Source organism: Maniola jurtina, chromosome 10, assembly GCF_905333055.1.
Source record: "Maniola jurtina chromosome 10, ilManJurt1.1, whole genome shotgun sequence".
NCBI lineage: Eukaryota > Metazoa > Arthropoda > Insecta > Lepidoptera > Nymphalidae > Maniola > Maniola jurtina.
In genome coordinates this window covers 1-540,743 of record NC_060038.1, presented here as the reverse complement: position 1 = coordinate 540,743, position 540,743 = coordinate 1, and the positions used below count along the sequence as shown (strand labels likewise).

At 38.9% G+C, this 540,743-nt stretch overlaps 7 protein-coding genes and 3 long non-coding RNA genes across 10 annotated transcripts; 6 read left to right on the top strand and 4 right to left on the bottom strand.

The window, feature by feature from the left end:
- Positions 1 to 26,130: 26,130 nt before the first annotated feature.
- LOC123868844 (cadherin-89D) lies at positions 26,131 to 79,640 on the bottom strand. The gene is made up of 21 exons (XM_045911490.1): positions 79,554 to 79,640; positions 53,822 to 53,921; positions 46,888 to 47,074; positions 41,370 to 41,478; positions 40,616 to 40,818; positions 39,476 to 39,604; positions 38,682 to 38,874; positions 37,996 to 38,154; positions 37,529 to 37,662; positions 36,712 to 37,312; positions 36,409 to 36,567; positions 36,148 to 36,328; positions 35,917 to 36,077; positions 33,681 to 35,830; positions 33,181 to 33,390; positions 32,268 to 32,437; positions 31,600 to 31,668; positions 31,160 to 31,363; positions 29,638 to 29,949; positions 28,353 to 28,469; positions 26,131 to 27,637 (listed from the first exon to the last, which is right to left on the bottom strand). The coding sequence occupies exons 1-21, from the start codon at positions 79,603 to 79,605 to the stop codon at positions 27,157 to 27,159; spliced, it is 6,081 nt and encodes a 2,026-aa protein (XP_045767446.1). The 5' UTR covers positions 79,606 to 79,640; the 3' UTR covers positions 26,131 to 27,156.
- A 13,793-nt stretch (positions 79,641 to 93,433) lies between these two features.
- Positions 93,434 to 95,322, bottom strand: LOC123868842 (alpha-(1,3)-fucosyltransferase C-like). The gene is made up of 2 exons (XM_045911488.1): positions 94,367 to 95,322; positions 93,434 to 93,885 (listed from the first exon to the last, which is right to left on the bottom strand). The coding sequence occupies exons 1-2, from the start codon at positions 95,302 to 95,304 to the stop codon at positions 93,591 to 93,593; spliced, it is 1,233 nt and encodes a 410-aa protein (XP_045767444.1). The 5' UTR covers positions 95,305 to 95,322; the 3' UTR covers positions 93,434 to 93,590.
- Positions 95,323 to 96,006: 684 nt separating this feature from the next.
- On the top strand, positions 96,007 to 101,999 carry LOC123868843. Its single transcript, XM_045911489.1, has 5 exons — positions 96,007 to 96,123; positions 96,237 to 96,300; positions 99,142 to 99,279; positions 100,372 to 100,516; positions 100,701 to 101,999. The coding sequence occupies exons 1-5, from the start codon at positions 96,053 to 96,055 to the stop codon at positions 101,399 to 101,401; spliced, it is 1,119 nt and encodes a 372-aa protein (XP_045767445.1). The 5' UTR covers positions 96,007 to 96,052; the 3' UTR covers positions 101,402 to 101,999.
- An 84,362-nt stretch (positions 102,000 to 186,361) lies between these two features.
- Positions 186,362 to 187,856, top strand: LOC123868636. Its single transcript, XM_045911167.1, has 2 exons — positions 186,362 to 186,713; positions 187,174 to 187,856. The coding sequence occupies exons 1-2, from the start codon at positions 186,518 to 186,520 to the stop codon at positions 187,704 to 187,706; spliced, it is 729 nt and encodes a 242-aa protein (XP_045767123.1). The 5' UTR covers positions 186,362 to 186,517; the 3' UTR covers positions 187,707 to 187,856.
- Positions 187,857 to 230,235: 42,379 nt separating this feature from the next.
- Positions 230,236 to 242,072, bottom strand: LOC123868640. The gene is made up of 3 exons (XR_006796695.1): positions 241,954 to 242,072; positions 238,656 to 238,665; positions 230,236 to 230,246 (listed from the first exon to the last, which is right to left on the bottom strand). It is a non-coding gene; the product is annotated as an uncharacterized LOC123868640 (long non-coding RNA).
- A 7,371-nt stretch (positions 242,073 to 249,443) lies between these two features.
- LOC123869064 (collagen alpha chain CG42342) lies at positions 249,444 to 505,060 on the top strand. Its single transcript, XM_045911801.1, has 23 exons — positions 249,444 to 250,231; positions 489,040 to 489,110; positions 489,493 to 489,528; positions 489,917 to 489,952; positions 491,393 to 491,428; positions 492,495 to 492,566; positions 492,954 to 493,022; positions 493,466 to 493,519; positions 493,966 to 494,145; positions 495,162 to 495,272; positions 497,122 to 497,202; positions 497,483 to 497,617; positions 497,930 to 497,959; positions 498,109 to 498,156; positions 499,524 to 499,628; positions 500,085 to 500,129; positions 500,454 to 500,516; positions 502,891 to 502,917; positions 503,292 to 503,345; positions 503,433 to 503,459; positions 503,766 to 503,801; positions 504,268 to 504,402; positions 504,881 to 505,060. The coding sequence occupies exons 1-23, from the start codon at positions 249,853 to 249,855 to the stop codon at positions 505,058 to 505,060; spliced, it is 2,010 nt and encodes a 669-aa protein (XP_045767757.1). The 5' UTR covers positions 249,444 to 249,852.
- LOC123868638 lies at positions 310,227 to 328,367 on the bottom strand. Its single transcript, XR_006796693.1, has 3 exons — positions 328,316 to 328,367; positions 318,930 to 318,934; positions 310,227 to 310,239 (listed from the first exon to the last, which is right to left on the bottom strand). It is a non-coding gene; the product is annotated as an uncharacterized LOC123868638 (long non-coding RNA).
- LOC123868639 lies at positions 335,780 to 350,358 on the top strand. Its single transcript, XR_006796694.1, has 3 exons — positions 335,780 to 335,790; positions 338,158 to 338,163; positions 350,296 to 350,358. It is a non-coding gene; the product is annotated as an uncharacterized LOC123868639 (long non-coding RNA).
- Positions 505,061 to 510,637: 5,577 nt separating the features above from the next.
- LOC123869063 (protein toll-like) lies at positions 510,638 to 517,176 on the top strand. Its single transcript, XM_045911800.1, has 7 exons — positions 510,638 to 511,027; positions 512,526 to 513,447; positions 513,646 to 513,809; positions 513,881 to 514,155; positions 514,250 to 514,454; positions 515,193 to 515,719; positions 516,121 to 517,176. The coding sequence occupies exons 1-7, from the start codon at positions 510,880 to 510,882 to the stop codon at positions 516,673 to 516,675; spliced, it is 2,796 nt and encodes a 931-aa protein (XP_045767756.1). The 5' UTR covers positions 510,638 to 510,879; the 3' UTR covers positions 516,676 to 517,176.
- Positions 517,177 to 518,884: 1,708 nt separating this feature from the next.
- Positions 518,885 to 521,236, top strand: LOC123869062. The gene has a single exon (XM_045911799.1). The coding sequence runs from the start codon at positions 518,885 to 518,887 to the stop codon at positions 521,234 to 521,236; it is 2,352 nt and encodes a 783-aa protein (XP_045767755.1).
- The last annotated feature ends 19,507 nt before the right edge of the window (positions 521,237 to 540,743 follow it).

Here is a 540,743-nt window from a genome sequence, read left to right as displayed (position 1 = left end):
GTAAGATGAAGTTCAAAAAGTCTACGTAAGTATAGTTCGAAGGGTATTTCTGAGAATTCCGTAAAAGTACATTAGTCAAAAATCTGGCAACAAAGGAAAGTCTAAATCTAAAATTTGGAGCCACAAAAGAGTGACGGCTCACAAATGACACCAATCACTTTGACGGGAGAGCAACGTATAGAGAGAGCCCGCAAGGGTCAGACCTTCATCTATATCTATATCTATGCTTCTACAATAATATTACAAAGAGGAATTATTTGTTTGTTTGTTTGTAATGGCTAGGCTCAAAAACAACGGAACTGATTAAAAAAAAAATTCATTTATAGAAAGCTACATTATCAGCCAGTAACAGCTACTTATATTTTATTTTCAAAAAAATTATACCTAGATCCCTTAAAATCGACATATCTGAGAGCTTTCGTGGCGTGCGCTGAGTAAATAATTAAAGTTACACGAAAATAAATAATATAAGAATAGGTATAGTGAAATTGTTTCTCTTAAAAATTTCTAATTGAAAAGAGCAAGCGCCGAGTTTCTTGCTGGTTCTTCTCAGTAGGAACGGCATTCAGAACCAGTGGTAACCTATTTGACGTTTCAAAAGCACTTGTAAAAGTTTATTTGAATAAAAATCTATTCTATTCTATTGTAAAAAAGTCCGCGAAAGCACGTATTATTTATGTATCTTTTAAGGTAGAGTCACACTAACAATTTTTATGATTTTGAGTGACATTACAAATCTGTGCAGATCGCGTTATTTTGAGTAAAAATAGAGCACATTAATTGAGCCAAGAGCACGAATGATACTGACAAACTCACGCTACAAGTCAGTCTCCAGCTTTAGGCTTTAGACGCTTTAATATACCTAGTGTTGCGCCACGCCGGGAAGGTCGGCTAGAATCACTGTAAAATTATAAATTAATGCTCCTAGCTCATAGACATAGTAAATGCAGCGGCGCGACCTTGAACTAGTAATATTGGGTCACCTGGTCGATAGCATAACCCGCTTCTATAATACGTACCTTCAGTAGGTACATCCCAACTGGAGAGGAAAACAAACTATTTATTATTCTAAGATTTCATTTCAATCTCTTTTTTAACCGACTTCAAATATAGGAGAAGGTACTCAATTCGTCGGAATCTTTTTTTTTTAAACGTATAGATAGCTTAGAGTAACCACCCGAGTAGATAATCAGTTTCGAATAATCTAAATGTTGTAAAATAAAACTGGTATAGTTAAAAATCTACTGTTTATTAAGCTATTACACTGATCGCGAGCAATTTATTCTTACCCATTGAGGAGTTCTGTTCGCCATCTCCGAAGATATTCATTAGACCTTCACCTTTATATGGGATCACCTGCGAAGTATATTTTCAAACAAAAAAATATTTCCAAATCGGTCCAGGCGTCTTTGAGTAAACGGGGAACATACATTAAAAAAAACCCGACAAATTGAGAACCTCTTTTTTTTGAAGTCGGTTAGAAAAGCTGTTCGTTTCAAATATAAATATGATACTAGCCGAATATCCATATTATTTTGTATTGAATAATAGGCAGATGTTAATTAAAAAGTAGTAGAATGCAACAGAGCAAGCAACCTTGAACTACTAATATTAGGTCACCCGGGCCACGGCCGGCGCGGCCGGTGCTCGCGCCGAGTGCCCGTATATCCCTACCTGCTCATCCCGACGCTGATATACGACAGTTTTGTGTTTCTCTTGTAAAATTGTTACTGTATTAGGTATTTTGGGGCTTGGTGGTGATTAAGATAGTAGTAACACGCTCAGCGTCATATTTTTTTTTTTAAATAAATATAGCGAGCGAACGAGCTAGTGTGACACCTGATGTTAAGTGATTAGTAGTGTTTTTAATTTAATTTTAATTTTTTCGTATAAAATATAGCCTATGTCACCTGTGCCTTAATTGCGAATCAATTGCCACCTCATTCATCAAACTCTGTTCAGTAGTTTAGGCGCTACGGTGGCACACACAGAATCTGGATATAAACATACATGCATCATGCTAAAATCATAACCCTTCCATTTGGCTTTGCCGCAGTAGGTTAAAAACTAGCGAGCAGAAGAGCAGGTGGGCCACCTAATGTTAAGTGATTATTAATGTTTGGGGGAGGATTGGATTCCAGCGCTGCGCTTTCTAATGCGATGTCGCCATTCAATCACTTTGGGACCTCAACGTCTATACGGTTTGTCGATTGCCTTGCCCATTGCTACTTCGTAACCCGCTGAGCTGTGTCGGTTACTCTGGTGCTCCTACGGATTGTCTCATTTCTGATTAGACCCGATGCAAGCAGAAAATATAAGTATTAGGAACGTTATAAATTCCACAGCTTTCACCACTGCACCAAACGGTTCAACTAAAAATGGCCATTATTTTCAGTTTGGGCCGCTGCTCGCTAACGACTCACGTGTCCTTGAAATCCTGCAAGCCTGCAGCCTTGCACCACTGACCCAAAACGCGGTTCATGGCCCTCCGCCGCGCAGACCCTCCACCGATCACATAAAGCCTTTATAGATATTCCGACAGGGAGACAAAACATTATTTTCAGTTTAGTACACCCATTTTTATTTAATACTAGCTGATGCCTGCGACTTCGTTCGTGTGGATTAGGAATTTATTAGGGTTAGGAACTCTTCGATTTGTAGAGTATAAAAGCAGCGTCCGTCTCCGTCCTCTCGTATTTTTACCCATTCCAAAATCCTTTTGATTCTAATTTCCATCCTTTGTATCCGGAAAATCAAAGAAAGAAAGTTCCATTCCAATCAGCCAAATCCATCCAGTAGTTTTTGCGTGAAGGAGTAACAAACATACACATACACACACATACATACATGCATACACACACACTTTCGCCTTTATAACATTAGTATGATAAGTGTGATTAATGGATGCCGCGACTTTGTCCTCGTGTTAGACACATGAGTTAGCGAATCACCCCGCTGGTCTTTAATTATATTTATGCAAGAAACCTGGACGATGCATTTCTCCGTTGCAGCGTGATTGAAGAACCAACTTTCTCATTTATAGTATGAATAGTTATTTATAAGTTGGCACGTGTACAGTTGCCAATACCCGTTAGTTTAAGCTTTATTTGCATTTTGTTTAACACTAACCCTGTGGTGACAACTGCTTACAGTGATTTTAAATTGGATTGAAACAAACTCGGTAGCAATAATAGACTTGTAAATCTTTTGTTATTTCTGCTTAAAAATTATAGCCATAATCGAAACATATTAAAATAAAGTACCGTGACCATACAATTATTATGTACTAGCTACCCGCCCTGGCTTTGTCCGGGTAGCTTATTGCAATTTTTGTAGGGATTTAATTTTTTTTTTTGAAAATACAAAAATAGCCAAGGTTACTCAGGAATAATATAGCTTTCTACTGGTGACAGAATTTTTAAAATCTGTTATGTATTTCCAGAGATTTCCCCGTGCAAATAAACTTACAAACTGTACCTCTTCATAATATTAGTATAGTTAATATTTACTTAATAATTCTGTGACCTTGATTGCGTGGTGATTTGAGCACCTAGAGATTTTGGAATAAAAAAAAATATTCCTGGAGCATAGATCGGGGCGATGATCTAAGGAATAATTTAGAGAAACCCCAACGGGATATTTAAAAAAAAGTATTATATCCACGCAGATGATGTCGCGGCAAAAAGTTAACTGTGGCCCTGAGGGTTTGAGAACAATAATTACTTAAAAACTTCAAATTTGCACTTTACTATTGGTTTAGTGTACATAGTTTTACTCGAGAAAACAACAGGTAGGTATCTGATATTATTTATTTTGTGGTATCATGTTATAGCCTAGTTAAGAAAGCGTATTTGTAATGCGTTTGTTCTGTAATACTGACTCATGTAACTATATTTTGGAAAGGAAATTCGTGACCTACATTTCTCCTCAGTTAGATAGCTATAGACATTATTGAATTGAAGTACCTACTTATTTAACTATTATTGAAGGGAAAATTTCTTTAGGCTTGTTGGGCGGTTTTGGAATGGGTATAACTCAAAATTTAAAAAACCCCCGACACGAAAACCTCTATAAGAAAACTAGAAAAGAGCTGATAACTTTCAAACGGCTGAACCGATTTTCTTCGATTATAGCTAAGAACACTCTCGATGAAGCCACCTTTCAAATAAAAAAAACTAAATTAAAATCGGCCCATTCGTTTAGGAGCTACGCCACAGACAGATACACAGATACACACGTCAAACTTATAACACCCCTCTTTTTGGTTCGGGGGTTAAAAAACAAAGAGTTTCCAGGGGATTTTTAAAAACCTGAATCCAGGTGGATAAAGTCACGGGCTTCATCTAGTTATTATTAATTCTTGAGTTAACTTATTTCTCACTGATTTTATTACACGACTGCCCAAAAAGAAGAATGTAAAGTAATGTTTTCTTAGTTCATTATATTCATTTAATTTTGTGAGTTACTTCATTACACCATAACTTCTAAATCTAAATGCCTGAATAGATTTGGATGTTTAGGCTATCGTTCGAATCCTTGAACCATCCCCGTGACCCAACATCGCCCCAACGGGATCCTATTACTAAGACTCTACTGTCCGTCCGTCCATCCGTCTGTCTGTCTGTCTGTTAGCGGGCTGTATCTCGTGAACCGAGTTGTAGAGAGTTGAAATTTTAACAGTATGTGTACTTACCTATTTCTGTTGCCGCTTTAACAACAAAATAATAAAAATTTCTAAATGGCTGTCATGAAAAAGTGTCAATCCTTGTACGGGACCCTTCTTATGTAAATCAGATTCGCGCTTGATCGTTTTTTTTTTAAATTAAGCTTGTATGTTAGTTACTCGGTAATTAAGTGACAAAAAAATGGTTTGGTTTCAGTAAAAACGCAAGGAGCATTGAATTTAAATAGCTATCGATTGCGGTGCAGCGGCCTTGAACTGATTCCGGATGTAGGTCGCGTGGGATGTGTGCCGGCCGCCGCCGGGTGAGCGCCGGGTGCGCGCCGGGTGCGCGCCGGTCGCCGGACGACACCTGTGCATGTTTGGGCGAATTCTTGAAGAGGCGGCCTTAGCGATAACCTAACAGAATACATTACAAACTAGACTAGACTAGATGATGCCCGCGGCTCCGTCCGCGTAGATTTAGGTTTTTGAAAATCCCGCGAGAATTCTTAGATCTTCCGAAATAAAAAGTTGCCTATGTCAGTTTTAGGGACGCAAGCTACATCTGTACGCATATATAAATCGGTTAAACGAATGGGTCTTTAAGCTTCCCGTGGGAACTCTTTGATTTTCCGGGATAAAAATTAGCCTATGTCCGTTCCCGGGACTGCTGACTCTGTACCAAAAATCGGTTAAACCGTTGGGCCGTGAAAAGCTAGCAGACAGACAGACAGACAGACAGACATACTTTCGCATTTATAATATCAGTAATATGGATTGAACCTATACTAAAACTGCCACTTCTACTACACACTACTTAGACTCCAACGGTGGACGGTGATGATGATTGTGTATAGGTGAATGAAAAAAACCGGCCAAGTGCGAGTCAAACGAGGTCAGTCAGCGAAGGTTCCGTACTCGGGCATTTTTTCCGATATTATGCACGATAAATCACGCATCTATTACGCATACAAGTTCAACAAGTGTAAATTAAAAATTTATAACACCCCCGACGATCCAAAGTATTTGAGTTTTTCAAAACATCATTTTCAAATAAATAATTATGTATTTAGGCAACGTCCATCTTGACAGCTTGACATTTGTCTATTGACATAATATTAAGAACCTAACGGTTATCTAACCTTCTTTTCTACAAGAAAACTAGAAAAGAGCTGATAACTCTTAAACGGCTGAACCAAGTTTTTTAGATTATAGCTAAGAACACTCTCGATCAAGCCACCTTTCAAACAAAAAAAACTAAATTAAAATCGGTTCATTCGTTTAGGCGCTACGATGCCACAGACAGATACACAGATACACAGATACACAGATACACAGACACACAGATACACAGATACACACGTCAAACTTATAACACCCCTCTTTTTGGGTCGGGGGTTAAAAAATAAATAAAAATCGATTTTAGAATGTACAGGTAAAACCCTTTCTTCCTAGACTTGTGTTATAAGACCTATCTGCCAAATTTCGTGCTTCTAGGTCAACGGGAAGTATCCTATAGGTTTTTTTGAGAGACGCGACAGACGCACAGACAGAGAGACGACAAAGAGACCCTATAAGGGTTCTATGTTTCCTATTGAGGTACAGAATCCTAACAAGTAATGACTCAATAAAGTTTTTATAGACATCTCAACTAGTCCTAGCGGTAAAATCTAAGTATGCGTCAAGATTAAATTTTCAATGAACAGGGCTCTCTCCGTAACTTACTCCATACAATCGTAGTCCCAATTTCATTTGAATATCAAGCAACCAAAGTCCATGAAATTTTGCAGACATATTCTAGAAACTAATGTCTGTGCCTGTGGTGTTTTAGATTTTTCTAAAAACATGAAGTTTTAAAATTGCAGGGGCTCAATGATTTGTATGTGATTTTTTAAGACCGCGTAACTTTGAAACCGAATATTTTAACGGAAATCTGGAAAACCACAGGCATAGATATTAGTTTCTAGAATATGTCTGCATTTCATGAACTTTGGTTGCTTAATATTCAAATGAAATTGGAACTACGTGTGTATGGAGCGAGTGACGGAGAGACCCCTCTGAAGTGAGATTTCTTCAGCCACACGTCTGAGTGTAAGGTATTGTCAAATGCACCGTAGATGCAAACATCAAGTGTCGGCCGCCTCTTGACCCATATCTGTGACCTATTTACCGCAACGCAGCGCGGGGCGGGCGGCGGCGGGCGGCGCGGCGGGGGGCGGGCGGAAATGAAAGCCTACGTTTAAATTCAATATCTCTTCCGTACACAAGCCGTGAGATCGCTTTCGATGCCTGACTTCACACGATACAGTATTGTTGTCGCAGGATCGTTATCCATACTATAATATTTTATAAATGCGAAGGTGTGTCTGTCTGTCTGCTACCTTTTCACGGCCCAACAGCAGAACCGATCTTGACGAAATTCGTTACAGAGTTAGCTTATATCCCGGGGATGGACATAATTTACTTTTGATCCTGGAAAATCAAAGAGTTCCCATGGGATTCCTAAATACCCATCCGCTTAACCGATTTGCATGAAATTTGAAACCGAGGTAGCTTGCGTCCCTGCAATTGACATAAGCAACTTTTTATCTCGGAAAATCAAATAGTCCCCATGGGAATAAATAAAATGATGATTAATTAAACTTAATTAAAAATCGAAATCCACGCAGACGAAGTCGCGGGCATCCTCTAGTTGAGATATAAAAAAGAAAAAAATAGGCAGGTAGGTACTTAGGTACCTACGCATTTCCGAATGGATGAATGCTTTACAAGATTTTCGGTAATGTTACGTGTTGACGAAAATTCGTTCCATATTTAATTCTCATACTTATTCCATTTCTCTCTCGAAGAAACTCACATACCTGGAAAATATTACTTTCTTTTTTTGGGGTAGTCGTGTAATAAACGTGTATCGTAAGTATGAATACAGACTAAACTTATTCTAACGACAAAGAAAAAACTAGTTAAGTCCGAGTCAGACTTGATACGAAGGGTTCCGCACCATCGTACTAGATATTTTTTGTTGCTCTTTAATTGAGTTCAAAAAAAAGCAAAGTGGGTTATTTGTTATACATAGGGAATATTAAGACAGATTAAGTAGTTAGGTAGTAGTTTAATAAATAATTTATTAATAGTTTAGCTTAGAATACACTGTTACATTACGACTCCTGTAAGGACAGTGTATAAATTAATAATAAATAAACAAATAAATATTTAACGCTACACAATAGGTATTTTTTTTTAATTTTCAGTACAGTCATCTTGCATTTTATATCATTTGTTGTTATAGTGGCAATAACACACTGTGAACATTTTAACTCTTTAACTATTACAGTTTATGAGATACAGCCGGCTGAATAACATACGGTCAGACGGAGGCTTAGTAATAAGGGTCCCGTTCGGACCGTTCTAGTACGGAACCCTAAAAAGCAGTAGATATAGTAGTAATAGGTAGTAGTAGTAGGTGGTAGTAGTAGGTGTTGTTTGATTGGACGCGCTCCGTGCCAAATGGCTCCAAGATTCAATAAGCGCGGCGGAGATGGCACAGGAAGCGTACCGGCGATAGTCAACAAATGGCACGGGCGGCCCAGGCCTTGAGGATCTAGGTAAGCGGGTCAGCCTCGCAATGCTCTAATGTGCACTTGACTGTTTGTACTGACTGTGTATACCGCTGCTTAGAGTGCTACGATTGAGGAGCACGCGAAAAAAAATATGTAAGTATACCTAATTTACGCAATGGATCCAAACTATCTTTTTAAGGTTTCGTACCTCAAAAGGAAAAACGGAATCCTTATACGATCACTTTCGATGCAATCCACGCGGCAAGAAACAGAAACCAATGGAGGAACGTCGTAGCAAACATTGCATCAAAGGGGAGCCACGATCCTCAAAATTGAGGAAACGATGCAGGTAGAAGTAGATACGATCACTTTGTTATTTGTCTGTCTGTCCGTCTGTCGTGTTTGTCAAGGTATAGGTATAGGTGGTGGTATAGGTTCCGTTGATCTAGAATCATGAAATTTGGCAGGTAGGTCTTATAGCACAAGTAAAGAAAAAAATCCGAAAAACTTGTGGTTACATCACAAAAATTAAAATTAAAGTGTGTTCATGAAATGTGATAAAAAACTTCTTCATCGTCATTAACTGATATTGCTGTCCACTGCTGAACACAGATCTCTTATGACTTTGGAGAAATAAAAGACAATAAAATAAAGGGGTGTACAATGCCTCGCTGCGGTGATCTCAATGAAGTTTTAGATTTAATTTAGTTTTTTAATTTAATTTAATTTAATTACTTTTATTTGTTTTTAGTTTTATTTTAGATGTAAGTTTATTTTATAAAAAACTCTTACATTGATGTCAATTTAAAAGAAATAAAAAATATAAAGTTTATAAAATAAAATAATAGCACTATACTTCAGAGGCTCAGCGACGCAAAGAGGATTTTGGCCTCCAAACGCTAAGAGCTGCCACTCGTACCTGTCTTACGCTGTTTTACGCCAAATGGCTCTTTCGGGGGAAACATTTAATTTGTACTATATTATGCCCGCGACTTCGCCTGCATGAATTTATTTAGTTTTTTAAAACCGACTACATACTACCCGCGAACTGCCCTGTAAAAGTAAGCTTAACTACTTAGCGATCAATTTATAAAAATTGCTACGGGAGGCGCCCTTCTTTACTTACTGAGTTCCCAGTGACTGTGGTGAACCAAATAAAATAATATGACAAAAAACAACTCTGAAGGAGTTTCCTTTGAATGGTGGTACCTATGTGTAGTATTTAGAATTATTACATACATTACTATTTAGATATATAATATGTAGTAAATTCAGAATGATTATGTATGGTTCAGGATAGGATTCCAGCATATAAACCCAAGTGGTTTAAACTAGAACCAACGATAGTAACTTGTGATTTGTTTTATAATTTTAAAAAAAGACCTCAATCCACGCGGGCGAAGCCGCGAGCTTTATCTAGGTAAATATAAATTGGGATGTTATTTAGTAAGGCCAGTGGGCCCTCCTTTCGTAGTAGGTCCGTGTTTTTTACAAAAGAAGTAAATATAAATCAATGCAAACATTATCTTCAGTGTATCTAATCGTTTATCAGCCAAGGTCCTCTGAACGATCGGAAACTTCCGGAGTTCCGACACACGACTTGACCTAATGTTCTCATGTTGCATCCCCTACTATGATTTTATGCTTCATCACTGGCCCATTATTGGGCACGGATCTCTCGGAATGAAAAGAGTTAAGGCTATAGCCGCTAAGTGCGGATTGGCAGACTTCACACACCTTTTAAAACATTATGGAGAACTCTCAGGCGTTATACTGGTTCCCTAACGATGTTTTCCTTCGCAGTAAAAGCAAGTTATATTTAATTTATTAAAACGCACATGAAAACCGAAAAACTAGAAGTGTTTATGTCTATGTCATCGTCCCGTAATAGGGGGCTAACCACGTCATGTAACCACATATTCACGGTTTTCGGTTTTTTTCCTTTACTTGTGCTATAAAACCTACCTGCCTGCCAATTTTCATGATCCTAAGTCTACGGGAAGTGCCCTATAGGTTTTCTTGACAGACACGACTCACGGACAGACAAACAGACATGCAGACAGCAAAGTGAAGCGTTCTGTTTTCTCTTTTGAGGTACGGAACCCTAAAAAATCAAAAAATCGTATAACTGGCAAAATATTAAATGAAACCAATAGTAGTATCCCCATTCCCTTCGCATAAGGTTTTGTCCTAAACTATGAGAATTGTAATTAATCTCCACGTTGATAACATCAACTATGTTGTTCAGAGTTGCTGCCCCGACCTTCACACAGTTGGATATTGTTTTTGGCACACTTTCGGCTTCACGTCATGTGGGGACTAATAAAATAGTTTAGATGAGGAAATCCGTCAGCATGCGTCCATATTATTTGTTTTTCTGGAGTTACCTTGAAACTTAACACTCATCTTTTACTATAAAATATCCAGGTTAATATTCTTGTTAATATTGTACAAAAGAGATGTAGTTTAGACAATATTTTTACAAGTAAGTATAAATAAAATTCATAATAACTAAGTTTCTTGTCGAGCGTAGCGTTTAATAAAAAAAAAAAAGATTCCGATGAATTGAGAACCTCCTCCTTCTTTGGAAATCGGAAAAAAAATTAGCTTAGTTTTCAGAAATGTGACCTTTGTTAGGTCACATTCATCATTGTATCATCACCGCGGTGAAGGAACACATGGTGAGGTAACCTGTATGCTTGAGAGTTCTCAATAATGTTTTCAAAGGTGTGTAAAATCTACATCAATCTGTATATTGTATTTTCTCTCATAGCACGCCTTGTATGGTTATAACTAAAATAAATTTTATTACTTTTAGCATAATTTTAGATAGATTTAACCATGTGCTATAAATATTTGTATGCCTATTAGTGAATAAAACATTGTTCACAAAAATAAGATCCTGTTTGATATAGTATAGCCATTGATATAGTCTATCACCCTGGCCAAATGCGGATTGGCAGACTGTAGGTATATGGAGAAAAAATGGTTGCAAATCATGAATATGACAAAAGTATAAAGTGTCTATGTATGTAGGTACGAGTATGTTATAGGTATTCATATACTTTGTTGCACCACAAACCACGAATGACAGGTTACAAAAAAGAAAACTTAAAAGGTAGGTATGGAACTGTCTAAGGTAGAAGAGGGGTCTCTCCGTCACTCGCTTCATACAAACGTAGTTCCAATTTCATTTGAATATTAAGCAACCAAAGTCCATGAAATTTTGCAGACATATTCTAGAAACTAATATCTATGTCTGTGGTTTTCCAGATTTCTGTTAAAATATTCGGTTTCAAAGTTGCGCGGTCTTAAAAATTTAAATACAAATCTTTGAGCCCCTGGAATTTTAAAACTACATATTTTTAGAAAAATCTAAAACACCACAGACACAGACATCTGCAAAATTTCATGGACTTTGGTTGCTTAATATTCAAATGAAATTGGAACTACGATTGTATGAAGCGAGTGACGGAGAGAGCCCTGTTAAATACAGAAGACGAGTAGGTAAGGAAGACGCGTAGGCATGTTTACCGTTGACAGTCAACTAATGCTCGCTAACAGTTCAGTTGAAGTCTAATATTGACGTCAACTAACGACCCGAAGACGATCACCAAACTTTTCAAATAGACGTCGCAAACCTTCGGGTGATTTCACAAACGATGGGTTAGTTATTTTAAAAAATAAATCTAAATTGTATACTCATATTTTATAGAAGGTAAAGTTTTTTTCTTTTTTTTTTTGTTGACGCTGGGGAATGCATTTACGCATCCCCCCCAGGAGGGAGGGTATGTGGGACTCGCCGCCCGAGAGGCGACCGGAATACCCACTAAACCCCAGCGGCGCTACTGCGCGTCGCCTGGCGACTGGGTCACGGGAACGGCCGAAGCAAACAACCGCGACCCAGCCAGCGACGTCTGCCAAGGCAGACCCTCCACCGGGGACCTGCTCGGTCCCCATCGACGCACCTCCGGGACGCACCAACGAAGTGCGTCCCCCGACCTTGGGACGCGCACGTCGCCCGCGTCCCATCCTCCGCTTCATCCACTGTGCCCTCTGCTAGTCAGAGGGACACGCGGAGAAACCTCCCCCCCTGCCAGGTCATTAGCCATAGCCAACAATATCTCCGAAGAGAAATTATTAGCCATGTTACCGGGGCGCACCGGCCCGAACACTGCTCTTCCCCTCGGACGCATCCAAAAGGGACCAGCAGCATCCAGGCACACTGGGAGGTTACCTGGCTGGCGCCCCAGAAGGTAAAGTTTGTGAGTTTGTTTGTAAGAAGTAATCCCTGGAACTACTGAACCGATTTAAAAAATTGTTTCACCAGTAGAAAGCTAAATTATTCCCGAGTGACAGAGGCTATATTTTATTTTCAAAAAAAATAGAGATATGAGCCTATGAACGTAATAAGCTAACCGTCCAAAGCCGGGGCGGGTCCGTATAATTAATATTCATAATAATTAGAATAATTATTAGATTTTCCTAAATAAGTACATTTACTGACTCTCTTCGCATAGTTATGCACACAACAGGCAAAAATCTATTTGAATTGAATTAATTTCAGATGAAAGTAGTTCGTTATGATTATGAACGATGCTCAGTGTCGCACTTGACACCATTTTACCAGCTCGTTATTCTATTACGAGTTGCGTGACTCATGTTTATTGTCATTTCATTTTTCCGCTGTTTTAACTCATTCAATCTTTTCAAATTCTTGTTTTCTTTCAAATTAGCGTAGTCCCCATAGGTATGATTGCTATAATGTATTTGTCTGTCTGTCTACATGCCTACATGTCTATCACATGACAGTAAAGTACACACATTTCCCATTTATAATATTTATGGTGATATTTACTTAAATAATTAAAAGTAGTATATGCTTACAGTTCACTTTGTTGTAGGTACTTAGGATTGTAGGTATTTAATAAGATGTAAATTTAATTGTGCCTACTTAGTTATTAATCTTTTGTGGAAATAAATTTGTATTTGTATTTGTATTAGTTAATTGAAATTAATTAATTACTTTTAAATTAAATAATTTAAATGATTAAGAGTTTTTTGTATACGTAGATAGTAGATAGGTACTAGCTGAGTGTTAATACAGGGTTATAATCTACATCCATTCCGAATTTATGCCAAATCCTTTCAGTTAGTTTTTCTGTGAAAGAGTAATAAACACACACACACACACACACACACACACACACACACACACACACACACACACACACACACACACACACACACACACACACACACACACACACACACACACACACACACACACACACACACACACACACAATCATTCACACAAACTTTCGCCTTTATAATATTACTATGATTTCCTATATTTTGACTTGAAAGTAATACAAATAAAACTAGAAATAGGCATTCTTTATTGGGTAATTAAAATAATTTAACTAGGGTAGCCCATCTCTAAGGGTCTGACCAATCCGAGATAAAGTTTTACTGCTCCATCCGATGTGAGCAGAGTACAATAAAGTGAAGATACAATTAATACGTATCGTTTCTTCGCATTTCATTATAAGCTTACTGTCTTCTATCCGGTCATTTACCTGTTTATTGAACTCAAATGTCACAATAAAGCTACCACCACACCTGTGCCAGAGTGAACTAGAGTGAGCTCTCGGATTGATCCTGAAACTATAATATATGTCAAATATCCTACTTATAACAGCTTATATATAAACGCGAAAGTTTGTATGTATGGAATATGGATGGATGTATGGATATTTGTTACTATTTCACGCAAAAATTACCGGGATGGATTAGGCTGAAATTTGGAATGGAGATAGATTGTACCTTGGATTAATACATAGGCTACTTTTATCCCGGAAAATCTATGAGTTCCCACGGGATTTTTAATACCTATAGCCACGGGAACGAAGTCGCGGGCATCAGTTAGTAAGACTATAAAAATTAAAAATATTAGGTAAAATCAAACTACTACTTTAGGGCGTCTTACGTCAAATGTACTAACATTTGATGCCTGCCAATGACGTCGAGGCCTCGAAGTTTTGTTAGAAGTTCAATATCTATCGTGAACTGAGCGTGTGCGTCATGAACGTGGGGGACGACCCTCCCGCGCGGCTGATGTTCCCGCTTCGTAGTCGCTTTGGATGACAGTGGTAGTGTATCAGTCTAATATCAAAGAATACTTAATACTACATTAAAACGCTCGTCCGCCGCGTCCGCAACGCTTAGAATAGTAGTATTATGTAAAGAGTTGTCCTTGTCCCGCTGAATTTACGAATAGTGCTGTCCTGGTATAACAGTTCATGACAAAATCAGTTTGGATGTAAAACTTCAGGATTTATAGGGTCATAGTATTAATTTGAAAGTATAATTAGTTTATAGGAAACCGTAGATGAGGCGTGAACTCATCGAGTTCAAGCCGCATTACAGCCATTAGCCCTCGACTCTCATCTCGTTAGCGGAACTTTAGGACCCTCCGATTTGTTACAAGGGTTAATTAGAACAGCGCATGTACCCCAAAATAAGTCATTAATTTGGCACCAAGGCCATCGTTTGCTGCTCTAATATTTTTAGGATTCTCTACTTAACTCAAAAGGAAAAAGAAACCCTTATGGAATCACTTCGTTGTCTGTTTGTCTATCTGTCTGTTGTGTCTGTCAAGAAACCTCTATAGGTTTCTTGACAGGATACTTCCCGTTGACCTAGAATCATGAAATTTGGCAGTTAGATAGGTCTTATAGTAGGAAAAATCGTGTTAGTGCTGTTTACCTTTATTAAAGTAGGTAAGCAGTTAATAATGGACGAACAGAGCTCCTTAGTTGCACTATGGTTGCACTGTAAGGGTTTCTTTTTCCGTTTGAAATATGGAACCCTAAAAAGCTTTAATAATTTCACAAATGAGACATTTTTTCTCGGAACTGAACGATATATTTTTTCCTCCAATTAACGGATTAGAGGAAAGTTGACAGCCATGAATTTTCAAGGAGCCTCCGCGAATCATGAAAAAGTTCGCAACACAAATTATCACGTAATTAATTAGTGTTTCGTTTGGAGTGGAGTTTTCGCGGGTGTGCGGTCGTCGGCCCCTTAATTAGCTTAATTCCTCAATAAAAATGATGAAGGAGCCTTAATTAATGCTAAACAGAGTAAGACAACAATTTTCCAGCAGTTTTGCTTGTGGTTTCAGATTACTTTCTTTACTTGTGCTATAAGACCTGTACCTACCTGCCTTTCATGATTTTAGGTAAACGGGAAGTACCCTATAATATTATGTTTTCTTGACAGATACACCAAACTGACAGATAGAAATCAAAGTGTTAGTATAAGGGTTCCTTTTTTCCTTTTCAGGTACGGGACCTTAAAAAAGTATGAAGCGCAAAAACCCAGACCTCTTATTATTTAAGTACGTAGGTACCTACCTACTTGGAGTAAACTTCAAAAGAACGCGGCAGCTTTGCTATATTATATTTTTTTCAAATAATGATAGCCAGTGTCACTCAGGATGATGCAAGGGTTGTAACAATATCCCATACATTCAAATTTGTCCAGGCATTTAGAAGTTATGGCGGTACAAAGAAACTTACATACATACATAATGAACACTGAAAACATTACACCCTTTTTTTTAGGCTGTCGTGTATAAAGATTTGCTTAGCCAATATTATTGCTAAAGAAAATAAAAAATTATGACCTCATAAAAGTCCTGTATAACACACCTGTGTGATACTTATCTATGTGGTGTTTATAAAGTACTACATGATGCCCGCGACTTCGTCCGCATGGATTTAGTTTTTTTTAAATCCCGTGGGAACTCTTTGCTTTTCCGGGATCAAAAGTTGCCTATGTCCATCCCCGGGATGTAAGTTAACTCTGCACCCATTCAAATCAAAATCGGTTAATCTGTTGGGTCGTGAAAAGCTAGCAGACAGACAGACACACAGACAGACACACTTTCGCGTTTATAATATTAGTATGGATGGATTTTCTAATAAAACCAAATAGCTAGTGTTAACACCTAAACTGCTTTATTAACTATTTGCTAGCGTTCAAAACTTACTTAGATTGTCTTTAATGTAAAATCTTCATTGACAATGTTAAAGTTATGCAAACTTTTCCAATACAGACACCAGTCAAGACAACTGCATTATTAGGAGTATGAAAAGTCACACACTATTGTAATACCTATTTATTTACTAGTTAATGCCCGCAAATACGATTTGCGAATTTATGAATTTAGGTTTTTAAAAATCCAGTGGAAACCTTTGATTTTACGGGATAAAAAGTAGCTCATGTCACTCTCCTACCTACCCATGTAAAAATTTGCGTCGATCTATTGCTCCGTTGCGACGGAATTAAAGGCCGAACTAATAAACCAACAAACATACACATTTTCGCAATTATAATATGAATAGTGATGGGTAGTGATGATGTTTCTGAAAATGAAAAAAAAAGTTTATTTAAGAATTCGAATCAATTTTTTTTGTATTAACTCGTATCCTCTTTTAAATTAGGAAAGCCCATGATTTAAGGGCCAGTTTTTCGCACTTAGATGATGGTCAACTCATAAGAAACCTCAAAGTCACTCAGCGCGCGATAGAGAGAGTAGATAGAGCTTGTAGTTTCCCAACAGAGCTCAATGGGTTGCGAAGCTGAAGTGCTAATACGCAGGTCAAAGAAAAACCGATAAACATTAGGGTCTCAAGATGCTGGAATGGAAACCTCGCACTGGAAAACGTATCATTGGACCCCCTCGCTAAGTGGACGGACGACATCAAGCAATTCGCAGGAAGCCACTCGCAAGACCGTGGCGTGGGGAAGTCCCTACAAGAGACCTATGTCCAGCAGTGGACGTCCATCGGTTGATGATGATGACAATGAATTAAAACCAGTCGCAAGTCTGCGCTACCTTATTAAATTTCCTATCGGTTCGTTGTCCCGAAGTTTCTTTGTGTTTTCCTCAGATACGAGTTTAAAGCGTGATGAGTGATGACATTTTATATTGTTAAAGTACCTACTGTCATTTTTCATTAAATTTTCTCACAGCGGGAACTTTTCGTGCTAATTTCTTTTAGAATATTGCAGATTTCAGCCACTTTAAGAGGGGTCTCTCCGTCACTCGCTCCATGCAAACGTAGTTCGTCTCTCATTGGAATACTAACCAATCATACTCAGTGGAATTTTGTAGAAACGTTCCGGGAACTAGTATCTATGCCTGTGGTTTTCCAGATTTCCGTTAAAGTATTTTCAAAGTTACGCGGTCTTAAAAATTCACATACAAATCTTTGAGCCCCTGTAATTTTAAAAGTAGGTACATATTTTTAGAAAAATCTAAAACACCACAGGCACAGATATTAGTTTCTAGAATATGTCTGCAAAATTTCATGGAATTTGGTTGCTTAATATTCAAATGAAATTGGGACTACGATTGTATGGAGTAAGTGACGGAGAGAGCCCTGTTCATTTGTGACTATTGTGGTTTATTTTTTAAGGTTCCTTACCGGACGCCAACGGGACCTTATAACTAAGCCTCCGCTGTCCGACCCGCGTCTGTCTGCCGGCGGTCTGTATCTCATGAACCGTAAAGGGTAGAGAGTTGTATGTAAATGTAATGTAAATATTAAATGATCGTCGTTTTTTTAACCTTAGTCTGTTTAAGTACTTTTCAATAAGCAATATTTTTCATTTTGTATTTACTCATATTCGGGCTAAAGCTTCCCACGGGATTTTAAAAACCTAAATGTACGCGGAGGAAACCGCGAGCATCAACCAGTTTCTTATAAAAGTTATAAATTCTTATCATCGTCATCGTCACGATCAAACCATCCCCGGCTCACTACAGAGCACGGGTCTATTCTTAGAATAAAAAGGGTTTTGGCCATAGTCTACCACGCTGGCCAAGTGTCAAATCGAACCCTGGGCCTTTAATCAGTCAATCAATCAATTCTTATCATTGATACCTATTCACCGTGACACCGTAAAATCCAATGCTAACGACCTGAGAAGCGCCCAAAATTGATTTCCTAATTTCAGACGAAATTTTAAAGTAGCTTTTTGTGGTAAAAAACTGAGATGGAAAACAGGAAATTAATATACTATTTACTTATGAAAGGAGCTGACCTAAATGTCTAACGGTTTAGAGCCTTTTACAATATAGGCATTTGAAAAGCCACGCAGTCTGATGAATATAATGACTGAGAAACTTGGGGACCTCCCATTAATAAAGGAGTACAATTGTACCTACTTTGAATAAATGATTTTGACTTTGACTTTTGACTTTGACTCTGACTAAGAAAGCATTTTAAGCATTTTTATCAACTAAAGAATTACTACAATGCGGGAGGAGTCGCGGGAAAACCTAGTTATTGTATAGGAATTAATCAAACGTCGGTCGCCAGACAATTAAAATTTGAACCAAATCCATAAATTAATTGAATAAACATTGAACACTTTCTAAAGGGTTGTTGATCGATAAGTCGATGATATTTTGACCCATTTCCGTCAAGCCGTGTGTAAACAAACAGCTCTCAGGATGCCTTCATCAAACAGTCTCTATTTATAATGGATTCCAGAGGATCGGTCGATGACACCCCTTTTTTATGTAGATTCACAAAAGATTTTAAATACTTAAATCCCGGTAAACGATCAAGCATAGAAGGTGCGTTAAATGGCATTTTTGGCATTCGAAAATAAGTAGGGGCCATACACTCACAAGTCTATTTACAAACACGTAATAAAAAAGTAAAAAATTCAACCAATATAATTATTATTATACTTATCTATTAGCCTAAATCGGAATAGACTCATAACTGATTCATACTCTCTCATGCAGAGCTGGTATATTTTCTTAAACAAGTGCGTAAAACGAGTGTTTAAAACATTTGTTGCTCAGTATGTTTCTTTTTTGTCAGTAGGTTTTTAATAAACATAAAAGTTTTTGATTTATCAAGCAAAATTTCAAAAAAAAAATATTACCCGAGTATGGAACTTTCGGTGCGCAAGTCTGACTCGCACTTGGCCGATTTTTCAAGTTATATCCGTGAAACGTGATATTTAGCTTTCGGTTAAAAATAAGGCATTATAAATGGCCCACATCACTCATTTTGTCTGTCTGCTGTCCGGGCTGATCTTTCAAAATCAATCAAATGAAATCAATAATTTTTATTTGCTCAAGTAGGTACAAAAGATGGCCACATCTTAGGAAAGGTTCAATCGATTTTGAAGGGACTTTCACAGGCATGTCTCAGGGTTATACAAGGATGGTCTATACGCTACACGGTGGTTTTAAGATTTTTCAGAACGAAGTCGCGGTTTCCCGCGACAATAGTCTTATTCATATTTTCTTACTCTGTGGCAATGTACCTATGTCAATCATTGTGTCTTCCTTATCTGGGGTTAATGCCCTAGTAAGCATATCGTTTCCATTTGGTCTATTTTTATAAATGTGTCCAAACCCCTACATTACCTACATAATGCCTACGTTTTATAATAAAAGGGTTGCTTTACTATACCTACTAAGTATATTAAATAGAATAGAGAATAGAATAGATTTTAATTCAAATAGACTTTTAAAAGTGCTTTTGAATCGTCAAATAATTTACCATTGGTTCGGAATGCCGTTCCTACCGAGAAGAACCAGCAAGAAACTCGGCGGTTGCTCTTTTCAATTCTTCAATTTACAATAGTATTCCATACTATACAAGCCATAATATTCCTTACTATAAATTGAAGGTAGAGACCATTACTTTTTGTCGTATGAAAAACAATGTCATTCTATTTTTTTTTTATTGAAATAAAACTCGTGCAGACCATGACTGTAGATGCTTAAAGTAGAATAGCACTAAAATTTAGAGTCTTTAACTTAATTTTACGTCTTTTTTTAGCAATATTAAAAAGAAAAAGATGCAGATATTCTAAATTCAATTTTGAGAAAACATCTGTTCAATTTGGACCGTGTCGCCACAGTGTGATTATATTTTGTTTGGACACAGTTTACAGTGGTGTCTACAGTCTAGCACATAATGCGTCTGTGACGACGACCATTGTTTTCCCTATCTCTTCCGATTGATTCTGTAAAAGAAAACAGCGTCGCGAAAATAACAAGATGTCTCACCGCGTTTCCAATCTAAACTTGTAATATTTGTAAATAGTACGAGAGCACGCTTCATTGAAGCGATAACTCGGCAGCACAGTCCTGTTTCCACAGATGATGAAAACAACGTTATTTGTGCGTGTCACCCTTTTCCTCTTATGCACCTCACCACGAAAGAGGCCAGGTGAATGAATTTTGCATTTGGTTCAAGATTTTTTTAGTCAAAAACGGTAAAGTGATAATTGCTAATCGATGTTTAGAATTAGGCCTATTGTTGGCAAAAGAAAACATTTTTTTCTCACAAACTAAAGACATTTGAAATTATTATGAAGGAAAGCATGACATACAGTTGTAAATTTTTCAATTTTCTAATTTTTTATATAGTTTCCTCAATACCCTAAAATAGAACTTTTTCAAGGGCCAAAACTGTTCGAAGCATAGAAAATCTTCAGGCACTGAAACTTGCATACAAAGCTTTAATAAAACAAGGTAGGTTTAGGGCTCTCAATATTTATTGATCACTAGTTTATGCCCGCGACATCGTCCGCATAGACTACCTTAGGGGTTGAATTTTAAAATTCCTTTCTTAGCGGATGTTTACGTCATAATAGCTATCTGCATGCCAAATAGTTTGATCCGTTTAGTAGTTTGAGCTGTGTGTTGATACATAAATTCAGTCAGTCACTTTTTGCTTTTCTACATGTTTATTTATTAAGATTTATAGTTACTTGAGAAATAATATTACTAACAATATAACGCTTTTGAATGCGGAAAATTCAGCTTTAATATTACGCACACCGGAGCTTGAACTACGATATTCGGAGAGTTCAATGATCTGGCAAAATGGATATCGACATCGTAAAGTTTGAGGAACAGTGGTTAGCAAGTATTTACTTACGAGTAATAAAGGCGTAGGAACAACTTGCTAATTGGTTTTTTTAATAAACAAAAACTTGCAATGCAGGTAATATTCAAACACCAGTTATAGTATATACATATTACTTTTAATTTACGTAATTTAATTTAATTTGTATAAAATATGGACACAATTTAGTATTATCTGAAATAAAATATTTTATATTTCTTTTAATTTTTCTTTAATATTTCTTTTAAAATATTATATTTCTTTTAATTTTTTATAGTGGTAAAATGTATAAGGCTCATCAGACATTATTTCAACATATTGTACCTACATTTTATTGAATAAATCATTGAATTTGAATTTGAATTTGCAGTTTATATTTTAATGACATTTTATTAACTCCCGACCGTGTCCCGAACGAAAAGAGGAGTGTTATAAGTTCGACGTGTGTATCTGTGTATCTGTCTGTGGCATCGTAGCTCCTAAACTAATAAACCGATTTTAATTTAGTTTTTTTTTGTTTGAAAGATGGCTTGATCGAGAGTGTTCGTAGCTATAATCCAAGAATACTAGGTCCCTGTTGTCCGTCCGTCTGTCTGTGTGTCAGCGGTCTGTATCTCATGAACCGTAATGGATAGAGAGTTGAAATTTTCACAGAGTGTGTATTTCTCTTGCTGCTATAACAACAAATAATAAAAACATCAAAATTCCGCCATATAAATGTAAAAAGTAAATAATGTTTAGTCTTGTACGATGGTACGGAACCTTACGAAAGCGAGCCAGACTCACACTTGGCCGATTTTTTTAAATATAGAGACCAAACTAGTGGCAGAATTTTTTAGGACGCGGACTGAAAAATCATAATTACACCCGGGCAAATTAAGTAAACGTTTATTTTCCTAGTCACGCCACCTCGCTTTTTGCAGCGAGCTAAGTATGCCGGCTTTGAACTTCTGACTTTAATGGCTTAACTCTTTTGAGCAAAAACCATTAGCCTTGTTACTCCTGGGGTTGGAGTTGAATTAAGCGCTTAAATTTTTTTATGCAACAGCTGGAACTTAATGATAATATTTGTGCTAACCTTACGAACTTGGTCACATTTCCTATTCAGTTGAAAATATTAACTAGCAACCCGCCCGGCGTCGCATATATTAAGTCAATGGCACGGGTACAATTGTCGTAGGGGTTCCTATTTTTTTATTTAGCTTATGTTACGAATTTTTAAAATCGGTTCTATAGTTCCAGAGATTACCCCCTACAAACAAAACAAACTTTACCTCTGTAAAACATTACTTTATGAAATTTTTAAATATTAGGTAAGTATTCTTTGAAAATTTTCCTCTTGGTGATAAGCTAATTCTTTAAAGTTTTCTTATAATATTTTAAAAAGTGCGTATCAGAGTACGCGTAACGTATAGTACGCGACAGGTTGAGATGGGAATCGGAGTATGAGGCAGGGGTACGTCCAGCACACCCGCACGTCACTCTTGCTATCCCGCTCCGGGTTAGCGCGGGGGCTGTGTCCCTATCCTGATTGCTATCTCGACCTGTCGCGTACGGAGCCGTAGTGATGCTGGCTACTAAAACTTTTGGCGGTCATTATTTCGTAAACTGTGGTTTTTTTTTTCAAAAATAATGATTTTAAAATATCTATTTGCTTAACGAGGTATTAACGAGGCGGTAAACCAAAATTTAGGTACCTCCTGAGATACTCGTATAAAGATGTAAATAATATTTATGATTGAAATCGATGAAACCATAATAGAGCCCAGGCGAGGCAAGCATGGGAATGATGATATTGATGATAAAGTGGTAATATTATCACGCATTAAGTGCATGCTCATAAAATGGTTTAGGGGCTGTTAAAATTAATGGACGATAATACCCGGCCCGCCCCGCTCTAATCTATGGTAACTTTTTAGGTTTACGTCGATTTTATGAGGCCTTTTGGAAAAAGCGTCAAAACCTACACTTACTAGGTGTTGCTTGATTACTTTGCTATTTTTTTTTATTTTACTCGATAGCAAGATAACGTTTGAATGTGATCTCATCTGTGGTAAGTGAAGTAAGCTAAGCCTAAGTGGAAGCGTAACTTGTAAGTGGAACTTGAAAGTGGTATCCAGTAGCGGCAGGTAATAAGCACTTCATACAAGCACCGATTTTTTATTTTTTTATTCAGATACAAGTTAGCCCTTGACTGCAATCTCACCTGGTCGAAGTGATGATATAGTCTAAGATGGAAGCAGGCTAACTTGGAAGGGGTATGGCAGTTTTCATTTAACCCATACTTCTTTTGGTTTCTACACGGCGTCGTACCGGAACGCTTAATCGCTTGGCGGTACGGCTTTGCCAGTAGGGTGGTAATTAGGTGGCGTTCAAAGGAGTCGGTGTAGGTACTGTGTCTATGCTGTATACTATGCTGTACCCCGACAGACCTTACCACAACAAACAAAACTTTACGATTGGAGTTTTCAAACAGCTATATTTTAAGTCAGAGGTGGGCTGACTTGATTATATACTACAGTCAAATTGGAGGTATTTAATGTCTATAATTTTGTATTCACCTTTAACTGACAAACTTAGGCACACCTCTTTATTACTAGCTCTCAGGTTGGTTTTGTAACATTTAAGTAAATTAGCTAAGTTAAATGAACTTAGGGAATTTGTGTGAACCCAACTTTGCGATTGATAGGTACAATTTAGGATTAAGTTAGCTACGCGAAAATAATTCAGCACTAAGCTAAAAAAGCCTATATAAGAAAGTCTGTATCCTATGATGATAAATTAGATGAATTAGCCAACTGAAGTGGCAGTGGACAGGCCACATCTGCCGCAGAACTGATTGCCGTTGGGGCAGTCGTGTTATGGAGTGGAGACCGCGTATCAGCAAGCGCAGTGTGGGACGACCTCCGACCCGCTGGACTAACGACCTTAAAAAAAGATAGCGGGAAGTGGGCGGATGAGGAAGGCGGAGGGTCGTGTGTGGTGGCGTGCTCTTAGGAAGGCCTGTGTCCAGCTGTGGACGCAAACAGGCTGATTGATTGATTGAAGCTAAAAAATACCTCTATTGACAGTTTCTATAAGAGCCTTTTTTGTTGGATCTTCTCAGACCTGGGCACGCCCATTGCCCGTCAGCTGTGAAAATAGGTGTCTATGTTGGTTAATCTACGGATTTTTTCATTTCTTATTTGATTGCAAAGAGAAACTACAAGCATAGATCTTTCATTCATACATAATATGTGTACCAGGAAATTATGATTAGGTAAATTGTGTGAGTAGTTAATAAAAATAATCATGAGGCTGCGTTCATAAAACCAGATGAAACAGATAATAAACAAGCCGACAGATAAATTAAGCAAGGAGTGGGATATCCTGGTATAGTGTGATTTGAGTAGTGGCGTGGTTAAAGAGGTTCTTTGACCCGTCTACCCGCATCAATGGGGTAGGAGCCGCATTATGAGCATAATTTTCGGACATTTCTTTTTGAAATAATATCGGAAATAATACGAGTATGAGCACAACTTCAATTTCTTAGGAACCTATCTCTATGTCTTCATATATTACCATACAACAACAACAACATATTTTTTATACCGTAACTAGCTACGCCCGCAACTTCGTCCACGTGGACTACACAAATTTCAACCCCTTTTTTACCCCTACGGAAGAATTTTCGCAAATCTTTTCTTAGCGGGTAAGTATCTATGTTCCAATCGGCATGCTGAGTTTCAGCCCTATTCGTTCAGTAGTTTGAGCTGTGCGTTGATAAATCAGTTACCTTCCCAGCTTTCAAAGATCATAGGTAGATTAATAGGAGAGTCACCTTTTCCTTTTATAAGCTAAACGTTACAATAATTATCCTTATCTTGATTGGTGCTCTGCATTTGTCCCATTCTGTCTAAGTTTAGTTTTCTGAAAGTTTCACTTCTAAATCGTAAGAACAGTGAACATGTGTTTCTTAAATCATGGTCACTCTACACACACCCAGTCGAATGTTAGTATTAGACAAACTCCAACTGCTCCTTATAAGCATATTAATGTTACACAATAACTCACTCACATCCTTCCATTGCTCCATTTATTCGCAAATGGTTGTTTTTGTGAACATTTCCCGGAAGAGATTATGAAGTGGAAAATAGGCACCTATGCTTATGAATATTTTTAGAATATTGTTACTACTATTTACTTCTTCAAAAAAAATAGTGGTGGCTCCGATAAAAACACTGATAGCAATTTAGATAGTGAAGTTTCTTTTTAGTCGGGGGTCCAGAATTCGATTCCAAGCACGTCATTACTTTTCAGAGTCATGAAAAATTTAAGAAACTATATGTCACATGCTTTAAGGGTGAAGGAAAACATGTGAGGAAACGTGCACATCTGAGAGTTCTCCATAATGTTCTCAAAAGTTTCTTCTTCTTCGTTGTGTTAGCGTTTTCCCATCTGGTGAGTCCACTTTTCTAAATTTTGAAGAGCTTGAATGTCCGAATTATGCAGTCTATCCCAAACTAAGGGCAAGCCTGTACTGCAAATTTTCTGAATCTTCAATATTTTCAAAATTATCAAAATTCTGTGACATATTGTATGAAGTCGGACGCACTCGCAAAATAATGCGTTGTAAAATTTCGCAGTGCAGGCCTTGGATAAAAATTTGTGTAAAAAAAAACCGAAGTTACAAATCCTTACAATTTTATTTTTACAATTTATATATAGTACAAAATATATTAACTTAAAAGATAATTATCATTATATTACAACAAGTATTACATTTTATTCATACAGGTGGAACTGATTCGATTTACAAAAACGCTCAATTTTCAAAATGGCACACTTGCGAAATAAAAATCCATAATATCAAAAAGAGCAAATTCTAAAAACTATAGGCTCAATATAAACACAACTTTTTCTCAACTAATTTAAAAGAGAGCGAGATAGAATAAAATAAAAACCCCTTCTTGATACTTAATCCATAATTTTTACTTAAGTTATAATTTCCAAATTTTTAAATAAACCTAACATTACAGCTGTTACAAGCTCATGATTATTAATCAGAGCATAATTTTCTACCTATTATTATCTTATCATACAATTATTTTAAAATTGCTGACGCATATTTACATAAATACATTAACACACTACATTTATCAGGTTATTTACAAAAAGTAATCTCAAAATTACATAAAATTACAATCATAGGGTTAAATAGAAAAAAGTCTATATACAATTTTATTTTACGGCCGTAGGAAATGAAGTATGGAATGAAATTGTAATTTCTCCATCAATTTCCCAAGTGAAACAATTTCGTTTCTTTATTAACCGCAGTGTTTTGGTTCTCATCGCCTTCGGAATCGGACATTTTCATTTTAAGAGACTCAATTATTATAGTAATAATTAATTTTTAAGGGTAGATCAATATTGAACTAATTTTCTTTTACAATTTGGTCCAGCAAAACGTTATTTTTTTATTAATGCATACCACGTATGGAAAAACTATCTAAACTTATCGTTTCTAGGGTTCCGTACCCGAATAACTAAGCCTCCGCTGTCCGTGTAACCGTATAGATAGAGAATTGAAATTCACAGAATATGTATTTCTATTGCCGCTACAACACATAATAAAAATTTCAAAATGGTTGCCATGAAAAAATTAAAAAGTCCTATTTGTTGTACAAAGGTATGGAGCCCTTTATGTGCGAGGCCGAGTCGTACTTGACCGATTTTTGTATAACATAATTAGTATCTACTGAGATTTGCAGCCATGCTCTCCTATTATGATGAAGCGAGAACCCCTTTAAGTTTCCACCAGTTTTAAAGCTAATTTGCATACTTTAATTGTGAATCAAGCAGTCATACTTTGGCCCCAATCTAATAATTACCATCACTCTCCAATTCAAGTAGGTACAGTTAATTCTCTATCTATAAAACTATAGCCTCTATCATACTTTTTAATACTAATGTCAGACGTAGTACCATCTTCCTTATGCTATAAAGGTCTCGCAAACATAATCCTTTCACTTCCTCTACGCATAATTTCAGCTGTGGCCGGAGTAGCCATGAACACAGCTTGATTTAAGTCCACCATACTACTATTTCTATTTTTTGAATTTAGCCTCCTGCCCAAATTTGTATCAAAAACATCGTCAACTTCACTGTGATCATAGTCCACCATCGGTTCATTGACCACTTCATTTCTGTAATTCTTTTTAGAATTTAAGAAATAGGGCTGTGAACTTACGTTTGGTGACGATATTTGTCTTGATACATTCCCTGAACCGATTCTTTCGAAAGTTGGAAAGTGCCTTTGGAGGTTTTCAGAGAAGCTTTGCCGCCGGTGGTTGTATCTTCGGACGTCAAGGGGTTGGTTGTTGAAAGATGCTCGTCGAATAAATCTGTTCCCAGGATCAGTGCGAAATAGTTTTCTCTCTTGATTATGATTTGATTTTAGGGAGTCTTCGTAGCTGCATCTGAAATTTTGGCATCTTGTTATTATATTTATAATACCTAGCATTTCCGCGGTCTAGTATGAAAAGTTAAAAACACTATCAAATGATTAGTATGTGCAAGTAAATATTACATGTTTTTACGATGAAGGGAAACATTGTGAGGAAACCTGCATGCCTCCAGTTCTCTATAATGTTGTTAAAGGTGTGTGAGGCCTACCAATCTGCACTTGCCAGCATGGTAGACCATGGCCTAAAACCTTTCTTATTCTGTGGAGAGGAGTGGGTTGGCGGCGATGGGTTGAAATAATGATAATGGTGACAACAGAACGTTTCCTTTATACTTATCTCATTTCTTAATCTTGGACTATAAACTACAACATATTTCATCAATTATTGTACTATGTTAATGTATATTATGACAGTTTACACCATAGCCGTCGTTATGCGACTACAAAACCTTTAACCTACAAAAACTGTAAACAAATTTGAAAATAATTTTGAAGTGGTTTTTGTTGGTTCTTCTCGAATATGAAGCAGCATTAGATGCAATCAATGACTTTCTAAAGCAAAAAGACTTTCTTTTGCTTTAGAAAGTCATTGGATGCAATAATTTAAAATGGCTTCGATGAGTTAAATTCCGTCGATGAGATAAACCGACGAGTAATAATAGCCAATTTAGATCAAGGTTATCGATTAAAAGAATTTAAGTTATAGAATAATCCCATATTATACGTACCCACTGCTTTCTTCGGAAGTGTGGTTGATGGAGCGCACGCAGTCGCAACGCGCGTCGGCGATGCCGGAGTCCTGCCCGCTGGAATGCACTGACGTTAGCGACGTGTCATGGCCTTTCCTACGTGTAGATGTACGTGTGTGTTAGTGGACAGGTGCAGACATGTTTGTTCATGTTGGAGGTTATGACATGTTGAGACATGTTGAAAGTTATGACATTTGAGACATGGAGTTTTCTAAAACTGGTTGTGAATAGATTTCTCTCTCAAAACTTACCATTAACTATTGAACTTGTGACTATACAGGAGTAACCAGAACGCTAGCAAAAATGAAGACAGGTGCAGGTGATAGTACTGTTGATTACTGATAAGATACCATAAAAGGAACTACGAACAAAATTAACAATACATTGCAAATAAAACATTTGAGTGATGATAGAGGTCAACGAACGTTCCATAAATAGGTCACTCAAAGCCAATGTCGCGTTGTAGGTGGGGCATTGACCTAAGTTTTCCGAGCTATACATTGAATGCTGGTTTGAAAAATACTAACTAAATCTACAAGAAAAGGCAAATTGTTATTGGCATTGGATTGTGTTGAGGTAGTGTTTTTTTTTTATTCACTATAGGCAAACGCTTGACCACAATCACACCTGATGGAAAGTGATGATATTGTGGTCTAAATGGGACGCGTTCCCACGATGGGTCTACGTATGCGATGGTACGTAGTGTAATAATAACACTAAGTTTTTGCTAGCGTTCTCGTTACACCCTGTATTCATCACATTGTAGGACGTCGTAGATTTTCAATAAAACAATCGTTTTGCAAAGCGTCAAAATTGAATGCTAAAAATCTCATCACCGCATGCATTCTTCCCGATGGCTCAGCAATTGGATTTATGATCAAGCTGGGTAGTAAGTATTTGTTCAAGCCATAAAATTCGAAATAAGTATAACGTTAATAAATTAGATATTAAATGTTAGTTAAGACTGTGATAGCGTCAGATCAGATGTGTGGGTCGATACATGTAAGTATTGTAAGTTTGAAAGCTTGTAGAGTTTTAATGATTTCAGGTAGTATATTTATGTTCGGTGTATTAGTAAAGTTAGTATATTGTTAATTCTATTTTCATAAAAATGTTAAAGAGATGCTGTCCAATAAATCCAAATAATTTAAAAGCATTCTACTATTATTGATATAAAAGAAAAAGATTACAGAAAAATTAAAAAAAATGGATTAGATTTGATCATAATGATTTACTGTTTTCAAAAGGCATGAATTAAATTTACCTCTTCTGTAAAGGTCGCTGATTGAATTTGATACAAATCCTCTCGTGTTTTTCTTTAGAATTTACGTCAGCAAACTGTCCTTTGATACATTTCTGGTGAGCCTTTCCAAATTCTTCCACGGTGTTACCATGAGGACAGGTTTTCTTCAGGGTACTTTGGTTCATCACATCGATGTAAGAATCTGCCTCGCTATAAGACTGATTCAGTTCTTGACACTGGTTGTTTCCAGATGGGAAAAGACCTCCGTATTTAGTTAGGTGTTCAGTTGAGAAAGCGTTAAGACGTTGTTGGGAAAATGGTTTGTGGCGATTTCTGTTAGGGCAAAGATAGAAAAGAATTCAGTCAATAGAAGTGTAATGTTAATCATGAAATTATTTATAACAGTGAAATTGTCAAGTCTAGAGATGAGAAAAAGGAAATTCAAACTACATATATTAAATATTTATAATAGTATAATAATAGAGTAAAGAAAAAATGAGTTAATAACAAGAAAAGTAATCTATGTATCAAAGTAGATATCCGAATTGTATTTTGCTCTACAAAAAATCGTATATACTTATATCTATTATTATAGAAGTAATAAAAGGAAGAGTAGTGGATATTAACAAAATAGTAGACTGGCAGAATAAAATTCAAATAGACATAAATAATAAGATTTAAAATTATATCTATAGGAAAATCAATACAATAAAGTCATTCATCAATCTTTAAAAGTTCTTTATTCCAATTAAAGAAGAAAGACAGTAAAATGTAAAAAATAAATTGTAAAATTTAATTCTTGGATATTGTCTATGTTAAATTGAAGTTTTGTGTTTAGATGAAGTAATGATGAGCATGCTTTCTTTTGTGATGGTGATGATGTCTGAAATGTGTAAGAAAAATATCACTCACCTTCTGTTGAAAGATAGGTAAAGAACTTAGTTAATAATAAAATTATGATCTATAATAATATAGGGAACTCATAATAAGGTTAAGATAATAAAGTGAAGCGTCAGAGTTTATTTTATGTTATTAAAGATTCATCGAGGAATTTAAAGTAAATGAATAACAATTTTGCGGTAGAATTCGTAATGATTTGACTTGGTCTGTTATAAGTTACAGAAAAGCAAACAGTGAATTATACATAATATGGTCTCACAGGGACAGTAGCCTTGCTGTAGTGCAAATGATAATTTTATAATTTACAAGAAATCGACGACAAATTGCCCCTTGACTACAATCTCTTCTGGAAGTGATGATGCAGTTAATAAGATAGAAGCGGGCTCAGTTTTATTAAACCCTCAATCCCAATCAGTATCTACCTGGTATCTTACCGGAATACATAATCGTTTAGCAGGTCAGTTTTGTTGCTAGGATGATAAATAACTGATCAGGACTGTAACCAGACTTGAGACTGTTCAGAAAACTTAAAAGATACAGCACTTACCAAATTCAAGTTACCATAGATATTTATTTAAATCTAGATGATTTAGGATGAGAATTTTTTTAATGAAATAGTATTAAAAATTACGAGATATATTACCTTCGCGTCTTCCTAAAGCACAATATGCATATAGCAGTGGTACAAGCCCCGATAAACACTAGGCATCCCAAAGCCACTACGCTGATTTCCATCGTGCTCAACATTTGCACGCTCCTAGCCTGGACCATTGTGGTATCACCCACTTCTAGCACTTTGAAGCCGGCTAAATTGTGACGTAGAGATGTTTCTCTTTTCATTAACGACCTGCAAGATAGAATTTGTAGTGACTTAATATTTTTACGTTTATTCAAAAACATAGATACTGAAACATTAAATTTGGATTTTGAATATTAAAAAAGTGTTTTTTTTTTTTTTTTTAACAAAATCAAGCATCTTTTTCACACAATTTTCAAACGAGACAACTTTTACTAGGGTATACAAAAGTTTAAGGAGTCTGACCACAGCACGACATAAGAGCGTGATGGTAAATAATAACTTACTTTTGTAGGATCTCCATATCGATTATGGCATTAGATATTGGATCAACAGCGTAAATGTACATGTCTGTCCTGAAACAATCATTTAGGAATACAATAATTGGTCAGTGCTATAATGTCAGCAAAGCAGTCAGCATAGACGTTTTGATATTGACAGTTGAAGCCGATGATCGAACATAAAAAAATTCAAAATCGAAAAGCAAATGTTAAGGTTTGTTATCATCATCATCATTATCGAAGCTCGGTAGCTTTACTTGGGTAAGACTCGGCTGTAGAACTTAGGTCAAGACGTAGTCGAGTATAAACTTTTCCATCGGAGACAGTCAGAAGTAGATTCCTCTCAACTCCAAACGCCCAAAACCATCATTTTCGTTCACTCTATCATTCCACCAGCCTCTAAGTCTTCCTCGACCTAATAACTGAGACTCTTGTGCCAGGTTGAACAGGTTCAAAGATTTTTTGTATATTTAAACCATTATACAAAAACTAGATGATTGTCGCAACTATAATTAAGTTTTCAAAACATTCCGTGGAAACTCTTTGATTTTCTGGGATAAAAAGTAGCCTTATGCTACTCTCTAGGTCTTTAACTATACCGATGCAAAACACACTTTCGCATTAATTGTAATAATATGGTAAGTGAAGGTAGTAATAAAATACGATTAACGTACGCGTATCCATCCATTGCAGCCTTGGCACTGGACTCTAGCCGTCGCACTCGGACGTCAAAACCGGTCACGTTGGAGAGATGACTCACGATGCTCTCCATCTCCCTCTCCACTTCCATCGGCTTGGCGCCTACCACCATCACTAGCTGCTTGTTCTCATCCAACACGTACACCTACATAAGACATATTTTTATAACTTCAAAAAGTTTCATGATTAACTCATAACTTGAGCACAGGTCTCCTTTTAGAATGAGAAGGTTTTGCTCACAGTTAGCCATGCTGACCAAATGCGGATTGGTAGACTTCACACACCTTTGAAAACATTATAAAGAACTCCCAGACATGCAGGTTTCCTCACGGTGTTTTCCTTCACAATTAAAGCAAGTGACATTTGATTGCTTAAAGCGCACATAACTCCGAAAAGTTAGAAGTGCATCCCCCGAGGATCTTATATTATATCCTCTCAAATAGAAGGCGGGCATCTTAACTACTAGACTATCAAGGCTCTAATCATAACAAAAAGTTCTGTAATAAAACATTTAAAAAGTTCAGCAAATCCTTTTAGTAACTCTTTTTATTACTCTTGTTAATTGCCAAACTCTTTCCGAATTTTAGGGTAAAATTCTTTTCAAAACGTAATTTCCTTTAAACATGAGTTAGATTTAAGTATTGTTTCAAAGAATGTTTATGAAAGGGATGAAGATCCTCAGAATTAATGAGCAATGCGTTGCAGATAAGTAAGCCCTCCCCTCTAGTAAATCTTCGGAAAGATTACTAATCTTCAATAATTTAATTTAATGTGAATCCCTAGTTTGCCTACCTATTTATTTTAACAATCAAGTAGTGGTTCTTGCTGCTTCGAACGAATCAGTAAATCTGTATTAATTATATTGAAAGTCTGTTCAACAATACTCACAAAAACATTAACAATGGCCGACCGACCATCGTCAGCGCCGCGTCTGTCGGTGGCCTTGACATCGAAGCCCAGCACGCGGCCCGCTGAGCGCGCTACACTGCCTGCCACGCGCACGCGTCCTGACACCGGCTCTACCGTGAACCGACCACCTTCTGAGTTGATGAGCTGGTAGCGGATGTCTGCATTGATGCCTATGTCTGCATCCGTTGCCTGTGTCATACGACAAAGAAAATTGCCCAAGATCAACACATAATAATATCATTGTAGGTATCTCAAACCATGTCAGAAGCTCTGGTGTAAACTGTTCTGATAGAAACTATAGAACTTTAGCCACTCTACTAGTTTTGTCGTATATAAAGGCGAAAGTTTGCATATAATATGTGTGTGTGTGTATGTCTACTTTTTCACGTAAAAATTGGTCCCGAAAATCAAAGACTTTCCACGGGGTTTAAAAAACCTACATCCACGAAGCGAAGTCACGGGTATCATATTTTTCTTACCTGCAATTGAATAACTTCATATCCGAAGGGTGCAGTGGTAGGTATAGCTGTAACCATGGGTCGTCCACCGTTGGCAAATCTGGGTGCATTATCATTCACATCCTTAATCCTTACGACTACTTTAACGTCAAACTTAGACATCCCTTCAAGAACATCATCAGAAACTGGATAAATCATATGAGGCAGCTCACGACTTATCTTTTGTCTTTCAACTCTAACTATAATATCATAAACATCCCTATATTCTCGATCAGGGCTTTTAATTAGGTATAAGGTACCATTCCGAGGATCTATAATAAATGTTTTCTTTATGTCTGTGTCGTTTTCATTATGAATAAAATATTTCATTTTAAAATTTTCATAATACTCTGTTAAGTTCACAGTCACTAGTTCAACAGGAGTGTGAACGTTTTCTTCGATTTCTAATTCATAATATCTTGATATGAATACTGGTTTATCAGAAACTTCAATCTCATCGGGTATATCTATTAAACTTAACATAACTAGGGCTGTAGAACTTAAACTGGGTGATCCTAAATCAGAAGCGACAACTGTAACATTATGTACTTTCTGAGTTTCATAGTCTAATCTTGTTGTGGTGGTCAGTATACCTTCCTTAGAATCAATGGTAAACATATTAAGTTGATTTTTTCTTTGTGGCAAAGTGTAAAGAATTAATCCATTCCCATTACCTACGAAATCGGAATCGTTAGCATAAACTCTAGTTACTGTAGTACCAATAGGAGCATTTTCCTCTAAAGATGCCTTATATACTGGTATCATCATAACTGATTCGAAATTGTGGTTTGAAATTTCATCAGCTTCAGGATGTTTCCATTCCAACAAATCATCATAAGCGAAAAATTTTGGAGCATTATCATTGACATCTAGTACTTGAATTTCTACGCTCACGGATGAAGATAATTTCTTATCATTTCCATTATCACGCGCAACTACTGTAAGGGTATATTTGTCTTCCTTTTCTCGATCCAAAACACCGTTTACACTAAAAACACCACTCAAAGGGGATATTTCAAATGGAATGTCTTTACTTGATGGTTGGATAAAGTATGTCAGATTAGCATTTTGACCAAAATCGGCATCTGTTGCGTCAACTTTACCTAAAATTCGTCTACTATATTGAGCCTCTTCTACGTTAAAATTGTACCATGATTTCTTGAACATAGGAAAATGATCATTAACATCTTTAACAAAAAATCTTACAGTTATTTGATCACTTAATTCTCCACCATCCAAAGCAGTTACATTTAATCGAAACTCTGATTCTGGTGGTAAAGCTCTTGCAACAATAATATGACCGTATCGTTCATTTATTACGAAATATCGTTTAACTTGTAATAAGTTTGGAGGTAATGCATATGGAGGTAGAAATACCTCTGAAGTAAATTCATATCTTATCTGTCCGTTTATGCCACTATCCATATCTACAGCATTCAACTTTAGTACTATCGTTCCTATTGCAATATTTTCTGGCATTAAAAAAAGTGGCGAATCTGCTGTTATAGGAAATGTTTTCTTTGGTATTGCTTCAATTTTGGCTACTTTATTCGTTATGTTATTTATTATTTCTTTGTAAATTTGAATACAAGCACTTTCATCTACTTCTAATAAATCTACTGGTTCTCCTAATGGAATTATTATTTGATTGAATTTAGGCGCATTATCATTTTCATCTAATACTGTTATGGTCAATTTTGCTTCTGATTTTAAACTGCCTTTATCTCTTGCCACAATTTTTAATAAATAGACACTCTTCTCCTCTCTATCTAATTTATTACCGATATATGATACTACTCCCGTGTCTTCGTTAATGCTAAATAAATCATGTCCATCGCCAAAAATGGTATACATAAATACAGCATTTTGGTCCGTATCTGCATCTTTAGCTCGTATTTTATTTGACATTGTGACTTCTGTTCCAGTTTTCACATTTTCAGTAATAAAACCTTCATAAGACAACATATCAAAAATAGGCGGGTTATCGTTTTCATCATCTACGTGGATTGTAATTTGGTATAACCCAGCTCCTGAGATAACTCCTTTATTGAATTCTGCAATTACTGTCATTCTGTATGTATCCCTTTTTTCTCTATCCAATGCTTGCTGAGCATAAATAGTTCCATCTGGTCCTGAAAAAAAATGAAATATTTGAAATAATATATGTTGCTTTTTAAATAAAGCAATTAAAATACGAAGATTAGAACATAGTTGTTACCTATAGCAATTTCATCAGCAACGTCTTGTTGGTTTGCAATTATGAATTTGATGTTTCCATTATTAGCTGCAAAAGAACTAACATTGACGGGAAAAATGTGTCCAATCGTAGCCCCCGCTACATTTTCCTTGACGTGAAACACAAACGGCGAATGCGTCCCCCTGAAAACGAAAAGCGATGTTATTGTGAATTCAAGGACTTAAATAGTTAAATAAAATATAGAATAATTACTTCAAAAAAACACCTCTCTCGTCGTTAACATCAACTACGTGGACAGTTGCATTTGTTGTTATTGTTATGTTCAATTTCTCTAAAATAGCTACAGCTTCAAAGTCATACAGAGGTCTTTCAAACTTTGAAAGTTCGTTTATAACTGTGATTACACCTGATCTTTCCTCTACTGCAAAAGGCACTGGAAACAAAAATCATTATTTGAATAAGTTACACCACACATTAAAATAATTATTGAGTTTAAAATATTCAGTTACCGACCTCCTTCTTCGTATCCATGCAACAAATCGTAAGTAACATCGCTTTTTTCAGAAGCATCATTAACTTTTATTTGACCGACACTTGTTCCAATGCCAACGTTAGATCCAACCCAAAATTCATAGGGTGCACCTATGAAGTCAGGTTTGTCTGATTTTGAACCTAGAAATTGAAACTTGTTAAGGCTTTTCAATTTTTTTTTAATAAAATAATAAAATCTGCATTATTTTTGTACTTGCATCATTTAGGATGATGTTTTAGATAGTAAGGCTATGTTTAACATAAACTGAACTAGCCTATTTTTACCTTCATGACTTCCGATGACATCGATAGTTACAACTGCCAAAGAATATCGTCTCTCACTAGGATTAGCAGGTTGATCGGATGCTTCAATAAAAAGAGCATGCCTTCCTTCCAATAAGCGCGACTCTACCAAAGTTATCACTCCAGACTTAGCATCGACTTGGAACGGCGATGTGATCGTTAAGTTACTCGTTCTTTGTAAATCATATAGCACTATCCCGTTTCTCCCTAAATCTGGATCAACAGCTTTTACTTTACCGATTTCTGTACCAATATCTGCATCAAATGGGACTGAGAATTCGTATAAGTTACTTGGTATGAACACTGGATTGTTATCATTAGCATCGAGTAACGTGACTTCTACTGTAACGAACGACATAAGTTGATGTGTTTCTTCCATGAACTCAATATTCTCGCTATTAGTCCCTAATTTATCAGGGAACACGTATGTTGTTTTGTCTTTAGCTGGTGTTCGGACTGTGGGGTTACGATGCCATTTTGAAAGCCTTTGTTTATCTAGGAATGTGCCTACAATACTTGGATTCTTTTCTTTCGCGTATACTTTCATTCGCAGAGATGAATGCTGCTCCCTGTCCAATTCAGTCTGAAATAAAAAAATATACACCGTACACCGAGTTTTAATATCATTTAGCCTTATTTTTAATTGACGCTTTTTACACTAGATAGCTCCTTTTTTTCTCCATGAAAAATCTAAGACCTAGAGTTTCTGTTTGTTTTCGGAATATACAACAATTGCTACATTTGGTAAAGAGCGCTCGTTATAGGGATCTTTTCTAAAAAAAAAAAGTACAAAACTTACTTGATTCCCAACAGTAAGCCAGCCAGTTCTAGGGTCGATGGAGAAGGCGCCAATGGGATCGTTCAGTTGATAGGTAAACTCTCCGTTATCCCCTTGATCTTTATCCGTCGCCATCACTTGCAATACACTAAAACCTATAAAGTATATCAATTGTTACCGGCGATCTTTTTGCTGCCTCGTGTGGTTTAGTGGTTTCATATGTCAACAATGCTGGGAGTATAATTTATGAGTTATAACAAAAAAAAATTAAAACCCCCGACACAAAAATCTCTAAAAAGTAAAAAAAAGTAAGTATGTATTGGCCCGTTTAAGTTTAATCTAATTAGTAAAGTTTTCATCCAAACGCTCGTCGCGTCGGGGGGCTACTAAAGGTAACAGAAACAGCTTTGAAAGTCATCTGTTTTAGAAAGAATAGTTTCTGTGTCAAAAGTTGAAATGATATACTATACATGATCTATATTAATTACCGTTAGGCAAATTCTCAACAATGCTGATGTTATAGAAGTCCACCTCAAATTCTGGCAGGTTGTCATTGAGATCCAATATCTCCACTTCCACCCGTGCCACTGCTGTTTTCAATGGATTATCCACTTGTGATGCCTGAATTTGCAACACAAAAGTGTTCCCTGAAACCATATAAGTAAATATATTAGATTAAGCTAAAGATAATTAATAAATTAAGCTACAATTGCTACAGCTAACTAGCTGTTTGACCGATGGAGCAATTTTTAGAAAATATCTCAGACAACCCACGTTCACTACCTATGTTGTTGCCGACGGGCTCTATTTTTAACTGGCTTCCAAAAAGATGGTTCTCAATTCAGCCCGTTTTTTTATATGCTCAAATTATGAGCGAGATAGCAAGAGTCTCTGTTGTTCTTGTGTTTAAAATTTTAAAGTCAAGGCAATAAGGTCTGTATTTCATTGATGTACATTCGGTTTTAGTCCACGCGGCGTTAGTTTGCGCTTTTCCCTCGCAAATAAATTTTGCCGATGCAACAAAATTGGCAGTACCTACTGTTACTAGTAAAAAAAAATATTCGCATCATTCGAAAATAACATTTCTGTGCAAGTACATTGACGTGATTTGACACGACGTCCAGCTTTGAAGAATAGGACCAAGAAGAAGACATAAAATTAAAACCACTCTAACCGGGCAAGGGAGGCTCAGCATCCAGGTCCACTTCTTTCTCCAGAAACAAGCTCCCATTAAGAGCACTCAGCAGAAATAAACGACGATCATTGCCAGAGATCAGTTCGTATCGTACTGGCGCGGCGACTCCTGCGTCCTGGTCGAATGCCCGTATTGGCTGCTCGAACGACAATTCCTTGTGAATCCTTTTGCCCTGGTAACAAAATTCAATGTTTTTCATAAAAAGTTAAACAAATTCTTTTTTTTTATTGCAAGATCAGGTGCGCTCTCCTTTAGGCTGCATCATCTCCTTTTTTTTTTTAATTTATTTATTCACACAAATTTTACCTATTTTTATCATTTTATATCTCGCCAAACTGGTGGGCCAGTTTGTTGGCGAGGTGTTTGGCGTCATTGCAGTCAAGCACAAGCATATAGTTACAAAAAAAGATAGGCTGGCACTTGCCGACAATCACACCTAATAAAAACCAATGATGAGGTCTAGGTTGGAGCGCGCTTGTCTAGAAGATGCCTATTCACTCTTGCCTAGATTGTGCGTGGCAGGAATCACGTAAGCCAGGAAGGAATACCACATTTTAATGGTTCGTATCAGAAACGTTGAGCAAAAACATTCCGTGCGAGTGGATTGGATCTAAATCTGTAACGGCATAGTTTAGCTTCATTTCATGTATGCCAACCTACACGTCGGGACTCTACTACTGGTTCGGAAAGCAAATTCTACTGAAAAGAGTCGGCAAGAAACTTGAACTCTTTGGCATATTTGTGATATTATGGATATTTTGTAAAATACATACCAGTATAGGGTAAAACTCCGATATCTTAGTTCGGTAGACATCAAGAGTAAATTTGGGTGGCAGGTCGTCATTGTCTTGGACCAAAATATGTACTGTAGTGTTGGAGCTACGAGGGGGCGATCCACGGTCCTAAAAGATATAGCAAACAAAAAAAAGTAGGTTATTGTTACAAGTTTATTGAAGTTAAAAATTCTCTAGGAGCGTTGGGCGATTTTGCGGCCTGCTAATTTTATTAGCTTATATTTTGTTCCATAACACGACTTATGTTTGGAAGTGCTTCTGGGTCAAGACGCTTTCGGTAGTTATAGTATCCCATAACCGTTATTTTACTTCAGTTGGTAGTCCCCATTGATTGCCAATTTTTTCTTTTATGAGTATATTTAATTCCTCTCATTGAGAAGAGGAGTGTAAAGTTTACATCCACCTTGCCGCTCTAAGGACGGTTCATCAGCCAATATCATTATCTCGGCCTATTGCTGTTCTACTATAATCTTCATCAGAATGAGAAGGGTTTTGGCCATAGTCTATCATTGCGGGTCTCCTCTGAGAATGAATAGGGGTTTAGACTTTAGGCCATAACCCACCATGTTGGCCAATAGTGTATTGACAGACTTCACAAATCCTTGAGAACAAGACTTCACGAACCCTTCAGAGAAGTCTCTTCATGATGTTTTCCTTTACCGTTAATCTTGTTATCTCACCCACCAAATTCCTAGCTAAAAGTATTTCAAAGATATTTCAATAGAACCCACCGAAATGTTTAGCAAATTCTAGGCATAAGATATCCTTAGAAAATTTCTGATTCAAATTATTTCAATCCCGCGTTATTCGTAACCAATCACCCGAGAATTTGAACTCTTTAACAAATTACAAACTGTAGTTCATTAAAATTTCTCCAACGCCTATTAGCGCCCTTTAGACTTTAGCTTTCAAATAGTAAAGTTATTTTTTATCATCAGGTTTTATTATTTTGTCGCCAATGTTAAAAGTTTTTTTTTACATTAGTCCAAATTGTATTTAATAAAAAAAAATGCCGAAGTCATTTAACAACATTATTTTAAGGTCAAAGATACTAGTAGATGCATGCAGTTTGGTTGATGGTGATGAGTTTACAATAAAGATCTTAGCTACATCCCTTACCGAAGCAGTTATAACAAGAAGGAACTCCTTGTCCCCGCTATCGAAGTCCAGTGGCTTGTTGAGGATGAGAGCTGGCTTGTGGGAGCTCTCGAGAGCAAAGCGGCCGTCTTCATCCCCCGCCGTAATGCTGTAGTGAACGTCCGAGTTTGGCGTGTTGGGCTTATCCCGGTCGAAAGCTCGGATGCCTTTGAAGATTGTGAGACCTGGAATTTTTTATTGGTTTCTTTGAAATAAAATTACCTGGAAAACGAAATGAAATTACGATGAAAGTAAAAAAAGAAAAATGAAGCCTAAGTAAAGACCGCTGTGGTCGAGTCCCTTGCACAAATGTACCAGGCTGTCAGCCAAGAGGGAGAAGTGACGAATGCTCGTGACGCGCATAACATCTGCCCTCAAAGATGTCCCTTCGTGATGACCACGACCACTTTTCCAAGAGTTTCACGTTGCAGAAATGAATTTATTGATTTTATATAGGACAGCCTGTGCCACATATGATAATGTCAACAGTTCGGAAAGTAGGTTATACTGAGAGGAACCGGCAAGAAACTCAGCAGTTGCTCTTTTTATTATAACGATTAATTATTTATTATTATTATTAGACTTTGTAACAATACTAGGGAACTACGGCTTAAGATGCTGTCTAAGAGCATGGAGGATATTATAAGGTCAAATTCAGAACTTCAAAGTCGGTTACCTATCACACGCCCCTCATGATGTAACATGGAGTCAAAATTTTATATAGATTATTTTTCACCTGTTGGCGTGAGTTCGTCCACGGTGACTCGATACGGCGTATCCTGGAACTTTGGCACGTTGTCATTGATGTCTTCTATGTACACTGTCACTGATAGGAATGCCGATATCTGGAAAAAATTATAATTTTTTCAGGGTCTATGTGTGTGTATGTCAATTTCTTTATTCCACCATAACGTGTAAATGCCTTGACAGGGCAGTTGTGTTTTTAATTTTTTTTATCTACAACCTGTACAGTTTGTAAATTCTACTTTATTTTGCATTGTTTGCAAAAAGAATAATAATATCATAATCCTAATCCTACTAATATTATAAATGTGAAAGTTTGGATGTTTGTTACTCAATCACGCAAAAACTACTGGACGGATGTGGCTGATATACCCTGGATTAACAAATAAGCTACTTAAAAGTAGCTTATGTGATAATCCAGGGTATAATCTATCTTCAGGGTATCTATCGGGGTATAGTCAGGGAATAAATCCCGGAAAATCAATGAGTTCCCACGGGATTTTTAAAAACCTCTATCTACGGGAACGAAGTCACAGGCATCAGCTAGTATAACTATATTTTGCTTGTTGTATTGTTAGGAATAAAATCTCCAAAGTGCGACAAAAAAAATTTTTGTCCGTCAACCGGACAGCCTGCGCGTTTCAATACGGAGATATTAGTTCCCGGGGCATTGTCGCAGTCACGGCCAGTAGGTACAACTGGACGCGGAGGAGATTAAATTCTCAAGAGAGGCCGACTTCCAAACTGGGTGAAGGTTAAAGTCTTTGAAATGGTTCTGTGACTTTTGGTGAGACTGTTTTGTATACTGACAGTACTTCAAAAGCAAATATAGAACTCTTGTATAGGTAATCATTTTGTTGTCCGTCTGTCTGTCAATCAAGCACCTTTCTTCAGGACGAGGTGAAGTCAAGTATTTGCCAAGTGAATTTAAAAGGAGTATAGTACTTTTCTCTAATTTGCGAAGAAACAATAAATAATTAATGAATTCAAGAAAACCTTTCACTGTAACTTGTAAGAAATTATCTAGCAATTTTTATTATTGTCGTGTTGAAAATTGCGCGTGTACTGATAAGAACCGATCAACGTTTTGTTTTTTTTTTTTATAATGAAGCGATTTCGGAGCAAGTGAGAGAAAAGAAAAATTTTGCACAGCCTGTTTCAATACGGCGATATTGGTTCCCGGGGCATTGTCGCAGTCACGGCCAGTAGGTACAGTTGAACGCGGGGAGATTAAATTCTCAAGAGAGGCCGACTTCCAAACTGGGTGAAGGTTAATCGTTGAGGTTGTCCTGTGACTTTTGTTTAGGCAGATTTTTCACCTCCACACAGACGTATTACGTCGATTATTCTATTATTTGTTGTTCTAGATCTTAAACTAAACCAATTCTATCATCGATTTGCTTCATTTACCTAAGCTCGAGCAAGACTGTGAAAATTTGCGAGTGTGGAGGGACACAGTTCACGCGTGGATCGCGGCATACATGCACGGCGTGAAATAACGGCGCGACTTCACGTGCGAGTGTAGAGCCGGCTTTACACCTATATCTATGGCTACGCCTGATGTCGTACCTTTTCTCACTTTCAAGAAATTTATTGTTGCCAGTGCAAAAAATAAAATAAGTCCTAAAGGAACCTCCTTCTTTGTATTCCTAAAAATATAAGGTGATTTATCACTCGCAGAGAAAGTTACGCGATTTTTCGCGCTTCCCGAGAGTTCCTTCAACCGGAAATGATCGTCTGTTTATCAGCATTTTATATTAGAACGTGAAAATTCCGTTTTAAATTTTTTTTTTGAAAATGTTACAATAAAACTTAAAGGATAAATTTTAAATTTTATTGTAACATTTTAGGGTTCCGTGTGCAAAGGGTGCCACCGGGATCCTATTACTAAGCCGTTCGTCCGTTGGTCTGTCCGTCTATCTGTTAGCAAGCTGTATCTCGTGAAAACAGCTCACTACCTGTACAGAATAGGTAAAGAGCTGAAATTTTCGCAGGTACATTTCTGTTGGCACTATAACAATAAATAATCAAAATTTCTAAATAACCGCCAAGAAAATTAAATAACAAATTACAAAATATTATTTTTGTTCTATGCTACGGAACCTTTCGTGTGCGAGTCCGACTCGCACTTGGCCGATTGTTTTTACATTTTGTCGTCTGTTGAAAACACTGAAAATTTTCAGGCTGGATTGTTTCTTTTCTGAAGAAAACATTTGCATTGGAAGAAATATTTTATACTTGTAGAGAAATTCTCCATAAATCAGGGTGACGGGGAAAGTAAATAATATGTCCAAATGTATTTAGACAGAGATATCCAAATCGTCTCATGAATATACAGCTATCCCTAGTAGTTTAGGTAATAGACCTAAATAAGAATTTTTTAAGATTTTTCGTAACTTTTATCCATCATCTGTCTTTTCTTTCTACTGAACGTTTCTAAATATGTTTTGTTATCTCTTAACTAAACTAATTAACAGCAGTATTTATAGGTTATTCAAAATTGCTATCCGAGCATAGTGGTAACAAAGGCTCAAAAAATCAACAAAACAATTGCATAGAAAATGGCGACGTTTCTGATTTAAAAAAGTTTTATGGACATAATCTTCAGAAAACATAAAAGTCAGACCTTAATGGGCGTTTATTATCTAAAACTTGCCTTCATAATAAAAGAGAAATGGTTTTTAGGAAAACTTTTGATTTTAATTAATTTATTATTTTTTCTTCAAAAGCACGAATTCCATTTTCTCTAATGTCGCTGCCTCCCAAACTAAGAACTAAAGGGAAAATTGATGCCGGAAGTGCGTTCCATATCCTAGCGGTTCGGATTAGAAACGAGGAAGCAAATCGCTTCGTACGTATGTGAGGAATTTCAACTACTTACGTACGGATGCTGACCTTGACGATGCCTTGCAATACACGTGTTGCACTATTATGACGCATAGAATGTTCTAACATCTTCTGCTTGTCGCTTGTGCGTTTGTACATCCCTAACTCTTGAAGTCATCATCATTGTCATCATCAACCCATCGCCGGCTCCAAGTACGGGTCTGCCCAGAATGAGAAGGGTTTGGCCGTATTCTACCACGCCGACCAAGTGAGGATTCACGTCGTCTTTAAGAAGATTATGGAGAACACTCATGATGTGATTGTTCATGATGTTTCCTTCACCATTAAAGCAAGTAATACCTACTTAATTTCTTAAAATGCACATATTCTTCAAAAAGTTAGAAGTGCGTGCCTGGGATTGAACCTCTGACCCACCGACTAGGCGGCGGACGTCTTAAGCTATGCGAATTAACCCATAAAGTATTACAACTTCCCTTTCATTTAAACTTAATTATGTTTTCTTTACCAAAACTTTTAATTTTGTTAAAAAAAGCCACGCTCGTTCGTTAGCTCAAACACAGAGGTCAAGTGGGGAGTTTTATTTCAATGTCGCTGAAAAGAAAATAATTGTAGACAGGCTCTGAATTACAACTTGACTAGACCTAGTTTTTAGCGCGCCTAATGAAGCTTTGTTTTATGTCTCTTCTTGTTATACCTCTCTAACTATTTACATATAAAAATGTTTAAATCCAAACCTTTTTAAGATTCAGTACGTCAAAAGGAAAAAAGGGACCCTATAGGATCACTTCGTTGTCTGTCTATCTGTCCGTCTATCTTTCTGTCCATCCGTCCGTCGTGTCTGTCAAGAAAACCTATAGGGTACTTTCCGTTGACCTAGAGTAATGAAATTTGGCAGGCAGGTAGGTCTTATAGCACAAGTAAAGTAAAATATTAGAAAACCATTTTGTGGTTACATCACAAAAAAAAATTAAAATGTGTTCACGAAAAAATTACTTTACAAAATCACATAAAGATGGCGCGTTATTAATCTGAAGTGTTAGTTATACCTAGTCTTGTACGATGGATGGTACGGGACCCATCGTATGAAAGTCCTACTCGCACTTGACCGGTTTTACAATGTCTCACGGTGTGGGTATGCCGGCAGATTTCAGTCTTCAAGTTCAAAGTTATAAGTTAGCCATAAAATAACATGGGTTGTTCCGCACGAAAAACGAATTTTCCTTCTCATTTTCCTGTCAGTGTCTAATATTAATATTCTATATTCATAATAACTGAAGACACATTGTTTCCGCAGATGAACGCCTGTTTTGGGGGAATTATGCAAATAAGTGAAGTATTTACGTAAACAATGTCGTCTGGATACAGCGATAAAGTAATACTAGATGATCCTGTATCCTCCTTCTGTCGGCAATTCAATGGTACGGGCAGAATACCCGATTTTTAGTCCAAGGTTGCCCTAATGGTTGCCACCCACCGATAGGAGACGGCACTACAAGGAGAAGAAGAGCTGCTTGACCTTATTCCACCCTCCTTTTTCTACAACCGCACCGCACGCCACCGCACGCAAGCAATTTCATCCTCACCACCTGGGTGGGTTCACATCGACCGCCCGTTGTGCCTGATCTTTTTTTCCACGCACATACAAACTGTGGAATCAACTCCCATCGGCAGTGTTCCCACTAGATTACAATATGGAGTTATTCAAATTCCTGAAAGGCAGACAACGCATTGGCGGTTCCTCTGGTGGTGGTGGTCATCACTTAACATCAGGTGACCCGCCTGCTCGTGTGCTCGCTATTTTTTATAAAAAAAAGAAGACCCTCACTAATAAAAGATTTTCAGAACTTTACAGTGACACTTCCAGATATGATTATTTCTAAGAGCGTCATCCACGGCGTTCCCGTTTTCACCGAGGTTCAGTGAACTTCATCCAAAAAGGAGTCTTTATACTTTTTACGGCGCACGTTGTAAAAGCAAACGTGAAATCGTTTCGGCCTTATTGGGTTTATACTCTTTATAGTGCCGAGTGCGTACGAGATTTATTGTTTCCTATAGGTACAAGGGGTGATAGACTAGTGGTTAATACTTCGACTTCCCAGTTCCTAGTTCGATCCCGGGCACGCATCTCTAACTTTAAATTGTAGGCAGGTATGTGACTTTAACGGCAAAGGAAAACATCGTGAGGAAACCTGTATGCACGAGAGTGCTGCATAATGTTCTCAAAGGTTTTTTTTTTAATTCAGATACAAGTTAGCCCTTCACTGCAATCTCTGGGGGGAAGTGATGATGCAGTCTAAGATGGAAGCGGGCTTTGTCGGCAGGAATGTAATTAGTCACGCCCAAAGCCTCCCACTAGACCAGACCAGAAATTTAGAAATTGTAGAATTCCAAATCCCTGCAGGGAATCGAACCCGGGACCTCCTACTAATAAGACCCAGCACTTACTGCTGCGCCAGGGAGGCCGTCAAAAAAGGTGAAGTCTGCCAATACTTCTTTTTTTCTTTTGAAAAAGGGATTTTCCTGTACGTTCTAAAACAGATTTTTATTTATTTTTACGCATAATAGTTTTTGATTTATCGTGCAAAATGTCGGAAAACCCCTGAATACGGAACCCTCGGTGCGCGAGTCTGACTCCCACTTGGCTGGTTTTTATAGGTAGTTACCAGATCGTCGCCGGTGTCGAAGTCGCAACCCAGCCGGAACTTGACCACGTTCTGGGGCGAGTCGCTGTCCACCAAGCCGTCCACGCTCTGCGCCAGCACCACTGACACGTGTGTGCGGTTCACGTCGCGGTAAGTGAACAGATGCGCGTCTTCCTCCCTGTCCACCGGCTGCAGGACCAGGTTCTTTCTGGAAAACAAAAATTTATTCAATTAGACTTTTGTAAGTAAGTAGGTACTTTTGAATTGTCAAATGTATGTACCACTGGTTTGAACTTGCCTTTCCTACCGAGAAGAACCATCAAGAAACTCGGTGGACGCTCTTTTCAAAGATTTGATATTAAAATAACTACATCATATTTATGAAATCATAATCATTAATTTTTCACCTTACCTATAAAAGTTTACGGACTACACGCATACCTTTCATACCCAGAAAGAAACTTAGATACGTTTATTTTCTGTTAGACCTACCTACAATTTTGACGTCTATTATAAATCAATGGAAAAAAATAAATAGAAAATAAGTAGTTTTTTTATTTTCTAAAGGTCAAATAATATGTCTCACCATTTTTTTTTCTACCCGCAAAATAGCAATAATCGGTAGGCTGTATTGTAGAAGTTTGAATTTCGTTCACTTCGTTCAAGTGTTACATTCGTTTTCAAAAGTGGCATCTGTCAAAATTCGTAAGAACTAAATCGCCACTAAGGTGTTTCAATCATTTGCCATCGTATTCATAGATGTCAGTAAACTGTACACAATTTCAATTAGATGTTATGAATATAAAATAATACTTTTATACTTACATAAATTAAGATCAATAATCAAGTTCATTAAAAGATCATCAGTAAAAAGTTACCAAACATTATAGTTATAGTTATTAGCTGTTTTCAATGTAGTAACATTGAAAATTATGTTTGGTAACTTTGCAGTAACGGAAATATTCAAACAGTGACACCTATCAGAATTTTAACTAACGAGCACAACTACAACGGTAGCGTTTTGAGTAGTAGCTATACGCATTTGTCATAGATGGCGCTAGTCAAACCTAGTTTTAAAACATGAAGTTCCCATCACACCACTTTTCAAATCTGTGGTCGGAAGGAAAAGGGGCACAAGTCGCATTTTTCACTAAAATTACAAAAACTCACTAATGAAATATATCATTTCAAGCTTCAAGGGAAAAAGGCATATTTTACGAAAACTTTATTTATTCCAGAATAAAAACTAAACAAAAATTGGGCACAAGTCGATTATCGTTTGTCTTAACCACTTCTTAACAAAGAATAGGGGCACAACTTAAATCATGCCTACTTGTAACAAGGTTTCGCAAAATTTTTGGTTTGGAATATGGCATCATGTCTACTTAGTTCTCAAATCGTTGCGTTTCAGAACAAAAAAAGCTCATGATAAACGACCGAAGTTGTACTGATTAATTGTTTTGGTGTTTTTTTGGGCCAATTATTACTATCGAACCGTTAGGTAACCGATCCCATTATAGGACAACACTGTTTGTTAGGCACCTGGACCTTTGCGCAAGATTCCACCACCATTGTTATATTTAAGTCAGTTATAGATTCTTTTGTACCACTTCGGAAGTACCTAAGTAGGTAATAAGTTTTCTAATTTATTATTACTTAGTTAACGGTTTAGTTATAACTTACTTGTTATTTTTTGTTGTCAAAACGTGTCCGTAGTCCTACGCCCTACTCCTATAATTTTGTTGTATAATTTGTATATTACCGGTAAATTCAGAAATATATTTCTTATTCTAGATTCATCTTACTCACAACGAAAGAAAGAGGAAGACCAACAATATAAGGTCCATTATAAAACTTAAAAGAAACAGAGGATACATTATATAAACCAAAAAGGAAGAATAGTTAGTGCGAGTAAAGTAAAACACATATCTATGAGTAAAACATTAATCAGATTGCAGGAAGAAATCTGTTTATAAAATTTACCTTTGAGCAGCAAAGTCAGATATTTCAAGAGTACTGAAACCATAGTGATTTCAATAGGAGAGTTTTATATTTAGCACAACTGATTTCACATGGTCCTAAAACGATTGTAGGTCCGTTTAACGATCAGTGGACAAAATTTATTTTTGGAAGAAATGTCAATTACATTGACCATGTATTTCGGGATTATATTGTCTGGAGTTTAGAAGTCTTAGTTGAAATAAGAATCTTTCAAACAGACATTTTGTGAGACAGACAAAATGCGAACAGTTATTAAAAATCCTTCTTTGAAATATCCGATATTAGTACAAGTAATGACAAAACTAGATCTTACAACTCCACCTTCTAAAATTTCGGAAGAAAAGAATAACTAATTCTTGACCACATAAGCTACTTCCTTTATGACTTACCTAACTTATAGATCTCATTATTCACGACGACACACAGGCAAAAACTATCTTCTATTAGGCTTGAACTTAAAAATTTATGTGGGTACGAAATGTATAAAGAAAACATATCCAGTTTCCAGATTACACTTATAGATATTTAAGAGCACTGGTCTTAAATTCAAAAGCCAGTTCTAGACACGTGTAATACCTATGACGCGATACATATGATAATTAAATTAGTAGAGCCCATTGAAAAAAAGACACCAACTTGACAGTCATCAAATAAAAGCAGATTTTGCTAATCTAGAAAATTGAAGAAACAAAGAAACCTTCAGCAATGAAAGATTAACCTTTGGTTTGCAGCAATTCTTGTTAACATCACTTTTAAAAATAATTTACAGACATACAAAAAATAAATGTAATATAAATCTAAATCTAATATAATATATATTATATTAGATTTAGATTTATATATTATATATTTAATATAATATAATATCAAAATCACATTTACATAAACATAGAATCACCTAAAAATCTGTGTTAATAACACAAATACTTCCAATTATTGAGATTTGAACTAGCTACATCCGGTGATCTAAGATTATAAGTATTTTTATCAAATAAATGAATAGTATAACAAACAAATTATCTTAATTTGTTCGTTTTTATTAATAACTACTTACTAAAAAAATGGCCTAAGTTAGTATGACGTAAGGTTGGCAGCCGAAGTTGGGTTTAGAAAAGAGGCACAAGTCACATTAATTTAAAATATATAATAATTAATTAAAAAAAAATTGGATTATATATAATATGAGCTCATTTACAAAAGAAAACTATAAATTAAATCACAATATAATGTATATTTCAAAGGGTATCTTGATTTTAAGAAACGGTGTCTCGACTAATTTCTTTCTTTGGCCCGTACTGGCGAAACGAGCTGTAGCCGACCACAGAAATGATCACAGGAATTATTATCTTCATTACGTGAAGGTTGGAGGCGTTTATAAAAATGTAGTTCACGTGGTCATCACCATGAAACACACTTTTCCATCAACATCGCAACGGTTTTTAATAATCGTTATCTTTAACAGTAGGTACGTACCTACTTACTTATATCCAGTAAAGTGGAAAACGGAGGCACGACATCTTCATTCGTTCCAGTTCACAAGAATTTATCTGCTAGAGTGGGGCATCTAGGCTGTAGTCAACTGCTGCGCTGGTTAAGCAACTTTAACGCAAGTTGGTAACTGGATGGGTGATCATACTTCAGTGAATATATAAAGGAACTTATAGCTATTTAATAGAGCTGTAATTTTCTACACTAAAACGTATTCCAAAAGGCTAATAAATACCTAATTCTAATTGGAACGTGGATTTGGCGGCGGAACTCTTTATTTTGCCGGGATAAAAAATCCGGGTAATATTTCGTTGAAATCGATTGAGTAGGTAGAGCATAATGAAGTGACCTAATAAAACAAACAGACACACTTCCGATTTACGTCTTATTAATACGATAATGAAGATCCTTTTCGTGATTTCGTCCGCGTATATTTTTAAGTTTACTTATAAAAATCCCGTGGAAACTCTTGATTGTTCGGGACCAAAAGTAGCCTGTCTTCTTCCCCGGGATGGAAGCTATCGTAGGTGTGAAACCCCAGCAGACAGTCAGACAGACTGACAGACACAGTTTCGCATTTATAATATTAGTATGAATTGTACGGAATTGTTATGTATGATTAAGTAGTACCTATGAATTATTTGCCAACTCGTAAATATTGTAATAAACATACTTACCTACCTATTCGAACAACTTTTTCTCTGCCTTCGGCGAATGCGCCATCCATTGATGCAACATGTTTATGAAATGTTTAAGAACATTTTTCAAATGTCAAACCAAATATGCGAAAGCTTACCGCCCCAAGCACTCATTACTAAATTATGTGTTAGGAGTCATCATAATGATCATGATCAAACCATCGCCGGCACACTACTGAGCACTAATCTCCTCTAAGTATGAGACGGGTTAACTTTTGGCCACTATTTATAGTCTGCCACGGTAATTGTCAGACTTCACCCGCCTTTGAGAACATTACGGAGAAATCTAAGGCATGCAGGTTTCCTTACGTATTTTTCTTTACCGTCAAAGGAATTAAATTCTTACAATGCACTCAACTCCGAAAAGTTAGAGGTGCGTGCCCGGGATCGAACCCGCGACCTCTCGAACAAAAGGTGAACGTCTTACCATTAGGCTTTCAAATACTAATACGTCTTTTAACCTAATGGTTTCTGAGATAATGAAATTCTGAGCTAATGCTCTGAACACAAATAATAGTACAGCCATTAGGTATCTGTAATATCAGTTCAGTATAATCAGTTTAATCTATCATATCACATTATAATTTCTAAATTTCTGGTCTGATCTGGGGGGAGGCATTGGCTGTGGCTAGTTACCACTCTACCAGCCAAGCCGTGCCACCAAGAGATTTAGCGTTACGGTAGGATGCCATGTAGAATCCTAAGGGGTATGGGTTTAAAACTGCCATAACCCTTCCAGGTTAACCCGGTTCCATCTTAGACTGCATCATTACTTACCACCAGGTGAGATTGCAGTTAAGGGCTAACGTCTATCTGATCGAAAAAAGTTAGTAAGGTATGAAATAATCTCATTTTTATAAAATGCAAGCTACATTAGAAAAACAATGATAATAATCATAATATAGCTGTTGTGTATAACAATTAACAATCTAAACTACAGGCTTCCTGGATAAACATATAACATACAATCTGATATTTATACTGAGCATCCAACGCCGCGTGTCTTGCACTAGTTATGCGGTTAATGTCTTTGTGGACTGGGTATTGCTTAATATCTACTCTCAATTAGCTCATAGCTAGATGTTGCCGGACTTGATTTAAAGTCGATAAAAATGATAATATTTACGAAATATCCTGTCCAAAGATTCATGAGGTCAAAAGTAGGTCAAAGTAATAGATAATTAGGTACCATAAGTAACTATTGATTTGCTAATTTTCCATACAGTGTTTTAGCGTGATTTCTACCATGCACTATCGTGAATTTCTTGCATTTGTATATCTTTTGTTTATAGTTGATGCCCGCGACTTTGTCCACATGGATTTAAGTTAGGTATTTAAAAATTCCGCAAAGATCCTATGTCAATCCCCGGGATGCAAGATATCCCTGTACCATATTTCGTCAAAATTGGTTAAACTGATGAAAAGTTAGCACACAGACACACTTTCACATTTATATACCTACATACTATATAATTATTATTATAGTATTATTTACATAGTATGGATTTTATTTAAATTTTACCGTTCGGGTTTCCTACCTTTAAGCGGAATTTACATTACGATACAGAGTTCACAGAAATCATTAGTTGGTGAATGCATTTATCAATGTTGCAATATTTTATGCCGTAAGAAAGTTTCCGGCCTCTTTACTGAGGAAATGTTACATACACCTGCCATTTGGAGGCGTTGAGGAAAAGTTGTAATAGCTTATTCGCAATAGTACATTGATAAGTTTAGAGGCCACTGAATGATTGTGATCATATCTATACAAACTAAGAAATAAAATTGAAATGTCTGTCTGTATTTTCCAACAAATTTAAATTCCCACGGGATTTTTAAAACTTAAATCCACGTGAAGGTGCGGGCATCATTTATGTAATCACCATCATCATCAGACTGTGGATGTCCACTGTTGGACATAGGCCATCCCTAAAGAGCGCCACCACACCCGGTCCTCAGCGTTCCTCATCCAGCCACTTCCTGCCAGCTGCTTTATATCGTCAGTCCATCTTGCTGGAGGGCATCCCACACTACGCTTGCAACGCGGTCTCCACTCAAGGACTTTCCGCCTCAAACGGCCATCGCCTCTACGACAAGCATACTGCCCACTGCCACTTCAGCTTGCTAATAGTTTGGGCTATGTCAGTGACCTTGGTTCTCCTGCAGATCTCCTCATTTCGGATCTTATCCCTCAAGGAAACTCCTAACATAGCCCTCTCCATAGCTCGCTGAGCAACTTTGAATTTGTGGACAAGGCCTTGTCCATTTATCTATTCTATACTTACTAATAAATAAAATTGGAGTGTCTGTCTGTAATTTCGAAATAACTACCTCATATTAAGCTCATATGGTTATTTGAACGATACCATAACTGAATCACACGTTTTTAAAATTTTTGTCTGTCTGTCTGTCTGTCTGTCTGTCTGTCTGTCTGTTTGAAAAGGCTAATCTTTGGAACGGCTGAACCGATTTTGACGGGACTTTCACAGGCAAGTAGAGGATTGACCAGGGCGTAAAATAGGCTACTTTTTTAACCGACTTTCAAAAAGGGAGTTGTGTTTTTCTACCTATGTACACCGAAATCTCCGAGATTTCTGAACCGATTTGCGTCACTTCTTTTTTAATCGATAGAGGAACTTTGCGACATTGTTTCATAAAAAATTTGGAGTCCAACTCCTCAATCCTGATGCTGCAGGGGATCTGACCAAACCACGCGGGCGAAGCTGCGGGCATCAGCTAGTGTAATAATAAAGTAATTAATTACTAACCTTGGATGGACTTCAACTTGCAAGACCTCTTCCCCTACATCCAAGTTCTCTGGTATCCTGACGAACTTCAGGTACTCCCCGACAGGGTAGAAGTTGCAACCTGAAAGCAAAATACATCTTTTTACTATGGCATACTACGAGGACATTCGGGGCGAACAACTAGCATAAACTGCGCCACTAGTATTATCTTATAGTTAATCACAAAGTTTCTACTCCTAAACGGTCTTCGAAAATCTTTAAAAGACAGACGAAAACTAAGTAATTGATACTTTTGTAACCATTATCATGAAACGTCATGAAATGGGACAAGTGCAAGAGATGCAACGTGATTGAAAGACAGACCAACACACAAATACATTTTTGCATTAATAATTATAATATGGATAGTGATGGGTAGTGATATTAAAGTTAAGGAGAAGACATGGCCGAGTTTACGAGGCATAGATCAAGTATTGAGTAGATAGACTAGGTATCTGTACCACAGAGGAACAGGTCGACATGACAATCGGGGTGGCGACGCCCCACATACCTACTACCTACTTTCAAAAACTGCTGACACATTAGCATCACTTTTCAAAAGTACTTTAAAAGCGGCTCGTATACTTTTGTAGAATAATAATTGTGTTCTTAAAAGTAGAACAACTTATTTACTTTTCTAATCTTTGTCCTCGTTTTCAAACAGTGGCTTTGAGAAATCCAATTGTACTATTTGTTTTAGAATCAATAGACTATAGAACTCTTGGCGGGCGTTGAGAAAAATATAAACGTTGATAGATTGCTGCAACGCATGCATGGGAAAATGCTTGAAAGTGTACCATTCATTGATAACATACATTTGTGGTGTTGGGAAACTTAATACGGGGTACCTTTTGATAGAAAGTGGATGCTGCGGGTATAATTTGCAATGTAATCCAATGAATTGATGAGATAATTCTATGCAGGATATAGGTTTTACAATAATTATTATGAGAAGCCGCTGGATTCAGGCGGCGTGAGACCATGGTGTGTGGAAGTCCAACAAGGGACCTATCTAAGCTATGGATGTCTATCAGTTGATAATGATGATAATCTCTGATCTTAAATCTTTGAAAAAGCAACCGCCGAGTTTCTTGCTGGTTCCTCTCAGTAGGAAAGGCATTCCGAACCAGTGGTAGATAGTTATTCTTGATTCCAAAGTACTTGTAAAAGTTTAATTGAATAAAAATATTTTGGATTTTGAATTTTTTGGGTTTCGATATATCGTGGCTAATTATATTATCACTCTACGGGTAAAGGTAAAGCCGCCAAGCGATTTAGCGTTCCGGTACGATGCCGAGTAGAATCCAAAGGGGTATGGGTTTAATAAAACTGCCATACCCCTTCCAGGTTAGCCCTCTTCCATCTTAGACTGCATCATCACCTACCACCAGGTGAAATTGCAGTCAAGCGCTAACTTGAATTTGAATAAAACATAAAAAATGATGATTCTGAAAAGAATGACGTGTGGCCTAATTGTGATGACGCATATCAATCGCTTGCGATTGTTAAGCAACCATGATCCAAGTCGATAACTGGATGGGTAACAGACTTTGGAACCCTATTTAATATTAAATTTCATATTTAACCTCTTCGTTTCTTCCGTCGTTCACTCGGAGAGCACATTGAACTGTGGGTCCTGGTTATTGTACTAACATCTGATAACAACTGTAAAACTTGACAGTCGAAATCTCATTCTCATAGTCGAGTTTGATGCGGAAAAAACTGGAAACCCGCCGCTTTATTATCCCAAGAAAACTTCTATACCATTATGTGATTAATGGAAACGGGTCCGGACGGTAACGGAGATAAAATATATATTTAAAAAAGTTACAAAATCAAAGAAAAATCAGGAATGGTCGTGTAAAAATGAATAAATTCAAAAAGAATGTGAGATGAAAATGTGATTGCATCCAGTTAAGTGCCTAGGAACAAGAAAATAATGGCTTTTGACTACTGATTGCCCATCAGCGAGTTTCTTGTGGATTTCCTCGGTAGTAGCAAACTTACAATCTTCATTTTTGCTCCTGTTATGAAAGTGAATTTGATGAACATCGCAATATATAAACAAATAAAACTGTAACTGGACGATTTCTGTACATTCAAAATATTATTTTGAAAATTTTAATCGGAGGAAACATCGATATAGACTCCAAACAACTTTTTTGGATTATTTTGGGATGGTATATTAATATAATTAATTATAAGACCGATTGACGAGTAAGACTGGCTATGATTTTTTTTAAAAGGCGGCTGTATCGATATTCGATAATGAGGCCATTTTCAAATGTGAAAAATTTACTTTTTAAGGTTCAGTACCTCAAAACGAAAACCGGAATCCTTATAGTATCACTATGTTGTCTGTCTATCTTTCCGTCGGTCCGTCTGTCGTGTCTGTCAAGAAAACCTATAAGGTACTTCCGGTTGACCTAGAATCAGGTAGGCAGGTCTTATAGCCCAAGTAAAGGAAAAATCCGCCAACCGTGAATTTGTAGTTACATCACAAAAAAAATGTGTTCGTGAACAAATAATTAGTATTATCAATTTTCAAAGTAAGATAACTATACCAAGTGATACCCCACATATGAAAGGTTTTACCTGCATATTTAAAACAGATTTTTATTTATTTTATGCATAAGAGATTTAGATTTTAGAGAAAAATATCGGAAAAAATACCCGAGTACGGAACCCTCGGTGCGCGAGTCTGACTCGCACTTGGCTGGTTTTTTTACGTAAAAGATAACAGCTTATCGACAAAATTACGATGCTCAATCGTTATGCTTGACCAGAGGAACTTGTTTTTACTTTCAATAGAATGTTTGCCGACTCCTAATAGAGCGTATAATTACAAATGAACCGCGAAATACGGTTAGCATTTAAATAAGATTAAAATATTTTTACTAACTTTTTCTGTCGTAATATTTGAAAGAACCAGATTGCATCTTCATTTAAAAAATGTAAGAAGTTGTTATGCTTATTATTGGCGGTTAAGCAAATCTTACCGTAAAATATCACTACGAAACAATCTTATTGATTAATTTTATTGTGATATATTTTGTTGTAAGGTAAAAAAAATTATAAAAGGGAAAATATCAAAATAAATAAACGGGTAAATCTTTTGTACTTAGTTAGTTAAAAAGAACTTAAAGTTTGAAAGGAATTTCTTCAGTTCAATATTTTACTAATCCCAAATCTTATATTCTGTTCTAATTGTAGACTTTTTACATATCGCACCCTTTACGTCAAAAGCTTAAAAACTGTTTTAACTCAAAAAACGCTTTTTCTTCCAGAAACTAAGAATACTGTTATCTAGAGATATAAAGTACTTAGATAAACAAAATAACCATCATCCTAGATGATTCTGAGTTATGGTGTTGGGTAATCCTAAGACGGCAGGCAGGCATGGGAAAATTTGCCATTGCAAATATCTTACGATAGGGTCGGTCACGGTGGATGAAACTATCAACTGTTAGGAAATCTATGGTACTATTGTCGATGAAAAACTATATAGCTAAGTGACGCGACTAATTCGAGGTTTGTTTTTTTTTGGGCTTGTAATATTTCAAGCCTTATTTCGATTTTGTCTCTTACTCAAAATAAGTTCAATTTTGACCGCTTCAATATTGAATTATTTCTACGAAAAAATCCCGTGATAGCCTAGTGGTTGAAATGTAAATAGATAGGCCTTCTATTTGGGAGGTCAAGGGTTCGATTCCGGGCACGCAATTTTTGGAATCCGGTGTTTGACAACTAGTCAAATCAGTATATTTTTATCAAACGTCAAAACATGCGTTTAGTCTTGCGCTTAGTATGCGAGCCGCTATGAAATATTGGCATGTGACATCACAATGATTTGACGCGCTTTTTTAATTTAATCGATAAAATGGTTATTAAACTTAAAACTAACAAAGGACGTGGATTTTACTATTTTGGAAGACCCTCAATAGAGGGTAAAATGAGTCAGAAATAGATTATTTCTTAGGATTCATTAAATATAATGGTTCTTAAGAAATAATCTATTTCTGACACAGGCAAATACCTTTTAATGAAATCTTGCCTGGATATTAAATAAATATATTTGCCTGGCAATTGGTAGCTATTATAAACCTAAACGGTAGCTAACATCTATGCCAAACCACGGCCTTTCCGAAGACCTCATCAGATCAGATATAGGTAATATTGACCTTCAGGCTTTCCAACAATACGCAACGCATATCTGATCTCCGAAACAATGCAGCTATTAGATAACTATAAAGATTCCCCGACCAGCCTTTCAATTGAAACGATAAATCAGTTCCCATACTACATTCTTTAATAGCTAAGCTGCAGTATAACAGAGACGCTAATCTTGTAATTGTACCTATCTATTCTGTTATCGGGAATCTAATTTGCCTCTGAATTAAGGATGGTACTTTAACTACATAATATCAGGGCGTAAACTCACGAGCATTCGCTTGTAATGTAACAGCTCAGATTCGAAATAAAATAAACTAGTTAGGTTTCTAATTGCTATTTTGGCCAAGACTTGAATAGTAGGTACTTTTCTCTCATTTGCGAGCAAATAATAAAAAGATGAATTCAAGAAATAAGTTACGTGGCCGTAAACAACGACAATAAATTGAACACTTGCCAAGTAGGTAAAATCTAAAATGCTTCTTTCATCGAAGTAAAAGAACAACAGTGTCATATTCAACCTTTATGCTATGCATGAAGGTTTTGTATGACCCATGTCGCCTGAATCTGAATGTATGAAAAATCCAAGCATAGCCAAGTTTGCTCATCAATGTATACACTTGCTTGATTGCGGGAAAACTGCATCAATCATTATTACAATCGCAATCGTTTTAATTGGCTGAATTGGTATTCTTGTTGCAACAATACATTATAGTTACTATTGTAAGCGAGCACCAACCAATCAGAGATGATTGCGATCGTGACATTGTAGCTATCATTCTACCGCAATCGAGCCGCTGAGTCTGCTGAAAGCGAACATGTCTCGGATCCACATGTCTTGACAATTAGGCCGCATTTACACGAGAGCTTTTTCAATGTGCGTTAAAAAAACGCCCAAATAGAACAAATGTATTCCCAAGTACCCATGTTCACATGTCAACGCTTTTTCACGTGTGAACAGATACGTATAGGAATCCATATTTTGTTCTATTTGGACACTTTTTTTAATGGACGTTAAAAAGGCTCTCGTTTAAATATGGCCTTACTCTTCTCAAATAACAGTTTAGAGAAAGGGTTGAGGTGTTTCATCTCGTAACAAAGATTGCAATACCCACAGAATTCAGCGCGGATAGTTCAAATTAGCAGGTGCAAGGTATGGTATCGCCCTTCGATGTTTTCATCTCCCGAACCGTTATGCTATTTTGCGGGCAATGTGAATCACGGTTGTTTGTAAGGCCGATGATTATAGCTTTCAAAGGTGATCACGAGACAAGAGCCGTAAGCGCCTTACGGCGTTGAATTTCTCATTGCTGAGGGTCGTGTCGCCTTTCCATTAGGTAATCAATCTAAACAATATATCGATTGATTAATTTTTTTTTTGATTAAAATAAGTTTGATTAAATAATATTTAGATTGATTAAAATATATAAAAAAAGATTCCGACGAATTGAGAACCTCCTCCTTTTTGAAGTAGGTTAAAAGTAAAATGTGACTGATTGACTGACTCATCTATGAACGCAAAGCCTAAACAGCTAAGGTTCCTGAAATATTTAAGTACAACCATGGTACAGCAGGATTCTTTTATGTTGTAGGCACACTAAGAAAAAGGTTTTGGTAACCCTATTCCATTTTTGGAAATTTTCCATGTGTGTGCACGTAATAATATTAAAATCAATCTAACTAAGTATAAAAGATAACTTAAGTTCACGACGCTTTGTAGAGAAATGAATTAAAATCTATTCAATATGCATACAAAATACTGGTAGAAAGTTGATATCTACTTACTCGTAGGTATATCTACATAACAACCTCCCAACTTGATCATTAAACGTATGAAAATCTAAAGAATGTACCGATAAATCGGAAAGCACTCATGCACTTTATCTTAAATAGGTATATATAGTTTAAGAGCTGGTTAAATCTACTTTTCTTGAAATCATTAATCCTTCAATAAAACCTACATATTAAATAATATTATTGTAATACACTAGTAGGTACTTACGTATTTATTAGAAAAAAAATCAATGTTTTTAGGAACGAGATTTGTTCTAGGTAGGTACCATAAGTGTCACTAACCTAACTTTACCGTTAATTCTCCTGCCACATACCTAAAAGTTAAGTGCCTTCTAGGCAAGAGTGAATACCTAGGCATCTTCTAGGCAAGCGCTCTCTAATCTAGACCTCATGATTGCTTTCTATAAGGGAAAATTAATTATTGTTATCAAGCTAAAGCTCGCTTTGTAATAAAAAATATCTGGTTCATACATTTCTTAGCAATTGTGACATTATAGATCAAGTAGGTACCTATTAACATATTGAACGAATCCTGCACCAGATCTTAAACTAAAAATGCGTTTTCTGAACAACATGCCATTAGAATTTTGCATAATCATTACTTTCCACCGGTTCTCACAACAGTACCAGTTTATGATTACCACCATAATCTAGAGATTGGTAGAATAGAATATATTTCTATTCAAGTAAACCTTTACAAGTGCTTTTGAATCGTCAAAATAATAAATTATCACTGGTTCGTTCTTACCGAGAAGAACCAGCAAGAAATTCGGCGGTTTCTCTTTTCAAGTAGTAAAAGGTATGGTAACGGTAGAGTCAAGGAATAGATATAGAATAGCGAGATTGTCGTCGTCGCATTATGAGGAAGACGTTCCGCCTGACAGTTCTTCATAATGTTCTCAAAGGTGTGTCAAGCCTGCCAATTGTCACTTGGACAGCGTGGTGGACAATGCCCAAATCCTTCCTATTCTGCGAGGAGAGCCGTGCTCAGTAGTGAGCCAGCGATGGGTTGATGATTGCCCGCGAATTGATCCGCGTGGATATAGGTTTTTAAAAAGAAAACATTTCTACATTTCTCCTCTTGTTTCGAGTTCTGTGGTTATATACCTACCTATCTAGAGATAGGGGGAATGAAGATAAAGTCGCTGAACAAGGAAGTAATTCTAAGCAGGAAGTATTTCCTGGACAGGTGGAGAAAGTGTAGCGATAATATCTAACGATATGGAACAAAATGAGGTGTTTTGTCAACTATGATGAATGTCATGATTATGTCTGCAGTATGAGTACCTATAGTCGTAACTTTAAACAGCACACCTTGTGTGTTTTTGATGGCATTACTTATTCTTCCTGATGCAATTTACTAAGGTGTATGTATTTTTGATGTGCGTTTTGATATGTACATTTGACGCAGGTAGCCCTATTTTTAACCCCCGACCCAAAAAGAGGGGTGTTATAAATTTGACGTGTGTATCTGTGTATCTGTGTGTCTGTGTATCTGTGTGTCTGTGTATCTGTGTATCTGTGTATCTGTCTGTGGCATCGTAGCGCCTAAACGAATGAACCGATTTTAATTTAGTTTTTTTTGTTTGAAAGGTGGCTTGATCGAGAGTGTTCTTAGCTATAATCCAAAAAAATTGGTTCAGCCGTTTAAAAGTTATCAGCTATTTTCTAGTTTTCTTGTAGAAAAGAAGGTTAGATAACCCTTAGGTTCATAATATTCAAGTGTCAATTGACAAATGTCAAGCTGTCAAGATGGACGTTGCCTAGATATACATAATTATTTATTTGAAAATGATTCGTCGGGGGTGTTGAAAATTTTTAATTTACACTTGTCTATGATTTTACGACACCATAGCACACTAATATTTGACATAGCCTCGATTTAGGATCAAACCGAGAGTTCCCTCTCTCTAATTTACTCTTCCATCGTCAAATGTATTTTTTTTAATTTTTTAGTACGTTTTTTGGAAGAGCAGTCATGTTTTTTTAACCGCCATCCCAAAAAGAGGGGTGTTATAAGTTTTACGTGTGTATCTGTGTATCTGTCTGTGGCATCGTAGCTCCTAAACTAATGAACCGATTTGAATTTAGTTTTTTTTGTTTGAAAGGTGGCTTGATCGAGAGTGTTCTTAGCTATAATCCAAGAAAATTGGTTCAGCCGTTTGAAAGTTATCAGCTCTTTTCTAGTTGCCCTTCACTTGTCGGGGGTGATATAAATTTTTAATTTACACTTGTTTAATATACTTACACTTACATATATTTACACTTGTTTAATATATTTACACTTACATATATTTACACTTACACTTGTATTTCGACTTGTTGTAACGCGTCGTAGAACTTTTTATTCGTGAAATCAGATATTAGTACAGGTAAATTCATATGTTTAGAATAAGATAAGATCTAGTCACAATCCTAAAGCAACGTATCTACTATCTACCCATGCAGGTGACAATGACAAGAAAGCGGGAAAGTGGTGAGGAAAGCGAACTCGCGCGCAGCCGCACGGAACGACGGACTTAACCAAGGTCTAGATCACTTTGTGTCTAGATCTTAGGGTTTTATCTTACGGGAGACATTGGTACTCTATTGAGCGCAACTAAATCTTTGAGTACTTGTATCTTTTTCCTACAAATGTAATTAGAAAAGGATAGACAAACCCAATTTGATTTACAACTCTAGTATAGAGGCAGGCGTTATTTTGCGGCAGTCCATGATATACAAGGAACCAAAAGCTTCATTTGCTATAATCCGCTAGGCCAAAAAAATCTGTATGTATCAACATGCAGCATGCGACATGCACTGCCCGCCCTCCCACTGATAAACATGCAGGAAAAGCCAGCCACCCAGCAAGTCATACGCACCACCACCACGCAGCACCACACAAATCCCAAAACCTCTAAAGAGGCTAATTTAGCTAACTTATTAAATATTTCAGAAGGGTTTGTTGTGTAGGTACCTTACACTTGCTGTATACTTTATATGGATATAAAATGATGTTATAGTTGTTTGATTTGGTTTTGTTAGAAAAACCTGTACCAATTAGCAAGTTTTACAAAGGTAAATACAGTTAGGTCTAGGCGTTGCGTCGGTCTATCTAGAATGTCTAGAATCTAGATTTAAATACAAGCTCCCACAGAAACAAGACTCGTTATGAACTTTCTACACCCATAGACTATTAGTTAATTATTTAAAACATTATATTTTACCAAAGTCTGCAAAGTGACCAATTTCTGTTTTAATAATTGCCGATTTCATATTTTGTAGTTATATTACTTATTTAATAGTTTAGTTGGTATTATTTAAAAATGCTGATTCATAATTCTTGTATTACAAACGAGAAAGTGAAACTTCTTTATTTCCGACTTGAGAACAGCTGTACTCGTAGAACTCAGATCATTTTTCGCACGGAAGTAACGCGAATCCTACTTACCCACCGTCTGGTTGCCAAGCAAAATGGCCGCCATCCTCCATGAAAACTTTTGATCTGAATAACCCGTCTAATCTGTAGTCATTGACACAGGGAATTGTAGGGAATTAAAATAAAAAACGTTTTCTTTGAACTTAATGGCAATTGCGATTACAATTACAAAGCTATTATTATATCATGACCAACCCATCGCCAGTCCTCAACTGGGCACGGCCCACGGGTCTCCTCTCAGAATGAGAAAGGATTGGCGGACTTTACACACCTTTGAGAACATCATGGAGAACTCTCAGGCATTCAGGCTTATCACGACGTTTTCCTTCACCGTTGAAACAAGTGATATTTATTTGGTCAAAACGCACATAACTCCGAAAAGTTAGAAGTGTGTGCCCGGAATCGAGCCCCTGACCTCCAGATTAGGTCGCTTATGTTAAGCAAAATCTTGAGGTACCTATATAGCAGCTATCTTAGATGGTAAATGTTTAGTGCTCGAAGTGAGTAAATATTCGATTATAATGGACATTACCGCCCTCCCTGTTTTTCAAAACCCTACTGATTTTGAAGTTTTACGAAGGCACCAAACAGTTCCCACGGGATCTTCAAAAACCTACATCCACGCGGACGAAGCCGCGGGCATCCTCTAGTAATATTATATATTTAACTGTTATGTAACTGTACACTTAACATTATGTGAAAAAGTAAGTCTTATCGAGTCTGTTAAGGAAAAAACGAAAGTTGCTATACAGGTTCGGGCGCTCTTTAACGCAAGCGTGATTGACTTTTTATACCTTATGGTCCTCTTATGGTACATACGTGTTTTTGTTACAAAACACTTTCATCTCTTTACTGTTAGTTCCTCAAGTGCGGTACTGGTGTTGGTTTTATAGTTGACTAGCTGATGCCCGCGATTTCGTTCCCGTGGATATAGGTTTTTACAAATCCCGTGGAAACTCATTGATTTTCCAGGATAAAAGTAGCCAATGGGTTAATCCAAGGTATAATCTATCTCAATTCCAAACAGCCAAACCCGTCCGTAGTTTTTGCGTGAAAGAGTAACAAATATCCATAGGTACATACATACATTTGAAAATTTCGCGTTTTTAATATTAGTAGGATAATCAATTATTAATAGGTGCAAGTGGTCAACTGACCCCTGATACTAAAGTAGGTAATATCGATGACTTCCTAATGATTCAACTTTGATAACTTTACATAAATTGATTGCGACCTGGTGGCAAGTGATGATACAATCTAAGATGGACAATTTAATTAAACCCATTATTGACCTAAGTAATTACATGCTTTTGGTCGATGGAATAGGGTGGAAACGTTGTCGTACCGGAACGCTAAAACGATTGTTCTAAAGAGTACCTATCTAGATATGGATATGAATGTACTATCCTACGGGCTACGGCCAATAGGTTAAAATGTCAGTGATATGCAATGATTGATATAAATATTGGGGGCGAAATTAAAATTTTCGGACATTCGCATTGTCACTATACATTTTTTCAAGTCAGAGTGAAAACGCTACCTTAGGTATATTAGTAATAGTGAAACATTAGTGGGTCAAAACGACACGTAAGTTTGAACGCTAAGAGATCTTAAAGATAGTGAAGGGAATCTAAGAAGCGATAATGTACCTATTACACCATCATGTAATTTAATGATAAATAATCGCTCTTAAAAATACTTTTGTACTACTATCACTATTATAAATGCGAAAGTGTTGTTTGTTAGTTTGTTGGTTTGTTCTTCTGAACTGAGCAACGGATCGATGTGATTTTTGCATGATAGCCTATAGAGTGACAAAGGCTACTTTTTATTCCCGAAAACCAAGAAGTTCCTATGGGATCCTAGCTTTTCACGGCTTACCAGTTAAACCGATTTTGATGAGGTACAGAGTTAGCTTATTTATCCCGGAAAATCAAAAAGTTCCCACGGGATTCTTAAAGTCCTATCCGTTCAACCGATTTAGGCACAGAGGTAGCTTGCGACCCGGAAATTGAGATAGGCGATTTTTATCCCGGAAAATCATAGAGTTCCTATGGGATTTTAAAACCTAAAGCCGCGGGCATCATCTTGTATCTAATAAACATACTGAACCACAGACACAGATAAATAATTCAGGTCAAATAATTTGTGGGTCAAAGACACGTAAGTTTAGACGTTAAGAGATCTTAGATAGTGAAGGGAATCTAAAAAGTGAAGATGCAGTGTTGCGCAATTGTAATCGCTCACAAAAATGCTTTTGTTCGGCAAACGAAGAGCTCTCAACCACGCTCGTTTCCGGCAGTCAATCAGAATTACAATTACAATTGCATAATTAAATCCGCTAATGTGCTGTGGGTAACAATTAGATGTTACGTTTTTTTTTTGTTTTGTTTTGGTATTGTTATTTTTTTCTTTAAATCTAATAATTGAGGACAGATTAAAGAGATAACTGAAAAGAATGACACAATTTTAGAATTTAGCTGGATAGTGTTTGGTCCAGTTTGGTGACAGGCAAGAAACCGATGGGGCAGCCAGTGATTGGATGGGTGATGAAACACTCATCAGCAACCACCCAACACAGTCACACCGTCCGCTTCTGGGGCTATACCTTATAAGTACGTCTACTGCGCCCTCTTCCCGGGATACTCAGAGGGACGCGCGGACAACACCCCCTCCCTGCCAGGACAATTAGCCATGGCTAACGAGAAGAGAAATCGTTAACCATGTTACCAGGGTACACCGGCCCAAGCGCTGCTATTACCTGCAACACTCAGGTATACGGGGAGGTTACTTAGCTTAACCAACGATTAATTATAACAACATATCAACAGCTAACGCTGGCATGTGTATTATAACTTATTTCTCTGCCATCTGTGCAAGTCCCCGCTGCATGTCATACAACACGCCATCGCATACCTACACTATCATAATATCGGGAATCGAACCCACACTATAATTACGAGTCAGTTACGTGCTTTCTGTAATCGGCTCTCGTTGCCCGGGGACGGAATTACATACGTAGATCAGTAATATGTGCGTGTTAGCAGATAACAGTTGGTAATATACTGTTACAGTTCAATAACTCGCGGTTTTCCCATGTGACTGGAAAACGTTCAGAAAGTAAAGATTTTTTTAATATATAAATACAAGGTGTAACCAGAACGCTGGCAAAACTTAGGGTTATTATTATACTACCTAAACATAATCCAATGCCAATAACCATTTGCCTTATTTTGAAGTTTTAGTGATTTAGTATTTTTCGAATCCGCAGTAGCGAAAAAAAACTCGTGTCAATGCCCACCTACGACCGAACGAAAAGATGCAGTGCAAACCGCAGTCGGGGTTTTTCGAAAACTTTTTAAAACGTCTTGTTTATGTTAGCCGGGATAGTTTCCTGCACTGGACAGGCATGCAATATAACCGCTGCACGGTCGTTGACGCGTGCCAACTACACCTACAAAAACGCGAAGCATAATCTCGTAGCTTGTAGGTATGCTTAGAAAATGGGATACTTTACATAATTTTTTATACCTATACAAGTTAGCCCTTGACTGCGATCTTACTGGTGGTAAGTGATGATGCAGTCTAAGATGGAAGCGGGCTGACTTGGAAGAGATATGGCAGGTTATTAAACCTAAGGTTATTACCAGCCAGGTAACCTCACCGTGTGCCTAGTCTCTCAGTAATCGCTTGGGCCGGTGTACCCTGGTAACATGGTAATTTCTCTTCACAGGATATTGTTGTCCGCACGTCTCTCTGATTATCCCAAGCAGAGGGCGCAGTAGACGCACCCATGGAGCATAGCCCCAGTAGCGGAGGGTGTGACTGTGTTGGGTGGTTGGTGATGAGTGTTTCATCATCCATCCAATCACTGATTGCCCCACCGGTTTCTCACTTGTCCAGTTTGGTGACGGGCGAGAGGGATGTTGAGGATGGGGAACGTGGAAAGGGAATTGCTCTCTCCGCGAACCCTAGCCCTCGGGAGGACCTGTGTATGATGGCCAATTCAAAAATTGTGCTTAACTGTTTAGTCTGTCTGTTGTTGGTCAATAAAGCTGAAATACACGGGTGTTTGATTTTTTTACTTAGGTAATCGTTGAAAACACCTAGTTAAAAAAACTTACTTAACGGTTGTTTAGTTGTTTTTATTTGGATCCAGACTGATCTAACACAATCACGCCAGGTCGTCGACTCATAGGTAGAGCGGAGTGCGGAATGCGCAAAAACGCGGAAAACGGCGAACGCCCGCAATCGCATGGGAGCAAGGGACATTGTGTCGGATCGGAAATCGGCACCATTCCGCATTCTATGCTGATTGCTTATTCTTCGCACTTGAGAACATTACAACAGTTTTTTCTGCTTCAACATTACGTGATATTGACATAAATTGGTTTTTTTTTATTTGTACCAGAAAGTTGTAACAATAAAGAGAAAAAGAAAGAAAAAGTGGACAGGGAAACACTTATCTCTATAAGAGACCTCTACCAGTGACCCTTGGCAGTGCGAGAGGTTGTAAAGGGAGTAGAATTTTAATAATGTTTGTAAGTTGTTGAAACCAGCAGTGAAAGCCTTCGAAGGGTTTGATCTCGAGCACTAGCTTTGATCTAGCTTTTCGGAGTTACGTGCCATAGCTCCGTAGAGTTAGAGGTGCGTGCCTGGAATGGAAGCTCCGACCTCCCGAACTCTGGCAACCCCCTGACACCCTTAATTTAAACCTTAATTTAGAGCCTCGATAGCTCAATGGTTGAGGAGCGGACTGAATTCCGAAAGGTCGGTGGTTCAAACCCCATCCGTTACACTATTGTTGTACCCACTCCTGGCACAAGCTTTACACTTAGTTGGGGAAAAAAGGGGGGTATTAAGGTGTTTTTTCTCGTCCCGGACGGGAGGGTTTTTCAAACTACTATTGGATAACTAGAAAACGGACGGGACGGGACGTTCCAGTTGTCCAATAGTAGTCAAGAAATCCTCCCGTCCATCCTTCCGTCTTAGACGTAAGACTTTTTACCCCTTTTTTACCTGTTACCTTCCAAAGCCACCATGATCCAAACATCATAGCCGTTGATCCTCGCTGGGTTTAGTCCAATATCCAACTATTAACTAATTTCCCCCGCCCAAGCAGTCTTCAACTGCTTCCGAAAACCTAATAAAAACTAACAACTATTTAAGTCTAAACCAAACCGAAAATAAACCTAATTAAAGCTAATCTAAGGGCAAACGAGACAACTTGGAGATTGCCCGTTTCAAAACTGTACCCTGCGCTACCCGTACATCTGCGAGCCTGACCACGCCGTCCTTCCCAGGATACAACGCTACTATCCGACCGCGGCGCCATTGAAGAGGTGGCGCATTGTCCTCTTTTAGTAAAACTAAATCCCCAACTTTAGGTGGGACAGCTGGGTCAGTCCACTTCAATCGCTGTTGTAGGGTGTGAAGATATTCCAAATGCCACCGATCCCAAATTCTTTGAGATAGTTGCTGTAGCAACTGAAAGCGAGATAATTTATACGTCTTTTCATCCTGAAAGGGGTACTCTGGAAGCGCTGTTAGCGGTTGTCCGATAAGAAAATGACCTGGGGTCAGAACCTCTAGGTCATTTGGGTCCGAAGACAGAGGGCACAAAGGCCGTGAGTTCAAGACTGCTTCGATTTTGCAGAAAACCGTACTAAGTTCCTCGAAGGTCAAAGTTGTTTCCCCAATAGTACGTTTTAAATGCGTCTTGGCCGACTTTACGGCCGCCTCAAATAAACCGCCCCACGACGGGCACGCGGGAGGATCGAAGAGCCAGGTTATACCGCGCCGAGCTAAATCATGACCGATTTGTGATTGATTTTGTTCCAAAAATTGGAAAACTTCCTTTAAATATCTGTCACTGCTCTTATAATTTGACCCACAATCTGACCTAATGATCGCTGGAAAACCGCGTCGCGAGGTCATGCGAGAGAGACAGGCGATGAAGGCCTCCGAAGACAAATCCGAAACTAATTCTAAATGGACGGACTTAGTGGCCAGGCATACAAATACGCACAAATAGGCCTTGGTGACCTTTGGATTCCGCAACTTATGAGACTTTACATAAAATGGACCTGCGAAGTCGGTTCCCACGCCTTGAAAGGGTCTAGCCGCTAAAACGCGGTCTTTAGGCAGATCTCCCATCAAGGGTTGGGTTGTGAGTCCCTTTAATTTGTAGCACGAAATGCATTTGAATGTGATTTTTCTTACCGCTCTTCTGGCCGAGAGAATCCAATAGTCCCGTTGTAATATGGCTAAAAGAGCGTTTGGGCCTACATGTGAATTTTTCAAATGCGAATCCGAAATTAACAGATCAATAAAATGTCCCGATTTAGGAAGCAACAATGGATGTCTGGCTTCATAAGGTAAGTCCGAATGTTGAAGGCGTCCTCCAACACGAAGGAGTCCGTCCGAGTCAATGAAGGGGTTGAGACGTCTCAAATGCCCCTTCAAGGTTTGGCCTTTCCGAACTTTCTCAATCTCTGCACCGAAACTATCCCTCTGCACTAGAGAGATCCACATTAGCAACGCGTGCTTCCTATCCTGTGTTGTTAAATAAGGCGTAGTATTCCGATTATTATTCCGACGGCAATTAAAAATGAATCTCCGAATCCACGCGGTAACCGAAATAAGCCGATCTAAGGAGCTATAACGCTCCACGAGGAAACCGAAATCTGGGAGTGATTCTGAATTTGTAGCAACCGAACACCGAATCCCAGGTAAATCCGCAGGTGATACCTGATTAGCCTTTGATGCAGGCCAAACCGATTCCGAATAAGTTAGCCATCGCGGACCCCACCGCAATGGATGAGATACCAGACCCGAAGCTGTTAGGCCCCGTGAAGCACAGTCGGCAGGGTTCAATTCGCCCGGAATATGTCGCCACGTGATTGGCACTGTAGAATTTTGTATCTGTGAAACTCGATTAGCCTCGAATACTTGAAGAGTATGAGGTGAAGTTTTAAGCCAAGCTAAAACTATAGAACTATCAGTCCAACCAAATACCTCGTGAACATCGATGGTCCTTTGCAAACAAAGGCAAACATGATGCAGAAGCTTAAGTAGAAGCACGGCTCCGCACAACTCCAATTTAGGAATCGTCAGACGTGTTCTGATTGGGGCGACCTTACTTTTGGCCATTACTAAATGAACCGAAACATTATCTGTGTCATCCACGGCGCGTAAATATACAACAGCTGCGTAACCAGCCTCCGATGCATCTGAAAAACCGTGCATAGTAATATTTTTTACCGCTGGTGGGAGCATACATCGCGAAATCCGAACATCTTCAATCCGAGCGAGGTCAATTTTAAAATTAATCCAATCTCTTTCTAAATCCCCAGTAATAGGTTCATCCCAAGTAAAACCCGAAAGCCACAGACGTTGCAAAAAACATTTAGCCCGAAATAAAACAGGAGTGATCCACCCGCTTGGATCATACATGCGAGCAATTGTCGACAGTATTTTCCGTTTAGTAACCGAAGGTCCATGAGTTAAATCCGTCCGAAAAGAAAAAACATCCTCTACAGGATTGTATTGTACCCCCAAAACCGAAGTTAAACTTTGCATGTCTGGGTTATCAAACAGATGAGGCACCTGTTGATGATCGTCAGGCAAGTCCCGAAGTAAAACAGGATCGTTCGAGATCCATTTCCGTAATTCATATCCCCCTGATTGCATGAGCCGAATTAACTCTTGTTGCAGTTCAAGAGCTTCCGATTGTGAGCTGCATCCCGACAGAATACCATCGACATAAATGTCGTTCTCTAAAACCGAAGCCGCCCGAGGATACCGATCACGTTCTCGATCAGCCAACTCTAAAAGCGTCCGAATCGCAATGTAAGGACTAGATTTTAACCCGTATGTGTTGGTTCCAAGTTCATAGGTAAGAAGGGGCTCATCTGGAGACTCTCTCCAAAATATGAGCTGGTACCTTCTGTCCAATTTATCAATAAGCGTCTGCCGAAACATCATCCTAATATCCGTCACAAAGACAACTTGATGGCGTCTGAAGTTCATCAAAATCTCCGAAATATCCCTTTGTAATTTAGGGCCCGAATGTAAACACTGGTTTAAAGAAACCCCCGAATTTGTGACGCAACTACCGTCAAAAACAACGCGTACTTTCGCATTTTCGTCCGAATCCTTAAAAACCGCATGATGTGGTATAACGAAATATTCTTGTCCGCCTTTAAAATCAAAATCCGAAACCGACATGTGACCGAGATCCAAATATTCACGCATAAAATTAATATACTTCTCTCGTAAGACCGAATTTTTCATAAGTTTCCGTTCCAAAGACAAAAATCTTTTTTCCGCAATAGTTTTCGAGTCACCTAACAAGGGTCTGTTAGGTAAAAATGGCAACTTCGTGACAAACCGACCATTTTCCAACCGATACGTATTATCTTTATAAAACTGTTCACACTCTAGATCAAGTGGAGCAGACCGAGAGGATGTTTCTGGAGGTTCCTCAACCTCCCAGAACTTTTGAAGAGTGTCCGAAACCGAAATACCGACGACTTCCGAATCATCAATCAACTCAGATTGTTTAGTGAGTTCTACAGGACCAAGTAGAACATAACCGAAAATAGTGTTATAAGCCGTAAGACCGATAGAATTTAAAATTATTTTATCTCCTCCCATAAGAGATCCTAAAACATCCGAACCGAGCAGCAGTTCCACTGGCGATGACTGGTGGAAGTGGGGATCTGCTAAACTTAAGCCGGTGGCTAGGTCTTTCACCGAATCATCCAAGGTCACCGTAGGTAATTTTCCTATAACCGTTTGCATACACAAAACAGGAGTAGTAATTTTAGGAAATCTTTTATTTAACGGAGAAAATGTCACCGAAGACCGACCGATTATAGTTGAGGTTGTTTCAATACCTCCAACACCCATGATCCGTTCGCTGCACGGATCTAAACATATGCCCAACCTGCCCACTAAATCTGTACTAATTAAAGACCCCTGAGATCCACTGTCAAGTAAGGCTCTGGTCGAAACCCCCATTTCCGAATTTATTTCTGAATTAAAATAGACTTTGACTATAACAGTGGGTAAGAGTACAGTTAGTAAAGGGCAAGTGGGCGCCGAATCCTAGCGTCTGGTAGGTGAATAGAGGAGAGCACGATCGTCATCTCGCCTACCACTCTCATTTCGCTCATCAGAACGCCCGTACCGAGGCTTGTCACTACGATTTCCATTACGTGGGTCATCTCGCTGCTCCTCACGTCGTCGTGGAGGAGATGAGCTACGTTGAGCGGGTGAAAGATCGCGAGGTGATTTGACCCTTCCGACGTTCGATTGCTGCCGAAAGCCCCCGCCCGTGCGAGGGGCTGACCGCTCGGCCGAGCTCCGATTATTATTACTGTTATGTCGCTGTTGCACCCCCGACCGATTAAAACATAGCATCGGGTGATGCTTAGTGCTTCCACAGCTGCAATGAAGCTCCCGGCGGCAATCGCGGTAGCTGTGGTTCCCCAGACAGTGGAAACATAGACGTTCCTTGTCAACAAAATCTTTCCGTGCAAAAGGCGACATGGATTTAAACTCCGGACAAATTGTTAAGCTCGAATGTTTCGAATCCCCACAGCACATACACGGCTGCTTTACTTCAGCAGCGGCATAATGAACCGATCTGCGAGCGGGCTTCGCTTGCCTCGAATTGTTATAGTCATACTGATTTGTTGATTCCAAATTCGCACACTCGATTAAGCGGCATTCCGTTTCTAAAAATTCAACTAAGTCCGAATATTTAGGTATGGTATCCGATTCGCAACCAAATTTTTGTTCAAAACGAGATTTAAGTGACGCCGGTAATTTTGATAGACATATGTGTAAAAGTATAAACGACCATTCCGAAACAGGAAAACCGAGACGCTCTAATTGATTAACCGCCATAATCAATGGATTTAAAAATTGTGACCGAAGACCGCTAAGCCGACCCGAAATAGTAGGTAATTTTAAAATTTGGTCAACGTGTACGTCACCTAAACGCCGAGTGTTCTGATACCGTTTCATTAAAAGATCACGGGCAATACTATATCCTTCATCCGCAATCTTGAGGTGTTGGACCAATCCACGGGGTTCACCGGACAAACACGACATCAAGTATGCCAGTTTCTGTGCCGGTGACAAATCTGAACGTTTATCGACCAGACTATCAAATAGATTGTTAAACCCCACCCATTGGTCCATCTCCCCAGCAAAGGACGGAAGCCGAAGGGCTGGCAAACGTGACAGCAGCGCGTCCAGATCGGCGACCTCCGATCTAGCATTTACCGTAGAACTGCTAGAATTTGCCGGAGCCTCTTCTAACTTAATCGACATTAGTCTATCAAAAGCTTCTAAAGCACGTGCATAATCTGCGCGGGCTCCCAGAACTATTTCCCTCTCAGCTGGAACACCCTCATCCACCAACTCAAGGATGCGCTGATATGAGTTTTCCAAATTCATGAACTCCGAATTCACAGTCAGAAGTCGTACTGATAAGCGCCTTGAATGGTCAGGCCTATCTATAAGGTCCGCACTGTCCAACAACCATTGTAGCTTAACCCTAAATTGGGACCAATTCGCTCTGACAGACATCTTTAATGCATAAAAGGATCCAAAAAAAACCGAAAAGAAAAACCAAAAATCCGTAGAATACCGAAATAATTAAAAAATTACCGAAATAATAAAATACCGAAATAATGAAATACGTAAAACACCGAAATAATTAAAACATAACCGAATTAATAAAATACCACATTCAAATCATTTACGATTTCCAAAAATCACCAAGAACCCATGTGTCGGCCTCAACAAAATCAGTACGTGAGTAGCCGCCTTACAATATAGGTACGTGAGGTGCCACCTTAACGTGCCTACGTAATCAACACTCGATAATTTTATTTTTACCGAGAGGTAGGTAGATAGAAAAACTTTTGAAACTCGTATTATAACCAAGAAATATCGTGTTTTAATCACGAAAAAGACCGAAAACCACGCTCTGCTACCAAATGTTTCGTCCGCGGTTCGCGGAGCTCCCCAGAAACCCCAAAATTCCTAATCAATCGCTGTATAGTGAGTAGGGCATGCAGGTACCTCGTGCAGTGCTCTTCGTTGCCGGCGAATATCGGGCCCGATTCTTCTTGCTTCTTGCTTGATGCACTTTAGTGTGTTTAGTGGGTGTGGTGGAATGTGGTATTTATTGCACTCTAACCGAAATTAAATTAACAATTATGCCGAGAGAAGGCGGCGAGTCGCGGCCGCTCCAACCATAAAAACCGATGAATGAAATTTGACAGTGACACTGTCACCTGTCAGACGACAAACGACAGCTGGAGTTGCCGCTTAAAGAATAATTACCAAACACTAATAAATAATAATAGTGAAGTTAATAGTAGGTAAGGTTAGTAGTGAAGTGTCGTTAGCAACTTTGTATTTGTAGCTTTCATAAGCGAATGACCTTTTAGCTTTTGGTTCTTTACGAAATATTTTAATGTTTTATACAAAATTCAAATTAATTATTGCAAAATTTCAAATTTAGGATTTAACATGTTTTAATGTTCATCCTCCGTATAAAGCTGTTCATAAGGTTAACAAGGTTAATATTATGCAGATAACGGGTACATATTACGATTAATTTGATGATTTTGATACTAATAAAATGTCTTTAAACTACGAAATAAGCTTGAAGATCATTTTAATCAATGTTAACCCTTCACTAAGTTTATGGAGGTGATGGAGCTAGATAAACTTCCACAATTGAAGCAATAACGGCAAAATGATTACACTCATTTCCCGGACACACTTCCAACTTCCAACAACAATACAAAACAAATAGCATACTCGCACCAAAGAAATCGCATAATCAACTCAATATGAGAAAAATGCCTTTTAAATTATTGTAAGTCGCGTCTCACGACCGAGATCAAAGCAAAACGCAACCTAAATTATACCCTATTTTCATGAAAATAAATCCTATTATCCAATCAACAGTTGCAAGTATGGTTGCAAGTAACCAGCAGAAAGATACAAAGTAATGGATGCACTTGTCGTGACTTCTATTGCGTAATAATAGAGCTTAAAGTTGTATAACAGATGTTAATGCAATTATTTAGCTGTTTAGATGACACGCCATGCTACTTTGAAGCTAATTAGTTCGGTCGGCTTATGGTTTGAGAAATCTATGGGAGATATGGTGATACGGACACCATTCTTATAAAATTACAAGCGACCGCACATGGCTTTGCTCCCGTGGGAATGTCAGAATAACCAACTTTATTCCTTGTCTACATTATAAAGGGAACCTCTGTGCAGAGTCTTCTAGGTCCAAAAGTTTAGGCTGGGCGTTGTTTTGTAGGGTTCCGTATTTGAAAAGGAAAATCGGACCGCGGGCATCTTCTAGTAATTAATATTTTCAATTTTAAAAGTAAGATAAGTATACCGAGTGGGGTATCATATGAAAGGCCTTTACCTGTACAGTTCTATAAGAGATTTTTGTTTATTTTTAATGCATACCTAATAGTTTTTGATTTATCGTGCAAAATGTCGGAAAAAATATCCGAGTACGGAACCCGCGCGAGTCTGACTCGCAATTTGCCGGTTTTTTTATTTTTAGTGGTCATTTTATGTAGTCATTTTTTTATTATTTTTTACTTTATCTTATTTACCTTACGTTATGTCTTCTGTAATAAAATTAATAGGTAAATAAGGCCATTTACTTTTAAAAATATTATGCGTTAAGTTATGTAGGTTTATTAATGAGTTAAGTACTTATGTAAACTACTTTGAAGTTTAGACATACTTTAACGTAACACTTTTAAATAAAGTAATTTGTTCTTTTAATTAACACCTCACGCACATTTTATGTGCTATGTCTTTAAATTATGTGGGCTTTGAATATAATAAATTATAAACATTTTCACCTACTTTATATACAACAATCTATTTCATAATTATGTAAATTTTTCGAAATGATTTTCTAAGCTTCTAAGCATTATGTAATAGTCGTTAAATAATATAACTAGATATAAAGGGTACATACCACGATAATTTGATGATTTTACGGGTCGAAATATCGACAAATAATACCGGTATACCGGTACGCACGTATAAACCCGGTACTTAGTTTATAAGTCGACATATTCCATGATTCGGCTATTGCCTTAAAAAAAAACTCACCGATCATATTTTATCCAAAAGCTAACTGTCTGTATTTTTTAATACTTAACCTTTGTTTAACGTAGCCATAGTCATTTTATTTTTATTTTTTATAATGTAATTGTGTTTCATATACCTATTATTTAAGTACTTGTATGTATCTATTATATCTGTTAAGTCTGTTGTAATATAAAGTTTACCTGTTATACTATATAAATGTTGTGGACGCTAGTTATTGATATACATATCGGTCATGTAATAGTTTGTAAGTTAGTATATATAAAATGTTAAATATGTATATTGTTAGCGTTCCTTGATAAATAAAATAAAAATAAAATAAAATAAAAGTCCTTACAAAACGAGCTTATATGAACTCGCAAAAATACGCTTATACTATATCTTAAACTAATGATAAATAGATAAATTCATGCTAGTCAATAATAAATAAAAAAATCTGGTCAATTGCAAGTCGGACTTGCACACGATGGGTTCCGTACTAACGTACAAGAAATAACACTTTTTAACCCCCGACCCAAAAAGAGGGGTGTTATAAGTTTGACGTGTGTATCTGTGTGTCTGTGTATCGAATGAACCGATTTTAATTTAGTTTTTTTTGTTTGAAAGGTGGCTTGATCGAGAGTGTTCTTAGCTATAATCTAAAAAAATCGGTTCAGCCGTTTAAGAGTTATCAGCTCTTTTCTAGTTTTCTTGTAGAAAAGAAGGTTAGATAACCGTTAGGTTCATAATATTATTTCAATAGACAAATGTCAAGCTGTCAAGATGGACGTTGCCTAAATACATAATTATTTATTTGAAAATGATGTTTTGGAAAACTCAAATACTTTGGATCGTCGGGGATGTTATAAATTTTTAATTTATACTTGTTGATTTTTTTATATGATGTAACCACAAATTCACGTTTTTCTGATTTTCCCTTTATGTGCTTTAAACCATTGCTACCTGCCTCATGATTTTAGGTCAACGGGAAGTACCAATAGGTTTAGATTCCTTGACGTGTCTTGACAGATACAACAGACACGCAACGAAAACAAAAAAAGGAAGCCTTCCTCATGGTTCTATAAGGCTTCATTGTTTTCTGTTCGTTGCCTTATAGGATCATGAGATCTTATAAAGCTTTATTTTTGCTGGAAATAAGTACGGAACCCTTAAAATAACATGATCATAACAGCAAGCCATCGCGATTTTCCTAAGAAAAATGAGATCTAAACTACACTAATCCCGCGAGTTCCCTCGCTTATCTGATAACTGCGATCTGTGACACACTTACCCCCATGTGGAGCGAGGCATGATGTCAATCGTAATGGGTGAGACATGCTATCACGACGGTTTATGGGTTAGTTTGTCATATTACTACTGACATGTCAAGGTTTTGGTACTTAAATGAAGAAACATGAAAGTAAAATTTCTTAATTTGAGAGTTACTTAGATATTTTTCAGACAGAAGAGGTTCATCTTAGAAACTTCCCTCCGCCAAACAGAACAGTCGTTTTGAAGCCGCCATCTTTAGTCGAGGTGTTCAAAGTACCTAATAGAAAACCGACGTCGTAACCATAGGCTATAACCACTTCTTTGATTTATATGCGATGCTACATGCCCCTTAAATTTCATCTAGGTACATTATTTCCCAATTTTTAAAATCTGTCCAACCGTTTACTGCTACAAAAATACTTCTTCAGCGTGGTATTTTAGATATAAATCGCTTCCTGGTTCCTATAGATAACCAATTAGATAACCACGAAATAAACACTAGATTATGTTCATTGTTCAAGTGTACCTAGTTATATACAAATCTAACACATAATATCGTGAGACAGTCCAATTATGTTCAAAATGTTATCTCGTAGACAAAGGATTGATTATCGCGGCGCAAATCGCTCATTTTTCGCAAATAAGTTCCGCCAGAGAAAGTTGGAAAGCAAATCTTGAACCTTGAGCCCTGACCATAGCCATAGCCAAGTGGTTTAATAACTACAGTAACAACCACAGAATTCGGGATCGGTATAGAAGTGATAAATCTAATATTTTTATTTAAAAGGTATCAGTTTCTACCCATTCATACCAATAGGTGTCCCAAATAGGGTGTCATTTAGAAGTTGGTGTCCCAAAGTGCTGGAATGATGACCTCGCGTGATAAAGATGAACGCACACTTATCCGAGCCGAACGCGTCGAACGAGTCGAACGAAACGAATTTTAGAATTCTGTATAATGATTACTTATTTTTGTAGTTTATTGTATTTGTAGATTATTGTAGTTAGCTATTTGTGTTGTTAATTGTTTTCACTTTTATGTCTTTCTTTTTTATAATGGTACAATAAAGAATAAGTATTTCATTCCTTTATTCATGATAATGATAATGAATATATTGTAATGTAATGTAGGATTGTAAAGTTCAACCGCACCGCAGGCCACCTAAGCAATATCACCCTCACCACCTGGGTGCCTGGTGCACTTCGACCGCGCGGTGTACCAGATCCTTTTTTCCACGCACATGCAAATTGTGGAATCGACTCTCTTCTGCGGTGTTCCCATTAGATTACAACATGGGGTTATTCAAGGGGCGGACCAACAAATTCCTGACAAGCCGGTAACGACTTGGCGGTTCCTTTGGTGATGCTAATGTTCATGGGCGGTAATCACTTAACATCAGGTGACCCACCTGTTTGCTCGCTATTTTTAACCGACGTCAAAAAAGGAGGAGGTTCTCGATTCGACAGTTTTTTTTTTTTGTATGTTTGTTACGCGATTACTCCACCAAATATGAACCGATTTTGTTTTTTTTTTATTGGTAGATACTTTCGAGGAAAATGGGACCACATTTTAGTTTGGTGAAGACCTGTTGACTATCTTCTTCGGAGATAGAGAACAGAACTCCTTAACGGATAAGAGTAAGTTGCTCGCGATTGGTGTAATGGCATAGTAAACAGTAGGTTTTTAACCAAATATACATACATACCAGGTAACATAAATTTTGACATATTTTAGTACAGTGTGGCCACTAAAAGTTGTGAATCTTAATGCTACTCCGATTACATAATACACGTGTAGAAAAATTTTTTATTTTAATTTTTAGTGTTTGTGGTTATTAAGTCGGTTTTTTTTTTTAAATTTGTTATTATTAAAAAAAAGAATAAAAGGAAAGTACTTACATATCACCGTCCCTACTAACGCGAGAAACACAAAACACACTCTGGAGCACATGATCACAGTACATTAGACTTCAACGCGCCACACTAACTTCCCACCCGGCGCGCTGTTACTTCAGTCCGAGGCTGTAGCTTCATTTTACGCTGTGGCACTACCTGGAACAAATAGAGGAGTACATCAATAAAATAAATACTTAAAATGAAAAAACCTTTATTATTATCTAATACGGACAAAAATGGTGACTGTTTAGGTGGTTAGGTTAAGAAACAGAAGAAGGAAAAGAGGACGACAAAGAAAGAGAATGCGAGATATTTTTGCCCAAAAAGTAGGACTGGACTGGATGCGGAAAACTTGGGATAGGGAGATTTGGGTGAGGCCTGCGCCGTTGAGACGACTAATAGGTACGTGAGTGAGAGAGCTTTGGCTAGTCTAAATAACAAAAAGAAAGCTGACTGACTAACTGACTGATCTATCAACGCATACTTAGCTCAAACTACTGGACGGATCGGGCAGTTTGGCACGCAGAAAGCTATTATGACGGAGACATTCGCTAAGAAGGGATTTTAGAAAATTTAACCCATAAGGGGGTAAAATAGGGGTACTAGGGGTTTCAAACTCGTATAGTCCACGCAATTGAAGTCGCGGGCATAAGCTAGTAAAACCATAAAGCTCTTGTTTTAATCAAGGTCAGAACCGTTACCACAGTTGTTTATATCAATTACATCTCTAGAATAGTATCATTAAGCGGCCACGGAGCGTGGTGCACGCAATGGCGCGGTACGTGGAAGAACAGCTACCTCCATTGGACATGGTGGGCTATGGTTTCTACACATATCTATGGTTTTTACAGATGTACAAGAGCATTATCGTGAATAACTTTAAAATTTTCTGCCTTGTTAGTCAAAGGGCGTAAAAAGCATTTAAAGAAAGGTTACGTCTCTTCATGTTAAATTTTATCACAAAATAAAACGAGTCAAGTGCGAGTCGGGCCTCGCTCTTTTAGGATTCTGTTCATAATTTAAAACTGACAACTTTGATGGCCTCCGATTTCCTTATTTTTTAAGATAAAAAATAAATAAAAATATATTTGTACTCTACTCAATAAGTTCAAAATAATTATACTACACATGCTAGGATACAAAAATCTGCCTCCTTTTTCATGTATGGGAGCCCTCCTGAAAAATAATTTAATTGAATTTCTAATTCAATATTTGGGTTTGGGTCAACGTTCTACACCAAACTGGTACCAAAATTTCAGCTTTGTAACTCATTTAGTCTATGAGCTATATACCTGTCCTGTGACACATGGACAGACAGACAGACAGCAGAGTGACATTAATACGGCTTCATTTTTACGCTTTGGGTACGGAACCCTAACAAATGCTTATAACTTTTCACGGAATAAAATATTTATAAACGTATGATATAAGCGTGATAAACTTCACGTCGGCTTAACGTGCGAGATTGTCGGCGGATCGAAATAATTAAGCACCCCAATGAACCGTGGCGATAACTGTAACGGGAACTGAACCCGTTACCCGCCTCCCTCGGGCGATGCGCTAATGCGCCTTTGTTTTACAACTAGATGCCATGGAACTGATTGTAATTCCTGCTGTAATATCTACTTGGAAAATATGTAGCTTGCATTTCTGTACTCAAAGCCTTGATAGCTCTGTGGTTAAAGAGCGAACTGAAATCTGAAAGGTCGTCGGTTCAAATCCCACACTTTGCTCTATTGGTGTATCTTTTTTTTATAGTGAGGAAAATCCGTTATGGACACCAGTGGCCACGGCGGAGCACAGTGTTTATGTCGAACTCCTACCGATTATAAACCTCACAAAGCTCCATCCCATAGGCATGCCGGAACCACAGCACGCCAACTAACCTGCGGATCACACTGTTAACGACAGATCGCCCCGTGCCCATCATCCACAGGTCCTCCCGAGGGCTAGGGTTCGCGGAGAGGACAATGCCCTCTCCACGTTCCCCATCCTCAACACCTCGCCCATCACCAAACTGGACAAGCGAGAAACCGGTGGGGCAGCCAGTGACTAGATGGGTGATGAAACACTCATCACCATCACCCAACACAGCAACACCCTCCGCTATTGGGGCTATGCTCCATGGGCGAGTCTACTACGCCCTCTTCTAGGGACATGACTCAGGAGCGGACAACACCCCCTCCCTGCCAGGTCAATTAGCCATGGCCAACAATATCCACACGGGGAGAAAATTAACAAAAAAATCACGTCATATTTTAAACATCTGATTGGTTGACTGTACACATCTCTCCTCTCCGCTTAGGTGGATACCGGGCCTTACGCTTAGTTACAGGGGAATGTTATAATGGCCGTAAATTGAATTCAGGAAACACAAGCTGGGTCTAAGAAAACTACGGTTAGAACCTAATGCAATAAATAAAAAAAAAAAAAAACAAAAAACTCCAAGGCACTAACCGAGACATGTATGATGCGTAACCACATGTTACCGAGTAATTCAGACACGTTATGATTATAATTATCAAGTACTGCAGGCGTAAATAATTGTTCACTTTGCAAGTCTGATGGTGATGACTAATATGCCGATTTGTATCAAAGTACTGTTACTGGTTAAAGTGTATCATTACTTCTGAAAATGCGAAGCTTTGGCCGTGCCCTACCGGCAACGCAATTCTGCCAAGCGATTTAGAAATGCCGAGTAGAAACCAAAGGGAAAAACTGCCATTACACTTCCAAGTTAGCCCGCTTCTATCTAAGACTGCATCATCACTTACCACCAGGCGATATTGCAGTCAAAGGCTACCTTGTACCTATCGGTATTTTAAAGAAATCAACAAATTTAAGAAGGAACGGTGATAGCCCAATGGTTAGGACGACCGTCATCGGCCATCTTTTCGGCAGGTCGGGAGCTCGACCTGCCGAAATCTGCACGCACTGCCTGGGAGTGGGAATCCTCCATAATATTCTCAAAGGTGTGAGTCCATTGACCAGCGTGGTAGACTATGGCCAAATCATTCTCATTCTGAGAGGAGACCCGTTTTCAGTAGTAAGACGGTAACGGGTCGGTTGGTGATAACGATGAAACTGAGAGTAAATACTAACTTGATTTGCTTCACCACAAAATTAATGGTAATATTATTCGTGTACTTTGTATAAAAAGTCATTTACCTCGAGAAAGTAGGTATCTGCGGTAATAAATAAAAATTACTTATTAAACTTTCCACTGTATAAAAATACGAGTAATAGATTCAACTTAACTTTTAATTTCTTGACTTTCTTCTATGGTGCAATTAAGTCTTTATATATTATGTGATATAATAGATACATTGTTATATTTTATTGCTTCACTATCACCATTCTGTATTCTCTACCTATTACTGGTCCTCTACTGAAATCGGAATTCCTCTCAGAATAAGAAGCTTTAGGCCACGATCCACCACGCTAGCCAAGTGTGAGTTGGCAGACTTCACACACCATTTGGAGAACTCTCAGGCATGCAGGTTTCCTCACGATGTTTTTCCTTTACCGTTACAACAAGTGCTTTTTTAATTGTATGCACATAACTTCGATAAGTGTTGTTACTGAATTGAAAAATAAAATGATATTTTCAAAAATACGGCCCTGTGCTTTTAAATCGGTAATATTATAGCATCTGCTTTTTAAAAAAAATTCATTTAAACATTTCGACAAAAAAAAACCATAGTTTATTTCCATAGTTAATTTTTACAGAGCTTTATTTGGTAAGGTTGTTAAAAATCTACAATCCAAACATGTGCTCTGCCTAACCGTAGAGAAAAAATTGCATACACATACAGAGCATAATAAATCACCTTTTCCCGCCACAACTTTGCATTATTAATTTCCTAATTTCCCGAAAATTGCAAAAAAAGCTTTCACTTAGAAAACATCAAAAAAAAACAAAAGAAAGAACTTACTCAAAAGTGAACAAAATAAATCCATACAACACTAAAAAGCACGCTCCACTTAATTTGACATCCAAGTTTCTTGTCAGAAAGCGTCAAATTGGAATTACAAAATTCATAAATTCAAAACGCAACACTCGCGCGCAGCCACCGACTCCTGCGATGCGACTGTAGTTCGTGAGTTTGTCGAACTTTGTGCGCCGTGCGGCAAATTATTATGCGATTAGATTCACTATAAAATCTGAATTACTGATTATTTTCGTATAAAATTACGTAAAGTATTAGGTAATGATTTGATTAATTTCTACTAAGCATGATGGCATGATGGGTGGCATTATATTTTATTAAAAAAAATTGATTAATACGGGTACAACATAGAATAATGCGGCGAACTTTTTCTGAGATTCAGTTAAAAATAACGAAATTCAAAAAATTATTTGATGTAAAAAAACTCTAGTATCTCTCATGCTACGTCTTTTACAAAGACAAATACAAGTCATTTATTCAAAATAGGTGACATTATACTCTTTTTGATGGTCAGATTTGTTAGATTTGTAAGATGATTTGATATACTTACCTACTTTGTGGTGATAAAATTAATTACGTAAACTTAAAACTAAAGCTACGAGGGTTCCAAATGCGACTCTATCACTTGTTCTGAAGAGCCTGCAAAAGTCATATAAAATCTGCATTACAGATTAAAATTCGGTTTGAGTTATATTATGTTGATATATACCTCGCTTTTCTTTTTACATGACGCGATAGATTTGCTTGACATTATCGCAAGTAGGTCATAATTAAAAATTCTCCAAAAACACATGTCGTGAAGTGAAACAGAGCGTACGAGCATTGCATCGGTCGTGAGGCGAACTTTCACACAAACACGTTCCGAGAAAGGTCATTGTGAAATGGAAATTATTCTATTGATCACAATGTTGCTATTATGGTAAACTTGTATGTCTCTACTATCGGAATTTGGCAAATGATTCGAGTTCGCGCTTTTTCGATAGTTCGACTTTCGGCAAATAAACTGACCACGTAAGGATATTATTATGGCGAATGTTTTGTGTTTGGCAAATTTTTAAATAAAAACACAGCGATAGGTATATTTTGTAAATCCATGTCTATGGTTTAGCAAATCAGCCGGCCGGTAGACACGACATTCTGTGATAACAACTCTCTGTGGTGTGGTGGATATTATATCCCGGAAAAGCAAAGTCTCCCCGTGGGATTTTTAATGAAAGAAAGTTACAGTAGGCTCTTGATGTCTTGAGGTACCAGCCAGGTAACCTCCTCGTGTGCCTGAGTGTTGCGGGTCCCTCTCGGGAACATTGGCTCTCGAGAGGACCTGTGGGTGATGGGGTGGTCTGTCATTCACAGCGTGGTCCTCGGGTTGGTGGGCGTGCTGTGGTTGCGACATGCCTCCGGTGTTTGGAGGCACGTAGTGTCCCAGTAGACATCCGCTGGCGAAGTAACGAGGTGTTGTCGGTCCCTTGTGCTCCGTCATCAGCGGTGGGATGGAACTCCGTGAGGTTTTTAGTCGGTAGGAGACCGACATAACCACTGTGCTCCCCCGCGGCCGGTAGAATCCATGACGAATTTCCCTCACGAGAAAAAAAAAGCTCTTGATGTCTTTGCATAGTCTCTACATAAATGCTGAATGTAGGTGCATTTGCAACGCACTATAAACGGCACGTGAGAAACTGGTGCAGGTTGCGGGTTGGCGAATTTACGCAACCCTTACGTTACCAACTTGTTTAACATCTCTATCTATTAACCAGTCTAGACTACAAGTCATAAAAAGACGATTAACTGGAAATATTACAATGTAGGTTACTTCTTTGCAGTCAATTGTCATAGAAATATACGTACATGCAATATAATAGCCGGCAAAACGCCATTTGTATTCATAATATCTCACACCTATAATAAAAATCGGTCAAGTGCAAGAAGTCTTAACTGGCAAACGGGGAGGGAACGCCCCGCCTCATACCCCGATTGCCTTCTCAACCTGTCGCGAACTAGGTATACATAGCAATGCATTGAAGTTAGTACTTCGTTATGTCTAGAACTGAAAACGTGTTGCAAAACCTATCTATGATCTAAAAGAATGAGCTAACAATTTTATTAAGACACCACATTGATTTACGTTGAGTGTTAATTTGCTAAATAATTTTTAGTTTCTTTGAAGCAAATTAATTAACTAGAATATAATGTTATTCAATCAAAAATGTTGCAAAATATGTAAGATTGGGCAAATATTATATGCATTTTAAAACTCACTTTGACCCAAGGGTTAAAATTTAATATTTAAACTGTCAAACCAGATTTTGATTAGAAAATCTTAATTTGTATAATATGAAAGTGGACACAGTGTTTGGAGTAAGTATAAATTAATTTTAAAAATTGAAATTTTTAAACTTTAAAAAATAAACGTTTTTTCTCTCTTTCTTTCAGTAACAAATTTGTTAAATAATAATAGTTCATTTATTTAACCGGACAACAATTATTGATCCATATTTAGTGTTAGTGACAATAAATACTAAATAATTAAGAATTTTAGTACAATTAACATGAAAGAGGTAATGTTAGTACCTACTTATTAATCACTAAAAGGAATTTAGTCCTCTGCATGAGTTTTCCAGTCAGAGAACATCCAGTAGGTGGATAAATTCTGGGGTCTTAATAATAGAATTAATTGGCATTGGTCTATAAACTACTAAATTGTAAAAAAAAAACTTAAAAATTTAACACCATTTACTTTACGATTTAAAATAACGCCTTATTATGAAACTTTATCTGCTTACAGACAATTTATAAACACCGGCTGAGCAGCCGATGTGATGATGTTTTTAGGGTTCCGTACCTTAAAAAGGAAATCCTTATAGGATCACTTCGTCTGACTGTATGTCTGTCTATCGTGTCTGTTAAGAAACCTATAGGGTACTTCCCGTAACTTAGAATCATAAAATTTGGTGGGTAGGTAGGTCTTACTCTTATAGCACGTATAAGGGGGAAAATCCGAAAACCGTGAATTTGTGGTTACATAATAAAAAAAAAATTAAATATGGTCATGAACAAATAATTAGTATTTTCAACTTTCAAAGCACCAAGCAAAGTACTGTACCAAGTGGGGTATCATAACATGAAAGGGCTTTATTTCTACATTATAAAACAGATTTTTATTTATTTTATGCATAATAGTTTTTGATTTACCGTGCAAAATGTCGAAAAAATAAAACGGAACGGAAAATAATACGGAATTCTCGGTGCGCGAGTCTGACTCGCACTTGGCCGGTTTTTTATTAATTAAAGTAGAATATATTAATTAGATACAAAGCTGTCTTATAATCAACTAACAGTCGTTATATAACAATTTATTATAAAATATGAAGCAAAGGCCTAGAATTAAGGCCATTTCACTTTTCAACTCGCCAACTGGTTTGTGTTACATTCTCAACTAAAAATCGTAACACAAATCATAATTACACTGGTGATCTATGATTTCATCAGATAGTAAGTGTAGACTTGAGATAAAAATGTCTAGATATTTTTAGGGTTGATTTTTAGGGTTCCGTACGTCAAAAAGATAAACGGAACCCTTATAGGACCACTTTGTTATTTGTCTGTCCTTGCAGAGTTCTACATAAAGTTGTAAAAATTTTAAAAAGTAAATATATTAAAAAGACAACCTTATATTGTATTGTCTAATGTCTGCGTCACCCCCCACCTTTCCCGTTTGATTAACGGAATCTAATTTAAATATCAAATGCCTATAATTATAAGAGCTCTGTAAGTAATTTTTTAATTAAAATGCATGATGGAATTTTTGTAACAATAATGGTTATGCAGAGCATTGATATTATTTGATTCACTGTACGGCTGACGATGACGCGGGGTTCGATTCCGGGCATGCACCTCTAAGGCACATTAGAGCGCACTTTAATTTTGCTCAGACATAAAATTGAGTTAAAACGAGACAGATCAAAACTGACTAGCTTCACTAGTCAGTTTTGTTTCGTTTTCGTTTTTGTTTTTGCTGTATTATTTATGTAATTTACCTATTTTCTGTTTTTTTTTCCTATGTACCTTCTTATACCCGGCTATTGTGTGTTTTAATTTTGTGATAACTTTTCGTTGGAGACTGTTGTGGTGTGTGTGCTTTGTATTTGTGCTACCTTTTGTTTATTTTTAATACTGTTTGTCTCCATAAAAAATAAAAATAAAATAAATAAATAGATTTATATGAGAGATATACCTCTGTCTCGTTTCAGCTCTGTTTTAAGCCTAAACAAAATCAGAGTGCGCTCTAATAGATCTCACTCTATTTTTTCGGACTTGTTTTAACAGTGAAGGAAAACATCGTGAGGAAACATGGCTGAGAGTTCTCCATAATGTTCTCAAAGGTGTGTGAAGTCTGCCAATCTATACTAGCTAGCGTGGTGGACTATGACCCAACCCCTCATTCCGAGTGGATACCAGTGCTTATTTGTGGGCTGGCGATGAGTTGACTACGAAGATGATAACTCATAACGTTATCTATACTATCCATATTCATTCTTATATTATAAATGCGAAAGTGTGTCTGTCTGTCTGTCTGCTAGCTTTTTCCGGTCCAACAGTTTAACCAATTTTTATAGGTACAGAGTTAGTTTACATCCCAGGTACGGACATATCTAGGCTATTTTGTCCCGGAAAATCAAAGAGTTCCGAGAAAATCAGAGGGAGAGGGATTCCTAAAGGTCCATCCGTTTAACCGATTTATATGAAAGGTAAGGAGAGGTAACTTGCGTCTCAGAAATTGACATAGGCAACTAACTTTTTATCCCGGAAAAGCAGAGTTCCCAGAGAATTTTTATAAAAATCTAAATCCACGCAGACGAAGTCGCGGGCATCTTCTTATATCAAATAATTAAATATATACAAAATCGAATTAAAAAAAATATTACGTATCAGTATGGTTTATAAAATAACTGTTTGTCTGTGCGTGAGAAATGTCTAATTAATATTGTTTTCCTGTTAATCACATGCTATTGTAGATATTCGTGAGTGGTTATGTTATGCTCACTGTTTATTCAAATTAATAACCGTTCCGTGTTTTGGGTGATTAACTGAGTAAATACAGGGAAGTATCTACCTTTGTTCCTAAACGGATTTTGAAGTTGGTCATTAAAAAAAACAGGCGAGAGCTGCGAATTGCACCAAGATTCTTTTTTGGTCGAAAAAAATGAAAGGTTTTTTATTCCGACACAAATTCGACCTTGACTGTAATCTCACCTGTTAGTAAATAATGATGCAGAACACGGAAGTGGGCTAACTTGGAAGGGGTGTCATAGGTTTTATTACACCCATATTGGTTACTACACTTCGTAGGTACCGGAACGCTAAATTGTTTGGCGACACGGCTTTGCCAATAGGGTGGAAACTAGCTACGGCCGAAGCCTTCCACCGGACCAGACGAGAGACAATTTGAATATTATATTTTAAATTATTGAATTGTCTCTGGCAGGAATCAAACCCGGGACCTTCCACTTATGGCACTTACCACTGCGCCACGGAGATCGTTAAAATCAGTCCAAGTCAGGACAGTTTGCACAAATCTGTCATCCAAAAAATACATCGCTTTATTTGTAACATTAAAAAAACCAACAAAAGCAAGTAAAACAGCAGTGGATACCTTGCGAATGAATTCAGCCGATTCACACCACTACGCTAACAGCTTTATTTGATGTTATCTATATGCGACATTTCCACGCTTCCGGTTTTGGACGCCTCTTACTTCGCCTTACTTCCTTACTTCCGCAGGTCGTGAGGTTATGTCATAGAGCTATACGGGATGTAAGTATTTAGAAGTGTGAACTGTGGTATTAGTTTAGGCGTATGATGAGACAGAGAGACAGTCTGTAGATACAATGGACTCGTAGTTAAAACAAAGAATAGACGATTCTGATCTATTGATATGCAAGCATCGCGCAGAAACCTGTATCGGCACTATACCAAACGCGACGCAGAATAGCACAGATACATGTCTGCCTGCGACTTGGTCCACGTGAATTACACTCAAACCCCTATTTTACCCCCTTAGGAGTTGATTTATCCTTTCTTAGCGGATGTTTTCGTCATAATAGCTATTTATTTATTTTATTTATTTCTTTATTTGAACCAAAGACTAGTTAATATATTTATTACTTGACATCCTGAAACTCTCTGCATGCTAAATTTCAGTCCGATCCGTCCAGTCGTTTGAACTGTGCGTTGATAGGTCACCCAGCCAGTCAATCAATCAGTCAGCTTTTCCTTTTCTATATTTAGACTAAAACAACATAATCATCAATTCACGCGTAAGTCCAAACACAATATTAATGAGAGATATTTTTGAGACCGAGTGGTCTGGTTATTTGGAGAAAAATAACATATAGCGCCTCCCCTTTAGAGTTAAGAACTTAAATCTGAGTTATGTCAGCATGCGTTGATGTAATATAAAGTAGGTAATGGCCGTCCATTGTCGTAGAATTCCCTTAATGTGCTCCTAATTTTGAGTAATTTAATAAAGCCATAAATGTTACCTTTGATACTTCTAAAAACTTTAAGTGATTTTATGAAGTGATAATTTAAGAAAACCCGGCTGAGTTTTCGTTACAGAATTTCGTTTGGAACCCTCGTAGCTTTAGTTTTAAGTTTACGTAATTAAGAATCCGTTGGAAACTCTGCCTTTCCGAAAAACTTTAATCTATAGTCGATATATTCGTACGTAGGTATATTTTGTGCAATAGATGATTTGTCTATTTCATCAGGTCTTAAAAGATTTTATTCAAGGAAATTGCAACAACTAAGTAATAGCGATTTAAGCTTAGTGCTAATGCTTTTAGAATTGTCCTTTAAACTGTAGCTAATGACATGACTTGAAAGTTCAATTTGAATGCTTGCCTTATTTGCCTATCACGGTTTGTATGGGTTACTCCGTTTTTCCACCCTAAAATAGCCATCCCAGGATGTACATTCGGAATCGTATGGCCGCTTTAAAAAATAATACGAGTAAGTAGATATACAGATTCGGAAATTCCTTGAGTGGAGACTGCATTTTCAGCAAGCGAAGTGTGGGACGCCCTCCAGCACGACAGACCGAATGATGAGGAAGGCTGACTGAGTTTGTTGTGGATTCTTCTCAGACTTGGGCGCCTTTGGAACCCTCGTAGCTTTAGTTTTAAGTTACGTAATTAATTATCACCACTATATCGTACAAATTTAACAATTTCGATCATCAAAAGGAGTACAATTGACTACTTTGAATAAATGATTTTGACTTTGACTTTGACTTTGACTTTAGGCTGAGGACTGGGCATGGTGGTGCTCTTTAGGGAAGGCCTATGTCCAACAGTGGATGCCCACAGGCTGATGATGATGATGATGGTGATACAGATTCACGCCCGTCATAGATATCATAATCGTAAGTGGCACGAGTTGTCCTACATGAGTTTCATTTATTTACTTTTTTAGGGGTTCCGTATCCAAAGGATGCGGGACCCCATTACTCAGCCTTCCGCTATCTGTCAGTCTGATTGTCGACTCTTTGATCGATTTTTCTTACTTCATCGGATTTACTTACTTTCTTTTCAGATAGTAACAATGGGTGACCTTGGCCAGTAAGGAAAAACCGTAATCAATATATTATGTACTCTCAATAATGAGTAATGACCGTACATACACAATCATCGCATCAGCGGGAGCTTCTGTACCTACGTGATGTAAGCAGGCGCTATTTGCTCTATCGCTGCATTCTATTGAGCTGCTATAACCTCCTGAAAGTATTACTTTTATATCTGTCAAGTTTACAGCTAAGTTCAACATGCAATCCATACCAATATTGTAAATGCGAAAGTGTGTCTGTCTGTCTTATACGTTTTCACGCCCTAACCGCTAAACCGATGTCAATGAAAGGTACAGGCATGAGATACATCCCGGGTAAGATAGGCTGCTTTTTATCTCGGAAAATCGAAGAGTTCCTACAGGATTTAAAAAAACTGAAATCCACGCGGGCGAGGCCGCGGGCATCCTCTAGTATTGGAGAACTCTCAGGCATGCAGGTTTCCTCACGATGTTTTTGTTCAAGTGATATTGCTTAAAACGCACATAGCTCCGAAAAGTTAGAGACGTTATACGCTAGGAAAGTTTTAGACGCACTAAAATGATATATCGACACATTTCAACTCCTAGAAGATCTTCAATGCCGGTTAAGTCCATACGGAAAATTGCGATAACCAAAGCATGTGTCGTAAGTAACATTACATATACAATGGTGCCGGCGGGCCGTGAAATTATGACAATAATATTGTTATTATGGCGTTTCCTACAGCTGCAGGCAATTTGCTGCCTTAGGACATCTTATTTGATTTACCTACTTATTGTTGGTGTTCCAAGCACCAATCTGTGTCCTACTTACGGAAATTAGCTTTTATTACACGATCGATTCCCCATCAGGTGGACGGCGAAGCGAGTCGCACGGAGCCGCTGAATTCAGGCGGCGCAAGACCGTAGCGTGTGGAAGTTCCTACAAGAGAACTACGTCCAGCCGTAAACGTCGGTTGATACCTAATTTTCCCCTTTTCCGACATATAAGCACGACAATATTCTAACCTATTTTAAGGAGTATATGGGTTTGATGAAAACTGTCAGGTTAGCTAGCCCGCTTCCATCTTAGACTGCATCATCACTTACCATCAGGTGAGTTTGCAGAACACTTGGTTCAATTTACTATACAAGATGTAACTGTTAACATTAGTTACGACATCATATCATCATAATGTAGTCGCAGCCTTTCTCTCGGGCTACTGTGTCAAGAATTGCCACAAATCTCTCGCTATAAGCTCAACTTATCAATGCAATACCTATTTGTCATCTTCTTCATCTTACTGTTAATCAAAATGATACTCTACTGCCTTGTACATAGAATTCTTACTTCCGACAAACTATTCATATATCAATATATGCATCAACAGACATGCCAACTTAACTCTAATTTAGGTCGGCAGCAGATTTTTTCACAGGTCCGAATTTATCAATCCGACAGTATTAAATATTAATATAATATAATAATTTACTAGTTAGAAGCATACCATAATAGCACTACTGAATAGTTATAGCTATACCAAAGTGGTACTGGATAGGTCAACCGATAAGTGCTAGGACTGAAGACTGGATTAGGATAGGCCAGCTGGGCAGTTTTCGGGAAGCTTCGAGAGGTCTTCTAGTCAAAAATTCCTAGTCCTTGAAGAATAAAGTCTTCGAAGTTGGTTGCCAACTTGTCGGCACATCTGAAGTTACATAATGATTGTCATTTAGGTTTTTGTCTGTTCACAAAAAGTTCGTAATTGTGTTGAGTGGGACCGGTTATTAAGTCATTCGGTCGATCATTCAGTCACATGGATATGTTCAGTCATGTTTAAAAAATTTCACTTTCACTCACTCGACGCAAGTGCGAATGAATGAAAAAAATAGGTAAGTTCAAAACACTTAAAGATATACAAGTGTAATTTATATCACCCCCGACAAGTGAAGGTTACAGTAACTAGAAAAGAGCTGATAACTTTCAAACAGCTGAACCGATTTTCTTGGATTATAGCTAACAACACTCTCGATCAAGCCACCTTTCAAACAAAAATAAACTAAATTAAAATCGGTTCAAAATCGGCTCCTAAACTATTAGGAGCTACGATGCCACAGACAAATACACAGATACACACGTCAAACTTATAACACCCCTCTTTTTGGGTCGGGGGTTAAAAACTAATTTGTTGGTAGTTTTTAGACACACTAAGTAACTTTTTGGCCGAATCTGGGATTCGAACCTGGAACTTGAGCTACTGATACTGCAGCTAAATTAGCTGCTCAATAACCCAATGGGACAGGAAAGAGATTAACTATAGCTACTTATAACTGTATTAATATGAAAACGAGAGAAAGAACGATCTAAAAATTAGATATTTTATTGCTTTTTTTAGATCTACAACTAAGTTAACTACTTAGTACCTACCTACTATTTTAAATAAAAAATAGCAAAAATCATTTTTTTGCACATAACAGCTTTTAAGGTATCAAACGGCAGAATAGATGGTCATAATTATTTGAAATCAAAGAACTCATGATATCTGCAATCGAAATTCCCCTCATTCCACCATTCCCTAAACTTCTTCCATACAGTGACTTCCGACATCTTGTCTTTATTGTTAAGCAAAGCGCATAGTTGGCATACATCTTTCTTCGACGCATCAGTGTTTATGGTATACTTGTAGTGGTTTCTCCATCGGAAGAAGTCGTAGTACTTCGTTTTATTGTTGATGATTTCATTCATTTTGTAGGCGAGTTCCACTTCCCCGAGCTCACGGGCATCCAAATATGCGCCATCGGGAACAAATCTGTAAAGTTTATAATATTTTGGTATACAAGGAACCAAAACCTTAATTTGCTGAAACAGACAAATCTATATGGTGCAACATGCAGCATGCGATATGCATGCTCATTGCTCGCCCTCCCACTGCTAAACATGCAAGAAAAGCCAGCCACCAAGCAAGCAATACGCACCACTACACAAATTCCCCAAAACAGACTCGTTTCGTTCCAAAAAACGCGTGAAGTTAAAAAATACCTTTGTTCGATCCAGGACACAATACATTTTTAAAATTTAATGTGCGTTTTAAGCAATAATTAAATATCACAAACATCATGAGGAAACCTGCACGCTCAAGAGTTCTCAGTAATGTTCTCAAAGATATGTGAGGTCTACCAATCCGCACTTTGCCAGCGAAGGCTTACTCCTTTCTCATTCCAAGAGGAGACCTGTGCTCAGTAATTGGCCGGCGATAAGTTGATCATGATTCGAATTATTATTTCACGAACCTGGAATAATCAGCTCCACCATAAACGATCGGAACTGCATAATTGTTCAAAGCTCTCGACAGTTCCTCAGTGACATAATCCGATGCCCACGAATCCTCAAAAGCCAAGTAAAAATAGTAATTATTCTCAATCAGTTTGTTGCAGATCCATTGTCGTATCGTCTTATTTCCTGGGCATTCGCGCGTACCACATTTTCCGTAAATATCAACGGTTAAGCCAAACCTAACTAGTTGAACCCTTAGTTTTTTAACCAATTCCTCTCTTCGGTTTAAAGTAATACATTGGTTAACCATCCACGCTGCTGCTTTGATCTTATTTGATAGTTTTAATCTTAATTCTTCGTTTGTAGGAAGCATTTTCTTTACCCATTTCATATCAACTCTCGGACCTACGACTTTGCCTTTCAAATCGTATATGTTTATATTTGTTGCAACAATATCAGAATCAAGCTTGTACGTCCAGGTCAGGTTGAAGAATCCATCAAAATATTGGAAACACATCGGTACATATACAGCCGACTCATACGCGGCGAAAATATACTTCTGTTTTAGTGATCTTTCCTTCAATAACTCTTTTTTTTGTAGCAACGTTATGTCCAAAGCGTTGAATACTACAGCGTCGAATTCTTTCACACTAGATAACAAGTGTAGATCATCAGTAGCAAAGCAATTTTTGTACTCACAGTTGTTATTTATAAAAGTTTCATCACCTTTTTCTAGGAGCTTGAATTTAGTTGAGTTCGGCCATACAAGAATGAATTTATATTCGTTTCTACGATAGTTTCCTATCACATGATTCCTTATTGATTCTTGGTTGAGATTTGTGGACATGTTGGCTAGATAATATAGTTTTATACCTGTATAAAAGACTAACGTTAAAAGTATGTAACACCAAACTGAAAGTGCCCTTTTGGTCATATAAAAAGATTTTAAAACCATTTTGAAAATGTTTTACTCCTAGAATTTTATTTTTCTGTATAATTTACTTGAGTAGTAATAAATTATTATTGAATTAAACTTATAATATAATCGATAAATTACAAATTACTTTTATCAGACTTATTTATTCTTTAGTTTGAAATATTTGACAGTCATATTGACAATTTACTAAAGTCACTTGAATATAGTTGAAAAACTAAAAAAAATCGAGAGGTAGGACATAAGTAGGTAGGTAACTAGCCTAATTTTTTTTCCAGATTTTATTTTACCACTTTGTCCGCGTATTTAATAAACAGACAGACATGGCGAAACTATAAGATTCCTTGTTAACAATGGAACCCTAAGAATACCCTGAAAGGATGGCTGAAAACGATGGATCATTCAACCTTCTTAATATATGACCTCGTTTTTAAAACCTTATTTGATTATTCTTAAGTTCTTAACGTTATCTATCGGTAATCGTACGAACTGCTTTAGCAAATAAGTTGGGGTCGAGACGTTGGACTATGAGATAAAATCATTATTTCCCACATCTTCAAAGCTAAGTGAGCGGCTAGCAAGTTAAGTGGTACGTTGCTAGATGACGCTATTTTTTAGTTTGGGAAACATGTAATAGATGTCGCTGTACCGTATTATAGGATGCTATATTTTAAGGCCCTGAAGAGTATAACCTATCATTATTTACTAAAAAATGCATAGGTAGTTTTTGATTTTTTTTTATACAATTATAAATTAATCAAATTAGCTAATGTCTAGTAATTACGTCTCCGGTAAAGAGTTCAAAGAACTCGGTCGTTTTATTGACAGGTGTTACGGGCGGTAAATAACTATTATATACCATTGATATTACCATATTATATTGCATGGCAATGAGTGTCTTTCTTTACCTAGACAATAAAATATTTAGTTGTTAATTTAAAGTATTATTTCAGAACTCGCACCTGTAGCAGTGTATCGAATAAAGAGACTACTGATGATTCTGCAAATAGTGTGAAGGTAAATGGAAATTCTCAACAGCAACTTCATGAAGTCATAATATCTCCTATCCCGGGAGTATTTTATGGGTCTTTGCATCCCGGAACGAAGCTCACGACATTGCAGGCAATGAAGCCAAGACCAGAGGATATCGTCGATCTAACTACTATCGTGAACGAGTGAATGGGAAGTAGAATATTACTTAAAAGTAAAATTAATAAACTTTTTTGATACCTATTCTTTTTTTATTCGTTTATGGTAATATAGGTCTATGTGGTAAGGTGATTATTCATTCTAATGGTAGCATTGCTGTACAGGTACCTAACTTGAAAGGTTTTATTAAACCCATAATTATGCCTATAGCAATGGCCTATGTATTTGATTTGGTTTCCAAGCGGTATTTATGTCGGTAAGGTGATAAGTAGGTATGATTAATAACCAGTTACAAAAGACGAAGTACCTACCTACCCAGGTAACTAGTTACGAAAAAAAAAATTACCAACGTATGAAAGAGAACTAGCCACTACGAAAACCTCCCACCCTGATGGTTATTCTAACCTCACACCCAGGTAGTTATACTAAGCTCCCACCATACCAGAAATTCAAAATTTAAAATATTCTTATTCAATTAAACTTTTACAAATACTTTTGAACCGTCAAAAGCATCTACCACTGGTTCGGAATGCCTTTCCTACCGAGAAGAACCAGCGAGAAACTGATCCATAGGTGTTAATATTCTAGCAGCTAGATTGTCACGGCACATCCGTTTAAGGGCAAAGCGACCGGCCTGCCCGCGAAATTCAAATTTAATTTGTAAACTAATACGACAACGTAGGCTTATGGCATTCTGATTCCGACAGTGGCAGTATCATCCTCACAGGTTTATATTAAAATCTTTACTTGAAAAGGTCCAGTTTAAGAAATTAATTAAAGTATCGACTAATTTGTGAAAATAGTCGAGACTTTAGCGAAAAACCAAATTAAATTTGAATTTCGTGGGCAAGCCGGTCTCATGCCCCTTAACCGATTTTGAGGTACAGAGATAACTTACGCGTCCCGGAGATGAACATTATGCAATTTTTCATCCCGAAAAGCAAAGATATCCCTCGGTATATTTAAAAACCTAACTCCACGTGGACGAAGTCGTGGGAATAAGCTAGTGTGTAATAAGAAAGTATGACACTAGGAGGTGGCAAAGTGTCCATTGCAGTTGAAAGCAATGCCGTGTAAAAGATGTTAAGAAGCAATTAACTTCACAATGGCGGGTTCATACTGCTGTATTACCCGCAGCATTAGCTGAGAGAAAAAGATTATGATTTTTAGTCATCATCACTATACATATTATAAAAATGTGAAAGTATGTTTGATTGTTGGTTTATAGGTTTGTCTTTCAATCACGTCGTAACGGAGCAACGGATTGATATGATTTTTACATGGGTATAGTTAAAAACCTGGAGAATGGCATAGGCTACTTTTTATCCCGGTAAATAAAAGGGCTCCCATGGTATTTTTAAAAACAATCTAAGCGGACGAAGTCGTGGGCATTAGGATAGTATAAATATTATGAAGAAATAAAGAAAAAATGTTTATTCTTAAACTCCTTGATTTTCCTGGATAAAACGTATGCCTGTGTCCACCCCCAGGATGCAAGCTCTGTCCCAATTTTTTTCCAAAATCGGTTTAATGGATGAGCTGTTAAAAGTTAACAGACAGACAAACTGACGGACAGACAAACAACTTTCATATTTATAATATTAGTCTGGATACTATGGATGTTATATCAGGATAAAGTAACTTTCTAATGATGAAAGAAGGATTAAAATCGGTTCAGTAGTTTCCGAGTTTATCTATTACAACCAAACAAATCTTTCTTTTGTATAATACTAAAGATGCCCGCGACTTCGTCGCTTTCGACATGGATTTAGGTTTTTTTAAAATCCCGTGGGAACTCTTTGATTTTCCGGGATAAAAAGTAGCCTATATCCGTCCCCGGGATGTACCTAAGCTCTGCACCACATCAAAATCGGTAAAACTGTTGGGCTGTGAAAAGCAAGCAGATGGACAGGAACACTTTCGCATTTATAATACTAGTATGGATTAAGTATGAAATTTAGATAAGTAAGAAATATTCTCCAGTATAACTACAGCTTTACTTTCACTTAGTTAAAGTTTTAAGGAGGTAGGTAGGTATTCTGTGCACTAACCAGTGACCCACTTATGTGTTAGCCATTGTAGCATTTTGTAGTATATCCCCACAGTGGACACTGGTGCTTTCACTATGACCCTAGATTTGGTTTTGCTGACAGTAAGTCTAGCTGATTTTCATTATTATTAAGAAGCTTCAGATTTCTATGTTAATAATAATTATTATGATCTTATTTTCGGTAGAAGTTGAGTTTATTAAAATTATTTCATGTTTTTAATAATTATATTCAATACAGTATGTTAAAATAAACCCTTAGCCATCTACTACCTGTTTCCGTCCCTTACGTACAGTTCTGAAGACAGCTGGTAGATTTTTATTGCTTCTTATTTGGAATCTATAACTTTCTATAACGTCTAATCACTCTAATGTAATGGCGAGGTTACATGACAAAATATGTGTAGGTATCATTATGAGCTGATCATTGTCAATCATTCATGGTTATTCTAATCGATTGATGCAGAATCTATTTAAACGCCCTTTTTGTAATACAAATAAAATAATTAAATAAGACTTAGACTATTAAAACATTGTGATATTTCTTTGACCTATTTTCCAAACAAAAAATTAAAATGAACCCTCTCCAAAAAAAAGCCCTTTCATCCACGTCCAGTGCTAAATAAATGATTAAATTCACAATTAATTTATCTTTGTTCTAGGTGACTTGTTTCTTTGTGAGCACAAACTCGGCGCAAAACGTTTACCCGGACAATGGCTGGAGACCCATGTCAATTGAAAAAGTCCTGGAGCTGCAAAAGGATTTCATTAAAACACCCAACGTTCACTTTGAGTTTGAGGTATGTTCACATAAAATCTTTGCCGATCGTGAATATTTCCAAAATATCGTTAGGTACAATCCATACATACTACCTATATCATCAATACAAAATAGTTTTTTTATTATCTATAGGTATCTGCTCGACCATAATACACCTGATGGAAAGGGTTGATGTGACCTCAAATGGGACGAGTTTTCTTAGAAGATGACTATCCACTCTTGTTTTAAAGATAGTATCTTTAAAACAATCATTAACAGGGCTCTCTCCGTCACTCGTTTCATACAATCGTAGTTCCAATTTCATTTGAATATCAAGCAACCAAAGTCCATGGAATTTTGCAGACATATTCTAGAAACTAATATCTGTGTCTGTGGTGTTTTAGATTTTTATAAAAATATGTAGTTTTAAAATTACAGGGGTTCAAAGATTTGTATAAAAAAATTTTAAGACCGCGTAACTTTGAAACCGAATATTTTAACAGAAATCTGGAAAACCACAGACATAGATATTAGTTTCTAGAATATGTCTGCAAAATTTCATGGACTTTGAAATTGGAACTACGATTGTATGAAACGAGTAACGGAGAGAGCCCTCTTAATAGATATCTTTACATCACTTGAATTGTAATTGGTGGGGAACACAGATCGCGGAAGAGTATTCCAAATCATAGCCATGCGTATGAGAAATGATGACGCAAAATGTTTCGGACGTGTCACGGTGACATAAGGTTGGAAACTCGCCCAACATCTGTCTGTCAGTCTACTAGCTTTTCACGACCCATCCGTTCAACCGATTTTGATGAAACTTGATATAGAAATAGGTGAATAGTTTATCTGAAAATAACCAAAAGCTGGCCTCCATACCCAAAATGGGCCGGGCTTATTCACTCTCCGTTGTGAAGGAACGTCATACTTCGTAGGTGTCGGAAGCCGGAAGGGCTTTTCATATCTTAGCAGTGCGAATTAGAAACGAGGAAGCAAATAGGTACTTCGTTCGCACCCATGTTATTTAAATTAATGTTCCAAAAGATTCTTATAGATCATGGCACAGACCCCTGACACTGCAGGGTTTTATGTAAATATACCCTTAATGTACCTACAAACTTTTCAGAATTCACCCAAACCACCGACGTCGGTAATGGATGACTTTGAAAATAAAAAATTCGTGAAAATCATTCAAACAAATGAGATAACTAAAAAGCCAACTGAAAATAATGAAGTCGTTTTGTCTGAACAGGACAGAAATGAGTATCAAGGTAAGAGACGTAGTTAATATTTCTCATTATTTCTCTTTGTAGAATTTGCTTTTCTACCAATAAGTCCGTCAAGTAGGGCTGAAAAAACTATAATATTGCATTCCATTTCAATTTTGCTGTATTGAAAAATTTTGAAGCACTATCCATTGAATAAAAAATAATTAATGTTTACTTGTTTTTTCAGAGTTAATAAAAATAATTCATCCCCCTCGCAAAGAAATAATAACGCTGGATGATACAAACACATTATTTAATCACGAGAAACAAAACCAGCGACTACGTAAAGCAAAAAAGATTAATAATTCAAATATTGTTCTACTCCTAAATAGTCCAAGAATAACAGATCAAAGAAAGAGTGATGAAAAAAGAGCAAAAGAAAATGAACTAAATGAAGAAATAGATTCAACTAAAAATTACGAAGTAAAAGAAAAACTTGAGGAAGATACGCAGGCAGCTCCTGCTCACAATCTATTCTATCCCAAAGAATTTAAACATCAAATACCAAAATCAGCAAAAGCTGATACAAAGAATAACTTAACAGCAAGTCTATTAGAAATTCTTGCAAATTATAATATAAGAACTAGTGATAATTTACGAAATTACGATATATCTTTAAGGCAGAACAGTCGAAATTCATACAACCCTGATTTTGCTTTTGCGTCTGTACCTTTAAAAGTTCCAATAAGATATAACAATCCAAATCACTTGCTGGTAGATCCCTTGCTAGCAGTTTTCTTATCAAACTACGGCCATTATCTTCCCAGTTTGTTTGGCATTCATGGCGGTTATAACAATTTGTATGGATACCTCGCTTCGAACAACATTCATAATAACAAACCTTTTGGTGCTTACAAAATTTTCTCGGATACTGATTCTTTTCATTAGTAATTTTATATTTTGTTTTATATTACAGTTGATATAATGAATTATCAAGACCCTTGAGTATAAGATCCTTGAGAATATAACTAACCTGGATTGGCAATCTGTCAATTTGTAAATACATAGTACATAGATCTTGTTATACCAAAATGAACCAACCAAAAAGCACAAAGTGGCTTTTGAAAAAATAATTTATTAAATTGGTTTACAAATTATACCTTATTATTAAACGATTCGAAATAATTAATACAAGATATATGGGTATACTTATGTGAATAATTTTTTGATATTGATTTCATGTCCATTTTTCGTGATCAAATAAATACAAGTAATGCATTTATTTTGTTTGGTGTATTCAAATAGAAGTAAGTCTTTTTGTAAGAGGAAGAATATTATTGTCGTGTATCACTCACGTTATTACGTATTAGTACACTCATAAATTCGTTGCAAAGTAAAAATAATATACATTTTATGGCGTATATTCTGTTGGTACGCATCGAAATTGTCTAGCATAATGTGCTTTATCTTCTACTCTGTATAGGAGCGGCTATATTTAGGCCATAAGTACGACAGTTTCATTGCCCCTCCATGAAAAGTAGCTTTTGTATTTTCAGCTTTTGTCGTAAAAATAAAAGTTTTACACAAACTCGTTTTTGTTGCTTACTAGTTTGCGCAGTTAACCTCCGCTATTTTTTAACTGCTCTTTGAAAGTTTTTACTTTTATGCGCGAAAGTTAAAAAATAATGGTACCAAATTTTTTGTTAGTGGTCGTAATAATTTATCCGGTAACATTTTGGTGAGAACTACACTAATCCATACTATAATATTATAAATGCGAAAGTGTGTCTGTCTGTCTGGTACCTTTTCACGGCCCAAAAGATAAATCGATTTTAACGAAAGGTACAACTTTGGCTACTTTTTATCCCGGAAAATCAAAGAGTTCCCACGGGATTCCTAAAGCCCCATCAGCTCAACCGATTTGTATGAAATTTGGTACCGAGGTAACTTGCGTCCATCCCATCCATCTTAGACAACTTTTTATTCCGGAAAATCAAACAGTTCCCACGGGATCTTCAACAGCCTACATCCATGCGGACGAAGTCGCGGGCATCCTCTAGTGTTATAGAAGCGAAAGTTTGTGAGTATGTTTGTGTGTTTGTATGTTTTTTACTCTTTCACGCAAAAAGTACTGGACGGATTGGCTGAGGAATGGAGATAGATTATACCCTGGCTACTATATAACGCATAGGCTACTTTTTATCCCGAAAATCAGAGAGTTCCCACGGGATTTCGAAAAACCTAAATCCACGCGAACGAAGTTGCGGGCATCATCTAGTGTTACATAAACAACTCAACGGAACAAAAATGTAACTCTTTCTTTGAGAGTTACATTTTCGTACCATTTGTCCTGGAAACCCTGAGGCCAAGGAATCTTAGTGATAAAAATTCTTACATTTCATCGCGGCGGTTAACTGCTAAACTGCCTCAACTATACAAAGGTATAAATAAGTAGTACGGGATAAAAAATTAATTATTTTTCATTCGAAACAATAACTAAAGTAGGTTTCTATAGATAGAAAAATTCGCAATAAAGCTCAGATAAAAACCTTGACTGTTGCAAACAAATCCCAAGCTATAAGATTTGAGTGATTTTAGTAATTTTCACTAGCCTGCAACTTCAGACGCACTGAGGCTTTTACTGTCCGCCTGACTACCCGTCTGTTTGTCTGTTTGTCATGGGACTATATCTCATGAACCGTAATAGGTAGAGAGTTGAAAATTGCTGCTATAACAACAAATCAGATTTGTACAATCGATGGCACGGAACCCTTGGTGTGCGAGTTGCATATTGTACAATCGAAGATTATGGAAATGATAAAATAGATGGCGTGGATTTGCTATGCAGCTCGCTCCGCAAAGCGCGGGACTTCAATTACTTTTATACATGGCATACGAGTAATATTGTAAATCAAATCTTTGGAAAGAGCAACCGCCGAGTTTCTTGCTGGTTCTTCTCGGTAGGAAAGGCATTGGAAGAGGAACCAGTGGAAGAGGCACTTGACGATTCAAAAGTACTTGTAATAGTTTAATTGAATAAAAATATTTTGAACTTTGATTTTTGAGTACGACTCGCACTTGACCCGTTTTTGATATGTTTTGTGTAGTTTAAAATTTAAAACATCGCTACAACCTGTAACTTAGCACAAGTTTGGTGGGAGAAGAGAGCTTATTGGTTCGCTCGAAGTGTAAACTTAAGATTTTCTTTTATTTCCACAATACCACTTCCAGAGCTTAACGAGCGCAGTAACTTCTAGAACCCTCCATTACTGTGCTGTATCGACTTGTTAATCACTTTTATTTATAGACATTGGTTTTTTTTAATATTTTTAGTAAAAGTTGTGCAACAACAAAAACATGAATCCTTCAGGAAACTAAACTTCGAGAGAATGTGATGAATGCAGAGTATCAGGAGTAGAATAATTCTAGGGGTTTTTTATTATAATGTTGATTACTAAGTTTAATTTCAAATTTATTTTATATAAATTATTTTACATAATATAGACTTAAAGTTTTCAATTTTAACAAACGATACCTTATGGTAAGCAAAGTAGGTAAGTAGGTACATAATATGAAATAATACGAATACATTATAATTTATTCTACGATATATCTCATTCTCAGATTCTCAGGCTAAATCCTTTAGAGGCTTATTATGTGTTTGGCTCTTTTATGACGCGTTTTCGTTTCATGAAGTTTCAAATAACAACAGTACTAAGAAAAAATCCTCAAGTAATAAACGCAAAACTGTAACAAATAAAAAGATCGTCTAGAGACATAGAGTATCTCAATTTCTTTTGTTTTCTTTCACAAAATCAATGCGAAATCAAATTCCAGCGAAAGGCGCAAGTTTTGCGACATGGCAAACTGAATTTTCCGGTCTGCTGCACTCGTTGCATACCGCGGCGCTGCGTGCCGTATGATGCACACGCGTCCCTGGGTACCTAGGCTAGATACTCACAGACAAGCTAATCGAAAAGGAAAAGATAATCACCACCAATAGGTATTATAAATGCGAAAGTACGTTGTTTTAGTTAAAGAGGTTATATTGGAAGAAAAATAGGTAGGCGAAGTAGGCGTACGTTTCATTTAAAGAAAGATATTATATTATAGGTACAAAGACATGCTACAACTTACAAGCCCTTCCTCAGGCCTTTGATAAGAGGAATAGTGATGAACCACTACCAGCCATAATTTTCACATCTTTCCACTAATTTCAGACTAATATCGTAGTCTTACATTTAACAAATTACGGCACTTTAGCGCAATGGCGGGCATTAATTCACTAAAAGCCGTAGCACCAGCTATCTTGCGCGGAGGAAAATTAACTAAGTGTAAGATAATGTGATCTGTAATGCTTTTATCAGCGTCTGTGCGATCGAGGCATTAATGAATTAATTGCTTGAGAGACGAAATTAGCCGTGGGTGTACACCCGGCGACTCAGTGTAGTCAAAGCTGATTTCACCTACATAGAAGCAGTAACTGCTATTGACTTGTCATCATCATCATCATCATCATCATAATAGACAGTAAATACCCGCTGCTTAACATACAGGATGTAACCAGAACGCTAGCAAAAACTTAGGGTTATTATTATACTATCTAAACACAATCCAATACCAATAACCATTAGCCTTATCTTGTGGTTTTAGTGATTCAATATTTTTCAAACACGCAATGTATAGCGTGCAAAACTCGGGTCAATGCCCCGCCTACGACACAGCATTGATTCCGATTTACGTAACGTTCGTTGACTTCTAGCGTCAGTCAGATGTTTTATTTGCAATATATTGTGAACTTTTAAAAATACAGAGATTATTATTTCTTTTTTCATGTTTTTTTTTGTGGTACCTTATCAGTAATCATTAGTACTATCACCTGTCTTCGTTTTTGCTAGCGTTCTGATTACACCTTGTATAAGTCTTCAAGCTTGTCTTAGACGAAAAGGTGAACCCAATAACAAAACAAGGTTGAGACTGAATTATGTTTATAAAATTACTGCGATAGTTGAAATTGAATTTATTAGGTTTAGCTGGAACTTCGCAATATTTCATCATCATAATCATCAAACCATCGCTGGCGCACTACTGAGTACGGGTTTCCTCTCAGAATGCGGAGGATTTGTCTACCACATTGGCCCAGTGCGGATTGGCACACACACATTTGAGAACATTATGGAGAACTCCCATTTCCTCACGGTGTTTTCTTCAGCGTTAAAGCAAGTGATATTTAACTGCTTTAAACGCACATAACTCCGAAAAGTTAGAGCGTGCCTGGAATAGAACCTCTCGGATAGGAGGTGGATAGGTATCTTAACCGCTTTACTATCACGGCTCTTTTTCTTGAGTTCTTGAGTACAGGAGGTGAAAGCTAATAATCTGCTATACTTTCTTCATAGTCCGTAGTAATGCTGAAATGTAGAGAGCGTGCTAGTAATATCTTACAGTCAACCTGTGTGGTCGACTATACCTCCTAAACGACATCAATTTACCGGAGCGCCTGGATTATGTGACGCTCCACACAATTTATTGAATATTAGAAATGGTGCCGTGCTCTAGATATTTATGGAAATTACCTTAAATTGGAGATTGCTGAGGTTATCGAAGCTTCACTTAACCTATCATCATCAAATCAATCACTGTTTTATTTTGAGCAGTTGTTCAAACTCAAACTCAAATCATTCAAAGTAGGTAGGTAGTTACTATTGTACTCGTTTTGATGGTCAGAATTGTTAGATTTGTAAGATGATATAGTGGTGTATTTATGAAACTAAATATTATAGTGGAAATCTGGAATACCACAGGCATAGGTATTAGTTTGTAAAACGTACCTATAAAATTTCTTTGCGTTTGATAGTCTACCAGCCGTCATTAAACCACTTCTATTATAAGTACTGATAGATTTGATCAGTATATACAATAACAACTTCAGTTTACTCTGGCACCGGTACTATGGCCAAAACACAGGCATAGAACCCGCGTAATTAATACGGTCTGCTCAATTAGAAATATCAAATGAGCCCCCCGCAAATAGGTAATTAGGGAGCACATATTTCAAAGTTTATGCAAACAATGAATCACAATTGCCATAGATTAACGCCATACGCAGTCCTGCTGGCCGTAGGTCCATTAGTACGCAGTAAATTTAAATTAAAGGTGCGTACCTGTACTCTATGTGCGCCTATTTTGTTGTTAGTTTATAGTAAGTAATAGAGTGCATGCATTTTGAGAACGCACATACCATGTTTGCCCTATGTGTTAACCGCCACGTCAAAATTACGATTTTAGCCCGGAATGGTGGCGAATTCAAAATCAATAGGAATACCCGCGCTTTTGACAGAACAGTTGACACATAACGGCGAATGCGATCACTAGTCACACTAATATCACACTTCACATCACACTTCACACTAATATTATAAAGGCGAAAGTTTGTGTGTATGTGTATGTTTTTACTCCTTCACGCAAAAACTGGGCCTCATAAGAAAGCTCTGAATCACTCAGCTAAAATCACCACAAGTGTAAATTAAAAATTTATAACACCCCCGACGATCCAAAGTATTTGAGTTTTCCAAAACATCATTTTCAAATAAATAATTACTTATGTATTTAGGCAACGTCCATCTTGACAGCTTGACATTTGTCTATTGACATAATTAATATTATGAACCTAACGGTTATCTAACCTTCTTTTCTACAAGAAAACTAGAAAAGAGCTGATAACTCTTAAACGGCTGAACCAATTTTTTTAGATTATAGCTAAGAACACTCTCGATCAAGCCACCTTTCAAACAAAAAAAAGTAAATTAAAATCGGTTCATTCGTTTAGGCGCTACGATGCCACAGACAGATACACAGATACACAGATACACAGATACACAGATACACAGACACACAGATACACAGATACACATGTCAAACTTATAACACCCCTTTTTTTGGGTCGGGGGTTAATAAATAAGTTAACATGAGTCTTCAAACCTGAATTAGTGTTATATACCTACGTATAAAAAAACCGGTTAAGTGCAAGTCGGATTGACTTACGAAGGGTTCGGTACCAGCTTACAAGAAATACCTAACACTTTTTAATTTTTTTTTAATGAACGGACGGACGGTCAGGTGGACAGCGGAGGTTTAGTAATAGGGTACTTCGTGTACGGAATCCTAAAAAGGTTTTGTTACATACATGAGGAACCTTACAAAAGAAGTGGTCTCCTTCATAATATTTCCCGGAACCTATCTCGAACAGAATATTTATTAGGATCGCTCAGAAACTCTGTTTTTAACCGAACTTAATTAAAAGTTGCGCTAGTTTAACGGCTCATTGAATTTAAATAGGACCCTGGGCTTATTAACGAAGTTTTAATTCACGCCGGTAACTTACGTAAAAACTAAAAAGCTCTCTCTAAGCCGTAAGCTATGAGGTAAAAAATATAGGTTACGCGATTTACCTATACCACAACCTGTACCACATAAAACATAGACACAGCACACACCTGCTGAGTGGAGCGAAAGGAGATAAAACGTTTTTAAAGTTCCTTACCTCAAAAGGAAAAACGGAACCCTTATAGGATCACTTTGTTGTCTCTCTGTCTGTCCGTTCGTCGTGTCTGTCACGACAACCTATAGGGTACTTCCCGTTGACCTAGAATCATGAAATTCAGCGGGTAGGTAGCACAAGTAAAGGAATAAATCCGAAAAGCGTGGATTTTTGGTTACATCATTAAAAAAAAATTAAATTTGGTTAAACTTTCGAAGTAAGATACCCTGTGGGGTATCATATAAAGATACCTGTACATTCTTAAATAGATTTTTATTTATTTTTACGCATAATAGTTTGTGATTTATTATTTGAAAAATATACGCTGTTTTTGGAATGACCATGTTTGGGATTGATATTACGGTTTTGGTGCATTTTGTCAACATTCATTATCTCAAATAATAACAGCGCTTCAGTATCATAAGTTAACTTAAAATCACTTAATTAAAGTGTCATACTCCGGTTCAAAGAGAATCTTCCCTCGTGGTGAGTCGGCCAGCGGCCTGCTCGCTCAAATTCCACAAGTGTTAAACCCTGGCTGTTGAAAATTAAACAAGTGTGTAATGAAATCTTGTTGCCTTGTCCCAGGTAACCCATAAATTGTCCACACCGCACCCAGTTCAACTAAAGTAGTTACAATCTGGAGAAAACTTCGTTGTTTTGAATACATTGCTTGTTTGGTTTCACATATTATTAGGTTCACTAATACTTAGAAATCAGTGGAAGAGATGAAAATAATTCAAAAAAAATCGGTTCATTACCCAATTCAAAACTACAATTTTCTAATAGAAACCTTAATTTTCTTATTAAAAATCTGGATAATTTTGGTGGTACTCCAGAAACAATCGAAGTTTTATTTTATGAGATCAATGAAAAACTACCGCCAACACTCTCCTCCCATAAATTTAAGATAATTAAACTTAATAAATCACTTACTTTAATGATGAAGCAGAATATTGTGATGAAACATGCATGCCTGAGAGTTCTCAAACATGTGTGAAGGCTGAAAATCCGCATTTTGATGCCGCCAGGGACCAAAATCCGCCCTTTTTGCGGTCCAACCCCTTTGGAACTCTTCTCTTTCTGAGATGAGACCCATGAACAATATTGGGCTGGGAATCGGTGGAGATGATGAAGATGCATAATAAAGCTGTTGCTCAGTTTATCTTGCCATTGTTGTGTCGTCAATGTATAACGTGCATGGTGTTTGTATAGCGTATCCTGGTCGCAGTACAAGGGCATGGTGATTCCACTGTAAAGCGGGCAAGGAATTTTAATTTACCCTCGTTAGGGACATGTCCGGGGTGTCGTTTTATAAGGCAGAATAATGGCGGCCGTAATGGCGAATCGGACGGACGTAAGAATGTTATTAGTTGTTTTATTTGGGGAGCGGATGCGAAGTTTTGGAATTCTTTGTTGTTTCGATAACAGTGAAGAATTTACTTTTTTACTAACCCCCGATGCTGAAATAGGGGTCTTACAGTTAATTTTTACCGCCTTGTCTGTTTACGAAAGACAAATATTAAGTTAATAGATATACTTACCTATAGTGATCTAGATCTGATTTGGTACAAGATGCTTGTTACAAGACATTCCCTGTTACAGATGACAGGTTTATCAAACGTAGATCCGTATATTATTTGATATGGACGTTAAAACATTTTTTACCCGATGGCAACAAAGCCCAAAGGAGGGTTATGTGTTTGACCTGTGTGTAAGTTTGTATATAATATATTATCCATTCCTATGTCCGGTTATTCAACGGCTAAACCGGTAATTAAATATCACTCGCTTTAATGACGAAGGAAAACATCGTGAGGAAAACTGCAAGCCTGAGAGGTCTCCATAATGTTCTCAAAGGTGTGTGAGGTCTGCCAAACTGCACTTGGCCAGCTTGGAGTCTGTTGTGGGTATCGAAGAATAAAGTCAGTTGTGATTCGCATACGGTTTCATTAACACAACATGGTAGTAGCGGTGGGATATGAACTCACATCTCCAAAGAGAATGGTGCCTTAAACCAGAGGCTAATAATATAGACTATGGACAAACCCTTCTCACTCTGAGAGAAGTTCCGTGCCCGTGCTCTGTAGTAAGTCGGTGGTAAGGTGGCGATGGCTTGATCTTGATGTGTAAAATCTAACTCGTAGGTATTATAGTTTTGTAACCCATGTTGATGGAGGCAAGCAAATGGGGATGCGATGTGGCAGAAAATATATAAAACAACAACCCCCAAAATTCAATTAAAAGTCTAAATGACGTGGTCGAAGGTAAATGACTAACAAATACTAAGAGCAGAGCTCAAACGGGTAATTCGATTAAAAAAACGAGTATCAGGCTTAATCGGCATTACCCGGTCTGGTGAACTAGCAGGATCCTCTAAAGAATAACAACATCCAAAGGAAATCCATCTCTATCCCCAACGAATTGAAGACTAATATAGCCTGCGCGGATTTGGCATAAAATTACGCTAAATTTTTTAGCTTTTCCAATAATGTTCTTTATGAGTTTATGTATAAGGTTCTGATTTGTGCCTGTCCGGAAGGGATACCGTATGCTATCTTTTTATCAGACACCTCTTTGTGATGTAAAACGCTGTTGGTCGGTTTTCGTCAAGTTCTATTGGATATTGGAATTTCAAATTGAAATGTTATGTGACAGTTTGAAAGATTATTTATTTACTAACTCAAAATTCAAAAAACCCCCTACACAAAAACCTCTATAAGAAAACTAGAAAAGAGCTGATAACTTTCAAACGGCTGAACCGATTTTCTTCAAATATGGCTAAGAACACTCTCGATCAAGCCACCTTTCAAACAAAAAAACTAAATTAAAATCGGTCAACTCGTTTAAGAGCTACGATGCTACAGACAGATACACAGATACACACGTCAAACTTATAACACTCCTCTTTTTGGGTCGTTTTAACATAGGCTTTTCTGAGACTACCACACCCAGTCCTGTCTTCCTGAACTAACCACTTCCCGCTTCTCCCTTTGTATCGTGCCCAATATGGTGTTGACTGTTGAGGATTGTCTCACACTGCGCTTACCTACTAGGTACCTACTTACTACGCGATCGCAAGGACTTTTCTGCCTAGAAAGTTTAATTTACGAAAGAAGTCACTCTGGATCTGAATGTATCTAATAAATAGATAAAATAGATAATCATAATATCATACCTAAATAAATCAAGGAGATAAGGAAACCGGAAGAGAATTCCAAAACCTATAGCAGTTTATCATATTTTTTATACACAAAGATTTTTCAGATTGTGAATTTTGCCCTATTTTTCCCTTTCCCCGTATTAATAAGTACAGCAACATAAACGTGAAATATCTGGCACAGTGCGAAGTGGCAGCGGAACTGGCGCTCACAGTAGCTAGCGGAAATGAATCGAATTTCCTCCTCTCGACCCTCCGCCCTCCCGCCGCGCCCCGCCGCCCTCCCGCACCGCGACCATTGACATTGTGCTGCTTAAACGACTGACATGAGCTAAATATGCGTGGCCCGTGTTTTAGGATAATCCAATATCAAAATTGATTCAGCCCGCGACTTCGTCCGCGTGGATTTAGGTTTCAAAAATCCCGAGGGAACTCTTTGATCTTCCGGGATAAAAATTTACTATGTCAGTTTCAAGGATGCAAGCTATCTCTGTACCCATATAAATCATTTAAATGGTTGCATCTTAAAGAACTTGGAAACTCTTTAATTTTCCGGGATAAAAATTACTATGTCAGTTTCAAGGACGCAAGCTATCTCTGTACCCATATAAATCATTTAAGAGGGCTCTCTCCGTCACTCGTTTCCACTCGTTTCATACAATCGTAGTTCCAATTTCATTTGAATATTAAGCAACCAAAGTCCATGAAATTTTGCACATATATTCTAGAAACTAATATCTATGTCTGTGGTTTTCCAGATTTCTGTTAAAATATTCGGTTTCAAAGTTACGCGGTCTTAAAATTTTCATACAAATCTTTGAGCCCCTGTAATTTTAAAACTACATATTTTTAGAAAAATCTAAAACACCACAGACACAGATATTAGTTTCTAGAATATGTCTGCAAAATTTCATGGACTTTGGTTGCTTAACATTCAAATGAAATTGGAACTACGATTGTATGAAACGAGTGGAAACTAGTGACGGAGAGAGCCCTGTTAAATGGTTGCATCTTTAAGAACTTGGAAACTCTTTAATTTTCCGGGATAAAAAGTAGCCCATGTTCGTCCCGGGATGTAAGTTAACTTTGTACCTTTCATTGAAATCTGTTAAACTGTTGGGCCTTGAAAAGCTAGACAGACAGACACGCTTTCGCATTTATAATATTAGTATGAATGGATTTTATCTTCAAGGTCCGTACCCGAAGGACGTGCCAACGCGACGGGACCCTATTACCAAACCTCTGCTGTCCATCCGTCTGTCCATCAGCGAGCTCTCATGAACCGTTGAAAGTTGATTTTTTTTACAGAGTGTGTATTTATTTCTATTGCCGCTATGTATACAAGGAAAATCTGACTGATTGACTACTACTGGGCCGATTGGGCTGAAATATAGCATGCAGGTTATACTGTTATGACGTAGACATCCGCTAAGAAAACTTTTTTGAAAATTCAAGCCCTCAAGGGGTAAATAGGGGTTCGCAATTTGTGCGGTCCACGATAACGAAGTCGCGAGCATAAGATACTGCGGTTATTAAACTATGAAACACTCCGTGAATCCGTGATAACATTGCAACATCAAACCAACTCGTAAAACTGTTTTTCATAGTTTATCAGCCACCTTATCAACTAGAATAAGACAGGAGTAAAGAGGGTTGATTTCAAATAACAATACTTAAGCCCAAGGAAAAGACTTTCCTCCAGCCAACAAGGACTAAATAGTCATTTATCAAGCTCAACCAATCGGCGTAATCGCGACAACAGAAATCCTCAAGACGTCGCGTGCGTCGGCCAGTAGGGTTAAAGTCGTAACCCACTTACATGACACCGCTGCAACACAACTGCAGCACACCAGCACATGTACAGCTAGCAAAAAACTCGCTGACCCCACGCCTACAGCTACGAGTAGCAGCCCTTTAGTGCGACCTCGTTCCATCCGCGCACGTATGCGGACTGTTAGCACGCTTCAAGCGAGCTGACGCCGTGCTCACAGCGTGCGGATCACTCTCTTGAAATGTGCGGTATGCAAGACGTCAACCTTTGAGTGATAAGGTTGCGACAAGCTCGCTTACCGCGCGCTGTCTGCACTTTTGTGTTGTTACTGTAAAGTGCATCTCCAGAGCACGATGTTATGTCCACATTTGAATGCTCATACCTTGATTGAGTGGGAGCGGAGATGTGTAAATCAGCTACGACCTTTAGTAGGTACAGATTTTACATCTTACAAACGTTCATAGAATTCGAGCATCGAAATACTTTAGCGTTAAATGAAAATGGACCTTAATACTTTGTTTTAAAGCTCAAGTTTACCCATACATCTACATCTACTTTAATACCGACTTCCCACGGTGCGTGATCCTGTGGAATACGAGTATCACGCACGGCCGGATGACCACGGACATCATTGCACCGCGCGCAAGGTGCGTGTCAGTCTGTGTGGGTCTTGATATTCAAAGCCATTTTGAAGTTACCAACTTGCTGCTCATCGGATGCACCACGATGGACGTAGATCTTCCCATGGTGCGTCTGTGCGGGCTGGTCCGCGTCCATCCGCAATATTGCGCACCGTGAGAGGCAAGTAATAAGCGAAAACCTTGATGGTACTGAATTTTTATCTTTAAATCAAGTTACATTAGGTCTATTTTAAACCTCCGACCCAAAAAGAGGGGTGTTATAAGTTTGACGTGTGTATCTGTGTATCTGTCTGTGGCATTGTAGCTCTTAAACGAATGGACCGATTTTAGTTTAGTTTTTTTTTGTTTGAAAGGTGGCTTGATCGCGAGTGTTCTTAGCTATAATCGAAGAAAATCGGTTCAGCCGTTTGATATTTATCAGCTCTTTTCTAGTTTTCTTATGGAGGTTTTTGTGTCGAGGGTTTTTTAAATTTTGAGTTATACTCTGATGTTATTGTGTTTCTACGCTCTAACTCTATCAACGTTGGTAGATGTAAAATCTCATACTACCCCTGCAGATCACGAGATTTATAAGTCTAGCAGCCGGGGCGAGGACGAGGGCGAGGGGGAGGGACATTGTGTTCCTAACGTGGCCCGAAGGTTTGAGGAATTTGCATTTTTATCTCCGATGTTTTGCCTTTCGTGATTTTCTCTCTTAGCTTAAAAACCAGCCAAGTGCGAGTCAGATTCACGCACCGAGAATGTACAGAGTACTAGCCCTTTCATATTATGATACCCCACTTGGTAGGTATAGTTATCTTACTTTGAAAATTGAAAATACTAATTATTTGTTAATTTTTATTTTTTCTTGTGATGTAACTACAAATTCACGGTTCTTCGATTTTTCCCTTTACTTGTGATATATGAGTTATGACCTACCTTCCTGTCAGGTTTTATGATTCTAGGTCAACGGGAAGTACCCTATAGGTTTTCTTGACAGACACGACAGACGGACAGATGAACAAACGGACAAACATACAGATAGACAACAAAGTGATCCTATAAGGGTTCTTTTACCTTTTGAAGGCTTTAAAACTGCCAAAACATAGCAGTGCAAATATCGAAAGGATAGTACACCCCCTATCGGGAGCACCCTTCCAAAATTATTCCTGATGTAAAACAAGGAAAGCCATTAATTGTTCGTCGTGCACTCGTAATGTACTTATTATGCAATATATATGTAAATATATGCTAATAGCGCTGTTGTTTCTCAATGATGGCTGCAATCAATTGGGGTCCCCCATCATGGGTGCACCAAAATGGATAACAATCAAATCGCAAATGGTGTGACGATAAGATAATGATCTTGCAAGAAAAGCTAAGGTAGAAATTCTCTATAATGACTTGAAGAAAAAGAATATTTGTTTTATAAAAAGTACAGGAAACATTTTCATAAACGTTTTCATCATTATGTTACCTACTCATTTTGCAGCCTCTTGCCTTTACTATGTACCTTTCAGGCATAGGGGAAAAAGTATTTTTAGGTAAACGCATCATAACATATAGTCATGATGTTTTCTACCAGGCATTTATTAAAGCAAGTGCAAGACTATCATACACGAAAAGAATGGTCTCTGTTTATCATAATATTATTATACGTTCGCGTTTGACGATAATCTTGATTAATGACGTCTAGGTTAGAATGTGCTTGCACAGAAGATGTCTATTCACCCTTGGCTTGAAGATACTCTGGTTGTATTCGGCAGGAAACACGGATGTTAGAGAGAGAATGAAATTCCAGAAAACCAAGGTCAGTACACCGAAACCCGGCAATTGCATGAAACAATAAACATCCGTAGCAGTGTAACACGTCTATCAAAGTTCGGAAGGGTACCTACTCGGCGGCTAATCGACACAACTAGAAGGGCAGTTAGAGTCGGACAGCCAACTTCCTTTCCCGAGGGAGCGATGTACCACTCAGCTCACAGTTAGTGTCTGCCACCTAGCCAGACCACGACGTGCCCAAAAAATACCATCGAACATAAATAAAATTGATTATCTATAAATTGATCGGGGATAAATTAACCCACAAATATTTCCAGCAAATTTTTTCGGTAAAAACTTTGGCAATTTATGGCTTAATAACAGGATGCTTTGCCGATCAATTTATGGTTCGACAATTTTATTTATTTCCAGCGGGAAACGCTAGCAAATTCCCAAATTATCCATCACTGGATGGATTGGACAGTGAAATGGTTGGGAAAAAAGTGCGTTAATGGATTTGAAAATGGGAAATCCGAGTGATAAGAGATCCGGTTTGAGCAGTGCAGTGCAGTGGGGGTTCTATGTGTTTGTTGTCGCCAGTTGCGGGTACAGTCTTGTGAGGCAGCAAAGGCTGGAGCAGCGTCTTCGAGTATTGGAGGAGCAGCACTTTGAATTGGAGGAAGCTGTGTATGGCTTCCACGAACCGCAAGAAGAAGTGCTGACGAGGAAGGCTAGGGATGTCACAGATTGCGTCTGTCCATCAGGTAAGTTTAGATGTTAAGAACTTGAAAAGAATGGAAGAGGGAAAGAAAAGATGTAAGTAAGTTGTATACACATCACATGTGTAGCTAAGAGTTGGCTACCCGAGCGCTTCCGTCATATCACTCAAGCAGTAGAAATGCTGGGATAAACTGTATCAGGTGTGGCACAACCCGAAAAAGCTTCCAGCTGAACGAAATGCTGTATGCCTTGTATATAATTATGCAAGAGCATACTGACTTAGATTACAGATGTTACAGTATGAATGAATGAATATAGAATGTATATTTATTAACCAAGCATACAGCATATAGCTTTAAGAGGGGTCTCTCCGTCACTCGCTTCATACAAACGTAGTTCCAATTTCATTTGAATATTAAGCAACCAAAGTCCATGAAATTTTGCAGACATATTCTAGAAACTAATATCTATGTTTGTGGTTTTCCAAATTTCTGTTAAAATATTTAATTTCAAAGTTACGCGGTCTTAAAAAGTTACATACAAATCTTTGAGCCCCTGTAATTTTAAAACTAAGTACATATTTTTAGAAAAATCTAAAACACCACAGACACAGATATTAGTTTTTAGAATATGTCTGCAAAATTTCATGGACTTTGGTTGCTTAATATTCAAATGAAATTGGAACTACGATTGTATGAAGCGAGTGACGGAGAGAGCCCTGTTAATGGTGTTCTCTCTCTGGAATCTATTGATAATGTCTTTGTATTCCTTTACTGGATTATGGAGCAACGATCTCTCTCAGTTACAAATGGACGCATTCACATCCACCGTTTTACAGAATGTACCGCGAGTGTTCACTCCGACAAGCTTGATGTGGCGATTAACGAAATTAATTTCGGTGTGCTCCCAAACACAATCGCAGCCCGCAACCCCGCCGCAGCCGTCACATCAATGCCTCCCGACACAATGTGTCGTAACTGCGACCACTTTACAATATCCGGCGATAAACTCAATTGGGACACCATCGGACTTTCTCGCACCCGAAAAAACACCTTCTCCCATTTTAAATAAGAGCTACATTGTCTTCCACCGCGGAAGTACTCTTTAGGCCGATACGCTTCTAGGAGTCGACGCGACGAGACAAATTGTAATGCTCTATTGTCGCAGCCATTATACCTAATGGTTCAATAAGGAGTATTGAAAACGTTCTTTCAGAACGCGGCCGGGTACAAATCAGCCTTTATTCAATTGTGGACGCAGGCTGCAGGGCCGTGTGAAGGGAAGGATGTTGACCCCGGGCGGATATTAAAAATGACCCCTTAAATTGGTTCACAGATTTGTTATCGACGGCCTATTGCGTGTTTCCGTTAAACTCCCAATACTAATGGGGATGGTACTTAGATCAAAAATAAATTATTTCTTCGTAATTATAAAATAGAGGGTGTCCCATTTCACCATCGTTCCCCTCCCAGCTTAGATCACAGCATCACTTTCCATCAGGTGTGATTGTGGTCAAGCGCCTACCTATAATGAATAAAAAAGAGGGTCTTTCAAAATTCGTAAAACCCACATTCGCTGCTAGTTTTAAGTTTGCTAACCATTTTAAATTATCGATTAAACTAAAAAAAGTACGTTGACTTACGTCAAATGTGTATGACGTCACATCTGTGTATTTCATACAAGCTCTCATACTACCTAAGCAAGCGTTTTGAGTTTTGACATTTGATAAAAAGTCGCTGATTTGACTAGTAGTCACCATCCCTATTGGATTGAAGGCAAAGAAAGCGTCATCAAGCGCTCCGTTCTGATGTTAATGGATTTTTCTCGAGGGTCATCCTCTGAATCGAGATTGATGAAAATTTCCCCGAACAAAGGAAGGGGGTGCGGGAGAGTTTTCTTTTTTAAATTTCCCGTCGTCAGTTCGCTAATTACTCCCCATTGTCGGGGCGCGATATAAAGGCTTAATTGTTAGAAGTTCATCCAAAAGTTACTTCAGATCGCTCCTTATCCGAGACGCCGTGCGCGAGGAAGCCCCACGGTTTTACTGTTTAAGTTAACTGAAGATTTAGTTACTGCCGCTTATGAAACTTTTGTTTCTAAGGTTTGACTTGCTCACACGTTGTTACCTCAAAGACTACATAGTATTATATTATAGCGTACTCGAATGTTTTCTACGTAGAATTTTAGCAGCTATAGGTAAATTGGACGACGACACAAGCTAGCAAATATCTAATATGCCTACGTTAATTATGTACCATTAACACTGACACTATTTTGTCCCACACATTTTGTTTCTCAGAAAATATGTTTCGTCTGGTGACCCTGGGATCAGCATACTGAAATTGCCCCCAAAAATAAGGTTGAAAACTACACCTTATGGGCTACGGAAGCATTGAATCCAAACTGTTACAGTTTCTCACAGGGCACCGCGGGGATCAATATATTGCAATTATTGTTTCATCGAGATTGCTCCAAGTCGTTACTGTTATTGTATTAGGCCTGGAACCCACGCCCAGCTGTCTAGAGCAGAGGTCTCCAAACTTTTTAGGATTCCGTTGGTACCTCAAAAAGAAAAAAGGAACACTTATAGGATCACTTCGTTGTCTGTCTTTCTGTCGTGTCTATCAAGAAAATCTATAGAGTACTTCCCGTTGCGCGTTGACCTAAAATAATGTAAGGCAGATAAGTAGATCTTATAGCACAAGTAAAGGAAATAATCAGGAAACAGTGAATTTGTGGTTACGTCCCAAAAAAAAAAGAGTTACGAAAAAGTAATAATTAGTTTACTAAATCACACTGCAGTGTTATATTTTAACGGAAATCTGGAAAATCATAGACATACATCTTAGTACCTAGTCAATTGGGATTGATTAGTTAAATAGTATTCAAATGAGAGCCAAACCACGTTTGTTTGGAGCACACTACGAATAAACTCCTCTTAAACTCGGAACTCTAGATTGATAGCAGTGGGATGATACCTTAAACTTATTATGTTACTTTTCCACTCTTCTACACAATAAGCGTTATTGCCTCGGCGCAATATACTCGGCGGTTTCTTTGGTAGGGATGAAGTCACATGGGACCAAGTTAGATTAACTAGGTACATTCCCGAGGACGCGCGTTAGAAAATTAGCTTGTGTGTAATCTGACAAAACTTGATAACGTTGCGCCACAAACAATTAAGAAACAGGTCAAGCGCGAGTCGGGCTTCGCACTTTTAGGGTTCCCTAATTATGAACATCACATTTTGGATATATGAAATATTTCTTTTCCTCGCGATGTTTCCTTCGTGATGTTTAATTTTATTGTAAACGGACATGGCTCCGAAATGTTAGAAGTGCGTGCCCGGGATCGAACCTCTGACCTACGGAATAGAAAACCGACGTCTTAACCACTAGGTTATTTTTTATTCCATTCCATGAGCCTGTATGCGTCCACCGCTGGACCTTTCCAAGCACTAGGCCTTTCCAAGAGCGCGCCGCTAAACACGGTCCTCCGCCTTCCTCATCCACCCGGACCCGCCACCTCAGGCCGCCTTCTTCAGGTCATCGGTCCAGCGAGCTGGAGGTCGTCCCACACTGCGATTACCGGTACGTGGTCTCCACTCCACAAAACACGCCTGCCCCATCAGCCGTCGGTTCCGCGACAGACATGACCTACCCATTGCCACTTCAGCTTGCTAATCCTTTGAGCTATGTCGGTCGCTTTTCTTCTTCTGCGAATTTGGGCTATTACCGCAATATAAAGTTATGGTGAGCAGTAAAGATAGGGTCTGGAACCTACGCCGCTAAGTTACAAAGACTTCAGGCTTATGATAAATGAGTAATGATTTACCTTGAATCGAAAAAAGTTATCGAACCAAAACACGAGGTCATCCCGAGAAAAAAGTCGATGACACCGACTAATCTTCCTGAAGGGTCATTATTTCCGCGTTGACAGATGAATGTATAAGCGGCGTTGTCTTGATCGCTCGTTTGTCAAGCGCGAGCGGACCTCGTAAATCTATCAGAATATTGAACAAGATTGGAAACCTGCCAGGGATTATTACTGTATTGTTTTTACTTTTCCATGACGGCCTATAGAGGAGATTATGTTGAAATGATGATTGTTTATGATCTGCTGAATCGTTGATTAGGTTTTTGTATCTTTCTATTTCGCAAGTGATGATGACGCAAGTCTTTGCTCTGAGCAGACCTGTGCTCGGTAGTGGACCGGCGATTGGTTAATCATTATGATGAAGTCCATATTACAAATACAAACTGCCATCCAGGTTAGCCCGCTTCCATCTTAGACTGCATCATCACTTACCATCAGGTGAGATTGCAGTCAAGAGCAGAAAAAATATTAGAAAATGTCTTCGATAGTAAAGTACTGTCCAAAGTGTATCTCAATTCAACATTGTCTACAAAATCTGGAGTTTTATAATAGGTATCTTTGCAAACTCTCAAGAAATGATGAAACTTTGAACAATTTCACGAATGAAGATTTCCAAACACATGAGAAAAGTAATTCCTTTCCCTGTACAAGGGACCCGAGTTAAACTGCCGGTGTATTTGCATAAATCAGAGGGTGCCAAGACGTAAATCTCGCCGGAGTAAACAAGTTAAGACGAGGCCGAAGTAATGAAAAACTTACTTGCCATACATTACAGGACAATCCACTGAAAATATTTATGAGTATTTTCAACTGGAAAATCTAAAGAGCTCGCCTTTTTAGGGATCCGTACCCGAAGGGTGCAAACGGGACTGTATTTTATTACGCTGTCAATCTGTCTGTCTGTCAGAGGGCTGTATCCCATGAATAGGTAGAGTGGAAATTTTCAGAGTGCCATAGTGCCGCTATAAAAACAAATAATAGAAACCGCGGAGACGAATTTCAAAATGGCCGCCAAGCAATATAAAACAATTTGACACATATCTTGTGCAATGGTAAGGAATAATTTGTTGACCGATTTTTTTATTCAATCAACCCGTTTAGGTTAGAGGCCGTCCCAAAAAATATCGGTTTTTCAATGACTTCGGTTTTTGGTTGCTAGCGTCCGCCATATTGTTTTTTGTGACGTCAACTACTCTTGCAACCAAGACGAACTTATCGACTTACCAAGCAATCACAAAGGAAACCATGTTTTCCGATTGAATTTCGAATGTTTTTTGAAAATATTTTCGTATTGAATTTCCAATGTTTTTTGAAAACATGTTTGTGATTGGTTGGTGACTCAAAATGGTTTACGCCCACTGAGATCTTTGTCTCTATCATTTGTATGGGATTACGTTAATTACATAACAGAGAGAGAGCTATACTAACTTCTTTCCGTAGATTCAGTATTTAGTTCCAATAAATAATTTGATACCATCGAGTACCATAATTTTTTTCCTTCATCTATGTTTGACGTAGTATCGCTTCCAGATTGATTTGATTTTATGAAAACTGTAGATTGAATAGCTTCAAATCTTGGAGAACGAAGTCTTGAAGATCATATTCTGAATTTGGACGCAAATTGAATAAAGCTCGATGCTCCGTCATAACAGAGTTGTTTACGTCATGTCTACGTCAGATTTGAAGCAAATTAGATTTTGTTCAACGGAATCTAATTAAAATTAGGCTCTCTCTACTCCTCTATTTTCAATAAAGGTTTTCAATTATTGAATATTTTGTATTAGATGAAATAATAAAGAACTTAAACAACGAGTAACTTAAAACATTTCTAATTTCTGCTTAAGATTTTCACTGAAAGAAAATTTTCCACTAGGTACAGTTTGTACCTATATAATATTTTCCATCACAATCGTTATAAATGATGCGAGAGTGTGTTTGTTGCTTGGTTTGTCCTTTAATCACGCTTCTTTGTTTTTTTGGGATAAAAGTATGTTTTTGTCCGTCTCTGGGATGCAAGCTATCTCTGTAACTCATCAAAATTAATGAAACGGATGTGCCGTGAAAAGCTAATAGACAGACAGACATACTTACTTTCGCTTTAGTTATAATAGTGGGAATCAATTTCAATTTGACATAACCACGCGTTCTTGAGAAAAAGGGTCACAAAAGACAGACAGACATGCCAGTCTGTCTGTCTGTCGTGGTGATCCTTTAATGGTTCTTTTTTGCTTATGTGGTACGGAACTCCAACTAAAACATCATCATTATCAACCCATCTCCGGCTCATTACTGAGCACGGGTCTCCGCTCAGAGTGAGAAGCGAATTGAAATGAAATGAATTTATAATTTATTTCATGTAGGGCAGCAGAATTCTACTGAAAAGACCCGGGAACAAACTCAGCAAAAATACATAGTAAAAATTCCTTATCATAATGCTTTAGGACCCTTTTTAAAAGTTATCCGTTTTTTCATCCCCTGATTCTAACATCATATCTCTTTGTCCTTATGCAAATGTAACTTGTAGAAAAGCTATCCAATTTGACTCTAACTCCCGCGGGATGTTCGCCACGGTTTTAAATTAATTTCTATGGGATAAATAAAACTCTACCTTATTTAGTGTACATTTGGGTTTATTTCTAATTTCTGTCCTTATCCCCGTGATTGTAGGGCTTGTAGCTTCTAGCTAGTGAAATGTTTATGGAAGACGCCATAAAGCATAAGAGGGTTAAGGGAGAGCGGAAACACTTCCGTTTTTTTTTTGCCTTTTAAATTCTTATAAATCTAGATAATCTTTTCAACTCTAAGGTAAAACTAAATTCACTAGATACGTACCCATATCATAAATGTGAGTATTTGCTTGTTCAAGCACAAATCAGATGATTGTGTACCTACCTTGTACACTTTTTGATTGTCAATACGAGAATTTGTAAGATACCTAATGATGTACTTACCTACCTAGTAATGATAAAACTGTTTCTAAAAATAATAAGAAAGTGCTATAGATATTATTTGTTTATAATTTTATATGCCTAAAAAACATGTTTCACAGTAAAAAAACATGATACAGTGTATGAGTAACTTCCTCACACTAACACACAATTTTTTTGCCGTCTACGCTTACAAGAAACGGTACGTAATGCCTACCTTTTATTTGAACCACGTAAAGCTACTTACAAAGCTCTTTCACATCAGATGAAGCCGGCTACAACCAGAAAAATGTCCTCTCTTAAAAATTGAACCGTCTACTCGAAAATTTCGGTATTACAAGTTAAGCAGGCTACTCACACACCTACCGAGGGGCAATCTGGGAATTTGGCCCTAAATTGCCTCCTTATGTTATGTGTATAAGCAAGCAGGAGCAATTTCCTAGATTATCCCTGCGGTAAGGTAGCAGAAGTCCATGAACTTCCTAGCTCTCTAGGCCATCTTTGCCGCCGTGTTACGCCGTCGCGTGTGTAGCACGATTGGGCCAATTTGCCAATCTTTTTTTTGGGGTTTTTATAATACTAGTGCGATTTTAAATACACGTGCTTTCTTTCACACTGAACGCTAAGTACATGTGTGTGTAGAAAGGAATTTTAAAGAGAGCTGCATACGTAACGTAGTTTTTCTCATGTCGGACAAAACGAGACGATTTCTCAACATCGCTGCATATAAAAATATAGCGACAAAATATAAGAACAAAACGTCCTGCCCCGTCCGTTTTCTAGCTATCCAATAGTAGTTCAAGAAATCCTCCCGTTCCGTCTGGCACGAGAAAAAACACGTTACGTATGCCTTAAATTGCTTAAATTGCCCCTTCCACCATGCGATTTAGTTTGCCCCTACGGCAGGTGCGTGAGAAGCCTACTTTACGACGCGCCGGCGGACGATTTGTCGTAATTTTTTGGGTTTTTTGTCGATTCCATTCCATGTTCAGAACTCAAGTACTCAGTCGGCAGTTGGTAACAAGCGATTAATTCGTTTCAATTGAATTGCAAATCACTGGCGCTTTTCGGTCGACGCAGACTACCTACTTAGGAAATACTCTCACCTGGAAGCTGTTAATTGAATGAAGAAGGTAGATGAGATAAAAATACGCACTAAAAGAATTTCCACCTTTATTAGTTGTCGTAAAAAGTCAGATATTCTAAATAGATAAAGATAGCCGTTCCTACCAGCAAGAAACTCCGCCAAAAACCACAGTAAAACTTGAATAAGATCCATTTTAGTACCTCTAGAAATATTAGTGCTTTTTGTCGGACGGATGTGGAAAACTAACTTTATTATGTACTTATCTAGTTTTGTTGTTTCTTTTTTACTTAGTTTTCTTGTTTTGTGTGCAATAAAGTTTTCTCTCTAAGTATCTATCTATTTACCTAATTTTATGTGTCATCTAGATTTTGTAATAATAAAAATATTTTTAGCGTACTTATTACCCAAACTTTCCAAATCTTGAACCACGAGATTATGATACTTACAGTAAAAAAAAAATAACTTTGTTAAAAGCTTTTTAACCTAAGGGAAGCTTAGGGGCTTTATAATCTTTAATTCAGTGGCAAGTTAAAGAGTATTTTAAAATGCAAATGTCACTTAAAAGTTAGGCCATTTTAGTTGGCTCTTGAGACGATTTTTTGCCGTCATGGCGTCGGGGTTCAAGTTGACTGATAACAAGCGATTAATTATTTTTTATTGACTTGCAAATCGTAGCGTGCCTACCCTAAGGTTCGGTTACATGACAGGTGGTTAAAGTTATGTTATACGCTAGAGTTTAAATTTTCACTGAGTGTGTATTTCTATTGTAATGTATTGTTGTATTCATGGCGAAGGGAAGTTCTATATCCATCAGTGATCGCAAATATGCTCATATACATTATAGTACCTATTGCGTATTGTGTTGTAAGTAAGGTCACATACAGACATACATGTATAGCATACTTTATGACAAATATCACTTAACATCAAATGAACCATATTATACAGGTCTAAACGCTTAAGCGATGAAAATATTCGGGAAAAATGTTTTCAACAAGATTTGAAAGGTAACCTGCAAAAAAGGAACGACTTTCAACGTAAAGTCCCTTTAAGTAGCAATTTCCTAAACATTTTACACGTACCCGAAAATCCTTTTCTTTTATTACGTTTAGCGGCAATAAAAATTCAACCTTAAATCGTTTGACGCAGAGTGGAAACTAGATTAAAATTGGAATATTTTTAGCGCAATGCATGTTGCGTTGAAATATTGGAATTCCTTGGAAGCGTGACAATTTTTATTTTGCACCGAGCTAGGACTTTATTGTTTAACGGTTAAGGTTCAAAATACATTTTTTGCTTAAATACGTTGTGTGTGGATACAGGGGCTGCTTGCGACACTTGTCGCGGTTATTCAAGAGGCATGGAATATGGGAAAACCTATTGTTGTACAAATGTGGTTGTTGGTACACATAGTCAAGCATGGTGTGATGAGTTCAATGATTACTAGGTGATTTAGATTTTCGAAAATCCCGTGAGAAGTCTTTGATTTTCCGGGATGAAGAAGAAGAAGAAAATATGAATATTATGGGTTATTGGTTAATAATATGATAGTTTCACGTCGTCTTTGGCTCACCATGTAGGTAAATAAGGTATACTAGGTTTGATTCCAAGTGAAGTGAAGTGCTGTTCTTAGTTGGCCCCGCGTGCTACGAAGCTCTACGAAAACTCTTAGTAGGTATGAGATTGTACAAACTGCGATAAAGCTAGATTTGCAACCCGCAGGATAAGCGACTATGGACGGATGCAAACCTATAAAAAAAAACCAGTCAATTGCGAGTAGGACTCGCGCACCGAGGGTTCCGTACTCGGGTATTTTTTCGACATTTTGCACGATAAATCGAAAACTATTATGTAAGTATAAAAATAAATAAAAATCTGTTTTAGAACCTTTCATATGATACCCCACTTGATATAGTTAACTTGCTTTGAAAATTTAAACACATTTTAATTTTTTTTTAATGATGTAACCACAAATTCACAGTTTTCGGATTTATTCCTTTACTTGTGCTATAAGGCCTATCTACCTACCGAATTCCATGATTCTAGGTCTACGGGAAGTACCCTATAGGTTTTCTTGACAGACACGACAGACGGACGGACGGACAGATGGACAGACAGACAGACAGACAGACAACAAAGTGTATATAAGGGTTCAGCTTTTCCTTTTGAAGTACGGAACACTAAAAATAGTAAGAAAAGACTGATATCTTTTCGTACTATTTTTTTGTAAAGCTGTAACAAGTCAGTTAAAAATCTATAGTTTAGTTCAATGAGTAAGCTACTGACCAATACCAACATAAATAAAGTACAATAATAATTTATGTGAAGACGGAAAACTCTTTGGGACGCTGGCAGTCATACGCAAAGTAAATTCGAGCGTAATAAATCCTTCCCGTCCGAAACTTGCACCGGAGGGGGGAAAGGGGGGGGGGGGGGCGTTTGTAAAGAAATTCCTCGTAAGCAACTCCGCTGGATGTAAACTCTCGTTTACGTACGAAATATATTCATCTGTGGGATAAACTTTGTGCTTTGCTGTCCCTTTATGCTGTCCGATAAAAGCGTACAAAAAGAAAACTATTCTTTTTTGTGAAAAAAGTTGGTATACCTACCTATAACTGTCAAAGGATACTGAGATATTGCTGGCTCTTGCTGTGCTCTTGCTTTCAGAGCCGGTGTCCGGTGGTAGTCTTGGTTTAAAAAAATCTTTATTTTCAAAAGATATGCATTATTAAGTTTTACCTACATGGATTAAGTATAATTTTCCTTTTTAGCCGACTTCAAAAACCGTTTTAGTTTTTGGACCCTCTCTACTTATTACCATTACACGCCTTACGTGGCAACACATGAATATTATAGCATAACTTTCGATTTGACCATGTGCTATATAAATATTTGCATGCCTATTAGTGGGTAAAACATTGCTCACAAAAATAAGAACCTGTAATTACGTTTTCTGAGCAAATAAACACTTGAATACTTGATTTCACGTCACCATAGCCTAATATTTGACATATCGTTGATATGATTCGTGGATGATGGACACGGTGCGGTCCGTCGTTCACAGTGTGGTGCTCAGGTTAGTTGGCGTGCTATAGTTCTGGCATGCCTCTAAAGGTGTTTGGGGGTACGTAGTGTCCCAGGGAAGGGGTCGGTGCGGCGGACATCCGCTGGCGGAGTAACGAGGCGTTGTCGGTCCCTTGTGTTCCGTCGTGAGCGGTCGGATGGAACTTGGTGAGGTTTTTAGTCTTACATAACCACTGTGCTCCCCCGTTGCCGGTGGTAGGTATCCAAGACGGATTTTCCCGAAAAAAAATATCAAAACGAAAGTTCCCACGCTCTAGTTCAGTCTGGCGATGGTTTAGCTCTAGCTACATCATTTGCTGAAAAGCTGGAGGGTAGGTTATGTCCTAGTTCCAGTATTACGAGTTCGATACAACGATGCCTCCCGGCTACTGCTAATGATCACGTTTTCGCACGTACGAAATATTAACTCAAACTCGCGGACCGTAGTTCCACTGCTATTTCAGGAGCAAATAAAATATGGTATCAGTACTAAATAAAAGTAAAAAAAAAAAATACATTGTTAGGCAACTCTAAATATAGTATATACTTAAAAGGAAAAACTGACTGACTAACTATCAAAAACAACTTAAACTAATGGTTGGATCGGGCTGGAATTTGGCATGCAGATATAGATATTATGACGTGTAGGTATCCGTTAAAAAGGATTTTTTGGAAATTCACCCCCTGAGGGAGTAAAATAGGTGTAGTCCACGCGGACGAAGTCTCGGGCATAAGCTAGTATCCAATAAGTCCTTTACTGCCGACTAGTGTGTTTTTATTTTTAAAACTATAAGTACCTCAGTGAAATTGCAATCAAAGGTTTCGATGGGAGTAAAGATTGCCCCCATGACAAAGTCCGTTTATAAAAGAAACAACGTAACAACGTATCTGTACTTCACGCGAGCGACAAATAAAGCGTGGTAGAGCAATGGCGCGGCAAAGTATTTAAGGGTTGGACAAACATGAAGCGAGACTGGCGAGCGACGACAAAAGCTGCTTTTATATATGAGAAGAATAAAGGTTGGCGATTGTCGATAATCATACATCAAAAAAGCAAAAATTAGACTAGATTAGTGTGTTTTCAGTCATTTTATTATTGATGTTAGAGTCTATTTATCGTGTTGGATGTGAGTGGAGTCGATTTTTTTATAGTAATTAATTTAAGTAATATATTTTGACATAAACGCTGCATATTCATCAAAAGTATACTAAAAACAACACTCACAGGAAACATGCCGGCTCTGATGCGCTTTCGCAGTTACGTCAAAGTAAAAAAACAAAAAGTCAAGTAGGAGTTGGACACACACGAAGGGCTCCATGCCATCGTACAAGGTAAAACAGTATGTAATTTTTAGTTATTTTTAATTTGCATGGCGGCCATTTCATTCAGCGGTGGTTCATGAGATGCAACCCGCTGACAAACGGTCAGATAGACAGAGAGACTTAGTAATAAGGACCTGATGGTACGGGTACGGAACTCTGAAAAGCATAGTTTGAATTATTATCAAGAAAGTTGCTTTGCCTCGACTCTACCGGTACCTTGTGCCTATCAGACGCCATACACGGGTTCAGCCGCCCTACGCTGACGCTTTGTGTATACCCAGGTCTTTATATGGCGGCCGATGGCATCCGATGGCGGCCCATAGTTTCATGGGCAAGTGCGTTTCAGATGACCCCCGTAAATGGATCCTCGCCCTCCATTGATTTATGGGGGATATGTTTGCAGTGCCCAGATAAATGGGTTTCTTATAAAACATAGTTTATTTTATCTTTATGTTTTTCTATCACAGTTAATGGGTCTCAAATTGATTGGTTGGTGGGGAATTATGGGAGTGATATTGGTTAATATAAAAACCTGATCCAGTCAATTAATTTTCAATGACTTTTACAATTAGGTACTCTGCTTTACCGCTGAGTACTTAATAATTCTGGATTTATTGTTTTGCTTTGTATATTTTTCTGTACTAATTTATTGGTGTACAATAAAAGTAATTTAGTCGTGTACAATAAAAGTATATTCATCCATTAATGATTTTCTTGACCTTTTCTGTTTTTATTCAAATTCGTAGAAGACAAAAATGATATTGTTATTTTGTCTTATGTTAATATTCTGCGAAGAAGCCAAAGTTAAAGCTAAAAATGCTGTATTTTTTTTTATTTTATTTAAACATTTAAGTTTTTCGACATTATTTTTTTCGACTTTTTAGGCTTGATTTTAGACTGTGGCAAAATTGGCAACAAAACCTATGGACTAATTGATACCCTTTGGATACCTTAGTACTGTTACAGAAAGACTTTTTTTTCTTCTTCCAAAAAAATTACAGCTCGAACAAAATAAATAAATATTAAATCACAACATGGCGCATGGCGCATTTTCACTGTACCAAGCATAGTTTCAAGGAAACCCATTTGTCTCGGGAAAATTCGGGAAAAATCCAGGAAAATTTTCGCTAGCAATTTAACGTGACGGCAAAGCAGCGCCTTTACGGGGCTGCTTTATTGGACGATATATCCCATCGGCCGAACATAAAAAACACGTGGGTTATTGGACGCCATGGGTTTGTTTAGATTTATGGGGGGCGTGATGGGGTCACTATTTTTTATTTTATTTACATTTGCGCTTGACCGCGATCTGACACTGGAATTCATAGACAAGATAGGAGTTATAGGACGATTCCAAGAACATATTATTGTGTCATATTCAACCTGTATGACTGTACCAAACATTTAAATCTGTGCAGTGGTTTTCGCGTACAGGCAGACAGACAGAAATTCCAAAAAAATATTGTTTTGGGGTCCATAACGATAATAGTGTTTTCTCCGATTAAAATTTTCTAAATACTAGATTATTAATAAATGTATAGAAATCGTTCAGTTACAGTTTTATTACAAGTATATAATAACCAGGACGTATGCTCTAACGTGCTCTCAGAGGCACGCAGGGTAACAAGATAACTTTTTCAATATCATATTATATCAATAAGGGCTGATTTTTCAATCGTCAAAATAACTTTAATCGGAGGAGCTATATTGAGGAATAAATTTGAATTTCAACAGGTTTTGTATAGAAAATCTGTCAAAATGTCAAATTCATTCCTAAGATAAAAGTCATTTGAAGACTGAAATCATGCCAATGAAATGTTAAGGTACCTACCTATTCTTATGTCAGCATTCATGTCATAAACAGTTCTTTTCAATCGAAGCCTCATTCACGTGCGCCAAATGCCAATACACTAAAGTGCTTTCAGAAAATAAATGGGAACGTGTAATATTTAAACACTTGACGACTTTCAGCCAAGTTCGGGGCGTATCTGAGTGGTAAGTTTAACTACTTCTAAGTTGAAGTTAATTCGATTCCCACGTGTGCTGAAGCCAGGCTTCATCAAAGTTACTTCGTACTAGTTGATGCCCGCGACTTTACCCGCGTGGATTTAGGTTTTTAAAAATCCTATGGGGCCTCTTTGATTTTCTGGAATAAAATGTAGCCTATGTCACAGAGTTCTTCAAGATATTCTCGAAGGGGTATGAAATCTGCCGATCCGCACTTAGTCAGCGTGGTAGACTATGGCCTAAACCTTTTGTCCTATTTCAAAGGCCGAAACCCTCCTCAATCTGAGAGGTGACTCTGGGGTGGTGGTGGTTGAGGACTCGATAGTGAAGATGACAGTTTATTAATTTGTACTGTGTTCAAAAGACTATAGTTTTACTAAGAGGGTGTGTACTGTGTAGGTATTTTAAAAACATTTTAGGTACTTTATTATACTTATTATTAAAGAAAAGACTGACTGACTGACGGACAATATGAATACAAGCTCAATCCCTAAGGTGGTTGAAAGTCGCTGGCTTAAGTTAGTATCTCATAAATTGCTATTCATATTTTTATAGGCGCATTAAATCAATGACAGTCAAAGCCTTGCACCAAACAATATTTTTTTTGTTTGAAAGGTGGCTTGATCTTTTCGTTCTTTCAAGTACTTTAAAATGATTTTTTTTCGTTATCCTGCGATGGCCGAGTATTTCACAAGATGTTACCCTTAACTCAGGGTCTCTGAAGCACATAAGAGTTTCACTTAACTTAGCGCCGAGTGGAATAAGTTTTCCGCTACATTACCTCATATTACTCGTATGCCACTATTTGACGAGAGTGTCTCCGGCTATCTCCCATCTTTTCGCGTTTATGGTAACTTAAACGTAAGTAGCATGGGAGACAGCGTAGATTCCGAGATCAATAGAGACAATTTTTTTTTAAAAGAATATTAGCCATTTTTAATCATGACTAACATTCCCCTTTCCCCTCCAACTAAGCGTAAAGCTTATGCTAGGAGTGGGTACGAAAATGCAACGGCTGGGGTTTGAACCGCCGATCTTTCGGAATTCAGTTCACTCCTATAACCGTTGAGCTATTGAGGCTCTTAAAATTGGTTTTTTTTTATTCAGATACTGATTTAGCCTTTGACTGCAATCTCACCTGGTGTAAGTACTGTATGATACAGTCTAAAATGGAAGCAGGCTAACCTAGACGTGGTATGGCAGCTGTTAAATCCATAGTCCATACCCCTTTGGTTTCGTACCGGAGCGTTAAATCGTTTCGCGGCAGGCTTTGTCGGTAGGGTGGTAACTAGCCACTGCCGAAGCCTCCCGCCGGACCGAAAATAATATGAATACAAGTATAATAAGTGCAGTTATCGTTGAGACCTATGTGTAGCACTACCACAGCACGAGTCATTCCGAATAAAAAAAATCGCGGGCTGAGTAGGAATAAAACAGTTTTTTTTTGTATTTATTCCACAAAAATGCTGGTAGTCATCTGCGAATTAACACGCCCGCACTTTATGTTCTCATACGAAAAAACCGGTAAAATCCGCTTGCGTCCAGTACGAGCCGCTCGTAACTAGTTTTGTCTTCGGATTACAAATTCTGCTCCTCTTTCTAACCTTTATAACTTGGTGTGTTAGAGTAGGATGGGTATATTAGTTCATGATAGATTTCGATAGGAATAGCGTTGGTTGCGGGCACCCCATCAACACTCGAGCCTGATTAAATGACGGTCGGGTCGTTAAGAGGCCGCGGAAATTTGTTTCGGCCCGCCTTTTCCCGATCTGCAAGTAAATAGCCGATAACGCCGGACATGGGCCACTGGGATACTGTTACCGACATACTGGAATCACGCTGGAGTACTTATCTATTGGGATATTTAAAAAAACGCTGTGTGTGTCTACTTCACACTAATATTATAAAGGTTGTGTGTATGTGTGAACGTGTGTATGTGCGTGTTTGTTACTTTTTCAGGCAAAAACTATTAGACAGATTTGACAGAGAATGGAGATAGATTATCCCTGGATTAAAACATAGGCTACTTTTATCTCGGAAAACTAAAGGATTCCTACGGGATTTTAAAAAGCTCATCATCATCATCATCATGCACAGAGTCTCTTTTCAGAAAGAAAAGAGTTTTGACCACGATCTACCACATTGGCCTAGTTGGCCTAGTTCGGATTGGCAGACTTCACACACTTTTGCCACTACCTATGGATAAGTCTCAGGTTTCCTCACAATGTTTTCACCGAACAATCAGAGGTGCGTGCCTGGGACCAACCCCCCTACCTTTCGACCAGGAGACGGACGTCTTAACCACTAGAGTTTTTAACCCCCGACCCAAAAAGAGGGGTGTATGTGCCTATGTATCTGTCTGTGGCATCGTAGCGCCTAAACGAATGAACCGATTTTAATTTACTTTTTTTTGTTTGAAAGGTGGCTCGATAGAGAGTGTTCTTAGCTATAATCCAAAAAAATTGGTTCAGCCGTTTAAGAGTTATCAGCTCTTTTCTAGTTTTCTTGTAGAAAAGAAGGTTAGATAACCATTAGGTTCTTAATATTATGTCAATTGACAAAATGTCAAGCTGTCAAGATGCCTTCACTTGTCGGGGGTGTAATAAATTTTTAATTTACACTTGTTAATGATTTAATGGTTTGACTGTATATAAAAGGAAAAGCTGACTGATTGATCTATCAATGCACAGCTTTGCAACAGCTTCTGGATGGATCGGGCTGAGAGGCATGCAGATAGCTATTATGACGTAGACGTATTATGACGTAGACATCCGCTAATCTGAAAGGATTTTTGAAAATAAGGGGGTAACAAGATGAAAATGAAGACTAAAACCCGACTGCGATTGTCTTAATGCACGCTGAAATATTATAGTAAAATTGTTTTTCTGTCTCTTGGTATATTTTAATGTTGTAGTACATTTATATTTATGAACTCAAAATTTTCTCCTCTTTCATTTGACACCCCACTCGATACAATAGCAAATAAAAAATTTTGGAGACCGCCACTTTTTTTCATGTAGGTTAGGTCAATTTTTTTTTCGTATAAAATGTAGCCTATGTCACCCCGATCTTTACGACGAATCGATTGACACCTCATTCATCAAAATCGGTCCAGTAGTATAGGCGCTACGGTGGAACACACAGAATCTGGAAAGGTACATATATACATACACACCCACATACATAGACTGCTAAAATATTAACCCTTCCTTTTGGCTTTGCCGCAGTCGGGTAAAAAGTGATAATGTGTAATTGGGTCCCAGACCACGGCGTCACTGAATCTATAGGTACCTAGGTACTTATAGTATAATGGGTGTAGACGCGGTATCCGAAGACAAAAGTGGCCAATATTTACGACGTCTACACACCCAGAGCGCTTAGCTTACACCCAGATACCCACGTGAACGTTAAAATTTTATTGCCTAGATAATCTTTACTCAAGCATTTATCAGGCTCGAGTTTTATTGCTTCTATAAACTTAAACCACGGTTTTAATCGCCCGCGGTGTAACCGAAACAATCGGACTTTACGGCTTTTTGGTAACCAGAGATTAAGGCGGTATTAAGTTTAAGAGCGGCTTTATGACAATTTGCTTATATAATAAAGACATCCTGACTGTCTGACTGATTGACTGGCTGATCTACTAATAAGAATTATTACTTCCTACATCTATGGCTAACGTATATACATCTCTGATACAATATGAAATTTTCACAGTAGATTCTTTTTGAGACACTCACTAAAAAGTACCCGGAATCGAAACCCCGTCCTCCAGAACAGAAGGCCGATGTCTATTACCGCTTTTATGGTAGGTACTACTAGCGGATACCCGACGTGTGCTATTACGCGAAAAAATAATGTGCCTAAACATTGTTTAAGCGGTCTAATACCATCTTCACCTTTCTTATGTAGCTCGTTTGGGGCACATGGGTTGGATGGTTTCAAAGTTTATAACGGACATAGGTAGAGACATTTTTGTCAATTAGCCATAGCTAACAATATCCCATGAAGAGAAATTGTCAACCATGCGATCTTTCCCCCGGAAGGGATCTGCAACACTTGAGTTGAAATCTATAGATCGCACTTTGACTTTGCTTAGACTTAAGTTTCAGTTAAAACGAGACAGATTTATGCCAGCGGTATAACACTGTCTCGTTTTAACAGTGTCTTAAGTCTGAACAAAGTCAAAATGCGATCCCTCATAGCTTTTGTTTTAAGTTACGTAATTAATTATCACCACTATATCGTACAAATTTAACAATTTCAACCATCAAAAGGAGTACAATTGTACCTACTTTGAATAAATGATTTTGACTTTGACTTTGATCTATATATCTCAGCACACGGGGAGGTTACCTGGCTGGTACCTCTTTCTTAACAGCTTGCCTCAAGTTAGCGATTGATTTTGGAAACACATACAATAATAATACCTATATGTACTCGTAGACCATTGTAATAGAAGCAAGGATGTAGAGGTTTTGGAGCGATGCCACTCGCGGAATGAAAGCGCAGGCTTGCAGATAGCTTATCAGATTTGGGAGATTGCACACAAAAGGATTGCAATTCAGTTTTGTTTCTGACCGAACAATGTTTATAGGATTAGATAGGTATACATACATCTACCTAATGCTATAAACCTTTGACAACCGGAGTTATCGTGAACATAACCGGAGTTTTGATTTTCATATTTTTTGAATTTACTTATACAGAACAAAGTCTTCATAAATTGTAGTAAGTATAGTAAAAAGGTAATATCCTTATCCAATTTTATCGATGGAAAACCTAATTAAAAAAATTTACAAGAAAAATCTCATTCATTTTACCATTCAATAAAGTTTCATTTTCATTTTTCTAACGTATTTGTTTTATTTCATGCTTAACAGACTTGAACATTTATTGAGGTGCAAGAAATATTTAAATCAAACGCATGATTTAATCACATTAAGTTTTTTATGAAGCTTCCTAACTCCGAAACTCCGGACTTGGAACGCCGAGCATCAAAACCCGACTCCGGAGCTGAAAATACACCGATTTTCAAGCTTCAATCAGGGCCCAGTTTTAAATACACAAAATGGGTATTCTTTTTCAAGCATCGCCATGTTTTATCCAAGACACACGTTAAGCCGACCGACCGTCATGTCGCGTCTGACAGCGATACGCCCAAACCGTGTCGCGTCTGACCCCGCGACCCCGTACGGGTGGCCCTCCTAAATCTCATTACCCAAAAGACAAAGCCAAATATATTTTCAAAATATATTACTTACATTTTGCTATCTCCTAAAATGTAAGAGCATTTAGATAAAAACCGGCCAAGTGCGAGTCAGACTCACGCACTAGGAGGGTCCCGTACTCGGGTATTTTTTCCAACATTTTGCACGATAAATCAAAAACTATTATACATAAAAATAAGGGTATATAAGGGTTCCGTTTTTCCGTTTAAGGTACGGAACCCTATAAAAGTAGTGATAACCTAATAGTAGTTAAATATTAGACGGAAGGCCCGGGGTTCGATCCCGGCACGCCCTAAGTAGTTTTCTGAGCCATGTGAATTTTAAGCAATTAAATACCGATTGCTTTACAGTGAAGGAAAATATCGGAGAAAACTTGCATGTTTGAGAGTTTTCCATAATTTTCTCAACGGTTTGTGAAAGTCTGCTTATGCAATACTATAAAAGACCCTTGGACAAGTGTTCAGCTTGGGGCGATTGCAACTAACTAATAAGTGATGCAAGATAATTAATCTAGAACGCTATACATTTTACTTGCACCTACTTCCTTTTTATTACAATGTGCACTTTTCATTGAATACCATTATATTATTCACTTAACTCAAGTGCACAATGCCCGATTCACAAAAAAGCATATTTCAAAACACATGACTTAGTTAATCCTCGTACAAGGCTTGCGAAAACGCGAAGGGTGCAAAACACGCAAAAACCGCTGAAACCATCAACAAGATGAAATCTACTCGAAACTAAAACTACAGGAGCTGATGGAAACATTTGTGTAGGAGATAACCGCTGAAAGTATAGTGCCTTTACTTTACTTCATTGTGGCAACCTTAAACAGCCTAAATATTTCAGGAGATAAAGCTAGTGATGGCAAGTATACAACATACCAAAAGAGTTACTTGATAAAAAAAACAGGAATTTCATATCACTAAAAGAACATGACAGATGGATGGATAAAGCTGCCAAAGAATATTGCCCTAATTCGCCCAAGAATCAACATACGTTAGACTTTTGTGTTTCTACTTCTCTGTACCTATCACAGAGTAAAATTATCTTCATTTCCAGTCTTTACCAGTTTTAGAGCTTAGTAAAGTGTGTCTTAGTAAAATTACAGATGGATGGATAAAAGGCGGGCCGAATAGGTTACCTAAATTATGGAAATCGTTATTCCATCACTTTCCTACTTTTCAATCTATTTTTCTATATTCAGGCAGTTTTTATTTTATTCCGATACAAGTTAGCTCTTAACTGCGATCTCACCTGTTGGTAAGTGATGAAGATGATGCAGTCCAAGATGGAAGCAGGCTAACTTGGGAGAGGTATGGCAGTTTCATTAAATCCATACCCCTCATTGGTTACTGTGTGACATAGCTACTATATCGCGATAGATGTATCTACAGTAAAATTACAAATGTTCAGGTATCGTTTCCCACCATCTCGTCTATTATAAAACGTATGCAAAATTCACACTTGAAAAATAGCAGCTCCATCCAATCTCGCAGTTGCTATTTAGTTGAAAAATGGGGTGCAACACGCCCCCATAAAATAATATCGGGATGACGGGAAATGGGTGATAAAAGTGGGGAAGATACCGATCAGGGGTGTCACTCCTCGAATTATGGGCTGAATAAGGGTAAAGAATTATTTCGGTCCAATTTTTCAATCGTCAAATAACTTTTGTCTAAGAAATAAAGACGTTTTGATGGATGTCCTATACAAAAAATTTGGAAACCTAATTCCTTAGATAAAATTCAGCGTTGTAAAATTAGTGAGCATATCAAAAGAATAATCTTTATTGCGTTAACCTGGATACAACTGTAGCCCAAACACAATAAGTGTGAATCAACTCTTTTGTTGATTGATTGTAGCAAAATACTAATAACCGTCGCATAGCACATGAGTTTCACGATAGAGAAGTACATTGAACTACATTCAGTGTTGAAAATGATACATTGACTCGTAATCACACACGTTTATTTTCTCGTAAAAACATTGGTTTAAATTCACGTATTATTTGTACAAGTAGTTCGTTTCACATCTCGTTTTACTATTGTTGTATTTGTAACTGTTTTATGTACACATATCGCTTTAAACACTAACAAACTGTAATATTAATTTGGAAAACATGTTACTTAAGTGATCTTGGTAGAAAGAACAAAGGAATTGTACTGTGACAGAACTATCTAATATTTTTAGGCTCGGTAGGCGGTACCCGCTTTCTTAATTTAATGAATCGCGCGAAGTAAACTTAAATCAACGACATCTATCTTACGGTAGGGAAACTACATTTTCCCTGAGATGCTGAACTATTTTTAACATTCCGCCCATCAAGAACTTCGTTCTTCAACGTAATCACAAAAAATAGTTCAAGGTACTAAAAAGTAATAAACAATACAAGTAATTATTATATCATCCAATGTACAATGTAAAACATTGAGCCGCCCACCGTGATATAACGACAGTTACAATCCACGTAAAAAGTAAGGTAAAACACAAAGTTATTGTAAAAGTAAATCCAAAAAATTCTAGTAAGTTACACACTGCTAAGCTAAATCAAAGTTCATGTAAATGGTAACTCAAAGCAAAAGTTTAGAAGTAACTATAAAATGAAACGTTTTTTTTTTTCTAGTATTCCGTAGTAATGTAAAAGTAAGATAATTACATTCTCGTAAACCACATCAAAATTAAAGAAACTGTATACTTAATTAACTCAAAAATCGTTTGGCACAACCGCCCACCGTGATAATGTGTATCGAGCTACTAAGACTCAGTTAATAAAGACAAAGTTTAGTAACTAAACGTTTGTTAAAAAAACTTCTTTTAGATGTAAATTCTCGCATCACATCATCAGGTGAAGCACTATTGTCTACAACTTTGCATAAAATCCATTTTACAAGTAAAATATTGGTTTCTATTAATACCACATTTCGTATTCAAATTCTAAGACACCGTTTAGTCATGTGAATTAAGTTGTTCAAAACTCTGTAAACAATTAAAAGCAAAAACAATTAAATAATTGATCAGTTTCTCTCTATCTAAACTTACGTTTTGATCCAAGTAGTTTGTATCAGTAATATCTAATAACAATTCACTTATACTAAAATGACCAGGTGTTAATGGGAGAGGGTCATCTGGGTTGTGTTTGAACTACTAAAAGTATCGCGTAAATAAATGCATTGCCTAATTCGTGTACAATCCCCGACGACTCTTCTCACCTGAACGTTACCTCTTCGAACACCTGCTTCTTTCTTACGTACTCTCAATATCTTGTATTTGTATCTCGTAGAACTCGTTACTTTTCGAGGACCATAATTTAGAATGTTCGTGTGAGTGCCAATAATTAGCTGACTAAGATTACCCTTAACTGACTCAGACATTTACCAACTCTTGAAATTCCATTTTCTTTGAACAAGGGACGAAGAATGCGTATAGCGCTCTGTTTGACACAATAATAATAGTATGTCCTCGTTGTAATTGTGTTTTTGATCTTGATTAGCGTAAAGCTGTAAGGGTTGATTCAACTCGTCTGGTGGGGATTTTCACTCTTTCTTCTTTGTGTATAATCTTCTTTAAATTAATCTCTCGTTTAAATTGAAAATCAGGTCCACTCTTCCAAAGTTCATAATTCTCCAACGTGGTATGTTCGTCAGCGAGTGTAGTATTATTTCTCAGGTTTCTCTCTAACGAATATACTTTTCTCGTATCAATGTCACATGATTTACCATCTTGACATTGCAGCTCAGTAGTTTTAAACGGTAAATTCATTATTGGGTTTCCATCTTCTCGTATTGTATTTTTCTTGTGTTTCTCTTCTCTAAGTTTCACTTCTCTAGTTGTTTTTCTCTCAGTAGTGTTAATCTCGTTATCTATTTCCCAATTTCTTCGTAACTTGTCTTCCTTTATTTGTATATGTAAACTAGTAATGGTTTCACTATGTAAATCTTTTGACATTTTTCCAGACACAATCCATCCAAATATAGTGTTCTGGGCTATAAGATTTCCATACGGGCTCTTCTTAAATCCTTTCTGTAACATTTCTCCATACACGTCTGCACCGAGTAGTAGATCAACTTTTCCAGGCGATGCGAATCCAGGATCAGCGAGAGGTAAGTTTTTCAGCTCCTGCCAATCGGGGATATATACTTCGTGCGACGGTAATAAAGAGGTAAGTGATTTAATAACGTAAGCATTAACAGTCATATTCTTTCCAGGTTCGTAACGTGACTCGACTTTAATACTAACCGCATGTTTAATACTTAGCTGACCGTCTCCCAAACTTGACACCTTTTCATTAACATTAGTACGCTTAAGACCTAGTAATTGTACAGTATCTTCACTAACAAAAGAGGCTTGAGAGCCTTGATCTATCAACGCTCTAAGAGCATGCGATCCGGTTGTGGGTATAGTTTTTACAATAGCAGTAGGTAACAACACATTGTAAGTTCTCAAATCGCCTCTAGAAAAATTAGCAACCACAGTTGTCTCATCGTTGGTAGGTTGTTCTGCCTGTTTCTCGTTTAGTTTCGATGTACTGTGCTCTTGCTTATCCTCTTTCTCGAAATGGAGCACCGTGTGGTGCTTTCGACGGCACCGGCGACAAGAAGTTCTCTGGTGACACCTAACTACAGGATGCGTAGGCGCCATGCAATTGAAACATAGCTTCTTCGTTTCTGCTATCTTCTGTCTCTCAATTACAGGTAACTTCTTAAATTCAGCACAGTAATAAATGAAGTGTGAACCATCACACATCGCGCAGGTCGGTTCAGTAGTGCTCACTTTCTCTTCTATTGCAGAATGAAATGCCTTAGTTTTTACCTCTTGATGTATGTTCTTCTTTTGTGTTGGTTTAGTGCTGCTCGTCTGTTTACTATCAATCATTTCCAAACTTCTAAATCTTGTTTCTAAAAATGTTTCCAATTGTGACCAAGTAGATAGCTCGTCTGAAGTCCTACTTACTTCTTGTTCCCACTGTCGATGAGACTCATGATCAAACTTTGAAACTACTAAGTGAATGATTATCGCGTCCCACTGATCAGTCTTGATGCTAAGATTATTGAGTGCTTTCAAACAAGAAGTTGTAGTGTCTAACAAAAGTCTGATGGCACTGGCAGATTCATTCTGAATCGGTTTTTGTCCAAATAAAGTTTTCATAATTGAATTACAGTTATATCTCTTGTTATTGTAGCGTTTAGTCAATTGTTCCCAGGCTTCAATGTAATTAGCAGCTGTTGTAGGAAAGTTTCTCAATAACATTTCTGGTTCTCCTGATAAGTTTGATTTTAAGTAGTGTAATTTTTGTACTGGCGCAAGTGTGGTATTCTCGTGTATGAGTGAGACAAACATGTCAAAAAAGGATTGCCACTCGGTATATTTCCCAGAAAATTTAGGAAGCTCAATCCTAGGTAATTTAACCTCTAAGCTGTTCACATTTGTCACTGTACTCGTGCTGCTCGTAGCCGTCTTTGTAGTCATGGTGGTTGGATTTGTAAGTGTTATATATTCCTTTAGAAGAGCTTTATATTGTATGTAAAATTCCTGAAAGTTGTCCTGCATATCATCTTTAAAATATGGTAACTGTAGTGTCTGCTCTGTTGAGGCATTTGCAACAATCTCCAAGTGATTTTGACTAAAAGCATCTCCTAATTTATCCAACGCTTCCATTCTAGCAGTCAAATAACTATATTTTGACCGCATCTCTTGGTTGGCTTTCCTAAGATTACGCTCAGCTTTTCTTAACTGCTCAAACAACTCTTGTTGACCTTTTATTAGGCTTGTTAACTCCATGGTTAATTTCAAAAAGTATAATTGTATGCGTTAAAAAGTAAAGGTATCTTCCAAAAAAGTTCACTAAATGTTTGTCAAATCTTCCCAAAATGTTCACGTAATAGCAAAAAGTTTAGCTTCAAAGTCCGAAAAAAACATCCAATAAACTTCCAAACTTGTTTAAAAAGTTCACAAAAAAGTGCAAAAAGATAATCTTTAAAGTTCAAAATGAATATCTAAAAAGGTTCCAAAGTTGTTTTTTGAAAGTTCACAAAAAATGTAAAAGTCAATTTTGAATGCCTAATTTGACCGGACTATTTTTATTAATCTTCACATTTGAACGTCTACTTTGCCCGGACTATATGTAATAATCTTCACAAAATATTCACGTAAAGTGCATAATGGTATTTTCTAGGTTCACTATAATTTATGTCCAAAAAAGTTCCCAAGTTTAAAATTTCACTTTTCAAGTTTCAAAATGTTAGGTCATAGGTTATAAAAATGTTCGATTATTACTCACTGTTTTTAAAGTTCATCAAACCTTGTGAAATTGTTTGTCTTCTAGTTTCCTTAACACTGTATTTCTGTCTAACCTAACATTTGAATAATATTATCCGTAACACATTAATATTCTTCATAACATACAATAATTTCCCGGGTTTCGGCACCATGTTGAAAATGATACATTGACTCGTAATCACACACGTTTATTTTCTCGTAAAAACATTGGTTTAAATTCACGTATTATTTGTACAAGTAGTTCGTTTCACATCTCGTTTTACTATTGTTGTATTTGTAACTGTTTTATGTACACATATCGCTTTAAACACTAACAAACTGTAATATTAATTTGGAAAACATGTTACTTAAGTGATCTTGGTAGAAAGAACAAAGGAATTGTACTGTGACAGAACTATCTAATATTTTTAGGCTCGGTAGGCGGTACCCGCTTTCTTAATTTAATGAATCGCGCGAAGTAAACTTAAATCAACGACATCTATCTTACGGTAGGGAAACTACATTTTCCCTGAGATGCTGAACTATTTTTAACATTCAGATACGCAATCTCTACGTTTTGAACCAAATTGACAGGTCTAAATCTAGTGCTATCCTTTTCTGCAGGGAGCATTGTGAAAGTGATAACCCGGAGCGGAAATATTAGTGGTAAATAAGGTACTCTAAAGATAAAATATTATAATTCGTAGCAGCTGGTGGTGAAGATAAAGTGTCGCACGCGTTGTGACAACCCTATACCATGCACGATACGAGCGGCGGCGGCGGAGGAAAACGATTCAAATTATAATATTTTGAATATAATATTTTGTATATTTTAGTTTTAAAGGCTTTTACAGCTTCAAAATGATAGGAGCTTTCATAGATATAGTTTGTCACTGTCTTGGGGGAAAAGCGAAATATTTATCCCTATTCTCAATCATGTTTTTTTGAAATAGCCTGAATTGCCTGAAATCTTTCAAATTCGAGGCATATTTTACACCTAAGAAGATTGTCAATTGTTGAATTTGTAAGATAGTTATGTATTGGTGATAATTAATTAACTATGTATGATACATAGGCGCTGTCTCACGTAAAGGCACATAGGTGCATAAAGGTGACCTCCGTGACGGCTAGAGCGGCAGCCACTAAGGCGGAAAGGGCCAAGAGGCATAATATATGAAAACATAGAAAATAATTTCATATTTGGGCCTTTTGGGGTGGAGACTATTTTTATTTTGTAATTTTTATATTTAAATACTAGTGTCTATACTTAAAAGGGAATTAAACAAATAATATAAGATTAACTACGTAAACTTAAAAAAGCTAGGTCCAATCTGATCTAAGAAGAGTCCACAAGAAACTCAGCCGGGTATTATTTTTATTATTAAACCCCAACCCAAAAAGAGGGGTGTTATAAGTTTGACGTGTGTATCTGTGTATCTGTCTGTGGCATCGTAGCTATGAACCGATTTTAATTTAGTTTTTTTGTTTGAAAGGTAGCTTGATAGGGAGTGTTCTTAGCTATAATCCAAGAAAAACGGTTCAGCCGTTTGAAAGTTATCAGCTCTTTTCTAGTTACTGTAACCTTCACTTGTCGGGGGTGTTATAAATTTTTAATTTACACTTGTCACATTATTGGAACTATCAAAACTGTTAAGCAACTTAATTCAAAGCTTTCTCACATCTTTAAAGAAAACTTAACTAAACTATTCTTCACATTGTAATCTAAACTCCTTCCAACTTGAAAAGACTCTCATGTGAAAAGTAGGTTAAGTGCCAAGTTCTTTTGTCCCAAGTGTCTGCCACTCGACCTGACAAAGCGCAGGGCCACGACCATCACAAACTAACGACCTTCCTGATGCAGTGGTGAGTATTGTGGTCTTTAAAAAGGGAGATCCTGGGTTTGATTTCCACCAAGGTTAATTTCATCAACATCATAATCAACTGATAGATAAGATGCACTGCTGAATATAGGTCTCTTGTAGATCTACCTGCCTGCCAAATTCCAGAACTCTAAGTCAACGGGAAGTACCCTATGGTTTTATTGACAGACACGACAAACGGACAGACAGACAAACAGATAAACAGTAAATTAATCCTATAGCCAACTATATCCTTGATATAGTTGGTTAGCTTCTGTCGAGATTGGCTGCCTGCGCCGAAATTCGGCTAGGAGAACATTATACTATTGTCAAGTGTAACGCTTTTTTGATTAAATGCAAATAGATACCCGCTTATGTGACAAAGTCGTAGCCCTGCGTAAGGGCTATCACAAAAGACAAACTTTTGATTGGTCGATATTTTTGTCAAAGTAGGTATAGAAGCAGGTGTTACTTTGCGGAAGTCCATGATATATAAGTAGCCATAAACTTAAGTAGCTACAAACCAACAAAACAAACAAATCCTTTTTATACAACGTGCAGCATGCGACAGGCACCACTCGCCCCCCACTAAGGCACCACTCGCCCCCCACTACTAAAGGAGCAGGAAAAGCAGGCATTACACTCCACATACTTAATGAATTTAGGAACCAGATGAGCTTTTAACTGCCCACAAGATGAATTAGTTGTATTGTAACATATTGTAACTTTTTATGATTTGAAAAGAGCAACTGACGAGTTTCTTGCTGGCTCTTCTCAGTTGAATCTGCATTCTGGACCGGCGGTGGTAGAGTCACGGACGTAGCATAAGTGACACTAGTTGTTCTACATTCATGAAATAAATAACTTTTGATTATGAACACACGACAAACGACACCATACAAATCTTCCAGAAAACACATAACACCACACAAATCTCCGAGAAAACACAACACCACACAATTCTTCCAGAAAACACTCAACCGTACGTTGAATACGACACCGGAGCATCCTCAGGAGATGTATACTCCTCATCAGTGCATACAAAATCTCAAAAGTCTAAATCCAGCGCTTAAAGATAAGTTGATATCAGTCAGTTAGTTTCTTCTTTTAGATTTGAGCTAATAACATTGTATTCTCGACCACTAGAATATACAGATAAATAGTAAGTACACATAACACTTACTTATTCATTAGTCATTAATTACAGAATAGATGTTTGAATTCCGTGCTGGTTTGGTGTTAATTGAGATACCAAGTTGTGTAAGATTGTGTAAGGTGCAGTGTAGACTAATTAATGAGTTTCAAGTTAACCATTATCTATGCTTGTTGTAAGAAGCCGCCGAAGTGATATTAATTCTAAAAGAGAATACACTGCTTGGATAAGATAAGTCAAAGTTGGTCCTACTCTTAAATGCGTGAGAATACATTCAATCGATAATCGTCAATCGATAGATGATCACAGCTGGACATAGAGCTCTTGTAGGGACTTCCACATGCCACGGTCTTGCGCCGCCTGAATTCAGCGGCTCCTTACAACTATGGCAACAACATTGGATCCAAGTATTAACAATGTAGAAGTCATAATAGCTTACGATTTGCACCTATGATCTTTTTGGTAATTAGTTAGTTTCTTATAGCTTTATTAAAAGCTTGTTCTAAGTATTATCGTTTCCGGGTCTCCTCTCAGAATAAGTGTGTAGGGCATACCTACCACCAAACTGGTCAAATTCCGATTGGCAGACTTCACTGACTGACTAACTTCACTCAGACTTCACACCTTAGCGAAAATTTTTGAGAACACTTAAGGCATGCAGGTTTCCCCACGATATTTTTGTTCACCGTTAATGCATGTGATATTTAATTGCTTAAAATGCACATAGCTCTGAAAAGTTAGACATACATACTCGTACGTATAGTACGCGACAGGTTGAGATGGCAATCGGGGGGCTGTGCGCGTGTGCGGGGCGTCCCCACGCCGGTTGCCATCTCAACCTGTCGTGCACTGTAGTTACCACCTACGTACAATGAACGAACCAGAGACCTTTAGAATAAGAGGATGACGAGGCTATTACCGTTTAATTAATTACTGTTCAATAAATGTAACCGTTAACTTTTATGTTTATGTAACTCTTTCTTCGATACACTATCAAGGGTATAACGCCTACGCACACCGCCAGTAGCGTGGTGAGACCACATTCATGATTCAATTAAAAATGCAAATCGTCTGTGATGAGACTTTGAGCGAGATGCCTCAAGCCTGATAGGGCTAATGATGTATGTGAGTGCTTCTGGTTATTACCTACTTCAATCGATTTAACTTTGAGATTTTCTTAAATATGTACATATATTAGCTCGTGCTTTAAGTATTTATTTTGTTTAGCTTAAGAGAGTGATATTTTATGAGGTTCAAAGGTAACTGATACTTACGAGTAGGTATTGTTTGCGACAAGTCGATATAGCAATCGGGGTATAAGATGGGACGGGCGGTCTCACCGCGACTAACCGCGAAAACATCTGACTGACGCTAGAGGTCAACAAACGCTGTAAATTAACCTACGCGTCAAAATCTCGTTCTTAGCCGAGTTGTATGCGGAAGGCTCTGGGAACCCATCGCATTATTGTCCGAAGAAAACTCCTACCAATTTAGGATTAAGAGGAAAACCTATGCGAATGACATTGACGATTTCCCCTTCAAACTAGCAATTTTGACATGTCATGACCCTCTATTGACAATTAATCAAGCAGACATTTCAATCTGCGAAATTTACGCGGACTTTTAGTATTTTGACGTAGGAGGGTAAAAGATCCAGTAAATGAACGAATAAGGACTACCCTGACTTTGACCTAAAATTAAGATTTATGAGAATCGTTCTATATATAATTTTTATATTTTTTTTTATCTGTGTCTATACACAGTAGGTATACACTCTTAAATTATTTAAATATCAAAAACGCAAAAAAATGCGTGGTATTAATTATTATAAATTATTTTATTTAACAAAAGGATAAATTGCCAGTAAATGAACTGGGAATTTCAGTGAATGAACGAACTCTATCTAGTGCATAAACTCTCGATTCCTATTAATAAATTCTTAAGTATATTTTCGGCTTGGAATTTAAAAAAAAATGTCAGATTTTCAGTTTTTGACTTATTGTATATTTTTTTCTACATTTTGCGCGATAAATCAAAAACTATTTTACATAATAATAATAAATAAAACCTGTTTTAGAATGTATAATACAGCCCTTTCATATGATATTATCCCCTTTGGTATAGTTATCTTAGTTTGAAAGTCACCTAAATTTTCTGGAAAACAGTCCAAATGACTACAGAGAAAATGAAACTTAACGCCCTTGTTGCATCCAAGTCGCTGGAAGTGCAACATCAGCTACTGAATGTGTTAAGAGTAGAATGGTAGATTAGAGGTACTGGGTTGGGGCTGAGGTACAGATTTATCACCAGAAGTCAGAATCGTTCAAATTGCAGACTGCAAGTTACAATAGAGCCGCTTGGAACAATTTTTTTTGCTGTTTCTTCTGGTAATATTCACAACGCAGAAATAATAATCATCATGGTGTTTAGATGGTTTGCGCCAAATTATAAATTTTTTTTAGTAGTTAACTATTCTTATTTGCTCATAAACGCAACGAGGAAATACAGCTTCCACATATAAAAATTGGAGTCCAGGCCTTGCTGTTAGCTGCTAATGGGTTCTCAAAGTAGCCCGAGTATGCTTGTTTTACTGGGCACAAAAGGAAAGAATGAAAGGAGCTTACCCAGTACATCTTAAAAGATCCGTTATAGATACATGCATCCTGCCATGCCTTACCTATGCCAGCCAAACATGGGTCCAGACAAAGAATATAAAAAGAAATAGTGACTTGCTAAAGGGCGATGGCAAGGTGCATAAATTAAGCAAAAAATATTCAAAGTGAGAATTGAAGACATAAGAAAAAAGACAAAGCCTACAGACACCTTGAGACATGCCCTAAAACTGAAATGCAAATGGTCATATTGTATCGATTTTTACAGATGAAAGAAGGACAGGTAGGTAGACCGAAGACGCGTTGGTCTAATGCTATTGTGCAAATCGCGAGAGAAAATTAGCTTGATAGTACCAAAGACAGAGAGAAATGGGGATACCCAAGAGGGATCCATATACAAGAAAGAAGAATACCAGAATAAATATAAAAAAAATTCAAAAGAAAAATAAAACCGACTTCAAAATCACAAACACTAAAAAGTAAAAAATAATTTAAGTTATTGTGGTTTTTGAAGTCGGTTTTATTTTTATTTTGAAAATTTTTTATTTCAAAATTTTTAGTGGCCCCACTGTACTATAATAATATGCCATGCCCAGCTAAAACCCTACTGTTTACTAAGCAATTACACTGATCGCGAGCAATTTGCTCTTATCCATTGAGGAGTTCTGTTCTCCATCTCAGAAGATATTCATCAGAACTTCATCAAATTTATATGGGACCACCTGCAAAGTATACCTAGCTTTTCAAAAAAAAAAAAATATTCCAAATCGGTCCAGGCGTCTTTGAGCAATCGGTGAACATACATTAAAAAAAAATTGAATTTGCTCTTATCCATTGAGGAGTTCTGTTCTCCATCTTCAAAGATATTCATCAGATCTTTACCAAATTTATATGGGACCACTTGCAAAGTATACCCTATCAAACAAAAAAAAAATCTAAATCGGTCCAGGCGTCTTTGAGTAATCGGGGAACATACATAAAAAAAAAGATACCAACGAATTCAGAACCTCTTCCTTTTTTTAAAGTCGGTTAAAAATATACTAAGATTTACTAACATGGTGTTATACCATAGAGTAGCAAAAAGAGGCAAAGCTTCTAAGAAGCGAGCAAAATTTATAACTATTTTGGTAGGGCTGGCACTGGAGGATACAATTTAATTAACAATAGTTATTTGTTCAACAAGATGGTAAAGTTTGTTTTTGTTGTGATTGCCTAGTTTAAATATCGATCTTTAAATATCGATCGATAGATCTAAATATCGATTTTGAACGAAATCAGTCAATTTAGAAAGAATTATAAATGGTGCCAACTTTTTTAAATTTTGGTTACAGGTTCCTATTTTGTGATCCCAGGGAGCTCTAAATATCGATTTTGAACAAAATCGGTCAATTAACAAAGAATTTCAAAATGGCGTCAACTTTTTTAAATTTTGGTAACAGTTTCTTATTTTGTGATCCCAGGGAGCTCTAAATATCGATTTTGAACGAAATCGGTCAATTAACAAAGAATTTCAAAATGGCGTTGACTTTTTTAAATTTTGGTTACAGGTTCCTATTTTGTGATCCCAGGGAGCTCTAAATATCGATTTTGAACAAAATCGGTCAATTAACAAAGAATTTCAAAATGGCGTCAACTTTTTTAAATTTTGGTAACAGTTTCTTATTTTGTGATCCCAGGGAGCTCTAAATATCGATTTTGAACGAAATCGGTCAATTAACAAAGAATTTCAAAATGGCGTCGACTTTTTTAAATTTTGGTAACAGTTTCTTATTTTGTGATCGCAGGGAGCTCTAAATATCAATTTTGAACGAAATCGGTCAATTAACAAAGAATTTCAAAATGGCGTCGACTTTTTAAAATTTTGGTAACAGTTTCTTATTTTGTGATCGCAGGGAGCTCTAAATATCGATTTTGAACGAAATCGGTCAATTAACAAAGAATTTCAAAATGGCGTCGACTTTTTAAAATTTTGGTAACAGTTTCTTATTTTGTGATCGCAGGGAGCTCTAAATATCGATTTTGAACGAAATCGGTCAATTAACAAAGAATTTCAAAATGGCGTCGACTTTTTTAAATTTTGGTAACAGTTTCTTATTTTGTGATCGCAGGGAGCTCTAAATATCGATTTTGAACGAAATCGGTCAATTAACAAAGAATTTCAAAATGGCGTCGACTTTTTTAAATTTTGGTAACAGTTTCTTATTTTGTGATCCCAGGGAGCTCTAAATATCGATTTTGAACGAAATCGGTCCATTAACAAAGAATTTCAAAATGGCGTTGACTTTTTTAAATTTTGGTAACAGTTTCTTATTTCGTGATCCCAGGGAGCTCTAAATATCGATTTTGAACGAAATCGGTCAATTTACAAAGAATTTCAAAATGGCGTCGACTTTTTTAAATTTTGGTAACAGTTTCTTATTTCGTGATCCCAGGGAGCTCTAAATATCGATTTTGAACGAAATCGGTCAATTAACAAAGAATTTCAAAATGGCGTCGATTTTTTTAAATTTGGTAACAATATCCTGTTTTGTGATCCTAGGGATCCTCAAATATTGATTTTGAACAAAATCTATGACAGTTCAAGAAAATAGATTTTAAACACTATTTAAATTATTATCATTAACATTAAATTAAATGAAAACACGACGCGCGACGTGTACTGCAGCCCCTGAGCTTGAGCACAGGCCGAGCCGGTATAAACCGATTTCTCTCCGTTGGCGACGTAGCGCCTGTGCTCACGCACACACGCGCCTCAAGCTTGTAGTAGTGTACCTATCGTAGCGCGCTTGTATGAAGCTTTGACTCTGTTCGCTACTCATGTGGTTATACAACGCAATACCACACTAACAAACACTCGTACAAACATACAGACAAGTATATACTCACACACACTCACACACACACATGGACGCACGCACACACACTTTTGAACGGTTTGAACGGAACACGGTTTTGAAATTGAAATTGAAAAAAGTGTAAGAATTTGTAAGAAAATATTTAAAAAAGGTATATCAGCCGGTTTTTTATTCCAGCTCTTAATACATGTAAAAACGTCCAATCTGTTCATTTACTTGAGCCTTTACCCTAGTACCTAATTATATCGACCGCCCCATATCAAAACAAAGTAAATGTCATTTTTCCGAAAATCGTTTTATGTCATAAGCCTAACTTTCATAGTATGTCCCGTTGTATTGTAAGGACACCCACATTAAAGTAAAATTAAAAGCTAGTAAGTCGCTTTGACCATTTTAAAACATAGTAAGTCTATGAACTGGCTAGGTTTTTTATAGATTAATGCGCCTTACTAAGTTTTTCAAAGGAATTAGATTAAATAAAATAAATATCACCCATTATCTAAATACCATGTCAAAACAGTAAATACTTAATGATGCATTAAAACTTAAAAGTAAGATAGGAAAAGTCAATGACCTCTACATGTCAACTGTTAAATATGGCTTGCAAGGGAAATACTTTGCATACTTACATAATGTTTTTAGGGTTCCATATCTCAAAAGGAAACACGGGACCCTTATAGGATCACTTTGTTGTCTGTCTTTCTGTCCGTCTGTCCGTCTGTCGTGTCTGTCAAGAAAACCGATAGGGTATTTCCCGTTAACCTAGAATTATGGGCAGGTAGATAGGTCTCAACTCTCATAGCCCAAGTAAAGGAATAAATCCGAGAACAAATTTCGTGATTCTAGATCAACGGGAAGTACTGTATAGGTTTTCTTGACGGACGGACGGACAAATGGACAGACAACAAAGTGATCCTTTAAGAGCTCCGTTTTTCATTTTGAGGTACGGAACCCTAAAAAAGAAAGTGATGCACATCTAATGAATAAATGTGTAGGCCAGTCTTCACACTAAAATATTTAAACCCCTTTAAATTAAAAACTGTCATAGCCTAGTGGTTAGAACGTCCGCCTCCTAATCGAAAGTCGGGGGTTCGATCCTGGAATCACGCACTACTAACTTTTCAGTTATGTGCGTTTTAAGCAATTTAATATTGTACATCAAATCTTTGAAAAGAGCAACCGCCGAGTTTCTTGTTGAAGACTACGGCCTAAACTTCTCTTGAATTTAAACCACTTACTAGGTTTTGATCTGAGAAAGAAATTTGACATTAATTGACAAAATTGAGAGACCTAAGCTTGTATAAGAACACAGAAGTGTCATAATTCGTGTTCACTTTGCCTAACGTCTCTCAGAGAGAGATTTAAACTGTTTCTTATAATCACTGGCCATATTTCAAATGCGAAAGTGTGTTTGTTGGTTTAATATTCAATCACGCTGCAACGGAGCAACCAGTCGACGTGGTTTTTTGCATGGATACATTTAAAGACCTTGAGAGTGACATCTCTCTCCGCATCGTATTCTTTATTGCTGAGGGTTGTGACATTCCTACATCTAATGGTAGGTTTTCTTGGGATAATAATGCGGTGGGTTCAAAGAGCCTACGGAACTCGACTAGAAAAACGAGATTTTGACTCTTAGTTTTAACGATTATGAATTAGTTATTATTATCAGTGATAAAATTGATTAGGGCTGCCAGGTAAAATTACATTTATCTCGGAAAATCAAAGAGTTTCCACGAGATTTTTTCCAAGTTTGCGCTACTAAGTACATATATTATGAAGAGGAAAGGTTTGTTTGTTTGTTATCGATAAACTCTGAAACTACTGAACTACTTGCACTAAAGACATAATCATCAACATCAACCGACAGACGTCCACAGTGAACATAGGTCTTTAATAGGGTCTTCCACATGCTACGGGTTTGCGCCGCCTGAATCTTTGCGCTTGCGCTTGACGACAATCATGCTTTAAAGAAAGCAATGATGAGGTCCAAGTTGGAGCACGCTTACCTGGAAGATGCCTATTCACTCTTGGCTTGCAGGTATCTATGGTATATATGGCAGGAAACACGGCCGCCGAAATGGCGTTCCAACCTTTAGGCTCTCCCCATTGCCCGCAGCATGAATCTGAGCTTCCTTATGATGGTTATATTATGTACATATAATATATCATAAGAAATCTCTAACACACAATCCAGCTAAGTAGGTCCAATTTCAAAAAAAGCTAGCTAGCCGACAAATCTAACTCAGTTAGGCAGCCTTCGGGAACCTTCGAGATGTCTCTCGTCCAAAATTCCTCAATGCTTGAAGACCAGTCTTTGAATAGTGCATGATGTCAGTGATGAAAAATGGATCCGAAATATAGGTCTTTTTTTGTACACAGGAAATGCCTGACGCATACCCCTCCGTCATGTGGGGCTTGCATCAAACTTGCACTACTACGAAATCCATTTCGGAACACGGCGCCCGAAACGAGGCGCGCTATCTCCTAAAAAACATAGGTATAATACCTATTTAGAACACTTACTATCTGTCATCATAATCTATGACAACCTCCGAGTATTTACCTGGTAAAACCGTAACTTTCGAATAAATTTTAGTATATAAGCAGGCTTCATTTAGAAATGAAAAAATCCCTATTTTATTTTTCAACGATTATAAACACAACTTTCATTCAAAAATAATAAGCTTAAATTCATTTTAAATAATATTTTGCGACGAAATGACGCGCACAGTCCTTCCGCCATGACAGTCCAGTGGACACTGAATTCCATAGAGCGCCTGCAAGAAAATAAATAGCACAGAAAGTTTTTTGGTTAGTTTTAGATTATTTAAGAAATGAAAAACATTTAGTATAAAACTAACAGTTCAAATTGATTGCTAAACCTAAACATATCATTTTCTGGAGGTTGGCTTCAAAGTATCAAGATGTTAAAGAAAACTTTTACAGAACAAGTTGCGAACAGCAATGTTTTCAACTTGTTTTTTTTTATTATTGGGATAATGTATACTAAATTAAAAAAGGCCCTTATAATCTTCACAAACTGAAGTTTTTAATTGCATGTATTTAATAGATGTTAATGCTTTAGAAAAATAAACAATTTACTTCAAAGTACAGCATTTTTGCGATTTGTCAAATAGCAATTACCTTAATGGAAACGGGTCACGACCCTCAGTAATGAGGAATATACGACTAAAGAGAGAGAGTAAATGCGGACACCTACTAGCAGAATCAGTAGTGTTCTATGAACAGAGACAAAGCGCCATAAATATTAGGTTTCATCGCGATCGGCGTGGCGCGTCGCCCGCAGTTCATTATATCCAGATTACGCGCTATGCGACGTGTTTGCTGCCCAAATCTATTGTTGCTAGCGCGAATAACTCTGTGGGAGTTGCGTGATATGGGATTTATTATGTAGACCATATCTATGATGTAGATATAATGGGTCTTAGCAGCTTTCTCCAAACTGCAGCGTACGTTTAGAGGCTAGCATATTATTCACTAGCCGATGCCCGCGACTTCGCCCGCGTGTTTTTAGGTTTTTTGAAATCCCGTGGGAACTCTTTGATTTTCCGGGATAAAAAGTAGCCTATGTGCTAATCCAGCATATTATCTATCTCAATTCTGAATTTCAGCCAAATCCGTCCAGTAGTTTTTGCGTGAAGGAGTAACAAACATACACACACACACACACACACACATACAAACTTTCGCCTTTATTATAATATTAGTGTGATTAGTGTGATGTGATTTGTGAATCATGAGTTCTCACCATCATGGTAGATGCATTTGACGATTCAAAAGTATTTGTAAAAGTTTAATTGAACAAAAGTATTTTGAATTTTGAATCCTTACACTCCTTACTATAGATTTTAAAAAGTTCACTCTCAGTGTCACTGTCGGAGTCAGTTACTGTACTAAAGCGAAGCACCTCCATCATTTAACTGACTAATGAGTATGTAATAAATTTCAGCTCGCTCTTATTACCTATACCAAGTTTTTCTAATAAAATTCGCTCGCAAGTAACAAACTGCGTCCTTCTGAACAATAAACCCAAGTTAAACCACGTTTATGATTCCGCGCGGAAAGGCGAGCAGCCATCAAAATCCCATCAGCGGAGTTGCCGGCGGCACGTGTCCTATTATTGCGGAAAAACTTTAATAGGCCTGCGCGGAGTTTCCGCGTAGACGAAGAGCTGGTGAACAGGTTGCTCAGTACCAATATTATAAATGCGAAAGTAGGTCTGTCTGCTACGATTTCACGACTTAACTGCTGAACCAATTTTAATGAAATTTGGTAGAAAGTTAGCTTACATTCCGGGGACGGACATAGGCTACTTTTTATCCCGGAAAATCAAAGAATATATCGTATATCACCACTGTATTATCTTACAAATCTAGCAATTCTGACCATCAAAAGGCGTACCACAGTACCTACTTTGAATAAATGATTCTGAGTTTGAGTTTGATAATAATACAGTGGGTTCCCAGTTCCTTCCACATATTATAAAATGATTTGGACTTGTATAAAACAGCCGATGTAGGTAGCTGACAGCTCTTGGCCTACGTAGGGACAAATTGTTTGCAGCAATGGATGCCTCAATTCGATTAGGTTTTGCGGAAAGTTATAATTTGGAAAACTTTTTCTCGTTAGAAATAAAACTATTAAGCAATAATGTCAAATACATCGTTCCGGTTTCCCAATTTATAAAACTTTACCCGCCTTCAGTCATCAGAGAATTCATGTAATATTTCAGCTTAATTTGGTGAAATATTATGAACAGATATTTGCTACAAACCGAAAAGTTGGTATTCAATAGTTTCGTTAGGTATCAATAAACAGATCTTTGTGCCTTTATTTTTAACCTCCGACCCAAAAAGAGGGGTGTTATAAGTTTGACGTGTGTATCTGTGCATTTGTGTATCTTTTATATATTGTGTATCTGAGTAGCTCGTAATCGTAGCTCCTAAACAAATGAACCTCAATGAAAATCAGTTCATTAGTTTAGGAGCTACGATGCCACAGACAGATACACAGATACACACGTCAAACTTATTACACCCCTCTTTTTGGGTCGGAGGTTAATAAAATAATAATAGAAGCCTACAAAATAGTATCACAGATAGTATGGTGGTTTAATATGCCGCAGTATAATGCTAATCTGATATTACACACAACACGAGCCGCTGCACGCCGCTACACGGTATTGGAGAGACAAATCGTCGCAGCAGCTGTTGGAAACTTGCTCTGTCTTACTTGCTGCTACTCCCGTTTAGTTCCATTGATTGGATACTAAGTCCAAAATTGCTCAATGTCGCTAACTATGGGCTGTATAAGAAAGCTCAGAGTCGTTAGTCAGAATGTTAGTACGTACTTAATAACTAAAACAGATTTAGTCCTCTGCATGAGTTTCCGCAGCAGAGGACCATCCATCTTATCATTAATCATGCGCAGGATGCTGTTGCTGCTTCCACGGAGTCTAGAAATAGTGAGGCTGTTTTCGTGCGCCAGATGGCATCAAAGCCATCTGTCTGCACCTTGGTAAACATAGCCGATGCACTGAAGAACCGAGGTTGCCGCAACAGAACCCTGAACGCATTATTGTATTGGACTCGCAGAGAATTGTAAGCCCTTTGCGTGTACTGAACCCACAGGCTTGCTGAGTATAAGGATAAGGAACAGTGTGATTTTCACAGCATCTGTACATCGAGCAAACCTTCGGGCGGATAGCATAGTACCAAATCCTTTGTCATTAACGTGCCAAACAATATCCAAGCACAGAAAAAACTTCCCCCAGACATATGAAAGTTGGCGCTAACTCGCCAACGAGACGTCAGGTGCATTTTATGGTCACGACGCGATCATTTTTTCCATCCCCCCCATTTCTCCATCCCCTCTTATGAATATTGCAACTTGCATCCCGATCTAAGGCGGGGTGCAGGAAACTTTTCAGCGCTCTAACATCGACAATAGAAGTTAATGTTCGTGTAATGCAGCGATTCCTAAGGGTAAAATTATTTTCAATGGAGTCAAACCACGTCTCAAAATTACTAATGGTTTCACGTTCTTTTGGTGACCTCTCTCGAAGGAGCATCACTTCTCTCAGCATGCAAAAGAGACCATTGATGCCCGCGACTTCGTCCGCGTGGATTTAGATTTTTTTAAATCCCGTGGCAACACTTTGCTTTTCCGGGATATAAAGTTGCCTATATCAATTTCCGGGACACAAGCTACCTTTGTACTAACTTTCAAACAGGCAGACACACCTTCGCATTAATAATATTAAGTTTGGATGGATCTTGTAGTCAATACCTAACCCATACCACACATGGTTACGGAATTTATAAAACAAATTCACACCCCGTACAGTACGTATTTTGTGCCTCGTAAATAATATAGTCCTAAAGTTGCGATGCCAAAACTTTGCGCCAAGTCTGAATATACATAAGGCATTAAGGCAATAAATCATCGCGAACTGTTCGCTAGCTTTGTGGATTAGCATTAAACTTAACATTATTTTAGTGGGATTAACGTCTTTAGTAGGTCCCTATATATACTGACGCATTCACACGAGGTATTCGGTATGATACGCGAATTTTATTATTGTGTACCCTCAAAACGTCAGTTAACCTATTGGTTAAGATGGCTACCTCCTAATTGGTCGGGGGTTCGACCCGGGTCTAAACTAAACTAAGTTTTTGGAGTTATATGCATTTTAAGCAATTAAATATCACTTCATTTAAGGGTGAAGGGCAACATCGTGTAGAAACCTGCATGCCTGAGAGTTCTCCATAATGTTCTCAAAAATCGGTCAATCCGCCCTTACCCAGCGTGGCATTTTGAGAGGAGACCTGTACTCTGTAGTGGGCCAGCGCTGGGTTGATCATGATGATGGAATGTCATTGTAACTATTGGTTAAGCTTATTTTAATACTAGCCGATGCCCGCGACTTCGCCCGCGTGGATTTAAGTTTTTCGAAATCCCATGGAAAATCTTTGATTTTCCGGGATAAAAAGTAGCCTATGTGCTAATCCAGGATATTATCTATCTCCATTCCCAATTTCAGCCAAATCAGTGTAGTATGTTTTACGTGAAGGAGTAACTAACATACACACACACATACACACAAACTTTCGCCTTTATAATATTAGTGTGATTTACAATAATACTTACTGGAATATTAGTTAAACGATTAGAACTATACTTTTTGTAAGTAGGTAGGTATATAGTTTTGCGGGATGGTTATAGGCTGATGATGATGATAACTATTTAAAAATGACCACTGTATTTTATGTATGCGCCAAAAGAAAAATAATTCAGTCAATAAAGTTGACAATATTTAAATCATATTTAAATACATATCTCGTTTTGTTTTTACATATCCATTGATTTAAGAGTGCCACCACACTGTCCCGCTCAAATAAAACAAACAGTACAAGTAATACGTAATCATTATTTTCATTTACATGCAATATATCTGTCCGTCAACGGTGAAATATCGTTCTATTCCCAAACCAAATAATATAATACACGGCTTAAATCGGTAAACATTTCGGCGGCGCGATTTAAATCGTATTCATGTAATAACTCTGACGGGCAGGGTGTCTCTACACTCATTCGGAGCCATTCGATTCGGCTTGTTTCAATTAAATGGTATTTCTGCCAAAATACAGAGTATACCTATTAATATGTGCAGAATTCAATTAAAACCATACAGAATTCATATATCTACGTACATATATTAGATACATATTTTGACTCTATCATTTTGGGAGACATCCGATTTGTCTAATTAAGATTTTTGCACGAAATAAAGTATGTGCACTGTGCAGCTCACATACCTACTTTTATATAAGACATGGGCAGAATCAAAGAGATTTTTTTAAGATTAAAGGAATCTCTTTGTACCTATCTATTAATTTATATGTAAAATAGCGCTGTTTAACCTTGATGTTTATTGTTCAGAGTGGAATTTTTAGGTAAAATGTTTGCATTTGTGGTTCTGACACGCTCTAGGTGGCTAGACAACATCAAATGAGTTGCAGCGATCCACTGTATGCACCGTGACGTGTATCCTTACAAGAGACCTAATTCTAGCAGTGGACGTCTACCAGTCTACCAGTTGACAATGATGATGAAGGAATCACTCTTTTTTTTAAAGTGAAACGAATTTCTTTTCCTTTTCTACGAGTAGATACGAATACGTGTGGGGACACCCTCCTTGTTTGTTTATCGTGGTAAATAAACGCCGCGTGTATGCAAATTCCGGAGTCCCCGCTGATTTATAAATTTGAGTCCCGGTTTCCTCCCGGGCGCCGCGCGCCGGGCGTGCGCCGGCGAGTGTGACTCGGCTTAATTGGCGTGACTAAACATTTTGCTCTCGAGGTTCTATCACAGTTCACACAGTTATGAAAATTGTAACAAAATGTCGAGGGAAGTCTCGTATAACATTTGACGCTAGGTAGGCTATGTAACGATAAGTTATTTTTCACCGCCTTAAAAAAAGAGGTTCTCAATTCGACCGTATGTTTTTTTTTGTATGTGTGTTACGCGATTAATTATCAAATTCGGTTCATATTTTGCGGGAATCCGCAATTATTTTCGTTAGGTAGGTTATCCTTCGACTAATTATTTGCACCCGCTAATGAAGACTAGGTCGAAGATTTTTAGAAATTGAGTGGAGCCGGGCAGTCAGCTAGTATGGATAATTTAATTTGAATGCCTTTTCCGAATCCAAATGAAAAATTATATTACCCATAGGCTTCACCAAAAAATGGTAGGAATGTCCCGCGGATCGGTTTCGAAGGTGGAATTTTTGTTCCCGCAATCAATAGGTTTTTATACGAAAGCTTGCTTTTTGGAATGTTTGATTGCGTTCGTTATAACACGTCGATGCTTGCGGTCGAATTTATAGCGGCCTTTACCATCAGTGTTGGTATAAAACGTCCTAGATTTACCCTGGAGTCAGATAATGTTTCTGTGAAAATTATTTAATGAATGAAAATCATCTTTAGCCTGTTAAAAGGGCTGTTGGGAAAGTTCTTACAAGATTTTTTCTTACTTTATGAATATTTAACTCAAAACTAATTACTAGAATGAAAATTCCTAACCTAAAAAGCTACTGTGAACGTTTAATAATTCATTTTTTTCTCACTTTTGAGCCAAATATTTAAAAAAGCAAATAAAAATATATAAGATCACATGTCGATAAATGCTAACTTTTAATTTAATTTCAGAAACAAAGGATTATAGCAAGTGGTTATAACGTGGGAATTTATTAAATACACACTGACATGATTATCTAATTTATTCGATATCATTTCGATCATGTCAAAGGAGTTTTATATGTAGGTACCTAATAATACCTAATAATATTATATTGCCAAGAAAATGGAACAGATTTATGTTTCAAAAATCTGTGTGTCTTTAGTTTTTCTGTATCAGTGACAGAATAGCGTTGAAACTGAAAACCAGCTATATGAATAATCGTACGAGCGTATGGGCAAAATATTGCATCCAGGTAGAGGAAAAAGTTGAAAAAATACTTTTTTATAATCGTCTCTTGTTTTGCAGACAAAAACCACAATATGCAAAACTATGCAAAAACTATGTAGCTTAAAATAACTTTGAAAGTGACGTGGAATTATTCCAAGTCTATTTACGCATATTTTTTTCCAATCATAATTATATTGGCATTTTTTTCCAATAATAACTTTATAATGGCGGGCGGGCGCCAGAAGACAGACAGACAGACAGACGGACGGACGGACGGACGAACGGACGGACGGACGGACGGACGGACGGATGGACGGACGGACGGACGGACAGACAGACAAAGTGATCGCATAAGGGTTCCGTTTTTCCTTTTGAGGTACGGAACCCTAAAAATGAAAATAGAAACATTTTATTCAAACAAAATTTGACTCAGTGTCAAGCAAATACTCAAGTGAATCTTCCATCTAGTTCGGAATACCAGAGAAAAATGAGAAAACCAGCAAGAAATTGTATAGATAGGTTTTTGATTCAATCTTTTTTTTAAAACAAACTTTAGCGTGAAAATATGTTCCCGAATGTAGGTATACCTGAATAAACCACATACGGTTTATTCAGGTATACCTAAAGGTACATAGAGGATGAATATGGGTTACGCATAAAATACTACGCGACATAAACCCAAATCGAAATCATGTTGGGCCCATTTAAGAAAATCAAGCTTTGCCCCTGGGACCGGCTCACATAGGGACGGCCCTAATTTGATGTCGCAAATTGGACCTCCTCTTACAGCCAGGATTTATCGACCGGAAGGGTCGTGTGGACTTAATTATGTGCATCATTAACTATTGGTTAATTAATATTGCTGATAAATTTTACTATGCTAAGCCTCTTAGACCCTTAAGGTGCGCACCTACTGAACATAAAACAAATGATTTTTTCTGGTCAGAGATCCATAGATCTTTCAAACTTTCATAGGTTTTTCATGGGGTTTTCAAAATTTAAATTTTACATTTAAATTAACATTTTAGTTTTAAGAGGATCGTCTAGTTGTAAATTTTCATACAAAAAAGCGATAACATTTTTCTCCCCGTAATTATTGTAGTCCAATTTTCATAATTTTTAGAAACAATATTATAGATAGGTATAATGAAGAGCTATGCTCGTACGTTTCAATTTTAAAGAAATATTACCTATGTTAAAAGTTACTAGCGTCTAAATATCCATATTTTTGACCTCAAAACTTTCTTGACTATTTTAATTTTTTTAATGTAACTAAACTAAAATACTTAGTAAAAAAATAAAACGTACGAGCTCTCCTGCCCACTTATTGACTCATCAATGCCTAGTTCAACTCCTTAGACCTTTTTTAGGTTGTTGTATGGCAGGCCATGTTGCACTGAAATTCCCTTTACAAAATAAACGAGGAATAAGGCCCGAATCTTCGTGATTCCCACGGGATAGAGAATCAAGTGGATTTATATTTTTGCACAGCAAAGCAACGGGCAATCGCCAGCCTATATATACGAAATCGTGTTACGATACGTACCTACGATATGAATAATGTCAGAAAAATGTTCGGAAAATTATATCAGCCAGTAAACGCACTCACATATAATCTCTGCTGTATTACCGGCAGCGCCACTAGGGACAAGGGAGGCGAATGAAGGGGGGTCGAAATGTAATATTTTCACATTACAGGCCCCGTAATCAGAATACGCAGGGGACATCTTCGATAAGCGAAATGGGTAAAAAATATAGAAATTCGTCATACGATCGGATTCGCTGCTTATTAATCTGGGGAAAATGATTTTACTGTCTATGCTATTTTAATTTTATTTCCATGAAGATGATGAGTTCACATTGCCGACTAAAGTCCAAGATGTCCAAGGATTTTAAAATTCTTCTAGAAGACTTTTCAGGAACAAGAACATACAAAAATATCGAATTCCACTCGTACGTGACCAGTTTTTCGTACCATTTTACAAGACATAACACTGTAAACTTTTTCTTTTTAGCCGCCATATTGAATTTTTTATTACATATTTGTTGTTATAGCGCCAATACAAATATACGTAATCTGTGAACATTTCAACTCTCTACCTTTACACTTCATGAGATACAGCTGCTGACAGACAGACGGACGGACGAAAAGACAGTCACACTTCGCATTTAAAAAGCATTCCGAACCCAAGGTTTGACACTGTGGAAGTAGGTAATTGAATTAAAAATTTTATTTTTTCAAATATTAGTATGGATCGGGCAAGTTCAAATAAAGTGCAAATGCCATCAAAAAAATATAAATGTCAGAATAGAGGCCGCTGAAAAAACCTAGAACAAACATATTTATTAGGATCTCAACTTTCAGACATAAAGTTGGCTTGAATATAAAAACCCGGCACATAAACATTATAAAGCAGCCCGGTCCGAGCTTAATGTCCGTGAAACGGTCCGGGCGGCGTCCGGCCCGTGGCGTCCGGAGTCCGTTTACATTAGAATTAAACGGACACTTAGGTACAAAGGATTACCTATTAGATTTACCGTCCAAATACGCATATTTTTAACCCCCGATCCAAAAAGAGGGGTGTTATAAGTTTGACGTGTGTATCTGTGTATCTGTCTGTGGCATCGTAGCTCCTAAACTAATGAACCGATTTTAATTTAGTTTCTTTTTGTTTGAAAGGTGGCTTGATCTAAAGTGTTCTTAGCTATAATCCAAGAAAATCGGTTCAGCCGTTTGAAAGTTATCAGCTCTTTTCTAGTTACTGTAAACTTATGTATGTCGTTGGACCAACAGGATGGTTGTCTTCCAACGTTTCTTCTTCCGGCACGTAGCCTCCATTCCAGCAGCAAACGAGACCTTCAATCATCAGTGGTCCTACAGACATGCCTTACCCATCTCCATTTCGACCTGGATGGACACTTTCAAAACAATATCAGTTAGTCCCGTTCTTTTCCAGATTGTGGCGTTTCCTTTTTTAGCTGATTTTAATTTTCATCATCATCATGATCAACGAATTAACAACTCACTACTGAGTATGGATCTCGTCTCAGAATGAGAAATGTTTAGGCCATAGTCCGCGACGCTGCGCTGGTCCAGTGCAGATTGGCCATTTCACACACCTTTGAGAAGATTATGGAGAACTCCCAGGCGTGTTTTGAGGCTTGAGTTGCATGATCAAACCCCGGACCTCTTGAATAGGAGGCTAACGCTATCACCACTTTCATAACTACTTATTTGCTTAACTAAAATTTCCACCAATTTTTCAGTATCAGCTTTTCAAGTGTTTCCACTAGATTTCAATATAGGGATTCAAGGAGCGTATCAACAAATTCCTGTAAGGCCGGTAACACATAGGAAGTTCCTTTGCTGCTGCAAATGTTCATAAACGGCGGTAATCACTTAACATCAGGTGACCCACCTGCTCATTTGCTCGCTATTTTTTTTTAAATCAGCATGTGTATGTGTGAGCAACCATTTTACATTCCAAAGATGAATAGACATAGAATCCACATATTTTACATCCCAGTTAGGTACCAGTAGTCCCATAGATCATGCTCAGTGTTTCAGGGCACATCCATTCTAGTTGAAATATGGTGGAATTAACGTAGATAAGAAAATTTATTTCGCCTTTAATTACCGCCTAAGCAAGAAATGTGATTTGCGACTTATGCCACTTTACCGTAATCTCTCTGCTGTCATTTCCCTGAATGTTGGTACAAGTTCTATTGCATAATTTGAGTTATTTGGAACTGCAATTATTTAAAGCTGTGGTCATATTTGTAACAACAAGTCATGAATTTAATGAATATTATTATAACCTTCCTTTTCACTGAATGCTTTATTCGTTGACAAAATATATCGGTCTACGGGTTCCGTACAATAAGAAATAACACATTCAATTTTTTTTTTAGTTTTCATGGCTGGTTATAGTACACAAGTTCACGAGATATAGCCCGCTGACAGACAGGTGTAGGGATGGACAGTGGAGGCTTAGTTATAAGGCCCCGTTAGCACCCTTGGACTACGAAACCCCAAAATACGACGTACATAGTTCGCGACAGGTATTTGAAGTGCAAAATATGAGGCGAATCAGTTGGGGGTTGACGTAACTTGAAATTTTGACAGTAGGGTCTATTTTACGATGTAGGCGCTCAAAAAGAAAGGTTTTTTGGAAATTCTACCTCTAAGGTAGAGTGCTTAAATAGTGCCTGGCGTTTGTACAAAATAAGGTACTAGGAAAACGTAAAATAAACAGAATTAAACTAGCTTTTACGCCACGAACATTTTAAACTGGCAAAGACAATTTGATAGAACAAATTAAAAGATCACACGGAACCCACTCCATGGTTATTTCGCGCCATGAATAAGACATGAGGCAATTACTCCGCAACCTCCCGAGACATTCGCGTAAACAGAGTTTTGGGATCTTCCTGTAACCCTCCTCTTAACCCTTATTACATAGGTATTAAGAGCTAAAATACAGACAAATGAATCCAGACGAAGAGGGTTTGTCCATGGTTTCTCATAAAAACTTGCAATTACGCTTTACAAACGCTGTAAAACTATAAACTTAAATACATACCTACTTAATATTATAAATGCAAAAGTGTGTCTGTATGTCCGTCTGTCTGTCTGTCTGTATGCCTGTCTGCTACGTTTTCACGGACCAACCGCTGAACCAATTTTGATGAAATTTGGTACAGACTTGGAATACATCCCGGGGAAGGGCATAGACTACTTTTTATCCCGAAAAATCAAAGAGTTCCTACGGGATTTTAAAGAAACCAAATTCCACGCGGACGAAGCCGCGGGCATCCTCTAGTATTATATACAAAAGGTAAAGCTCTATCTGCTGACTGAATGATCTGCGTCGATTCTCCGATTTTTGGAAATTCAACTCCTAGGGGTGTAAAATAAAGGGGGTTGAAATTCGTATAGGCAACGCCGACGAAGTCGCTGACGTAAGCTAGTAGGTGTATGTATTACAATACCTATTACTTAGTGCTTGATAGGTACTTATCATCAAGTCTTTAGTAACAGACTTCATCCATTGCTTTGCTATCTCAATTCTCGAACAAAGGCGAGACTGATAAATGATGTAACGAGATAAAGAATAATATTCAGGCAAAGAGCGATGATAAATAGCCTGTATTGAGTCTAGACTTAGCAATACAAGTGGTATCGAAGTGCTGATGGGTTATTTATTGTTTGTTGGTGAATGGTGTATATCTTACCCACCAAAAACATTTCATGTAAAAAGGTAGCCAAGACTCACAAGTTCATAATGTTTTCACTGTTAAAAAGTTATGAGATCTCTAATAGAGCCAAGCCCCTAGCTGAGCTTAGATTTGTGCTGGCCATGGGACCTATCCGAAGTCCAAAGTATAAGTAATAAGTAGCTCTTAAATGTTCTTGACTATATATCACATTTATAACAATAAATAACAAATCACTCTTCTTACAAGCTCTGATTCTACAAACCCTATATCTTGGTAAAAAAAGTACGGCTTGGCGTTTAATGTTCGTAAAACTATAACATGACATAACATATTTTAAGGCCTTAAGGAATAGTTTGTTCGACAATTACTAATTTGTATTGTACTTCGTGATGGTCGCAGAAGCTATTCCGGGCTTAAATGTCATTTCAGATAAAAAATCCACGAACTGTAAACGGCCAAGCCGTAGTTTTTTTACCAAGATATAGGGTTTGTAGAATCAGAGCTTGTAAGTAGAGTGATTTGTTATTTATTGTTATAAATGTGATACACTCAAGAACATTTAAGAGCTATATTACTTTGGACTTCGGATAGGTCCCATGGCCAGCACAAATCGAAGCTCAGCTAGGGGCTTGGCTCTATTAGAGATCTCATAACTTTTTAACAGTGAAAACATTATGAACCTGTGAGTCTTGGCTACCTTTTTACATGAAATGTTTTTGGTGGGATTTCATTTCTTTTTGGCAGGTGCCCTAGATTTTTTGGATCTATTTTTTGTAGGTACATCATTTTCATGGCCCACTCTCTATCGTTACCTCTTTTTTTAAAAGCTTTTATTCAACTTGCAATGTACTCGTATGTAAATATGTTTGTTCGGGTGGAATCTTGCAACTCAATTTTGAAGCAGATATACCAAATTTCAGTCTTTTAGGACTTCAGGAAACACAGATACTTGGTACGTTTGATAAATCTGCCACGGACATCTTATCCTGAAAACTTTAGAATTCAAGCAACAGATTTTACAGATATGCATCTCATATACGAGAGGATGAAGGGGGACCCGATTTCTTAATTTATCTGTTGTTCATAATTCTTGAAATTCCTACTTAATGCCAAATTTCAGTCTTCTAGGACTTCAGAAAGTACCCTAGAATTTGTGACTAGAGGTTTTGAATGTCGATAAATTTGAAACTATAAAAGCTAGACAATTGATACTCAGTGCGTTTAATGAATCTGCCAAGGACATCTTATCATGAAAATATCAGCATTCTAGCGATAGAATTTACAGATTTGCTTCCCCCATACAGAGGCGTAGAGGGGTGAAATTTCCAATTTCTTAATTTTTTTGTAGTTTGTATGCAATTTCTAGTCTACATACCAAATTTCAGTCTTCTAGGACTTAGGAAAGTACCCTAGAATTACAGACTAGAAGTTTTGACTGTCAATTAATCTGAAACTATAAAAGCTAGACAATTGATACTCAGTGCGTTTAATAAATCCTCCAAGGACATCTTATCCTGAAAATATCAGCATTCTAGCGACAGAATTTACAGATTTGCTTTTCTCATAAGAGGCGTAGAGGGGGGGAAATTCCAATTTCTTAATTTTCCTGTAGTTTGTATACAATTTCTAGTCTACATACCAAATTTCAGTCTTCTAGGACTTTGGGAAGTACCCTAGAATTACAGACTAAAAGTGTTGACTGTCAATAAATCTGAAACTATAAAAGCTAGACAATCGATACTCAATGCGTTTAATAAATCTGCCAAGGACATCTTATCCTGAAAATATCAGCATTCTAGCGACAGAATTTACAGATTTGCTTTTCTCATAAGAGGCGTAGAGGGGGGGAAATTCCAATTTCTCAATTTTCCTGTAGTTTGTATGCAATTTCTAGTCTACATACCAATAGCCTTCTAGGACTTCTGGAAGTACCCTAGAAATTACAGACTATGAATTGTGATGATCATCAGTGAGGGACGAAAACGGCGTATTTTAGCTATCAATAAATCTGTAACCATAAAAGCTAGATATTTGATACTTAGTATATTTGGTAAATTTTCTGAGGACACCTTATACTGAAAATTTCAGCTTTCTAGCGTCATCCAGACCGAAGTTATGACGGGTCGAAAATACGGCGAAACACTTCGAGAAAAAGGTACGTAGCGCCCCGGCCGCCGTTTGGCTCGTCTTGGCGGGGGCACTACCGTGCCCCCTGATACAAATCTAAAGATTCTGATCATGCTGTTAAAATTTTGCAATAACATCGTTTGGTAGCTTTTAGGGTTCCGTACAGGAAAGGTGTCAACGGGACTCTATTACTAAGCCTTCGCTGCTCGTCCGTCCGTCCGTCCATTCATCAGTCGCCCGTCCGTCCTTCTGTCTGCCAGCGGGCAGTATTGTGAATCGTATTAGGTACACAATTGAAATTTTCACAGAATGTGTATTTCTATTGCCGATATGAGTAACAAAAAATAATAAAATTCTAATATGGCCTCCATAAAAATTAAAACTAATTAAAAAGTGTTATTTTTTGTACCTTCGTGTGCAAATCCGACTCGCCCTCGGTTTGGTTTTAACCCCCGACTCAAAAAGTAGAGGTGTTTTAATTTTGACGTGTGTATCTGTGTGTTTGTGTATCTATCTGTGGTAGATAGGTACCTACCTACGTAAACGCTGGCCTCGAGATTCTTTATTGGTCTTTGAGCAACTCAGTTACAGATAAAATAACACCAACTATCATAACTTTAGCTTCTTTTGGGTCATCAATGAAAAGAAAAATAGTTTTGCCCTTTTTCCCTTTAGGTGCGTATAGAGTTATGAATAAGCCGTTGAGTCCCTGGGCTTCGTATATTTAGGTGTGTGATATGGTTATTTATGACCTGTCGACAGAGCTGGGCATTATTCGCATTTATCTCACCAGATCATTTATCAGAAACGCCTTTGTTTTGGATGGTGTGCGAACTGAATTGCAATAGGTATGCAACTGGCTTTTACTGTCTAAAATCGTATCTACTTTATTTTCTATTTAGGTGCGTACTGGCAAGGAGTCACGCCACATGTCACACTTTGTAATAATTTCAAATGTCTTTAGTTTGTGTAATAAAATGTTTTCTTTCGCGAAAAATGCGAAATTCTAAACGTCGATTTAAATTCTTCCTTTGCCGTTTTTGACTAAGAAATCTTATATCTCAAGCAAAATTCATTCTTTCGGCGCCTCGGGGTGAGGTACGGTTAGAGGGAATGGATGGCATGCACAGATAACGTTATTTCCTTCATCTGTGGAAACAGCACTATACCTAACGAGTTGTCGCTACCGTCAACGGGGCTCTTAATTGCTTAAAACGCTTATGACTCCGAAAAGTTAGAGATGCGTGTCCAAGATCGAACCTCCAACCTTGCGGAAGGAGGCGGATGTGTTAATCACTAGGCTATCATGGCCTGTTCACAGCACGTATAATAATTACTCAGCACAAAACCGTATGCAGCAGTTCCGAAAGTACTGAAATAGTAGCGTTGAAGTTTTGTGGAGACCTCAGTTTGCAACAATACGAGACATTCGAACTTGGTAAAGCGGAGCACAACTCCCACATTTCTACCTGTCGCCGGTTTGCTTGTTTCAGCGGATTATCGTTGCATGCTAATGTTTCTGTTGTACAGTCAGCAACAAAGCTAGGAGCTAGCTTTAGCTTAGCTAGCTAGCTACAAGGGACTGTGAACGGGTGCAACCTAGCTTTATTGCTGACTGTATTAACGCTAGTTGAAAATAATAATCTTAGATTTTATAGTGAATACGTGACAGTTCCGATCCCCGACCTCCCGAATGTCATCACCGCTGTTCACAATCATCATCATTTCAGTCTGTGGACATCCACTGATGAACGTAGGCCTTTCCCAAAGAGCGGCACCACACACGATCCTCAGCCTTACTTATCCAGCCAGTTCCAGCCAGCCTCTTAACTTATTTCTAAATTTCTGGTCTGGTCTAGTGTGAGGCTTCGGTGCAAAGCCGTGCCGCTAAGCGATTAAGCGTTCCGGTACGATGCCGTGTAGACACCAAAGGGGTTTAATAAAAACTGCCATACCCCTTCCAGGTTAGCCCGCTTCCATCTTAGACTGTACTTACAACCAAGTGAGATCGCAGTCAAGGGCTAACTTTATCTGAATTAGAAAAAGCCATACGTGAGGACGGAAAAATTATGCGCGTCATAAATTGAAGAATTCGATGTGGATGTCATCTCCAAAAGGCAGCCGTGCGAAGCCAGGGTGGAGCTGTTGTATGTAAATATAGGCATAATGGGAGCTGAAGGCTGAAAGGATCCCACCTCCGCAATAAACATGACGTATGTAATGACAGTCATCAGAAAGCAATCTAGCGCGCGCCGCGTGAAAGCAAATGAATTTGAATATAAATAACGTCCCCCGATACGTGTTAGACGTTAGTGTGGAAGCATACTCACCATGTTAACCTAACACGTGCTAACAAGTCGTAGTTCAAAAAAAACGAGTGATATGCCAAAAAAATAACACATTTGAAAATGGCGTCATCCACCATATTAAACTTTAAAAAAAAAAGTATGTCCAGTGTAATTTGGGATGATTTAAGGATTCTAACCCCATACATCCAAAACGTGATGTATCGGTTTTTGAAATGACCGATTCAATTTTGGAGCGTGTTGTTTTACTAGTGTGCGTCTACACTTAGTTGTAATCTAAAGCATTTCAATCGTTCTATTCAGAACGCGTCGCGAATTCAAAACGTGTGATATATTACAGATCATCATTATAATGAATACATACCTACCTTTACCAAAGAAAATGTATGTGGACGAGAAAGATTCATTTTCACTTTATAAAAAAAACTAAAATCACTGTAGTTAAAGTAAATTACTTTGCAAATAATCATTGGCGATCAATACTTTAGTCGCGACCTTTTAAATAAATGTAATTGCTTTTTAACAGGGCTCTCTCCGTCACTCGTTTCCACTCGTTTCATACAATCGTAGTTCCAATTTCATTTGAATACTAAGCAACCAAAGTCCATGAAATTTTGCAGACATATTCTAGAAACTAATATCTGTGTCTGTGGTGTTTTAGATTTTTCTAAAAATATGTAGTTTTAAAATTATAGGGGCTCCAAGATTTGTTTGAAAATTTTAAGACCGCGTAACTTTGAAACCGAATATTTTCCGAAATCTGGAAAACCACAGACATAGATATTAGTTTCTAGAATATGTCTGCAAAATTTCATGGACTTAGGTTGCTTAATATTCAAATGAAATTGGAACTACGATTGTATGAAACGAGTGGAAAGGAGTGACGGAGAGAGCCCTCTTAAAGACCCAAGTGGTTTAAAATAAAAACTGAATCTCAAAATTCAGCCAGACTACTTTTAGTATTCTTCAAGCAAAGAAAACCTACCCTTTGAAAGGCAGACTGAATGAATTTTCCGTCAATATTTCTCATTTTCTATATGAGGTTGGAATAACTCCCTAATTTTGAGCCATAAGTAGCCTTTCTTATCTATTTTACAGTGCTAAGTAGGTACAAAAAACATTCCCAAAGAAAACTTATCTCGCAAAATACTTTCTAGTTTAGCACAAAGCGAATTTAAATTTCATCCGGGTATTTTCGCGAGCAAATTTTTTACTGTCCCGGGACGTTGCCATATCTCCCGGGAATTAGCGTTCACAACACCTTGTAAGGTTATTTTTAAAAAGTTGATTTGAGTTGTCAAAAATAATAAAAATTTATTAATTTAGCTGATGAAGGTAGTTTGGTAAAATCGATATTTGGCTCATTCGATGTCATACAATCTGTTACTAGGAGGCCAACAAGATTGAACTTGCATAAATACGGGTGTTTTGAAGGTTTTAGTTCAGTCTCCTTCTGAGATTCGGAGCGATATCGCATATTTTCGGTTTTTGTATTGTGAACTGGATAATTAGATGTTGTGATAGCAATCACGCTCTAATTAAATTATTTATTTTGGCATTAGTTTTTTTAGATTAAAACTCTCGGATAACCTGTACACATTGAACCTGGTGTTTTTTGTGTTGGTTTTGAGAGAACATTCCAATAATCCGATAAAAATATCAATAATACCTGCTTTTCTGAGTGACGCCAATAACCTGCAGCAGATAAACGTCTTTAATTACCTTAGTTTACCCCCTCCCTTCCTCTCTCCCCCCCACTTTTCCCTGGCACGAGCTTTTTACAGTTTCAGCTTAAGATAACTACGGTTTTGCAGGAAAATTTACGTCGCGCTTGTGCGGTGAGATTTGGGAATATGAAGAATTTAGAATCCTTTCCTCTTTTAAAAGTTTATGAGTTAGGTACGAGTATGTCGTTAAGAAAAAATATGAAATAGTGCTTGACTATGACCTCAAGCATGTGGTCTATACAGCACCTATAGAACGCGATAGGTTGAAATGGTAATCTAACCTGATGCGGACAAGCGCGTGTGACGTGCTGGTGTGCGGGGTGCGGGGTGTCTCCCCGCCTCACACCCCGATTGCCATCTCAACCTGTCGTGAACTCTAGTATCATAGACCACTAGCAGCTATGGTTCTGCTACAGAGAAATGACGATACCAGGGATTTTGCAAATTTCCTAGAGATTTCACCAAATCTAAGTGATTCAACAGGCGATGAAGAGAGCTATGCTTGGAGTTTCTCTACGTGATCAAATCAGAAATAAGGAGATCCGTAGGAGAACCAGAGTAACTGACATAGCTCAACGGGTTGCGAAGCTGAAGTGGCAATAGGCAGGTCACATAATCCGAAAAACGTATACCTAGACGTTTTCTTTTTTTTTATTCAGATACAAGTTAGCCTTTGACTGCAATCTCACCTGGTGGTAAGTGGTGATGCAGTCTAAGATGGAAGCGGTCTAACCTGGAAGGAGTATGAAAGTTTTCATTAAACCCATACTCTTTTGATTTCCACACGGTATTGTACCGGAACGCTAAATCGCTTGGCGGTACGTTGGAGTCCCAAGGTGCTAGGATGGTAAAACTCCGCACTTGGTAAGTCACAGGGAGCCGCTTACCAGTACTTTAACATAATATTATAGTCAAAATAGTATTCTTTTTGTATTCAATTCAAAATAAACTACATTATTGAGCTTCACGTTTAAACAATAACAATAATAATATAACAATATGCTAAAATAATAATACAACAATAACAATATGCATAAAACGGCAGCAGTTTTCAAATATTATGAGGAAAATCGCCGAAGTCGTTATCAAAATCCCCGCGCGGCGCCGGGGGAATAGCATTGTTTGTGCAGAGCTCAATGCATCTACGTAGGGCTGCGAAGCTTACTTTAGTTCCGTGATTTTCTATTCGTGAGTTCGAAGCTAAATAAAAGCTCACTGACTAACTGATTAATGTATTAACGTACAGGTCAAACTACTGAACGGATTGGGCTAAAATTTGGCATACAGATAAGCTATTATTATGCAAACATCGAAAACTTCTACGAAAAGATTTTTGAAAATTCAGTCCCTAAGGGGTAAAATAGGGGTTTGAAATTCATGTAGTCTCCGCGGATGAAGTCGCGAGCTTAAGCTAGTTTTACTATAAATAAATGTTAAAATGAACCCTGAATTAATCATTGCACTCCTTTCTGTGGGCACACCTGTAAAAAAAGGTTCGACAAAAATATTTTGGCAACCCTATCTTAGAACAATAAGCGTCGCTTGCCGAGATTGTCTCTCAGCCATCGAGGCTTATGAAGCCATTTGCGCAGAACGACTACACTAGCTAGTTAGGCACCATATTGTTTTACTTCCCAACCTTCATAACTTATCCGGTTTACCAAGAAAAGGTTAGAGAAAAAATGTTATTGGTATTTTAGAATATTTTATGAACGCTATTTCTTTTAGCTCTAAGTTTTGTAACACCTTTAAGGTTTGTTGAAGGTTGTTACGTGATATTATACAATGTTAAAATATAATAAACGGATTCTATGACGCACCTGACTTTTTTTTTCAGACATCAAATATTATTGAGTACATAATTATAAGTATAGATTACGAGGTTCCTCATAAATTAAAACCACAGATTAAAACTAAACTAATTACTCTGTGATAGAGTGTTTTCACACTAACCGGCACGGTAAGATAATAATATTATGTAAATCTCGTGCCTACTAGAGGTATCGACCTAACTTTATAGTATGAAAACGCGTTCGTTAGGTATTTTCCTACGTCTAACCTACCAATGATAGCCTAAGCCCTAGTGGGCAGTGGTTAGGACGTCGTCCTCCAATTCGGGAGGTCCAGGGTTCTATTCCAGGCGCGCACCTCTGACTTTTCGGTGTAATTTCCGTTTCTAACAGTTAACTGTGAAGGGGAACATCGTAAGGTAACCTGCACGCCTGAGAGTCCACCATAATGTTTTCAAAGGTGTGTGAAAACTATCAATCCGCACTTGCCTGGCGTGGTATAGACTAGTACTCGCCAAACTCTTCTTATTCTGAGAGAGTTGTGCTCAGTAGTGAGCTGGTGATGTGTCGATGATGATGAAATTCCACTACTGCCGTACCTGTGCCGGTCAATGTGAAAACGCCCTATAAAATCTGTACAAGAAACAAACACGAGTAATATCGAGTACAGTTAAAACCCAGTTTAAATATCTCGTTACGGTAAAACTCCGCTGGTAAATGGTTAGTCTTATCAATTTCACAGTCTATCTGTTGTCTATTCTATAATTAACGCCTTTAAAGGTTTGTTGTGTACAAATGCGATTGCAAGGCTTGTATCGCATTGTTTTCTCACAGGCGCATATCGGCAGCGCCACTTGGGAGATAAAGGTTTAATTATATCGGCACGGGGTGGGACGAAAGCAGGACGCTTCATTAGCGCGGATAAAGACAAAGATTGCATTACACGGGTCATAGAGTAGTTGTTTGTAGATGTGACTTTCATAATAAGAGCCCTGTGGACATTCGTTGTCTCAGAGTGACAAGATTTGTTTATCTTTAAAAAATAAGTAAACGAAGGTTTAAAGATCATAAATACATTAGAACATTAGGTATGGAGATATTATATCTAGGTGTTCAAAAATGTAGGAATTTGGTGGCCATTTTTAAATAAAATGGCGACCAAACGACCATGATTTGGAGAACTTGACCAATTTTAATAAATGCCTACCAACGCCTCCTAACCAAACTTACGGGGCACACGCGACGTGGGCTAGCACCTAGACTATTGTTATGGACTATGAATTATGACTCATGTCAGGTATCAAATCTAAAATTAACAAAAAAATTGTCCTCGCTTCGCTTTGCTGTCAGTCTTCTTTTCTATGTTAGTTATAGCGTTGATAGTTACATTTTATAAGCTTTTTGAAAAGGCTCTTCAACCGCAATACCAACCAACCAATTGAATTCAACCAAGTTTAATATTGAACCAAGCAACTGTGAAGGACCAAGGACCTGTCAATATACCATCACTATTACTCACATTTCGCAAAATAAATAAATCATTTCATTTCAAAAATCATTTCATTTCAAAATAGGTATACCTAAACTATCATTTGCGATTGAAAATCGTTGAATAAATATTATGACGTAGACATGGACGGGCCAACATCTATTTTATTTTCTTTTTTCTTATTTCATCAAATAAGTAATATTGAAAAGGAATGTAGGTACTTACTTGTTTTTAGACATTGTATTGGCAAAATGGTGCACTCTACCAGCAAAACTTTTCTTACTATATTATTGTATTAATTTATGCCTAGTGACACGTCTCTTCGTTTACTCATCCTGCATTTCCCGCACTTGCTAATAATTAGCAAGAAAGCTCGAACACTACCAAATAAGCCAAACAAAACGACAACTTTATCTAAACACCTCATCAGCCCTTATCGCTAACACCATAAGCAACATTTTAACTATATCAGTATTAAAATTAACTTTGTAATTGCACTTACGTTTGTACTTAGATAACCTAACCTATGGCTTAATTAAAAGTGTTTTTATCTCTGTATGTTTCTAAATGTCAGAGTATACAATGCTGGTTGAATAGAACCTTTACGTAGAAATTATTCATCGATGTAATTATTACAATAAACTTATTCTGAGCCTTTACCCTATATGCTCTGTAAGCTTTGTTACTATGGCTATCTGATGAAGAAATGCTGACTTACATTAAATAATATCTATTTCTTCATACTTAATCCATATAATAGTACATATAATATGTACTATTATGGCCTAGTATGGATGCGGATGAAGCTGCGAGCAAAAGCTAGTAGGTAAGTACGTACCTACCTATTTATATAATTTGCAGATGTATGAACTGATGACCTTTTAAATTCCGCTCAGAGTTCAGACCATAAAGTATGTAAGCATGTACAGTTTCTTTTTATTTTCCAAGTCAATCGAAGCGTGAAAATTTTACCTACCTTTGTTAATGTTACCCTGTGACATAGCCTGTATCTCTCACAGGTCATTAACCCCGTGTCGGATGCCCCTTAAAAATGTGTAAATAAAATACCCTTTATACTTGATGCCTACTGAATATAATATCATGTACACATGCTTTGATTGTAAAACAGTAAGGAGAAACGGGGTAACATGACTTATTTTTCTAATGTTGTGTAGAAACGCTGTTTAGCAATCTTACAGTTTATGAATGTGTTTATCTAAAGAGGAACATGCGATTGTTGACATATTTCTAATAGTTTTGTGTTCTAATACCTAGTCTATCTAGGTAGGTACTATAAATTTTTCACCGTGATGAACTTTTCAAAAAGACTAAATGGATGAAAGAATGAATAGGTGATTGAATAAATTAAATAACAGGAGTTTTACTTACCTTTTTTTGTCAAATGGTTAACCCATTAAAATGTAGGCGGACATCGAAGAAAGACACCTACATACTACGATTAACCATTTAGTGATTCTATATTGATGCCTATTTACATTTATCTACATTCGAGTAGAATTGATAACTTTCTCTTTTTGTCAAGTCGGTTAAAAAATACTGCAAACCTAAAAGACAGCTCGGGGGTATTTACTTAAATCTCCACATTTCCCTCCAATTCCCATTAGATAATTCCACAACGTTTCGCCGCCAACTCCTGAAATACTTCAAAAGAAAAAATAAAGCTTTTGTTTCAAATTTTATTACAATGGATAAAGAAGACTTCTTTTCTAATTTTCGTATCGCCGCCGGCGAACGAGTGGCATTATTATATCTAATTAGGTCTACCATACTCCTTTATTTGATTAGGATAGTCCTGATAAAAGTGATCCCTCCCTCCGGACTAAATGCGAGTGTGCGTGTTTGTTGGTTTATCCCTCAATCACGCCGCAACAGAGCAACGAATTGACGAGATTTTTATGCAAGGGTACCTAACCCAAGTAGTAAAAAACCTATTGTACCAGCAAGTTAAATAACTTTCACGTGGTTTTAAAAAGCTTTATAAGATTTTTTCAATATAACAAATAGAAAGATAGATACATTTTTTATTTAAAACTATTGACGTGATGAATATAATAATTTACGTATACATGAAATTTCAAGCTTCGATGGTATCAAACGCGTTTTTAAAAATAACTTCTTTGTACTCACGAACATTCGGTATTCTGTTAGATACTGCACTTGATTACTGGTGATTGATACAAAATATTAATTCAGGCTATAAAATGTACGCATTTTTTGATAGTGTATATTTTATAGCAAGGATTTTCAGCTCGCTGCAAGTACATGTTATGTTTTATAATCATTTTCTCACAACCTTTTTACTTGTCCCGTTTGATATTACTAGACCATGGTGAGCCTACATCTAATAGAGCACTATACAAGAAGGTAATTACTATGTGTTGGTTACATTGACATATGGTTGCTTGATATATTTAATTGGACAAATATACTGTTTGAGTCGAGAAAACTCCTAACCCCTTCTGTAAAATGTAAAAATGTAATGTTCTGTAAAATGTAAACAATGATGCTTTAACATTTCTATAAAATGTAAACATGAAGATTAATTTCTAGATTTGTGTGTGTTTGTGGATTAACCTATCGTACACGATGATATAAAATTTAAATAAACTCATTTTCACACATGTACGCATGGTATCGGCACTTTCAGTCCATTGGTTGCATTATTGCACCTCGACTTTCCGAAACATTTGCTAGGTAACATGCAATATTTTTAAGATGTTGAATTTTGATGTCATTTCTATTTAACATATTCTAATATATTATTTTTATTATATTTTTTAAAAACTATATTAACTTATTTTAACATCTATTTCACACATTGTTAAAAACTAATAATAATATTCTGAGTTAAAATTTAGGACTAATTAATTTTTAAATCTCACTCACTCAACTATGAAGTTAAAATCAAAATCAGGTCATAAAGTAGAAGCAGATATTGAGACAATATTAATAGGTCTTCAATATAAGAACTACATAGTACAAGTGGTACGAGGTCCAATCAACGGTGGTCTTTCATATTTTTTTTTTACTCGCGATGTTTTCACTAAATCAGATCAGGAAACGAATGTTTCACAATAAATTGAGTTTGACCATCGCGCTGAGTTTTTTCATATGTAGCAGTTTACCCTTCTGTACCCAATCATGAGTATTTGCTAAAAAGGAAGGCAGCTTGCTTCTTTAGGGTAGAAGATAAACGCAAAACTACTCTCTGGCAACGAACCGGACCAAGAGGTCCAAAACCTAAAGTGGTTTTTTTTTATCAATGACTAGCTTATGCTCACGACTTCGCCCGCGAGGACAACACAAATTTCGAACCCCTGTTTTATCCTCTTAGGTGTTGAATTTTCAAAAACCCTTTCTTAGCCGATGTAAACGTCCAGCCCGATCCGTCCAGTAGTTTGAGATGTGCGTTGTTAGATTAGTCAATCAGTCAGTCAGCTTTTCTTTTTATTTATTTTATTCTTGTTGTATCGGACAAGATTTATTTTATTCTTCTTGTATCGGACAAGAGCTCCCGTCCTTTTCGAAGCGTGTTGCTCTACGATATTTGGACGAAGACGCTGTGACATTTATCAGGACCTTTTCGGGGTTTCGTTAGTTCCGATTCGATTTTCATTTTATGCAAAATACGATCCAATTTCGCGCGGGCAAGGCGCGGGGAGGGAGGGGCTCAATCGGGATAATGCTATAGAAGAATGATCCAAATTGAATTCGTCGAAGGCGAACTTGGTCCCAGCTAAGCCCCGATCTGGCGGATGCCTCCGTGTTAGGCTCAGCACACTGAGGTCGCCTTCGACTAAGTCTGTTTATACTTTGCCTACCTACATTGGTGTAATTTTCAAAAAATGCAATCCCTAAGGGGGTAAAATAGGAGGTTTAAAGTTGGTGTAGTTTGTCTTATTTCTCCTTGTTTTTAGGGTTCCATACCTAAAGTGTACCAACGGTACCCTATTACTAAGCCTCCGCTGTCCGTCTGTCCGTTTGTCTGTCAACGGGACAGTATCTCGTGAGCCATAACCGGTAGAGCGTTGTCAGAGAATGTGTATTTCTATTGCCGGTTTAAAAACAAATAACACAAAATAGCCCCCATGAAAATCAAAATAAATTAAAGGTATTATTTCTTGTACGATAATACGGAACCCTTCGTGTGAAAATCCGACTCGCACTTGAGCGATATTTTTGAGATTTTGGTGTCAAAAAGGTGTGACACGTTTTAGACACCAAGATCTCAAAAAAATCACGCACAACCATGTTCCAGGTTAATTTTATACATGACGACATTTCGGTCGCAACAGTGTGGTCGCCCTTAAAGGGTCGCAACTCAGCGGAATTATTCACGCTCGGTTACGCTTTTTATTAAATTTTTTCACGATTTCCGCGCGAAGGGACAATAGCAATGCAAGCGGATACACTATGTGACCCAGTCTAGTGGTTAAGATGTCCGGTTTCTATTCGGAGGGGGTCCGGAGTTCCTTCTTATTCATTTATTTCTAACCGAAAGAAAAATCCTAAGTTACATGAATAAATAAAATGAAATAAAATACCCATTTTAAGTTTCATGAATACCTATAACTTGAAAAATGACGGACGTTCACATGAATTTTCATCCCCTATTTATTTAACTCCTTTAGGAACGGAATTTTGTAAAACCGTATAATACACGTATAAGTCTTTCACGGATACCACTATTTTACCCCCGGGGTTGAATTTTCAAAAACCTTTCTTAGGCTACGTCATAATAGCTACCTGCATGCCAAACAGCCCGATACGTCCAGTAGTCTGAGACTGAGATGTCAATTAGTCAGTCAGCTTTTCCTTTTACTTTTTAACCCCCGACCCAAAAAGGGGGGTGCTTTAAGTTTGACGTGTGTATCTGTGTATCTGTCTGTGGCATCGTAGCTCCTAAACTAATGAACCGATTTTAATTTAGTTTTTTTTTCTTTGAAAGGTGGCTTAATCGAGAGTTTTCTTTGTTTGAAAGTTAAGCTCTCTTCTAGTTACTTGAACCTTCATTTGTCGGGGGTGTTATAAATTTTTAATTTACACTTGTACATATTAGGTATATAGGTATAAGATTTAGATTGAACCGTAAACTTGTATTAGAACAAGCTCGTGTGGAAACTAGGAAACGCAATCGTTTAGATAAGTCGTGTCCAATATGGGTCCAGTCGTAAATACACGAAGACGGATCACGGGATCGGATGTCGATAATGCGCCGTCCGCTCACCTCCCGCCTCAAATACATCTATCAGGATTTGTTTTCGCGTATCTTTTACATTCATTGCTTTAAATCTAAAAATATAGACTATTTACACTAGGGCTTCTGGTTTCTGTTTTTAACCCCCGACCCAAAAAGAGGGATGTTATAAGTTTGACGTTTGTATCTGTGTATCTGTCTGTGGCTTCGTTGCTCCCGAACTAATGAACCGATTTTAATTTAGTTTTTTTTTTTGTTTGAAAGGTGGCTTGATCGAGAGTGTTCTTAGTTATAATCCAAGAAAATCGGTTCAGCCGTTTGAAAGTTATCAGCTCTTTTCTAGTTACTTAACCTTCACTTGTCGGGGGTTTTATAAATTTTTAATTTACACTTGTTCCTTCGTAGACTCCATACTTAAAATTGAAGTACACAAGTTTGACCATAGTGATCCAAAATTTTTCTACATTGAAATCGTGCGACCCAAAACCCGACTACACCCGGGAACTGCCGATAGATAGCGATAGATATAGTATAAAAATGTTTTTCTGTCGCTTGGTGTATTTTAACATTGCACTATATTTATATTTATGAACTCAGAGTTTTTTCCTCTTTCATTTAATATCCCACTATTATAGGTAGGTATGATAGGTATAGCAAAAAAAAATTTTGGAGACCCCACTTTTTTGGATATACTTACTTACCTAACATCCGTCAGATCAATTTTTTTGGTATCAAATGTAGCTATGTCACCCGGACTATTATAACGAATTGATTAACATCTCAATCATCAAGATCGGCTCAGTAGTGTATGCGCTACGGTGGAACAAAATATAAACTTATATATTACATACAATAGACTACTAAAATCATAACCCCTCCTTTTGGCTTTGGCGTAGTCGGGTAAAAATTGTTCAGTTTTGAGGTTTTAGAATGTATACCTGGACGATGAATAGTTGGGAAGGTCTACTAAACCCACGTATTTCTGTAGATCGGTAAAGAGGAAAAAAAATAACAACATAACATCGATAACGCACGAATAAACGGCTATAGAGATATCGCTTTTGGGGAAAAACTGACGATTGACCGGAAATTGGGCACAACTTTTTATCTTCATTTTCAACCGAAGGCTTTTTGGAGACAGTCAATTCGATGACACGGATTGTGTGGGATTCGGACTACAACATTTAGATATTGACAGAGCGGTGATAGCCTAATGGTTAGACGTCGTCGGTCTATTCGACGTGTCGAGGATTCAATTCCGGGCATGCAGTCTAACTTTTTGAAGTAATAATATAATACCAGATGATGCCCGCGACTTCGTTCGCGTGGATTCAGGTTTTTCATAATCCCGTAGGAACTCTTTCATTTTCCGGGATAAAATGCCTATGTGTTTATCCAGAGTATAATCTATCTCCATTCCAAATTTCAGCCAAATCTGTCTAGGACTTTTTGCGTGAAAGAGTAACAAACATCCATACATCCATCCATACGTCTATCCATACATACAAACTTACGCGTTTGTAATGTTAGTAGGAAGCATCACTTGCTAAACATCGTAAGGCATGCCTGAGAGTTTTTCATAATGTTCTTAAAGGTGTCAATCTGCACTTTACCTGTTCTCAGTAGTGGGCCGGTGACGGGTTGATCATGATGTTGATGACGTTTCGAATTTCGTAGATTTCAGTGATAATACTTTTAAAATACCCAAGTAAAAACCAAGTAATTTATTTTTTGTTTTCAGGTAAGCTCGTAATATTTTCATCGTCTGACTGAAGTTATGAAAAAGAAAATTTGAAGAAAATACGAAGAAAGAAACTTATGGAATCTAGTAGTAAGTATTAAGTTGTTTTATTATACAAAAAATCAATAATTTAACATCATATACGTTATATATAAAGTTTTTCAGTTAGCATATTATGTGTGTAAGGCTATGCTGTCTAACAAAAATTCTTTCAGCAAAAAAAATGTATGAAACAGTATAAACAAAAACAACGTTAAATTTTATAATAAAATAAAAGTATGATAATTCAGGGAATATATTTAAATACCTTTGAAGTTAAACCTACCGTGCTTTATTTATTTAAAGTCCCTCGCTCTGTTTTGGGGCAATTTATCGTTTTTATCGTTTTTGCTCACGACTCATTGGGCGGGGGATAAAGGATGCGTTCAAAAAATAGAAATATTCCACCAAGATGCTGGATCACGAGCCATTTCACCCGCGTTTGATCTCCGCCGTCTGATGTGACCATTCAGTAATAAATACCTAAAATATGTGATTTTGTGTGCGATCTGTACCCACATGTACTGATAGTGAACTATCCATATCCATACTAGTGTCTGTTTGTCTGTCGGCTAGCTTTTCACTGCCCGTCCGTTTAACTGATTTTGACCCAAGATAGCTCGCATCCCGGGGAAGTACATAGGTTACTTTTTCTCCCGAAAAACCGAAGAGTTCTTTTGGGATTTTAATAAACCTAAACTAGGAGAACGAAGACCCGTAGACGACGAATTATCTAGTAACGAACATTTTGCATTACTCTCTATCATTGCGGTTATCAACATTGTCATTATCAACCGACAGACGTCCACAGCTGGACAAGGGACTTCCACACACCTCGGTCTTGCGCCGCCGTCATCCAGGGGCTCCCTGCAACTCGTTTGATGTCGTCCGTCCACCTAGTGGGGGTCTTCTGACCTTAAGACCCCAACTTTTTAACTATGTGGCCTGTAATTTGTCACTTTAGCTTCGTAATTATTTAGCTGTGTCGGTTCGGTTACGCTGTTGTTGGGTTTTGTCAATCCTGATTCGATCACGTACAGAAAATCCAAGCGTAGCTCTCTCTATCGCCCGCTGTATGACTCTGAGCTTTCTTGTGAAGCATATAGTTTATTTGAATAAAAATATATTCTATTCTATTCTATATACCTACTTAGTTAGTAACTGTGTCTCCAATAGGTATAATATTATGTCATCACTGGTAACACGCACTGTTCAAAGACTTTGGTCTTAAAGCACTAAAGAATTTTGGACGAGAAGACATCTCAAAGCTTCCCGAACGCTGCCCAACAGAGTTGGCACATAAGATATTCCAAAATAACAATCCCTCTTCGTTAAGTCAGTTGAGAGGCATAAACACCTCTTAACCTATTTGTATCCTCATGGTAAACCGCGTAAGTACCAACAAACAGGCTTGTTCGCTTGAGGGGACATTGCGCATGATATATTCAACATCACAGAGAAAATAAACACCTAACCTATTGTAATTTGCTTTGACGTGGTACTGTCTACAAGAACAATACCTACACATTATGATAAATTCCACCTTGAATCCCGCATCGCTCCCACAATCTCCATTAGGCGACAGGAGTGTATGAGAATGTGATCCTGTGAGATGACTCGCTATCCTTATCTCAATGACCAACACTAAAGGATAGCCATGAAGCTGCTGCTGCATTGGTTGGTTCTACATTGCTACTTCACTGAGTGATATTTATATCATTTTATAGAAAACCTTCAATGGATTAAAAATAAATGTCAAATGAGCTCAGTGGCTAAACGCTGGGTTAGCGAATAAGTAGGCTGGTCAGCGCCTTTACCTGGCACCGTATCGTCTCTTTTTCTTCAGTGCACTCTAGTCAGTGACATTTTTTTAGCCGATGAGCTCGTGCAGGAGTGAGATACAGCCAGAAAGATAGAGTAGGCACAGCCGGTGGCGAGCGGTGCGGTTGTAGAAAAAGGAGGGCGGAATGAGGTCAAAAAACTCCTCAGAATACTCTCCATTATAAAGGCGATAGAACACGTAAAGGAAGTTTACGTGTCTGCGGTGCTCCAGGCTTTTCAATGAGCTGATGAGTTTGGAATTGTCCCCAAGTTCCTAGTTTTACCACGAAATTGTTTTAGCAGTTTGTAACTTAGGTGACAGATCAATAGAACTTTTCTTGAAAAAAGCTCTTTAATTTTGAAAAGTATTTAATTAAGTAGCTTTTTCTACTACCCCAAAATATTAAAAAAACTTGCGTGTTAAAAAAGAAAGCGAATTAATCAAAATCTGACATTTTATAAAAACCCTTTCTTGCCGACCGTACCCATAATATCCGGTCCTTTGAACGCGGCGGGTTGAGTAAATATTATCTGTAATAATTTCCCGCCTCGCGACCACAGATAATATTCGCCGGCTGTCAAAACACGCGCCATTCTGACACCTATTACTTTGTATGAACGTCGATTTTATATTGTTAATTTTTGCTGAGTCACACGTCATACAAATAGCTACGTAAAAACATAAGAGCTATTCAGGTATGAGAGGATTCAATTTTATTAGATACCTATTTTTAATCAATAAATAATAATTTTTGATTAGTGCGAGTAGGTTAAATTTTCATTCTTTTTGGAAAGTTTATTTATTTTATTTATATTTATTAACTTAAAAAATATACAGAAAGTTTTTGTTACATTCAGCGCCACAAAAACTGATTTAACGATGACTTTACGTGACTTTATCTCAAGTCTCAACCCAACACCAGACTATTATTACGGACGGAACCCCTTCCTATGACAATACGGTGGAAGATACCAAGGGATCAGAAGGTGGATGGAGTAAATCATAATGTATCCCACATCGCGAACTTTAGATAACACAAAGATATCACGACTTGTACTCGTACGTGTACGGAATAACCGCCGCCATTATCGAGCCGACACAGAGTGACTCCCGACATGATATTATGGTAGCTCCTAGCTAGTACCAGGTAGGTTCTAGTTACCTAGCTAGTTAGCTACCCACCGTCATAGAGTTGAAGCCTGTTAATGCAACTGAACATTTTTTTTATTCAGATAGAAGTTAACCCTTGACTACAATCTCACCTAGTGGTAAGTGATAATGCAGTTTCAATTAAATACATACTCCTTTGGTTTCTACATGGCATCGTACCGGAATGTAATTATTTAGTTTTAACCTGTACGTTGTTAGTTTAGTATGTTTCTAGAAGATTTTTCTACTGACTTCTTTTTCTACAACTGCACCGCACGCCACCATAAGCAATTTCACCCTCACCACCTGGGTGCCTGGTGCACTTCGACCGCTTGTTGTGCGAGATCTATTTTTCCACGCACACGCAAACTGTAGAATTAACTGCGGTATTCCCACTAGATTACAACAGCGGTTCCTCTGGTGATGCAAATGTTCATGAGCGGCGGTAATCACTTAACATCAGGTGACCCGCAGTTAAACAATAAATGATGACGGTGGGTAAGTATGGGCAGGTCTTGTCATCTGACGCATGGGGCCTGCGACTCTATGGTCGAGCTCTATGGCTGTAGGACAGTCGGTCTCGTGAGTCAGTAAATCACGGCAGATACTGAATGGAGCACAATAGCACAGCCACGGCGCTACCGAGCGATTGTGCTCCCAATTCCCATCCTAGTGATTTACGTACGATCTAGTTTATAATATCTACCTACCTACCTAAGTACCTACCTACTGAAACTGAAACAGCTCTAATTATTTTGTAATTAGCCTCAGCCGAGTTTTTGCTGGTTCTTCTCAGTAGGAACGGCATTCCGAACCAGTGGTAAATTATTTTGACTATTCAAAAGCACTTGTAAAAGTTAACTTGAATAAAAATATTATATTCTTTGATATCCCAAAATATTTAAGTTACCTACTTATGTGACGGTCATAAGTTTTTATAACTTGGTAAGTAGGTATCTACCTAATATTTTTTCTTTGGAAATATTGATATAAGTAAACAGGTACAGATGCAATTGTTTCGGAATAAAAACGACGGACGGATAGTGACGAAACTATTTTGTTTTTTTTTTTTTAATAATGAAACCCTAAGTAGAATTACATTGAAACAATATACATATGAACAACCTTTTAAAATGCCGTAAGGAGCTTAATATGTATGAGTATTTAAAAGTAAAATAAAAGTCCCTATTCAAAATAGAAGCATTTAAAACTATGGGTAGAAATAATTTTAATATTTTATAGAGTTTTAACAAATGTAAGCAGCATTTACAATTTCACAGCAACCATTGTGCAAATGTATTCAAATTCGTAGACTTCTGTATTAAGTATACCTCTACCAACTTTATTTCAAACAAAGAAATTAAGTATTCCCTATTAAAATGAAGTGAAACATTATTTATGTAAAGTGGAAATGGGAAAGATTTTCCTAACATTTGTATATTTAAATACCTACTTACCTAGTACCTAGTCTGTTTTTTATAAAAAACCTCTACGGTTATACACTGTGCACTGAACTTTAGTATACTTACAACAAAAAGTTTAGAATACCTTCTTGGTACCTATTAGAGTAAGAAATCTAAGGATCTGCCCAGAAATATGTAAGTAGTTGCAACTTGCAACCCTTGCAATGTAGTGGTATTTTACAGAAAATACCTATTTTGTAGGATGGAGATAAGTTTTTACCTAAATTTTTTTTAAGTAAAAGGTAATTTTTTGCACTTTAAAATAATAGTTAAATAATAAAGTGAAATAAGTAATTTTATTTTTTCACGTAATAAATTAGGGTATTTCCATAAACCTATTAGTACTTTAAATATTTTAGTAAGTATAATTTAGAAGGAATTCCTATAGAAACTAGGGTACTTTACACGATAGTTAACAGGGTAACACCAAAACTAAAGTGGAAAAACTGCCGTGCGGCGTTGCCAAACCGCGCGCCAGCCGCCCGGGTCGCTCTATCACGTGCGTGGCCAACAAAGTCCCATGCGCAGTGTAGGACGCCATCTTGGATTGGCTACGCGTCCATTCAACCGATCAGTCGCCATTCACGCCAGGCGCCAACTGGAAAGATAAACCATAAAACAAGTCTTTAATCATCAATTTTATTATAGTATGGAGGAAAATACAGACAAGTTCGACTTGGAATTCGACACGGAAAAGTTCATAGAGGAAATAAAGAATAGACCGGCGATATGGGACAGTGAGTCGCCGGAATACGCCAATCGTGAGATGAAGAAGAAGGCTTGGGAAGACGTCATCAATATTTTTGGCGGGGAAAACTTATCCTCCTCTCAACGGAGGATTATGCGTGAGTTATTAATAATACTTAATACCTAACTACCTATTTTTAATTAAGATTATTGTTAGTTTTTCAAGTTGTAAGTAATTATAGGTACTTACTAGATAATATTTTGTTTATGTAATTTTGTATGTATATGTGTATCTCTCTCACACACAAACTTATACTTTTTCTCTCTATAATCTTTGTGGAATATTACTTTGCCTCCGTTGTCCGTCCGTCGCGTTTGTCTGTCTGTCAGTGGGTTGTATCTCATTAACCGTAATAAGTAGACAGCCAATTTAGAAGTTTTGAACTACCACATATTCGTCGGAGTCGTACCTGGGATCTACCACCTATAAAATCACACTGCTTACCACTGCACCAGGGGTTGATTCTAATAAAATCAATAATAACAACAATCATAAACAGAAATAACCTAGTGTTATTAAATACTAAATAGCTCTTTAAAAATGTGCTTGTATTCCAGAAATCACTATGCGAAGGAAATGGAAAGGTCTCCGAGGTTGTTTCACCAGAGAGCTCAGAAGACAAGAGAACCTGAGAGTCAGCGGCGACCCGGGGGCCAGGAAATCTGAATACACTCACTTCAAGCAACTGTTGTTCCTGCGAAATGTCGTCACCACTAAAACATCTACTTCTGAAAACGATGAATACTTGCAATACGAAGTACCCATAGCCACAACCGTCAAGAAGGAAAATCCAATCGATAAAGAATATAACTCTGAAGATAATGAACCAGAATTCCTAGAAGAGACCAGCAGCGAATACAGTAAAATGGACGAAGCGAACGTTGAATTTCTTGATAAAGACCCCCTAAGGGATGTTAAGCGTCTTAAACTGAAGAAACCCAGGATTGACGCCAAGACGGAAGATGAGGATTTGCTGTTCCTTCTGTCGATGTTGAAAACTTTGCAGCGCGTACCTTTCAGAAAGAAAATGGCGACCAAAATTAAGCTAATGGCTGTGCTTGACGAGGCCACAAGAGATCTTGAAGATTAGAAAATAAAGTTTATTGTATTATTAGATGATTCTTACAGTTTTTCCGCATGGATTTAGGTTTCTTAAGAATCCCGTGGAAAGATTCTCCGGGATAAAAAGTAGATTCCGTCAAATTGGTGTAGAGGATCGACCGTGAAAAGTTATAGACACGCAGACAGGTTGCAATATGATATTAGTATAAATTGTATGGTATTGTAATGTTGTAATTGTATTGTATAGTTTAACTGTTAAATTAAACTTATTTCGCTAATTATAAAACGATTTTCCTTTAACTTTTAATTCCTTCCCATCCCAAAATCACCCACGTGCCTAAAGAAGTTTTCAACAAAGTAAGTTTAAGTTTGGAAAAGGAATAAAGAGCAGTGTATTTCAGCTGCAATGCAGCCCAGTTGTTTGATTAAGGTCCAGTACATGTTCTCAATGCGAAATGTTGCTTGTGGCACAGTTTAAATAGAGATACAGAAGTCCGACGCCTTTGATCTCATGGTAGGTAAATAAGGACCACGAGTCCTTCAACATAGGGTCTTAACTACGTAAGGCAGTTCGGGTCGCTTCTTCATCCCACACCAGAATTGCTCTGTCTAAACGGCTTCGTCGAACCTCTGTAAGTAATCCATCCATATCCATACTAATATTATAAATGTGTCTGTCTGCCTGTCTGCCTGCTAGCTTTTTTTTTTTATTCACTATAGGTATGCGCTTGACCACAATCACGCCTGATGGAAAGTGATGATGTGGTCTAAGATGGGACGCGTTTACCTAGAAGGTGCCTATTCACTCTTGTTTTAAAGATACCCGGCTTTTCACGGCCCAGCAGTTTAACCAATTTTGATGAAATCTGGAACAGAGGTAGCTTGCATCCCGGAAACTGACATAGACTTTTATTCCGGAAAATCGTAGAGTTCCTACGGGATTTCTAAAAAACCTAAATCCACGCGGATGAAGTCGCGGGCATCATCTAGTATCTCATACATACTGTGTGCTTGTGGTAGGGTTCGGACTTGCAGCACAAAGCGAATCAAATATGCAGCAGAAAGAGTGTACTGCGGGGTAACTCGCTTAGTTTAATGTTGATTTATGACTCTTTTACTGTATTTTACTTTTCCGACGGCAAAAGAAACTACTCACTTAACAAAGCCCCAAGGTAGACTTGATAAAAATGGTCATTTTAAGGCCCTGCGTAGACGAGGGACTTATTAATAGCTAGTCCGCGGAGGACCAATGTCTGTGTTTCACCATACAATTAGCACAGAGTAGAGATTTGATATTACATACAGAGGTTCGACGAAGCCATCTCACGAATTACTTTATTTCATGTAGCACAGCTTGTGACACTTATGATATGTCAAGACTCGACCACGGTTTGGAAAGCAGCTTTTATTGAGAAGAGCAAGAAACATCAGTTGCAAAATGCACTTATTAAAAGTCCTATGCATAAGCAAAATAACTATTTGACAAAGGAACTCTATCTTAAGCGTGATCTGCACTTGCTCAGTTTGCATTGATATACATATAACTATTAGTTATCTAGGTGGTCCCATAAAGAGTCATTAATAGTGCATCGCTTGAAGGAGACTTGGTGTTGATAAAGTTTCATTTCTACATGATGTTCAGGCGACCGCTGTGCGTAAAAAAATGGCAGTAGTACGCCAAACGTGGTACGAAATTGCTTGTGTATTATCTCGGCACGTAAATAATGAGTGTAAGCGAGTGTCCTTTATTATTTCCGTGTTGCGCCTAATTGCGCGCTGGCCCCTATTCATCTGCGGACGGCGCGCGTGGACCGAGTTTTAGACTGAGCGGTTTTCCTGGCGACAAGGCCATCTGTACGGGGGTATGGGCCTCGAGGCTTGGCCTCCTAATACCCGGGTGAGGCGCAGGGTAACTCAGTGGTGTAACCCTGGTGGAGATCTTTTAGCAGGGATTTCGCCGGCTAGGGACCGCCATCTTAGTTTATGGCCCTAGTGGGCTTATTGTACATCCGTTTGCTCTCTGCGCGCGGCGGTGCGATCGTTGATGTTATCAGTCCAAGGCTATCAATCCGAGGCTGGGTTCTTCGTCGAGTGCGGAGACGAGGTTAGGTTCAGTGGATCCCGCGTTTCCTTTCGTAAATTCATCATCAACACCATCATCAACCGATGAACCGTCTCTCTCCAGCGGCTCTCTGCGATACGTTTGATGTGGTCTGTCCACCTCATGGGGAATCTTCCAACGCTGCAATTTCCAGTGCGAGGTCACCGTTCTAGTACCTTGGGACACCTTGGTCGGTTTTTCGAACTATATGCCCCATCCATTGCCATCTCAGCTGCGCAACTATGTCGGTTACTCTGGGTCTCATACGGATTTTATCATTTCTTATTTGATCACGTAGAGACACTCCCAGCATAGTTCTTTCCATCACGCGCTGAGTGATTCTGAGCTTTCTAATGACACCTAGGTTAGTACCAGCAGCATCTTTGTCATTTTAAATTGCTTAAACCGCTTGGCAGCTGCTGGTGCCGAGGAGCAACATTCTACACCACCAATCTAGCTCTAGAATTAACAATACACGTATAATTTGAATAAAATGTGTCCTCTCATCGCTTATCACTTGACGCTCGTCATTAGCCTCACGAAGTCATGACCTTACACGGGCACAACACATTATAAACTAATTAATAGCACGTTTACTGAACCCAGTCTGATACTACAACATACTATAAGTACAGATTATGTACAGTCAGCAACAAAGTTAGGTTTGCATCCGCCAGTACAAGCGACTATGGGCGGATGCAAGCCTAACTTTGTTGCGAACTGTACATTGATAGAACTTGTTTTTTTTTTGGGTTCCGTACCGAAAGAGTGCCAACGAGACCCAACCTTCCACTGTCCATCCGCCCATCAGTCATCTGTCAGCGAACCGTAATAGGTAGAGAGTTAAAATTTTCACAGTATTTTTATTTCCGCTATAACAACAAATAATAAAAAAGTTCAAAATGGAAAATTTAAGTGTTATTTCTTGTATGATGGTACGGAACCCTTCATGTGCGAGTCTGACTCGCACTTGACCAGTTATTCTTAACTCGTGTAGAGCCGCCATGCCAAGTCAAGTCAAAGTCAAAACCATAGGTGCCCTGTACACACTCTTTGATTGTCAATTGTTAAATTTTTAAAATAATTGAAACTACGAGGGTTCAAACGCGCCAAAGAAGCCTAAAAATACATATAATCAGACGGGTATTTTCATCTTTTCACAATGTCACTTAAAACTTATTAGATAATTAGAGCAATCAAAGCAACTTATTAGCAACTTTTTTATCATAAATCGTTTAAGTTTAATAAAAACTTTGCTATACATAATATCATTATGTCTTCTGGGAGCTTATAAGTTCTAAGTCCGGTTTTAAAGTAATAATTCACACACCTATCAGTATATCCCCCTATTTATCCAAGTCCCAGATCAATAGTGTGTGATATTCTGAAGACAGTTTGTTCGAGTCGCCCGCCACAGGGACTACACTCCGTGAACGAAGTCGGGGCGAAGTCGTTGTATATCCAATATTTAGAGCTCCTTCTCACTAAGTCGCAAGCAAGGCGGCAGTAGCAGCGCGACTGTCGCGCGACAGTCGCGCTGTTCAGAAGCGGCAGACTTCCATACTAAAATGAGCAGCGCGACAGCCGCACGACACGTGATTGACATAGCGGCCGGCAGCGCGGCAGCCGCGCGCGATCAGTCGACTTCCAACCAGTGTTGCAAGCGCACGCGCATACAATTATTATTGATTATGATTATGTATGATGATTATGATTATGTATACACTTATTGTATTCAAGAAGACGTAACAAATAACTTTTTTGACATTCGAGCGTAATTAATTTTTTATTATTATTACTACTTTTCAGCACTTGGTATACTGTTATATAATCACTATTTATATGCCGATTTCGAAACAAAGGATCAATCCAGTATTTTTAATTTTATTATGAAGGCGACGTCAATGGCACCGAAGGAGAAGCAACAATAGCAACAACAACAATGATGTTTCCGTTGGAATCCATTATTGAAATGAAGTGTGCCACCCTAAACTAAACAAGTCGCGCTGCTGCCGCACTGCTTGCGACCTAATAAGAAGGCATCTGCGGCTGTCGCGCTGCTGCCGCACTGCTTGCGACCTAATGTGAAGGAGCTCTTACTCACTGCGAGAACCAGCCCTGCTGTGCATGCGGCCAGGAAAACTGCGGGCTTGGAAAAAAAATATTTTTCCCCTGATTCTCGTCATGGAACTTATATGCGTAGCAAAAGTCTAAAGGTAAAATCTATAGAGCGCACTTTAACTTTGCTCAGACTTAAGTTTCAGTTAATACAAGACAGATTTATGCCAGCGAATGGCGCGCGAGAACTTATTTTGAACGGACTGTATTCAAATTGGGTACTATTGTACACTTTTTGATTGTCAATTGCTGAATTTGCAATACATTTTCAATACAAAGAGCAACCGCCTAGTTTCTTGCTGGTTTTTCTCGGTAGGAACGGCGTTCCGAACCAGTGGTAGATAATTTTGACGATTCCAAAGCACTTGTAAAAGTTAATTTGAAAAAAAAAAAATTCTATTCTATTCTGTTCTATTCTATTCTATTCTATTCTATTCTATTCTATTCTATTCTATTGAGTACAGAACTCTCGGTGCGCGAGTCAGACTCGCACTTGGCTGGAGTTTTTAAAGAATGACCCTCTTATTCAATGGCCTCATTGAAATGTAAGTGAATGTACGCGCGTATAGGGGTGCATGGCGTGGTAGTAATGAGTCGTCAATTAATAGATGAGGCACACAACACAACTGCGGCAGCGGTGTGTGTTCTGAGCTTTGCATCGATTTCAAACAGCCAGCTCAAAGTTGAACTATTTATGTATAGCCGAGTTACTTTGTGGAACTCCATGAATACAAGGAACCTCAGTTTAAGGAACACTATAATCTGCTGAAACAGACTAATCTGTATGGTGCAACATGCAGCATGCATGTAACACCCGCCCTCCTACTACTAAACATGCAGGAAAATCCAGACACCAAGCAAGCAACACGCACCACCACCACACAAATCTCCCAAACCACACCGACGAACCGCCCGCCCTCCCACTGCTAAACATGCAAGAAAAGCCAGCTACCAAGCACCACCACCGCGCAACACCACACAATCTCCCAAACACGTTTCGATCCGACACCGTATCATCCTCAGGAAATGTCGACCTTACAATGTACGATTGCATGCCCGATCTTCGATGCAGTTCCTCGCATACAATGGCGACCTGTGACACGTGGACTTGTTGGGATTGTATACAACGTGGGCGGCTAACTTGTTGGCTTTTGTAATGACTTTCCATTATATCTGTAACTTCGTTAACCTTTTACATGGATTTCAACTGAGTTAGGTACCGCGGAAGAGGCGACACTCCATCCATCCATTTTAAATACAGTTGAATAAAATGGCAGTCAGTAGGGTCTGCTGTTTGAAGTGAAAACTTATTACTTTGAAATAACAGTAGTTTTTGGATTTTTGAAGTCAAAGTCAAAGTCATTTATTCAAATTGGGTATTATGGTACACTTTCTGATTGTCAAATAATAATGTAGTGGTGATAATTAATTAAGTTAAAACTAAAGCTTAGTAAATTACCATTAACATTAGTTTAGTTTTCACTTTTCACATCTATTAGCACTTCAAGCACCATTAGCATTAGCATCTCGCTGATGCAACATTGAAGTTTTTACTACCCCAAAATCGCCCAACCCGCCTAAAGAAATTTTCACTTTTAAAAGAGGCAGTTCTCAATTTTATGATTTATCTTGATCCTTGATTTTTACTATCACGTTTCTGAAAGTTATTTGTTTCTTATTAATTATTATTTATTATATAAAAGGTCAAACTGTGAGTATATTATATAATCAAAACTATTATTTTCCCATAGCCCTATAATGTAATTAGCTTTTTTCGTACAAATCAAGAATTAGTTTTATCACAATAATGAAACTATTGTTGTTGTATATTTGTGATATAAAACTTACTTAAAAGGCAAAAAAAATCGTAATGCAAACCAAATAACTTTGAAAATAGGTTTGAAATTTTCCAATGAGACCGCGCAAAAGTGTCACGTTGCAGCGACGTTTATGAGCAAATCATCCAAACTTTGTCGCATTTCCGACCGCTGCTGAATATTTTATATTCGCCCGTTGTTTACGGCGACGCCACTCGTTTCGATGCTAACGGCCATTTCCTGTTAGAGCCCCTATACACTTACCGTCTTTAGATATCGAACTCCTTCTAGAGGTTTCAGATTTCAATGTCGCTTGGTTCTTTATCACACACGAACTGACAAACCTTTTTTTTAATTTTTTGGGTTATATACGTAGATGGTCATCCCAAAAGTATTTTTTTAGTATCATAAATGTAATGATAAAATATAAAATATCACGTTGTCCTTCCACACACTACGCTTGGCTGCCAAGTTGGTAACGTCAAAGTCCAAAAATATAGCATCTATTATGGTACCTATTGATAGAGTTAAAACACTTTTATATACTTTAATATACTTTTATTTGACTGTTTGCTTATTTAATTAACCAGGCCACGCACAGACTATCAACAAATCCCACAAAACTTGGACTGTTCATAATTTGTTTATATTTTGTGACTATTTAACAAAAATAACTAGAGTTTGGTGTAATAATAAATTATTTAGTTGGTATTAATTTAATCTAATAAATACTCTGGTCTAAAACCTAACACTACCCGAACATGACAATAGGAGCTTTACGCCATTGATGTCAGCATCATCTGAGGAATATGTCCGTGTATAGTAACCCTTACGAAGTAAAAATTTTGTTCCAAACTTGGTAACTACAATATGAAATTAGTTTCAAGGACTCTTTGGAACGGAGCGTGGAGTAATCATCAGTTACAGCGGTTCGATATCTTGTTTATCCATTACTCTACCTTCGGTTTAATTTCCGTTGTCGTTCCCAACGCTGATTGCTTCGTGGAATATCTTTTGTTTCTTCGCGATTGACTGGATTGTGCGACAAGCTTTGTGGGTATACGAGGGTAATATTTTATTTTTAATTTTAGTTCAGTTCAAGAGCTAAATTTAGTTCTTGACTGCATTTTGGTAAATGAAAATGCTGTCTTAAATAATGGATTACTTAAATGATCGATGTCTTTGACGAAAGCGGGCTTACTTAGCAGGATAATGGAAAGAATGAAAGAAAACGTTTACTTAGAAATACTGCCATACATAACCAGTTTTACCTAAGGTTACCTACCCTATGGTATGGCAGTTTTTATTAAATCCGTACCCCTATGGTTTCTAAACGACATCGTACCGGAACGCTTAATCGCTTGGTGGCATGGCTTTGCCGTTAGGGTAACTAGCCAGGGTTAAAGCCTCCCACCGGACCAAACCAGAAATTTAAAAATTATAAAATTCCAAATCGAACCCGCAACCTTCTACAAATACGACCACAGCACTTGCCATTGCGGCAGGGAGGTATTTAAAATTATTTAGAAAAAAAATACACTATGGTGACAACCCTAACAATTTACTTGTCAAAACAGAGTACTGTAGCATCTTTAAACGAGTTAATAAGACCATACCAACGAAACCTCGAAGGGCATTTCCATACCGACACTCTATAAATCACAAGTCCACCTTCAGGGCTGCCCACGCTTAATCCCACACTCAATTACGACCTGAATTCGGGTGTTATTTTAAACAACGTACAGTTTATAATCCTTTGACGTTAGGAAAGTCAACTTGGAGAAGTGGTCTTGAAAAACCAACTTAACTTTGCCGCTTTGTAACAAAAATGTAACCATACTTGACTCGTGTTGTTACTTGTGTAAGGATGGTTTTCAGTTGGTGGTTCAGTTTGTGGGATGAATGTTTATGTTTGCGTGTGTGTATGAGTGAAATAGTCAGTGTAGCGAGTGGAGTGCAGTGTAAATTTGCGCAGGTCGTTGTGTGGGGCTCGTTTATGGCGGTGCTCCATATAGCCTTTGTGATTTATATCGTCACTTGTCACTCGTGCTAGCCCACCTCTGGGCCTCTTTCCGTAATAGTGCTGCGTGAGAACTCATTCAATTAGGTTTTTCGAAGTTATATTCCTGTATTGTTAGGAATTTGTAGGAAAATGCAATGAAAAAGTAGAAAAATATAACTTAAATTAAAATTAATCAAAAAACAAAGTGGTTATAGCCTAGTAGTTGAGAAGTGGGCCTCCTCGTCGGAGTGTCCAGGGTTCCGTCCCAGGTGAATCTTCCAATATGCCCTCCGCCAGCGTGGTAGCTATGGCCAAACCATTCTCATTCCGAGCGGAAAGCTGCTGATCACCACTGAGCATCGAATGTGCTCAGTAGTAAGCGATGGATTGCTCATGATAATGATGATGATGATGTTAATTTAGAAGTTTTGAAGCTCTGATAGATAGACAGACGTACAAATACAAATTCACCCAAGTACTAAGTAGACTCACTAGGTAAACGGCAGCTTATGCCTTATACCATAAATAATAATTTGTATTATAAGCTTTGTAAGCTATCAATATAACATAAACAGTGTCCTGATGTCGAAAGCAAGTAATAAAATACCAATTTATAATTAAACAGCGTTTAATGCCGTGTCAAACTAACTAAACCTGAAGCTACTAAAAGGCACTAGAGTTAACTGTGCCGGAGTATTACCGGGCTATAACGGCCGCCGACAGATCGCCTCTAAACAATAAACTTGTGTTAGGCAAAGCTCGATACTAATGCTAATAAACGGTTAACAGTAATATCTACTGGTTAACTATACGGTACCAATTACAGGCAGAAGCGGTTTCTGTATCTTTCACAAAGTATTCTAGATTTCTGCTTCTACCACCGGTTAACATTAAATTAGTTCTTGGTTGGCTGGTTGATTGGTAAAAAAACCAACTTAATGTTAACCGGTGGTAGGATTGCCACCGAACAGTTAATCTTCCCACGACTTTGTCCGCGTTTACTACACAAATTTCAAATCCCTATTTTACCCCTTTAGGAGTAAATTTTTCAAAAATCCTTTCTTAATTAATAATGTCTACGTCACAACAGCTTCAATTAAAATTTCAGTCCGATCCGACCAGTAGTTTTAGCTGTGCGTATAGATCAGTCAGTAAGTCAAAGTGTTTTTTTAATTATACTTAAAGATTAAAACATTTATGCTGCATCGTGGCCATTTCCTTTATTTCATGTGAATGTAAATCTGTCAAATTTTGTCTTATGGTGAAATACTTTACGTCCACTTAGCTATAAAACTGTACATTCCTCAATTCTAATGTTTAAAAATAAATGTAATTAATTTATTTTTCCTTTCTAACGACCAAGGTCACTTGTAACTTACGCCGTGCGTCATATTGGCACAAGCACTAACTATCGCATTATGGCTGCCATAAACCCTGTTAACAGCTGGTATTGCGTGTAAATGCGCCGCGTTCGATTCCCGCCTGAGCACATTGACACATTGGCTTTATTGACCTGCGAAATTACAGCTCCAATTATAACTACGTAGTACGTAGATAGTCACCTATCTTTACAAGGTGTTACTAAAAGGACAAAATCGTCATGATATCATCAAGATCGATGAATCGCTGGCTCACTACTGAGCACGGGTCTCCTCTCAGAATAAGAAGGGTTTGGCCACAGTCCACCACGCTGATCTAGTGCGGATTGGCAGACTTCATACTAAGTACTGAAACCCAACATCGTTGGATCAGTTCTCTATATTGAATGCATTCGTAACTTGATTTATTTTGTGCTCAGATGTTTTATTTTGAGTGAAGGATGTCAAATGAAAGACAATCCTAACTTTAGTTTCAAGTTTACGTAAGTAGGTAAGTACATCATTATTTTAGAAATTCAATTATTGACAATCAAAAAGTCTACAATGGTACCCTATGTGTATAAATTATTTGACGTTGACAATAAATGAACCGATATTATTACCTATAGACTAATTTTCTGTACCAAATAAATTTTATAAGTCCTAATAATTTCTTCCATACTAATAGGGGTATGATCATAAACTTGTCAAGCAACAAGTATCGATTGTTTGGCCACCATTACTCATAGCGAGGGCCTGGTAGCATGCCATATCCTCATGAAACCTGATAACCCTTCATTACCGTTATTACATTCTTAGCGTGGGGTGCGAGCGGCCCCATCGCTCTTCTATTACAAACGGTTGGGTCTTTGGGGTCTAATTCGACAGTTGCTCTTTTTGCCATCCAATATGGTGAAATTCTAGTGTTTAATCAGGTGTTAAGTGCGTGATTGCAACGCGAGATAATAACTGGATATTATTAAAAGCATTAATGTGATGTAAAACTCAATACATTGAGTAGTTACCAAGTTTATTTCTGTCTATATCGGAACATTCTTATACTTAATTAAAAATTTATAACACCCCCGACAAGTGAAGGTTACAGTAACTAGAAAAGAGCTGATAACTTTCAAACGGCTAAACCGATTTTCTTGGATTATAGCTAAGAACACTCTCCATTAACCCACCTTTCAAACAAAAAAAATTAAATTAAAATCGGTTCATTAGTTTAGGAGCTACGATGCCACAGAGAGATACACACGTCAAACTTATAACACCCCTCTTTTTGGGTCGGGGGTTAAAAATTCTATTTTGTACTCCCGCTTACTTGGCAGATTTGCTTACTTCAGCTTATCCCTAAGGTTTGTAACATGGTCTCGGAGATTTTCTATAAAGTCGCAGATTTCAAACATCTCGGGAGACTGCGGAGAAGTTCATGTACGAAGCCGGAGGTAGTAAATTATGAAAATCTAAAATGTAAGGAAAGATACTAACGAGCGCAGACATCAGACAGACGGGCAGGTGGACGACTCAAATCTGTTATGCAGATCCGTGGATGTCGTTGCAATTGTACTGACGCTAACTTGTGCGAAATCTGGGTCGCATCCATCACAGATTCCGAGCTTGTCCAATGTCAAGATTGTAATAGATCAAGTAATAGATTAAAATTGTGGTTTCCTTATGCAGTCAAGGTATTTAATTACTAGAAAATATAGAGCAATACGTCCATGCCAAGAAATTAACCTTATTGGGCTCTCTATTCGATATTTAGATAAGCAAAGTGCTGATAAGTCTAGTTTATCTGTTCTTATTTATGCGATAGCCTGAGGAATACAAGTCTAACCATCAAGCAGAATTCATTAAATTTTAACTCTCAACTTACAACATTCAACAAGTAAATCATAAATAATAATTGTATATAAATGTAGCATTAGTTACACTAAGGTCAACAATACTTTGAAGTGGAATCTTTTTTTCACTGGTTTGGCTCTATTTCTAGAGTTATTTTTCAAAACACAAAATATTTTATTATAATTATAGAGCAAAATCACCAAATATTGAGTGTTGGAAGAAGATTCTTGTGCTTGTCTTGTCTAATGCCTGCTCGACTGAAATGGGAACGGAAGCAGCAATGCTCGGGGGATAACAGAGATTATGCGCTGCAGCGTGCCATAACCGTGTATTGTAACAACCGGCTACGCGAGACCTCTCACGCTGTTACAATGGACGAAGTGTGGTAACTTGTGGTAACTACCGTCTTAGATGTGGTCTTCTATTCCATATTCCATAGTTTTATAGACTTTTCCCCAGCGGGATGGTAATTTTCTTCAATGTAACGTTTTCTTAGCGTTCAGAGTACCTACGTTTTATCAAAATTATATTTCGAGTTGATTCACTACTCTTTTTTTTTATCAAATAACTAGAGGATGCCCGCGTGGATTTAAATTTTTGAAGATCCCGTGGGAACTGTTTGATTTTCCGGGATAAAAAATACCTCCATCTACATGTCCATCTCCGGGATCAGCTAGCCCTGTACTAAATTTCGTCAGAATCGGTTAAAATGTTGGGCCGTGAAAAGGTAGCAGACAGACAGACAGACACACTTTCGCATTTATAATATTAAGTATGGGTAGAATAGATAAATTCCAAGTTTAATAACAGGGATCGATCTTCAATTATCCAGTCCCCTTAGTAGGTACGACTGTGGTATAAATTAATAGTAATTAAATACAATAGTAACTGATACCTAATCTATGGTTGTATTACAAACTCATAATTTCAGCTACAAACAAAAGGTAAGGTCCCACATTTAAGGCGAAGTATTAAATAATAAATAAATTCACAATCAGGGACCGCGCCCCGTGGCCTTTGCAACTTATTTGATTATGCATCTGTGGTGATTTGTACCACCATTGTTTTGCCGAGACAATCATAATTCGCGACTTGCCTATTTGTTATACACTTGGGTGAAAGTTACAAAGCGATATTGTAAAGCACTTACACAATAATCTTAGTAATATTGTAAATGCATGAGTTTGTTTTTAACCCCCGACCCAAAAAGAGGGGTGTTATAAGTTTGATGTGTGTATCTGTGTATCTGTGTGTGGCATCGTAGGTCCTAAACTAATGAACCGATTTTAATTTAGTTTTTTTGTTTGAAAGGTGGCTTGAGCGAGAGTGTTCCTAGCTATAATTCAAGAAAATCGGTTCAGCTGTTTGAAAGTTATCAGCTCTTTTCTAGTTACTGTAACCTTCACTTGTCGAGGGTGTTATAAATTTTTAATTTAAACTTGTGTTACCTTCATTTTGTCATGATAGAAGGTAAAGTTATGTGAAGCTGTAATCGTCGTAGTCTTCAACAACTGATAGACATAATATTATATCGCTTTTTTGCGCCGCCGCCATCGCGTCGCCATAAGTAGCCTAATATTTCACATATCGTCGATTCTACATCAAACGAGAGTTCCCTCACTCTAATTCACTCTGTTTACGTCGTGTATGTCTATGTCTTAATCAGAGATCCATTTTCGAAAACAACACCCTTTTCTTTTCACCTACACGGCAAAGGCGGTCACCATCTAATTCTACGCTCGAGTACACATCGACACTTGTTCCGTTTTCGTTTAGGAGAACAAAAAACGATCCCCCATTGTAATTTTAGTTCAAAAAGACTTAACAACCAGACGCGGAAATCATGGTGCATTATATTTTATTCCGTTACAAGTTATCCCTTGACTTTGATTTTACCTGTTGGTAAGTGACGATGTAGTCTGATGGAAGCGGGCTAACAGACCACAGATCAGCAACAATTTAATAATAACTAGCTGATGCCCGCGACTTCGTTCTTGTGGATGTAGGTTTTTAAAAATCCCGTGGGAACTCTTTGATTTTCCGAGATAAAAAGTAGCCTATGTGCTAATGAATGGATTCAATCCGTCCAGAAGTTTTTGCGTGAAGGAGTAACAAACATACACACACACACACACACACACACATACATACAAACTTTCGCCTTTATAATATTAGTGTGATTTTATATCCCCAAATTGCCCCTGCCGGGAATCGAACCCAGGAGCTTCCCTCCCGCATATAAGACCACAGCGCTCTCAAAACGGCGTCAGGGAGGACCTCAAAATAAAATTAATTAATCAAAATAAAACGTTACATAATATTAATCCATTTACTGGCTGGGTAAATAAATAAGAATTATAATTTTATATTTAACGAAGGAGAAAAATAAGTTTAATTTTTTTTAAAGCTATCGGATTTGTTTTCAGTTGGTTTAAATCTGATTTTTAAGTACTTAATCAAATCATTATCTTTATCTTTTAGAAGCGCTTTATATTTTACCGCAAAATACTAAACGCTCGCGCTGTACCTACATTAAAAAATATTGCAAACAAAATTATAGTAATGCGACAAAAAATTATGATATACCTAGCGATCTGAGTCCTAAATTATGGAAGCTAGGATATAGCTACGTAGCTACTCTTATATTTTTAACTTTAACTTTTTAACTCATATTTTTTCATTTAAGTATATTCATTACGTTTGACTTTGATCTTTCAATTATTTTTGAAAATTTCTTTCCCGTGCCTACGCACTTAATAGGCGTAAATAAAACCACAAACATTTAGTCCTAATGGAGGAAATCCATTAAAAATACAACATAGTGGCGAGTTTCCGGGCTTGGACCATCGCCGGATGAGGCGGCCGTTACGACGAGATTCGTCTTAATAGCGGTTAAGTGATGCTGGTCTTACAGCTTTGTTTTATTTTGTGTTGAGTGTGACTTTTTGCGTAAACAAACCTTTCTTTGTTTTGGTTCCGAACCTCAAAAGGAACAAGTGTAAATTAAAAATTTATAACACCCCCGACGATCCAAAGTATTTGAGTTTTCCAAAACATCATTTTCAAATAAATAATTATGTATTTAGGCAACATCCATCTTGACAGCTTGACATTTTTGTCTATTGACATAATATTATGAACCTAACGGTTATCCAACCTTCTTTTCTACAAGAAAACTAGAAAAGAGCTGATAACTCTTAAACGGCTGAACCAATTTTTTTAGATTATAGCTAAGAACACTCTCGATCAAGCCACCTTTCAAACAAAAAAAACTAAATTAAAATCGGTTCAATCGTTTAGGCGCTACGATGCCACAGACAGATACACAGATACACAGATACACAGACACACAGATACACAGATACACACGTCAAACTTATAACACCCCTCTTTTTGGGTCGGGGGTTAAAAACGAAACCCTTAAAGGATCACTTTGTTGTCTGTCTGTCCGTCTGTCGTGTCCTAAAGGGTACTTTCCGTTGAGCTAGAATCATAGGAAAAAAGCAGAGTTCCCACGGGATTTTTAAAAAACCTAATGTCGTAGAAAGTCGTAGGCATCATCTATAGTTTCCCATAAAAGAGCCTCTCAGATTAATAACGCCAATCTCTTCAATAAGTAGAGATCATAATTTACTCAATAGCTCAGTGCAGATTTTGATAATATGATAGTCTCAATTTCCAGGCGGCAGTAATTCAACGCGTTTTCTCATTCAATTAAAACGTCAATGTTCCTCCGAGCCTTGATGTACTCCCCTTGAAGCTGTGGGAAACATCGCACTTCAGGAAACCTGGAAGTGAAACATTCTTTTGAGTAGTTAATTAGAGTTTTTTTTGGGTTCCGTACTTTTATTAGCATTATAATCATCTCAATTCGTCGCCGGCTCACTACTGAGCACAGTTCTCCTTTCAGAATGAGAAGGATTTTAGACCATATTGAGGCTATTGTCCACTCTACATACCTTTAGAATAAAGTAGAATAGAATTGAATAGAAACATTTTTATTTAAATAAACTTTTAAAAGCAACTTTTGTATCGTCAAATGCATATCTACCTTGCAATGGACCACTCTCAGGCATGCAGGTTTCCTCGCGATATTTTCTTTCACCGTTAAAGCACTTCTAAAACTTAGAGTTAGGTGCGTGCCCGGGATCGAATTTCCGACTTCCCATGTAGAAGACAGCTGATGTTTTAACCACTCTAAGGCTGTCGCACTTGCAAATATCTCAATCAGGATTAAGTATGTGTAAAAATACAAAACAATAAATAATCAGGTATATCCAGTACCTCTATATCAACTTGAGAACGTCCCATCCTGCATCCGTGCCTCAGTTCCGGGATGAGAATTGCGTGGCGCGCACAATAGCCAACCTACATCGCCGCTAAAGCTCAATGCACACCGGCCGCACATCAGCTATGTAGCGCAGGCGGGTAGTCCCCCAACAAACAAAGCATGTCGTCATTTGAATAGAGTCTTTGTCAACTCTAGTTCTTCGTTTTGTATGGATATTTTGAAAAATATAGTTTTAATAAACTGAAAACTTTCTCTACTTAACCCAGTACGGATCCTCTTTCAGAATGTGAAGAATTAAGGCCATAGTTCAGCATGCTAGCCAAGTGCGAATATGTAGACTTCACACGCTTTGAGAACATTATGAGAGAACTGTCAAAAAAAAGTTAAAAAATACAGTTCTAATATCTTGGACTTGGTAGCATGGTACGATGTTACGGAACCCTATTCGTGTGGAAGTCTGACTCGAACTTGTCCGGTTTTTACATGTTATCTGGAAACACTTAGGAGGCTATCATCATAGTGTCAAAAATTACTTCGTTCAATGAGTCCTGAAAATCAATACTTTTTACTAAAATATTTTTATATACATTAAAATTAATTCAATTATAATAAAACTGGTTTTGGATGCCATTCCTCGTATTAAACTAACAGACAGACATATTTTCGGATTTATAATATGACTGCAGCATACAATAGGAGCTAATTGTACGCCTTAACCTTTAGGCCAAGAACAATCGTAGTCTACGGCCCCAACCTACATTACCTAAAGCTGAATGCTCACCGGCTATACGCCATGTTGTAACACAGCCATGCATAAAACGGAGCATGGGCTAACAAAAGCATCTGGGCCGTCCCTCCTATTTATACAATGGCAATATTTTGAATGGCTTTGTTTGTTGTCTTTATGTCTTCATTTTATTGTCATTGTGGAAATTTGAGACATACAATTCTCAAAAATAATAAGAAGACCAGTTGAAAAGGAAAAACATTTTCTTTGTTGTAGTTTTACAACAATATGCTATAGAAACTCAATGCGTGTTGTATACTAGTGCATAACTGCATACATTTTGATAATAGCTATACCTATTTGCTCTATGTGGCGGTTTTCAGGCAACTCTTTTAAACTTTTTTCAAAAAAAAATAGTACCTATACTTTTAGATTAAAATCACAGCTAATAAGATTATACCTTTAACTAGCACATACGAATGAACTAACTAACTAAATAACGGGTATTTTCATGCACACACGCTTTTTAAAATTGAACAAAATGACATCAAAAACGAAAATTCTAAAAAAATATATAGCGGGTTTTGCATGCGCAGCGACGACTTGTGACATGACAGTTAACACATACGAGTAAAGCAAATATGGCGAGTCCGTTCTTAAAACAAATGCATTATAAGATCTATTAAACAAAGTCACCAAGTAAAAAGTGAACATTTTTTAAATAGCATTTAAAAAAACAGAAAAGAATGCTGCTCCATTAAAATAATTAAAGAACAATGTAGTGAACTGGAATTCCTACAGGTTGAAGAAAATTCTACGTCCATTAAACCTTTTCTAAAAATAACGTTAACAAAGAGTGTCGCGGGTAAAAAACCCGAAAGATTCACCGTTAAGGCGGAGATTAAGCGATCTTTTTAACTATTCCATCCGTCTTGTTAATCCGGCGGTGGAACTAATGATATCTAGCTGGGACTTGTAAAAATAGATGCTCTTTAAGGATAGATAGATTGTCCTCGGAATTTGAATGATTACGGCCGATTTTTGAATGATTTTAGGCACAGTTTGCATTTAAAATTGCAATTAAAGCAATCTTTTGTTCTTTCTTCAAAGATAATAATTAATCTTCATTGATAATTCAAGATTATGTAAATGATAAAAGACCTGCAGGTCGCTTCATCAATGCGTGGGACTTCAATTACTTTATAGGTACATAGTATAATATTGTACCTAATATCAAATTTTTGAAAAGTGCAATCGCCGAATGTCTTGCTGGTTCTTCTCGGTAGGAAAGGCATTCTGAACCAGTGGTAGATGCATTTGACGATTCATAAGAACAACGTGCAAAAGTTTCATTGAATAAAAAATATTTTTATTTATTTATTTATAATCTAACTGCTTCGTCGGTCTAAGCTCTGGGGGCTAGCTTATAAGGGCACGGGTTCAAATTCCAGGTAGGGCTAAAGAAAGTTATTAGGGTGTTATGTCAATAAATATAATAAAATAAACAAGTGTAAATCAAAAATTTATAACACCCCCGACAAGTGAAGGTTACAATAACTAGAAAAGAGCTGTTAACTTTCAAACAGCTGAACCGATTTTCTTAGATTATAGCTAAGAACTCGATCAAGCCACCTTTTAAACAAAAAAAAAAATTAAAATCGTGTCATTAGTTTAGGAGCTACGATGCCACAGACAGATATACAGATACACACGTCAAACTCATAACACCCCTCTTTTTGGGTCGGGGGTTGACAAATAAGAAGAATAATAATATATGCATATAAAATACGTACGTCTACGTTTCTCGATCAGAATTAGAGAAAAGAGGGCCTAAGCTCCGTAGACAGTACGCAAATATTTGCGACTGCATTACTTTCCCGTCTGGCGAGATGGCTTCGCATACACATTAACATTCTGATATGTATCTTTTGCATCCCTATCACTCTTAACTACCTACCTACTAGCTGAAGCGTGATAGCCGTGAAGCTGTGAAAGCTAGGTAGTTAAGACGTCTGCCTCCTTTCGGAAGGTCTGGGGTTCGAACCCGGCCAAGCAACTTTTCGGAGTTATATGTACGTTTTAAGCAATTAAAATATACGGTGAAGGAAAACATCGTGAGTAAACCTGCATACCTGAGAGTGAGATGATGATAAGTGATGATTTCTTGCCTACTCTTAAAAGGGTGTTACATAAAAAAGTCAAAAATCATCCTTTCACGAAATTGCATCCTAAGATCCCGGAAATGAGTCGTTACGCTTCTTCACACCTGAGGACCTTTTTACCAAATGAAGGTGAAATTATCCCCTCTATTGTAACGGTAATAAGGTTCAAAATAGATCTTGTTAATGAAAGTGGACCCAACGGAAACTATTTCGACACAAGAGTTTTATTAGAGTAGGGTTGAACATGACCTATGAAAGAAAAATAATATTTAACATTAAAAACTATAACGCAACACAAGTAATCATTTTCATCCACCCATCGTTGGCTCACTATTGAACACGCTCTCAGAATAAGAATGGTTTGGTCATAGTCTACCACGCTGACAAAGTGCAGATTGGCAGAGGTCAAACACTTTCGAGAACATTCACTCTGAGGCATGCAAATTTCCTCCACATACTTTTCTTCACCGTTAAAGCAAATAATACTTAATTGTTTAAACCTGTTACTCTGAAAAGTTAGAGAGATGTGTGCCTGGGATCAAACTTCTATTCAGAAGGTTTTTCATGGTATCTTAACCACTAGACTATCACTCTTCATACTATTATAATAACTTGACGTCATTAACGGTAACTTTGACTATTATTTCGATTCATAATAACCGTAAAAAAAGTTTGAGCCATAAATGTCAGAAATAAAAATTTAAACTCGGTTGAGAAGCAAATAAAATATCGCTAGCATCTATCACGGGATCTCTTGTTTCGTCCCGAGTGAGTCGTTCAAAAGCTCGAGATAAAAATAATTTACGAGGCGAGGCGTTCCGCGGACAGTAATTAGTGGCGGGATCGCTCCCGGGCGCGCGATACCATCGCCCGTTCTACAAATCTTTCAAATGTTACTAATAAATTATAAGTATTTCTTATAGGTCCAATTTCGAGAAAGAGGTCAACCGCCGAATTCAACTCGGCTGCGCTGCATTCGGGAAGCTGCGAGATGTCTTCTCGTCCAGAATTCCTTAGTGCTTAGAGACCAAAGTATTTGAACAGTGCGTGTTGTTATAATAATATTATGTTGGTCGCTAAGTACGGGCATCATAAGAAAGCTCACTCAGCGGGAGGCAAAGAGAGTCATGCTTGGAGTTTCTCTTCATGATCAAATCAGAAATGAGGAGATCCGTAGGAGAACCAGAGTGACTAACAAATCAGAAATGAGGAGATCCGTAGGAGAATCAGAGTGACCAATATATCTCAGCGGGTTGCAAAACTGAAGTAGCAATGGGCAATGAGAAATTAAGCATAGGCATAGCTTGTATCCTGAGACAAGTTCATAAGATACTTTTTAATCCAGAAAACTTAAAATCGCACAGAGAAAGCTGCGAGCGTCATCCATTAATTTATAATGGCAAAATAGATAGGAAGATACACATACAAAAAAAAATTGAAGGTGGCAACCCTAACACCATAGATTATATTAATATGAATGTGGAAGTGACAGCTTATTTCGTTAGCCACTCACCAACTGATTGAGCGCCGCCCAAGTTTACAGGAAACCATCTTGTTAACTTCTATTAATGTAACAAGTTGTCTATTTTAATCAATAGAATATAACGGAAAACATTTTTAGTGTTCCTGCTGAATATGTATGTACTTACATAATAATATTAATGAACTTTACAGTTTCGAAAAGTTCAACGAATAATTTAAAAACATACAATAAAGGCAGTTAAAAGGAATATAATAATTAATTTTCTAATCAATTTTGACAATTTTTTCCGACTAAATTGGATCTTTTATTTAAATAAATAAGCGTAAAGTTTAAGCTGAATGTAGGTTTAGACTTTTATTAGGTATGTCTATTTAAGCTTTAAAATTGTAGAACTCTTTTTATCAGAACTCCATAAAAGATAGAAATGAAAGTTTCTGCTTTTCATTCGTCCACTGTTGTGACCAAGGTTCGGTTTAGGTTAGGAAGGATTCAGCTCTTACGATCTTTCCCCAGCAGTTTTTGTTGATGGGTTACCCGAAGATTTTGTTATGGCAGGGGCAAACTTATTTGGAAATGACTAAGTGAATGTCTACCTTCCACTCGTCCTTGGGTTTCAATGTAATCTCTTTTCCATGCTATGTCTAAAGAAGTTGAGGATTAACTGTTGAACAAGCGAAAAAAAGCTCCTGACAATAAACATGCAAATGACTTTCAGGTTTTTATTGTCCATCAACGAATTGAATTCTTCCTTTTTCCACGAAAATCTTAAATAGAAATCAATTTGATACTCGGCCCTCATTGGTCCATCCATTCAGCATCCGGCGACATTAGAGGAACGGAGGAAATCTCCAAATTTCGCGGAGCTCAAAGCAAGGCGCGATATTTGCATAAATTTGCGTTAAGTAAATGGCCCCCCCTTGACAAGTTTAATCTTGTCTTCGGAATTTATGGCCCCGACTGCAACCTCTGTGTCTGCAGTGGCTGAATAAACATTTGCTCGCAGTTTAAGCGCAAGTTAAGCCTCGAGGATGTACCGAATTAAGTAGTTATTCCTAATGCAAAGTTCAACGAAAACTAAGTGGAAGGGAATACAGTGAAACCTCTACTTTTTCAGCTTGGACCATATGGTCTATATAAAAACTATTACTAATCCATTAACTGTACTATTACGTATCCTGTGCCATTACTAACCTAAGTTTGTTTAGACTTGTTGTTTACTCATTCTAGTTTGTTTATACTTGATATGAATAAATTAGTTTTCTTTTTTTTACTTTACAGAGAAGTAAATCATAATTATTTTCATTTTTTGGATAGTGAAATTTTCCAACGAACGAAGTAGGTATTTTAGGTCCGCAAGTATATTTTTGCTTACATATGACGCTTATGAAAATGCTTTAATATGAAATAATAATAATATTATGATAAGTATCTGAGTACGTAGATAACAGCACAATATTATGAGAATGTAAGAGCGAATATATTTCCCCAGCCGGAGATAAAAGTATGCAAATTATCGCCAACAAAATACAAATGTGAAGTTCAACAATAGCTCGTTAATTCTATGTACCCGCGCAGAAACTTATTTCTTTATTCAACATTTGCACATTACGCCTACGAGGACTAAATTAATAAAAGTATACGTAGGTATGTAAAGTTGGCAAAGATTTATTATGCCTTACCTCAGAATACAATATAATACCGTACGAAACATCTGTAGGCTTAGTATAAGTTCAAACATATCGCTAAACTCGATAAACGCTATCGCTCGATCTCGGATCGAGAGATCTATAGCGCTCCAAGTTAGTTGGTTTTTAGTTGGCCCTACACCTATCTATCTATCTATGTCGAACCAAAGTAAAAAGAAATTAAAAATCTTTTTCAAAAACATCATTTTTTGAAAATGTTCGTGTTAATTATTTGGCGATAACTCAGAAAACCCTGTGCCATCCTTTTATTAAAAAAGTTACAGGATGGCAAAAGCGAAAATCTTTCAAAATAAAAATCGATAGTATTGAATTCAAAAACTTGGTCCATTTTGTTATGACGTTATTATGTTTCGAATACTTGAATTCTATTAACGCGCGTTGGTGTGTTTAATGGTTCATACTAACCTGACTGTTGCGTAGATAGCTAAAATGTCAATGGTTTCGCACAGACTACAGGCCAAACTAGGCCTGTGCCTATTACCTTACATTTTGTACTAGATTATACCGCGTCTTGCTCCTCGTGAATTTCGATGTTCTCAAAAATCTCGTGAGAACTCTTTGATTTTCCGAGATAAAAAGTACATACTACATAGCCTATATCTCTCCAGAACCCTACACTCATGCAAAAATCACATCGATCTGTTGCTCCTTTGCAGCGTGATTGAAGGACAAAGCGACAAAGCAATAAACAAACACACTTTTTCATTAATAATATCTGTAGTGATTCAACTTGAGATAGAATAAGTCTGACTTTAAGTACTTACGACTTTATTACTTTGAATAAGTTGTGCATGCTATGTTATGCGAATAAGCTTTAGCTCTGTCGGTGGCGTACACTAGCTACACAAAAGAAAACAGTACCTACTTTTATAGTACCTTATTTGAGATCAAAACCCAGCTACTTCAGTGAGTTCATTACAGCTTCCTAACATTATGTGTATCCCGTATCTCCCGTAGCTAACACGAGTAAGCAAGTTAAACGCAGTAGAAAGTTCCTCTATTCTCTAGTTGAAGCTAAACTTTAATAAGCAATTTTATCTCCCCCCTCCCCTTTCCTTACGTCCCTTCGCCTCTCGTGATGAATTTATAGTCTTACAAGATTAAAACCGTCTCCATGTTTCAGTAATTGTCTAGCTTTAAATTTAGTTTATCTAGGGCGACTTAGATTAAAGAGATTAGTTATAACTGCTACAGTTTGTTAAGTTTAAAAAGAGGTTATTTATTCAAAAATTCACTTTTGTAATAGTACAAAACATGATCAAATTACGTATAATATTTAAAAGTTCTTGTACATCGTTTAAAATTTAAAAAAGATTTCATCAAAATTTTTCTTTAGCAGAATATTGTAAGTACATACTTCCTCAAACCGTATCATAATTACTTAGTTCTAACTTATAATAACTACTATACAATTAAGTAGTTTATTAGTCTATAATTTGATGCTGATCGGATGACTAGAAGTAAAGGAAACTTTTATTGTAACCAGTTTAGCGTCCCTAAGTTTTAGATAGAGCACTTTTGAAGTGTTGGACGTACTTATACAATTTTAATCATTCTGAGTTCTACAAAAAATAAAACAAAGATGGATAATATTGTCATCACCAATAAATAACCATCATATTTAGCTTTCGCTTTTTTAATTTTAATTTACTCTATTCACAAGTCTTTATTACGGTTTATTATTTTCATTGTTCTATCGTACTTAATCGCCCAATACATCAGTGTTACCATAAGACACTTTCCTGTGTACCACTCGATGTATTTCATTAATCACATTATAGATAAAAGTACATACATCTCTATTGTTATCTCGATAATGAACTCTACTACTGATCGTATACAGTTCATTTTCATTTATTTGTCGTCAGTATAGACTATAGAGGATCATAGTGCATTATTTAGTAGGATCTATTTGATTGATAGGCGTCGTGCGGGTCAGAGATCATCGGAGAGCTTCTAATTCATTGTCGTATTTTATTTTGATCGATTGCCCTCTAATAGACGTCTTATTAAAATTTTATTACAGTTCTACATTAGCAACATCAAAAAAAAATGTCTTGCTTAACTGGATGGTGTAACAAAGTAGACTTTTAAAAGGTTAGTACTAATATTTACACATAATAAATATTCAAATTAAGATTTATAACTAGTGCTTGCCAAAAGTCTGGAGTTTTGGCAAACGACGTAAGCAAAGTTTCATTAGATTAAGTAAGGTAGTAAAGGTCAGGAATTTTCAAAATAGAGACATTTGAAATTGTATTCAAGATTCTTTTGCCTGAGATTTTGAGTTATTTATTGTAACTTGTAAAAGTGAACCAGTGGAGATACATCTCCATCAACGCATAACCGGTCCACTGCTGAGCACCAGTATCTCCTTGGAATGAGAAGAGCTTAAACCATAGTGTACCACGCTGACCAAGTGCGGATTGGCAGACTTCACACACACATCTTTGAGAACATTATGGAGAACTCTCAGGCATGCAGATTTTTTCACGATTTCCTTGACCATTATAGGTATAACTCGGGATAGTTAGATGTGCGTAACCGGGATCGAACCCTGAGCCACCCGAATAGGCAGCCCGCTTTTTAACCTACTTTGGGTATTGGTACTTTAGTTTAGTACTTTAGGTTAAAACGTCACTTTCTGATATTGCGGCGTTGTTAAAGCTTTTATTATGAGAGTGGTAGGGGCCATTACAGTAATGTGTTCGGTACAGGAGTGTGGCTAAGCGCCTCATTTGCAAATGGAGTCGTGTCGTAGGCTCTGCAATTTTTCTTAAGCGACACTCTTAGTAATTGAATTTAGAAGCAAAATACCCTTGAAACTTAACTTGTCTTTATTTAGCAACCAGCTTAATATACCTTTGCTTAAAGCCATTACTTAAGTACCTATAGAAGAAACCTGCATGCCGGAGAGTTCTCCATAGTGCTCTCAAAGGTGTGTGAATAATGTTATTATATAAAACTTGGAGATCGTTTAGAGATTTTTGGATGTAATCAAGATCTATACCTACTAGGTATTAAAAATCGTCGTCGTAAACCGATGGACCTCCACTGCTAAACATAGGTCTTCGCTGGGTTATATTGGTTACTCTGGGTCTCGTACGGATCTCCTCATATTTAATACCTACTCCTAGCAGTGAAATATATTTCTGTGGTTGGTGGGTTAATTGATACAGACAGCATTGTAATATACGTCTTTATTAGTTGAAGGCTTATGATCGACTTCTTATGGACTATAACAGTATTTTATTACGTAATCTTATAAGTTATTCTTCTTATTCTAACCTACATAATTTTGCATCACTTTTTTTCTAAATCAATGCGTAAGCAACCGTTTACAACAGTTTTGTCAAATATCTCACGTGGCGTAGACATACCTACATATTATATTTGTAGTTGATTTTGCGAAGTTGCGAAGTCGAAACAAAGTAGGTATGTTTGTTTAGGGTCTTACTTTATGGCGCGTCCGGAACTTTCTTAATGTGTGTTCTTAAGTAACATCTTGTACCCTCAAGTATCGGTGTTGTTTCTGATAGTTACATGCTTACTGTTCCTAGGGACTTCTACGTTCTTGTAGAATTAGATCTATAAAATATATTTTTCAAGGGTTACCTCTCTAAAATGGTTTTAATATTAACACTTTTTTTAAGACTTCTGTACCAAATTTAATGTGAATCGGTTAAACGGATGAGCCTTGAAGAATCCCGTGGGAACTCTTTGATTTTTCGTGATCAAAAGCCAACCCGGATGTAAGATAACTCTGTTCCAATTTCATGAAAACCTGTTAATCTGTTGGGCCGTGAAAAGCTGGCAGACAGACACACTTTCGCATTTATAATATTAGTGTGAAAGTATGGATATGGATTAGCCAAGACATTCAAAAGTAATTTAAAAATGTTATTACCGATTAATACTTATAGGAGTAAAACAATTTGCTCATACAATTTGACCTTAATCAAACATCACACAAAGAGTCATATATCAAACGCACAGTAACTATGATGGCTGATGGCTGACCCTCGAGGGACGCAGGAAATATCGCTCCATCCTCCGCCCACGCTCACATTCTGCACTTACACTATTTCAAGCTTTTGTACAGGAAAAGGCTGAAAGTAATCATATTATTTCTATGCTTGAAGGTAAGTTGTATATTACATAAAATATATAACTTTTCACAATAGGTATACCTACGATATTATGAAAAATATGTACAGTATTGGTATTGTTTAACACCAAAGAAAAAGCAGGAAAAAGTTGGGGTTTTTCAAAAACCACTTATTTTTAAACTGAGCGATATTGTTTAGCAATTAAATGATGCCCACACGAATTCGTCCGCGTAAGTTTCAAATTTTTAAAAATTCCGTGGGAACTCGTTGATTTTCCAGGATGGAAAGTAATATAAGTAAGTCATATTGTAAGTCATAAGTCACGTCATTTGTAGTTAGAGCTTGTGCCAACACAAACTATATTTCGAGAAAAGCGTCATGCTCTAGAAATTATGTCGCTATTATATCAGATTACTCACAGAATACCACAAACCTTGTCTCACGAAGTGGTGACTGATAAAATCTAATCACAGATAAAATTCCTACATGCCTATGTTCTGTAGTAGATATCTGTTTTACACTAATTAATATACCAAGCAGACATTTGCCAATTATAAGAACCCAACACGACAAAAACATTTAATTAAGTCAAAAATCGGTTCTGAGATGTCCAAACACCAGAGATTCGTCGCGTCGTCGCCGATGCCAAACGATAGATGTCCATAACTGGACAAAAGTATCTTGATCACCATTTCAGCACTTTGAGACCCCACGTCATTGATTTATTAAGGTTAGCTGGTCGCTGCCCCAGGTCTATTGATTTTTCGACGAGAGAAAGCCATCGAATTATCGATTATTTTACACATTAGGTACATAGTACACAAACTGTCATGGCAATCATAACTGGTGGTTAACATGTATTATTGTCTTGTTAGCATAGGATCTTGCAATATGCACAGTTTGCTTGTAATTAGTCCTAATCAACATAACTGCACTAATTGACATCGAGCCAGCTAAATTACGCCCGTCAGATAAGATTGCTTCGTGCCTCGCGAATCATAGTTAATTGCCGATCGATGTAATATTTCTTATCACGTTCTAATAGGTGACAAACGTCTTTGGTGACAAATCACTATCACTAGTCACTTTATTGGTTTGTTAATTTGTTGGTTTATCTTTCAATCTCGTCGCAACGGTATAGGTAAAAATTTGGTGACATGGGCTATTTTTTATCCCGAAAAATCAAAGAGCTCACACGGGATTTTTAAAAGCCTAAATCCACGCGGACGAAGTCATGGGCATCAGCTAGTTTTTACGAACTTGCTCTCTTTCAAGTTATGAAATTTGTATATTTTGCCATTAGTAACCAATTCCCGAATTGCCAGCCAACGTTTTTCTCATAGGCAATCAAAAAGCAACATTTGGTAAACAAACAAGCGAAAATGGGGGTACAACAACAAATTGTGCGGCTTCCCCGTAGAGACTTCACGGCGAACCAATCTGAATTGTTTGCAAATTAAATAACCAGAGGAATCAAAGGAAAATGTGAAATCTAATATAATTTTTTTGGTATAATAATTAGTCGTTAGCGACAAGTTCAAGAAGAAAGCGCAGCGTTGGAAAACCCCCCATTAGTTGGACAAACGACATCAAATGAGTCGTAGGGAGCCGCTGGGTAGCGGCGGCGTAAGACCGTGGTACGTGGAGGTCCCTAAGAGAGAATATGTTCACCAGTGGATGTCTATCGGTAGATAATGATGATGGTGATGACAGCCTCCCTGATTTTGGAGACGTCTTGGCTTTAGTGGTTTAGTACGGTTGGCCTCAGAAATCGAGTAGCAATTACGCGAAATTATTGCATTTAAAACCTGTCGCATTTATGGTCTTTTTCTATAGACACGTCACACACACCTAACAAACGTGTGTGGCGCCACACCAAACCATGCCACGCGAATAATGTGATGTGAATTGTGATCATTAAGGTGCTACACGACTTACGGTCTTTGACTGTACATATTATTATCGTGTCACAGACCACAGTAGAGCGGTCAAAGATAAGCCGCGAAGGCATTCGGCGATGTTTGGGAGCCTTCAGCGACCATTAATCACGCGAGGTGGCGAGTGTAGTATCCTCGTGGAGGGGGAATGTGGTTATATAGCCCTGAATACGATTACTGGTTTACTACTGCCTCCTTGATGTCGGAGATGTTTTGGTTTTAATGGTTTAGTACATCTTATTAGCCAGTAGTTTTTAGGTTTTAAAAACCGGCCAAGTGCGAGTCAGACTCGCGCACCGAGGGTTCCGTACTCGGGTATTTTTCCGACATTTTTTACGATGAATCAAAAACGAAAAATAAAGACAAATAAAAACCTGTTTTTAAATGTACAGGTAAAGCCCTTTAATATGATACCCCACTTGGTACAGTTATCTTACATTGAAAATTGAAAGACATTTAAAAAAAATTATATGATGTAACCACAAATTCACAGTTTTCGGATTTATTCCTGTACTTGTGCTATGATTCCCTAAGAACCCTATAGGTTTTCTTGACAGACACGACGGACGAACGGACGGACGGACAGACAGACAGACAACAAATTGATCCTATAAGGTTTCCGTTTTTCCTCTTGAGCTACGGAACCCTTAAAACATTGTATAGTCCAGAACTTGTTAAATCTAAATGACTGTTGGGTATCATAAATGAAATAACCTTCGTTTTTCTAGAAGTTGGTTGAGAATTAAGATCGAATTACTTTTGGTACAACAAACAAAAAGATTGGTGGGCAAAGTCGGTAAAACTTGTAAGGAATTGGGAACAGAGGTGGGCGTGGAACAATATATCGTCTTCCCCCGAGACTGCATCATTTACTTTATCTCTTCTGTAGCTCTGCTCCCGGCGGGGGACTTGCTGCTAATAACATTTCTGAGATCATTGTAACATTTACTACGGAGCTATACTTACATGGTATACATATACTTGGTTAAGGCTAGGGGCAAATCGAGCAGAAAATACGCTATTAGTACAAGAAATCAGTAAAATATAATAATAATTAATTAAAGACACACCTCTTCCTGAGCATTTGTATGTTGTTTGTATGAAACAAATTATTCAATTGGGTCTTGGACTGTATAAATAAAATGATGTGATGTTTTGTATAGCTGTAGTTTATGGGGCTAGAAGCTAGAATTCATTATTAATAAAGAGAATAAAAACGTCACATCCATTATTTTTATTACTATATACTACAAGACCTTATTTATACAGCCTAATTTTCGGCGAAAAACAAGTTGGGTTATGGGCACTACAATATAAATAAACTACCACAGACAAATCTTCCACCATTCAAAATCACTTGCCAAAGTAGATAAACGTGATAAAAACAAAATGATCATATTCAAGAGAACACAAAAAATAACAAGGCCCTGTTCAAATAATATTCGAGAGAAACTCACCGAGAGGCGCGTGACACTAGCCGAGTGGCGCGTGACACTAGCCGAGTGGCGCGTGACACTAGTGTCGCAATATCTGGAGTGTACGACATCGTGACCGAAGTATAGAGCAACATGTGTCGTGCGTGGCGGAAACTACCAGCAATTTGGTAACAATAAGTACTGTGCCCCATATTCTGTACATTTACTTGTGCACGTAATATGCAAGCTGACGGCTTGGGCCTGCCTACACGCACCGTTGGATGAAAAGCTAGGCTTTATCTTTGAAAATTAGGTGTTTAATTTAAGGCACTGTCTACATTACAGCAAATAATCGCAAGCAAACATACATAATACACGGGTCGAAGACAAAACCAGCTTTTATGAAGTCGGTTTAAAATAGAGGATACCTAGTACAGTGATCAACCCATTGCTGGCCCACTACTGAGCACGGGTCTCTTCTCAGAGTGAGAAGGGTTTAGGCCATAGTCTGCCCAATGCGGATTGGTAGACTTCACACACCTTTGAGTACATGGAGAACTCACAGGCATGCAGGTTTCTTCACGATGTTTTCTTTCACAGTTAAAGCAAGTGATATTTAATTGCTTAAAACGCACATAACTGAAAAGTTAGAGGTGCGTGCCCGGGATCGAACCCACGACTTCCGATTAGGAGCCGGACGCTCTAACCACTAGGCTATCGCAGCTTCCTAGTACAGTAGCCGGCAGAAAATATTGCACATCGGGCTTTAGAAAGGGATTTCGGCTTCTTAGAGCATCGTCTTTGTAACTCATACCTATGTGATGTTTTGTCAGACTCAACGATAGAGACAACGCTCTATGAAACCACTACCTCTTTCCAAAGGTTGATGTACAATATTTCCTACTGGGTCCTAATATAGTAGTATTTCCTACTATGAATAAAATTTATAACAATACCTCTTCACTAAAGCTGTCTTGCTTTTAGCTAGAGCTCCGCTCATCTAATTCTGAACGTCGCGTCGTTTTTAGGATTCCTAAAAAACCTAATCTAACCACTGAACTATAATGTTGCTCCTACTAATTAAAAACTGTAATGTATTAATTGCCGCGGTATCGTAAACGATGTATTTTATTGAGGCAGGGGACAGCTATGCGGCTGGCTACAGATGGGATGCTGGGAAGGAGATTGTGTACATCTCGTTAGTTTTGTTTCAGTGCTTTGGGAAGTATCCGAACTATGTTGATCATTTAAGGCTCGGCATTACTTTACTATACTTGAATAAGAATGAGTTAAGATAATTGCAATCTAATGTGGCTATGATATCTCAAACTAAAAAAAGAAAATTGATGCATTATGTGGAATTTATTATGATAATATTCGCATTAATTGATAGTTCTTTCTTAGATCCCGTAAAGGTTGCCCATTGTCAGTTCACTACAGAGCACAGGTCTTTCGGGATGAGAATGTTTAGGCCAGAGTCTCCCACAATTGGCAGATTTCACACACCTTTGAGAACATTATGGAGAACTCTAAGGCATGCAGATTCCTCACGATGGTTTCCTTCACCGTTAAAGCAAGTGATATTTAATTGCTTAAAACACATCTAACTACAAAAAGGTAGAGGTGTGTGCCCGGGATCGAAGACCCGACCTCCCGAAAAAAAGGCCGACGATTTAACCACTACGCTATCACCACTCTTCGTAGGAGGGGAAAGGAAAATATCAGTGGGAAATATAAAATGCTATAAAGACGTAGACGACGGTCATCGGATATCGGCGACGTCACATCAGGCTGCATTCAGAGGCGCAAGATTGATCGCCGCATTAGGCGACCGGCCAAAGTTAACATTATTCCGCGAATTTATCGCTCCGTGAGCTTAGAAACGGGGAAATTGAAATACGTACTTTAGATCTAAAACATTTCACTACAACTTAAACTACGGTAGGTAATCTCATATATCTAAACGAGGAGCCATCAATCCTGAAAGCTCTGTGATCGCGGATTTGAAAATTCTTGAAGAAAAGGAAAAGTTCAGGAATAAGGTGAGCTTGATCGGCGTGGATTTAATTAGCCAAAAATATGTTTAAATAAATTTTATAGTATTAAATGGTAGTTATGTTTTACCTCATAGCGGATTCTTTCTCCCTGCCAGAACATTAGCCATAGTCAACAATATCCCCGAAGAGAAATTGTTAGCCATGGTACCCGCCCGAATACTGCTACTCCCCTCGGACGCATCGATGAGACCAGCAGCACCCAGACACCCTGGTAGATTACCAGGCTGGCGTCCCATCATGATTGACCTATTGCCAGTCCACACAACACCCAGATCTAGCAATCCACACTTGACCAGCGTGATGAACTATGGCTTCGTGCTCAGTAATGAGCCTGCGATTGATTGATGATGAATGATGATGATTATCATTTCAACCAAATTGACAATGATGTAATTAAAGCTGAAAACTCTACTACTAAATTGAAGGTTCCTCCACCGAAAAACATGTGAATCATGTGAAGAAATCTTAGAAAATCTGGTGTTTTGGGGTCAAATATACCTAAGTCTAGTTTAAATACATTCCATAATTTTATGGCTTTGAACTGAAGTTTTAATTCAATGTTTCTAGTGGATTTTCGTCATAGAAGCTCAAACTATTACAAAATGTCACAACTTTAAGGTAAAGATACAGTGTTAGCCACTCCTTAACGAGAACATTACCTCTCTTGAAATAATATAATGCTGATTGCATTAAGCATTGAAATGGTAGATTAAAATGGCGTCCCACCAACATAAACAATAATCAAGATATTACCTTACACTGCTGTAATGAGATACTATAAAGGTTGTAAAAGAGCTACACGGGCGTAGATTACTATCAGTAATGTGGATCTTATTACATAGGCAGTAAAGGTCAATTAAATAGAGGAAAAGATCACAGTAGATGGTAATGATAATTGAGTGATTATGTAAATCCTAGACGACATAAAGTGTTATGTTTAGGAGCTTTCGATTAACTTTGTTAGCGTTAAAAAATGAAAAGTTAACGTATTTTGACGTTTGTTTATAATTTCTTCAAACGTTGAGGTCATAATGTTCTGGAATGGAGAGCACGCATCGGAATTTGCAGCACTATGGAACCTCCTGCTAGATAGGCAGACACTTGCAGGAGATCTGTATTCTGTATGTCCAGCAGTGGACCTCTAATTGTTGAAACGATAACGAAAACTATTTATTATCTAAATTATTAGGTACAACTTAAGTAGGTAGGTACTAACTCTTGTTTGAGACTTTGTCCGCGTGGATTTGGTGTTTTGAAAAGTCCCTGGAAATACTTTAATTTTTCGTGATAAAAATTTGCTTATGTCCGTTTTTTGGGCTACAAGATAATATCTCTGTATCTTCATCAAAATTGGTTAAACAGATAGACCGTAAAAACTGAACAGACAAAAAGACACTTTCACATCTATAATATTAGTATTAGACAAAGTAAATATAGGCATCAACCTCTGCCCAATACTACTATATCTACTGTACTATACTCTGCTGGGCAGTATGTGATAACATCTCATTGTAAAAAATGTTTCTGTAAATAAAGAATCTTGAGTCTTGGCATGGATAAGTATAGATATGAAAGTAGGTTGGGATTTGATCTAGCATAAATTTTACTTTTATAGCAAATACACAAATAAATAGAAGTACCAAAACAAAATGAAACCAACAAAATGACAACAGCAAATACTACAAAATGCTGTCGGCCAGTCTGTCGCAAACGGTAACATGTCGCCAAACTACATTCTGTTGACGACACGGCTTTTCATATTTTGGAGTTTCATTTTACCAGACTTCACATTTTATTCTAGTAGAAATAGAAGTTTTTTATTAACTCAAAGTATGTGATAAAAAATTTATTTATTTATAATTATGTAACACGACGTAAGATCTCGTACCTTGGCCATATTTTGTGACACGATAGGTACCGCCTGCTGCAGATAATTATGATGGGAAAAATTGCTGAAAAAAGAGGGATGGGAAGAAGGAAGAAGTCATGGCTACGTAACATAAGGGAGTGGACTGGCATAAAAACAGTAGGAGAACTATTCCGGCTAGCCATGGACAAGGAGAAGTTTAAAAAACTGACTGCTGACCTTCAGTAATGAAGAGGCACATAAAGAAGAAGAAGAACACGATGTAACGACGATATAAAGAGGCTGGCGGGAAGTGGCTGGATGAGGAAGGTTGAGGACCGAGTGTGGTGGCGCTCTATAGGGAAGGCCTATGTCCAACAGTGGACATCCACAGGCTGATGATGATGATGATGATGACGATAGATAATTATGTAGAAGCGGTGGTTGACAAATTTCTATTCAAGCAGATCCAGGATTTGACCCGGGGCCTCTTTAACTTTTCGGAGCTATGTGCGTTTTAGGCAATTAAAATAATAAACATTGTGAGGCAACCTATTCTCAAAAGTGTGTGAAGTCTGCGAGTCTCAATTTTTCAAGATAAAACAGAATATCTATCCTATTTTCATAAGAAATATATCCGAAAACAAAAAATATGCCCAATTTTGAAACATTTTATGTCTAACAAAGAGACGCCCTACAAAAATAACGGACCTTGTTATTTAGAAGCCCAACCAGGGGCGGTCTTTCGGCGTAGTATTCGCGTTTTAGAAACCTCTCCTTTATGATTTCACCTTAGATATTCGTAAACAAGTTTAATAAATAAGATAGTCAGTTATAAACACCAAATTATTTTAATCGTGGTATGCCTCCGTTATCTACAATATAAAATAGAATAGAAAGATGATATATATAATTAGGTACTTAGGCATTTTGACTTCAGTTCCTCCGCAAAGAAGAAAAGTTTTATGACTTCATTTTGTTTAAACAGTAAGTACCTAACCATTTTTATATTTATTAGTGTGCAGTGCTTGCATAAATTTTTCTGTCTGCGCCGGTACAGAAGTTTCATTTCAGGAAGTCTTCGAGGTTCAAGCGAATGATTTGTGAATGGTATAATATAACTCAAGTTAAAGTTCCTTCATTCATACCTCATTCCTCCCCTCTTCAGGGAGTCAGTGAACCGCTCAGATGGTCACGTAATAAATTATTTCTTTCAAATCGTTGCGGTGAAAAACATCCCCTGTTTCCTATAAAAGGAATTTGGAATTTGGGTGTTTATGTCGCGAATTTGTAAGGAATTGTATCTTTTCACCGGTTTCTACAAAAGGTTACTTTTGGTCGGCTGAAATGGAACGAGAAATATTATTATTATGAAGGCTTTTACTTTTGTAATACCTTGTGAGTTGTGCCTCCGACCGGATTCTAAAAAAAAAATTACTAAGCTACTATTAGACCACTAGCATCGGCAATTGAAGTGAGTCGCACTTTCGAAAATAACTTTTTATGCGATGGATTATTTAGATTGGAAATATTTAGATCCCACCGATCCAGTGGTTTTTGAGTGGCCTTTGCACATACAAATAAACCAACTAACAATTATATTTTTATAACTAGATGACGCCTGCGATTTCTTTCGCGTGGATTTATTTTTTTCTAAATCCTGTGGGGATTCTTTGATTTTCCAGGATAAAAAGTGCCTATACTCTCCCGGATATTAAATATCTCTGTACCAAATAAATGATGCTCGCGATTTCGTCTACGTGAATTTAGATTTTTTTAAGAATCCCGTGGGAACTCTTTGATTTTTCCGGGTCAAAAGTAGCCTATCTCAGTACCTTTCAACTCAAACGATTGAATAAATAGGTCATGAAAGACTATCAAAGAGACAGACAAACGGACACACTTACGTGTTTATAATATTTGTGTAGACAGTAGATTATGTTTAATTTTTGCATTGAATGAGGGCACGTAACTCATTTTTGATATTATTGATGTATGTTTTCGGGGTTTGGAGTGGGTGAGTGGGTGAGTAGGTGGCAGTCTCGCCAGTATTAGGCAGTCCATCCAGAGATATGCTAGGATTTTAAGCGATGAATGAAAGCAGGTTGAATTCCCTGTATCACTTCGACCGTTTCTGATCCATTGCGATCGCCACCAATTTAAAATTTACTGCCAATACTTGCGGCTTGAAGTTACCAATGGGATCGTGTCATTTTTAAAGCTTAGTTCATAAAACTCTTTACTACCAGAGCTAGAAATAAGCTATGCAAATTAAGCGATTCTACAAGGAGTTAAATAATGTCCATAACGTCCCGGCAAAACGAGTTTAGAACTGAGATGTGAAGATGTACCAAAAAATAATGAGCCTCGTAGTGGGATAATACCCGTGGGATATAAGATGACTAAAAGAATTTGTGTCAAACTCCGAACTCGTAAAAAAAAAATATGAACTTGAAGGACTGTTGGAATATTTGTCAAGTAGCGGAGACAACGAAAGAATCTAAGGCACTGTTTGGTACTACGTACCTCATTTGTCATGTAATGTGATTTAACCTAACAAACATACTTATTGCTGGTGGATGAAATACTTACTTGCTAAACAATATCTTTGCATGTTTGCTGGACAGAAGGCCTTGTGAAAGGTTGCGGTTTCTTAATTCAGACGACAAAGCTTGCAAAATGATGTGTGATCGGGTAACAAAGAAACGGTGGTTTTCTTTGTGTGCTATCGTCTTTACGACGTTGAACCTTATGATATATCGAATCTTAACTTTGAATAGTTAACGGTACCTATATAGAGTATTTTTTACTAATTATGTTAAGAATATAGTATCAAGTATGCACCTACATATTCAAGTACCGAGCATTGCTGGAGCGAGCTGCAGGTCAAATCCCACTCATTAATCCGTGGTAGGTACTACTCACTACTCAGTAAAAATTAGGTCAGTATTTAATAAAAACACCTTTAAAACTTTTGGTAGTTAGCTGATAAAAGCGAGATGCGCATCCTCCAACAAAAAACAAGGATTCACAAGGACTCAGTCCAGCGGCCAGGAGCTGGCTAGGACTTGATAAGAGCGCGTTCGCGTTAACGAGCTTAATTTGCAATAGTCACGCGGAAAAGATTACGTCCAGCGAGATGGGACTTTGGCAAAGGACAGTTTTGCGCGCTCCGCAATCGTTCATTAGTTAAATTTACAAATACATATATAATAGATGATCCCGGGTACACTCACCTGGTTAGTCTATAAGCACAACTACTTTCGAACCCTGGGGTCTGGGGTCCTCTTCCACAGGGACTCAGCTCGCGACGCGACTGCATGCTGCACGGACCGCTTTCCTACTCGTATATTATAATGAATGTCCTATATTTCTAGATCGATGGTCTAAAGCAATTTTTTTTTGGTCTTTTTCAGGTAAGCGTGGAGGGTAGCAGATGAAATTTAAATAATGAGTAAGTCTACGGACGGACAGACAGACAGACAGACAACAAAGTGATCCTATACGCTTTTAAGAGCCCCGTTCATAGAAGCGACAAAGAAGCGACAACTCGTTGGTGAGTAGAGCTCAAAACGAAAACGAAACTCTAACAAGCCTCAGAGGTACGTACTTACTTTCATCATTGCGCATTCCTTTTTAACCGACTTCCAAAAAAGGAGGAGGTTCTCAATTCGTCGGGATCTTTTTTTTTTAATGTATGTTCCCCGATTACTCAAAGACCCCTGGACCGATTTGGAAATTTTTTTTTTTGTTTGAAAGGGTATACTATGCAGGTGGTCCCATATAAATTTGGTGAAGATCTGATGAATATCTTCGGAGATGGAGAACAGAACTCCTCAATGGATAAGAGCAAATTGCTCGCGATCAGTGTAATAGCTTAGTAAACAGTAGGGTTTTAACTGGGCATAGCATATTATAGTACAGTGGGGCCACTAAAAATTGTGAAATAAAAAATTTTCAAAAGAAAAATAAAACCGACTTCAAAAACCAAAAACACTAAAAAGTAGAAAATAATTTTTGTTTAGCTACACATGTAATGTACCTAGGTATGAAGTCGGGCGAGCTTCACTCTTGGATTTCTAATTTTGTTTTAATATGCTCGCTCGACTTCATACCTAGGTACATTACATGTGTAGCTAAACAAAAATTATTTTCTACTTTTTAGTGTTTTTGGTTTTTGAAGTCGGTTTTATTTTTTTTTTGAAAATTTTTATCAAACACAATCTTTCAAATATACAAGTGTAAATTAAAAATTTATAACACCCCCGACAAGTGAAGGTTACAGTAACTAAAAAAGAGCTGATAATTTTCAAACGTCTGAATCGATTTTCTTGGATGATAGCTAAGAACACTCTCGATCAAGCCACCTTTCAAACAAAAAAAAAAACTAAATTAAAATCGGTCATTAGTTTAGGAGCTACGATGCCACAGACAGATACACAGATACACAGATACACACGCCAAACTTATAACACCCCTCTTTTTGGGTCGGGGGTTAAAAATACGCTATCATAAGTACATTACGCCGCTACCGCCACTATATTGCTTTCGCCTCTATGAAAACGTAATTTGTCGTGAAACCCCCAAAGTGAAGTCACTCCGAATTCCATACAATCCTGACTAAACTGCGCACCGCATCTCATGCGCACAAATTACCTCCAATTACTTGCTTAACTACGACAAACCACTCCGAGATGACCTCCTACACCCTCCTCCAAACAACTAATTTAAGATATCAGAGGAGTAACACTGGGATCGACGGAAGTTCTACTTAATCTGGTCACTTTCAGACCCTATCTTCTGGCTTACACTAACTTTCGGCAGTGACACCGTCGCGAACAAATGAAAACGAACTTTATTACTATGGCATTTAAAGTTGTTTTTTATTTGATGGGTTAGCTTGGATGTTGGATGGAGCTATACAAATTGATCCCATCAGCATTGTCGGATTTGGGAGATCCTGGTGATAGTGTCAGGAATTACGTTCCGTATCCTGGAATTACACTTAATGGCTGGGTGAATACAAATTGTAGGCTTTTAAAGCGTAATTATAGGTATTAGTTCGCATTTTAGATGGTGATATATAGGTAAGCCTTATGTATAGTCTGTATATACGAAATGAAAAAGGACGTTGATGTAGTAAAAATTCTCATAAATCGAGTATTAGAAAGAGAAAAGATTTTTTTTCAAATCAAAGCAACTTTTGCGAAGTGCTTTGTGCTTCAAGAATCTACGAGTAGCACTGGTCCGGAATCCCCTTTTTACCAAGACAAACCATCAACAAACTCAGCATCAGCTCCTCTATTGTCAATGGTTTCTCAATTGAAAATTCCTGATCGAATTTCGGCCATGGCAGCCAATCTCTTCTAGTTAGTAGTAGTAGGGCTAGTTCTTTTCTTAACAGAAAAACCCAATACCTATTTTTTGGCTCGACCCGGAAATTTGAAAATGAAAACACAGACAGTAAATGAGCCTCTGCTACACCGGCAGCGGCGGTTATCAGCGGCTAGCGGCGTAAATACAGAGAGCGCCGCGAGCGGTGTGACGGGCGGCCGCGAGCGTGCGTGCGTTGTCAAAACTACCCCCACTGATATGCACCTATACCTAGCTGTATAGTAGGGCTGTCTCTTCCAGAATTTCACATTTAAAAAACTCTCAATAACATTTAAATCCAGTAACAGCAAACTCTGACGACAACAACAGTAATTATACGAAGAAGTTGAGTGGAATGCGTCGTTACATTCCAGTCATGTTAAACTTGACTATGACCTTTTCACTTTGGTATAGTTATGGTATGGTAGTTGGTAATGCTATGTATGAGGCATTGATGTTGGTGTGGTGTGATATGAGTTATGGTATAGTTATTAATGATAAAAATGTTTTGTTTGCAGCCCTTAATCAAGTTCTAAAAATGGTAATTTGTTTTCATGATACGGTATTGCATTTCTTGCTTACAAGGAAATGTGGCCAATGGCCATACTTTATTTCTAGGACAGAAAATAGAACCTACGTTAATAACAGCTTCGGATTATTACCTAAAAAATAAGTACCTTAATTTCTACTTGTAGGTTTATTTGAGCTATCGGCATGCAGTTTCAATGGAGTAGTCACACTTTAGTAAAATTGATGTTTAAGTCATTCATAATGTGCTAACCTCATATCGAACAAAAAAGGCTCAAAGCAGTCCAGTGAAATTCCATGCACAGTTGAAACTTTTTCTCACCCCTGTTAAGGTAGGAGCATACATGCAACTGTTAATACGAGCCGCTTGATTTGGCACACTTTCAGGCCGCTCAATTGCACAGCGCCGGAATATCGTAGTTTTAGATTTCGGGAAACGTTTAAAAATGTGCGGCTTTAAATTTAAATTGGGATTTTTATGCGCGCCGCAGCGCTATGGGGCTTAGCGGATTACAGCAGCTCCGGCGCTCCGGCCTCGGGGCTTGGCATACGTATTAATTTAGGGTTTATAGGGTGTTGCTTTAAAGGAATTAAGGCTTTTTATACGACTGCTCGAACAAGGAGTGTAATATTTTTATTTAGTTCATTGTATGTATGTGAGTTTCTTTATGTCACCATAACTTGTAAATGCCTGAACAGATTTGCATTGTGGTTTCGTTGATTAATTATAAATATTATCTGGAAAATATTTAGTATGGCGGCGTGTGGGATAATTTTCACATAAGTATACCTACTTTTTACGCTTTTTAGCTCGTTTTTTGGGTAGTCACTTTTAATTTTTTCTTTAGTTATGATTTGGTTTCTCTCTCTAAAAGTTAAGTAGCTCAGGAATTAATACCTATTATGAACATTTGAACTTTGATAAAAACACGTTAATTCATAGATTCATTCAATTTCGTTTTAGAGATTAGCCCGGTGGTTGTATTTCAACTAGAAGAAGACTTTTCTAGTCACTAGATAATTTTATCCAAAATAGAGTTACACCATTAAAAATACCGCTAACTCTCTAAATTCGCAACTGCTTGATTTGGCACTCTGACAGGTTTCACCCGATGCCAAATAGGATGCCATTTTATTGTAGTCACATTTTACCATTTCTAAAATTCTTTTCTACAACACAATAGAGTATTTTTTAGATTAAACTATTAGAGATTCATAGGTCTTACTAAAAATTAAAACAATTTCAACTAGTGACTAAATTGAAGTTTGGTCTGTTTTTGTGTGTGAAATAAGACTGGTTTAAAATAAATACAGGTTAGTGTTTTAATTTTTTTGTTGTAAGACTGTAAGTATTAATTATATTATTTATTTAATGTTCAAAGTTTCCATTGTCTATGGGTATAAAAGGATAAACTGACTTAACGTTAACATGTAACTGGGTATAGAAACTTGTAATTTTGCATGTAAGTTTTCTCTTTAAAATTGAAAGAATAAAATTACCTATAGCAAAACTATCCTTCTAAACTTCCGTCACAAATATTAGAACGCAAAGCGCTTTCAAAATATTGCAAATAACTGAAACTAACCTATGTCTTATCAGTGAATTTATTAGTATTGAAACATACAATAAATTCTCAATTTCAATTCTAAACCTCTCGCCCCGAAAAGCTGTCAGCATTTACTCGACAGGAGTTGAAATAAACGATCGAAACTGCTGAGATTATTTAAATACAACTTGTATACTTGTTATAATTGGACAAGAAAATGTCAGTACACCAAAAGATTTATAAGAAACCAGTATACAAGGTGTTAGATAATGTACGTAACATGCCGACAAGCTGAGGTTAGGACCGATGTGCTGTTGTACCAAAAAAAAAAAGCCTCGTAACATGATGCCCGTGGAAGATAAGAAGACTTAAATAATTTGTTTAAAGCTCCAATGAGACAACCCTACAAACAGCTGATTGCAGAAATAAACTCGTAAAACTTCTGTTGAAGAACCGTTTGAAAGTTTGCCTAGATAATGTAAGAATCTATGGTACTTACCAACTATTTGGTACTACAAACAACCTCATATTTTTTTATGTTATATTATGAAACACGCTGTATAAGAAACCAATTTATAAAGACCGACAGATCGACGCGACAAATTGTCGATCCCACTAACGAGTACCCTTATCTAAGATCGGCAATTGTAAATAAATTTATGTTCCTTTAGATAATTTCTATATACCCGCATCCAAACTTCTGACCTCCTACTCTGAGATTACTTTGCCGTCTCTAACAGCTTTATGAACATCCATTGCTTCTTTAATTCATATGATATATTCTAGCTTGGGCGTGTCACCATCAATGGAACTTGTGTTGTCAAAGTTATTGGTTATATTATGGGAATTATTTGGAAAGGCACTACCAACCATGGATCGATTGTTATCATTTGATTGCTCGATGTCATCTGACAACGCGCAGTGAATTCATAGCGAACGGAATACAATAGAATTAAGTTGTGTTAAATCAAAACCCAGTCAGGGTCCGTTCGTGGAATAAATAACGATATCTGATAGAGATGTGTGTCTTTTGCCATTGTTATGCGAAGGAGACGTAGGAATATGCCCTCACAAGAAGCGGATGAACTGACAAATTATATAAAATGTTTAAAAATGATCTCAATGCAAATGATATGAAAGGTTTAAATAGATATAAAATCTTTCATCTGCATTTTTGTCAGGACCCAGGATTCCAGTGTTAACAATTACCAAAATCTAAAAACTATTTCAGTGTCTCTTATGCTACGTTTGTGGCTCTACCTAATTGCTCTTTTTAACCGAGTTCAGAAACGGAGGTGGTTCTCAATTCGTAGGAATCTTTTTTAATCATTTAAGTTACAATATCAACAGTAGTATGCCATCTCTAAGGCTGAGATCAATAGAGCGCACTTTGACTTTGCTCAGACTTAAGACACTGTTAAAACGAGACAGCGTTATACCGCTGGCATAAATCTGTCTCGTTTTAACTGAAACTTAAGTCTAAGCAAAGTCAAAGTGCGCCCTATAGATTTTAACCTCATAATCAAGTAAAATGTTTTCGGGGCTCTATTCCCATCACAACGAGCGTTGTCAGATCCTCGAACAAATACCGGTTCGTGTCGTATCTTTGATGGATCGCTCTCCCAGCGCGAGCGTCCTTCGATGAAACTGCGTGCGACTGCTCTTATTGGTGGCTAAAGCGACTTTATAGCGCCTTATAAACCATTTAAAGGCTGAATATCTGTGATTAATGTTATAAACTAGCTGATGCCCGCGACTTAGCCCGTTAAAATTTGTAAAAACCCCGTGAAAACTCTTCGATTTTACAGGTTTATCATGCATGTATGTAGTTTATGCCACTCTCCAGGTCTTTAACTATACCCATTAGTAAATGCAAAATATCAAGTAAATCCGTTGCTCTGTTTAGACTTGATTGAAGGGCAAACCAAAAAACAAACACACTCTTACATTATTTTATAAATTGGCTAATATTTATGGGGCAATGTAAGTCCCTAGGTACCTGTTTTCAGCGCACACTAATATAGGTACGCCATGTTTTTTTCACGTACATAATATTATCGTCTTTCCACCTTTCCATTTTGAAAAATCCCACATCCTATACAAAAATATATTCTATGCTTAGCTAATGTATTTTGTGGTTCTAAAAGCTGTTATTTGTGAGTCAATCGATAACTCTGCAGTTGTTCTGATAGAGTCACAGATCGTGGATAGACTGATATCGTTTCTAAATTATTATTATACGGGCTGCAATTTAGATCTTAGCTCGTGATAAGTTTATTGGTTTATCTGGTTCTGGGCTTATAATATAATTGATTGATTAATTGTATTACTCATTATAAGTTGTAAGTAGAATAATAATTGATTTAGACGTGTTCATTGTAAAATCTGTCGTGTTCACCAGATTGAAGGCGCTAATTTAAATAAATTGTTTTTGATGCAATATACAAGTAGAGTATCTCTCGGCAGAGTTCTTATAAACCTACATACGTCATCACTCTCATTGGCCGATTGGACGGTAATCTGATACGACCGGAGAGATACCAGGCGCAATAACAACAGTTGTACGTACGCACGGGGGCGAAACACTGCTAACTTCTCAAACTGGCGCAGTGGTAAGCACTGTGGTCTTATTAGTGGGAGGTCCCAGGTTCGGTTCCCGGCAGGGAATTGGAATTTTATAATTTCTAAATTTCTGGACTGGTCTGGTGGAAGGCTTCAGTCGCGGCTAGTTACCACCCTACCGGCAAAGCTGCGCCGCCAAGCGATTTAGCGTTCCGGTACGATGCCGTGTAGAAACCAAAGGAGTATGGGTTTAATGAAAACTGCTGTACCCCTTCTAGGTTAGTCCGCTTCCATCTTAAACTGCATCATCACTTACCACCAGGTGAGATTACAATCAAGGGCTAACTTGTATCTGAATAGAAAGAACCCCAGATAGCTTAACTGATACATAGTATTTTCTTATTGGTCTGAGATTTGAACCCACGACCTTAAGATACGCTGCTAAATAAACTAACCACTGTACTAGTAACCATGTACCGCTTAATATTATACGTACCTAGTCATACATATTGACATAACATCTTCTGAAATAACATCCAGCAATGTTAAACGAAGCATTAAAAGTAAGTAGACCTTAATTGTACGTCAATATTCGGAGCTCGAAATACAGTATTTGCCCGAAAGCTTGTAAAAACATATCGGGTACTTGTTTGTAATATATTCTAAGACAAACGTCTCAATTTCTGAGGGCCCTGTGTACGCAAGGGGTTCCTTTGTCCTTGTTTGACGAGGATATAGGATGGATATAGGTATTTGGGTAGGTATGAGGGAAGATGGCCCTTCATGTAGGTGGTTAGTTTGTTTATGATCATTGGAAGTTTGCTGTATTCACTGCAATCATTTCAATGGAAATTGAATTAAAATTGAATAGGGTTTTCCAACTATTACCCTCTATTTCATTGATTACTAAAACTTTCTACAGAAATAATTTATACCTTGCAAAAGCAATATTGTATTACGCCTTTATTCGTATTATGTACCTAAATTGGGCAAATCTACATTTTTCCCCATATACCACAATTTGTAATATTGTATCACAGATTGTAAAGAAATTAAGAAAAAATGTTATTCACAAATAATTTTCTGTACGCCAGTATATTTTACATCGATATAGAATTATCTAGTAGTAACTAAGTAGTACCTACTTACTAAACTGTTGATCATAGATGTTTTGTGAAAATTGTATGGTATTGTATGTGAACTACAAAAATAATGAACAAGATTAGTTTGTAAAATAGTCTCAGCACTTGTACTACTATTACCACAGAATATAATAATATAATAGTACCAAATATTACTACTATTTTGATAATAGTAATTTAAGCGGCATCGACACAATAAACTCGTCCCATAGACAGTAACTGCATTCTACCCCCAAGTGTACAGATAGCGCTACCCCAATAAACAATAAACACCCTCGTCTTGGGCGGGAATGCAATACAGCATACGCAAATATTTGCCCAAACTAAGACTCGACACCCACCAGTGAGTCTTCACACGGGTAACGGCAAGTGTTTATACAAGTGGTACATTAATCAATTTTATAACAAGTGTAAATTAAAAATTTATAACACCCCGACAAGTGAAGGTTACAGTAACTAGAAAAGAGCTGATAACTTTCAAACGGCTGAACCGATTTTCTTAGATTATAGCTAAGAACCCTCTCGATCAAGTCACCTTTCAAACAAAAAAAAATTAAATTAAAATCGGTTCATTAGTTTAGGAGGTACGATGCCACAGACAGGTACACAGATAGATACACACGTCAAACTTATAACACCCCTCTTTTTGGGTCGGGGGTTAAAAACTAAATATATCTGACTGATATGTGACATAGCTCAAACTGCTTAGGTACTCATTCTCTAATTCATTCACTGAAGGGTGGATCCGATAGGTTCAGGCTCTGTCTCCTTTATTGTCGTGGACTAGCGTACTTGTGCGTCAGCTGCCTTATTTCCCCATCGTTACCTTATCTTATCCAACGCAACGTCATTATTAGACGTGACGAGTGTTTCCAAGGCCTTGTGGCAGTCTTGTATGGGTTGAAAGGTTGTCGAGGATCTAAATTCTAGCAAGCATTCAACGCATTCAGAACTGCTTGTCTGTTTTTTTAGCCTTTTCCGTACCTCAAAATGAAAAACGGAACCCTTATAGGATCACTTTGTTGTCTGTCTGTCTGTCTGTCTGTCCGTCCGTCCGTCGTGTCTGTCAAAAAAACCTATAGTCCCGTTGACCTAGAATCATGTTTGGCAGGTAGGAAGGTCTTATAGCACAAGTAAAGGAATAAATCCTAAAACCATGAATTTGTGGTTAGATCATTTAAAAAAAAAAAAATAGTTTTATATTGATAACTATACCAAGTAGGGTATCATATTATTATGAAAGGGCTTTACCTTATTGTACATTCTTAAACAGATTTTTATTTTATTTTATGTATAATAATTTTTGATTTATCGTGCAAAATGTTGAAAAAAAATATCCGAGTACGGAACCCTCATTGCGCGAGTCCGACTCACACTTGGCCGGTTTTTTTAATCATGATTGCCGTCAAACGGAACCCTATCACGCAAATAATCACGTAATTAAATACTAAAATATTACTAGAATGATACCTGAAAACTCAAAAGTAGCGTTTAAACTGCAATCAACATGAAACCCCTTAACCCAGAGTCCCTTCCGTAAATTATTGAGACACATCCTGGGTGTTTTAACACCAGATGCTATTTAGTTCTCAACTACATTAGCGCGCCCTCCATTTGTCATAGTGTGTTGATGGCTTTAATTTACTATGGGATGGAGACCTTAGGCCCTTAGCGGACGGATTTATGGTGTCACATAAATATATGGCCGACTGTTTTATCAATAGCATACGACGTTCTTAAGTAGTCATTTAAATGAATAATGGATATTGAAAATAGGCGTACTGAATATAGAGAAATACACATTTCTTGGGAGCCCCAACAGCTTTTTTTATTTATTCTGAGACAAGTTAGCACTTGACTTCAAATTGGGATATCACCTGATGGTAAGTGATGGCTTTAAGAAGCAAGCTAACTAGATTTGTCGGTAGGGTGGCACCTGGTAAAAAGAATATCAATAATGCTTAAAAATCTATTCTACTAAAAAAGTTATGTTTAAAAATTTGCATATCGTATGCACACATTTTCGAATAAGGGAAAAACCCGAAAGAGTTTTCGAAACCGCTTAAAAAGATCCAGTGAAACATTTTATATAAATTCTCCCATTGCGCTGTGTTCGTGTAAAATAAATGAAAAATAAATGTAAAAATAAAATGGCCGCCTTGAAAAGTGCGGGAACAGCAACAGCGCGTCAATGAGCGGTGCCATTAATAAAAACTGTTGGAATCATTTTTCCCGATGGAAACTTCATAATAAATTGCCGACCAAGTCACTGGAGTCAGAGCACACTGGCGACTTTTGTCTCGGAACTTTTTGTCTTGCCGCTTATTGCACAACCATGGTGTGACTCGATGGAGCATTTTAAAATGGACTTGAAAACATGAAATATGATAATTCAGAAATGACTGAATAATTCAATTCTTCTTTTCTCTCTAACAAAACTTGAAACTTGGACTAAGACCTTAAAACTAGGTGGGAAAAATATGATACAACAAGATACTATGAAAGTTAAGAAATATATTATAACGTGTAGCTAGTTCAATTAGCTTAGAATTAAAAAAAACAATGGAGTGCGAATAAGTCTTTCACTCGAAGGGCTCCAAATCATGGTACGTAAAGCACTATGTATCATTTTGAAATTAGCCATCTTGATTTTTTATTTTTTGTTATTATAGCAGGAATATAAATACACGTTGTGAAAATTTTAATTCTCTACCTGTTAAGATTTATGAGATACAGTCCACTGACAGATAGACGAATGGCTTAGTGATAGGGTCCCGTTGGTATCCTTCACATGAAACCCTAAAAATTTATGCCAGTCCAACTATTATACCTAGATGAAAAAAAATGAAAATGGGATAGCGCGATTTATCTGTCTATAGACCCTAGAGACATGTTGCAAGTGTGGTGTGCCTGTCAGCAGTCTTAAATAATAGCTCGTTCTCACATGAATGAGGAAACCTGATAAAAGGAATTCCTCCAGAGATCAACCGGAGAGTAACAAATGGCCGCGCCGCCCTCCCGTCGGACCAACGAGAAATCGCATCTACCACGCGTCGACATCATCTCCAGTATATTTTTATAATAAGTTTTTCTGAATGAGCACAAAAGGGTAAAATAAAATTCTCGCATTTAGCATACGAATAGAGTTTTAAAATTGGATTGGATTGGATGGGAACGTTTCCATTAGCGTGTATCAATGAGTTTTTGCTCGTAAGTCCGATTAGACGGATCAAAGTGAAGAGAAATGACGGAATGAACCAATTTATGAAGCCCAGATGCAGGAGCATAAACTGGGGGATGATGACAAATAGGGTTGCTAACTGGGAGTAGAGCACTTCGGAAAATTGGGTTTTCGGAAAATTAGCTAAGTATACCTAATATGCTATTGTCGTAAAATTCGTAGTTTTTAGGACTGCTGCTGTTCAAAAATATTGTGGCAAGATCTCTAAACCTTAACAAGTCTTTTTGAATCGTCAGAATAATATAGTACGCGACAGGTCGGCATGGCAGTCGGGGTGGGGACGCCCCGCATACCCGCACAGCCCCCGTGATAACCTGGTGCGGAACAGCGCGGGTGACGTGCGGGTGTGCATCGGCTGTACCTCTGGTGCTGCAAATGTTCATGGGCGGTGGTAATCACTTAACATCAGGTGGCCCACTGCTCGTTTGCTCGCTATTTTTTATTAAAAAAAGTCCAAAGTTGACAGCCCTGGCTGGTCCTGTATCTCTGTACACAGGCCAGTGGGCGGGAACAAAGCGCGGCAGTGGGCCCGCGCGCCGCGTGCCGGCCGCGAGATTGTCCGCTGCCTAATGTGGCCCTTTTACTTGGGTTCATCTCGTGTTTACCTACTTAATGCTGGGTGTACACAAATAATACGTATAATACGTAACGTACGTATATAATATTACGTAATAGTCCGCGACAGGTTCAGATGGCAATCGGGTTATGAGGCGATGGGACGCCCCGCACACCCTGACGTCACCCGCGCTCGTCCGCATCGATTACCCGCTGTGCGGGTGTGTGGGACACCGATTGCCATTTCAGATTTTTCGCATTGGAAAATGGCGACATTCAGCCGCCATATAGTTTTTTTGTAATGATGTAAGAGTTCTAACCACACTCTTTACATTCAAATCTTCTCAAGCATTTAGGAGTTACAGAGGAATGAATAAACGCACATTCATGAACCCTGAAAACATAACACTCCTTTTTTGGACTCGTTTGGTCGAGTCGTATTATAATGGTTTAGTTAGAGTCAATATTATTAACTCAACGATTCCAAATTGACAACTAAAAGTGTCTCAAATTGAGCCTAAAACTAGGCAAATACCCATTAAACTTCATTACCAATACACCCGTAACATCTATTCGCCTGAATACTTCAATTTTATAGTAACCTATTAATGGGACGTGGATGATTGTTGGAACGAACTGAAATGACTACAAAATCACATTAAACCCGTTCATAAACCGGCAGCCGTGGAATACGCTTTGTTGAAATCAGTTAACAAGACCGTTTACTCTATAAAATGTAAGCAAAGAGCTGCTAACTCATTTCCCTCAAATTTTTAAACATCAGAGTTGCTCTACTTCGTAGGCATCTTGCTTGTTTTCATACGAACCAGATATTATAAAAAGAAGACCTGAAATATTCAAAATGCATCAAATATTATTTTTCTGCCCTAATAATTAATATATAAAAATAATAAAACGAACACGTACCAGTATAATACCGAGTATTTTTTCTCGGTTGAAACAAGAGAAAATACTCAAAATGCTTCCAAAGATGTGCGTTGTATGATATAAATTTTTTACGGAAAAAAGTAATAAAAAATTATGGACGACTTCGCGGCAAAAAATTTTCTGAATCTTGATATTCCTTTTTATTTTTTCCTTTCAAGAGAGAGCTTTTCTATTGTGACAAGAAACGTTTTGGTAAGAAGAAAATCAGAGATATGTCACCTTTCTCTTGATATCTTTGACATTTCTTACACATGGTCATACAACTGTCTAGTGGGAGGCTTCGGCCGTGGCTAGTTAACACTCTCCCGGCAAAGCCGTGTAGCCAAGCGATTTAGTGTTCCGGTTTGATGCCGTGTAGGAACCAAAAGGGCATGGGTTTGATAAAAACTGCCATACCCCTTCCAGGTTAGCCCACTTCCATGTTAGACTGCATCATCACTTACCACCAGGTGAGGTTGCACTCAAGGGCTACCTTGTATCAGAATTTAAAAAAAAACCATTGTACATTTCTGTCAGTTCTCTTCGCCTATGAGCTGCTATTCGCCCATGGTCGGCATTATTTACTCTAGTGCGGCGCTCCGACTAACGACACAGTGGCAGCTATTGATATTGCTCTGCGCTGTATTACTATTTCATATTTCCACCACTGCCTGCTACATTACCATACTTACGGAAAACTGCCTTGGAAATTGCACTTTTATATAGGTACTACTTTTATAAAACATAGATAAACGGATAAAGAATCAAAAGCTTAATTTCGTTTTTTTTTCATCCGCTGTTGATTCCTTGTATATAATGGACTTCCGCAAAGTAACACCTGCTTCTATACAATATAGATAAACGGGTAACAGCTGGAAGGAAAGGAAGCTTACATGATAGATGTTGGAGTCCCAAGTTGTTAGAAAGGTGACCCTACATCGGAAAGCTACAGACATCAAACGAATCGCAGGGAGCCGCTGGATGGCGGCGGCGTAAGACCGTGGCGTGTGGAAGCCCCTACGAGAGACCTATGCCCAGCTGTGGACGTCTAATACCATAATGATGATAAAGTAGTTCCTAGTTATGGGAATAATTTTATTGTGTTATAAACACGTTCTGGAGTACAGACCGCGTACGGGTAAGCGCAGTGTGGGACGACCTTCAGCCCGCTGGACCGATGACCTGAAGAAGGTGGCGGGGAGCGGGTGGATGAGGAAGGCGGGGGACCGTGTTTGGTGGTGCAATCTTGGAAAGTTCTGTCCAGCAGTGGACGCATACAGGCAGATGGAATGGAATGAAATAATCACGTAGAGAAACTCCAAGCTCTCCAAACTGAATGCATCGCCCGTTGAATGACTACCCAGAGTTAGCGAACATGTCCGGATCCATAATAACGTCAAAAATTAGCTTGTTCCTTGTAAATCATGGACTTCAGCAAAGTAACGCTTCCTACCAACAAAGCAGAGTCAAATGATTTTAAATGATTTCCATCAGACTGATAATAAAATAAGATGATGTAGCTTATATAGAAGATATCGATTTGCACCCGCGCGACAAATCCATGTAACGAAGTGGGTAGCACCGACTTTAACAATAGTAAATGGGCTACCAATAAATTATAAGTATTATCTTCTTATTCATTCCTCGTCAACCGCTAGACCTCCACTTCTAGAATTGGCTTTTTGTAGGGACTTCACACGCAGTCTTGTGCCGTTTGTGTACAGCGACTCTCTCTTTCCCTATGTGTCTGCCTCTCGTCTCCGGTCGTTTCAGGTTGCTATCCTGTCAGACTATGAAGATGGAAGAATGCGTTTGTGCACATTTATAACTTGAGCACTATAAAAGCAGGTGACGTGCGGGTATTCGGGACGTCTCCCTGCCTCATATCCCGATTGTCATCTCGACCTGTTGCGTAGCCGACTTAGTACCCCAAACTGGCTTCACTATTGTGTACACGTTTGTTTTGCTAGACCTCCATCCATCTTTACCTTTAGTCTATGGTATATGAAATGTGGGTGGTAGCAATTGTATACTGTTTTCGTATGGCAATCATTTGTTAGAGTTTATGGAGTTGTCATGGAACCATTGTGAAACTAAATAGGTATCCTCTTTAAAGATCTACAAATAAAATACTCTGTTTTATTGATCGGCATAAAAGCTTTTTTGAATCGATAAAATTTTTTAACCAGATTTTCCACTAATTATAGTTACGAATTTCTTATGGGTTTGAAGAACTTGTCGGTAGAAATAATATCCCAAAGGTACATTTCCCACCTCTTTGGGAGATCGGGGGTTCAATACCGGGCACGCATCCCTAACTTTTCTGTTATGTTCGTTTTGAGCAATTAAAATTATCACTTGGTTTAACCGTGAAGGGAAAAACCATGAGGAAACCTGTATGCAAGTGCTTTCGTATGAAAATTCTACGTAGTTCAGTATTGGTTCTCTTTGAATCGTATTTTCTAGAACTTTACCAGTAGCAAGCGAACAAGTGTACTCTAGTATAAGTTCTAGTACATTCTAGTTGATTCTAGTACAGTAGTTGTAATAGCCGAGACCGCGTCCTCACAATGTGTCCCATCGTTGTTCCGAGTTTCTAATTAAGTTGTTACTTTACCATTTGTTACCAACAAGTTTATTGCTGTTTCTCTCTCTTTTCCAATTAGTTTGTTCCCGACGAAAACTTATTAACTTTCATCTAGAGTACAGAAGTATTTTTCAGATTTTCTTATAGATATTTATTTTTCTTATTGACAATATCAAAAAAAGGGGGAAATTTTTTGAGTAGATAAGCTATTTTTTGAATTCGACGTAAAATTCATATTCATATACAATACCTAATACATGCTCAGTGACTTTAGTAGCTCGGATTGAAATCTAAAAGATTTCAAACCTATTGTTTGGTGGTAGTTATAGATTGGTGTTTAGAAATTGATCTTTATGATAGGAGTTTTTCTATCAAAATTGCAGCATTCAATAGATTGTATTTGTTGAAACCACGAAATCCATACTTTCATACTAATATTGTAAGTATGAAAGTATTTTTGTCTGTCTGCTTGCTTGCCCCATCCGTTTGACCACAAATGACAGGTTACAAACCATGGTATTAAAAAAAAACTAAGTCCATTTGGATTAATTCGTGGGCATAATCTATTTGATGCAGAGATGAATTGCATCGAAAATTAGCTACTTTCATTCCGGAAAATCAAAGAATCCACGCAGACGAAGTCGCGGGCACCACCTAGTACTTGTACTTAGTACATGTGTGTCCCTGTCTTTAGCACACGTTACCGAATTCCCAAGTAGGTATATCCTTGTTCAAGCAACTATTTACTGTTCGACTAACTGACCAACTTGAGAGGTAACTCGTAACTCGTTTATTATGAGACTAACGTATTCGTATTCGCATTAGGGTGGTGTTTGTGCGAGTAACTCGTGCAAGTAGTAGCCAGCTGTTGCCGGCTTACTTAGCCAACTATTGCTGGGTGATATATTGTTGTACTTGCTAACTTTCTACTATGTGTAAGCTTGACTGTTAACTTGTGCACATACAAAAATAATTAGCTTATAATTAGCTTAGTCTTAGGTTGAGACACTGTTAAAACGAGACAGCGCTATACTGCCGAGTGTTGACATAAAACCGTCTCGTTTTAGGTTAAGCTTAAGTCTGAGCAAAGTCAAAGTGCGCTCTATAGATCTCTGCCTTAGTCCTTGAGTTGCCTTTGCCCTGCATGAAATGGACAATACAACTAAATTTTAGAATGTTCTTCTTACTAATGTTATATGAAAAGGACAGACACAGTTTGACAGTTTTTAAAGCTGTCAAACCTCATCACTTTGGCTGACAGCAATGACTTCTATGTGTAGTATACATAGAAGTCATTGGCTGACAGTTGTTATTTGGGTCAATGCCCCACTTACGACGCGGCATTGACTTCAAGTAACCTATTACGGAACGTTCGTTGACCTCTAGCGTAAGTCATATGTTTTTTTTTGCAATACATTGTGAACTTATATAAAATACAGGATTTTTTTTAAAAGTTTTTCGTAGTTTTTTTAAGGTATCTTATCAGTAATCATCAGTACTATCACCTGTATGTGTTTTTGCTAGCGTTCTGGTTACACCCTGTATGTAAGTCGCCATTTTCAAATGTGAAAAAATAGCTTCAATTATTTTGGTTCATTTATAAACACATGATAGATATATTAAGACCAAGAGAAGTGCAAACCAAAGTCAGATTTTTAAAAACTTGTTAAATTACTTGTTCAATTTTGTTTATCGCTTCAAATAGCGATCGGAAAGCAATTTACTTATCAATTGATTAGGGCCGGAGTGACAGAGCGACATCAATTAGAGAAACTATTAACTCCCGGGCGAATTCAAATTGGTCCCTCAAGACAAATTGTCTTGGACCCTCCGATCGGCTCACAGCGCGTGACAGCCCAATCACTCCTATCATAAAGTTTTGTATAACTTAAATACACTATGATGAAAATATATACTTTAATATATTTCAAGTGTATTTAATATCTAATTCAGTAAGACTCCATCAAAGCAATACCTACGCCATAATGAAGGCTGAAATGGCAAAATTTTGCATGGCTAAGTAGAAGTAGGTCTGATGCAATCTAAAACGCGGGTGAAGTCGCGAGATCAGCTAGTAATTTTCGTGGTAAGTTTTAGATAGTAGGAAAATCAAAAATGGCTTGATTTTTCCAATATGAGAAATGAAAATAACGTTGTCTATTTATGCTTTACGTTTAGTTGTAAAATATTACCATTATTTATAGACGACGCATTTTAGCATCTGTAAGATGGTGTTAGAAGCCGGGCAAGTAGGTATCAGTACTTATTACAATTTCACGTCGAGCTAATGACATCAAAGTTCACGAAGTTCGGAAGTACACCAAATCCATGATATATTTTCATAAGTTGAAAGCAGAAAGCCTTATAAAGTTGAGATAATCACTTTTGTTGGCGAACTTGCAGAATATATTTAGGAGGCAATATCGGTTTAGCACGCAGCTCTCGAGGGGGGGAGCGGGGGGGGGGGGGGGGGGGGGAGCGGAGCGGGGCGAGGGGGAGCGGCGACAATTCATAAAACGCTCAGTGGCTCAATTTACACCCCTACAACTTTACCAACGTTTACTAGAGTAACCATGATGTTACAGTTTTTGAATTTGTACAACAGGGTCAGGGTCGGTATTATGTCCTTAAAACAGAACTCCTGCTACTTAAATGTTCATTTTTAGGGTTCCGTATCACCAAACAAAAACGAATCCTTATCACTTCGTCGTCTGTCTATCTATATATCTGTCTGTCTTACAAGACCCGTCAATGAAATCAAAACCTATAGGGTACTTATCGTTAGCACAATGTAATGGGAAAAATTAGAAAACCGTGAATTTGTAATTACAACATAAAAGATTTGTGTTCCCGATCAAATAACTAAATTATATCAAGATGGCGCTGTCCGTCATTACCTTGCAAATTTTTACTGTACTGTTTTGAGATTTCTTATACGATGGTGCAGAGTTTTTGTGTGACTCACCCTTGGCCGGTTTTTCTTTAGGAAAATCCTCGATGTAACATGGTAAGTGGTAACCCTACGTGTAAGCCCTCACGGGCCGATATCGTCACCACTCCACTCGGGGTTGAGATTCCCTTCCGCGTCTGTTTGTTGTTTATACTTTCTCCTGTTTGCTCTAAATATTGACTTGGTGTGACCGATATCCTACAATATTCCATGATAGAGGCACCTCTAACTTTTCAGAGTTGTGGAATATCACTTGCTTTAACGGTGAAGGAAAACATCGTGAGGAAACCTGCATGCCTGAGAGTTCTTCACAATGTTCGCAAAGGTGTGTGAACTTGGCTGAATTTAGCAAGCTTGGTGGACTATCACCTAAACCGTTTCTATTCGGAGAGTATAGGTACCTGTGCACAGTTGTAAGTCTGCAGATGGATTGACCTTGATTGACGATGGTAATAATCCTAACATATCCCTAAGTACTCCAAAATCCGCTTTTTATTCTTTTTCAAGCCTAATGTTGATTGTGATGAGGTATTAGGAAACTAAATGTAATATTTCAGGTCAAACAACTTGTGCCAATGAAAAAGCCGGCAAGAAACTCAGCAGTTGCTCGTTTTATATTGTATAAAAAATTATACGTAGTCTCCAAGAGATCTGCCATTTAAGGGCAAGCGCCAGCGCGCGATTTTTTCCACAAAATTGTGACATATGGAAATTGTATGAAGTCGTACGCACTCGCGAAAACCAGGAATTGAACCCAGGAACTTGATAAAGAGGTCAAAAAGGGGCCGGGCATGGCTGGTTTACAATGGGTCGTCAAAACGGGTGCTCCTAACTTTTCTTGTTTACTTAAAATATTGGTTTGTTTTGTTTGTGACCAATACCCGACCTAACCATGTTTTTAGCATTATTTGCTTTGTTATTCGTTGAGAATGATTTTCAATCTAAAACTCCATGAATATTCATGCCATCTTGGATATTACTGACTGTATTGTGCCACCGTTCAGCAACCATTACAGTTCGGAAAATTTATTACATCAGGGATTTGAGGATCTCCCTCGCGCAGTGGTAAGAGCACTGTGGTCGTATTAGTGGGAAGTCCCGGGTTCGATTCTATATCGAATTTCTAAATTTCTGGTCTGGTCTGGTGGGAGGCTTTGAAATACGAAAGTGTGTCAGTCTGTCTGTTTGTTAGTTTTTGACGGCCCAAGAGGCCAATACCGATTTTGATGAAATTTGATATAGAGTAAGCTTACATCCCGAGGACGGACATAGGCTACATTTTATCCCAGGAAATCAAAAATTTCCTACGGGGTTTTCAAAGAACCATCTGTTTAACCGATTTGTATGAGTTTTGGTACAGAGGTGGCTTGCGTCCAGGAAATTGCCATAGGAAACTTTTTATCCCGGTAAATCAAAGGACCCAGGGATTTTTAAAAGTCCTAAATCCACGCGGACGAAGTCGCGGGCATCGTCTAGTATAGCATAAAAGAGTGGTGAACTGTATGATCGCTAAGCTGCGCCATTATTACTGCGGTATTGTGTTTATTTAGACCGCTGGCATTTGAGATAATAGAATATTAAATTACCCTAACCTATCCCGTGACAGCTTAATGCTATGCTGAAGGAAACAGCCGCGGGGGGCATTCGAATTACGAGCTAAAGTCAGCTTAGCTGGTACTCATACAGTGATTATGAAACTATGATTCTCAGGTTAATACCTAGTGTGTTTTAGGGTGGACCATTTTACAAATAGCATGTGAAAAGTCATGTGAAAAGCGATTTCATATGTAACACTTGCTATTTTAGTTAAAGTAGCCTGTCAATATACACGAAGCAAAAGTCTTACTTTGAAAATTTGATCACATTTAATCCCGCTTTATTGTCACGTTACGGCTATTGACCCGAGCTAAAGAGCGCACGAGTGAAAACATCCCGCATATTAGAAAAAGAAAATATCTAGTTCAATTAATGCAGATTGTGGTAAACAATCCTTCGCTACGTTTCACGAAAAAATCACTTTTCATGAAAATTAACCTGCAAATATTGATCTTCATGATAATTATTATTTAAATTAATAAAACCTAGTTTTATGAGTGCAAAAATTAAAAAGTTAACTTCCGTGAAAAATCGCCTGTGAAATCGACGTGAAGAAAAATAATAAAATTTCACCAAATGATTTAAAAGTAGCAATCATGGTACATCGCTAGTGTATTGCTTGATTATGTGCCTAGTGATTTATAGGCATAAGGTAATACGAAGCAACGATTGTTTCTTACTTGAATGAATATACATTAATTCATTATTTTCGGGAATTTCGTAGATGACTAGATGATATCGGCGAGTCCGTCCGTGTGGATTTATGTTTTTCAAAATCCCTTGGGAACTGTTTGATTTTCCGATACCAAAAGTAGTCTATATTATGAACCTTCTCGGAACGCAAGCTTTCTCTGTGCCTAATTTTGTCAAGATTGGATGAACGGGTGACCCGTGAAAGGCTAGCAGACAGACATACTTTTGCATTTATAATATTAGTTTGGATGTGGATATAGCATTGAAGATATAGAGCACTTAAAGAAACCCCTCCAGCGGATAAGATGCCAATCTGAATTTATATAGCCCACTATAATACTTTTACTTCCAAATAAAAGGGAATAGTCGAAGTTTACGACTGTTTGACTTGAGTCGGAACAATTGGTTCGCTTCGGATTTCCCCTGACACTCGTTTGGTTTTCATAATCACTTGACGGACCTCTAGTTTTGCACCATTGATATAGGTACCAAATCAAAGACATTTACATACTTATTTATTCTATCATCGAATATAACAGCAAAAAGCACAGCAAAAGTTCGCAAAAAATCGCGGTTGCCATAGTGAAAGTTATAGTGATCATCATCATCATCATCATATCATCATAATCAACCCATCACCGGCACACTACTAAGCACGGGTCTCTTCTCAGAATGAGAAGGGTTTAGGCCATAATCTATCACGCTGGCCAAGTGCGATTTGGTAGATTTCACACACCTTTGAAAACCTTATGGAGAAGTCTCACGCATGCAACTTTTTCATGATATTTTCCTTCACCGTTAAAGCAAGTGACATTTAATTGCTTAACACGACACACGGCTTCGAAATTTACGTGCCCTGGATCGAATCTCCGACCATATGAATAGGAGGCGGACGTCAGGCTATATTTGACAAGTCATTACATTATGGTCCACTTCAGTAATAATATGTATATCACGTATGCATCATGTAATCGCCTCACTCGAGCTAATAGGACATAATAGGACACTGTCCGGATGTTTTCCTGTCTTATTGACATCAAACAATGGACAGGTTAATAGGCAATTACAGCGGATTAACTAAGTGCATTAGGTTTAAGGTAAGCTGATGTGGAACATGGTTATGGCATTAAGCCATGACGATTTCGAAAAGGTCTTTGGCCTTTCTGTTTTCCTAGTTTGTACCTACGAGATTGTTCAGTTCCAATAAGAGACAGCAGCTTCTAAACTAATGGGTTTATCAAGGCTTAATATCAATAGCCTGCTATAAGGTTTGTTACGTAATTCTAAAATCACTACATATTAGTCCAGAATTAATGATCTTCATATAGTGAAAAAAAAAACTCTTGTCTTGTTCATTTTGTACTTGGTCGCACTTAAAACTAACGGAATAGTTTGCGGTGTAGTATTCCATGCCTTGCAAAACACTTAAACCATTGGTTTGTACCTGATCTCTCCCCGATCGTGTCGGATTGCTGTTCCGTCGGATTTTTAGTGTGAGGGAATAGATAGGGCGCTTTGATGGTGTGTTTTTATCAAGAAAAACATTTAATTATCATGCAGGCAGTGCTTCTAATTCCATTTTTTACGCATTGTACGTACAACTCTAAAACTAGTGACTATAGGTTCATTTCACTAAAACATTATAAAATAGAAACTCCCGGAAGTTATCAAAGTTTTCGAGACGTACCAAAGTACCAAAAGTATAGAAGTTGGATAAATCGTGACCTGTAGAATGATCGTGATGGAGTCACAAATGTACGGACATACATACATACATACTACAGAGCTAGGTACTGTTTGATTGACGGACAATAGATTAAACATTGAAGAGAGAAACTTAGTATTTGTACGATAATAATGTTTCTATTAGATAGGGATTACAAACTAAGCGAGAAGCGCACAGTCTCACAATATCAGTCCCGTTGAAACCACGATCCAAACAACGAGGTTGGAATATTGAGAAAACATAACATTATCTAAATCGAGTCGTAAAACCAAAGTTAGGAGAAACTAAAATTTATTTATTTTCACAGATTGAGAAAATACAGGTACCTACGTTGGTGTTAAATTAATAATAAATTTAATAAGTAGCACTTCAACAAGAAACAAGTTTTTCTCATAATCTGTTTGAATTCTTCTCGTACAGATCTTCTCATTTCCGATTTAATCACGTAGGTAGAGAAACTCCAACTATAGCTCTTTCCATCGCCTGCTGAGTAACTCTGAGCTTTCTTATGAGGCCCATAGTTAGCGTCCATGTCTCGGGTCCATATTATGTCAGCACTGGCAACACACACTGTTCGAAGACTTTGGTCTTCAAGCACTTAGGAATTTTGAACGAGAAGACATCTCAAAGCTTCCCAAACGCTGCCCAGCCACGTTGGATTCGGAGTTGGGACGATTATAGTTATGAAAATATCCAAACCCAGATTTATTGGCTTTAGATAAAGCTCCCACCGAAAGTATTTATGGCTTAGAGCTTTTATGAGTCTAATTAAAGGCCCATACATTGGACCGCGGATGGGCGTAGCAACACGAGTCAAATTTTAGAAATGCCCATTTAGATATTGATAACGACGGGTGTTTGTGGGATGGTTCCATCTCTGATGGTTTGTAATATTTAATGGTCGGGAGGATTTATTTTGTATTTTCACTAATTAGGGCTACTGAGTCTGTCTGTTTATGAAACAATATAATTACATTTTGTGATTCGATGTCCTGATCGTCGCGTAAATTCTAAAACCACGTACATTTCGAAGCCATTTGACAGATACATCGTTTTATCAAATAACACAGACTTCTGGAAATTTGAACAAAGTAAGTTTTATTAGCTCTCTTATTTAATAGCTAATTTTGACTTACGTGGTGCTAAAACTAAAAGCGACGATATTTTGTGGTTGAATTAATTTATCTAAAAATATCACGCAAAAGATAACGCTTTTCATGCACAAGGAAAGTCTTTCAATATCGCCTTATAAGCGAATAAAGAAAAACAAAATATATTGTAATATTGTTCTCTAGTCAAAATTATAACACTCAGAAATTAGAAATACCATTAGCATAAGAACGGTTTGTTTCTTTTTATGTAGATCATGAAGTACCTATCTAATTTCGTGTATTCCTTAATTACTAGTGTACTTAATATTAAAAGAAAAAAAAGAGATAGAGAAAGTATAGGTAGACACTATTCTGTAATGTTATTAGTTGGTAAAACTTTATGATACTACAGCTAAGGTCTATGAGTTTTTTTTCTCAGGCCACTAGCGGCGCCTGCGGCTGCCACATGGGTTCTTAATGACTCTATTAAAGAGATTAATTGACCTATCCCCTAAAAAATATCTCTGCCTTTTTCATTCCGTACAAATTTAATTAATGCTGATACAGATCTGTGAGACGTTGAGGGTTATGTTATAAAATACAATTTGTTTATGAGAAATTTGATACGTTAATTCGACTATGGTATTTTTTTCAACAATTATTACTTTTTAAAGTTCCACCTGCTTGAGGTTGTTATTTTTTATCTAAAGATGAATATTCTTTATTAAGAATTTCTATTTTTTTTTTACAGGTTTTACTCTTTATTAAACGTTGATGCTGATGATTTCATTTGAGAATTTCATTTTATTTATTGCATTTTTGTATAAATAGTATGCCAACTGTCATAATATTATCGTGGTTTCATCTTTTAGTCATTAATCTGAACTTCTGAATTAATTCTATCTATTCTTTCACTACTTTGCCAGATTTGGTGTCAAAAATAGACAACGTATTTTTACACATAATATTATACACCTAAATATTAGATATAAAATTTAATTTAGTATGATACTAAAAGGTTGATCTACTTACTTTTGGTCAGTTACTTTATTGAAATTGAAGCTTTTACTTTCGGATTAGATAAACAATCCCCGTTAGATCCAAGTCTGGTTTACACTGGTCATGCGACCATTTAATATTATTATCTTGAATCTAATCAGTCCGCACAACTAGAGAGTTCCCTCTCACAGTCCCTCTTTCTGCGTGAGTTGCGATGCAATACGCAGCTTCCCACTGAGCATCGATCATACGCGTAACTGCCTGCATGGGCACCTAATCTGGTATAAAAATAGTCAAAGTCCATATTGCAACTAAAACCTTTTACCTAAATTCAAAGATCTAAATACTATTTCAATAGTACGAAAACTTTGCTTTAGTCGAATATGACCTGCTGCCGGAAGTTAGCAGGTCATTATTGGTCCCGATGAGGTTTTAGATTTAATTTAAATTATTTTAGTTTTAAGTTCATTTTGTAGAATTGTTAATTATTATAATTAATACTTACCCATTTGATAAAAAATAAAAAATTTCAACTGTCTTTTTCCAAAATCGCCAAAACTATCTCTAAAATGTATCAATAACATAGAATAATAGAATTCATCAGCACGCAAGAGCTCTATTTTATTATTGATCTGCTGGCATATTATGTTTATGAAGACCAAAACTTCTTAGAGTTTAGACAAAAATTCATTACATATAAGTTTTTATTGCATTCTATTTGTTAAAATAATTTATTTATATATTTTTAAAAACATTAATAAGATTAAGATAATGTACCCAACATTATCTTAATCTTATTAATATTTTTAGTCTCATCAACATTATCATCTAATATTGGATAGAATTATTTAGATTAACTTAACTTAATGTAGATTTATCATCTAAATTATCCAAACTAAACTAGAATACATATAATTACACAAAATGTAGAGATTTGGTGTGGTGTACCAAAACTCATAACAGTGATTAAAACAAAAACTCGTTTTTTTATATTAGGTGTATCTTGAGATTCCGACAAGCTTTACAAAAGCTCCCGAAAAATTAATCCTACTTGGAAAAGGCTAGAAAGGAATTTTAATAACTACAACATAGCTCAAGATTGTAATAAATTGCCACACTTGTTTAACAGGATTCATTCCAATCATATAGAAATATCCTTTTTTATTAGAACAAGAAAATATTTCCAAAACCGGCAACTTGTTCCCAAGCTTCTGTCGCATCAACTCTACAATACAGAGAATTCTATGTAGAACCAGTGGCGTGCCGCCTGTCTGCAGGGAAGGACGTAGCTGCGTTCCCCTCGCACTCTCGCGTGCCATCGTACCTGAATACGATCTCCCAACGATTTGAATAAAAAAACTGCGAATTCACGAGCTGAAATTGAAATTTGAATTAGAAAAAATCATAAAACTCGTAATTTTCGAAAAAAAGTGAGATTTTCTGTCAAAAATTTTAAGATTTGTGATGAACGTGAAACCGCGTCGTATCCATTGTGTCTGAAAAGTTAGAGATTTTCCACTGAAAATTTTTGAGATTCAATTTTAATTCAGGGGTGAGATTTACGATATCGCAAATTTGGAGGATTTACGCAAGTAGGATGCGTTGTTAGTGCTTCCGCGAAATAAACCCTGTTTGCGAAAATGGTGACATTCCAAACTACATGATCTCAACGCAGCCATGATATTCAAAGGAGGAGTAGGGGGGAAACCTCCGGGGAAAAATTCCCCAGAGAAGAACCAAAAAGAAGAAAAGAAGGAGAAGAAGAAATGGGAGAAATGTGAAAGATGTCCAGGGGACCCGTGGCTGTACTGTGTTGTGTTATGGTGTGCGTGTGCCATGAGCCTGATCTCGAGCGGGTACAGCCTGTACAAGCAGCACGGTCTCCAGGACAGGCTGTCGCTGCTGGAGGAGCAGCACCTGGCGCTGCGCAGTGCGGTGCTGGAGCCGCAACAGCCGCTGGTGGAGAGGCTGCGGAGGGAGGTGCTGGCGCGGCCGCCGAGCTACTGGAGGCCGAGGCGGAGTATCCGGGACTATGGTGACTGCATTTGTCCATCAGGTAAGCCTTGTCGAATAAAGGAAACCGGTATAGATAATTTGCGAAAGTTAAGTTACCTAAGCTGACATATTTAACAAAAAAATTAAGTTGTGTGTTAAGGTCTATAAATCAGTTCCTCAGAAGTTATTTAGTAGTTTTTAACAAATGCAATAAAGATGATTTAGTTTTACTTAAAGTGTAGATAATACGTTAGTATTCAAAAACATGTTGAAATTCTATAACGACTTAGAGAAATAAGGTTTTAATTAATTATGTAAGATATAACTAGTTTGTTTGTATAATATTCCTATAATGTTTGTATCTACTTTTAAGGAACTTTAAACAGATGATGAATCTACTATAATAAATCTTTTAGAATCATCACCATTTTTGGGAAATTTGATTTACTTAAAAATCGTGAAAACGTTAGAAGGGGTAAATCGCCGAAACATTTCTATATTCTTCAAAAATTGGTTAAAACTTTAAACTTCTTTTGTTTCATGAAATTTCAATACACTTTAATCACGTCTTGTATGTATAGTTGTAGCTACAACATTCAAAATATTAGTATCTAATAGTCCCGCCGTTGCTACTTAATTTGGTTTTACAAAATTTCTAACCTAATATAAATGAACTGAACTAAAATTGCTGCCGTCATTTTCACTTTATTCTGTGGGATAAATGACGGGACCATACTTAAACCTGACAATTTAGTTAGAGATGTGTTCAACTGAATACTTTATAAATAATTTGATGGTTTTAACAAAACATAACATAACAATCTATTGAATGTCGCAATTCAAGTATGAAAAATTTCTCCCGTGTTGACTAACTATCACGTCTCAATTGACCAGTTTCTAAACACAAATAAATAAATACGTCTGTCCCAATATTATCACTATCAATAAAACATAATAAGTGTCCATTGAACGCTCTACGCAAATACCTGCCACTGCTAAGTATATTCCAACTAAGGACGGACACAGACAAAAGACTGATATCGATCCCACAAAACTCCGAAAAATACTTACGTAAGATATTTTATTGAGTAGTTGAACACGAAGTTCTCTTTCCCATTTTAAAGCTTATTTTTCCTATTTGCTCTAGAGCCTAGATAGAAAGACAAAAGTATATTTACGAAAAAAATATTCTGAAAAAAGCAATTTCACTGTGACTTCGTCGCAAGCAGCTTATGTTTGGCAGAAATGGGTGATCGATATAATATTATATTTTGCAAAAATGTGTGACTACCTGACTATTTGCAATCTATTCTTACTCTACTTTGCGTTTTAAAAAATTCAAAAATATTTTTTTGTACTTAAGGTCAGATTAGAGCTCTTACGATATGCCAATGCTCTGTCACCGTTCAGTAAGCAAATTCTACTAAAAAGAGCCGTCCATCGTATGCAATAGGCCTAAGTAAGGTCCAAAGATAAATATTGGAGTTGGTTGGAACCGGACAAATTGAATCGACAAGCAAATACACCAGTATTTACCTCATCTCAATGCCACGGTAAATAACTATTAAAACCGATCAACTTTATCAATATTTGCCCGTTCGGTGAAAGCCTTTCATTTGGACGTGCTTGTTGAAAAGTCTGCTCGGATCTGTTTTTGTTCTCTTTCGCGTAATGCGGTGGGATATGTAGCGAATGCGAAGTTGATTTTTTAAAAAGCTTTCTGTGGTTTTTAAATGCGTCCGTGGAGTATCTTTTGTTGCTCCAAAACTTTATAAAAAGCTCGCAATTTTTTAAGCAGTTTAATGTTCCACTGCAGAAAACGCCTCTGCTAGAAAGATAATCCCACTTGAGGAAAGATTTATTCACGCTGCTCCAATGTAGGTTGGAGGTTAGGTACACAAACGAATACGATGCCAAAAATTCTTCCGACATATTGCTATGCAACCTGCATAAAATATAGCATTACCATGAATTTTTCGGGTAAGGAAAACAGTGTGGAATCTGGATAAGAAAAATGCTGGGATTATGTCAGGCATTAAAAGAAAACAGAGTCGCTATGATAGACAATTTAACGAAGCGTGGAAGTTTTAAGTTAAGTGTAGTAAGTAGTTAACGAGTAGGTGTCCAGCGTTCGAGAAGCTTTAAGATGTCTTCTTGTCCAAAATTCCTCAGTGCTTGAAGATCATTGTCTTCGAACAGTGCGTGTTGCCAGTAATTACATATAAATCCAAGACATGACCGCTAACAATGAGCCTCGTAGTAAAGACCAAATCGCTCATCTCAAAATAATAATTTTGATAAGACACAAGTTTTTTAAAATGTTAATCAATACGCGAAACAATATACGTGTATATATATTGAATTCATTGTTTTAGAAGTTATATTTGATCACACTACCTCAATGGCACTTTGCATTCACGCAGCGTCGGTGTTATTTATATCATTAATGATGGGACATGGGGCGCAATTGCCGGCTCCAAACACAATGCATGCCGATGAATAACTGTATTCATACGCGACGAATCGTAATTATTGGAATTTGACAAATGTGCTTTATTTTATAACGGTGCGAACAATTCTATTAAAATATTCTGCTAAAATATGTGCTTAAATCGTATCGATGACTTAGTTTATGGCACTAGCTATACTATACATGAAACTGCAAGCATATATCTATCGCCCGCTGAGTGACTTTATATAATCATAATAATTTACACTCTTATTTTTTACCTTCGATCAAAAACGTACCCTTACTTTCACCTCACTTCACAAGTTCAATAGCAAGAAGAACCCCATAGTATTGAAGGTGGGTCAAAAAGGCCGAAAAAAGCTATTAAATTTTTTCCGCCGCAATACCGAGTTAATCCGGGGTGAAAGCTGTCACTAACCCCATAGTTATCACAGCCGCCCGCAGGCTGATCGAAAAAATGATAAATCATCCCGGATGGTGCAAATACGGGGTGATACTTATTTTTAAGTTTTTATAAGGCCGGCTGCTAATGAAAAGTTTTTTTTACCCAACTACTGGCGTTCCTGGGATTAAAATTAGCGCATATCCATCTCCGAGATGCAAACTATCTCTGTACTGAATAGGTGAAGTCCGCGACTTTGTCCACGCATATTTAATTTGTCTTGAACTGATTGATTTCCAGGTCGAAAAATAGCCTATATCCGAGATGCAAGATATTTTTATTTTTTACTAGCCGATGCCCGCGACTTCGCCCGCGTGGATTTAGGTTTTTCGAAATCCCGTGGGAACTCTTTGATTTTCCGGGATAAAAAGTAGCCTATGTGCTAATCCAGAGTATAATCTATCTCCATTCTAAATTTCAGCCCAATCCGTCCAGTAGTTTTTGCGTGAAGGAGTAACAAACATACACACACACACACACACACACACACACACACACACACACACATACAAACTTTCGCCTTTATAATATTAGTGTGATGCCTTTACAACGCTTACAACAAACTTCAGCTGAGTGAATACGTGTTTTAGTATCCACCTTTTCACAATATCACTTAAAACTTATTTGATTTATGAAACTTGTAAAAGGACAAAATATTACAAGCGCCATCCAGCCCATTACTGTGGATTATAAGTAGTAATTAACTAGCTCTTTAAAACGCTTTGTGTCTGAGCCTGCCTACAATCCCGATCAACCTGCGGCTAATTCTAAGAGCTAAATCGTGTAGTTAACAGGCACCTTTAACTCCCCTTAATACAGAAATGCCTTTTTTACTGCGGCTTACTTTAATGCTGTGTTTATTGGACGCCTCCTTGAGTGGTCGGGTTTAAGACGCTCCAAGTTTCGAATGGCCTCGAGCATTTGGTTCCCTCTCGCCCCTCTACACCTCGACATTAATTTACTTTAATTTTTACCGCCATCTAGTGGCGGTAAACTGTACTACGGCTACAGGTCAACCAAATTAACAACCTCAACATTGGCGAAAAAAGAAACGACATAGCACCGATGCGCTTAGCTTTTTAGGGTTCCGTGCCTCAAAAGGAAAAACGGAACCCTTCTGGGAACACTTTGTTGTCTGACCGTCTGTCTATCTGTTTGTGTGTCCGTTTGTCGTGTCTGTCAAGAAAATCCATAGGGTACTTCCCGTAGATCTAAAATCATGAAATTGGGCTGGTAGGTAGGTCTTATAGTACAAGTATAAAGGAATAAATCCGAAAACCTTGAATTTGAGGTTACATCACAAAAAAAATATTCATTCAAAATTCCAAATTTCATGATTCTAGGTCGACAGGAAGTACCCCATAGGTTTTCTTGACAGACACGACGGACGGACGGACAGATAGACAACAAAGTGATCCTTTATGGGTTCCGTTTTTTCTTAACCCTAAAAATAGATAAAAAACTTAAAAACCACCAACACTAAATAGTAAAAGCAATTTAATTTACTATCCAAAAAATGATACTATAGAACTACATTTTACTCTAATATGTTCGATAAAAATTAAATTATTTTTTATTTTTTAGTATTGGTGGGGGTTTTTTTTTATTATGCATAATAGTGATTGATTTATTATGCAAAATTGAAAAAAATACCCGAGTACGGGACCCTCGGTGCGCGAGTCTGACTCGCACTCGGTTGGTTTTTTTTCCATAGAGCAAAAGCGTGTTAGAAGCGGCAATGGAGAAAATTTAATGTGTGTTGATATCGTAAAAGACCTGAATTAATATTTTTTATTCAATTATAAATTAGCACTTGTTTGCTATCTCACCTGGTAAATAGCAGTAGGTAGTAAGTGACGATGTGAAGCGTACTTTGACTTTACTAAGACTACATTCAGAGTCAATATTGAATCGTGCTATAATGTATAAAATTTAAGAAAGTGCTTGCCATTTAAGTTTTATCCGTCAATTGATATTTGAAAAAACCGGCCAAGTGTGAGTCAGACTCACGCACTTAGGGTTCCGTACTCGGGTATTTTTTCCAACATTTTGCACGATATATCAAAAACTGTTATTCATAAAAATATGTTTTATAATTTACAGGTAAAGCCCTTTCATATGATACCCCACTTGGTATAGTTACCTTAATTTGAAAATCAAAGCACATTTAATTTTTTTTCAAACGATGTAACCAAATTTGGGGTTTTCAGATTTATTCCTGTACTTGTGTTATAAGACCTACCTACCTGCCAAGTTTCATGTCTCTAGGTCAACGGGAAGTACCCTATAGGTTTCTTGACAGACACGACGGACAGACGGACAGACGGACAGATGGACAGACAGACAACAAAGAGATCCTATAAGGGTTCCGTTTTTCCTTTTAAGGTCCGCAACCCTAGAAAGGGTAAAGGATAATAATATGTAAACCAGTGTCCTACCCGTTCAGAGTTCAGACCTGAGCCAATTTGGAAATTGTAAAATACTGACTCGATCGGGGGCTTGATATCGAACCCAGGACCTCCCACTTAAATGCAATAGGTATATAAATAAGATCATGTTAACAAACTGGATTAATTGAATTTATACACAAGGATGGTTGGTGAGAAATAAAAATGGTTTTGTAGGGGTAATAAAAAGTATATATTTTTTATTATTAAATTTATGAATGAATAAAATATATGAAAATAGAATATGTTTGGTATTATAAAAGTGAGGCAGTATTAGTGATTTTCATCAGTTTATTTTAACACAGAAAATTATTTAACTTGTTACTGAAAATTAAATCTGATTCAAAAAATTAATCAGTGATTTAGATATTTTTATTTTATTTTTAAATTTCACTCATAACTTTGACCACAGTGCCGAGTGAGAGTGCAGATTGTGAGTTATGAATAAATTTACAAAATACCTACACTTAAAAGAATTCAGAAGTCAATTTAGATGTGAAAGCCCTAAGGGCAACAATAATTTAGATAATTTTATAAGTTATTAAAATGTTCGCGTAGAAGCTTATCAAGAGTTTTGATCTTTTAAATAACCTAACTGCAATATTAATTTGATCAGAATGCACTTGATTTTGCAATCACTTAATCAAAATGGCGACCTAAACACAAAAGCGTTTAATAGTCATTCAGTCTCGAGTCGGAACGAGACTGGCTTAAAAATTATTATAATTTTTTTTTTTATAATTTAAACTTTAATTATTACATTTTAATATTACTTTTAATTTACGTAATTTAATTTGTGTAGAATTAATTATGGACATATAATTACTGTCTGAAATAAAATATTTTTATTTATTTATTTATTTAAAAACCGTCATGCAGCCGTATTTGTACAAATTGATTGAAGATGGCTGCCCGGAAGAGATCGTGTGACGTCGAATGGGTCAAATATCTGTTTCATTACTTTTATTTTAAAACTAGCTGATGCCCGCAGCTTCGCCCGCGTGGATTGGTCAGATCCCCTGCAGCATCAGGATTGAGGAGTTGGACTCCAAATTTTTTATGAAACAATGTCGCAAAGTTCCTCTATCGATTAAAAAAGAAATGACGCAAATCGGTTCAGAAATCTCGGAGATTTCGGTGTACATAGGTACAAAAACACAACTCCCTTTTTGAAAGTCGGTTAAAAAAGTAGCCTATTTTACGCCCTGGTCAATCCTCTACTTGCCTGTGAAAGTCCCGTCAAAATCGGTTCAGCCGTTCCAAAGATTAGCCTTTTCAAACAGACAGACAGACAGACAGACAGACAGACAGACAAAAATTTTAAAAACGTGTGATTCAGTTATGGTATCGTTCAAATAACCATATGAGCTTAATATGAGGTAGTTATTTCGAAATTACAGACAGACACTCCAATTTTATTTATTAGTATAGATATAGATAATTCTTGAGAAATAAATTTTGAAAAGCTAACAAACTGAAACAAAACTTTCCTGGCTTCTTCACGCCTCGTGAAATAACTCCTCGTTTGTTTGCAAGTAGGTAGGTAATAAATATATCGATTAAATTACAAAATCACCAAAGATGTATAGATAGATCCAATAAGAAAAAAACCGGTCAAGTGCGAGTCGGGGATAATATTAATCAAAACTATGTAATGTATTTACAGGTTTCCCTAAAATTTGCCTTAATAAGTAGGGCTATATATTTCGACATAATACTATGTACTATATACTAAGTACTAACTATTTCTGAAACCGGTAAAGAAGTTTTGCTTTAAATAAAAGTTGAAAAAACTATAACCCGACTACGGAAAAATGAGACAACTTGAACTCGACTTGGTACAAGTAAAATAAACTAAAAAGAAAGAAACAAGATAGGTGCTTAGTGCATCGTCTTGAGTAAGATTCAATACATCCATCTGGCCGATTTTTTTCGTATGAAATATAGCCTATGCCACCCGGGCCTTTACAACGAATCGATTGACACCTCATTCATCAAAATCGGCCCAATAGTTTAGGCGCTACGGTGGAACACACAGAATCTGGATACAAACATACATACATACATACATACATACATACATACATACATACATACATACACTACTAAAATCATAACCCTTCCTTTCGGCTTTGCCATAGTCGGGTAAAAAACGCTCAAGGTATTCTGTCTTTTTTATTTATTTGCCGCCTCTGCCACTTTCATAAGCTGCCGCGAAAACTCTGCGTCATCACTACATAGTATAAAACAAAGTCGCGTCTGTCAGTCCCTACGTATGCTTAGATTTGCAAACGCTGGCTATGAGATAGGTCAAAAAAAGGGTTCCGTTTTTCCATTTGAGGTACGTAACCCTAAAAATTTATGCCATCAAGAAATAATTAGTATTTTCAAATTTCAAAGGTAACTATTTATAACAAGTGGGGTATCATAATATTGTGAAAGGGCTTTACTACGTATATATTTTTATGCACAATAGTTTTTGATTTATCGTGTAAAATTTCGAAAAAATACCTGAGTACTGAACCCTCGGGGCGTGAGTAAACTACAACTAAAATAATAAAAGTAAACAAAGAATCTGTTGTTAGTAACCTACCTATGTACCTATCGTACAATTTGCAATATTATGAAGGTATATCGTACACGACAAATCGAGATGGCAATCGGGGTGGAGACACCCCGCACACCCGCACAGTCCCCGTACTAGCGAGCGGTGCGGGCGAGCGCAGGTGTGCGGGGCGTCCCCCCGCCTCATATTCCAATTGCCATCTCGACCTATCGCGAACTTTAGTCGGCGATAGGTCGAGGTAGGTAATTATAACTAGCATCAGGTCGACATGGCAATCGGGATGGGGACGTCCCACTCACCCGCACAGCCCTCGCGCTAACCCGGTGCGGGATAGCGCGGGTGATGTGCGGCTCATTATCCGATTGCCATGTCAACTTGTCGCGTACTATGGGGTGCTATTATAGGTACCTCTACCTACTTATAAATAAGTTTTGACCACTATTGTAATCTGTGTCGGTAGGTAGGTAGGTACTTAGTACTTACCTACTTACAGTATTTTGCCCAGCTGCTTACATGAATGACGAAACAAGGAATGGTGTGTGTTTATTCATTCATATTATAAAGAAGTAAAGTTTGTATGAAGTAATCTCTGGAACTACTGATCCAATTTTGAAAATTCTTTCATCAGTAGAAAGCTACCATTATTCCTGAGTGACATAGGCTGTACTTATTTATTTTCAAAAAAGCCGTAGGTACGAAGCCGGGGGCGCGACCGTTTATAGTAAGTAGTAGTACCTAGTTAGTCAGGAGTTTCAATGTTCCACTATGGGTGACGAGGTTTCGGATTCAATTCCAGGGATCGGGCCAAAAAATAGTGTGCCGCACAATATTTTTATGTAATAATAGTTATATGGGAAGATAAGTAGGTACTTACGCGATTTTCATGCTTTCAATCTTTTGTAGTTGGGATCGTTTTAGTCGAGATATTTTCGGCATCCTGATATTTGACTATAATACCTTCGTACCTACCTAACACAATTTAAAACAACGAAATAACTAAAAAACACTACTAAGTACCTATTTACTATGGAGTTCACTAATATTGGATGATAAAAGTTTCTTAAAACTAAAACAAATCATCCTTATTCAATAATTTATAAATAATAATTTCGCTACAATAAGATCACACAAAAAATATTTTTCGTAAATCGAGAGCGATTGGCGGGAAAAATTGCGCACATCCACCACGTCTGAAGGGCGCCTGCCGTATGCGTCGCGTCTCCCGCGCAGGGCCGACTAGGATTATTTGACCCAAATGTGAATTTTTCATAAAGAATGTCGAAATAGAATAAAATACGTTTCGAAAGTGTATCATATATATATTCCCTATTATTAAATGTAAGATTTACTTTCGTGGTTGCACAGGTAAAGAAGTTGATACACGATCTTAAATGAAGCTACTATTGTATCAGATTCGTGTATTTATCGTAATAAACGATTATTTAAATAAATAACTCTAAATAACTAAAGACCATTAACCAAACTATTGTACATATTTTTTTGAAAATTTTGTGATGTCATTTGTAGGACTAGATAGGTGTTGAATAACAATACTTTCAAAGGAATAATGTCGGCAGGCCCTTAAGCAGTGGGTTTAAGGTTGCCACAGTTCTCAGGGTTCTTATCGTCGATTTTATGATTTTGTTTAAAAAGCGACGAGGTGTTGTTAAAATTGTGCCTTTAGGGGACGATTATTATCTCTAGGGTGCTCTAGCTTTGATGTGTTTGAAGTTGTAAAAGTGTTGTAAAAACTAGTTTTAGAGTTTCGTACCTCTTATGGAAAAAGGAATCCTTATCACACTTCGTTGTCTGTCTTTTTTTTCATTTCTCTTTGGAACACGTGGAGTTATCAAGTTGAAATTAATATGAAATATTTTTGATCCAAAATCCCTTGGAGCTGTGAAAAAATCCTAAGTCAACGCTGTCAAAAGATAGGGACCTTTGTGCCCCAAATTTTGACTCTCACAAGGAATCAAAATCTATAGGGTATAGGTACTTCCCGTTGACCTACAGCATAAAAGGAAAGAAGCAATGTCTTATAGCACATACCGACATATAGGTAAAGGAAAAACCGAAAATCTAACTTTGAAGTCATATCACATTATGCAATTACAAAATATTATATTTTGCAGTTGGAGACAATTTAAGCAACAAAATAATTGCACGTTTACTCGCACCTAGCCGAGTTTTTCGTTGCTGATAAAATAACCAGCAAGTAGCAACTATAAAAAATTTAAAAGGCAGATTATGTTAAGGTACAAATATCTAAGCGTCAACTTATTCGGTTCGTCTAATGTTCAAAGATAATTTTATGAAATTACTCAAGCGGATTTTAAAGCTTTTAAGATAACAAAAGGGACGAAATTCTATCAAAATTTTTAACGTTCATTTTCTTTGGGGTAAATTAAATTTTTGTCAAGCGTCGGTATTCCTATGCTTTTATAAAGATGATGATTTATTTATGATCCTAAAAATTGAAATTTTATTAATAACTGTTTAAGTAGCTTAGATGGACCTCGTTATAACAACATAATATAAGGGTAGTGAGATACTATCTATCATACCATATCTATATCATAACTTTTGACTAGTATTTTTTGAATGCACAATGGTTTACCCTGCCCATAAATTATAGGACCATTTATTTCGTGTTTATCTTGATGCAGGCGCCGCTTTAACAAACAAACCCCATTCACACAATTTTTCCAAAAACGTGGGAACACCGTGCAATCAATAGAAAAAAAAAACCAAGGGGTACGGGTACGGAGTGAAAGGACCCCACGCTATTCACTACGTGATAAAAGTGACGCGTGTATGTGACAGACCCTGCGGGTAGAAGTTTCCAGAAGTCAAAACATTTTTGTAGTAAACAGTTGACTACCCCTGGCTTCACTTTAGATCGATTTTTGATAATAATAAAATCGGTGTAGAGGTCGGTTTTCTCCTCTTCTCAATCTTGAAGCACTTATTTCTTAATTTTTAACAAAAAGCCTATACCAATTTTCGTGGTTAGGTATAGCTTCAAAACTATTAGGCTTTCATCCCCTATTCAACTCCTTTAGGGAAGGAATTTAAAATTGAATAGAAACATTATAGAGAACTCTCAGGCATGCAGGTTTCCTCATGATGTTTTCTTTCACCGTTAAAGCAAGTGATATTTAATTGCTCAAAATTCACACGCAATTAAAGGTGCGTGCCCGGGATCGGAACCAAGACCCCTCCAATAGAAGGTGACGTCCGAACCACTAGGCTATCATGGCTCTTACATTATTTTTACCCGACTGCTGCAAAGCCAAAAGGAAGGGTTATGATTTTACCAGTCTATGTATGTATTTTTTATATATAAAAAATAGCGAGGTGGGTCACTTGAACTCGAGTGGTCTTCCGTGCGTATGACAATAATTGCAATGGTCAATATGTTAATTGAAATTTCGCACGTCAGATTCAGATCTAAATCGTTTAAATATTTGGGAATATTTCCCGATATTAATTTGCTCGTGCAGTACTCACACGTCGGATCATTGTTGAGTGTGAGTCGTGACGTCATAACGTGGAGTGGACATTGAGTGATACTCATTGTATGAGCTTTAGGGGATTCTGTTTATTCACTTAAATCTGTTTGCGTAAAAGTCATAGTAATCAGTGCCAATTAATGGCTCTTAATTAGTTGATTTCAGTACTGTTGTCTTATTTTACAAATGCGATTAAATAGAAACATTACGAGTATATATTTTAAATTGAAGCCTCAATAGCTCAATGGTTATAGGAGTGGACTGAAATCCGAAAGGTCGACGGTTCAAACCCCACCCGTTGCACTACTGTTGTACCCACTCCTAGCACAAGCTTTACGCTTAGTTGTAGAGGAAAGGGGAATGTTAGTCATGATTCAAATGGCTAATATTCTTTCTATAAAAAAAATACTATCATCTTTTCTAAATAGTATCATTTCCCGTTCCTAAAATCTATTAGAAACCCAATTTAAGACGATAAAATGTTTTTGACCATCATCGTTCCTCTAGTTGGCTCTTTCTCTCACTCTTTCACTTTTTTCTGCATCTGAAATGTATATTAGATAAGTTTATCAAGAACTATTTAAACCTAAAGAAAAACCAGTCAAGTACGGGACCCGCACACAAAGGGTTCCGTACCATCGTACCTAAAAGAAATAACACTTTTTTTGTTTTGTGATGTCACGAATTCACGGTTTTCAGATTTTTCCCTTTACTTGTATCTACTAAAGACATTGTTACCTACCTTTCATGATTCTAGGTCAACGGAAGCATCTTATAGGTTGTGATTCCCATGGCCGGTTTCGACAAACAGACAGACAGATAACCAAGCGATCCATAAGGGTTCCTGTCTTTTTTGGAGATATGAAGCCCATAAAAACCATAGATTTCTTGATAGATAATTTTATTTAGACAGTCAAGTGCTAGCGGTAGAACTTACTCATTCAATCAATCTAAATAATTATGTATTTGAGAGATATAACAGAAGAGAGGGTAAATAAGACGAGGTACGAAGTTAGTAATTACTTTATTCACACAAGGCAGTAGGAACACAATACAGGTAGTTGTCTTGTTTCCTCACAGGATAAAGTTCGGGAGGTTTGCGGTTTTCTGTCGAAGTACTTCTGAGGCTTCTATGCGCTTTGGGAACAGCGCTGTACGAAGTAGAAGCCTATTTAGAAGTTGGGTACAGTAAACAGATATTTGATTTTATTTTGCTCTATTTTACGTTTTATTTCTTGTCTTTTGTCAATAGATTTTTTAAAGAAAACATTAAGCCTGCTTAGTTGCCTGTCTTATTGTTACAGCTATCTCTTACAGACGGAACACTTTACCAGAAATCTTTGGAGCATCGATATGCCTACTAGATGGGACGCTTCATAGTAACAACATGGTTCCAACAAATAATTGGTATCCGCACTCCTGCCTATCATGATCCACTTTAGACGTAGTTCATTTTTACGAACATAGATAAGTTAGAACAGACTATAGTTGATACTAAAGCTACCTATGTCAATAATAATTTAGAGTTATCGCGCAAGTTGAATTTTTACAAACGAACTGCGTCTAAAGGCTCGGCTACACTATAGCGGCGCTGCGCGGCGCGTCGCTGCGCATCAAAATAGTTTCTGTGCAGCGCCGCTCTAGTACCAACTCAAACAACTATATGCAACATACGAAATGTTTGAATGTTTGAAATAATATTTTGACTCTTTGTTCCGGCCTTAAAATGGATTCAATTGACAGAAGTGTGGACACTGAGTTTCGTTGGAACATGTTGTTATTATGAAGCGCTACATCTAGCGAAACATTTACATCGCTGCTTTGGAGAAGGGATTTGAAAAGATTAGTACTAAGTACGCAAGCACTTGAATTTATTCAGTGCTACCATATTATATACTTGACACATAACAGAGTGTCGTCTATCAAAGTTAATACAGTCGTTAGGTCTCGTTATGTTAATTGCATTTAGCTGCGAGGCTGATGTTTGGCGCGACGCCAGAGGGCGGGCATAGTCTGCGGCTGGTTCTAAGGCTTAAGAGATTTAACTTACTAAATTAAATTATTATATGTACACTGCATAATGTTATGGTTCAGGCTTTGGTGCAGACTTGTTTTAATTCTACATTTAGTAATGCGTCTGGGATCATGATTGAAACTAGTGATGGGCAGGATTGCTAAAAATCATTTTTTTTTAATTTAATTTTTCTTACAATAATAACCGATTCATTTAAACCGAATCCATTTCAGAACTTTGTCCAAGAGCAATTTTATTTTGACTAGCAAGAAATGACAAGTTTTCCTCAAATTCTATTAGGTAAATCTGAAAATCACACTAGTGACTAGTAGGTATACCAAGTTTTGAAAAAGCTACAGATTTAATGATGTTGCTGATACATTTATTTTTATTCAGATACAAGTTAGCCTTTGACTGCAATCTCACCTGGTGGAAGTGATGATATTGTAGTCTAAGATGGAAGTGGGCTAACCTGGAAGTTGGCAGTTTTCATTAAAACCATACTCTTTTGGTTTCTACGCGGCATCGTACCGGAACGCTAAATCGCTTGACCCTCCCACCTGACCAGACCAGAAATTTAGAAGTTATAAAATTAGAACCCTTGTCGGGAATCGAGCCCAGGACCTCTAACTAGTAAGATCACAGCGCTTACCACTCAAACACTTCTTAATAAGCAGGGCCGTATTATTAGTGGAAACAAACACATACGAGTAGCTATCTACTTTGGTTCTATTCCGGATTACAGGTAAACCTGGGTTCTTATTGTAAGAGGTAAACGTTCACTTTAGGATTAGTGGTAACACTTAAGAACACTGATGGCTGCTCCACTTTGAATGCAGATCGGAAAGTAATAAACCCTCACCATTTATTGCTCACTAAACAACATGAACTATCGCAACGTCCCGCACTAAACAACGACGAATGTATTACCGCGATACAAAAGCAGCCAGGAAGGGCTGAGTTAGAGCCGAGTAGAGGGACACATTGTTTCCTACTCACTACTTTCCCCTAATTGTCCAAGCGATGCCTTTCACGCCTAAGAAACACACGCGGGCTGTAATTAGATTAGTTTCATTAGTTTTCCTTTTACAACTAACTTTTTGATTGCTATAAGTCAGAATGATTGTCACTAAACTGGTTCTTATAGTTTTGTCATACAACTATATTAAGTTAACACAGTGCCCAGTCAAACCGACTATGGTTTTTGTGGCACTGAATGTAATACAAATGCTCTGTACATTCTTTAAGTTTAATAAATAAAAAACTTAAAAAAAAAATGAAAATGTGGTAAAACTACCATCATCATCAACCGATAGATGTCCACAGCTGGAGATAGGTCTCTTGAAAGGACTTCCACAGACCACGATCTTTCGCCTCCTGAATCCAGTGCCTCCATATTATGACTCGTTTGATATCTGCCCACCTAGTGTGGGTCTTCCTACGTTGCGCTTTTTTGTACGTGGTCGCTATTTCAGAACCTTGGGACCTCAACTTTATCGGCTTTTTGAACTACATTTATATGCCTATTGTTTATTGTTTTTAAAATACCCATTGAATTTTAGAAGACATCTACGTTGCTTAGGTATATTATCTAATTTTTTTGTACGTCAATTACAATTCTGTACGTCACGAAAAAGCTACTGCAGGAAAACTTAGCGATTTGAAAGTTAATTAATTATAGGAAACTTTGTACTAAAGATCATAATCGGAAAATTTAATTTGCTTTATCCAAATTACACGCAAATGAAGTCATGGGTTTACGATTTTCATACAACCTTATCAAACCTTAATTACATTAAAAGGTATAATCTAAAACATCAGGCATTCAGGCACTTAGGAAAATTATTGTTTAATTTACTTACCCGTACTGGAAAACAGACCCAAATCTAATCTCTCTTATAGTTTCAGCCATTGTTTAAAGTTTACCCGCTCCAAACTACTAACATTAACTGATTATAAGCTTACATAACTGTTCAAGAGCCCAGAGAATAATAGTCATCACCATCATCATCAACTTGTGGACGTTCACTGTTGGACATAGGCCTTCCCTATGACCGCCACCACACCCTATCCTCAGCTTTCCTCATCCAGCCACATTCCTTCAGCCTGTTTGTATCAGCGGTCCATCGTGCTGGAGGGGGTCCCACAGTACTTTTCGGCTCCAAGAGGTGGGATATAACGCCAGGTGATATCACAGTCAAGGGCTAACTTGTACCTATCGGAATTTAAAAAACTCATCTTATAATTTTATGGAACTTTTAAAAAACTTACGATAAAATGTCTTAACTTCCAGAACGTTGTTAATGTTTTTTAAAAGTTGCTACGCTACTATCATGGGAGATATTGTTCCAATAATAATATTCTTTGAAGTAAAACTTTGGATCGAAATTATACAACAAAGTAAACTTTGACTAGAGTTCTGTAACTAAAACAAAGGGAAATGGTTGCGATAAAAGAAAAAGAAAAGTTTACTAAGTAACAATGTAAAGTAAAACAACAATAGGTACCAATGCTGGGAAAGTCTTTCTCTATTATAAAAGAGAAGGATTAGGTATAGCAGATCGTTCCTGAAAAGGATTCATATACTAGTGGCGACAGTGGCTAAGACGCTCAGAACTAGGCAATGAGCTTTTAACGTACTACTAGAAGAAAAATACCACCTAGAAGATAAAGTAATTCGGTAGAGTGGATTTAATGCTACTACAGTTTCTACCAGTAACTTTTGGACATTCATCACTTTCACTATTCGTATTATAAACCGGAAAGTACGTTTGTTTATAATTAGTCTGCCTTCAATCACGGAGCTATAGGTCTGATTTTTTGTATGGGTCTAGCTAAAGATCTCAAGAGCGACATAGGTTATTTTTAATCGTGGAAAATCAAAGAGTTTCCATGGGATTTTCGAAAATCCGGGCATCGGTAAATTTATAATACCTATAGTAGACTCGTATAGCAGTTATAGTAAAATGAGAGCTTGGCTTCAATGTAATGGTGTTCCAGGAAAAAGTAATAAGCCCGCTTATATGTATATAATATAGGTTAGGTAATACAGACATTATCAAGATCTAGTATTACTTTAAATTATCCTGTACCGTCCCACGTAAGCTCCGCCTAGAGAGGCTTAAGGCCCAACGCCGATGTTATTAAACCGATCGATCGGCTTTGCCGCAAAGTAGTAACTAAAGTAGGGCACATTATAATATTTAGGCAGCCCCTAAACAAGTATTTGCGAAGTAAAATTGCGTTTGCCGAAGCTTTCAGTTTTCTATAAAGATGAACACACATTAGGGCACGTGCCGCACGAGCCATAAAGCATCATCCAAACCGGTGCGAAATCGAGCAAAGCGACTAAGAAGCAGCACACCTACGCAAATACTACACCCTCCGCGTTTATGACGCGCAGGTGTGGCCGTGGCTTAAATATGGCATTTGTACTTGAACTTATTTGGAAAATTTGTATTTCTCATGTAAGTTTTCTCTGTATCGTATTGTCCTCTAGGGAGATCTTTAAAAAAACCTGAAAGTTAAAAAAAGTTAAATGCAAAAATATTCGTTCAACACTTATTGAGATTAGCACGTTTTTAAACAGACAAACGTACCAGGCCGGCTTTACTTTATACTATGTAGTGATAAGAAATAAAATAATAAATGGTATCATGATGATCACCCCATAGTTCCCAACCCAACCCTCTCAGAATAGGTAGGATTTAGTTAGGCCTTAGTCAGCAACGCAGAACAGGTGTGGATTGGATTCACATACCTTTGAGAACATTATAGAGAACTCTCAGGCTTGCAGGTCATCACAGTGCTCTTTTCCAGTATATGGAATAATTACCGCATCTAACAAGAAACTGAAATTCCGATGTCGTTATCAATGGCACTCAGACCCTCTGCTGACGTGACGTAATTTACATTACATGTGTAAAATACTCGTTTACGATAAAATGTGGATGTTCCGACTCGTCCCGTGCGAACTGTAATGTGCATTCAGCTTTATCCGAAAGGGCTCAAACTAATAGCGATGTAAACAGACCGGGTTAATCAGAACTATGTGAGGCGACGCGGAATGAGGCCTTCGAATATTTCCGATCCCCACAACCTTCCTTTCATGATGAGCTGAATTTATAGACACTTTAAACAAAATGTTCATCGAAATTATTGATTTGCATTTGACGGAAAGTACTTATCAGGTTTACAGCGGTGATAGTTGTTTAGTGGTTAAGAGGTGGGCCTCCCGTTTAAGGGTTTGGGAGTTCGATCCCAGGCACGTAACTTTTCGCTCTTATGTGCATTTTAAGCAATGCTTTAACGGTGAAGGAAAATATCGTGAGGAAACCTGCATGCCTGAGAGTTCCCATAATATCCTCAAAACTGTGTGAAGTCTGCCAATCCACACATGGCGGTGCACTTGAAGGACTATGGCCAAACCCTTCTTTCTTAGACGAGACCCGTGCTCAGTAGTAAGCTGCAACCACGAACATCGAGGAAAACCTGCAACATGGCTGAGAGGCATTCACGATGTTTTCCCTCATCGTTAGAGCAAGTGATATTTAATTGCTTAAAATGCTTATACTTAACTCTAAAAGTTAGAGGTAGGTACGTGCCCGGAATCGAACACACGCGTTCCGAATTAGCGGATGTTTTAACAACAGCTATCGTGGCTTGGCAAGTCGTTGGTAAAAAAGTGTGTTTTTTTGGTAGTCAATAGTAGCGATAACCACCTACAGTGCAACTCACCCTTAATTTTGAATCGCGCTAAATCAGATCAGACTGAAGACGATTTAGAAAATATAAAATCTCAAATTACCCCTACTGAGAATCGAACGTTAGACCTCCCACCTATAAGACCGCAGCGCAGTTAAAGAAAGTCAGGGAGGCCGTCAAAACAAAACGCTTTAGAATTGAATAAAATATCCGATTAATTACCGATATGAAACACTTTGAATAGTTCCGCGGAGCTGCAAAGGCTTAAAGTTCCCGCAAGTTGGTCTGAGGCGACTTCATCGGAGGAGCTCGAGTGGTGTACACTGATAGAGCGAAGTTTTAAAGTCTTATTTAACCTTCCGCTTCGAATACTACTCATCTATTTGTGGTTGCAATTGTTTTTTCTTTAATTCTTTTTCATTACTTAACTAAGCTTTAAAATTATGTAATATGTGTACGTTATGTAATGAAACTTTGCTTGGCTGGAATTGCTGAAAAATCTCTCTAAATTGGGGTTGTTATAGCAACATTGACCCAAATCGGTAAATGGATGGGTGACCATTTTAAAGGTTTGGAGGAGTATTTTGCATCCGCCGCGCGTGGGTTATGGTTATAACATGTATGGATATTCTACAAATGGACATAATATTATTATTATACAAATAAGTACGCTGGAAAAGGTGTCATTCAAAGTGACAATTATTTTTCGTCTCGATTCAAAGCGCCTCACCGAGCGTACCGGAAATTAAAATTGACACTTTGTGCCAAATGTTGACACTATATAGGTATTGACAGATACCTTAAATATTATGTCTCATCACTCATTAGTAACATTTAGCTCCGAGTAGGTACATATGCATTAGAATGTGAGAGTTTGTAATAGAACTATGTAGTCACTATGTCAAAAGAAATAAAAATCCAATTGCCTGGTTATTATTTCAATTATAAATTTTCGCTGAACTCATGAAAGATGTTCATTAAGGCTCCCTTATTAAAGCTGTTTGTCCACGGGCGTGTGTGAGCTAAAAGCTTTCAAAGGTGGTAGGTTGCCTTAATTGAATGTTTGCTGTGGACTCCCCAGCGCTGCGAACAGTATGCAAATCAGCTACAACGAAAAAACGTTCCTCCATCCTTTAAATAAAGAACACAATCGCTTAAAACGAAAAAAAATGGCGTTAATGCGTCTGAGTTAACGCTAAACAAATCTACATTGAAAAAAAACGATAATAGCCTTTAAAAGCTTATACTTATGGTAGATTATAGCATGAATGATATTCTGTATTCACTCCTGGGGACGAAATTGAGTCAGTGGAGGGTCTTTAGGGATATATCCTGATTGGAGATACAGTTTTATCTGAATATTATGTTAGACAACTAGGGGTAACCTTGTTTGATATTGCCAATTAATATCTATGGCTTTATCGACATGTCTTTTACTAAATGAAGTAGTGAAGTAAGAATTTTTGTAAGAAAAAAATCATAGAAATAGAAAGAATTCTGAAAAATTATGAAATTCAAGTTTTTACAATGAAACTTTTTTTTTGTTGTGTCATAAAGCTTCATTTACGCCACAGCAACATTGTGGCATGCCACAGGGCCGTCTGGTAAATGCATTACCACACAATAATAATATAATCGTAGATTGTGGAAAAAATTTCAACAACGCCTTGCGTTTTGCTTCAAAAGTCAACACCAAAGTAGCAGCATACCACATTGTCGCATTTTGTTGTTCCAGCATAAAACAACTAAACAGCCAAGCCTTTTTTATTGCGTTCAACTACAAACAGAAGGAGGTGGCTTATAAATAAAGCTTAATCATTAATGCTAAGAGCAATTTACGTTTGTTAAAACGACACTTCTCTAGAAATAAACAAGTAGAATCTAGACAGAAACAAGAAAGCACAGGAAAGTTAATTTAGTATTTAAATTGAACGGAAGGTCGGCAAGAATTACGCGGTCGGAAGGAATTCTCGGCGGTAGTAAATTAAAGGCATTGACGGCGCAAATGGAGGCGACACACTAGCAGCCCACAGGAATGCAGCCGTGGGTACAACACGTGTGATGGGTTCGATGGTGTGGTGAACGGTACATTTGCTTTTGTAACGATTACCGACTATTCGGAATGTGAATAGCATGAATAGCTTAAAATTATGATTATAATAGCCTAGTGGTTAAGACGTACGTTTCCTATTCGATCCCGCGCATGCACCTCCAAGTTTCTGAAGTTTTGGAAATCAAATATCACTTGCTTTAGCGGTGTAGGGAAACCTGCTTGCCTGAGAGTTTCTTCATAATGTTCTCAAAGGTGTGTGAAGTCGCCTAATCCGCATTTAGTCAACGTGTTGGAATGTGTAAATCCCTTCTCATTCATAGGATATTGAACGCCCTTCCGGCACCTGTTTTCCCTCCCACTTTTAATATGACTATTGACTACCTTCAAGTCAAGAGTGAATAGGCAACTTCTATGCAAGCGCGCTCTATCTTAGGCTGCATCATCACTCGCTAGCAGGTCTGATTGCAGCCAAGCGCTAGTCTGTAAATTTAAAAAAATTGAGAGGGACTAGTGCTCAGTAATGAGCCGGCGATGGATTGATCAAGATGATAATGTCCAACTATTCAGTCTGTGTATCATGAATAGTTAAAAATGGTTGGTATTTGTGTAACTGTAATGTTTTTGACATGATTTAAAATTATATCAAGATTGAAATTAGGGAGGAGGTTTTTAACAACAGCTCCACCCTTTTACGTAGCCATTTTGTTAAGTTATGCTGCAGTGGTGTTTGCTGTCAGTAGGAAATGGCTCAAGATGTTTGCTCGGCGTATCACTTAACGCAGCTCTCGGGCACGAGTTGACTTTCCGATGTGAGTAAATACTGCTTCCGTTGTTTGTCAGTGGGATGGCGAAAGTAATTCTTACTCTTTTTGAGTATCTCTTGACATACTACAGCCGCAGTATACAGAGAGACACAGTACTCCGACGACTTTGATTTCGACGTAAATAAGAACCATAACAATTTTTAAATACATTTCGAAAATTGCGGAGCCGGCAGGTTAGAACCTACGTCTTCTGGGTTCGCGCCCGACGCTCTGACCGCTAAGCTACGGTTTTGCTTACCACCAGTGATATGTATGTACGTTAGAGGTGCAAGCCCGGGATCAAACCTCCGACCTCCCAAATAGAAGGCGGAGGCCTTAACCACTAGGCTTTCACGGTTCAACAATGGCTAACGGCTATAGGTACAAGACTTTGTTTCAGCAAGTGGCTTCCATTAATTTCTGGTAGGACATTTAGCACTCCGGGTACATTTGCGCGATAACATCGGAGTATGCTAATTGGTTCCCGCTTGTAGCTACGGGACGTACTCTAACTGCGTACTTAGAAATAATTTCTACATTGAATTCAACGTGCACTGCAATTTAAGTACTTAAAACTTTAATTAAATTAGAATTTTTGTTTCTGGAAAAGAAAGTCTTCACCCGCACTTAATAGAAACTCCAAGGACACGTACGAAGTGATTTGCCTCCTCGTTTCTAATTCCAACCGCTAGGATATAGAACGCCCTTCCGGTATCAGTTTTTTCTTCCACTTTTAATATAGGTACCTTCAAGTCAAGAGTAAACAGGCATCTTCCTGGGCAAGCGTGTTCTATCTTAGGCTGCATCTTCACTTGCCAGTAGATCTGAAAGTAAAAAATTAAAAAAAAAATCGTCAATGAAGCTCTGCAGGGTTATGCTGTATCTCAGTGGCACACTAATTTCGTGAAAATTTCTAATAATTAAATGTCAAACTCAAATTTTCTATTCGCTAACGTCAGTTTTTAACCAAGATGACGTCATAGACAATGACTCTCGATCATAGCCATTAATGGGATGGAATAGAAACCGGAAATGCTTTTTCACGTATGTTTTCGTATCGATAGTTTTTAAAACTCTATTCACTAAGCAAAAATGACAGTTTGTAATTAGAAACTTTATTAGGTGGCTACGATCGTTTTAACAACTAGTCGGGACCAGTGTTTTGCGACTCGCCACTATAATCCGTCCGTTTTATAGAGGTAATATTTTTTTAGCAATCTCAACGAATGTAGAGATGTTTTAATTTCGAAGGATTTTTATTAATTACAAATCGGCTGAATTCCGCTCGGTTTTTCAGAAAAATATATTATAATAAAAAATTGATATTGATATTGAGCATATTATACTATCGAAGATTATGTAAATGATAAAAAAGCGTGGATTTGAACTTCGATTCGCTCCAGCAATGCGCAGGACTTCAATTGCTTTTATACATGGCATAATATTGTATATCAAATCTTTGAAAAGAGCAACCGCCGAGTTTCTTGCTGGTTCTTCTCGGTAGGAAAGGCATTCCGAACCAGTGGTAGATGCTTTTGACGATTCGAAAGAACTTGTAAAAGTCTAATTGAATAAAAACATTTTGAATTTGAATTTGAATTTGAATTTGATACCTAGTAAAAAAAGCTGTGATAGCCTAGTGGTTAGAACGTCCGGCTCCTAATCGGAGGTCCGGGGGTTCGATCCCGGGCACGCACCACTAACTTTTCAGTTATGTGCGTTTTAAGCAATTAAATATCACTTGCTTTAACGGTGAAGGAAAACATCGTGAGGAAACCTGCATGCCTGAGAGTTCTCCATGTTCTCAAAGGTGTGTGAAGTCTGCCAATCCGCATTGGGCCAGCGTGGCAGACTATGGCCTAAACCCTTCTCATTCTGAGAGGAGACCCGTACTCAGTAGTGGGGCGGAAATGGGTTGATCATGATGATGATGATGATGATGATACCTAGTACCTAGGTACTTACCTATTAGTTGTAAAAAGGTAAGTAATATAAAGTAAGGTTGGTTCGTCGGAGTTAAATTATTGTTATTTTGTAAGCAAGTAGGTACTATATTTTGTGGTTATGTTAATGTTGTAGATAATAATTTAAAAAAAATATGGCTCGTGCCGTATTGATGGGGCATGCTGAAGAGCAGCGCCAACAAAAGGCGCTACGGGTCCACAGGCGCAGGCTGCGCGATATGTATAACCCAATGGAGCTGCCAGAAACAGAGTTCATTGCGAACTTTCGTTTGAGCAAGGCTGGCTACCAGCAGGTGTTAGAGGAACTAGGGCCTCACCTCCAAGCCGCTCGACGAAGGACAGCTGTTCGCATTGAACTAAAGATAAGTCTCATGTAGGTACTAAAGTACCTATTTTCTATCTTTGTACCTATTCTACTCCCTTTACAACCTCTCGCACTGCCAAGGGTCACTGGTAGAGATCTCTTATAGAGTGCTTCCCTGTCCACTTTTACTTTCTTTGTCTCTTAATTGTTACAACTTTCTGGTACAAAATAAAATAACAAATAAAAATAAAATTCTGTTATTTATATTGAGGAAGAAAATATTGAGATTAATTTAACACAAAAATTGGATTTTATATTTATTGCAGATCCTAGCAGCTCTGCATTTTTATGCCACGGGTACATATCAGCGCCCAATGGGGATATCTATCTTCAATACGATGTCCCAACCATGTTTGATCCAATGAGATGACCCATCGCAATATCGCGATGGGTCTCTGCAAACTCGACCAAGAGTTCGAATTGGCGCACAGAGAGTTTTCTTCTTGGAGACATCTAAATAGACAAAATATGCTTCATGATTTCGTTCAAATTGTGTGCTGAAGGAATAATTAGGTAGGTACACAAGAAAAGCACTCAAGAATACTGTAATTCTATCATTCTATAGTCATAATTCAAAGTTAGGTACTACAAAACACTAATCTATGCAAAACACAAAACCGTTTAAATTCAAGTCAAAGTTCAAACTGATGTAATGTCAATGTCAAATGTCCATAGATAATAATTAAAAACTAGTCGAAGTCGTACAATTCAAAAAGTCTTACATTTCTACTACGCTACCTGTCAGGCAGAGATATTTAATTTGGCCATATAAAGTCGATAAAATACGCTACTATGTTAATGTTGGCCAACTGCCAAGTGTTAGATACTCGTAATTAGTTAGCCACGCATTCGATACGGAATAGAAAAACACGTGACCTAAATTTCATGGATTTCTAACTGGACTCAATGTCTAACGAAAACTTTCAAAGATACAGAATAGCCTTGCTGATCCTACAGAGTAGTTATGCCTACCGCCACTGTCGAGTTTTGACGTAGATCAGTGGAATAGACTGTAGACACCTAAGTTAGTTAATTATCAGTTGCTTGATGTATTGTTTCTATCAAACAAAAGCCATTTACCTACATAACTCGAAACTTAGAAGTTGTTTCATTGTCGGGACAAAATTTAGAAGTTTTCAGTTTCGTTCAAACTTTGTCGGTTCATTAATAACTTTCTTATAAACATCCATTTATAACGAATAACTCTTACTTGCTTTAAATTTTGAAATGATATCACATATTTTAGGAATAAAATATTATGTTCACGGCTGGGATAACTTGGTAATTTTTGATTTCTGAATTGAACTCTGATCTAGTATTGTTTTAAGATGATTGCCCGAAAAAAGTAGTGTTTTCTAAGTGTATGCATGTGAGTTTCTTTATCGCACCATTACTTCTAAATGTCAGAACCTTGCATGTATAGGATATCGTTAGAATCCTTACAATATCTTGAGTGACATTGACTGTAATTTTTTTGAAAAAATTAATATGGCGGCTGTATTATTTTCGTATGTATAAAGAGTATTTTTGATAGGACAGTCGATAATTGTTTTTTTAATTACGATTTGCTTCATTAACACGTTCTTTACACAATAATTAGTTTAATAAATAACTATGAGCTTTCTCATTCCTTACATCGATAATGCTGTAATCACGACTAACAGGTTACTAATCAAATGTGTACACTTCACAATGAAAGTCTAATTAACAGCAAAGAGCCTTGTGTAGGTCAATTTAGAGAGCTTGGTCCACGCCTGGTGCCACCCACGCGCACTCAACTTTAAAACTCATCAAGTTGATAGAGAAGATTGCATCTACTGCAACATGAGGTGCTATTCGTTTGAAGAAAGACAGATGGATGAATGTTGGTGGTAATAAATGGTTGCCTTTGTCGTCATTAACTTCATTATTGAATGTCATGTTCTCTTTGATGTGTCATCAAACGATTTTTAATGCTAGAAATATTCAGAATCACAGTTTGGTATAACTTCGAAAGGCCGATTTTGCAATCGCTGAATAACTAACTGGGAAATTTGGCGTATTGATAGCTAGGATTTTTTTCAAAACCTCTTAGTCTGTTAATGCCTCTACAATTCTGTATTCGGCCTTTGACCATGTTTCAAATTCAAATTCAAAATATTTTTATTCAATTAGACTTTTACAAGTACTTTTGAATCGTCAAAAGCATCTACCACTGGTTATGCCTTTCCTACCGAGAATAACCAGCAAGAAACTCGGCGGTTGCTCTTTTCAAAGATAAAGTTTATAAAATATTAATATCCTGTGACTATACGCAATAATCGAATTGTTAATTTTTCTTTTTGGTTTTATACCTTTCCCATCTAAATAACATATTTAGTTTGTCTTTTCTCATAAATCTTTTTAAATTTTTTATTATTTGTTTCTATGCAGGCTCTCTGACCAAAAGATTTAGTTTTTGAAAACGCAAGCCATCTAATTTCGTTGAAGGTCAAGATATCAGCTTCTGAAATTATTTTTAGTTCTTAGTATCAAAATTCTCGTATTGTCTTTTACTAAGAGTCAAGCAGGGATATTTTTAACCTTTATAAGCCGGCGTTACATGTAACTGAGTTATTTTAAGCGAGATGATTGTGCGTGGGTAATTTTTATTGTGAAGATGGATTGTCTTCATTCCAAGGGGTTGAGAAGTAAGCTCCCGGTGAAGTATGTTTGTCTCTAAAATAAGTCACTAAGTAAGTTACTCTTAATTTATATTCTTCGTTATACAAATAAATACATCGTCTATTTTAAATGTTTCGTTATTTATGAGTTTTTTTTTTTAATTTTTGACTTTTTTAACCACGACAGAACGAATGCACTTCTGCATTTGGGATACGAGTTATAGTTTGTGTAAATGATCATTTTATATCTCGAAACAACTGGATCAATTTTGATGTGGACCGTTGCAAAGATACATATTCTACCATGAATGAATAAATGCAATCTTTTGAACGATTACCATCGTTCGAATAGGCGATTCTACTTAGAAGAGTCAATTGAAATTGACACTGTGTCAAATGGTATTCATGTTGACAGTTATATTGACAATTAATGTCTCATCACCAACATTTACTTTCGACTAGGTAGGAAGGTACCTATGCACTCAACGCTCACTGCCGCTATCAGCACCAAAATACCGATAGTCAAACTGCAAAAACAGGTCGTCAATAGCAAGTCTAGCGTACCTGCCTCTTGTATTAGTACAGGTCAGTGGTTCCAAACGTTAAAATGTCATGACCCTCTCTGAACTTTAAATAAGTTTTTCTCTATTCAGTCGTTAATCTTAAAGGATTAAAATTAAAATCGTGAGCTTAGCTAAAGTTACCTTTAAGGGTGATCGTTCAGCGAGCATTGCCAATTCCTGGTTCATCTAGATAAGAAATTGTAATTACGTTGGAGGGAGTACAATGATCGCGAGGGGCGGAGTCGGGGATTATAAGTAAGTGGATAGAGACATTAACTGGCAGCGCTGTTGTATTTCTAGTTAACCCGCGGTTGCGTTGAGTGGTATTTAACGATTAAATCTTACTTTACTTAGGTAAAGCTTTTAAATCAAAACTATTCTACATCTAGGTATTATACCCTCGCACCTCGTTTGGAACCCTCGTAGCTTTTATACTTACCATCTAGAAATTAGTAGCTATGTATGAAATCAGATAATACCTAGTATACACTCTAGTAATAAGGTAAACTAGTCAAATCCTTCTTAATTTTGAAGAGTTTCATTCTCAATATTGTAGATTAATCGCATCTCGAGCAATTTTTGTTTTTGACATCAGAAATATTTTATTAACCCCCCCCCCAACCCAAAAAAATGGGTGTTATAAGTTTGACGTGTGTATCTATGTATCTGTCTGTGGCATCGTAGCTCCTAAACTAATGAACCGTTTTTAATTTAGTTTTTTTTGTTTGAAAGGTGGCTTATCGAGAGTTTTTTTAGCTATAATCCAAGAAAGTTTGAAAGTTATCAGCTCTTTTCAAGTTACTGTAACCTTCACTTGTCGGGGGTGTTATAAATTTTTAACTTACACTTGTGGCTCACGAAATCATTCCCATAATCTTTTATTACGGCGCCTCTACACTCTTTCAAATCACTGGTAGGTACAAATCTACTGGTATTTTAACTGTTGGTTGTTTCAATATTCCGTTTGTCACGTATCCAACAAACAAACCAAATCACACGACATCGTCCTGTTCTGCCAGCGCCCCAGCACCCTTTGACGGCGGCTTTTATTTTTATGACGCCCTTTATGAGGACCGGGATTTATTTTTATAGTCCGTGGTAATTGAAATGCTTTTGTCTATGGTTTTATATGAAGCCAGTATTTATTTTTTAAGCATTTTACGATTGCTTTAGAGTTTTTTGTGAGTGTCTATTACAGTTTTATTACTTGGCTTTTAAAGTAGTACGTAAACGTAAAGTGATTTAAAAACTTTATGTTGTATTCAGGGTTCCGTACCTCAAAAGGAAAACCGGAACTCTTATAGGATCACTTTGTTGTCTGTCTATCTATCTGTCTGTCTATCTGTCCGTCCGTCCGTCCGTCCGTCCGTTCGTCCGTTCGTCCGTCCGTTCGTCCGTCCGTCCGTTCGTCCTTCCGTCCGTCCGTCGTGTCTGTCAAGAAACCTATAGGGTACTTCCCGTTGACCTAGAATCATGTAACTTGGCAGGTAGGTAGGTCTTATAGCACAAATACAGGAATAAATCTGAAAACAGCTAATTTGTGGCCACATCATTAAAAAATTTTTTTTTAAATATGTTTTAATTTTAAAAGTAAGATGACTATACCAATTGGGGTATTATATTATGAAAGGGATTTACCTGTACATTCTAAAACAGATTTTTATTTATTTTTATGCATAATAGTTTTTGATTTATCGTGTAAAATCTTGGAAAAAATACCCGAGTACGGAACCCTCAGTGCGCGAGTCTGACTCGCACTTGGCCGGTTTTTTATTAAATAATAACATTATAATGAGCTTTGAAAATTTTTATGACACACCTACGCAAAGTAAAACACTCTTACCTATTTAAGTAAGCCATAATTATGTAGTTAAAAAGCCTGTAGATTTATTAAAAATAAATAATATCTACCTACATATTTTGTAATAACATCTTTCAAACTTATTATAAAAACTGGCTAATATTCTCAACTTCATCGGTACGGGTACGGGTTTTTAAAATCTCGTGGGAACTCTTTAGTTTTCCCGAATAAAAAGTAACCTATGTCACTCTCCAAATTTTTAACTATATCCATGCAAAAAATCGCACCGATTTGTTGCTCCGTTGCAGCATAATAAAAAGACAAACCAACATACAAATAAACAAACATACTGTTGCATTTAATATGAGTACTGAATAGTGATTTGTCCAAACTAACTAACGGAAAGATACAAGACTAAATAGGTACCTACTATTGATACGTACTTTATAATATTAAATCCATTTTTCTACTTGATGTTATTAATTTTAGGCAATAAGAGAACAAACAGACCGATTACAAAGCTATCTACAATCATTTAGCTCACCCCTCGAAATGAAACGGACGAATCTCATCAATGCAAAAGCAGACCGAACACTCTTTCTATTTAATATTAATCCACACACACACACACGTACGAAATTAAACGCATTCATATGCAGACACTATTTTTATTGCACACACACATTTCGCATCCCTGTTGTACCACTTTACCATGGCCAATCACGCAGCAACGAGCAATGGATTCGATGGGATTTGTATGATTGGATAATGGATATAGTCAAAGACCTGGGAGTGACATAGGGTACTTTTATCCCGGAATATCAAAGAGTCGCTTCAGGTTTTTTAAAAACCAAAATCCACGCGGGTGAAATCGCAGGCATCAGCCAGTACCTTATATTTGGTTTCACAGAAGAATTTCCAAATATTTATTGGCATAAAATATCATATTAACTTACTTATTTTTACGAGTGATAGGCACATAATTTTTGACAACATCAACTCAAAACCTTTCATATGATAATATTAGCTTCTAATCTTAGACCAGATAATATAATGCTTCTTTATTTCTGAAAATGAAAATGGAAAAATATTTACTAACCAAATACAAAGTCTTATACAATTTTTCGGTGTTATGCTTCTAATATTTTAAATAGGAAAGTGTCTGTTGGTTTGTCATATTCGGTATGTGACAGACACAGCCCTGTTCAAAAAGAGACAATGACCTCTGGCAGCCCTTTTAACTGTTGGGGTGCGGTCAACCCTTTGTGTGTATGTTTTGATTCGTAATTTGTTCCTAAAAACTCGCCGAGGATACTTGTGAGCTCAAATTAAAAGAAAATATTTTTCAAAAATTTACCTATTTTATATTGTTGATTGCATTTTACTTACTACGCAAATGTATTTTATTTACCTACTTATTTACAAAGTAAGTTAAATCCATCCTAAATTATAAATGTGAAAGTGTGTCTGTCTAAAGCTAGCTTTTCACGACCGATTTTGATGAAACTTGACACATATATATAGCTTGCTTCCTGGCGACAATTTTTAAATTCTGTCTGTATGTCTTTTTGTTACCTTGTCACGGCCCAATTGCATAACCTTTTTAAGGAAATTCGAAGATTTTTAAAAACCTTAAAATCTAGATTGAAATAAAATATAATATTTTCCTTAGGAATACTGATTTTGTTTTACTCTTTTGCTAATGCATGAAATATGCATAACGTAGCTCATAAGTAAGTTTCCTCATCAAATGAAACCCCGGTCAAGTACGAGTCGTACTCGCACATGAAAGGTTCCGTATAATCGTACAGATTATGATTTTCAAAAAATAAACTTTTTGTATAGATTCTCTTTCTTATACAAATTACATTTAGAGAGCGAATTAACATCATGTCATGGGGTTGATAACTCCCACTTCCCACTTCCCAGTAGCCAGTGGTTGATAAAAAATGTATGTGAGAAGCGTCTTTTGCAGTCTATTTACGGCGTTTAGCTTTACGACTGTGCTTTTATACATTTTTAAACTGTTTCTTTTCAAGTGATTGTAAGTTATTATCTACTTGTCAATACTTTCGGTATAATGTTCGACTGCGGATTACGAGGGCTTGGGTTCGGATCCAGTCGGACCAAATATAGTTAGGCAGCTATTAGATTTTTCTGGAAGTTCTTAGTTAGGAAGTTGGTGGTCCTTCACCGCCGTGCGCCTCGGAGAGCACGTAAAACAATGACTCCTGGCCTTATCTCTCTCCGAATGTGTCGGATTTCCGTCATATTGGGCTATTAGACTGAGGAAATAGAGAGTAGGTACACCTGCCTACATACGCACATGTGCACTATTCCTAAAATCTGCCTATAGTATACGACAGGTTGAGATAGTAATTGGAGTGGGGACGCCCCGCACACCCGCACTACCCACGCGCTAACCCGGTGCAGGATAGTGCGGATGACGTGCGGGTGTGCGGGGCGTCCCCTCGCCTCATACCCCGATTACCATGTGGACCTGTCGCGTTCTATGGTTTCAATGGGTTCGCTTGGGAGGGCATAATTATCATTTTCAAATTTCTCTTACCACGGTTCATAAGATACAGCCCGCTGACAGACGCACAGAGAGCAAAGGCTAAATATATCGTTGGTAGGTAGGTACTTTTCGAGTACTGAACCCTAAAAATGAAAGCAAGTATTGTATATTATTTAGGATATTTTTAACGTCTTATTGAACAGATTTGTCACAGTACATTTTCCACGCTTCCCATTGACTCCAGGGATGCGTCAAATGGCCGTTATTCCAGGGTTGTCACAACGTGTTTATTATTCCATCCACTGTTTCTACATTACGTGTGACGGATGCCGCTTCGTTCCGCATTTGACAACCCTTACGAACAATCTAATTTGAACTTTATTTGAAATACAACTAAGACATAAAATTATGGCACCAGTTACATATTATTATCGTGTTATCATACCTAATTTGAACTCTATTACTATTACAATAAGGGTTATAAATGATGCGTATTATGATGTAAAGCTGGAGCGTTGATAATTGTTATGTTTCCATTAACGTAACGTTCACGAAATATTCAATGTCTGTGATAATTAAATGATCATTAGGTAATTTGTTATTGCTCAGGATGACAGGTTTCGTGAAATAATGTTTTCTCCAAGGCTTTCAAGAATTTGTTAAGAGTAACCGTGAGTTTGTACTAAAAAACATTAAACTGGTGAATGTTTAACAGGTCTTCATATGAGATGAATTTATGTTCGCACTGCAGAAAATCGGGTAAATTCTTTGGAAGATTTTAAGATTTGTTGAAATGTCAAACAAGTTCCTTTCCAACAAATTATACGATAATGCAAACGCAGGTGTATAGGTAATAGGTAATTCTGACGTTCATAAAAATTTGCCTGAATAAGCCGAAAAAAAGATATTATTGTATCAAAATGAACACCAAATATTTGGAAGCTTTTTTCCGGTCCCTCCAATTTACCATTTTATATAAAGGATAGTTTTTATCTCGCGCCATTGTGAAAGTCCGCCAACAAAGAACAAAAAAAGGAAGTAAGTCTTATTCTCTGCAAATATTTTCGCACACAAAAACTCAAAGAATAAGTGAGAGCGACTTAATGCCGCGCCGAGATATGTGACAATATTTATTGTGGACTCTGCGGCCTTTGTGTGCTGGTGCGCGGATAAACAGCGCTGTGTGGCCAAGCCCTATTGTTTGCCTTTCCATAAAGATGATAGTATCAGCCCCAGTATAATGTACTTAAGAGGACTCTCCATAGTCGCACCAAGTCGAACGTGACAGCATGCTATTGCAATAACATTAACGGGCGGGCATACTCAACTACCAACGTTAACGGTTTCTCGCTGTTCTAAAATATGTACCTTAATAAATGGGATGAAGACAAAATACATACAGTAATTTCATAGTTATTAGCAATAAGCTTGGTAAATCGTCCCCTAATAGCAACAGGATGCGTCGACGCAGCCTAAGCCCAATAATCACATTTGGCACTCATTTTTCAAACGCACCCTCTTTCACCCTTAATAGTGTTAAAATCACATTTAAACGAGCAAATCAAAGGGACAAATGAACTGGATAAACTTACCTATTATATTGTATAGGAAACGCATAAAGCTTGGTATACACTCATGGTACTCTACAATTCAAAACTTTTTGTTTATTGCACAACCAAGATACGAGTGCGTATAAAATTAATATCAGGTTTTTCTTTTGAAACACTCTTAGAACTATTAAAAATATGATATGCTACTTATACAGTAAACTTAGGATACTATAGGTTAAATATTCAAAGAGTTTTTGCTATATGTAAACTGTACAGTAATTTTATTAGAGGACATAATTATTTAAAACCCTGCTGTAGAAATCATTTGAATTACCGATCTGAATTTTACTTAAGTAGGTATCACATATTATTTTTGGAATTCCGAAAAAAAAAATATGACAATGATGTTATTTTTTGAGCTGTAAAAATCCAACTATATTAATATTTAGATCATTGTACCGAAGTTCATTAAGATAGGTACATTTTACAATTACAACCATCAATCAATGCCACAGTTAAATAATGTAAAAATAACAAAAGCCATAGAGTATTGTTGATGTGCACTGAGCCTAACATCACAACAATAAGCTGCAACTTCAACGTGGACGCGACAGATGTGCACCGCCCCTCACTTAACTCTCTATATTAAATGCCTGTATTTCGTATTTCTATATTTTTTACGGATACACTATCGCGCTTGACTGCAATCTTATTGACTACCTCCCTCGCGCAGTGGTGAGTGCTTTGGTCTCATAAGCTGGGAGTTGAACCCTGGACTTAGACCCAGCTTTGATTGTCTGCTATATTTATTTCTAAATTGACTCGGGTTTAGTCTGATGGGAGGCTACGGCCATGGATAATTACCCTACTAGTAAAGATAGTTCCTGGTATCCTTGATATGTACTAGGCGAGATACCCTCTATAAGGCTGTAGGTATAGGGTACATTATGTTGGTAGCGGACTCTGGTTGCTCAACCCCTGTGCCCTAGTGAAGAAGTGGTCTTAACTGTACGGTGTAGGTACAGTCAGCAACAAAGCTAGGTTTGCACCCGTCCAAAGTTTCTTGTACTGGTGGGTGCAAATCTAGTTTGTTGCTGACTATACCTACTTAAAGTGTTCTATCTATCTATCTTCTTACTGTGAAATAATAGTCAAGAATCAAGATAGGTAGGTAAATATCTCGACCTATCTCATTCAATATCGAATAAAATACTTCGTATAGTTCCACAAGGTTATACAAAGCAATCACGGAAGATAATTAGATGGGCAGATTGTCGGGAACACAATACAAACAGGCGAAATGCTTCCATCGCCCGGAGCTAGGGGTCGTCCGTCAACATCTAACTGCGATATTGACGGGTGTTGAGTCAACAATATTTGTATTTGTTGCGATACTGTTCAAGGAATCTGTTGCTGATTATATTATAAACTAGATGATGCCCGCAGCTTCGCCCGCGTGGATTGGTCAGAATTCAGATCCTCTGCAACATCAGGATTGAGGAGTTGGAATCCAAAGTTTTTATGAAATAATGTCGCAAAGTTCCCTTAACGAATAAAAAAATACGCAAATCGGTTCAGAAACCTCGGAGATATCAGTGCACATAGATAGAAAAACAAAAGTTCTTCCATTTTACAAAGTCGGTTAAAAAAGTAACCTATGTAACTCTTTGGTTAATCCTCTACTTGTCTGTGAAAGACCCGTCAAAATAGGTTTAGCCTTTCCGAAGATTAGCCCGTTCAAACAGACACGATACTTCAATTTTATTCAATAGTAAAGATAGATGATGCCCTCAGCTTCACCCGCGTGGATTTAGGTTTTCTAAAATCCCGAACCTCCTCTCTTCTGACCTTTTCTTCCTCCTTTTCCTTGTTTTCTGACTAGTAAACAAGGAAGAGATCGAGTAACAGCTAATAATTGATACTTGATATTATAAATTTCAAATAAATCGCCTCTAACGCCAACTTCCCCGGTTCTAACGCGGTTCAAACGCTCCGAACCCCATTATTACAGGGTAATGCTATCGCGATGGGCTAAACCGTGACTAATTATAATGATACACCGATCCTCGGCCACATTACAGAATCTATCAACGCGGCTAATAGAAACCAAGCCTGCGAGCAACAAGATTGATCACACTCGAGGCCGAATTATTCATGGAGCGACACCGCTCTAGGTATCATTCCATCATACTGATTTATCTCATGACATTAAGGAAGATGAGCCTGTCTGATTACGATTCAAAACTTAAGAGCTACAAGATTATAGGCTTTTAAAGGATCAAAGATTTGTACCTATTAATAATGATGTTACACAGTATGTTATAACTATGTGTGTGATCTAAATATATAAAACAAAAAGCTGGCTGAAACTGGTTTATCAACGCGCAGCTCAACCTACTGGATAGATAAGGCTAAAATTCAGCATGCCTAATAAGTGGCTATTTTGACGAAAACATCCACAAAAAAGAGTTTTTGAAAATCCAGCAACTAAGGGGGTAAAATAGGGGTTTGGAATTTGTGTAATCTACGGGGACAAAGTCGGGGGCATAAGCTAGTGCAGAAATATTTTAAGTGTTATTTAAATCTAGCTTGCAATAAATGAAACATACCCTGTATCATTAAAAATAACGTCCTTTGTTACAAAATAGTTTTGAACACAGTCATAAAACGTAGACTTTTGTGATATGTGACTAATCATATGGGTATCCCTGTATTGAAATGAGTCAGTTCTTAGACAAAAAAGAAAAAGACATTAAATTGGATAAGATTCATAAATAATAAGTAGGTAATATTATTGAAGTATGTACGAGTATTTTTACTTTGGAATCACTCGTAAAATACCTACTCGTATCGTTTACAGAAATAATGGTAAGCACGATGACATGTCTATATAATAATGAACATAGAAAATAAATGATGTAGTAAAAGTTTTTCGAGAGAGCACCGGTTCTTTTGTCGGTGCAATGAGTCGCGAACGAAACCATTCTTTTCCGTCAACTCAGATGAAATGCAGCATCTTATTTCAGACATCTGTAACTCGAATGAATGATATTAACCGTGAACGCGACGTTGACTCCAATAAAAAGGGCGCCGTGACTTGCACTGGTAGAAATTAATTCAGTCTCGGTTATTCTTAGTGTATCTGACAGCTGGTTCCACCTTACCGCAATAACTGTCAAGGAAATATGTAAACACTGCGGTAAACGCTTTAAACTTGCCCCGAGAGTATAGTGGCTACGTAAATCTTTAAGATTTTTACCCGAAAAGTTAAAATAAAATTCATGTTACGTTTTAGTGAAATTGAAAAACTTTTTCTGATGAATTCCAAGTTTGACTCTCAATTCTGATCTGATTTCGTGAAATGTGCATGTGTTATTGCGGACTCGTAGGATGACGGGAAAATATACTGGCACTCCACAATATAATTATAATTTAAGATTAAGCAGATATAAAATTTTTATTGTATACTATGCAAACGTCCGTATTTTACATGATATGATAAGAGAAAGAAACGTTAGTAATCTATAGTGTAAAGTTTAAACGAACGTGCATACATGCAGCTTATTCAGTAAATGAGAAGAATATTATGTTGTGTTGCTTACATTTTGTTAAAATTGAAAAAAGTTCTGTAATGAGTAAATTCCAAGTTTGGCTCTCTGTATTAATTATTAATTGCTACAAAACTCTATTAAAAGTTATAAGATTAAATATCTGCAGAAGAATATTTTAATAAAATGAAAAACTGATTTACTGATTGAAGGCATTCCTAATATTTTTCACCAACTTCTGTCGAATACCTACCCTTAATTGGATTTTCAGTACAGCAATGACATTATACCTACCACAGTCCGAAAATCCATTATACCAACAAGTCCGTTCATATTATATTCGTATAAGTACGTACTTAGTGATGACTGATGAGTAAGATAAAAGATACAAAACGCACGAGAAAAGAAGAAATAGCATTCTACTAATGTGACAAAAGTGTCTTAGTTTTAAACCTTTACTTTAAATACGTATATAAAATTCATTTTTACATATACATATGTTGTTATTATTGAGATACAACATTGAGAGAGCGCTACTGAAAGTACATAGCCCAAACACAATGTATGCGAAACAATTGAGTTAAACGCTGCATTGTATCAGTTTAACTTCCGTAAACTAATAGCCGATACAGCAGACAGCAAATAACGTAAATGAGTTACCCGATACGCGCATAATTGAAGACAAACACGGTGACAGACAGACGATCAAATACGTCTATGATGACGAGGGCGATACCAAATCAAATTCGACTCAATACTCGAGCAAACAGTGTAGTCTCAGAGACCACGGTAGCAAAAATGTTGAAGCAAAACACTCAGAAATTGAAGAAAAATGCAACTATAAATAGATAACTTTGGAAATAAATCTAAATGACCCAATTTAGGTGTCCTTTTTACTTTTCCTGGCCTATCTTAGTGTAAATTTTAAAAAATAACAGCAAACTTTTATGAAGTTTGTGTGCATTTTGTGATACAAGTAAAATTTATTTCAAAAATTGTTGTGGAATGTTACTATTTGATGATATTCATTCTCCACGTCTCACTGTAAAGTCTCGTTCCTCACTAATAGTATATACTATATACTGTTGTCAAAGTCAGTCATTTATTCAAATTGGGTACTATTGTACAATTTATGATTGTCAAACAATGATGTTAGTGGTGATCAATTAATTACGTTAACTTAAAATTAAAGCTACGAGGGTCCCAAATGCACCCAGGTCTTGTGCACCAGCTCTTCGCCTATGTCGTACACAAAACAAACAAAGAGGGACAAGCAGTTAGCAGTCGTCCATCGAGGAGCTAACGAAGTGGAGGCACGCAAAGGCACCAATTAACTAATTGTCATTGCTTGTGACTTCATACATACTGTATAACGCACCCTCCATGTTGTATCATGATCTTATTCCAAAGGACTTAGATCGACTACTAAATTCTAAACCGATTTTTTTGTAGGCCAACTTGTGGCTTTTATGACATAATAACTCATGCCCGCGACTTCGGCCACATGGGCTACACCAATATTGAACCCCTATTTTATTTATTTTACCTCCTAAGGAATTGAATTTTTTACAGGAAACATTGTGATTAAGATTATGCTTAGTTATGCTTAGTTTAATTACATTAGAGATTAGAATTTTTTTGGCCTGTTAATTTAAAAGGCTGTATTGATGATTAAAAAAAATATTAATAATAAATAATTATTTTTCAAAATAGATACATATAAATACCACTACAGGTATAAATATACCCCTGTACTAGTTCAAAATTCCCTTTGTAATAAGAAAAATAAGCTATAGATACGGCAAAAGATGGTTGGAAAATAAGAATTAATCTCGAAGCAGGTAACATCAATAATGTCCAATCAGATCGGACTCTGAAATTTATGTCTCCATAAAAATTCACAGCTATTTTAATGAAGGTATTCCGTCTTATTTTAATTCGGATATAAATTATAACGACGTCAAAGTCCCGGCTAATTGCACTTGACACTCTGAACTTGTTACACGAGGAAACTGTGTCATACGAACGCAAACACGCCCCATGCCTAGCTCACTACACACACGCAATAATAACCTTAACGATCTAGAAGATGTGAGGGAATACAGAGCGACAATCGCATAAACTTTTATTGATAGTTATGAAATAATTGAGAGTAGGAGATCGTGGAATACGGCTTAGCAATCATACAGTTCGAAACTGCACAAAAAAGGATGAAGTGTGCAGTAACTTTGGAATAATGTTCGAGTTTGTATGCTTCTTTGACACACTAAGGCTTATGCCACGTGCATAGTGTCTACTAACAAGAAAACTTCTAGAGGTTAGCTCTAACACTTCCACTATCTAAAGACTTGCAGAAAGTAGTTTGTAGTTTTGGTATACGTACCTGATTATCACCAACATCAATAATAATTATATCTTACAAACTCAACTATTAAGAAACAAAATAATTTGCAATGGTAGCCATTTTGATAATAACCCATTCACAATAAACGGCTTTGATTTTAACTTTGGAAATTCTGTTTCCGCTTAGTTTAAGCAACTAAAGCTTGCAGAAATTGACACTGATAGCTGACTGAGTTAGACAACTGACTTTTCCAACTTTTATTGCTAGTGGACACTTAGCTTTAGTTTGTATAGAGACAAGAAATGCAATAGAGCGTAAGTAAAATTGATTGCTCGAGATTGTACGTTTGAAAAATGCTTTGTAAATAATTGTTACTTGAAAATCGTTACACCCACTTCCCAGCAATTGAGAATTTTTTTGTGGTCCGAACTGTATGATTGCTAAGTGGTGTTGTCGACGTAGTTTCGGAATTCTTTCCTAATGACGCTATTCTTCGATAGAGACGTAATGTTCTGAATGGGTTATTTCATCTGTAATGACTGGCCTTAATTAAGACGTTAGGACCTTTGAGTCCAATTAATGTGGATAGTAAACGGTTTATTTCTCATGCTGCATTGACATTGAATAACTTAATTATCTACATATCGCGACATTGACTATATTATCAAGAGATGGAGTTGTTTGATGAAAATTTTACTTTAAAGAAACCATAATTTGCAATTAAAGAATACCTCTTAAAAAACGAATCAACGAACTAATAAGTAAACTAATACTTATAAGTTGCGATTACATTTTTAAGCTACATTACATAAGAATAAAAAAGGTAACATTATCAGTCAATTTATAATTATTGTTGAAAACTTTTAGATGACCAGTCAGAAGTTGCTCAAAGTTATGAACTGTTGTAACCTATAAACTTTTGACAAACATTTCATTGATTGCTATCTTATGTGTACCATACGTTAGGGATTTCCGGGTATTTGTGGACGCCTTCGTCTTCAGTCGCTCCGAAAAGACTCACCGACCATATTTACTGCTTCCCTAGTAGGAGATCTTGGAGTTTACCAGGATAAATAAAACGCGGAGCACTTTAGCACACGTTCTTATTAATCCAGTTCAAAACAGAGAGAGAGAGCATTATTAACAGATTAAAGTACTATACTATAGACACAGATTAAATATGATTAGGTAGGCACAAAGTTTAGTGATGTAAATATACTAAAGACCATGTATATTACAAAGCACATATAGGTAGTAAGTAGGTAGGTACAACATCTTGTAACATAACCTCGCACGTAGTGCTGGTATGAGCCTTTATGGTCGGAGTACAAAGGCGGGTCGTGGGACCTCCCGCTGGCCGACCGGGCGACCACCGGCGCAGCGCGTAACGTCGGGAGGCAAATAAACCTCGAGGGGAGAGGAATTCAAGGGAATGTCAAAATAAATGACCCTGACTGCTACGGTCGAAAAAGTTTCGAGAAAGTTTTTTTTTTGGTCCGAAAAGTAAGGCACAATGCACACCAGCAGAGCAATAACAACCCCAACATAATTTTATTTACTTTTGACTAATTCAAAGTCAAATCATTCATTTTAAATTGGTACTATTGTATACTTTGTATTTGTGAGTAGGTATGTAACATAAATGGTCATTAATTAAAACTTATTAGAAGTATCAAAGCTATCTTTTGACTGCAATTACACCTATAAGTTTTATTCACATAACTTTTAATAATCCTTTACAACAAAAAATTCAATAAGGATTTTATGAAAACTTTGAACTTGTTGAGAGACATCACCAATATTATGTTTACTCAAATAGGAGCTTATTATGAAAACTTACATAATTACCAATAAAGGTGGTGGTACCTGACCTCCGTGTTTTGTTTTGTCATTTTGGTAGATAAGTAAGTTCTATTTAAGAACACGTTACATAAAAATGTAATAGTCACATCCGGTCCAATAAAATCAAAACTGTATATGTTTATGCCACATCTTTATATTATAAAGTGTTTATTCTGTACTCGCTCGTTACACGATTATATCGCACACATTGTCTTCTCAGCGGCGATCGTTCGATAACCGCGCAAGCCCGCGGGGCGCCAGTGCACAAAAAATAGTAATAAAAAAAAAACACAAAAAGTTCCCAGAACGTTGTGTCGTTCTCTATTGAGTGTGATTTATTTCCCCCTCTGTCACAACGCACAAGTTCCGGGAGTCAATAGTGTTTTTATTAGCTTTTATGATATTATGACATGCAGTCCTTACAGAAATATTGGTGAATTATTATATTTGTTTTAGTAACACATTTTTCGTGGCTGTGGCTATATTCGTGAATATAATATTTCAAATACATTTCGTAATAAATATGACTTATTTTTCTGCTTTTTTATCGCTGAAAATTGGGTCTGGGTTGCAATATTAAGTGATGATACCCGATATAGCCCTTCTAGAAAGTTACAGTTAGTAGAACCTACTAGTTTCCTCGAAATAATATTACAACCTTGGAATACTTTGTTGAGATTCCTAGCCACCACATGAAATTGCTTGCAAAGAGAAATCTTTATGTCATTTTTTTTTGACATAAAAAGAAGGATACAGAACGTGTTCGCTAGATATTTCTTATTTTATGCCCACTGCAAGTCGTAAGCCCCATATTTACCCAAAGGAAATTCTTAAAATGATTTCTTAGATTCTCAATAGTTACTTTTTTATGAAGTTTTCTTCATAACGAAGATCACGTTATACTTATATATAGAAAACCTAGATTCAAAATCTCAAAGCGAAGTTGAGTTATATCTACTAATATTGATATTTGAGTCGGTTTGACCTCCCTTTTAAACGGATAATAACGTCTCCAAATAAAAAGAAAGACAGACTAATAACTGTCAGCTATTAGTAGTGCATAGCATCGGATCCATGTTCAAGTTGGAACAATTTATTGTAATGGGATGCCAATTTAATCGCCTGCTCTATTATTCATGGCAACATAAAGAGCCCATTGAATTTTTATATTCCTCTTTCCATTCATTTGTGTATAAAGCGGTTATATTATTAATTTATTGTTTATTATTTTTTTCCCGCGTCTACGTAGTTTGAGGTTTATTAAAAATACTTTAGTCACCCTATGCTTTTTGGGGATATTGGTAATGTCCATCTTTTCTACATTCAATTCCATACCTAGATACTAGGTATAAGATGGCGGCTTCAAAACAGCTAGTTTGTTTGGTGGCCATTTTCGGCGGAAAGGATGTATGATCGTTATTTGCATGTGAAAAAAGGTCTAAGTTACTCTCAAGTAATCTTTTAATAATAATTGTAGTGTACGGTGAAAACAATTTAGCATGGACCTACATCAATTCTAATTACCACGGAGCGGGCTCGCCTCGTTTGTGCCGACTTGTATCACATTATGATAATAAATTCCCGCCATAAGTGAAGTCGGTAGGCGTAACGATGTTATCGCTCTATGAAATTATATTAGAGTTAATTACCAGTAGATACGTAATTCCGGAGAGCTGTCCATTAATCTTTATTTATTGTTACCGGCTTTGCGATATTAGAGACTAGAGGATGCCCGCGACTTCGTCCGCGTGGATTTACATTTTTAAAGATCCCGTGGGAACTGTTCGATTTTCCGGGATAAAAAGTTGCCTATGCCAATTAAAGGAACAAAAGAAAAATTTCATACAAATCGCTTAAGTCGCTTAACTCTTAATCGCTTAACTTTTTGATTTTCCGGGCTAAAAAGTAGCCTATGTCCGTCTCCGGGATATAAGCTATATTCTGACGAAATTTGGTACAAGGTTACTGTACCAAATTTCGTCAGAATCGGTTAAACTGTTGGGCCGTGAAAAGGTAGCAGACAGACGGACAGATGCACTTTCGCATTTATAATATTAAAGTATGGATTACCTCCTATAATCAATATTTTAGTCAGTATTTTAATAATTAAAACTTTAGGATGACTAAAATGAAATGAATTTATTTCATGTAGAGTTCGTCATACAAATTGAAAGAATAACCTTCAAAGACAACCAACAGATTTAGTCAAATCCTGTGTGGCATCGCTATCGGCTAGATAACGACTAAAAAGTCTATAATCAGATACGCTCCTATCCTAAGAAATAAACCCACACTGGAGCACAGAGCCACACAACACGCCACAAAAAAGAGGCCAAAATGTATTTGAAATGTAAACAAAAACAAAGGTCTTCATCAGACTAACAAATCACTTGGTTTTTTGTAACACGGACTTTTATCGAAGTTATTGAATAGACAGCGTTTTGCTTTTGGCTTGTAATACTGATCTCGATATACTATGTACTTGTAATTTGGAACTGGTGTATTTTGATAGAGCAAAAGTTACCATCGGATTTATGTATATCTTTGTTTTAAGTTGGGATAGTAGAGATAAAGTCATAGATTTTAAATTTTAATAGGTATTTTAAATTTTCCAATGGAAAATTTTTGAGTAACGATTTTTTATCTTACTTATCACACTTCACACTAATATTATAAAGGCGAAAGTTTGTATGTGTGTATGTGTGTGTGTGTGTGTGTGTGTGTGTGTGTGTGTGTGTGTGTGTGTGTGTGTGTGTGTGTGTGTGTGTGTGTGTGTGTGTGTGTGTGTGTGTGTGTGTGTGTGTGTGTGTGTGTGTATATGTTTGTTACTCCTTCAGGCAAAAACTACTGGACGGATTTGGCTGAAATTTGGAATGAAGATAGATAATATCCTGAATTAGCACATAGGCTACTTTTTATCCCGGAAAATCAAAGAGTTCCCACGGGATTTCGAAAAACCTAAATCCACGCGAGCGAAGTCGCGGGCATCGGCTAGTTTACATTATATTCCTGCTTTTCGTGCTTTTTTGATACTTAGTTGTAGGGCAGGTGGCGCATGTCGCATACTGCATATTGTGCCCTGTAGATGAAGTCTGTTTGGGCGGATTCAAGTTAATAATAGCTTATAGTAATTTTTTTTGTGACGTTTATACCGATTTTAAACATATATTGTACAAAAAAGTAGCCGGTAAAATTCTTATTAAAAAGCAAAATTTGTATCAAATAAATGTGTTATTCTTTCGTTTATTGGTATGTTGACGGCTTTATTGAATCGCGTTTTTATCATCCGGTCAAGATTCGTAGAATTGATATCACTCAGCCTAAAGCTGTGAGGCAATTAATTATGCGATCCAAGTAAAAACACACCCAGGCACCGGCTTCACGCGAATTTCAAACTGGTCCGGCCAAAAAATAAATCCACTGAGTTGTATTTTAAATTACATCAAAATTGAATTCTTTCGAGTCATTATTTAAATTTTGTTTCACTTTTTTACCATCATAGTGAGAACTTGCAAACATTTAGCTTTAGCGACCTATTGATGTCATTCGACGTGCCCTATGTAGCTGACTCTTAAACCTATAAAATTATCATTTTACTATTATGTATTTCTTTTTGGTGGTGTTATTCAATATTTCGTAAGATCGAAGCCCATTTTAACAAATCTTTTTCATTTGTAAACCTACATACTATTAGGTTGGTCTGTTAAAAGTGAAGATTCAGGAGATGAAAGATGAAACACCTAAACCCTTAAGAGTAAATCGGTTATGATTAGTGTACGAACTTTTAACCAACCATAACTACATGAAAGTATACAATACAATATATAAATTAAAGGGAGTTTTTCACTGATTAAATTTATTTATTTCATGTATTATTTCTTTATGTCCAATGTAATAATATGTCGTGGACAGTATTAATCGTCGTGATAATTTTAGTAACGAATGTTCTCCAGTTGCGTCTATTCCCGGTGTCCACTGAAATAGCACTAGCAGGAAGTCCTGTTACATTTGCATGGCCCAATTACATATCTGAGATATGCATATCTTCCCTAAACATAGGAATTACTTTGAAACTTGATTAAACATCTTGACCATATTAACCGTTATGAAAATTTGTTGAAACCAAAGGGGTATGGATTTAATGCCATATCCCTTCCAACCAAGCTCGTTTCCATCTTAGACTGCATCATCACTTACCATCATGTGAGACTGCAGTCAAGGACTAACTTGTAGCTGTATAAAATAAAATACTTTTCACTGTATCTTCACACGGTAAAATTTTCAGAGTCGGGCGACAATATTTTATTCTACAAGCATTAGAACATAAGGAAGATGTGTTGGAACCGTGTTCAACACACTTGACCGTAACAGTGCAGCCAAACCAAGTTATCGAGCATCAAAAAGCGTTGAAAATTTCATATAACTTGTGTCAAGTTGCGGCGAACTCGGCTGCAACTCGCGACGTGGTGAATTTTTCAAGCAGGCTCCGACCCCGTGGGGGTTTATGTAAGTTTATTTGCTCGCTGCATTGCCCTCCTGAGAAATCCCAGTTTTATTGACTGCAGCGTAAGCACTAGAGATTTCTAGTACTTACTGAAGCCTTAATAAAATTCAAGTAGCTTGAATTATAAAGATAAGAAGTTTTGGGCGAGAAGTCAAGCTAACTTATAAAAAAATACCTTGTACTCCGTAATGAGCCGGTGATGGGTTGAAGAAGATAAATAGCAGAATGAAGTATCCAGTATCGATCTTGTTGATTTTTTTAAGCTTTTGAATCAGGCGCATATAGCATCAAGAACCACAAAAATAAAATCCATCATCAGGCAGGTATCATCTTAGCAAAAGATAAATAAAATAAGGAATCTACCTAATAAGTTTTTAACTAATTTCAGTAAAGAAAGTAAAGAAAGTCAATAAAAAATTAAAATAGAAAACGATTAAAGTACAGTAGTAAAACGATTTACAGTCAAAACCCGTAAGTCGTGTAGCACCGGCACGGTTATGCACATCCGTTAGGTGTTTATAGAAAAAGGTCATAAATGCGACAGGTTTTTGATGCAATAGTTTCACGGAATTGCAACTCGAATTCTGAGGCCGACCGTATCTACCTACTCGTAGCTCAATTAGTTTTAAACGGAAAATTAAAAAGTCCTGTAGGTGAGGGCGAACAAAGCCACAAGCGTAAATTGATAAAACAAGTTTCCCCGCTACGCCATAAACTATAATTTAAATGAGTCTCGAGTGTTATTCAATTAATAAAAATGATAGGTGAAGTGTGAGTCAAAACACGATAAGGTAGGTTCCCGTAGCCCTGCTTATGAAAAACGTCTTAACGTAAACCAAAACAAGAATGCTTAGAATTTTTTTTTTAATAGAATCATAGATTTTTATAGACTTTTAAACCAGTGATTTTGAATAATCAAAAGAATCTACCACTGGTTCGGAATTTCATTACTACCTGTGCAGTTGCTCTTTTCAAATATTCAATTTACAATAATAATTATGGAATAATCATTGCTGGAACGAGTCAAATCAATGACTTCTATGATTTTAACTCTTCATTTGTATATAGACACAGGTGCTAATGCCTGATTTGGACAGACAGGCTGACTGGACACCATAAGGGTTTCTTGTTTTACCACGAAACCCTAATAAAATCCGTCCACAATTCCCGTACACAATAATTAAAGCGAGTCGGTAAGTAATAGGTATTCAAGTATTAAACTATTAAATAATTCATGAGGTGTAAAGCTCAGGGCGGCGTCTTCGGCACAAAGCATTGGAAACTATTAACATTTTAATTATCCCCCGCATTAGATAGAAAACACGGCACCGCGAGTACCTATTGCGGCTGCCGGGGCAGGGATGTCGGATGCGAGTATCGATGTAAGCAAAGTAACTGTATTCTATTTCTATGTAAACTGTGGAACCAACTCTCTTCAATACAATATGGGCTGGCGGCAGTCAACACTTAACATCAGGTGACCCGCCACAATTCTCGTTGGCTCAGAATTTTTTTCTAAGTAAGTTGTATCCTCTGGGATAGAGGCACACGCTCGCTTCTACACCGTCTTTACTTTGCGGAATTTTTTGATTATATTCAAGGTTAATTTAATACACCCTCTACAGGTACTTGTTCTGAGGGCTCCATACACTTTACAACTTTTGTTTTTTTATCTGTGAGTTCCAAAGATGAAGAATTTTTTTTTAACTGCTTTACGGCTCTTGATTCTTTTTAGACATGTGGCGGGAAATGGATATCGATGTTTCGTTGACATCCCTAGTCGTATTCCTATAACGATTCCCCCGGGCGAGCACCGTGGGTGTCCGGTAATTAATGTTGGGTACCTGCCCCATTAACGTACGCCATAAAATAAACTCGTCACTTTCCAAATTGATAACTGACTTTTATAGCTTTCATATTACGCCAAACATTTGCCCTACCATTGGTCCAGAGGGTATTCGTTTTTGATGGTGTTACGTCCCTATACCGTGAAGTGCTTACTATATAAAACCATCGGTTCTGCTACTGATCTCTCTGGGATTGTCGATTCATCGGACTATGAGAGTAAGAGAATAATAATATTATGAAATTCCATGGGTCTTTTAAATTGATCAGACCTTGAAGTTTTTAAGGGGTAGGATGTATAAATAGTATTAATACCCAAACAATGTTATAGACCCGTAATAACTAAGTTATTTAGGAAATAAGGAAGTGTAACATTTAAACACCACTTATTATTATTGAGCCCTTCCGCAGCTATGTATCACCAGAACATAAATAATAGACGTACATCCATATTTTGTGTGAGATAACACATTAGTTGAAGCCGTACGCGACATCCTGTAGGTCATACATTAAGCTCTAATGCGGGTATTTATAACGGGTACCATAAATTATTAGGGGATATTCAGAACGCCAACGTGAAGGCGACTAAATCTAGTTTAATAGGAATTAGATTTGACGTTTCTAGAATTGAGCAAAGATTCAAATCTTGATACTTGGTTATGGAAAAAATTCGCGGTAATTTTGATGGATGAATAAAATACCTTTCCTCCATCTGCAGCTTTTTTCTCTCTATTGATATAACTATGTTGGCAAAAAATATACCTACTGTACTGCTGCTTCAACGTTGACGTGGGAGGCTTCGGCCGTAGTTAGTTACCAGCCTACCAGTAAAGCCATACTGCCAAGTGATTTAGCGTTCCAGTATCTACCTACGATTCCATCAAGATACCAAAGGGGTATGGGCTTAATAAATAAACTGCCATACTCCTTCCAGGTTAGCCCGCTTCCATCTTAGACTGCATCATCACTTACTATCAGGTGAGAATTGTAATGGAATAAAAAAACACTGAACGCGTATACGATTTGTGCGTCACACTACGTTGACTGCAATGCCACTTCTACACACTCCTTGGTGTGATAACATTCATACAGCTTCTTGTACTTATAGCAAAATTGGCACACAGCAGTCGTATCAGGGTGTGTATTCAAGCCTTGCGTAACATACGAGAACATACTGCGAAAGTAATAGCAATCACTTTTATTTGGCCCAGTCGCATGCAGGGCGGAAATTGCCCATTGATTCACTTCACAGACTACATCGCCATACATTCCTATTCTAGAGGCAATATTTGCGCTCCCTCTATCACCGACACACACACACTTGTAGAGTTTATTCCATCAGTACAACAAGGTTTTCCAGGGTTTCGTACCTCAAAAGGAAAAAAGGAACCCTTATAGAATCACTTTTTATTGGTAGTCAAAGTTTAACTATAACGTAACTTTAACCTCCTGTAGTTCAATTTTTGAAAACAACAACTCCCAAGTTTCATGCTCTTAAAGATTTCATGGGAAGACATACCGAACTAGTGGTAATGCACTTCACAGTTCAAAATCACTTGCAAAAATGTACTTGAATAATGAAAAAAAAAATTCTCTATTGTCATGCAACTGTACTAAATTGCGTAAGAATTATTTTTTGTGTTGGTCGAAAATATATTTTCTGAGTATTCTACCCAATATTTTATGCTCCAAATCCGTTAGGCAAATGTTCGAGTATGCATGAATAAATTAAGCTCTAGGTTTTAAGCAAAATATAACAAGCCTATAAATATCCTATTCAGAATAACGCCTAAAGACCTCGCCATAAAACAGTTCTTTTCACGCTTTCTTAAAAAATATTTCATAAGAAAATATTATAAAGGCGCCAGGAACCTTGCCCTGGCTCTTCAAGTATTTAAGAACAAGTGACTATGACGTACGACGTTAATCGTTATAACATTCTGGACCCTATTTTGCTGGGAATAGAGTACATAACGTATAAGCAATAGGTTCTGTAGGTGTTAAACGCATTAAGGCTCAGTCGAGCAGGAAAGCTATGGTATTAGACGCCCCTTCAGGTTGTTTGAAGTGAGCGAAAAATTGTGTTACTCAAATGATGCTGTCGGAACTTCTAACAATATGATATACAGACAGGAATATAACCTGTAACAAGAATTTCATAGCTTTACTTTTTCATTATGGTCGTCGTTTTAACTGATACACGTCTCCACAGCTCGACATAATATGTATGTAGATCTCTTTTGAGGATCTCCACAGGACACGATTCTCATCAGCTCCTAGCTACCAGTTTGAGATAACTAGATAGGTATAGGTAATAGCTAGTATAAATAGCGGGTATATGTACCTCGTTTAATACGATCCTCGAAAGGTCGCCGGTTCATATCCCACCCGTTGCACTATTGTCGTACCTACTCTTAACACAAGCTTTACGCTTAGTTGGAGAGGAAAGGGGAATTTTAGTCAGCATAATAAACTTGGCTAATATTCTTTTAAAATATATTTATAATTAATATTACAGTTTTGAGATTGGTGGGTGGCAGTATTAAAAGACGCTGTTACCTGAGCATAATGTAATATTATACTATTAGTTGTTTCAAATACCTATAATATAATAATTTAACGCGAAGTTAAGTTTCTTAGAAAAGCTCTTTAAAGCAGGTTTGATAAGCATACAATAAATTTAAACAATTGCGTGCAATTAGTTAACATTTATACATAACAAATAGCAATGGTAAATAACTACAAACATTAATATAATATGTACTGATGTTTAAAATCGTAAGCAGATAAATACGTTATTATAAGACATTACAAACGAAACCTTGTTTTCTGAAGGATACATAATATTTCATTTTTATTTCAGTAACCCGATATCCACTGGGATATCTCACGGTCTTTTATTTCAAAATTTAGTTCAGGTCTCACATGGCATGACCACGAAAAAGAAGAATTTTAACTCATGCCCGTTGAAAATCCAAATGCGAAAATGGCCGGTAAACGAAAGCCAAATAAAACGTCGCAATCATTTTCATCGTAAAATGAGAGCTTCGACAATTTAAAAAGAATCAAAGCTGTCTCAATTAGTACCGTGTCGTGTCCCAGTACGATTTGTGAATAATTTGTGCGCCGGGAACACTACGGCAGTGCTGCAAATTGGATATAAGCGTAAACCGCAGCTCAGGGGACATCATTTATTTGCAATGCTACATTATTATCATGCTTATGAAATGAAATGGATTTATGAAGTATATTCATAATTAATTTCAATTCAATCGTCTTCTAATTACTTCTATGAGTGGAAAGATAAGATAAAACTGGTGATGAAGCAGGAACAGAATAATGCAACAATAATAATAACGATGCCGATCGACCGAATTTCAGCCACCGCGGCCAATCTCCATAGACAAGTGTGTACGGCGTACGCAAGCACAGATGCACTCTATTCCCTCACTCTCATACCGGACTGATCGGAAACAAATCAGGAGCAGGACCGGCAGGGCTCTATTTACGTGCTCTCTGAAGCACGGGGATGAAACACAGCAACTCCGAGCTAGTATTGAGAATTTCTTAACAGATACATTTTTAGCCCAGTCTGGGAACCCAGGATCTCGACATTTGCAGTCGAACATGCTAACCACTGGACCATCGAGGCAGTTAATATTAAATGAACAGTATAGCGAACTGCTGGGAGCGGCGACAAATGGTAAATGCCTATGCAAATGCGTAATAATAGCATTGGTTACTGCAGTACTTAGCATTGTTATAAAGTTACGTTAAACGTAGCCACGTACGTGTTATTACGTGCGCTAATTGAGCTCGTGGAAACTGAAATTTTACAAGCGATAACAATATAAAGCTAACAAATAAAGTAACAGCGTAGATCTAAAATAAATAAAAGAGCTAAAATATACCATAATAGATATTTATATACATCATTTGGAGCGTAAAAACAACTGGAGTGAATGAAATATTATTGTATGTAAATTAAAAATAAATAAAAGGAAAAAGGCTTTGTAGACAGAACTATGGAATAATAACTATAGTCTGTTGAAGTGGTTTAGTGAAATATGTGGACTTTCATAAACCATCATGGATAACTGGTTAGGTATAAGTATTTCAAAAGATTTTTTTTATTTATTTAATAAATAACACTTGCAATATACATTATTATACATAATTATGCTGCATTAACTACATACTTACGTACTATTTATTACAAACACTGACATGTAATGTATATCAATAAAAGTTGAGTATTGAACATGAAGAAGAAATATACGAATGAATAAATATAAAAACTGGTCAAGTGTGAGTCAGACTCGTACACGAATAGTTTCGTATTATACATTGTATGGTGGTCATTTAAAAAGCCGTCTTGGTTTTTATTGTTTGTTATTATAGCGGCAATAGAAATAATACTGAAAACTCCAGCATTCTTACGGTTCATGAGATACAGCCCGCTGTCAGACAGACAGAGCCTTCGCTGTTGGACGGCGAAGGCTTAGTAATAGGGTGATTTAGGCACCCTTCTTGTATTAAATCCTAAAAATCAGCATTGGTAAAAAATTAGAAAGCAAATAAGTCTGAAATCACTTTCCCGTGTAGACGTAGAGTGTGAAACGCTCGCTCAATTAGCAGCGCCTCGGCTTAGCAATTTGTATATGTGGCAGTAACGCCGGCCTTGCTAATTGGATAAGTGCAACTGCCGGGGACAGGCATTTGCATTCCGGCGAATGCGATGCAGGTGCAAATATATTGCTCCCGAACTGAATGAAACATGCAAAACGGGATCTGCATAGTGTATGTTTAGTGAAATTATAAACAAAAACCGGCCGAGTGCGAGTCAGACTCGCGCACCGAAGGTTCCGTACTCGGGTGTTGGTTTTCAACCTTTTGCACGATAAATCAAATATTGTTATGGGTAAACTTCAATAAAAATCTGATTCAGAATGTATAGGGTCCCACTTTGTGTAGTTATCTTACTTTGAAAATTAAAAATACTAATTATATTATTTGTTCATGAGCACATGTTAATTGTATTTGTGAAATGTAACCACAGATTCACGATTTTCTAATTTTCCCTTTATTTATGCTCTAAGACCTACCTACCTGCCATATTTGATGATTCTAGGTCAACGGGAAGTACCCTACAGGTTTTCTTAACAGACATGACAGACAGACAACGAAGTGATCCTTGGTTCTTTTTTTATTTTGCGATACGGAACCCTAAAAACGAAGAGCAAAAAGGTAACGGTGGTGTTATGCTCAGCAACAATAACAGTGTTAAAGCGGAGTTGCAAATTACTTAGAAATTATCTTGTACAATGTTCGAAACACAAACCACACAGTAAGATAACTTTGAAAGGATAACAGAACTCGGCTGCGGGAAGCTTTCTTAAAGAATAACAGAACAGGCAAGAGAGCAGCGAGGCAGAACACGGGCGGGAGGTAAAGCTGTAAAACATCTGAATTTATTCGGGCGAGTGAAGTTGGATCCATGAGACCATGACCCGTCACCCGGCGCCGCGTGCCGGCTCCACCGGCCCGTACTTCTAAAACTCCAGTTTCATTGAAACGCTTTCAAAAATATTACGGGAAAATTTTCAGGTTGAAAATGAACACGAACTTGAAAACGACTTTTTTTAACTCCCGACCAAAAAAAGGGGTGTTATAAGTTTGACGTGTGTATCTGTGTATCTATGCATCTGTCTGTGGCATCGTAGCTTCTAAACTGATGAACCGATTTTAATTTAGTTTTTTTGTTTGAAAGGCAGCTTGATCGAAAGTGTTCTTAGTTATAATCCAAGAAAATCGGTTCAGCCGTTTGAAAGTTATCTGCTCTTTTCTAGTTATTGTAACCTTCACTTGTCGGGGGTGTTATTTTTTAATTTACACTTGTTAATTCACATGCAAGTTAGGCATTGACTGCGATCTCACCTGGTGGTAAGTGATGATGCAGTCTAAAATGGAAACGAGCTAACCTGGAAGGACTGTGGCAGTTTTTATTAAATCCATACCGCTTTTGTTCATGTCGAAACGCTAAATCATTTGGTGGTAAAGGTGGTAAGGTGGCAATTAGCTACGGTTGAAGTTTCCCACCAGACAAGACCAGAGATAATTATTTAGAAATTTCCAAATTGCCCCTTCCAGAAATCGTACCCAGGATTTCCTACTTATTAGACCACAGCGCTCACCACTGCACCAGGGAAGTCGTCAAAACTGAAGTTTCACTGAAACGCTTTCAAAAATATCACAGGAAAATTTCCAGGTTGAAAACGAACAGACTCGGAATTACGAATGCGTTATGAATGGCAACAATTTCCGAAAATTTCCGCCAAAGTAATGTGATTGACCTAATTCTTGATCGGGTTTGGTTTATGGATGCTTGCGAATGGGGAAAAATTTTCTACAATGCATTTCGTAATTTTGTGAGATGGATTTGAGTGAATTAAGTTAAGTACGAAGGAATTTTATGACTTAAAAATTTGTGAAATTATTGAAGATCTTTTCGTTTTTCAATTTTAAGACATCTTCACATTCCTGTCCTGTCCTGTCCTGGTCTTGTCTGACTGATTGATCCTAAACCCCTGGGGTTATAAATTTTGAATAAAAATTTCCTTTTTGATGCAAGCGCTGACTGAGAAAGGAATTTCTACTCCACTCCTAAGGGGTAAAATTGGGAATGAAAAGTATGAAATTCTTTAATTTATGATATACGAGTATTTTAAATAGCAGTCAGTTATCTAAATGGTGTACTTAAGAGAAGTCTCTCCGTCACTCGCTCCATACAAACGTAGTTCGTCTCTCATATGAATACTAACCAATCATACTCAATGGAATTTTGTAGAAACGTTCCGGGAACTAATATCAGCTATATTAGTTGGCCTGTGGTTTTCCAGATTTCCGTTAAAATATTCGATTTCAAAGTTACGCGGTCTTAAAAATTCACATACAAATCTTTGAGCCCCTGAAATTTTAAAACTACATATTTTTAGAAAAATCTAAAACACCACAGGCACAGATATTAGTTTTTAGAATATCTCTGCAATATTTCATGTACTTTGGTTGCTTAATATTCAAATGAAATTGGGACTACGATGTATGGAGTAAGTGACGGAGAGAGCCCTGTTAATAATGTAAATTAGTAGGAAACCGTCGAGTGCAGGGTGCGGGGTTCATATCCGGGTGGAAATGGTTAATTCGGTCGATGATAATGCTCGTTAATTTCCGTTACGAGCTACAACTCACCTGTCATATAAGGAGGGCGATGTTTTAATATGGGGTGATACATTATCAAACCCCTTTTTTGGAACTTTTTGTATTACCTACAGACTTTTAAAATTGTATGGAAATTATAGTTAATTAATAATTATACCTAGTTAGGTAAGTACCTACTTATACAAGTCAAGCCTTTACAAACAAAATAGTGCCAAGAATAATAGAAACAATTCCGCATTGAACATGTTTATTATTATTTACGCAAACATTAGAAAAAAAACTTGACTGCGCTGCCACATTGAATTTTTTTTTTTCAAAAAAATTATACCCAGTGTCACTCGGGACCACAGCTCGGGATAAAGTAAGGTTTCTAATCCCATTCATCCAAAATCAAAATCTATTCAGGCATATATTATTATAGAAATTATGGTGGAACATTTGAATCCTGAATACTCCTTTTTTTTTGCTAAAAAGGCTAACTTCGGCATACTAACAACTGAATTAAAACATAATTAATATTAAACTTTGTGAAGTCGGTTAAAGAATAACAAACTAAAAAGAACAGTCAGTCAGCAGACAAAGGAGTATTATCTTTACATTTACAATTCGAAGATGTCCTCAAATTCGTTTGAAATGTTACACCGACGATCCTTTGGAAGGTAAAAAGATAAAATGATTCCTCAAAAAGACTGTCGTTCCTCATTTCTTGGCGTTATATCAATTAGGCTAAGAGCTGGTAAACGTTTTTTAGGAACATTTTATACAAAACTTGAAAATTATAGCTGCTTTCTGAGCTCTCCCTGAGAGAAAGGATCTCAAAATTAGCTTTATTTAAGTTATTGTTTTTATGTTTCTGGAAAATAAAGGTTTTGTATTAGTTATGATTGCATAGGAAGCGTAGAGATTTTGTGATTTTTACGTAACAACGTCCTCTAATCGTCCAAAACATCCTTATGATTTTATCGCTACCCAAATCATAAATACGAAAGTGTTTGTTTGTTGGTTTATTGGTTTGCCCTTCAATCACATCACAAACGAGCAACGGATCGACGTGATTTTTTGCATGGTGGTTTAAAGACCTGGAGATATGCAATTTTCCCCCCGAACAATCAAAGAGAGAGTGAAAGAGTTCCCATCTGGACGAAGTCACAGGCATCAGCTAGTCTTAAGTAGATGAGAGAAAATATAAAGCAAGAGTTTGAACTTGTTTATAGCAATGGAGCATGTAGTTCTCTGCACCAGCCACCACCAGCTCTCACAGTACTCCGGGTGATATCAATTGTTGATTGTTATCATTCCGCCGCGTCATCCCGGGGCGATCCTCAATAAAGGGGCGACTAAATTACTCGAGATTACAACCAACCCGGGATTAAAGGATATTGAAATTTACGGCGCCCTTCCGAACTGTATTTTCATATTTCAGTCGGTTCCCATAGAATACTTTGTGATTACAACTTATGTAAATTTCTGCCCATATTTCAACAAAGAATTAGAGTTATTTTGTTTTCTTTCTCCCAGATTTGTTCTGAGATGTTCAGATAATTTACTATACTAAAGTGTAAAAAGATAAAATTACTACCCAAGACTTGGTGATAAGGGTATTTTTCGACATTTTGCACGATAAATCATTAATTGAAACTATCATGCATAAAAATAAATAAAAATCTGTTTTAGAATATACAGGTAAAGCCCTTTCATATGATTCCCCACTTGGTATGTTAATCTTACTCTGAAAACTAAAAATATTAATTATTTTTATACATGAACACAATTTTTTAGGGTTCCATACCTCAGAAGGAAAAACGGAACCCTTATAGGATCACTTTGTTGTTTGTCTGTCTGTCTGTTGTATCGTAGTTTCAAGCACGTATCTAATGTTTTAAGTTATCTGTTGTGATACCTTTAATTCGACTGTTATTTTAATAATCCCGATCATATATTTCCATGTTATATCATAATCCTTACCTGCACCGTCGGCATCTCTGAGAGTCTTTGAACTTTCTCAAGTCGACTATCCGTCCCGTTTTATAAATTATTGATAAAATCCGGTGCTTGAAGTTCTATGTTATTGCCAATCTCGGAGAGTGTCGACCGATGTCGGCGAGTGTCGGCGAGTGTCGGCGAGTGTCGGCATAAGTCGGCCGGTGTCGCGGAGGACAGAGGACGAATGGTTTGTGAATAATGCAGGAGAAGCCCCGTCAATCTTCATCAAGTATTGACATAGGTGTAATGTATTTGATGTTTCGTGTATGTTTATGTGCGAACGTTGACGAGATTTATTTGTCCTTTCTGATATATTAACATGTTATTTACATTATTTTCTCTCTAAATTTCTCTCTTATCATCATCAACGCATCGCAACCCTCTAATGATTAAGTCTTCTCTCAGAATAAGAAGGGCTTAGGTCAAAGTTCACCACGCTGACCAGTGCAGATTTATCACACACCTGTGAGAACATTATGGAGAACTCTCATGCGTGCAGATTTCCTCACGATGTTTTTCTTCACCCTTAAAGCAAGTTATATTTGATTGCTTAAAACGGACTCCTTTTGTTCTAACAAATATTACAAAATAAATTATTAATTTTATTCGGATGGTTTAGAAACTTTTGTCTCCGTTAAATTAAAGTTAAACTTTTGCCTTGAACTTTAGAAATATTGGTTTCAATTCAATTTCAACAAAAACTTTATGTGATTAGATTTATAAAGTTCGTATTTGGAGAGCATCCATCTCTTTATAAGATTTCATTTTCATAAGTAATTTATTTGATTCAGTCACACTTTAATACTACTTAGTTAAAATACATTTTCCCATGGATTTTTAAACATTTAATTGATGTTACTTTTTTTTGTTTCAGGTATGTCAACTTTGCAAACTCTACTTGTTACTTGGCTGTTACTGTCTGCTGTCTTCAATATGGGGGTGAAAAGTACAAAAGTAGGTAGGAATGAACATGCTTAGCATCCCAAGCAATATAAAAAAATTCAAATCTAAATAGCTTTGTTCGCGCTTTGTCATTTCATAGAAGTTGGCCATTCATTTTTAGCTCATCCGTGAAGGAATTACTAAAGTATTTCGTTCGATCCTATAGATCGCTAGAATGAGTTTTCCCGCTTACCGTAAAACTCTACCTGGTCTGTCATAACCAAGTTTAAAGTTCTCCTTTAAATAACTTGGAGTTATAGGACTGAACAATACACAGTACAGAAGAGAAACATTATGCAAATTAAAGAAAAAAGTGTAGTAGATACTAGGTACATTAAAAATCTTTTACTTTGAACTTAAACTTTAAACATCTCCATATTTTAACACGTCTATTATATAATAGTCATCACTGAATTCTGTATTCCCAGTTCCCACCAAACAGTTTATTAACACGAGACATTTTTCCGACCATGACAATGTTTTTGTAATAACATGACATGTTACTAATGATGGTATATTGAGCTGTTTTCAACTGTAACTCTAACTTTTGACTCTATTATTTAAGACGTAGGGTTTAATACAGTTTGGGCACAGGTGTTACAATTGGAACATGTTTATTTACGACATGTTGTTGTCTGTGACGACACAACACTATCAGATAAGGTTCTGTTCTTGTATTCCGGGGCATGCATTATTCAATACAAATTGAACCAACTTTTACAAATCTCTCGCTTTCTGATACCGTATAAGATTTGACTATATTATTCTCACACAGTTTTCCGATATTTTAATAAAATATAAGTTTGCATGATATTTTAGACACACAGCTATAACTGTATTTCTAAAGATCAATAAATTACATTATTTAATGCAGACTTTTCTCAATTATATAAGAAAAAAATTCGTATAAGTAATATTTTATGTATGTTGAAAATTATAGATACATATTTTATCACAGTAAAATGCCTATTTCTGCGTTTCTAAAATATTATAATATCTCTTACAAATGTTTATTTGTCTAGGTTTCAGTAGCTACCTAATTATTTTAGTCATTCAAAAACCATAGTCTATAAAATGTATAAAAGAATAAACTCTGACATGAACGTTTAACATACAGCTTAAACTAGAGTCTAGAAACCTGAAATTCTGCATGACGTAGTCTGTGTAACAGTGTACGCCATCATTATTGTCATCAACACAAAGACCTGTATTGTTACCAAGACCACATAATACATCGTAAGACAAAACGAGAGAATGGCTATTGGTACTATTGTCTACAACTGGTATGTATGGTGAGTTTTACGCACATTCGCTAAACATCCCGGACAAAGCTGCATAAACTAACAGTGCGCTGTAAAACTTTTACTCCTCCTTTTAATGGCTCCGCAAAACGCCAAACACCCTGTATCTCTTATATTCTACCTTATATCAAGGTACTAAAGTACATTTTTGGATAAGCCAGTGTTTATAATAATGGTATTTCTGGACAGTAACTTTATTTAACCTAATACCTTTTTATTCGACATCGGCTTCAAAAGGAAGCTGTGCTAGATAAGATGTTGATATTATGTTGCCTTGTATCTCCCAAATTAATCATAATAGGCTTTTATCTTACTATTTTTTTACCATTCCAAGGGATTCCAACTCTTTGCAGTAGTGTTCCCACTAGGTTAACATGGAGTTATTTCAAGGGGCGGATCAACAAATTCCTGAAAGGGCGGCAACGCATTTGCGTTTCCCCTGGTGCTGCAAATATTCATGGCCAGTTAGTAATCACTTAGCATCAGGCGAACCGCTCGCTTGCTTGCTATTTTTATAAGAAAAAAAAGATTGTGTACAACGTAACTAAATAAATAATGATTTGACTAAATAATTAATGAAAATATATGATTCACTTGAATATATTGTAAAAGGTACTCGTATAAATAACGCACATATTTTTAGTGGTAGTTAAAAACACAAGACGCTCAAGAGTCTTAAGAACTAAGAAGGCGGGTTTTAGTGTTTTAACTTTGTCTTGTTTCACATTTTTTCTGGAAGTCTGTGAGTGTTGCCATCTTGTTTGTCGAGCTCTCAAGTAAAACTGTTGTCATGTAGAAAGAAGCGTCTTGTAAAGATAAGGGTAGGGTTGTCAGCTTAACTGAGTGCTACGCTTGAGAAGTACTGCTTCTGCTTTGTATTAGGGTTCCGTAATCAACAAAGAACCCTACCATGTTCGTCTGTTTGTCCGTCCGTCAGTGGCTTGGATAACAGACTATTAGTACTAGAAAGCTGTAATGATATACAAGGATATACATTTTCGTCTCGCAAACTTGTGGTAAAATAAAATCTAAAAAAAAAAAATTTTAGGTTTTACACAACATCCCCTACACGTAAAGTGGTGTGGATTTTTTTCTCGTCTGTCTCATGGTGTGGGATATCGTTCGATAAGTCTTTCAAAAATATTTTAGCTTTGTTTCAACCATTTTTAGATTCAGAGATCCGTTTGCGATATATTAAGCTTTGAAGTGCAGACGGTCGACTACGGAACCCTACATTTCACATGGCCCGACACGTACTTGACCGGTTTTTGTAACTTTGTTAGTAAATGTTACACGGCAACTTCTTAAGATGGCTGCGCTTCGTTTGCAGCAAAGCTAAAAAAGTTAAAGCTCTTTCTTTTTTATTTGTTCACAAGTTGGCACTTGACTACGTACATTGTTCCTGCATGAGGGTATTATTATTAAAGGATAAACTGGCTGACTAATATAATACCTACCAACATCCCTACCTACTTATTTTGCAAGTAAATAAGTTTGCACTGTAATGAATGATAAAAAGTTTTGAGAAATTCCAATGAATGTTTAAAACATCTAAATCCACGGACGAAGTTGCAAGTTAAAGTTTGTTTACTTATAAAAAATAAATGAAACATAAATAATCCAGTTTGTATCCACGCTTACGTCATTGTTTCTGACTCAACGCGGTAGCCCACGTACCTACCTATTCCATTGCAACGCATGCCAGGCTTCCGCTAATCCTTACTAAATAATATGTATTAAAAATACGGAAGTGTGTCTGTCTACCGGTCCGTTTGCTAGCTTTCCATGACCTATCCGTTTGAGATGGCTTGTAGCCCGGGGAAAGGCATGGGCTGCTTTGACATGGGCAATTTGAAGCGACACCGTAGAAGTCGCTGGCATCATGCTTTTGTAAATCAAAGATCCACGGGATTTGTAAAAACTTATACTTATTTCATCTAATTCTAGTAGAATCAGTAGAATATAAATACAATATAAAACAATGAATTAAATTACCTCACACACAATTCATTAAACTGCATTTCGGAGCCGGGAGTAATTTACACGCGTTAAATCAAATCAGTTTTGAACAAATTGATAATTGCGTGCCAGTCGTGTGCCAGTGCAGGCAGCTACAGCATTATGTACTACTACTACGATATATGCGACAAATGATTTAATTCAGCTCATTCGGTTACTCGCAGAGTGCATTACAATGCATTAACTGTAAATTAATATTATAAACGTAATTTGTTTACATTTAGTTCGGTAGTAGATATTACTTTAATGTACAGTGATTACAAACATACTTAGGTAATGGATTGTGGAAATATGGTGGTTATGAGTTAAGACCTTTTAAAAGTTATCTATGGTACGGTATGGTATGGAAGAGATCGCTATTTTAGCGATAAAGTCGCCTATTGTACAAAAATCTATTATATCAATACATTTCAATGTTTATTTTACTTTCCTTTTACTTTATGGTACCTGTCAATATAATTATGTACTACGAAAAACAAAGTACTGTGAGTTACGACCCTCTTTCTGTAATCGAACCCAATCAATCTAAACATCAATACAAACCTTTCTCGTGTAAAACATGGATCACTTACACCCACACAGGGTGGCCTAATAGTCCACCGCTCGCATCCACTAATAACTGACCGGACAAACAGACAAGCCCTATTAGAGCAAACCCATTACCCGTCGCCCACGCCCACGCCCACGCGGGGCCGTAGACAATCGCTCAATTTATCCCTACCGACCGTAATCATCATCCTTTTAGGACTGTCACTGTTATTAAAATGTACTCCAATATTTTTTACTGATAACAGACACACCTTTCTTAATTGTATCCATTCAATGTCGTTATGGCCTAGTATAGAACCTTCTGGCACAGTGATGAGTATTGCTCTTACATATCAGAAGTCCCGAGTTTATTTCCAGCGAAGGCAATTTGGGAATTTAAATTTCTAAATTGATTGAAATTTGTTCTGGTTGGAGACTTTGGTCGCGGCTAGTGGCTTATAGGCAAGCTTTGCTGCAATTTTTTGTTCTGTTACGACGCCTTAGAATCGGAAACGGGTATGGGTTAAAATAAAAACTGAAAATACCTACCCCATCAAGAACTCTGCTTTTATTGTAGACTGCATTGACATGATTTACCAAAATAAGAACTCGGTCAAAAGAAAAGCGTATATAGATGAAAAAGTAGTTAGAACATGTGTTTCTGAAAGCATGATCCGTGATCACTGAATATACTAGCTGCACTTTTGAACTTTTGATTCATCGAAATGTCCTGTGGCAAGTCGAAAGAAAGTAAGGAACGATGAAGAAGATATTATTATATACTTTACATATTACAGTTTCTATTTCAGTGCTAAAAATTTATAGTGCTAAAAGTATCATTTTCCCATAACGAAATATATTGAATGCAAGTGTCGCATATTGTAAGCGGATAGGTGCAAGTAAAAAAGAACATCTGCGACCGTAGAATGTAGAGAGGTTGGTATTAGGGGTAGCGGTAGTGGGGTAGCGGTAGAGGGGTAGCGAGGAACGTGATTGTGATATGGGGAAGGAAAGCTTATGAAAGCTCTCGCAGCTTTCAGGCACGTATCGAATATATTACAAAGCGAATAATCGTACTCGCCTTGCGAGGTGAGGTGTTTAGAGCGGTAGCGGTATCCATATAAATTCACGGTATATTCTAGTTGAAACGTGTTATTCTATTTGCAATAGGTTTTGAGTTTCATTTGGTGTATATTTAGCTACAAATCCAGGTTGTAAACTAGAGGGTCATAGACAGTAAAATAACAATGCATTGATTACCTCTTCCTTTTCAAAGTACTTAGTTTTAATTTTTTTTTAATTTGGAAAGATATGAGTATTGCTGTTTTCAAACTATAATTTTTAATTTCGCTAGAAAGTTCCTACTCGTAATGTGGCAATTATTGTCCTCGTTAGAAAAATTTGTATATTAGTTTTATTGTCAACTAACTTGTATTCGTGACTTTGTCTGCGTTTAATTAAAAATCCGGTTGAATTTTTAAAATTCCATTCCACGGAGAGTCTACATATTTGCAGCATCTCTCTGCAGTTTATTTAAATCACTTTCCCCTTAATTCATTTTTATCTGTTCTTGTATAGGCTTCTAAATCTAATACTTAATTATTTATTCTAGATAGTCTAGTGTTTAAATCCAGTTCACCCCATAGCAATGTAGGTCAGGTGTAAAAGAGCAAGAAATACAAGTAATTACAACCCGAGGTGTGAACACGCGAGGCGGCGCGAGGCGAGGTGCTGTAACTGGCGCGATAAATATTCATCAGCCATTGTTCGAGCTTCTTTCTCAGCTTTGATATATCGAGTTTATTACATGAATAATATCAATTCTTGTGTTATATGAGCAAGAACATGCAAGTCTTTATTTACAAATGCTATAACTATATTTAAATATAAAAATTACAAAACAAAAATGTCATCCAAAACACTGTAACGAGGCAGGGTGCCCAGAAAGTTAGCTGCGTTACCTCGTTGAATGGCCAGACTAATATGCTGACCGAGGTAACTGCCAGACCTCCGGTCACCCGTGGACTCCACGAGACGGGACGAAAGGTCTATAAAATGAATCTGGCATCCTCGCCCCACGAACCCATGGTCTCCACCCCAAAAGGCACAAATATGAAATTATCCATAAGTAATATTATAAATCCGAAAGTTTGTCTGTCTGTCTGTCTTTCTGCTATCTTTTCACGGCCCAACAGTTAAACCGATTCTGACTAAATTTGGTACAGAGTTAGCTTATATCCCGGGGACGGACATAGGCCACTTTTTATCCCGGAAAATCAAAGAGTTCCCACGGGATTCCTAAAGACCCATCCGCTCAACCGATTTGTGTGAAATATGGTACCGAGGTAGCTTGCGTCCATGTTATTGACATAGACAACTTTTTATCCCGGGAAACCAAATAGTTCCCACGGGATCTTCAAAAACCTACATCTACGCGGACGAATTCGCGGGCATCCTCTAGTTTTCTATATTTTCATATTTGCGCCTCTTGGCCCTTTCCGCCTTAGTGGCTGAGCAAGACTCAGGTTTTTAAATAAAATCCTGTTACTACAGAATACAGTTCAGCCGTTCTTGTTATTAAAAAAAAACATTTTAATATCGAAAACTATTGAATATAATAATATTATAATAATATAATAATATTCAATAGTTATAGTATATAGTAATAGGCCGGTAAAATAATATCCCGATATTTTTCAGGTAGATTATAACAGAGAGTAGGAAGGTAGTACCTTCCTACTCTCTACCGCATTGTCTGTAGGTCTACGAAAAACAATAAGTTCACAATTATAGGCTAGGTACAGTTTGTAGCGCGAAAGATTAAATCTTACATCAAAGTATCTAATTACTCGCAGGTGTGAAAACAAGTAGATCTTGCACGCGAAGAGGGTGGCTAAGTTTACACGATAAATATTCATTAGCTACTGTCGAGTTTGACCTTATTTCCAAGTTTCATGTTATGTTGAGCTTCTTCTTGTAAGAAATAGATCAATTCCATGAAAAATCTTCGTTTGAGAGCTTGTAACATTTATAGGTATACACGTAAATTGAACTTGCTTTCTGTTCGTTTCCATTACTGCATCGTCATAATATCACAACTAAATTCTAACTGATTATGGAATAAAATCATTTTCAAATTAATTAAGCTATTTTTAATCAAAAACTTAATTAAAAAAAAATTAATTCACATTCACACTTGTCTACAACAATTTTAAGCAGCGCGAATATTAAAGTTCGAAGGAACAATTTCATAAACAAAGTCAATTTTAAAAATATCAGTTCAATAAGAAGGCGTAAACTGGAACCAGTTTAAAATGTTACAAGTAAAGAGATTAAGCTGATAGTTGGTAAGGCACAGCTGGAGGATCATCGGGGAATTCGTCGGTTCTAAACTTCCAAAGTTATGTATCACTAAAAACAAGGAAGGAAGGAAACTACAGTTTGTTATTTTAGCAGGAAACTTGACAAGATCTCGTTACTTAAAGAACGTATCGGCGTTCACGATTGTATCGGCAGCCGGGACGAGTCGGGGCGGGGGTCGGGACGAGATAAAAACCGGGACACGTTATTTATTGGCAATAAACGCCCCGCGGCGGGTCCCGCTCGCTCCCCACTTTACGGGAAGTTAAATGGTCTAAACAAATATTAGATGGCTATTCAGTATAGGCACTGTTCTGTGATTCAGCGAACCATGACCTTCCACTCCGGTGTTTTGTATTGCCCTATCTTTGACCGACGAGGTTTTTTCTCTTTGATGCAACTTCATCACATTAGATTCCTCCTACATGAATGGGTTAAGTATTAGCTCCGTTTTTAATCCAGTTTTAATTAAGTAAGTAATAACCACAGATTTAGCCTTAGTATTATTTGTTCTGTGGTAATAACCCTATGGTTATTGCCTATGCACGTAGTTCAAAAAACGTAGCACTTGTAAGCACAGTGTTGACGACTTCCCACCAGGTGGACCAATAAACGGGTCGCAAAAAGCCACTGAAGCGAAGTGGCGAGTGAAAGTCCCGACAAGGGACTTATGTCGAGCTGAGGACGTTTATCGTTAGATGACGTTGACGAAGAACCAACACGGGTCAATGTCACATTAACAGCGCAATTCGTTGGACTAATTAGGCAAATTCAGTCCCGTAAGGCGTACACCTTATGAATTGATTAAGCAAATTATTCAGAAGTTATAGAATAACTTTGTCTAAACTAAAACTTGTAAAAACAAGGAGCAATGCTCGCTTGGTGGATTTCGCAAAGAAAACAATCGACGCCAGCAAAGTTTTCGATTAGCATAAAACAAAAATCCGCATCGCCCGGGTGTTCACCCCGCCGCCACGCCACGCCACGGGTTTGCTGTCACGTGTGTATAGGGCTGCAACCATCTAGCTACTCGGATTAGTTCTAACCGTCTAGCTCTAGCGTACCCGGATTAGACTGCATTGTCTTTTGAAGTATCACGTAATTTTTAATCTTGCAACAATTTAATTCCACAATTTTATTCTCTTCTCAAAGCTGGTACTATCCCGGGCACGGACCGCTAACTTGTCGGAGTGGGTTTTAAGCAATTAAATATCACTTGCTTTTTAACGGTGAATAAAAACATCGTGAGGAAACCTGCATGCTTCAGAGTTCTCCATAATGTTCTCAAAGGCATGTTACGTCTGCCAATCCACACTGGATCAGCGTGGCAGTCCCAATAACTCATATTTGATAAGGATTTAGATTGATTGCACCATCTAATCTCGGACATAAAAGCCAAAAAGCCGATAAAACCCTATAAATTGTCCAAGATTTCGAAGATAAGATTTCCTATCAAGATTTTACAACCCTACATGTGCGGGACTTCGCGAGGGTTCGTCATGTCCCTCGGATCGTTCACCCTCCGGCCCTCCGCGAACTAGAACAAAACATGTGCTGTTTGAGGATCCTAACTACCGCCGATTTGATGTTCTGTCATAAAACTAATGGGCTATAAATGACCTCACTGTACTTTGATCAAATTTCTTGCTTTCAGTTAGAACTTCTTAGATTTTACCATCCGAGTTCATTAATAGATCAATGATTTGAGAAATGAAGTTAGCAAGAAAGAAAACATTTGTCTGTTATGGAAAGATTACTCTATGCATTCGGATTCGGACGATTGCAAAGAGAAGTCTAATTTTTCAGCCAAAATGTATTCAGCTCGCCAAAGACGCAAATTGCTTTTCCGAGTTGTGTACGTTGAATTAACGGTGAAGGAAAACATCGTGAAGAAACCTGCATGGCTGAGAGTTCTCCATAATGTCCTTAAAAGGTGTGTATTTGCCAATCCACACTTGGCCAACGTATCACTTAAACCCTTGTCATTCTGAGAGGAGACTCGTGCTCAGTAGTGAGCCGGCAGCGGCTGACCCTGATAATATCGTATCATAACCAAATATCTGAGTTAAAAAGTAAAGCAAAATGTTCAGTTAGTTAAAGTTTAACTTCGTTGTTTCCATCTAACTGGTCGTATAAAATACTAGAAGTTGTAATGAGATTCCGAACTTATTAAACTTTTATACTTTTCGTGGAGTGCCAACTCTGTCTGAGTTACGACCTTTGGCCCGGCTATGTCTGAGTTACGACCTTTTGCTCGGGTTGTTATTGTTTTACCACTTTGTTGCTCTGTTAATCCTGTTAAAAATACAAAGTGTTGCGCAGACAACTTAATTATACCAAATAAACTCGTTTTGTACATTTTATGTCTTTGTTCTTTAGCCTCTAATCTAAATACCATTATTAGGATGTCTTTGTGCATAATTGTTTCACAAAATAATTTAGTTTGCTCCAAAATAATTTGTAGACTTCATTTTAGTTGAATAAAAATTGGAAAATTTATTTGATCTACATAATTATTCGTTCCCTTCTTTATTTATCTCGTTCTCCTATACCAACGTGTTCCTGCAATGTTTCTTTTTGATAAAGAGTGTGATGATACATAAGCATAGAATAATTAAACACAAACAACAACATACGGGCCTGTTTTGTTTGTATTTCAAATATAAATTCACGATCTATTTAAGTACCTTTACAATAAAGCTTTCAGTCGTAGTAAAAGTACTATCATGTTTACCTACGCTCTACGCTGTGCACTGTACATCTGCATCACCCTGCACGTATTAAATAATTTCAGGTAGAGCTACAATTTATAAGGTACTTTAATAGTTATTATGTAATTTATTTTAGTCTACCAATCCACATTGGGCCAGCGTGGCAGACTAGGGCCTAAACCTTCTCACTCTGAGAAGTGACCCGTGCTCAGTAGTGAGCCGACAAATGGTTGATCATGACGATGAATAAGCTACGAACTTTTATTTACTTAGGCAGATAAAGAACTACATTTCTATATTTAGAAATCACAAGTATTAAAGCAAAGAAATAAAACCCTAGTGTACTAACTTTAATTAGATGCTATTTGAGAGTAAATAATTTAATTATTTTAGGCAAAACTAGCAAAGAGAAGGAATGAAACGATGTACAAAATTAACACTCTTTATATTTTTCAATGATTCATTGGATTGGTTTATCAACGAGTTAAAATGGGTACACAACAATTACACAGTTAAGATGAGTTTCCACGGAAATTATTAGGTACATTATTAGGTATACATAACACAATTTATAACAATCAAATACAGAGAGATACAGTAAGAATACTTATCTTTATTCGAGGAGGCTCGTTGCACAAAAACTAACTACTCTCACCCCAACAGTGGTTTATATAGGTTACTATCTTTCTTTGTTCCCTCTACATTTTCCTTATACCAAGCTGACAACATAACACAATATTCTGTTCATAGTAAACAATTAGGCTGAATTACTAACAATTATATGTTTCCAGGCACTAGTTAACATTAATATTAATAATTGAAACCATTATCAAGTTAATACAATATTTAGTTTAAAGTTATTTATCAAAAGTACACACAAGTCATAAGTCAATTGAGGTATTTTAATTCACAATTATAGTACAGCATTACACAAAATTATTCTTAAAGATCATAAGATATTATTCTAATAATTAACAAATAGTTTTCTCTATTTAAAACATTATTATAATTTAATTAAGTAGCAATGACGTGTAACTTGAAAGTTTCTGTCGGAACTCTATAATAGTCAACTGTTCTATTCTTGAATCACATTATTTTCTTGAAACATAAATTAACTACACATTACATCACAAAATTAATAATTATTTATTCTAATAATGTCTACACTTTTCTCTGTTTTTCAATTATACATATTTTAGTAACAAAAATAAAAGAGTATAGCTAATCTTGATAATCAGCCTATTACCATCATAATAAGTACGAATACAAGATAAACAAGTGTTGCCACCCCTTTTTACAATTATTGCTACCTAATTTAATAGTAAACAGTGTTTACATACTTCAATAATTAACTATTCCTCATAAATCACAGAATAAATTTCTTATTTTAAAATAATAATCTATCACGGCCAAACTGACCGTGCTTCGCTCTCGAAGCATAACGACAAAAAAAAAAACAACTTTTCACATAAGGACAATAATAACTCATGACACAGTGAAAAATCAACATGTCTGTGGCTACCATTTACTCCTTACTTTCAATGTGTGTGAAATCCAAAATCACTCCACCATTAATTCCAATAAAAAAAAAAATTGACAAGTTTTTATTTCTTACCACAGTACATATGTGATACTCCATGGCCTTAAACACCATTGGTTTTCAAGCAGCACCAGAAAATAGCCATGAATACCATTGGTTTTTGAAGCACCACTAAATAATAAACTTCCTTTAAAAATCCTTTAACACCATTCGTTTTATAGCAACATTTTATAATATCCTTTTAACACGAGTGGTTTTAAAGCTATAGCATTTATTTTTTTACTAAAAATTACAATCTATCACTGGTCATCGACATACTTTTTTATTCACTACTTTCAATATAATCTTCAACCAAGACATTTTGATCTATCCATTCACCAGGCCAACGTCTTAACTTTTCCTTGGCAATTATAATATCCTTTAAACTTCCTTTCCCTTTTAAAGAAAATCGATCATTTTCCAAAATATTGATAATTTCATATGGACCTTTGAATTTGGCTCTTAATTTATCATGCCGTCTGTGATCCTGATTAACATAGACTACGTCCCCAATGTTATATACTATATTATCTCGCCTGGATAAATCAAAACGCTTTTTAAAATCACTAGCTACATTGACTAGTCGTTGGTGAGCTAGTAAACGCTCAGCACGAACATCTACTAATTCTTTTTGTACATCATTACCATTATCAGTCACATCATTCAATCGAGCCTGTATGCAAGGTATATTACCATTAAGCCCAACTAATAAACGAATAGGAGCAAAACCAGTAGATTTTTGTATAGTTGAATTGAGTGATAATTGAACTTTCCATAAACCGTTTGGCCAATCTGACGTATTACATGACGTAGTTAACATATCTATTATAGTTTTGACATACCTCTCTATTTGACCGTTAGCACGTGGAGTGCCAGTAGTTATCATATGATGTTCAACTTGCCAACTTCTAAACAATGTTTGTAATAGTTTACATGAAAAGTTTGTACCGCGATCTGTAATGACTAGTGAAGGGGTGCTAAATAGAGTTAACGATTCTCGCACATTATTGACCATTTCATCACCACCCATTGACTTCAATGGTTTTAAAATACAATACTTTGTGAAACCATCTATAATCATAAGAATGTATTTATAGCCGGCACTAGATTGTTGAAAAGGACCCGTACAATCTAAATGTACCGTATGGAAAGGTATAGGAGTTTTTTTCTATTGGGTATAACATGCCTTGTTTGGGCCCTGTATGTGATTTACGCTCTGTGCAAACTAAACAATGAGAAAGATACTTTTTAATAAAACTTGTTAGTCCTGGAAACCAAAAAGACTCAGAAAGTTTTTGAAAGGTTTTATCATAACCTACATGACAATTTTCATCGTGAAATAAACGTAAAATGCTTAATCTGCTGCCTTTGGGAACATACAACCTTGCCCTACCATCGGAGTTAGTTTTGTAGTATAATAAATTATTTTTAACTAAGTATTGGTTAGTATCCAATTCGCCCGCCTGTACTTTTTCAATCAATGACTGAGTTTCATCATCCTTTTGTTGTGCGATTTCTAACCATGAGTTAGTTGGTATTAATACATTAATGATCTCCTTAGATTCTGGAATGAAAATCTCAGTTGTTGATGTAGATAATTTAAGTCGGAACCCCGTAACCTTATCTGATCCTATCGTACCAATTACTACGAAAAAAGAACCTAAATTATCTACATAAACAAGTAAAAATTTAAGATGTCGTACAGCTTTAGTTATGGCTCTTTGAAAGACAGATGGGCCATTGCAAATTCCAAAAGGCATTTTCACAAATTCGAAATGCCCATCTGGCGTGACAAATCCAGTATACTTAACAGAGTCTGGTGCAATAGGTATTTGGTAGAACCCGTTTTTCATATCGATTGAAATAAAATATTTTGATTTACCTAGCTTATCTATCTGATCCTCGATAAGGGGCAAAGGAAATTATTTTATTTAGGGCTCTATAATCTACGCACATTCTATCATTTCCGTCCTTTTTTTTTCACTAATAATATGGGACTCGCATAGTCCGATGTACTCTCCTGAATTATATTGTTATTTAACAAATCCTTTATTATTTCTTTAACCTTTTCTCGTTCCACTGCAGCTAACCGATACGGGCGGTAATTGATTACTTCATCTTTTTTTTATCTAATTTTTAATTCTCCCGTTCTGACGGTACTCAAATTACCGTTAGACGGTATAATGGACGGATATTTCGTAAAAATTTTTAAAATACTTTCCCTTAGATTAGAATCAAGATGTTGGATCCTATCAGATAATTGGGATAAACTGTTATTACCGCATTGATATTCTAGTAAATTAACTTCTTGTTGAATTACACGAATCTCTGTATTTCGAATTAATCTACTTCCATTTGAATCTGTAACAATGGCTACGTCCGGATGTAACATCGCATTGCGCCTTATTATACAATCATATTTGAAATCATTATTTTTTACGACGTAAATATCTAACTCGAGACAAATTTCCTCAAATTTAACAGGAACTGTTATTTTCCCCTCTACGTTTATTTTTCCGTTACCTATACCATCAATAGTAAAAAAACAAGGCGATATATTACAATCAAGGCACTTGGCAATTGAATATTTAATGATACTACAACTAGCCCCCGTGTCAAGTAAACAGTTAATCGTGTAGTTATTGATCGTAATCTCAGTTAATTGTCATAGTTGTTTAGCAGCAGTTTCCTTATCGATCCGTTTTTTGTGAAAGCAAAAATCAATGGAATGACCCTCCTTGCTACAAAATACACAGTAAAGATTTTTAGTCTTTTTTACAACTTCTTTACCGTCTGAAGAAGAAGAAAGATTTTTATTTCCTTGTAAACATTGAGAGGAAATATGGCCTAATTTTCCACAAGAAAAACAAGTACGGTCCTTATCAGTTTTAACTCGCTTTGGAATACTAGGCCCGGCACTATTATCGGCATTATTTTCTAATGGGCGTTTTCTTGTTTGTTTCGAAAATGTAGAAAACAACGTTATTAATTCCGACGTGTTAGTAACGGAAGTATTATGGCAAGTTATTTTAATATTTGGTTCCCGAATTCCCCCACACACAAGCTCAATTAATTGATTTTCAGAAAAATTAATCTTACAACTCTGTAAAAGTCTTAACTTTTCTCTTGCATAATCACAATACGAATCACTTGAATCCGACGAATACAATACAGCCTTTGATAATTTTTCCGAAAGATTTTTCTTTTCAGGATATAATGCAATAATATCTTTGCTAAAATTCTCCCAATTTCTACCTTGTTCGGGCTCCCATGACTCAAACCAAGATAAAGCAGACCCTCGGAGGGCCTTACCTGCTTTAGCTGCTTTTTGAATACTGCTCCATCCAAGCTCGGTGCCGAGTAACTCGATGCTTTTGCACCAGGTCTCAGCCCCGTTGTCGCTTTTCTCAGGATCAAAAATAGGCAGCGCGATGTCATCGCTGCGTTGATTGGATGTTAACGAGTCACGTATACTCTTCAAGATTTCTTGCAGCTGCTCGTGGTTGAGATTCATTGTCCCTCGTTTTTTCAAGACCTGTGTAACAAAAATGCTATTAGGTTTCCATTGCCATAAATAATTCGTATCCCACTTCTGATATTAAATAATTTCAGGTAGAGCTACAATTTATAAGGTACTTTAATAGTTATTATGTAATTTATTTTAGTCTACCAATCCACATTGGGCCAGCGTGGCAGACTAGGGCCTAAACCTTCTCACTCTGAGAAGTGACCCGTGCTCAGTAGTGAGCCGACAAATGGTTGATCATGACGATGAATAAGCTACGAACTTTTATTTACTTAGGCAGATAAAGAACTACATTTCTATATTTAGAAATCACAAGTATTAAAGCAAAGAAATAAAACCCTAGTGTACTAACTTTAATTAGATGCTATTTGAGAGTAAATAATTTAATTATTTTAGGCAAAACTAGCAAAGAGAAGGAATGAAACGATGTACAAAATTAACACTCTTTATATTTTTCAATGATTCATTGGATTGGTTTATCAACGAGTTAAAATGGGTACACAACAATTACACAGTTAAGATGAGTTTCCACGGAAATTATTAGGTACATTATTAGGTATACATAACACAATTTATAACAATCAAATACAGAGAGATACAGTAAGAATACTTATCTTTATTCGAGGAGGCTCGTTGCACAAAAACTAACTACTCTCACCCCAACAGTGGTTTATATAGGTTACTATCTTTCTTTGTTCCCTCTACATTTTCCTTATACCAAGCTGACAACATAACACAATATTCTGTTCATAGTAAACAATTAGGCTGAATTACTAACAATTATATGTTTCCAGGCACTAGTTAACATTAATATTAATAATTGAAACCATTATCAAGTTAATACAATATTTAGTTTAAAGTTATTTATCAAAAGTACACACAAGTCATAAGTCAATTGAGGTATTTTAATTCACAATTATAGTACAGCATTACACAAAATTATTCTTAAAGATCATAAGATATTATTCTAATAATTAACAAATAGTTTTCTCTATTTAAAACATTATTATAATTTAATTAAGTAGCAATGACGTGTAACTTGAAAGTTTCTGTCGGAACTCTATAATAGTCAACTGTTCTATTCTTGAATCACATTATTTTCTTGAAACATAAATTAACTACACATTACATCACAAAATTAATAATTATTTATTCTAATAATGTCTACACTTTTCTCTGTTTTTCAATTATACATATTTTAGTAACAAAAATAAAAGAGTATAGCTAATCTTGATAATCAGCCTATTACCATCATAATAAGTACGAATACAAGATAAACAAGTGTTGCCACCCCTTTTTACAATTATTGCTACCTAATTTAATAGTAAACAGTGTTTACATACTTCAATAATTAACTATTCCTCATAAATCACAGAATAAATTTCTTATTTTAAAATAATAATCTATCACACGCAATTAAAAATATCACGACACCATTTGCTTCCTCGTTTTTGATTCGATCCACTAGGATATGGAACGCCCTTCCGATATCAGTTTTCCCGTCCACTTTTAATATAGGCACTTTTACTTTTACGTCAAGAGAGGCATCTTCTTGACCAAACGCCCACCATCTTAAGCTGCATCATCACTTGCCAGCAGGTCTAATTGCAGCAAAACGCTAATCAATAAATTAAAAAAAAAAAATAAGTTTTACAATAAGCGATATTTTGATTTTCAAAAACTGTACTTTTACTGTCCTAAATAGTTCACGAATTTACGAATTCACTGGTACGAAGCAAGTTGATAAGCCAATTTCTCATATCCCGGTTCTTGAATCGTGACACATGGAAGAGTCGCGTGGTGTGCGCCGGGGTTTATGTCTCGATTGCTGTCATTGCTCGTGATTGGAAAGTCTGGAAGTTTGACGCAACCTTTAGGGCCATATCTCACTAAGATGCCATGTAACACCAAAGGTACTGCATGAAGTGATGTGTCTCACTTGACTACTGGTACCCTTGAAAGAGTTGCGGCATATTTCACTGGGACGGCAAACGTCGCATATTGCATATAAACTTGCTCTACCCTACACCTCATCATTGCTTTTTACTTAGCATTAGGGGTCAAACGCAAGCTAATTTTGCAATTAAAAAATTCTCGACCGGCGACTGTAATTTGGCAACGTCTGTCTTTATCAAACACTTTTCCAAGCTCCTTATGCAGAGCATATTATTGCAGAGCATATTGTACGGTCATGGAAAGTGACGAAACACTGGAACACGTGCTGCTTAAATGCAGTATCAGAGGTTCAAAGTTGAGTCTGTTACTTCTTCATCGTCGTGACAAACATATTGTCTTCAACTATTGAAAGATTTTCCTATAATGGTATACTATTAGGCGCTTAAAATCTTGCTGTCATTCTAGTGTGATATGGCTTTAACTGATATCAATTTTCTAATGCAGTTAACGTCAAAACTGCCTATACTTAGGTTTACTTTGCGTGCAGGAATAGGTCTTGTGTTTTGAAGGGCTATTTACGAATTCCCTCTACCGTTTACAACTCCCAGTATTATTAATGTTGTTTTGTCGTACCTACTAGTAGTTCACTATGGTATTGCAGTAATCTGGATGTAATGTTTATTGAAATAGTTTTGGTTTATGTTAACTCGTAAGGTATTCTTAATATCCATTTTTAACTAAATATTTCATCAACTTCTTATGTTACTTTGATTTCTTTTTTTACGTTGCTAACTTTTCGGTTGCTTCTAATTCTATTATGAACAAATTCAAATCAAAAACAATCTCAATCCAAATTCAATTCAAATCAATTGATATGACCACCCAAAAATGAACAACAAGTAGGTATCTACCTGTAACAAACTCTTGATAATATTGAAAAAAGTGTATTTTTTGTAATAAGTTGATTACATTCAGCAACTAGCCTGCGGTCAAAGACATATTTGCCTCTGCGTCCTGCTATAAATACAATGCTTAAAACACTAAATGCTTCCATTTCAAATATCATAAGTTGCTGATGATATAAAGCTATCTATCGCTAGCGCAGACTGCAAGATTGGAACATTAAAGTGGCCATAAAATTTTAAATTTCATCGATTACGAGTCCATAAATCGGGCATTTCCCAAAATCAGCAAAGCCCGCAGTGTGCGGGCCCGGCGTGTATGATTGTCCATTACACATGAGCAGTATCGGAAAACGATTTGACTCCAGACGGGATCCTCGCAACAAAGGGGAGGAAGGAATAAAACAAAGAAAAGTTTTTATAACTCTCTCGATCGCCGCTATCGGCCCCAACACTCGCCGAAACAACTCACTGCATAAGTGCTCAATATTTATTTTTGTTACTTTTTCTTCTCAAACTTCAATATTCACGGGTTCATCGTCTTTTACCTTTATATTTTTATTGAAACTAGTAACTGTAGGTCTTGGATCTAGTTGTTTCTGATTGCGATGTTTTCCATAACAAGTGTTTAAGTACGTAGGTACCAGTAGTAGGTAGGTGGATAGGTAGGTAAATCTTTTCATTAGGTTGGGAGATTTTTTAAACACATTATAAAAGTGGGAAGTAGTTACTTATGTTGAATGAAATGTCAAATCAAAGTTTAGTTCACTTGATATTATTTCCACAATTTCAAAAATATATAGTATACCAACAAATGTTTTCTGATTTTTACTGAACTTTACAAAAAGTAAAAAGAAATTTTTAATTTTTCTATATCTTCTTCGTGAACTTAATGTTCATATACTGAGAATAGAATTTTCTAAATATACATCTCCATAAAGTATAGATAGCTCACTTTCCGACAAATTTAAAGTTTCTACATTCCTCGCAAGAAGTTTGTGTGTGTATCACTCCCTTGTGAGCAATACAATATTGGTAAAGTACAGATTATAAAATTTACGAGCGCTGGGAAAGGAAGCAAAGATTTAAAGCCAATAGTAACAGAATCTATGTTTTAAGCCCGATAAAACGTTGAAGATCTTTTTGCCCACCCGAGACTTTGCGAACCCGAAACCACAGGATCCGCAACCGAAGAAGCTAACCACTGCACCAACGAGGCAAATTGCTATACACACGTTATATATAAGTAGTGTAACCAAATCGAGACGCCGCAGCGGACACGTCCCTCGGGACTCGCGACAAGTGAGAACGAAGCTGAAATTTCACAACTACTAACTGAAACTTCACCAACCGAGTTACCCCCGGCCGAGTTAGCACATAGATACAAAAAGAAGATATACACACATAACAGATTTATGTTAAACTAAACATCCCCATTTTATGTCACTTAGCAGTGTGACAATTCTTTTATGAAGTTTAAAATTTGAATTGTTCGTTATAGAAAAAAATTACAAAATACCTTTTTTGCTTCATTAACTAAGAAGAAAGAAAGTAGGTACAGGTAGGTTTCTGCTACATTAGGTAGGTATTTAATTTTGTGTTCTTTAACGGTTGGTTTTGCTATGGTACCTCATTGTGATATTGACCTGTTATATTAGATTATTACAACCTAGACGAGTGACGAGATGGAAAAAGGCAGAAATGGCCGACTACGTATCCCGTAGGCAGCTAATTTGTTAGTCAGATACTAACTAAAAATCTGGAATAGGTACATATAGCAGTACAAAGAAAAGTTTAACGATTACGTCTCCTAGGAATTTTCGTGGAACCCAGTGAAAGAAAAGTTTCAAAATATAGTTTTACCCTGTCTTTCTTGTCTCGATACCTATTAAAAATGCCGGGCCTAATACCTGAAGTAATAATTGGTAATTTTCAATAGTACTGCAAGTATACCATTTCACTGAGACGGCTCGTGAGGTAAGGTGCAACTTGTGTTGACGTAACAATCGAGATATTCAATATCGCTATCAGAATGTCTATTTCATACTAAATTTTGTATATCAGTGATGTTGACAAAAATAGTTGTAGTTTGCTGTAATTCTCAACTCCCACTGACTCATGAGCGAGATTGGGAAAGTGCTCTGAGTTTCGACAATGATAAACTGTCCGTCAGTTCGTTATGATTGTTTCGTCTGTCACGCGTCTATGGAGAACAATGTATCAATGTCATGGGTTTAGATTTTTGAGTGCCATTGAGACTTGATGAAATATGGAAGATAACGTTCTCCAAATTACTTTGTTTTAGTTAGGACTGTAATTATTGCCCCAGTTAAATAATCATTGAATGTCGGATGGAAAAACTAAACTAACTAAAAGTTAAGAGTACTTAATCGAAATTACCACATTCTATTTTGCAAAAGTGTTCAATCACTAACCTTGTCTAACTGCTATGTAACTTTTTTTTTAATTCATTTCTTTGTTACAAATGGGGAAAAAACACGATATAAATATCAGTCCTTTTACAGATCTGAACGTAAATACTTAAAAAACGATCCACATATGAGGCAGTCCACCGCCGGGGATAGGTTGAAATCCGGTATGTTTGTCTCAACGCTTGTGTCCATGCTTAGATACGGAAAGTTGTCGGTTTGCACAAAGGCCGACGAAGAGTCCTCTGGGAGTCCTTCGAAGCGCGGTAGGGCCGGCGAACACAAGTCGCTGCCATTTTCCATGTTGGTAGCGAAATCCATAGGCATCACATCGGTAAGGGGAGGCGGCCTGCGCAAATGGTAATTTCTAGGCATCTCGCCATAGTTTCCAGGTTCAGATTTCTTGGACATATTCAGCTGCAGCGTCGTGGTCGAGTGACGGCTTTTGAAACCTCGGTACTCTCCCTTTTCACGGAGTTGTCTCGTGAGATACTCGTATTAGTATACTCTGCCATTTCCGTCTGAAAATCGAACGACGTGTACACGTAGAGATGCTGGTATAAACAAGAAAAACGCATAACAAAAATCCGCGAAGTAATGGACAAGGCGGATTTCTTGTTAACAAGTGTTCGAATATGTACAGTATACTTACTTAATAAATAGTCAAAAAACAACGTGAAGAACAACAGTAAAATAATAATCACAAAATAACTTCTGGTTTAAATAACACGTTGTGTTGTGGACATGATATATTTTGTACACTCGGTACCCGCTATTTCAACTTAATATGTTAGCGCGAGACAACAGAGGTTAGAGTGACTTTGTAAACAACGTCAACGGACACTTACCACTATTTCTATCATACAATACCGATTACGTTACGTTTCATTCCATCCTAAAAAATGGAATCACAGTTACAAAACTTATTGTTAATACAATTTTATCCCTATTTTTCCCTTAAAAGTCTTAAAATTTTATTTCAAAATACCCGCACTGTAGAAACATTTTGATGTTTCGAGTCATTTTCGTATTTTCGTCTTATCTTGGACCATTATAATGTTTTGAAAGTAATGTACTATTATTAAAATAATTGTTTGTTTCATAATTATAATAATTTAACTATGTATAACTAAACCATGATAATTATAAAAATTATAGTGACATCTAGTGGCCCCTTTAACAAAATGAAAGAACCGACGTTTTTCTACACGCCGTTAGATGTCATGGTTCAGCTTAATGCTTTATCTATTCTCACCTATGGGCATTTTCACTTTAAATGGCACTTTGCTGTTTTGGAGGTGTCCTTTTGATTGCGTAATTTTAATAAATATTTAGACATATAATTTAGTAATGACTTTAGTTTATATTGAAAATATATGAATCAGATTTCCTTTTTTTGATAGGGAAGGACTCGGTCTTCATCGTCCTTCTAATATTACTCAGGCCTAGATAGTAATGTACTATTATTATATCTTCAGTTCATCTATACGTACAGTGTCTCACGTGACGCCTTTTTTCCTTGATTATATTCCTATTATACCTAGATGTATAACGCTCATCGCTATTCGCATGAAACATTCAACAGGCACCAGAGTTATGAAGCTCGAGCTCGAGTGAAGGCGGGAACACAAAAAGTTGTGCATTGACACTTACAATTTTACGATGACGGACGGACGGACAGACGCCATAGTACAGAATTCTCGATAGTACATTGCTCTAGCAATTTGCATGTAAATAACGTTAATGAGTTGGACCATTTTATTTTGAACCATATACCACTGCAATTCTGTTCTAATTTTCTGTAACCACTAATCCTCTAATCTGCTAGTTCAATTTATTTCAACCCTTGCAGTAAATTTGTGTTTGACATTGTAGAGCTTACGTAACGATATTAGCATTTCTTCGATTACCAGATGCGATTGATTCCTGTAGCTGACATAAAACGCATAAAAATGTGTTGCTTGAATCATCTCTGTTTTTAAAATAATTCTACACTATCTATGCCCTATCTGGAAGCTGTTCGTGGTCACCCTACACTACTAATGTTGAAAGTGCGCTAATTCACAAGAAAAATAGCTCGCTAGCAAATCGCCCGCGACGCGCGACGCTACCCGGAGCTGCGGGAATGCCTGTAATTTAGCGTCGGCTTAGCGCGACATGTTAACGCGCTCTGTAATTCAGTTTAAGCCTTTAAACCCGCCAGCTTGCACTTTTTGTCTCGCCTCCTTTTACAACGACATTTTCTTTATTTGCCCGCTTAAGGTGGTCCCTCTTACGCACCTCTCCATACAAACGTTGAAATATTAAACTTGTTGGTTGGAGGCGATGGCTTTGTAGTGTACGTCTTTATTAGGTGCAGGCTTATGATCGACTTCTTATGGGCTACCAGTAATAATAACGAACTCTTACATGCTATTGTTTAAACAATATTTCTTAATCTAACCTACATAATTTTGCATCCCCTTTTGTTCTAATTCAACACGTAAGCAACCTACATGTATATCAACGTATTACGCCTATTTTTTCATTATGTGTATCTATAACTAAGCCACATATCGATTTATCTCTCCATTATCTATGCCCTAAAATAATAAATTTAGTCAAATTACATCTATTTTGAAAGTTACGACCCTTGAAAAATCTCAGTTGTACGGCCAATTTTGAGGCAACTTAGTATATAAGAAACTAGAAAATTGAAATTAACAAAGTCGTGTCACACTTTATAGTAATTTCAAATGTCTTTAATTAGTTTGTATAATAAAATGTTTTCTTTTGGGAAAAATAGGCGTGATTCCAAACGTCGTCGTCGATTTGAACTCTTCCTTTGCCGTTTTTAACTAAGAAATATTGTATATCAAGCCAAATTCATTCACCCAACCTCTCTCGGGGTGAGGTACGGTGAGAGGGAAAGGATGACACGCACAGATAACGTTATTTCGGTTATTTCCTTCATCTGTGGAAACGGCACTATACCTACCAACGAGTTGTCGCTGGCCGTGAACGGGGCTCTTAAGGACTGGGTAGAGCAAAAATAGCGCAGACAATTATGCTGACAAAACAAATTACGTAAAGTAATTTAAAGTTGTAGTACAAAAAGTCTAAAATAAAATGTTAATGTAGCTTACCAAGCAGTTTTACTTTTCCTTTAAAATATTTTTATTTCAAGTTACTTTTTACTAAGACAAATTATTTAAAAAGATACTTTTATTGTATCAATGTGGGCTTATTTCACAAACCAGGGCGCGTTTGGGACCTTCATAGCTTTAGTTTTAAGTTTAAGTTAATTTAAATCCAACAGTTATTAACAGTCAAAAAGTTGTACATTAAGTACCTAGGTTGAATAAATTATATTTGACTTTGAGGAAGGATTTTCAGATATTAAACCCGAGTGAACTCGCGGGCATCAGCTAGTAAGAAATATAAGTAAGGCAGAGAATACTACACCAAAGATAATAAAACACACATTAAATGAAGCAGCTGCGCCATATTTCCGCCATTCCTGTGTATAATCAGCTGCGAGGCGAGTCGCGGCGTTGAGCTAGTAAGATTATCGTTTTGCTCGGCGTTACTTATCCTCTTATCTCTTAATGCATTCCTGTTTAAATGGGTGACAATTTTATAAGCAACATTTTTATTATATTTTTAATTCAAACACGGTTTTTTTGGTGGATGAGTTACGTTCCTTCCTTACTTCATGATACTTTTCTATACATAGTTAAAGAGTCGCTTCCTGGTAGGAAGCGACTCTGTTTTACCTCCTACCTTGTTCTGTACCTCAGATATAGATAGTAATTCAAGAGGAAGGTTTTTATGTATACTTTCGTATTGTTTTGTGTTAATTTGTTGAAATATGACGATAACTGTTCACGATGTCGGAAGAAATCAAGCCAATCGAAAATGCTATCTTATTCTTTTGAAATACATCAAATCTACATAATTTACATTGTACCCGCGCGAAGCCGGGGCGGTTCGCTAGTGATATTATGAAATCAAATTCATTAAGTTATGAAATAAAAACTTTTAACATTTAAATGAAAAGTGAAAAGCCGACTGCAACGTTTATTAAAATATTTTGAACACAGTGTAACAAATACAGTTACCTAATAGCGAATATTCTAACCACCAGCAGACGTGGGAGGTGGTACCGTCAAAGAATGTTCACACGGTGTACCACATTTGCATAATGTTTCGCAATCACGTCAGTTTGTCTGAGGGCGCATATCTGCGTAACTTGTGAAATTATTTCCAAGCAAACAAACTTTAGGAAGTAATAGCAAAGCTGCATATTAAATTCCCTTATTGAATACGGGCTTAGTGTTATTCAATTTCTAAACCGAACATGTTGATGAGGATATTTAACGATTATTTCATGAAGTTGCAATACAGTTACAGAGGAGTTATTCTCAAGAGGAGGGGTAATGTATCGAAACAGTTGCGGATTCTTCTTAGTTTTAGTTTGAAACAAAATGCTGCTCCTACCGAGAAGAACCGGCAAGAAACTCGGAAGTGACACTTTTTAAATTAAAATTCAATTATTTTGTGAAACTGTAATTACTCCATTCTCTTGAAATATTTGCATAAAATGTTCATAATACGTTTTTGTATCACTACATTTTATCTGGTAATATTGTTATGCTTTTGTATGCTACTCTGATTCTACGTATTTCAATGAATTATTAACTCCACTGGCGTCATTCGTACCTACCTAAAATACGTAAAATGGGTACCTATAGCAAAATATAATCTTTCATAAGTAATCTCTCACAAAGGACATGTAGGTCTACCTACCTGCTGATCAAAAGGTCCATCGTTACAACGTCCCTCAATCCGAGCAAATTACAAAGCGACCTTTTCTCCAACTTGCGCTAAAAAGCGGACTTTAAATTGGATCGGACCTCATGAAAATTATAGCGTGAAGAGTCATTCCTTTTCTTTGTCTGCATTTAAGGTAGATGAGAAATCATCTACTTTAGACGGAGAGAAGAAAGAAATGCGTCATAATATAAACTTTGAAGGGATTTTAATTTTATTGATATTATCTGCAAAAAAAATTGTGGTTTAGCAGAATTCTAAGTAACGGTGATAACTTAAGGGTTAACACCGTCCTGTTGAAATAATGATGATGAAAATTTAACCTGCCTACTTTATATTTGATTGTTTTTTAATACACAGACAAGGACAAATATACCTACCTGATTAACATTCAAGTGATATTAATATAATCATGTTTTTTCTTTTTTTCTGTTAGATATAGAGAGTAAGAAATTATACGAACAACGCAACAGCCGAGCCTCATAAAAATATACGAGGCTATTGGGTTGGGTTAGTTTTATAAAATATAATAATAGCAAGAGTTCATAATAATAGTAAAATAGGGATTATTACCCATTAGATACTTTGTAAAACAACAGAAATAGCGAGGTTAACATTTGCGAAATAATACTGTATCAAGCTTTAAAAAACTTTGTACCATTTTCATCTCAGAAATATTTGTAGAAATAACAAAAACTCGTTCCAAATCGACAGCACGCGTAACTCTCGTAAAGAAAATTACGAATGTAATAACTGAATAGAATGGAGAAACTTCGGAATTACACGAACGGCCAGTATTGTTACACTTCGCTATTACTTTACTCTCCTCCGGGAAAATACAGGAATACACCTATAAAAGGATATTTCTTTTATACGCCGTATAAGTTGGTAACTTCGCCGGAGGATAATATTGTACGTTCTGTATTTTGTTGCGGAAACCTCGCTTTACGTTGAAAATTTTGTGCGAGCATTTCATTGAATATACATATAGCTACTTGTTGATTAACTAAACAAAGCTAGAGATGTGTAGCTTAGGAAAAAAAATACAACCTTAGGCATATTTTTCGAAGACTTACCACTTACTAAATTTTAGGGTTAAGTAACAAAATAATTACTATGGGATTCATAACAATGATTTTAATATGAAGTTTATGAAATTGACTAAAATGGTGGTAATTCAGCTTATATTAGCTTCTAATAAAGTTCGACCGTAATAGATTACCATCATAATCCCGTACAAAAACAAAAGAAAAACAGATTCCTAATTTGGAAACAGTCACTCGATAAAGCGATCGCTTCTACGATCTCTAATTGTAGGCAGGCAATTGAGCTTACTCAACCCGTCAGAAAAATCGGTTGGCAACCTTGTTGCCGCCTACAGTGCCTCTCTCGCCATTCGTCGCGGCTTATGTTATATCAAGAGTCCTCCGTACTTTTGTGGTACACCGTTCAAACTCGTTTGTATATAGTTTTTCGGGATATTTTATATATTTCCACAGGTTATGGACCCATCTTACCTGACTTAAAATAGCCAAACTACACTCATGTATTAATCATTTTCATGTATTAAAAGTAGTACAAAATAATTCATCATTCACAAAAAATGTATCAAATGCTCGACCCATGATAGAATGACCTTTCAGAGAATGGCACCCGTCTCTTGGCGAACGGTAAGAGTATAACACAACAGTTTTAACCTCATTCTTGGCTTGAGTCCACAGCTCGCGACGACATTGTTCTCGCTATAAAGGGCCGAGGGGTTCTTACTTGACTCAGACCCAAGTGGCCCGCAATATGTTTATCCCCTCCCCCTCTTCCCTCCCCTTCCACCTCTCCACCCCGCTCCGTCTCAAATTGTCTGCGTCTTACGCCCTTAATTGAATTTATAATGGGTTAGTTTGCGTATTTAGTGTTTTCGATGCGGCTTCGGAAGGGTTAAGCCAGGTCACACACAAATTTGTGGGAAGGACCGAAATAGATGGCGCAGAACTTGTGCCTACGTAGATCTACATGTTGGGATGCTGAGGAATGTAATTATAAAACGCCTGGGATGGATACTTGTCTGTGATATTATTGATAGCATCTGATCTCGCAAGGACACTGTCTTGGAAAGGACCAAGGTTTAATTCTGATCCGTGTCAATATTTTCTTTTCTTTCTTGCCTCCCACCAGACCAGAGACAATTTAGAAGGCTAACACATGTACATAGGACAATACATGATTATCGAATTTCGACAATTTAAACAAAAAATATGAGTCCTTTATTTTTGTCAAAAGATCTTAAATAGACAAAGACAAGCTAGTCTCAACAATGAGTATGCCGGGAGGCGCTGCCAAGTTGGCAGGTTTCCGGGCTCAGCTACAGGCTAAGACACGGCATAAATTGTGAATTAAAGTTTTTTGTTTTAAGACAGAGATACGCGCCAAGAATTATATCCTTTGACTCCAATGACATATTGCATGAAACGATTTACTTGTTTACTAGCTGATGCCCGCAGCTTCGCCCGCGCGGATTGGTCAGATCCCCTGCAGCATCAGGATTGAGGAGTTGGACTCCAAATTTTTTATGAAACAATGTCGCAAAGTTCCTCTATCGATCAAAAAAGAAATGACGCAAATCGGATCAGAAATCTCGGAGATTTCTGTGTACATAGGTAGAAAAACACAACTCCCTTTTTGAAAGTCGGTTAAAAAAGTAGCCTATGTTACGCCCTGGTCAATCCTCTACTTGCCTGTGAAAGTCCCGTCAAAATCGGTTCAGCCGTTCCAAAGATTAGCCTTTTCAAACAGACAGACAGACAGACAGACAGACAGACAGACAGACAAAATTTTTAAAAAACGTGTGATTCAGTTATGGTATCGTTCAAATAACCATATGAGCTTAATATGAGGTAGTTATTTCGAAATTACAGACAGACACTCCAATTTTATTTATTAGTATAGATAACTATTCTGTTGAATCCTTTTGGTGAATGTTTTTTGAGAAATTAAAAAGTAGAAGCTTTTTGTACTTTCAATATCATTGGAAAATGCAAAATACTGAAATGTTTAAATATTAAAAATACTACTTAATGCAAAATACTAAAAGGCTGTTACTTTGAATTAGGTACATCTTCTTCATATCATCGTCATCATCACGATCAACCCATCGCCGGCTCCCTACTGAGCACGGGGCTCCTCTCAGAATGAGAAGAGTTTGACTCAGGCTATCATGGCTCTATATATCTTTTCCATATACATCTTTTATCAGGAAACGTGCAAAAGATAATTAAATACACAATTATACATTTATTATCAGGAAGCGTGCAAATAATTAAGTACACAATTGGACTCGAAATTAAAACTTCGCTCGTTAGCTTTGCAACAATAACATAATTTCCACTTTAAAGGGTTCCCAATAACCAGCTAATCCAATAGCGGCGCATACAAGCCAGTTGCGAACTGAAACTGGACCACTAATATAGCTAATGGCTGCAGCGTTGTTCTGTAACTCAGTTAACTGTGCTGCGCGCATCGCGTGATGAATGTCTTGGCATGCAGCTGCTCGTCTTATTGGGTTATCCTTAGCCTTTCGGAGCCTTAAAGAAGTCGTTAAGATGTTATCTACTTTCTACAAGATTGTTAGTTGTGGCCGTATAATTAACAGAAGGTTGTTATCGGGACTCCACTGTCTTTTTATTACTACTGTCCATAATATTTTCCATATCGCATGATAATTACGAGTATAGTGTTGAGAATGGTAACTATTTCTTTTTCGTTTGTAGGTATATGATTATATTCTATAGCTCTTTGTGCACCTTCGTCATTATCACCCAATAGACGTTCACTGCTGGCATAGGTATCTTGTAGGGACATCCACACGCCACGGCCTTCATTGTCTGAATCCAGCAACTCCCTGTGACACGTTTGATTTTGCGTGTCCATCTTGTGGGGGATGTTCTAACGCTGCGCTTTCCGGTACGAGGTCGCCATTCTAGCACCTTGGGACCCCAAGGTCTATCGGTTTTTTTGAACTACGTGCCCTAGAGTAAGTTAATACATAATTTCACAATCCCATAAAAATGTTTCGTATTGACAAATAACCATATTTCCGACTTCAAATTCCTGGGTTATAAAGCATTGATTATAATAATTATTATTTTGTGAGTTTCCGATTGGAAAACGACCAATTTCACGTATTATAAAATACGGCACCATAGACCACCGGACGGCATAGATCACACATGACCGCAGTCCCATGTTCCATGGCGCGGATGATTCCATTATTCAGCCCCGTTCCATTACCATGATTGAACGTCGCGTACATTCTCTGCTTAACTATAGATGACTCATTTAACTTTCATTTTCCAATCGACATGAACCGAATCAGCTGGGTGTGTTTGAGTTGCCGACAGAACGTGATTGGTATACAGTTGCCCGACCGAAACCCTTACAAGCTATTTCACCCCCTTAGAGGCTGAATTTTCAAAAATCCTTTCTTTTAGGATGTCTATGTCATCATAGCTATCTGCATGCCAAATATCAGCCCGATTCGTTTAGTAGTTTGAGCAATGCGTTGATAGATCAGTCAGTTAGTCAGCTATTCCTTTTCTATATTTAGAAGAAGATTATATTTAGAAGACTTTAATTATTTTCCAGTCGACATGATCCGAATCAGCTGGTTGTGTTTGAGTTGCCGACAGAACGTGATTTGCATACAGTTGCCGGGTCGAAGCTTTATCTTTGATTTCAATATGTTTAATCAGGTGCTCTAGTTTTAGTTTGAGAGTTCGGCAAATGTTAGCAAGTACCTACTTACGTTCTCTCTGTCGCAGTAATGATTCCTGTGCTATTATGAATGGGAGATCCCGTATTATTCCACCGCAGGGTCTGTTTTGTAATTCATAATTTCCAAATTGATTCTGGTCTGATCGGGTAGACTGTAAGTAAGGTAAGTATAGACTATTGGAAACAATTTGAGGTGAGTTTAATAAAAACTGCTATAATTTTAATATTAAATCTGAAAAATATTAAAATATAATAACGATTAAAAAATAATTTTTATTAGTTCAAAAAGGAAAAAAGAATACGTACTTGTGATTCTGCGCTTTACATCAAAACACCATTAATTTTATATGAGCCACGTAATCCGTAGCCATAATAAAAGTAAATATTTTAAAGGATGGTTCTAATTTGGCAATGAAACGCAGAACTCCCCATGAGGAGAAACTTCCGAATGAAACATTTGAAGTTTCTGAAACGCTTACAGACTTAAAGCCGTGTAGTCCCAAAGGAGTATACCTGGAAAGGGTACTCCGAAAGTGAATAATTAATCGGACTTAACGAGGATTAATATGTCATGGGAGCGTTAAAATATCATCCCCCTGGCCCTCGGTAAATGAATCGTTGTTTAGTTAACAGACGCTCAAAAATCAAAGTGCGTAATAGAATTACATTGGATTTGACTGCTGATGTAGGTACTAGGCAGGGTAGGCGGCCTTTAGCAGCGTTGGGTGATCTCATTGGAATGAGGTATAAATGATTGAGTGTAATTGATGAAGGCATAAATATACTAACGTATAGCTAAGCAGGAAGATGTTGAGGTGAACGTAATTGATATTGACTGTAAACCAAGAGAACAAGTTTATCATACAGAAATTTTCATTGATAAAGGAGAAATTCTAACTTCGTTGGTGTTTGAAAGACGAAAATTATCCATTTTGATTAAAATAACAATGACTTAGTTCACTTTGTAGTGGAAAGCACAGTGTTGGATGGTTGTAACTAGGTGGACCGACATCAGTGAGTCGCAGCGAGCCACTGGATTCAGGCGACTCAAGACCGTGGCGTGTGGAAGTTCCTACGAGATCTATGTCCAGCAGTGGACACCTATCGTTTGATAATGACGATGACAATAATGATTTAATACAAGTTGATACCAAGCTTTTGTATATTGATGAAATACTGATAAGAATACTATCTTTTAAAAAGGCATGATGAATATGGATGTTTTGGCTTGAAGCAATAAAATACCCCCAACTTAAATATACCTTCCAGTACAATACTGACTGTCGCTAGCAACAACTTGTATTTCGCAGAGTTTTTTGTGAAAAGAGTCGTGAATAAGTCCTGCAAGGTTTCGACAAGTGTTATCGCAGTTCCGGCGTCGAAGCACGGAATGACATGTCACAAACTTTGTATGTGTATACAGAGCTTATATACAGGGAGAGGAAATTAAATGTTTCACTCGTCGATCGCTTTTGATATCGCGCTCTTTCAAAGCTTTTTCTACAGAATTTACAGAAGTATTTTGTTCAACTTTTGTGAAAATCTCTACTATTTCATTGGAAAATATCGTAATTCTATAGCGATAGAAATCGCTTCGATAGCTAAGTATTTTATTTTTAACTAGCTGACCCACCCCGGCTTCACGCGGGTTCAATTTCTGAAAATTCTTTCTTACTAAGATCTGCATACTAGTACTACTAGTTTAAACTGTGTGCTAATTGATACATATAAATCAATCAATCACTTTATTCTTGTATTCAGCACCTACTAACTTTTTGCTCTGACTTTTGTCGCGTAGATAAAGATTTTTTTGAAGCAGTGTGAGAACCTGATTTTCCTGCTTAGAGATAAATACACATTCCACTACTGTTTGCCGCAAATAAAGCAACGTGCCTTTCCAACGACAAAAGATTTTTTATAGCCATTATAAGCTCCCGTTTGTAATAAAAGAACCTATTATGACCAGAAGTTCTAACACCTTTTCTTTCTTTCCTTTTATGGTGGTTTCGAATTCCTCACACCTTATGTGTCAATACATAACAATAGGGAACGAGTCAACAGTGTTCCCTAAATAATACGCACAAACATGTCATAACAAATAATATTAAACTACGAAATAAGGCTCGCTACACATTAAAAATTAAGCTGAGCAACTAAGTTACTCAAGCAACTAGGACAGCTTATTGTAGTAGCCTTTCCGTTTATTAAGAGGTATGAATTAATACTATAAATACATTTTTTTTTGAATTGTGACTATCCATATTCATAATACAAAAAAAACAGCAAAAAAATTAATTATCATTTCCGATTAAAACTAAAAAATTAAATAGTTGCAGCAGTTTTAGGATATTTTGTTTATCGAGGAAACTTTTCAATCGTGTTTTGTTTCAATGATTCTATTTCATGAAAAATTTGGACAAAAACCCCAAATAACACATGCTGAGACATTAAAGTTATGGTATGTACAGTTTTGAAAATAAATAAAAGCTTCCAAAGGTTGCAGAATTTTGCATATCAGATTTACTGTCTTACTACAAAAAATAGTGTGACGTGACAGTTCGTCTTGATATACATAGTAGCTCTAAGCGACTTTCGTTCAAGCATTAGCAGGCAGCCTAAACTACATTCAGAGCCTTAAACTTATCGTGGCTACGGACAGACACGACGGATAGAGCCTTCGTTGTTAATCCTGCATTGAAACCGAAACTTGGTACGCATGGTTGCTCATGCAAAGCTGAACGTACGGGTTGGTATTAAGGTCACAAATACAATGTGGATGAGGATAAAAATGATACACAGGTGTCGAGTGGCGGCATTCCTGCATAGAGACACCATATTTAAAGCAAAAAAAAGTAAGAACAGAGATTTTGTATCTGTTTCTTATTTTATTACAAAAGAGAGTTCAATTCCAAACTGAATACCAAAATGTATACAAAAATTAGGTTTCATCACTTACCACCAGGTGAGATTGCAGTCAATGCCTAACTTGTATCTAAACAATAAAAATCCCGGGAACGCACCTCTAACTTTTCAGAAGTATGTTTTAAGCAATTAAATATCACTTGCTTTAACGGTGAAGGAAAATATCGTGAGGAAACCTGCATGCTTGAGAGTTCTCAATGTACTCAAAGGTGTGTGAAGTCTGCCAATCCGCATTGGGCCAGCGTGGCAGACTATAGCCTTTAACTCTTCTCCCTCTGAGAAGTGGCCCGGCAATGGGTTGATCATGATTAAAATATATTTACGCGTTAAATCCAAGTAAGAACGAATCCTGGGAATCTAAGTTGGACGGTGAAGCTACTCGACTCCATTGTGTCTGTGTTGTTGCCCGCCGCGTCACCCGACACCGCGTTGTGCTCACTTGTCTGCTTCCACGTGATTCTGTTGGAGGCGTGTAGTGAACTAGAAGTTCATTGGTATGGAACTATATATAAAGTATCAACGAATCTATCATTGAATCAATGTAATGTTTAAGTTTCATCAGCATCATCAACTGATAAATATCCAATAGTGGCACCGGCGTGCTTTAACAGTGAAGGGAAATCATGAGGAAACCTGCACGCCTAAGAGTTCTCCGTAATGTTCTCTAAGGTGTTTGAATCCTGCCAGTCTGCACTTTGTCCGCGTGGTGGACTACGGCCAAACCTTTGTCCTTCTGATAGGAACATACTCAGTAGTGAGCGGCGATGGGTTGTTGATGATGGGGAGCAATTTTTATGACTAACTATAGCAGCTTTTTGTTCGAGACAATTTTCATTGTGACGAGTTTTTGTTTAAACGCGACGTTAAAACTCAATAACTTCCAACTTTTGCTTTGCTAGAAAGATATTCTGCCAAGTTCATTTTATTCTCATCGAAGCTTTCGTTATGACCGGTGGCTGGTATAGATAACAAGGGAAAAGGGATTGAGAATTGTATTTGGCGTGGAACAAACAGCAGTTTATCTTGACCAAATTAGTTTCGCCCCAGTTTTATCTTGTATGCCCATAAATCTCAAAACGACTTCTTCAACTTATAACATTAAATAGCTGAACATTGCTTTGATTGCTAACATTATTAAACTTTTTTAATATCTTTGCGGTACCTTATAAAGCTTTTGAGGACAAACCTTACTTGGGAAATTCTAGAGGAATAAAAATGATCATTGAGACAGTAGGTACGAGCAAAACGATCATAAAACTCAATATTGAAGTTATAAAAAATGAGAATGGCGCGCGTAAGAAAAGATTAAACGATCCTCGGTGTGCCTCGGTACTGACCATTATTGTTCCCGGATAAATGGCAATATATCTTTTACGGGACTCGTAAAAAATATTTATTGGAGAAATAATTTTTACAATCCGAGTGGAAATGTTATTGCACAATCGAGTGGCGCGATTCAAAATAACGATCACAGCCTCTCCGGCCTAATCTCGACGGAGGATCCCTCGGAATGCGTTCGTTCGCTAACATGACTGAGGATACTGGGGGTGATTTGCTGCTTCTAAAATACGCCATTTCATAGACTGAACTCATCAAATCTGTGGTCCATCGTCTGAAAAGAAAATGCCTATTGTTGCATTTTTTTGATCCCATTTTACCCGATTCGTCGACCTAATCGGGGTTTGAGGTGCGTGCCCTTCACTCACTTTGAGAACATTATGGAGAACACCCAGGCATGCAGGTTTCCTCACAATGTTTTGCGTCACCGTTCAAGCCAGTGACTCGAAAAATTAGTGCTAAGTGTCCGGGATCGAACCCCGAACTCCCGAAAATGAGGCGGATGTTTTAACCACTAGGCTATCGCGGCTGACATCCTGTTACAATTCCAGAATTCTTTTTGATACGGGGCACATTTTACACGATGTTTGGATAAATCCGGAGTGCGATAGGAATATGTCTGAAAGCGAGGTGGCGTGTATTTTAAGAATGCATGCAGTTTGTTACGGGTGAGGCCAGGTGCGTGTTCTCACAGAGGATACAATACAGATAGCATTCACTTTGAATGACGCATCGCGTTTTATTATTTTTCATACCTACCAAAACTTGTATTTATATTGAAAATTTTCAGTGTTTCCCACTCGTCCTTTATAATATTGGGCTTATCATCATCATTATCGTCATCCTATGTTTACACAGCTGGACACAGGTCTCTTGTAGGACTTGGGAGTTCACACGGCAGCGCTCCCTGCGAACAAAGAAATAACACACAACATAAAGATCAAAAATAATTTACATGCGGAGTCACGCGGAGTATAATAATAAATCGATTAATAGAAATGTTATCTCATTCATCAAAATCGGCTCAGTAGTTTAGATGCTACGTTGGAACGTACATAAATACAAACATAGACTGCCAAAATCATCCTTCCTTTTGGTTTTGCCGTAGTCGGGTAAAAGAGTTTGTTTTCACAGCTTCAGTTTTATCCCTCAGCCATCGATCTCCGACACCGCTAGCTATTCACAAACATTGTAACGGATGCGCGATGGGACCAATCGAAAACGTAAAGCGATCCGAAAATACCCGCGTGCGTCCTCTCCGCCGGTGTCGTAAATTAGCGCGACAGATTGACACCGACGCGACGCGACACCGCGACACCCGCCGTCGCGCGCTGACAGCTACCGTTGTCGCCATCAACTAGCTGTGAAACGATCCCTCCAATCCAATTCCATAAAACAGTCGACGTTTCCCATTTTATTTACGGAATTCCTGAAAGTTTAAACAGGATTTGTAAAATCCAAAACCAAATGTGTATATTATAGTCTAATGGAATCATTATAATGATCTAAAGCCCTAGAAATTAACGTAACATGTGCGTTCCTATAAATCTGCCTTAGTATGGTGTAGTACAATCGTAATTTTACAACTTCTACATTCTTTAAAAGCTACATTTGTTTGATTAGCAGTAGATTGTGAATCGATTTACTGAACGACTTTTACTATATATAAAAACCGTAATTAAAAACACAACTGCCCTGCCAACTAACTAACATACAGCCTGAAAAGTTTATAGTCATTGTCACTCGGGATGATGTAAGGATTCTAACGATATCTCATACATCTGAATCTGTACAGGCGTTTAGAAGTTATGATGAAATAAAGTAACTGGAATAAAGAATATATAAAAGAAATGCAAAACTGGTTCAAACGTGATACGAAGTCGGTAAAAATGATACGATATTTTTCATTTTATTTACAAAATCCGTAAAAGTTAAAAGCGAGTGCTTTAGAACAAACTTGGCGAGCTAAGTAACTTCTAAGTTGCCACATTTAAAATATTAAAGTTAGTTGTGTTGGTGCGGTTGCAAACGCGAGCATTTTTCGTGTTAATAAAACTTTGCGCACAGTAGCCATAATGCTGAGAGTCTGAGAGAATATTAAAGAATATTAAAATGTTCAAAGTGCTTCGAACTTTAAAGTTAACGACTTTATTTATTCAGTTACAAGTACAGCCCTTGACTGCGGTCGCACCTTTTTTTGCTTGCCTGAAAAACTAAGCAATGATGAGGTCTAGGTTTGAGCGTGTTTGCCTACAAGATGCCTATTCACTCTTGCCTTGGAGGTGTTCCAGTTATACGTGGCAGAAAACACAGATGCTGGCAGGGAAACTAGTATTCAATAGCAATAAAACTTGAAAAACACCTATCGGCGGCCCACTACTGAGCACGTGTTTTTCTCCAGAATGACAAGGGTTTAAGCCATTCCTAATTCTGTGTTTTAGGCCATAGTATGCCACGTTGGTCTATTGCGGATTGGCACACCTTTGAGAACATTATGGCTAATCCTCAGGCATGCAGGTTTCCTCATGATGATTTCCTTTATCGTAAAATCAAATGATATTTAATTACTTAGAACGTTCATAATTCGTAAAATGTTAGAGGTGCGTGCCCGGGATCGAACCCCCTATCTCCCAAACAGAAGGCTGGCATCTGAACCACTACGCTAGCACCACTCGATATACTACATTGTATAAATCTATCCTTCTCACATTTTTGCTTGGCCTCAAGTGCTTCGCGCTTTTTAAGTTAACGATGAACAATAACTAATGTAAGTGATGTGGGCTGTGGCGGACGGAGCTCCTGTAATTGCAGATTAACAAGCGTATCACACGCGAGCAGATCCGACAACTGGAAAATAGGTTTAACGCAATTGCACCACTATCCCAACTAAGAACAGAATAGAAACTTTTAGAGCGGAGCTTTTTACACAACTTCCCAAAAAAGGTGTGCAATGTTTTCAGAGTAGGTGAGTTTCTTTATTCAATCATAACCTCTAAATGCCTGAACAGATTGGATTTGATGAATGCATCTTTACATATTCCAAGTGACACTGCAGGGCACTTTCAATAATATTAACGTAAGGGATGTTATATATTATTGAGGTCCCTAAATTTAAAGCGCAAAGGCCTTTATGATTGATGATTTAGTTTATCAAATATACCTATAAAAGGAAAAGTTGACTATCTGACTGATCAAATCAACGCACAGCTCAAACTACTGCTCGGATCGGGCTGAAAGGCATGCAGATAATATAATGACGGAATATTATGACGCAAACATTCTGTCATTAAGGATTTTTGAAAATTATGGGGTGAAGTTGGTGTAAGATACGCAAAAATGCGCCAATGTCAAATGTTTTAACTAGTTAAAAGGGAATTAACATGCATTGATTGCACAAATCCGACGACAGACAAATAGGTTGAGCGCAGTTTGGTCCTTTTTGTGCTTTGTGCTGCGAACATTGGCACGGCGAGACTCGCATATGTCAAGGTGGAGCCAAAAATAGAAGAGTGCCGGAACACGTGGGGTGAAACAGGAATGCTTTTAAATGCCCCATTCAATTACAGATTCTTCACAAAAAGTAAGTGTGGGGCGACATTGATGTAGTTGCTCTGCCCTTAGTGTGAAAGCCATTACTATTACACTGCTTGAATCGCAATTCAACTCTTGAAATTATAGGTAAGTGTGTGTACTTGCGACACACAGTCAAAACAGGCAAATTTCAAGGAGGAGTTTCACCCCGAATCCAATTCGGTGTGGTAGCACCGTGGTGTGAATGAGCACCTTCTGGGTAAACGCTTCCCATCTTGGACCACTGTTGGCAGTAATGACCTATGGATCCGAGATAAGGGAGCAAACTATGAGCCTCAGAGTCACTCAGCAAGCGATGGTGAGAGCTATGCTTGGGGTTTCTGTACGTGATCATGAGGAGATCCATAGTAACCAACATAACTCAATGGATTGCAAAGCTGAAGTAGCAATGGGTAAGGCGCATAATACGAAACACCAATAGACATTGGTTGAGTGGCTTGGCGACCTACCGTCGGAAAGCACAGCGGTGGAAGACCCACTAGGCGGAAATACGACATCAAACGGAGCAACTGGATTCAGGTGACGCAAGGTGGCATGTGGGAGTCCTACAAGAAATCTAAGTCCAGCTGTGGGCATTGATAATGATGATAATAATCTTGATTGTTATGACTGGCTGAAATTATGGTGTCCTTGCTGAAATGGTGCATTTTAGCCAATAGTGAGAGAGTGTCAGCCAATCAGAGGTGATTGCCATCGTCACAATGTTGTATTAAACCATGGTCTGTAGGGTGCAAATGCAAAGAGTACTCGATGGTATCGTAGAAGTAATAAAAGCTTTTGAAGTCGCACTAATGGGAAGGTGTGTTTGATAGAGGAAGTGCGGATGTTGGATTCAATGGCTATGGGATAAAAGGTTGAATAGAATTGAATGTGCACAATGTACATTATAGTGATTTTAGAGTAGGTACGATAGAACGTTTTTGAAGTTGCACAATGCATTTTATTTTATGTGCATTGTATTGAATTCGTGCAACAGTTTGCTTTTCATAAAGTAAAGGAAGAAGCGGTGATATCCTAACGAAAGCCTAACGGTTAAGACATCGGACCGTCCGATGTTATTCGGAGTTATTTGCGTTTTAAGAATTTTAATATTATTTGCTTAAAACGGTGAAGGAAAACATCGTAAGGAAACCTTCATGCTTGAGAGTTCTCCATAATATTGTCAAAGGTGTGTGAAGTCTGTCAATCCGCACTTAGCATGGTAGACTATAGCTAAACCCTTCTCATTTTGAAAAAAACCTGTACTCAGTAGTGAATCGGTGATGGGCGAATACATCTAATTTTATCTAAAATGTCTAAAATCAAAAAAAAAAATTGTTTGAAACATTTAAAATTGTTTTTTCGCAGACAAAGGACTTTGATTTTCAACAGTGATGATCCAAGTAAAATGATTTTTCCTCTGTGCGACGTGAAATCCTAGCTAAATTGACACCACCACGTTCGTTACGAAGGTCTCGCGTGCCTAAAATATCGCCTTTGTGTTTTTGCCTACAGTATCAGGTTAACGGTTCACTTTATCACGTTATTCGCGGATAAAAGAACCTCCATAACACGAAATTGTTATGCTATTTGTGTTCTCTGTTCACCATTACTGTTCTCTTTTGTGATGCTGTGCCGGAGATAAAACGTGATTACTGTCTATCAAATATGATATTGCGGATTGTCCTTATTTGTCGGTTTATTTTCAGAATCATTGAGTGTCATGCAAGGGTCTTTCCTTCTATCTTAAATCCTTACTAAGATTCTTTCTCTCTACTGGTAGATTGATAATATGTCTTAGTAGGTTTTTAAAGAAGTCGATTAAAACTAACTAGACCAAAGCAAATTTTGATCGTGCTTTAAAAAATGAGTTTTAGGACATTTTACATTCTTTTTTGACAAAAGGATGCTCGAGTATCCAATTGTTAATAAAGGGGATCTCTGTGCTAAATTTTAGCTTTCTAGATCCCAAGTGTTCGGGCTGAGCATTGATTAGCCAGCCAGTTAGTGAGTCAGTAGTTCTCTTTATGTATTTGTTCACAGCTGACTTATAACTATAGTTTTTTCTTAGTTTTAGTGTGAAGCTAACATATAAAACTATCATATATAACATATAACATGGTAAAAATAACAGCTAATACCTACTCTGAAGCTTTACAGACCTGATGTTATTAAATGATTTTATTTATGGAGTTGCATGACTCATAAAACATAGAAAGCTTCCAATAATTGCTTGTAGCTTATCAAAGCCATATTTGCAGTGTACTTATTGTACAAAAAAGTGGCGCTTGTGCTCACAATCCCGAGTCCCAGCCTCCCAATATAGCTATCGCGCCGTGGACCAGTTCCCACTCACTATCCCAATATGTCTCTGTCGCGGCTGCTTTAGGAAACTAAATTATTGTGGGCAACAAAGTACAATTTTAACAAAAATGTAGCTTTAATGAAGCCTTATAAAAGCCTAATTTTAGGTTAAAACGTGACATTTGATTATATTATGTAGTTTATTTAATATGCCAAAATTTTATGTGTTAAATCTCTTATTTGGGTCTTCAATCCCAAACCTAACCTAGTACATAATAGTTTAATGACCTAACCCTACTGACAGATTTATGCCAACACACTTATCAAGTTAGTATAGTAGTTGTTAGTATAATATGTAAGTTCTAACACGAACGAAACCAAATACAGACTATAGTAACGCGAATTTCGCTGCCAAAACCTTTGTGCTGCGAGTATGTTAGTAGGTACGCAACAACTGCTTAACCGATTTTAAAGTTTAAATGGGTACTTGAACTCTGAGTTCAAAGTCCAAAGTACCCTTTATACTCTGAACTTCGTAAGTGTAAAAGCATCATGCTGATATTATTATCTGATTTCAGGCCACTGAACTTTAAAAAAAAATAAAAAATTTGCGAGTTGAAAAATATGTAAAACTTTAAAATAATGTGACTAGAGTCAAAGACTGTAACAACTGCCATATTCTATGAAATCTGTGATATGGTAAATATACCTACTTAAGCAATAATAAAGGAAGTAAACTGCTAAAATAATAGGTCAGAAATCCGTATTTCTATACAATATTCTGTGCTTATAAAACAAAGAAGAAATTTCCTGTTTCCCCAAGGAAACATTTTTTATTTTATTTTGTCCTAATAAAGACAAGGTGCCCGTCATGTTTTCAATTATAAATGAAGCAGGCATTGTTTCCAGCCTCTAAAAAGCCGATTTAATTTGTAAAGTCCTTCCATAATCTCGGGTACGACGAAAAGAGAAAAACCTCAAGAACCCAGTAAATAATTAAATAAAAGCTCGAGTTTTTATTTTCTTTTAGAAAAGAAGTTCCGTTCATGGAAAGCGATTTTTTGTTAACTCTAGGACCTAGGTATAGGTCAAGCGCGCTTGCCTAGAAGATGCCTATTATATACTTACCTACCATATGTATTACGATGAGATGGAAATTTCAGACTTAATGGCTGTTTGAAAACCTGCAGGTATATTGAATGAAAACAAACATTTTAGAGCTGTGTGCATTTTAGAGGAAAATATTGTGAGGAAACCTGTGTGCCTGAGAGTTCTCCACAATGTTTCAAAAGGTGTGTGAAGTCTACTAATCCACACTAGGTCAGCATTACAGACTATGGCTTAACCCCTTCTCATTCTGATAGGAGTACCGTGCTCAGTAGTGGGCCGGCGATGGGTGATCGCGATGATGATTATATAAATTGCAGTAATACGTTATACGATATAACTTATAATTATTTCAGCTCCTACTAGTTATCCAACAAACAGCTGTAATTGCAGTGCCGATTACTTTATAAAAACTTCACTCGTAGAAAAGTGTATAATTTACTCGCACCACATAATTAGTGATGGAAACAGATTATAAGTGATAGAAACAGGTTATTAGATCCGGCAAAGCGATTAGTGCAGCGGATGAAGGGGGAAGGGAAACGGAGTAAATGCAGTTATTAATTGTCGTCCGCCGTCGATTCAACGCATTGGTATTAAGATATCCTTCCACGACACGCCCCGTGGCGACGAAGGATTAAGTGTTAGGAGGGAGCGACAAAAACGTACGGAAAGCCAGGTGAGGTGGGACTTTGCAATCACTTGAAATACTGTGGCTTAAAGTGACACATTTTTCATTAACATGGACCGTTTATGGCAGCTGTCCTATACATCAGGTTTTCTAAGATTGGTGTATGTAAAATATATACCCAAAGCTACACGGAGGTAAAGCTGTAAGTTTCAATTTGTTTATTCCATGTAGGCCAAATTGTGGCTCTTATGCTACACCTTACACCGGAAAAGGCAGTGTTGGAACTTGGAAGACTTCCCACTAGGTGGACAGACGACATGAAACGAGTGGCAGAGAGCCGTTGAATTACTCTTTTTAAACGCCGCAAATACATATGATAGTTAATTATTACAGAGATTATAACCCTTTGTTGTAAAGTGATTTATCTAACTATCGAGGCTTATTGGAATTGGAATATTGGTCTCATAAATAACTTTTCACATCCATCCATCCCATAAACTGCATCATTACGTTGTTTCCGTCGGTTATAAATCGAATTGCACTTCATAAAGTTACAAAGTTACAGTCCGTAGCACGCGTAAGCGCATGGCTTGCTCGCTCGGCGGTTACCGAGTCTCACGTCGTTGGCTTATTTGCTTTATCAATGCTTATCATTACCGGCCGCGTACGGCGGCGACGCGGAAATTGTGCCCCGGAGAGCTTTCCACTGACGACTATTGTTAACTACAGATTGAGATAACAACACTATTGGATACCTGCAAGCTGTGCTCTGAACATTGGTATTAGGTAGATATAATTTGTGGCGTGGCAGAGTCATTAATGTCTACATTGCATAAGAATTATGTATTTGAATATCGCTACAGTCGTTAGGAAATTCAAGCTATTCTTTGGGTAGGTAGGTAGCAGGTACGTACCTAAGCAAAGTTTCAAACATACGTAGCCTACCTCTTTCTTATAGAATGCCTAAGGTTTTTTCAAATGATTTACATAAATTAGTTGACTAAAAACTTTTAATTTCTGAGGCACAAGATACAGAAATGTAGATTGAAGAGACGTCGTTCATATAATTAAAAACCAGTCGAGTGCAATAAATCTATACCTAATATAGAACACTAAGAATAGATAAATGTTCAGAAGTTTGATCCGAGCAAAGCCGGGGCGGATCAGCTAGGAGGTACTCGTACATATTATTACAACCCCCCATTACAATAAATCACAGCCATAAGTGCAGTAGCATATCTCTCATCGTACACTCTCGAATTAAGACGTCCGCGTATCTGTATCGAGTGGAGTGTAAACACGTATCATTATCAACCCGTCAACGCATCATACCCGCTATCCGTTACCCGCTACCCGCTACCCGTACCTACCCCGCCCGCCAGAACAAACCGTGTACGCGATGAGTGATTTATACAACAATCTCGGTAGGGTGGGAAACTTTTGATTTGTTGTGATATTACATTGATGGAGAAAAGTTGTACTTAAGTTGAAATCTATAGAGCGCACTTTGACGTTGCTTAGACTCAAGTTTCAGTTAAAACGAGACAGATTTATGCCAGCGGTATAATGCTGTCTCGTTTTAACAGTGTTTTAATCTGAGCAAAGTCAAAGTGCACTCTATAAATAGCCTAAGCTACTGGACCACGACGTGCAAGAGCGACACGCATTACTTGAGAAGTGACACTTGCACACAACTTGCATATTGCTTCGTATTGAAATGTATGGAGTGTAATTGAGATGACCGCGACATAACCATAGGTATCAATCAGTCCATCACGCGATAGTTAGGCTCGCGCAAACGGGCCACTCACCACAGCCACCGGTGTCGCGCACCACGTCCTTTGGTACTGCGCAACCAAGGATACCTTCCACCTCCCATGGCCCCACCAACCTCTCGGTTATATGGGCCAAAGTGCGGGAGAGCCCCTAGTGCTCCAGGCATGCTTATTCCTACGAATGCTTGCTCGGGGCGCATTTTTGACTCGCTACAATTTGTTTACCTCGTTCCTTGTCCCTTAAGTCTTTCTCCCCTTTCTGGGGCAGATATTCACTACACGCAGATCACCGCGTGCCACGTGATCCGATTCGTTTCTCGATCTCAAGCTCCCACAAGTCCGGGATTACGGAGCCAACCTGTTCTGCCACTTGTGCCATTGGAGCTTACCGCAGTTTTCCGCGCAAACTCGAGGATACTTGGTGGCCACCAAGGTGCCACCACGAGGTAGCAAGTGGCCGCCACCGGTGGCGTCTAACACCACTCGATTCACATACGCTTGTCACCAGCCACCGGGCGGTGGCCTATTTGCGCGGACCCTTATGTTGGTTATTGTTGTCACGCATCACGGTTGCATAGATCAAAGTTTACCCTTAGCGTCCATATAAACGTGCCACAAAGTTGCAGCTGCAAAACAAATTCAGCTTTTTTAAAACAACTACTTTGTTATATTTTCTAATCTAATATTTTTCATAAAAATCCATGAGCATGATTGTTCTCACGAGGAACGTAAATGGCAGCCAACTCATCGAATTTCACTCCGAGCTCCGGCGGGCGATCGCAGAAAAAATTATAATTGAATGCTAATTAAACTGGAGCTTGTTGGACTCGACTAAATTAGGAGCAGACGGTTTAGCGGCGTTTGTTTTATTTGCGTTCTCATTTCGCTCCGCTCCTGCAAACGCTTCGCCGAGAAAATAATATAATCTCTCCAGGGAACAGGCATAAATAATATTAATTCAAATTGTTTTTCGTTGAATTATAATGGCCAAATGCTTTGTACAGTCAGAAAATAAAATTTTATAATAATTGAATACTACAAAATTCTGTAAGAATTAAATAAAAATAATATCAGAAACGGTTTTATGACCTATACATAATATAATACCTTGTTATAATTTTTATGATTTGTTTTATTTTACCTGTATTGAAACATTGGTTGAAAACGTCGGTCTGCTATACGGAAGTTCCCGGGTTTGATCCCAGGCACTTTTAATTTTTCGGAGCTACGAGTATGTGCGTAGCTATCACTTGCTTTAATGGCGAAGGAAAACATCGTGAGGAAACCTGCATGCTTAAGGTAGGTTCTCAAAGGTATATGAAATCTACCGATTCAAACTATGGCCTTAACCATTCTCATTTCGAGAACTGAGTGCTCAGTAGTGGGCTGACGATGGGTTGATGATGATGATTGATTTGCTTAAAAGCCTTAAAATGTTCTGGAATGAGATAATATTATAGTTAAAGTCTGTGCTGGAAATAAAGTTATTTGCTAACGCTACACCATAGTTGTAGGAGATTGTAGCAATAGATAACAATCTTAGTCATGAACAAGACAGCTTGACTCGCAACAAGCTATTTAGTCTAATGGCATATTGTTCTACCGACAACTAATGCTAACGTGTCTATTAACCGTCTATCAACTCGAGGATTCTTTATGAGGTAATCTCAACAGAACCAGGTAATTTAGTAACATTATGGCAAGTGAATCATAAGGCGGTGAAGTCACTCAATCAACTCGTGAGCAAATCAGAAATGAGCACATCAGTAGGAGAACCAGAGTAACCGATATAACTTAGTGGGTTGCGAAGCTGAGTTGGCAATGGGCAAGGTACAGAGTTCGAAAAACCGATAGACGCGGGATTTTATGATCAGCAGCTGATGATACTGGGATATTATAATACGCTAATGTAATAACACCACGTACGTCAAAATTAGCAACTTTACAAAAGGTTGAAAAAGGAAAAAGAAGAGAGTACGACCAAAGAAAAGGTGAATGGCTCCCGTGAAAGATGATTTTCGTATAAAAGGGGTGAATGATACGTTGACGGATGACAGAAGAGAGTGGAAGAGAAGATATGTTGTGCCGACCCCACGAAGAGCGAAAATCTTGCAGTTTCCAGAGGTATGGATCGTTTGACGGACACTAGTTACTTTTTGAGTTTCTATTGGACGTTTTTTGTTTCTGATTTTCCAAAACGACGCGTCTCTCGATCCTTTTGCGAACGACATCAAAATGAGAAAATCACCAATCGAAATGACTTACGTGGTGTTAGCACTAAGAACTTAAACGAGGATTATGTAGGATTTTTTAAGGCCATAATTTCACTGCTCAGTATTCAGATTAGTTTTTTTAGCCATCATCACTTCAGCCTGCGGTCGGAGTACTTCTGACGGGCCGTCAGCTCGCAGCAAGCGATTCCAAGTTAAATTGGATTTAGCCGTAATCATAGCGTTCCGTTTGTCCGTCGACTTAGCGCTCTTTTAGATTCTGCGATTAGCTGGCGTTGCTGATCGATACGGAATTATGAAACACGAATGGAAACTAGACCCGGGAGCTAGGTAGGTAAAATTTTGAAAAAGAGGTTAACTACCGAATCCAACTCAGCTGGACAGCGCTTGGGAAGCTTCGAAATGTCCTCTCGTCCAAAATTCCTCAGTGCCTGGTCTTTGAACAGTGTGTGTGACCAGTGATGACACATGGATCCGAGATGTGGTCACTAATTATGTATGAGCCTCATGGGAAAGCTCAGAGTCACTCAGCCCCCGATGGAGGACAATACAAAGGCTTTATTTTAACAGGCTTATATTAATTAGCTTTCTTGTCGGTCCGTTTGTTTGTTTATCTGTTCGAACTCTATTTTAAACTAACTTCCCGTGTTTCCCGAGTTAGATTGGAAATTGATAACAATGCAATACTTATTGGCTCGCTTTCTTGTCTTTCTGTTTGTTATACGAGTTTGTTTTTTGGTATCGATTAATGGAAGTTAATTAACTTCCCGTGTAGCTAGATACTTAAAATTTCAGCGCTACCAATAGAAAGAGAAATGAAAAATAAATAAGTAAACAAGGCTAAAAAGTTATCTTATGAACTCAAAACGTGCTTTTTGAGTTGTATTCCAATTTCTTCTTCCCCCTACGTGTTGGGCCGCCAGTGTACATATTTTCTGACTTCATTTGTGTTCCACGTCCCGTATCTTAGATGCGGTACGTGCAGCTGCATTGGAAATTGCTGCCAATAACCCGACACGGACTAAAAGAATTACCTAGATGGTGAAGATCAATCGGCTTCTTAATATTGATTGATATTGATCAATTTATAATCCTTATTAAAGTAAGGTGTCAATGATATGGTCAAAAGTGTCGACGCAGAAAGGAGATCATTCTAGCTCCATACATTTTTGGGCCTTTTCTGAAAGTGCCGGCCAACGAAAAAAAATGGTACGGATCGTTAGAACTAGCCATTTGGAGTAATAGTTAATACCGCAGAAAAGTTGTAGGATTGTTCTGAACCAAGATATACAGGGTCGAAGATTCGTCATTATCATACATTTTATTGATTTCTAAAAGTGCTGGGAAACATAAAATAATGTTAGATATTGCTAGAACTAATGATTTGAAGCAATTATCATTATGACGCGAAGGCTGTGGGGCCACTATATGTCGTGTTATACAAGGTATACAAAAAATGAATATACTTTGTATAATTAATTGTAACCGATTTTATGATTTTGTTACTGTTTTGATTGTTTTATACGAATATGAATACACGTACAATTATTTTGACTCCCACGAAGTGCTGGATCAGCTGCAATGTGGACAAAATTCGTTTATACATACCTGGATTGTATGCGGCCTTGTAATACTAGGTGATCTCATCCAGCCATCTCCCAAACTTCTGCCACTGGGAATTGGGATATGGATTTATTCATTTGGGATATGAATTGGGATGGGATTGGGAATGGAGGATGTTGGCTTCCATAGCCTGGAAATGAGCTCTCCTTCTATTATAATTACATATTGTTTGTGATAACAAGTTCTGCTGAACTGTTTTGCTCACTGACCGTTCATGGATTACGTCAAGAAAATCACGTGCATGCACGTTGTTGTCTATCAGAACATGATAGCCGTTCAGCAATGCTGACAAAATCCTGAAATTATCGATCATGTTACTTAATGTCCGGTTACAAATCCTGAATAACCCTGAGTAAACAAAAATCTCTTCCAAAGCGGTCGTTAATCATTTACATTATCCAGCAGCAAATGGTAAAAAGTCTAGATTTATTGGCTTGGTCAGTAGTTAGCTGGGTTTTTTACTGATGTTTTGTTACTGGCATTTGTGCCACATAAGCGCACACCTCAAGAAAGAAAGATTACCTCAAGATTGTTTATGGTATCTCTAAAACCATGGACTAAGATAAAAATCCAGTAAAAATCTTCTATATCATTTAAGGTATCATTTAAAAGTTGCTTCAGCGTGTAGATTATTGTTCCATCGCAAATATAAAGGCTTTTAGTGGTTTCGGAACTTGTGGTTAGGGTATGATTTTCACTGGAAAAAGTAATTAGTGCTTTTCTGAAGATATATGTACATGCTTGTATCTGTCTGTACATGCCCTTTATTTCTTACCTTTCTTTCTTGAGACATGCGGTTATGTGACACAAATGCTAGAAACAAAACATTTAAATGAAACCCAGCTAATTACTGACCAAACCAATAAATCTAAGCTTGTTATCATTTGCCGCTGGATGGTGGAAGTGATGAACAATTGCTTTAAAAGAGATTTTCGTTTGCTCAGGATTGATCAGAGTGACCGGGCATTAAGTAACGTGATCGATTATTTCAGGATCGCGGTAACATCGCTAAACAGCTATCATGTTCTGATAGACAATAACGTGTACTACAGACGTGATTTCCTTGACAAAATCCATGAACTGGTCAATGCGCAAAACAGTTTAGCAGAACTTGTTATCACACACAATAATTATAATAGAAGAAGAGCTCATTTCTAGGCTATGGAAGCCGACATCCTCCGTTCAATGACTTTTCTAGATTCACAGAAGAATCGACGCAGGTTGCTTTGGGCAGCTATCGACTGAAGAAGGCCCGTAGTTACTATGGTGAACAGTACGTATAACCAAATGGTGCATTCATCACAGAGCTCGCCGGAGATATCCCAGTGGCAGAAGTTTGGGCGATGGCTGGATGAGATCACCTAGTATTACAAGGCCGCATACAATCCAGGTATGTATAAACGAATTTTGTCCAGATTGCAGCTGATCCAGCACTTCGTGGGAGTCAAAATAATTGTACGTGTATTCAAATTCGTCTAAAACAATCGGAACAGTAACAAAATCATAAAATCAGTTACAATTAATTATACAAAGTATATTCATTTTTTGTATACCTTGTATAACACGACATATAATGGCCCCACAGCCTTCGCGTCATAATGACAATTACTTCAAATCATTAGTTCTAGCAATATCTAACATTATTTTATGTTTCCCAGCACTTTTAGAAATCAATAAAATGTATGAAAATGACGAATCTTCGACCCTGTATATCTTGGTTCAGAACAATCCTACAACTTTTCTGCCATATTAACTATTACTCCAAATGGCTAGTTCTAACGATCCGTACCATTTTTTTTTGTTGGCCGGCACTTTCAGAAAAGGCCCAAAAATAATGATCTCCTTTAACATTTAAAATTGGCACTTAAAAATAGCCAAACCATTCTCATTTTGAGAAGAAATTTGTGCTTAGTAGTGAGCTGGCGATGTTGATGATGAGCAGGCTGATAATTACGAATAAGGAAACGTCTTGATGAAGGCAAGGGAGTACAGTGCCTGGCAAACAACTTGAGCATTAACGCGATTGGCTGGCGAATGGCGGGTGCACGCGATTGGTTGAACAGTCGGCGCGGGTGCACGCGAATTGCTGATAGTCAACTCTCGCTTCCCGGATTCGCCGACTTTCTCCCACAACACTTCTTCAGGTCCAAGTTATTTGCCGGGCACTATACCTCGGAAGGTGTTGGCCTCGCGTGTCTTCGTGGTCTTATCTGTTATCGATTAAAGTTGTTACCCGGATAGTATAACAATACTGCCATTAGTGTGACGTACGCACAAATTAACGCGTTATTGCTTATTCGTATCGGCTTACCGGCACGCCACGAGGCGGTCTACTCGCTGCACCCTTTTAGCGTGTCGAGTTGAGGTCAACTAGATGCCGGGGTCTGCGTTAATTGACGGCGTACTTTGAGTACAGTCAGCCACAAAGCTAGGTTTGCACCCTTCCATAGTACACTTGTACTGGCGGGTGAAAACCTAGCTTTGTTGCTGACTGTACTAATCTCAGACAGGCCGAAAATTACAAGAATTTGTCTTTCTGTGCGTGTCGCCTTCACGCACAGAATGACAGGGTGAAACTAGATCGCTAGCAAAAACTTAGCGGTATGATTGTACTACCTAAATACAATCCAATACCAATAACCATTGCCTTATACTTGTAGTTTTAGTGATTTAGTATTTTCAAAACCACAATGTATAGCCAAAAGTTGGATCAATGCCCCGCCTACGACGCGGTATTTACCCTGCGGCATCTATCTACGCAACGTTCGTTGACCTTCAGTCTAGCGTCAGGTAAATGTTTCATTTTTTTGTGGTATCTTATCAGTAATCACCTGTAGGTACTATCCATGCTTTCGTGTTTGCTAGCTTTCTAATTACACTCTGTATGTTTGTACGGATTAATTTCTAGCTCTTTGCAAATCAGTTAATTAAAACTAACTGTCTGAAGTAATTACTCCATTCGGATATATCAGTGAATTTCATTAATAAATCAATAAGAATACGAAGTTTGAGTAATGTTTCTTTCATTTGCAGGTACGGGTGATGATTTAACGGCACCGGCTGATTGCCTTCGCCGCCCACGCCACGTCTCAGTTTGTATAACTTATTCATTTATTATTAATTTACCCGTGTATTAGTTTGTAGCCATTTCACAAGAGCCGACAACGGCATATACATTAAAACACGAGAATAATTAATTTTTATTGCTCCCGAATATGGGAAAAGCTAATTTGGGTTACCTACCGCAAATTAAATAAAACCGTTTTTATTTAACGTCGCCTCACACGTGCACATTTAATACCATATGCAAAAGCTAGCAATCTTGAAGGTGTTTTGTAGTAACTAGTACATAAAAGTAAATATAAACGCACCCATTTTCAGGAAATGGTCACATCGATAGACCAATCACGATTATAGTGCGTCCTTTTCACTTCTATGTTATAACAGGCAAGACAATGCGCCCCATGTTAGCTCAACTCTCTGAATAAGGTATAAAAACATTTATCAACCCCCGATCCAAAAAGAGGGGTGTTATAAGTATGACGAGTTTATCTGTGTATCTGTGTATGTGGCATCGTAGCTCCTAAACGAATGAACCGATTTTAATTTAGTTTTTTTTTGTTTGAAATTTGGCTTAATCGAGAGTGTTCTTAGCTATAATTGAAGAAAATCGGTTCAGCCGTTTGAAAGTTATCAGCTCTTTTCTAGTTTTCTTATAGAGGTTTTTTAAATTTTGAGTTATTTTTGTATTGAATTACATCTTACTTAACATTATTCTTTTTCGATGACACGAATCAGCTAGTTTTATATTCAGTAAGTTTTTGCGAGTGGCGAAGTTTAGATTAGAAGCTGAGTCAGCAGTTTGCAGCCTGTAACTGTTCTCGAGGCGCTGAGACCCTCGTGACCGGAATATGAGCGCCCCTACAAGGACCGAGACGTAATTGGAAATGTTTGGCTTACTAATTCAATTTCATATTTTCTTCTACGCCATATCAGTATTTTGTGATAACAGTTTTAGAAAATCATTTACTATCTCAAAGTAAATGTAAATTAAGACAGATTGATTGTTATGCCATAAGTAGGTACTGGTATATATTGTTTTGTATAAAACGGAAAATTATTGAAAATTTCTTACACTACTTTAAATTGCACTTACTTATACATTTTTAGTAGGTAGATACCTATTGCACTGTTGTATTTAAAAATGGAACTACAGTGTTATACAATTACTACAATGTACTTTCCTTTTCCGCAGGGAACAATAAGAATAGAATAGCACTAGATATTTTTAGAAATATCAAACCTAGTTTAGTTACGACATCCTAACTGTCACTTCAGCTTGATCTAGAAAGCGTATACTAGGATAGACCCATTTTAATCCTGCAACCTAAACACACAGCATACATAATGGGTTTGCCTAGGTAGCTAATGCCAGTAGATTGTAGAAGCTCTCGCACAATCAGAGTAACGCGGCATAATCTATCTTACGGTGTGTTCGGTCGACACGGTGAAGAGGAATAAATCACTGAGACAGGCAACGCTACAGCTAATTAATTAACGCCCTAGTGCGGTAATGTGATGATGTTCTACACAGTGCATGCCATGTTTTGGTCTCGACTACGGTAAAGCAAAAGGAAGCATTTCCGGAATCTTTTGTAGAAGCTTAGCACAATACATAGCAGTTTTTCAACAGCAACATAGATTTGTGCATTGCAAGGTTCTATAGAATCTGTGTTACGGTGTGTTCGGCTGTTCTGACACGACGAAGACGAATAATTCACCGCGCGGCAGACGGGCGATGCTACAACGGATTAATTACTGCCCTTGTGCGGTAATGTGATGATGCGCTGATGTTCTACACAATGTATGCCATGTTTTGATCTCGACTACGGTAAAGCACAAGAAAGCTTATTGGAATTCTTCGTAGACGTTTGTTCTACTGCTACTTCATAAAGGATTATTTATAGTACTCGTACTTATCAATTTTTTTATTAGCGGTGAGAATAAGGGTGGTGAGCCTTGCAGGTTTTTGAATCTGTCTGTAAGTATGTAATAAATCAACCACGCTACAATTAACATCCTAGAGTGGTAATTTGATGATGTTGTACATAATGCATACTATTGAGTACAAAAGAATTAGCTACAATGTGTTCTATTTCCTCTTGTATATATGGAGTCCTACTACCTATTTGTAGGTAGGTTTAATTTTACTATGAAAATAAATCAAACAATTAGCTTGGCTGGTAAATTCTATTGCGCGTAATTAATTAAATCTGCCGCGATAACCCGCCACCGATGCAATTGCAATAAAATAACTACATATTCGCTAATTGCGGACAACGTGTTTGTCGCCGTACATAATTCAATACTGATAACATTAGGTATAGTAGTACCGTGTTGTATCTAGAAGTAGAGTGGCAATCTCATAACTTCTACAATCGGGCGTTGCTGCCCTGATAAATACCTACCTATACGAAACATTGATATACAAACGCCAAGATAATTTAATACAAAAAAAAAGAAAAGATGTAGTAAAAAGTACTAAAAGGCAAATATTTGATCCTTAAATCTGTATAAAAATGTAAAAGGTAAAACTGACTGATTTCTAGTGGATTTAGAAACATGAGATTTCGCATTTACATTATTAAGTAATTATATCTACTGTGAGAAATACTCGTACTTTGAGGAATTCAACGTACCTACTTACAGCTAAAATCTCCATGTCAGGAAACTTGAAATTTTGTGGGAGGTTTTTTCTATAAAGAAGACACAATAAGTAAATATTTTTGGTTTCACCCGAGTAAAGCCGGGGCGGATCAGCTAGCACCTAATGAATATAAAGGCTACCTATCTTTGTTATGATATAGCCACGGTTGTAGGCTAGTAGCTAGTAGCAGCTGGCAACCAATTAGCGAGTTATCTAGACTCCAGGCACCTCGAGTCGAGGCGGGAGGTAGCGCGCTGAAGTATTGGGTTTCTAACGTCAGTTGAGGCCCTCCTTGCCGGAGTGCTATCTTGCTGAAGTGTGCGTCTTCTGAGGAGTTATCTCTCTCGCGGAAAATGTTCACTCAATTACCAACTTTCTGTTATCACCGTTTCGGAGCTTTCCCTGTCCAAAAGCAAACGAGTAGGTCAAACTAGAAACATTTAGACTACAGGCCCATGTTCAAAAATGGATGGGTCATATGAACCACCAGGTGACGTATACAGGACGATATAAGAGCTTAAAATAATAAGATTCAGCACTATGCCGTCACTTGTAAGCTGTCCAACAGAGTGCTGGTGAGAATTCAAAAGTGCAGGTAGAGTGAGTACATTTTGGTCATATATTTTTGTACGGCATTTTTACCATCGATAGATCCATGAAAAATAATAAGAAAGCGCGCAGTGCCGTAAAAAAATGGTGCGCCACAAAGTCAGTAAATTTTTTGATTTTCTGACAATTTCCAGGTTAAATTTGGTCATTTAATTCTGTACGGCATTAGTTTCATACTGTTTCAATACAGCCTCTAATCCATTATTCCGCAACGCCGTACAAAAATCATGCGACAAGGGGAAAAAATTGAGGGTAGCAACCCCCTCTCTTTCCGTGGTCCGGGGGATGATTTGAAACAACATAAAATTAATTTATTTTGAAAGTGTTTTATGCATAGATAATATTTTTTTACATGCCGTACATTTTCGTTGGTCCAAAGGTTTGTAGGGGATGTGGATATTATATATACACCCGTTCACTTCAGTTAGACGGCATAGTGATTTTATCATATTATCAATTGTTCTCTTCAAAAATATGTTAATGCCGTACAGTATCAGATGGCCATAAAGTACTATACCCTTAAAATGGTAGCGTCATTTTCATCAGCCTAAAAGATATGGTCTGCATTAAAATGTACGGCATAATTTTTTCCTAATTTATTTATCTTAGTACTATTTAAAACAAGGGAAAAGCGTAGAAAATTGCTATATTTTATTAATCTATGAATATTTAAACTTTTGCAATAATTTGAAAAATTTCAGTTTTTGTATTTCTCTATATATTTTTTTAGAACAGTTTCTTTTAAACGGCAATACTATATAACAATAGTACTTTACACTATCATGTTAAAAAAAAAGTTGCCGTACAGAGTCAAATGATTTTACAGCTTTAAAAATCAAGTATACCTTGAAATTAAGATAATTATTGATACACATTCAAATGAACACTAATTTTTTGACGGCATTATTTTTAATAGTACTTTTGAGTGCTAGATAATGTTTTGGAACCAAAGCCGTACTTTTTCAAATCACCCCCCGGACCACGGAAAGAGAGGGGGTTGCTACCCTCAATTTTTTCCCCTTGTCGCATGATTTTTGTACGGCGTTGCGGAATAATGGATTAGAGGCTGTATTGAAACAGTATGAAACTAATGCCGTACAGAATTAAATGACCAAATTTACCCTGGAAATTGTCAGAAAATCAAAAAATTTACTGACTTTGTGGCGCACCATTTTTTTACGGCACTGCGCGCTTTCTTATTATTTTTCATGGATCTATCGATGGTAAAAATGCCGTACAAAAATATATGACCAAAATGTACTCACTCTACCTGCACTTTTGAATTCTCACCAGCACTCTGTTGGACAGCTTACAAGTGACGGCATAGTGCTGAATCTTATTATTTTATGCTCTTATATCGTCCTGTATACGTCACCTGGTGGTTCATATGACCCATCCATTTTTGAACATGGGCCTGTAGTCTAATTTCTAAATTATCAGATGTTTTTGACGCTTATCAGAACCGACAATTTGACGTGCCCCACAAAGCACGATGGGAAAGTATAATTAGGACTAAAAGCTCTTGAAAGTTTAATCAATTAATATCGATACTTTATTGATTTGGGTCAACGTTGCAGGAAGCGATATCGAATAACATGATACAACTGGATATACCTACAATGTTGGACTTGTGTCTACCATACCGGGTCCTCGGCCTTCCTTATCCTAGTATTTCAGTAAAAACTGTATCATACTCATGTTAATTATTAAAATTACGTGTTTGTGCAAGCTTAAACCAAAAAGTTGTGTCAGACATCGTAGCTACAGTGAGTGCGCACACTCGACTGTGTCGTCGGCTCGCTACGTTACACCAACTAGTGTGTACACAGACAGAGTAATTGGATTGTCTGACAAACATGTGATCGGGTGTCTCGTACTTGCTTCTAATCTTTACAAATAGGAGTACATTGAAGTATATCTAATACGGAAGGAAAAACCACTATTTCCTTGAACCTGAATAATACCTACGTCATAATATTGTCGTAACGTGATTATTTTGACGTAACCTCTACGAGCCTAAAGTTAAGCCCTCATTCTGGGAAAAGACCCGTACTCAGTACCGTACAGTACCGTACCGTAGGCGATTTTTTTTTAATTGGTTACTAATAAATAGTTTTATCTTTAAATAGAGCAACCGCCGAGTTACTTGCTGGTTCTTCTCGGTAGGAAAGGCATTCCGAACTAGTGGTAGATGCTTTTTGACTATTCAAAAGTACTTGTAAAGTTTAATTAAATAAAAAATATTTTTATTTATTTACGATATTATGAAAAGCTACCTAACTTCTACTCTAACTAGCGATCAATAAACCTAAATATTACCTTAGAGTTTCCTCGCCATGTCTGTGTGGAGTTCCCAAGTTGTACATTATCATCTTATCTCAGTTAAATTATAGTGAGCGTGGGAAATACATTGTTCGCAATTAGAGGATGCAGTATATTGGCCGGCGCCAGAGCGATATCAATGGCCCACTAGATGGGGCGCTTCATAGTAACATGTTTGTCTGTCAATCGTAATTCGCTTTAGATGCAGTATATTTTTACGAACATAGATATTTTAGAAGTTAGAGCAGATCATAGGTACCTACCATAGCAAAGCTACCTACATATTTTTACAAGTGGACGGATGGATGGGCCGACGGACATTGAAGTTAGGGTCTCGTTGGTACGGAACCCTAAAAAGGACTGCGTATAAAACTGGACTATTAAAATTGAGAGGCGTGTGGACACCGATGTTCGTTGGTAGTACATGTTGTTACTATGAAGTGCCACATCCAGTAGAACATTTATATCGCTGGCCGTCGCGATGTCGGTGCAGTGCTGTTTGCGCCTGTGTGGCTTATCGTTGATTTAATTAATTGGACACAGCACATCGCCGGTATTTTACACTACAGAAAATAAACCAAGGAATTTATTTACACGAAGTATGTGAAAACAGAAAATTAACGATACTAACAGTTGATTAAATTGTATGGGAAAGCATAAAGGTCTAACAAACAAAGATACGAGTAGATATTATGATTTTGGATTACATATTTAATGGACATTTATCTTCCTAGCATATTTAAATTATTTATATTATTTAACCGTTTTAAGATAAACTTTTATTGCAACTATAGGTTTAAACCATACTAGGGTACTGGCAATTATTTTTGATTGAAAATATATAAATTGAAAAAAAGTTTGGAAAAGAGTTTCAAACAAAGAGTTGACTGCGAAATAAAAAGACCACGTTGCATCTACGGCACAATATAGTAGAATCTGTGCTCTCCAAAATGCACGCCTAGCTAAATAAATACCTGAGCAGACATATCACTGTGATGTCTGGTGCATGAATCGGTATGGAGTAGGTACCTAGTACGGAAACGGATTAATTCCGAACGGTTGAATCGTCCGCGTCTGCAGTAATCGGCAATGCATGCTCGGTGCACCGCCGCGCCGCACCGCACCGCTCCGCTCCGCTCCACACCGCGCCGGGTGTTGCGGTCAACTGTACGCCTCGCTGAAAATAATGCAGTGCTATACAACTGCACTATCTAAGGAGGGCAGTCCTATGAGTTTGATTGGTAACCTACATTATTGTACTGGGGAAATCTCTTTACTTTTACTTAGCGCTATCTTTTATACAATTCTCCTTGCGAAAAAGGCTAGCTTTACTTTTAGATCTGTCAACAAACTGTTAAGTTCCGCAGCACACTCTTCAAAATGTTTCCGATAGAAGACAGGCAGGGATGATTAATTTATAGGATTCAGGATCAATTAAGATATTAAACATACGTTCGCTTTATTAATAAGATAATGGTTTTCAAAGCTAACCTTTCCACTGACTTCATTATTTATTCACCAATCTGCATTCACCCTAAATATCTGCATTATAGAAAAGCGATAAATTTACATTCTATGGCTGTGGTTTTTGACTTATGGGACGTATGAAAGCGAAGGGGAATAGATGAATGCTGCTCGGTTGAATCGACCCCGCGTCCGTGCAGTCGGCAATGCACGCGCGCTGCCGCGGCCGCCCCGCGATTTCAATGCTGTATTCTAGATGCAAATAGGCACCTTTCTCTTTATTATCCTTATTTAAAAACTTTATCATTGAGCCAGAGTTTCCACGTTACAATACAATAACAACACACACACACACACACACACACACACCTATTACAAACACAATTTGCTGTCTCGTTGGTCTGCCTCGTTGCTCGAAGAAGTATTTTTTATTTAAATAAATAATAAGTAGGCACTTCTGAATCGTCAAATGCATCTACACTGGTTCGGAATGCCTTTCTTACCGAGAAAGCCCAGCAAAAAAACTCGACGATTTCAAATGTTTAATTTACAGTAATATTATGCCATATTGTAGAATGTAATTGCAGTCCCTTGCATTTGATATCTAATCTTTGATTGTTCAAATAGGTATTATGCTTCTTATAAGAGAATACTTTTAATAGATTTTTTGTGTAAAGTCTAAAATTGGCTGTGGAATTCATTAAGCTGCCTCATTGGTGTAGTGGCAGTAGTTCGGATGCAGATTATGTGGTTCTGGGTTCTAATCCGCGGTTGGGATAAAAAAAGCTACTGTGGAATTATCTGTAGCAGCACGTGCGTGGAGGAAAGACCTCTTTCGTGTGTTATTTAACTTCAACTTTTGTTGTCAATGTTACAACTTAAATCATCACTCTTTTGTTCGTAATGCTGAGTAGATACATACTTATATTATCATTTATGTGAGTGTATTATTGTTTTGAAAGATAAACTAGTTCACTTTAAAGTATTGTATCGAGAACGGCATTTTTATGTTGTCATAAAAATAAAACTGGGTTTATATTTTTGTTCTAATGTCGTTATAATATATTATGAGTGTTGTGGGTGTTTGACCTAAAAACTAACGTTTGTTCTAATACTCGATATGATACATGATGGCACTATATGTATATCGGCACATTGTTCTATCCAAGTAGGCGGTGTCTCATTTTCGTTTCGTCATGCGTCTTTATTGGCGAGCTAAGTTGCGACAGATTGAAAACTCAAGTGATATATTGACACCGTTACGCTGCGCTGTTAGAAACTGTGTTATGTTTGTTATTTTCATTACTTATGATGAGGAAATTTTTATTTTATTTTATCAAAGATTGTAGGTCATTGTAGTTTAAACAACTGGTCAAATCTGAGCCGGAATCGCACACGAACGGAGCTGTACTATCGTAGGTACAAAAAATAACGTTTTTGTTTTTTCGGATTTTTCTGTCTATTTGTCTAACACAGGTGAAAGTTACCTGCCAAATTAGGTCAAGGGTAAGTACGGGTTTTGATTCCCTTGACGAGTCTTGACAGGCACGACAGTCAGACAGACAGACAGACCGACAGACAGACGCACAGACAACGAAGTGATCATATAAGGGTTCCTTTTTTTCTCGGCGGATGCAGAGTAGTTTGGTCTAAAGAGGTTTACCGCCAAATCCAACTCGGGTGGGCAGCGTTCAGGAAACTTCGAGATCTTCTCCTCACGTACTTGAAGACCAAAGAAAACCAGAGTCAACAGTATAGCTCAACGGGTTGCGAATCTGAAATGACAATGAGCAGGGCACATAGTTCGAAAAAACGATAGATGTTGGGGTCCCAAGAATGGCGTACTTGGACCGAAAAGCGCAGCGTTAACACATTTCTAAAATATCACTTTAAAAAGAGAAGTTAATGCATCATAAAATAATAACATTTAATGATGTACAATGAATAATTAAAAACCCATTTGTCGATGAATTGAGTAGGTCTTTACACGCCGCATGCCGGCGCCGCACCACGCCGCACTCCGCATGCCGGGCACGTCGCGCGATTAATACAGCCCCGCCGTCCTAATCATCCTCTTTTACAAAATTGAGAGCCATTTCACAATTTCTATCTCTGCTTTTATTAAATGTCATCTCAAATTAATTGGTTACGTGACTTGCTCCAAAATTTTGAGATAATTGACGACGTAATGACTTGAATTTAAAAAAGAATTAACATTTACAAGTAATAACTTAGGTACTTACTTATTTGAATTTTGTTTGTTTTTTCGAAAAACAGTTCTAATAATAGGGGCTGATAATAATTAGATCTGAAATCCAATCACTTTAAAAAATCATCAACCTAATTTGCTTATCATATTAAAACTTACATACATACTGAATTGTAAATTCAGTTTATCCTACAAGTTTTGGTTTTTTATTTTATTTTTTTAGATGCCAAGTTAGCCATCTGATTTGGTAGTAGTAACGTTGACTCTAAATAAAAGCGAAAGAGAATGGTAACTAACCTTAAAGTCTATTTTGTCCCTGTCGGGAATCGAACCCCGTCTCCATCCCATTTAAGAGATCTATGATCTGCTTTCCATTGCGCCAGGGAGTTTGTCAATGTTCTATATAAATTTTTCCTGATGAAAGACAATATTATTGGTTTAAGAACAGCTACATTCCACGTATCTATACTTTTCCAATTGCCATGAAAGAATTTAATATCTATGATATTCTAATAACGACAAAATATGCGAAATTAAAGATTCAAGCGTCCCGTGGAAATGAGTTCGGTATTTCAGTCCAATTGGATCGGGACCCCATCAGCTCGCCGCTCACGTACATCGCAACACACACCGGGTCCCGCGGCCCGCTTTATAATCCTCTTTAACATCAATTACGATGAATATTACAACCCTTCATACATAGGTATTAATATTATTAAAATTAGCCCTCCCTTCATACGTTTAAATATTTTTAAATTCTTGTCTAAGTTACCTACGATTAAATTGCCAACCTCATCGTTAAAAAAGTAAATAAAAATCAAACTATAATAGTAATTTGAGGGAATCACTAACAAATTCATACGTATTTCCTAACGCTCATGAAAATACCAATATTCATAAAATTGAAATATAGTTCACACCTTAGTGTTTTCTCTCAAATATACACTATTGTAAAAACTTGTGAAATAACTTTACATAAACGACTACTTAGTCTCAAATAGTTTCCCCTAGTTTCCTCCGTTTTTTTTCGAGTTTTCTTCAATAAAAATGATCGATGATCCTGAACATCCCCTAATTTGCAAACTTTGTCCACAAACTTTTGACGCCCTCTCGAGTCTCTTATATTTTTGCCAGTTAAATAGATTTGGGACCCTTCAAGGTAACAACCCTTTCAGCGAGCCCGCCCGAACATAATCAGTTATTTGGACACTAAACAAGTTTTAATCCATTTAACTCCGAAATGAGAATTCGGATGCTGAGTTACAAAAGCTCCTTTATCCCGCAGCTCGAGAATGTTGCCTCTTGTAATGAAAGGCTCGGGAATTAATTCGCACTTAGCGCATTCTTTAACGTTTATGTTCATTCTAAATAAGTGCCTTTTTAGTAAAGTTTTTGTTCTCTAAACTCTCGATTCTTTAATGAAAAATTTTCTTTTGTTTCTTTTGTCAGCTCCAATTTTCTAATCTAAGTTCAACAGCAAATTAGTTTTGACAATTGGGCTGATTTTAATATAGTTTTATTACTAGATGATACCCGCGACTTCGTCCATGTGGATTTAGTGTTTTTAATGCCGTGGGAACTATGTGATTTTCCGGGATAAAAAGTAGCCTATGTCCTGCCCCGGGATGTAAGCTAATACTGTATCTCATCAAAATCTCACTTTCGCATATTTTATAATATTAGTATGGATTTCAGACATAATATCATCATCATGATCAACCCATCACCGGCCCACTACTGAGCACAGATCTCCTCTCAGAATAAGAAAGGCTTAGGCCATAGATTGCCACGCTAGCCAAGTGCAGGTTGGCAGAATTCACACGCTTTTGAGAATATTATGTACAATTATCAGGCATGCAGGTTTTCTTACGATGGTTTGTTTCACCGTATTTGATTACTTGAAACATAACTACAAAAAGTTAGAGATGCTGCATAGGCTGTCACATAAAACATTACGTCTATAAACACTAATATGCAGATGAAATGATGTCGTTTATTGGGATCACGGACGTGAACGATTACAGTCACCTATGGTTTGAAATAGACCTACTCAAGCTCATATAAGCTGTTAGAGATATCCTCATTAAAAACAAGTACCTTCCTTCAAGTGCATCTATCTCAACGGGTTCATTCATACCACGGACAGGTTTAGATTGTAACAAATCTAAAGACAGATAATCTCCATTGAGAAGACCGAGCTGCAGTGAATGGGAGCCCGATGCTCATTGAGAAGATTACCCGTCTGACCACTCACTCATATCTCGTAATAACTCTTTACAGGCTGTCTTCTTTAGAAATGCATTAGACGTATATTAAAGAATTGAAGTTGGTATTAGTGATACATTTTCAAGATTAACTTGCTTTACTTTTTACGTACCTAATTACTTATCAATAGTTGTGTTGTATTCTATAAACAAATAGATGTTTACACTATCAGCATTGATAGTGATGCTAGTAATTAGGTAGTTATTCCTAGAAATTTTGTTATAATATTATATATCGTGTATATTATTTTTTAACCCCCGACCCAAAAAGAGGGGTGTTATAAGTTTGACGTGTGTATCTGTGTATCTGTGTATCTGTGTGTCTGTGTATCTGTGTATCTGTGTATCTGTCTGTGGCATCGTAGCGCCTAAACGAATGAACCGATTTTAATTTAGTTTTTTTTGTTTGAAAGGTGGCTTGATCGAGAGTGTTCTTAGCTATAATCTAAAAAAATTGGTTCAGCCGTTTAAGAGTTATCAGCTCTTTTCTAGTTTTCTTGTAGAAAAGAAGGTTAGATAACCGTTAGGTTCATAATATTATGTCAATAGACAAATGTCAAGCTGTCAAGATGGACGTTGCCTAAATACATTTATTTGAAAATGATGTTTTGGAAAACACAGATACTTTGGATCGTCGGGGGTGTTATAAATTTTTAATTTACACTTGTATTATATTTCAACAGTTTACCACTCAACTTGGATTTATTTTTTTCATTTAATTGTTTTCTTTTCCTAGAAATATTTATTATATTTACATTATTATGTAGAGTTTTAGTAGACACATTGTAAGTTAGAATATTATTAAAACTTCCAATAAAACTCGAATGTAATCAATATCATAATAACAAACTTCAAGCTGCGCTTTGCTATCCATTATCTGATTACAAACACGATATTTCAATCGTAGAGCAACGCTATAATTTCCTTCGCACTTCTCTCTTCCTATCAGATACAAACACCTCATTCCACAGCCTTAGCCTTTTGCGGCACATTCGTTAATAAATAAATTAATGAAGTGATAGCAATTCAACATTATGGTTATGACAAATAAAACCAAATGTAACAAAAATATGAATAAAATCAAATCAAATGTTTTACTGTATACATTCTGAAAATATAACTAAATGATGCCTGCGACTTCATATAATTTTAAAAAATCCGCGGGAACTCCATTCTTTTTCTGGGATTTTCTGTGATAAAATAGCCTGTGTTTCTCCCCGGCATGTAAACTATCTCTAGATGACCAAATTTTGTCAGAATCGGTTAAATGGATAGGCCGCGAAAACGTAGCAGACAGACTGACAAACACATTTTCGTATTTATAATATTAGTATGGATTGTATGGATTTATAGGAAATGTATAGATTTAAAAGTCACATAAATTCTACAGTGACAAAGTCGCAAACGACGTGTTGTGAGATGCAATCAGTTGTTCACACGTGGCCGCTATCCGGGATCTGTGTGACGTCACGCCGACTGCGAGCTATGAAGTAGATGCTATCTCGAGAGCTCGCGCAGATGATATCTGTATAGAGGGGCTACAGTTTGCGGATGGCGAAATGATTTGACTAAGAATTATACACTTCCGTAATTTTCCTCTCCATGGAAGCATAAGGAAGAGTGGCTGCATGAAAACCTATATAGTGGAATTTTTAACAAAGCAAATTGACTTTAATAGGTTGACAATTTTTCCCAAAAATAAAGTGTTTTTTTTTTAACAAAGAATATTGGTCATGAATAACATGGCTTTTTCCCCTTCAACTAAGCGTAAAGCTTGTGCTAGAAGTAGATACAACGTAGTGCTTCAGAGCTTTCGGAAATCAGTCCAGTGTTGGAACAAAAAGAAACTGATATTAGTCACTGATAAGAAAACTCAGAGTCACTCAGCGGGCATGAAGGGAGCTATGCTTGGAGACCTGTCAAAATGCTTTTTTTTTTGTTTAAAAAATGTATTTAGCTTAGAATATCACAATGTTCTATACGATGGTGCTACGAGAAGATAATACAAACATTATTCGTCTCTTGCGAGTTATGAAGTAGCCGCTACCTTGAGAGCTCTCGTAGATGATAATATCTCTATCGTGCTTGTTGTAGTTTGCGGATGGCGCGATTAAAGTTTCATAAATTAACGATTATTCAAAAATTGCATGTGCATTTGATATGAAATTTTTTTTGTACCCCCTTACTAACAATCGTCGTATTGCGGTTGTATGGTTGGTAACACAGAAATCTTAATAACAAGGCAATCGGCAATACGAATGGCTTATATTATTAAGATTTCTGTGGTTAGTATTAACGGTGAACGAAAACATAGTGAGGAAACCTACATGCCTGAGAATTCTACATAGTGTTCTCAAAGGTGTGTGAAGTCTACCAATCTGCACTTGTCCAGCATGGTGGACAATGGACTGAACCCCAACCACTGACAGGAGAGACATGCACAGTAATGAGCAGGTGATGAATTGATGATTATGATGATTAGTATTTTATTGAAGTCGCAATAAAATTTTCAGCTTACCAAATCACAAAAGCAATTTCATATTCGAACGACAATAAATCCTCCCGGAATATCGCAGGAGAGTGTCCTCGTATTAATATTATAGCACATACTATCGTTAAATATACGATATGGGAGGAGATAAAAACGCAGTTCAAACTCGCGGCGAACCGCTGACAAACGAGCTACGATCGACTTTACAAGTTACTCGTATATCTAGTACGGATGGTACGGAATCCTTCGTGCACGATGCTGACTCACACTTGACCGGTTTTATAGAATTTGAAAAAGATTTGGATAATATTTTCGATACCTGTTAATCCACAAACAATTAAATATATTAATATTGAATTTAGACGAAGCAAAAGGCATTACATAAAATATTGTACGTACAACTATTATGAAACGATAAATCCTAGTCATTAAAGTTGACATAATAATCCTTATTTAACAGAATACGACAGCCATACATCATATGACAGCCATGCTCTACCGGTTACTGGACTAGACTGGGCTTAATAAATGCTCAGTTATTGGTAATAATAGGTTTTATTCCGCCATTCGTCATTTGTGTCGGCGTCGGTTTTGGAGAATTCTCCCGGCGCCATTCATCATGACTCTACAAGGCTTCAACTATGACCTCGTTCATGGTAATAAATCTATTACTTGTCTTTACCATACGCAGACAAAATTAACCGTTCAATATGTAATATTCGAATGTATCTATTCACCGCAAAAGTGTAATAGTTATATTACTTCTATGTTAATTTTTCACGTTTACGTTTATTTATATTACTTACTTAGCTGATGTCCATGACTTCGTCGGCCTGGAATTACGTTTTTAAAATCCCGTGGAAACTCTGATTTGCCGGGATAAAAGTAGCCTATGTCACTCTCTGGGTCTTTAATTATGTATATCCATGCAAAAAATCGCATTGATCCGTTCCATTGCTCCGTTGCGGCATGATTGAAGGACAAACCAATAAACCAACAAACAAACACACTTTCGCATTTATAATACACCATGAAAACGTGTTTGTCTGTATGAATGTCGAATCATCGGCATCGGGGACTCATCCCCTTGACCGATTTGATGTTTGTTATAGAGACAGCACACATCTTAGGGACAGATAAAGGCTACATTTTTATCCCCGAAAATCAAAGAGACTTTAATTCACGTGGATGAAATCACAAGCATCGTCATCTAGTTTGAATATTATTTTGTAGCAAAATGCTAATGTGAGTTTGTTCGTTTGCGTGGATGAGTGGCAGCACGGCGGCAGCCGCGGCATAGTGAGCATCGAGTCAACTGTCACGTGTATATGTAAAGCGGCAATCAAACATGCAAATGGCAATAACTTTCCCGCACTCGGTTACCGTTCCAATAATTTAATCAAGCGTCGCCGCTACAAGATCTGCGCCTCCCGCGTCTATAAATCATTGGGGACCGAAAGATCCATCTCCACGGTAGAGAGGCTATATGGACTGTTTTCGTACCAAGATTTTGGTTTCGTATTTCAAAAAGCCTGTATACGTAGCGCTACACTGAAATCATCATCATCAACACACACACACACACACACACGCACACGCACACACACACATGCACACACACACACACACACACACACACACACACACACACACACACACACACACACACACATCCACAACTGGACAGAGGTCTCTTGTGGGGACTTCCACAAGCCACGGTTTTGCGCCGCGCTATCCAGCGATTCCCTGTTATTTGCTTTTTTTTAAATTCATATTCTTTATTTTGCATTTCTCATGTACATTTAACATTACACATGAGAGCCTGTAAGGGTATGGCAAAAAATATAGATACATTAGCACTCTAGCACCTTGGGACTCGAATATCTATCGATTTTTCAAAATGTATGCTCTGCATATTGCCGCAACTCCAAATTATTCAACTTCGCTACACGCTGAGCTATATCGGTTTCTCTGGATCGGATCTCTTACAGATCTTTTCATTTCTAACTTGGACCCGTATTGAAACTCTAAGCATAGCTCTCTCCATCACCCGCTGAGTGATTGAGCTTTCTCATGAGACCCACAGTTACCGACCATGCCTCGGATCCATGTGTCATCACTGGCACTCTTGATGTGCACGAATTCCCATCCCGCATCTCACCTGGTTTCGCCACAGTGATCGAGCTGTATTCTCTTGTCGCTTTGTCCTATCTGTCACCAACATAACGCTAAATCTCCAGCACTATCACGTTCACGTAGGTTGGCTGGTAGCGTCGCAACCCGTAATTCATACTCGTTCTCTGTAATTTATATTTCCCTGCGTGGTGCGGCGGTGCGGCGGCGGCGTGGAGGATATAGAAGGATACGCGATTTCTAATATTGATGTTAATCTTGTGACGTGACGTGGGAACTAAGCGTGTGAGGGGATTTCGGGTGTCACTGAGTTATTATTATTTTAGGATCTCTTGTAAGGGATGCGATTTGCATTATTTATTTTGGCTTTATTTACGCTTACTTAACGCTAGTATATCCGCCCTGGCTTCGGTCGAGGGGAAACTTAGAAAATCCAAAAACACGTCCAATTTCACATGTCTTTATTTCTAACCGAAAACCTTAACAATGATTTTCATGGATATGAATACTGTATAATGTAGTTAAAATGATACTGGGCTAACCTGCAATCTGTTTCTACGCAGTGTCGTATTAAAATAGTTTTAAATATATTTTAAACAAAAACGTTTTTTTAAAAAGAAAAACTTGTTTTTCCCAACCCTCACCAAAGCAGACGCCAAATCCATTCCAAATCCAAATCAAATTCCAAATCGCCCCGGAAATTGACTTCAGAACCCTCGTTACTTAAAAACTTACCAATGTGCCAAAGAGGTCATCAATGTTTTTTTTTCAAATAATATTAATCATGTTAACCATAACTAATATTTCCTTTTCTGCTCTGATTAAACGTAAAGCGTGTGTGTGACAATAGAGCATTGGGTGGGATTTAAACCCACAACCTTTCCCATTCTGTCCATTCCTAAACCCTTGAGTTATTAAGGATCCATTGTACTTCAAGTAGGTACTCAAACGAAGGAGCTCTTTACTCGCTTATGTCTCAAATCACATTCAAATGTAGCCACTTAGTGAAACAATGAGCAAAGTTGTGAACGATGAGCAAAACTCATCTCAATTATGAGCAGGATCTCATCGGGCGGCAGTTATTCAGCGCGGGGCCTTTATCCTCGATGGCGGTATTGTGCGTCGCACAGTAAATAATTTCATAATTAAATCCTCAGCTTACTCCACAATGGGTGAGACGTAAGCCAGTTTAATGTTTCTGGCGCGAGACATGAATGTATAGCGGTCTGGGAAATATTTCTTTTTTGTATTATTTTTCGGTCGGCGGTCATCTGATTAGTTTGATACCAGTTGTGAATTTAAAATAAAAATGTTGGTACGTGACAAAGATGGTCGCTAAACAAAATTATTTTAATTAAAAAATTTAATAGTTAAGAGGTCTAACAACATGCTTTTGACAATTTTGAGGTATTATGTAAATAATTCGCATAATTCTATCTTTGCCAAGAATAATACACTAATAATGATAAAATGCATGCAAGCAGAAAGGTCTTTTGAAAATGATGAAAGAATTTAGAACACAAAAAACACATGAAACAGTTCAAAAGTATATAAGTTTCAGTGAGTAGAGCAAAGAGTAAATGGCAAAATACGCCTAATTTCGTAACTTAAACACTACAATTACTAAGCACCTGAGCTGAGCTATGATCTTGCAGATTTTATCTAATCTCTACGTCATTTTAGCAGACCTTTGGCGCAATTGTATGCAAATGTGTAACTTACCACATGATTATATGAATTATAGCAACTTCAATGGTCGTCCATTTCGCTTCATAAACTACTCTATTACTATTAACTTTACTCTCTTATTTATACATTTTTGTAGAAATTATATGTAGGATATAGTAAATATTATGTCATAATAATAATTATGCGTGTTGTTATGTGGGATACACTTTTACTTTTAGGTCCTGGCAAGTTTTGTCATCTTCCCACGCATGTTGTGTGTGCAACATATTGTGTGGCCAAGTAGATTATGGTAAGAGACCCTACCTCACCGGGATCGTGATTTCATTTATTTTCGTTACAGTAAGACGTTTAGCTTCTAGATTCATCTGTATACATCTCAATTAAGAGAAAGTATCATTCCTTTTAGTTAAGATATATTAAAAACTAGGTTGACAGACGACATCAATCAAGCAAGTCGCAGCTCGTGTTGGATAGCGCAAGCCCGTGCCGTGTGAAGTCCTTACAAGAGATAGACTTTGTCCAGCGTCGACATCCATCGGTTGATAATGATGATGAAGATATTAATAAAACGCCAATGTCATCTCCGCCGCGTCCGCCCATAACTTGTGAGCAATCATAAGCGACTCTGGGCGTCTTTTGTCCACCGGCGCTTATTGCCAAGTGGCGGTTTTCACAGCAATTAAGCGCAGAGCCTGCGGCGAGCTGTGGCCTGGATCCTTAACACTACGCCGAGCTGCCCTGTACCCTGTATTACGATAAATAATGGTCTGATCTCTTTCTAGGTCTAGTTTGGAGCAATAAGATTTACCTCTACAAGAGTCATCATCACCATCAATCGATACACGTCCACTGTTGGACATAAGCCTCTCGTACATGGCCACGGTCTTGCGCTTCTTGAATTCAGCGGCTCCCTGCGGCTCACTTGATGTCATCTATCCATCTAGTGGGCGTCTTTCAACACTGCGCTTTTCGGTGCTAGATCGTCATTTCAGCACTTTGGGACCCCAACGATTATAATTTTTTTTCGAACTGTGTACTACCCATTGTCACTTTCGCTTCGTAACTCGTGTAACGTAAATGTCGGTTACTTTGGTTCTCCTAGGATCTCCTCTGATTTGATCACGTTGTAAAACTGCAAACGATTCTTCATCGACTGCTCAGTGATTCTGAGCTTGTCTATGTCATTAGATATAGTAAATACATATGAAACAATACCACGATACACTGACAAACATCGCGTAGCCTGCTAGAAACTTGAAATTTTGCATGTAGCGTAGAAAAGTAAGAGATTTTGAAAAATTCCAACACTATTTTAAAAACCTAAATCCACGCGGACGAAGTCGCGGCCATCAGCTAGTCAACAAATAAGTTGGAAATATAAATAGAATCTCGATTTCACTTTCGAAAAGAGCGTTCAGCAATTCTTAATTATATCCAGCTCTCGAATGTCTACGCAGCAATGGACGTCCAATTTACGTCCGTCCGATCCTTCACACTGACTGACTTGGCGCACGCTCGCACTGCAGACTTTTTGTTTTGAAACTTTTTGTCCCGTTGCATTTCTTCTGTATACCTACCCTTGAAACGATAGAGACGAGGGTTGTACCTACGAACTTTGATTGGTGAAACAGAGTAGTTGTAGTTGGGTAACGAGTAGGTACAAGTAAACTCCGAAAATGCCACCTCAGACAAACCGTACATTGACAAAACCAACGACTAATCCTCGTATTTTGTCAAAATCAGAGTAAACGACTAAATGCTATGGGCAGTTGGGAGCAAAGAGCTGCCCGCGACTTCATCCACGTATATTTAGGTTTTTAAAATCCATCCAGTGGGAATTCTGTGGTTTTTCGAAATGAAAAGTATTTGTACGTCACTTTGCACATTTGTATGTAGTTGTATGTCACTTTGCACATTTTTAATATACTCATACAAAAAATCACGTCGATCCGTTGCTCCGTAGACGTGATTGAAGGGCAGAACAGATGACCAGCAACATTCCTCAAGCGGTATCTTATGTGTACGAACACGCTTGTCCGTTTGTTCTTTCAAACGAAGCGCCTTAAATTACGCCTCATAAACTCTCCCAACTTCTTATTTGGTATTTAATTAACTGTCATCCTTTTCTGCCCATCTTATTAGCATGAAATATGGAGACCGTGTTGTGTTTAAAGTGGATCACTCCGTCTCACTTCGTTATGAAACTCGTAAAGTGGAATAAGTTACGGAGCGTTTCAGGATCATGAAGTCTGTCAAGATTTTAATGCTGTCTGTCTCTTGTTCTTTTTGAAGAAATATATTTTTATGGATATTAGTTACAACTAAGATGAGAGACTATTATCGTACAAAAGGAAACTTACTTTGTTTGTACTCTATGATCATGATGATGTCATCAGTCAGCACACAATGGGAAATGCGAATTGTAATGAGATTTAGCTGATATTCTATTCTCTGTTTTCTTTTAAACAAATTTAACAATATTCATACAATTAGACGTAATTTACTCTGTGCTAATAATAAAGCTGATGGTTTGCCGGATTACAGCTACTGTAACCCTTCTCCTCTCGCAGCATCATTACAATGATACATCGGCTGCTAGTTAGCGCGTTTGTTCGTCCTTTAATTAGAGAGATGGCGTGAGGGTGAGCGTCTGGTGTTAGATCATTTTATCTGAGTGTCTGCGTTGTGTTGTCATCTAATAGAAAGAGGTTTCAATCATTTATTATTGAAATTACTTACTCTTCTGTCAATCACTATTCATTACTTACTTAAGTTTACTTATTGATTACTTATTAGTTTAAAAAGTGGTTACTTTTTCTAATTTCTTCATAATAAAGCGGGTGGCCTGCTGACTTTGATTTGCAGCAAAACTGGTAGTTTTCAGTGATTCCTTTAGCAAATAAAATTTCAATCTCTTTGCAGCTGTTAGACCAAAGAGTTTAATACTTCAAGTTTCTTCTTTCTTTAAAGTAATTTTCCTATTTCCAAAAAAATTCAGGGCATCTTCAACATACTAATTTGATAGAAATTTTGAAATTTTTCGCTATCTAGCTGTGACTAAGAATAAACTTGTTAAATTCTACCATGGTAGTTTTATTTTAAGCACAAGCATTATAAAAAGAAAGACTAGACTAGTAATATTTCCTTACCAGCCCCTGCATGTAGCGGGCTGTGCGCCATTATGGGATAGTTTATAGCGGCGAACAGGGATCGCGCCGTGTATTTACGAGCGCCGTCGAATTAGCGCCTCCACGTTACTGCTGTGAGGCATCGCTTTATTTATTTTAAACTGGGATCATAATAACAGGTTAGTGTTACGGTTATGAAGAGATTATTTACTTTAACGACTTTATTTTGCTGATTCTAATGTAAGTATGTTGGATTTTTAATTCATTGGTATTATCTTTTGATATTGAATTGGCATTATCCTTATAACTAATTAATTATTTTACTGTTAGTTATGCGTTTCATCAAGTAGTTATTATACGTATTTTCTATTTATCATTACTTTTTTTGTATTTGTTCATGTGTTTATTCAGCTAACTGTAATTTACTGTTATTTTAGGTGCACTGGATAAAATAACTTGTCTAAAATAATTCGTTGAATCATAGACATAAATTTTTTAAGAGTGTATAAATGGATTTTTGTAGTATCTATTAACCGAATAGGAAATACAAGTAAGCTACCCTTTTATGCATTCAGGGGACAGAGCAGGGCTGTTTTATGGCGGCCATGGCTCCATAGCGGAATACATTTCAACGACCATTAAATTTTACGACATCAACTTTTCAGCCACCGCTATAAAATCATTTCGCATATAATATACGGAGGCGACAGTGCTGCGGATTGTGTTCATATGTTGATCCCACTTCTGATGTCGTATGTTCTATTCTGTCCATTGTTTTGCATTGTTATTGGGCTGATTTATTGGGTGTGACCGTTGCCGAAAATATGTTTGATATTGTACGAAATTTTAATTAAAGCAATTTCGTTTTGTTCTACATCAATTGTAAAGGGTAATTGTCGTCAGTGTTGTTGTCAGCCCTTTTGATGCATTTTTTTGTTTATATTTTAGTGTTTTGTAATTTATTTCGATTATTGTACAGCAATCTCGTTCGATTTTATCTCCTATAGGCACTATGTAGAGATAATCAAATACTCTCTGTTTAACAAAGAAATAAAACCAACATGTAACTTTAATTTGTACCTATCTCTTTACTCCAACCACATTTGCGATTAATTTTACTATAAAAATCACTTTTTTACAAAATTAAAGTTGACGAAAAACAATGCAGTAAAATGTCAAAACCTTTCAACTCAAATATAACATTTCTGTATTTAACGGCTTTTGGAAACCTCATACATTAGGAAGCCATCCTAGTCCCACCTGCCCAACCAAAGGAGAACTTTGAAATGAAATACTTAAAGTATAATTTTCAATATCACACTTATGAGTTGCACATTTTAATCTAGACTTGAGGGTAGTTTTTGTGGAGTGCAATTAGAAGCCCGCGACAAAGCGGGGAAGAGATTTCAAAGGATTTAATGTTTCTGTTACACTGGTTTTTGTTTCGTCTTCGCGACTCGCCGACCGAAATGCTTTAGTAATTGTCTTTCATTATATTGTGTTTTTGTTTGAAGTGGCGGAAAATTGGAACACCACTGTTCTTGTCGTAAGTTTGCATCAGCTTTAAAGTTCCATTTACAAAAAAGTAAACCATTCTTTTTTGTTTCAGGTAAGCCGTTAAAAATTGCAAGATTTGCAGCAAAGCAAGTTCGCTAAACTTTCTGTTTTTATTGGTTTGATTTTACCAATAAAAATTTTACTTTTGGTAAGTGAAGATACTGTTAGTAATAATAAAACTGATTACAAAAGACACATTTCACTAAAACTACCTACAGTTCGCAAAAAGAGGTGGCAAGTAGCCATCAGCCAGAACTGTAGCGATCTCTCTCACGAATTGGTGCAGATTAGGAAGAGCCAATTAGCCACCGGCGCAGGCTGCAGATTACAAATCACTGCATGTACAGACAGAAACCAACATAAATCCACCGATATAAATCTAAACTGTATTAATAACAACATGGAAATTGGTAGCAGTGGAGCATGATTTAATAGTCGAGTTGTGACTGTTGATCTAATAAGAAAGTTCCAAATGATGGAAAGTAGCTTTGATCGATTTGACTTTGTCACAGAAGCTTGAACATGAATCATCCGCAACGCAACGTAGTTATTAGAAAGGTTTACTTATCTTCATATGAATCTATGCTGCTATACTTGAATCCAAAGCTGTAAGTATAATGAAATCAAAAGTGAAGATCTTTTAAGAAGAAATTTGAGCCGTACTGTGATATGTTAGACAGTGAGTTTAAGATAAAAGAGATAAGAAAAGTCATAAAAGCGTTGTAGTGATAAAAAGAATCACTTGCATTTAGTTTCTAAAATAAAAACGAGATCAATGTTAGAGTGAGAGTTGGGAAGTGTGGTGTTGATAGTACTCCCCTCAAGAGACGGCCGTTATTGATGAGTCGCGTTATGCGGAGTGTTGCCTCCACTCTCGACACCGTGTTATTTGACCGAATGTTGCATTCGGAGGAGTGGCGCGCTCTAGTGCTCCTGACAGCGAAGCAAATACACTTCAAGTGGCACGACTCCAAACATACGCAGTAGGTACTTATTGATTACAATGTTGGAAATACATTCCATATTAAAATGTTCGTTTGTTATCATCAGATTGAAACCTTGCTGTTAACAATTGCATGAAGGGGTTACATTGCAATGCATGCAACTAGTTAAAAGTAACAATAGCAATGTGAAAAGTAGTGTAGGCACAGATTTTTAAGAAATGAAATAGGAAAACAAAGACTTCAATAATGTAGATTTACTTGAAATAAATATTAATTATATTGACAATACAGATTGTTTTAAATGTAATAATAAAAATTGTGGCTGAATTGGAACCTGACATTTTTTGAATTTGGTAAATTTGGTAAACAACTCTGATAAATTAGTTAGTAAATATAAGATTAAAAAAGAATAAGCATTCTTATATTATAAAAAAATTGAAAGGCATACCTACTTGTTAAGTAAGCTTTTATGGGAATAATTAAACAAACTATTTTCAGTACCAACGCAACTGAAAATTAAAACATCACAAAAAGCAAACCTCTGCAGCTGAGAAAAAGATCAAGTGACACATATTAATTAAGCCTTTACAAAGAACAAAAGCATCATTTGTCAGTGTCCGCCTCGCGCATTAAAAAACGAAGTTCAGAAAGTGAACCGAGGCAACAAGAGTGCAGCAAAAAGTGGACTGTGACGTCACAGTGACAGTTGTCCCGCGGCTTTTTGCTGCAAGGGTGTCTCCCGATAGTTGGCCGCATCGTTTATCACGCAGCTCGAGCGTCACAGCAGCAGATATGAACACTCCATTGAATGAAACATCTTCATTATGTACAGCTTCAGAGACAATTAATCGCTTGCGCAATTAATCATTGTAATCTATACTAATAAATAAAATTGGAGTGTCTGTCTGTAATTTCGAAATAACTACCGCATATTAAGGTCATATGGTTATTTGAACGATACTATAACTGAATCACACGTTTTTAAAATTTTTGTCTGTCTGTCTGTCTGTCTGTTTGAAAAGGCTAATCTTGGGAACGGCTGAACCGATTTTGACGGGATTTTCAGAGACAAGTTGAGAATTGACCAGGGAGTAACATAGGCTACTTTTTTAACCCACTTTCAAAAAGGGAGTTGTGTTTTTCTACCTATGTACACCGAAATCTCCGAGATTTCTGAACCGATTTGCGTCATTTCTTTTTTAATCGATAGAGGAACTTTGCGACATTGTTTCCTAAAAAATTTGGAGTCCAACTCCTCAATCCTGATGCTGCAGGGGATCTGACCAATCCACGCGGGCGAAGCTGCGGGCATCAGCTAGTATAATTATAAAAACTAAGGGTCGCGTTCCACCACTCTTACAATCAAAGAATCCCTATTTAAGTTTTAAATGCGAAAGTGTATTTGTCTGCCTGTCTGCTAGCGCTTCACGGCTTATGTGTTTAACTGATTTTGAAGAGTTACACAGATAGTTTGCACCCTGGAGACGAATCTAGTTCTAGACTACTTTTTATCCCGAAAAAACAAAGCAAACAAAATAATGTCACTATATTTACTACCTATATTATTTATGATACATGCGAAAGTATGTTTTTTTTTGGTTTATGTGTTTGTCCTGAAATCGCGTCGTAACGGAGCAATGGATGGACGTGATTTTTTAGCTAAAAACCTGAAGAGCGGCATAGGCTACTTTTTATCCCGGAAAATCAAAGAGTTCCCACGGGTTTTAAAAACCTACATCCACGCGGACGAGTTCGCGGGCGTCAGCTAGTTTCATAATATTTCGGGATGGTGCTAAAATGCGGACTTCCTCAATCGTCCGCCGCCTGGAGCGAGGCGCGGAGGGCCTCGTGCGGTGCGCGGGGTGCGGGGCGCGGGGTGCGGGGCGCCTCGGACGTCGGGATGATCGCATTAGCTTAGTTTACGAAAAATGTGCCCCGAGATCTAATTACGCTCTTTTGATAAAACTTTCGCAACGACTCGCTCGATGGGTTCGTGCTTCATTTTATGAATTGTCCCCCTCTCCCCGCCCCTCATCTCATCCCCTGATTTTATCTCGTCGTGCGTTATTTCTTATTTCCTATTTTTTCGAACTCACTTGTGAAATATTGCTCACTTACCTAGCTTTTCATTTACCTTCATTGTGCATTAAGTTGTTGTCGGTACTATTCTTAATTCCATGTACACGTACCTACGAATCGTTTGCTTCCTCATTTCTTATTCGAACTATTAGGATATGGAACGCCCTTCCAGCATCAGTTTTCCTCTCCACCTTTAATATCTCAAATCTTTAATATCTTCAAGTCAAGAGTGAGCAGGCATCGTCTAGGCTCGATCACACCATCTTAGGCTGCATCATCACTGTCCAGCAGATCTGATCACAGCCTAACGCTAGTCTAAAGTTGCCTTCAAACTAGGAAATATAATATAATATATAAATATCACTCACCCTACTTTTAAATGTCACTGTTCACACTTAGCTGTAATATTATAAGTATTAAATCTATTTCCGTAGTTTGAAAGCAACTTAAAAGTTTAGAAAAAGAACTTTCAACTACACAAGGAAACAAAAGCTCAATTTGCTATAATCCGCTGAAACAGACAAATCTGTATGGTGCAACATGCGGCATGCGGTGTGCATCGTCCGCCCTCTCACTGCTAAACATGCAGGAAAAGCTAGCCACCAAGCAAGCAATACGCATCTTAATAATCTTATTTAGTACCTAGCTGTCTAGGTCTTAACACGCACCTACTTACTTACGTCACAAAACGGATTTGCTGTTTCAATTATTTTATAATCCCCAGCTTTAGCTCTAAGCGTTTATGATTGAATAGGACCATGTCTCATTATTTATATTGCAAGTAGCTAATGAAATCGACCGTTAACGCCATGTTGCAAAGATTACGTCCGCAATGTGGCAGCTATGTACCGGCTTAGTGGACCACTACTCAGTTTATTCCGTGTAAAATACCAACTGAAGTGTATCCCTATAATCCCATACATAAGGGAATTTATCCGATCCACTGAAAACTCAGCAGCCCTAGCAAATGATAGAGGGCTTATCTGCAAGCAGGATATTAGCAATTGTGTTACAAGCCTCGCTAACGACTCTAATGTATTCCTTATTGTCAACATCTTAAGGTTGATTTTAGAGTGGAGTTGAAATAGTTTCGCTCATCGTACATCAGTTAGTCGCATTTGTCTGAAGCGAAATCCATTCGGTGCGGTGTTTGATGGGGTCTAGGGCTAGGGTTGTCAGAATTTTAAAATAACATCAAAATATTTTACTGTTTCAAGTAGGATGCGGTTTGTTTATTAGAATACTTTATTGTGAAACTGGCATGGAGTAACTCCTTTAAATTTTTCAAAACTGATTTTTTTTTCGTTCTAAAAGAATAGTGTTTAAAAAACAGAAAATGATTTAGGGACACCAAGTGCTTAATCAATTGTAATTTGTAATGTATTGTGCAAGAGTTATTTTGATTGAAGTATAAATAGTACATTTCAACCCATCCCTAAGCATGAATCTTATCTCAGATTATGTAGGCCATAATCTACCACGCTGGCCAAATGCAGATTGGCAGACTTCACATACCTTTGAGAACATGTAGAATCGTCATGCATATAGGTTTTCTCACGATGTTTTCCTTTACCGTTTAACGGCAAGTGATATCTAATTGCTCAAAACGCACTTACATTTTCATTCCATCAGCCTGCGTATGAGCCAGAGTCCAGAGTCCACAGCTGAACATACGTCTGACGTAATTGAAACCCACAAAGAACACTTTTTCGCATTTATTCATATAATATGGGTACTGGGTAGTGATTTAGATGATGCATATTCTATTCTAAATTTCTTAATCATCACCTCCCATCGTATTCAAGCATACGCAGCCAAATATAAAACAGAATTGGTTGATTGATACCGCTAATGTAGGTTAAGCTTTTGTTTCCTTTTGTAAATGTATACTTACCTGCCTTGGACGCATTCCAAAGCACATCCAATCTATGTTAGTCTGTCTACGTAGAGGCTAGACGTTTGCGGCTACCCTCAATTAGACAATTCCTAGGTATGACCCGGCGGCGGCGGCGCGGCGGCGGTGGGAGGGCTTCCGGGAGGGAATTGATGATAATTGTAGCAATTGACGTGCCTCGGGGCAGATGGACGCGTCGCCGATAAATAACTTAAATAGGAAGCATTTACTCCGATACTTCCTGTCTTTAACCCTGCTGTAACCTCGATGATGCTGGGTGGGCGTTCGTGAAATTAACTCTGTAGAGGACCTTATTTGTGTCAGATGCTTATGAAATAGTTGCTAGCTTTTTGCTGCAACTACGTTTACGTTCATGTTATTTTTCGAATAAAACTATAATATATATGGATAACTTTTCAGTGTCGATAGGTAATAGGTAGATACCTAAAATCTAATTATGATAATTACGATGAAGATATTTTAGTACGTTTGATAAAGATTTGCAACCATCAGTGGTTGCAAATCTAATTGAAACTGCCTCAAGGCAGAAATATTTTTAATGAGACACAACATTTTGTTTTTACATTACTTATCTAAATTTTTTCATATAAAAGTTTCGGAAAAGTGCAAACGATCTGGCGAAAGTTAAAAAAAAAAAGAATGGAATATGAACCTTTTACTAAGATCTTCTCAATTACTATTTGTTTTCCCGCAATCATGTAATACCTACTGTCAAAGCAATTACGATTGCTAGAGCGTTGCGTAATTACTCCTACAATACACTGATTTCATAGTGTTATTTCTTGCTTAGTCCTTTAAACGATTATAAACGTTCCTTGCTTGTATAGTGTAATGGAAAGCAAAATCGATATTGTTATTTATTTGCCAGCGTTCACTATTAACTCGCATAACGTGCAATATCTAAATAACCTGCCAGCGCCCCGACTCCCGCGACAATATATACCTCCACGGAGATCAGATAAGGGGACGCCATTAGAATGGCTGGATATGAGCGAGGCACGGCCGGCTCACACGCCGCGTCACGCGGGCTGCGGCGTGACAGCTGTATGAGTGCAGTGACTAGCCACTGCCGTACGCGCCGGATAAGATCTTCGCTACCGTGTACAAATACAAGAGAAATTTCAGGCCGCGCCGATGGCTGTTTTTAACCCCCGACCCAAAAAGAGGGGTGTTTTAAGTTTGACGTGTATCTGTGTATCTGTCTGTGGCATCGTAGCTTCTAAACGAATGAACCGATTTTAATTTCATTGTTTTTGTCTGAAAGGTGGCTTGATCGAGAATGTTCTTACCTATAATCGAAGAAAATCGGTTCAGTTTGAACGTTATCACCTCTTTTCTAGTTTTCTTATAGAGGTTTTTGTGTCGGGGGTTTTTAAATTTTGAGTTATATTAGTAGAAAAACATTTGAAAGTTAGTTTGGGATGCTCGGGTGTTATTGTTATACAATTTGAAAAAAGAATGAGGTGCTTTATTGGTAAATTACATTAAAATACAGCAAAGTAGAATAAAAACTGTGTTAAAAATTAAGGCAAGATACATTATGTATTATTTTGGTATCCAATTTTATGATTTTTTTTACCATTTAAAACAGTGTGGAATCAAGAGACATCTTTTTTTTTTAGACAGACAAACATTCGCATAAATCTTTTTTTTTCGTTTTGTTCTTATCACTTTCATGAATAATTTTAATTAAAGAATTAAATTTTAAATCTGTAACTGTATACAGATTAAAATATTGTACAGGAAAGGATATTGTACAGTGTATTGTACAGTAGTTCAATACCGCTTCACTTTGTACATTACACCACAGTTAGTAACGCGCTTTCACACAGCGGGTGGTAGCAGCACGGTTTAGCTACCATACAGTCTGCCAGATTAGTCTCCACTGTCTGACTCTAAGGTCGTGGCTCTATATGGTTGAGGTTCCTCGCTAGTTAAGTTTGAAAGTCATTTCTTTTGGTTGTCTCTGGCAAATGTAAACATTTGGCGGTATTCTTGACTCCTGTCTACTCGTAAACTTTCAATTGCTATTCATTTTGTTGAGTGGTTTCCCAGCAGCTTTGTAATTGTAGTCAGTTTTAAGATCGCATATTTATTTTCCCTGCAATACAAATCAATGCTCCAGATATGCTACTTTGTTCTTTTTGACGTTCTTGTCAAGACAACGCAAGATTTACTACAAGGCCTTTTAGTGGTGGTTACTTTTCGCACTACATTTCCATTCCATTCCATCAGCTTGTATGCGTCCACTGCTGGGCATAGGCCTTTCCAACAGCGCGCCACCAAACACGTTCCTCCGCCTTTCTCATCAACCCGCTCCCCGTCACCTTCTTCAGGTCATCGGTCCAGCGGGCTGGTCGTCCCACACTGCGGTTAGCGGTACGCGGTCTACACTCCAGAACACGTCTGCCCGATCGGCCGTCGGTTCTGCGACAGACATGACCGTAGACCTGCCCATTGCCACTTCAGCTTGCTAATTCTTTGAGCTATGTCGGTCGCTTTTGTTCTTCTGCTTTCTTCTTCCGGATTTATCCATGACAGTATCGCACTACATGCTAATTACTTTACTATGCAATATGCTATCTATACTGTGGTAGGTATGCGGTAGACAGGAGGCTGTATCGCACGTCTTAATAAGCTCTGGCTCAATGGCGGCCAGCACTGCCGGGCGGCGCGGCTCAGTCGATTAACTGCGATGAGCTCCATACAAATCGCAGCCATTGTCCCTCTCCATACCTTGTTAATTGAGCTCGATATGTGCTTATAATTTGCGGCTCACACGGAACCATTACCTATACCTATTACCTATCTATTTTAATTTTGTGATCAGGCACTGTCACTCACAATCACAATGAAACAGACATTTGTATGATACTACAATCATTTAAATAGTTTTATCTTTACAAACTACGTTTCAAAATAGAAACCGTTATGATTACATTACATAAATATACAAACAATAGTACCTAAATGCTGCTTTGTTTTTAAAATATTTGTCGTCCGAATGCAAGCATTAACCTTTTGAACTTCTCGAACATGTACCGGAAGAAGTATGTTCCACAAGCTGATTTACCGTCAAATATTTATAAGTATATTTTAATTTTATAACTAGGGAGGTATTTAGTGAATAAATATGAACTAAATGTGAATATTGAATTAGTGACTAATGCAATTTTAAAAGAAATTAGTCGTTAATGTTTTATTTGCGATATATTGTGAACTTTTAAACATTACAGCATTTTTTAAAATGTTTTCGTAATTTTTTTATGGAACCTACCTGTTTTATCAGTAATCATCAGTACTATCACCTGTCTTCGTTTTTGCTAGCGTTCTGGTCACACCCAGTATATTATATTTTGATAGTTTTAAAGAACGAATGTAATGAAATGACAATATTTGTTAAGACTTCTTCTTCTTCTCTCTGGGCTGGTTTCCGCACTTAAACGTTTCCGTCTGTTGTGCGTGTGTTGCCCCTCCCCGCCGAAGTTGTTAAGACTTGTCCCACTTATAATAATTTGTCAAGACTCTCCCACCGGTTCTGAAAGCAAATTCTACTGGTAGAATAACTGGTAACAAACTCAGCAGTTGCTCTTTTTAAAAGCAAAGCTTATACGGACTGCTGAACGCAAAGCAGATCCAAACGATGGTTGTAGTTGTGCTGCTATGCTGAATCAAAATAATTGGATGAATATAAGTACTCATAGGAAAATCTTTCTACAACTACAAATATTTAGATTTAATATAAGATTGTAAATAAGATCATAATAGTTATTGATCCAGCGATCTTTCAATAGTGAAACATTATGGGAATAGCTTCTGTAATCTACTTTGGTTTGCACTTAATATAGATCAATCTAACCTTCTTATACCATAATAGTATCACTACAGATAGTATATTCTGTCATATAGGCCATATACCACGACACTGAGTATGACGCTATAGAGGCGTCAATGACATCAATTACTCGAGTAACGCGGCAGAGCTCGCACTAAACGAGTTACCTGTCTGCAATATCTGTCTGTCGCGTCCTCCGCACTGATGCATATCGCTGCAACAATAGCAGCCTACACTACACACTAGGGATGTTATGGATATATAATTTCGGATCCGGATATGGATATGGATATTGGTAAAAAATAATATCGGTTTCGGTTACGGTTATGGATATTAAATTATTTCGGATTATCCGATAGTTTCGGTTATGGATATTAATTTTTTAAGGAACTGTAAAATGTGAACTGATGAAGGTGTCGCATTCCAGCGGAGTGCACAGTTAATTCGTACGAGTGTAGTATTTAGTTAGACTCCGCCCTATCCGAAACTATCCAAAACTTTTATTACGGATTCAGTTACGGTTACGGATATTTTTTTATTTCGGATATCCGATAGTTTCGGTTACGGATATGGATATCCATAACAACACTACTACACACTCTCAGATGTAACACGGTATTCCGCAGGGTTGTCTGTTACATCAATTACGCGACTGATGCCAGAGTTCGCGCTACACGTGTTATAGACCAAGAGCCCGTGATCCTATAAGGGTTCAGTTTTTCCTTTTGAGGTATGGAACCCTAAAAACCAAACATCACTGTGTTTAACCCTACTCCTAGCAATATAATATAATGTAATTCATATGAAGGAGCCACTTTATCCTCAATTTAGTCAATTACTGTCATTATCCAATGCAATCCTGGCCTGCTTCCTCGCAGCCTCCCCCGCGCGTCCAATCCTGCGGTACACCTGCACTTCATACCTATGGTTACTGACCACACGAGATATATTCATCATCAACCCATGGTCGCCGTCTACTGAGTACGGTACGGTATGGCAATAATCTATCACACTGGCCTATTGCGGATTGGAAACATTATAGAGAACTTAGCATGCAGGTTTCCTCATGATGTTTTCCTTCACCGTTAAAGCAAGTGATATTTTAGTGTTTTAAATGCACATAACTCCGGCAAGTTAGTGGTGCGTGCCCGGAATCGAATCACTGAATTCCAGAATGGAAGGCGGACGTCTTGACCACTACCACAGCTTGAAACACCACTATCACAGCTTGAAATTCGATCCAGAAGACATTTAAATTTGCACGCTGTAGTCTGGCAGATTGTGGCTCGAAACAAATATTACATTTGATTTGATTATGAAACACAGCAGATACCATTTCTATCAGCTCATTTACTATTCCGTGGCAGTAGGCTAGACTATCATCTAGATTGTATGACGACTCACGTGTGAGGTGAGGGCGGTAATGCGTTTAGTGCGAACTGCGAGAGTTGCGACTAATGGAATCACCGGCGACGACTCGCCAGTCGCCCCCTGTACCCGTACCTATACAGTATACGTAACGCTATCTGAGGAGTCGTGGATAAACAGCTTGAAAGGTATCGCCAGAATAGCTTCCGCCGGATATAATGATATGTAACTATTATGAAAAGAATTTAGGTTTTTAAAGATCACGGAACAAATATAGGCTATGTGCATCCTCGGGATGCAAGCTCGGGATACTGCCGAATTTCGTCAAAATCAAAGAATCAAAAGCTTAATTTGCTATAAGTAATCCGCTAAAAAAGAAAAATCTGTATGGTGCAACATGCAGCATGCGACATGCACCACCCGCCTTCCCTCTACTAAGCATGCAGGAAAAGCCAGCCAAGCAAGCCCCAAGTACCACCACGCAACACCACACAAACCCACCAGACAGAACATACTCGACGCACGTTTCGCTCCGACACCGGAGCATCTTCAGGAGATGTAGACCTTACAATGCACAATTGTAACCGTGCATTATAAAGTCTGTTATTTTTAGCGGATTATAGCTAATTAAGCTTTTGATTATTTGTATATCATGGACTTCCGCAAAGTAAGGTCTGTTTCTATACAATATTTGGCAAAATCAGTTCAACGGATGTGCCGTGAAAAACTAGCAGACAGAAGACACACTTTCGCATTTATAATAATTAATATTAAGTCAATAAATTAATAAATTAAATTCCGTTATTTTGACGGGATTATTATTTACAAGGATGGTATTGATCTGCCACATCACAGACCATGTATCTGTTTCTGCGATGTTCAGTTTTAAGCTGCCGTTAGCAGAAGCAATAAGTTGTGGCACAAATATCCGTAATAGGTTTCCAAGCAGTATTATAATAATATCTTATCGCTAAATGACTAGCCTATTGGGTGAAAGGATTTCGATAATACTGTCATAATAGAAACCACCAGTTTATAACAATTTGTACCCACCAGCGCAGTTAGCATTAACGCGACGCTGGTTCACAGCCTAGCGAGTGCAGCAGTAAAGTTGCACAAAACACCGACGCGGCCGCTAATTGCTCCCTGACTCGTTATAATAGAGAGACCACTGGCTATTTTAGTATTTTCATTGAGCTGAAACCCCGTGCTTTAGTCGATGCTGAATACTAATAGGTGCGTTCTAATTGCCTTGATCATTTGTCATGTTTACCGGAAACTAGTAGGTATCTACCAATATTTGCATAAATCTGCCATTTATGAACCTACTTACTAATCAACAAGTCGTACATATTACATAAATTTAATAATACATAGAAATGAAGAAAAATATTATTTATATTGAAATCTTCATTTTGTCGCGCGACGCTTAATTCAGACACAGAATTATTTTCAGACACTTTTATAAATGTTAACAGTTGAATTTGGCAAGCAGTAAAGTAGGTAACGGTGGTAATTGTTGTTTACGTCAACTTAAAACTAAAGCTTCGAAACGCTCATTCATCACTCATCGAAAATCATTGAGAAGAACACAATACAAACCGAGTATTCAATGTCTTTCAATTTTCAGTTCATGTCGGCAAACTTAACTTTCAACGTAACTTAACTTTAAAGTCACGAAGAATCGGAACTCTATGCATAAAGGTTGAATAAGAATTAAATTAAATTTTCTTCTGAATGAGTTGTTAATGAAGAGGTTTAAGGCTGCACTATAATTTTAGAGGAACAATAGAGCGTCGACACTTTAACAACTGTTTGTTATGAAAGTTACCTTGTGGGCCACTGTAAGTGTGACTGAATGACTGTAAAGTGTGTCTCACTCACGTAAACACTTTACTGTCTAAAATTTATTGCCAAGCGATTTAGCATTCCAGTATATAGCCTAAAAAATAGCCATACTCGTTTAAGGTAAGAGCGGTGACATCGTGGCCTCCTATTCGGAAGGTTGGGGGTTCGATCCCGGGCACGCACCTCTAAATTTCTGAGTTATGTACCTTTTGCGCAATTGAATTACTTGCTTTTACGGTGAAGGAAAACATCGTGAAATAACCTGCATTGTGTTCTCAAAGGTGTGTAAATCCGGACCAGCGTGGCGGACTATGGCCTAACTAAACTCTTCTCATTCTGAGAGGAGACCGTGCTCAGTACTGAGCCGGCGATCATGATAATGATGTTGACTCGTTTTATGACAAATCGAATCGGTATTCAGCATCAGCAAAGTAAGATCAAAGTTTGCCCGTTTTCATCAATAACTGCATCTTTATCAGAAAAAGTTAACAGTAAACTAAATAACAAAAACACCTCTACTTCACCTCCCATCCCCGTCATCTAAATCACTCGCATAAAGGAAATACGGACCTGAATGGAACTAGAGCGAACGCATTGACATCTCGAGAAAGACAGACGTGTCCAGGTGGCATTACCATATTAGAATACAGACAAGAGATGTTGCAATGCAGCCCTAATGAACCAAGAGCGAGTGGAAAGTTTTGATGAAGTGCTTAATAATAGTTTTAAGTTTGTACTTTAGTGCATCTACCTTAACTCAGTAACCGATCGAAATCTTGTTGTCAAATAGGCTAGCTTTATACGTGGTGACTTCACATACCATTGAATTTTTAGATTGACCTGTTTAGAACATCAATTCTAGTAAAAATCAATTTTGGTTATACTTTTTCTGGCAAGCACCACAATCGGACAGCTCCAGTGTGACTCTCAGAACCACCTTAGATTTGACATTGACACTCTCTAACTTTAGTTAGTACAATTGCAGTTAGCATACACAGAAGAAACTAGTTCCAGCCAATCACAATATTTGTCATTGGTACGTGATATCACAACTTTCGAGCTAAATGTAGGCTTCTATAGCGAATGGCTCATTGCAGCTGACGTGACAGTATCAAACACTATATTTACAAACACAGTGGTCTTAGCCTCGTGGTAAGAAGTCAGCCTTCTTCCTATTCGGGACGTCGAGGGTTCTATCCCGGGCACGCTCCTCGAAATTTTCAAAGTTACGTGCAAAATGCACGTAACTTTGAAAATTTGAAAGCAATTAAATTTAGCCACCAGCTCTCGGCGTGAGGGCACAATGGTTAGTAAAACACAATTAGCACGCATTTCGTTATTCGCAGTCACGCGGCTCTCATTACCGTCCGTCATCAGACACACAATGTTTAGTGTAGCTACTCGATAGCTTGCCTGTCTTTGCTGCAGCATACTGTAAGAACGGATATACCTACTTCATTTAAGCGTGTAGGAGTTTGTATGGAGGTAAAGACTTAGAAATCCTTTCAGTGATAGACAGCAACATGGAAAGAATTTTCAGAATCGGCTCATTCGTTCCGAAGATTACTTTACCTCTTTTAATATTTACTTTATAATGTTAGGTCTACAAGCTAAACTAGTTTTAAATATGAATAATTAATTAAATAGCAGAAACGCCTGCGATTTTGTTAGCGTGGATTAGGTTTTTTATTCAATATCGTTCGAAATTGAAATAAATAGAAAATTATTCATATTTGCTCTTCCTTTAACTTAATTTCAACTTTTTGCCTCAGTTTTTTAAGTCTTATCTTAGAATCCCAAATATTTTTCACTGTTCTATTCTAGTAAATAGGTACCTATTTATTTTCAAAGTAACAAAATTTTCAGCTGTCTGTTTAGCGTCCACCCTAATGATACACAGAGTAGATGTTGTCGCTCGTCGCGCGTCGGTCGCCATTGATTTTGCTCACAGTTGCATAAATTCTCACAACAATCGAATCATTCAAATATGGCCAATTTAATTTTGGGATGCCGTAATGACGCTAATTTACTGCAATCATTTCCTGAACAGCTTTAGAATTTAATAGTTTATATTCCGAATATGAATAATGTTAAAATACGAGCATATTCTAATATTGAAGGCTCTATTTCAACTGAATCATTACGGTTTCCAATGTATGGGAAAAATTAGAAGATAAATAAATCAATATCTGGAAAACGAAAAAAGCTAAGCGTAAACATCTGGTATCACTACCCATCACTTCCCATATTAAAAATGTACATTCTTTTACATTTTTTGTTGTTTGTTTGTTGGCTTGTTCTTCACTCATGTCGGCTCGCAGCAATGGCTCGATGTGTGTGTTTTTGCATGGGTCTAATTAATGATCTGAAGAGTGGCATAGACTACTTTTTATCCTGAAAATCCAAAAAATTCATGCGAATGAAATGGTGGGCATCAGCTAGTTGGTTTATTAAAATGTAATGCTGAGTGACCCGACCCTGCTTCCCTCGGGTGGAATTTTTGAAAATCACTTCTTAGAGGGCGTCGCGTCGGGTCAGGTAAAATTCTGTACCTATGCAAAAATAATCAAGTAATTTTTTTAGAGAAATCACTTATATTCAATTTTTCAATCGAAAATTCCTATATCGTTTTAACTTGGTCTAAGTAATCACCTGTAAGGAACTCTGAATTATCGAAGATTTGGAATGAAAGTAGGGATAACGGGAATGAATCGCATCACGTGCACGCATCAGGCATTCCCGCGGCGTCTGTCGTCTCCCGAAATCAGTAAAATACTGGCGTTTGTCGGGCTCCTTCGAAAATGGCCAAGATCCCGGGACCGCCAGACGTTACTTGTTTTCTGATAGAGTAGTGATAGTGTGAACATTTAACGTACGTTTAAAGATGTCAGTGGTCATTACTAAAGGTAGTAGAAACTTTACTCAGTTTCCTTAAAGTTTGATTGCTGATTTTATATATACCTACTTCCTGAGTATCATAATATAAAAATTACGACACTGAGATTAAATATGTTTTTTTTTGCAAGCTTTAAAGTTTTGGTGTAAATTACTAATTAGAAGAGTGTGGCAGTATTAAATACTTATCAACAATATTCTGTACTGTATGTTGTATACATAAAAGTAAGCACTCAGACTTTAAGAAAAGTGAGTAATGTTTCACGTAGACAAAAGCAGCTGATGGCTATAAATTGAGCATCGGTACAAACTAACACTACTCCATCCCACACATTTTGTTTTTCACAAAATAAGTAACGTCTGGCGGCACCAGGATCTTGGACCGTGGCATTTGTTGGGCTCGTTTAAAATTCAAGCGTCAGACGCGAGCACAATCCTGAAAGGAGCGTTTCTTTTTATGAGGGTCACTTGGGTAAATAACGCGTCTTCATCGCCGCCTCGCATTCGGCGCACGTACCGCCGGCCGCCCGCCGCCGCGTCCCGTCGTTTGGACACTTTGAATATTCCTCTGCATCTTCCGAGTTCCGATACCGTAAATTGTCATCCTAAGTACGGGTCTCATAATATTTACGAAATATTTTTCTTATTCCGGTTGCGTTGTTGCTCTATGCAATATATAGATATGATGTCAAAAATTATGCTGATTGAAGATGACAAGATAACCTGCACGGAATGTTTTCAGTACAAATGAACTTGACAGAGTGATCGAGCTTGCCTATTTTGAAATGACGCGCCCCACCACCGCAATTTACACATCTAAGGCAATAAAATTATGTAGTGGGGCGCGTCATTTCAAAATAGACAAGCTCTACTTCAGGGCCAATACGTACTTTCCTTGCGTCGAGTAGGTACTAGTAATGTTAATGTGTGGTGTGTGTGGAACCAACTGTCTTCGGCGGTGACGGTGAAATTCCTGAAAAGTCGGCAAAACGGTTCTTCTGATGTGCAAATGTTTATAGCCGGCAGTAATAACATCAGGTGGCTCGCCCGCTCTTTGCTTGCTATTTGTAAATAAAAAATGTATGATCAGTTTTAATAACATAATGAGGCAGTAGGGTGGTACAATATTAATTAATTTAAATGTCAAAACAATATTGTCAAATACATAAACATTTGAACAACAATACATAACACTATTTGATTTGTTTCCTTTCCCTCGCTATGCTGGCATATACGAGTAGGTATACTGTCCTTAAAATAAATTATAATGCCTGGTTCAAAAAACTTTAATGAATTTTAAAAGCTTTGGTTCACACTTATACACTACACTAGACTCTAACTACTTCTCCTAAGTTAGTTTTAATAGAAATGTCAAGACACTCACGAACAGCTAGCATGCGTTTAAAAAACTCGAGTTAAATTAAAATTAACTTCGCATTTTATAGTTCTTTCGAGAGGATATGACTGCTGAGTGCAGATGAAATCACGTAGAAGCGTATTATCTTGAGGATTAAAATGCAATTACGTCGTTGAAATTTTTGTGTTTTTAGGAGAGTAGCTAATTACGGGAAGTCGGAACAGATGTGCGACTGATGCGCACTCGAGGAATATCAAAGATGCATTACCGGATGGAAGCGAATTCCATTTTTTTTTTAAACCAAAGGACTTTGTTTTAACAAAATCTTTAAATCTCATCTTTAAGGCTCACTATTTTAAGGTACATCTTAAAAATCGATCATAACCTCAGTTTACAATTTAAATAAGTTACATAAGTAAGTTTAAATAAGTAGGTACCGTTGTACGCTTTTGTTGTCAATTGTTGGATTTGTAACATAATGATGTAATGGTGAAAATTAATTACGTAAACTTAAAACTAAAGCTACGAGGGTTCCAAACGCACCCAGCTCTGAGAAGAGCCCACAACGAATTCGGCCGGGTATTCTTTTTACGATCACACCTTCGAAAACACTTAAAACTTATTAGAACTATTCCCAAGCTTTCTTACGTTTGAATAAGCCTTTACATTGACAGGGATTTTTCAAGTTTGCGTTTCACTTTTTTCACCGCTGCAGGTGAATCACAATTTGTCCCATACGCCATCATACTCGTCTCACATTCGCATGCAGGCCGCGCGTCGCGTCGCGCTAATATATTTTACCCTCCCCCGCCCTGTAAGGGGTCAGCCATTGCGTCCCATCGAATGATATTCAGAACGAATTTTGTTTACTCAAAATGTTTTGCATCCGTATTTTTAGGGGTCCTCAGTCAACAAGGAACTCTTATAGTTTCACCTCGTCTGTCCATTCGTCCGCGACTTACTCGTAGCACCAGAAGCTATTGGCACAGCTTTGTTTCGTCAAACTGTGCTATTAGTAAACAAGAAAACTTGTAATTTAAAATGAGTATCACACTTATATTATAAAGGCAAAAGTTTGTGTGTATGTGTGTGTGTTTTGCCTTTATAATATTAGTGTGATTGTATTCAATACCAATAAACTGTGAGGTATAACATAAAGCAGAACCGAATTAGTAGTTTCGAATAGAGTTTTCTTTAATTTATGAATGTTCTACATTTATAGTATCAATGCAGTCTCGGAGTGGTTGCCGGAGCAGGGAGTGCTCGGAGCACGCTCGGCCAATATCGCCGATTGCACATTTCAGCTCATGAATTTGGAAATCAGCTCCGCTTTCCGCTCTCCGTCTCGATCGGATTGTGTAAACAGAGTCGATACCGTGCTGTGAGTCGTGTAGGGCGTGGAAATCGGACTGTTTTTCAGCTCCGGAGTCGGGTTTCAATGCCCAGCCGAAGTCCGGAGTTCCAGAGTTTCAGAACTTCATTCAAAATTGAATGTGATTGAGTAACGCATTTGATTGGAATTATTTTTATGCATAAATGAATCTGAATATGTTAGCACGAAATAAAACAAATCAGTTGGAAAAATTAAAAGGAAACTTTATTATACGACCTGGTAAAATTAATTAGTAAGATTTTCTAATTGATTTGTTTTGATTGTGTTTCATCTATAAAATTGGATAAGCTGTTTTACTCTACTGTATAATTCATAATATACAATTTATAAAGACTACTGTACAATATAACCGCTGAAAAAGCTGGATTTTTACAAAAAAAAAATGGAAATCGACACTACAGCTTTGGTCACCACAACTCCAGTTTAGCTGTAATTTTTAAAAAATGCGGAGTTCCAACAAAACCGGAATTCCGGAGCTCAATCCCTAGTTGCGTCCCGCCGCCGCGCGCGCCACTTTGCTGAGTCAATAGTTTGCGAACGAAATACATACACTTGATAACTTGCATTAGGCTTTCTGTTTAAGGAATTGCATTACGTGATGTTTCTACAACTGCTGGTACGGAAAATTAAAGCTCTCATGAATCTGATATGGATTTATCTTTACGCATTTATGAAGGGATGTGTGTATCTTTTGGCTTGTAATATGGATGTACGTTTTGCTTATAACTTCTAAGTTAGTAGCTTAATTTATTCAGGTATGTACGTGCTGTTGTTATTTACTAGATGATGCCTTCGACTTCGTCCGCGTGGATTTAGGTTTTTTAAATCCCGTGGAAACTTTTTGATTTTCCGGAATAAGAAATTGCTTGTCAATTTCCGGGATGCAAGCTCCCTCTGTACCAAAAATATAAATCGGTTAAATGGATGGACTTTTAAGAATCCCGTGGGAACTCATCGATTTTCCGGGATAAAAAGTAGCCTATCTAAATTAGTTAGTAGCCCCAGGATGTAAAATAGGTAACGCTGTACCAAATTTCATCCAAATCGGTTAAACTGTTGGGCCGCGAAAAGCTAGCAGACAGACAGACCGACACACTTTCGCATTTATATTACAATTAGTATGGATTCCCAAGTTGCCCCTGTCGGGAATCGACCCCAGGACCTCCAACTTATAAGACCACAGCGCTCAGCACTGCACCAGGGGTCCACATTCCACTTGGCCTCAGTTTTGCAGCGTCTCTGAACTAGCGCGCGTCATGAAGTTAGAAGTAGCATTCGCTGATGCGGAGCGCTTCTACTTTGTTTCAGCTGAGTTGATTAACGAAGTTGTACGCGGGGCCATCGCCTCGTTGCATGAGCGGTATTTGGAGATGCACGAAACAACATCTAATTAAACAAATTCAATAGGGCGAATTCGCAGAAACGATGGGAACAAAAGTGTCTTGTGGATCGTGATCGTCATCATCATCATCCCATTGCCAGCCCAATACTGAGCACGGGTCTCCCTCTCAGAATATGATACGCTAGCCCAATGTGGATTGACAGACTTCACATATGTGTAAGAATATAGTTGGGAACAAACTGATACCGCGTATAATGGTAATTATTGATTGCTTAATTGAATAAATATGAAATAGCTAGTTCATGAGTACGTGGCATGCGCTTATACGACAAGCTCGTGGCCCCGCGTTAACACAGCATTTTACTGACAGCAAAAACATTGTATGAGATTAAAGCACGAGTGAGGTCGTTGACCTGAGGTAGATACTAGCGAAATATTCATTGTTAAGATACGAGTGATATAGAAAATGTAGATTTTTAAATTATTGTTAATTTAAATGATTAGCAGTTGCCCGCAACTTCGTTTGCGTTATCATCATGGCTAACCCATCGCTGTCCAACACCGAGTACCTCTCAGAATGGGAAGGGTTTGGCCCACAGTCTACCACGCTGGCTAAGTGTGGATTGGGAGATTTCACACCTTTGAGAATAACGTTTGGCATGTAAGTTTCCTCAAGATGTTTTCCTTCACTGTTAAAGTGAGTGATATTTAAATTGCTTAAAACGCACATAACTCCAAAAAGTAGCAAGGCTCAACCTGAATATTTTCATATAAAATGAAGCTCGCTTAATTAAAATGCACGTCAACAAATAATTCAAAGGAATGTGTAAAGCTGTCCACATGGACATATGTTTTGGGCACTCGTCGTCGTGATTCGTCTCAGTGGCGACTTATATTCAGTGAAGTCGCGAGTAATTCAAGCCGACAGCCTCGACAAGAGTAATGGATCGCTGCGCTGATTATGTTTCACCGCCTTGAAGCTGATCGTACATTACTGCATGCGCCGCAAGAATGCCACCGCAAAGAACTACGACTATTCATACTAGAAATCGTCTTAAAGGAGTAGCTAGTTGCCAGCCTACCGGCAAAGCCATGCCACCAAGCGATTTAGCGATACGATGCCGTGTGTAAACTAATAAAAGGTATGGTTTAATAAAATTGGCATACTCCTTCCAAGTTAGTCCGCTTTCATCTTGGACTGCATCATCACTTAACACCAGGTGAGATCGCAGCTAAAAGCAAACTAAAATTAAAAAGTACACTGCTGGTTCTTAGACTCCATCGTAACATTATTAAGGGCTACAAGTTAGTTTATTTGTATGCAGGGTTGTGATAGATTAGCGCAAGAGCTATCTAGGAATGAATGCAAATAAAGAAAGAATAAAGAATAAAGGGATCCCCAACTTCAATTCGGGAAGCCCTCGGCAACCTGGGTGATCTACTGAGTTTTGGAGTGGGCTTGAATTTCTGGAGTGACGACTCCGACGGGGAGGGTATTTTGTCTCCCTGTGTTTCATTAGAAGCGTGCGATACTTGCGGCGAGTGCTGTAGTATGCGAACAGCATTAAACCATTTTTACTTCTTAAGGTATATAGCTCGTGGCCTTTATTTGGATCCAATTCAAGATAATGTTACTTTAATCTACCCATTGTGGGATTATTGCAGGTATTTGACTACATAGAGCCTGTTATGATTTAGACCGTGTTACGATGGTAATCAATCTTAAGATTAAGTTTCATTTGTTATTTACCTCAACAACTTATATCATCATCATGATCAACCCACCGCTGGCTCACTACTGAGTACGGGTCTCCTCTCACAATGAGAAGGGTTTTGACTACAATCCACCACGCTGGCCATGTGCGGACTCTCAGGCATGCAGGTTTCCTAAAGATGGTTTCCTTCACCGTTGAAGCAGGTGATATTTAATAACTTAACCACACATAACTTGAAAAGTTAGAGGTGCGTGCGCGGGATCGAACCCACGACCTCTCGTTTAGAAGGCGGATATTCTGTCACGGCATTTACACGTACTATGTACACGTCTTACATGCGTATAGCTTAACAAGTAACTGAAACGAAGTAGGAACTGCGAGATCATTTATTAAGTATTACAAACATATTACTATTATGTAAAAAACATAAAGCAGATGTACGCTGGCTTATATCACAATTTACGAGTGCCTTTGAATTGAAATTGAATTAATTAACGCAAGATATGGAGTGTGACATCGTTAACTCTGAACCATAAATATTGCGCTTATGAGCGTCTGTAGCCTGTAGCTAGTAGCTACCTCACTACTGCACTGAGATCACATCGCGATGACAAAAAAACGAGAATGAGAAATTTATCTTATGGAGGAACATAAAAGTAATAGTTAAGTTGGCCTACATTTTTATACGAAAATAAAAACCTGTCAAGTGCGAGCTACACTCGCATACGAAATGTTCCGTACACTTACAACACTTTACACATCACACTTGTACTTTGTACAAGAAATAACACTTTTTTAATTTTATTTCATGGCTGCTTTCCATTAAAAAAAAAAATTATTATAGCAGCAATAGATTGCAATACAGCAATACACATTTTGTGAAAATTTTAATTCTCTACCTATTGCAATAACCATAGCCCGCTGACAGACAGGCGGACAGACAGAGGAGGCTTAATAATAGGGTTCCGTTTGCATCCTTCAGATACGGAACTCTACAAGTGATGATGTTAGTAAAGTAAGTAGGTAATTTTACTAAGTTAAATTCATGTTTCGTAAATAAAATGATGACCACTATAAATAAGGCACGGATTAACAAAGTTTATGATTCAGATACAAAAAGCAAACTCATCTGTTTATTCAGTCATACAAAGCCGGGACATATCTCATCTAAACTGGTCCGTTCCGCGTATGGAGTTAATGTTAGTGACTTTAGTATAACATTAGTGTTAGACGTAAAGTAAATAGTGCATAAATTATAGAGACTAATGTACTAAGTCTTAGTCCCGCGTGATAAAGGGTAGCATACATCACGGGCACTCGAAACGCCTAGGATTACTGATGTACTACATTTGTCGCGAGTGATCGCCTTTTTTGACTTGGAGATTTATATCGCCGAAGCAGCAGGCGGGTGAAAAATGACTCAAATAAATAACTCTCAGCACCGACTTGCAGTAGCTCTGTTGCGTGATACGATCTGTGTAATAAAATCTCATACCGCTTTGTCTTTCTTTATATGCTTTGTCTCAGAAATCTGTAACAATCCGTGCGATACGCAAGAGATACGAAGACTTTTTTAAATTGGCAATAATATTGTTGTGGGATGGCTATAGTGCTTTAACCCAAATTGATAGTTATAATATTATGAATTCACAGTAGTTGTGAACTAGTAGTAGAAACAGTTGTTTTTTACCCCATAGAGGTTTCGCTGTACTCGGCATTACCCCTAAGTATCAAAAACATGTTATGGTTCAGAAAAATAAGTGATGAATCTAAATCAACGTTAATTACTTATATCAAACTTAGAAGGTCTATTGAGGTAGATACGAAAAGAATGGGATTCTCGAGATAGGTACTAGTAACTCAAAGCAGAAGCCAAAGTCGGGAAAACTACTGCTGTATCCTTGTGTTCCAAAGTCAGGAATAAAATAACTCAGTCATCACGACCATCATCATAATTAACATATTACCTATGAAATTAGCTTCAACCGAAGACAGGGAACGAGACTAGTCGTCAATAAAACCTCTGGACGTCTAAATACGACAACGCAATGACATGTGTGCGTCGTGCGTTACTCCGATAGTAATGGTTCGGTTGAGTTAGTGGAAGCACACATTTACGTTTTGTCGGCTCGCCTTTAAGAGCTCGTTCACACAGGCTGCGTAAGCGTTGCGTAATCGTAGACCAAGATATGACCGTGACTTTGCCCGCACTACACTTTCGACCCCTATTTTACCCCCCTATAGGAATAGAATTTTCAAAATTCGTTAGCAGATGTCAACGTTATAGTAACTATCTGAACGCTAAATTTTGGCCAGACCCGTCCAGTAGTTCGATCTGTGCGTTGATACATCAGTCAGTTAGTCACTCAGTCAAAAATCTTTTTTTTAAATATTTATATTTCCAAAACATATTATTCAAAATCTCAACGTAACCAGTATACGATTTTTACAGCTACGGCCAAACCGTACTCATTTTAAGAGAAGACCCGTGCCCAGTAGTGCGCCGGCGACGATGAGTATATGATATATTGATATATCATGATATATTTGCTAAAGAGGCCGAAAAACTCTTTGTTGTGCCGATTTTATATCAACAACTCGGTACTTTTTAATACGTTTTTCGTACGAAATGTAAATATAACTTTGTTTGGTCGCTAGTGTGTGCGTAACGTTACTCGTGAGCTCACGATTTACGAGCGAGCGGACGATCGTTTAGAAGAGCATTGGTTTGGATTATTTTTTGCGATTGATGTTAGTCTTTATTTATTGGGGTACCGATTTATTGAAAGCATAAATTTCATTGTATGCCGATAAAAGCTTATATTTGAACGCGTCGATATGAAATATTCCAGAAAAAGAGTGATATCGAACAGCTGAGCAACCCATTGTCTTTTGTTTGTGGGAGGCCTCAACCTGGCCTGCTAGAGCCCCCCCGGCAAAACGGTGTCCCTAAGCAATTTAGCGTTCCGGTACGATACCACGTAGAAACCAATCAGGGCCGCCATATCCTGTCCATGTCAACCATATACCTATCTTAGAGTTTATCATCACTTACCACCAGGTGAGGTATTTCTTATATTTTGATTCAGACGTTTTTCTTATATTTTGCATACGTTCGATGTTAGATACTCCAGTACTTGTTTGTTTTTACAAAAAGAACTACAGACAAGAGGGTTTACTTGAACTTGGTAAGATAATAAAACGTCAAGTTTGTTTGTTTGTGTGTTATATTTAGCCGCGCCGATGTGTCCGCGTCAGAGCTGCGCGTGCGCTGCCGCGGCGCGGATCGGTGAGACGGCTTGCTCTTATTGCGTGTGAACATAAATCACGCCGCGGTTGTAAACTCGCGAGCTACGCGGGACTAAATAAAACACGGACATTGCACAGGGCTGCGCGGAAAGATGAGTTGCGAGTCTGTACAAGCGTCTGTGCATAATTATACAAGGAATAGGTGATGACCTTGTCCGCGTGTATTTATAGGATTTAAAAAAATCTCTTACGAATACTTTGATTTTCCGGGACAAAAGTTTTAACAAAATTGCCGTGCAAAGCTAGCAGACAGGCAGACAGACACACTTTTGCATTTCTTATATTAGTATGCATAAACTGACTGTTTCGTACTCATGTTTTTCAACTCTTGGCTACAACCAGATCTGCTGGCAAGTGATGAGCAATCTAAGATGGAGCGCGCTAGGAAAGTACCCTTATCAAAAGTGGAGGAGAAAACTGATGCGGGAAGGGTGTTATACTCTCGGTTTGATTTATAATAAATCAAATCAAAATTAAATCAAATCAATAAATCAAATTTATATCAAATCGCTTGGTGCGTGTCCACAACTTCGACTGGTAGGTACGGATGCACATCTTGAGGTAGGAATTATTATAAGTAGTGCAACGCAACCCTTCCCGAGCCCTGCACTAAATGCCTCTCACGCTTGGCCGCGCGCCAGAACGCGCGCGCGGCCGCCACGAGCCGCCCAGATCACTATTGTTTTATACATTAAATACTACTACGGTAATTAATTCATTTCATCTACTAAATGGTTATGTATATCGCACGTTTAAATAGAAATTAACAAAAGTTATACACCCAAAAATTTAAAATTGGAATAATTCCACTTCTACTCTCTTCATCACTTACCATCAGGTTTGATGTCAAGAGATAAGAAAGTTTATATAGGTACTCACTATCCGTTTCTTTCTTTTACAGGTACGTTGCTGTTAGCCGTCCCGCTTCCACTTCAGCACACTACTCCGGTTAGTGGTCGACACAATGTGTACAAGCTTCATTAGTTGGTTAGAGATTTCACAAGTCCAACAGCGTCGCATCGTTAGAAACATTTAAATCACGAATTTTTAACATTACAAGTTTACGACGCGGGCGGCGCGCGGCGTCCAAATACGGGAAAGCTGTTACGGGGCGGAAATGGAATGTCTTGGCGAATTTACGATTCCCACTCGCATCCCGCAGCATGCTGCATGCCGTTATACTTATGAATACATAACTAAACGACTGTTTCATAGAATCATCTTTATTTTCTTAAATGATTGTAACGTGCCGTACTTGTACCTTAGCAATTAAATATCACTTGCTCTAACGGCAAAGGAAAACATCGTGAGGAAACTTATATGCTTTAGAGTTCTCCGTAATGTTCTAAATGTTGTGTAAAGTCTGCCCTAATCCAACTTGTCTCACAATAAGAATGACCTACATCCTTCTTATTGTGAGAGAAGATCTGTGCTCAGTAGTGAGCCGGCGATGGATGATGATATCAGAGCGCAGTTTGCGTCGTGCGTGAGGGTACCTACTCCATGACGCAGCATCAACATGTCCTCCGTGCGAGCAGGCTGTGCCGCTAATCTGTATTTATGACTACGATGCCGCCCGCCCCGTCCACCCCGCCCGCCCCGACACTAATCTCTGTCCATTGCCATAAACAACGCGTTTGGTATATGTATATCCTAACGTATGGCGCTGAAACATGGACACTGACAAATGGTTCCGTCCACTTTAAAGTCGCCCAGCGAGCTATGAAGAGGGCTATGGTTAAGAATTTCCCCTAGGGATGAAATCCGAGGAAATCCGCAGGAGATTTGAGTTCACTGACATATACCAAACCATTAGCAAGCCGAGAAGCAGTGGACAGGCCATGCTTGTCGCAGAGACGATGGCCGTTGGAACCGAAAAGTTCTAAAGTGGTAGCCGCGTATAAGTAAGCGTACTGTAAGACGTCCGCCAGCACGGTGGACCGACGATATAACAAGCTTGGCGGGAAGTGGCTGGATGAGGAATGAGAATAGAGGCGCATCGTAAGAAAACACAGGGCACAGAATCGCAACATGAAAAAATAGAACGATTTTAACAGTTAAATGGTCTCGAAATGTGTTGAAGAGATTTGAAATATTGATACTATACAGTTGACATTAGTTCCGTACCGTTTAGTGAAGGGAAATTGTATAGAAATGTCTGTTGTAGGCTCGCTAGCCGCCACGACACACTAGATACGATCTTAATGGCTTCTGTGCAGCGACTTTCATACAAATGGAATTGAAATACGGTGTAGTAATTGATCTGAGACAAGAAGTTCGGTTATGAAAATTTGTCTGTAGCTGCCTCAAGTTATCTTCTTATTTAATCTTCAAAGTTATAGAAACATTATTTCAATTTGTTTTAAATTTTAATAGCCTAATTGCTACAATTCATACTACTTACTTAAAATAGCTTTTGAATAAGAAAGTGAGTTTGTTTTTAGACTTTTCACAACTAAACCGTTCGGTCGCTGCATCGAACTGTAACTAATTAGCTAATGAGTAGGTGCGGTAAACGGACACAGACAAAATGAATTCAACCTCGCGGTTTCAGTAAGATGCTAATGCCTGTTCATTACTGACCTAGCAGATCGCCCCCGCTTTGCTCGTGTGGAATTTCAGTAAATGCTTTCTTGGTGGAGGATCTATTAATAAGACGCACATATGCCTGCAAAACCAGCGCTTTGAGCTGTGCAATGTGCATACGTTGATATGTTAGTCAGTTTTTCACTTTAAAAAATAATCATATTCTTAAACATATTCTTAGAACTCCAACGAATTGATTAGATTCGGCGCACGTCGTGTTTCAGAAGTAATCTTAGATCAAATTCCTGCTCATTTAACTTCGATTAATTAAGTTTTGTATCACATTTGCTTATGTTTAAACCAAAGTCATGAATATTAAACTAATTAACAGTCCATTTAGCCGATGTCGTCGCGGCAAAACAAGAGAAATTGTAGGTTCGCGGAAGTCGGTGAAACTATTTGACTCGCCCGCTAATGCGCGCCCTCGCCCGATCTACATAATATCTGACTCTACACTGCAGTCTGCAACCACGGTACTGCAACCAACGCGGTTCATAAAGCTGAGCGCACACCTGCACGCCGCACCGCGCATTTTGTAGGCAAGGAGGCTTTATAAGTAGATGCGCACCGATCGTGTGATAAAAAAGGTAGTCATCGAATCTTTCGGTGCATACGAATGCTGTGTGTTTTTTACTTTTGCACAACGGCGCCGGCGACGGGCGGAAAGCTCAAACGATTGAGCGTCCGGTGCGAGATTGCCATGCCACCACCTTGGGACCTCAACGTCGCGTCGATGCGTTCGGCAGCTCATAAAGTGTATGCGATCAACTGCTATTTAGGAGTGAAACACTCCAAACAACAGCGATTATAATGTAAATGTATGCAAATATCCGGAGGGAGCGATGCGCTAAGCGCCGCTCCGATGTACAGAAAGCCAGAAAAATGGCGGCCGCGATAACGACAGCTTATGTCGCCAAAACGTGCGGCAACATGCTAAATTGTGGAAACATGACTTGTTTCCTAAACTGTCGCCTTGCTGCGGGAAGTATACGTGTAATATCACGCAAGTCATGATAAAACCTGAATTTGCTGCAAATAACATGCCCGTATTTACTACACGGCTCCCCAAAAAACACGTAGATACTTAATGTTTTTAGGGTTGTATGTATGAAAGTTTTTTTATTTCACGATAGCTACTAAATACCCGAACAGACAAGGATGTATGGGATATCGTTTTTGTTGCGTTTTGCTTAAAAGTTTACAAACCTCGGAGAAACGCATAAGCGACGGAACGCGTTAGAACTTAAATCTTTTGAAATTAGGTTTTACACTCGTTACATATCATTATAATTATCATTTTAATTGTCTGTGACTTTTGCGCTTCAGCGGAAACTACTCGTTTATTTCTTCTTCAAGATAAGGGAAAACGGACTATAAATTTCCACATGTTCCACAAACAAACTCAAACAATACCTCGTAATATTGTGTAGCTAGCTGTTAAGCAAGTTATTAGTGAAGCACGCAGCGCTGTCGCTCGCCGACAGCTACACTCGGCTGGCAAATTGGACGGCTTCCTAATCCGCCGCGAGCCGCGAGTCACGAGCGACGCGACGCCCTGACAGACGGACAGACGCTGACGACCTCTGATTGCGGCCGCCCGCGCCACTCCGCTGCCACCAGCTACCACACTCGTGTACCTACTGGCACCATAACCTATGATGATGATGGCAATTACATAGATGATTACTTAATTAGGCAGGCTTCCAATTAGTATAAGACCAGGGTTCCACAAGCTCCTGGTCCATCAGTGCTAGTGAGTGAATGGGTGCCGACACGCAGGTCGGTGCTCGCTATGAGGTCAGGTATCTCGGCAGACCGCAGCCCCTGATTACGTCTCTCGTGCTCAACATATTTGACATTCATGTTCCCTCGCTCCCTTCCCGCCCCGCGTCGCCGCTATTAGCAAGCGATAGCTCTTGTACAATATAGCGTATAATATTTACCCGTAATTAATCCTTTTTGTTTGTACTACACTAGGAATTACTAATATTAGCTAAACATGACTTCCATCACTGTGTAGAAACTTGGAATCCTTTCCGAGCAAAACGGCCTAAAACTGTACTCAAATTGAGTCCAAAGTTCGTAATTTCGATCCAAATAATACAATTACAGTAAAGTTTCCTCAGCTTTCGTTCAGTTTTTTTGGTCCTTCAGTTCGTTCAGTTTAAACTATCGTGAGTCATATCCATTGTAAATACAATAAATATCTTACGGCTCACGTAATTAGTTGGTGTATGCCCGACTACTTTGGAACCTATCCGGGCTTTCTCGAAGGGTCTCTGCTCGCGATGCTACCCCGGACAGGTTCGAAGCCACATAGTCGGCCATACTCCAACTAATCACATGAATGTAGCTGTAAAATATATTCATCCAGCTACACCGTTTCGTTCCCTAGCTCCTCACTTATCTCCGCGTCAATAGCTCCGAGTAGGCGCACACCACACGGTCAGGGGCAGAGAGCAGTGTCAGGCGGCTCAGTGATATATCGGCGGCGCACAGTCGTCCTAATCCTGCTTTCAGGGGCCCTCATCAACCACTGACAGCCTCTAATTGCGCCGCGACATATACCTAAGTACACACATTGCAAACTCCTGTTGTAGGATCCACATCGGTAGAGGTTCCTATCGTTTTTGATTTTGGCAATCTTGACCAGTAGAAAGTTGTATTGTTAATTAATTTATTAGTACCTCACGAAATAACCACTGAGCCGATATAGACGAAGCTTTCAACGTTTGAAGGCTAAAAGTGACACAGAAGTAAAAAGAACCAATAACCCAAACTGGAACACCATAATTTAATCGCTTCTATAATATTATGTAGAAAAGTAAGGATTAGGTATTAAGATGGTACATATTATTTAATATTTATATATAATATGATACCCGCATAGATTAATTCTCGCTGAGTAATGAAGTTTGGAGTGATCAAAATGTGGAATCATTAGCTAGGAGCGGTAGTTTGCACAGCGGAATTAATCTCAGACGTTCCTTAGATAACTACATTTGCGTTAACCATATTATATCCTAACTCCGGAAACTATAAGTAGGGCTCTTACAAACCGGGAATAAGGGTAACTATGACTGATTTTGTGTCTTTTGTCGACAAATAAGTTAAATTAAACTATACAATAAACTTAAGACAGTTAAAATAAGCCTCTGTGTAGAACTGAACTGTAAGCATATCGTTTAAGCAGTTACAACAAATACACTGAAATTCATTCCTTAAACCCAACTGAAATCCAACCAAATAACCAACGCCAAAAACCCAATGCGTCAATTATATAGTCAAGCGTTTACCGTCGATCTTTGAGTACGAGTTTTGTGGTTCATAGTTGATCTTTTACAAAGTGCGAGGGAGTGCCTTCTACAACGAATCTCTATAAAATAATGTCATTATAGAATACTAAGACCTTTCAGTAGCTCACTATCTGGCTGTAATAATATCAAACTGCTTTATAGAAGGCTTGGACTATGATGGGTATAGGTCGTATACCTAGTCTTGTAGAAGTTAAATTGATTATAATGATTGAATAGTAATGATATCAAAGACCATTTTTTTTTCTTTGTAGATTAATGCTCAAATATCACACAAAATCCAGCAGACCATAAAGTTATTATGTGTATGAAGGTGTACGATGTAGTCCTTATCGGCATCCCCGCCGCGCGTCCCAAGTCGCCGGTAGTAGCGATAGAGGGATTACTCGGAGGCAAGTTATCAAAGCACGCACGCTCATACTAGTACTGGTCACATATCTATACGCGCCGCACCGTGTCAATATTCTGAAAGCTTTGAATTTTTCCCAATACTATTCCCGCGGTATTACAATTGATTCTTCTTTGAGTTACTTGGATTACTGGTTTTCGCAGTAGGCAAGCGCAATACAAACTTGCAGTCTATTTAAATAAATCTTATCTACCCTATTTGTACTTAATACTATAATTGCGTTTGTCTGTTAGCTTTTCACGGTCCATCCGTTTAACTGATTCTAACGTACAGAAATAGCTTGCTTCCGGGGGAATGATATAATCTGCTTTTGATCCCTGAAAATCACAGACACATCTTTAAAAACCTAAATCTACAGCGAAGGAATCGCGGGAAGCACCTAGTTATAAACAAATGTATTAAGCGAAATGCGTTTTTTGAAGTCAATTTAATATTTTTTCAAATATGAAATGTCGTGTTAATATCGACCATTGCTATGAATTATAATATCAGAAAGTATTTCTCGGATTACCTATCACATTTTTCTGAAATTCGTTGCCTACGCTGCAGAGTGATTTGTGAAAGATCTATAGAAATGACATGCGGAATGTGCGGCGTCTTCAATGCGCTCACATGTGCGATTACCTTTACCCTGACACGCGCACTCACGACCTGGCCTCGGCGAGATTTCATTACCCCGAATCAAGGAGGCTGGAGTAGAGCCGAATTAAGATGAACTCTCAATTACTGGCGTACGGCGCGTAACGCGCGGGTGATGTGCGCACACCGCGCTGAACATTTCATTTGCAGTTTGACAGTTTATTGTAAGATTTGCTCGACATTTGTAAGATTGAACTGACTTTACCCATCCACAGCACATCATAGTACATACCATAGAACATCACGTATGTAACGTGATGTTCTTCAGTTCTCCATAATCGTCTCAAAGGTGCGTGAAGTCTGCTAATCCGTATATGGCTAACATGACACACTATAGTCTATAGCCTTTTCATTTTAAATGGAGAGCTATGCTTAGTAGTGGGCTGGCGATGGGGATCAAGAAGAATGATGATGATGGCAATAGTACATGATGCAGATCGAGAGGTTTTTTAAACAAATTACATAAGAGTCCATGACGTATCCTCGCTTATAGGAATGTTTCGTGGTTTCTACTGAGAAGAATAAAAGTAGGAGCATAATGCTTGCTTTTCAAAGTTACTTAGTACATGCTTAGTTCTATTTAAGACAAAATAATGAGGTCAGTAGCTGTACGCTTGAAAGCTTATGTAAGCTCAGTTAGCTCAATAGAGTTCAGCTAAAGCTTAGCTAAATCAAGCAATTGAACTGTTGAAGAATTTCATTGCTTACTCCGTGATAGAACGGCTAAACAATTGAATTAGTAACTAAAATGAATTTAATAAACTAATTTATATTGTCATTCGTTTATTAAATGAAATATAGAGCAACATTATCAAGAATATTGTATTCGTAAGTATATTTTTGTCTGCCAATCCGCCCTGGGGCAGCGTGGTGGACGTTGGCCAAACTCTACTCATTCTAAGAGGAGAGCCGTGCTTAGTACTGAGCCGGCGATGGGTTCATCATGATAATGAATTTAATTAATAAGCTTCCTTATACCTCTTATAATAAAGTCGAATTCGCAAACCAGCTGGAGTGATAATATTCAATGTATTTAATGTCAAAATGCTCATAATTCGGGAGCGGAAGATGAATTAATACAGATGATGTTGACTCGGAGTGGGGCGTAATTACCGACGCCGGTTCAGGAGCCACGAGCAAGATGTTAATAACGATATTATAATAATTATTATCCATCTGAAAGAGACCACCGTGATTAGATATAGATTGCAATTATTATCAGTGTCGTGGTAGCTTTTACTATCATACATATAAACACACCTCCATAAAACAAGATATGAAATAGAAACATTTAAAATATTTGCATCTCTTTTCTTCATTATTCAGACTTAAATTTAAAATTTTACTTTATTTGTTGACGTGAATGTTTTAAACCTTAGCCAGAGACAAAAACTGCCTAGTTTTTTCCTCACAAAATAAGCAACAAAACTAGAAATAAAACGAACTCCAGTTGGAAATGTCTGGTTTCCATATGCTCTGGTTATGACATCAGACAGTGAGGTCACTCGGTCGCAAAGTAAAGGCTCTACATTCGAAACGTTTATTCCCACAAGCTGCGGACACGCTGCAAAAGGCAATGTAGGAAATAATTCTCATTATTTTACAATTACAACTGCTTTGTTCTTTTTACTACATAAGTAAATAAATTAAAGTTTAATTAGGATTATAATATTATGTTTTATAAAAGCTAGAAAAAGTCATATACCTACCACAATACTTACCTAAGGTAAGCCTACTTGTTTAAGCCTCCTTTGTACATGAACTAAAGAATCACATTTTTGTCTACCATTTTTCAACTTGTAAACATATTTTTGGGGAAATAAAATAAATTGACATAAATTCAATAATATTTCAATGGCTGATTGGGATCTGGAAAATCGTAGGTTTCGATATCACACCCTTTGCACTTACTTTTTCGCTTACCTATTAATATTTTTAAACAATATTTTGAAACAAGTTTTAAAAGCCTGTTTCTTCGAGATAACTTATTTCAGGGAATATTAATTTGGATATTACTGTCCCAAATATAATAACAAAAAGAAAATAAGTCGTATAAAATCAGCTACTTTCCAAACTAGTGCTAGAGTCTTGACAAGTAACATGTCATGTCGGCCTACTTGCTACATGAAATCGATATGTTTGTATTTGACTTTGTAGTTAATAGTTTCATGTTTCTATCAGCTGTACAAGCATCAAGTGGTAGCAATAGGTCAATGGCAGGCATGCTGTGGACAGGCGAGTCTGGGAGTTCTATAATTGGACATAATAAAGATCAATGTAACGCGTGGGCGGACCAGACCTCGGTCTGGGGAATAAAGAAATGCGCGAATTTCGTCTCTTGTAGGTAAACTTTTGTCTGCCTCGTGGTCTAGCCGCTTGTTTTTTTAGCTGACAATCAAGTTCGAGTCCAGGGTCGGGCTAAAAATTATTGCATTACCTACTAGCGCATAATATCCACGACTTTGCGTGGATTTAGGTTTTAAAAATGCAGTGGGTACTCTTTGATTTTCTTGGAATTTGGATGGTACTAGGTCTTTAATTTTAAACCAATAACAGGACTTTAACCAATGCACAAACGATCCGTTGTGATTTGATTGAAGAATAAACCAACAAACACTTTCGCATTTATAATATGGGTAGTAAGTTTAAAATCTAATTTTAAAAGTAGTCATATAGAATCATAGATATGTATATAGAATCACTACCCATATCCGAAAGTGTGATTATTTGTTGGTTAGTCCTTCAATCATCTCGCTACGGAGCAACGGATTGACCTGATTTCTAGCATGGATACCTATAGTTGAAGACATAGGCTACTTTTTATTCCGGAAAATCAAAGAGTTCCCACGGGATTTTCACGCAGACGAAGTCGCGCGCATCGGCCAGTGTATTAATAAATGACGGCTCGATCAAGTGACGGTTCTGTGTAAATGAATGTTAGCAAGTAGTAATTTGAGCCAACATCGCACTTCGCAGAGACCTATTCTGAGCTAGGTAAACAAAGCAAGTCTAGACTAAACACTCAGCCTCGCCGTAGTGGGCGACATAGCAGCGCTGTTTTGGCCAAGGATCTTTTAGGTATTTGACAAGAACACTTCTATACTATAAATAGTAAAGTGTATTTGTCGGTTGGTCCTTCAATCACATCGCAACGGATCAACAGATCGTCGTTTGTGCATGGGAATAGTTAAAGTTCTGGAGGATGGGTTATTTTTTTATCCCGAAAAGTCAATTTCTCTCACGAGATTTAAAACCTAAATCTATTCGGACTAAGTCGCGGGCATCATCTAGTGTCCTATAAAATAACATCTAGCATCAAACGTACAAAACCGATCGATGACAGCAGGTAAGTATTGAGTATGCAGCACGTTGCTTTCGATACGACCTAGTTTGAGTTTCTGCTCAGAAAACAACTTCTAGCAATGCATACAATAATATAGGTACCTACTCGTTGTAGATATAAGTGGGATTCTTGGCCGTAACTATTTACCACACTACCGGCAAAGCTGTACTCCCAAGCGACATAGCATTCCGGTACGACGCCACGTAAAAACCGATAAGAAATATGATTTTCCATAAAACTGTCATAGACCTTCCAAGTTAGCTCGCTTTCATATTAGGCATCACTTACCATCAGGTAAAAATTCAGTCTAGGTCTAAATTGTAATGGAGCGAAAAAGAAAATTTCTATTTACGTAGACAAAGGCGGGAGCAGCAGCTAGTTCACGGTGGATAGTGTGGGTCTGGAATATGAAACGTGAGTACTACGATACACATTAGTTACGAATGACCCCTACATAGGGGTCGCATATCCCACTAGTGAGTACAGCCCTAGATTGGCGGAGCACGACGCGCGCTGCACGGAACTTGCATTTCAACGTGACCAAGCACTGAAATAGCAGTGATAATCAATTTGTGGTCCAATGAATACTATAATCGTGATAGCCTAGTGGTTAAAGCGTCCGCCTCTTAACCGGGGGTTCGATTCCGGACACAAACCTTTAACTCGGAGTTGCATTTAAAATATATCACTTGCGTTTACGGTAAAGGTAAAAAAAATTGTAAGAAAACCTAGGTATGTGCCAGAGAGTTTTCTATAATGTTCTCAAAAGGGTGTGAAATCTGTTAGTCCACATTTGGTCAGCGTGGCGGACTATATGTATACCCTTCTCATACTGAGAGGAGACCTATGTGTTACGGTATTGTATTAGTCTGTGTAATATCCTAACGTCATCTGTCACTTGTCACATACTTGTCACTTGTCACCTATCCTATCGCTGTCTTGATACAATGTCTGTCTGTGTCGTGTGAATGGAAATAAAATCAAATCCAAGAGCATCCATCTTTTATTTGTAACACACCAATGAAATATGGTGCCAGAACAGGGATCACAATAAAGAAAAACAATGCAGGACGAAGATTTTGTGAACACAAAGCCTAGAAGACCACCACAGGTCACAGCGAGTCGTCAACCAGCCACGCCATGACGCCATTGCCAGTAGGCATGACCCTGCCGCCGTTCATCGTTGAAGGTAACAACGTCCCATTGCTATGGAAAAAATGGCTCACACGACTGAAAGTCTATTTAAAGGCAAATAATTTAGATGAAGCCGAAGATGCACGTAAAACAGCCATTCTCTTGCAATTCATCGGATCAGATTGTCTGGAAATTTTTTACTCATTTGACCTAGATATCGAAAAAGTTAGTTTTGGCGATCTCTGTAACAAATTTACACAGTATTTCACTCCGAAAATAAACGTCACGATAGAAAGGCATAAATTATTTAGCAGGAAACAACTACCAAATGAATCTATAGACACCTATGTCACGGATCTAAAAAATTTAAGTCACACTTGTGAATTTGGTGACATACGTGAAAGCTTGCTCAGAGACATATTTAGCTGGAACTGCAACAACACTTACTATAAAGAAAGGATTCTAATTGAAAAACCGAACACCCTAGAGGAGGCAATAAACATAGCCAAGCGCTGTGAGTCTACTAAACAACAAGCAAAAGCATTGGAAGACGCATCATTACATTTCATAGGACGCGTGTCAAGATCACCAAGTCGCAGAGACTCTTCCCATAGAAACAGGTCCAGACACCAGTCACAGCAAAGACGTCAACGCACACCATCAACGTCAAGTCAGAGGAATACATCATGTGGTCGGTGCGGTCAGGTACATAGATTCAAGTGCCCAGCTCAAGGTGTCAAGTGCAGAAAGTGTAATAAGTCCAATCATTTCGCTCAGTTTTGCCGTTCACATCAAGTAAAAGTAGTCAATTGTGAAAATCAGTCTGTAAATAATGAATCTTTGTTTTATGTTGGTTCTGTCTACTGTATACAGGATGATAAGTCTAATTTGTCAAAACCTTGGAATATTGATCTATGTATAAACCAAATACAGGTAAATTTTTTATTAGACACTGGAGCAGACACAAATATTCTATCCATTCACACATACAACTCATTAAATCTGCCACTTTCCAACATACACAAAAGTAAGAACACACTTTCTACATACAGTGGAGAAATTATCCCTCTGGTAGGTCAATGCAATTTGTCAGTGATTCATAAAAATAAGTCATATACAGTTAACTTTCATATTGTCGACATGAAAAGTCAAAATATTATAGGTAGGGATACCTGTAAAACTTTAAATTTAGTAAGAAAAATTAATAGTGTTTCTTTTCAGAATTTAACATGTCAAGATATAGTTGATACAAATAAGGACTTGTTTGAAGGTTTAGGTTGTCTAACAGATTTTCAATGCGAACTAACCTTGAAGCCTAATGCAACTCCATCTATAGAGGCATGCAGAAGGGTTCCATTCCGTCTTCATCAACCACTAAAACAAGAGCTAGAATCTATGGAAAAAAGTGGAGTCATACAACGAGTTGAAGAGCCTACTGAATGGGTAAGCGCTCTAGTCTTAACCTCAAAAAAGAATGGTAAATTACGTCTGTGCATTGATCCTAGAAAGCTAAATCAGTCAATTTTAAGATCACATTTCCAATTTCCAACCTTAGATGAAATTAAATCTAGTCTTGCTGGAGCTCAGTATTTTTCAACATTAGATGCCAATAAAGGCTATTGGATGCTCAAGTTGTCAGAAGCTTCTTCTAAGCTCTGTACATTTATTACACCTTTTGGACGATATAGATTCACTAGGTTACCCTTTGGTATTAATGCAGCTCCAGAAATATTTCATAGAGAAATGATAAAAAGATTTGGTGATATTGAAGGTGTTAAAATTATGATGGATGATTTTCTTATTTATGGTAGAACTGTAGAAGAACATAATCAACGGTTACAAAAAGTCTTAGAAAGAGCACGTCAAATTAATGTAAAATTTAACAAAGAAAAGTCTGTGTTTTGTCAAAAAGAAGTCAAATATTTAGGCCATATATTTAGTAAAGAAGGTGTACAAGTTGATAAGTCTAGAGTAAAAGCTATTTGTGACATGCCAAGTCCTAAAAATATAACAGATCTTCAAAGATTCCTAGGTATGATCAATTATCTTAGTCCATTTATTAAAAATTTGTCACAGCAAATAAGTCATTTGCGAGCACTTTTATCAAAAAATACTGAATGGTATTGGTCAGAGCACCATGAGTCTCAATTTAATAATATTAAAAAAGTTATTTGTTCAACACCTGTCTTAACATACTATGACCCTAAAAAGGAAATAATTTTATCTGTAGACGCATCGAAGGATGCCATGGGTGCAGTGTTATCCCATGACAAGCAACCCATTGCATATGCATCTGCTTCTCTAAGTAAAATACAACAGTCCTATTCGCAGATCGAGAAAGAACTACTAGCTGTCCTCTTTGGTTGTACTAAGTACCACCAATACATATATGGTCATAACATAACAGTGGAGACAGACCACAAACCTCTCATAACTCTTTTCAAAAAAGCTCTATATGACATTCCCCCAAGATTGCAAAGAATCATGCTTAGATTGCAGCCGTATGATCTAACTGTTGTATACAAGCCTGGTCGTTACTTATATATTGCAGATACTTTGTCTAGAGCAGCATTAAGTGAAACTTGTTTGTCAGAAGTTGATCAAGATATAGATTTACATGTTAATATAATAATGTCTAATTTGTCAGTCAGTCCAGAGAAATTAAAAGAAATTCAAGAGTCTACAGTCCAAGATCAAACATTAAGTCAAATAATTCAATATTGTCACAACGGATGGCCTGAACATAAGCGTTCAGTTAGTCAGTCAGTCAAATCTTATTATAGTCTCAAAGATCAAATATATGTCATTGATAACGTTGTCTTCAAATCTAACTGCATTATAATCCCAGAGTCAATGAGAGAGTATATATTAAAACTAATTCATTCTGCCCATCAAGGTATAAACAGCTCAATCCGTCTAGCAAAAACTACAGTCTTTTGGCCAAATATGCAAAATGATATAGAAAAATATATAGGTCAATGTAACATTTGTCTATCTTACCGTCGAAATAATAGTAAAGAACCAATTATGCAACATGAGTATGAAAACATACCATGGTACAAAATTGGTATAGATATTTTTGAATTTGAACGAACTAAATACTTAATGGTAGTTGACTATTATTCAAAGTATATAGAACTTGCCAAGTTAACATCAGGCTATTCAGCTAGCCAAGTAATTACACATTTAAAGTCAATATTGGCCCGTCATGGAATTTGCAGGATTGCAATAACAGACAATGGCCCCCCGTTTAATAGCAAAGAGTTTAAGTTATTCACTCAAGAATGGGACATAGAACACATAACTTCTAGTCCATACTTAAGTAGGTCAAATGGTTTAGTTGAAAGGACTATTGGAACTATAAAAAATATGTTAATTAAGTGTAAAACTGACAAATCTGATATGTATTTAGCATTACTTTTGTACAGAAATACCCCTAAACAAAGTCAATATTCACCAGCAGAGCTGTGTATGTCTAGACAACTGCGTACAGTAGTTCCTACTGGAAAAGAAAACTTGCTACCTAAGCTTTGTGATATGAATAAAATAAAGAAATTAAATGAAAAACAAAAGTCATACACAAAATTTTATTATAATAAACATACAAAAATGCTTAAACCATTACATGTAGGTGATAAAATCTTATTTAAACACAAACCTGAACACAAAAAATGGGTTCCTGGAGTTATTATCCAGATAGGTCCTGAACCTAGAAGTTATCTAATAAATAGTGAACTAGGACAGTTTAGGAGAAACCGTCAGTTTATCATTAAACAGTCAGTACACACATAATATCATTTTCCACAGCACACAACACAGTCAGTATACCTATAAAGATGTAAACAAAATGAAATTGTTATTTGTTAGTAAGTTTGTTAGTATTTCAATTATTTAAAGATGTAAACAAAATGTTAGTATTTAAATTATTTTTCAGGAAAGGTAAAGGTTCAAAAAACAAATGTCAATTTTAGTAGTAGTCTGTCAATGTATCGAGAAAGGCAAAGGTTGTAAACCATGCAGCCTGGATAGTCATAAGTGATTTTCTTGTGGTGTTATAAAAAATAATGTTGTACTTGTACTATGTATATACTTGTGTTTATAAAATATAAAAAATCTGTCGTTGTCATAATAATAAAATTGTTAACAGTTAGTACCTAGTGTTAAAAAAAAAAAAAAAAAAAAAGGGAGATGTTACGGTATTGTATTAGTCTGTGTAATATCCTAACGTCATCTGTCACTTGTCACATACTTGTCACTTGTCACCTATCCTATCGCTGTCTTGATACAATGTCTGTCTGTGTCGTGTGAATGGAAATAAAATCAAATCCAAGAGCATCCATCTTTTATTTGTAACACACCAATGAAATACTATGTTCAGTACTTCTTATTTTCCCTGAACATAGATAAATTAATTTTGAATATGTAGGTCACATTTTGACCTACATATTCCAAATTCATTTACTTATTTATGTTAAGTTACACGTCTGTGTTTGGATCATAAATTCATTCTTAATGATGCAACTACTTAGTCCAGTAGATTCGGAGCGAATCGGCTGTGACAAACGGACGCAGAGAGACACAGCACAGTTTGATCCTATAAAAATTCCGTTTCTATTCGAACGTACGGAACCCTAATAACATATGTAAATAGGTATCTTGAAATAATCCAGAGCACGATTGAATTACAAACATACATTATAACAGTAGATAGAGTATGTCAGCTCGCGCGGGGTGCTCACTGCCCACACACTGGATCGCATTATTCAGTAATGGCAGCCGATCCACACATTACGTACTGTAGCATTTCATTACCGCGCATTATGCATAATGCCGCGTCTACACACCAGCCCATTCCCAGCCCCCAAACACACATAAGGCATGGATCACACGGAGGCCAGCTACGTTCCGGTCCCGGTAGAATGAAATTTTACCTACCAAAAGATTTTTTACCAGAAAGACCGGGGTTTGAACCCATTTTAGCTACAACAATCATCATCATCGTCGTCTCTAACCCATCACCGGCCCACTAATGAGCGCAAGTTTCTCCTTAGAATGAGAAAGGCTTAGCTCATAGTCCACCTCACTTGCCAAGTTGGAATTAGCGAACTTCACGCACCTTTGAGAACATTATGGAAAGTTAATAGGCATATAAGTTTCCTCACCATGTATTACTAATTGCTTTCAAGCAAGTGATATTTAATTGCGCATAGGTAGTCAAACTTAGCTACATATAAATAAATAGTTTTAAGAATCTTTCATAGAATATTTTTCTTGTAACTATTCCACTTTCTTTACAAATAACAGACAACATTCGTATCGCATGTGAGTATTTCAGCCTGAAGACCTACGCGCGACGTATCAGTGTGGTCTCTACATGTAGGGGGGCTTTATTGTTGAGCTTTTGAGGCTTCACAGATTTAGGAGAACAGTTCGACAATGCTTTATTCTTTTATAAATGAACTTGTCAGCTTCTCAATGAGACCGGAGCGGAACCGGAGAAGACTTGATGCACACCTAGCCTTACAGCCAGCAATCTGGTCGCGGCACTTAGTCTAAATGAGTCTCGCTTTATATTTAATTTGGCGGCGCGGTTCGGGGGGCGGCGGGCGGGGGACCACACTTGACGAATTAATGTACCAGCTATACTGGCTATGCAGCGTCGCGGGGTGTAATTTACATGAGGCCTGGCCATACGTCATAGCGGCGGTAAACACGGCTGCCAGGCCTAATAGCTGGTTTCCTCCACATAACTCAGCCGGCCCACTTTCCGCGGACTGAGCGCTCGGATCACGTTTATCGGTCGATGTTTACATTCTATTAAAGTAATCTTCTGTACGGTGTAATTAGAACTGTTACTGTTGTGCTCTTTCTGCCTTATCGATGATCTTAGATAGGTCGCAGCGCAGCCTGGTCGCAGGCTCCTCTCGACAGGGACGAGCGAGGCTGCGAAGCGAAGGGCCTTCTCGCATTGATGTTTAAGCAACATGCACCTGAGCCTGTTACTAGTTAAGTAACGGAATTTGGCTTTTTCATCCCCTGCGTGCGTCGGAGAGCACGTTAACCATCGATTCCAGCATTTGATAATAATAATTCGATCAATGAAATAGTTCTCAGTTTCTAACGGTACCTAATAATGCGGTGGTGGAAAGACCAGCACAGTCTTGTTATCTTAAGAAACATAGGTTTTTTTTTATTCCAGAAAATCAACGAGTTCTCTCGGAATTTTTAAAAAGCTTAATCCAAGCGGACAAAGTTACGGTTATCAGCTAGTAATTTTTAATTCATTGCAGCAATCTATTGAAAAATTAGCATTTTAAATCCAATCCACAACTTTATCTTACGAACTTTATCTTAGAAAAGAAGATTTTTCTAGAATATTGAATAGTCTCCGGCCGACCTAGTTCTGTCCGCACTTCGCACCTACACAAACATTCCTAGACATTATTCATTTCACGCGCTGGGAAATGAGGTTTCCTTTTATTCTGAACCAACTTACTTCATCATAAATATCCTTGTCGTAGCACATAATGGAAAATCTAAGTAACATGCAGGATGTTCTGTTAATTATTATTATTAACCGTATTTGTTTCTAATTCGATGGATTTACGTACAGTACACTAGTTTTTTTTTCGCGACTTCGGCCGTGGGGATTTAGGTTGTGTAAGGATCCTGTTGGTATTTCTCAAAATCTTTTTTGCGGGCATGTGTTCTAGAGAAAACCTACGTCAAAATCTCAAGTTTGTAGACCTAATGGTTACAGCTGTAGGTATATTAGTCAATTAATAACGCTATCAGAATTTCCGAAAATGCGGTTAAATAGTTTGCAATATTTATGCAAGTAATGCCGCTTCTATTAACTTATCTGACTTTTTGACAACCGCTGTAGGTTGTCAAAAAGTCTGAAGTCGTCTGAAGTCTACTGAAGTCTACAATATTTTATTCCAACGCTATGAGAATTGAGCTTCTATTTGTAAATGTCCAAAGAAAACGAGCTTTCCCCGCATGAATATTTATTACAAACAAATATAATAGTTTGCAAGATCCCACCGCCCGACTCCGCATTCCAGCGCCTGGTGCAGTGGTCGCGTCGCGGCGTGCGTGGGCGGCTTTATCTATTAGGCGGGGATCACACGCGCGCATACAAATTGACGCATTAGAGCCACGCGGCGCCGATTACAATCTTAATAGTTTTCTCAAATGAAGCTGTATCGATTATTTATCTATCGCGGGAATGTATTGATTGTTCCGACGCGGCATTTGACTGGCATCCACTCGTAAACTACATTACTATGTATTGGAAAAACAAATAACTATTCATATCACTTGAATATATTATAACAAAAACAAATAAGCTACAGAAAGAATTTTAAAGACTCTATGAAATATATTTTATGGAGCTATTTAAAATCTATGAATAAGAATTATAAGCCGTTAAATATTTACACTTTTCAAATAAAACCAAAAAGTTATTTACTAAAAAAGCTTTCAGAAAATCAGTTTTCCCCTCCACTTTTAATATAAATATCCTTCAACTCAAAAGTGAATAGGCATTTCTAGTTTGGAAAGAATCTTAGGCTGCATCATCGCTTGCCACTAGAACGAATGGACAGGCGGACATCCCGAAAACTTTTCAATATAATAAGCTTATTCGTAAAAAAACTTACGGGCTTTTGAATAGTCGCAGAGTGGTCGTGAATTTAATTATAAAACTATATCAATTTCTACATACATATTATGTTTCTGCACTTCCTCTGTGTCTGCGGATAGCACTCGAGTACCTCGGTCACAGAGCCAGGAAAGATGCGACAAGCACTAAAAAGCTCAAGCTAACAGGGAAGATCAAGGGAAATGGGCCACCGGACGTAGCTCGAGACGTTGGATGGACCAAGTGAAGGCACAGTTGACTCCGGCATCTGTTGTGCTTATCACACACCGGAGAATAATCTTATCATCAAGAGGTTGGTAAATATCCGACAAAATGAGCACCAAAATACGCTGTAAGCGTGTCAACTAACAATGTAATTTGGTTATCGCGACGCGAACTTAATGCGGCTCAGATCGGGAACAAAAGGAGTAAGTTCCTTGTGTATTGAAACTAATTTAATTTGCACTAAGAGCGCGGTGAGGGGGGGGGCAGGGGGGGCAGGGTTGGGGGGGGGGGGGGTAGATCAAACGATCGCGTCGGGTTTGGTCAACTAATTGAAAAACTTTTTGTCGTCGCGCCTCCTGGTGGATACGCCTTTATGCTGGGGCCACGAACTTGTGCTGTTGACTTGAGCGCAGAGCCATTGCTTTTGGTGATGCGCTAAGTGTTGCGGTGAGCACCAAAGACCAAATGTCAAGTTTAAGAGCATAAGGTGGATACTTTCATGGGTCGCGGCTGAAATGATAGACCGCATTGGACACGCTGCAACTGACGCGTTATAACTTTTCATAAAGTTCCTTTTCGTTTGAATAAAGTGATGATGAATCACAATTATTTAAAATTATAGCAATGTACTCGTAATAATCGCAATTGTCATAGTAAGAGGGCATATTCGTCCTCCGCGCTACTAGCCGCAAACTCATGGCCCTGGTGTTTAGTTTCCCATCGACCACTACACACGCTTTAGCGCGCTTTCATTTTCACTTAATTGAATTACTTCGTTTAGGGGCTGATATTTGTAGCTTGAAAGCATTTTATTGGCGATGAAACTTTCACAACCGCCGCCGCCGCTCGGAGTGCTTCGCGCGAGAGGACACCGTGCATCAACGCATTCATGAAAATTAAAAAAGCTTTATTTGGGGGAGAAAACATTTTTTACTGAGTGCGTGAGACATTTTACATGAAAATATATACATTAGTATAGTATTACTGTGTGATTTGTTCTGAAATAATGAAAATCGTAGGTATATTATTTTGTAGGTGAACATTATATTACAGGTTAAAATGTAACCGCGTCATCAACCGTAAATTCAGTTTTTAACTTTATAACACTGAGCCAACTTAGTAACAGATTACCATTTAATATTTACATAGGAATGTCTACTGAAGTTAGGTACTTGAAAAAATAATTCAGAGAGTGCAATAGAGCTGAGAATTCAGTATAATACCGAATAAAGTGCTATAGGCTTTAAATGAAGTAAAGTTAATAAAGCTGATAGGCTGTCCGTCCGCGAGCAGCTCGCGAACGATAATGGCCACTTAGTTAACACTCGCCGCTCTGTAGCGCCTCCGAAGAGCCTTCGCGATAAATACATTATCCTTTTCCAGAAACTTCCACTGCGAGAAAGTATATTTAGAGTTATATTCTAATTTTATGTTTCGGTGTTTTAGATGACGATTTGAACTTTTGGCAAAGAAGTCTTTGTTGTTTTCGTGACGATATTATATTATCTAACCTACCTTCTGCCCGGCAAGCGGAAAAACAGCTTGTAGGCAACCATAATGTGTTTAAATAAGTAGTACTTAACCCCTAAAATATATGTACACAGCTTTAATAATTTAATGACAGAATTTGTAAAAAGTGAGTTAAAAAATACAATAATTTCAAATACAAAATTGTTTACAGACAAGTATGGATTCATTATTATTATTCCATTAGATATATTACTTAATTTATTCTTTTAAAAACCCATGTTATCCTTTTGCTTGTAGAGTCTACCACTGCCCGGCTCGACATACAGCTTTACTGGAAAATGTGTAGGCCACAAATACGAAGCAAACAATATGTACTTCATAATCACCCGGGTCTATTGAGTAGTTGATATCAATAAACCGTAGTCGAAGAAGTGAGAACTTAACATGATCGTTCTAAGCTATCATTTTGAGCTTGTTTCCCGGCAGCTGGGTCGCTGACTGTGCAGCTGTGGTGGCAGATCTCCGAATTTGAAGTGAAAATTACTGTGTTTACTTCATTAGGTACCTACTTTAGCCGCGCGATCAGGTTGTCGGCTGACTGTGGAAGATTGTGGAGTGTCATCTCCTAAACAACCCGCTTGCGAAAATTACGAATAAAAGCGGAAGTTGGGGGATAATAATGCCGCCTGAATGCGAAATTTGAACTGCAGATAAATTTAATATTTTACTCTGTAAATACAAAGTTAAATATAAAATGCTGGTAAATACCAGCATTTTACAAAACTGGAGTAAACGAAAGATGCGAATTGTCGAAATATATAGACACTTATGGTAGGTAACGCAGCTAACTTTTTGAGAAAGACAGAATCAAACTGCACTGAACCTTTTATATTAGGTATGTAGAGTTTTAAATATTTATGCTCCATAGGAAATCAAGTAATGAGAAGAAATTATATTCATTTTATAGTCCTCCACCCTACTTTTACTGGACTGTGGAACCGCTGCACGCCATGAAGTATGCCAATCTACAGTTGGCAAGCGTGGTAGATTATGGGCACCCCTTCTCATTCTGAGAGGAGACTGGTGCTCAGTAATCAGTTTTGAGTTCTGCAGTGCATAGTGTTAGTAAGTGAGTAGGTAGGTACCTCAAAGATTTTGTGTATATAAAACTAAAATAAGGAAACCGCTGCTTTCCACGCATCCTTGAGCTACATAATCCTCAAATGGCTCGTACAGTCCGGCGTCCGGCGTCCGGCGCGCAGAGGGCGAGGACAAAAGTCCTCCTCATTTCTCACCTCCCTCTCCCTCCCCGCTCGTCTAATGAGTAAATTGTTGTCCGCCAGGAATTTAATATACTTTCCCGAGGACCGCACTGCGCTAAGAAAATTTGCTTCCTTGTTTATTTTTGTAGGAAATTCTCGAGGCACAGCGCGGTCGGCGCTCGCGCTAACGGCTGCTGCTCAGTGAGCTCCGGGGGTTGCTCTCCCGGCTATCTTACACATTCTTGTTTTTCTAATACCTTTATACTAAATTCTTTTGTAACAAAGCTGTTTATGCTAAGGTTTTTTGTTTTATCAAGGGTCTTTAATTAACAGGGCTCTCTCCGTCACTCGTTTCCACTCGTTTCATACAATCGTAGTTCCAATTTCATTTGAATATTAAGCAACCTAAGTCCATGAAATTTTGCAGACATATTCTAGAAACTAATATCTGTGTCTGTGGTGTTTTAGATTTTTCTAAAAATATGTAGTTTTAAAATTACAGGGGCTCCAAGATTTGTATGAAAATTTTAAGGCCGCGTAACTTTGAAACCGAATATTTTAAGCGAAATCTGGAAAACCACAGACATAGATATTAGTTTCTAGAATATGTCTGCAAAATTTCATGGACTTAGGTTGCTTAATATTCAAATGAAATTGGAACTACGATTGTATGAAACGAATGGAAACGAGTGACGGAGAGAGCCCTCTTAAGTGGTTTTATTTGTACTAACTTTTAGAACTGTCGTGTGTGATATTGTTAATTTATCATTGTTATCATTTTATAGTAAAATAAAAGCTGAGTTAACCTACAAAAGTACACATAATAAACATAGCTTCTAAAAATATTGTAACACCGTTTCACGTATATTTTTTGCAATGAATGAATAATTATGAAAAAGACCAATTAGCGATTGCTAAACAGAAACAGAATTATTTAATTTTTCTTATCACATCACACTTGTGATATTCACATAATTAACTCAGATCTGGGTATTTGCTTGCCACTTACTATATTTATGTCTATTTCTATAAAATGGGAAACAAGTTAAGTGCACAAACCACCAGTAGATGTTATCGACTCTAGTTACGATATTTGCGCGATACCAATGATATAATGTTTCGCGCATGTACTACCCAGTCGTATCTGCAACATCTGATAACACTACAACAATTGCCAACAGTCAATAGAGCTTGTTTCCTTGCACTGATCTACGGCCGATTGGCGGGGACCAATCGCAATCGCCAATCTAATTATTTACTACGTAGATAACGGTGAGGAAAGTTCTCAAAGATGTGTGATGTCTGCCAAACCACTCTTTGCCAGCGTGGTGGATTATAGCCGAAACCATTTTTCTGAGAGAACACTCGTGCCTACCAGTGGGCCGGCAACCATTGATGATGATGATAATGATTGCATAGGTTATGCTGTACGTACTGCAAAAGTCTTTACATAGAAGTGTGAGACCTTTGATACAGGTATATTTAAATACATTTAGGTTGATTCCGATTGGTGAATCACAATTGCACCAGAGATTCCTGTGGTGTTCCGACTCTCCAACAAGTTAATAACTAACTCAAGTGTTAACTGGAATGTAATGCCTATGAATAATAATGTAACAATCACCCGTATTCCACAAACAGTTATTCTAGTTAATTTGTGTGATTGCTAACATGAATTATTTTCATTATGAAGGTACCCACTTATTGTAGGTAACATACCTACTTACCTCGTTTTACCTCGTTCGAAAAATGAAATTAAAATATCAAAAAAAAAAAACTTCAAGATGTAGCTTTTTCATTTTACGAAACATACTTACAGTCCAAGATACTTGAAGGCAAGACGCTCGCTTCTAAGATAGATAGAGGTTTCAGTTACCAGCATCCCAGACGTTTGTCTTCATAAAACTGCAACCCACAGTTACTCAACTTGCCAGTACAGTACACAATTACTCATTTTTTGTAAACCATTGCACGCTAAACTCGTCTTTCATGTTACGCTATAAGAGTGAATATTGCGTTTTTAGTTTTGGCTTTATGGTCGCAGTTTATGGCATTACTCGGGAGGACAATAGTGTTCGCTCCGCAGTCCGCGATCCTGCAGCCACAACTATAAGTTTAGAGATAGCGTTGTTAAAGTACAAAAGATATAGTTGTTGCGAAAATATTGTTACAAGATAATTTGGTTTGCGATTAAGTTGTGCTGATAAAGGGGCGAGCAAAAATAATAAATAGTTTGCACTACTATGTACATGACTATTCTTTTTAACTAATATACCTACCAATTTCTTTTTAGCTAGTAAAATAATTTTCTTGCAAGTATAAATTATTTTCATATTATATTTGATATATATTAGATATTATATTTGAACCTCTACTTGTGATGCGTAGGAACCATTATTAGGTATAGGTAATAACTAAATATTAAGGTCATTTTCAGTGATAAATAATTGATCAACAGGAAAACATCGTGTTCAAACCCGCTTGCATAAAAGTCCTCGATATTGTTTTCAAGGGTTTGTGAAGTCTGCCAATCCGCACTTGGCCAGCGCCGCGCTGTGGACTATGATCTACGGCCTATAGGCTATAGCTATATGTAGATGTAGATAATTTAGCTATATGTACATGGCTTGAGATGCTGGAGATGATATACATTTCTACGAAAAGTAACATTTTCTTTTACTATCACAAAATCGATGACTGATTTCGTCATTATATAAAAACGATAGCTTTTCTTAATCATAAGGAATTAATGAGATTAAAGAAACCGGGGGATATGAATAATGTTGATGTGAAACAAGAATCCTGTTGGAGGAAACATCAAACAAGTAATGCGAGGGCGACGCGGAAATACATGCGGAATGCGGATGTTCGTCTAATAAATATCTGCACTTTATGACTACCGCTCTCGTCCACTCTGCTCTCAGACACAACGAATTTGTCGTTTAGGTTAATAAAAACAATATCATGGGTATTTCATTTGACACAGTTTATTTCCATAGTTTTTTTAATCAACATAACAATGCTAATTTGCAGGAATAAATTATTCCTTAACTAAGTTGCTCTCTCTCTTGGTTTTGTCTAGGTTGACTTGTTTAGTTTTCCTAATAATAATTATTATTACGTAGTTATTGGTTTGATTAAAAGATTTTTATTCAAATAAACTTTAACAAGTGCTTTTGTCTTTTGTGTGTATCTTCAAATGACTCCCATCCTGACTTCTCTATAATACCTAGTCCCTATAGTTTAGTTTCCCCTCAGTTCAATTTTTTGTATGCGTTTACTAGTTAGGTTTGTAGACTATTTTCCACGTTGTTTTTGCTTTGAACTATCATCACAAAAACAATAACCTTGGTTAAAAAATCTCCTTCACTGGAAGAGAAAGCACAAATGAGTCAATATTCATTTCAAAGGATGCCGTCGGCTTTAACCCCGCAATTCGCAACAATATGAAGGAATCGAGCGTTGTTTAATATCAGGATTATTGCGCCATTGCTCATTTTTATCGTCTTCCCTCCCACCCCCGCTTCCCCCGCGCACCGCTCCGATGACTCCGGCCTCTCTCAAGCATTCCTCATGGAAACAGAGAATAAAGATAATTCACAATATTTGCTGTAGCCATAACGCTACAAGGGTAAAGAATTGGTATCTTTTCGTGACTGGCCTTTGAGAGTGAGATTATTTCAAAGTGAAAATGGGGTTCACTGATCACTGAGGTTGTACACACATTTATCATTTAGTGGTCATCTGTCCCAGATAGTAGTGGTGTGTATCCACACAAAGTTCACACACTTCAAACTACACGACTCAATATACCAACTGTAGTCTTCTCTACAGAACCTGTTATCTTAAAGTAAGCTCTTAATTTTCATCTTGAAATGTTCCAAATGCAACGAATTACTTCATTAAAAAAAATTGATAATAATTATTGTCATATTGTGCTCGGTGAAATTTCTGAAAATCCTTCCTCATAGTAGAATAGACTATCTTATTGCAAGGAGTACTAATTATTATTATAGAGACAACTTTAATGCCGATTTTCAAATTCTCATTAATTAATCAATTTACCCTTTTTACCCGGCTACGGCAAATTCAAAAGGAAGGGTTATAATATGTTTAGATTCTACAAAGTTACTACTCTAGTCTAGGTTGTACTACTACTGATATAAAAATTTTAAATCTCTGTCTTTCTCAGAAAACTTTCCAATACGTAGACTACTGCTGAAGTCGTCACGTTTATAATCAGTTAGAATCCTTTCAGTAAACTTGCAATAGCAATGCTGAAATTGTATCAGCAGAATTTTTGCTGCAATCTAAATAGTTGGGATACTCGACTCACTGGAGCAGCGCCAACTCAGCCACCACGCAGAATAAACGTCGCTTTAACTGCTGCTACACGATTTTAAATCTTGTTAGCATGAGCTAGAGTTCTTTATAAAAGGATGAACGCTAAAGAAGCTATTAACATTAGTATCACAAACTTGCATTTTGTTTACCTCTGTTAAAAGTTCATTGTCTATCGTGGAGGAGTTAAAAGGGTAGAAATAAAAAATGTCAAGTTAAAGACCATAATTGTAGAATACTAGTTCATACTCGTATCTTCGTCTACGTAGAATTTCATCATCATCATCGCGTGCCTTCTTCGAAACGAAGTTTGGCGATCATCATCCGAAAAACTTCTCTATTAAAAGCCGCTTCTTTAGTAGTTGACTAGTTTCGTAGAATTTCGAAGCCTATAAAAACTTTGATTTTCTCGAATAAAAAGTACTAATCCTACATTCATCTCCATGTCTATTTTCTTCAAGATAGCTTCAGCGGTTGAATATGGACGGAATAACACAATATAGCAACATACCCGTACATGTAATGGCATTATTAATTATGTCCCGGATACAAGCAGAGATCCAACATCGTCAACCACTTAACGCAGGAATGTATGAGTGTAATAACGCTTGTTACTTTGTCATATTTATGAGAGATTTATCTCCACCCGTGACATCTCAGGCACAATTAAAGTTAATTAGAAAAATGTACCACTAGGCCCGCAGATGTTATTTACAGTAATGAATTCCGTAGCACTTCGATTAAACACTTACTCATATCTACTATAATATACTTAAGATCTTACCAAATATGATTTGTATTTTGTTATCAGTAATTTAATAAATCGAAAGAAAAAACAGATTGTATCGCCACACTACGTTTATAAGAAAAAGCGTATAAAGTAATACAATGGATGAAGCAAGTATGAACACTACCTACTCTAACATTGATCAAAATTGTTTCACTGGAATCCATGATCCGAATGATGTGAATCCGAATTTCATGCCAGTGTAGTTGACTGTACAAGATAGTAAAATAAACAATACAACATTATATCTCGTCGGTCACACCAACAGCTTACATTCTAAAGAAGAATATAAGCTACTTATATCGCGGAAAAATATCATATTACTTCTGCGCCAAGACAGAAACATTCTGAAAATAAATAGTATCTGAGCTGACCAAGTTGTAGCTACTAACTACTACAAGTTGAAACAATACACAATAACTATAAAGTTTTTGCAAATAGACCACGCGGTGGCAGGCTGTGGCGGCGCAGGCACAGAGGCATTGCAATGCAAAAGAGCTACACTCTAATGACGTCCTCAAACAAAGCGTATTTTGAATTTGAATTTCAGGAGATGAGGGACTATAATTAAATACTAATTAAGAAATTATGGAAATATAAGAGCGTCCTACTTTTCGTTCCGCGTTTTATGAAATTGCGTTCCTGTGGCTACGTAGATCATCAGGCTTAGGGTGAGCGTACACCGAGCGGCTTGTAAGGGTACGTTTTCACTGAAGCGGAGTGGAGTGGACTCATATGTTCGTAACCAATCAAATTACTGAGATGTTACGTGACAAGTTTACCATGTCATCTAACAATAATCTGATTGGTCAAAACACAGATTCCCGTTTAGCTTCGCTACCGTGGAAACGCCTCCTTAGCTTGCATGCTCGAGTTACCATGGGTAGTTTAAACATCGTCTTTAACCAATTCAAAATAAACAAAACTGAAGTATTTATCTGTGATTTTAAAATAAATATCTCTCAGATATATTAACCATTATTCGAAAGTCTGCAGAACCAAACAACAAGTCTTTGAAAGTGTCTTTATGTTTGTTTCACCGGGCTAACCTTCGGAACAGCTAAGCAGCTGGCTTTTAAACTACGTAGCTCATTATTGCGCCTGTCCGCCGGTAGGTATTGTTTTACAGGCACTTTACTAAATTGCTGCTTTATTGCACTAACCCCCACTTAATGCTGTTTCTGTTTTTTTGCATCTTTCGTGGCGCGTGGGTGACATTGCATCCATTCATCATCATTGCCAAGCGATAGAGCTCAACTGCTAGACATAAGCCTAGTATAGGAACTTCCACACGTCACGGTCTTGCGACGCCTGAATTCAGCGGCTCCTTGCGACTCGTTCGATGTCGTCGTCCTCCTAGCGGGAGGTCTCACGATGCGAGGTTGCCATTCTAGCACCTTGAGACCCCAACGTCTGTCGGTTTTTCGGACTATGTGCCCTGCCCACTGTGACTCGCAACCCTAAAGCTATGTCTTTTATTCAAAGTCTTGAGGTTCTAAAAATAACATTAAATTATAGTAACACTAGTCAAATAATAATGATAGTCATTTAGTATATCAGGCAATTTTCAAAGCTAGTAATTTCAGGCGAAATATTGAAGTAAAGGGATATTTTTTGTAGAGATTCTAATAACATAGCAATCATAGCATTTTAGAGTTTTTGTCGGTCGGTGGGAGCATCACAAGGCTCCGCAGACCTCATTGGGGGCTCGTGTCGTAAATCTCCCGCGCCGTGATCACATCCACGATAACTCCGTATACTTACCGCGATACGTCGTAAATTATATGACGTTTGACGTTTACTAGTAACTCCAACAAACTCGTCTTAATTAAACTAACCGCTTTTTTGTTTCAGGTAAGAAAGTGCTTCGAAATATAAATAAGCACTGATTTGTGGTTAGACGTATTATTAGCGTTAGTGGTAAGTCTAATTTTTTAAAGAATCGAACTGGGAACCACCTCCTTTTGAAGTTGGATAAACATGCGTAGTATTATATACCTAGGCAACTAAATGTTTAGATTTCAGCAGGTACGAGTAGGTATCCGATTGCAAGATAGAGCTTTAATGAAACACGTGGAGTTCTCTATTCACAGCGATCCAACCTTACTATTGAAATACAAACCGACAAACTAATAAACGTTTATAGCATTATGGGTAGCGATATGAATGTAATCTTTACGTTGAGACTGTAGCGGTTGCCACATTCGCAAGAAGATGTCGCTTCTAAACTCAATCAATCAACAACGCTCGAAACATGAACCCCAGCCTGATAACTCACGACCTACGCCTAGATGGCAGCACGGGTAGCTTAATTGGCATACAAGGAGAAACACGCAACTTTCAATCGCATCGACAGAGCGTTTACCAAATTGGACTATATATAGAAGTTTCAACGTACTACCGTCGGCCCAGCTGGCGCTACCGAGCACAACACCGCTCGGTTGGGAAATTTCCCTATTGCTACGGTCGAGCACACAGCCACGCTCCCGTACAAGACAATCGCCATCATTCGTTGGACCTCAGCTTAATTTTATACCAACTTAAATATTTGGTCTCGCTGGGGTCATAATTTTAGCCGAGCTCCTTATCCTTTATCTTTATTTAAATTGACCGCCGCTGCTCCGCCCGGGATATATCTGCGCTGCGTGCCGGCGGTGTAGCCGCGGCTTAGGACTGCTCGAGAAGATGGAGTGTCGCGACGGATTCTGCCCCTTACTTAATATTCTGACTTGGTTGTTGTTCATACAGACTTTAAGCCGTAAATAAGGGTGGAGGCACACGCGCAATTATCCGTTCGGGGCGCGCGTCGCGATTTGTCTCAACAGTTTAGGCGAAGTTTAAGGAAATGCAAATGTACGCTAATTCTGACGAGGGTCGTCGTCTCGGCCGGGGTGCAGATAACTTGGAAGATTACGAGTCAGTTTTGTTAAAGCCGTGGTGGCGTTGTGATTAGACTGTGTACCTAGAGCTCAGCAAGAGTAACAGGTTGAGATCAGGACCCTCACAGTAAACCGTTATTCACGCTCCATGTTATTCTCTCCTATTATTATAATATGTATGAATCAATTTGTTTAGCAATACACATTAATAGGCTGATGGTAATATGCATAACGAAGATAAATTATTTTTAGCATTAAACGCTTTCGGCATACCTATTACCCGTCTAATACATGTTGAATATCGCCCCGTAACGCCGTAATGCCGGCAGCCCTCAAGGAAGGGTGCGCTCGTGATAGATGTCACGTTTCGTTCAACACTCGTGACGAAATTGTGCATAATCGCCTCCCAGCCGTCCTCGCCACATAAGTGTTAGGAAGATATTAAGATTTCTCCCCTACCACGTTTTAGGGTATTATGAAAAAGTTGAGTCATAGCCTAAGTACGTCATAACGCCAGTCTCATATTCTAACTGCCTCTCGATCTAGGGTTGTAGATCGTGAGTGACTCGGGTTCGAGTCCCGGGTCGGTCCAAATAAGTAACTGGGTTTTTGTGTAAAGAAATTGCAAAGTTGGCGAACAAAACGATGTAATTGCACGGAAAACAATATTCGACAGGAGGAACAAAAAATTAAATGAAAGCTGTTCAAATTTTAGTGTAGTACCTACCATAGAACTATTTTGATTGAAATCACGAACTTTGGGCTCTAGTTTAGCACAGGTTTAGGGCGAGTTACTGACGACCGCGGAAGATGTATAACTGAGCTGCAGATCTCTGCGAATAAGCATTATTCAGTGATGATGCTACCCTATCTCTTTTCAACGATGAAGTGGAAAATTTCATCCTCACCTCGTAGATAATAGAGTCTCACAAAATTTTAATAGAGAGTTCTGAATTCCGCGTTTTACAGCTTTCATTGTAACCCAATAACCGTTTATAATCACTTCTAGAATTACAAAGTTCGCAGAGACAAAGGAGAGACACCACCGGGTAATTTCAAAAAGTGTGTCGCAGTCATACCTGCGGTTATTGCTTTTCATTGAAGTTTGTTGTGGCGGCTCTTATTTCGTTTAACGGCGACTGCCGCGAGGAGGTCGCCGGAGAATGAATCGTTAAATCTTATAGCGGAGTTTTTATTGCGAATATGCTCGTTTTGCAAAAATGCTGTGCATTCTGCTGCGATGTACGAGGCAACTTGTCTAGTATATAAGTCCACCTCAGCACTAAATCTTTATAAAGACCCTCTTCTTAAGTATAAATTGAATTTGTTGGTACATACATGTTCGTAGTAGTAAATTATATATTAATTTTAAATGGCTAATCGCGTATGGATCGTGGCTTTGGAATCCGTGTGTACCTATTGAAATGCACTTTCATTCTAAAGACACTAAGGTTTCTATAATTCAGTACGAAATTTATTATTGAATGGTTGGTAAAATCATCAGCTTTAGAAGGAAATCATAAGGTGAAGACAGCTAGCTGGTGATGGTGATAACTCGTCAGCTCGAAACTGAAGTTATTTCTTGGAAATGCATTATCTATTTGCAAAGTATAAATCATCCGTTCAGCAATTTAAAGGGTTAGTACTTTTGAGCAGAACGTTAACTTTGCTTTGTGATTTGCAGCGATGATGATTATAATCATTACGATAATTTCACTGAAATAAAATATGATAACATATTCCGTCAGCTTGGTATATTGCAAGGAAAATATGTCACAAAAATGTTGTAAAGTGATTTTGCGTGCGGGTAATTGTATGCGACAGTAAAGGGAGTTTAGGGAAAGTAATGGTAATGGGTGTTTTATTCCCTCGTACATCCATACTCGCTGAGAGGCATCACTCTGGCGTCTCGTTATGCTGATTGTTGAGCCCGTAGCTTGTATTCTGTGCCCAGATAGGTTATAGCTCTAACGAGTCACTGAAGGATATTCTAAATAGAGTCATCATCATCATGATTACCCATCGCTGGCCCACTATATCATTATAACTGAGCAGAAGTCTCTTCTCAGAGTGAAAAAGGTATAGACCATAGTCAATAATGCTTGCTTAGTTTGGATTGGCAGACTTCACACACCTTTGAGAACATTATGGAGAACTCTCAGGCATACATGTTTCCTCACGTTGTTCTCCTTCACCGCTAAAGCATGTGATGTTTAATTGCTGACTCTGAAAAGTTAGAGATGCGTGCTCGAGATTGAACCCCTGACTTCACGAACAGGAGGCTGGCGTCTTAAGCGCTAGGCTATCACCGCTATATAGTTTAGAGTATAATTTTATTTATATTATCGTGTCTCAGAAACTAATTTAAATTATGATCTTTGCATAAGCTAACTTTGTGGTAATCTACAAGTACAACTTCCGTATTTTGTTCTCTCCTAAATAATCAAAGTCGCAACTTTGTTCGGGATATGCTTTCTGACATAATATTATTGCCCGTCTTCACGCTCGCTGCGTACTGCCGATGTTACAGGGCGCGCCGCTCCGCACCGCGCCGCTCCGCACCGCGCCGCTTCGGTACGCTCCAATTCGCGTATTATTTTATGCAAATCGTCGTGCCCTCCGACTTCCCGATTGTCCAAACAGATTGTTTGCAGCGAAAATTTAACTGGAAGCGAATATATCGGAGCGACGTTACTAAATTAATTAAAAGGGCAGATAAAGCAATCTGTGTGACTTGAGAGTTAAGGGAACGAAGCAAACTGGAGGGTCCAAATAATTCCAAGTTTACTATTTGAAGGCAAAATGAAAAATTCTTTAATTTGTGGTTCGAAACTCGATAAAACGAAGAAGCGACATTAAAAATAAAAACAGATATACACATACATCCATAGGATTGTCTCGAATGCCCCGCATTAAATCTAGACCCGCCTCCACAATGTGAGATATCTCTATATGCTCTAAATAAAGATTGGTTCAATGATAAATCATTGAACCAATCGGTTAAAACCGTGAAAAGTTAACCTCCTATTAATAGGTAGATTGACATACAGACTTTCATACTAAAATATATGAATTGTTTATTTATATATTATTAGTGTAAGATAAAGGTCTTTGTTATTTTTTCTTAATAAAGATTTATATGGCATCGCAATGGATTCCAACAAGAAGCAATCAATCAAAGGAAACCAGTATTTCATCCCCGATCAAAGCATCATCGCAATTCAGTCGTATGTGAATTGGAGCGCGTTTTACTTGCCTCGCGACGCGTCAGAAGCGAACCACGGATGATTTCTGCGTGACCCTGCTTTAGGGTTTTCCAAGGAATACCTACTGTTATAAACTGTAGGACTGATATATGTGTCGTTGATAAGTTAGCGCTTGACTGCGAATTCACAAGTCGATGAATGACGCTACAGTTTCAGTCACTCACTGGTTGAGCGCTGTGCTCTTATATCTAGAGGACAGATATCCATTCCAGGTCACCTCAACGCGTCTACCTTGATTGTTGATTATAGAAATCTGCCACTGAGCCACAAGCCGTCAGCTGATTCCCGTCGGGTTCCGCATCGCAATGAAGCACACAACTCCGCTCAGGACGAGTTGGTCCCAACTGCCAGGTGTTCTGTAGCTGTTTACTCCGAACAAGCAATCGCGTCATCTTGTCGTTTATTATCACGCCACCAAATAAAATGAAAATAGCTAAAAAAGAAAATTGGACTATCTTTACTATTATACATACTTTCACCGAACTGTACGTTTTTTCGTGTTGACAAAATGCTATTTGTGTTAGTATTGCCTACTCCACATGCAGGTAGCTGTGCATCTTAACTGCTTCCTAATAAAAAATGACTGCTATAGTTCACACTTCTAAGAACAAGTTCTTCTTCTGTTGTCTTAGGAAGTCGGAAACGGACGGGAGTGTACGAGTTGTATGTTTTCCGTGACAGCAGTTTGCGTTTTGCGTCGCACGTCATCGTTTATGAATATTTTTAACCGACTTCCAAAAAAGGAGGAGGTTCTCAATTCGTCGGGATCTTTTTTTTTTTTATGTATGTTCCCCGATTACTCAAAGACCCCTGGACCGATTTGGAAATTTTTTTTTTGTTTGAAAGGGTATACTGTGCAGGTGGTCCCATATAAATTTGGTGAAGATCTGATGAATATCTTCGGAGATGGAGAACCGAACTACTCAATGGATAAGAGCAAATTGCTCGCGATCACTGTAATAGCTTAGTAAACAGTAGGGTTTTAACTGGGCATAGCATATTATAGTACAGTGGGGCCACTAAAAATTGTGAAATAAAAAATTTTCAAAAGAAAAATAAAACCGACTTCAAAAACCAAAAACACTAAAAAGTAGAAAATAATTTTTGTTTAGCTACACATGTAATGTACCTAGGTATGAAGTCGGGCGAGCTTCACTCTTGGATTTCTAATTTTGTTTTAATATGCTCGCTCGACTTCATACCTAGGTACATTACATGTGTAGCTAAACAAAAATTATTTTCTACTTTTTAGTGTTTTTGGTTTTTGAAGTCGGTTTTATTTTTCTTTTGAAAATTTTTAATCATTAAGTTTAAGAAAATGTATCAGGTGTTTGACTTGGGAAGTACTTTCTAAGTACGTGCAGGTTTGTACTAAGAATACATTTTGCTTATACTTAAATCTAAAGTATAATGTTAAGTTTCGAATATTTTCCATTCAAATCATATACGCGCTGAACTGTAGAAAAATTAAAACGGTTAAAATAACTAATCCTAATAAAATAGAAAAATATTAAGTAGATTTCAGTTCTTCTTTAACTTTTTTTTTATGAAATAGGTATATTATTAATATACCTATTATATTGTTATTATATATTATATTGTATATTAGTAAGGGTACAATTTAAATGGCCACCAAAATAATTTTTTAGACTAAACACCAAGTAAAATATGTTAACTTCAAATAAAATAAACCCACTCTATATAAACTTAAATCTAAATTAAAATTTAAACTAAAATAAATAAAATGAAATCATACTTCAAATAGAATAACTTTAGTTTTGTAGTTTTTTTGTCAAATCCTATTATCGTCAGTGACGTAGGCGGGCGGAGAGGTGGGGCAGCGGGGCGGGCGGCTGGTAGTCGCTCAAGTCGTGAATTAATTTGATTGTTGTTTGCGCGGTGAGTGGGCGCTGCTCGGTGGACAACTAACCACAGTGATTAACGAACCTGTGGTTGCGCTCGATATCCACTATCTGTGAATAAGACGTTATCAGCTATAAAGTATTCTTTTACGAAACTCCATATTTAAATAGCCTAGAAAACAGAATTTAGTTCGCCAATAAGTATCTTACAGAGAAAACCCTAGTAGAGGTTCACTAGGATTTTACGAACCAGTGATGAAACGGTGACATATTTCCATACATGGTCTCCACGATGCAAGACCTCGTGCGGCGCCCACTAGCAAACGACTATTGTAACCTTTTGACCGGCATGAAATAAACATTTTTGAATTTTGATTTTTTATAATTATTTGAGGTTTTTAATAAAGACACCACGTGACGACTGGCAAATACGTCAACAATTGAGAGCAGACTTCCGGTGATGATTTCAACAACTTACCTATATCAGAAATGAATTAATTACCTACTTCTTTTAGCTACTTAGTTTCATTTTGATTTTATTTGCAACGATAATTGGAATAAATCATTGTAACTTTAAAAAAAATTTACGTGCCGAATTAAGAATCACCTCCTTTTTGGAGGTCGGTTAAAAACTGTGTTGTGAGCAGAGCTGATGTTGTTTGTATGTAAACCTCTCGATAAGTACCTACAGTGATTGATAAATAACTTCCTTGATTTTTTTAATTTCTACATAGTTAATGCATTTGCATGCAGAGTCAGTCCGTGGCCAGCTAGCTGTAGCGCAGTGAGCCGGAAGCTCTCACTGAGAGTGAGCTGAACGAAACTAAACGGACAAGTTGCGCGGCCGCGGAATATTAACGAGTCCTATTGTTCTACTTCTCCATGTTTTCAGCGCCTTTCTAATAGCAAACTTTACAAACTGTTGCGTGAACAGAATAATTAGGAAACTTCTTGATATAAACGAAATAGGAAAATAATCCGCATCTATATTTTGTGAGATTTTCTTCAGAAAGTTAAGTTAACAAACATAATATCACGATGAGGTTAATTGAAAGTAAAACAACTGCTACAAATTATAGCCACTATTAATACCGCACCGTGTCAGCAGAAACACTCCGTTCCTACATTCGTAGCGGGCGGCAGATTCGGCCGAGTGCTCTTCAATGGGCTATTGACAAGTCCTATGTGAGCGCCGAGTGTGGCCGACACGCGGTCAACACATCGTGACAGTTTTACGACTGTGTCGTGTGTCGCGTCGCGGTGTCAGCCCACATCCGCGCGGTCGCGACACCTGCTGACACGATGTATCGACACTCGCGCACGTGTCACACTTGTGAGGTTTACGACTGTGTCGTGTGTCGCGTCGCGGTGTCAGCCCACATCCGCGCGGTCGCGACACCTGCTGACACGATGTATCGACACTCGCGCACGTGTCACACTTGTGAGGTTTACGACTGTGTCGTGTGTCGCGTCGCGGTGTCAGCCCACATCCGCGCGGTCGCGACACCTGCTGACACGATGTATCGACACTCGCGCACGTGTCACACTTGTGAGGTTTACGACTGTGTCGTGTGTCGCGTCGCGGTGTCAGCCCACATCCGCGCGGTCGCGACACCTGCTGACACGATGTATCGACACTCGCGCACGTGTCACACTTGTGAGGTTTACGACTGTGTCGTGTGTCGCGTCGCGGTGTCAGCCCACATCCGCGCGGTCGCGACACCTGCTGACACGATGTATCGACACTCGCGCACGTGTCACACTTGTGAGGTTTACGACTGTGTCGTGTGTCGCGTCGCGGTGTCAGCTCACATCCGCGCGGTCGCGACACCTGCTGACACGATGTATCGACACTCGCGCACGTGTCACACTTGTGAGGTTTACGACTGTGTCGTGTGTCGCGTCGCGGTGTCAGCCCACATCCGCGCGGTCGCGACACCTGCTGACACGATGTATCGACACTCGCGCACGTGTCACACTTGTGAGGTTTACGACTGTGTCGTGTGTCGCGTCGCGGTGTCAGCCCACATCCGCGCGGTCGCGACACCTGCTGACACGATGTATCGACACTCGCGCACGTGTCACACTTGTGAGGTTTACGACTGTGTCGTGTGTCGCGTCGCGGTGTCAGCCCACATCCGCGCGGTCGCGACACCTGCTGACACGATGTATCGACACTCGCGCACGTGTCACACTTGTGAGGTTTACGACTGTGTCGTGTGTCGCGTCGCGGTGTCAGCCCACATCCGCGCGGTCGCGACACCTGCTGACACGATGTATCGACACTCGCGCACGTGTCACACTTGTGAGGTTTACGACTGTGTCGTGTGTCGCGTCGCGGTGTCAGCTCACATCCGCGCGGTCGCGACACCTGCTGACACGATGTATCGACACTCGCGCACGTGTCACACTTGTGAGGTTTACGACTGTGTCGTGTGTCGCGTCGCGGTGTCAGCCCACATCCGCGCGGTCGCGACACCTGCTGACACGATGTATCGACACTCGCGCACGTGTCACACTTGTGAGGTTTACGACTGTGTCGTGTGTCGCGTCGCGGTGTCAGCCCACATCCGCGCGGTCGCGACACCTGCTGACACGATGTATCGACACTCGCGCACGTGTCACACTTGTGAGGTTTACGACTGTGTCGTGTGTCGCGTCGCGGTGTCAGCCCACATCCGCGCGGTCGCGACACCTGCTGACACGATGTATCGACACTCGCGCACGTGTCACACTTGTGAGGTTTACGACTGTGTCGTGTGTCGCGTCGCGGTGTCAGCCCACATCCGCGCGGTCGCGACACCTGCTGACACGATGTATCGACACTCGCGCACGTGTCACACTTGTGAGGTTTACGACTGTGTCGTGTGTCGCGTCGCGGTGTCAGCTCACATCCGCGCGGTCGCGACACCTGCTGACACGATGTATCGACACTCGCGCACGTGTCACACTTGTGAGGTTTACGACTGTGTCGTGTGTCGCGTCGCGGTGTCAGCCCACATCCGCGCGGTCGCGACACCTGCTGACACGATGTATCGACACTCGCGCACGTGTCACACTTGTGAGGTTTACGACTGTGTCGTGTGTCGCGTCGCGGTGTCAGCCCACATCCGCGCGGTCGCGACACCTGCTGACACGATGTATCGACACTCGCGCACGTGTCACACTTGTGAGGTTTACGACTGTGTCGTGTGTCGCGTCGCGGTGTCAGCCCACATCCGCGCGGTCGCAACACCTGCTGACACGATGTATCGACACTCGCGCACGTGTCACACTTGTGAGGTTTACGACTGTGTCGTGTGTCGCGTCGCGGTGTCAGCCCACATCCGCGCGGTCGCGACACCTGCTGACACGATGTATCGACACTCGCGCACGTGTCACACTTGTGAGGTTTACGACTGTGTCGTGTGTCGCGTCGCGGTGTCAGCCCACATCCGCGCGGTCGCGACACCTGCTGACACGATGTATCGACACTCGCGCACGTGTCACACTTGTGAGGTTTACGACTGTGTCGTGTGTCGCGTCGCGGTGTCAGCCCACATCCGCGCGGTCGCGACACCTGCTGACACGATGTATCGACACTCGCGCACGTGTCACACTTGTGAGGTTTACGACTGTGTCGTGTGTCGCGTCGCGGTGTCAGCTCACATCCGCGCGGTCGCGACACCTGCTGACACGATGTATCGACACTCGCGCACGTGTCACACTTGTGAGGTTTACGACTGTGTCGTGTGTCGCGTCGCGGTGTCAGCCCACATCCGCGCGGTCGCGACACCTGCTGACACGATGTATCGACACTCGCGCACGTGTCACACTTGTGAGGTTTACGACTGTGTCGTGTGTCGCGTCGCGGTGTCAGCCCACATCCGCGCGGTCGCGACACCTGCTGACACGATGTATCGACACTCGCGCACGTGTCACACTTGTGAGGTTTACGACTGTGTCGTGTGTCGCGTCGCGGTGTCAGCCCACATCCGCGCGGTCGCGACACCTGCTGACACGATGTATCGACACTCGCGCACGTGTCACACTTGTGAGGTTTACGACTGTGTCGTGTGTCGCGTCGCGGTGTCAGCTCACATCCGCGCGGTCGCGACACCTGCTGACACGATGTATCGACACTCGCGCACGTGTCACACTTGTGAGGTTTACGACTGTGTCGTGTGTCGCGTCGCGGTGTCAGCCCACATCCGCGCGGTCGCGACACCTGCTGACACGATGTATCGACACTCGCGCACGTGTCACACTTGTGAGGTTTACGACTGTGTCGTGTGTCGCGTCGCGGTGTCAGCCCACATCCGCGCGGTCGCGACACCTGCTGACACGATGTATCGACACTCGCGCACGTGTCACACTTGTGAGGTTTACGACTGTGTCGTGTGTCGCGTCGCGGTGTCAGCCCACATCCGCGCGGTCGCGACACCTGCTGACACGATGTATCGACACTCGCGCACGTGTCACACTTGTGAGGTTTACGACTGTGTCGTGTGTCGCGTCGCGGTGTCAGCCCACATCCGCGCGGTCGCGACACCTGCTGACACGATGTATCGACACTCGCGCACGTGTCACACTTGTGAGGTTTACGACTGTGTCGTGTGTCGCGTCGCGGTGTCAGCCCACATCCGCGCGGTCGCGACACCTGCTGACACGATGTATCGACACTCGCGCACGTGTCACACTTGTGAGGTTTACGACTGTGTCGTGTGTCGCGTCGCGGTGTCAGCCCACATCCGCGCGGTCGCGACACCTGCTGACACGATGTATCGACACTCGCGCACGTGTCACACTTGTGAGGTTTACGACTGTGTCGTGTGTCGCGTCGCGGTGTCAGCCCACATCCGCGCGGTCGCGACACCTGCTGACACGATGTATCGACACTCGCGCACGTGTCACACTTGTGAGGTTTACGACTGTGTCGTGTGTCGCGTCGCGGTGTCAGCCCACATCCGCGCGGTCGCGACACCTGCTGACACGATGTATCGACACTCGCGCACGTGTCACACTTGTGAGGTTTACGACTGTGTCGTGTGTCGCGTCGCGGTGTCAGCCCACATCCGCGCGGTCGCGACACCTGCTGACACGATGTATCGACACTCGCGCACGTGTCACACTTGTGAGGTTTACGACTGTGTCGTGTGTCGCGTCGCGGTGTCAGCCCACATCCGCGCGGTCGCGACACCTGCTGACACGATGTATCGACACTCGCGCACGTGTCACACTTGTGAGGTTTACGACTGTGTCGTGTGTCGCGTCGCGGTGTCAGCCCACATCCGCGCGGTCGCGACACCTGCTGACACGATGTATCGACACTCGCGCACGTGTCACACTTGTGAGGTTTACGACTGTGTCGTGTGTCGCGTCGCGGTGTCAGCCCACATCCGCGCGGTCGCGACACCTGCTGACACGATGTATCGACACTCGCGCACGTGTCACACTTGTGAGGTTTACGACTGTGTCGTGTGTCGCGTCGCGGTGTCAGCCCACATCCGCGCGGTCGCGACACCTGCTGACACGATGTATCGACACTCGCGCACGTGTCACACTTGTGAGGTTTACGACTGTGTCGTGTGTCGCGTCGCGGTGTCAGCTCACATCCGCGCGGTCGCGACACCTGCTGACACGATGTATCGACACTCGCGCACGTGTCACACTTGTGAGGTTTACGACTGTGTCGTGTGTCGCGTCGCGGTGTCAGCCCACATCCGCGCGGTCGCGACACCTGCTGACACGATGTATCGACACTCGCGCACGTGTCACACTTGTGAGGTTTACGACTGTGTCGTGTGTCGCGTCGCGGTGTCAGCCCACATCCGCGCGGTCGCGACACCTGCTGACACGATGTATCGACACTCGCGCACGTGTCACACTTGTGAGGTTTACGACTGTGTCGTGTGTCGCGTCGCGGTGTCAGCCCACATCCGCGCGGTCGCGACACCTGCTGACACGATGTATCGACACTCGCGCACGTGTCACACTTGTGAGGTTTACGACTGTGTCGTGTGTCGCGTCGCGGTGTCAGCCCACATCCGCGCGGTCGCGACACCTGCTGACACGATGTATCGACACTCGCGCACGTGTCACACTTGTGAGGTTTACGACTGTGTCGTGTGTCGCGTCGCGGTGTCAGCCCACATCCGCGCGGTCGCGACACCTGCTGACACGATGTATCGACACTCGCGCACGTGTCACACTTGTGAGGTTTACGACTGTGTCGTGTGTCGCGTCGCGGTGTCAGCCCACATCCGCGCGGTCGCGACACCTGCTGACACGATGTATCGACACTCGCGCACGTGTCACACTTGTGAGGTTTACGACTGTGTCGTGTGTCGCGTCGCGGTGTCAGCCCACATCCGCGCGGTCGCGACACCTGCTGACACGATGTATCGACACTCGCGCACGTGTCACACTTGTGAGGTTTACGACTGTGTCGTGTGTCGCGTCGCGGTGTCAGCCCACATCCGCGCGGTCGCGACACCTGCTGACACGATGTATCGACACTCGCGCACGTGTCACACTTGTGAGGTTTACGACTGTGTCGTGTGTCGCGTCGCGGTGTCAGCCCACATCCGCGCGGTCGCGACACCTGCTGACACGATGTATCGACACTCGCGCACGTGTCACACTTGTGAGGTTTACGACTGTGTCGTGTGTCGCGTCGCGGTGTCAGCCCACATCCGCGCGGTCGCGACACCTGCTGACACGATGTATCGACACTCGCGCACGTGTCACACTTGTGAGGTTTACGACTGTGTCGTGTGTCGCGTCGCGGTGTCAGCCCACATCCGCGCGGTCGCGACACCTGCTGACACGATGTATCGACACTCGCGCACGTGTCACACTTGTGAGGTTTACGACTGTGTCGTGTGTCGCGTCGCGGTGTCAGCCCACATCCGCGCGGTCGCGACACCTGCTGACACGATGTATCGACACTCGCGCACGTGTCACACTTGTGAGGTTTACAGCTTCCGAGAACTACTTACTGTTTTGTGGAAACTCAAGTTAGGTTCAACTGCGTTATGAATGAAATGAGGAAGCCAACATTGTTTCAGTGTATGAACCTGCAAGATAGAATGTGTTTTAACTAAGTATATTTGTTTTTATTGTAATATTAATTTGTTTTTGAGATTATTAGGTGGGAACATAATTTTAATTTAAGTATTCTTACCAAAAAATTGTAATAATGATAAGAGCAGAAGATATCTGTACTCTACCTGCGCCCCTCAGCAATGGGAGAGGTTGTAAAGAAAGACGAATACGTACAACAACGGTGTAATGGTATTTTTTTCAGATTTTTTCTTGAATAAAAATTATGAAGAGATGCAAGTACTTACACTTTCCGTTTCAGTTTTCATGGAAGTTACGATTATTATTATAGATATTTTAAAGACACGAAAAGAACAAAAGAAAGGACAACGTATATGACACGTGCAGCAGCCACTCGCCAATTTATCTTTCACACGTTTAAAACGTTGAATAAAAAGATTTTCCTCCGAGAGACGCCGGACTTCTCCTATTTTGCAAGTAACGGACAGGGCCGGGTAGCGAGTGTAACGAGTGTAACGAGGTAGCACATTCCGCGATCACGTGTAAGGTATAACATTGCGAAGGCTGCACCACCGCCGCGCTGCCGGGCGCTTGATTGCGAGCAAACACCGCGCACCGCGCTCAGCTCTACCAGATGCTTATGGGAATATCTACAACTATTGAAGAATCGACTAAAGTATATCTGGTTTAAACTTAACAGGCCCTGACATAGTTGCCTTTCTAGCATCTTAGGACTGCTACGTCTATCGGTTTTTCGAACTATGTGCCCTGCCCATTGCTACTCATCTCCGCAACCCGTTCATACTAGATGAGCTGTCTCCGTTAATCTGGTTCTTCTACGGATCTTCTCAATTCTGATTGAGAGAGCTACGTGATAGTGGTCCTCCTCCTAAGTAGGTAAGTGCATACAAGGAGAACAAAAGAGGACTTAATCTCTGCCATCAGTAGCTTCTACTTGAAATCCCAACTAAAATAATCTAACCACTACTGACTACACCAATCAGGGTTTAATATACTTACCTGTTCTATACCTACCCCCTACTCTTGTCGTACTGCCTTCAGAACAAAGCGGCTGGCGGCGGCGAAGTTCGCAGTAAGTCTCCTCAATGAAGTAGAATCCTGCCGCGTATCATCCGCAAATGCTAATGTATGCGGACAGCCGGCTGACACCTTCAAGTGGCTCGCTTATCGTCACCACACGCGATTCAAACCCTTAGCCCCTTACGATAAGGAGTATCCCTTTATTTATCTGGCACGTCTGACAGGTGGGTCGGATCCCGGGATCGAGGAATCACACGAATGTGTAACGTTATATTTGCGCGCGTTTTTTCGCTTTCGTTTGAGAATATGTAAGAAGCCGCCGAAAAAATACAAATGCAAGGAATTACTTACATAGAACTGTTTGAACCGTGAATTGCTGATGAACACTTTCTCAATATTGCACTTTGAAGTTAGAACGCTGAGTTTGGGTAAACACTAAACTCAAATGTTGATTAGAATGGTACTTACTTCAAGTGGTAAGTTAGCTAGTATCTGATTCATAGATAACGGAAACTCAGTGATCTGGTTTGAGGATGGATTGGTCAGTCGCCAAAGCATTTGAATGTTCCGCTCATGGACGAGACAGCTTCACTGATGAACGTCTTTGTTGGAACTGGCTGTAAACTAAATTGTTTATATTTAAATATATTCTTTTTCTTTTTCTAAAATCCTTTTGTTTTACGTTCGATGACTTTTTAACTCACTTAAAATATATATCTCAAACAGGACGTCCAAGCTTTTCTTTTTACTGATATTTTTCCTATAAATTCAAAATATCCCAACAGTCTTAACAGTTGTTGTGTACTTAAAATCGTTATTGGCTAGAAATATGAAATTAATTTATTTGTTCAATAGAAAGATAGAAAAAATTATAGACTAATCAATGAATCTTTTAATTTAAATTGCTATGCAAAACTAAAGAGTAAGTTAACAAATATTATATGGTAGAAAATTGCGATTCCAAAGCTATACGTACATAACATCTTTACTTTTGAAGATGAAAGTCAGAAAACTAAACATTCGTATGCAACAGTTCTCCAAACGACTGACCCTTGATCCCTCGCCTCTACCGCTATTAGGTAACAGTCTAAATAAACGGCATGGCTACTACAATCTCGGCCAAGCAAAATCCACGTATTTAATTCTGGATCAAATAATACTTGTAAGTTCTTTGCTCTACTTGGTTTTACACATAAATAAGAATGAAATTCTAGTTTTAGTCAACACTCTCATCTCGAAATCTTTCGTTACTTTTGCCACAGCACAAATATTTTATTTCTCAGCGTGCAGCGCCATCAGCTATTATCATTCAAGATTAACGGAATTGACCGTTGCAGAACCTATGGTCTACAAGATGCCTGAAAAGCTCTTTGAAAATGTCAAAGGGTCTGCCTTTCGAGAATTCTACAACTGACTGAAAAGGTTTTTCCAGTAACAGGAATCAACAAAATTTTTGACAAATCCGTCGCTAAACCATTTTCTTTTATTTTTTAAACATGTAGACACGGAGCTATAGTTATTTTTATCCGGCTTTAAATAACTAAACATTCGTATGCGACGCCTTCGCTTTCCTCCCGGGCATCTCCCGGTAACGAGCACCGCCTGCCGACCCCGACCGACAGTAAAATCTGAGCAATCGCCCCAAATCCGAATAAACATACTCGTATCTCCAGTCGAGATAACATGACGTGCGGTTATTTCGCGCTCTACCCGCTACCCGCCACCCGGAAACTATCTAGGACTTATAATATGAGCTGCTACACACGAGACCAACTATCAGTATGTTCCAATTTATGTTCCAATCTATTTTTAACCGACTTCAAAACAGCAGGTTCTCGTCGGAATCTTTCTTTTATTTTTATTTTTAATCACCATCAATATAAATAACCGTTTTTTGAAACCACTAATGTCAAAACTTTTATAACAGAATTATTCATTTCACCAATAGATAATGTGATCTTTCAGAGACGCTTTCTCTGTTTTAATACTTATGAGATGCGATGCGACAACTTATGATGCCTGATACTGATTCAGCAATTAAAATGATTCAGTTAGTTCAATGTTGTCTAAATCACCCTACTTTTCGCGTCCTTCCCCTTTACCGCCCGTGTCATACCACGCCCAGGACACGTGAACAGCCTGTGAGCGACGTGAAACAGTCATCCTTTCGCACCGCAATTTGCATGGAAGGGAAGAATGGGTTTTACATCGAACTTTTAAGACATCACAGTACCACCAACTTATCTGTTCAGGTGACAGCGTTGCTAGTGAAGAAGTTGGTATTGCTATTTCAAAGACCCACTAAGAAAAAATAGATTCAATGTAGCTAAATTATATTGCAATACTTCGTCCGCATGGATTTTTAAATAACGGCTAACGCGACTCCAATGTTGCACAGAACAGATGAGTTGGTGGCTTGTTGTAAATATGCGGCTTCGCGATGCTTTTCATTGGAAGGTTAAGTTGGCTCGATTAGCAAGTGAACGGCTGCAAATATTATTTTATAAAGCGAAAGTCGGAGTGGGAATCGGCCCCGTGTGTAGTGTCTTTTTCTCTCTTCCTGCTGTGATTCACTCACATTCATCGAAGTGAAGCATTTCTCAGTAATCTCATTGATGAAGACAGCGCAGTTATTTACTGGGTTATAGTAACTCGTACAGATCTATCAAGCTCCAGCTTTTATCTGAAGCGAATTTACTGCGCGCGGTACAAATGATAGAGCCTGAGAAATAAACGATGTAACTTTTACATCGCTCTACATTTACTGCAATAAATAGAGAAATTGAATGAATGATTACGATACGAAACTAAAGTAGAAAGTGTGAGGTCGTAATCCTTAAGTGACGAAATCAAAAGACAAACAATAACAAAGTAAAATAATACTCTTCTCATCATTCATTATTATTAATAGTACCTAGTGATATCCTTGTGGGTTGAGATTGAGAATTGAGATAATAATAGCTAGTTGCAGTGCGCTCAGATAAAACGACGAGTGTTCTGGAGCGAAATATAAGCTACGAAGATCGTTTCAATAGATTTATTATGTTTCATTTACATAGATATGTGCATTTGAAGATGGCGAGCATGTCTCTGTCCGGCAGCGCGTGACCACTCACCGCCTAACGAGCCGTGAGCCGGAACCTGGGAGAGGAAATGTCGCGTGTCTGCCTACTATCAATACGAGGACGGATCTTTGACATGTTTGGACAAGCGCTTAACGACCCAACTATAACAGATAACCAGAGAATATCCCTTCAAAAGCTTTCAAATATCTAATATAATATTTTTTACCAAATCTTAGCCAATTTGCCCCGGCTTTGCTCGGGGGACAATGCTTAGAGGGACTACGTTGCAAAGTAAAGCGACAACCAAAATCTGCTCATAATACTGAACAGTTTTGACGTTGTTATGTCAGTCAGTTAGTTTATCTTTTTTTTACATTACAATAAAAATAAAATTGTTTTGTGACTATCATCTGTGTGCTACTTTGTGTTTCAAATTAATTCGTTTTTGGAAAGTTTCACTGAATAACTCTAAAGCTTTACATGAGTTGGAATTTCCTGATTACATTCGTTTACCTACCGCCTAATCAAGTTTAATTTTGCTGCAGTTAATGCTGTGGTTCCTCTAATCAGAGCCTACTTGATTAGGCAACTGTTGACGCTAATGTTTCATTAAGAGATTGTATTTGTTTTGTAAGTAAGTTTGTAATCGATGTTTATTATTTTTATTGTGTTGCCTTGTCGAGTAAATAATTGCGTTCATTTATTCAGATGTTACAGACGAGTTAGACCACAGAGTTTGACCTTGCCGCCTAACTTACCTATTAGTCAGTAGTGATATGGCGTATATTAGAAATAGGTTCTGCATCAATCGATTTCGTCAATCGATAAATTGTGAACGGTAGTTGAAGCAATGAATGAATTATCCAGATATTTAGTGTACAAATAGTAGGTAATCATTGTATTGTATCAACATTACGGAATACCCACTGTAAGGTGATTCCTAACTATTGCATTAGATGGTAGGTTATCCGTCCGTCATAACTGTTAACAATAACTGATGGCAGCGGTTGGGGAAACTGCAGACGGACTAAGATGAAAGCTGATTTAAAACAAAAATTAACTGCAACGATTTCAGAATTTGTTTAACAGAAAATAATGTATGAAATCATTGTGTAAGTGTGTAGTATAGCTCCGCAGCCAGACACCACTTGGCTGAAAAACGTCCGCAATAGCTGCGTGGCGGCCGAGCTACGCTAGCGAGGTAATGAGGCGGCTTGCATTCAGCGCGCGGCCCTCCGCCCTCCGCCCTCCGCCCTCCGCTCTGCGCCCTTTTATTGTCCCTCCGCTATTGCGCTCGAGATCATACACGTTTTGTTAGTAATGGCCTTTAATCTAGATTTGAATATAAATAGAAAAGATGCGGTGACTCATCGAGGAGTACACTTCGGAGCATCAAAATGTTCAGCGGTCAGAGTTGTTACTCTACGAGTACTTCAAAAGATTTCTTTTAAATATATTCGAGCTTCTGACAACTACAACTGGCTTGCTCCACGAGGCACAAAGTCGCTTAGCGGGAAAACTCTGGGGCATATAGGTTTCCTCATGATGTTTTTCTTCACCGTTAAAGCAAGTGATAAGTATAAATTGTTTAAAACGCACATGATTTCGAAAAGTTAGTCAGTTTTTAGATAGATACATGCTCGCCGCATCATTGCGTCCCGGCCGTCTCTAATGGACGCCCCACTTAAAGGAGTATCGTGGAACTGCGTCTAATAAGGATTGACAGGCAAACGGATTAGCAGCAGTTGAAAAGATTTATTGAGACCACCGCGTGACAGCCAAGACATGTTTCCCACGAGACTCATTCAATTACAAATCTTAGTTTTTTCGATTTAAAATTATTTTATATCTAGTGTTCTCGCGATAGTCACGATATTCTACCTATGTTAATAATCTCCGTGTAGGGATTATGACATTGCAGTGGCGTGCAGCTTCCCCGACGTGGGCGAGGTAACGACGTCTGAACAAACACGCAGCGTTCCGAGCGAGGAGCGAGAAGTGACGCGCGATGGAACAGGCAGTTGATCGAACTGATCCCATTCGACGCACTGTCACATCAGTCAGTGTGGGAAATTACCTTGCTTTCTTATTTTGCTATTTTCAATCGACTTCAATTCCGAATTAGGTTTTTAAAGAACTCGTTGGAACTTCTCAATTAATGAGAGTGTATGTCATAGAGAGAACTTACCTAATTTAAAACGATTCAACAGTTTCAAATAATAATTCGCTTTGATAATATATTATCACCCAGTCAGTTTCTTCTATTACATATAGATGAATTAGTTCGCTGTAAAATAGAAAAATAGGACAAAACGAACTTTTTCGGGGATCATGTGCACAAAAACCAAAATAGGTAATTCGTTAGCATGGTCGCCACGTCCTCGGCTCCTCACGTTGTTGCCGCGCAGTGCTGGCGCCGGCTGCTGTTGATGGCGGCTACAGATCAATGTTCGCTTGTAGCTGATACTGCGGATTTCATTCCCAAATACCAAAGTATAAAAGCTAATCTTCCTCTTATTTTAACCGAAGCCTGCTGAAATAATATTTGAAACTCATATTTAATAGCCTATTAGCTTTATATCAATTTTGATCATACCAAATTAATTAATAATTAAGTCTGTTACTGACAACTTTGTTCACGTATAGGATATCTATATATATATAGAATAAGGATCTTTTGCATTAATAGATGATTGTGTTTGTTTTTAAAGCACACACAGAGCAGCTCTGCCACAGGATGTATTTAATATGTTATGGTTACTGACAGACCAAAAGACTTTTGCATTAATATTATTAAGTACGTGGATGTGGGTGAAATGCTTATTATACCTACGTGACAACTGACAAGTTAGTTTCGCGGACAGAAGTGAGACAGGTCGGCAGGGTGACATGTTGTCGCGCTGAACAAGCGGTCGCCCACATTTACATGCTCAGTGAGCTCGTGTGACGGCAGCTCGGCGACAACTCGCCACTTTGCACACAGGCTTGATGTGGTGACGACTGCCGCCCGACCACCGCGCCTGATACATCTCACACACGTCTATTGACTTCTTCTTGAATAGGATGTTTAATCGTTCGGCAAATTCTAAGATTTACTCGTGACCAAATTTAAAAAAATAATAAATCTCACTCAAAAACAATACAGGAACTAAAGAAGTTTTGGAACGCTTCAAAATTATATTTTTACCATTATTATACTTAGATGTATATCATCATCATCATCTGCGGCTCTCTACTGAGCACGGAACTCCTTGCAGCATGAGAAGGGTTGGCCATCATCCACCATGCTGGCCAAGTGCGGCTTGGCAGAGAACTGTATTGACGACTCTCGGGCATGCAGGTTTCCTCACGATGTTTTTCTTCACTGTTAAAGCAAGTGATATTTAATTGCTTAAAACGCACTTAGCTTCTGAAAGGTAGAGCTACGTACCCGGGACTGAACCCCCGACTTCCGGACTAGGAGGCGGACTTCTTAACCACTATAAAATTACACGTCTCTACAGTAGGTATACATAAGTAATTACTTACAAACAATTTTAACATACCTAATTAGAACTAACCAATAAACTCGTATAATCTACAATTTCGAGGCAAACAAGGAAAATGCAGCCATATTCTGATTCTCGTTATTTGTAATTATTTAACATAAAAATGACGTGACTAATACGGAATACCTACTAATGTTTGGTATTCCCGCGCACCTTGAGGGGGTTTCCACTAATTAAGAAATATGTAGTCATTTCTAACCTCTTCAAAAAATTCGGGCAACATTTCCTAAAGATCATAATCATGAGAAAGTCGTTATTTTTTGTTTCGTTATGAACTTTATTCGTAGGACTTGTCCTTGTTAAGTGATTTTTGCGTCACAATCGCTGATCTAACATTGCAGGAGGGCGCAATAATTCACACGTGTAATGTTTTCATTTGACGAGGAAAGCCGTTCCGTTATCAGCAACAAGCCGGACACGCGGCGCGACTCTTTGACATACCTGCTGTTACGACGACTGGTCACGTCACTAACGCACTTATTGCTCGGGAAATATGCCTATAGTGGAATTCCTCTCTGATTGTAATACTACGCAAGTAATATTTTTTGATTTCGTCAACAAGTAAGCCCTCTACTGCGATCATACTTGTTGGTGCAATGCTGTGACGTGGGTACATCCTTCTGATTAAACCTATAGGTTATACCCTTAATATTGGTTTCTACGCGACATAAGAAAGCTAAATCGCTGGGTGATATGGTTAGCATAGATAAAAGCTTTTCTTTTTTTTATCTATGGTGATAACTAACCACGGCTGGAGCCTCCCACTATATAATTACTAGCGTGGAGACAATTTAGAAGATGTAAATTCCTACACTACGCCAGCCGGGAATCAAACCCAGCACCACGCCAGGAAATTCCCCAAACTAGCGTCAATTACTCATGCTAGTATTATGTTGTTCTTTATGTAGCTTCTTTGTATGGAATTTTATTTTTCCGATCAGATGTCGGTCGGACATTTCTTTTAAAAAACATCTCACGTCTATAGAGAGGAATTCAATCAAGATCTGAATTCATGCTCATATCTTAAACTAACTGACTGACGTGTTGTCAACGAAGAGCTCAAACCGCTCGGTAGAAACTTGGCACTTTGAATAGTTAGTTATTCTTTGTGACATAAACCTCCACCAAGATAGAATCTTCAGAAATTCTACACGAGCAAAGCCGGGCAAGTAAGCTAGTTAGGTAGATACAAGCGTCTAGACTATACTCCTCACTTGTATAAGTACAAAGAGGAAGTCCTTAATGATCGCAACTTTACGGCTGAAGATTGTATCGGGTATCAGGTTCCGTTCGAAGCCTTCCACTGCGTAACCCTGAACGGCTCATACCGGGCACAATGCCGGGGCAGCAATACGTAGCTTATCTATTTATTAGATTCTACATTATTGGGCTCGTCAATAAATAACCATATTATAATATAAAATGATGAAACGCGAGGCGCGACCACCCGCCACGCGGCCGCGATCCCGGGATTTAACACTTCGGAGTATCGGGCTTCAGAGATGAGATACGACGAGAGTGGGTCGAGAGAGCGGTGGAGGAGGACGGTTCGTAGAGTGGTCAAAATGACCTCGCTCGAGTAAAATTTCTGTCTTTTGTAGTTGTCCTCGTCATAAAGAAAAAATACCTACATAACCTGCAATATGCAAAATGCCCAGTTTAATTTTCCAGCGGATTGAGTTGTATACATGTCGATAGGTATGTCAGACAGTTTATCCTTTTCAGATATAGGCAATTGTATAATCCATATCCATACCTACTATCCAAAGATACTTAACGCGAAAGTATGTCTGTCTGTTTATCTCTTAGCTTTTCACGGCTCATCTTTTTACGTATTTTTGACAAAAGTTGGTACATACTTAGGAAGCTTCTTTTGTCCCGGAAATCAAAGAACCTAATTTCCGTGAACGAAACCGCAGACATCATCATATAGTATAGAGATAGCGTACACGCTGGAGACGGGCATTTTTTCGGGAGGTTATTTCTTACTCCCGAAAATCAAAGAGTTCCCGCGAAATTATTAAAAAAAACTAAATTTACGTGGACGAAGTCACGGGAATCATCTAGTCTACAATAATCTAGCTGCCGCGGCGGCTGAACTATACATGCTTGTCATTCTCTCCGAGCATGCTTTGGGCGGATGACATTCCGTGCATTCCCAACCTTCGCGATCATAATCGTCATTATACGTATAACCCATTGTGCGCTTCATTTTACTATTGCGTATACATTCATCTACCTTCTATTTAAACAGTACCAATAATAACTTTGGTTATTAGTTTTTATGCCCATGTACGAATACCTACCTACCTACATTGTACGAATAAGTAAAATCGTCTATGAAATTGTTTTTAGCCTTTTGTTGTAATTTCAGTTTACAGTGCTCTTCCATGCTATCGTCGCCTTCTTACTAGATACCAACACGTATAATATGTGCCTATATTTTATCGTCACCTTTAATTAATTAATTCTTTTGTTACAGGTAAAGGAAATATCCAACCCCTTACATTTATTTGAGTAAGTAAATTTAAGATTAGACTTAGGAAAGTCGAAATGTCACATTTTCATGCGATACAACAGTTTTCCTTCGAAAGGGAAAATCCTCTAGTACGTTCCTAATTAATTGCATCCAGTAACTTACTGTGATTTATTTCTTTTGTTGGCAAGCATTTTGAGCTAGAATTATAATCTTTATTACAATCCTTTTTTCAACAGCGATAGTAAAATAATCTACTAAACAGTTTGTCTCCTTAATTTATACTGTATATTCTCCCTGTGTAGTATAGTCATCTCGGGCCAAAATATTATTTACATCGGTAACTACCTTCTTGTGTAGTAATAGAGTTCAGGATGTTTCGAAAAAACCCGATCCGACAATCGATTGTTTTAATAAAAATATCGTTAATATAGTTTAAATTTATCCAATGCTTAAGCAGGGACTTCCTTATTATAGAATTGATTGCTAAGAAACTAGAGATGTTTCGAGTTGTGCCCCAGTTTAATAGCAGGAACGAAGTATCAAACAGTCGTATAGACCGGAAGTTCGCACCCAATCTCCACATTGCCGGGTTACGAGCACCGCACAGTTCCTCTCCCGACTAACTGCAGCTATCGACTCTGGCGTGCAAGTAGGTGTACTGCAGGGTGCAACTGGCGAACTTCAAACTTGAAATAGCTTGAAATGCGCGCTCTGCTCGCCAAGCGGGACAGTTGGTGAAGTGTTTAACGAGTTACGTACTGGGGTGGAATTAGACGGCTCTGATGTAGGTCACTTACAGCTTTGTGAATCCATTTTAGTGAAAGACAATGAATAATTAATTAACAGCGAGATATGATGATATAAGATTACAAAAAAGTTCGGCTTACATAAACTTTATACCTATTTTATTGAAAAAATTGAATTATAAAAGTCTACTATTAGTAATATATAAATAAATATAAATAAAGTAATTTTATTGAAATGGAATCTGTGGCTTTTATATTCATGAAAATATAATGAACCAATTGGCTTTTTGTGAATACGAACAATTAATCAATACATAATATAGAATCCCAAGAAATAAGTTTCTCAATCAGAAAGCTTTCAACGTCCCGCACACAAAGACCGCCCCTCCCCTCCGCTCCGCTCCGCGCGTTGCTCGAGTGCTCACATCAGCTGAGCGAGTGAGAAACAACATTAATATGGCGAATGGAAACAATAAATCAGGCGCGAATATCATCGATACTCCGACAAGTTCTTATTTCGCGGAGTTCTATTCTCGCCGCCACTCCATTATTTATTTTGTCGATTACGAACGTCGGCGTAGCCCACTGTACCCATACTACTGACAACTAGAGATGCTCACGACGACTCACTCATAAGATCTGTTGACTCAAAGAACCAGATCATCTTTTTAAACTCAAACCATTTATTCAAATTGGGCACCATTGTGCACTTTTTGACTGACCATTGTGGAATTTGTACAATTAATTTCGTAAACTTAAAACTAAAGCTACGAGGGTACCAAACGCGCCGTGGTCTGAGAAGCAGCCTGCAACAATCACAACACCCCACAACTCAGCTGGTTTCGGTTCAGTGGCTACTCAAATACAGTACTTTTACCTTATTTAAATCAACCTCTAAAAGCTCTTTTAAAATCTAAAATGAATTAATCTGCCATTGATTCTTAATGCTATTCCTTCTGGAAATAAATCTTTATTGAAGTAAGACGTTTGCAACTGAGCTTTCTCGGTAGTAGGAACATTACTACTCATTCAATAGAGCACCAAATTCACGTAGATAATATAAACGCACGGCAGTAAAGTTCTACTTCTAACTCGCTCGAGATTCCAACATGACAAACTTATAGATTTGAACGAATTCGCCGAAATATTAATAAAAACATAATTTAGTATTTGAGAAGCTAAGGGTTAAGGTTCCTTCTAAATCTGAGAAAATCCGTGCTCAGTAGTGAGCTGGTGACGAGTTGGTGATGATGATGTTAGTGAGAACGTGAACTAAAAATAGAGCGACTTGAGAACGAACTGTATCATATGCAGTTGGTTTGCGACGCGCGACGCTGCCAGGCCTACTGCGACTCGTTTTTATTCTCCTCCCGGGAGCTCGCGATATCATACATTTCCCCGCGCGAGATGTTATTATATCGGGGCTTGAATTACAACGCTCTGTTATCGTTTACAACAGACACTCCAGGGTTTCTTACATGCAAAAAAACAATAAGCTTTATTCCATCTCCATGACTGTATTTTGCTTTGTTCGCAAAAAGTATCTTTGTTGGAAATGAATCTCTACCAATAATAATGGTTTGCAATGATTCAATGGATTAGCAAACTTTAGTTTACTTTTTTTTAACTTTACTTTTTTACTGACACAAATAATATCTATACATTTCTTTACCAAAACCACATAATACTTTCATTACAAAAAGATACCTACAGATAGCGAACGAGTTGAATGCAGAGCTCAGGAATGCGGTAGTGCTGTGACCTAATTATAATTATTGTCGATTTTCAAGAATGTTTCAAGTTTATCATTTTGCACTATTAACACAATGAAAACAGCAAGATTATGATTTTTACACATTTTTAATAATTATTTTGCACATCGAAATCAAATAAAAAAATCGTTAAAATTTAATCATCAGATTGAATTCATTGAATGACAGACATGGTTGAATCAGTGTCACTATCCTCACCATCGCTGACCTCAATTAAGAATCGGTCTATGGTATCTTCAATGAAACCATGTTTTTGCCAATAATTTTCTTCTAAAATTATAACGTGATCATCGAAGCCACGCCAATCTGCCTCTGTGACCCGAGTGAGTGCCAGCCATCGATGTATATGGATTAGCCTTTCCCAAACAATTCCGTCCGCAAAAATACGCTTGAATCTTACGTCATCGTCATTGACAAAGTCAATATACAATAGACTTTTGCAATTATTTTTGACTTTTTGAGCGCGTTTTTTATCTTCGAAAGGCCCATCCATATACTTCGATGGTGCCAGCTCAGTTACTTCTTTTAGCCTTTTTAGGGACAAATCGGAAGTAGCATTGTGATGCGTTACTATTCTTTTTACCTTTGCCCAAGCCAAATTTATAACACCCCGACAAGTGAAGGTTACAGTTACTAGAAAAGAGCTGATAACTTTCAAACGGCTGAACCGATTTTCTTGGATTATAGCTATTCCGCGCCTACGATCCAAAGTATCTGAGTTTTCCAAAACATCATTTTCAAATAAATAATTATGTATCCAGGCAACGTCCATCTTGATAGCTTGACATTTTTGAATTGACATAATATTATGAACCTAACGGTCTGTTACAAAGTAACAAGAAAACTAGAAAAGAGCTGATAACTTTTAAACGGCTGAACCAATTTTTTTGGATTATCGTCAAACTTATAACACCCCTCTTTTTGGGTCGAGGGAATACACAGACCACGGGGGAATAACACGGGGCTAGACCTCAAGTATAACCGCGTCACACGGTAAGCGTACGTTCGATAGCGACAGCACAACACTACAACTGCCCTGCATGAGACGAGGCGGGGGGAGATGCTCCCGCCCTTTACCTCAGGCCCCGACTGCATGCAACTCGTACGCTATCTGTACTAGGTATACTAAATGAAGTAAATGGAAGGCAAACCTACGAGCCTTGTGTTGTTCTAGTTTCTGAATACCTATGATTGATGCCAGAGATTAGCACCCCGATAGTAGCGGGTGGCACGGCCGAGGAGGTGTTCGGGTCACCACGGGGCCACCACGGGGCCACCGTGGGGTCACGGTGGGCCACAGTGGGGCCACCGCTGAGTCAGGGACATCGCCACCGGCACGCTCATCACTCACACCTGCCCCTCATCCGTCAGCGTTCCGTCGCCGATTAGTGCTGTTTACACACTTCCAGCTTTACGTAATATGAACTCTTTTGGCTATGATATATTCCTGCTTCCACCCGTTATGTAATTGATTAGTGTTAGTATAAGATTTACTTCGATTTTGTACTTTTCCTTTGAAGGCAGTTAAAGATATTTTAGTAAAATCATCCCCGGTTTTAGAGATTTTCTCTCACAACCATTCGAAGCGCTGACGAAGAATCGACGGGTAATACCTACTTATCTTTCGTTTTACGGTCATTTCTTAAACATATGCAAAACTACAGCGATATAAGTAAAACTATCTCTTCGGCTGCAACATCATGACTCAGCGAAGCGTCAGATACCAAGGGCTCTAACTTTTAACTACATAGTTAGTTTTGAGATAATTTATTAAAACTCTGGGTAGGGTTTCAATAAATTATACCCACGTACGTGTTTAAGGTCACAGCAGTTCAAACCTACAAATAAATTCGTCAATGACTGTGGAGGTATTCATAAAGCTGTCGTCAACTCGCTATGCGTGGCGTGGCGTGGCGTGGCGTCGCGTGGCGTGGCGTGGCGTGACGTGGCGTGGCGCGGCGCGGCGCGTACATTGCACACCACAATGCACGTCACATGTTTTACGCGGGCAAATTATTTATTGTACCTGCCCACTCCATTACAGTATGCGCTAGGACCGGCCGGAGCCCTCGCGTTTAATTTACAAATTAACATCCAGTTACGGTATTGTTCGTTCACTTAATGTATTTGATATTTTATTAGTACCTAACGCACATAACTTCGAAAATTAGAAGTGTGAGCCCGGAATTGAACCCCCGACTTGCCGAAAAGAAGGCCGACGTATTAAGCTATCGTTTTTTTAAAACCATCGCGAGGAAACCTGTACAGCCTGGCAGCTCTCCTCAATAATGTTCTCCAAGGCGTCAAATCTGCCGACCAGCACTGAGCCAGCGTGATACATTGTGGCTTAAATCCTTCTCATTCCGAGAGGACACGAGTTTAACACTCATTTTGTTTAAAACGTAAATATTTTTTGTTTGTAGGTTGGAAAGCTTTAAAAGTAACTTAATTTTCAATGTAAAAATATAAATATAGTTATGTAAAAACTTAAGAATTGACGCGTAAGGGCTAATCTAAGTATAGTTTCGAAACGTTACCACGTTAAACGACGTAGATTTAAAATTTCGGTCATTAAATAAAATGAAACGGTTAAATTATGAGTAAAATATGAAAGTCGTAGCTATAAACAAAGTCGGAACAAGATTTTCTTTATTTAGCTGACACTCTTGTACATAAACCAGAATTTATTTTGCCCGCCTTGAAAATTTATGAATATTAGCGGAGACATGAAATGACTTCCCCAATATTCCATAATTATTACATGACAGTGTGGAACCGTACTCCGCCGCTAGTGATGTACAATGCTACGAACATCAGACTGGTTTTTCAGAACCTACTTTTTCGATTCAACTTCAATGTATAATAAACTCTTTAGACTAGAAACTAGATGGTACTTAACGTCTAGAGCTAGATAACATGATACGTCTACGTGGATTTAAGTTTTGTTCAACCCAATAGTAATTCTTTGATTTTTTAGGGATAAGAAAGTGGAAAAAGTCTATGTCACTTCTTACTCCACTCCACGTCTTAAAACCGCTTCCATGTGTTGCTCTGTTGAGATGGCGAGGCGGAAGGCAAACCAAAATAATCATAATGATATTTTACAGCACGATAAAAAGCGGCTCTTGCTTTGTAACAATCGGTTTTATCGTAAATAGGTTTCGGTATTTCATGCCCTAGCAGTGAACATATCAAAGCACGAGTACCGTTATCGTACTACCAAGTACCTAACATGGATTCACTTTGACATTCATGTCCAAAAACAAACTCGACTCCAGTTGCGACAGAATTCCCCGTGTAGGGACATCTCTAGCGAGAGGCAGCAGGCAGGTACCTGTGGCACATTAACCTAATCGCTGACTTATGGCCGTCCGCGCTTGATTTAACGTCATAATCGCCACATCCGACATCCGCCTCTTTGTCACTCTCCCTCCCCACTCGCCCCTCCCCGCCCGCCCCGCGCCGCCCTCACCACGTGCGAGATCTTATCGATATTAGTTCCGATTATAATTTTATATTCGAACACGATGAGAGGGAATTATGCTTCATTAACGTGTATTTATTGCTTGTTATTCAATTACTTGTTACTTTATTTCATGTTCGAGAGATAATATCAAAGATTGGAATATTTTGTACATAATCGTATGCACTCACGCGAAGCGACTTCGTTTAGTGGAATATTTTATTAGAGCTTCGATTACAAATTACATTTTATTACCTGCAAAGAAATCTACTGAAATTGAAAATACATCCAGTTAGCATTTGGGTTAACTGATAAATGTGAAAGTGTGTCTATCTGCTAGCTTTCCATTGCTCCTCAGTTTAACCGACTGTGACGAAATGATGGTACCTACATATACGACTCGCGTCCCGCTGACGGACATATTATACTTATGTGGAAACTACTTCTTATCCCGTACACGGGAATTTTAAAAACCTGCCTCCGCGCGAACTCAAGCGCAGGGCTGCTTACTGAACTGTAACTTTCATGTCCATCGGCTTCTACTGCCTTGACAATATGTAATTGTAACTAGGTACTTAATCGACCTGATAAACTTTACAATCTGTGAAACAAAGCATATTATTAAAAAATCCTTAATCTTATTTTTATGTTCATGCTCTAGTGGGGCGCTATGGAGGGTCTTCATGTAGATACATTAATGGAATCTGAATACATTTCTAGTAATGTTTATTTACCGGAGATTTCTCTTACATGTACAGATGTGATGGAGATACTCCAGCACTGGTACTTGAGTCCAAGTATCCAATCACGATAGCCCTCGTATTGAAGTAGAACGCGATATGATACTCGTATTATCAATAATGTATACTGTGTCCCTCGTCATCACTGCGCTTTGTATGAGAGTTTACATCTCACCAAACGTTGATAAAATTTGAGCGTCAAAACGCAATAACGTCAGAGCAAAATAAATCTTAAACTCCTCGATTTAAAAGTCAAAATTCAGCAAGTACCTACCATCTATTTTGATTTGACAAGGTTTTCACTCGGAGCGCTGCGGGCTGTACATACACAGATAAACTTGAGCTTAAAGCTCGAGGAGGTTAAGTTCCATTTTACTTTATACATTAATGCTGAAATGTTTCGACGCTCGAATTCCGTCAACGTTGGTGAGATGTAAAATCTTATACTAATCCCAGTGCACGAGCAGGAGCAGCGACCAGACGCGGGGTGGTCTGCTGCCGCGGAAACCGGATCCAAGTATTGACTGTCGACCGATACCGCACGTGCTGTGGGTGGCTTATGTATGATTCGACGTTAACCATGAGTGCTGAAAAAACAAATTGAACTACCAGGGGAGAATTGAAAAACAAATTGGACTCTATAATATTATTATGGCACACCATAGAAATAACCGACACAACTCAGCGGGTTGCGGAACTGAAGTGGCAGTGGATACACGTGACGGCAATCGACAATCTGACGTCGAGCGTTCATCAGACGCAAAGCTGCGGTAACGCACAAATATTTTCCTATCGGTAATACCACTACAATATTCCTGATATGGATTCCTTGTATAAAATAAGCTAATAACTTTGCTAATTGAGAACGTTTGCCATTTCGGCTGAGTTTCTATTGAAAAACTTTTGCCAATTTCACCAAAGAATATTACAATTCTGCCACGCGATCTAAACCGAGCCCCGCGCTCGTTAAAACAAAGCGAAATACAGGAGAAACATAAAACTAGAAATGGAAAGGAGCAAAATTGGCTCCACCGAATGCGAATACAGAACGACAACAACGAGGACGAAGAACAAAGCAACGACACGACGAGACCCACTCGCGGCACGCGGTCACTGCCATAGAATACAGAGTAGGCATAGAAATAGGATTGTCATCATGCTACAGGTGTGCAGTAAACCATCAGTGCGTGTTATTGTAAAAAAAGATGTACCTATTTTAGTATTTGATGGACAGAAGCAGGCGTTACTTTGCTGAACTTGCGTTACACTCGGTTTCGATTGGGTAAACTTTCCGACAATCCTTTCATAGTGGTAGTCTACGTAGAGAGAACCTAATACCTATACTTATGTCAAATTTTAAGTTTTTGGTGAGTTAAGCTGATTTGAGCGTATTGACGCGCCGCGCTGCTCAGTCAGTTATTCGTTTTATATAAATACAAGCTGCTGATTGTGACTTAGTATGCGTGGATTTAAGTTTTTAAAATCACATAGAAACTTTTATTTTCCATGATCTATCTCACTCTGCAGGTCTTTAACTATATCCATGCCATTGAGTAATGGACAAACCAACAAACAACACCCGTAAGCCACTCTGTCCTGGTATTAAAGACAGTTAAAGACAGAAATACCATTTCTATTACCTTATTTCGAATTCCGGGTTGGGTGCAGTTGCAACGGAGGACGTTAAATACTACTGAGAGGCTCGTATCGCAACTGCTGCACCAAAGCGATTCTCATTAGGAAGTTAGCGACCCCCCCCCCCCCCCCTCACGCCCCCCCTACCTACTAGCGTTGCATTGCGATACAAACTTCAGAAACTCTTTTATTTCCATAATTAGCTTTATTCCTCCGCTCTGCTCCGCTCCGCTCCGCTCCAGCACTGCATGCAGATAGTGCCCTCGGCTCGCCGCTAACTAATGCCGTAATGCGGAACACAAACAAAGCTAATTCCATCCCGAAGGTATCGTTACACTCAGCACTTCGATGCAGTTGTTCGAAATCGCTCGTTACACTCATGAATACAAAATACGTTAAGCAAATACTTGAACAAACATCGGAATCAAAGCGGACCTTAGCGTGGCTTTGCTATACACATAGTCGATACATTTTATTCAGCAATGTTTAAAGAACAACTAAACTGTGTGTACATAAATCAAATCAAATCAAATTTCTTTATTGCGAATTTGGGTAAACAGTGGACATAGCTTCCACATTATATTTTGTTCAATACTCATTCGGTTCGCTCTACCGAGAAAACTGGCCAGGTTTTTCAGCTCCATCCGGCTATTAGAGCTCAACGCATCTTCATCGGTACAGTTGATTTCTCGCTCGATTGTGCCGCTTAAAGAGTTTGTATAATATGCGCCGCCTGGCTGCTGAGCCTACTATGTGTGTAGCAATCCACACGGAGACGTAAACTAAAAAGCTGTAGCCTCCTGCAGGTCGCGCGCGCGAGCTGTTCCCGCTGCGGCTAATGACCGGAAGTACACCGACACGAGATACTCGACACTTCAATGCCGTTGGAATTTATGTCTCATCACCTCCGTGTATGACCGCGTCGCGCCGCGCGGCATCTTATCTGCTAGACAATGAAGTAATTATACAACACCAAGACGTCCATTAGACGAAAGGGTCGCCGTCCTGAGATTGTAGGATATTATATGTCCATTGTCTAATATTATGATCGACTGATGTTTGCACGACAAATATTGTTATGAGAGTAATTCTCTGCTCTTTGCTGAACTGACTGCTGCTTCACCTATCGTCTAATGCATACCTGAAAGGAGCCCACATTTCGCATTTTATGGTTCTGAAGGAACATTTAGAATGAAATAGAATGTCTCATAAAGAGTACCAACAAAAATACTGCCAAGTTTTTTAATCAAAATACGCAGGGATTTGGTTTAATTCTTCAGATGTGGCCATTAGCATGACAATCGTCGCGCGACGACGGGCGTCACTCGCACCTGCCTCATCGACCAGTGCCAACTTGTGAACTCGGCTGAATCACAGCATACTCAACCTTAGAGCTTTAAAAATACATGTTGTCGTGAGTGTACGATGTTTGTCTGCAATACCAACTTATAAAGGAGCTAAGATCAGGGAAATTCAACCGTAAAGTTATAGCAATAGGGGACGCACAGGTGTTTCACGCTGGTGTGGCGTTCACGTGATGAGCGTGTCGAACACACTCGAGATGGTGTCAAGACTCAAGACGCGCTACACATTCAGATGAGCGCCCTACTGTCCCTACGACCATTAACACGAGGCCTTCAATCTATTTTATAGCTATGTGGCACATTCCTTAGCGTTTTAGTTTACTTTACTTTCCTTAAATGTTCTGTACACAAAAATCATCGCGAAGAAACCTGCAGATTGCAAAAGTTGTGATTACCACATTGCTACAACCGCCACTGAAGTGATTGGCGGCATTTATGGTATTCTTGTTGTAACCATGCATCGTAACCAGCAGGGAGCGAGTGTCGGCTGATCACAGGGGATTGCGATCGTCACCCTGTAGCTGTCATTGTACCGTAATCGAGCCCCTGACCACTTTCCCGGACGGGCGAGAGGACCTCTGAGTGCGTGTCGTGTTCGGGTGACGCCTGCACTCCGCTCCACTCCACTCAATCATTTAGCGGACATCAGCATTGCGTCGCACACAATGCTGCATCACCGTGCACCAACGTGCAACGTTACTTTATTATGAAATCTATAAATATGACATACTGACATATTATGGGTCCAGAAACACGAGATAATACTACACCTAGATTCTCTCTACATTTAACGTGATATACCTAACAGGATTTTAAAAAAAATCTGTGAAATCACGAGTAAAGCCAAAGAAAATTAAAAACCTTTGAGAATCAGTATGTTTTCTGATTTCTGTAAAATTATTCTATGTATAGAAAGTCATTGTATGGCCGTGTTCAAAATGTTAGCTATAAGTAAGTTATATAATATATCTGTGCGTTTCGTCAGTTTGAGTTGTGAACGGTAACAAACAAATACACTTTTCATTTATTTGTACACTAGCACGAATCAGATAGATTCTAAATCTTTCCAGTCTTTACAAGAAAACAAGAAACTTAAAATTACAACGTTCACGCCACCTGTGGAATGAACTAAAGTGCTAACGTTAATTCTACAATTGGATAGTAGAAACATGATAGAGAAGATATTCATTTTTCTCTTGTTCCCACATAGAGAGAGATAGACATAGAGTATGATTTAGCTTTTCGTACAGTTATGATTGGTCTGTCGCTGTCGTGAGAGCCGGCAACACACTGTGGTGATAATACTACGAGTGGAGCATAATAATTGAACATGCTACTGTTTAGTTTAACGTCGACTCATGCGCTGCACCGTCTGTCAGAACAGTAATTACAACTGCCACATCATACTTGTCGCTGTGACAAACGGGGACCGCTCTGGCGCAGTTCTGCGGCCTTGCTACAGAGGTTCCGGGTTCAATTGATTAGGATGCTGAATCTGTCAACCCTTCACTGGTAAAATGATCAACGAAAATCCTGATTGATTCGCTTATACACTCTTCACTATTAATGTTATAACGCTGTCTTTGCTGGCAGCGTGGTGAAGATTCCCACTAACCCAATTACCCCTGCCGTGAATTGAATCGCTCACATCATCACGATACTACCAGACGAGCACTATCATATTAAATATCACAGTGTTACTTTGCTGACACTTCTGCTGTGCCTCATATTATTATGTAAGAGCGTTATTATTTCTAGTAATAAGCTGGAGAGCACCAGTTTCACATTTTGTTTCGACACCAAGTTAACTAGCAACCATCTGTATGATATTGTTATAGGTGCTATCTCTCGATACTGAGCTCGGAGCCTCCTTCGTTTCTACAACATATCTAAGGATGTCTAAAATGATATCCCTAGACATCATCATATCACACTGATATACATGGCTCAAGCTTTATGCAGATTACAAACAACTAAGCATACTTTACATTTTAAGACCATGTCACGTTTCGAAAAGTCAAGTATATTATTTTTCCCTGAAATAAATTCATGGAATAAAACCGAGTGTGAACCGAGCAACAATGAAATTTTCATGTCTCAATTCGGCACATGATTTATGAAGATGATATGATAAATTAGATTTGCGCGACAGGCGCGAGGAGGGCGGGACCCTCGGATCCGCCGGCCTTCGTTCCGCTCGTCTTCGGACCTTGCCATTTTTCCTTCGCCGTGAATTATATATAGCGAGACGGATGATCCGGGCGCGGTGGACATCCACCCCTCCCTTTCCCCCTCACCCGGGCATATTTAGCATATTTTAAGACTTTCGCAATAAACGCCCCTCGCAATCTTCAAATGCTGCTCTATGAATGAATTTCGAATGCTCAGGGGAACTCAATTTAATATTGATTTAGAAATCACAGACATCAACGCGTTCTATTCGACAAGACAAAGTTCAAAAGTAAACCGTGACTACTACAGTTTATCGAATTTACTACCGGCGGAGAAACGGTATTGTCTTGCGAGCAAGTTCATCGGAAGCTAAGTAGGTACCTACCTACTACACGATGAAAACCAGCACATTAGCCCTCTCCCTTCTTTCGCTGGGTAAATAGTGTCAACTTTCATTAAACCAGTAGATGGGTACTTCATATCTTGTAATTCACCTCGTCGTTTTCAAACACGCACTGTTTCCATTGAGTGCAGTTGTCTTTGATCAATCAGCGCGAGCTGGACAGCGGACACAAACGCGCCGCGTCCATTGACTGACCGGACAACTAGTTTACAGTTGCTCAAACCAATCACAAGAGCAGGATATTTTCAAAGAATATGTCAAGGGTTTATGAATCAATAAATAATTCTATTTTTAAAGAGATTTGTCCAATTTTTACCAAATTGCTAATTTTCCAAAAAAAATGCCTTGAAATATATACTTAGAAAGAGACATATTTTTAACCGACTTCAAAGAAAGGAGGAGATTCTCAATTCGTCGGAATCTTTTTTCTTTCTTGGGATCATAATATAAACCTGGAATTACCGAGCGAGGAACGTTCCTTTCATTTGCCTTTTGAAATCGGTATAGCACAAACCGAGCTTCAATCGAACTTTGTTTGTTGCCGATCACTAAAGTATAATACTTTTTAGAAATGGTGTCTGCATGTGACACGTCTATCCATTACACTTACAGTGTGACAGTGTGAGGTGGTGAGAGCTCAGCACCACGGCTCCGCAGGGCTTTCTTACTCTCCGCGAGTGCCTGAGGGCCTGAGAGCCGGAGCACGGAGGGCAGTAGGGGCTCGGTGACAAATGCAAGTCACTCCAGAGAGGGAGCCCCGGCGCGCGTTCTGATTGCGCTTCCTTGTCGCAGCTCCGCACACTCACGGTAATACATAATATTACCGTGGCACACTGTTCACCCGCATCACACTACACGGGCGCGTCGGGTGAGGTGGTGAGGCGGGGTGGCGGGTAAACGTAATGCATTTATTGGATTGAGTCACAGGACACACATCATGTAATACATCATTGAAGCATGTGAAAACTATACACAGATGTCATTTCACTATACTATACTATTATTGTCACATAGTGTATTGAGTGTGATACTGAGTTTTTTTTTAAAGAATATTAGCCATTTTAATCATAACTAACACTCCCCCTTCCCCTCCAACTAAGCGTAAAGCTTGTGCTAGGAGTGGATCCGACAATAGTGCAACGGCTGGGGTTTGAACCGCCGACCTTTCGGAATTCAGTCCACTCCTATAACCGTGGAGCTATTGAGGCTTAAAGTATTCATTGAATATTTCGATATGCAAATAGATGAGCCATGTGATGCCCTTGATGGAAATTGTTAGAGTTCAGGGACAACCCGCCATCCACCCATGGCCCCACCAACCTCGCGGTTATATGGGCCGAAACGCGGGAGGGCGCCCGTCCGGTACTTCTTTCAGGGGCGCCTTCTTGACTCCCTACAAATTATTTTCTCTTTCATCTCCTTGTCCCTATCGGTCACTCTCCCCTTTCTGGGGCAGACGGCACAGAGTTCAGGGACAGTTCGCATTAAATCGGACACTATACTTACTTTTCACCCTGCGCAGTCTGTTTTGTCCGCGTTTAGGTCTTAGTGTTGTGATCTAATAGCCCTCATCAGGGGGCACGGAAGGCCAAGCCGTCCTTTTTTACCAAGATGTAGGGTTTGTAGAATCAGAGCTTGTAAGTAGAGTGATTTGTTATTTATTGTTATAAATGTGATATAGTGAAGAACATTTAAGACCTATATTACTTTGGACTTGGGATAGGTCCCATGGCCAGCACAAATCTAAGCTCAGCTAGGGGCTTGGCTCTACTAGAGATCTCATAACTTTTTAACAGTGAAAACATTAAGAACTTGTGAGTCTTGGCTACCTTTTTACATGAAATGTTTTTGGTGGGTCCATTTATTCAGACAATACGAAGAGAAACTTTCAGTTTTTATAAAAGCACGAAGCTGTGCCACGCGTTGGCCGCTGTTTCCATTTCGATGAACCAAAAAGCTTACAATTTCAAATGCAAAGAGTGACTGCTCACTCTGGTAATAGTTTAGTCGGATTGATTTTAATTAGGTCCTGCATGCTTTTACAATGCACGCTTTTTTTTAATACAGTATTTTTTATGCACGCTTGATGCAAAAAAGGGTAGATTTACTTTTAGTGCAGTCAGTTTAGCTCAGTTAAGTAAGTGAATTGTGTACGACTGAACTAACGGCGATTATGCATAATCGCAGACTCCTTAACAACGTAGGTCGTGTGCAATTCCGAAGATCTGTCGACTGTATGCGCAGGCGCAGACATCGTGACACCGCGTCGCTTGTCCGCCGGTCACGACGCAAGCCCGGCAGCTGCTACTAGTTACTACTAGTTACCAGTCTCATATCAGTTAGTTAGTGCGGAGGGCGCAGTGTTGCACTGAGACGGGCTCGTTACCTGTGACGCGATATTTCCAACGCTCGCGGCTGCGCACGTTTCATTCAGTTGCCTGTTAGCGGTTAGCCTGAGAACTCGGAGAGGCACTTGTTTATTTATTTTAAACCGAGTTATCCTTCGTCTATTTATCCATGTGCTTACTCATATAACATAAAAGGAGAAACTAATAAATTTCTACTTAGAATACTTATTAGTACGGTCTGCCTCTAGGTACAAAAGGCTCAATCCTCAAAGATGTTCAATAAACAGCCACTCTCGATACGACGTATAAAGTGCAATTCAGCTCGCCCAGCGCTGCGGATTGGTATTGCCCAAACGCTAGACTTTCTCGCTCACAACGACCTCACTAGATGGAACCACAAGTATCTTCCCTCCGTGTTCACTTTGAAGCCTGAATCACGCTAACGAAGCTTTAATCCCAGAAATATAAGTAGGTATATACAAGTTGTAAGACAACCGGCCGGGCTCCGAGCATGACCCCTGCTCGGAAGGAGATCTGCCAATTGTTCCGGTCGAGCCCACACTGCTTCCACATATTGCCAGGGGAAAACGGCTAAATTCCTTTTACAAAGCAACAAACAGAAGTTAACCAAAAATTTGGTTGTTTTCAGCCTTTACCACAATCCTGCCTCTCTCTCTGCCGACCGGTAGATTAATATTTCACATTACAAAGGAGGTAATCCACAAAATAGTCACGTCCTCCTCGGGGCGCGCAATTAGTGTAACGACAGGATCGTCTCGGCTGTCTCGCCGTGTCCCGCGGCAGCGCGCGCCCCTCGCCCTCGGCCGCTCCACTCCGCTCCGCCCGAGGGCTGCAGCGCCCCACGAGAACCTCAGACTCCTTGATTAAAAACCAGCTGAGCGAAAACGCATTTAGGCAAGCGATAACTTATAAGACGGAAAATGTTATTATGAAATTCACTGACTTGTTGTTTGGATTACATTCAGAGTTTTAAATTGGATAATATGTTCGTAGATGAAAGGAGGATGAGCTTTGTGAAAAATATTTGAAGTGAAGATTAGAGAGTTTGAGACATTAGCCTCTTTGATCGAATCGACTCGTAAGCATTAAACGCGACCAACACCGTGTGTGCCCGGATCGCACCCCCGACCTCCCACATAGGAGGTCACGGCTTTTGTGTACGCACACGCACAGATGTAATGTAAATTCTTACTCGTTATTTTGAGTCCCCCAAAAATGTGTGAACTAAATTACACAGTTTACTGCGTAGACGTTTGTCGCCGTAATGAGACGTCGCCACGCGAATCCTTCACACAGAGACATCTAATGGCCCGCATGTAGACTATCAGCACCCACCCCGCTACCCCGCTACCCCGCTACCCCGCACCCACCCCCTGCTGAAACATCGATGTGAACCCAGACACCACGACACGATGTACGCACAAAGCTGGTTGACATGTCACCAATAGTATCCAACATTTTTCTAAAAATGAAACTGTACATCACAGCGGCTTCCCTACTTCTTGCATTCAATACATCTCGCACGATGGATGTTTGCGGTGGGACACCTATAAGTGCGTCGCGGGTGAGCGTGTCCAGCGTCCACACACTCGCAATATTTCACTCAAGTTCACTCTCAATGAGTCGGAGTATCTCGCGACACAGTGTAATTGCTCATTCGACCGCCGGCAGTTGAATGGGAGCCCCTTGACTGTGAGAGATGTTCCATTAGCCTCACCAGAGGATACAGTGTCGTGAATATGAATCATGTCCGTGTCAGCTCTAATGCGATGTTAATGCTCTATTAGAAAGCTTTCAATACTACTCGTTAGATCAAAATATTATGAGTTATAGCTTCAAGTAATTTCATTATACATAATTATGACGGTTTTCACATTACGATAAAGTATACCTAAGCTGTATGATAAATTGCTGAGGAGTGTCGTTCGAGCGCACTCCATACCTAATGTAATTACTTGCATTTGCGAAGTACAGACAAGGCAATATTAGAATTATTGAACGAAATTCAATAAAAAATGCATAAAAATAGTTCATGGTGTAGATACGAGTATGCTACGAAGCATCAGCGTACCGTGGTCGTACCAGAACGTTTTTAAATCATCTAGCGGCACGCCTTTGCCGGCGGCGGCGTGGTACCTATGGCTGCAGCCAAAACCTTCCACCACACAAATTAGGTATAACATATAAAGGGGGCTATGGTGAAATCTAAACTCGTAAAATTAGCGACTTTCAAACACATACCCTATGTAGATAGATATGTAGACAGATAGATAGAACACTTTATTGCACACAAAAACACATGTAAAGGAACACAACACAGAAAGAAGAAAACAGAAAAAACAATTGTGTGCAAAGGCGGCCTTATTGCTTGGAGCAATCTCTGCCAGGCAATCTTTAGCTAGGCAGCTTTGATAGCAAAATAAAAATAAAACTTTTCAAAACAAAACGACAAAAATTAGATAAATATTCCCTTTTGTGAATTGTCTCAGAAGTGAAAAGAAATGCAGAGAAGTGAGGCAATTGAAGCGAGGACCCCACTCGAACACATGCGCTGCTCTCAGAGATTGCGACGTCGTTTGTGAAAACAAAGCGGAAAGAGTTGCACTACTACTTTACGGCGAGAGTGCTCCAACCTCCTACACAGTACACTCCACACTCGCCAGGCGTCGCGCGACACTCGCCGACACTCGCCGACACTCGCCATCGCTCAAATTAAGTTGCATCGTGTTGAGTGCACGCGGTAGCATTCACTGCACTCACTCGCGACTCGAGCATTCCTCTGTTTCTTAAGACATTCGTACGTCTCACAGTAACCTATCCTCTGACACTCACGCTATTATTACATGACCTGGTGTTGGTTTTCAGCAAACATTTTCACAATTTTCAAGCGTACTAAGGATATCAGTGCAAACGCATTTGTTTCATCCCATTAGGCAATCTATTAAAATAGTTGCGCCTTAGAAATGTTATACCTATATTATGTAGGCAAGGCATACCATCATGTGATTTGATTGGAATTACAATCTCGTCAATGAGGAATGTGGCGCAGAGAAAGATAACCATTGTTTTTTGTTTCGATTGGTGGTGTTGGTGGTATAATAATTTCTTACATACTCGTATAAAGTAAGTTGAGTGTAAGTATAATTTGCATCGAATGTGATATGTTAGCATCGAAGTTGTTCAATGTTAGCATCGAAGTTGTTCAAGAATATAACTACCTCGGCCAGATTATACAACTCGGCAGGAACAACTTCGACAAGGAGGCTGATAGAAGAATTCAGCTGGGCTGGGCAGCATTTTCAAAGCTACGTCAGGTCTTCGAATCGTCGATACCGCAAAGCCTTAAGACTAAGGTCTTCAATCAGTGCGTCCTACCTGTGATGACGTATGGAGCAGAAACGTGGACACTGACAGTTGGCCTCATCCACAAACTAAAGGTCGCTCAGCGCGCTATGGAGCGAGCTATGTTGGGTATCACTCTCAGGGATAAAATCCGGAACGAGGAAATTCGCAGAAGAACAAAAGCGACCGACATAGCTCAAAGGATTAGCAAGCTGAAGTGGCAATGGGCAGGTCATGTCTGTCGCAGAACCGACGGCCGTTGGGGCAGACGTGTTCTGGAGTGGAGACCGCGTACCGGTAAGCGCAGTGTGGGACGACCTCCTGCCCGCTGGACCGATGACCTGAAGAAGGTGGCGGGGAGCGGGTGGATGAGGAAGGCGGAGGACCGTGTTTGGTGGCGCGCTCTTGGAAAGGCCTATGTCCAGCAGTGGACGCATACAGGCTGATGGAATGGAAATGAAAAATAATTTGCAAAGCAAGTACCTTTCTCGTAAGTTCGTCGTTGTGCCAAACCACACTGCCCAGTCTATGCTCGTAGGTACTATTCTGTGACTATACCACTGTACACTGCAGTCAAGGATATACACTGTCGATGCGAAGTGAGTGCTCGCTCTGACAGGAAGTCGTCACCTCTCGGCTCGCGACGCGACTTCTGTAAATCGCCGGCAGCGACAATTACCTACGATTCTTATACAACGAATTGTGTGGACATCGCGCCGCCCATCTGTGGGCTCGTGGCTAAGTTATTTTTAAATACATACCTACCTATCTAAAATTGCGAAACCGGCAGGATTCGATCCTGCGGATTCAGGGTTAGCGCCCGACGCGCGACGCTCTGACCGCTAAGTATGGCGTACTGAAGCTGTCGCGACTTCAGTGAGAACATCGGCACAGGTGCATGTGATTGTGTCCCTGGAAATATCGCTCTAAAATAGCTCACTCGAAAGTAAAAAGATGAATGATTTCAACTTTCAATGCATTTAAGGTCCAAATATTAGGTTGTACCCCGTATATTACTGAGTACACGCAATATTTGGGACGATAGCTGAGTATAATGACGGCTATGGATAAACGCTATTAATATACACCTGCTCCTAATATCCGTATTTAAACTAATAACACAAAACATAATATTGTTTGGAATTACTCGTAAGTTGGGGCCGCGAGCGTCTGCCCCGGCATTACTGGCTTCACGTGTGAACCGACACCCGAGCCGCGCAGGGCCGTGCCTCGGCTACTCTCTAAACAACTATATATTATGCCTTTAGCTTCACTTGTGTAGTATTGGCATACGTCATCTAACCTTTACGTGTTTATGTACTTGTGACGTGGGCCATCCTTTATAATAGATGCCCAAATCAATGAGTATTGAAAACTGCACCGAATAGATACATCATATTTTGTCGGTAACTTCAGGCACATAAAAGCATACGAGACGCTACTCATATTATTGTTAACTATAGCTGATGCCCGCAGCTTCGCCCGCGTGATTTAGGGTCTGAAATCCAGTGGGAACTTTTGATTTCCCAGGACAAAGTAGCCTATCCGTAATAGCCCGTCCCCGGGATGCAACGTGTTTCTGTACCACGTAAAACATTTAAACGGATGATCCTTTAAAAATCCCGAAGGATTACCAGGATTTAGGAATGCAATTCCTTACAGAAATCGTGTGATTCCGTTATAGTATCGTTCAAATAACCATATGAGCTTAATATGAGGTAGTTATTTCGAAATTACAGACAGACACACCAATTTTATTTATTAGTATAGATTCTTACATTTTCATTTAGATCAAGAATTGGTCCTGCCTCTATCCTTCATCTAAGGATTTTCGTATGATCATAGTCTTTTATAAAAACAAGAGAGACAGCCCTACACTTAATCATAGTCTTAACATATCCTTGGATATCAATAAAAATTAAATTAAAAATTTAAAAAACCCCCGACACATAAACCTCTAAAAAGTAAAAAATAATAGGTAAGTATGTATGGGCCCTTTAAGAATAGTATAAATAGTAAAGTTTTTATCCAAGCGCTCGTTGCGCCAGGGGACCGCTACCTATCATAAACTATGAAAGTCATCTGTTGTAGAAAGAATAGTCTTTAGCGGTCCCCCGACGCAACGAACGCTTGGATAAAAACTTTACTATTTATACTATTCTTAAAGGGCCCATACATACTTACCTATTATTTTTTACTTTTTAGAGGTTTATGTGTCGGGGGTTTTTTAAATTTTTAATTTAATTTTTATTTCACGCTTTTTAAACTTTTATTCATAAATTACCGTTTATTTGTGCCATTCTAAAACCCAATTTCTATAATAATATAAATCCAATAAGGCAGCTAATATATCTTCAAAAGTAACATCAATGTTTTAATTATACGTTCCATGAAATATTTTTGACCGAACATCACTAAATCAAGAATTATCTGAATGACTCACATAGTTTAACACGACCAAAACGAAATATCTGTTTCTAACATGTCGTTGCTTTAAAAATGTACCCATTTTACGTAGTCGTATAATAGTTCGCTTTTCAAGATATACCTACGATTAAATTGAAATCGACTTTCACCCGATGAAATAAGGAAAAAAGTGGCTTGTATTTCATTTTGTTTGTTATTGCATGTCAAATTTTATTTGACATAACTTTCAAAAACCGGTCAAGTGCGAGTCTGCCTCACACATGAAGAGTTCCGTACAAGTTTTTTTTTATGTAATGACAATTCAGTTGTCGGATTTTTCTGTTTACTTGGGCCACAGGAGTAGAGTGCTTGGGCTATAAGATATTGCTACCTGCCTTTCATGATTCTACGTAAACGGGAAGTACCCAATTTACAAGTTTTGATTCTCTTGAAAGATGACACCAGACAGACAACGAAGTGGTGAAGGAAAACATCGTCAGGAAACCTGCATGCTTAAGAGTTGGCCATAATGCTCCCTCAAAGGTGCGTGAGGTGTGCCAATACGTGCTTGGCCAGTGTGGTAGCTTCTCATTCTGAGAGGAGACTTGTGCTCAGTAGTGAGCCGGCGATGGGTTGATCCTGATGATGATGAATTTTAAACGTATTTTGTCAAAGTAAATAAGCTGAGTTCAAGCAGATAAAATATAAAGAAGGTGCGCCTAATGCATCATCCAAACCTGCACGACAAAGCGACTACGATGCGGGAACCTCAGCCGCGCGGAGGGTCATCGCCTCCTACGATATTTAATGGTGACATGCACACCTACGCGACTACAACAGTCGAGGCTACAACATTTTTTTTTCTACAGATACCTACTGAACCCTAAAAATAGTTTGACTATGGTTTGGGTTTGGGTTGATTGTTCGTGGCCTTTGGTTGACTGTTGGATATTATAATTGAATTGATGTTTTCTCGGTTAACTGTGATTATAATATTTTATAAATTAGAAACTCCGCGCCTACGATCCAAAGTATCAGAGTTTTCCAAAACATTATTTTCAAATAAATAATTATGTATCTAAGCAACGTCCATCTTGACAGCTTGATATTTGCCAATTGACATAATATTATGAACCTCTGTTACAATAGTGAAAGATCCCAGGGCCACCAGCCGTCACGTATTTTCTGACGAACGAAATGTGGACGATTGAGTAGTGTTAGTATGTACTAAGAACGCATGCCTACAGACCTGCTAGCTTGCTTAGATGGCCAATTTTCAGGTATCAGGTAATCAAGGTACATAAAAACATTACTTACCTCACGTAAATTCTCCAATTTTTTTAATTTTTAGCTGTTTTTTTTTTAATATTAATAATTAATTGACATAAGTAAACTATAAGAGAGTGAGAGAGAAGTCAATATATCCTAATACATGTCTTACTCAGTCTCATGCGCGTAGATAATGATGCCCTCGCGCTCAAACCCACAGAGGCATTAAAATTGAATTTAAGGGATGATTGGCCCTCTGGATGGGTCTGTCTTCTTGTAAAAGGTTTTAAAATAGTTGTCTGGTGGACATATATAAAAATGGAGCATCAGAATTTACGTGCAGTTAAGTAATTACTTATTTTGGGAGCTTTAAAGCGTCTGCAAAGCAATACGGCCGACGCGGGAAGTGTCTGGGAGTATTGGCGACATATTTTTAAGGATATTGCCTAAAATATACGTAAAAACCAGTTTGGAGAATTTACGTGAGGTAAGTAATGGTTTTATGTACCTTGATTATCAGATACCTGAAAATTGGCCGTCTAAGCAAGATAGCACGTAGGCTAGGCATGCTTTCTTAATACTTACTAACACTACTCAATCGTACATATTTCCTGTGTCAGAAAATACGTAACCTCTGGTGATCCTGGGTTAAAAGTAATAAGAAAACCAGAAAAGAGCTGATAACTTCCAAACGGCTGAACCAATTTTTTTGGATTATAGCTAAGAACACTCTCGATCAAGCCACCTTTCAAACAAAAAAAACTAAATTAAAATCGGTTCATTCGTTTAGGCGCTACGAGGCCACAGACAGATACACAGATACACAGATACACAGATACACAGATACACAGATACACAGATACACAGATACACAGATACACAGATACACACGTCAAACTTATAACACCCCTCTTTTTGGGTCGGGGGTTAAAAACGACGAAACGAAACATTACGGAACAAGTTATCTCTAATTGTCGCGTTTATCGTAATTATTATATTACAGTTCAGGCCATACCGGAATTATCCTGATGGGTTTTTGATAGACCTCTGTCCATTCTCACCCGCACGAAGAACCTACGTATACCAATTTTGCTGAATCGTAATTCTTTTTAAAAACCTATGTATAAAATCTTACAAAGATTACAATTTTAAAATTTGCATATATTCCTTTTTAATTTTTTGTGTACATTATTGAAGAGAAAAAATGTTACATAGACAGAGAATATGAGTAGCATTATTATGTAAAGGCGCTTGCACACGACACGTGCACTACGCACGGCGCCGGAGCGCAGCTCGTCCACAGGCTCGTCCGCACGGCTGCACGCCGCGTCGCAGCCGGCTCACAGACAGTACCTACGTCAGACATTGCTGAAACCGTTTCTCCCGACGCGACGCGACACACTGAAAAAAAAACACAAACTTTTTGGTAAAAATAGGATTACCTACCTCAAATGCCTCGGTTTCGGAGATTGACTGAAATTCAAAAGGGTTGAAATTTCACCATTCGGTCTAAGTCAGAATCAGGTTTAACATACCTAATATTCTTAAAAAAGATCTTTTTGGTTATTTAATTTTTAAAAGCGTCTTTTGTACTCCGTGGCCGCTACACACTCCAGATCCAAACGACTGGAAGGCTTAGCGCATGTTTCGACGTGAGCTACGACACGACACACATAATGCCCCGCGGCGTCGCTTTGATGTCAGCCCTCCGCGCGCACTTCATTTCACGTTCAATTACTTGTACATACAGCTTTTGTCGTGTGGAAGCGTTTGTTGCACGTTTGTTGCGAGTTGCGACACACATTCAGTTCACATAATATGTTAAGATTGATTCACAAGTTTTGTGAAAAGATAACAGACGGGACACATACTTTCGCATTTTCAATATCAGTATGGAAGAATGGATAATGCCGATGATGGGTCAGTATGGACTATTGTAGGATTTTACGCAAAACACGAGAGGTTTATGCACCAAAAAAAAATTGATTTTAGATATTTCCACTAGTGGCAGCGTTCAGACACGACGAGGCACGTGTTACCCAGTTTGTAGAACAAACAAGCGACAGCAGAGCCGCGCCCGTCCCGCGTCCGGGAGTCGTCCCGTCCCGCCGCCGGCATTTATTGCGAATAGATATCCCGCCCTTTGATCATATCGCGCATTGTTATGTGATGCTAACGGGACTCTTTATTTGCAATTTTTTGAGTGATACCATTTATGTTTTTCGAGGTTTTTCAATCTAATTCTACCTACCAGAAAAAACAAAAAGATTCACAATCTTTTTGAGGTTTGCTGGCAAAAATCTTCCAATAGACGACTTTTTAAAAACGGATTGAAGCCAAAAGAGTGAAATCCCGCTACAAATATCGGATTGGATGCAATTCGCGTTCGGGATAGGCGGTCGTCAATGTCGATGCAGCAACGTTAGCTGCAATAGCACCACATTCGAACTGAAACTTTGCAATCAGCTCGCAGTCCGTCCTAGACACTTAAATACAGAACTAATTACTTAATCAGACTGTCAAATTGTATCAGCATCGGTAGGTAAGGACAAACAATCAAGCATCAAGCTCCTAAACAAATAGGAATTGCCATAATTGTTTAGGTTTAACGAACACGGCGAAGGCCAGTTTGCTAAAACTAACAATTTTGCGTTTCGGATCACGTAAGGAACTACTCGGACAGAACAAACGCAAAGTTCAGCTTTTGTTTGGGCGATGGGGAGTAGGGTTCGAGTGTATGGGCACTCGCCGGTCGGTCGTCGATGGGGAGCAGGGTTCGAGTGTATGGGCACTCGCCGGTCGGTCGTCGATGGGGAGCAGGGTTCGAGTGTATGGGCACTCGCCGGTCGCTCGTCGATGGGGAGCAGGGTTCGAGTGTATGGGCACTCGCCGGTCGGTCGTCGATGGGGAGCAGGGTTCGAGTGTATGGGCACTCGCCGGTCGGTCGTCGATGGGGAGCAGGGTTCGAGTGTATGGGCACTCGCCGGTCAGTCGTCGATGGCCCCGATATAACGTCTGATTGCACGAGGCCGCGGCGCGGGCAGCTCGCTCAACAGCTTTTTTAATTAAATATCTGTAACGTTCTGAGGGCGAAGGGAAAGAAATTAGGCACAAACTATATTTCCGTAATCCATTTTACTTCGTGGCGATTACATGACTGACGCGGGTATTCCAGTTTTCTATGTACCCACATTACACCCCCACACTTAATAAATACTTAAAATCTTACATACTAAGCTATAAAAATACTAAAGTCTATTCTAAATACAAAATAAAAGCAAAATATCAAAGTTTATTAAAAGGTTTCCTTATTCTACATTGTCTGAGTGGACGCGGCTCCGGCACTATTGCGTGAGCCGGGGAGGTACTGCGGCGGCGGGTCTGAGCCGGAGACTCGTCACTCTCCACGGCATCTTGGAACTCCGGTGAAGCCGGAGTATCCGTATGGGCCTTATCTGACCCTGTCGAGCTACCCGGTGTAACTGGCGCTTCAATGTCACCTCGTGTGGACCGCTCCGGCTGGACCTGCTCCGATAAAGCCGCCGGCGATTGAGGATCTGTGCTAGACTCCCGATTTAAGCTTGTAGTAGGACAAGCGAGAGAAAACCTGGTGGACCGTTTCTTAAGCTGATCGATGTGCCTATGAACTAAGTCTCCATCCTGACCTCTGATTTTATAATTGCTTGGACCGGTACATTCCACGACCTGACCCGGTACCCACTTTTCTCTCTTCAGATACTGCCTATACCACACTTCATCCTCTGGTTTTACCTCCCTTTCTACTCCTTTCGCCATTTCTCTTTGATGTTGCTGTACCTTAGCTACTTTCCTCTCCCTATCCGGTTTTAAAGCGTCTAGTTTGGTCCGAAGCCGCCTACCTAACAGCAACATGGCGGGGCACTCCCCGGTGGTCGAATGTTCCGTATTCCTATAATGCATCAAAAAAGTCCAGAGAGCCCTGTCTACGTTCTGTCTCTCTGACACCGCTTTCTTAATCACGCGTTTTAGTGTTCTCACTGCGTTTTCCGCTAAACCGTTCGAGGCGGGGTGGTACGGAGCCGTAAAAATATGCTCGATCCCGTGACTTTGTGTAAAGTTCCTAAACTCCGTGCTGGCGAAATAACTCGCATTGTCCGTTATTATCTGTTTAGCTAACCCGAATCTACTGAATAACTCAGTAAGTCTGTCAATAACTACCGTAGACGCCGTATTCGGCACCTGGAATACTTCTATCCATTTAGACGTTGCATCTACGATCACCAAATACGTTTTTCCAAAAATAGGGCCCATGAAATCCAGGTGGATCCGTGACCAAGGTCTGTTAGGCCACGGCCACATACGTACGGCTTGCTTTGGGGGCGCGTCCGCCTGCGCCGCGCATACCTCGCATCCTTGGCACATACGTTGTATAGACTCGTCTAACGAAGGCCACCAAACGTAACTGCGTGCTAAAGACTTAGATTTCACTATTCCCATGTGGGGCTCATGAATCATTTTCAACACTCTATCCCTACATGTCTCCGGAACCACCAACCTATGCCCCCACATCACACATCCCAGCTCTTCATACAACTCATTTTTGCGATTAAAATAAGGTTGCAAATTAGTAATACTATTCTCCGTGGGCCAACCGTCCCGTAAGTAACTAAGTATTTTCGATAAATCTGGGTCCCTAGTCGTATGTTTTTTTATCTCATTGTAATCTAACAGCAAAGCTTCCTGGATAAAGTGTAAGTAGGTCTGCTCCGGTACCTGCCGCGCCGCGAGTTGTTTACCTGTCATCGGTAACCTCGACAACCCGTCCGCCCCGTTCTTATCGGTACGCACGTACTCGATATCGAATGTGTACGCGGACAAAATAATAGCCCAGCGCTGCATACGGCTAGCCACCATCGTCGGTATCCCCGTGTGTGGGCCAAAGATCGACACTAAAGGCTTGTGGTCGGTACGCAAGGTAAAATGCCGACCATATAAATATTGATGAAACTTATGAACGGAAAATATAATTGCAAGCGCTTCGCGATGTATTTGGGAATAATTTTTTTCTGCATCATTTAGTGTCCGCGATGCGTAGGCCACCGGTCGCTCACAGTCCCCATTCCGACTCGGTTGAGAGAGGACTGCACCTATGCCCTTCGCGCTCGCGTCGCATGTTACGATAAGTGGCCGCGCGGGATCATAATGCGATAACACCTCTGCACTAGTTAATAAGGTCTTAACTTCTTTGAACGCTCGCTCGCATTCCTTTGACCAAACCCATTTCGTATCTCTTTTCAACAACTCATATAAAGGTACTAGTCTCGCACTCATATTCCTAACGAATTTCGCGTAAAAATTAACCAAACCTAAAAATGAACGTAGTTCAGTTACATTGCTGGGCCTAGGTATCTTTGTTATGGCTTCAATTTTATCTGGGTCCGTTTTTATGCCCTCCTTATTTAATACATAGCCTAAATATTTTATCTCATCTACCAGGAAAACGCACTTATTACTTTTTAATTTTAACCCGTAACGGTGTAACCTACTAAAGACCGACTCGACCGCCCGCAAATGTTCCTGCCTGTTCTTTCCTCCAATTACTACGTCATCCAAGAACACTTCAACATTAGGTATATCCTGTAATAAGTTAGACATTATACGTTGAAAAATTCCCGCACTCGACGCTAGTCCATAAACTAATCTATTATACCGGTATAAACCCCTATGAGTATTGATTACGGTAATATTTTTGGAATCATCCAGTTCAATCTGACTATACGCTTGCGACAGGTCTATCTTCGAAAAGTAATTCGAGCCGCTTAAGCGAACGATTAAATCATCGATCCTAGGCAAAGGATAACGATCAACTAACAAAACGGGATTCACTGTAGCCTTGTAGTCCGCACAAATCCTCAAAGAACCGTCAGCTTTATTTACCGGTACAAGAGGCGAAGCCCAGTCCGAACAGTCCACAGGCTCGATGACTCCATCCCGCGGCATCGCGTCGAGCTCGGCATCGACGCGATCGCGCAGGGCGTACGGCAGGGCCCGAGCACGGTGGAAGACGGGAGTCGCCCCCTCGCGCACTCTTAGGGTTGCCTTGCCTCCGGAGTACCGACCCAGACCGCCGCTAAACAGTTCTTTATACCTGTCAACCACATTCCTTAATTCATTATCCAAGCAACCTAATCCACTGGTTTCGCTAATTTTATGACAATTACTAAATAAGGGGATCTTAATCTTTAACTCTGTCTAAATCTGAATCTCTCTGCCAAAACTGAAGGAGCCGGTTGTAAATGCCGACGTAATAACTCGATTGCGTCCTCATATTTCAACTCTGACGGTTTCTTTGGGCTGGCCAGGTTGATTAGAAGTTCGTAAGCCTCATCTCCCATCACCGCTATCAACGTAGGTAGCTTGAGGTCACTCTTAACATTATTAACTGTAAAATACATCTCAAGCCGCTCGACGTATGACGACCACACCCCGCTTTTTATATCGAATTCCTTCACTTTTCCGATCGACATGATGGAGGATAACCCGACACAGACGCACTCTTCGTTTTAAACTAATCCTCGTTCGCCACTGTAACGTTCTGAGGGCGAAGGGAAAGAAATTAGGCACAAACTATATTTCCGTAATCCATTTTACTTCGTGGCGATTACATGACTGACGCGGGTATTCCAGTTTTCTATGTACCCACATTACAATATCACACACACCACACGCGACCCCGCGACCCCGCGACCCCTTCCAAACCCGAGCCTCTTTAAAGCTTGTTACGAATTTATCGGAAAGACAATATAAAAATCAACTGTAAGTTGTAAAGAACTGACCGAGTTTCGCTTTTTTTAGATTTGTCGGCAAGATTTAAAGCGGCGCGCCGTTTTACAACAATTAGAGGATTATTTGTTGATATACTGATGTGATATGGGACAATGAGTGTGTAAATAGTGGCAGATGCGCGGATGGCTCCCCAAATCTGCACCGCCCGACGTGGCCATTACCGCTCGTCGTGAACGTTGATAATCGAGTTACCCGCGCCCCGGCCCCGGGGCAGCGCGCCGCGATCGCGCGTACATTGAGTTAGCCTCGCTTAAGCGTCATACTTCAGAAAGTAATCTTGTTTTTCGCGGAAGGTCCCCGAAGTGCGTTACGAAAATATTACGTTTAGTGAAATCGCCCGATCACAAGAGTTTTCATGAAAATTACGCGCTATTGTTAGGTGTTCGCGTAATGCCGTGCGGGGGTGGAGCCGGTAGCTCCGGATAGAGTGTGACGCAACACTGACATAGCTAGTCGTCGAAATAATCAAAGAACTTCAACAGTCGACTGTATGTCGGCAGGAAGCTGTTATGTACAATGTAACAGTTCACAAGCTGACGCCGCTCTGGAACCCGGCGGGTCACGACAACTCCTCGGCATACAAACGAGACTAATGAAACCAGCTGCCACCACTGTGCAGTAGTTGTCTAGTAATGTACGTCTCTGATCGAGAGAACAGCGCGCCCAGCAGACTGGTGGTCGTGTCGGCAAATGTGACGCAAGGCGTAGTGCACTGCCGCTTCAAGTCTGCTCCGCGCTGAGCTGTCCGAGGAATTTAATCATCCATTTATAAAAAGAGGAACTGACTGACTGACATAATAACAACATAGACTCAAATCGCTGGCTCCCTATATCTATGCAAAAACTTTTGCATAATATGGTGCATGCATGCATTTTGCATGGTTCTCTATAATGTAGAACCCACTAAAAAAGTCTAAAACCAAAAAAGTATTGAAGTGTAATCTTTGAGAAATAAGTAGGCACAGCGCGACATCGACCCAACTACGCACATATTTCGAAATAGTAGTTTATAAAACGGTTGCATAATAGATACATAATGTTTCACACACTACTTGATCTAAACTTACTTATACTGAACGTAATATTTTGTCATAATACTAAATTAACATGACGTGGAATAAAAATTCCGGAACTTTAACTTACGGTCGTAGTACCACATAAAGGTTGATATGTAGTAAGCAGTGTTTAGAAGTGGATCACAGCATTGATCCACGGTCGGATAGTTGCCGCTCGCAATCCCATAAACCTCGAGTGCCCTGTTTTGCCATCAAAAGTTTCCGCAAGCAGGCGCGAGGGGCGCGAGGGGCGCGGGCGCGGGCGGGGGCGGCTCGCAAATAGCACAAGTAGGAAATAAAGCATGCTAATGGGCCAAGTTGCGGCGTCGTTGTTGCTAAGTGTCGTTAGTCGCGGCCCGCTGTCGTCGCGCGACGCAACACACATCTGTCTCCGCGCCCCGACACTTGTGCAATTGTTTCGCGTTCCGGAACTTTGAGGAACTCCTTGTAATTATACCAGCCCCTATGTTACCTCGATATCTACGAACGTAAAGGACGAAGGTAAGGGACAGACTGAGTGACTCGTATATCAACGTGCCTACATTTTTAAGCCGCCGCCGCCGGTTTTACAGACTTGAGATTTTGCGAATTGGTGCTCTATAAGACGTAGATCTCCGCGGTGTGGTGTGCGCGGTGTGGTGTGCGCGGTGTGGTGAGCGCGGTGTGGTGAGCGCGGTGTGGTGTGCGCGGTGTGGTGAGCGCGGTGTGGTGAGCGCGGTGTGGTGAGCGCGGTGTGGTGTGCGCAGTGTGGTGAGCGCGGTGTGGTGAGCGCGGTGTGGTGTGCGCAGTGTGGTGAGCGCGGTGTGGTGAGCGCGGTGTGGTGAGCGCGGTGTGGTGGGCGCGGAGTGGTGAGCGCTGTGGTCCTGTATGCAACAACTCCTGCGATCGGTAACCAGCTGGGTAAATGTGGAAATTTTATATAATAATATATTTTCTTCATTGGCTCCAGTCATCACTAGTAGAGGTAGAGCCTTCACTATCAGGCAGTGAAGGCTCTACCATCAGAACCTTCACTGCCATACTATTTCCAGGCCAGCCCACGATCTTTTCATTGAAATTAATTTTCAAAATGTTTTAAATACTTTTCCGGCAACTTAGAAAGCTTATTAATCTACTGAATGTGCCAACAACGAAATGAGCCGCTATAGGCAATTATATAGAAGCGGAGGTCGGTAGCGCCACGAGCACGGCAGGAGCTCTCATACGTTATGCTGAGCTCCGCGCCGTCACTAAACATCGTAAATCGTAGCGGCGACGTATGCGGTCGCGTGCGCGCGTGTCGTGTCGTGTCTGCTTAGCATACGACAGCGGCCGTGTCTAGACGCGCAGTTTACGAGCAACAGACCTCTCCTGAACACGTCACACACGCCCCCGAAATAGAAATTAAGAAAGCAGGTACTGCCTACCGAGCATAAAAAACGTAATATATAAGTCATCAATTACTATTTATTAGCAATGGTTAGATTAGACATTTCTGTCACAGTGCAATTCCTTTTGATTTTCTATGAAGACCACTAAGTAACATGTTTTCCAAATTTATATTACAATTTCTTAGCCCTAATTCGCACGAGCGTTAAAAAAGCGTTGCGTTAAAACCCGGCGTTGCGCTAACAAAGTGCGCATTAAAGAACAGATACTTGGGATTTGGGAATGCATTTGTTCTATTTGAACGGTTTTTTAACGGATGTTAAAAAAAACTCTCGTGCGAAAAAGGCCTTAAAGTTTAAAGCGATTACGTGAAATATTTAAGACTAGCTGATGCTCGCAGCTTCGCCCGCGTGGATTTAGGATTTGAAATCCTGGGGGAACTTTTGATTTCCCAGGACAAAAGTAGCCTATCCGTAATTATAGCCCGTCCCCGGGATGCAACGTGTTTCTGTACCACGTAAAAACATTTAAACGGATGATCCTTTAAAAATCCCGAGGGACCAAAAGGATTTAGGAATGCAATTCCTTACGGCATCAGGGTTGGGGAGTTGAGTCCTCGAGATCAACGACAAAGTCTTTACTTGGTACAGATACCGTCAATATCAATCAACAATTTATAACCGTCAGTTTCATAATCCCATCAGTATTGATGGTGAGATCCCCTGCAGCATCAGTATTGATGGTGAGATCCCCTGCAGCATCAGGATTGAGGAGTTGGAATCCAATTTTTTTATGAAACAATGTCACAAAGTTGATTAAAAAAAAATTACGCAAATCGGTTCAGAAATCTCGGAGATTTCGGTGTACATAGGTAGAAAAACACAACTCCCTTTTTGAAAGTCGGTTAAAAAAGTAGCCTATGTTACTCCCTGGCCAATCTTCTAAAATTCTAAAATTCCTTGCGACTTGGTACTATCCAACCCTAGCACTTTTCCTTTCAGCAAAGGTTGCCTGGTAGAGAATAGAGATTGCTCCAAGCAATAAGGCCGCCTTTGCACACAATTGTTTTTTCCGTTTTCTTCTTTCTGTGTTGTGTTCCTTTACATGTGTTTTTGTGTCTTCTATTTGTATCTTCTACTTGTCTGTGAAAATCTTGTCAAAATCAGTTCAGTCGTTCCGAAGATTAGCCTTTTCAAACAGACAGACAGACAGACAAAAATTTTAAAAACGTGTGATTCAGTGTTGGTATCGTCCAAATAACCATATGAGGTAGTTATTTCGAAATTATAGACAGATACTCCGATTTTATTTATTAGCATAGATTACAATAAAAGTGAAAAGAGAAAAAATAAAGTTTTGACAATCTCTTATAATAAAGTTCACAATATGATTATGAGGACTTGCTACTCCGGATAATATGCAGCGGGGGTGAATAATTTCCGAACTAAATACACGCACCTGTGTGCTGTGGAGCACTGTGTGTGCGTGTGGGCAGTTCACACAGCTGGGCGAGTGCTCGTCTCGAGAGGCGTCCTCCGGCGACACCTTCGAGAGCCCTCGACAACAGACGACGTCGTCGATAGCTACGCGCCTCATACCTAGCACTCTGTTACTACAGGACGCCCTCCTGACTCCTGCATACATTATCATCGATCTAATTCACTTCAATCATTTAATAGCTTATTCTGTGGTCATTATAAATTCATAGCTCACCTGTTGAATTGATAGGCGATACAATAAAAGCTAAATGTTAGTAAACATATTTAAGTACAAATGATATGAAATAGTGCAAAGCATTCTGGCAGTCCCCGCTCCAGACTAGGACTAGCGGCAGCCAGGACTCAGGAGGATACAAAATGAATTGAAAACCTCCTCCTTTTTGGAAGTAGCTTAAAAAAAGTAGGTGCTTGTTCACAATAGTGTCAAAACTCTAAATTAAATTTTATTAGAAAAAACCTGGATATCAAAGTTCCCACAAAATTTCGTGTAACTGGGAAGTACTATAATAATCTAGTCTACATGAGCTTGAATTTCAAACATCTTGTGTTTCGTTTGCAGGTCCCCCCGGCCCGCCCGGCAAGCGCGGCAAGAAGGGCAAGAAGGGAGACTCCGGCGAGCCCGGCCCGCCGGTACGTACGCTCACACACTGCACACTACACTAACCACAGCTGAAGGTCAGCAGTGAGTTGGCCAAACTTCTCCTTGTCCATGGCTCGGAATAGTTCTCAGACTGGTTTAGTGCCAGTCCACTCCCTCATGTAACGTAGTCATGAGTATTCCCCCCCTCTTTTTCCACCAATGTCACCATCGTAATGGTCGAGGCGCCAGTGGCGAGGCTCCCCGAGTGTCGGCGGACGGCGCGCTGCGGGGCCGATGCACGAAGTTACTGAACAGCCAAACAGTGAAAACCGTGAAACCGTACTTATCTTTTTGTGTTCCCACATTAGCTAAATGTAGGGCTTTTATATCTTTGTTTATATTTGTTATTTTATTTTTGCTGTTTATTTGCAGGGGTTGATGGGGGCGCCGGGGAAAAACGGATTTCCGGTATATTGCTTTTTTATTTTAATTTGTATAATTTTTACTCTTTTTTCAACGTGACATGCCTACTTTTCGATCTGTCACTATTCTTCGATCTTTCGATAACTTCTCCGATGTATACTTGCGCATCTAAGGGTAGAAATTAAAATTGTAAAATTTTCCTGAAGTCGACGATAACTCCAAAGTTGCAAAGAGCAATAGCAACAGTAGCGTTACATGCTGTCGCAATATGAGAAGAATATTGAACTGGAATCTGCGCAGACGGTGATAGATCACCATAAAAAGGCTATTTTATTCATAGCAAGTATTAAAAAGTGCAATAGAGAATGTAATGCAGTGTGGAGCAGGCAGTAGCAGGCGACGGGCAGATGACAGATAACGATTCCCGTTTCAGGGCAGCAAGGGCGAGAAGGGCGAGCGAGGCTTCATGGTAAGCGCTGACCCCGTAGTGCCTCGACCTGCCTCGGACCCGCCGCCCCGTAGCCCCGTAGCCCCGTAGGGCGACCCTGCACGCACGCTCTTTACAACTGCCCTACTATTCTTTAACGAAAGCACAAAATTTTTGCTAACCGACAATTTAAAGCAACCTTCAGGTTTAGACACATTCGTTGACTACACATTATCGATAGATTTAGAGTCTGCGGTTTTCGTTGGACCTAGATGTACCAGAATTTCAAAGGACTCAGATCGATGAGACTTAAGCGATTGTATAGAGCATGCTGCGGAGTCGCTCCCGTAGAGCCCGCCCGTAGTTGTGTCTGCCGGACGTGCGCCAACTAATGCCTTTAGTCCCTATATCTAACAATATAACATACTTCCTCACGTGAATCCATTTCGTACTAAAATTTAATTTACAACGAGTACCTACTAGCGTCGTCAGGCCTCGATTCTTCATGTCATTGAAATCTTAATCGTAATTTTGTGACTTACAATGCGACGACTCCTTATCATCAATTGGATGACGAGTTCGCCCTCGACTGCTACCTCACCTGCAAGCGGTGTAACCGGGAAGGCATACCTATGATCGATGGCAGCGGCGATCAAATTCTACGCGGTATCGTACCAGGATGCTATAGCGCTTGGCGTCAAGGCTCTGCAGGTGGGGTGGTAAGTAGCCGCGGCCGAAGCATTCCACCACGTTATATGAACCGATATAGTTTATCGTTTATTTTCCAAATGACCCTTGCTCTGTAAAAAGATCGTCGTGATGCAAGAAGTCGACATTACGATATTACGGCTGAGATATTATGATTTGAATGGCATAGAGAATAAGGAGCCTGTTAAACGGCAGGCTTTACCACAGCCTGTGTGACTGACTGACGACCTACTGTCTGACTGATGTTTGCATGAAAAATATATTAAATATTTATAATTCCGATAGCCCCTGCCACGTATTCTGCATTCGACTCCTGTCGTGTGAGCAGTAGCTAGTTGTGACAACATAACTCTCCTTCTCTAATCATTTTCTCCTTCCAATTTCTTCTTCGTTTTATTTTTAACCCCCGACCCAAAAAGGGGGGTGTTATAAGTTTGACGTGTGTATCTGTGTATCTGTCTGTGGCATCGTAGCGCCTAAACAAATGAACCGATTTTAATTTAGTTTTTTTTTGTTTGAAAGGTGGCTTGATCGAGAGTGTTCTTAGCTATAATCCAAGAAAATCGGTTCAGCTGTTTGAAAGTTATCAGCTATTTTCTAGTTACTGTAACCTTCACTTGTCGGGGGTGTTATTAATTTTTAATTTACACTTGTAATAACACTAATGCATACAATAACCGATAGCTGTGTGATACGTGTGGTGATTTTAAAAATAGAATTCTTAAAGAGTTGAGAAATGTAAAATATTGAAGATGATTTATTTTAATTTTTCAGGGCCCTATTGGTCTGGATGGTCCCAAAGGTGATCCGGTAAGCATTTACATTGTATCTCTGATGTGCACTCTCACCGATGAGCCGCGCCGCCGCGCCGCCGCGCCGCGTCGCGAGCTCGCGCGGGGAGCCAGGCCGGCGGCGCGGGCGGCGCGCAGGCTTCGTGAGATAGGTCATTTGTGAAAGGAATAAAACGACCGATCTTCCTTCAGTTGCACTAAAAGACTATCTTAGTTCGGTGTAAGACTAGTGCCAAAAATGAACACTAAAGATCATTAATAACAATACGATTTGCTTTCCATAAGAGATATATATAATCGTTAGGCGAAAGTCTTGAAACCTATATAAATACTATAAACTAGACTTGCAACGAATAGTATATTCGGCAGTATACCGAATACCGAATATTCGGCGAGGCCCCTGACCGAATAGCCGAATATTAGGCAAAAGTATTCGGCTGGATTTTAGCGCCAAAAACTTGTACAGTGATTGTTTCGCGCTCCTTTGTTTTGTTCTAATGTTCTCATCGCTCTGAAGTTGGGATAGTCTACGAGAAAAAAAGAAGTAAACTACTTCCTAAAAATGCAGTAAAGTTAGTCTTTCTGCACCATAACCTTCCCCTTCTAAATTTTGATTATGAAAATAATTCAATAGCATAGAAAATTTCTTAACTTGTTTAATACAGAAAATGATTAAATTATGTACCTGTTTTATGTACCAATGACTACTTAATAAATGATTATAAAAGAAATGAGAACCTTACCCTTCTAAATTTTGATTACCACAATTATTCAAATACATAGAATCCTCCATTTTTCCAATTCAGAAGATGATTATGTACCTGTGTTATGCACCAATGACTACTTAAATGATTATAACAGAAATGAAAATATGAATATATACGTAATCGATTTTAATTTTTCATTTTACCAATTATTTCTCTATGACAAAATATATTATTTAAGTATTCGGTATTCGGCCGAATATAATAAAAGCAGCCGAATAGGCCGAATACCGAATAGTAACCGAATATTCGTTGCAAGTCTACTATAAACTATTAAAAAAAAGATGTAAGTATAATGAAGTATCTCGCATGGTGTCGCAGGGCCGGCCGGGCGACAAGGGGCAGAAGGGCGAGCACGGCAGCCCCGGCTTCGACGTGTTCGCCGCCGTCAAGGTACTCCGCTGCGTTTACTTGCTGCTACACAAACTCGTATACTGCCTTAGGCTGTCTCAAAACGCCCTCCACCAACATCAGACTCTACGATATGCTTTTTCAAGCTCACGGTAGCCAACGTCTTCAGCTACCGATCATGAGGTTCCGGGTTCGAATCCCTAATTGAGCCTTATCGGGCTTATCAAAACATTCTCAGTAGTAACCCGGAGTTAGGGAGCTAGCGGTATTGCGCCCTCGCGCCGCGGAGATCACGTGAAGCCGTCTCGCGCCTGATCTCTCCGGTCGTGTCGAAATGCCGTTCCATAGCACTACGAGAGCGAGCGCGCTCCGAGCGGACACGTGCACTATATGTGAGGGCAGAAGGACTAACGTGTGGGGTGGTTGCAGGGCGTGAAGCGGTCGGTGGACAACTATAAGATGTCCCCGTACACCACGGCGGAGATCATTGCCGTCAAGGTACCGCGCGCCGCCCGCGCTCTCCACTATGACTATAGGCTTCTATTATTTTGCGCTTCGTTGTGACATTGACATGGGTCGCTGTGTGTGTTCAAACTTCTCCGAGAGTAGTTTAGTGGGTTTTTGTACTTTTATTTTGTTTTATCTAAATGTGTAGAAGACTGTCGCGACACCCGAACACGATCTCCTTTGCCGTTCGATGATCGAGACTTGATCCTTTCCGATGAATCGAGTCTCGACGAGACGCGCAGGCGCGTGACGAAGGATGTGCGTGATGCTCTCCGGGATCACTTGACATTCATAGCTGGTCATAATAACGCATTTGCTGTGCTGTTGGCGCACACACATGCTCGCTCGGCCGGCGCCCGCGCGGCAGCTGGTGTCGTGTTCAGGTGTCGCGTGTCGGTCGGCGCGTGCGCATGTTGTACTGTCGCGTGTTGTAGGGCCTGCAGGCGGCCGGACACAACATCTCGGCGCACTCCGTCATCCAGCTCAAGGTGAGTGGCTTCCGTCGCCGCATGCGCTGTCGCTTCGCCGCCCCCTGTGGCACTACGTCTGCCACTTCGTCCCGTCTCAGTTTACTTACGCTGTAGCTTTTCTAGATTCTTCGATTTCAAGTAGATTCTACTTCAGAATCAGCATGGCGTTGTTTTTTTATTACTACATATTTTAAAAGATTTTTAGCGAATATTTAGAAAAAAATATATGTATTTATATTTACTTCCTGATAACTTTTCGTTTTATTAGATTACAAAGTATAATGCCTAGAGACTTCTCGAATTCAGCACGGACGTTCAAGAAATCCTAAAAAAACTTACACTTACATAAAATTAATCATCATCTTCAATATATATAATATTTTTACTAACCTGATTATTATCATTAACTTTTGCATGGTGCGACTTATAGTACATAAATTAATTTAAAATGCGATGCATTACAGGGTGAGCCCGGCGAGCCGGGGCCGCCGGGGCCGCCGGGGCTGCCCGGCACCGAGGGCACGGCGGGCGCGGAGGGCCGCGGCGGGCCGCCCGGCGCGCCCGGCGGCGCGGGGCCCGTGGGGCCGCCCGGACCCGTCGGGCCCCTGGGCCCCGTGGGACCGCCTGGACCTATCGGACACAAAGTGAGAAATACCATTATTATGATAAACGGAGTAGATCTCTATTACTTAGATTATATTATTTACTAGCTGATGCCCGCAGCTTCGCCCGCGTGGATTTAGGGTCTGAAATCCCGTGGGAACTTTTGATTTCCCAGGACAAAAGTAGCCTATCCGTAATAGCCCGTCCCCGGGATGCAACGTGTTTCTGTACCACGTAAAATCCCGAGGGATCACCAGGATTTAAGTTGAGGAGTTGGGTCCTCGAGGTCAACGAAAAAGTCTTTACTTGGTACAGATACCTTCAATATCAATCAATTTATAACCGACAGTTTCTAAATCACATCATTATTGATGGTGAGGTCCCCTGCAGCATCAGGATTGAGGAGTTGGAATCCAATTTTTTTATGAAACAATGTCCAAAGTTCCTCTATCAATTAAAAAAAATTACGCAAATCGGTTCAAAAATTTCGGAGATTTCGGTGTACACCGACATAGGTAGAAAAACACAACTCCCTTTTTGAAAGTCGGTTAAAAAAGTAGCCTATGTTACTCCCTGGTCAATTCTCTACTTGTCTGTGAAAATCCCGTCAAAATCGGTTCAGCCGTTCCCAAGATTAGCCTTTTCAAACAGACAGACAGACAGACAGACAAACAGACAAAAATTTTAAAAATGTGTGATTCAGTTATAGTATCGTTCAAAAAACCATATGACCTTAATATGCGGTAGTTTTTTCGAAATTACAGACAGACACTCCAATTTAATTTTATTAGTTAGTATAGATAATATTATATATATTATATTATAGTATAGAATTTTCCGACACTGATCGATTTGACACAGTAAATCTAAATTACTAAAATCTCAATTCTCATCTCTCTCAAAAAATGTGGAATAAAAAGTAATCAAATACAGGTACCTACTTAAATGTGCTTTGTATACCAATTACCAATCTAGAATCAATACACACCTGTATCTAATGACGTATGAGAAATTATTTATCACGTTATAATGAAGACGCAATTTGGTGGCGTTCCAGGGCGACAAAGGCGACAAGGGCGAGCGCGGGTTCACGACGACGCTGAAGGGCGACGCCTTCCCCACCGGCATCATCGAGGGCCCCCCCGGCCCGCCCGGGCCCCCCGGTACTGTCATATTAAGCCTGCAGTAATCACACTAACGCAAACACCTTTTTGATTTTGATAGATGTAAACGTAAAAAGCTTTTTAATTCTGCTGAGGTGGGCTTGTACATTTTGATATTTTTTTGGTACGTACTGGCACTTTTATAAGTAACGCCGATATACCTGCGCAGAAATTCTTGTTTTTGAATGGAGCGAAAATATCTCAGCCATCGTAGCACGTGGCCTTCCGCCTCCGCTGTCGGTTGTTGCCCGCGCGCCATGTTTTGTACGCGGGAATTATAAGCGAAATAGCACGAATCTCTGTTGTTCTCGTGTTGAAAATCGTAACGACAAGTAACAAGGTTCGTATTTCATTGGTGTACATTTGGTTTTAGCCGGCGTTAGTTTGTGCTGCGCAAATGAATGTTATCGATAAAACATATGAAAGTGCTAGTACAGCTGTATTTTAACTATACTAATAATAACAACATTAACATAATACTAGTATCTCGGAAGAGTAGTGGCAGGGCTTCGATGTTAGATTGAGTAGGTCGATGGGAGTGGTGGAGGCGGTGAGTACAGCGCGGTTGTGTTGAAGGCGCGGAGGGCGCGCGCGGGGAGCGCGGCGCGGCGGGCGCGGCGGGCCCGCCCGGCGAGCGCGGCGCGCGCGGCAAGCGCGGCAAGCGGGTAACCACCACCACTGCACGGCGCGCGGTGTTGCGACACTTCTGCGACGTCTTCTTAGACGACGATAGTTATCATCCCCGAAGTTACTCGTAAATGTCGTATCGAGAGTACAACCCGATCGTCTCGTATTCTAGCATTTTAAATTAATATTAAAATTCTACTTATCGTCAATGGGTCGCAGTCGAAGTCCAGTTTTACCGAAAAATTGTAACTCGAGTCGCAACACTGCTGGCCTAGTCGTGAACAAGTGACGAGTCTTTATCTGGTACTTCCGAAGGTCTAACGTCGCGCTGCTGAGGATAACACCGATCACCTTGATCGTTTAAAATTGAGGATAGCAATAGTTATTAGTAACTTCCTTTAATTAGCAATAAATCTTGCCCAACACCACGTCAGCGCCGCGTTAGGCCCAGAAGTTAGCCAAGAACTCTTCGGTCTATCGTTTCCTACCTACGATTCACAGTGTCTTCTGAAACTATTCGTCTTCTCATCGAAAGCATTTTGTTTTGGTTCTCGAAAGGTGTGTCTTCGACTACATCACTCTCTAGTATCTTGGAACTGTCTGTTCTGTGTGGACGACCCGCTCTGTCCTGTTTATATCTTGAGCTTGAGCACTGGCATGCACGCAGCACGAGCATGTAACTCACTAGCACGCCTGTTGTTGCCGCGTGGTAGTGGTACAAGTGACGACTGACTGTAGCTTGGCGGACGACTGGTGGCCGGCGGCGACAGGAGCGCGAGGAGCGGCGCCGCAGGCCTATGAGATAAGTAACTTATTTATTTGGTTTTTGCTACTTCCCCAGCTTCAATCGGCTGGAATTTCTGAAAATCACGCTTTCTTTCTTTGAAGGGGTCTAAAATATAATCTACTTATAATTATATGCATATTTATAAGTTTCAAGGCTCAGCGCGTTGATGTCAGTCGGTCAGTTTTTCATTCTATATGTACCTACAGATTTTCAGACCTAACTAACTTTGTACCTTCTGTATTTTTCTAAATAAATTTGAACGAAATCATTTATGATCTGGTAAACGAAGTGGTTTTCTACTGAAGGAAACTCTTTTCAAAAATGATGCAATAAAAATCTGTTCTCTACACTTTTACTGAATAAAGAGACGCTTTTATGACGTGGGCGATGATGAGCTGATGAGTGACGGGCGCGCTGTTGCAGGCGCGGCGGGCGCGGAGGGCGCGGCCGGCCCGCGCGGCCCGCCGGGGCTGGACGGCCGGCCCGGCGACCCCGGCGTGCCCGGCCCGCCCGGGAAACCGGTAAGTGACAACGCAACATACAACTACTGCCATCATTTACCTTTATTTGTAACTTTAGTTGTTGTTATTATCGTCATTGCCTCACTTCTTTTTAATTATTAAATTCGTACGTAAGTAATTTTATATGATTTTTCATTTGTCTTTTTTCTAGATTCTAGGATAACATTGAATCGTTGTATGTTATATTATCACCGTCCAATATTTGAATCGTCTAGGGCTCAGACGATTCAAATATTGCCCCGAAGTTATTTTCATCCTTATGTGTTGTACCCCCGCGCAGGGCGAGCTGGGGCCGAAGGGCGAGAAGGGCGACTACGGCGACATGGGCTCTCCGGGCATGCTGGGCGCGCCCGGCCTGCCCGGCCCGCCCGGCTACCCCGGCCTCAAGGGCGACAAGGGCGACAAGGGCGACTCGGTGAGTACCCCTCCCCGCTACACTACCTCGCAAACCTCTCCCACCTAATGCTAATGATTTGATTCCCAGGAGACGCACTTTGCTAAGCAGGTAATAGCACCCGAGTGCACAAAGACGAGTGAATCCTTCCTCTCACTTCCCTGTGGATCGTCATCCTCAGAGTCCACTTCTTGCTTGGTGTGATTCATAAATGAACGATATGTCAGTAACAATGTACCGTTGGTTTATTTTCCGATGTGGCGGCGGTTGGTTCGCGGTGCGTGCGGTGCGTGCGGCGTGCGGTGCGTATATTGTTGCGTGCGGCGCGCTCAGCAGAAGTACCGGAAGCTGAGACGCAGGCAGGTAACTATCCACTCCCACACTGCACACACACACACAGACATACATTCAAACACACACTGCCGTACTCTACACAAGTTAATTTTTGCAATGTCCGAGAGTAAAGTTCAAGTGGCATCGCTGGGAACTGTTAATCTTTATGCCCACTGTTGAACTTGCAGGGAGACGGCACCGGCTACGAGCTATATGGACACGAAATGGTGAGTTCACTTTATTTTCCTTACTTTGCTGAATTTGCCTAATACTTAGAAAAATGACGACATTTTCCGCTTCGATGTGTTATATTAATGATTAGGAAGCTACTTGTACGGGTCTCGGCCTTGTTTTATCCCTTGCTTCCTTCTTCCAGCAATACAACTTGTAGGCCTTGCTCAACACAATCCATTCTGGATCATCCTTTTAGCCTTTTGCGTTGTCCACTTTGCCTCGCTGTAATCCGTCTAGATCCAGCATCGTCTCTGTGATGTTCCATCCTCCGCGTTCCAGAAATTAATCTGGTATGGATAGGTTCTGTTAAGCTGTCTGTTAAGTCTCTGATTATAATTATGATATCAAGAACTAAGTAACTATTGACCGAGGGCAGCGAGCTCTCTGAGTCTATTTGAGTGAATTTGCACTTGTCCATCCGTTCGGATTATAGCTCACTTTAGTTTGTTTGCTTTTTGCCTCCGTTATTTGAAAATCCCGATCTATTCTCAATTGAGGGTGATCGAATAGAAAGGAAAACGAATGACTTCTTTATAAAACCAGTACAAAATAATAAATATATAGCGTTCCTAAAGTAGTAATGATTGCTGATGTAAAAACGCCAAAAAATCTGATCTCTACCACACATTGAAAATCATATTATTGTTCATAAAAATGGAAAGAGTTACTGCAGAGTTTGTCGCCGGCTCTCCTCAGTAGAATCTTGTCAATGATCGCAACCCGGTAGTAGAGTGAATTATCGTAGGAGCCAAAAATTCACCCATTTGAAGCTTTATTAACCAACCTTAAAAAAAGTACCCTGAACCGATTTGCAAATTGGAAGGGTATACTGTGCAGGTGGTTCCATATATTGGTGAAGATCTGATGAATATCTTCGGAGATGGAGAACAGAACTCCTCAATGGATAAGAGCAAATTGCTCGCGATCAGTGTAATAGCTTAGTAAACAGTAGGATTTTAACTGGGCACAGCATATACAGTGGGGTCACTAGAAATTGTGAAATAAAAAAAATTCAAAAGAAAAATAAAACCGACTTCAAAAACCAAAAGCACTAAAAAGTAATAAATGATTTTTGTTTAGTTACACGTGTAAATGTACCTAGGTATGAAGTCGGGCGAGCTTCACATTTGGATTTCTAATTTTGTTTTATTATGCTCGCTCGACTTCATACCTAGGTACATTACACGTGTAACTAAACAAAAATTAATTATTAGTTTTTAGTGCTTGTGGTTTTTGAAGTCGGTTTTATTTTTCTTTTGTTTTTTTTTTTTGAATTAGTAGAATGTATCGAAAATGTACAAAGTAACACTAGCGTTGTCAACATTGCTCTGCCCCGTGTGTGACTCGGTGTGGTGTGCAGATGATGGGTGCGCCGGGCGCGCCGGGCCCCGCGGGCCCCCCGGGCGTGGCGGGCCCCCCGGGCATCAAGGGCGACAAGGGTGAGCCGGGGCTGCGCGGGAAGGCCGTACGTATTCACACTACTCCCGTTCTATTTTCACTAGCACACATAGATATCGTGTGTGCGAGCACAGGTTCTTCTATTTCTTCACTCTCAGGGTCCGATCGGACAGCAATTCGATACAACCGGAGAGAGATCTCTCCGAGATGCGAAGGCGTTATACCGTCGACATCTTTATTCGAGGCTGGTACTGAAAATTTTTTGGCCAAAACATACAATAACAGTGTGCTTCGTACAAAGCTTTTCCATTAGGCTACTTGTTACGGTAAAAATATTTAACTTTGTTTGAAGATAACTATTTTTTTTAAGCAAATTTTTCATCTTATGGCTTTTCCATTAGAGATCAGTGATTGGACAGCTAACCCAAATTTCCAGCTCATATTGAATTATTGACGTAGATAATATTTTTATTATTTTATTACCTACATTAATAATTTTAAGTGTAATGTGGTCACGTTGCAGGGCGAGCGAGGAGAGAAGGGAGACCCGGGCCCGATGGGCTTGCCGGTGAGTTGGGGCAAGGCGGTCTGTAATTGACTCATAATAACTAGCTCATTTTATTCAGGACATGAATGTTAAGATTAGCTTTCCGGGAAGTTTTCCCAAGTTAACATTGGTAAGGTAAAATTGGTCTAAATTTGCTGATCTAAACCGCCATTTTGGCAAGGTTACACTTATATAAAATTACGATCTTTGTATATTGACCATCAGTGTATAGTACAGACCCAAACGATAATCATGGCCGAGATTAATGTCGAGCTGAGAATTTCAATAATATTGGTATTTGGTATAAATTGAAGATAACTAAAGAGTTGGTATACGATTTCGCAGGGGCCCGTGGGGCTGCCGGGCGAGCCGGGCGAGCCGGGCCGCGCCGGCGACTCCGGCCCACGGGTGAGTCGCACGACACACACGACACCAGCCTCGCGTCGTACACGCTTCACTAGGAATGGCTCGATTACAAGAGTTCTTAGCTTGCCATAAGCTCAGAATCATGGGCACAACGAACGTTGCCAGTTTGTGTGGAATTAAACATAACGCCATGTCCGTCATCGGCGCGGATTTCCGAATCAAAACATTGTAATCCTGATAATTTATTTTGTTGTAGAAGAGCTGTGCTTCGTTATTCTTCAGATAGTGACACTCGCATCGCGGCCGCCAAATACATTGCGAGATGTACATAATATTATATTTTACGGCTGCTTTCTTGAAACGAGATTACTTGGATATCGAGCCGTTCCTTGCGAATGCTCCATCGTCGAGGTACACATTTCTATCAACACGAAGTCTGTTACGAACTCCGAGGCCGATGTTGGCGGAGTACAATGTGCTCGTAGTACGAGTGCCTGACAGTTATTCACACACCCCACTTATAGCACTGACCAGTCCCCCGGTAGGCGAGCTAACCTCCTAACCCACTAATCAGTCGTAGGGAACGGTAGCAGCATGACTAGCTCCGCGCCGAGCGCCCGCGCGCAGCACGCGTACGCGCGCGGCGAGCGGGCGCGCGGCGCGTGCACGTGTGGTGCGTGGTACTAACCCGGGTGTGTGGCGCAGGAGAACCGCTGGCCGCCGGACTTCGCCTTCACGTAGTAGCGCCGCGCCGCGCCGAGCCGCGCCGAGCGCGAGCCGCGGCCGCCGACCGAAGCATCAAGGTCGCGATGATCTCCTGTAAAGTGTAAAATTTGTACGTAACTAGGTTAGATTACTTAGCTCGTAAGACGTTACCAAATTAGGCTAAGTGTTGAAAATCTGTATAAAGTGATATTTTCGTAATTTTAAGCGACAACAATTGTAAATGTATCGATATCGATGCGGCGGCACCGTCCGGTCGCCGTCGCGCCGCCGGACGGGGCCGCTCACGTGCCGTTGTCGTATCGTTAGCGGTAAGGTGCCTGCTGTAAAAATATATTATATCTCTTCTGTCTCCCGTTTCACAATTCTTGCCTCGAATCATCGCGTCCGATACTTTATCTCTCATCTTCGAATTCTTGCTCGGCGTAGTGTTCCATTTACCTTTGACTATCTATCTATTCGTGTACTACTTATTTACATAAGTAATGAAGATGTTAAATCTAATGTTATCAACGACAGAGGAACTATTTTTGAATCGCTATAAACATTTGTATATTTACAACGATCCCCCGCGAACAGCCGCGGCCGGGCTCTCGAGCCCGTCTCGCTGCGAATGATTCATTATATCGTATTGGTATGGTTAGCGTAAGCGTATTTACTGTCGTGGTGTAACTGTCGTGGTCGCCTCTACTCGTGTAAGCTATGTGTAAGGCGGTGCCGGCGAGGGCGCGCGAGCGCGGCGCGCGGCACGTTCGCGCGCGCTCGCGCTCGTTCGCTGCCGCGCGGCTCGCGAAGTGTCCCAGTGCTCCGTCCGCACTATTAGCTACTTTAATGTTGATTCGTGCGTATTCGCTTCGACCTTCTGTGTGTATCGTCCCATGTTCTGATGTACTTTTGCTGATGTATAATTATGAATGTCGTCTCTTACATAACTGTCTATCTCGAATGTACAAATCGTATCGCTCGTCGCCGGGCCGAGGCCTGCCGTCGTCGTATCCTAATATAACATATTATTACTATTACGATCGAGCTAAGTGTATGTATTATAAAAAATAATTAAGGATTTAGTTTTTTTATGAATCGAAAGTTGTCATTTGTACCATATTCACGAGAGCATAAAACTATTGTTGTTCACAAATTATTTTCAAGGAAAATAAATAAACATTGCATGCCGTGCATCCTGCGTCTTTGCATTCTTTCGTTTCCCACCTCCGGACTCCTTCACTCACCCGGACCCGCTCGTCGGGGAACACTCGTCTACGCAGACCGACAATCGCAACCTGATCCTCATCAACGAGTGGAGTCTGTCGCGGGAGCTCGCCGCACGCTCGCAAGTACTCTCGGCGAGGACTCGCGAGCGTACGGCGAGCAGTATCTCCACCCGTACCCGCTCGCCACACACCACTCGCTAACCAGTGGGTCGCCGACTAGATCAACCTCGTCGACGAGTGGAGTCTGTGCCGGAAGCTCGCCGCACGCTCGCGAGCGTGCTACTTTGCCACTTCTACGAACTTTGCTCTTGAACGTTTTGCATGGAGCCTGCACTGTTGCATTACTTGAACGTAAGCAGGCAAGTATCCGTTTCCGATATTACTCCTGTATTGTATTTTGGTATGCGGATGGGAATGCATCGCGCGCATGCGTCGCGCGCGCGTGTGTGTGAGAGCAGCTGACGATGTGTGCGTTGTTGCAGGGCCCGCCCGGACTCGACGGCATGAAGGTGAGTTACACTATGTCGCGCTCCTGACGCTCGCCACTATCGAACGACGATACATTATGCAGATAGGGTTCTACCTTTAAAGTAATAGCTTTTTTTCTGCGATTCCATTTGCCTTGACTTAGTACTTTTTAAAATATTCCGTTTGAATTTAAAAATTTCAAGTTCTGGACGGTGATTTGAGCTGAACTCTGATCATACGGATAACTTGATCGGGTGGAATCCCACTTAACTCGCTTCCCTCTCGCTACTCGCTGTACATTTGTAGAATCGACCCGTGCGGTCGAAGCCTGCAGCGATAACATTTGAAGACACGAGTTGAAGTTTTGTTTTGCTCAGTAGCGTGTGTTCCGCCTGATGTGCGTGTGTGTGTGCAGGGCGCGCAGGGCGAGCCGGGCAGCAAGGGCGAGCGCGGCGACCCCGGCCTGCCCGTACGTCACTCCTTACTTTATACCTCTCATTGCTCATAATATGTTCGCCGTCCAGTGGACACTCACTAATGCGTTGCGCCATTGCAGGGCACCGATGGTATTCCCGGCCAGGAGGTGAGTGTGACGCGCGGCGAGCGGCGCGGCGAGCGGCGCAGCGAGCGGAGTGGGCTGACACGGACTACGGCGAGGCGTGCTTCGTACTTTCGTATCGACCGCTCGTCGCGCCGCCACCGCTCACAGCGGCGAGTCGTAGTCGAGCGTCAAGTAAACAAGCTCTGATTCTGCGGAGGGGGAATGTGTCGATCTGTTTGGCAGCACCGAGTGGCGCGCGATGGCCATCCCTTCCCGTCCAGTGTTCTTTTTACCTGACGCCGATAGTGAGAGTCTAATGTGGCACTATTAATGTTTGTTTGTCGGTAGGGGCCGAAGGGAGACAAGGGCTACAAGGGCGAGGCAGTAAGTGTGACTCCACTCGTACGAGTATACTCGCTCACTAACTTTCTCTCGCGATACATCCTGCATGCCACCACTAACGCTAAATGTTGACACCAGCACCGACTTGCTTATTACTTACCTACTTACTTACTTTAGTGTATGTATGGAGGATAAAGTCTTTGCGATCGTCCTTTATAAAAATTATAACACAATTATTACAAATGAAACACTTTCCTTAAACATACACTACACCGCAGATAGCTCACAAACAAAATTATTATAAAGTTGTTGTTTTTACGAATGGACAATGCGAACCTACTTATTTGCCCGTCAGTTTATAAAATGAAACTATTTGTTTCTATAGATAGAAATAAAAGAGACGTAGATAAGTACGCATTGTACCGAATAAAAACTTGAAGTTGACACGAACTTGTGAGCTTCTGTAGTTGAGCTTCGACAGAGTGGGGCAACTGTTGCTGTGTTGCAGGGCCCGGCCGGCAAGCGCGGCCGCAAGGGCGACAAGGGCGAGCGCGGCGAGCAGGGCGTGCCCGGCCTCGACGCGCCCTGCCCGCTCGGCCCCGACGGCCTGCCGCTGCCCGGCTGCGGCTGGCGCCCCAGCAAGGTACGTCCGGCGTCCGTCGCGGTCTGCAGGGCCCGGCCGGCGAGTGCGGCCGCAAGGGCGAGTTAGGGCTTGTTTTGGGTTTAAAATTAATTTGCACGCCTAGAAATTAAATAACTAAAAAATATTACGTAGTTGTTATCGTAGAAGTAAAAGTAGCGGGAAGTAATAACTAAAACGCTATCACTAACAAATCAACGAAGCACGCTTCCCTTTAGTCGACCTCTGTTCACAGCTGGACTCTCGCGAAGCGCGTGTCAGCGCGCAGGCCCAGCACCCAAGTTTGTGTACCGACTACCGACATTACCTACCACTGACGTAATCGTTATTACTGAATGAATCTATTGCACTTAATTTGATCAACCTATTGCTTAGTAAGTGGCAGCGCTGGTCGCATTAGCCGTGCGATGGTGCTACGGCGCACTGACACGCGCGAGGGTCGCAGGGCGGAGAGCGAGTAGTGGCAGTGGTTGTGGTGCAGGAGGCGGCGCGCGGCGCGGCGCGCGAGGACGACGTGGAGGCGGAGGCGGAGGCGGAGGAGGGTGACGCGGACGCGGAGGCGGAGGCGGGCGACTACGACGCCCGCGACGACGACCTGGACGCGCCGCGCGACTACGACGACTACACCGACAACGCGCACCACGAGCCGCACCGCGACTGACGACCGCAGGTGCGCTCCGTCTCTCTCCACCCACCGCCGACCGCCGACCGCCGACCGCCGACCGCCGACGAGTATTTCGGATTAAACAAGTAGTGTGAAGAAATCTAATTAAGATACTGAGAGAATAACCGTCATTTGTAGATCCATCTAGAAAGGTGGGTGTGCCGCAATCACACGGCGCGCGGCGAGGAGACATTGGTTTGGGTTTATCCGCAGCTGTAACGTCCGCTGCACGCGCGTGAGAGCTGGATCGCGCAGCTCCCCACTCCGCAGCCCCGCTTTCTCGCTGCACCTGAGTATGTTTTGCTTGCTTGCACAGTAGAGATTGAAACTAACCGGGGTTTGATAACAGACTAACCTGTAATAACAAATTCCATTTAATTTCACATTAGGATGGTAAGATCAGCGGTCTTGAGCTCAGTGTCTGGTGTTGCGCAGGAGGCGATGCTGGCGTGGCTGCGGCGCCGCCTCGAGCTCGACGCCGACAACGCGCTGCCGCAGCGCTGACGCAGCGCTGACGCAGCGTTGACGCAGAGCTGACGCAGCGCACTGCGACACCCAGGGAGGACTCCGCTCGAAGACTGACACTAGCCGAGGTCCGACTGACGCCGCTCTACACTGCTCGTGTCGACCGGCAGGAGGCATATCGAGCGCGGCAGCGTCGGATCTAGCGAGGCTCTCGTATTAAATAGTGTGAATTTTGCGCGTAGTGACGATGTCTGTGTGTGATCAGAGTTTCAAAATGAACATACAAAGCGACGAAACGGACGGTCGAGTGAGGACCGTGATGTGGCCGTCGTGTTGCAGTCTACTTGCCACCTCGCTGTTTAGTGTAACTCTATCTGTACACGCTTGAGGAACACCTTTTAAAAAGAAAGAAGACATTGTATAGGTATGCAGATATTACCGCAGCTGTTGTAGCTCCCTAGCGTCCGTCAGAGGCGTCAGACGGCAGGTCGCAGGAGCAACTTGTGATTGCGGTATGGGAGCTAACCAGACGTTAACATCTTCACGCAATTCGTCTGCCCGGGAGCGAGTGCCGCAACACGACCGTCCTATCGTCTAATGAACGCCTGAGGCTGAGATCTACGTGTAGAGCGTGTTTTGCCTCGCCTCGAGGACCGAGGTGCGCCCCACTCGACGAGCGGCACCTCCCGCAGCGGGAGACGTGGACGACGCGAGTGGGGCGCTGCCGGGACGCCTGCAGGCGACCACTCCATGCTGCAGGGGTTCCGTTGTTGGGAACCACTCCGTCTTATATAAATATTATCCTTAGTTTATCCTTAGTGGGCCGAGTCACTTAGGTTTAAATATTAGTGATAATTTTAGTATTATTGGTGTGTAGTTTTGATCGTTGTAAATATTAAGGTAGATGAGTAGGAGTATAACTGTGAAGCGTAGAGACTGCGGAGTGACGCAGTGGAAGCTCAGCGCGAACGTTAACCACACAACCTGAACTCTATATTTTGTGGTACAGACCTCCGTCGCGCGTCGCACGAGCAGTACGTCGAATGCCCCAGCAGCCGGCCCGCGCTGAACTTGTAAGCCTGACATCTCTACAGCGCACTTTGACTTTGCTCTACAGATGTCACACCCGCACTCACAAACTGTGACTACGGGTGTAAGTCGTAGAAAAACACGACGAGCAATAACTGTAGTGAACTGGTACGTTGATAATAATTATGCCAGTCAGTCAGTTTATCCGTTTAGATGTATAAGTACCTGTTATATAAGATGTAACGTCGTTTAGATGTATAGGTACCTGTTATATAAGATGTAACGTCGTTTAGATGTATAGGTACCTGTTATATAAGATGTAACGTCGTTTAGATGTATAGGTACCTGTTATATAAGATGTAACGTCGTTTAGATGTATAGGTACCTGTTATATAAGATGTAACGTCGCTTAGCAATAGGTACTTACTTCGCACCGACTTCATTTACATATTCAACAAAATGTCTATATTTTCATATGGAACAGTGAATACCTATGTATATTCTGTATAGTAGGTGGTAAATTATTTATCTAAGTAGTTAATACTAATTAAAAGGCCATCGCGCACGATCGACTGGTCGCCTGTGATTCGTCCTCTCGGCAGAGGACAATATTCGCAAATATAAACAATCTGTCGTCATGACAGTGCGTAGAGTTTTATGACTTGCCTAATGAGATGAGTAATCTATATACTCAGAAGCGACAGGTTTTGTTGTAATATCGTACCTACGGTAATGGCTTGCACGTTTGCTTTCTTTTTTTATTAAAAAAATTGTACGTAGCCTCAGGCTAAAATAATATTACCTACATAACAAAACAATATATGTATTTTGTATCAGCCACCTTGTTCTTGTTACTAACGTTTTAATGATGAGAACGGAAATTTTCGAATATTTTGCGAACTGGTAGGTATGTATGAACGTATAAAGGAAATGAAGATTGATACAAGTATACCTAGCATATTACATGACGCGTGGCGGGAAAACATCGCTCGGAATAACTCCTGAGAGCCTCGAGCGCTGACCTTGTGCGACCGATACTAAAATATAATATTGTAGAACGAACGAACCGTCCCTCCCGATGTTGTTGAGCCGTGTCCACACGCGCGGCGACGCAGCGTGATGTGTGGATACGCCCTTCCTTCCAAATATATTACTACTGTGCCCTATATGCTAAATAAACTATAACAAAATACTACAAAAGAAAAAACGTATAGCTGTCGCAAGTAAAATACCTACTTACCTCTTTATTTTGTGCGCTGGACGCAGACTGATATCACCTTCCTTCCTTGCTGCAAAAGCTCTTTATTTATAATTAAAGTAAAAAGTTACTGCAAATAAGTAAGCAAGTAGGTACCTGCCTATAAGATCTGAAATTAAATAAAAAGAAGAAGAAATACATAGACTTGCATAAATGCATTATTGTGATTCGGATTGCATTTCGTTCGTTCAATATTTTTTTTAGTTATTTAACAGAACGCGTGACAAATCGCAGGCGACGGTCGGCGGCGGCGCGTGAGCCTGCGCGTGCGCCTGTGTACAAACAGTAGCTACGTAGTTTATGGAACCATCATATAATACCTCATCATGTAGAGTTTCATACACTAGGCACTTTGTCTAAACTCCGATCTTATAATCCAAACCATATAAAACCTTGGTAACATAATATTTTGTCATAACTCGTAAGCTTTTCTTGATAAATATTGCAGGGCAAAACATTGAAGTGAAATTCTTCACAGTATTTAGTACCTACCGAGAAAGTAGGTAGGTACTTGTACATTTTCCGCCACAGTAAAATTTCTATCATCAAAACAAAAATAGTACTATATTTCATTATTAAATTAAATATGGCGTTTGGCGCCAAAATTCAGCAGTTCGACGCGCGATGTCAGCCATACAACGGCCACAGACAATAAATAGCATGCGTCTTGCGTAAAGGCCAATGGCGAATAGTATATTTTTTCATATAAGTGACATTTTGGATTCATAATCAGGATTTTAAGATCTGAGCGTAGATAAATAAAAATTACATTACAGCTGTTGTAAAAATTGTTAATATTAATTATTATTAGCTTAATGAATACAGAACTCGTGAGGGACGAACGGTGTTAACGATCGTTCGTAAGCGTTAACGTTAAGTCAAGCTCACACTCGATGTTTGTACATATTATTGCCTAACTACTGTTTCATATTGTATTTATTGCAAGTGTTCATTTTTATTTTAAGATAAACCAATAAAATCTAAGACTTACATTTTTTTAAATAGAGTTTTATTATAATTTTAATCCCTCTACAGTAGGTACCTACTACACAACGAAAAAGTGCAAATTATGATGTTTAGTGAACAAGCGATTTCGTTTGGTAGGATCCTAGGATCTAGAATAGGATCTAAGAAGTGGCGCCACGAGGTTCTGGATGGAGGGGAGAGGGGGGGTACCAGTAAACTTGTTTCTGGTCGACATGCGTATTCTGAAAGAAAAACTTTTTAAAACAAGTCAACCGACTTCAAATGCACTGAAAGAATCAAATTACTTTTAAGTTATGTATACCTGCCTATTTACTTTAAGGTATTGACATTTACTGCCATTATATATGGTATATGATAGATACTGCCATTGGCGCAATTACAAGTGCCATAAGCCTACTTTGTCGTATTAGTTTACAAATTTCGAAAAACCAAATTCAACTTGAATTACGCGGGCAGACCCGTCTTGTGCCCCTTAAATCAATCCATAAGTACTTGCGTCTTGCATACTAATATTACAACTAATTACCAAACATCCTGTATACTAATTACCAAACACCCTGTATACTAAATACCAAACACCCTGTATAAACGCGAAAGTGTGTCTCTGTATCTGTATGTCTGTCTGCGCAACAGATTGACGGATTTTGATGCGTACGGATTTAGCTTACATCCCGGTTATTTAATTTTCCTGGATAAATCCCGGAAAATTAAACAGTTCCCATGGGATTTAAAAAATCTAAATCCACGCGGATGAAGTGGCGGCCATCATCTAGTTTATCATAAACCGAGGAACAAAAATGTAAGTAAATATTATAATTGGTTATTTGATGTCGATGCGACGTCGGCGCCACATTCCTTATCACTGCCTATTTGTGTTATTAGGGTTCGGTACCTCAAAAGGAAAAACGGAACCCTTATAGGATCACTTTGTTGTCTGTCTGTCAGTCTGTCTGTCACGAAACCTATAGGGTACTTCCCGTTGACCTAGAATCATGAAATTTGGCAGGTAGGTAGGTCTTATAGCACAAGTACAGGAATCAATCTGAAAACCGCGAATTTGTGGTCAAATCATTAAAAAAAAAATTAAAATAGGTATGTGTCCAATCGCGAACAATCAAGTACTGTAAAAAAAACTACTTACAAACTAGATGGCGCTGTTTCAATTTTCAAAGTAAGATAACTATACCAAGTGGGGTACCATATGAAAGGGTTTTACCTGTACATTCTTAAACAGATTTTTATTTATTTTTATGCATAATAGTTTTTGATTTATCGTGCAAAATGTTGGAAAAAATATCCGAGTACGGAATCCTCAGTGCGCGAGTCTGACTCGCACTTGGCCGGTTTTTTCCTTTTGGTTTGGCGCCGAATTCATAAACTAAAGGTTATAAGTCTTAATAATTAATATACTTAAGCTTTATGATTTTGTTCATCGGTTTAACTTGGTCTGAAGTACATAATATGTACTTACCTAATATTAATTAATTATTTAACTACCTACTTATGTGGTAGGTACTTAAATTAACATTAGGTAAGTACATATTTATGCCGTAGGTAAGTATATCATACCTAGCGCACCTATGTCTAGATACGATTATTAAATTATTGCTGCAAATTAGGATATTAATTGGTATCAAAACATACTAAGTCATCGTATTGCATTACCCGCATACGATACGATAATATTGATGCTTGGGGGCAAATTGCAGTTTTACATATTGTAACTAAGTACATTTGATAGATCGAATCTAGTTACAACAATATGTAAAACTGTGTTTATGTACGTAACATACCGTACGTAGACTACAGAGTAGGTAGGTATGTAAATACACTACTGGAATAACAACACCAGCTTGTGGTTTAGCGGTTTATCCAATTTTTTTCCTCATTCATTAGTGTCATACCCAGTGCGTCGGTAACCAGACGTTCGAACTGAGACTAAAACTTTATAATATTAAATCCTGTCTCGAATACTCGCTGGTGGCGATTCTCGCTCACATCAAATATACTAGTTCTGTGAACAGCGGCCGAGTGAAAGTGACGTGCAGGCCGACGGACACGTGCACGTAGACATGCCATGGCAGCGCGGCGCGTCGCGTGGTGCGCGCTGCTGCTGTGCGGCGCGGCGAGCGGCGCGGCGAGCGGCGCGGGGCCGGCGTGCGCGCGCGCGCAGCCCTGCGTGGAGCTGGGCGGCTCGCTCGACGACTACTTCTACACGATCAGAGGTGAGCCGCCACAATGTCATTTGTTGAAAGGTTTACCTTTCAAAGTAAGATAACTATACCAAGTGGGGTATCATATGAAAGGGCTTTACCTGTACATTCTAAAACAGATTTTTATTTATTTTTATGTATAATAGTTTTTGATTTATCGCCCAAAATGTTAGAAAAAATACCCACGTACGGAACCCTCAATGCGCGAGTCTGACTCGCACTTGGCCGGTTTTATTTTAGAAAGCGCTTGGCAACCGGCGACCTCACGACCTCGTCCACAGCCTCGACCACAGAACAGCGACAAACCGTGAGCGCTGACATTCCTAGCTCCCTAGGTATTTCGTGGTTGATACTTGACATCCAATATACCTACTTACATAATTTATTTATTTATTTATTTATTTTCAGATTCTTACAATGCTAACAGCAAGCAAATGCCAAACCGCATTGCAAGTCATGATTAATGATTATATTATAATTATATATATTATAATATTATCTATTCGCACGACAACTTCAAACGTTTGCTTACTCATACCTAGTAGTCCTAGTACGTAGGATGGCTCGGAGTTTCAGATACAAACAACTAAACATTTTCAAAAATAAAATAAAAACCGACTTCAATAGGTATGCACAGACACTAAACAGTAAAAAATATTTTTTGTTTCTACACGTGTGTATTAATGTATGTTTTATTTTTATTTTTTATTTATTTAGTAATAGACTTAATTTAAAGAGAAACATTTCTCACCATTTGTTATAGACCAAAGCACTAGATAAAAAACAGACTGGTGTTTGGAATTTGCAGCCCAAATAGACCGTAGTCTGTGCTAGGGCTGACAAAAAGAGAAAAAAAAAATGTATGTGTATGAAGTCGGGCGAGTATAATAAAAGAAATTAGAAATCAAAGCATGAAGCTCACCCGATTTCATACATATATACCTAACTACACGTGTAGAAACAAAATACATTTTTTACTTTTTAGTGTTTGTGCTTGAAGTTGGTTTTTTTTTATTTCCCAACTTTTAGTTGTTCCCACTGTACTACGGGGAACATACATAAAAAAAAAGATTCCGACGAATTGAGAACCTCCTCCTTTTTTGGAAGTCGGTTAAAAATATGCTATACCTGCTTAAACCCCTACTGTTTACTAGCCATCACCGATCGCGAGCAATTTACTGTTATTCGTTAAGGAGTTCCGTTCTCTATCTCCGAAGCGACCTGGTTGCTGAATCCTTAGTTCAATGCTTTTTTAATTTTAATTTAAATAAACAACACAATATAGCTACACAAAAAGAATGATTTAATTTTTTTTTTTTATTTATTTATTTTTAGTGATAGACTTAATTTAAAGAGAAACATTTTTCACCAGTTGGTAAAGACCAAAGCACTGGATAAAAAACAGATTTATTTCAAAAAATACATAAAGATAGGATAGGTAGATATATTATTGCCATATTGCACACCCACTTAGTGAAATTGCCTCAGCTTGCGATGTTGTGTGTTTCAGGAACCTCGCTGACGATCACGTACAGCGAGGGGCGATACTTGCAGCTCACGTGCCGCGCCGGCGTCGCGCTCGACGACCGCGCGCTGCCCGCCTTGCCGCGCCGCGCGCCCGTCGCGCGCGTGCGCCTCGTCGCCTGCGCGCCGCCGCCGCGCGGCTACGCGCACGCGCTCGCCGCGCTCAACGTCAGCCTCGGCGCCGCGCTGGAGCTGGCCGCGCTGCCCGCCGCGCCGCCGCTGCGTGCCGCGGACCTCGCCGCGCCGCGCGTCGCCGAGCTCGCGCTGGAGCAGCCGCGCGCCTCCGCGCTGCTGCGCCTCGACCCTGCGCTGCTCGCTGCGCTGCCCGCCGCGCTGCCCGCGCTGCGCGACCTGCACCTCAAGCGCGTCGAGCTGCCCGCCGGTGCTCCGCTCGGCCCGCCCGCGCTGCGCTCGCTGTGGCTCGAGCGCGTCGCGGGTGCGGCGCTGGACGCCGACGCGCTGGCGCGGCTGCCCGCGCTCGACAGGCTCGTCGTGGTGGACGACGCGCTGCGGGAGCTCGACCTAAGCGCGACGACGCTGCGCAACGTGACCGTGGACGCGCCGCTACGCGTGCTGACGCTGGGTGCGCACGTTGTTGACCTCACGCTGCGGCGCGTGCAGGGCGCGGAGCTGCGCGGTGACTGCGTGGCGCTGCGGCGCGTGGTGCTGTTTAACGTGACGTGGCCACTGCCGGCGCGCTGGCTGGCGCGCTGCGGTGGCGTGCGTGAGCTGCGCGCGCTGGCGTCGCGCGGCGCGCTGGGCCGCGCTGAGCTGGCGGGCGCGCGCGCGCTGCGTGTGCTGGACGTGCGACGGTGCGCGCTGTGCGAGCTGCCGCCGGGCTGGCTGGCCGACGCCGTGGAGCTGCGCGCGCTCAACCTCTCCGACAACCTGCTGGAGCGCCTGCCGAAGTGAGTCGACCGAGCTCCGCGTCGCACGATGTCCTATAGCTTTTCCATTTCAACATAAGCTTGTCCACTATTTATTAGACTTTTTCATAAGGATTTCAAGATTAAGTTCCACGATTCTTTCCATTTTGTCTGCTGGTTCATTACAGCTCCGCGTTGCAACATCCTTTTCTGAGAACACTAATATCGCCTCCCCGGCAGCCTGGCGGCGTCGCCCGCGCTGGAGGAGCTGTGGGTGCAGCACAACCGGCTGAGCGTGGCCGCGCTGGCGCCGCTGGGCGCGCTGCCCGCGCTGCATACGCTCCGACTCGACCGCAACCCGCTGCGAGACCTGTGCGGCCGCGGCGGCACCTTCGTGACCACCGGTAACCCAGCTCTCTGTCCGTACGTCACCATCGAGAACACCGCCAGGCCACTAACGTGTGACACGTTGCAGGCATGTCGCCGCTGGCGGGCGCCACGGCGCTGCGCGTGCTGAGCCTGCGGCAGACGGGCGTGGTGGCGCTGTGCCGCGACTGGCGCGAGCAGCTGCGGCAGCTGGTCACGCTGGACCTGCGCAACAACAACATCACGCGCCTCACGAGCGCCGATCTGCGCTGGCGCCGCGCCGCGCCCGCCAGCGTGGACCTGCGCGCCAACGACGTGCGCGTCGACTACACGCAGGACGACTACCGCGCCGCGCTGCAGCTGCGCCCGGACCCGCGCGACCCGGTCAGTGTAACAACAGCATCACGCGCCTCACTGTAGCGCTCACTGTAGAGTACCTTGCCATAGTGAATGAGTGTGTAACGTTTGTTGCGTGCAGCTGACGACGCTGCTGCTGGACAACCTGGTGGAGTGCGACTGCTACGACTACTGGTTCGCGCGCGCGTGGCGCGAGCGGCCCGAGCACGCGCGCGTCGCGCTGCGCGAGCTGCGCTGCCGTGCCGACGCCGACGCCGCCGCGAGCGCCGTGCCGCGCCGCCTGCTCGACGTGCCGCTCGACGAGCTGCTGTGCGACATGACGGAGGTGAGGAAACGACTTCCTGGGAATTGCAAATATGAACAACAGAAAAAGAAATCGAACAACAGAAAAAATAAATCGAACGACAGATTGAAATCTGATACGTAGACTAGAAATCCCATGCAAACTACGGCAAAAATTAAGAAATCATAAATTTTTCCCAGTCTGTAAATAAAAAAATGTTTTTCCTGAAGTCCTAAAAGACTGTTTGGTATGTAGGCTAGGAATTGCCTATTGAATCTAGAAGATATCTGATTCAAAATTGAGTTGCAAGATTCCACCCGAACGAACACATTGCAAGTTGACCAAAAGCTTGCAAAAAAAGAGGTACCAATTCTGAGTGGGCCATGAAAATGATGTAAACGAAATTGATGTAAAAAAAATCTAGGGCACAAAATAAATTAAATTCCCGCCAAAAACATTTCACGTAAATGTTGCCAAGACTCACAAGTTACAATGTTAAAAAGTTATAAGATCTCTAGTAGAGCCAAGCCCCTAGCTGAGCTTAGATTTGTGCTGGCCATGGGATTTGAAGTGCTCTTGACTGGATCACACTAATTAACCAACCAAGATGTAGGGTTTGTAGAATCAGAGCTTGTAAGTAGAGCAATTTCTTATTTTCTGTGATAAATGTGATATATTATATTACCATTTATTTATTATTGACATTAAAGTTTAAAATATAATAGAGTTTGAACGTAGCTACACTTGGATGAAATCCGATATTTAATACTGAGCTGTGTCGCGCAGGGCTGCCCGCGCGCCTGCCGCTGCCGCGCGTCCGACGGCGGCGCCGAGCTGCGCTGCGAGCGCGCCGGCCTGCGCGCCGCGCCCGCGCCGCGCGCCGGCCCGCCCGTGCGCGCGCTGCTGCTGGCCGGCAACAACGTAACGCGCGTGCGCGCCGCCGACGTGGGGCCCGCGCTGCGCCTGCTCGACCTGCGCGACAACGCCGTGGCGGCGCTGGACGCGGGCGCGGTGGCGGCGCTGTGGGACGCGCGCGCCGCGCTGCAGCTGGCCGGCAACCCGCTCGACTGCTCGTGCGCCGCGCTGCCGCTGCTGCGCGCCGTGGCGGCCGAGCCGCGCCGCGTGCGCGACCTGGCGGCGGCGCGCTGCGCGGACGGGCGCGCGCTGGCGGCTGCGGCGGCGCGCGCGGTGCGCGACTGCGCCGCGTGGCCGCTGTGGCCGGCGCTGCTGGGCGCGCTGGCGCTGGCCGCGGCCTCGGCGCTGGTCGCCGCGTGCCTCGTGCGCCCCGCCGCGCGCCACCGCCTCAAGGTGAGACCGACCTCTCTCTCTCTCGTTCAACGAACAATCACATAGACAACAAAGAGATTAATATTGCATCGTTATCTAGTTTCAACTTATATTAAAATTAGCTGATGCCCGCAGCTTTGCTCGCGTGGATTTAGGTTTTTTAAAATCCTATGAGCTTAAATGAGGTAGTTATTTAAAAATTACAGACAGACACTTTAATTTTATTTATTAGTATAGATTTAAAGCCTAATATAATAATTAAACAATAGCTCCTCGGGAAATTAGTTTCAAGTCGAATGCAATATTTGTGCCGTACAGACAGATAAACAAACAGACCGACCGATGTTTTTCTAATGAGCATTTTGAAAACCCTCAGAAATATTAAATCGATTGCATTTAAAGCACCTACTTAATGCCGGCAGCGGTTCCTGTTCGAGCGCGGGCTGTGCCTGCGCTGGGTGCTGCGCGGCGCGCGGGCCGACGACGACGCCTCGCGCCAGTTCGACGCCTTCGTGTCGTTCTCGCACCTCGACCAGCGCTACGCCGACGAGCTGGCGCGCCGCCTGGAGCGCGGCGAGCGCCCGCGCCGCCTGTGCCTGCACGAGCGCGACTGGCTGCCGGGCGACTGGATCCCGGCGCAGATCGCGCGCTCCGTGCGCGGCGCGCGCCGCACGCTCGTGCTGCTGTCCGACCACTTCCTGGCGTCCACGTGGGCGCGCGCCGAGCTGCGCGAGGCCTATGCCGCCGCGCTGGCCGAGCGCACGCCGCGCCTGCTGCTGCTGCTGCTGCCCGGCTGCAGCGCCGACGCGGCCGCGCGCGCCGACCCCGCGCTGCGCGCCTACCTCGCGCGCGTCACCTACCTGCGCTGGGACGACCCGCACTTCTGGCGCAAGCTGGAGCTGGCGCTGCCGCCCGCGCGCCGCGCCGCGCCGCCAGCACGCCCGCCCCCGCCGCCGCCCCCGCCCCCGCCGCCATGACGCATACCTCATATCTCGCGCGCGTACCTATTGGAGCTGGGCCATGACCGCAGCCTCAGTCCCGTGCTATGACATTGCCAGTGAAGTTCTAAAGTGCAATAAACATTGACTACCGAGTTCAATGGTTACTTGTTAAATAACTGCCAATTTATTTCAATAAGAACTGAAAAACCATTTGCGCCTCGAGAGATGCTCCACGTAGGTTTTGTTTGTCGGATGGCGGTTCAGGACATCTCGTGAATCGTTAGAAGGTAAACGTTGTTGGAACTGTTCCGGGAAGTTGGATTTGTGTGGAGAACTAAATAAATTATGTAAATAGCGTAGGTTAATTACTGCAACCACATTGTGTAAAAGTGATAAAATTTACGTCATCAAAACTTATCACGTAACTTGTAAATCGAGAAAATATAGTGATTTTGTTGTCAGCAATGCTTGTTCTGAATCTGAATCTCGTTGTGAGCTGTAATATTACAATGTTTAAGAAAAATTATTTTTCAATTACCAAAGATTTTTATAAAAAAAAATTAAATACTGGGATTATACATACTTGTATAAGGGGTTGAACAGGGATCCCTCTTCCCCATACTATTACATTAATGGCCTTAGAAAAGTAATCTCCGTTACAAGAGAAAATGAAAAGCAAAATAGCGTCCCTTCGAAACCCCCATATTTACCGAAATCTTGCATTGAAAATCTTCAAAAATAACAAAAGATTAGCACATTCAACAAGAATGCTAATAAACAAATCGATACCGATGCAAAGCAACTGTGTAACAAAATATAAACGACCAAGATAACGTGTAGTCAGCGCGCAGGTGCCGCGTGTAATGTGGTAAGAACACGGCAGCAACTGTAACATTGTAAACTTAAGGACTAAATGCTAACCGTTAGGTTATGTTAGGTTATGTTAGGTTATGTTAGGTTATGTTAGGTTATGTTAGGTTATGTTAGGTTATGTTAGGTTATGTTAGGTTATGTTAGGTTATGTTAGGTTATGTTAGGTTATGTTAGGTTATGTTAGGTTATGTTAGGTTATGTTAGGTTATGTTAGGTTATGTTAGGTTATGTTAGGTTATGTTAGGTTATGTTAGGTTATGTTAGGTTATGTTAGGTTATGTTAGGTTATGTTAGGTTATGTTAGGTTATGTTAGGTTATGTTAGGTTATGTTAGGTTATGTTAGGTTATGTTAGGTTATGTTAGGTTATGTTAGGTTATGTTAGGTTATGTTAGGTTATGTTAGGTTATGTTAGGTTATGTTAGGTTATGTTAGGTTATGTTAGGTTATGTTAGGTTATGTTAGGTTATGTTAGGTTATGTTAGGTTATGTTAGGTTATGTTAGGTTATGTTAGGTTATGTTAGGTTATGTTAGGTTATGTTAGGTTATGTTAGGTTATGTTAGGTTATGTTAGGTTATGTTAGGTTATGTTAGGTTATGTTAGGTTATGTTAGGTTATGTTAGGTTATGTTAGGTTATGTTAGGTTATGTTAGGTTATGTTAGGTTATGTTAGGTTATGTTAGGTTATGTTAGGTTATGTTAGGTTATGTTAGGTTATGTTAGGTTATGTTAGGTTATGTTAGGTTATGTTAGGTTATGTTAGGTTATGTTAGGTTATGTTAGGTTATGTTAGGTTATGTTAGGTTATGTTAGGTTATGTTAGGTTATGTTAGGTTATGTTAGGTTATGTTAGGTTATGTTAGGTTATGTTAGGTTATGTTAGGTTATGTTAGGTTATGTTAGGTTATGTTAGGTTATGTTAGGTTATGTTAGGTTATGTTAGGTTATGTTAGGTTGGGGTGCCAGCCAGGTAACCTCCACGCGTGCCCGAGTGCTGCGGGTCCCTTTCGGATACGTCCGGGGGGAAGAGCTGCGCTTGGGTCGGTGCACCCCGGTAACATGGTAACAATTTCTTACAAGGGATATTGTTAGCCATGGCTAATAACCTGGTGGGGGGGGGGAGGTTTCTCCGCGTGCCCCTCTGATTAGCAGAGGGCACAGTGGAAGAAACCAGGGGTAAACACCCCAAGGGGTGGAGAGCTGTGAAGCCTATCGAGAGGAAGAAAACCTCTTTAAAAATAACCGAAGCGGGCGGGAACGCCCACCTAATCTCAAGGTTTGACGCCTGCCGATGGGATGAGTGGCTGATGGGGGATCAGTCGTTAGGGCGTCACATTGGGGGGGGAACTGGGGTTTAAAAAAAAAAAAATCATGGATAAAGCGTCGTATAAAAATTCTACCCGGGAGGGTCCCGCTAGCGGGGAATCCCTTGGTGCTTCGGAAAGCCGGAGCATCGGCCCCATCGTATACGGGGGGGCCAACCGACGTTTAATGGGGGTAGGTGCACGAATGGGGGATAAGGAAGAAGGAAATGTGCTGGGGGAAACAGAGAAGGAGGAGAAGAGGAGAGAAGAAGAAAAGAAGGAGGAGGTAGTAATGGAGATAGGAGAAATAGAGTCCGTGGGACCGAGGGAGGCAGGGCTGACGGAGTCCGTGGGACTGAGTGAGGTGGCGCTCTCGTTGCCGGGATCCGACATGATCGTGGAGTGCGGACCCAGGTCAGATTCGGATGCCTCTATAATCGTGTCGGGTCCGGGCCGCCTGTGGCAATTACAAGGCGTTAAAAGGCCACGTCTTGGGGAGGATGCTTCGGTGTCAACAGAAACCGATGATGAGATGTCGGAGGCAAGGAAGCCGAGAAGAAGGGGACGGCCTCCTGCTGCTGGCAAATCTATGGGGTCGGCCAAAGCCAAGGCGGAGCTGGCCAGGAAGAGGCGCCAAGATGTCTCTGAGAAGGCAGAGGAGGAACTGTTGAGAGCCTCTGTCGTCTCTCAATTCAGGAAGGAGCAGGGGCTTTCCGATTCGTCGGCAGCCGGATCGTTGGAGTCTGGGCCAGCAGAAGAGAAGACTGTGGCTCAGATCCAAATGCGAGTGCAGGACAGTCTGGCGGCGATCACGACGGTCGCCACAAAGTCTGGCCATCTCAAAGGGACATTTGTGCGTGTCCTGAAGGACGCTGTGGTCTCCATTAAAGAGGCTGTAGAAGTCCTCAGCTCGCGCACAATGTCAGAGGAGACCAAGAAACTGCAGGCCGAAAACACGCGCTTGCAGGCTGAAATGGCCAGCCTCCGTAAGGAGATCGCTGACATAAAAAGGGACATGGAGAGTGCGCGGAAACAGGGTTCCGTGCCCTCTCCCTCGGATATGGCTGAAGAGCTGCCCCCTGTGTCGCAGCCTTCTCAAAGGGGGAAGAAGGGTCGACGCTCTGAAGCCATCTCGGCTGCGTCCCCGATAGAGGAAATCTGTCGCTCGGTGATGGTCCAGGTCGGAGAAATGTTAAATGCCCGCCTGGCCTCCTTCGAGGACAGGCTCCTCCCGGAAAAGCGACTCCGCCCCCCATTGGCGGCAGATAAAAAAGAAAAGGCAGCAAAGCAAGCAGGCCCCAGCCTACCTGTGAAGGAGTTGCGTCCCACAGAGAGGACGCTCTCCGGAGAAGAGTTACACCAAACACCACCTTCTGCATCATCCTTCCAACCCCCTCCCAAAGAGGGTCTTTGGGAGAGGGTTGGAGGGAGGAAGAAGGGGAAAAAGGGGAAGAAGAAGAAAAAGAATAAGAAGAGGTCGAAAACTGGCGCACATGGCGATGGACCGCCCTTGCGGCCACAAGGCCAGTCAAAATCACAGCCACAGTCTCAGCAACGGCCTCAACCCTTGAACAAGGCTCGAAAGCTCCGACCGCCTCGTTCTGCTGCGATAGTTATAACGCTGCAGCCAGGGGCTGAGGAGAAAGGAGCTTCCTATAGTAAAGTGATACAAAAGGCTAAGGAAAATATCTCACTGTCTGATTTTGGCGTTGCCGCGGTACGGTTTAAAGTGGCTGCGACCGGAGCGCGGATTTTGGAGCTCCCAGCGGCTTCTGGTGGAGAGAAGGCGGATGCTCTGGCCCATAAGATCAGGGAAGTAGTAGGTGAAGAATTTGTGCGAGTCTCTAGGCCCACCAAATGCGTCGATATACGTGTTTCGGGCCTGGATGACTCCGTCACCAGCAATGACGTGGTGACCACCGTGGCACGTATAGGAGGTTGTTCTGTTGATCAGGTGCGTGCCGGGGAGGTAGTCCGCAATTCCTCGGGCCTTGGGACGATTTGGCTGCGTTGCCCAGTCATGGCTGCAAAAAAGGTGGTCGAAGGAGGAAGACTATTAGTGGGCTGGGTTTCGGCCCGCGTTAATCTGCTCGACGAGCGACCCCAGCGTTGCTACCGCTGCTTAGAAAGGGGTCATTTGAGGGCTCAGTGCATCGCTGAGACTGACCGCAGTGACACTTGTTACCGCTGCGGGCAGATTGGCCATAAAGCGAAGGAGTGTTCGGCCGCGCCACATTGTAGTGTGTGTGCGGCAGCTGGTAGACCAGCGGATCATCGGGGGGGCAGCGGCGCATGCAATCAGCCAAGAAAGTCCAGAATGAAGAGTGGTAAAGCTGACGATGGCCCCCGGGTCTCCTCGCAGTCTGCCGGCCCATCCATGAACAATCGGGCTGAGGAGGTTGAGATGGCCGTAGGATAATAAATGGCTCTCAGATTTCTTCAAGGGAATATCAACCACTCTGCTAGAGCTCAGGACCTCCTGTTCCAGAGTATAGCGGAGTGGTCGATACACGTTGCCGTGGTCGCTGAACCGTACTACGTCCCATCGGGTGACGATTGGGCAGGGGACCTTGACGGCTTGGTAGCCATCACAACCCGGACCGCTGCTGGATCTCCGAACTTCGAAAGAGTTGTGAGGGGGCGGGGTTATGTCTCAGCACAAGTGGGTGACGTCACAGTAATTGGCGTCTACTTCTCACCGAATAGAACTCTGGCGGAATTTGAGTCATTTCTGGTGGACCTCGGAGCCCAAATCGATCGGAATCGCTCAGACCGGATGCTCGTCGCCGGTGATTTCAACGCCAAGTCTATGGCGTGGGGATCTTCGGTGACTGACGCGCGTGGTAGGGAGCTCGAGGAGTGGGCGCTCTCAATGGGGCTGTCGGTGGCGAACCGGGGGACGGCTTACACGTGTGTGCGGCAACAGGGTGGCTCCATTGTAGATATCACTTTTGTTGATGCTGCTCTGGCATGCAGTGTCCATGGTTGGGAAGTGTTGGAAGGTGAGGAGACACTCTCCGATCACCGATATATTCGGTTCACAGTTGCCTCATCTGCAGCATCTGCAAGCGGTACAAGTCAGATCTCACGAGGCAACTGTCCTCGCTGGTCATTGAAGCGCTTAAACAAGGAGGTCTTGTACGAGGCGGCATTGGTTCAAGCATGGGTAACGGGTTCTGAAAATCCAGTGGAGGTGGAACGGGAGGCCGAGTCATTCAGCAAAGCCATGATGCAGGTTTGCGATGCGGCTATGCCACGAGTCGGTCCCTGCCCGCCAAAAAATGCAGTGTACTGGTGGTCAATGGAGATAGCGCAGCTGCGTAGATCCTGCGTAGCAGTGAGACGCCAGTACCAAAGGAGCCGCCGCCGTCGAAATCGGAATGAGCCAGAGGAGGCGCGCCTCTACGCGCTGTACAGGGAGGCTGTCGTTGCCCTACAGGTGGCCATTAAAACGGCAAAGGAGCTGGCGGAAGAGGAGATGCTTGAGAGCCTCAACGCTGATCCGTGGGGGCGACCATATAAAATGGTCCGACGAAAGCTGCGCCCCTGGGCACCACCCCTCACACAAACTCTTCAGCCTCAACAGCTGGAGATGGTCGTGGATTCGTTGTTCCCACAAAGGGTCATTCAGGAGTCACCTGATATGGCGCCGCCTACAGCTGGAGAGGACGAGACTGTTTCTCACGCGCCCGAAGTCACCGAGGGTGAACTAAAGGCAGCGGTGCTGCGGCTCCGATCCAAAAACACCGCTCCGGGTCCTGATGGAGTGCACGGCCGTGCATTAGCACTGGTTTTGGGCCCACTAGAGCCTCGACTAAGAGGGCTTTTCAGCGCATGCTTGGAGAAGGGACAGTTTCCAGGTCCTTGGAAGACAGGGAAACTGGTCCTGCTACGCAAAGAGGGTCGCCCAGCCAGTTCTCCATCAGCATATAGGCCTATCGTGCTACTTGATGAGGTAGGCAAGCTCTTCGAACGTGTGGTTGCCGCGCGTATTGTTCAACACCTGGAGGAGACAGGACCGGGTCTCAGCGACCATCAGTTCGGCTTCCGCCGGGGCCGTTCCACCATTGACGCAGTCGCACGGGTGAAGGCCCTAACGGATGACGCAGTTTCTCGGGGTGAGGTAGTCTTAGCGGTGTCTCTTGACATCGCTAACGCTTTTAACACCTTGCCTTGGAACAGCATCAGGGAGGCGCTGAGATACCATGCGATGCCGGCATATCTCAGACAAATCGTGGAGGCCTATCTCTCGGGCCGGGCTATTGTCTATCCGGCACACGGTGGAGAATGGGTACGCCGAGAAGTGTCGTGCGGTGTGCCACAGGGTTCGGTTCTTGGGCCTCTCCTGTGGAACATCGGCTATGATTGGGTACTGCGGGGGACCAACATGCGGGGTGTCGATGTGACGTGCTACGCAGATGACACTCTCGTGACAGCTCGAGGCAGCAATTTCAGGGAAGCGCGCGTCTTGGCGACGGCTGGAGTGGCCCAAGTTGTAGCGCGTATCCGGCGGCTGGGACTTCAAGTAGCCCTCAATAAGTCTGAGGCTCTGTGCTTTCATGGGCCAAGGAGAGCACTTCCAGCGGGCGAATATCTGGTAGTGGGCGGAGTTTCCATCGCTGTCGAGTCGACGATGAAGTACCTAGGACTCGTTCTCGACAGTCGATGGAAATTTGAGGAGCATTTTCGGCGCCTGGCCCCCAAACTAATTGGGGCTGCCGGGGCGCTGGGACGGCTTCTTCCAAACGTGGGTGGGCCAAGTGCCAGTTGCCGCCGCCTGTATACGGGAGTAGTGCGGTCGATGGCTCTCTACGGGGCACCTATCTGGGCGGATGCTCTGAACTCCTGCATTCGGACCCTGCTGCGAAAGCCGCAGCGAGTCATGGCGGTCAGAGTCATCAGAGGTTACCGCACCATTTCCTGTGAGGCAGCCTGTGCTTTGGCAGGGACTCCTCCATGGGACCTGGATGCGGAGATGCTGGCAGACATGCACCAGCGAAGGGTGGATGCCCGATTGAGGGGCGAGTACCCTACCTCCACTGAAATCGCTGGGTGGCGGCGAAATGCGCAGGTCGAGCTCCTCCACCAATGGTCGGCAAGGCTCGAATCACCCAGCGCAGGTCATAAGACAGTGGCGGCGATCCAGCCCGTTCTACAACGGTGGGTGGAGAGAGGGCATGGAGTACTCACCTTTCATCTTGTGCAGGTCCTTTCGGGGCACGGCTGCTTCGGAAGGTACCTGTGCAGGATCGCTGGTAGAGAGCCTACTGAGGAGTGCCATGAGTGTGGCAGTGCCATGGATACGGCGCAGCACACTTTGGCAGAGTGCCCAGCATGGGATGAGTCGCGAGAGACGCTCGTGACAGCAGTGGGGCAAGACCTCTCCCTGCCAGCCGTAGTCAGAGCCATGGCGAACAGCGATAGGTCTTGGAAAGCGGTAGAGTCCTTCTGCGAGGAGGTAATGTCGCAGAAGGAGGCGGCGGAGCGCATGAGAGAAGATGATTTGAGCTCTCATGCCATCCGTCGTAGGAGGGTTGGGCGTAGGCGAGTCGCCCACGACCGCCGCCTACCCCCTTGAGAGGGGCTCTCGGGCGATGGACACGGGGAGTCTATCGCCCGAAAAGAAACCAGTCCCCGAGTCGGGAGGCGCACTATTGTGTTCCTAGTGTGCCTCAGACGGTGGGTAGGGACTATATTGGTCCCCCGAGGAGAGTCCTTAGTAGGCGCCGCTGGCCAGGTTGCGCGAACGTGTTTGGCCCCGTAACCTGACCATCAGGCGATGCGTGGAACGCCGTGGGGTTTTAGTCGGTAAAAGTCCGACATAACCTCCGTGCCTCCCCGGGCGCGGTGGTATCCATGAGGATTTCCCCACGATAAAAAAAAAAAAAAAAAAAAGGTTATGTTAGGTTATGTTAGGTTATGTTAGGTTATGTTAGGTTATGTTAGGTTATGTTAGGTTATGTTAGGTTATGTTAGGTTATGTTAGGTTATGTTAGGTTATGTTAGGTTATGTTAGGTTATGTTAGGTTATGTTAGGTTATGTTAGGTTATGTTAGGTTATGTTAGGTTATGTTAGGTTATGTTAGGTTATGTTAGGTTATGTTAGGTTAGGTTAGGTTAGGTTAGGTTATGTTAGGTTATGTTAGGTTATGTTAGGTTATGTTAGGTTATGTTAGGTTATGTTAGGTTATGTTAGGTTATGTTAGGTTATGTTAGGTTATGTTAGGTTATGTTAGGTTATGTTAGGTTATGTTAGGTTATGTTAGGTTATGTTAGGTTATGTTAGGTTATGTTAGGTTATGTTAGGTTAGGTTAGGTTAGGTTAGGTTAGGTTAGGTTAGGTTAGGTTAGGTTAGGTTAGGTTAGGTTAGGTTAGGTTAGGTTAGGTTAGGTTAGGTTAGGTTAGGTTAGGTTAGGTTAGGTTAGGTTAGGTTAGGTTAGGTTAGGTTAGGTTAGGTTAGGTTAGGTTAGGTTAGGTTAGGTTAGGTTAGGTTAGGTTAGGTTAGGTTAGGTTAGGTTAGGTTAGGTTAGGTTAGGTTAGGTTAGGTTAGGTTAGGTTAGGTTAGGTTAGGTTAGGTTAGGTTAGGTTAGGTTTTTTTTTTTTTTTTTATTTTAATATTAAATACATTGACCTCTGACGTTATCAGAGACTGTGACTGCTTTTCAGTTTTTGGCTACTCTTTCATTCCAGTTCTCGCTAACATTCTGCTCGTACTTTCATTCTTCATACTAGATCTTTCTTTCATGCGTCTTCTTTCACTCGATGGGTGGGTTCCCTTCCTATCCATCTTTCTACTTTCAGGGGTGTTTTCTTTTCTTTTATTTTTATTTTATTTCTTTATTACACAAATCTAATTACATTCTTATATCTATTTACATCTATTTATATATACTATTATTTATATATACTATTTTATGATGAATAATTAACAATACGATATTGGGGACAGAGCGGATCTAATTTTTACACATGTTGGTTACTATATTCAATAATATACAAGAAACATTGTGTCTACATTAGTCCGCTCTGTTCCCAATCAGGTTACTGTTTCGCTTATTTACTTCTATGCATATATCTTTACAATATTTAAAGAAAACATCCCTTTTTTTATTATCGTGTATGATATCCGCAATATTACCTATCGACAGTTGAATTTCGATCTCTTGTTCCAGCTTCATTCGTTTATACGCATGAACTGGACAGTCAAACAGGAGATGGGGAACAGACTCGGACACCCCGGGGTCGCAGATGCAGGACGGACTCTCCTTGCACTTGAAGCGATGCAAGTACTCGGAGAATCCGCCGTGCCCCGTCAACACCTGGGTGACGAGTCCGTCCACCTCCATTTTACTTACAACTCTGTAGGCCGCCACCGCATCAGGAAGAAATATTTTGGTGACGCCGGCCGTTTCACCGGCTCGGTACCGGTCGTTCCATTCATCAAGCGATCGCATACGAATGCTTCGCTTGATGAATGAGACGGGGCAGCTGTCGTAGTCAAATTTGCGTTTAGACTTCAGAGCAGCCTCCTTGGCCAGATTGTCGGCACGCTCATTCCCCTCCAGTCCTGCATGGGCTTTGATCCAGAACAAGCTTATACGTTTGTTCTGGAGCAAAGCGTCTCGCAGGAACCCTCGCGCTTCTACCGCCAGGGGGTGGAGAGCCTTTGGATTTTGCAGCGTCTGCAATGCTGACAATGAATCGGAGTAAATTCCGACAGATCCGGCCAAGTTTGCTGCGGCCATCCGTGCCGCCCGGCATATCGCCAGAAGCTCCGCCTGGTAGACCGTGCAGTAAGACGGTAACGCAAGCTTGAGGGCTTTGGTTTCGGCGGCGTCACTCCATATGGATAGCGCCGCCCCCACCTTGCCCTCAATCTTGCTACCGTCCGTATAGATATTGAAGTCATTGTCATTATTGGCCATAAGTTGCTCCTGGTCCATCAGGCACTTGAACTCGAGGTCGAGATGGCTGGCGGGATGCGGTGACCGAAGGGCCGAGGACACTCGCTCTACCTCCCGATCCCCTATCTCTCGCTGGGGCACCCCCTTCCTCGCCTCATACAGCGCCGCGGCTTCGCGGACGCGAAGGTCGAGTGGGAGTATCCCAGCGAGCAACAGGGCCGCGTTCAGGGAGACAGTGCGATATGCCCTACAGAGCTTCTGTGCGAAGCCTCGCTGGACCACGTTCAGCTGCTTCCGGATTCCGAGCCTGTCCACAGCAGGCGCCCATACGCTGGCGGCATACAGAACTACAGGTTCGACCACCGCTACATAGATAGTACGGATTACTTCGGGGTGGAGACCCCAGCTGACCTTAGCTGCTCGTGCCAACTGATGGTAGAAGGCTACCGCGCGCTTGCAGACACTCGCGACGTGGGCGTTGAATGTGAGTTTTCGGTCAATGACAACACCCAACAGTTTGATTTCGTTCGACAAGGCAACGTCGACCCCGCCCATGCGTAGACGCGGGTCGTCGTACTTTAATTTGCGCGTCATAACCATTGCATTGGTCTTATGAGGCGCAAATCGAAGTTTATTTGCCGCTCCCCACATTCTCACACGTTCAAGGGCGGCGTTGGCCTGCCGTTCGATTTCGAGGGCCGTGTCGCCCTCGAACACCAACACCACATCGTCAGCGAATGCCTGCACGTACGCGCCACTAGTTTCCAAGTCCCGGAGCAGTGGGTCTAAAAGTAAGTTCCATAATATTGGTCCGCCAATAGATCCCTGCACGCAACCCTTCTCGGTAGCTATTGCGTACTCCTCCCCACAGTACCTGACTTTGACGCTCCTGTCATTTAGATAGCTGCTCAAAAGCCGTCGGATGTTTATAGGGCATTTTTCCTCCGCCAGCCTGACCTTTATTTTGGGCCACCAAGCGTTATCAAAGGCGCCCTCTATGTCCAGTGATATCAGAACGACAATCTTCTTGCTGTCTAGTTTATGTCTGATATGTTTCACTAAGGTGTAGAGGGCGTCTTCGGTGCTCCGTTGGGGCATAAAGCCAAATTGGCGTGTGCTAAGCCTAGGCGCTATATGAAATTGTAGTCTAGTGACAAGCATCTTTTCCAAGACCTTTCCAAGTACCGGAAGGAGGCCTATAGGACGATACGATTTTGGGGTCGTGTAAGTGGCCTTTCCGGGCTTCCGAAGGAAGATTACTGTGGCCTCCTTCCAGGCCCCGGGAAAGTGGTGGATTGCCAGGCACCGGTTGAAAAGGCACAAGAAGAGGTCCGGGTTGAGGTTTATCGCATGCAGGCATATGTCGGCGGTGAAGCCGTCCGCTCCAGGGGCTTTCTTCGGGTCGAAAGAACGACTCGCCAGCTTTAACTCTAAATGAGTGAAAGGGGGGTCCCCCTGGTCCGAGGAAGTCTCGCTATCCGTGAGCTCCGCCAGGGCCCTCACCCGTCGGTGCTCCTCGGAGTCTTGCTCTTCGGAGTCCTTGGGGTAAAAGGTCTCGGCCATAAGTCGGGCGGAGCTCTTGGCATCAATTTCCGTGTTTTCTACCACCAGCGGTGGATCTTCCTCCCGTTTGGCCGTCCTGCCCAACACCCTATATATACCCCCCCAGAGAGACTCTCGGTCCTGTTTCCCGCAAAATTCCTTCCAGGACCTAGTTTGAGCCTCTTTTTCTTTGGTCTCGTACTTTGTCCTGGCTTCCAGGTATTCTTCGACCACTTTCGACCGTCGAATCGGTGCCGCACACCGGATCCTCCTCTTCCTGGTGGCCACCTCGCGCTTCAGCGTCGACAGCTCCTCAGACCACCACGGCAACGTGAGTGTGTCCTTCCTCCTAATTTTGGGAATTGCACACTCACTCGCCTCAGTTAACGCCTGTATAAGTTTGTGTATGATGTAATCTAATTGTGTAGCTGTGATAGTGTCTTGGATGTTTGTGACTGTAATGTTTTGGGATTGCAAAATTTGACCCAGTTTCTCACGAAACTGGGTCCAATTGGCTTTCCGTGTGTTATATGATCGTGTTGTGTGCTTGATATAGTTGTGTCTTGTGCGTTTTAGGTGTAACTTAAACGATATGCCGTTGTGGTCCGAGGTAGTTAAGTCTTCGCGCACGCGCCAGTCGTCCACCAGGTCCAGGAGGTCGGGTGACGCCGTTGTGATATCGACGAAGCTGGTGTATCTTCGCTCACCTCTTACGACGTCAAACGTGGGAATTTCCCCTTTGTTAAGGATAACAAGACCCAGGTCCTCCAGAGTCCCATGCAGTTCTTCTCCCCGGCGATCCGTCACGGGACTACCCCACCAAATGTTTTTGGCATTGCAGTCACCCGCGACTATCCATTTTTGTGCTCCCAACTCAAGCCGGATTTTGCGGAGGTGCGCCAGGTAGAGGTCCATCTCTAGGTCAGGCTCGAAGTAGAGCGATACCAGGGCTATCTCCCAGGCGCTGGTTCGGATCCCCACCACCGCGATGTTGTTCGTGGTGAGTTTTGGGTACTGTATGACGTGGAGGTCCGCATTAAAAACAATTACTGCAGCCTTTACCGTACCCTCCCCGTTGTCAACGTTCTGGAAGACCCTGATCCCGCTCCGACCCGAGACCCTGCCTTCTCTACCAACATATGGCTCCTGTACTAGCGCTATGTGCGCCCCGCATTTCCCCGACTCGAGTAGCAGCTCTGTGAACGCCAATTTCTTTCTCTGGAGATTCGCCTGGAGGAGATGAAGTGCCACCGTATCCACATGCGCAACCTTAGCAATACGCCACTGTGGAGCGGGCCAGTTCGTCCCATCTCCGCCTAATCGGGCAGTCGCTGCTGAAAGCGTTGTGCTCTCTATTATCGAGCTTCGCTCTCAAGCAGTTCCTGCACGAGGGCGGGGTGGCCGCGGCCCACTCCGCACACTTGGTCTTAAGGTGCGGTCCTCCGCAGTGGCTGCACCCATCCTCAGTTTCCTTACAAAATTTCTTACTGTGGCCGTAGCCCAGGCATCTCGAGCACTGGATCAGTGGAGACTGGTCCTCCGCTCTGACCCTCTGGAGATCTATGTGGACATTGCCCTTTACCGTGATCTGCCTCCAGATGGCAGGCGAGGCGCTCAGTACCACATCGGCCATGTGCGGATTGCGGGTTCTTTTTCTGTACTTGACTGAGATCCGGTCGTCCCCGTCGTTGAGGTTTCCAAAAATTTCCCTATTCTGGTTCCTCAAGGCTTTTGTTATGTCCTCATCAGTGTTTACAGTTAGGACTCCCTTGAGGACCAGAAGCGGGTCCCTATTTTTCACCTCCTCGACGGTGAGATCGGTTCCCTTCACCCTCAGTCTTTCCTTTACCTTGTCTCTGTCTTCCTTCTTTTCAAAACTCATTATGATCTTCCTATTTTTCGCCTTTCTCACCCTATCAACTCTGATCCATTCTTCTTTAGCGTCAACTGCTTCCCTTATTTTATCGAGTACTTTTTCACCCGTTCTATAGAGTGGAGGGCTGTTTGCCTAGGTGGTGATTTTGTAGGCTGTCTTGCCACTGCACTAGCATATGAGATATTTGGCATATTTTCTTGGCTAGTCCGCAGTGCCTCTTTCAGCCTGTCCATTTTTTCGGTATTTTCGGCAAGTTTCTTGCTATGCTCTTCCAATACCTTCTTAAGAGCTGCAGTTTCAGACTCAATGACTCTCCCGGTTAGGTTAGGTTAGGTTAGGTTAGGTTAGGTTAGGTTAGGTTAGGTTAGGTTAGGTTAGGTTAGGTTAGGTTAGGTTAGGTTAGGTTAGGTTAGGTTAGGTTAGGTTAGGTTAGGTTAGGTTAGGTTAGGTTAGGTTAGGTTAGGTTAGGTTAGGTTAGGTTAGGTTAGGTTAGGTTAGGTTAGGTTAGGTTAGGTTAGGTTAGGTTAGGTTAGGTTAGGTTAGGTTAGGTTAGGTTAGGTTAGGTTAGGTTAGGTTAGGTTAGGTTAGGTTAGGTTAGGTTAGGTTAGGTTAGGTTAGGTTAGGTTAGGTTAGGTTAGGTTAGGTTAGGTTAGGTTAGGTTAGGTTAGGTTAGGTTAGGTTAGGTTAGGTTAGGTTAGGTTAGGTTAGGTTAGGTTAGGTTAGGTTAGGTTAGGTTAGGTTAGGTTAGGTTAGGTTAGGTTAGGTTAGGTTAGGTTAGGTTAGGTTAGGTTAGGTTAGGTTAGGTTAGGTTAGGTTAGGTTAGGTTAGGTTAGGTTAGGTTAGGTTAGGTTAGGTTAGGTTAGGTTAGGTTAGGTTAGGTTAGGTTAGGTTAGGTTAGGTTAGGTTAGGTTAGGTTAGGTTAGGTTAGGTTAGGTTAGGTTAGGTTAGGTTAGGTTAGGTTAGGTTAGGTTAGGTTAGGTTAGGTTAGGTTAGGTTAGGTTAGGTTAGGTTAGGTTAGGTTAGGTTAGGTTAGGTTAGGTTAGGTTAGGTTAGGTTAGGTTAGGTTAGGTTAGGTTAGGTTAGGTTAGGTTAGGTTAGGTTAGGTTAGGTTAGGTTAGGTTAGGTTAGGTTAGGTTAGGTTAGGTTAGGTTAGGTTAGGTTAGGTTAGGTTAGGTTAGGTTAGGTTAGGTTAGGTTAGGTTAGGTTAGGTTAGGTTAGGTTAGGTTAGGTTAGGTTAGGTTAGGTTAGGTTAGGTTAGGTTAGGTTAGGTTAGGTTAGGTTAGGTTAGGTTAGGTTAGGTTAGGTTAGGTTAGGTTAGGTTAGGTTAGGTTAGGTTAGGTTAGGTTAGGTTAGGTTAGGTTAGGTTAGGTTAGGTTAGGTTAGGTTAGGTTAGGTTAGGTTAGGTTAGGTTAGGTTAGGTTAGGTTAGGTTAGGTTAGGTTAGGTTAGGTTAGGTTAGGTTAGGTTAGGTTAGGTTAGGTTAGGTTAGGTTAGGTTAGGTTAGGTTAGGTTAGGTTAGGTTAGGTTAGGTTAGGTTAGGTTAGGTTAGGTTAGGTTAGGTTAGGTTAGGTTAGGTTAGGTTAGGTTAGGTTAGGTTAGGTTAGGTTAGGTTAGGTTAGGTTAGGTTAGGTTAGGTTAGGTTAGGTTAGGTTAGGTTAGGTTAGGTTAGGTTAGGTTAGGTTAGGTTAGGTTAGGTTAGGTTAGGTTAGGTTAGGTTAGGTTAGGTTAGGTTAGGTTAGGTTAGGTTAGGTTAGGTTAGGTTAGGTTAGGTTAGGTTAGGTTAGGTTAGGTTAGGTTAGGTTAGGTTAGGTTAGGTTAGGTTAGGTTAGGTTAGGTTAGGTTAGGTTAGGTTAGGTTAGGTTAGGTTAGGTTAGGTTAGGTTAGGTTAGGTTAGGTTAGGTTAGGTTAGGTTAGGTTAGGTTAGGTTAGGTTAGGTTAGGTTAGGTTAGGTTAGGTTAGGTTAGGTTAGGTTAGGTTAGGTTAGGTTAGGTTAGGTTAGGTTAGGTTAGGTTAGGTTAGGTTAGGTTAGGTTAGGTTAGGTTAGGTTAGGTTAGGTTAGGTTAGGTTAGGTTAGGTTAGGTTAGGTTAGGTTAGGTTAGGTTAGGTTAGGTTAGGTTAGGTTAGGTTAGGTTAGGTTAGGTTAGGTTAGGTTAGGTTAGGTTAGGTTAGGTTAGGTTAGGTTAGGTTAGGTTAGGTTAGGTTAGGTTAGGTTAGGTTAGGTTAGGTTAGGTTAGGTTAGGTTAGGTTAGGTTAGGTTAGGTTAGGTTAGGTTAGGTTAGGTTAGGTTAGGTTAGGTTAGGTTAGGTTAGGTTAGGTTAGGTTAGGTTAGGTTAGGTTAGGTTAGGTTAGGTTAGGTTAGGTTAGGTTAGGTTAGGTTAGGTTAGGTTAGGTTAGGTTAGGTTAGGTTAGGTTAGGTTAGGTTAGGTTAGGTTAGGTTAGGTTAGGTTAGGTTAGGTTAGGTTAGGTTAGGTTAGGTTAGGTTAGGTTAGGTTAGGTTAGGTTAGGTTAGGTTAGGTTAGGTTAGGTTAGGTTAGGTTAGGTTAGGTTAGGTTAGGTTAGGTTAGGTTAGGTTAGGTTAGGTTAGGTTAGGTTAGGTTAGGTTAGGTTAGGTTAGGTTAGGTTAGGTTAGGTTAGGTTAGGTTAGGTTAGGTTAGGTTAGGTTAGGTTAGGTTAGGTTAGGTTAGGTTAGGTTAGGTTAGGTTAGGTTAGGTTAGGTTAGGTTAGGTTAGGTTAGGTTAGGTTAGGTTAGGTTAGGTTAGGTTAGGTTAGGTTAGGTTAGGTTAGGTTAGGTTAGGTTAGGTTAGGTTAGGTTAGGTTAGGTTAGGTTAGGTTAGGTTAGGTTAGGTTAGGTTAGGTTAGGTTAGGTTAGGTTAGGTTAGGTTAGGTTAGGTTAGGTTAGGTTAGGTTAGGTTAGGTTAGGTTAGGTTAGGTTAGGTTAGGTTAGGTTAGGTTAGGTTAGGTTAGGTTAGGTTAGGTTAGGTTAGGTTAGGTTAGGTTAGGTTAGGTTAGGTTAGGTGAGGTTAGGTTAGGTTAGGTTAGGTTAGGTTAGGTTAGGTTAGGTTAGGTTAGGTTAGGTTAGGTTAGGTTAGGTTAGGTTAGGTTAGGTTAGGTTAGGTTAGGTTAGGTTAGGTTAGGTTAGGTTAGGTTAGGTTAGGTTAGGTTAGGTTAGGTTAGGTTAGGTTAGGTTAGGTTAGGTTAGGTTAGGTTAGGTTAGGTTAGGTTAGGTTAGGTTAGGTTAGGTTAGGTTAGGTTAGGTTAGGTTAGGTTAGGTTAGGTTAGGTTAGGTTAGGTTAGGTTAGGTTAGGTTAGGTTAGGTTAGGTTAGGTTAGGTTAGGTTAGGTTAGGTTAGGTTAGGTTAGGTTAGGTTAGGTTAGGTTAGGTTAGGTTAGGTTAGGTTAGGTTAGGTTAGGTTAGGTTAGGTTAGGTTAGGTTAGGTTAGGTTAGGTTAGGTTAGGTTAGGTTAGGTTAGGTTAGGTTAGGTTAGGTTAGGTTAGGTTAGGTTAGGTTAGGTTAGGTTAGGTTAGGTTAGGTTAGGTTAGGTTAGGTTAGGTTAGGTTAGGTTAGGTTAGGTTAGGTTAGGTTAGGTTAGGTTAGGTTAGGTTAGGTTAGGTTAGGTTAGGTTAGGTTAGGTTAGGTTAGGTTAGGTTAGGTTAGGTTAGGTTAGGTTAGGTTAGGTTAGGTTAGGTTAGGTTAGGTTAGGTTAGGTTAGGTTAGGTTAGGTTAGGTTAGGTTAGGTTAGGTTAGGTTAGGTTAGGTTAGGTTAGGTTAGGTTAGGTTAGGTTAGGTTAGGTTAGGTTAGGTTAGGTTAGGTTAGGTTAGGTTAGGTTAGGTTAGGTTAGGTTAGGTTAGGTTAGGTTAGGTTAGGTTAGGTTAGGTTAGGTTAGGTTAGGTGAGGTTAGGTTAGGTTAGGTTAGGTTAGGTTAGGTTAGGTTAGGTTAGGTTAGGTTAGGTTAGGTTAGGTTAGGTTAGGTTAGGTTAGGTTAGGTTAGGTTAGGTTAGGTTAGGTTAGGTTAGGTTAGGTTAGGTTAGGTTAGGTTAGGTTAGGTTAGGTTAGGTTAGGTTAGGTTAGGTTAGGTTAGGTTAGGTTAGGTTAGGTTAGGTTAGGTTAGGTTAGGTTAGGTTAGGTTAGGTTAGGTTAGGTTAGGTTAGGTTAGGTTAGGTTAGGTTAGGTTAGGTTAGGTTAGGTTAGGTTAGGTTAGGTTAGGTTAGGTTAGGTTAGGTTAGGTTAGGTTAGGTTAGGTTAGGTTAGGTTAGGTTAGGTTAGGTTAGGTTAGGTTAGGTTAGGTTAGGTTAGGTTAGGTTAGGTTAGGTTAGGTTAGGTTAGGTTAGGTTAGGTTAGGTTAGGTTAGGTTAGGTTAGGTTAGGTTAGGTTAGGTTAGGTTAGGTTAGGTTAGGTTAGGTTAGGTTAGGTTAGGTTAGGTTAGGTTAGGTTAGGTTAGGTTAGGTTAGGTTAGGTTAGGTTAGGTTAGGTTAGGTTAGGTTAGGTTAGGTTAGGTTAGGTTAGGTTAGGTTAGGTTAGGTTAGGTTAGGTTAGGTTAGGTTAGGTTAGGTTAGGTTAGGTTAGGTTAGGTTAGGTTAGGTTAGGTTAGGTTAGGTTAGGTTAGGTTAGGTTAGGTTAGGTTAGGTTAGGTTAGGTTAGGTTAGGTTAGGTTAGGTTAGGTTAGGTTAGGTTAGGTTAGGTTAGGTTAGGTTAGGTTAGGTTAGGTTAGGTTAGGTTAGGTTAGGTTAGGTTAGGTTAGGTTAGGTTAGGTTAGGTTAGGTTAGGTTAGGTTAGGTTAGGTTAGGTTAGGTTAGGTTAGGTTAGGTTAGGTTAGGTTAGGTTAGGTTAGGTTAGGTTAGGTTAGGTTAGGTTAGGTTAGGTTAGGTTAGGTTAGGTTAGGTTAGGTTAGGTTAGGTTAGGTTAGGTTAGGTTAGGTTAGGTTAGGTTAGGTTAGGTTAGGTTAGGTTAGGTTAGGTTAGGTTAGGTTAGGTTAGGTTAGGTTAGGTTAGGTTAGGTTAGGTTAGGTTAGGTTAGGTTAGGTTAGGTTAGGTTAGGTTAGGTTAGGTTAGGTTAGGTTAGGTTAGGTTAGGTTAGGTTAGGTTAGGTTAGGTTAGGTTAGGTTAGGTTAGGTTAGGTTAGGTTAGGTTAGGTTAGGTTAGGTTAGGTTAGGTTAGGTTAGGTTAGGTTAGGTTAGGTTAGGTTAGGTTAGGTTAGGTTAGGTTAGGTTAGGTTAGGTTAGGTTAGGTTAGGTTAGGTTAGGTTAGGTTAGGTTAGGTTAGGTTAGGTTAGGTTAGGTTAGGTTAGGTTAGGTTAGGTTAGGTTAGGTTAGGTTAGGTTAGGTTAGGTTAGGTTAGGTTAGGTTAGGTTAGGTTAGGTTAGGTTAGGTTAGGTTAGGTTAGGTTAGGTTAGGTTAGGTTAGGTTAGGTTAGGTTAGGTTAGGTTAGGTTAGGTTAGGTTAGGTTAGGTTAGGTTAGGTTAGGTTAGGTTAGGTTAGGTTAGGTTAGGTTAGGTTAGGTTAGGTTAGGTTAGGTTAGGTTAGGTTAGGTTAGGTTAGGTTAGGTTAGGTTAGGTTAGGTTAGGTTAGGTTAGGTTAGGTTAGGTTAGGTTAGGTTAGGTTAGGTTAGGTTAGGTTAGGTTAGGTTAGGTTAGGTTAGGTTAGGTTAGGTTAGGTTAGGTTAGGTTAGGTTAGGTTAGGTTAGGTTAGGTTAGGTTAGGTTAGGTTAGGTTAGGTTAGGTTAGGTTAGGTTAGGTTAGGTTAGGTTAGGTTAGGTTAGGTTAGGTTAGGTTAGGTTAGGTTAGGTTAGGTTAGGTTAGGTTAGGTTAGGTTAGGTTAGGTTAGGTTAGGTTAGGTTAGGTTAGGTTAGGTTAGGTTAGGTTAGGTTAGGTTAGGTTAGGTTAGGTTAGGTTAGGTTAGGTTAGGTTAGGTTAGGTTAGGTTAGGTTAGGTTAGGTTAGGTTAGGTTAGGTTAGGTTAGGTTAGGTTAGGTTAGGTTAGGTTAGGTTAGGTTAGGTTAGGTTAGGTTAGGTTAGGTTAGGTTAGGTTAGGTTAGGTTAGGTTAGGTTAGGTTAGGTTAGGTTAGGTTAGGTTAGGTTAGGTTAGGTTAGGTTAGGTTAGGTTAGGTTAGGTTAGGTTAGGTTAGGTTAGGTTAGGTTAGGTTAGGTTAGGTTAGGTTAGGTTAGGTTAGGTTAGGTTAGGTTAGGTTAGGTTAGGTTAGGTTAGGTTAGGTTAGGTTAGGTTAGGTTAGGTTAGGTTAGGTTAGGTTAGGTTAGGTTAGGTTAGGTTAGGTTAGGTTAGGTTAGGTTAGGTTAGGTTAGGTTAGGTTAGGTTAGGTTAGGTTAGGTTAGGTTAGGTTAGGTTAGGTTAGGTTAGGTTAGGTTAGGTTAGGTTAGGTTAGGTTAGGTTAGGTTAGGTTAGGTTAGGTTAGGTTAGGTTAGGTTAGGTTAGGTTAGGTTAGGTTAGGTTAGGTTAGGTTAGGTTAGGTTAGGTTAGGTTAGGTTAGGTTAGGTTAGGTTAGGTTAGGTTAGGTTAGGTTAGGTTAGGTTAGGTTAGGTTAGGTTAGGTTAGGTTAGGTTAGGTTAGGTTAGGTTAGGTTAGGTTAGGTTAGGTTAGGTTAGGTTAGGTTAGGTTAGGTTAGGTTAGGTTAGGTTAGGTTAGGTTAGGTTAGGTTAGGTTAGGTTAGGTTAGGTTAGGTTAGGTTAGGTTAGGTTAGGTTAGGTTAGGTTAGGTTAGGTTAGGTTAGGTTAGGTTAGGTTAGGTTAGGTTAGGTTAGGTTAGGTTAGGTTAGGTTAGGTTAGGTTAGGTTAGGTTAGGTTAGGTTAGGTTAGGTTAGGTTAGGTTAGGTTAGGTTAGGTTAGGTTAGGTTAGGTTAGGTTAGGTTAGGTTAGGTTAGGTTAGGTTAGGTTAGGTTAGGTTAGGTTAGGTTAGGTTAGGTTAGGTTAGGTTAGGTTAGGTTAGGTTAGGTTAGGTTAGGTTAGGTTAGGTTAGGTTAGGTTAGGTTAGGTTAGGTTAGGTTAGGTTAGGTTAGGTTAGGTTAGGTTAGGTTAGGTTAGGTTAGGTTAGGTTAGGTTAGGTTAGGTTAGGTTAGGTTAGGTTAGGTTAGGTTAGGTTAGGTTAGGTTAGGTTAGGTTAGGTTAGGTTAGGTTAGGTTAGGTTAGGTTAGGTTAGGTTAGGTTAGGTTAGGTTAGGTTAGGTTAGGTTAGGTTAGGTTAGGTTAGGTTAGGTTAGGTTAGGTTAGGTTAGGTTAGGTTAGGTTAGGTTAGGTTAGGTTAGGTTAGGTTAGGTTAGGTTAGGTTAGGTTAGGTTAGGTTAGGTTAGGTTAGGTTAGGTTAGGTTAGGTTAGGTTAGGTTAGGTTAGGTTAGGTTAGGTTAGGTTAGGTTAGGTTAGGTTAGGTTAGGTTAGGTTAGGTTAGGTTAGGTTAGGTTAGGTTAGGTTAGGTTAGGTTAGGTTAGGTTAGGTTAGGTTAGGTTAGGTTAGGTTAGGTTAGGTTAGGTTAGGTTAGGTTAGGTTAGGTTAGGTTAGGTTAGGTTAGGTTAGGTTAGGTTAGGTTAGGTTAGGTTAGGTTAGGTTAGGTTAGGTTAGGTTAGGTTAGGTTAGGTTAGGTTAGGTTAGGTTAGGTTAGGTTAGGTTAGGTTAGGTTAGGTTAGGTTAGGTTAGGTTAGGTTAGGTTAGGTTAGGTTAGGTTAGGTTAGGTTAGGTTAGGTTAGGTTAGGTTAGGTTAGGTTAGGTTAGGTTAGGTTAGGTTAGGTTAGGTTAGGTTAGGTTAGGTTAGGTTAGGTTAGGTTAGGTTAGGTTAGGTTAGGTTAGGTTAGGTTAGGTTAGGTTAGGTTAGGTTAGGCTAGGTTAGGTTAGGTTAGGTTAGGTTAGGTTAGGTTAGGTTAGGTTAGGTTAGGTTAGGTTAGGTTAGGTTAGGTTAGGTTAGGTTAGGTTAGGTTAGGTTAGGTTAGGTTAGGTTAGGTTAGGTTAGGTTAGGTTAGGTTAGGTTAGGTTAGGTTAGGTTAGGTTAGGTTAGGTTAGGTTAGGTTAGGTTAGGTTAGGTTAGGTTAGGTTAGGTTAGGTTAGGTTAGGTTAGGTTAGGTTAGGTTAGGTTAGGTTAGGTTAGGTTAGGTTAGGTTAGGTTAGGTTAGGTTAGGTTAGGTTAGGTTAGGTTAGGTTAGGTTAGGTTAGGTTAGGTTAGGTTAGGTTAGGTTAGGTTAGGTTAGGTTAGGTTAGGTTAGGTTAGGTTAGGTTAGGTTAGGTTAGGTTAGGTTAGGTTAGGTTAGGTTAGGTTAGGTTAGGTTAGGTTAGGTTAGGTTAGGTTAGGTTAGGTTAGGTTAGGTTAGGTTAGGTTAGGTTAGGTTAGGTTAGGTTAGGTTAGGTTAGGTTAGGTTAGGTTAGGTTAGGTTAGGTTAGGTTAGGTTAGGTTAGGTTAGGTTAGGTTAGGTTAGGTTAGGTTAGGTTAGGTTAGGTTAGGTTAGGTTAGGTTAGGTTAGGTTAGGTTAGGTTAGGTTAGGTTAGGTTAGGTTAGGTTAGGTTAGGTTAGGTTAGGTTAGGTTAGGTTAGGTTAGGTTAGGTTAGGTTAGGTTAGGTTAGGTTAGGTTAGGTTAGGTTAGGTTAGGTTAGGTTAGGTTAGGTTAGGTTAGGTTAGGTTAGGTTAGGTTAGGTTAGGTTAGGTTAGGTTAGGTTAGGTTAGGTTAGGTTAGGTTAGGTTAGGTTAGGTTAGGTTAGGTTAGGTTAGGTTAGGTTAGGTTAGGTTAGGTTAGGTTAGGTTAGGTTAGGTTAGGTTAGGTTAGGTTAGGTTAGGTTAGGTTAGGTTAGGTTAGGTTAGGTTAGGTTAGGTTAGGTTAGGTTAGGTTAGGTTAGGTTAGGTTAGGTTAGGTTAGGTTAGGTTAGGTTAGGTTAGGTTAGGTTAGGTTAGGTTAGGTTAGGTTAGGTTAGGTTAGGTTAGGTTAGGTTAGGTTAGGTTAGGTTAGGTTAGGTTAGGTTAGGTTAGGTTAGGTTAGGTTAGGTTAGGTTAGGTTAGGTTAGGTTAGGTTAGGTTAGGTTAGGTTAGGTTAGGTTAGGTTAGGTTAGGTTAGGTTAGGTTAGGTTAGGTTAGGTTAGGTTAGGTTAGGATAGGTTAGGTTAGGTTAGGTTAGGTTAGGTTAGGTTAGGTTAGGTTAGGTTAGGTTAGGTTAGGTTAGGTTAGGTTAGGTTAGGTTAGGTTAGGTTAGGTTAGGTTAGGTTAGGTTAGGTTAGGTTAGGTTAGGTTAGGTTAGGTTAGGTTAGGTTAGGTTAGGTTAGGTTAGGTTAGGTTAGGTTAGGTTAGGTTAGGTTAGGTTAGGTTAGGTTAGGTTAGGTTAGGTTAGGTTAGGTTAGGTTAGGTTAGGTTAGGTTAGGTTAGGTTAGGTTAGGTTAGGTTAGGTTAGGTTAGGTTAGGTTAGGTTAGGTTAGGTTAGGTTAGGTTAGGTTAGGTTAGGTTAGGTTAGGTTAGGTTAGGTTAGGTTAGGTTAGGTTAGGTTAGGTTAGGTTAGGTTAGGTTAGGTTAGGTTAGGTTAGGTTAGGTTAGGTTAGGTTAGGTTAGGTTAGGTTAGGTTAGGTTAGGTTAGGTTAGGTTAGGTTAGGTTAGGTTAGGTTAGGTTAGGTTAGGTTAGGTTAGGTTAGGTTAGGTTAGGTTAGGTTAGGTTAGGTTAGGTTAGGTTAGGTTAGGTTAGGTTAGGTTAGGTTAGGTTAGGTTAGGTTAGGTTAGGTTAGGTTAGGTTAGGTTAGGTTAGGTTAGGTTAGGTTAGGTTAGGTTAGGTTAGGTTAGGTTAGGTTAGGTTAGGTTAGGTTAGGTTAGGTTAGGTTAGGTTAGGTTAGGTTAGGTTAGGTTAGGTTAGGTTAGGTTAGGTTAGGTTAGGTTAGGTTAGGTTAGGTTAGGTTAGGTTAGGTTAGGTTAGGTTAGGTTAGGTTAGGTTAGGTTAGGTTAGGTTAGGTTAGGTTAGGTTAGGTTAGGTTAGGTTAGGTTAGGTTAGGTTAGGTTAGGTTAGGTTAGGTTAGGTTAGGTTAGGTTAGGTTAGGTTAGGTTAGGTTAGGTTAGGCTAGGTTAGGTTAGGTTAGGTTAGGTTAGGTTAGGTTAGGTTAGGTTAGGTTAGGTTAGGTTAGGTTAGGTTAGGTTAGGTTAGGTTAGGTTAGGTTAGGTTAGGTTAGGTTAGGTTAGGTTAGGTTAGGTTAGGTTAGGTTAGGTTAGGTTAGGTTAGGTTAGGTTAGGTTAGGTTAGGTTAGGTTAGGTTAGGTTAGGTTAGGTTAGGTTAGGTTAGGTTAGGTTAGGTTAGGTTAGGTTAGGTTAGGTTAGGTTAGGTTAGGTTAGGTTAGGTTAGGTTAGGTTAGGTTAGGTTAGGTCAGGTTAGGTTAGGTTAGGTTAGGTTAGGTTAGGTTAGGTTAGGTTAGGTTAGGTTAGGTTAGGTTAGGTTAGGTTAGGTTAGGTTAGGTTAGGTTAGGTTAGGTTAGGTTAGGTTAGGTTAGGTTAGGTTAGGTTAGGTTAGGTTAGGTTAGGTTAGGTTAGGTTAGGTTAGGTTAGGTTAGGTTAGGTTAGGTTAGGTTAGGTTAGGTTAGGTTAGGTTAGGTTAGGTTAGGTTAGGTTAGGTTAGGTTAGGTTAGGTTAGGTTAGGTTAGGTTAGGTTAGGTTAG

Bases quoted from the DNA above. Each gene is read 5' to 3' on its own strand.
- LOC123868844 (XM_045911490.1), bottom strand. From the start codon at position 79,605: ATGTGCTCCAGAGTGTGTTTTGTGTTTCTCGCGTTAGTAGGGACGGTG. The intron at 39,605-40,615 runs GTAAGGGATGTA...TATATCTTTTAG, and splicing joins TTCTTGTTATAACTGCTTCG to GACCGTGGATCGCCCCCTCG. The intron at 38,875-39,475 runs GTATGTATTTTA...TTTTGTTACCAG, and splicing joins CGGAGTTTTACCCTATACTG to GGCAAAAGGATTCACAAGGA.
- LOC123868842 (XM_045911488.1), bottom strand. From the start codon at position 95,304: ATGGTTTTAAAATCTTTTTATATGACCAAAAGGGCACTTTCAGTTTGG. The intron at 93,886-94,366 runs GTTCGTGAAATA...TAAACTTTACAG, and splicing joins GGTGGAGCTGATTATTCCAG to ATTTGTTCCCGATGGCGCAT.
- LOC123868843 (XM_045911489.1), top strand. From the start codon at position 96,053: ATGTCTAGTAATTACGTCTCCGGTAAAGAGTTCAAAGAACTCGGTCGT. The intron at 96,301-99,141 runs GTAAATGGAAAT...TCTTTGTTCTAG, and splicing joins ATTCTGCAAATAGTGTGAAG to GTGACTTGTTTCTTTGTGAG. The intron at 100,517-100,700 runs GTAAGAGACGTA...TTGTTTTTTCAG, and splicing joins GGACAGAAATGAGTATCAAG to AGTTAATAAAAATAATTCAT.
- LOC123868636 (XM_045911167.1), top strand. From the start codon at position 186,518: ATGGAGGAAAATACAGACAAGTTCGACTTGGAATTCGACACGGAAAAG. The intron at 186,714-187,173 runs GTGAGTTATTAA...CTTGTATTCCAG, and splicing joins CTCTCAACGGAGGATTATGC to AAATCACTATGCGAAGGAAA.
- LOC123869064 (XM_045911801.1), top strand. From the start codon at position 249,853: ATGATATTCAAAGGAGGAGTAGGGGGGAAACCTCCGGGGAAAAATTCC. The intron at 494,146-495,161 runs GTGAGAAATACC...GTGGCGTTCCAG, and splicing joins CTGGACCTATCGGACACAAA to GGCGACAAAGGCGACAAGGG. The intron at 497,960-498,108 runs GTAACTATCCAC...TGCCCACTGTTG, and splicing joins GGAAGCTGAGACGCAGGCAG to AACTTGCAGGGAGACGGCAC.
- LOC123869063 (XM_045911800.1), top strand. From the start codon at position 510,880: ATGGCAGCGCGGCGCGTCGCGTGGTGCGCGCTGCTGCTGTGCGGCGCG. The intron at 511,028-512,525 runs GTGAGCCGCCAC...TGTGTGTTTCAG, and splicing joins CTACTTCTACACGATCAGAG to GAACCTCGCTGACGATCACG. The intron at 514,455-515,192 runs TGAGGAAACGAC...TGAGCTGTGTCG, and splicing joins GCTGTGCGACATGACGGAGG to CGCAGGGCTGCCCGCGCGCC.
- LOC123869062 (XM_045911799.1), top strand. From the start codon at position 518,885: ATGGATAAAGCGTCGTATAAAAATTCTACCCGGGAGGGTCCCGCTAGC.